At 43.3% G+C, this 576,716-nt stretch overlaps 3 protein-coding genes, 1 long non-coding RNA gene and 3 pseudogenes across 25 annotated transcripts; 4 read left to right on the top strand and 3 right to left on the bottom strand.

The window, feature by feature from the left end:
• The first annotated feature begins 13,263 nt into the window (after window positions 1-13,263).
• On the top strand, window positions 13,264-13,617 carry LOC308435549 (V-type proton ATPase subunit G 1-like; annotated as a pseudogene). Its single transcript has one exon. The product of its transcript is annotated as a V-type proton ATPase subunit G 1-like (transcript).
• A 68,372-nt stretch (window positions 13,618-81,989) lies between these two features.
• Window positions 81,990-87,370, bottom strand: LOC308435743. Its single transcript, XR_013975512.1, has 3 exons — window positions 87,082-87,370; window positions 82,197-82,533; window positions 81,990-82,116 (listed from the first exon to the last, which is right to left on the bottom strand). It is a non-coding gene; the product is annotated as an uncharacterized lncRNA (long non-coding RNA).
• A 1,302-nt stretch (window positions 87,371-88,672) lies between these two features.
• On the top strand, window positions 88,673-95,665 carry TGIF1 (TGFB induced factor homeobox 1). Its single transcript, XM_080936546.1, has 3 exons — window positions 88,673-88,939; window positions 93,446-93,672; window positions 94,641-95,665. The coding sequence occupies exons 1-3, from the start codon at window positions 88,924-88,926 to the stop codon at window positions 95,214-95,216; spliced, it is 819 nt and encodes a 272-aa protein (XP_080792672.1). The 5' UTR covers window positions 88,673-88,923; the 3' UTR covers window positions 95,217-95,665.
• Window positions 95,666-121,301: 25,636 nt separating this feature from the next.
• Window positions 121,302-397,338, bottom strand: DLGAP1 (DLG associated protein 1; the record flags this gene model as incomplete). Of its 19 annotated transcripts, none has more annotated exons than XM_080936304.1 (12): window positions 121,302-121,511; window positions 124,149-124,301; window positions 129,669-129,760; window positions 148,192-148,613; window positions 161,533-161,624; window positions 167,276-167,640; window positions 210,979-211,008; window positions 253,241-253,481; window positions 257,327-257,504; window positions 323,496-323,710; window positions 334,112-334,225; window positions 391,687-391,779. In XM_080936304.1, the coding sequence occupies 12 exons, from the start codon at window positions 391,777-391,779 to the stop codon at window positions 121,302-121,304; spliced, it is 2,205 nt and encodes a 734-aa protein (XP_080792430.1). The 19 variants fall into 19 exon arrangements, with proteins under 19 accessions (XP_080792430.1, XP_080792431.1, XP_080792417.1 ...); XM_080936305.1 differs by lacking the exon at window positions 391,687-391,779 and adding an exon at window positions 391,233-391,307; XM_080936291.1 differs by lacking the exons at window positions 334,112-334,225; window positions 391,687-391,779 and adding an exon at window positions 396,364-397,338.
• LOC308435434 (developmental pluripotency-associated protein 2-like) lies at window positions 280,853-283,229 on the top strand (annotated as a pseudogene). The gene is made up of 2 exons: window positions 280,853-280,971; window positions 282,348-283,229. The product of its transcript is annotated as a developmental pluripotency-associated protein 2-like (transcript).
• On the top strand, window positions 341,846-342,185 carry LOC308435582 (large ribosomal subunit protein uL29-like; annotated as a pseudogene). Its single transcript has one exon. The product of its transcript is annotated as a large ribosomal subunit protein uL29-like (transcript).
• A 173,068-nt stretch (window positions 397,339-570,406) lies between the features above and the next one.
• LOC308435783 (cytochrome c oxidase subunit 7A2, mitochondrial-like) lies at window positions 570,407-570,691 on the bottom strand. Its single transcript, XM_080936525.1, has one exon. It carries the CDS (start codon window positions 570,665-570,667, stop codon window positions 570,416-570,418), a length of 252 nt encoding a protein of 83 aa, XP_080792651.1. The 5' UTR covers window positions 570,668-570,691; the 3' UTR covers window positions 570,407-570,415.
• Window positions 570,692-576,716: the final 6,025 nt, after the last annotated feature.

Here is a 576,716-nt window from a genome sequence, read left to right as displayed (position 1 = left end):
AACTTCAGGAATCTATGTGCTCCTGACTCCATGCTAGGGTCTCAGATGACTGCCACTGTGCTGAGCATTTTACTTCAGTTCTGGGGATTGGATTCAGGTCTTTATGTGTGCAGACGGAGCCATCTGGTCAACCTGACATAAAAGTTGATTAGTGGCTCTTTATTAAGAAGGGGTGGCTTTGCTACTGCTGGTGTTGCTGTTTCTTAGCTCCTCACGGATGGGTATACTCATCTGAGACTATTTACTCACCAAGTGAAGATACTTTGGGATGGTTCTAAGCAGAGCTGGGAAGCCTAGGAGACTCGCTGATGGAATTTTGTTGTGCGAAGCTTGTGGCTTACGTTTCTCTCCTTAGGCAGCCGTCTCATAAAAAAATAACCCAGTTGGCCTATAATAGCAGTCTAGGTCATTGTTCAGTCTGGCGTGAACAATAAGAAGTGTGATAAGTGGCATTGGTGGAGCATACTGTCACTGTCTTCAGACACACCAGAATAGAGCATCAAATCTCATTACAGATGGTTGTGAGCCACCATGTGGGTGCTGGGATTTGAACTCAAGACCTCTGGAAGAACAGTCAGTGCTTATAACCACTGAGCTATCTCTTCAGTCCTGGTGAAGCCTTTTCAATCATAGCCTGGCTTGAGTACCTCCAGAGTGCTACCCCCCCCCCACCTTTTCTGTTTTAATAGACACTCGTGCTGTAAGTGTTGTTACTTGCCTCCTCATACATAATCCTGAGTTCAGGCCCCAGAGCCTACTAACTACTGTTGGGTAACAGCCTGAAATGTCACTGACATGGTTGCTTAGTTTCATGTGAGTGTGCATGTGTATGTATATGTGTGTGTGGCTGTGGCTGTGCATGCAAGTGGCTGTCTGTGTGTGTTTGTGTGTAGGTGTGTGTGTGTGTGTTTCCATCCAACTTTTGGATATAAAGAAGTAGGCAGATATTTTTGTCAGAAAAATGTGTGTCATGAAATACATTAGCACTTATTATTTTAAACTATTTAGTTATTTTCTTGTGGACAATCATGTGCCATGGCTCATATGGGAAGGTCAGAGGTCAGTTCTCTCCTTCTGTCTCCTTCTATGTAGGTTCTGAAGATGGAATTTATATTGTTGGTTTGGGCAGCAAGCGCCTTTATCCTCTGAGCTGTCTTGCCAACCTTATTGTGTGTGTGTGTGTGTGGCACACATTCACACGTGTCTGTTTTTTGATGCAGGGTATAGAACCTAGTACCTCATAGTAGGCAAGTGCTCTAGTACTGAACTGCAGGAAATGTCTTAATGATAGTGATAAATTCTGATGTAAATTCCTGCCAGGTCAAGAGGGTCGAGTTCTATCCGTAGCTTCATTGCTTTACAGAAATCCTGAGTTAAACAGGACTTTAGATGGAATCACAAGTCTTGAGTGCAGCTGACTAATGGGGTCTCACCCCAGTCCTCCTTTCTCCCAGGAGCTTCCCACTCCTGTGTGCTTCAGAACAAGAGAGGATTGAACCCCGTGATGGTTCTGTGACTCTGCCACCAGGATACTCAGCACCAACCCCTTGGCTGCTATTTCTGTCTTCCTTCGTGAAATATCATGTTCTGTCATTCTAAGGGTTAACTGCTACGTGAGTTTGCTTGGGCCATTCCTAACAGGCATATATATATATATATATATATATATATATATATATATATATATATATATATATATATATATATATATTAGTGTTAATAAGTCAAGATATATTGAAGGAAGTAAGCTAAAGGGTGAGTGTGATGTGCCGAGACAGATAAGACCCTGAAAACAATACCCCTTCTGCTTCTTGATTTTGGACATCTGGTGAGAACCACTTCTATAATTTCACACCACACCCGACGCCATTCACAGTGACACTAACTGAAGTTTGAACTGATGGCTTTTGAAGGCTGTGTGCCCATGTTCTAATTCTTTGACCATATTGTCAGGTCAGGGTTGATGTCTGTATGGGCTGAGCTGTTTTTGCCACTGCCAAATGCAGCCTCCTGACGGCTGTTTCTCAGTATTGCTCAGCATAGCTGAAAGGGAGCCGGATTGAAATATCCTCAGTCCCATAGACAACAACAGTGGTGGACGGAGGCATCCTCACGGAGTCTCCTCATAGCCAGGCTGGAACCCTGCGCTTGGGGATACCAAAGCATGAGCTGTCCATCTCAAGAACACTGGGACTCCACCAAAGTCACACCTTTGCGAGGAAGTCCAATTTCAGGAACCTTTAGTTTGGTACTTTGGGACTCTAGTAATTCTCTAAATCTAAACCAAAAAAATGGTTCAGGATCTGACCCCTGTGGTCTCTGTGCTCCAAGTCTACAGTCTCCACAGATTTGTTCTTCCTTTTAAAAAAAGACTTGTTAATTCTTATTTAATTTTTATTTTATTTATGTGTATGAGTGTTTGGTCGGCATGTATGTCTGTGTACCATGTGTATGCAGAAGGCAGGAGAGGGTCAGACCTCTGGAACTGGAGTTACATGTTGTGCGTGCTGGGAACTGAACCCAGGTCTTCTGCAAGAGAAGAAATTCTCAGTATTGTGAAATACTGAGCTGTCTGTCCAGTACCTCCCTGCATTCTGCATTTCTTCTTAAATGTCAAACAAGTAATACTATTCTGAGACAGGAGACACTTTTTTTTTTTTTTTTGCAGAGCTACAACCCAATATTGAGGAAGGTGATGGCAGATAAAGCAGGCGGGAAAAACAGAACTCAGACAAAAAGAAAAAGTCAAATCCTTCTGTAATTCATTTCCTTGTTCCACATTGTTAAGTTTTCTCTGATCTCTAGAGCATGCTAAACGTTCAAGCATAAATAAACCATAAGGAAGCCTTGGAAAAAAATTCTTTAAAAGAGCTTTATTCAATCTAAGATCTTTTGCATAATGGTTCTTAAAAAGAACGTGGTGAGCTCAGAAGATAAAAGATAGTGAGAGGTTTTCTTTAGAGAACAAAATAGATTAAAACACATTTGCCTCTTTTTGCTTAAGGAACACAGCTCTGCATGACTCTTATTTTAACAATAAAAGGACCTGTGAGAGATGGTGGGTAAACCTGACAATCTTGACTTTGATCCAGGTCCACATGGAGAAAGGAGGGACCATATTCCTGCAAGCTATCCTATGACTTCCACTTGTACACACACACACACACACATACACACACACACACACACACACACAGATACACACACATAGACACCTACATACACATGGAGAGACACACATGGACACCTACATACACACAGAGAGACACACATGGACATATACACATACCAGATAAGCAAAGATATAATAAAAAAAAAAAGAATAAATCTTTGAAATCTAATCTTTAGTGTTAAGGGCCAGTTCCAGACCGTTGTTTTACATTTACTCAGAGTGGCACTGGAGGCCTGCTGGGTGCATCTGGGTAGAGGTCAGGGCCCAACGTAAGGTGTTTGCGTGTGAAGATTTGAGCCAAACATGGTGATTTGGAATGTTTCTGTAGGAAAGTTACACTTCAACAAATAAGACTTGAAAATTAGTGAAGGGTTTACTGGGTTTCATTTATTAAGAGGCCCATTTGTAGCTACCCTGGAGCAGTGTTCTAAGCCATTCAACAGCCCATACTTGTGTCCTGAGGACACAATCGTGAGCTTACAGGTGGTACTGCATGTCACAGTCCCCAAAGGATCTGAAGTGTGTCTGGTCACCAGCGCTGACTGTGGTTTGAACGTGGAATTTTGTCCCAATGCGTTGGAGCCTCTTCACTATTAGCTCAGGGGAGAAGCAAAACCAAATGGAGTTGTAAATACTTCAGGTACCTTTAAAAATAATTTTTTAGATACCACAAGCTGTATGGTCAGTCGTGGACTCTGGAGAACCCAACTTTATGTCAGAATGGTTGGCACATGCCTATAATCCGAGCACGAAGGAGGCGAAGGCAGGGGTATGATTCTGTCTCAAAAAATAAGGGTGTAATAACTCAGTGTCACAGTGATTTATTAGAGTGTGCAAGGCCCAGGAATTCATATAATCAGTATGAGAGAGACAGACAGACAGACAGACAGACAGACACACACACACACACACACACACACACAGAGAGAGAGAGAGAGAGAGAGAGAGAGAGACTGTCAGACAGACAGACAGAGAGAGGTGGGGGAGTTTGCTATGTTGCCTGTTTCTCAGTCATTTGGTTCAATCAACTGAATATTCTAGGCACAGTTGTCTTTCCTTTCCTTCCTTCTTTCTATCTTTCCTTCCTTCCTTCCATTTATTTATTTGCTTATTTATATATTATCTCTGAGGCAGGATTTCTCTGTGTACTTCTGGCTGTCCTAGAACTTGCTCTATAGACCAGGCTGGCCCTGATCTTAGAGATATGCCTGCCTCTGCCTCCCAAGTGGTGAGATTAAAGGTGTGTTGCCATCATACTCAGATGACATTCATTTTCTTATGAAGGTCTCCACTTGACCATTATAAGAATATATCATTTTGAATGTGATCAAATCATGTATTGGACATTTCACTGTATCCATTGGGTGGGGTAATTTTTTTCAGAAAACAAACAAACAAACAAAACACCCCAAGAGGTGGTGCACACCTTTAATCTCACCACTTGGGAGACAGATGCAGTGGATTATTGTGAACTCAAGGCCAGCCTGGTCTATAGACTTACTTTCAGGACAGCCAGGACTACACAAAGAAACCCCATCTCAAAAAGCAAAACAGAACAAAATCCAAAAGTGTAAATGGTTGAAACAGTTCAAACAGTACAGAATATAGTGTTGTAATTTGAATTTGAACTACCCACCACAGGCTCATGTCTTGTTTTTTGGCTATGGCACTACTAGAGAGATTTTTGGAACCTTCGGGAATTTAGGGCTTGCCTGGTAGTAGATCACTGAACATGGGTCTTTGAATCTTATACCCACACCTGTGCCTTTGCTTCCTGGTGTACTGTAACATCAACAGCCTTCATTAAATTGGCATGAACTAGACTGCTTTGCCATAACTCTCCTCAGCTCCTGAAATCATGAGCCAAAAATTAATCTTTCCTTTCTTCAGTTGTTACGGTGAGGTATCAAACATATAGTGATGCAAAAGTCACCAGTGGGGAAAGTTGGTATCAAGAGTCGGGTTGTGTGACTGTGACCGACTAGCCGTGTGGTTCTTGGGCTTCTGGAAGTGGTTGTGGGGGAAATTTTTGAGTTGTTTGGAGATGCTGGTGAGAGAAGCTATAGAAGGCTATAGGCAGAGATGGATAGTTATTGTGGTACATGTGTGGAAGATCAGAATGCCAACAGAGATATTCAGATAGTAGACCATACTCATGAGGTTTAGACTACAGACAAAACAAAACAAAAAGTCAAACCGACCAAACCAAACCAAAGCATAACAAACAAAGAAACAAAAAACAAAAACCACAAGCCCAAACAAAACAAAGTCTACATTTTGTCCACGTATGAAAAATCTGAGTGCATCTTAGTATTGAAAGTAATGGACTAATGTGATGGAAGAAAATTCAAAGCAGCATAGATCTGGGCTGTGGCATGGCTATTATTTTTTACATCTATCACAGTGAGAACTGGAAGCAGAAGCAGGGGAAAGTTATAAGAACTATGCCATCTAGCCAGGAGAGGAGCCCACGTAGAGTTGTGACAGAGTCGTTGTTAAAGCGATTAGCAGTGTTGAGTGTTTAAGAGAAGACACACGTTCAGTCTCCACCACCCACATGGTGGGTCACAGCCATCCCTAACTCCAGACCCAGGATTTGACACTTCTGTGGGTGCCAGGCACACACATGGCTCATATCCATACCCACACATCATATGTGGAAAGTAAAAATCAGTAAACTTTGGAGAGAAAGAGGGTTAGTGCTGTTAAAGAGAAGGCAAGTGCTTTGATCAGAGCAGTAGAAAGGCGTCTTGAGGACATTTCAGGCTGCACCGCACACTCACATCAGGCTGGCCTCAAACTCACAGAGATCCACCTGCCTCTATGCCCCGCTGGCTATGAAATCTTCAGGAGATGGGGCTTTCCCTTTAGAAGTGGGATGGTTGGGGGAGGGTCTTGAAGGTTATAGTCCAACCCTGTTTCAAGCCTGAGCTCTCTGATTTCTGACCTGTGGAGAAAAGAGAAAATCACAGTGCAGACTCCTGTATCAGATGAAGTCAGTCTCAGATACTATGTATGATGGTCTACATATACCCTACCAGGTGTTGTGGTTACAACAGCACAAGAGTAACCAGCCTCTCTCTCTATTAACTTCTATGTTATTCTCTTAAATACAACTTAAATAATACCATTCTTAGTGCTATGTATTCATCAAGAGCTTTATGGGGTGGGGAGATGGCTCAGTGGTTAAGAGCACTGGCCACTCTTCCAGAGGTCCTGAGTTCAATTCCCAACAACTACATGGTGGCTCATGACCATCTGTAGTGAGATGTGATATCCTCTCCGGCATGCTGACTTACATGCAGACAGGGCACATATATACATAAATAAATAAACCTTGTTTAAAAGGAAGCTTTATTAGCATATATTAACAATATAGAATTATATAATAATGAATTAAATTGTGGCTTTTCTACATATGTATATAATATAATGTAATATATCACATCACCACCCTAATAATCTCTTGTCTCCTGTCCCTACTCCTTCTGTTTCCTTTTTATTCCCAACAAATCTTTCTTCTACTTTCATGTTGTGTGTGTGTGTGTGTGTGTCTGTCTGTATGCTGTGACCCAGTGAATTTCATTAGGCTTGCTTACAGGAGCATAGATACCTTACCAGTGGCTACAATGAAGAGAATGCATGTCTCCCTAGCAACCATTAACTTCCTAAACACCCTCTTCTACATAAAATCTTAGGGATCTCTCTTTCACATGAAACACACAAACATCTAACTTGTTTTAATAGATGAACAGTACTTCAGTTTCCACCATAGTTTATTTGAATGATTTTTAAATACACATGCTTGGGATGACTTCTAGGACTTGATTATCATTATTACTTAACAAATATCTCTATGCTTATAAAGAGGCATACTTTTGTAATTACATCTCATTTATAAGTCACACTAGAACAGATCAAATAAAATGTGTTTAATTATCCCCCTGTCCTGGTTTGCCTTAAGATTGGAGTCATCTCAGAAGAAAGCCTCACCTGAGAAACTGCCTACCTCAGGTTGGTCTGAAGACATTTTTGTGGGGAACTGTCTCAATGGTAATTGATTCAGAAGGGCCCAGATATTGTGGGCTACACCATCCATGGTCAGCTAGTCAAGCCTGGGTCTGCGAGTGAGCCAGAGAGTGAGGCAGCAAACAGCATTCCTCTATGGCTCCTCCCTTGAGCTCCTGCCCTGACTTCGCTTAATGATGGGTTGTAGTCGGGAAGTGTACTCCAAATTGCTTTCTTTTTTAATTTATTTATTTTATTCATATGAGTATATTGTAGTGTCTTCAGACACACCAGAAGAGGGAGGGCATCAGATCCCACTACAGATGGTTGTGAGCCACCATGTGGTTGCTGGGATTTGAACTCAGGACCTCTGGAAGAGCAGTCAGTGCTCTTAACCTCTGAGCCATCTCTCCAGCCCCCTCCAAATTGCTTTTAATCAGCATATTTTATCACAGCAACAAAAATCAAACTAGGACACATTCCAAAGGCCTTGCCAGTTTATCTTCCAACTGGTCAAAGGGTCAGTTTTCTTGCCCTATTGCCAATGCTTGAGCATGATCAATGTTTTATAGTTCCTGTCAATAACAGATAAGACATTGCTGGGGTAGATGTTAAATGCTGTAAGATTCACAGTTCTTACTGCTCCCTGGTGTTTGGGCTGACAGAGGGGCTCCCTTCATCTTTGTTATTTAGCCGCTTGTTCTATGGTAACTTGAATGTTTAACAATTAACCAGTTTGCTTCTGCTACTCAAGAGAATCACAACTCACCTCAACATTCAGTGCATGTCTTACGGTATAGCTTACTAAACAAAATTCAGTCCTAACGGCCACATCCTCTGTGATTGAGCCGATACTGATAAGAACGCAGAGCACACTTCATCGGATGTTTGGTGCATGAGAGGCTTCCTGAGAAAATGGGTATAAAGGAAAAGCAGGTCATGCTCTACAGAACCTGAACAGTTTCCTCGGATGATCTCATAGTGGACTTTCCCTCTGATCTGCTTCCCTTCCTAACGGTAACCTGCTAATCCTTCCAGAAGGGCAGAGTGCACAACTCTTGCTTTAAACTGCTTCAGGCAGAAATGTCATAGTTGAATATCAACTGAGCTCTGTTTTGTACCTGGTCTTCCGCAACTTCCCAGACTACTGTGAGCATCTTGTAAGTGCATGTTTATTCACAGGCATAGATGATACATTAAAACCTCCCACATTAGAACATACCTAAAATGCAGCGTCAGACTTTTAAAACAGATCACACAGGTGCTTGGAGTGCAGTTCAGTGGGTAGAATGCTGACCTAGCATACCGGAGATGTGGGCTCAGTTCCAAATGCTGCATAAAACTGGATGTTGCATATGTGTATTTGGGAGGTAGAAGCAGGAGAATCAGAGGCACAAGATCGTCCTCGACTACTTAGAGGTCAACCTGGACTACATGAAAAACAGACTAAACAAATAGATAAAAGAAAATAAAAATAAATATTCACAACCTACTTTCACTATTCCCATAGTAAAATGCTAATGATTACAGCTGTCTTTGTAATTTTCCTTTAAGCTATAAAAATCATCAACTATCAGTTAGGAGCAAATCTCCAGACTTACGGGTGTCTGTTGCTCGGGCTCTCTAAAAGTAGCCGAGGGCATGCTCACCACAGACTCGATACTTACGAGGCAAGGAAAGCAAGACGCAGAGGAGGAAGGAGGAACACTTGAAGGGGGCCAGGGAATATATTAATAGTTTGGTGTTACCATGCTGCCTAGCATGTGTGTCTCTGAAACCCCCAGTGTTACTCCTCATATGTGCCTGTGCACATAAACAGGAGAGAAGCGTGGGGCTGAGGGTACAGCTCAGTAGCAGTGCATTTGCTTTCCATGTACAAAGGCCTGGATTCAATACCCAGCACTCCCCAAACAAAATAAGCAACTTTTAAAAACCAGTTAGTAGGGACAGCCAGAATGAAAAACACAGGATCAGCGTGGGGAAGTGGGAGATGGGTATTTACTTTCCAATCCATGTTCCTCCAGTCAAATTTATTTCAACCTTAGATAGGTTATATGACTGTTTGTGTTCAGTTATTTTAGGCTAATTTTTGATGTTTACATACTTCAATCATATTCAGCCCCCAAACTCCTTCCAGGCCTGTCCTCCACTCACACAATTTCAAGTCACTTTCTTCTGCTTCCTCTACCTCCTCCTCTTTTTCTTCCTCCTCTCCTTTTCCTTCTCCTTTTCTTCATTCCCCTCTCCCTCTTTCTCCTCTTCATCTCCCTTCTCTTCTTTTTCCTCTTCTTCTCCCTCTGGGTTCAATATCTGCTGTTCAGCTACACTTGGGAGTGGGGCCCTGAAGTGTGGTTGACCTATGGGATCACACTGCTAAAGAAAGTGGGCTCTCCTTACTCTATATCAAATGCCAGTAGTGCCTCAGTTCACAGTGGGAGTTTGTCCACTCCCTCCACCCCCACTCTTAGATTTTATTTGGCTTGAGCTTGTGGTGGCCTTGTGCAAACTGTAATAGTTGTCATGAGTTCATACACGGAGTTGTGCTCTTGTAGCCCAAAGTTGTTTTCTTGAGGTTACCCACCTCCTCTTCCATGCAGAGCCTTGAGACTTGCAGGGAAGAATGTGATTGTCTATTTTGTTTAGAACTGAGGACTCCACAGTTTCTTGTTCTCTGCATATTGACCAGTGGGGTTCTCTGTTAATTAACATCTTCCACACGAAGCTTCTCTGATGAGAGTTGGGCGATGCCCTGATTTGGAGTCTGGACTACAAATGACGGCGGTACAGTGGTTTTATTATTCATTCATTTGTTTGAGGCAGGCTCGTGCCATCTCTATCCCCGGCTGACCTGAAGCACACTACTTAACCCAGGCTAACAAACTCACACTCCTCCTGGCCTTGAGTCACCAGGTAAAGGAAAACACCACACAAATTCTGATCCAATTGGTATGATATAATTTGCCCACCTAGATAAGTCAAATCACCCTGTTCAATTCCATCCCTTATAAAATATTCATAACAACCAGTATCTATGCAGAGATGCGCAGAGAGGACCATCTACATCTGCCTCCATGTTGCTTCCTCTGCTTCCTCCTTCTCTCTCCTTCCTAGACTTTTCCCCGCCTACCCTTCCTTCTCAACCAATGATAGGCTCCTGGACCCACCTTGTTGCATAATGACATCATCCTACACAAACTGGATCTCATATCACTACCAAGATGTTTAGAGCCCTATCCTAGCTTGCTTTCCATTGCTTCCACACACACTACGACCAAAGGAAACTTAGAGAGTGTCTTAGTCAGTGCTCTATCACCGTGACAATTGCTGGGACAAGAGACACCATTCCACGGCAACTCTTATTGAGAAAAGCATTTAATTGAAGCTTGCTCAGTTTCAAAGGTTTAGTCCATTTTCATCACGGCAGAGAACATGGTGGCATGCAGGCAGGAGTGCTGCTGGACAAGTGGCTGAGAGTCTTTATCTGCAGGCAACAGGAAGAGACAGACACTGTGCCAGCTTGAGCCTTTGAAACCCCAAAACCCACACTCCCAGCGACATACTTCATCCAGCAAGACCATACCCCCTAATTACTCTCAAGTAGTACCATTCCCTGATGACCGCCACAGGGAGAAAAGATTTTATCTGATTTACATGACCATCATTGTCTTAGTCAGGGTTTCTGTTCCTGCACAAAACATCATAACCAAGAAGCAAGTTGGGGAGGAAAGGGTTTATTCAGCTTACACTGCCACATTGCTGTTCATCACCAGAGGAAGTCAGGACTGGAATTCAAGCAAGTCAGGAAGCAGTAGCTGATGTAGAAGCCATGGAGGGATGTCACTTACTGGCTTGCTTCCCTTGGCTGGCTAGCTTGCTTTCTTATAGAACCCAGGTCTACCAGCCCAGGGATGGCACCACCCACAGTGGGCCGGGCTCTCCCTCCTATATCACTAGTTGAGAAAATGCCTTACAGCTGGATCTCATGGAGGCATTTCCTCAACTGAGGCTCTTTTCTCTGTGATAATTCCAGCTTGTGTCTAATTGACACTAAACCAGCCAGGACAATCATCAATCAAGGAATGCTGGGTAGGAACTCAAGCAAGAACCTGAAGGAAGGAACCAAAGCAGAGACCATGGAGGAATGTTGTCCTAATGGTTGCACCCTATGGCTTAGTTAGTGTGTGGGTCGTCTGGGTCATTTTCTTGATGAATGATTGACGTGGGAGAAGCCAGACCCTTGGGAAACTGGTCCTTGGCTGCATAAAAAGGCAGGCTAACAGGTTAAACTATCAAAAATCATTTTACATGCTAAAACTATGGGGGGTGACTTATGTCAGAAAGCATGACACACTTGTCCTTATTCCTTCTATGAACTACAATGTTAATTGCAGAGCTCAATGCATAAAACAGAAGAAAACTCTGACACCTAGAGAGAAAAAGCAGGCAGATGAGGGACCTTGAGATTCAAGGAAAGAAGATAGCACACACACACACCTCTGGGCTTGCCTTTGCCTCCTCCTGTCAATACTCTGAAGAAGCTGAAACCCAGAAATTCCACCTAACATAGATAAAACAGCAAGTACTCCAGGGAAGGGGTCGCCTAACCATGCTACTCTACCCAAACCCAACTCTTATCTGCAAAAGCCAGATGGGGAGTTTAGCCCTCTTCCCTGGCCCATCTGTGACAAGAACCCCAAATACCCCTTTAGGTTGACATCAGATGATACCCACTGGGGAGTCAGGGCATTCCTACAGCAACTTTGTCACCCTCTGTTGTCAGCAGAGGTCACACTGGGCCAAGAATGGGACACTCATATACATCAAAGGTGATATCAAGGGATAATTTATGGAGCCGCAGAACTCTGTCCACTGTTCAGCAGAAATGAGAAGTCTGGTCATGTAGGAAACCTGCGCTCCTCCCTCCATCTGTCAGAGAGGGTGACCCTGTTTATCTCCTGAAACGGTGCCAGAGGAAGTCAATGAAGACTGAAGCTGCAGAGAGGAGACAGTCCTGCAACAACACAGATGTATGGGCGTCCATCAAATCAAAACCTCACTCACTATTGGAAAAAATACCCTCATATAAACCTCAAATTTGAATGAAAGAAAAAAAGGCAATCATCAAAAGGAAGGTGTTAGAATTACCTAACAAATAATTTTAAACTCCTGTGCCTGCTAGGCACCGTGGTGCGCACTTGTAATGCCAGAACCTGGGGGTTGGGGGGCAAGAAAATCAGGAATTCAAGTCCACTTTCTCTACACCGAGAGGCTCTGTCTCTAAAAGTTAATTCCAAAACCAACCAAACTGAAAGAAACACAGAATGGAGCTGTTAACCCAGAATCCTATATCCAGTGACCCAAAGGAAACACCGTACAGGGATTGAGAGAAAACAAAAACATTCTCAGAGAAAAGAAAACAGATGTATTAACCTCAGACCTCTCACTTCTATGGGAGTCCTTAAGCAGAAAACAAACTTTTTGAAAACAGATTTAAAAAACAAATTATTTGTGTATGTGGGGTTTGGGGAGGGAGAGAGTGTTGGAATATCTGGAGCTGGAGTTACAGGTGGCTGGTTGGGAGTTGCCCAGTGTAGGTGGTTGGGATTGAACTCAGGTCCTCTGTAAAAGCAGTTTGAGCTCTTAACCACTGAACCATCTCTCTAGGCAATTACTTTTTAACAAAGAAAACTTGAGACAGTCATGGTGATTCATGCCTGTAATCCCAGGACTCTGAACCCTGAGGAGGGCTGCTGTGAGTTTGGAACAGAGTAAGACTGTCTGAAGGCAGGAGGATTGCTCAGTAGTGGTTAAACACTGGTGTTCGGTCTGAAGGCTGGAGCGTAGATCCAAGAACCTGTGTAAACATTGGGTGGACATCATGATATGCTTGTAATTCTGCCCTCAGAAAGTGGAGACCCGGGGATTTACAGAGCAAGCTAGTTAACAGAAGTAACCATGTCGGTGAGCTCCAGGTTTGAATGAGAGTCCCACCTTATGGAATAAGAAGGAAGATGGTCGGGGGCTTCTGCGGGTGTTTGAGCCGTTGACTTAGGCCGTTCTGTCGGCCGAAAGTCCCCGCAGCAATGGCGAGTCAGTCACAGGGCATCCAGCAGCTACTGCAGGCCGAGAAGCGGGGCCGCCGAGAAGGTGTGCGAGGCCCGCAAGCGAAAGAACCCGAGGCTGAAGCAGACCAAAGAAGCCCAGGCTGAAACTGAACAGTACCGCCTGCAGAGGGAGAAGGAATTCAAGGACAAAGAGGCTGCGACACTGGGGTCTCATGGGAATTGTAGCAGTGAGGTGGAAAAGGAGACACAGGAGAAGATGACCATCCTTCAGAAGTACTTGGAGCAGAACAGGGATGAGGTCCTGGATAACCTCTTGACCTTTGTGTGTGACATCGGCTTGAAACCCAGGAGAACTACCGCATAAATGGATAGGGGGTGGAGGAGCCTGCTCTGGGGTGAATGGGATCTGCCCCCATAGAATAGGAAGCCTCCACAGAACCTGAGTTCTGTTCTGGAAGGCATTAAATTATTTCTCTATGCTGTTGTAGGACCCTTCACTTTTTGAGAGTATCAAATCTAGCTTTTTGTACAGACTTATTACATACCTGAAGTTTCATCTTCTTACCTTGTGTGTCTTTAAGGAGTATATGTCACCTGTTTTCCTGTGTATTCGTGCAAGTAACAGGTATCAGTGGTAGCTTTTCTTTTATTAGTCTAGTAGAAAAAATTCTTTGAAGAAAGAAAGGGAGTAAATTGTTCCCTTCTACTTTCTTAAAGGTCAGGGGCGTTATCTATGAAAAAGTAGTCAGTAGCTATTTGTAACTCCTATGAAGAAGCAGGCAGCCTGGTGGTGCTCTATCCCGGATCATTAGGAAGTGAACGTGCTTGTTCAGGATGCTGTCAGTGTATCCTAACCCAAACCACTAGATGCTAGGACTCAACTTGTTATGTGTTATTTGGTGTGCTTGTAATCATTTAAAAGTAAAACTTTGTCTTGGCTTTAAAAAAAAAAAAAAAAAAGAAGGAAGATGGTCAATTATGATTCCTCCACATCCATGAGTGCTTGAACACAAATGCATGCCCGCTCGGGCACACACACACACACACACACACACACACACACACACAAACAAAAACAAAAAACAAAAAACAAAAAAACCAAAGCAACTGAATGAAGGAGGGGCTTTGAGGGAAGAGAATCCATCATGTTGGGGAAGTGTGGTGGTGGCGGGAGCAGAGGCAGCTGCTCACAGTGTATCTATTCACTGTCAGGGAAGAGGAGGAGAGCTGGTGCTCAGCTGGCTTGTTTTTTGTTTTTGTTTTTGATTGCACGGGTAGGGTGAAACTTTCCCTGTTAATTAACCTCATCTAGAAAGCACTCACAGACGTTTCCAGCACCTTCTCTCCTTAGAGAGTCTAGATCTCATCAAGGTAACAATGTAGACTATCACACTGATTTGGTCTAGCTTGGCCTGACCTGTGTGCCAAAGGACAGGGAAAACAGGCCCTGAGTGGGACCATGAACCTATCCTGCATTCACAAGGGGGAGTGAGGGGTGCAAGGCCACAGTTCCACGTTCTTTCTAATCAATTCTGTTCCAGACAAAGAGCTAGAGTAGGGTAAGGCATGATTTGTGGGTAGAGGTGGAAGGCAGCTAGAGTGTCTGTGATCTAAGTCGGTGAAATTACAAGCCTGAACTAATCTTGGGTTTTAAATATTGTAAATGAGCAAGTTACTTTGTTACAGTAAAACTAAATATACACAAAATTATAATATCCAATGTGATCATGAATGTAGGTAATGAGAATATTTAATGCAATTATATGTGAGGAGTTAAAAGGATGTGAGATGGTATTTGTGCACATTATTTGAATTAGTCAAAACCCAACAGCAGTAAGTAGTAAAAGGCTGTACATAACTCAATTCCCAAAACAGCCAGTAAAAACCATTATAGATAGATACACTGAAAACATTGTAGATGAGTTCAATGAAATCTTCAGAGAGGTATAAGTGATTGGTTAACAATCAGAAAAATGAAAACAGAGACAAAAACAACAAAGAAAAGTACAGAAAATAAAATGCCAAACGAGAGCCCTGCATACTGGCTGTTACAGCAAATGTAAATGGCCTAAATAAATAGATTAAAAGACTGGTAGGGTGGGTTGGAGTGGGGGGAAGGGTAGGACCTAACTAAAATCCATCTACAATAAAGTCACTGCAAATCAAATAACAGAGGCATGCTGAATGTAAAAGGTAAGACACATATACATATCACAAAAACAATCAAAAGAGAGCAAAGCTTATATCAAATCAGGGAAGGCAGACTTGCGGGCACAAAAATTACCAGACATAGGAAAGGATACAGCACATTAAAGAACAGCAAGCATGCTAAATCAAAGTCAGAAAGCTTAAGTGCATGTGCCAAACAGCAACAGTGAAGGCAGTGAAAAAGGAATTCATTAGGACCAGATGGTTCTACTGAAGAAATTTTGCTGAACATTAAAATATTCGACAGCAGTTCTACATAATCTTCCAGAAGGTAGAAGGACAGAGTGCTTTAATGTATACAGCTGGTATTACCTTAATGCTAAAGCCAAAGACAGAAGCCAAACAAATGCCCACCAAACAAACAAGCCTTCGAGATCAGCATTGCTCATGAGCAGAGAAGTGGAAACATCAGAGAGTGGAATTTAACAATGAATACTGGAAACTGAAAGTCTAGGGAGAGCAAAAGCAACACCTGCAGTGAGCATTCCACAAGGTCAAATGAAGGACCTCGAGATTATGGACAGTTAAAATGTTGCAGACCAGAGCCCAGTTATCCTGGGCTATTTTTAGTCCCTTGCATTGCCCTCCCATGTCTGACCTCCCATCCTTGGAGATGAGACAAGTTCCCACTGTGTAGCCTTAGCTTTCTTGGTCTGGATGAAGACCAAGCTGGTCTCCAACTCTTGGAGATGCAACAGCTGAGGGATGCTGTTAGTAACAACTAAGGCCTGCAGGGGTCGCTATCGTATCTCCTGTGTGCTACGTGACTGTAATTGCCTAGAGTCCCAGCACTTGGAAGACAGAGGCAGGCGGATCACTGTGAGTTCAAAGCCAGCCTGGTCTACAAAGTGAGTTCCAGGACAACCAGAGCTATATAGTGAGACCTGTCTCACTAAATACCAAAGCAAACAAATACCTCAAGTAACCACTTCCATGGTAGACTGTGGAATTTGAGGCAACACAAATGTACATTCCTGGGCCGTGAGCATTCATACTATATTGTAGTTTCACCCTCCGAATATAAAGACTTGCGCACAAAAGTCTAGACCCTGTATAATTTTATTATATGCAAAATTGGGGGCTGGAGGGATGATGGCTCAGCGGTTAAGAGCACTGGCTGCTCTTCTAAAGGTTGTGAGTTCAATTCCCAGCAACCACATGGTGCCCCACAACCATCCAACACCCTCTTCTTGTGTGTCTGAAGACAGCAACAGTGTACCCACATACAAGAAATAAACAAATCTTTTTTAAAATTAGAGCAAACAAGATTAAACTGTATTTTAAGAATGAACTGTTAGGTGGTAGAAGCAGTTTCCATAAAAGTCAAGAAAATGGCTGTTTCTGGTGTGGACCGTCTCAGTATAAAACATGGTAAAGGCGTGTTAGGTTCTGACAGCATTTTATTGCTTAGGGTCATAGGCAGCTTTTGTGATTATACATTTATATCTGGTGTGCTTTTCTGAAGTTGTGAAGATGTCTTTATGCAGGAAGGCAGGTTCAAAATAAAGCAAGGCCTGCCATTGGATGAGAAAAAAAGGACGGGAACAAAGTTTTAGAAGGAGAGAAAGGAGCCAGAGCGAAGAGAGGAGCTGAAGCAACATGCAGGCAGATGTTAAAATTCTTCTCTGCACTTAAATACAGGTTATTATGAATATTTTATAGGGATGGGTGTGTACAGGATTTTACAGTGTCTAGATGGGAAAATTATGTCTTATCAATTAGATCAGAGTTATTGTGTGGTGTGTCATATATATAAATATTTATATAATTGTAGCTGTCTTCAGATGCCACCAGAAGAGGGCATCAGATTCCATTACAGATGGTTGTGAGCCACTATGTGGTTGCTGAGAATTGAACTTAAGACCTCTGGAAGAGCAGTCAGTGCTCTAACCACTGAGCAATCTCTCCAGCTTTGCCCCAGTAATTCTTTGTTTGGAAATAGTTTTTCTACAGCCTTTTCATACAATAATGTTCATACAATAATGTTTCTTATTTACATGCCTGTCTTCCCCCAGTAAACTGTGAGGCGATGGAAGTTGGAATTATATCTTACACTTCCTAAGTGTGGTGGTTTGCATGAGAAATGTCCCTTTGAAACACACATACGTCAACAAAGAGTCCCTAGAGCATGGTGCTGTGTGGGAAAGCTCTGGAATCTATCAGATGTGCAGCTTTGCTGGTTAAGGCCACCCCTGAGGGCAGTGGTTGAGGGTTTTTAGCCTCATCCTACCTTCTGCTTGCTCTCTCTGCCTCCTGCGTGTGGTTGATATATGGTTTTCCAGCTGCTAATGCTGATGTTGCTATATTGTCTGTTACAGACATCTGGCCTTCTCCTCTGGAGCTGTAAGCTGAAATAAATGAAACTCCTCCTTTTCTCACAGTATTTTATCACAATAACAAAAGCAAAAAACAAGCAAAACCCTAATTCACTAATAATGTATATACATATAACAGGTGATTAGATAAACAAATGCATAAATGAATGTCTGAACCTTAGACAGAAAAACAGAAAACACATTAAAATGTAAAAATTGTGCTAAGATCTTATTGGTAGAATATATCTTTTAAGTTTTTTTTTTTTTTTTTTTTTTTTAATTCTTTGCATGTGTGTTTGGGATGGAGGCATTAAAACCCTGTAAATGTGCCCTGGAGGAAGCCAGAGGCATCAGAACCCTCTGGAGCTGCAGTTACTCTAATCTAAGCCATGTGATGTTGGTCCTGGGGACAGAACTTAGGTCCTCTGCAAGAGCAGAGCCTGCTGTTCCTGCTGAGTCATCTCTCCAGTCCCATGAGCAAGGGGCTCTTTTTCTTAGACTAAAACTTGAAAACAGTTCAGTATGTGATGAACATAAAACAGAAAGGAATGCTGTTTATAAATATATTTCTCATTCTTCATTTAGACTTACTTCAGTCTTCAGGCTATTTATAATTAAGTAAATTTATCTTTATGGTATTTGAACTAGGGGAGATTTTGCAAATTACATTGGGAAGAGACTTCAGTTGTATGGCTTGAGTAGTAAAGGAGACAGAAAGGAACAGACAGTGGCTTGAGATCTATGACCTTCAAAGTTTAGTGAATTTTTTTTATTTTTGCCTTTTCAATAAGAGATCTCATATAATTTAGTTAAATGACTTTGAGGACCTCTTTGACTATCTTAGGAAGTTAAGGAAATCCTCTAAAACCTTTGATTTTTATCCTAGTGTACTTTATTTAATCCAATAAGGCATAATTAATTTATTTAGACTTTAGAAAAGTCAGTGTAAGGACTTCAATGCTCTGCCCACAGGCTACCATATAATTTTAGTTTACAGCCTTTCGGTGAGTGAAGAAAACAGCTGTGTTTACCCATTTGTGGCTGACAAGATCCATTTGTTGATACTGTGCTATCAAAGTTGCTTTTACAAATGCAAAATCTGGCAGTAAGGTAACTTCTAATTATGTCATGTGCCTGAACGGATCTTTGGGGGTAACCCTGGCACTGTTGAAGGGCTACTGGAGGCTCTAAAATATTCATGGGACAAAAAGTCTGCCAAGAGCTTTAAGAGTTCAACTGCTTCTTCAAATTACCAACAGTCAGAATACGTGGAGACTGTTCATAAAATGACAAAGTTGCTTCTATACCTTGACTGACATCTGAACTGCTGAAATTCAATTGAGGCCAAAGTTTAGGAGTACATGTCTTTCTAATGTCTTTCTAGGACAAACAAAAGTGTGACTAGTCCTGGGGTTCCTAGTTGTAGGATGATATCAAGGCTATACATAATTGGACAGTAGAGAGTGGGGTGGGGACAAAGTTTTAGAAAGGCAGGAGAGAGGGAGAAAACAGGAGATCAAGAAGGAGCAACACAGAAGCAGATGTAGATGTTTCTCTCGGCACATCTCTATATGAATAAAGGTTGTTATGAATATTTTATAAGGGATGGAACTGTACAGGGTGATTTGACTTATCTAGGTGGGCAAATTATATCATACCAACTGGATCAGAGTATTATGATGTCTTCTTTGATGTGGTGACTTAATTGAGTTCAAAAGAGGGTATAATGGTGGGATGCAAAAAGCTTGCCACAGAATTGGAATGTGTGTGTGCAAAGTTTGGCAACAACATGCCAAGGGAAAGTGAGTGAAAACAACACACTGGAGTGGTCGTCAACCACTCAGGTCAAAAGCAGCCAAGATGGGCAGAGAAGGATGCCTGGGCCAAAGAAAGCCAGGGTCTGAGAGTACCTGGGGGTGACACGGAGCCGCTGAGATGAAGATACCCTGCAGTGTCATGTGGCCCTACTGGTGCCAGCACTTGTCGGGATAAAAGGCTGCTATTTTATTTGTTACAATTACCACTGTGCAGTTAGCGAGACTTTTGACCCAAGGATTCTACAGACACCTTTAAAGATGACCTAGTTTATGAAAGCACTGGGCTTCTGAATCACACAGCCATTCACCACACAAAGGTTAAGTGACTGTTGTGGTTGCTAGTGGAACTGTCGCCATGTGTAGTCTCTTTAATTAAAGTCAGGAACCGGAAGGCCTCCCGCATGGTGTCTTACTGTGCATGATGTAACTTGTAACTTCTTCCCATCTTCCCCTCCCAAATTAATGCCCCCTTTGTGCTCCCTGACCTCCCAATATACCCTCTAGATATTTTTATTTTAGAGTATGTGTGTGTACATGTGTGTGTTCATGCACACACATGTATGTGGGTGCCTGCAGAGTCCAGAAGAGGGTATCTGACCCCCTAGAGCTGGAGTTACAGGTGGTTCTGAAAAATCAGACATGGATGGTGGGTCGTGAACTCCAGTCCCCTGGAAAAGCAGCAAACACTCCTAATAACTGAACCATCTCTCTCACCACCCATATGTCCCTTAAAAGCTTTTTGTCTTTTGACACAGGGTCACTATGCTGCCTTCCAGCTCACATCCCTGCTCACTCTCCTGATTACAAGCGCACACCCCCATGTGCAGTTCAGTGACTCTCCAACCTGATGGTTAGACCCCCACGTGGGAAGTTTTCAGATCTATACCTGGAGCCATACTTAGAGAGATTCTGTCGACATTGTTCTGGGGAGGTGTCCAATCCTCATGTTTTTAGAAGAAATCTTGCATACGGATCTAGCCTACCACGTCATAAGTAGCTGCCTCAGATCCCAGCATCTAGGGAAGACCTGGCAGTTTAGACAGCAGATCCTGAGGCAGACAGACATGTCTAGCAATTGACCCAACTGCTGTGCTGAACTTCTATCCCGTCTTTGTAGTCCTGTGTGACAGTCTGAGAAAAACAGTTGTGTGCCAGCACTGCTACAAAATAGGTCTCATCCTTGTCACAAGGGTGTTCACTGCGCGCTAAAAATGCCACCTTGCAGTTGAGGAAACTGGTACTTAGAATCCCTGTTACTCCAGGCCTGCAGTGTAAGAAGTGAAGACTTTTGGTTTAAGGAACTTGCCCAAAGGTCTCATGTAAATGTTCAGGAAGCATTGTCTAATGGATTTAAATGACATCCTGGGTAAGTGGTATTATGTTGTCTGCAAGTGACAGAACCCTGAGCTGTATGAACAATAAAGACGTTCGTTATTTTCTGTTCAGGAAGTCCAGGGTGAGGCATGGCTCAGGGGTAAAGTCTTGCCTTGCAAACGTGATGGATGACCAGATTTCTATCGATCTCCAGATTCCGAATAAAGATCTGGTCATAATCAGGCAGAGAGATTGACTCCAAGGCTTTGCCTATGACAGGCAAATAATCTACCACTGAACTATGCCCTCGTCCCTAAAATGTTTTAATTTTACTATTAATAATAAGTTAAAGTACAGATCTTATAACTTAATGCTCCCCTAGGCTTTTAAGTTCCAAATATGAATTTTTTATAAGCCCAATGAATTCAGCAGCCAATTTACAGGGTGTTTATTTTACTTGTTTTGAAAAAGTTCAGTTGGCTTTGAACTTTCAACCTTTATACCTTAGCCTCCCTGCCATACTGGGTTTAAATGTGTACCCTACCAGGCCCAGTCTTAGAGAGCTTTAAGCAAAGCTCAGTGTAGGTTGATGTCTATATGCAGGTGAGGCTGGCACTAGTTAGGTCAAGGCGATACATGATTGGATGGTAGAGAGTGGGGTGGGGATAAAGTTTTGGTAAGGCAAGAGAGAAGGAGAAGCAGGAAGAATCAAGATGGAGACAGTGGAGGAGGAAGGTTCAGATCCAGGTGAACTAGATCGATTTTATCTTGTCTAGGTGGGTGGTTTATATCTTTATTAATTGACAGTGAATTTGTTGTCTGAATGTATTGTGGATTGAGAATTTAACATATAAATCTAATTGCAAAGTTATACATTTACACGTTTCTGGAACCTTGATCTTACTGGGCTGTAGAGGACAGTGTGTGAAAGCAATGGCTGAGAGGCAGCTGGAACATGTGGATCCAGCCCTGTTGCCCGTGTGGAAAAGTGAGAACACTCAGAGCCCGTGGAACAAGATGTGTGTCTGCCAGGCATGGAGAGGGCGGCTTGTGGACCAAGTGGCAGAGTAGCAAGCCAGGTCCAAATGTGCCATGGGGCCCTAGTGGTACCTGCACTAGTGTGGAATAAAAGGTTACATTTTTAAATATTTACACCAACAGTTCAGTCCTATTTGTAAGCAAAGAGCTTTTGTTTTACTCATCAATGCAGATCTGATTTTATTACATAACTGTCGTAAATTAAAACTTCCTGACCACTGAGAAATTCCAAATCTGATATTTTTAAATTCCACTTGTCCTAATTTGGATATGAAGTTCTCTTCATGTGCCCACTCCCGAACATGAACTTGAACCTTAATCAGTCATTCACATTGACGCTTGCGTTGTTTACAAAGTGCCTCTTCTGTCAATCATACTGAAACACAATTTTATAACGTCAAGTATTTACAAATTTCTTAGCCCCCAAATACAAACACAATTTGGTTTAGTTCCCTCAGATTGTGCTGGGGTTATAAGGTACTTTCCATTCAGCCTGCAAATTTCCCATGTAATTATGGCTTGAGGTTGTACAGCCAGCTTCTGTTAACCAGGATGCCACTTGTGATTGTCACCTTAATGGCAGGTGAGGGGTGTGGCAAGTAACCCAAGACTGACTCCTCTGTCAAGACTATTTCTCCTGCATCACTTCATTGAATTTTTTGCATTTCTTTGGCTCTTAAGATACAGAAACATTTTTCTTGAGTAAAGAACTTTAAGGGATCTGCAAGAGAGTTTGGTGGGTAAAGGTTCTTGCTGTCAAGCCTGACAACCCAACTTTGATCCCCAGAACCCACATGGTTGAAGGAGGAAATTGACTCCAACAGTTGTCCTTTGACCTTCACTTGCATGAGTACATGTGTATACACACACACACACACACACACACTGAATAAATATCTACTAACCCCTGGCAGGGAACCAATGACAAACCAAGTTATAGATACCACAAAGGTCTAACTTGGTGAACCAATTTGTCTTCTTGGTGTTACTTAAAAAAGAAAGAGAGAGAGAAAGAGAGAGAGAGAGAGAGAGAGACAGAGACAGAGACAGAGTCAGAGAGACAGAAAGAAGGATTATGGGCTAGTTGATGAGCAAAAATAATCCTCATACAGCTGTACTCTCACAGTCCACCCAGAATGGCTGACAGGAAATGTAGAGTGCACTACACAGCCTTCGGGCAGCTCCACAAATTAAAGTGTCTTTCCAGGTAGCTCTACAGGTCTGAGCCTCTTCCAGGCATCTGTTGCTGCGTGTCCTGGCTCAGCAGGGGTGTTCTCACTGGCATGTGTTCATGGACATCTAGGACTTTGAACAACTTTCTTTATAAATTGTCCAGTTTGTGATACTCAGTTATAGCAACAGAAACAGATGAAGACCTTTGATGTTTTTGTGGACGGCTCTAAGCACTCCTCCAAAGTGGCTGTTCCCATAATAGTATCATAGGTTGACCAACCACTGACTACTAGAGCAGCCGTTGTTTGTAGAATCACAGCTTGTGAAGGCATCCAGAGATCAACGGTTGTGTGCAGTTTGTTTTTGTTTCTTGAGAGAGGGTCTCTGTGAAGCCCTGACAGTTCTCAGAGATCTGCCTGCTCTTGCCTCCCGGGTGCTGGGATTAAAGGATTGTGTGCCACAATGCCTGTTTTGTTGTTGTTTTGGTTTATTGTTGTTTTAGAGGTTCTTTTACTTTTATAAATTATGACTCTTCCCATGCATTTGCAAGAAATGAATGTGAAAAAGGGATCTCTCCATTCTTTTTGAATGGCTCTGCTCCCCTACTTTCCCCCTCCATCCCCCTTATTCCCAGTGAGACAGTCCTACTATGTAGCTCAATAGACTCAAATGGTGATCTTCCCCCTCAAGCCCCAGTGCTGGGTGCACGAAAGGTGCAGGCAAACACCACACCCTGCTTGGGTAGATTTGTTTTAAACAGACCTCACAGCAAGATGACGGAGTTTTCTTAATGAAGCTCAATTTCTTCATCTGAGAATAAAGACGCTGCGCGGATTTCTTCCGGCTTCAGCATTCTGTGGTTTTCTTCATCTGTGCCCTTGAAACGAAACTTCTTGGTATTTTGTATGATCTATACTTTACCAGAGGATTCAAAACCAAAACCAAACTAGGGAGTTATTTCAAGAATGTGGGTGGGTGATAGTAAAGGCAGGAACAGGAAGAGGAGGGCTGACTGGACTAGAGGCAGAACCTGAGCCAAGAGACAGCCTGCCAGCCCACGGAGGGGAGACAGCTGGAGCTCCGGGGGCTGCGTCTGTCAGGACTGAGTACTAGAGGTATCAGGTAAAAGAGGGGGACCTAAGGAGTATTGTGTGCTGTTTTATAAATTACATTATTATTTAGTTGTGGCACGGGGGTGGGGAGGAACATGTGCTTGCCACTATATACGTGTGGGAGTCACAGGACAACTTATAGGAGTTCATTCTCTCAGACTCGGGTTTCAGCCTGGGGCAGACGCCTTAACTGGCTGTGCCGACTCATGTGCCATCTCAGCTGCCTTCATTATCTGTCAGCCAATCCCTCCTTCCACTGAAATCTCCAGAACATTCTTCAATACAAAGCAGCCACTCAAAGAAAATTTAAAAATAAAAAGTGTGAGGCTCTCAATGTAAACAATCTTTGAACACTTTTGGGAAACCTACCACTGTGAGGAGCATGTTTTGCCTATGTAAGAACCAATATTTTCTACCTATCTACCATCAGTCTATCTACCTATCTGTCTGTCTGTTCATCCATCTATTTATTCATCTATCATCTATCTATCTACCTATCATCTACTGTCTTTAGTCACATATCAATTAATTTATCATCTATGTATACTCTAAGACAAAGCCTCATGAAACTTGCTCTTGTTAGTTTTGGTGGTTTCTGTCATTTGAATCTTCTATTTTTTCCAGTGTATGCAATGTATTCAGTATGTGTGTGTTGTATACATACGATGTGTGTACAGAAGTGCTCCATAGAGGCTAGAGACCAACTTTGAGTATCTTCCTTTATGGCTTTGGTTTTTACATGGGTTCTGGCAATCCCAATTTGGGACGCAACAACCCAGTGAGTTATCTCCCAGCTCTTCCATTTCTATCAAAATCTTGTTTTCTTCCAAGTCAGACACATGCCGATGCCTGGGTCTCAGCACTTAGAAGGCAAAGGGATTTTGTTGTTTCTGCTATTGTGACAATTCTCCTATGTCAGCTTCCAAACTTGTCATGGCTGTGGTGACATTATAGAGTCGAGGTGCTGAATCCAGTAACCAGGTTGTCAGGCTTGTGACCACTGAAGTCATTTTCCCAGCCTAGTTTTTCCTTTTTATTTTTTATTCAATCCAAGGCCTCTAACCAATAAATAGTGCTGACCACATTCAGATTGAGCCTTCCTGCCCCAGTTTATTTAATCTGCATGATCCCACAAAAATGTCTGTAGAGTTTAACCTGATCTAGCTAATCCTATACAAGCATGTCCACAGGCTTGCCCCCTAGGCAATTCTAGACCCTGTCAAGTTGACAAGTGTCACACTGAGCTCTCCTAACATTGTGTAAGAAAGATTGCTCCCATCTCCTGTTGGGTTTATTTTATGTGTTGAGCGTGTTGCCTGCATATATGTCTGTGCACCATGTGCATGCTTGTTGCCCATGTTGGTCAGAAGAGGGCATTAGAACTGGAATTACAGATGTTCATGAAGCTGGGGACTGAGCCTGGTTCCTCTAGAAGAGTAAGAAGTGCTCTTAACTACTGAGCCAATGTTCTAGCTCACACCTCCTGTCCTTGAAGCCAGTGTCTTAACACAGTCACTAGAACCATCCAGTGCTGAGAGTTATCTGCATCCAGTACTTTAGGTTAGACCTTGATAACGCAATAGAAGGCATTAATCTGGAGTAAACCAATGACAGGGGGTGAGCACTAAGCCTGGCCAGATGGACAGAACTAATACTAGCATGGTGCACACTGCTCATGATAAACAGTGCACTTCCTGTGTGAGCTTCTATTGAGACAATACCTTGTGTATTGTATGGGAGCATCACCTGTCAATTAAAAACCTATGGCCTATAGAAAAGGGCAGACTAGAAGGTGGGACATCCGGGAGGCAGAAAGGATTCTGGGAGAGAACAGTGCAGGAGATTTCCCCGGGAAGGTGTGGTAAGATAGACGCATGGTGCCTGGGCACGGGTAAACCAGCCACATGGTGGGAATGGAGATTACAACAAATGGGTCAAGTTATGATCTAGTCAGAAAAGAGCCTGGCTTTATGGCCAAGGTATTTGTAAATATATTTTGAATCTGAGTCTTATTTCTAGGAGCACAGGGCTGGGAGAAGGAACCAGACATAACTTCTACAAGCTTCCAGTCCTTCTTTACTGAATGTAATGGAAGTGTTGGGCTTGAGGTAGACCAGCCTGGTGACGGATTTCCTGCTGAGGTTTTTAAAACCCTCATGTTCCACACCTGCTACTGTCCAGGCTGAACACCTCCCACTATGCTAAAGCCCTGGGACATCAGCAACAACCTGTGTTGTTCAAAGCAGGCTCCGTCCCAGATGTTGCTGTAAACCCTTTCCCTAACCCTGCGGTTCAGAGGTTTTGCCATATGGAGCATTTATTCACAAATCTTGATAGCCAAGTACTAGGAGGAAAGGGGCAGGCCAGAAGTTCGAGGTCATCCTCAGCTGTATATTAAGCTCTAGGCTTATCTGTGCTACATACGACCCTGTCTCAGAAACACAAACCAGCCCAAACAATGAAACAAACCAGGCAGGAAAGTTCTGGCGTTGCCTTAAAAAAGCGTCTGACTTAGGGACGCTTGTTGAGACCTGACAACTCAGGTGGTACAGTCATGGTAAATCTTGAGTATGAACGTGAGCAAGCTGAGCAAAGCCTGGGAGGTTAGGAAAGCATATTTCTGGGTGTGTCTATGTGGGCGTTTCCAAGGCTGACTGGGATATGGGACAGAAATTGAGAAGGGAAGACCTGCTCTGAATAGAGGTAGCATCATCCAACAGAAAGGAGGTCCAGATGGAACAGAGGGAAGAAGCCTGCCAGTGTAGGCATGTCTCTCTTTGCCTCCGATTCCATCAGAAGGTGAGCCATGCTGTTCTGCCTCACGTTCTGGACCATGATGCTCCGACTTGTTGCACAAAGACCCACAGGTAGTGGAACCAAGTGGCTGGACTAAGGAGCCAGGATAAACCTCCCTCCTGTGTTTCCTTGCAGGTATTTTGGATGTATATGAACACAAGCCTTTGATGCACAAAAGTGCTATACATCTTATAAACAAGTGCTATCTTTTAGAGTTTCCCATTAAGTTAACCCCAGTTCCACACTGCTGTGATAATATTGAGGGGAGAAAGAAAAGAAAATAGTGAGTACAGAACAGACCTGTGGCTCAGCAGCGTGGGTGCTTCCACACTTCTGAGACACACACATACATATCACATTCACATACCACAAAACACAAGCTATGAACACACACACCATACACACAGATTACACACAGCAGACACACATATACCACATATACACAAACCAATAACAGGGCCACAGGAGGGTCAGGCTTATTCTTCAGGGGACCTGGGTGGATCCTCCCCACCAAGGGTTGCCAGCAAACAGACAGGTCAGCAGTAGAACTTGAATTTGGAATGAACAATGAATATATTTTTTTTGTAAGAATGTCCCTGTTGTTATTTTATTGAAATTTAACAAGCCGTCTTGTGTTTTATCTGGCAGCCCTTATCCCAGCTCTTAAAGAAAAACTGTTAGTAGTATAGTTGCACCAAACTTGGAGAAAGCACGGGGACAGGAATGTGACTCTGTGTGAAGTATGCACAAAGCCCTGCTGTCAGCGCCAGCACCACACGAATGCAAAAAAGAGAGGTGGAAGCCAGTCAAGAAACCATCTGTGCGAGGGGTGGGTTTGTTGGTGCTTCCTTCCCTGATTACAACCACCCTGGAAGTGTGTGCGGACAGCTGGGCAGGAGTGAGCAGGAGTGTCAGCTTTGCTGAGCCGAACTCCCTAATTATGTCCTTCTCCCTTGTCTACCCCTGAACAAGACCCTGGCAAGATGTGCTCATGTTTCTCTTTTGGCAGCATCATTGAAAGAGAACTGCAGATGAGAGGCCGGGGTGGGGTGGGGAGGGGAGGGGTTCAGGGAGGGTTGCATGTGCCTGAGCAACAAGATGAAACAAGCTTGAAGCTTTCTATTGTAGCGTGCATGTTGATTTAATGGAGACAATGAGATGTCCCGTGTTCCCTCCATCACACACCTGTATGTCTGCCCCAGGAGTGAGCTAAAGGGACTTGGGACCACCCAGTTCAGCCTTGTGTTTCCTCCTGGCCCCAGACATTTTTCTGACCCCCTGCCTGGTCAGATTCCCAGTATGTGACCAGGCAGGGCTCTTCCTGTTCCTTTGACTTGACAACCCCTCAAGGGGTTGTGGGCCACAGATATTTTATAACTCAGAAACAAGAATGTGTGTTCGTGGTTCTTTAAGTTTCAACTAGGGGACAAAGGAGCTTTACTACTGAGTAACAACAGCAACTGAACTTTATTAAAAGAACACAGACAGACACGCGCACACACACACGGTGGGGGGAGAGACAGACAGACATTCAGCCAAACCTGCCCAGGGAGCAGTTTTTCAAAGGCATCTCTGCCTTCTGTCCTTCATTTCCAAGCCTCCTGGGAAAAATGAGCTCTCATTGAGTCATGACACAGCGTGTTCATACGTTCCGTGGTAAGGGAGTGAGAAAGCACAGTGCTAAACGTCCACCGCAATCTAAGCAGGGTCCGGAGACCTTCTCCTGGGGCTTTTCCTGTCTTCCCACTACCTTTGGCTGTAAGAAATTCCCAGGTTTTGGTGTCTCGCCCTTGCAGATCCGCAGTGCATGACATTTGAGCCTAAGTGTCAGCAAGACTCTTCAAGTGGAAGGTTGACATTGGCTGGGGCTAACAATTTCTATTTATTTTCTATGAATATAAGGGAGTATAATAGCCGTGTGTGTGTGTGTGTGTGTGTGTGTGTGTGTGTGTGTGTGTGCGTGCGTGCGTGCGTGCGTGTGTGCGCGTGTGTGCGCATGTGTGCGCAGGCACGTGTGTACATGTGTTTTCTGAGAGGGTACATGTGACTATCCAATTGCCCTTAGGAGCCAGGGGCAAGAGATCCCTGGAGCTACAGTTACAGGCAGTTGTAAGCAGCTTCATACGGGTGCCGGGAACCAACCCTGGGCCTTGCTCAGAAGCAGTGTGTGCTCTTAGCTCTAGAGCCATCTCTAGTTCCTTCCCACCTGACACTGACCCCTGACTTTCTTGACATTTTTTCCTTTCTCTTGTTAAATTTTCCAAACCTGCAATTTTGTTTGTTTGTTTTGGGGGGGAAGGGGCAGTGCTGAGACAGGGTCTCTCTATGTAGCCCTGGTAATCCTGGAACTCTATGTAGAACAGGGTGACCTTGAACTCACTGGGATCCACTGGCCTCTGCTCCCCAGTGCTAGGGCTTCAGGTGCCATGGTGCCCAGCTAAGCCTGGAGTTCTTCAGAGGGTCCTGTTCTACAGCAGCATTGTTGGGTAGAAATGCAATGTGAGTCCTTCGTATTATCTTAGCTCTATAGTATGACATCTCTAAAAAGTAAAAGAAAACAAGCAACAGGTGACATGACATGAGTCTTGATAACATTCTACTGAATGCAGTATATCCAAATGGTCCTTTGTATACGTCAATAGAAAATGGAAATACTTTATGTTCTTCTTTTCAATACTATGTCTTTGAAATCCCTAAACTGATGGGGAACAGGCCTAAGTTAACACTCAATGTCTGTTTGCAGGGGTGTTTGGATAATTGCTGTATGCCATTCCCAATGCTCATTGAAAGGTGTGTGTGTGTGTCTGTGTGTGTGTCTGTGTGTGTGTGTCTGTGTGTGTGTGTGTGTGTGTGTGTGTCTGTGTGTGTGTTCCTTAACAGAAAATAGTTTGCTCTGTTATGATAATTTTACTTCCCCTGAGCCTTTAAAACTGGGCTCATGGAGTAAACACTAGAAGGAAGGACTTTGTTGCTGCGTTCACAAGGATGTTCCCGGATAAAAGACCGTGGCGTTTGCCTGTTCCACCAGGGATCTGTTACACAATGAGCTCAGATTTGGGGAATTTGCGATAAGGTTCGACAGTCACAGTCACCGAGATCTTGGACAAGCACGTAGGAATTCCCTTCAGAGGAGACCATCTCCATCCTCCCTGCTCTCCTACCACAAACGTCACACACTTTATTACATTGTCTTTCTTTTTGTTTTCCCTGGATCTGTCAGGAAACAAAATTGTACTTACTACTACACACATTCTTTATTGGCAGATATAGCAAGAGCCAAGTGGCACTGTCCAGAGCAGTAATGAATCCCCTCCTAGCGCTTTGCTTCATTATAAATATGCCAAGGAGCTCTGCATAGTTTTTAAAACCCATTCCTTTGAGTCTCCAATTACTCTGGAATCTTTGTTATGTGTTGCACTGTTTCCACAAGTATCACGTACTAAATCACAGCCATGTAATCTCCATTAAATGAAAGGACATATCTCTTTCCCTCCACATTCTTCCTGTCAAGAGCATGTATCTGCATACTGCCTGGGCTCCAGTCAGGGACTCATTAATCAGCTCCCTCAAACACCCTGCAAAGTCTGTGAAACCTTACACGCTGGCTTTTGCAGGACCGAGCCAACTGGAAACCAACCCTACTCACTTGAGTCCTTCCATTGGTGCTGATTCGAGGGCTACGGCAGGCAAGCAAGACCTTTATCACACAGCATCAGGAAGGGCAGGGGAGGGCCTTCCTAAGACAGCTCACAGGGCTTAGTGAGTGAATTAGACTGAAAAGCCATCACATAGGAAAGAAGCAGCTAAATAATCTTGTTTGTAGATAATAGATTTTCTTTATTTTTTAAGATTTATTTATTTATTTTATTGTATGTGAGTACATACACTGTGGCTGTCTTCAGACACACCTGAAGAGGGCATCGGATCCCATTACAGATGGTTGTTAGCCACTGTGTGGGTGCTGGGATTTGAACTCAGGACCTCTGGAAGAGCAGTCAGTGCTCTTAACCACTGAGCCATCTCTCCAGCCCTCACCATGATTTTATAAAGAGGAAAATCTAAAGCCATCCCCTTTTGTGACTTGTGTAGCTTGGGTCCTGGAAACCAGGTTGGGAGCATAGGAAACAAAGGAAGGACAGACACACATGTAGAAGTTCACCAGCTACGGGTAGAGCACAGAGGAGCCGTGAGCTGGTCTTCACAGGTCTCTCTGCAAGCGGCAGAGGAGAAAGCTGCTGTTGGTGGCCCTTGGCATGGCCTCACCTATGGCTACACATCGACTCGATCTTCTCACATTCGGGGTTTCCTCAGCTTGTCTTCCTCAGAACAAACAAATAAAACCCTAAAATAATAATAATAATAATAATAAAAACCCACTACTAGAATTGACAAATTCGGTAAGGTTACAGATTATGAAGTATGAAATAGCATGGGGCAGGCCTCAAACCTGGCCTTGATTATATTCTGTAGTTATCACTGTGAGGGGCCAGAGAGTGGGTTCTATACAGAAATCAACCATACTGGTTTGCAACGTCAGTGTATCTAACATCCATTCCCAGCTCGAGGCTGAGGCTGGATAGAGAGATGGCTCAGTCGTTTACTCTTGTTATTCTTACAGAGGCCCGCTTCTTACTCTGTAACACGAGTTCTAAGACATTTGTCCGACCTCTGCAGGTACCAGGCACACATGTGGTACACATACATGCACCTCAGGTAAAGTAAATCAGTGCAAAAAGAAAATGAAAACTACTGCAAACGGTCGTGCCCAAGATAAACCCACGTTCACATTCTGCATTATAATGACACACACTCCACATTCCAAATGGAATACATACATGTTATTACAGCTTAACACAGACGCTATTGTGAAGGTTTGTTTGTTCTAAGTCCCTGTCCCATGTCTCTGGAGAAAATAGGACAATATTGATACCAGCAGAAACTAACCCAAACTCTCACAGAACTAGAGAAGAACCAAAGGCTAATGAGAGGAACGGGGAAACCACAACTCTGAGGAACATGGCTGACCACCTGACCAGAGGGGCAGAGCGGAGGACCCCATCCGCCTTTGTTCCCACCCCTTCCTCTGTCTCTCCATATAATCTGCCTAAAGCGAGACTCAAGGTATGTCTCTAGGATGTTGTCATTCAGATTGCTGACTTTCTGAATGAAGCTCAATTTTAATGTTATCTTTTTTAAAGTGGGAAACAATTCGTTTGTCAATCTGACCTCTGCACGAACTCTGGTTTGTGCTACAGCAAATAAAAAGCTGAGGCGACTTCACCCAGGCTGCTGTGTTCTCGCCAGAGTGCGATGAATCTCAGCCAGTTCTGTTTTCCTGAGCCATGTGTGCCCCACTTCCCTTCAGACTATGGCTTCCTTTATGCTGTGAGAGATGTCACAGGAGCTGGGGATACGGTTCACACAGTAGTGTTTGCCTGACACGAGCAGGCACTGGCCCTGCCTCCAATCCTATCACTTAGAGGAGGAAGCAAAAGGGTCTGTAGTCCAGAGGCTTCTTGTCTACAGCAGGCAGGTTAAAGCCAACCTGGGGTAGGTAAGATCTAGAGAAGAAGGGAGGGGGAGGGACTGTGGAAGGAAAGAAAAAGGAGAAGGAAGAAAGGAAATCACCAGCCATACTCCCCAAACTTGAAAAAGAAAGATGCTTTCTGTACTTAGTAAACCGTGAGCTGAAAAATATTTGAGGATAAAAATGTGTTTTTACTGAGTATTCATGGACTTTGGAGGGGCTGCTATTCCTTGAGCAATACAGAATAATAATCATTTACATGAGATTGATCTTGCATTCAGCATTCTGAGCAATCTGGGTTGTTTAAATAGTTGGAAGGGCTGGATGAGCAACATGAAAGTACAATGCTGTTTTATATAAGAGGCCTGCACATCCAGATGTGAGACTCTGCAGGGAAGCTGAAATCATCCCCCAACGAATCCCAAGAGATGCCTAACATAGGAAATAAGAATCCCTGTGTAACTTGACATCCTGACTTTGTTTGATTAGAAGATGCCAAGTCTTATGTTCCTGGCACTGTGGGTGGAGGATTTCCTGCGTGCCAGGTCACTAACACAAGATGCGTTAGCCCATAGCTTTAGGAATTGCAGATTTCTTGGCACCAGAGGGTGGTGAGTAACTCTCTCCACTCCCCTTTACTAATGGAAGCCTCTTCAAATACTTCCTAATCCGCACCTCTCTCCAGCACCAGGGCGCACAAAACACTTGGTAAGAAGTTAGGATCTCTGGTCAGAGCGAGTTGTATCCATTGACCGTGACTCTGGTGGTGTGTTAGTTTTCTGTAGCCCACATGGTGAAAAGCCAGAGGGGACTTGCTTACCTACAAAAGATACAGAAAGTGTCACTGACAAATCTGACACTTGGTCGTGGCAACGACTCTGCTGGCAAAGTGCTTGTTGCAAAAGCATGAGGACCCAGGTTCAGTCCCCAACACCCATAATGAAAAACCAGGTATGGAGGCATGTACTTGTGACCCCAGTGCTAGGGAGGTGCAGACATTCTTGGGGTTTGCTGATCAGACAGCCCAGCTTCGTTGGAAAGCATCAGGTCCTTCTGAGAGACCTGGTCTCAAAATACAAGATAGAAGCCTCATGATAAAGGGCACTTGAGGTTGACCTTTGACCTTCACATGCAGGCAACATACATGCAGGCACATGTTCACTCATGTCCACACATACCTGTGCACACATGCACACACAAAGATACAAAATCAAAGGCTTTGACACATTGACAGGAAAGACGAAAGATGTACCTTGCATTTCAGTTTCCACGGACAGTTAATCACTAAAGAATGGAACTTACCTGGCTATCTTCACCTATGACACATGACGTTGATGGCATGCACACGTGCTGTTTGAAAAGGGGACACCTCTCTGGAAATAGCATCCCTATTTGGTGATTTTTGTCAATGTCTAAGCATCACAGAACAGGCTTACATAAATTGTCTTCAAAGTCACCAGCTAATACACTGCAGGATCACCATGTCATAAGTCGGCCCATCCTTGACCAGATGCAGTTGGGTGGTGTGTACTGTATTTCAGAATGTTGCGGGATCCCTTAGCATCTTTCCCTGAGTGCTGTTCTCTTTTTCCCTTCCAATAAGTGAGTTAGAAATGAGCTGACTCACACAGGCAGAGTTTTCATGGACTGCTACTGTTCAGCAAATCTTGGGTGCAAACTGCACTTCAGAGTTGAGCCTTGTGCTCTTCAATAGCGTTTTGTTACGCCCTGAACTCAGCTCATATTTCCCCCTTTTCAGAGGCATTTCTATGAGCATCTCATTCACTCCCAAACTTGGCTATTGATCAGCTTTTCAAGCTCAGAAATTTTGCTACAGCGGGACTCTGAGTTCAGAGCAAAGCAAAAATCATAGTCCCTCCTACAGAGCTTCATGTACAGTAATAGAACAATAATATCTGTTGTGTGAATCAATGAATAAGTAAACGTGGACTACAATGCTTTCAGTAGGTCAGTTGCCTCTCTTGGGGAAAGAGTCATATGCTACAAAAATACTGCATTTAGATTCAGAAGAACTGGCCCCTGTCTTCTCAGCGTGTAACCTGTAAGCCAGTGCCAGCCAATGAAAGCACAACACAGCTTATACATGCAAGCTGACCACCTAATTGTATATATTCAGTAGCTCTAGTTTTAAAACAAAGAAGAGGTGAACTTAATTTTAAGATGGTGTTTCATTTAACCCAATGCGTCTAGAATATTATCTCATCACATAATGAATATACATGTAAAGACTTAAAATTTGAAATTTTTTTGGAGAGTTCTCACAAGATAACTCTGGCAAGCCTGGAACTTACTATTTAGACCAGGATAGCCTCCAAAGACCCACCCGACCCCACCCCTTGAGTGCCGGGATTAAAGGTATGTGTTACCACACCTGGCTGTTTTTATTTTTAATTATATGTGTATGTATATACCGGGGGTTGGGTACCTGAATGCAGTGCCAGAGGAGGCCAGAAGAGGGCGGTGAGCCTCTTGGCCTTTGAGTTATAGGGGTTTGTGAGCCACTTGACTTGGAGGTGGGGGTGGAAGGGGAATGAAACTCCCATTGTCTACAAAGGCAGCATGCACTCAACCATGGAGCCATCTCTCTAGCTCCCGGGACGCTCTGCCTTCACTGTGCCGTGTGCCTGTAAGCGTTCGCTCTACCGCTGAGTCTGATGCGGATTGCTGATGGAGGAGTTGATGGTTCATGTCCTCGTCTCACTCTGTTCTTTAGGCAGATGTGTGGTTTACACTGGCCGTGCCCCCTTAGTTTGGATCACCCCAGCTCACTTGCCCACTGGTTATGTGTGGAGCGGCTCTGGGGCTGTGTTAGCCACAGACACAGCCTGCTTTCCTTGTCTGTGACTGGTGTGATACGTACCTCGTCAGGTTCGGTGTGGATACAAGGAAGGAAAGAGCGTGTGGGTGGATGGCTTATTCCTCGCAGGTTTCTTTCTTACTGTGCACTCAAGAATGGTTACGTGGGGACTCTGCTCACTCGGGTCACGATTCTGCTTTAGGAGAGGCAAAGTAAGTCATAGTCACAGCAGAATGTCATCGGGAATGGAACGCTGTAACCGTCCCATGCGTGTGCAGAGGGTGGAACGTAAGAACTATTTGCTGAGCTCATTTGGATGAAGACACTTGGAGTATTCTGAATGGGATTTATGCTGTTTCAGTCATATGGTGATGGGGGGGTGTTGACAGGATCAAGTGGTGCATAAAGGTAGGGTGTAATTCACTCTGGGCATGTCGGTGAGCACGTTTCCAGAGACTGAGCCAACTGAGTGGGCGAGAACTGCTCCCCGTGTGCACGGGGCGGACCCAGGAAGAAGCAGTAATTCTCTCTGAGTGAGCCATCATCTGCCACTGCTGAGCTCAGGGTTCAGACTCCAGTTTCCTTGGTCTTTGCCCTTGAAATTCCTACCAATGCCCATTGATGCTTGCGGTCACTGGCCTGTGGGCTGCATCCTTGCCTCCTTGGCTGTAGTTTGCCACTCCCTAGATGGAGTCACACTACTAGCTTATGGAGTGGAACCTTTCACATCTGTGGTCTCACAAGCCATTCCAGGAAGTCCAAACACATATGTAAGTATATACACATATCACTCCTAGGTTCAGACTGTCTACAAAAAGAAGCGCAAGACAGAAGGTATCAGGCTTTGGGGTAATGGCATGGTCTCATGTGACTTAGGCTGCCCTCAAATTCCTTGTCTTCCTGTGTCCGGCTCTCAAGGGACATTGCAGATGTATGTTTCCACACCCAATGCCCAACATCTAAACTTTCCTGAGGTTGGATTCATTTTTAGACGTTAAAGTTCCAGAAGGTCTTTTTAGTTTCAGTTTCAGGATGACTTTGGATTTGGACTAGGGTTTTTAATGAGTCACTGCCATTGGCATGCTTGCTAGAGATCAGCTGTCTGGGGTCTCAGGTCTTAATCTGGGGTTTAAGCTAAAGCAACAATTGTCCATGTCTAGGACTTTGTTTAGCTCTTAACGTTCTTTGAGAAAACAGAATTTAACTCCTTGATTTTGTTCTTTGTGGGGTTTTTTGATTGCTTGCTTGCTTTGAGACTGTCTTTCTGTGTAGCTCAGGCTGGCCTGGAGCTTCCCCAGGGGCTGTGATCACAGGAGCGGCCCGCAGGCTGCTGTTAAACTCCTGTGTAGGCTTCCCCGTGGCCGCCCCCTCGGTCTGTGCAGAGCGCAGCCGCTCTGTCCCTGCTTGCCCCAGCATCTCAAAGGCAGGTTGAGGGTGGGACTTAGGACTCACACTGGCCCTTTCAGGCTGAGGAATTCAGGTTGGGCCCTGGGCCACTGTAGAAGGAACAGCCGGAGACTTCCCCTTCCTTCAGCTTTTCAGTTCCATCTTGGTCCCAGCCCAGTGGGCGGCGCTGTCCAAAGCAGGGAGGTTCTCTTTGTGCGTGGCATGTCGTGTCCCCCAACCCACTCAAGGCACAGAGTGTAGAGGGTGTGTGATGACCCTCTCTGTAAACGATGAGCTCTCTTTGTAAAAACTGTTAACAATAAGTTACCTCTCCGAAGATTCACCTTTATGGTGTTGCTTTAGCGTGTTTAGGGGTCCTGAATAATAAACACATCCTTATACCTCTAACCCTACTTTCTATCAGTGAGGACGCTTTGCGGAATAGAACATAAGCGTATAGGTTTCTCAGCTCAAACTGTGATCTGGACTCCGTGGGTGTAGACTTTTAATGGTCCTTTTACCAGTGCGATCTGAAGGAACTTGTTCAAGTGCATTACATTAAATTTGTTTACTTGATCGTGGTAATGGAAGCAGTGATTTTCTACCACCCAACGTGTCTGCCTTTGAAGAAAGAGTCTCTTAACTACACAATGGCTCTAGATGCAACTAAGTTGAAGTACCAGCTCTGCAAGTAACCTAGGGGTAGGGGGTAGGGGCACTGTTGTGAGGACCATTCTGGAAGCTTCTGTCATATTATGGGATGGAACCTGACATAGACCTATTAGATCTGATGTTTCTTTCAGCCTTTGTCTGCAGGAATATTCCTAGGGGGTTAGAACAGAGAGCTTGACTGCTCTAGGGATTTGTTTCTTTTTAAGTGGAAAATGAGGTATGAGGTTGGGTGCTGTGCTGCCTGCATGCCTTTGATCCCATGCCTCAGGAAGTGGGCAGATCTCTGAGCGTTTGAGCCATCCTGGTCTACATAGTGTGTTCCAGGACAGCCAGAGCTACATAGTAAGTCCCTGACTCTAAGATAGATAGATGGATGGCTAATAGATAGATGGATAGATGGATGGATGGATGGATGGATGGATGGATGGATGGATGGATGGATAGATGGATAGATGGATGGGTGATAGATGGGTGGATGGATAGATAGATGGATAGATAGATGAATGGCTGATAGATGGATGGATGGAAGAGATAACTTGGTGGCTACAACTGAATCTTACTATCAATAAATCATATTAATATCTTAGTGTAAATTATACCTTAAAATGAGCCTGATTATGTGATTCCAAAATATGCCACTTTGACAAAAGGATTATTTTGAGCAAGGGCAACTGAGAACCAACAGATCCATCCCTTTGGGACAGTACTTATCAGTAACTTCACCTTTATCGGCTGAACGATGTCACTAGCCTGCCATCCGCCATTTTAAATGCTTCCAAACATCTTTGTTACTTCCAGAGGACTCCAAAGCCATCAAGCAGCCCTGTAGCGACTCTAAGCCCTCGGCGACCTCCCGAAGTCTGCACCCGTCTGCCATCCTGGAAATCTCCCACCGTGGAATCATAGCACACAGCTTCTGTTTGCTTAGCTAATGTTCACTTTACACAGCTGTAACCAGTATCAGAACTTCACTGGTTTTGTGGGCAGATAATGTGCAAGCATGAGCACATTCACACATATGTGCACTCACATGTACTCACACACACAGACACACACACACAGTGGGAAGGACAGCTGCTTTACCCGTCTGTCTGTTGATGGAGACTGACTTTCTCACACCCTGTGTTAATATGGTGTGTGGCACCGGTTAAGCTCTGGCCTTTACTTAACCCCTGTATTCCTGCGATAAGCCCTCATCTATTCCGCTGGGCTGTCCTTTCGGTGGAGCTTGGATTAAGTTAGGATTTTTATAGTCTTTGGTATTTTGCAAACCAGTTTGAGCCTATTGCTTTTGTTGCCCTTGTTGTTTAAACTTTTCATTGATTCTTTGTGAGTTTCACACCATATATCTCAGTCCCTCCCATCCCCCCCAATCCCCTCATATCCGCCCTCTGCCCTGGCAACCTCCCCCAAGATAAAAATCATGCAAATAAGTACACAAACAAATAAAACAAAGTATAGAAAGCATCTCATGTGGAAGCTGTAGTGTGTCAGTGTGTCCCACAGTGTGTCCCTCTGTCCACACTTCTTCCCTAGTTGTTCATTGCAGTGAGTCATTGGTCTGCTTTGGGATCTCTGGCATCTGGCACCGTCAATATTGGATCCTCACCGGGGCTCCTCCCAGTTATCCCGTTGTTAGGGGTACACCTTGGCATCGGTCTGCCAAAGGTACCCCTTGCAGCACTGTAGCCATGCCTCCAGAGCCACAATGTTGCCCAGGCAAGCTGCAGGGCCAACTCACCTACTCTCATGGCCCAAGGGGCCAGCTCTCCTGACTGCCTCCGGTGACAAAGGGTGAAGTGGGGAGAGCATCATCCCCCACACTCCAGCAGAGGAGTGGCAGGGCCACCAGCTCTTTCTCCCTCTTGCCCTCTGGGCTGGCTCACCTGTGCCCTCCACTGGGGTCAACTCTACTGAACTTTTTCTCTTCTTGTGCCTGTATTACATGGAGTCAACAGGAGGGACTAGTATAAGGTGGGCAGTGGGCATTATGCATGGGCTTGGGTCTGACATGTTTTGGAGGGCACAATCCTGCTTACCACAGGTATACATCTGGATGTCTTTATTGCTACAAAGCACTAAGTATCTAAATTAGAAAGTCTCTTTTTTTAAATTAAGGGTTCAGAGAGATGGCTGAACGGTTATGAGAGTGTCCAGTGCTCTTGCAGAGGACCCAGGCTCAGTCCCCAGACCCTACATCAAAGGTGCTCACAGTTCCAGGGGATATGATGCCCCAACACAGGTTTCTCATAAACTCACACAGATACGCAGACACATACATTTTTAAAGTAAAATACTTGAAAATTAATTTTTTAAATAGCTATTTAAAATTCCCCTCTTGGTAATCTTTTAGGGGTTTCTTTTGTCATAGAGTGATATCACAAAGCCATCAACTTTGTGGCTGTAATTTTTATTTTTCTTGAGGATTATTGAGAGAAATTATGCTAAGATTTTATGACTTTAATTCCCTTATTTATATTGTTTTCTCAATGTTATTGCTAATTTCACATTCATGTATGGGACTCTGCTAGAGTCATGTTAATATTGGTTTTTATCTCTCTCTCTTTTAAAGATTTATTTTATTTATATAAGTACACTGTAGCTGTCTTCAGACACACCAGAAGAGGGCATCAGATCCCATTACAGATGGTTGTGAGCCACCATGTGGTTGCTGGGAATTGAACTCAGGACCTCTGGAAGAGCAGTCAGTCAGTGCTCTAACCACTGAGCCATCTCTCCAGCCCTTGGTTTTTATTTCTTAACTTTTTAAAAAACTTCTTAAGATGCAACACTGCTGAAGCCAAGTTTTGCACTCTGAGTTTTGTCACGGCAGGAGGGCTGGCTGTCAGAACCACTGGACCAGGTACCATGTGTGTCAGCCTACGTCGAGGTCTGTGGGACGAACACTGGCCACTTTGGTATCAGATGGAGTTTTTTATATAGCGGTTTGGCTTTTCATCTTCACCATGATTCTATAAAGTAGATACTCTCATGGGCATAAGCACTGTTTTTTCAGGCAAGGAAACTAAAGCACAGATAAGTTTAAATGAAGCAGTCTGCAGCAGACAGAAGACGGAAGCCTAGGTTCGGAACTCTGGCTGCAGGGGCTTGGTTCTTAGACATTTGCTCCTTTATTTGTTTTGAGAGAAGGTCTCCCTGTGTACCCTGCCTGGCCTAGAACTTACAGTGTAGAGCCAGCCGACCTAAAAGCTCATAGGAGTCCACTTACCTCTGCAGGCACCAGGTACATACTCATATATACACACATAGACCAAACACCCAGACACAGAAAAATTAAAAATTTAATTAAAAACTATTCAGGGGGAGACTGGGCCTGGGAGGACTGGGGAGTAAGGGTGATGGGGATGTATTATGTGAAATTCCCAAATAATAAAAATAGTCTGTCTAAAGAATATCAATATTTGTTTTTATTTTATCCTGAGGCTGCGAGCAGTTGAGCCCTCTGAAATAGAAGCAAGCACTCTTAGCATCCGAGCCACCTCTGCAATCCCCACTTGTGAGAAGCTGTAGCCACCTGTTTTTACGTGAGTTTGTAATTAAAAAGTAGTTTCTCTATCGTTGCCCAACTTCATATGCGCAACATTTGTTCTCACAAGAACCAAGAAGGCATATCGCGCTTTTGTCATTTTGCTTGCTGTGTGTCCCTGGGTGGCCTTGGACTCCCTCTGTCCCCCTGCCTGGCCTCAGACGTGTGTCGTTCCTCCTGCCTGTGTTTCTTGCACACTTGCTCTGCCGGGGCCACCACAGCCGGTGAGGAGGAAGGCCTCACACCTTGGGGTATAGTTCTGTTCCGTAGTGAAGTTGTCTTTCCCTGCTTGTGTTCATTCAGCCCCAAACAGACCTGGGCAAGGAAAGACCTCAGACCAGAGCCCGCCCTCTGCACAGCAGCACGTAGGAGTTTAATACCACTGAAGCATTATGCCTACACGCGTGAACATGAAACCATATTTGACACACACAGCCATACATGAGAACACCCAAAGGCCTGGAGGTGGACCTCAGTGGTAGAACACATACTAGCAATCATAAGCGTCCAGGATCAAGTCACCAAAATTTAAGTTTAAGAGGACCTTGAAAGACAAGGGTTCTAGATTTACAAAATCCCGGACTAAGATGAATATTTCAGAGCTTAACAAAAACAGTTGATTGGTATTATGTCTCCAAGAAGTGAAGGTTTATATTCTTCTAATAGGTCCATGCGTTAAGGAATCAGAGTCCTGTGTTTGGTGATGCATACCTTCAATCCCAGCACTCTGATAGTGGATTCGGGTCTTTCAGGAGTTCAAGATCAGCCTTGGCTACAGTAAGAAAAAAGAAAAAGATGGAAATGAAAACCTCCTCTGTCCCCGTACTTCACACATATAAAGTATGTAAATGACCACATTTCTGAGATATCATTTGTTAAAGTCTAAGTAGACCATGAAAATACAAAAACAGAGTTTACACACCACTCCCATGACTCAGAACTTAGAAAGAATTTCTCATGAGCAGTATACAGCTGTTACCACATGAGACATAAAACCACAGTGCAACAGGGATAACACATCTCATGTGTCACAGCCAATGAATCGTTCATAGATGAGCAATGTGACTCGGGCAGGGGTCACTGCCACGGGTTTCAACATTAGAGGAAGTGTGTGTTTGTGAGAGAGAGAAACAGAGAGCATATGACTGAGTGTGAGTGTATGTGAATGTGTGTATGTGCGTGTGTGTGTGTGTGTGTGTGTGTGTGTAAGAGAGAAAGCATATGAGTGTGTGTGAGTGAGTGTGTGTGTTTGTGTGTGTGAGAGAGAGAGCATATGAATGTGTGTATGTGTGTGTGTGTGTGTATGTGTGTAAGAGAGAAAGCATATGAGTGTGTGTGAGTGTGTGTGTTTGTGTTTGTGTGTGTGAGAGAGAGAGAGAGCATATGAATGTGTGTAAGTGTGTGTGTGTAAGTATGTGAGTGTGTGTGAGCCAGGCATAGTCGAATTGATGTGCCTTTGATTCCGGCACTTGGAAGGCAGAGGCAGGCAGATCTCTGGGAGTTCAAGGCCAGCCAGGGTTACATAGTAAAATCCTGTCTTCCAAAAGTTAAAAGTAAAATTAAAACAAATACTTTCAAACTCTGACAGAGGTGCATGGGTGTAACCTCTAGTGATCTGCAGCCCTGGGCCTACTGTGTGGTAAAGTCATGTATATACATGTATATATAATATATGTATGATATAAAATCAGAGTGAAAGAATAAGAAAAATATTAATGCAGCAGAGGGCTTGATAAATAATTAACCACTTTTAAAAATACAAGAAACAGAGTAAGGGGCTAGGGACATAGCTTGGTAGAGTGCTTGCCTGTCATGTTGACTCTCCGGGTACATTTCCAGCACAGCCTAACCAGGCAAACTTCGTACTCCTGGTCGGGGCAGGGAGGAGCTTCGGAGCTTCAGGGTCTTGCAGGGTGTGTGAGTCTGGGTTGAAAGGACTGCAGGTTGTCCTGCATGTTTCTCAGGGACTCTCCTACTGTGTGTTTAAAGGTACCGGCTGAGCTAATTAAAAGTAGAAATCAATGTCCTGTGGGTGGACTAATGCTGGCCAAATGTCCATGGAAGTAGAGGGAGAAAGCTGGACACAACCATCTCCACTCTGAGGTCTGGTCTCTGGTCTTGAAAGACCTCCGGTGTCCCTCAGGTATCTCACTGGGGAAGTCACACGCGGAAGCCTCCGACAGAGAAAAAATTTGAGAGTGAGTCACAACTAAAATAACAAACTTTTATTTTAGGTCCTCGGGGCAGGATGTCTTCTTGGTAGCAGTCAAGACTAAGCCACGGTCAGTTGTGAAAGCTGACTGTGAGGCCCGGCTTTGTCAACAGGAGAGAACAAATCCCCAGCTGGCTGCCAGCTCCAGAACACCTTACACACAGCACTGGAGTGAAGGATAAAGCCACAGTGGCTGTGGTAGCGCGAGGTGTCTGCTCCACACGGTCCCCGGCCCCTCTGGAATATGAGGCCAGACGGTGACTTAGTCCATTTTTTCTACCTCTTCTTATCTGCCATCTACTTGCTCACTTCAAGTTGTTTTTTTGTTCGTCTGCTTGTTTTTTGAGGCCTAGCCCTGGTTGTTCTGAAACTCACTCTGTAGACCAGGTTAGCCTCACAGAGATCTGTGTGCCTCTGCCTTCTGCATGCTGGGGCTAAAGGTGTGCACCACCATGCCCTTTTCTTAATTTCAGTGGTTATATGATATAAAATGATATAGCTTTGCGTATGTGTGTGTGTGTGTGTGTGTGTGTGTGTGTGTGTGTGTGTGTGAGTTCTGTGAGAATATCCTCTTTTTGTCTTGATGCATTCTAGTCAGAGAATGTACTTTACATAAGTTTGCTCTTAAATGTTAAGGTTATTTCCCAGCCTGGGTCAGTTCATGGCTCTACCCCTACCCCGGGCAATATGGAGTCTTATTTTCTATGGACTTTGGAGAAAACATGCATTCTGCTTTATAATTTTGATCATATAAAATTGGTTATCATCAACTTATAAACTTGGTTATCACAATCCATTTTACTTGTTGTTGGTTCTGCATTTTGTCAAGGATGGAGGAGGAGAGGTGAACGCCTATAAAGCGGGACACGCTGCTCATTTTTGTCTCTTTGCTCTTCATGTTTGGACACAGACGGGTTCACGCCTTCCAGATACACAAAGTGTGTAATCTTTATTCACCCATTCATCAGGAGCTTCCTTTCAGAAGTAGCTGCTCTATGGCAAAGCTCTGAGTTTTAATTTTTTTTTTCTATCATCTCTGTTTCTTAACCTGTCCATGAGTTTGTTTATTTCTTTGTTTGTTTGTTTAGACCTCTCTTAGGTTACGAAGGCACAGAGAGGAGGGAGAAGAGATCTATTTCCTGTCATAGTGGATGCTGGCTCCCACAGGGGAAGCTCTGTTTTTTATCATGGAACTGATAAAAAAAGAAATAAATAAAACAAGGGGGCGAAATCCTCCCTTTCTATTAGTTGGAGAGAAATGTTAATACTTTGTTATATTTTTTCTTTTTTTTTTTTTGTGTAAACTTTCTACATAGCAAAAAGAATCTTAAATATGAAGATCTAAATCTTTGAGGTTTTTATAAATTTTGTTTTTTCTGGTGACTACAACAAACACTTTTGAATTACATTTCTAAGTCTCGCTTCTTTCCGTCCTAGCTTTCGATACTTGTTACAGTCTACATTTGCGTTCACAACATTTTAGACCTTTATGGACTGTCCCATAGATATAATTAAGTACTTGTGCTTTGCTATTGAATCGGTCCTGGGTGTTTTAAATTCCACAAAAACGTCATTGTCTATCTACAAGAAGCTTGAAGGGAGAACCGAATTCTCTGACCACCTCTCCCTCCTTAGAAGAAGTGGTCTCAGCGCCCTTAGTCCCATAGATACCAGAGGTGGTTCGGATGGAATGCCTCTCACAGTCTCTGGCCTCTGAACACTCTATCCCCAGATGCCGCTGCTGTCTGGGTAGTTTCCGTACAGCCTTGCTGGAGGAGGTATGTCCCCTCAAAGTGCAGGCTTTGAGGTTCAAGAGCCATGTACCGTTAGTACCCAGTTAGTGTTCCTGCTCATGACTGCAGTTCAAGATGATAATGCAGTCAGTCTGCCTACTGCGGCTGTGCTTCCGAGACAGGATGGCGAGGGGACTCTCATCCCAAGTAACCCTTTCTTCTCTAGCCGTGGAATCTTCATCACAGCAGCTTAACAGTAACTAGTACACGCTTTCTGTTGTTTGTTTTGTTCTAGGCTTATTCTAAATCAGCCACTGTTCTTACTAAAATCATGAAGTGTTAGTTTACTATTATTGGTTTTGTGGTACTGGTAGCTGAACTTGGCCCTCGAATATGATAGTCATGATAGGTGATATCACACAGGCCGTGTCCCCAGTCCTTGTAGTTTTTTTTTTTTTTTTTTAATTGTTCCTTTCCTTTTATAGGAAGAAAATTCTCACACAGTTCTTCATACCAGGAAGTGCCTTCCCCCATCTTCTCTCATTTTGGTACTAGACAAGTTATAGAAATCGGGCATCAGGGTTGGGGATGCAGCTCAGCTGGTAACATGCTTACCCAGCATGCACCGAGGTCTGTGTTCAATCCCCAGCCCTGAGAAAATTGGTGTGGTACTGTCCACATGGAATCTTAGCACTCACAAGGTAGAGACAGGAAGATCTCCGAAGTTCAAGGAATTTACCACATAATGAATATGAGGCTATCCTGGGCTACATGTGCACCTTTCTCAAAAAATAAAATTGTAGAAAATACTTGCAAAATCTCCTTGGAAGGGGATTACTGAGAAGAAAGAGGAGGGCTCAAAAGAGAGCCTTTCATTAGCTTTGATTGCCCCTGGGCCCTCGAGTTGGTTATTTATTGTTATTTAACAGTTCTAGAGGTTGGCAGCCAATAGCAACACCCATTTTATCATCGTCAATGACTGTATGTGTTTACTGGGTCTGTTGGACCAGTTCGTCGCCGCCTGTGATGTGGGTTGCGGCCGCCTTCATAGGGGCATTTGGCTAGGCGGGGCTGTTTCAGTGGCTCCTTCCCAGGGCTGGCAGGGACACAGGCTGGCAGCTGGCAGCTCAGCGGGGCTGTTGGCTGGGCATGCGCTTGGCCTGTCTGTGTGTGGCTTGTGCTTTTCACAGCATGGCAGCTGGGTTCCCAAAGTCCCAAGAGGAATCAGCAGAGATTGCCAGACCCCTCGCAGGCTGGGTCTGGAGAACTTGGACCTTCCTGGGAAGGCTCATCTCTGTGGTCCTGAAAGCACTCAGGTATCTTTCAGCAATGCGTTCACTTTGGCTCTGCTTGCTTTCCTGGCCTGGCTGTACTCCTGCCCTTTCATTGGCTTGGGTTTTAGTTTGTTTGTTCTTGTTTTTGTGTCTTTTATAAGTGGAACCTGGAAGGAAGGGGCTCTTGTACGTGGTGTTACTTTGGAAGGCTGTGGAGTCTTTAGGAGGAAGTGGATCACTAAGGGTGGATTTAAAGGTTCTCCCCATGTTCTGTTTACTCTCTGACTTCTGATACAATGTGACTCCAGCCACGATGCCTCCCTGCCATGATATCTGTACCCATTTGTAAAACACAAGCCAAAATAACCCCTTCAATCCTTAAACTACAGCACCCAGAGAATAAGTAAAGGCCAGGTGTGGTGGGTGCCCATCTCTCTGATCGTGGTACACAGGGCAGGTAGATCTTTGTAAGTTTCAGGCCAGCCAGACAAGCAGCCATGGGCAATGCAGGTACTTATGGAGGAAATATGGGTGCATTTGTTTTAGAGTTTGCAACACCCCCCTTTGCTGTGGGCCCTCGGTGAGGATGGCGAGTGGCAGTGGAGGAGCAGAGAGCTTGGGTCAGGTCCCACAGTCCCCTTCAGTGGTGTCCTATTATTACCAGGCCCTGGCCCAGGACTGCTCAGTGGTTTGCAATACCACTTCCTGCGTAAAACAACAGTAGGATGTTGTCAGCCAGCCACAGATCCTTAGCCTTTCTTGGACCTTTGGTAGGTAGCTTCATGCCAGAAAATAATACAAACTATTATATATGAGGACACTGTAGCTATCCTCAGACACACCAGAAGAGGGCAGCAGATCCTGTTACAGATGGTTGTGAGCCACCATGTGGTTGTTGGGAATTGAACTCAGGACCTCTGGAAGAGCAACCAGTGCTCTAACCACTGAGCCATCTCCCCAGCCTTCTGTATTTTTGAGACAAAGTTCTGTGGTGTGTGAATATGCTTGGCTGATGGGAGTGGCACTATTAGGAGGTGTGGCCTTACTGGAGGAAGTATGTCGGTGTGGGGGTAAGGTTTAAGGTATTGTGCTCAAACTCCGCCCAGTATGGAAGAAATACCGCCCCTTTTCCTAGCTGCCTGCCGAAAAGATTGGCTGCCTTCGGATTAAGATGTAGAATTCTTGTCTCCTCCAGCACTATATCTGCCTGGGTACTGCCATGCTTCCTAAACAATAACGGACTAAACCTACTTCTAAAACTGTAAGCCAGCCCCAGTTAAATGTCCTTTCTAAGAGTTGCCTTGGTCACGGTGTCTCTTCACAACAATGGAAAGTCTAGGATAGGATCTCACTATGTATCCTTTATCTTTGGCTGTCCTAGAACTATGTAGACCAGGCTAGCTCTGAAGGCAGAAAGATCCACTTACCTCTGCCTTCAGAGTGCAAGGATTAAAGGTATATGTCACCACACCTGCCTTCTTTGTTATCACTATTAATTTATTTATATTTTATATGTCTGAGTGTTTTGGCTCAGTTCATATATGCATCGTGAGTATGTCAGTACCTACTGAAGCCAGAAGAGGGCGCCTGTTCTAACTGGGGATGGATGACATCAGCCCCTGGGACATCAGTCCTAGCCAGGAGGGTGCTAGGAACTGAGCCCACATCTCTAGCCCCTACCCACCCCCCAATACTTTTCTTGAAAATCACATTTTGAGAATAGCAGATACAGCAGTGATAGCCATCACTTTGATTGAATGGAATATCTGCCGCTGGTTTCTATCACAGCTCCAATTTATTTATTTATTTTAAAGGCAGGGTCTCATGTGTAGCCCTGGCTCATCCGGCTCACCCAGCACTAGGATGTAGACCAAGCTGGCTTCAAACTCTCAGAAACCCACCTAGCTCTGTGTCACCAGTGCTGGGATCAAAGCCACGTCTTTCTTCTATTTTCAGTGAGGGCTCAAGTTCATGGTTGCGGCTGCCAGTTGCAGGAATGTTCCCACCTCAATTAATTTAAAACTCTGGGGCTGATGAGATGGCTTTTTCTCTCTCTAGGCCAAACCTCCTGCTCTGTTTCTCATCCTCTCCATTAGGGATGGTGGCTTCTGTCCAAATTCTCCTCCTGGATGTGCAAAGTAAGTTTCCTTTCTTTCAACCTTTATTGATGGGGGCCTGGAGAGGAGTTCTCAGGGAAAGAAGTCTCAGCAGGGCGCACACTGCTCTTTGTGGAGGGCCTGAGTTCAGTTCCCAGCCCCCACTCTGGGTTTCTCACAGCTGTATGATCACCTGGTAACTCCAGCTCCGGGGAGATCTGACCCCTCTGGCCTCCATGAGAACACACACACACACACACACACACACACACACACACAATTAAAAATAAATCTTTAACGGGAGCTGGGAGTGGGGTGGGGAACTCAGAACTCAGTTTCTGCCTTCACAATATGCTTAACCAAACAAAGGCCTTAGTCACAGGTGCATTCAAGTGCTTAAGTGATGTCATCAAGATTGTGTTTCCGTTTCCCAGTCTTCCTCTCAGGTTTATTTGTCTGTTTCTCTGCCTGTGGCCTCATTCTCTTCTGATCCAAATGCATACCTCATATGTTACAGGGAAGAAGGCTCCTACCTGCCCAGGTCATATAAATAACCTATGACTCACGCTTCGAGAGGAAGACCCTCCCCAGGTGCCTCAGAAAATCTCTTGGCAGAGATGCGATTGAGACATGCTTGAGACAGAGCCCAGCTGCACTGTGTGAACGCGGCTGGGTTGGCATGACGGGTTGGGTCGGCTCATGTGCCCGCCTCAGTAGCTGGTCCCATGGTGGTCATTTTGGATCTGGGAAGACTAACTCTCTAGGGTAAAGAAGGATGTTTTGTTGAGAAGACAAAGGCAGCAGCTGTCCCACACTTTACACTCTGTGGTAAGGAAATGTGTCCTGGCAGTATCCTTGCCCTCCCTTGGCTCAGCCTGCCTCTGGTTGAAGGTTAGCTGAAGTATCTATCAGGATGCGCATCCTCTAAGAGATGGGGTCCCATGGCTTTTCTTGTCTTTTCCCCCCTTAGTAATTTCAGAGAAAGTAGCAACAGCTGTGAGTTACTTTGTGACAGGCCTTCCCTTTGCTTTTGCTTTGCTTGCCAATGAGATGTGGTGGGAACTGAAAGTCCAGGGGGGGTAGAGGGAGGGTAGATCAGGATGGAGGGCAGGACTGGAAGGACAATGACCTCATAAATCACAGGCTCTCCAGATCAAATTATGGCTGCCATGGTGATTTTACGCACAAGGGCTCGGTGAGTTGCAACAACAGGGCAGTCTTATTCCTAAAGGTGCTCAGTCAACTGGGTAACCTCTTGGTACTAGACTCAAAAGAATGCCTTGCTTTGAAGCTATTCACAGAAAGCAACACACAGTGACTGGGGCTGGGAGTCTGCCAGGCACAGAGCCTCGTACCAAACACACTCGGGAGCACTTGCAGCAGACTGAGGGTCAGCTTAAATCTTGTTTTGTGTTGCTTCAACCTTTTATTTCCTCTGTACACTCCGCTCTTTATTGTAAGTGGTGATTTTCAAGGTCCTACTTCCTGTTTTTCCATTTGGAAAAGACTTACAGGTCTGGGGCATGACTCGGTGCCTGCTTGTCTACATGAAGCCCCGGGTTCCTTCCCCAGCACTGCATGAACCTTTCGTGAAGGAGCATGCTTGTAATCCTAGAAGTCAAAGGAGGTGGCTCAGATATTCAAGGAGGGGCTAGAAAGAGCCTCAGCAGTTGAGAGCACGCACTGTTCTTGTAGAGGACCCAGCTGCATTCAATTGTCAGTACCCACATCGGGTGGCTCAAACCTGCTGGAACTGCTGCACACAGACACAGAGACACACAGACATGATTAAAATAATCCCTCAGAGTTTCTTTTAAGAACTTCAAGGCCATCCTTGGTTATATAGTAAGTTTAAGGCAAGCCTACGTGGGACTCATGGTCTAAAATAATAAAAATAATAAAAAAGTTCTATTAGGTTATATATGTCAGTATTAGGAACCACTCTTACCCTCAGCAGTGGCACCACCCACAGGTGACAGGGACCCGGTTATGCATTGCCATGGAAAAGGCCAGACATTCCCAGCAGGTGCCCATCTACATTTGGGAGCAAGTGCTATCACAGCCCACATAAAAGACTGACCCCTGTCTCTTTCTTCCTCTTTTCTTCTCTCTCTCCCCTCTCACTCCTTGTCCCATTGTTTCATTAAACCTCTCCAGGTGGAACCATGTTGGCCTGGTGTGGTTTGTCTGGACACAAGCTGTGATTTCTACCCCCAACAACATACTCTTACTATTTTGAATCTTTTCTAAAACCCTGATGTAAGTATGATTATCATTAAGAGCACTGACTACTCTTCCAGAGGATCCAGGTTCAAATCCCAGCACCCACATGGCAGCTCTCAGAAGTCTGTAAGTCCAGTTCCAGCAAGGCGATTCAAAGGAGTTAAAGGGGAGAGTGCAGGGAAGACTAACATTATCAGAGGCGCTCAAACTCACTCAACACAGCGCTTTTTACCACAGCACAGGCATAGGAAATGACCAGTGTGCACATTCACAGGTGAATGAATGAAAGTGTGCCATCCACATGCAGCAGAGAACCATTCAGCACGGGGAAGTCCGGTATCTCAGTCAGGGTTTCTATTCCTGCACAAACATCATGACCAAGAAGCAAGTTGGGGAGGACAAGGTTTATTCAGCTTACACTTCCACATTGCTGTTTATCACCAGAGAAAGTCAGGACTGGAACTCAAGCAGGTCAGGAAGCAGGAGCTGATGCAGAGGGCATGGAGGGATGTTACTTACTGGCTTGCTTCCCCTGGCTTGCTCAGCCTGCTTTCTTATAGAACCCAGGTCTACCAGCCCAGGGATGGCACCACCCACAAGGGGCTGGGCCAGGGATGGCTCCACCCACAATGGGCTGGGCCAGGGATGGCACCACCCACAATGGGCTGGGCCCTCCCCTCTTGATCACTAGTTGAGAAATTGCCTTACAGCTGGATCTCATGGAGGCATTTCCTCAGCTGAGGCTCCTTTCTCTGTGATAACTCCAGCTTGTGTCAAGGTGACACAAACCAGCCAGTACATCTGGTGACATGGGTGAACCTGTGTGTGGCAGAAGCCAGGGTCAGGAGTGCTATGTGATCTCATTTATATGTTGACAATAGCAGAGTGAGACTCACAGCTGTGAATAGAAAGGTATTCCAGGGATGGAGAGATAGCTCAGCGGTTAAGAGCTGAGTTCAAATCTGAGCAACCACATGGTGACTCACAACCATCTGTAATGGGATCTGATGCCCTCTTCTGGTGTGTCTGAAGACAGCTATGGTGTACTCGTATATAATAAAGAAAGAAAGAAAGAAAGAAAGAAAGAAAGAAAGAAAGAAAGAAAGAAAGAAAGAAAGGAAAGAGAGAGAGAGGTATTTCAGGTGCTGAAGTTGGGCAAAGTGGAGTGATATTGGTCAAGTAGGAGCTTTCAGTTAAGGAATGGGCAGATTCTGGAGGTCCTAACACACAGCACTGGGACTAACACACAGGAGGAAAGTGCTGTCCATCTCAGAGGGTTCTCAACTAGTAAATCTTTTTATAAAATTATTTAAAATAATTATTTTATTTGTGTGTGTGCTTGTGTTTGTGTGTGTGTGTATATATGTGTGTATGTGTTTGTGTGTGTGTGTATGTGTTTTTGTGTGTGTCTCCACAGAATAGAGTATCTGGTCCCCTGGAGCTGGAGTAACAGGTGGTTGTTAGCCACTGAAAATGGACGCTGAGAACACAACTTGACAAAGTACTCTCAGCCACCGAGCAGTGTCTCCGGTTAAGAATGTTCAAGTGCAGGTGCCTTCAGGGTCCAAAGAGGATGTGGGGTCCCCTGGGACGGAAGCTTTCAGCAGCTGTAAGCTCTGAGCCTTAAAACTGTGCGTCGTCTGCTAGAGTGAATCTTTTTCTTTTCCTGCTCTAGAACTCAGTGTGTAAACCAAGCTGGCCTTGAAAACTTACAGAGATCTCCCTGTCTCTGCCTTGAATGCTGGTTAAAGGCATGCACTGTCACATCCAGAGAGTAAGTGTTAACTGCTTTCAGTGTGTAAGCGTTCACAAAGACACACCACTGCAAACAGTGGAACAGTGGCCACAGGGGTTGAGGTTTCAGTTCTGTAACCAGCATAAAGCAACCTGGAAAAATGGCTCACTGCTCTCTTGGGCCAAAAAAAAAAAAAGAAAGAAAAAGCAAGTTTATAAGATCAACTCTTTTTTTTTTAATTGGATATATTTTATTTACATTTCAAATGTTACCCCTTTCCTGGTTTCCCCTTCATAACCTCCCTATTCCATCTCCCCTTCTCCTGCTTTTATGATATGAGGGTGCTCAGCCACCCTCCCACTCACCCACCCCGTCCCACCTCCCCGCCCTGACATTCCCCTATACTAGGGGATCCAGCCTTGGCAGGACCAAGGGCTTCTCCTCCCATTGGTACCCAGGATCAACTCTTTTTGTTGATTCTGTTCATAAAAGTGCCCTGGCCATCAAGGGTATATTTCATGAAAGTCACCAAGGACGTGACAGACGTCACTTACAGAAGCTGTGCGAACCATCCTGGTGGTACAAAGGGGGGGCCAACATGTATACACAGGCCAAGTGGGGCTGGAAACAGGGTCGGTGGACCAAAGACAGTGCTGTTGTTTTGTTTTGTTTTTTTGTTGTTTTTAGTTACATTTATTTCTGACTCTGTGTTTGCATGTGGGTGTATGCATGTGCATGTGTGTGAGTGTGCGTATGAGTGTGTGTATGCATGCTAGAGTTGGTTTTCTCTTCCCACTGTACTTGTTGTGGGAATTAAACTTAGGTCACCAGGTTTGGCATCAAGCACCTTTACTCTCTGAGCCTTCTGTCTCGCTGGCCTGAAAGCTGGAATTTTGCTTTATGTATTGAAAATGCAAAGCAGTGCTAAACTTTAGGATGTAGACACCGATGCTCTGAAGATCGGCATATCCAGATGCTTCACCGAGATGACAGGACTGGGTCAGGTTAACCTTCCCACAGCCTCCCCTGCCACACTGAGATGATCCTCACTGAAAAACAAGGAATGCATTGTTTGTGAAACAGAGGGAACTACACAGAAGAAAAAAATTATCCCAGAAGACACAGCACAGGAATATATCCAACAGAAAAATAGGTGCAAAAGAAAAAAAAAAAAAGAAAAGAAAGAAAAAAAGAGAAAAACCATGAAAAGGGGAGCTATGTTTTAAAATACTTTCCTAACACGGAGATGTAGCTGGAACACATCAAGTGAGAACCAAGCACTATGGGAGCCTTCATCATGGCACAGGAAGTGAACTCCAGGGCAATGCCAATCGGAAAAGGAGAAAAGTAGAGGGAATTCAAGATATTAGAAAGAAAGAGAAAAGGAAAGGGGAGAGGAGAGGAGGGGAGGGGACTGGAGGGGAGGGGGAAAGAGGGAAAGCAAGTTTCTCCACACTGGTACCAGAGGATGTCCAGGCCAGGAGGCAGCAGGATCCCAGGATGGTGAGTACAGTATAGGCTCTTAGTGTTCTAGTGGGGTAGGAAGCACGTTTGGTAGCTGAGTTAGTCAGGGTCCTTTGTTGAGTACTACAGAACTGGTTTAAAGTGATGCTCTATTTTCTGAGAATGTTCCCCTGCCAGCCAGAATCCTGAGCTAACCATTTGGCTTACAAAGAAGCCCCTGTCTCGATGGTGAGACAGTCCTCCACGGTCCCTGTGAAAACTCTGGGACTTGGCATGGAGAAAGTAAATGCTGTACTGTGTGTGGTCACCTCCCTGCAGCAAAAAGACACCAAACAGGTTCAACCTGAAAGTACCTGCGAACTTTCCCTTCCTTCGCTCCAAAGCCCTGAGATCATTCGCCAGAGGCTTTTCATTTCAGTCTGAAGTAGAGGCTGGTGTCCTGGGACCTCGGCCACTTAGAAACAAGTTCTGGGACACAGCACCTCTTCTGTTTGTCTCTGACTCACACCCACGATGGGGGAAGTTGGGGGAGATACAGGTAAATCACAAGCTTCATATATCAACAAGGCAGTGGAACACACACACACACACACACACACACACACACACACACACACACACACACTGTGACTGTTCCATGATAACACTGTTTAAAATGGTCCCTATCTTCTGTCCCTACCTAGTGCAGGCAAGGGGAACTCCAAAGTGAGCTAACGGTGGTGGCACGAAATCTAGAAATAAATCAGAAGAATGTGAATTTTTTAAAAAATGAGAACGCTGAGCTGTGGAGATGGCTCAGGGGGTAAGAGTTTGTACTGCTTTTGCAAAGGACCTGAGTTCAAATCCCAGCACCCATACCAGGTGGCCCATAACTGCAGTAACCTTGGCTCCAAGGAATAGAGCACTTTCTTCCCGCTTCCCCAGTGTGGTGGCTTAGATAGAAATGGCCCCATAGGCTCATGTGTTTGAATGCTTGGCCCACAGAGAGTGGCACTATTAGGAGGTGTGGCCTTGTTACAGGAACTGTGTAGGGGTGGGCTTTGAGGTCGCAGATGCTCAGGCCTAGTGTGGCTGTCACTTCCTGATGCCTGCTGATGAATATGCAGAACTCTCGGCTCTCTCTGCAGCACATGTCTTCCTGGACACCACCACGCTTCCCACCATGATGATAATAGACTAAATCTCTGAACTGTAAGCCAGCCCCAGTTAAATGTCTTTCTTTATAGGAGTTGCCATGGTCATGGTGCCTCTTCATAGCAAGAGAACACACGCACGCACACACATACACATCTATGAAAATATTTGTAGAAGTGCAGTTGTGACCAATAATCATGGGTTTTTCTGAAGACTGAGCTAAGTGGAGAGGCAGGAGAATAGCCATGTGGTTCCCAAGGTACAAGCACGAAGCACCAAGGTTTGTCTCGAACCTTCAGAGCAGTCCCAGAAGTCTGGGTGAGTCTCCCCGCGGTATCCTGGGCCTGCTCGGGCATAAAATGTCAACGTTTGTTGAGATGTATTGTACCATTTGCACCTCCAAACCCTTTATCTAAAATAGCTTATGTAACACTCACTGGAGAACCCTGAAAAAGATGGTGTTTCCAGATTATTCTACCAGTGAGGAAACCACGGCACAGAACCATGAACTATGTTGGCCAAGATCATGATTGCTGGCGTCATGCGTGGTCAGCTAAGGACATGTATGTACTCAGGCCTGCAGTTCCCCTTCTCATGCGAATGAGCCCCTTTGCAGAGCTCAGCCCTCCGTGTTCTTTGGCCTTGTGATTGTGACAGCGTTGTATGTCCGAGGTGCTGCAGGGTGCCCAGAGGAGGTGGATGAGGTGTTTCTGGTAAGATCAGCATTTCAGCCCAGCTGGGGTCATCTGGGTCATTTAGAGCCTGAAGGCAACCAAAGGTATGAGGAGGAATTTGCCCCCTTTGCTTTCTGCTTGCCAGCAAATGCAAGAGGCCTGAGCTCTTTGGCCCTCAGACTGGGACTAACATCTCGGGCTGTTGCCCTTGCCTCCACTTCTCTGCCACTCAGAATTTGGAAGGGGACAACTTGTGGGAGTCAGTTCCCTCTGCCATGTGGGTTGTGGATCAGAACTCGGGATGTCAGGCTCAGTAGCAAGCAGCCGTACCCTGAGCCATCTTGCTGGCCCGGTCTGATAGATAACTTTCTCCTTCCCCCTTTTCACTCCACCCACACACACCCACTTAAGAATGGTTCTGCTCACATGGAGGGGTTTTCCCACTCTCAGTTCATCTCTCTGGAAATACCCTTACAGGCACTCTGAGACGTGTGCCTCACCAGTGCCCTGGGCAGTTTGTAGCTCAGATGATGAAAGTGAACCGTGATACCATCCACACATTCAACCCATCATCTGTGGGCTAAAGAGAGATGGCTCGGGGCTTAAGAGCACATACTGCTTTTTCCGAGGACCCGAGTTCAATTCCCAGCACTCATAGTCACCTGAAACTCAGGCCCAGAGGGATGTGACTCCTCTGGTCTCTGGGTAACACCTGCACTCACAGGCACACACCCATACTTCAGATAGTGATGTATTTTGGAAAGTATTTGAAGTCCGTTGTTGCCTATGTTTCTAACCCTCGTACTCCGTGACTAAGGCGAGAGGATTGTGTGTTTGAAGCTAGTCTGAACAACACTAGAAGCTCCAGTCCCATTTTCCCTCCAGGAACAAACAACAAACTTATTTAAAAGCAGTGGCTCTCAACCTTCCTGATGCTCTACCCTTTAATGCAGTTGCTTATGCTGTGGTCACCTTCAACCATAAAGTTATTTTGTTGCTACTTTTTGACTATAATTTTGTTACTGTCACAAATCATAAAATAAATATCTGATATGTGGCCCTGTGAAAAAGTCATTTGAACCCCCACCCCCCAGAAGAACTGAGACCCACAGTTTGAGAACCACTTGCCTGGAGCAATGAAAGGGCCGTTTGACACGCCCACCCCACCAAGGATGGAGACTCACAGTGTGGAAGTCATTTGCCCGGAGCGATGGCTCAGTGTTTAGAGCACTTGCCTGCTCTTAAAGAGGACTCTGGTTTGATTTCCAGTTCCCACAGGGCAGCTCACAACCATCTGTAACTCCAGTTCCAAGAAATTCAATGTCCCTTTCTGGCCTCTGTGGACACCAGATATGTACATGATGCTCACAGATACATCTATGAAATCTACACATAAATGAAAATAATAATCTTTAAAAACCTGACAATAGTGCTACTGTAGTTAGGCCTATTTACACAGCAGCTATTTGTCAGGTGACATATAATATGAAAGTGACCTAAAGTATAGAGAACCACACTGGGGGGGCTGGAGAGGTGGCTTAGTGGTTAGAGCACCGACTACTCTTCCAGAGGTCCTGAGTTCAGTTCCCGGAAACCACATGGTTGCTCACAACCATCTGTAATGGGATCTGATGCCCTCTTCTAGTGTATCTGAAGTCAGCACACAGTGTACTTATATGTAATAAATAAATAAATAAAAATAATTCTTAAAAAAAATTTTTTTTTTGCTCCTGTATCAGCTACTTTTCTATTCCTGTGATCAAACACCATGACCAAGGCAACTTATAGAAGGGCTTATATCTGGGCTTACCGATCCAAAGGATAAGAGTTCATAACCATCATGGTGGGAAAACTGTTGGGGAAGTATGGCGGCAGGCAAGCACGGGGCCTGGAGCAGTAAGCTGAGAGATCACATCAGGAAGCAGAGAGCACCCTGGGAATGGCAGGAGTCTCTGATACTGCAAAGACCGCCCCAAGTGATATACTTCCCCCATAAGGCCAAGCTTTATAAGTCTTCATCTTGAGACCAAGTGTTCACATGCCTGGGACCATGGAGAACATGTTTCATTCAAAACATGACAGCCCCAGCTGGCTCCCAGCAATATCCAGCAATCCATGACAACGTCGCTCTTCACAATTTGCAAGTCGGAACGTTTGGCCGCACAGCAATGCGCAATTGTAGACAGTTTAAAACTTTTAAGGATTTATGTCTATTTTTATTTATGTATGTGTATGTGTGTTGGTACCAGTGAGTGTGTGTGAGTGTGTGTGTGTGTGTGTGTGTGTGTGTGTGTGTGTGTGTGTGTGTGCTGGTTTCAGAGGAGGCCAGAGGGTGGCACTTGTTCCCTTGAAGCTCAAGTTACAGGTGGTCGTAAGCTACCTCACGAGGTATTGGGAACTAAACCCAGATCCTCTGCAAGAGTAGCCAAGTACTCTTAGCCACTAAGTCATTTCTGTAGCCCTTACAGACATCTTTATATGGCCTTTTGTCTTCCTTTCTCTGCTTTTTTTCTTTCTATATAGGGACTGAATCACAGGGCCTTGTGCATGCCAAGGTCATACCAAGAACACATGCCGGTAAACTACACCATAGCTCCTAAGTCTTCATTACAAATTCTTTCATTTGCCCTTCATTAAATCACATAGGCTGATAACATTTTCCTTCCTCTACGTGTGAATTACAGTTCTGAGAGGTCAGGTGAGTTGTCCAAGGCCACATGGACCTACCACAAAAGACAGAACCACAGTTAGGGGATTGTTCCTGGGTGAAAGAGGTCAGGAAGAGCCCGTATTCATTGGAATCTCTCAAACAACCTTCTGGCCATAAATAACAAAGAAGGGAGTATAGTTGGAAGGGTTTGGAATCAGGAAGAATCTGTAAGTGCTTATTTAAATCTGGAACTGAGCCTGGACTATGAGGTAGGCGCTTACAAAAAAATTTGTACTTAGATCAGTGAGCTCTTTTTAAGGTTTATTCATCTAAATAAATGTAAGTATCTTACTTGCAGGAGGGTCTCTATAAAATACACAGTTAGGGGCCCCCAGAGACCAGAAGAGGGCACCAGATGTGCTGGGACTGGAGTTATAGATTGTCATACACTGCCATGGCTCTGCTGACCCCTGGTCTCCTGCGAGAGCAGCGAATGATCCTAACCACTGAGCTATCTCTGCAGGCCCATAGCGCTCAAGAGCCTGTTCTTGAGCAAGATAGAAAGGCACATCATTCACCTGGAGATGGTAGATGCTGCTTACAGATGTCTCAGTGCTGTGGTGTGCCTTCCAGTAATGTGTTGTCTCTGTGTTAAGCAGATATTGGTTCTGTTATTGCTCTTGGGTTTCTGCTTCCTCTTCCTGATGACAGAGTGGAAGTCAGGCTGTTGAGAAGGAGAAGCTGGGCTCCAGAAACAGAGGCATGACCTGTGGGTGGACAGAAAGCGTGTCTGCTGGGACCTTAGCAGAGGAGTAGTGTCCCAAAATGGCCACCACCAGCCACCAGTGTCAAGTTTCCAACAGCAGCCTCTGGTTGTCATCAAACCTTGGTAACATCTGTTAAACGTGGAATTATTGCCTTCCTCTCTGAGAAATGAGGTAGAGGGCTTCACACCAGGTGAGAGAGGCACCTCAGGCCAAGAGACAGAAATGAAACAGCCAGAAGGAAGCATCAGAGGAGCCTCTAGATGTGGGGCATAGAGGAAGTGGACGAACAGCGTGGGAAGGAGCGGAGATGCTCAGTGCACCCAGGCCGTTCAGGCTGGGGACTGGGTTCTTGTAGACAAGCAGGGCTTATATAGGGTGTTATAGGAGCTCTAAACTCCTGGAAGGCAGATTACATCAATGCAAGTGTTTTCTGGGCAGACACATATATGCTTATAAATTGCATACACCCTTGAAAGCTGGGGGCTGGGAGTGTTCATGTAACTTTTCTTAAAGACAGGAACTCTAGTCTGGAGAAATGGCCCAGAAGTTAAAAGCATTGGCTGCTCCTACAAACTGGAGTTCAGTACCCAGCATCCACCTGTCACCTAGAAACCATCTGCAACTCCAGTCCTGGGAGATCTGATGCCCTCTCTGGCCTCCATTGGCATTGCACTTGTGTGGTGCATAGATAGACGTGCAACAAAACACCCATACACACTGGGTAGGGGTGGGGTGCCATGAACTTCAACGCATCCTGACAACTAGAAGACTCACACACATGGGTATCCAGAAGATACCACTGCCTTTAGCTCCCACTCTCGAGTGTCTGTGGAAGGTGTGGACATAAATGACCGAACTGGGGGGAAATGAAACCACAGAGGTAACAAAAGTTCAACTAGGGGAAAATTATTTATGCAAGCCACATGCAAATGTGCGCCAGCTACAGACACGGCCTGTGTGCGGTCATGATTCCAGACAGCTGAAAGGGAGCCTGCGCTGTAGCAGCACAGATCCAGCTTAGGCGAGGAGGATGTAGCTCCGTTGACATTCATCTTTATTAGGAAAGGAATACGTGTCTGAGGCACCCCCCAAACAGTCATGGTAATTGGCAGGTGTAAAACCGTCCTTGTACACACAGATGGGATCTGCCTTCTAGTGAAGGAAGGAGAGAAGACACCAATACACATTGGGTACAGCGACATCAGAACGGGTAACTAAGGTTTTCTGCAACAGCCATGAGGTGCTAATCCTGTAAGTATTCAGTGACAGTAGTGAAGTCTTGATGCCCTGGATTTAATACCCAGCAGCACACACACACTACTTGTATCTTTTAAACTTAATTGGTCATTTTGATGAGATTTCAAGTGGAGGTTTGAAGGAGGACAGCACTGATAGGCTCATGTATTTGAATACTTGGTCTCCAGTTGGTGGAACTGCTCCAGAAGGATCAGGAGGTGTGGCCTTGTTGGAGGAGGTGTGTCACTAAAGGTAGCCTTTGTGGTTTCAAGAATCCCACACCATTCCCAGTTAGCTTTCTCTTCCTTGTGACTGTGGATCAATATGTAAGCTCTTAGCTGCTGCCCCAAGGCCATGTCTGTCTGTCTGCTGCCATGCTCCCCACCGTGGTCCTCATGGCTCGTTCTCTGAATCTGCGACTCCAATAAACTCTTCTGTAAGTTGCCTTCATCATGGCGTCTCATCTCAGCAGGAGAAAATTAACAAAGATTCTGTGTCCATAGAAACTAAGCTTTCCTTCCCTTTCCTTCCTTCCATCCTTCCTTTCTTCCTTTTTGATTTTTAGGACAGGATCTCTCTATGTAGCCCTGGTTGTCCTATAGATTACCATGTAGATTAGGTTGGCCTCAAACTCACAGAGATCTGTCTGTCTCTGCCTCCCAGGTGCTGAGTTTAAAGGCATGTACCATTATGCCTGGCTAACTTTCTTTTTAGTAACAACAACAACAACAACAAATCCTGGATTATAATTGGTATTAGGAGGAAGGACATATTATTTAGTAGCTATGCATAGTAGCACACACCTTTAATCTCAGCACCTAGAGAACTGAGACAGGAGGATTGCCTGTAGAATCTGATCAGTCTGAGTTGTGTGGTAATAGACCAGCCCAAACTACAGTGTGAGACCTTGTCTTAAAAGAAGCCAAACATGAGCTAGGTACGGTGGAGCTCACCTTGAATCCCAGCATCACAAAGCAGAGATAGGTATATGGATCTCTGTAAGTTCAAGGCCAGCCTGGGGTATTTAGTGAGTTTCTGGACAGTCAGGGCTACACAGAAAAATTTCGTCTCGAAAACCCAAAAGAAGGAGGAGGAAGAGGAGGAGAAGAAACAGAAGCATCAAGACACAAAAACAAATAAAACATGGTACTTGGTGATGATTCTCTGTAGTGCTGATAAAGTGCTAGTAAGAAAGAAAGAAAGAAAGAAAGAAAGAAAGAAAGAAAGAAAGAAAGAAAGAAAGAAAGAAAGAAGAAAGAAGAAAGAAGAAAGAAAGCACAACCAAAGGGCAAAGGGTAACTGAAAGAATCAGAAGGGTCACTAGAAGGTATAACACCATCACCATGGCATTGCTGTTCCTTAAAGACAGTAGGTGTAGCCAAGGATGATGGTACACACCTTTAATCTCAATAGTGGGGAGCTCTGTGGCAGGCCAGCCTGGACTACGGAGTAAGTTCTAGGTCAGCCAGCACAGAAAAGTAAGACTGTTTCAAGAGGAAAAACAAAACAAAACAGAAAATAGTAGATTCACTTGCTATGATAAAGATGTCTTCCCTTCCCAGGGACAGCAGCACACTCAGAGAGGGAGAAGTAGGCAGATCCCTGTGAGTTCAAGTCCTGCCAAGCTACAGACTAACAAGGGCTACAAAGAAGAATCCATAGGGAAGAGGATCAGCTGCTCTTCCAGAGGATCCAGGTTCGGTTCCTAGTGTATATGGTGGCTCACAACTGTCTGTAACTCCAGTCCTACGGTATCAAACACCTTCTTCGAGCCTCCACAGGTACTACATATGCATAGATATCCATATCCATAAATAAAGCTAAAGAAAACCAACAACAATATAATAATAGTAATAATAATAATAATAATAATAATAATAATAATAATAATAATAATAATAATAATGGGGCTAAGAGGTGGCCGTGACTAGGAGCACTTGTTCTAGGGTTTGGTTGCACTTTGCAGTGGTTAGCTGCCACCCACAGCTCCAGTTCCAGAGGATCCAAAGCCTTCTTCTGGCTTCCAGGGTACTGCATGCATGTGGTGCACAGATATACATGCAGACACAACACATACACACAAAATAATAAAATTTAAAAGCAAACAACAGTAACAACAGAAAGAACAGAAAGGAAGAAAGATGCCCTCCTTAACTTAAAGTAAAACATTACTCTCGTTATCTTTATGGTGAGGCAGGGTATAGTAGCTCGTGTCTTTAATCCTAGCACTTGGGAGGCAGAGGTAGGATTGCCCTAGGTTCAAGGCTAGCCTGGGCTACACACTGACTTACTGACTTGTGTGAGTTTCACTCTCGGGCTCAATAGAAAAACTCTAAAAGGCTAAAGATAAAACTTTGCTTCCTTCACAGGAGAAATTCCACCCAGAAGAATACATACTGGGATCTCATCTTGAGAAGACAGCCATTCATCGCACGGGACCCAACATACCAGGGGCTCAGAGCGCCCTCTTCCCAGGTGTCTTTTCTTAGAATATACTATGCATCAGCAAAACAGAAGGAAACCAGGGAAAAGACTTTGGGTCTAGGAAAGGGTAGTTTAAATGAGCTAAGTCAAGGGGAACCCCTGGCTGACCGTTATGTGGCAGACATGGACAGTAAGCAATAAAGATGTGGGAGAAACTGCTTTGGGAGGAAAGCAGAGGGTTTTAAAATTGTTATGCTAACTTTCAGACTAATAGAAGGAGGCCAGCACCTGCTGTCACCACATGTGACTTCAAATGGTAGAAAGAAATTTGGGTCCCCGGACCCAAATGGTAGAAAAAAACAACTTCCCACAAGTTCTCCACTGACCGCTGCATGCACTGCACACACATGCACCCGACACTGCATGCGCCGCACACACATGCACCCGACACTGCATGCGCCGCACACACATGCACCCGACACTGCATGCGCCGCACACACATGCACCCGGCACTGCATGCGCCGCACACACATGCACCCGGCACTGCATGCGCCGCACACACATGCACCCGGCACTGCATGCGCCGCACACACATGCACCCGGCACTGCATGCACATTTAAAAGAGAAAAGACATTTAAAAAAGAAAGACATTGAGACTGTGAAAGGAAATAATTAGAAAGCCATATTTCCACTTAGATGATTGAACCTGTACACAGCAGTGGAATGAAGGAACAAGAAATGGGGGCTGGGGATGTGACAGGGAGGGACTGCCTAGCCAGCAGGAAGCCCTGGGTTCAGTTCCCAACATGGTGTGGACCAGGTGTGATAATACACATCTGGAATCCCAGCGCCCTTGAGATGGAGGCCGAAGGATTAGAAACCAAGATCAGCCTTGGCTACATATTGAGTTCAAGGCCCACCGAGGTACACAAATCCTGTATCAAAACAACAAAGTAACAGATGCTGAAGTCATGGCTCAGTGGTTAAGAGCACTGGCTTCTCTTCCAGAGGATCCAGGTTCAATTCCCAGTGCTCAGTTGGTAGCCTCCACACATTTATAACCTCAGTTCCAGAGGATCCAATGTCCTCTTCTGGTCTCCACAGATACCAGACATGCACACAGTGCACAGATGTACATGTAAGAAAGGCACACATATCTTAAAAGTTCAAAAATTTTTAAATAGAGAGAAATATACTATGTGACATTAGAAATGTCATAGAAAGATATGTGACATTAACGTTCTCTAGGCAGAAAGGCTTTAGCTGACTGATTAATTGAGTGGCTTTGAGATCTCATTAGATGCTTAACTTTTCTTCTCTTTCTGTCTCATTTATTCAGAACAGCTCTCTTTCTAACAGCAAATTCCCCCACTGTCCCCTTGATGCTTATATATAAAACATGACAGAACCCCAAAGAAGACACCACATTTCTCTAGAAGACAGGAAGCCTTTCCTGACTCCCCCACAGACATCCCATCCTGTCCCTGACTGACACTTGGCATATCTAAAAGCATGACATGGCCCATTACACATTTCCTTCTGACCATGATAAACTTCCAGACTTACATCTGGACACATAGCCAACAGGACCCACCGCCCTTAGTTGTGGTCACATGACTAAGTTCTGACTGGTAGGATATGACTGTAAAGTTTGTAAGCAGATGGGGAGTTGATCCTCAACACTGCTGTGTTCTGTGCTGTCTTGTTGCTCCTGGAGAGCATGAAGGTCCAGAGGTATAGGCCAGTGTCAGTCACTCCCCCAGAAGACAGAGTCCATAGTAGAAGGAACCCAGAAGCCAAAGCGTTCTTTACTAGGCAGTGATGGCACATGCCTTTAGTTCCAGCATTTGTGGGGTGGAGGGGGGCAGAAGTAGGTGGATCAGAATTTGAGACCAGCCTGGTCTACAAAGCAAGTTCTAGACATCCAGGGCTACACAGAAAAACTTGTCTGGAGAAACCAAAATGAGGAGGAAGAGAGGGGGAAGAAAAAGAGGGGGAAAAAGAAGAAGGAGGAGGAGGAGGAGGAGGAAAAAGAAGAAGAAGAGAGGGGTCCAGGGGTGAGCTTGCTGCTCTATCAAACTATCAAACTGTCTGCTGAATTACTATCTCTATACCACAGGTTAGTGTGGCTCTCAAAATGCATCAGGGTTTTGGTTTTGTGTTTATTTGTTTTGTTTTGTTTTGTGCAGTGGACAGCTATTTAACACAGCTAGTCAAGGTACAGACAAAGCGTCAGCAGTGTGGTCAGCCACAAATGTGACTTCTGTATCAACAAGCCACCAAAGCCTTGGGGACCACTGCAGCAGAGGGACAGAGAGGCTGTAAGAGTCAGAGGTTATGAAGGACCAGTGAGAAGCTGTGTCCTCTGAGCAAGGTCACGGCAGTCATGAACTCATGGTGCTGTGAGAGCACAAGGCCACACAGGATCAAGACGGCCATCACTCCACCATGGATGGAGGAGGGACTTGTGGGCCACTCCCTTAACCGAGGAGCTGATCGGAGTTGGTGATTTCTGTGGAGAAGAGAGCTAGTGTTCTTTTAAGGTGTGGGTTCTGATAGGTTGACCATGCTCCAGTAGATGGCTCTAACCCATGAGCATTGGGCAGCAGAAATCGGGGTTTTTGTTGGATTGTTTGCTGTTGTTGTTTTTCCTTTAGAAAAGGGCACGAGGAATGTTGGCACATGCTTCACTCCGCATAACCCAGGAGGCAGAGGCAAGTAGATCTCTGTGAGTTAGAGACCAGCTTGATCTGTTGATCCATATGGTGAGTTCCAGGCCAGCCAAAGCTACACAAGGAAACCCTAGCTCAAAAAACAAACAAACAAACAAAAATGAGGGTGAGAGTTAGAGAGAAGAGCAGTTGGGGGTGGATCTAAAAGGAGTTAAGGGAAAGAATACAGGGTAAATGTGATCTAAATACATTGTATAAAATTCTTTATTTAAAGATATATAATATACATGCACACCAATTAACCAGCATGCTAGCATATACCTTTAATCCCAGCACCCAGGAGGGAGTATTAGGGAGATTTCTGTGAGTTCAAGTCTAGGCTGGTCTGCATATCAAATTCTAGGACAGCCAGATCTGCATAGAAAGATGTTGTCTCAAACAAACTGAACAAAAAAAGGCACCAATTCTTCCATGCTAGGTTCATTCTTTCTTGCCTAGAATGCAATGGGTTCCCTCTAAACTTCATAGCCACATGGAAAATATGGGGTTCTGTTTGGACAGAATGGATGGACATGGGGTGAGCTGCCATTACCCTCTGCTCCAGTTATAGCCACTACAGTCCATGTGTTCACCTTGTAAAACCAACGTGGGTACTCAGTTTCAGAAAACAACTTAGAGGTGACGACCACTAAGAAAACTATAACCGCCTGGGTCATAGTCATGAAAATGAGAGGAGGAGGAAGTAGAATGGAACCATGTAGGTCAAAAGAAGCCAAGGGAGCCAAAGAATCTCTGTCTCTGTCTCTCTGTCTCTGTCTGTCTCTCTCAATGCTGCAAACATAAGCCTGCTAAAACAAATGGACATTAGACAGGCAAGCGGAGAGAGGCAAAAGGGCTCACGAATGAGCGGTATCACTGCGAATAGGCAGGTGCCTGGTGCAGTGTTTTGAGCAATGGCCCTCATATGCTCTTGTGCGTGAATGCTTGGACCCCAGTTGGTAGAACTGTTTGGTAAGGATTAGGAGGCGAGGACTTCTTATAGGAGGTGTGTTATTGGGGGTGGGTCCTGAGATTTCAGAAGCCTATGCCACACCCAGTTCTCTCTCCATCCCTCCTCCTTCCCTCCTTTCTCGTCTGCTCCTTTTCCCCTCTCCCCTTCCCTTTGTGGATGTGTCTCAAGATGTAAGCTCCAGCGCAGCTTGCGCCATGCTTGCCTACTTGCTGCCATATTCCCCATGATGACGGTCATGGGCTCATCCTCTGAAACTGTAAGCCACTAGTTATATTCCCTTTTATAAGTTGCTGTCGCCATGGTATTTTGTCATGGCAATAGAAAAGTAACTAGGACACCAGTGACAGCCAAAAGCATTGTGCATTCTTTACAGGGGAGAGGAGAGAGAGGGTGTACGCACTCTTAGAGGATAAGAGGAGGTGACTGGGGAGATGGATGAGGCTAAGGAAGGGACCACAGCTTGGGGCAAAGTTCATTGCTCTCTGGCAGGACCCCAATGCAAGCCTTCTCCCCTGCCACATGCGCCCGTTCTCCCAGCTGGTGTGATCACCTCTTACTGTGTGTGGGACATGAGTAAGGGGGCACCTTCTGGAAAAGCCATTGTTCAGCCATAAGTCAGAACCTCAGAGAAAACCTTTTCTTGCTGTTTTCCGGGTGCTCTGATGTCCAAAGAGGCACTGGGTGTGTTGTTAACTGCTTCTGAACTCCAGCAGCACAACCTTCAAGTAGACAGGAGGAACACGTTTTTAAGCATAGGACACAGTGTGGTGATTGTGACTAACAGTAATACAGCATTGCTAAGAGAGTGAATTACAGAAGTGCACAATGTGTATGCACACACATGCACCCCCCACACACAAGTGTACACACGCACACATGCATACACAGATGCACACTCACACACACACAAGTGTACACATGCACACATGCATACACACATGCACACATACACACAAGTATACACACACATGCATACATACACACAAGTGTACACACACATGCATACACACATGCACACACAAGGAAACACATACACAAGCACACACAGGAGAAGATATGAGGACATGGTTATGTTAACTAGTTTGGCTTAACCATTCCATATTATTTACATCTATCAACACATCACATGGTACCCTGCAGATATGTGCAATCATAATTCAACAATGAAAAGTGAATTTTGGAGGCTAGGGAGGTGACTCCGTGATTAAAAACTAGTACTGTTCTTCTAGAGGAACTGAGTTCAATTCCCAGCACCCACACTGGGTATCCTGTACCTGCAGATCCAGGGTGCAACATCTTTGGCCTCCACCGGCACCCACACTCATGTGCATATATACACACCCACACTCATGTGCATACACACATACACACACACTCATGTGCATACACACACACCCACACTCATGTGCATATATACACACCCACACTCATGTGCATACACACACATCCACACTCATGTACATACACACACACCCACACTCATGTGCATACACACACACACACACACACACACACACACACGCAGAAATAAAAATAACTTTTAAGTACATTTTTTCTTATTGCTTTGTTTTTCAGAACAGGTTTCTTTGTGTGACTCCTGCTGTCCTGGAACGTGCTCTGTAGACAAGGCTGATCTCAAACTCTTAGAAATCTGTCTTAAGTGCTAGGATTTGCCAACACTGCGGAGGGAAATGAAAATGTTAAAGTAAAGGAAGGTGAGGGGAAATGGAGGTGATTCTGTAGCCGACATAATAAGAAATGATTGATTGAAAATTATAAATGCAGCCAAAACTCAAAATGAGAACAAGTATTAGCAGAAGGGCTGAGTACACGCTAATTTTTTAAATTACACTCATCTATTTATCGTGTGTGTATCGTGGGGGCTGGGCACTGTGGACGTGTAAGGGTCAGAGGACAACTTGGAGTCTGTGTGCTCCTACTACGTGGGCCCTGGCGATTGAACCCAGGTCTGCAGGCTTGGCAGGAAGCACCACCCGTGTCAGCACATTATTTAATGAGACAACAACGGGCTAGGGGCTAAGAACAGACAATTAAAACAGTAGGCCCAGAAGCATCTAGAGACGAGCGGAGGCCGTTCATGTTCATTATTGCCCCTTGTTTCCGAACCGACTTTTTGTTCAACCCAGGGCATGCATCCCTTTGGCTGCTGTCCATATGTCCTGGACGACAGTTGACAATCTATTATAACTGTACTTCAGTTTCAGATTAAGCCTGACAGGAAACGTAAAACAACAAACAGAAAGTAACAGGTAGTCAGAGGAGGCAAATGCATAACAGACAACTTCAGGTCACAAGTCCACAGAGTGATCAGGGTCAGGGGCTTCCGCGTCCACAGAGTGATCAGGGTCAGGGGCTTCCGCGTCCACAGAGTGATCAGGGTAGCCTACTTGGGAGTGGGATAAGAATGGTAACTCATCAAGCCTGAGGCTTCCAGCTTCCAGCAGAGATAGGAGAACTTGCATGCAGGAGCTGCCCACCGAGTCTGGCCACTGCAGACATTTTTCATACCACAAGATAAACAATAGTGGGAAATGGCTCACCTTTTAGCTGTTCTCAGAGCTGCAGCGTTAGCTGGTCTTTCTGCTGTCAGAGTTAGGGGGACTGCCTGTTCCAGAACAAGGAATTTAGGAGGGCTCAGTGGGTCAAGTCAGTTATGCCAAGCCTGACAGCCGAGCTCTATTCTGCTCCAGCCAGTCATCCTGATTTCTACCCCGTGCCTGTGGTCCGGTACACCCAGGTGCACTTCCCTCCCAGACGGCCCCCTCAGAAACAAAAAAATGTTTTTAGAAGTTTTTGAAGGGGGCTGCACATGAAATACAGAAAATTTTCCGTCGAGTGTTTGACATTAAACCATCGGAGAGGCTGTGAACAGTGTGTGTGTGTGGGCGGGGGGGGGGGGTTATGTGTGAGTCTCCCATGTCCTGCTTTGTCCAGCAGAAGCTGCCACAATGTTTTCAGAGCCTCTGGCAGCCCAGTCTCTGGAGACAGCTTTGAGAGTGAATGGGGAGGGACTTCTGACAAAGAACCCTCGCTCATTGGCATAATCCTCCGGAAAGTTGTGCAGCAGTGCATGTGACCAAGCAATGGGAACCAGCTGGGAGCAGCCTGGTGGCAGCCTTGTGACTGCCACCCTTTGTCGCATGTGGCCTCTTTCTCATTCTGGCTGAGAGCAGAGAGCCTCAGGATAATGGATGCTTTCAGATGGAGAGAGAATCCGAATTAGCCACTCAGCTCTGACCCTGCAGGTGAACACTCACATCCTTGAAACTCTTAGACTCCATCCACCCTTGGCCTCAGCTCTTCAGACCGCCACAGTAGCTACTGTGCCAGGAAAGCGACATTTAAACCGTGGCTCTGCCTTTTTATTCGGCTCGGATGCTTCCTCTCAACCATCACCATCAGTTTTTGAAATGTCCTTTGTGCCCCAGGGTAGATGTCAGGATCTTCTGCTTTCAGTGCCAAATATTCATGGTGGGAGATGGATGGCGCTGAAGAGTTTTGGAAGCAGTGTGGCTTAGGGCTAGGTTTTCACAGGTTGCTTCTAGGGGAGACCTGAGGTGCTGCAGGGACAAGTTTTGGAGGAGCCCCTGGGCGTGGCCCAGGATTTGGAGTGGCACATCACACACTCTGCTCGACAATTAAGCCCCATTACACAATTATGTCTGGGAGGGGAGAAATCTTTGGTAATTCCTTAAAAACAACTGGTGTACTTAGGAGGGTAAGGCAGGGGTTGGTGATGGTCCTCATCTGCCTGATAGGGCTGCAACCTCGAACAAATCAAGTGACTTTTTGACTCGGTTTCTCCAGGAGTAACATAGACATAACAGTGTCTTCATCTTTTCCACAAAACTAACTGCAAAGTTGTCTGTTTTCACCTTTACAGGAAGTCGGCAAAACGACCCATCTGCTCTTGGGCTTGCTTGTTTCTGTATTCCTTATTCCTTTCCTGTCTCTGAAGACAACCTCTGCTGGTCAGCTCATTAAAACCCTCCTTCTTCTGCCCTAGGGGAATGAAGCTTTGCCTGACTCAGAAATTGCAAATAAGAGTCAGTTGAGGAATTTAACTAAATTTTTGTCATTAAAAAAAAAAAAAAAAAAAAAAACTTTTTGAAAGCCAGGCATGGTAGTATACACGTTTAATTCCAGCACTCAAGAGGCAGAGGCAGGAGGATCTCTGTAAATTCCAGGACAGCCAGAGTTGCAATAAAGACAGTGTTTCAATAAACAAAAATATTTTGGTTTTATGTGTATTAGCCTGCATGCATTGGACCACATGATTAGGATTACAAATGGCTGTGAGCTGCTGTATGGAGCCTGGGAATTGAACCCAGGTCCTCCACAAGAACAAGGATGGCGCCATAGCCCCAGCCCCTAGGTTTGGTTGCTTTTAGTAATGTTTCCATTTCTCCCACTAATTCAAGCTTATTTTAGAGCAGACTTTTGACCCATTCACAGTTCACTAGGGCCAACTGCTATTTTAATCTGGTTGAGTAGATTACCTTAGATAAAATCCATACACTGTGGTTCATTAAAGATTTACTCGGGAGGACTGTGTGGACTGAATGAACTAATTTTGTCCTTTATTGTTGACTTATTCTTTGACCTGTTGAGTCTCTCTGAAAAAGACATTGTTTTTCCCTCCACAAAATATGTCTGACCATAAAGAAAATAAAGATACCCAGGTGTCTACAGTGTAGAATGGTACATCTCACATTGCCTTTGTCATGGGGTGGCTAGGGGGTGGCTAGGGCCCCATCACTCAGCTTGGTAAAGAAACACAAAATATAGGGTTCAAAGAGGTAGGAACCTTTTTCTCTGCAGTGTTACAATGGAGCTGGATCCACAGTTATTCTGAAACCCACACTCTTCCTGTGTTACTCTCTAGGTTGGGGCCCTAGACACATGCATGGTAGAAGACAGTTGACCTCCACACTCTTGCCCACATGGGAGTCCATGCTGAGCAAATCTATCCTTAAGTCACTCGGAAGTCACCTACTCCATTCACAATCATTTACGGTCGCCACTGGCTTCAACCACGTGACTGTGCCAGTCTGCAAGACAAGGAGAAGGAAGAGGCCGGGACTGGGGAGATGGCTCAACCGGATGTCCTATTTGATCCTCAGAACCCTCATAAACTGTCAAGACAGACATAGGAAGATCCCTGGACCATTCTGGCCACCCGGTCTAGTTGATTTGGGGAGCCCCAGACTCAGGGAGAAATCCTAAGCAGCAAGGAGAGGAGCTGGAGAGATGGCAGGTTGGCCAGGGGCATCTCCTTGGCTTTCATGAAGACAAGAGATAGTAATGAGCAGGCGTCCCACAGGAGCTCGGACTGTCAACCCCAAAGGATCTCTTGCCCTCTTCTGGCCTCCATCTGTGTTATTCAGTATAAACATATGAGACTATACACTCATGTAGATGCTGTGTGACACACACCCTCTACATGCTGCACATACACTACACACACTCTATATACACAGTCACTGCACACATACTGTACACACACTATACACACTGCACACACATACACACTCCACACACTGCACACACACTGCACACACTACACACATGTGCACAAACGACACACACTGCAGACACACTACACGAACTCTACACACAGCACACATACTGTACACACACATACACACACAGCACACATACTACACACACACACAGCTCCTTCATCTATATCTATGTTGTTTTGGGGTTTGGGAAGTGGCTGTGTGCTAGAGGAAGAGAAGAGAAAGCACATGGAGAGGTAAGGACTCTCACGAAAAGTTTCAACCAGCTACTGCAACAGTAAATTCAAACTCCAGTGAGTGGGAGAGAGGCTTCCTCCTCATCCGTGGCTCTTCATGGGACCTCTGAAAGGTGAAGTGTCTGTTCTCCCCACTTCTACCCACCAAGAGAAGAGTGCTGACCCGGGTTTGTAAGAATACTTTTAGAGGAAAATGACCACAAGGTGGGAAAAGGCCAGCCTGATCTACAAACCAAGTTTCAGGACGGCCAGGACAACATAGAGAAGCCTGATCTTAAAAAACCAAAAAAGCAGAAAGAGGTCACTTAGTAAAATAATTCTGCACTGTCATATGTGGCCTGGTTTTGAATGGACCCGTTTTTGTGTGGCACAGGGATGCCTTGGGAAAGCTGAGGTAGTGAGAATTAAGAGCTCAGCTGTGGAACATTTGCTTGATGTATATGAGGCCTAGGTTTCATAAAAGGGGGTGGGGGTGGGAGGGGAGGGTGAGAGGCTGGCAAGAGAACAGCCGTGCTAGAGCAAAGATCCCAAGACCCCAGTAAGCACCTAGTTAGGTACCAGTCTGGAGGGCTTACATCTAAAGGTGACAGAAACAAAGGCTTTCGAGCTGCAGCCTAATCGGTGTGCACACCTCATGACTATTTCTGTTACAATCCCCTCCCTCCGCCTCAGTACTGGAGATCAGTTCAGGGCGGTGTGTACTAACTAGGCATCTACTCTACCACTAAACTATATTCCCAGCCCAATTTAAAAAGTGTGTGTGTGTGTGTGTGTGTGTGTGTGTGTGTGTGTGTGTGTGTGTGTGTAGGCCAGAAGAGGGTGTCCCAAGTTTCCTGAAGCAGGAATTGCATAGCTGTGCATCCTCTGGTCCTGAGTAAGAGCAACACATTCTGTTAACAGCTGAGCCATTGCTCCACACTCCACTCCCCATTCACTCATTGTGAGTGATCATAATCATAATTCAGGCAGTGAATAAGAACATATAGTAAATCTTTACAGCACGGGGCTGGAAGCTGGCTGGGCAGGGCAGGCCTCACAGGATCTGGGTCGGGAAATAAGGTCAACAGTTTGGGGGGACTATTCTCATTTCTACATCTGTGAGCCAGATCTCTCTTCAGTGACATTGTGAAATGAACATTTGGCCTTCGATTCTTGACATATAACTACAAAAGCAAAAACAAAACAAACAAACAAAACCTTGAACTCTCCAAAGGATAACCATTTCTTTTTTCATGCTAATGTCTGACTGTCATTCATCCCCAATAACCTCTGAGGGATGGTTCTCTTCCGGAGCCAACCGGATCATAATTTGGACCATTACAAGTTTCAGTTAAACTTCTTCAGTCCTGAAGGAGGGGGTGGAGGCCAGGTTGATCACCAATAAACTTTAACTTCATCCATCATAAGATATTGTGGAGGGAGACACCTGTACCACTCCCTTTGTGATCCTCTGAGAGGACAGACACCCCTCCTCCCCCAGGAGGCTCATGGCTGGATGTCATGAGCTATCGTCAGGTGACAGCAATGGGCTGAGATTTCGATCAGGCTTGAGCAGACTTGGAAGCAGTGAGTGCATATCTCTTGCTCTCTGCTTAAGCCTAAATCTTATGTCAGGGCCGCAAAAATGAGTTTGGGGGGGAAGAGGGGCACTTACTCTGCCTCTTTGTTTTCTTCCCAACATAGCCACATCAAATAAATAAATTCCCTCTTTTACTGCTGTTTGTCTCTTGGCTGAGGATAGACAGCTGAGCCTAGCTTGCCAAGGACTTCCAGGGTTTGACTAATCTGTGTGACCAGTCAGCAAGGAATGGTGGAAATCAGAGGGGAGGGACTCATTTCACATAGCCCCCTTGCTCTATGGCTTTGGCTTGAGCTTCAGGTTTAAACAGAGGAAGAACGGGGTGGGGTGGGGGTGGGACAAGAGATGTGTGTAAACAGAGTCCTGGCCTAGGTGTGGTCTTGTTGATTTTTGTCTCCCAGATAATCTGAAGAAGTCCTTATTGCTTGAGGGGCTCCAGGCTGCATCCTCACCTTCACTGATAACAAGGCCCTCACCCGGGGAAAGCAGTGCTCTGTCCAGGAGCTTCTGACATTTCTAGAAAAAAAGAGACGCCCGAGGAAAAGCTACGGGCAATGACTCATCTCTGCCTTCAGCCAAAGCAAAGGTCAGTGAGAGTGGAAGGCAGACAGACTTCCACCTGCTCCTCCTCCTGAGCCCCAGATGAGGAGTCCATGGCTTTTTGGCAAAGGTGACTCCTGGGTCCCTCATTTCCATACCAGACCAAACCAGAATAGAGCCACTCCTCTTAACTCAAAGAATCCGTTCTGGCTGACGGGTTTTCCCCTTAAAATCGGAGGTTCCGGTAAATTCAGTCCTGTAAGGAGGTGCTCTCCATAGCCGCCTCGGGGGAGGGGTGGGGGGGTGATTAACCTGCGGTTAATCAGGTGTCTCTGTTTTTCTGATTTCTTGTTCCCACCTCACAAATTCCACTCCTCTGCCCTGCCCAGGGGAGGGGAGGTGTTCTCATTCAAGAAAATGCAGACTGCTCCATTCATGAATCTCAAACTAAAGCCTATTAACCTGTAACTACATCAGTGTAGTTTTGTTTTTGACCGTACATTATAAAGCCTACAGAAAAGCCAATAGGGCGGGGTTCTGGGAGTAGCTGTGGGAGAAGTGGTCCAGAGAGGGAGAGGCCTTCAATCCCTCTGCAGCCTTCCATCTAGCTCACTGCCTCAACCCTGGATTACAGTCCCTCAAGCTGCGGTGACCCCCAATCACAAAATTATTTTTGTTGCTGCTGTTATGAGTCACAATTAAATATCTGTTTACTGACAGGTTTAGGAGACCCCGATGAAAGGATCATTCGACCCCACAAAGGAGTCTCCACCCACAGGTTGAGAGGCACTGGTTTAGCTGTTCCTCAGAGCCCTCTGTAAAAGAAACAGGCTCAGTGAAAGTGCTTCTCTGAGCACTGGGAACTGTTCTCCAAACTAACCAAGGGAGGCTGGTTTGCAGCTGATAGGTTTGTGTAGGCAAGAGGGGAAGTTTTAAGCTGGTGTCTTCCCTAAGAGCTGAACTGTCAATAGTAAACTAGGAAACAGGATTTGACTTTTCTCTATCCTTCAAAACCATTTTGGTTGGTGTAAGCCAAAGTTAGCTGGGAGACAGACTGGGACCCCAGTCCTAGATATCCCCTAAGCCCTTTGACTGGGTCCGATTCTGATTGACAAGGGAGGGAGATTTTCACTACCAACAAGTGCAATGCTTGTGAAGTCGAATGTGGTAATGTTTAACAAAACCACATCTGTCTGTCTGTCTGTCTAGGTCTTTCTGTACAATAATGTATTGTATACATTATTTTAGTTGATTACAAGCAGCTCTGGAAAACCTGAGTGTATGTGTGTGTGTGTGTGTGTGTGTGTGTACTGTTCGTGTATGTGCAAATGTGTGTGTGTGTGTGTGTGTGTGTGTGCATGCATGTGTACCTACCAGGCTTGGAGCAGGTACCCTTACCCATGGAGCCATTCTGCCAGTACCACATACTTACTTCTGACAAAGCAAGATACAGGATGTTTTCCCACAGATGAACTCAAAGTGAAGATACTGTGGCTGTGAACGTTCACTGCAGCACTGTTTAAAACTGCAGGCCAAGAGTCCAAAGGTAAGAAAGATCCGAACGATGCTCCCAGGAATCGGTGAAAGGAGTGAAGTATCGTAAGAAGACACGTAAGCCCTTCCCTTTAGCTATCTGACCATGGAGATAATAGATCCCAAAGAAATGGAATTTCCCAGGAATCTTACCTTAGGAACATGTGAAGCCTGGGGCCAGCCAGAGGAAGAACTTGTATCCCAGGAACAAGTTTCACAGTTGTACTGTCCACCTTGCAAGACAGACTGGAGCCAAGACAATGATGGCCCAGGTGGCAGGGAGACACACCTTGAGCAGGAATAGTGAGCGTCACAGTCCTCCTGCCCTGTTTTAGCCTAAACTTCACAAAAACAATCTCAGGATAAATCCCAATGTGGCCACTTTGAATAAATCTCCTCTCCCTGCTGTCCACTCTGTGTCTTCATTTGGGTGATGGTGTACAGGTGGCCAAGCATAGTTTGTTAGGGCTGCCAGGTCCTGAGGATTTGACCCTTAAGATTCTGGTAACAGTAACATAACTATAAAAATAAGACTTCTATAACTTGATATCAAGCATTTTCTGATAATTATATAATTATTATATAATTATATTATATATTATTGCCAGAAATAGAGCCCTAAACACAAACCCAGAATACAGCAAACACACAGTTTTGGGTTTTTTTTTTTTTTTTTTTGTGTGTGTGTGTGTGTGTTTTTGTTTTTATTGTTTTTAGGAGAAGATCTCATATAGCCCAGGCTGGCTTCCAATCATCTATGCAGCTAAATAAAACCTTGAGTTCATAATCCTCCTGCTTCTGGGCAGAATCTGTGGGTTAGATTGGTGTCTGGGTGAGCTTTTCACTCAGTACAGACTTCTGAGTTGTGCTAAATGTGCAAGGGCCAGAAAGAAACTGTAGTCAGAAGAATGAGAGAGAAAGAAACTCTAGTCAGAAGAATGAGAAACTGTAGTCCGAAGAACGAGAAACTGTAGTCAGAAGAGAGAGAAACTGTAGTCAGAAGAGAGAGAAACTGTAGTCAGAAGAGAGAGAAACTGTAGTCAGAAGAGAGAGAAACTGTAGTCAGAAGAATGAGAAAGAAACTGTAGTCAGAAGAGAGAGAAACTGTAGTCAGAAGAATGAGAGAGAAACTGTAGTCAGAAGAGAGAGAGAAACTGTAGCCAGAAGAATGAGAGGCACAAATGGAACACAATTCAAAATATTCAAATGGGTTTCAAGAGTTCCAGCCAATTGAAGAGTGCAGAAGGCAGAATTACTTGAAGAAGGGGTATTTTGTCTTTAAACCCTCAGACCAAAGGGAGGAAACAAACAGTTGTTATCAGAGGTAGGTAGGGCTGTTCTCTGCAGTGACCTGCCTGCTGTGTTCTAGGACTAAGTACTCATTACCTTGAGATAATGGGAAGCAGGCTTCTCATGGTTAGACAAGAGGGGCACAGATGTCAGGAGTGGGGAATGGAAGCTAGTGCTGTGTTTGCTGGGATTGGAAGTACAAAATAATGTGGCCCCTCCTTCCTCCACTACCCCACACACCACACTTTTTTTTTTCACATTGTTTTCACAGATACTCTTACCTACGGAGCCCAGAGTGGCCTCGAATTCCCAATCCCCTGTCTGTCTTCTCAGTATCAGAATTATACCCTGCTTCAATTCATGATTTTCAACATATGAAGGTATGTGTGCACGTGTGTGTGTGTGTGTGTGTGTGTGTGTGTGTGGTGTGTTTAGTTCTGCTGAGAAACCCAGAAGCAATCATGATCCAGTAACAGTACACTAGACTGAAGCCCACCTTGGAGTCTATAAACAATCCTCTTTTCCACAAAGAATAGCTAGCCAGCACTTGCTGGACCAGTTCCAGGGTTATGAGGATAGAGCAGGGAAAATGTACAACTGAAACATACCAGACAATAAGAAAAACATCTAAGAATGGAGGGAAAGGACAAGGAAACCAGTTTGGGAACCATTGGGTGCTGGATGGAGCAGGGACAGTCACTGCCTTCAGTCATGTGCCCACTGATGTCAACCTGTTTCAGTGAGTGCTTCCATGCCCAAGCACTGAACATGAGCCACTGTGGTTAGACTCAAGGGGTCACAAAACCAGAAGGCATGAAGGGGCTTCAGGGGCGGCAGAGAAGTTAAGAACAGGCGTTACTCTTGTAGAGGACCCGGTTCCTTTGCTAACACTCACATGGAGTTCACAACCATCCTAACTGCAAGTCTAATGGTTCCCGTGCCCTCTTCTGGCCTCTGCAGGGCACACATGGAGTGTACATTCAGGCAAAACACTCACACACATACAATTTAAAAACAAAGAAAACACATGGCCATGTCAGAGGGACAGGAGGGGAGATGAGAGGGCAGGGAGAAAATCAGAACACATTTTAATTAATAAAAAAGGTTTGAGGAACTTCTGCTGGGCAAATCTGAGAATTTTTACAATAACAATAATGATGATGATGATAGGCTATTAATGCACTAAATATCCAGGACTCCAAACGCCCATGCTCCTGTTAATAAACAGAGCAACACAGACAGCTAGAGGGACAGCTCTCTTCTCCCCACTGTAGACACAGCAAAGCATCGGAGAGGGTGTGATGGAGTAAGGAGGCTGAGGGCAAAGGCTTCAAGGACAGGACATCCACCTATTTTGATACATTTGATAGATTTATCAACCACAAAGGTAAACATAATGCCCACGGGGGAGAGTTTGGGACACATCATCTCAAACATGTGATCAAGGCTTAAAAAAAAAAAAAAAGCCAATACTGAAATCAGGTTACTTGATACCTACACTGAGAAGGGCATAAGGTCCCTTTAGAAATGTGTCTGTGCCTGGCTGGGCACTGGCATGGCGGTGCTGGTGTGGCGGTGCTGGCGTGGCGGTGCACGCCTTAATCTCTGCACTGGGAGGCAGAGGCCAGCTTGGTCTACAGAGCGAGTTCCAGAGCATCCAGGGCTACACAGAAAAACCCTGTCTCCAAAAAGTAAATGAAAAAAAGTTAATAAAAAAAAAATGAAGATAGTAGTCTGCATTCTGATGTGCACCTGAAGTTCATTTTCTTCCTAGGGTGACATGCTACTCACTACAGAACAGCAACAGCTGTGGCCCCTGCACAGCACTGCACACCACACACAGCACTCATGCACAGGACACAGTCAAGTCCACACACCACACACAGCACTCATGCACAGAACACAGTCAAGTCCGCACACCACACACAACACTCATGCACAGAACACAGTCAAGTCCGCACACCACACACAACACTCATGCACAGGACACAGTCAAGTCCGCACACCACACACAGCACTCATGCACAGGACACAGTCAAGTCCACACACCACACACAGCACTCATGCACAGGACACAGTCAAGTCCACACACCACACACAGCACTCATGCACAGGACACAGTCAAGTCCGCACACCACACACAGCACTCATGCACAGAACACAGTCAAGTCCGCACACCACACACAACACTCATGCACAGGACACAGTCAAGCCCGCACATCACACACAACACTCATGCACAGGACACAGTCAAGCCCGCATTATTTGTAGAATTTGAAAATGTCAAGTTAAAAACTTGTTTCTGCTTTCATGGGCACAGTGTAATTTCTTTCCATTTAATGAAGATGCCCTCTTGAGATGGACAGATGGCTTGACAAGGCTAAAGTAGCAGCCTTGCTCAGTGCCCAAGCCTGACCTGAGTTTGACTCCAGAACCCACTGGAGTACAATGGTGTGCACCTGTAATCCCAGAGCTCCCAGAAAGAGATGAAGATCGGAGAATCGGCAGAGCTTGCAGACCGAGGCTGGGGTTCATTCAGAAACAAGGTGGAAGGGGAAAACAGACTCCCAAAAGCTGTCCCCTGACTTCCACATGCCTGAAGGACACCTCCCATATTTCTGTGTGTGTCTGTTTTAGAGAAAAAGGTGGGAAGGAAGGAAAGAAGGATGGAAGGAAGAAAGGGCTTTTGTCTTTTTGCCAATGGCCACTTGAATCATGAGACAAAATAAAATTTTATTTCCTTAAATTGCTTTCTGTGGAGTGTTGGGTCACAATATCTATCCAATTCCCAGCACAGGAAAAAAATGTGTGAAGATTTGAAATGAGTTTCATCAACCAAACAACACAGAACAAACTGAGCACATACTATGTTGGGTGCCAGCAGGAAGAATAGAAAGGCGTGTCTAAGGACAAGCCTGTCTCAAGGAGCAATATTTCTCTCTTTATTGGCCTAAATAATGGGCTATTAGAACTAAAAGCATTAAAGTACCAACTAAGGACGAAAAGTAATTGTTCTCTGGAGAAACATTTAGCCCTAGAAGCAGAAAACAGCTAGAAGACAATGGGGTCTATAATTCTGAGACGACCCAGCCCTTCTGTGAGTAAGTCTTCTAAGTTTTTTTGGCCCCAGAGTTCAGAGCTACTGATGAGGCAAGCTAGAATGCTAATCCTAACAGCTGATCCAGAAGTGATGTGATGTCTAGGATTTATATCGAACAGTAGAAGTAAGGAGAAGCTCAAAGATGAAGAGAGCTCAGGAGTCTACAGCACATAGGCTGGTCATGCAGCTCAGTGTGTAGAGCCTTTCACAAGGCCCAGAGCTCCATTCCTACCTAGTCAGAGAACAGGGTAGTGATACGTGCCTGTAACCCCAACATTCTGCAGGCTCAGGCAGAAGGTCAGGGTCAGTGTCTGGGTTACACAGTGAATTCTCACACCATTCTGGGCCTGAGCCACAGTAAGAAGAAAATGAAAAAATTATCCATAATTTTAAAAAGTTAAAAAGCAAAACCACTCTGGGAATGATGAAGATTGAGATAACACATCTCTTTAGGGTTTCCTAAAAACAAGATGGGAGACAGGTAGCTAGAGAAAGGCTCAGCAGCTAGTGTCAAGGGGAGGAAAGATTTCCAGCACTCACATGGTGGTTCACAACTCTGTAACTTCAGTTCCAGGGGGAGGGCACCCACACACATAAAAGACAATAGTAAAAGTTCTAAGTTACAAAAGATAAAGGTTTTGAGCTGTAGGGAAGGCTCAGTGGTTAAGATTGTACTTATCTTGCAGAGGATCCTGCACCTTCCCTATACACAATCACAGGCATCTAATTTTTTTTAAAGATTTATTTATTATGTATAAGAACACTGTTGCTGTCTTTAGACACACCAGAAGTGGGCATCAGATCCCATTTCAGATGGTTGTGAGCCACCATGTGGTTGCTGGGACTTGAACTCAGGACCTCTGGAAGAGCAGTCAGTGCTCTTAACCACTGAGCCACCTCTCCAGCCCCAGCATGTAGTTTTAAAGACAAAATGTAGCTCACTCAGTAAAAGTGCTTGTCTCACATGCAGGAAGTCCTGGCCTTAGTTCCTTAGTTCTACGCTAAAAACAGGCATGGTAAAGCAGGTTTGGAGCCCTGGCTCCTAAGAGGTAGAGGCAGGAGAATCAAAAGTCCAAGGACAGGCTGGAGAGATGGCTCAGCAATTAAGAGCACTAACTGCTATTCCAGAGGTTCTGAGTTCAATTCCCAGCAACCACATAGTGGCTCACAACCATCTGTAATGGGATCTGATGCCCTCTTCTGGTGTGTCTGAAAATAGCTACAGTGTACTCATATAAAATAAATAAATCACATGTTAAAAAAAAAAAAAAAAAAAAAAAAAAAAACTTCAAGGACATTATCAGCTACCTAGGGAGTTCCAGGCTAGTCTGGGATACATGAAAACCTATCTATAAACAAACAAATGGGAAGACTTTATTGAGGTCTAGTACATGTGTATGTTATATACTCTTTAAATATGTTAGACAGCTTTCAAAATGGGAAAGTAAAATGGGATGTACCAATCTTTGTGTATTGAGTATAGTAAATAATAATTTAGATTCCAGAGTTTTAACATCAAGTTTACTCCGGCTGAGGTGTAGCTCAGTGGTCAGTGCTTGCACAGCACGGGGTTACTCTTAGGTTCAACCCCCATCACTGCAATAAATTAAATAAATGTCAAAATAAAATTTATTCATGTAGCTTGGGAGGGAATAAGCATTCCTGTCTCTTAGGAAAATATGAAGGTTTGCCTTGGTTTGTAGGAAGCCCTACGGAGATCACTCCCATTGACAAACACGTCACAGGACAAGAAGGCCTTTCGCTACCCAAGTTCCCGCCTTCCAAGGAGCATAGTACTTCATCTGACACTTAATTCTTTCTCAGTGAAAATGACTTACCATTATTTGTAATGCTTGGTCCATAAAAACTATCTGCACCAAGATAAATGGTTTTACTTGTTCACATCTGGTTAACTGCTCCCGGACTATGACATCATCTAGTCTTAAGTTTCCGGTGTCACTAGGGGTTGTTCACGCCGGCCAATGATTAACCACAGCTCGCTCCAGGATATAGGGTCTGACTGGAAAATCGAGTTTCATGTCAGATTTTTGCTCAGCAGATTGTACAAATCTAACACAAGCAAGAACCAAACTCACATACCTAGTAAAGAATGATGTAACGTGTAATCCATGTAGGATGAATCCATGCTAGGTTGTTATAGTGACGTGATAGAACGTGTTGGTACCGCTCCAGCCTCTGATCTCCTGTCACCTCCAGAGGCAGCCACCACTAATATTCTGAGTATCATTCTAAACTATACAGGCATTCCAAACATTTCATGAGAAATGGCTTTGTACTGTCTTTGTGTGTGTGTGTGTGTGCGCGTGTGCAAACAGTCATTGGCCACATAGTCGATGGTGTAGCACACATATACTAGTGGTTTTATAAGATTGAATGGCTTTCACAGTTGTGGTGGCATTCATCTAATTCCCAGCACCTGCAAAGACAGAAGCAGAATATTGCTGTGAGGTCAGGGTCAGCTTGGCCTATGTAGTGGGCTCTGGATCAGGTAGGGGTATATAGGAAAATCTGTTAATAAATAGACCTAGTAATAGCATATCCATTTTGGACAAGGACATTGCATGATACCTACATAATGAAATCACCTAACAACACATTTCCAAACGTATTACCATTGCTAATTGATGGGTCAGTCTGATTTCCTCTACCCTGTAATAACAGCAGCAGCAAATTATTGTGCCTTTCCCCAAGTTTTTTAGTGATTTGAATTCCTTATTTGTAAATTTCTAACCTGTAGATTCATTTGTCAAACCTTAAAAACTATATTCTCTCCCTCTCTCCCTCTCTCCCTCTCTCCCTCTCTCTCTCTCTCTCTCTCTCTCTCTCTCGTGTGTGTGTGTGTGTGTGTGTGTGTGTGTGTGTGTGTGTGTGTGTGTTTAATCCCATACTGTCCTGACCTCAAGTGTGCCCCACCTCAGCCTCCTGAGTGCTGGGATTATGACATGGCTCTTTTAAGTGAGATGCTTGACTGCAGGTATATCTTGTGCAGCTGAGATGGCTCAGTAGTGGGTAAAGTGCTTGCTGATGACGGGAGATCAATCTCTAGAACCCACATTCAGATGGAAGGGGACCAAGTCCACACCTTGTCCTCTGACTTCCACACGCGCCCTTCCCTTGTTGCACACGCGTGTGATACAAACACACACATACACTTCTATCTCATCATTTCTGGGCTCTGGCTTCCCCCACTCCAACCTTAGTTAATACCTCCTTGTAAAACCTGATGTCACACTGTCACACTCTTCACAACACTGTGACAGTACGAATCTGAGCATTTTAAATTATATTTTTGACAAAGATTAGTAGTGGGTGATAGCTTTGGCTATCCTGGAACTTGCTGTGTAGGCCACACTAGCCTCCAATCACAGATCTGCCTCTGCCTCTCAAGCGCTGGGATTAAAGGCATGGATTCCCATGCCTGGCTTTGAATTACTTTTACATGTCTTTTTTTTAAAAAAAAGCAAGCAAACAAACAAAAACCAGAGTTTTCCTGTGTAGCCCTGGCTGATCTGAAACTCACTCTGCAGACCAGGTTGGCCTCTCTGTCTCCTGCATGCTGGGATTAATGATTTCATATTTAACTTTTATACAGAATATCACTTTGTTGTTGAAGCTTGGCCTCAAATTCAGCTCAGCCTCTCCCTCTGCCTCATCCTAAGTAGCTGAGCCAATCTTTCCTGCTTGATTTGTTATTGATACAGGTTCTCTGTTATATAGCTCTGGTTGCCTTTCATCTCCCTTTGTAGACTAGGCTTGCCTTGAACTCAGAGGTCCAACTGCCCCAAGCCTTCCAGCTTTTATTTTTAACTACAGCCCCCTTTGCTAATTTACATGAACTGCATCACTGCTTGTTGATGAAAATACAAAACAGAAAACAATCGCTCTTATTTCGTGGAATTTGCTTTGAATTTAAAAATGACTCGGGAAGGACAAGTGTCACATGCTATTGGAATGTCACTAGGAAGAACTGCCTTTCTGATTTTCTTTCTACTTCCTGGTCTCCCTCCATGCTCCTCAATAGGGCCTTAGAGTTTTGGTAAACCTGGGGCATATTTCTTGTTAATTTTATTCCTAGATATTGTATCACCTTGTTGCTATTATAAATGTTTCCTCTACAAGTTTGGACAGCAATAACTTGATAAACAGAAACCTGTGAATGGACAAGCTTCTGATGGGAGGAAAGGCCGGAAGTTTAAAACTCTTGAGATGTGTGGCTTTTACTACATAAAAATATGTACTTATGCCCAACAACAGTTAAAGAAACATCAGTCATAATACTTGTTTGCTTTTTGCCAAATGAGCTTTTTTTCTTTCTTTTTTAAGATTTGTTTATGGCGCTGAAGAGATAGCTCAGTGGTTAGGATCACTGGCTGCTCTTGCAGAGGTCCTGAGTTCAATTCCCAGCAACCACATGGTGGCTCACAACCATCTGTAAAGGGATCTGATGTCCTCTTCTGGTGTCTGAAGGCAGCTACAGTGGGTTAGAAGACTGTAGGAAAGAGCAGGATTTTAACTGAGGAAGGACATTTGGAGGTTCCCTTGGCAATATCCGGATCTTGGTGTCTCTGATGTCTAAGGCCAATCTCTGCCTTCAATCCATGTGACCTTCTAGAATGACAGATTCTGAGAGCCAGGTAGTCTGCGCGGTTTAGCTATGGCATGTTTGAATGTGTTCGCGTAATCTTGACTTTAAGAAAAACATAACTTACACAGCTAATCTGGATATTAATGCGAGCATTTAAATGTTTCAGAAAGTATGAAGCACAGTGAAGATACAGATGTTGACAAGAAAGGGTTTAAAAGACTGAGCTCAATTAAGACCTTTGTCAGAAGAAAGACACAGCTCCCATCCCAAAGACGGTAAGATCATTTATCCCGAGCTGGAACCTAGGTTTGGGTAGACTCCAGAGACGAGCTCCACCACGGATGTTATCATATGAACTGTTAGTCATAAACAAAGCTACAAATGAACACATTTACCAAATACATTGGGGAGGCTGAGGTGAAGGAAGAAAAGCCGGACATGCCGATGACACTTGTAGCCGCTGTTGAGTGGTGGAGGCTACTGAATTGATGATACCGTCCCAAGATTTTTAACTGAGAGTCAAAAGAAGGGTAGGCCAGATACAGAATAATCTGGCTCTGGATCTGCACCATTCCAACTCTTGCCAATCAGGAGACCCTGATCAAGCAATCACCAGGCATAATCAGCTAGGTGTGGCTTTTTCAGGGAACTTCAACCCACAACACTTAAGAGACTTCCAGTTTAAAAACAACAACAAAAGGAAAGGTGGAGGAGTGTGTTGACTCGGAGAAATCGATCAGTAGTGCAGCTACTTATACCCGAAGAAGAGAATTCTGATAGTGTTGATAAACTCACAAGATGGCCAGCCCCAGGCCCTTGCAAAGACATGGTTAGCTCGTGCAGAGCTCCTCTGAACTGAGATGTGATTAGATGATTACAGGTCTCTTGTGCAGTGTTGGAAGCCCGACTGCCTGCATATTTTATAAATATCTGCCCTCGCTAGGCGTCGAGGGAATGAGATCCAATGACTACGTGAGTCCCACCAGGCCCAGCACCTGATGGGAATCATACCTGACTGTCCAGATGAAACTAACACCCCCCTCAAGCGTTTGACAGACCTGGAGCCAATAATAGTGATTACTTAGTGCTACAGGCCTCCTCTCTCAGCCTTCCCAAGTTTGTGCCATTTCAATTTTTGCCCGTTCAGGATCTGGAGACCACAAAAATTAATTTGTCTTTTTTTTTTTTTTTAAACAGCTCTGCTTGTGTTAAAATATTGCAAACAAAACAAAACACACAAACACACACATACACCAAAAACCGATAATGGTGAGAAACGGTTATCACCGGGTAGTGAGAACGCAAGACAACCAACCCTATGGTTGCACTCAGACCATACGATTGTGAGGCATGAGTTCAGTAAACAACACGTGGCGACAACAACTAACCCGAAGTCACTCGAATCAGTTACACCGAGAGGCCCTGACACAGCCAGAACTGAAGCTTGTTTTTCCGCCGTGCAGACAGCGGATAAAAAAAATATTGCGGATGTTATGAGCTCGCGCTGGGGGGCCGTTTCCCTTTTCTGGGGTTGTAAAGAGCCGGCGCACAGTCCGGCGGGGAGGGAAAGCTCCTAACGAGCTCGGCTCCGGCCTCCGGGGTGGGGTGGGGGAGGGGCCGGCTGGGCTTCAGCTGATCTCGGAATCCGGCCAGCGCTCCGGCTTCCTAACCGCCCCGAAATGATTTACACGAGCAGAAGGTGTGCACTGGCGGGGTCCAGCTGGCCTTCGCGTCACGGTGAGTCTCAATTCTGCATTTTCCTCCCGTCCTGGTTTGGAAGAGGCTTCTCCTGTCTTACCGGCTCCCGCTCGCCCGGTGAAGTTTGTTTTCAGACCGTGAGCCCGGTTTCCATCGGTGCCGCCCGAGAATCGCATTCATTAGCCAGGCCGACTTGGGGGCAAAGAAAAGCTACCTCTGTGAACATAATGAGGGCCACCGCGTGGCCGCGGATAACCGCCAGGAAGGAACGTTTCGGCCTCGTGCTGCCGTGGGTTGGGTTTAGCGGACCCGAGGCGGGTTCCGTGGGGTGGCCCCCGAAGCCACGGTTGAAGTTAGCAAACAAAGCGACGAGGCAGTCCCCGCCGGGTCCGGACCGGGCTCCTGCCACTCACGCCGTCCAGCTCCTCCTCCCTGCGCCTGTCCTCCCCCCTCTCCCGAGTCCCCGGCGGATGTGAGCCACCAATCCCAGCCACAAACACCCCTTCAAACCCTAGAGCGAAGCGGCCCTCCACAGCCTCCTCCCGCACCCCACGAGCTCCGCGCAGCGGCTGGGTCATCCCCAGCCCGGTCCCGGAAAGCGCTGCGCCCCGGGCGGTGGGCTCCCCCCGGACACGGTCGTGCAGCCGCCTCCAGCGCGGACGCCCGCAAGGGCTTTCTTACCGGGCGCTCTGCAGACCACAGGGTTTGGGGGAGGGGAGGGTCGTTTGGAGGTTCCTGCGTGCATACGACTCTTCCTCCAGTTGGTTGATTTTGGAAAAACCACCCAAGCTTCTTTTCGACTCGGGTTTTTAACGCGCTCCTCCGAGGGGCTGTCTTTGGGAAGGGGGCGCGGCGGAGGCTTGCTCTATTTTCCAACGTAATCGTAAACAGGTTCCAAAGTCTGGCGGGTCATCCTATGGCCGCCTTAGTGTGACTCGGCTTTAACCTTGTTTTCACCGGTCTGTCTCCTGCCGGATCTCCACCGAGGTCACAAAACTAGAACAGCCACAGCCGAAACTGGAGACAGACACCGGCGGTGACGTCGCTGCTCAGCTTATTTACGTTTGGGGGTTTTCTTCGCCCCCACCATGAGGAAAGTCTTCGGTGACATGTGACAGTTGGTTTTCTTTTCTTTTTCTTTTTTTTAACCACCGGGCATAGGTGAAAAGTAGACCCAGAAGTGCAGACATGCGCATCGGCCAAAACAGCATCTGGCTTGTATTTGGGGAGGGGGAGATTCTTCGTGGAACTCCCTTTGAAGCGCCCCTCTCAAGCATAATAAACCAATAGGAATGAGTGTTTATTTAATGGCTAGTTTCTGTTTGAAATACTGAAGGGTGGGGGGAGTGTCCTCTGGTGAGCTATTAGCCCACAAAGTAGACACTGTTTACCGAAACAGATGAGCAGTCCCGGCGTAGTCGCCCATCTTTTTATAAAGGCGCGTGGGGGTGGGGGAGTCGCCGTGGGGCGCACGCGCACTCTGGCCGTCCCCTAGCCCAGACGTTTAAAGAGCGTGTGAGTATGACAAGTGTCTATCCGCAACGCGTTAGATTTCGAAATTACCTTGCAATCCAATCCGGAACTCAGAGCTTTAGCCCGGGGGAATAGACATTTGCCCGGGGTGCCTATGCCTGCCCCCCCCCCCCACTGTCACTGTTGGCAGAGGAGTCCACGAGGAGGAGGGTGCGCTGTGCCGCGCCCGCGTGTCTATGGCAGCTGCGCCTTCTGGAAGAAGTTGGTTCTTGTCCGGAATACTTTTCCTTCGGTGCCCCACCCCTTGAATCAGAAGCCGCTGCCTCCGGCGGCTGGATCAGGAACCGTGGAGTTTGGGGCAGCTGTCAAAAACAAGGGTGGGGGTGTCTTTTCTTCTCTGGGGTGGGCAGAGGAGATGTCCTTAACCTTCTCCCCATCCTTTGCAAAATACACGCGTTCTTCGCCAGCCCGGGGAGGAAAGGCCCCAAAGGAGAAACCGGTGTGGCCGGCGGCTGAGGGATGCGGACTGTACTCCCGACCCGAGCAGGCAGGCTTGACCCTGCTGGGTTCCGCTACCCTGGAGAGGGACGGGTGATCTCGGCCCCCAGGACCGGGGCTGTGGAGCTGGAAGTGCGGGGGAGGGGCCGAGGAGCGGCGGGGCGGGCGGGGGACGGGGCGGGCGGCTGGGGGCGGAGGCAGGACCTCCTGTACCTTCCCTCTGCTCTCTCACTCTGACAGCGCCGAGGTGCGCCGAGTGGAGCGGGAAACAAAGGAGCTGGGTAGGGAGGGGAGTAAGTTGGGCCAGGGAGAGCCCCCGGCTGGCTGCCAGAAGATCCCGGCTGGAGGAAGCCCAAGTGTCACTTGAATTCCAACCCAGAAGCCAGCGCCTGAGACCCGAGCACCTTGTTTAGCAATAGTGGTTGGAACACTCTCTTGTAAGTTACTGGAGCACGAGTAGAGGAGGATCATCGCCTGCCCCCACCCGCCACTCCACGGCTGCTGGCCCCTAAAAACCCCAGCTTCATCTCTCACTGGGACAAGAGTTCCAGAATGAAAATCAAGAAGGGTAAGGTTGCGGCGGGCTGCGAGCGCCCGGGGCACCGGTGCGGGACATGTGCGGGCCGCGCCGGATCGGGGGACACTGACTTGATGGGACTTTTCCGCCCAGTGGCTCCCCGGCTGGAGCGGTGGCTGTTCTCTTTGTTGCGGCTGTGTCTCTGATGGCAGTTGTTGTTCTTTTCCTTCTAGACACAACACAAGGGGCTGTTGTAGGGAGACTTAGCCTCGCCACGCTGTTGGCACGTTGTCAAGAAACACGCTCAGCGCCTTGTTTGTGCGCCTCCAAGTTTCATTGTCTCCCCTGACACCCCATGCTCGGCCGAGCTGCCGCGTGGTTTCCAGTGCTGCTCCCGGGGCAAGGGCTTCGCGGTCGATGTTCCTGGGGACCCAGGCACCTCGCTTTTCCCTGTGGGGGGGTCCTTGGCGCATTCCACTCGCCTTACCTTTTGTCTAAAAGTTTGTGGTTCCGGGTATTCTCACTCCTCGCCCGATCCTGGCACTGTTTTTTAAGGGATGTAGTGTTTTTCACCATCGAAGGAATGCGATCCGGGACCCCATTACATGTCGCCCTAGAGTGAGCATAGCTTTGAAAAGATGGACTTTAAAATTTTGCTAGCTTCTGAAAGTTTTCCCACGATGAATTCAGGACAGCGTGAGCTGTTAGAACACAAGTGCCATGCAGTCAGAAAGTGTCCAAGTGTGACAAGCACGCTTGGCTGTAAGTGCAGAAAGCGAGGTTGTCATTGTTTCCACCAAACTCTACAACTAAAATTTGCCGTCCGTCTGGTTTAAAAACAAAACACAGGGGAGGAAGGGGAAAAAAACCCAAAAGGTCAAAGACTGTGAAGTCCCTTTTGAAGCTAACTTTGGAGTCCCTGACTGGGAGGTCCCTTGAGTTTTCCAGTCGTGGACTGGAGTTGGCTTTTCTGTTGTGATTTATGTGGAGTGGTTCAAAACAGAAGTTAATCGCTTGGGGTAGCGGGGGGGGGGGGGGGGGAGATGGCTGCTGCGCATGCCCAGGAGCTTCCTCGAGTTTGTTACTCCACATTCTTTCAGACCTAGACCGCGACTGCAGTTCCAACGGAACACGGTTACGGCAGCTGCCGCCGAACACACTTCCCCACGGGGTTTCTCCCCGCTTTCTACCTTAGAGAGTTCTGCGGATGGTATTCTGTGAGAGACCCTGAACCATACGGAACTCATGAAGACCCCGGGTACTTGGTTAAGTAGGCCTCCTTGCACATTTCCACTCTGGGACAGTGAGAATGTGGGCGCTCTGAATTGGGAGACAGTTAAACTGGGCTCTAGGGGAAAACTTAAGGATCCTCTGTAGGGCCGTGTCACCCCTTGACTAGACTGACAGATCTAGATCCCCGTGGGAGGCATTCTGCCCCAATAGCACCTAAATGAGGGTAGTTTGGTTTTGTGTGGCTTCAGGGTGCCAGAATGCAAAACTGGGGTTCCGTGGGTGGGGAGGAAGGCTGAGTACTAGCTTCCCATTCGGGTTCCACTCTCTTGAGTGTCCCCTTCCCCACACGCGAGGTCTGGGGTAAACATCAGTGGTCCCTAGCCCGAAGTGTGTGGGTTCCCCAAGTCAACCCCCGACTCATGGAAACGATGAATGCTGACGTGGAGAGGAAACTTTGCAGCAACTGATTCGGAGCTTCTCGTGGGGAGATCTGAGACTGCTAAGGTTTTCCCGACTCCTTTCCCTTTTTAGGCTTCCCCAGCACACGGTCTGGGAAGGGGGCAGACCCTTGGGGATGTGAGCCGCACCGCTCCTTTTCCTTAGGGACCCGGGGCCAGCTCGGTTGCTAACTTGTACAGTTAGCAGGCGGGCTTCAGTTGGGGCTGAAGAACAAAAGCTGCTTGCTCTCCTCGAGCCCCTCCCTCTCCTGCGAGCCTCCACAGCCCTGCCTCCTCCTGTCTGAAATTACCTGGGAGGGGAGGGTGAGCTTCCCTGTCCTTGGGCCAGGGCTGCTTAAACTAGTCCCGCCAATTGTCTGTTTTAGGAAAGTGAACATTTTTCAACTTTCCTAAGGACAAAGACTGGTATATAATACTAAAGTGTCCTCAGTAGAAAGCCGAGATCGCTCGATAAAGCTCCTAAGTGACTTCAGAGCAAGCTGGAAGAGGGCTCGGAAGGGAGAAATCCCCCGTGTCCTCGCGGGGTCTCCAAGCCTGTTGAATCTGTTTACGGCCGAAGTGACGGGGTCCCTTCTAGCGGGCTGTGGATTTAGTGCCTTGGTCATGAAGTTCCATCCCAGTTACTTGTCCACAGGGAAGAGACTAATTATGTTTGGTTTTCCCTTCTTTTTCCCACATTCTTTTTCTAGTCTCCAATATATCTTTAAAATCCAAGCACTCCCCACCCCCAAACTCGATAGCTCCAGAAAAAGAAAGTGAAGAAGCAAGATTTACTTCATAGAGCCGTGAGCTCCACGGGCCATCTTGTGGCTTTCTGAACATTTCCTTGTATGTGGATAGAGTAAGAGGATTCCGAATCTGTCCCACACCCACCACCTCTCTCCCTCCCCAACCGCATTTTTTTTTTTTCAAAGTGTAAGCAAAGCGAGACGGTTGGAAACAAGTCCTAACTGGGAAACTTTTCAAAAGCTCTGTTACAGTAGGAAATGAGTAACGAGGGGGAAAAAAAGTCTTTTGTTTTTCCAAGTCCAGCCATAATCAGGAGAGAGTTTTAATGAAAATAACCTTGACAGTAGCCAACGTGGTCTCCGGCCCTAACCGTATCAGCTGGCGCGCCCAAGGCACCGAGTCTTAACTTCCTGTTCTTCACCCTTTGTGCATGCTTTGGAAATGCTTGTAAAGAGGACCAGGGGCCTAGCTTGCTTGCTTTCTTTTTCTTCCTCAAATGAACAGAGTAGGCAGTTTGGTGTTGCTTAACAGAAACCTGCTTTGTGTCCCTAACCTATTCTGAAAGATCACGCTTCTTGTCAAACTCCCGAGAGCAGATCAAAGGGCAGGCTTTGGGGTTGTTTCAAGCACTTCGACATTGCCAATTTACAGTTGGGAATTAACTGTTCAACGAGAGAAATTTCACACTTTTCCCCTCCTGGATTTAAGAAGAGGGGGGAAGGGAATAAGTACTATTGAAGAATGTCTGGCTTTTCTGAAGTTGGGGGAGTTGAAGCAAATTGCTTTATTCAAATGTGTTTAGTTACCCAATTAACCTGTTTTAAAGTTAGATTTCCTTAGTTACCAAAGCAAAGGTGAAACGGGAACTCATTTATATAATAGAAGGGCTTTTTTGTTTGTGTGTGTGTGTGTTTGTAACTAATAGTTTTTCCACCCAAACTTCAATACTCAGATTCTGAACAATGAAAGCACTTTCAGTTTTAAAATTGCTCTTTCTTTAAACTTTTTTTTTAAACAAATTAATTTCATCTTAAGGAGGAATTCTTCAGTTGCCGGGCTGTTAAACGCGGAGGGTGTTTGTGGTTTATTCTTGGCAGCTTGTTAAGCCTTAAACTAGAGTGAATTTGCAAAATCATCTGCCCCTTTTGTCAGAACCTGCTTTGACTTTGTCTTTGCGGGCTTTGAGCTTTTCCTGTAGGAATTCCTGGCACCTTCTGCCCCCTGCAGTCCAAAGTTAAAAATGTGTCAACGAAGTCAGTCGGCTCCTGGTTGTAAAATAAATTCCTTTAAGATTCATGGAGTTGTTGTATTAATGAGAAGAATATTCTGGCTTTATTTCCTAGATCAGTAAAGGGACTTAATTAGGACTGAATAAAGAAACTATGCAATCAAAAAAAAAAAAAAAAAAAAGAAGAAGAAGAGTCTTGATGAACAGAAACAGTCTCCTCTGATGCCTGACTTTTGAATTTGAAAGGAGTTAATAGCATCTGTTAAAGTGTTCTGAAGTTCACCCTAGTGTCTGTGTAAGTCCAGCTGGCTGGAATTTTCAGTGACTCTGATTTAAATACTCTGTAGGGTTTGAATTCTTAACATTTCCGGTAGGATTAAAGTATTTACCACCAAAATAGTTTTCTTTGTCATGTAAGAACTACAGACTGAAGGCAGCCTTTAAGCTCCTATCGAAGTGATAGTCTAAGGTTTTCAAGTATATAAAAATGTCTAGTGCTTGCTCTTATGGTAAACCTTTCGTGAAAGGAGAGAAGATATCATTTAAAATGTACTTGTTCTCTGGATTGTTGTCTCTGGAGAGTGCTGACCTTAAAGACAAGGTCACAAGGGCCATTCCCACACTACCCTGCGCCCTTCCTGTTTCAGGTGTGATGACCTACTCCCTGTGAGCGCAGTTTGTCTTTTTTTTTTTTTTTTTTTTTTCAATTGGCAGCAGCAGGAAAGACTGGATTTGAGTCTGGACCATTGGCAGTGGTAGGTTGACTACTCCAGGCCGTACCGTGGAGACCTGACCCGGACTGATAACTTTACACTCAGTATTTGAAAAACCACAAGGACATGGAACAGTAAATGACTTAGAGCAGTTACCCTGCTGATGAAAGTGACAGTGGGCTTTGTCCTTTCTCAGGTATTGTTGCAGCATCCGGCAGTGACTCTGAGGATGACGACAGCATGGACAGTCCCCTGGACCTTTCCTCGTCAGCGGCCTCTGGCAAGAGAAGGAGGAGAGGCAATCTGCCCAAGGAGTCCGTCCAGATTCTGCGGGACTGGCTTTATGAGCACAGATACAATGCCTATCCCTCAGAGCAGGAGAAGGCACTGCTGTCCCAGCAGACACACCTGTCCACACTGCAGGTAAGGAGACCAAGGCAGGCCACTGCAGGTAAGGAGACCAAGGCAGGCCACTGCAGGTAGGAGAAAGACCAAGGTTGGTGTCAGAATTTGCCATGTGGGGTGCTGGGGTACCAGATCAGGGATCAGGTTTGAGCTATGCCCCTAAGCTATGCATACACACTTTCTTCTTTATCAATAGACATTTTATAGCGTTCCTGTGTGCCAAAGTATAAGCTTTTCTCTGGTGCCCTCTCTCTAGTAGAGAGGAGGAAAGAGAGAAACAGGATCTTTTCATTGTAAACTTTATAGTGTGAAAAGCTAATAATTGGCTATTTACTAGGGGACAGAAACACTTGACACTCATCTGTTAGAAGGCATTTCCCTTCAGCCCACCCCCCCTCCCCGAAAGAGAAGGAGGTTAAACCTTATCCTATTGCCCAGGAAACTGGTTTGCTATTTAAACAAGGACAGACCTTGGTGAGGTAATTGTGTTGTGTCTGTTGACACAGTCATTTGAACTGAGAGAAATCAGTTACTGAGAGGTGTGGCCTCTTTTAAACAGGAAATGTTTTCCTGTAGTTGATTAACTTAAACGCTAGGGCAGTAGGTAGTAGGTTGGGATGGAGTTAAAGGCGAACTTTCCTTAAAGTTACTTATTCTCAGGGACCTAAGTGTCTGCGCCTTTCCCTTGCCTCTGAAAGGTTATAGATGATGGCATCCAAAGTCACTTTGTCTTTAGGACATGTTGAATCAGTTTAAATACTTTGGATTGCTTGTAAGGCCAGATGCGCTTTATTTTAGTTTATTTTTTAAGTCCTTGCTGTTGGGCCCCTGGCACGCTAAGCAAATGCCCTACCATTGAACTTCCTTTTTAGTGCCAAATAAGCCCTTTTTATCACCTGCTTTAAGTTAGGCTCCCTACACAGTGTGTTTTCAGAACCTGTTTGTCCAGTGGACTGAACACTGAAGCAGGCCCTGTGTGATTTCAGGTCTGTAACTGGTTCATCAACGCCCGCCGCAGGCTCCTCCCTGACATGCTGAGAAAGGATGGCAAAGATCCAAATCAGTTCACCATTTCCCGCCGAGGGGCCAAGATTTCAGAAGCTAGCTCTATTGAAGCTGCAATGGGTATCAAAAACTTCATGCCAACTCTAGAAGAGAGCCCGTTTCATTCCTGCGTAGTTGGACCCAACCCAACCCTAGGGAGACCATTGTCTCCCAAACCTCCCTCCCCGGGATCCATTTTGGCTCGCCCATCAGTGATCTGCCATACCACTGTGACTGCACTGAAGGATGGGCCTTTCTCTCTCTGCCAGCCAGTTGGTGTGGGACAGAGTACAGATGTACAGCAAATGGCACCCAGCAACTTTACAGACACCTCTCTTATGTACCCAGAGGACGCTTGCAAATCTGGACCCAGTCCAAACCCTCAGAGTGGTCTTTTCAACACTCCTCCCCCTACTCCGCCAGACCTCAACCAGGATTTTAGTGGATTCCAGCTTCTAGTGGATGTTGCACTCAAACGGGCCGCGGAGATGGAGCTTCAGGCCAAACTCACAGCTTAACCGTTTGTTTTTCAAACAAAACAGTTCTCCAAAATATGGTCCTGATTGCCGGGGGGTGATGGCAAGAGATGCATTATTTTATATATTTTTCTATTAATATTTGCACATGGGATTGCTCAAACGAAGCTTCCTGTTACTAAGATGTCTTCAATGGAATAGAGTCATTCCAACTACAGACTAAAGCTACTGTAGAAACAAAGGGTTTTCTTTTCAAATGTTTCTTGGTAGTTTCTCATAATGTGAGACCTTCCCAGTATCATGTGATCTCCTCCCGACTCCTCCTTTTTTATTTTTTTCAAGACTGTGCAATACTTAGAAGCCCTTGTGCCTCTCTATTCCCATGTGGAACGTGACGCCCACATACAGTCTAATGAATAACTTTCGGTTTTTTGTTTATTTGTTTTTTTTTTTTTTTTTTTTTTAAGATTCAAGCAAGTATGAATCTAGTTGTTGGATACCTTTTTTCATGATGTAATAAAGTATTTTCTTTAAAAGTTAATGCAATGAAGAGCATTTTCTTGAAGGAAGCACTCAAAACACAGTAGGAATATAGCATGCCCGTGAGCAGGAATTGAGGCAGGGTGGATGTATGTCACTGCTTTGAAAAGCTGTGGACAACAAACCACTATGAATAAACAGATAGACTCTTTATTGGAGGGGGAGCTGGCAGATGGTAGTGTGGTATCAGCGTTGGTTCGTGACTATGTCGATCGGAGGACATCCACGCTGAGCTGCCTGTGTCTTTCTGAGATTCACTCTGGTGGTACTATTAGGTAAAGCTTTTGCACTGGAGTGCTGCACTGGGTTGCTTAGGTGATACATTTTATACTTTATACACTTGATACATTTTAAAAGCCTTTTCCAGCATTATGACAGGACCAGGAAGGCACTGTCCACGATGATACTCTGAGTTTATGAAATTCTCCAAGGTCATAAATTTGATGGTTGACTGATTCGGCATAGGTAGATGGGGTCTGTTAGGATAGAAAGTTACAAAGTTGTGTTCCTTTTGCTTGCTTGTCACATGCCACAGAAACATTGGTACAAAGCCATGCTTACTGTGAGGTTCCTTTTTGTCAAAGGCCCATCCTGGGCATTCCTACAGCTCTGAACTGGGGAAGCACCACAGCTTCTGGGGCCAATTTTAGAGAGTAGGAAATTCTTGCACACTGAAGTCTACCTAAATGTGAAACCCACAGTTTTATGTTCTGAAGAGCCCAGAAGTGTAAGCAACCAAAAGAAAGGCTCCTTCCAGCTGGGTTCTGTTAGAGGGTGGCTTGACCACAGTACACGTGAAGGTGGGTAAAGAATTATGCTCACTTCAAAGCTGAACCAAAGGTCACAAACACTGCTATAAACCCTGATGGCCTACCTATGTTAAACTTTTGCTCACATTAAAAGAAAACCCCCAAAATAACTGGAGCTACGGAAGAAGTCAATTCAAGCCCAGAGGAATGCACAAGGCCCTGGCAAACAGGTAAACTCAAGATTGAGGGCTGACAAGGCCGGAAGTCCATGTTCTATACAGTTTTCCTCCTCTGAGCTCGGATCTCGTTCTCAATAGCTGACAGTAAATAGAAACTAGTGTGCTGAAAGATTGAAAAGCTGCCATGTCGGCTGGGCACAAAGGCACCTTGGAGGCAGGAGACTAAGGCCACTGAAACCATCCCCTGCTACTTTCTGAGAGATTCAGACTTAAAGCAATTACTCATAGGGCTGAGGCTTATTGTGACGGCAGGATGCTTGCCTAGCATGTGGGTGAGCCTGGGCTCTGTGCCCCCCATTACATCACATCCCTGTAACCCAAGCCCATATTCAACATTATACTCTGTTATATGTGAGGTGGGCCAGCCTGGGCTACTTAACACACCACCTCAAACTGTTGGGTCAAAGCAATGATTCCTTTGTGTCTCCTGTTTACACTGTATAGCTCTTCGTTTGATTACTCTTAAGTCTGTGCTTACCATCTTTTCCAGCATATACCACAGGAGTTTTCATTTGTCTCTGCCTTTGAGTCAGTTTGTTTACACACTTTACCTCATACATACATTCCAGCACCAAGCCAAGTAGCTCTTGTCTTCAGTTTTTATTTTCAGTCATGAACTATACTGTTAAATCGTTGTGCTTTTGGTCTCATTAAATGGACCATACTGGCCTTGAACTCACAGAGATGCACCTACCTTTCTCTTCCTCCCAAGCTCTGAAATCAAAAGTATCCTCCACTGTACCCTGCTGTGCTATTAATTGTGAGTGGTTGTAGGGACTAGAACACGAACACAGATCTCTACTCCAGTCTCTAGTGACGGTGTCTCCACCTACCCTTCCCCCTCTGCTCTCACGGAGCTGTTAAAATCAACTTGTCCGTACACAATAAGCTCAATGATACAGATAAAAGTTTTGCTTAAAAACAATTTCAGCTTGGTCCCACTTGGTGGGGACTTGCCATTAATCCTGGCAGTACGGAGGCAGGGCAGGGGATCATTGTGACTTCAATCCAGCCAGAGCTACACAGTGAGACCCTCTCAAAACAACAGAACATGAACTCTGGGGGGGGACTATTTATATAGTGTGTGTGCTTAGCATTTCCTGCGCCTTCCATTCCTCCCTGTAGACCCAAGTGACATCTAGCGTCATACCTTGTAAAGCTTGAAGAGCCCCCCAAAGGAGTGTAGTGTGAAATGGTTCGGGTGGAAACCAAGCTTGACTAGCCTCAGGGCCCTCTGTAGAAAGAATAGCCTTTTTTTTTTTTTTTTTTTTTTAATCTTTCATTTTACTTTTGCCTTGGAAAGATGTTTGAACTTAGGGTGGCACTTTTTTTGGTGTGCCTAAGACATAGCCCCTGTCCCCTCTCTGAAGAGCCACCTGTTCTCATGTATGTCTTTCCTCATGTGTGGAATTTCAGCAGCCAGACCTTCATGTGGCTAGATGGGTTTCTTTGCTTTCTATCATCTTGGAATTTATTGATCGCCTTGGGTGTATGTTTGTTGCCCTTTTATTTGTTTTAATAAGCACAATCAGAAAATTTTGGCCATTAGTTTTTAAATAAAATTTCTGTTTTCCTCTCTCCTAAAGTGCCAGTAAACGTGTTAGATCACCTGGGAATTGCCTTACTCGTTCCTAAGGGTCATATCTTCACTGTGCTTCAGACTCAGTAATTCACCGATGCGACCTCAAGCTTACTCTGTCTTCAGCCTGCTGCTGAGCCGATCCCACGACATTCTGAGTTGTGTTTCTTACATAGAGATTCCCATTCACTGGGGAAGGAGCCCAGGGCTTCACCATGCTCCGCAAGACTTCACCACAGTTCTACACCCCTGCCTCTTATTTGGTTCTTTAAGACAGGGTCTCACCTTGTAGACCAGTCTGGGGTTGAACTTGAAGTGATCCTCCTGCCTTGGTTTCTCAGGTGCTGGTATTAAAGGAGTGCACCACCACATCCAGCTTTATTGTTGTTTTTGAAAAGCTCTTTATATTCCATTGTGCTCTCTCATTGGTTTATTAATTATATATTATTTCTGTTTAAGTTCCCTCTCTCTTTCTCTATCTCTGTTATGTGTGTGTAGACCAGATATTAAGTGTCCACAATCACCTTTCATTTTATTTACTGTGGCAGGGTCTCTTCTTGAATCTGCGGCTCACCCACTACTGCACTGAAATCACCAGAGTCTGCCTCCTAAGTACTTGATTACAGGTGGGCTGGTGGGCCTGCCTGGCTTTCATGGTGGGTGCAGGTTCTGGAGTTCAGTCCTCCCATTTGTATGGCAGATGCTTTACCCTCTGGACCATCCCCAGCCCCTCATACGCTATTTATTATCAACAGCCTTAAAGCACTTGTCTGCCAATTGTAATGTGTCATTAGATGAAGTTTCTGTTGGCAGCCTTTTACTTCCGTAAAAGGTCGACTTGGGAGCCAGTGATTCTTTTTTTCTTTAACTATATATTGGACATCGTGGGTGTGGTGTGATTCAAAACTCCTGTCTACTACATTCCTCTGAAGAGTTACTTTTCTGTCTTCAGGAAGTTCTGATTGTAGCTGAAGCCTGAACCTGTTTTTGCATTGTCCTGCAGTGGGCCTGAGAGCTGTACTTGTCTCCCTGTACACGCTCAGACCTGTCCCTGCAACAGCTTTCTTTCCACAGCCTTTCCCCAAACCTCCATAACATTTCAGCTTTGTCCACCCACAAGTCTTTCCATAACATTTTTTAAATTTACTTACCTTATGTGTCGGAATGTTTTGCCTGCCTGTGTGTGTGTGTAAGTTCTGGATACTCAATGACGGATGGTCCTCTAGAGCAACCCCTGAACTAACTTCTTCCTATGACATCTAAACCATGGAGGCTGTACCGTTCAACCATCACTAGGACTAATGACAATGACATTCCGAGTGAGTCCACCGTCTCTTGAGAGGACAGTGTCTACTTTTGCTCGATTATTTCGAAGTGGGAGAGGAAATTCCCCAGCTCACTACCTTTAAACTCACTGCTGTTCCCAAGGTTAGGATTGCAAACCACGTGGCCACATCAGACTAATTAGCTCCTTATTTGTTAAATACTTCGTTCCTAGTTCACAATTGTTAGCCATGAGTGTCATTAGTCTAGGAAAGACTCCATTGTTACTGAAAATCAGAATGTTTCTCCAAATCATCGAGAGAGGAGGGGCAGAGCCAGGCTGAACATCCCAGGCTGGCTTAGACAAACTCCTCTGTCTCAGCCTCTGGATTATAGTTGTCTACCACCACACCCAGTTTAGATCATTAATTTTTCCTTTTTAAAGATCTGTTTTATGCCTATAAGTATTTTGCCTATAGGCTTGGTGCCCAAGATTTCAGAATGTCAGGTACCCCATCCCCTGGAACTGAACGCAGAAGCAGCAGTAAGTCAGCATCTGGGTACTGGGATCTGAACCCAGGTTCTCTGCAAGAGCAGCAAGTGCTCTTAACTGCTGAGCCATCTGTCTAGCTCCCTTAAATCACTTTTCTCCCCCCAAGGTGTGGGAGGTTGGTGTTAGGACAGGGTTTTTATATGTAGCCCTGGCTATCTTAAAATTCACTATGTATGTAGACCAGGCTGGCCTCAGAGATCCACCTGGCTCTGCCTCCTGAGCACTAGGATTAAAGGCTGACCAGCGCGTTATACATCTGATACTTAACACTGGACTCATCAGGATTCATGGTTCTCACTACATGAGAAGCCCTGCTGGCCCTGAAAACACGGCAGGAAGGTAAAGCATCAGCCCTCCTCCCCCCAATTAATATATCTCTGGAACTCGGCCAGAGAACAAAAGATAATGTGTAAAGTTGAGAGTTTCAGATCTCTTACTAAGCTCATTAACTGGAGAATATGCCGAGTCTTGACCTCAAAACCATGACCTGAAATTAAAAACAGACTGCCCTGTGGGCCAGGTTTTATGATTCAGAGGTTGAGAGGAGAAAACTTCCAACAACTGCTTTGCGGACGAAGGAAAGGCAGTGCTTGGGGCCCATGGTCACAGCAGCCAGACAAGGTAAACTGTTGAGGGAGAAGAGCAAATGTCAAGGAAATAGGATTTCTAAGTGGCGTGTTCCAGACATCGATAGCTAGTGCCACCTGGGGGGACCTCGTGGGTGACTTCACATGAATCAGATCGCAGGATGGAAATTTACTTGGCTTTAGAAGACTGTTGGAGGCATTTAGCAAACAGCACACGCACTCAGGCAGGTTTCAGAAGATAGCTGTTACCCTAGGAAGCATGACTGGAGCTCCGTTTCCCTTACTCTTAGTTCTGTGTGTGCTATGCATGTGTGGGTGTGTCTGTGAGGGCGGCCTACATGTATGTGTGTGCATCTGCCTGTGTGGGCCCTCTCACATGTATGGTATGTATGTGAGGACAGCACTGCCCCACATGTATGGTGTGTGTGTGCTTGCGGGGGGGGCGTTCCATATGCATGGAGACCAGAGGACAAACTTGGGGGAGTCAGTTCTCTCTAATGGGTTCTGGGTCTTTAAGCTTGGTGAGGAGAGAGCCTTTGCTCACTGAACCATCTCAGTAGCTCAGTGTTATCTCTAAAATAAAATTAGTGAAGCTTGAATATGTTCCTGTTCGATAAGATCATTCAAATTTTATCTAAAACAAAAAAAGACTTTAAATTTATATTGGGACAATTATCTATATTGATTACACATATATACTTATGTATCTCTCCATATATATGTATGGATTTATAGCTTTATATAAATAAATGTATATATAATATATTTAATATTAATATATTATATATAAATAGATATGAATATATTATATATATCCTAAAGCTATAAATGCTCTCCATATAAACTTTAATGTGAAATTATAAGTTGAAATTAAAACAAACATAGTTGTCATTCTGGTTCTGTTTGTCTCTTGTCACCTGGCCTAATAATATTTTACTGCTCTCAGATCTTTCTAATGAAGTTTGGTTTGAAATTTATCTGAATGATTCTGCAAAAGGCTGATTTGTGCTACCGTTTTCCTTTATCCGCCTTTCTTAAGGTTTCAGCTACTCCTTGTCAAACAAGGACTGAGAATAACAAGAAATAAACTCCTATCTTAAATTCCATGCTATTCTAAGTAGCTTGACAAAATCTCATGCAGCCTTACCCTGTGACCCACCCTTGTTCCACACGGGGACAGGCTGCCTGCCTGGGCAGTCACTTGGTAGCTATAGTAATTCCTGAAGGGCTGATGGCACCCAATGCTAGGCTTCATAATGAAGTGTAGTGAGCCACAATTAGCACACGCCAGAGCCGTCTTTACAAAGCTCTTCCTGTGAGAGGGTGAAAGTCCTCAGTAAGGTTAGAAGAACTCACATCCTGTAGTTGGTCAGGCCTAAGGGAAGATCAAATCTACCCTTGAGATTGCAGATTGTGAGGCGGAAACGGAAGGTCAGGCTAACCCTGGCCATTCAACTTCTAGCACTCAGTTAAGACAAAAGATGCTATGCATATGCATACATAATTTGAAAAAAAACTGCTAGAAGTGATAAGATTTGTACTCTCAGTCACCTCAGGGATCCACTCAGGATCCACACACCTCAACAGAGACCACTTTAAAGAAGGCTGCTGCTTGAAGATGGTTGGTTTACAGTTTTCCACCTACCAATGAGTTGAAATCACGTTGTGATCCTGATGGTGTACTAGGCTGGTGGTGATACTGTCATGCTGAGCAGCCCTGAGAGTCTTAGCCACAAGACCGCGTAGGTAAACAAGGCGTACCATGGCATACCATGGCGTTGCAGTGAGTGTCAATATGGTTTTGGATACATTACGTGAGACATTCAACACATGACAGCAGAGGTTTACAGCCCTGCCTCAAAACAAAACATGATGCCAGGAATGTGCCTCAGTTGGAAGGCCAAGGCCTGGGCTTCCATCCCCACTAAACACCAACAAAATACCACCAAAGAACAAAAAAGATAGACTAGACTACACTAGATAGGTGTATTAAATTCATTTAAATACATACTACATGTAGTAATAAGTCAAGGAGTATTACACAGTGTACATTTTATGTCCAAAGCTACATGCTCAGCAAATCTACACACACAGCACATCTAGAACACCATTTGTTTTTAAATTTCTAATTAAAAGCCTTGATTGGTTAAGCTCAATCCAATCATTTCATAATTTATATTGTAGATCAAGATGACACAAATAGGGCTGGAGAGATGGCTCAGTGGTTGACTGAGCACTGACTGCTCTTATAGAGGTCCTGAGTTCAATTCCCAGCAGCCACATGGTGGTTCACAACCATCTGTCATGGGATCTGATGCCCTCTTCTGGTGTGTCTGAAGAGAAGCTAGTGTACTTATATATACAAAATAATTCTTTTAAAACAATGCCACAAATATATACATTTTCTTCACATTTTTGTAAAGACTTTATGAGCTTCAAAATAACTTTATTGTAGGTATTTTTTCCAATATTTTCTGTAAATCCTGATGGCAGTGAAATTTCAGAATAAGAGTTTGGTGTGGCTCAGTGAGTGAACTTTCATAAAGTCTAGATCCAAATACTACATGTGTAAACACACAAACACAAAGTCAGATTGATTTAAAAGCAATGATGTGCATACTGCACAGCTCATATTACCACTTATTACATTGTTTTATTGAGCACCTTGTGTGCAGTCGTTTAGACTTAACGCTCCCAGTGAGAGGCGTGGTTACTGCAGAACGGAGGAGGACGATGAGAATTCAGCTCTCTGAGGCTTCGGGCTGTGGTGCAGCCCTCAGAGGGTCCTGCAGACTCTGGCTGTACGTGCACAGCGTTTGAAATCAAATGACTTGAAAAGAGATAATCCAAGAAATAAATGAACGAGAATACCCTACACTCTAAAGATTTTGGAGTTCCCTTGGCAAACAATCAAAAATGATTGTTTACGGTTTTATTTTCTAAATACTTCTATCTTCTGTTTTCTACCAATCTTCTCCATTTTCCTTTTGAGCACATCTGCTTCTTAGGACGACTCTAGGCACTGCCGTCAGGTTTCCTAAGTCTCATGAACTACAAAGAGTCTGACACAATGAACTCCTGTGTGCTCCCCACAGCTTCTCAGTGTATTAACTCACCCAACTGCACAAACCTTTTCACTCTCTGCGTGTTAGCTCTCTGAGCCTACGGGCTTTGTTTTCCAGTGAGCTTGTTTGTATTTTGACCCTTTAATTCGCTTACCTTAAAAAAAAAAAAAAAAAAAAAAAAAAACTATCAATACCATGGCTTTTGATAGAGATGAAAGGGACAACGCTGCATTAAAAGGGCGGCGCGAGTTTATCATAAAGCCCTTCATCCCTCTCCCAATCTCAACGCAAGCATCCATGTTCGAAAAGGGTTTGCGCGTTGATTAGAGCCGGGGGTTGAGGAGTGGCGTCCAGTGGTGTAAAGACCTACTTTAAAAATAAATATCTCTATGCAAAGAAAACATACCACGCCTTTCCCCTCCGACCCAGACAGAACCGGAGTACTTTGCCTGGGCAAGCTTTCTGAGAGGCTCACCTCCTGGCAAGATGAGCCGGTTTGCTGCCGCGCTGCTCTTCGCGGGCAGGTGCTGCGCGGGCTCGCCAGCTCCTTGTTAATTTGAGCCCGCACGGGGACCTTTGATCAGCGCGCTGGAAGCCTGCAGGCTTCCCGAGCTGGCTCCGGCGACTTCAAAAGAGCTGTAAAACCGACTGTAATCTCCGCCTTCCTGTTTCTGCGCCTGTCCCCCACCCCCCACCCCCGGTCCGCACACAAACGTCAAGCTTCGCACCCGATCAGTGAGTGTCCTCAGGTCTTGCGAGGTGCAGCCACTGTAAATCCTGTGTGCGTTTGCAAAGGACTGGGCCCCAGATTTCGTCCGGAGAAGGACCCGGCTCTTTTGCAGAGAAGTGGAAATGGGCATGTCATTTAAAGCTTGCTGGCCGGAAGCTGCCGTCAGTTTGGGGGGAACTCTAGACCAGGCAGGCAGCTATTTAAGTGCAGTATGCTTCCACAGACTGGCACTGGGCTGAAATTTTGATACAGAAACAAAAACAAAACTAACCAACAGAGTCAACCAGTCTATTTGTCTATCCATCCATCTGCCATCCGTGTACTTTGAGAATAAGTTTCACTTTACAGACCTCGCTGGCTCCAGGTCCACCTTCTCCTTCACACGTTCCTTCTCTGCTTCCAGCCCGGCAGCATCCTTTCTGCTCTCAGATTTTAGTTCCTACTTACCTTGGGTTTTCTTTCCCTTTCAAGGCTCACATAGCTTTGGGTTCTGAGATCTTAATTGTATTTGGGATCCAAAAAGTGATTTTAAAAAGCATATTGATTTTGTGTATGGGGAGGGCGCATAGCTAGTGCTAGTTCTCTCCTTCCTCCAACTCCTTCAGGAGATCGGACTGAGGGCCTCAGGGTGGGCACAGGCCTTTATACCTCCTCTCTCCCTGACCCTGACACTGTGACACAGGGGTGTGGGGAAGAACTACTTCTGTGGGCTTAAGCAAGATTTTTGACCTTTTTATATGGCACTAAGTAGGGCTTGAACTCAGGACCTGGTCGGTGTCTCCCACGTAGAACCTTCCAAGGAAAATTCAGAATCTTTGAAAAGCTTGATTTCTTTATCTGTAATTTGGCATTTAAACCAACATTACTCCCCACCAACACCCCCCCCCAAAAAAAAACCCAGGAACTTCAAAGTTGTTGAAAAATCACCGAAGGTAAACTGAGCTTCAAAGGGAGGTGATAGGAGTTGAATAGAGGGTCTGCTGAGGAGAGGCCATGTCTGATGGATAGAGAACTGGGACTGGGGTCTGGAAAGGGGACGGTGGTTAAAAGCACAGGCTACTCTTCCAGAGGACTGATTATTGAGCCCACTGGGTAGTTTAGAGCAGTAACTCCAGATCCTCAGGATTCAACATGGTCTTCTGGCCTACGGCAGAGCCCCGGGGTAGAACAGAGAGAACACACATGCAGACAAAACACTGGGCCCCATAAACGAGCTAATAAAAGATTTGGGGTTGTTTGGGGGCAGATGCTGAGGTAAGGCCCTGACCTAGCATAGGAATGACCCTACGGCAGATTCCAGCACCCAAAGGGACAAAACAGAACCTAATAACAAAAGCCTCGGTCTGAGAGACCATAGTCATTCTGTTCTCAGCAAACCAGTCACAGCTCTCTCAACCTCGTGACCATCGTTGAAGCCTCACACTGCTTCCTCCTATGGGGTCCTGAGGAGAGGGAAGTAGGGATGGTTTTGCTGCTGTGTCATTAGAAGATGGAGAAGGGTAGGGTGAGGATGGACCGACCAGTCACGGCCAGACTGGAGCCAAAAGGCAGAAGTGAGCCTAGGACATTCAGCCACAAGCAAGAGGAAGCAGGACTTTGGCCCCCATCCAGGGACAGCCACTGCCAGGTCTGACAACAGCATCCATTTGTTGGCTGCTCAGTTTTGCTTCAAAGAACTTGCTCTTGCCAGGCCCAGATTCCAGCACATGGGAGGCAGAGGCAGGAGGATCTCTGTGAGACTGAGGCCAGCCTGGTCTACACAGTAAGGTTCAGGACAGCCGGAGCTACCTGACTAGACCCTATTTAGAAACAACAACAACAACAAAACAAAAACAAAAATACAGACAAAGCACTGACTGCTCTTCCAGAGGTCCTGAGTTCAGTTCCCAACCACCACATGGTGGCTCACAACCATCTAATGGGATTTATGTCCTTTTCTGGTGTGTCTGAAGACAGCTACAATGTACTTAAGTATAATAAATAAACAAATCTTTAAAAAAAAAAAAAAAAAAAAACAACAAAAAAGCAAAAGCACCACAAACCACCACCACCAAAATAACTTGCTCTTTGTAACGTTGTTGAGAATGTGTCTGTTGGTGTATGTGTATGTTAGTGTGTGTGTGTGTGTGTGTGTGTATGTGTGTTTTCTTAGTCATATTTCTGATGCTCTAAGAAAATAGTGACGAAAAACAACTGTGGAGGAAAGGGTTTATTTGGTTCACACTTCCTCACTAAGGGGACTCAGGGTTGGAACTTGAGGCAGGAACTGAAGGTAGGAACTAGCATAAAGGTCATAGAGGAACGCTGCTTACTCGCTTGCTCCTCATGGCTTGCTCAGCCTGCTCTAATGTCACCCAGGACCACACGCTCAGGGGTGGGTTGCCCGCCTCTAGTCAAACTAATTAAGTAAATGCCCCACAGACACACCAATAGGCCAATGTGATAGAGGCAATTTCTCATTGGAGGTTCTCACTTCCCACTAATTTGTGTTGAGTTGACAAAAAACTAACCAGCATGGTTGATATGACCAGACATTTGAAATAATGTTTTACTTTTTATTTATTTTTTTTTTTTTGGACAAATCCATCTAAAGGGTCCTTGTGGACTTTAAGGTGGACTTTTCGAGGGAAAAGAAAAATCTATTTTAAAATATCAAATTTGAGAGTCAAGTTCTGTATCTGGGGTGGAAGTGATTGTGTGTGGAAACAGAATGCCCTGAGACAGTTGGTAGCAAAGGCTGCAGAGTCCGGGATTGAGAGGTCAGAGGAGGGATGTGCTCTTGGTCTGATGGTGCCCCTATCCAGGCAAGATGCTCTCTATTGGATATAGAAGGGAAAGAGACTGCAATGTTTTTTCGTTTTCCTTTCCTTCCATCCTTCCTCCCTCCCTCGATGCTTAGGGATTGAACCCAGGATCTTCTGTATCCTAAGCTTACACCCCACCACTGACTTGTACTCTCACCCCCTGCTAACTTTCTGAGGAGCAACAGAACTCCAGTGAAACCTGTGGCCAACCAGGGAAGTGACTGGGTTGTATCCATGTGAACTCAGCGAGAAGCTGGAGGACAATCTGGAGGTTGGAGAGGAAAGAGCCCGGGACTCCAAAATAATAAGAAGGCATGGCTTTGAAGTCAGGGCAACTGCATTAACCACAGAAGGACGCCTTACTGAAAAGAGAGGTGCTTGGTGAGAGCTCATGAACAGCCCGGGCGGGACTAGACTCCTTCGGGGACAGACAGAAATCAAACTCTAAGAAGCCTTGAAACAGGCCCAAGGCCCAGAGCATGTACCCGGATTCTTTCTTGGTTTAACTCTCTAGGACTCCTGTCTGCATACTCAGCTGCCCCAACACCAGCTCTGGAGTCTGTATGTGCCAGTGCGAACTACACACGTGGAGCTCCTTCCGAAAGGACAGTCAGGGCCTGCAAGGTGGCTCAGCAGGTTAAGGTACTTATTGTCAATCCTGATAACCAGAGTTTGATCCCCAGGACCCAGCTGGTGGGAGGAGCGTCAGACTCCCTCAAGTTGTCCTCTGAGCTCCACGTGTACAAGGCCTTAATGAGCGCATCCCATCCCTTATAAATAAATAAAATGTAACTTTGAAAAAGAAACCAGGGGAGGTATTTAGGAGCTGGGGTCATACTTTCTAACCGCAGTCCCAGGGCCTTGGATAGCTGGGGTGAGAGACTTATCTGAGCCCAGGTTCTCAAAGTCAACATGGACAACAAGATCTGTCAAGAAAAGGGGAAAAAAGAAAACCAAGCTAAACTCGACAATCCATATGCAAATGACGGCAGAAAAGAAAGCCAGAGGATCAGGAATGCAAGGTCACCTTCCCACCCACAGTCCACCGGATGAGAGGTCAGCCGGAAATACATTTGACCTTGTCCCAAAATCACAGAGAAAGTATCTAAAACCTTAAACCAAGGCATCCAGCCTTTCCCCACCTCCCCCAGCTCAGCGATTTCAATTTGTCTGTGATATTTACATCCGAGAAGGCTGACAAATCACTAGTATAGATTTTTTAAAACTATTAAATTTTTTTGCCCAATTTAAATGGAAATGAAGACCATCTCATCCCATGTGAGATCTCTCTTACTACCACATTTCAGTCTCACCCCTGTATGGGCATCATATCCTGTTCTTACAACAGTGGCACCCAACACGTAAACCGGTTCTTTTTCTTCTTCCGGTCTCCTTTGGCTCATATCTCACCAACACACTCTGAATCAGGAAGAACTAAGCGTCAGAGGCGCTATGGTAACCCTGTCTTTTCCCTTACCTCCTCCTTCTTTTTAGTGTACATGTAGCTATTATATGCAATGTATATGACAACACTGTCTCTGTCCTCAAACACACCAGAAGAGGACATCAGAGCCCATTACAGATGGTTGTGAGCCACCATGTGGTTGCTGGGAATTGAACCCAAGACCTCTGGAAGAGCAGCCAGTGCTCTTAACTGTTGAGCCATCTCTCCAGCCCATGGCCTTGGCTTCCTTCTTGCTCAGTGTTGGCTAACACAGGAAATCACAGGAGCAGGAAAGAATGTGGCCCGGTTCCTTGTTCATTCATGTTTCTCCAATATCATCAGCTTGTTCTGTTTTCTCTGGCTGGAATGGAAAGCGTGCTCTGGCTGCTCAAGTGTAAACGTCATAGGCCTGTCTGGCAGCCACTCAGAACAAGGCCTGCTGCCCTCTCACGCATGCTTGGACGGAACTGGGGTGGTTGCTTCTGAGTGAAATATGGTGGGAAGTGATGTCAAAGCTGGAGTACCCAGCTGGCTGTGCCTGCACACTCCAAGTAAACAAAAGAGGCTGGGCGGTGGTGGCCCATGCTTTTAATCCCTGAACTCAGGTAGCAGAGGCAGGTGGATCTCAGCTGGAGGCCAGCCTGGCCTAGGAAGGGAGTTTCAGCACATCCCAGGCTACACAGGTTTCAAGGTTGTCTTGAAAAACCAACAACTAACAACAAAACAAAACAATCAAAAGCGAGAGTCTTGTGACCTGTTTCTTCAGAACCCAGAATTGTTCTGAGAATGTGTTTTCAGGCCCCTCCCAGGTGGAGCAGGTAGGAGCAGTTTACTTCAGATCGTTCATTACAATTGGCTATTTTTATGCCTCTGAGGAAACAGTGGTTTGGCTGCATGGGGCCATCCGCAGTCTGTCCACCAAGGGCGTCCTGAAGGGCCCCAGCAGGACTGAACTTGACAAAGGATGGAGCATGGTAAACATGGCACCAACAGGTTTGGCCTTTTACCCTTTTGCTAAACTGATTATATTCCTAAAGCCAGGCCCTAATAAGGCCTACTCCTGTATTTGGCCACTGACTCATTCCTGAGACAAAACACAAGGTCCCACAATCAAATTATTGGGTCCCAATATTTGGCCAATGTCCAATCAGGATTTGCCAGCTCACCTTAGCACAGGCTCTTCCTTTTCACCTTAAAAACTGATCTCAGCAAAAGAATCCCTGCTGGCTGCTCCGGGCGGTAACCTTCCCACCCCTGCCCTTGTCAGGGAATCTCCTTAGTATTTAACAATGGAGGACTGGGTGTGTTCTGTATGGGAGAGGCCGACCTCCCACAGGATCTGAACTCCTAATCTCCATGGCCCCTCCTTGCTGCCAAGTGACTTGTTCTTGACTACATGGCCCATCTTTACCGCCATGACCTATCCTTACCTCCTTGGCCTGCCCTTGCTGCCATGTGGCCTGTTTTTGCCGCCAAGGCCCATCTTCACCGCCATGGCCCATTCTTGCGGCCATGGCCCCTCCGTGGTGCTATGTGACCTGTCCTTGCCTCCATGGCCCATCTTCACCACCATGGCCCATTCTTGCGGCCATGGCCCCTCTGTAGTACTATGTGACCTGTCCTTGCCTCCATGGCCCATCTTCACCACCATGGCCCATTCTTGCGGCCATGGCCCCTCCGTAGTGCTATGTGACCTGTCCTTGCCTCCATTGCCCATTCTTGCGGCCATGGCCCCTCCGTGGTGCTATGTGACCCGTCCTTGCCTCCATGGCCCATTCTTGCGGCCATGGCCCCTCCGTGGTGCTATGTGACCTGTCCTTGCCTCCATGGCCCATTCTTGCGGCCATGGCCCCTCCGTGGTGCTATGTGAACTGTCCTTGCCTCCATGGCCCATTCTTGCGGCCATGGCCCCTCCGTGGTGCTATGTGACCTGTCCTTGCCTCCATGGCCCATCTTCACCACCATGGCCCATTCTTGCGGCCATGGCCCCTCCGTGGTGCTATGTGACCTGTCCTTGCCTCCATGGCCCATCTTCACCACCATGGCCCATTCTTGCGGCCATGACCCCTCCATGGTGCTATGTGACCTGTTCTTGCTTCCATGGCCCATTCTTGCGGCCATGGCCCCTCCGTGGTGCTATGTGACCCGTCCTTGCCTCCATGACCCATCCTTGCTGATATGTGGCCCATCCTTGCCGCCATGGCCCATCTTTACCGCCATGGCCCATCCTTGCCGCCATGGCCCATCCTTGCCGCCATGGCCTGTCCTTGCCGCCATGGCCCATCTTTACCGCCATGGCCCATCCTTGTCACTGTGCACTTCACTCACTCACTCCTCCTCGCCCTCAGAGTAAAAACGGTCTCTGACACGCTCTGAATAAAGTTGGCTGCTGCATGACATGTTAGTCTGACTCACTTATCGGCGCCACTCTCCCCACTGCCTTTAGAGAATAAACATTTAGAATTAGAATTTAGAGAAAATTGTAATTTCTAGATAGGAAGTCTTCTACTGCACTAAGCTCACTGAACCGAGCTTTCTGTTTATGTTGACATGCTCAGAATATAGTTGAAGAACACTGACAAACTCATCATGTCCCCTCTCCCCGTGTGTGTGTGTATGTGTGTGTGTGTGTGTGTGTGAGAGAGAGAGAGAGAGAGAGAGAGAGAGAGAGAGAGAGAGAAATAAACCTTGGGATGAGGGTAAGTTCCTCATGTACACAATACTCTAGTTTCTACTTCCCCTTGCTCTGGCATGAGCTTTAATACAACGTGTGTGATAAGCTTGTCTTCCTAATCAGATTTGTTTGCCTGTGACTCACAGGCCCCCATACTCTGCCATACTTGGCTTCATCTTTCCCCTTTAGGTTCAAATGCTAAAATGGTATTTCAGACCCGAGATGCATGAAAATCTGCCAACAGCACTGATGCCTCTGCCCTCCTTCTTAAGCCTTGCCTGGGACTTAATACGACTGGTCTTCCATACACTGCTTTGTTCTGCTTTGGTTTGGGTCTGGTGGGGATCAGACCCAGGGCCTCTTGTGGGTACTCATGTGGGTACACACTCAGTGTGCACCTATGTGTATCCTTCCATCTATCCACTTTTTTTTTAGACATGTTCTGGTGCTGCACTTGGAGCTCATGGATTGTAGCCTTGTAGCCTTCCATCTACTTTTTCTTTTCTTTTTGAAGACAGGGTCTCCAGTTGCACCTGGAGCTCATGGATTGGCTACAATGGCTGACCAGTGAGCCTCAGAGATCCACATGTTCTACTCTTACACTCTGTCTTAGGGTTTTACTGCTGTGAGCAGACACCATGACCAAGGCAAGTCTTATAAAAACATTTAATTGAGGCTGCCTTACAGGTTCAGAGGTTCAGTCCAGTATCAAGGGAGAAGCATGGCAGCATCCAGGCAGGCATGGTGCAGGAGGAGCTGAGAGTTCTACATCTTCATCCAAAGGAAGCCAGGAACAGACTGAGCATCATCAGGCAGCTAGGAGGAGTGTCTCCAAGCCCATTTCCAGAGTGACACACTTCCTCCAACAAGGCCACACCTTCTACTAGTGCCACTCCCTGGGCCAAGCATATGCAAACCATCACACCCTCACTGCCCCCATTTTTATAGATTTATGTGTCTAACTTTCATGTGGGTGCTGGGGATCCAAGCTCATTTCTTCTCACTCTTACCTATTGACCACCCTACTTCCCAGCCCTTCCTGATCACCTTACAAAGTTCTGATAAGAGCTGTGTCACAGAATAAGTGAAACAAACAAACCAACACGATCCAGGCAAGCACTTTCTCTAGAAATGTGAAATGCTTAATTATTGTGATGAGAATTGTTAGCATCAGAAGCTGTTTACAGCTAGTGACTGAATCCAGTGATGACATCATCCCTAGGCAACAACTCCCCCCCCCTTGATTGTCATGGCAACTGCTGTGCACTCCGAGCACAAGCTTCACCCACATAACCTGTGCGATCATTGCCTGGGTTACCTACGTCACAGCCTGGATAAAGACAGAGACCCTGACTGATATATCTCTCTTTTTCCTCTTCCTTGCTTCTTTCTCCCCTCAATAAGGACCTCTCTTGTGGGTACTATGCTGGCTCTGCACAATCTGTCCAGGAAATAGCTACTTTTCAACTAACAAGGATACTGAATGTTTATCAAGTACTATTCATGAGCGGGACACTAAGTAGAGTTTTATAAATCCTATTCACATGGTCCTCATAGCAGCCCTATGCAAACAGGACCTTTCCATTCTAATTACACAGACTTAGAATCCAGTAGCCAGGGAGACCACGATTAACAGCTTCTCAAAGATTGTAATCAGGGTAAGGGTGACACATTTTAGGTCCATGTTAAGTATGTTGAAAGCCCTGATTTATTTCTGTGTGAAGAGTTACCCCTCACATCACCATGATTTACAGTTTTCGACGTCTGCTCAAACTCAGTGTGGAAACCCCTCCTTCTGTGCCTGCCTCTCCTCACAGGTCGAACTTCCCAAACAACTGATCAGACTTTCCACTCTCAAGATTTCACTGCCAGGTCAAGGCTTTCATTGTGCACCTCACCAAGACTAGATACAAAGGTACTGCTCACTACCTTGCTTGCTAAGGTCAACAATCTGGCTCAGGGTTGGAAGTGGCAGGTTCATAAACACTCCCTGCAGGCCAAGCTGCAGAGAAACAAAAGAATGAACCTTTATGCTCCCTCCACCCAGGGTAGGAAGCCTCTTTTCCCTGAACAAGCTGGGACCTGATGGGACTCCCCAAGAAAAGTCCTAAGTTGGACTCCATAGGAATCCAAGTCTGAATCATTCCCACTATTCATCTTGCCTTCATTGAAAAGCAGCCTTTGGGACCAGCCCCCTGGCTCACTTGGTCATGCTAGCTAAAATGGTAAAACATTTTAGGCTTTATTTTGGAAAGAATCAATGTGGGTGCGAAGCCTGGTATCCTTAAGAAGTATCAGGTACAGGAGTAAATGTTTTCTTTCTCTCTTTTTAAAGACTTATTTATTTTATGTGAGTACACTGTCGCTGTCCTCAGACACACCAGAAGAGGGCATCAGATCCCATTACAGACGGTGTGAGCCACCATGTGGTGGCTGGGAATTGAACACAGGACCTCTGGAGGAGCAGTCAGTGTTCTTAACCACTGAGCTATCTATATCTTCAGGCCAGCGAATGTTTTCTATAGCAAGATGTTTCCCCCTAAGACAAGTATGTATCACTCCCTAAAATAGACTCTCAGGTTTTCAGTTAATAGAACCTAAAGATATATTCATTTGTATTTTATATACAGGAATGTTTGTCTTCATACATATATGTACACCGTGTGTATAGTGCTCTTGGAGGCCAAAGGAAGGTGTGAATCCCTATGCTTGTGAGCCACTCTCTGGGTGCTGAGAACCCACCTGGGTCCTCTGGGTAAGCAGTATGTACTCTTACCCACTGAACCTTTCTCCAGCCCCGATTAACAGTATATTTTTATTTTAATGTGGGGAGCATATTCTTGCCTGTAAGGGGTCCTGTACAGTATCTCTAACCTCTTAGATCTTTTGCATCATTGAATCTGTTGGTAAGCCTTGGACTCCAAACTCCTAGAAAAAGAAAGTGCCCATTGTGGCTGGAGAGATGACTCAGTAGTTAAGAGCACTGACTGCTCTTCCAGAGGTCCTGAGTTCAATTCCCAGCAACCACATGGTGGCTCACAACCATCTGTAATGGGATCTGATGCCCTCTTCTGGTGTGTCTGAGGACAGTGACAGTGTACTCACATACATTAAATAGATAAATCTTAAAAAAGAAAGAAACTGTCCATCAACTAGTTTCTTCGAAATATCTATGAATGATGGTAGATGATCTCATATAAGTCTCTTGTATAGAGTGGTATAAAATTTATGTATCACCTGTGCACGTCCTGCTATAACCTCATCTCTAGATTCTCAGCACAATACAATGACTGTGAGAAGTTGTTGTAGTACATCGTTTAGGCAAGAATGAAAGGAAACATTTGTACAGGCTCAGTATAGCTACTTTTTTCCAAATACGTATTAAAAAGTATCATTACATTTATTTGTTAATGTGTGCATGTGCCAAGCTTTGCATGTAGAAGACAGAGGACAGCTTGCAGGATTTGGTTCTCTTTGTCTACTGTGTTAGTCCCAGGGACTGAACTCAGGTTGTCTGCTTCATGGTGAGCACTTTTATCTGCTTAGGTATCTTGCTGGCCCCTCCAAATGTTGTTAATTCACAGTTAGATAAATCTAGAAATGTGGAACCCAGAGGGGTATGGCTGACCTGGTGCAAATCTCAGGAACCTGGTTATTGTGGGTTGATGTTAAGGTGATATATGATTGGACAGGGAGACGTAGGCGGCGGGAAAAGGCTAGGAAAACGGAAGAGGAAGGAGAGAGGGAATTCCAGGAGGAATGAAGATGGAGGCAGATGTTTATGACTCTCTTGGTGAATCGCTTTATAAATAAGGTTGTAATGAATATTTTGTCAGGACTGGAACTGTACAAGATAATTTGGCTTATAAAGGTTAATAAATTATATTATACCTATTAATCAAAGTCGTTTGGTGTGTTCTTTGAGGTGACTACTTAATTGAGTCCAAAGGGTGTGGTGGTGGAGCACATAAAACCCGCCACAGAGTTGGGATGTGTGTTCTAAGGCTTGACCACAACATGCCAAGGGGAAGTGAGTGAAAACAATACGCTGGGGCGGTCGTATCCACCTGGGACAGGAACACGGTAGAGTGAGTCACACCAGAGTAAGGCCACCAAGTTAGAGATCTCAGCAGTGCCAAATGGCCATGCAGGAACCAGTAGCCGAATTTCAGACTAAAAGAGAGACAGACAGTGGAGAGAGGGCAGGTTGGGGACTGAAAGTGGAGTGAGATAAGCCATCATTTACCGAAACAGGCTATGCAGGGATTTTTTTTTTTTTTTGGTAGAGCATTTAAGGTGTCAGCATTTGAGACTACAGAAAACAGGTGTAGTCATTTATACCCTCCTTGAAGAGCCACTGGGAAGAACACACTTCCTCTGAGTATTGGAGGCTTGGCACTCTCTCTGCTTCCCTTTCCAAGGTAAGTGTCGCTCAACTGAAGCTGACTGGTGAGGCTGGCTTACCATCAGGTTTCCAGGTCTTGTCCATCTACTTTTCCAGAAAGAGGACTAGACAGAATCCTCCTCGGTGCTGTGGAGATCATTCTGTGCAGCCGACGGTAGGCGGGGCCTGCGGCAGCACAGAGCTTGGCTTTCGCCAGTTACGTTACACACTTCCTGCCACGTTTGCTCTAAGCTCAGGCTTGTGTTTCTCCTTTAGAAGACATAAGGAGAGGGCTGGAGAGATGGCTCAGTGGTTAGAGCACTAAGAGCTCTTCCAGAGGACCTGAGTTCAATTCCTAGCAACCACATGGTGGCTCACAACCATCTGTAATGGGATCCTAAACCCTCTTCTGGTGTGTCTGAAGACAGCAAAACTGTACTAAAAAAAAAAAGAAAATCTTAAAAAATTCCTTGACCTTGACATGGGTTGACACCAGGCCTCATATTTGTGGATTTTTCACAGGTACCTGGGTGGGAAGAAAGGGTACCTCAAGAGGCCTGGTTCTCTTTCTCCCTCGTGGGAGACCTCATTTAAGACCTATTTTGTTCACTTAAAAATGTAGTTAGAATCAAGGGAGAGATTCCAGACAGGGTCATCCGTCTCTGTTTGCAAAAGGAATTGATTGGTTCTTGGTTTCCCAGCTGAAAGTCAAACAGCGAATTAAACAAACAAAGGCAAACTTCAGCACCTTCAATTTCCAGTGGCGCGGGAGTGGGCACTCAGACGCCAGGATCTTAACTCATATGTCATTTATTTAAACCAAAGCTACTTTAGAGTTTCAAGCAGTGGGTTTCAAAGATTAAATGAAGAAAAAAGTCATGTTCTCAACAACCCCCCCCCCCTTTTACGAAAATACTAGATTGCACCGTAGAGGAGGGGGTTAGACCCTAACATGGGAAAATGCTTTTCTCAAAAATTGTCCTCCCTCCTCTCCCTTCCTCCTCCTCTTCTTCCTCTTCTTCCTCCTCTTCCTTCTCTTCCTCTTCCTTCCCCGACTCCTCCTCCCCTTCTCCTTTTTCTTTGTTTTTCTAGGCAGGATCGCTCCATGTAGCCCAGGCTGGACTTGAATTCTTTCTTTTCTTTTCCCCCACCTTTGAGATAGGTTTCTCTTTGTGTCCCAGGCTGTCCCGGAACTTGCTCTGTAGACCAGGCTGCTCTCAAACTCCTAGAGATCCACCCGCTTCTACCTCCCGATGGACTTGAATTGTTGATCCTCCAGCCCTGATTGGAGTTCCTCAACTTTAGATTCCCACATTCAAAAGCAAAGTCAGTTTGGGGACTGGCTGAAATATTTAAAAAGCACGGTTGAGATAAAACTCGTGAAAGGCAAGACGTGCGGTGAGATGAGGTAGTGGGTGACCGTCCAGCCACCAGACCTCCGTGCCCTCCAGAGATTCCAGTTGATCTTTTGCTTCTGGAACAGTCTCAGAGGTGTATTGTGTTGTGTTATTTGGTGACTCACACACCCAAATCAGAAAGGACACCTATCTGCTCACTCGTGTGCAAATCTGCCACACGTAGATGGATGGACTCTGCCAGGACGTCAGAAGAGGCATCACTATGAACATGGTTGACATTGGTGACTGAAAATCCTCCTTGTAAGCACAGAACCCATTGGAAAGTGAGCGTGGCAAACAGTTACCCCTGTGAACGGTGGAGGGAGGGACACAGCTGCAGCTTAGACTCACACCTGTCCCTTAGGAATGGTAGTTGACAATTTCTTCTCTCTCTCTCTTTTTTTTCTCCTGCCGCCCCTTTTCTTACCGGTGCTGGGTATCAGATCCACACACGTGCTGAGCCACTGACACGTGCTCGGAATCCCGAAGTACACAGGCGTTGATGTTGTTGTTGTTGTTGTTTGTTGTTCTTTTAATCACTGTGTGAGTGGAATTAGAAACACAAAGCACAGATCTGACTTTACCTTTAGGACTGCTTGGGAAACACAGAGGGAGATCTGTACGCAAGAAGTGAAAGTTGTTAAAATCTGTGTGTGTGAGGGACTTACAGCATCATTCACCACCCATCATCCTTAGCACAGTGGAGTGGTAGGAACACCTCAATCGAAACTCGGAGCTTATGTGACTACCAATGTAGAAGACTTCAGTTCTTCAATTCTGCTAGCCCTGGGCAGGCGCGGTACTGTGGTTACGCTGAAAGTGAGAAGAATAACTCAGCTGCTGAGTTACGCACTTCCAAAGACAACCACTGAGATGTTGGAAGACTGAGTCTTCAGTAAACACACATGGGCCTGAAAGCAGTGCATTGGTTATTTTATTAATTCCTTCTTTTTACATGATGGGAAACGTTCATCTATTTACAGGTCGTTATTTTTATTTATTTATTTTGTCCACACACAATCTAGTTACATAAGCCTATGAAATTTCAGTTCAGAAAGCCAGAAAAATCTTCCCCACCCCTCTATCTGAAGGCTTTCAAATGAATCTTCCCCCCCCAACCAAATTAATTTTTAAAAATTACATTAGGGAATTCAGATATGCTAATGATTTACATTCCAGTTATTTAAAATATGCATCTAGACATGTTCTTAAAAAAGAAATGGTAAATTCACAAGGATAGGGCTTAAATGAAAGCAGTACTTCACGGTAAAACATTAAGGGAACATCTATAAATAACAGAAATATATTACAAATAAATTAGTTCTATTTACCATTTCAAATATTAAAAATCTTTAATCCATTTCTTCATCTCTCTTTACAAAAAGGTTATGTGAATTGTATGGAAACTTCTGCAAAAAATATAATAAATACTTGATTTCTTTGAATGTATTTTTGCTGTTGTTGTTTTTGATGAGGGAGACAAACTTCTTTTGTAATCCCCCCCCCCCGCCCCAAGAAAATGCCCAACACCTTTATACCAAAGTTAAACAAAATAAGTAATTTTCCAGGGTACATACATAGTTCATTATGAACTAAAAAACATCTCTACAAATTACATCAAAAAGAAGAACGCAACAAAGGTTATGTTCCCGCTGTCGGTTTCTGGGTTCCAGGGGGTAACAGGCTGTATCATGTGGGGGTCATGTCCTAACATCAATAATTAGCTTTTTTTTTTTTTTAATAAAGTGTTTGTACAGTTTAAACTGTGTTTCTCAGGAAGGCAAAGGTTCTGATGCCCTGCAGGCGTTCAGCTAAGAGATTTAAAATTCTTACCAAAAATAGCTTATGAATATACAAATGCCATCTACTTAGACAAGATAAATAGGCATTCTCTTGTCTCTCTTTTAAATAGCCTGGGCTAAATCAGTCCCCAAGGAAAACATTGTCGGAGGATCTGGAATCCCATCAGAAACTGGCCTCAGCGCTACCTCAGGGCAAGGAGCTGCAGTAGTGAACGAGGGGTCAAAGTGAGAGTAGAATGAACGGAATGAACACTGCTTCTTGTGAATTCCACGCCTTTCTTGGATAAGTGTGACCATGGGCTACCCGAGGTGTAAGTTGGCCTTACTCCCGAATACTTCTGATCTTACATTAATGTTCCACTGTAAAGAGTTTTTGTTTGTTTGTTTGTTTTTTTGTTTTTTGTTTTTTGTTTTTTTTGAAAATAGCAAATACTTGAAGCTCAAAAATCTCTGCGCCAGTCGGACACAATGCTGACTTTGTCTGCCTTAGTTAAAAGTTGTTGGTGTTGGTTTTTTTTTTTTTTTTTTTTTTTAAATAAGTTATAGCCCTTTTCTTGTAAACCACAGCAGTAAACATTTGTGCCCTGTTGGTAAAGATACCTCAAAGCTTCAATGGCTCTGAGAGGTAGCAAATTCTCTAGTGGTTTTAGAATATGTCTGAAAATACTGGTTGCCAGAACCCATCGATTCTCTTAATTTTGTAAAGAAAATTAAATTAGCACCTGGCTATGACAATGGTTTTTGTTTGTTTGTTTCTTTCTTTCTTTTTTAAGCATCTCTGATGGAAGCATTTTTTTTTTTCTTTTAAGTCTTTCATTTTTCAATACCAAGTTTCTAATTCTTTAGGTTGCCGGCCTGACATTATCTGGCTGATCCTTTCAGATTGCCACATTCGAATGTTTAAACTGCTACAAGTAAAGGGCATTTGAAGACTTCAGCCGGAAGTGAGTGCACACAGACCATCACAGCCCATCAGCCCTGACTCAACTGCAAGCCAGCGGCAAGCCTGGAACCCACCCAAAGGCTTGGGTTTCCACCAGCGTTTCCGAATGCCTACTGCCCTGCTTCTCCTAGTTCTTGACCCCTACATCTCAAATGACCTCTCTCACTACCTGGAACTTCAGAATCATAACGACAGCTCTTTGGAATGAGTCAGCATGTCAACTGGGGTAGAAAACCTTTTATTTTATTCATTTGACATAAAACAAAATCCTGTGCTGGGGAACAGGTGAACTCTGGATTGGTGTGAGAGTAGATCGGAGAAGAAAATGCCCCTGACATGTGAAAGGCTGGGCTGAACTAGACAGATGTGTAGCATTCAAAGGGTGGCGGGAGAACCCGAACTCTCCTCTGGAAGTGGACTTGTCGCCCCTCAGAAGCAGAAGCGTTCTTCCGTGTGTGAAATCTTTAGTGGCCCCACCAGGATGGACACTAAACTCAGAACCAATTCCTTCCCGCCCCCTCCCCCTTAAAAACCATTGCCACAACATAACGCACAGGGTACAAGAAAAGCTGATAAAAAACGTCTCAGGTCTACATTTTCTTAAGATACATAAATGGATTCCTTATAGAGGATCTTAAACCACCGGTGTTTCCTTTTGCCTTAACTTTCTTCATTTTATTGCCTTTCAGAATAGATTAATTTCCCTGAAAGATCGAATTTACAATCTTCTGCTGATTGAAACATTTGAAGCTGTGGTTGATGAAGTACCAGTGAGGCAGTTTGTACAGCTGCGAGGGGCACAGACGCCAGGTACCTGCGCGCTCCGCCCGTCTACACACCCAGGCCCCCAACCCTAGGCCAGCTTGGTCCCCTCTCTGTCACCTTGATTCCAATGAGATGGCGTGATTTCTGAGATTAGAAATAAAGCGCTCTCTGCTTGTAAAAAATAACCGTTTGGGGGCAAATAAAGGGAGTCGGAGCCCTCGTTTCTTTCACGTGGAAGACGGTAAGTCCCAAAGGATCACCCTATGTAATACTGGGTTAATGAAATACCCTATGGTTTTATATTGCTGAATTCTAGGGACACACTAGCTTGAGAGAACTGAGGAGGGTGAGTGACCTACGGGTGTCGTTTCTACACAGGTGGGTTTGCTTGGCCCAGAAAATAAAGGGTTTGGATGTCTGCATGAGGCTTCAGGACGGGGGAGCAAAGCTCGGTGGAGAAGATGGGCAAAGTGGTCCAGGAAGCGGGGTGGTCTGGGGACGGCTCCTGCGAGGTGGACAACTACGCCACGGTGGCGGTCACTGAGCTCAGAGACGGAGGGGACGGGGAGGCGGCCGAGGGCAGGGATGCGGGACGCTCCTCGGCGGCGCTCAGAGCCGGGTCTGCGCCTCCGGGATGTAGATCTCGATGCTCTCGGCGCTCTCGGTGGCCGAGTTCTGGCGGACCGACGCGGCGCGCTTGGCGGCCATCAGGCGCTTGCGGGCCTCCTGGCGCTGCGAGCTCTCCAGCGAGCGCTCCCGGATCAGCGGCGCGGGGCCCTTCGCCGGCTTCTTTGGCACTGGAGGAGGGGCCCTTCGCTCCTGATCAAAGCAGAAGGTTCAGGACATTACACAGCTTCTCAGGACAAGCTTGGGAAAGACTGGAATAGGTCAGTAGTTTGAACACACACGATCACACACACACTTCTGCTTTGTGCAAGCCTAAGGATGGTTAGTTCTGATCTGCACATCGTATATATGATTTCTCTTCTTTGTTCTGGTTGGGTATTTAAAATACGCAGGGAAAACATAACCTCTTACGCTAAAGGCCGAGGGTAACGCTGGATCGCAGAACTAGGTCTTTCCATGTCTGGATGTGGGCATTTAAAATGTCCCCCTGCAAATGGACCCCTGAACCTCACAGTGAAGGTGGTTCTCTCTGCATCCTCCAGACTCTTCTTGGTGCTAGGGATGAACCAGGAGAGCTCAACAGCTAGAGTTATTTAAAACTCTGAATCTTAGTAGCTTGGCTTATAGACTAAAACTCTGTCCACCCTCGTCCCTGGGCCCACCCAGCTCCTCTTCCACCCATTCCTAGGCAGCCAGATGAGATTATAAGATTGTATCTCAGCTTTGACGGTGCCACCTGGAGTTACACCTATTTTGAACACCACATAGGGACACATGGCCATGGATTGTACAGGGTCACTGGGAAAGGGGACTCTGGCAGTTGCTACTCATAGGAGGATCTTTCCAGAACTTCAGTCCCTAGAGGGTCTCGACTTGCTTTTGGTGGCCCCGAAGTTGAACACAGGACTGGAAAAGGCCGTCCCTCTTACCAGCAATCTCTGAAACAGTTTTTAGATCTTTTCTATTCTACTGTAAAGCACAGCCACTCATCCCAAAGGCATGGTAACTGTACATCGGGGAAAGAAAGCACAAGGGTGCAGTTGGGCGGTAGGTGTTGAGCTTTCAGGATGTGAAAAGGTCCACACGGGGCCAGATGTGAAGTTTATCATGTAGGGACTGAGTCTCCAATTAACCCTGGTGCTCAGTACAGCAGTTCCTTCTTGCTTATCAGGGAGAAGTGTGAAATGTTATTACACTAGGGCTTGGCCCATGGTTGTTTAAAAGGAGCCTGTGCTTCTGAAAGGACGGAGAAGAAAAAAGAACACAGCGCAAAAATCTCCCACCACTCAAGTCTCTTCAACGTATACACATTTTCTGTCACATTTGTGAGATGACGAAAAGTTAGTCGGAGGTAAGCTGCATTTAAAAAAAAAACTTAAAACTAAGCTAATAATTTATTAGCTAATTAGGTCACATATTAGTAAGTCACGCGTAACAACTTCTTTTCATTGTGGGGTAACTGGTGGATATTTTTTAAAGTATGAATATTGGAAACTTTTTAGTCATTTTTCTTTCTTTGTATACTTTATTGTTATTATTTGTAACAATAGTGTTAAAGAATCAGTAGGTGAGAAATTAAATGGAGCGGCACTAAACTTCCAGCGTGCGTGTGTATACTTGTGTATACTTTTAAGACAGATTTCAAAGCCTTGCTAGCAGATAGTTACACACATAAAGGAAACTAGGTAAAGCACAATGCTTGGCTTCCCAATCGAGAGGCCGCACACATGGCAGTAAACCCTTGAGCTCCATTCTAAGCCCCTCAGTTGAATAGTCATAGACGTGGAGATGGTGATGGTGGTGACAGCATTTGCCCTCCTTAGAGATGGTCCCTTGGGACTGGGTTTGTCGTGGGTGCCCACTGACCCCACACACGTGGAAATGATGGGCAACAGTGGGTTGGTGTTAGCTCTTTACAGGTCAGGAGACCCGAAAGGGCAGAGCTCTCACGACTCCAAGGGAATAGCCATCTCTGTGTTCAGAGGTATCTCTTATAACTAACTATTTGACCTCAGGTTATAGAAGAACAGAAGTCATCCAGGACAGATTGGCCAGGGTAGGTGGTACATTAGAGGTCTGTAAAAGTGTGGTGGAACCACAGTAATCAAATATGAAATTATTATTGATTAATTAAAAGAATATAGGTCTTTATTTCTAAACTGGTGCATGAGGATTCCAGGGAACAGCATCCTCTCCTCCCTCCAACCCCCAGGCATTCAATCAAAAGTATGTGAGAAAAAAACCCCAGCACTTCTGATGGCTGTCAGCCTTGTGATGAGAGCATCTGAAACTCAAACATCAGTGACTTCTTTAGTATTTCTGAGGTGACTGTCAGTCTGTTACTTGGGGTTTCCTATCGTTTCTTAGAAAACACATCCTGAGGGTGTAAGGAAGTTCAACTCTTGCTCTATGGAATCATGCACTGAAGCAATCATTTATTTTAGCTTAGAAAGCATAACTGGAGGCAGTCCCTCCCAGTGTCTAACCTGGTTTAACTTAAACTTTAATTAACTGGAAAAGAAAAAAGGAAGGAAAGAAAAAGAAAGAAAATCAAAGGAAGAAAGAAAGGAAAAGAAAAAGGTAAAGGAAAGCCACATTCCCACTTCCCAATTCACAAAGACAGGTTTTTCTTCAAAAATATGCCTGAGACACATTACAGACACTACCCCGAATGATTAGTATGTAAACATTGTCATTACAATGAAATGACACACGGTACCAGCTCCATTTCACATTGTAAACAGCAGGACTGAATGCAGCAGCCTATTTAGACTGTCCAGTGTTTGTGCAGGTTTTTAAATGAACCATACAAAATCTACATTGTTCTACCTTCTTGTCAAGAGGATCCATCTGTTTCCAATTATTGGCCTTTAACTGATGAAGTTCATCAAATTTCATACTAATATTTTCTATGGACAACTGCAGCATGTCCCAGAAACCCGCCAGATCCTGGGAAGTGGGTCTCGGGTGAGCATTGGGATTCTGTGCAAAAGAGAGAAAACCATACTTTAGAGGCAGCAGGATCAAAAGGCGTTTTCAAACATTGCAAAGAATGTAAGGAGTCTGGGCTCCTTTTGGCTTTTTGACAAGAGATAAAAGGGAGACTGAAGATGGTAATTCTCTACGCTGCGCCCCTATTGCATTTCGAGATCTTCAAAAGTCAAGGTTGTAAACTCCCTCTGCCTCACAACAGGGTGGTTGTTTCAGTCTGATAATGGAGGAGAGTCTAAACATTTGAAAAGTCCCTGAATGTGTTATCTCTACTGCATGTACTTTAAAACACTGCATTTCACTTACAAGTTCATGCCGCACAGTTTAGTGAGAGGACAGAGAATTCCAGAGTAAGGTTAGTTTTCAGGCTCACATTGAGTGAAATAGTACGGTACAGAATCGATAAGCAAATAGGTATTTTCAAAACACTTTGTGTGGCAAGGGTTCTTTGATGCATAGTCGAAGCAAATGGCCAACCATAGAGACATAAACAGAGTCTCTGCAACTACTGCATGTTCAGTAATTGAGATATTGCTAATAAATACAACAAAGAATAACTTAATCACAGGACACGTTAGAAATCGGCTCATTTTAAATGTGGCAAAAGTTAGAAAACACTTTATTTATACAAGCATATATATGTTGGTAACAATTTCCTTTTTAGAATCATAAATATCTTTCAGTACTTAAGAACTGACTTTTAAAAGAATTACTTAAATATGTTATTATTATCAACTGGGCATAGTTGTACATGCTTTTAATGCCAGGTCTTGGGAGGCAGAGGCAGGCGGATCTCTATAAACTTGAGGTCAGCTTGGTCTACACAGTGAGTTCCAAGATGTCTAAAGTTACATAATAAGACCCTGTCTAGAAAAAGCCTCCAACTAACAAAAATGTATTATTATTATTGTGTGTGTGTGTGTGTGTGTGTGTGTGTGTGTACATATCACAACATGCATGTGGTGGTCAGAGGACAACTTTATAAAGTTAACTCTCTCCTTCTACCCCCATGAGGGTTTCAGGGATTTAACTCATGTCGTCAGGCTTGAGAAGCAAGTACCCATCAAAGCTAGCTGACCAACCCAAGCTGACTTTTGTCAGTTCATTTGCTTGGGAGCTTGCTGTGTGATTTATTCTGGCCTGGAAATCTCTAACTTCCTGCCTCGGCCTTCTGAGTACTAAGACTGCAAGTACATATCATCACATCTGGCTCAAGGTAACTTTCTTTCTTCTTTTCTTCTCCTCCTTCTTCTTCCTCCTCCACTGATTCCTCCTCTTCCTCCTCCTCCTCTTCCTCTTCTTCATATTTATTTATTTTATGTATATGAGTACACTGTAGCTGTCTTCAGACACACCAGAAGAGAGCGTCAGATCTCATTATTAATGGTTATGAGCCACCATGTGGTTGCTGGGAATTGAACTCAGGACCTCTGGAAGAGTCAGTGCTCTTAACCACGGAGCCACCTCTCTGGCCCTCAAGGTGACATTTTTGTCCCTGTAATCGGGTATCACTATCATCGTCACCATCACCAACACCCTCTGCCAAAGCAGCTGAAGGTATCATGAACAGAGAGTAAGGGTCTTCCTCCCTTCCATGTGTCAGGAGCTCTTAGCCAGTGCCCTTTCTGGTTCTTTCCTAGCATTATAAATAACTGTGAACTTATGATAACCAGGGCCAGCTTGTGCATTTAAAATTAACCCCAAGGAAAAAACAGTACCATCAGAATTTCAGAAAGTAAAGGTTGATGGTCATCTAATTGTTTAAAGTAGGAAATGACATTAACACCAGGGATGAGATAGGATGTCTAGCCTTGTCCAAAATAAAAGCAAATCAAGATGCTGATGTAGAGTTCTGAGACTACCTATAGTTTCTTGACATTAGATAAAGATTCTTGGGAGCTTGGCATTAGGTTCTCATGAGATTCTTGGGAGTAGATTACTTTTAGAGTTTTTAAGTGCTTGGTTCAATATTGAAGTCTGTTCTGGGCTAGAGAGATAGCTCAATAGTTAAGAGCATTGACTGTTCTTCCAGAGGTCCTGAGTTCAATTCCTAGCAACCACATGGTGGCTCACAACCATCTGTAGTGTGACCTGATGCCCTCCTTCTGGTGTGTCTGAAGACAGCTGCAGTGCATTCACATACACGAAATAAATTAAGTCTTAAAAAAATCTGTTCTAGGGACAGGAATGAGTGTGGCTTCGTGGCACACATTCAAGCCTCAGGTTCAGTCTTTAGCACCTAGTCAAACCAAAACAAATACAACAAAACATAAAAAATATTCTAGCGACACATTACTTGAATGAACAAAAGGGGTTCTTTGTAGTATTTTGACATGGTACACAGCAGCTACAATGGAAGTCCCTCAAGGGATACGGTGGCAAACACCAGAAGTCCTATCAGAAACGTTACTGAACCAGGAGCATCAACAAAAGGCCTAAGGGGATAAAACAAACAAGCAAAGAGGCCCCTCAATATTCAGAACACACAGTAGATTTGATGAGGCACTTCTCAATAGTTTATGATTCCACAAATATTTAGCCTTATCAATAATGGATTTTGAAGGTCTGTGACATTCTTTTGGTCACAGGTTTTAGTGCTGCATTATTTCAGCACCAAGGGTTTCTTGTCTGAAATCCTTAGGATCAGATGTTGAGATGTCAGACTTCTTAGAATTTGGGAAAGTTTGCCTATCCACACGCAGTGAGATGTCTTAGACAGGATACAAGTGCATGTGAAGCTCATGTATCTGTCACATGCACCCAGTATACACAGTCTGCAGGTGATCATAAACACTTTCATGTATCTTGGCACTATTTGACTATATTTTGACATTTGCCTGCATTTTGACAAAATATTGTTATATGAGATCAGATGTATCAAAGCCTTTCTGTCCCCAGAGTTTCAGATATCTTAGAGCACTTCTGATTTTGGATTATTTACTTATTTATTGGTTTGGGCATGCTCAGCCTATACACAGTTCCGTAGCCTAAGCTTCTGTGGTAGTTCCTTAGATGTGCATAACTCTGTCATTGGCAACCTGGGCCTTGCCCCAAAGGAATCTCTGTGCTCCATTTTGTCAAAAAGACAAATGGGAAACAACAAAGTCATAAGTACTAACCATCTCTAACCCAGCTGTTGTTTGACGCAAGAGTCGTAGGATAGAGTGGCTGAGTCTAAATCAGATCATTTCTGAGATTAGGGGTACAGGAGAGAGAGTGGGGCAGGGGGCATGCCCCACCCCCACCCCGTATAATTTGTTGGGAAAAAACAAATTTCATCTATTTGCTCTAAGCCTGAGAATCTAGTCTGGAACAAATGTGTTTTCAACTGAAAGACCGTCGTTCCTTTTTCTTTTCCTCAAAAGAAGAGAAACTAAAGAAAAAACAAGCTCGGAGCTGGAAAGATGGCTCAGTGGTTAAGAGCACTGGCTTATGTTCCAGACGTCCTGAGTTCAAGCCCCAGCAACCACATGGTGGCTCACAATCATCTGTAATGTGATGTGATGCCCTCTTCTGGTGTGTCTGAAGGCCAATTGTGTGTTTACATATAAATAAATAAATACATAAATAGGAACAAGCTGAACCTGGTCCTGAACAACCCTACAGTCACTTAAATTCAAACAAAACAAAAAAAATAGCATATTTATTGATTGTATGTATGTGCTGCTGGTGCCTTGGCAGTAGGCAGAGATCAGACGACAACTTGTAGAAGATGGTTCTCTCTAGGGATCAAACTCAGGTCATCAGACCAGGCAGCAAGCGCCTTTACCTGCAGCCCCTAGAGCCAGCTTCATTCAGTGGTGGTGCTGGGCGGAACTGCCACCAGGTCACCCTGGGGTGACTCTTCTGCAAAAATGAGGGATGGGATTTATGGGAACAGAGGCTGAACAGGCAAGGGTTTGCACTGTGAGTCCTTTTTACCATGGGCTGGTCGGTATGCTTCTTAACTTTTATGCCCATTTATCCTACCTGTAAATCATAAAAATAATGCCACTAGTAACTCCAAATGGCCACTCTGAGGAGTTAGCCAGGGCATCTGGCGCACGTAGGTGCAGGACTCCTTCAGAAACCTTGTTTGAGCAGCACCTATGACCTTCCTCGGTCGGCAGGCTTTAACAGGGACTCTCCTAGCCCGTCACATCATTTGTCTAGTGGCCACTGACTGGAGCCGCCATGCGAACAAGGAAATGTCAAAAGCCGGCTTTCCGGAATTTAATTTCTAGAAGCCAGCACACATTTAAAAAAACAATGGTTCCTGCAATTTCATCTTTAAAACGGGCACAATATTTATGTTCTTCTTTGCAGTACACTCAGAAACTCACTTTTCGGTTCTCTGATTTTCCATTTATTCAGTGTGGGTAGCTGAGGGTAGGTTGGGTACAGTGAGTGCGTGTCTCTCTCTCTCTCTCTCTCTCTCTCTCTCTCTCTCTCTCTGTGTGTGTGTGTGTGTGTAGATTAAAAAAAAAAAAAAGAGCTTAAGTCACCAGGCTTGTCCGCAAGCCCCTTTCGCAAGAAGCCATCCGCCATCTCTGGGCTAGATTCCTTTGAGGAGAGAAGGCAGTGCTATGACACAGAGTTAAGACTCTAAAACCCTGTCGGGGTCATCTGGATGCCAACCATGTTTTCAGTTGACACACATCAGTGAGCTGCTTTCGATTTGCTTTGTTTTAGAGTCAGCCTGACCAGCAACTGAGCAGTAAAAGCCGTGTTTGTACAGGCGCTCGGAGGACATGCGCCTTTCCTCAGAGAGACTCTTGACCTCCGTTTCACCGCTAGCTTTGCAAATGCCATTGCTGTCCTCACTGCTGAGGTTCTGAGGCCCTCTCCTTCTTTGTTTCTGTGTGTCAGAGGCAGATGGAGTACTTGTCTCAGGGTGTCTAATCTACATTTTGTGATACCCCTAACTTCTGCCTTTTGAATTAAAACAAAACTCAAACCAGGAGGCACAGTTACGGATGACTTTTTAGGAAGAGTGTCATGATTATTAGCGATGTGACCGTGTTTGGGAAACATCAGTTTGTTCCATATTTTACTAAGAATCAGAAAATCATATAACATCTAGGAACATGGAAAGTTTTTTATTTACTTTTTATCTTATTTTTGGAAAGTTTTTAATACAGAAAACCAGGATATGGAGTCTTAACTTGATTCTGCCCTAAGATTATTTAAGTTCAGAATAAAGGGGGATTTTGTTTGTTTGTTTGGTTTGGTTTTGAATTTAAAGAAAAGCAGGAAGCCAGATTCATCTGTGAAAGACTCCAGCAGTTCAAACTGAGTTTTGTTTTGCCCAGGTCAGTGTTGAGGACAAGGTCTCTCTGGGTTAGCAGAGTCACAGTGATGGGGAGGGACGGTACCTACCAGGTTCTCTTCACAGAGTTCTCTGAACTGGTAGAATTTCTGCGCCATGAGAAGCTGGGCACTGCCCACCGCGGTTCGGATTTTCCCTAGAACTGAAAAGAGCGGACACAGAACTTTACATGATGCTTCATTGTTGAGGCTTTGGTAAACACAGCAAAGAGATTATGCTATCATGATTTGGGAAAAACAAAAACAAAAGACCCACGCCCACCCGGATGGATGTTCTATTGGTCCACGAAACCTGGGCTGCCAGGTTCAAGCATAAAGTCAACTTGGAAAAACACAAGTTCACCGCGCTTGTTTCTTGGGAGAGCTGGAGTTTTTTTGTCCCAGGACAGTGCTGTATCACTGTCAAACAGCGCTCCTTCCACTGTGCCACAAATGTCACGTATGTTTCCCGGTGCAGTTTCAGGTTTATCCTGATTTGCTGGCTTGATTTTCCATTTCGGATTCAAATGGAAAGCAACGCCAGCTGTGAGGGTGGAATCTCGTGGCGCTCAACCGATCCAGTCGTAATCCGGTGTTTTCCCAGAGTGAGCCGCTGGCATTTGCTGACGAGCCAATTTCCGAGGGAGTGATGGGGGTCAGCCTGTTGCCTAGGGAACATCAGCACGGATCCAGCTTTCCTCTTTACAGCCCCCTTTCCTATTAACACCGGTTTGCTGTGGAGCTTTCCCCTTTGTCAGAAAGCTGCTTATGGTCTCAGTAAAGGCATCTGAACATCTCTGCGGGGGCCCAGGTCTGAGTCTCTCCAGCCCCGCTCCCACCCCAACCTGCAGTCCTAGCAGCCGGAGCTCTGTCATGCCTGGTCTCCACAAACCTCCCTCCTGGACCCGAGGGGACAGAGACCTTGCAACAGTGGAAGATGAGAACACAGACGAGCCCTGATGCTTGGCTGGTGGAACTCCTCAGGCTCAGACAGTACCACACTACCCCCAAAGTCAGGAGAAAACAGAGAAAGCAATAGACATTGCCCAGGGCTTTGTAGTAGCTACACTGGATTCACAATGCGTAGAGTTCATGATTCACACTCCCTGTTCTGTTCAAATATTTCAGCATACAGTCCTGAAGTCAGAATATTTCTAAACTCTTATGTCCCCAGTCATGCCAGACTGTTTGGGGACACACACACATTTGCAGCCTCTGTCAAGTCATAGCAACCCTGACTGGCCGAAGCTTTTACTTTTTTCTGGTCTGTGTTTAAAATCCTCTTAGACCGATGTTTTCCTCTTTCACTGGAGAATCAGGTGAGTGGGGTCTATTGTTGTTGTTGTTATTATTATTATTATTATTATTATTATTATTATTATTATTATTAGCAGCAGCAGCAGCAGCAGCTTACAGGATTTATGTAGCCTTGCCCATCCTGGAAGTCACTATGTAGAGCAGGCTATCCTCATAATTGCAGAGATCCACCTGCCTCTGTCTCCAGAGTGCTGGGATTAAAGGCATGTGCCACCACAACCCACTTTTTCTTCCGTTCTTGGTACCTCGAGGTGAAATGGATAGGGTGAGCCTAAAGTTCAGAGTTCAGGCCTCTTTGACAAGTTTTGATGATGGATCAGTTGAAACTTTGAGCTAAGAGGTCTTGGTCACCATCTGAGTAGCTGTATGATAGACCACCATTAGAGAGTTGGAGGGAGCCTCCCTGTCCCCTCAAAAAAAGAGGCCACCTGTAACTCAGGGTGATCTCCCACTCACAGTGAAGACAAAGATGACATTGAGTTTCTGATTCGCCTTGCCTTCATTTCCCCAGTGTTGGGATTACATTCATCTCCCACAACAGCTGGCCTGACAGTGTTACATACTTCTTGAAAAGTAAATACTAGGGCTGGAGAGATGGCTCTGGGGTTAAGAGCATCTACTGTTCTTCCAGAGGTCCTGAGTTCGATTCCCAGTAAGTACATGGTGGCTCACAACCATCAGTAATGAGATCTGATGCCCAACAGCTACAGAGTACTAATAATGAATAAATAAATAAGTGGAAATAAGAAGTAAAAAGCAAAAGGCCTTGACTGGAGGGATGGCTCAGTGGTTAAGAGCACTGGCTATTCTTCCAGAGGTCCTGAGTTCGATTCCCAGCAAACACATGGTGGTTCACAGCCATCTGTAATGGGATCCAATGTCCTTTTCTGGTGTGTCTGAAAACAGCTACAGTACTCACATAAATAAAGTAAATAATAAATCCGAGAAACAGAAGATGCATCTTGCTAATGTGTGATGTCCCAGGTCAGTATCTGGTGCAGTTAATCAGAGGAAATATTAGAGAGTTCTGGGTTGGGCCTGAGCACCAGGCACCTTTCCAAGGCCAATCTCCATTCACTATTGTTCCTTGTGGATTTTAACCTCGAAGCAGAGCCCAGGTCCTCAAGGCCAAGGCCAAGGTCAAAAGAAGAGCCTGAAAGAACTTGTGGCGTCTGGTCCTTGAGCAGGGACACACCTGGTGAGCTCTGGACTCATTCACTCGGTCAGCAAACACTAGCGACACCTGGCGAGCTTTACAGTAGGCAGGTATATGGCCGCGGTCAGCAAGACCCAAGTCTGCCCTCTTGGGCTTTGCATCCTGGTACAAAGCACAAGGAAAAAGCAGAGGGAAGCAGACTCCTAACTTGACAGGGTTAGACCGCACTGAGAATTTTCTTTTCTCGCTCCTAAGAAACGGAGTCCTCACCAAGCATGCTCGGGAGCATGCAAAAGCTGGCTTCAGCTTAAACAGCTTGTTTCGAAGCACCACACCAAGCTTTCTCTCTAATTATTTTATCTACCTCGTCAAATTTATGCACATCATTGATATTGTGCCTGCGTATGTGCGCATGTGTATGTGTACCATGGTGGAAGTGTGGATCAAAGGACAACATGCAAGAGTCTGTTCTTTCTTTTGGTGTTGCGACTCTTGTGGGTCCTGATGATTGAACTCGGGTCTTTAGGCTTGCACTGCTGAGCAGTCTCACTGGCTCCCTCTTTTTATTACTGAGGTGTTGTGACTATATGCTCGTCACTATAAGGGAATGGGGCCTTGTTGGAGTGGGTGTGGCCTTGTTGGGGTGGGTGGGGCCTTGTTGGAGTGGGTGGGGCCTTGTTGGAGTGGGTGGGGCCTTGTTGGAGGAAGTGTACCACTGTGGGTGAGGGATTTGAGAGCTTCCTCCTAGCTGCCTGAGGATGCTAGTCTTCCTTTGTTTGCCTTCGGAAGAAGATGTGGGCACTCTCAGCTCCTCCAGCGCCATGCCTTCCTGAATGCAGCCATGCTTCCCACCATGATGATAATGACCTTAAAACCTCAGAACCTGTAAGCCAGCCCCAAGTAAATGTTGCCCTTTATAAGAGTTGCCTTGGTCATGGTGTCGTTTCACGGCAATGTAAACTCTAAGAGATTTAATTTTTTCTCCACTATTGGAAGCAAAGTAAAATATTTTCAAGGACTTGATAATGTACCATTCAAAGAAAGCAAGTATCCATATATATATTTTCCCCTGTTATATTTTTATCCCCTACAGTCTTACAGCTCAAGTGTGGGTTCTTCCCTCTCTACCCATTTTCCTTCTTCCCCTGTGGGAAGTATTAAAGCAGAGGTAAAATAGAGACTCTTCCACACTGTTACTGATGGCACTGAGGAACCCTTTGGTCCTGGAAAGGTGAGGACTAAGCCTTTTTAAATGCACACAAAGGGCTGGAGATGGTGGCCCTGCATTTAATCCCAGCACCTGCAGAAGCAGGCAGCTCTCGGTGAGTTTGAGGCTAGCCTGGCCTGAATAGCCAGGTGTACACAGCGAGACCCTGTTAAAATAAATAGATATCTATTTTATTTTATTTTTTAATGCCCATTCACCAATGCACATAAAAATAAAACTCCCAGAACTGGAGTTACAGACAGGTGTGAGCTGCCACGTGAGTGCTGGGAATTAAACATGGGTTCTTTGAAAGAACAGCCAGTGATCTTAACCACTGAGCCATCTCTCTGGCCCCATAAATACATAAATGAAAAATGCACAGGAAAGGACACTGGATTTGACCCATCCCACTACCACAACCAAGACACTGTGGGTAGAAGGGACTGTGATTTCCTTTGTATTTTAGAGTTGGGAGGTTTGAAGACTATTTGCTCCTAAGGTTCTGGGTGGTTTGCCTCCTTTAAATGCAGGCTCATGCAATCTTTCTAGATTGTTCAATGGAATATGGTGTTATTGTGTACACTCTGAATGTCCCCTAGAGGCTTAAGTCCTAAAGGCTGTGGGGCTACCGGAAGGTGGTAGACACACGGGAATTGGGCTATAGTGGAAGGACGTCGGCTGCTAGGAGGTACCCAAGGGGACACTAGTACTCCAGTCCATGAAGTGAGTGGAGGGCTCTAAGCAACATGGCTAAGTGACAGTAGATTGAACCTTTTCCTTCCCTTCCTTGTTTGCCTCGGGTCTTTTGTCACAGCCACAGAAAGCTAACAGAAGTGGTTAACTTTTTTTTTTCCTGTTCCTAATTCTCAGAACACAATGAATATATCTTCTAAAATAACTCTCTGTCCAATTCCCCAGGCATGCTATTGAACGTGGCTTATACCACCGGTCCATGTGATACCCAAGCACTCAATAAGTCCGTGTGATACTTCGGTACTCAATAAGCCTTATTTTGCTCTGCAACTGTTTATAGAGGTAAACATCGGCTCACTGAGCACCTCTAGGGGAAAGATTGGTATTTTCTCTCATTTCCTAAATGCTTGCTGCTGTTTCTCTCAGCAGCTCCTGATGTTGACTGAAATCCCTTCTATTTAGGATGTGAGTGCCTAGGGGCTAGCTCAGGAGGGGCTCACAACTGCCTGTGACTCCAGCTCCAGAACGGTCAGTCGAGCTCTTTGAGCACCTCAGTGCACACATACACAGCCACACACTAACACACAACCTTAAACATAACTAGAAATAAATCTAAGAAAAGGTGTGGGCCATGTCTTCTGAACTCCCCACCTATAGGAATCTCCAAAGTCACTTGCTCTGCAATAGATGATCAAATATAACAATGGAGAGAAGCCTTTATTAGTTTGCTGCATAAGGCCAGAAAAGTCTTTTGCAGAAACATGCTTACTAAAATGATTTGCATACCTAAGCACCGCCTAGCTCTTAGGGCCTCACAGACCAGAGCAGAAAACTGAAGTTCAGTGTGACAACTTGGCTCAAACTGTGAAGTGCCACTTTTAGGATCCCTGTGGGGGGTCCCTGCAAACTGTGAGGTGTCCCCTCCAGCATCCCTGTGGTTGGTGCCTGTCTTCATTCTCAACTTTCATGAAACTGGGTCTGACTCTGCCTAGGAGGAAGTTTCTGTGTGTGATCCTTCTTCCCTCCCAACGTTCCTCTCTTGTTCCATTTTTAAAAAAAGATTTTATTTATTTATTTTATGTATATGAGTATACTGCCATTGTCTTCGGACATACCAGAAGAGGGTGTCAGATTCTATCACAGATGGTTGGGAGCCACCATGTGGTTGCTGGGAATTGAACTCAGGACCTCTGGAAGAGCAGCCAGTGCTCTAACCACTGAGCCATCTCTCCAGCCCTCCTGTTCCATTTTTAAGATTGATTTTTTTATGTGTATGTGTAGGTGTGTTGAGTGCATATATATGCATCATGTGTGGGAAAGTCCCCATGGAGGTCAGAATAGGGCATCAGATCCCTTGTCACTTCAGTTAGGAAGGATTGTGAGCTTCCTAAAATGGGTGCTGGGTGTTAGGAATAGAACCTGGGTCCTGGGCGGGAGCAAATGTTCTTAACAGAGTCCTCTGTCATCCCTGGTCTCTTTTTTAAACTTTTTTCCTCCTCTCCCCCCCCCCCCCTTTTTTTTTAAGAAACAGGACCTCTTCATGGAGTCCTGGATCTCACTGTGTAGACCAGACTGGCCTTGAACCCAGAGAGAGCCACCTGCTTCTACATTCCAAGTACTAGGAGTAAAGGCATGCACCACCATACACAGCTCCTTGTTTTATTTTTTGAGCTAGGGTCTCTCTAGGAATTTTTTTTTTTTTAATTACTGATTTGTTTAGGGCCAGGGCTACTGCATATCCCAAGTTGGTCTCAATCTCCTGAAGACCTCCCTCTCTCAACCTCCAGAGTATCTGGGACTCCAGTTGGGTTTCATTGCACACAGTTCTGAGTTTCCCTACTTTATGCACTTGATGTAAGTAGAAGCTTTCGGTGTTTATTTTTCTGTAACTGGTTTATTTTAGGTCACAGTGTGCTCTGAGTCACCTATGCTGCCATACAGGGTCATCATCGTCCTCCTCCTCCTCTAAGATTTACTTATTTATTTTTTAATTTATATTGAGTACACTGTAGCTGCCTTCAGACACACCAGAAGGGTGTATCGGATCCCATTACAGATGGTTGTGAGCCACCATGTGGTTGCTGGGATTTGAACTCAGGACCTCTGGAAGAGCAGTCAGTGCTCTTAACCGCTGAGCCATCTCTCCAGCCTAAGTTGTCTTTTTTTTTTAAGTTCCGTACATTCCATTTCTAGAACCAGGTGAGGTAGCATGTGCTCAGGAGGCTGACCCAGGACTAAGCTTAGCTACACAGCAAGACCTTGTCTCAAAACAGAAACGGCCAAGCAAAATAAAAACAAACATCTGCCTTCTAGCCAGGGCCACTGGACCGCAGGACAGGGCACAACGAGACACTGTGGGAATCTGAGGATGAGAACAAAGTGGACCTAGACTCTGTGGCTGAGTGCAAGGTCATTTCAGCTGTGAAGTGTGGAGGGCCCGGCACTAACTCCACAGGCGGGTTAGAGTAAATCACAAGCCCTGAGTTTTCGTGAAAGAATGTGTGTCAAGATGAAAAGCAGAGGAAGACCCTGTGGGAGGGACTCCATGCAAACTATGCTTTGAAATTCCCCTGGCTATACTGAATTAAAGACCGGGACATTTAGAAAAGAGTACATCTCCTCTTCTCCCACTCCCCATATCACATGGGATATGTCTTTTATTTTGGGAGCATAGCAATGGTACAAAAGATACAGGGGTGAAAAGAATGTCAATGTTCTTTTAACCCTGCCGGGTGATCTAAGATTGCTGCGAGGAGTTTCCGCCTGTTGGTGCCAGCAAGCCCAAACAGAGACCAGTTCCCCTGGGAATACGCCTGGCTCCTTTGCTGTGTCTAAATAAAAATGTCAGGGCTGAAGGTGTAGTGCGCAGTGTGGGTGAAGCTCTGAAGTCAATTCCTAGCACCTAACATACAAATACTTAAAACAAACACAGCAAGTGTGCATTCAGATCATATGCACGGCAACCCTATGAACCCATCCATGCCCCAAGAGAATTCGGTCTCCACGTCTGAAAAATCAGAGCAGCGGTTTCTCTGGCTTATTTTAATTCCTTTACTTTTCTTTCTTTTTCCTTCCTTCCTTCCTTCCTTCCTTCCTTCCTTCCTTCCTTCCTTCCTTCCCTCCCTCCCTCCCTCCTTCCTTAATTATTTTTATTTTTGAGGCAGAGTCTTACTATATAGGCTTGGCCTCAAACTCACTATTTTACCAGGCTGGCTTCAAACTCTCAGAGATGCAGCTGCCTCTGGCTCTCGAGTCACAGTGATAGGATGAAATACACTATGGCTGGCTTGCAGCCACAATCATCATGTCTCTACTTTAGGAACTCTGAGACTGAGAAGAACATGCACAGAGAACTTGTTGTGTAGCTGAGGATAACCTTGAACTCCTGATTCTGCTGTCTGCATCTCTAAGTGCCAGGATCCCAGGCACATGTTCTGTGCCTGGGCTATACAGTGCTAGGACTGAGCACAGGGTTTCGTGCATGCCAGGCAAGCATCCTCAACAACTGAGCTGCATCCCCAGCCCAAACAAACCCTTTTATTTTCATGTCAGAAATGGAGAAGAAGGCAATTATCATGGCTTGTTTTGTGTGTCAACTTGACACAAGCTGGAGTTATCACGGAGACAGGAGTGTCTCTTGAGGAAATGCCTCCATGAGATCTCAATTAGTGATCAAGGGAGGAGGGTCCTGCCCATTGTGGGTAGGATCATCCCTGTGCTGGTAATCCTGGGTTTTATAAGAAAGCAAGCTGAACAAGGCAGGGGAAGCAAGCCAGTAAGCATCAGCTCCTGCCTCCAGGTTCCTGCCCTGTGTGAGTTCCTGTCTTGACTTCCTTTGGTGGAACAGCAATATGGAAGTGTAAGCTGAATAAATCCTTTCCTCCCCAACTTGCTTCTTGGCCATGAAGTTTGTGCAGAAATAGAAACCCTGACTAAGACAAATTGGTACCAGCATAGTGGGATATTCCTGTGACAATCTGACCATGTTTTGGGGAGGACTGTGGAAGGACTTTGGAACTTTGGTTACATGAGCCATTTGGTGTTAAGAGCTCTGTGGGATGTTCTGGAGGAGCTTGGAAGATAATGTTGAGAACAGTGCAGAAGATGAAGGCCTGGCTTGTGAGATTTCAGAGGGATGATTAAAGACTCTTATCAGGGCTGTTGATGTTTTGATGGTGAAGATTCTGTGGTTTTGGTCAGCTGTGATTAACAAGATACCAGAACTACTAAATTGAAAGCTTTGCATTATTGGGACTATTGATGCTGGTCAGCTGGAATTAAGAAATTAGTGATGATTAGGAAGAGACCAGCATCACTGGGATGAAATCTTCTGTCAACTGTTTTCTGAGAGCACAGAGGCTGTGTTGTAGAGATAGCCAAGGTTGTACCTCATGCTGCGCTGGACTTGGTAATGTGTAAGAGTCACCCAGGTAGTACTGGTTTTGAAGGAATGAAGGGGTCATGGAGAGCAGCTGAGGCTAGGCACTGTGAGAGGCCATGGAAGGCCATTGGTGAAGGTGCAGCCTCAGCTGCAATTGATGGCCCAGGACTGAAACCTAGTTGAAGCCTAGTTGCAGCAGAAGACAGCAGTGATCTGGAGATGCCAGTACCACGAGATGACCACCAAGAACATCAGCGGAAGTGGAGGACAGGCAGCTGGAGCCTAGAAGACAAAGTGTGTGCTACAAAGGGCAGAGCTGGAGAAGTGACCCAAGCCCTTGGAGGATTGTGAGTAGACCCTAGATGATTAGAGTTTGATTTGGATTGTGTCTGTGCTCTGGTATTTTTCCCTTTTGAAGTAAGAAAGTATTTAGTGGAGCCCACAGGTAAAAGACTTTAAATTTCAAAAGAGATTGGATATTTTAAAGGGATTGAAATTTTAATATGTAAGAATCTGTAAAGACTGGGACTTTTAAAGTTATTTAGATCTTGGGGATGAATAAGAAAGTAAGGGTTGAGGCTTAATAGTGATGTGTTCCTGTGTCAAGTTGACAAGGGGTCAGTTGTTCTGGCTGATTGTGTCAACTTGACACAAGCTAGAGTTATCACAGAGAGAGGAGCCTCCGTTGAGGAAATGCCTCCATGAGATCCAGCTGTGAGGCATTTTCTCACCTAGTGATCAAGGGGAGAGGCCCAGTTCGTTGCGGGTGGTGCCATCCCTGGGCTGGTGGTCAGAAAAAGGCAAAAGTCAGAATCCTGAAGCAGCAGAGAGTTGGGTGGGCGCCCATCGCTGATTGCACTCAAGACTGAGCTTCCTTTAAGCACCTGGTTTCTTTCTTTCCCCTCTATAGACTTTAGGGTGAAGGAGGAGGTAGGGCAGAGAGGGAATCCCTCTTTTTTATTTTATTTTATTTTTGGAATCTCTCTTCCTATTTTAAAGTCAGGAGAAAAACCCTGTGTCAAAAACCAAAATAACAACAACAAAAACAAAAACAAAAACAAAAAACCAAAAAACAAAACCAAAAGCAAAACAAAAAAACCAAAACAAACAAAAAAGGGGTGTGTGTGAGTATGTGTGTGTGTAGAGCCCAGAGGTCACCTATGGGGTCATCTCAGAAACACTATCCATCTTGTTTTTTGACCCAGGGTCTCTCATTGACCAAGAGCTCAGCCAGTTAGGCTAGATGGCTAGCCGGCAAGCTCCATGCTTCCACCATACTGGCATAAGGGTTATAATGCCCCATAATGCCTGAATTGTGTGTGTGTGGGGTGTGTGTGTGTGTGTGTGTGTGTGTGTGTGTGTGTGGTGTGTGGTGTGGGTGTGTGTGTGTGTGTGTGTGGTGTGTGTGGTGTGTGTGGTGTGTGTGTGTGTGTGTGTGTGTGTGTGTGGTGTGTGTGTGGTGTGTGTGTGTGTGTGTGTGGTGTGTGTGTGTGTGGTGTGTGTGTGGTGTGTGTGTGTGTGTGTGTGGTGTGTGTGTGTGTGGTGTGTGTGTGTGTGTGTGGTGTGTGGTGTGTGTGTGTGTGTGTGGTGTGTGTGTGTGTGGTGTGTGTGTGGTGTGTGTGGTGTGTGTGTGTGGTGTGTGGTGTGTGTGTGTGTGTGTGTGGTGTGTGGTGTGTGTGTGTGTGTGGTGTGTGTGTGGTGTGTGTGTGTGGTGTGTGTGTGGTGTGTGTGTGGTGTGTGTGTGGTGTGTGTGTGTGTGTGTGTGTGTGGTGTGTGTGTGTGTGTGTGTGTGGTGTGGGTGTGTGTGGGTGTGGTGTGGGTGTGTGTGTGGTGTGTGTGGTGTGTGGTGTGTGTGTGTGTGTGTGTGTGTGTGTGTGTGGTGTGTGTGTGTTCACTCAAATTCACACCCTTAGCCAAGATGCACCTGTAGCTCTCCATTTGGCCGTGCACTCAGGCAGTGAACGGCAGGGCTCACAGACTGACTGTAGCTGTGGCGGAGGCAGCCCTGGACAGAGCCCCAGTGATGGCGCCGATAGCGGGTCAGTACCATGCACTGCTTCTGCAACCAAACCTAAAGCAGGCAAAGCTGCCTTAGGGTTTCATCACCAGCCTCGAGGCCCTGGCCCAACTCAGGAGCCTCCGTGGGGATGGCGTCCACTTCCCTGGATGCTCTAACCCGCTGAGGCTACAGTGGAGTCAGCCTCCCTCCTGCACATGCTGTTTATCTGAAAGTTCCACTTAGAAGTTGTCCACAATTCAGGAGGCAAAGATAGATTACCAAGAACAACAAACCGGTACTTTATCCTCATCCTCGAGCCAGAGAAACCTGAGCCTGTGCTTCCCCCCAGCCGGAGACGGCATTCCTAGTGTGAAGGGCTCAGTTCCATCTGGTTGGTTCCTTCCCTGTTAGATAATCCCACCGTATCCATGGAACATGCGAGCCACTGTCAAACCGCACTGAGCCATCTCCCCGGGACAGCTGCTTCACACAAGGGCCTCATTGTCTGAGGGGAGCTGGTATCACTTTCCTTCAGGTGCTGGGGAGACAAGCATTCTGTCAGCTGCCTTGGCTTGAACGAAGCCCCGCCCACTGCAGACATCCACTACTCTCTCATCTGGCCCCAAACCAGGACAAACCGGGAAGGCTAAAGGCCTAAACCAAGAACCGAAGTCTTTGTTCTGCTTTGCTTTAATCAGGGTGTGTGTGAGGGGAATGATAGTCCCACATACCCACAGAATTCATGGGTTTTTACTCTTCCAATGCAGGCAGGCTTGTTTTCTGTTTCCCTGGGGCTCCAGGTAAACTGGAGAGAGTTGTCCAGTCTGGGAATGCTAAAACCTGTATCCCAGGGAGGAGCTGTCGGAGTTCCGATAATTGATAAGTGAATATGAGTTTAACATAATTTGGATCATTCCTTCTCTAGTATGGATGACCCTAAACTAACTACCCTCGCCCCCAAATCTCAGCTTTGCTTTAAAAATTGACCCAGCAAACAGGTTCTTAACCACAGCTCTTTCCCTCCCTCACCCCTCCTTTCTCCCTCCCCTTCTCTCTGTTTTGGACTCAAGGTATTTAATGAAATCTCTTACATTCTTATGAACATGACAGCTTCAGAAACTGCAGCCTTTCATGCAGGTATGTGTGTGTGGTTAGAATTGAGTCTAAAGCCTTGTGCATGCTAGGCAAGCTACCAGCCACTTACCCGTACCCCAACACACCTGTGGGGGTCAGAGGTCAGCTAGTGGGAGTGGGTTCTCCCCCTTACCATATGGTTTCTGGGACAAGAACTTAGATTGTCAGGCTGTATAACAAACACTTTTAAATGCTAAAACCGTTACTCTTAAGGGTGAGGTGTCTCACCTACCACACATACCACAATTTTCAAGTGTGCAATGAATTTCACTAAGTCCGTGCATCAAACATTTGAAATGTTTAAAAACATGGATAACTCTGAACCCATAAAATCTAACATAGTGGGTTGGTGGTAGTGCATGCCTTTAATCCCAGGAAGCAGAAGCAGGCAGATCTCTGAGTTCAAGGCCAGCATGGTCTACTGAGTGAGTTCCAGGACAGCCTGGGTGACACAGAGACACTGTCACAAGCAAACAACAAAACAAATCCCAAATCCTTGCCTATACTCTAATTTTAATCCTAACTGGAATTCTCATCAGAACCCTCACCCTATGATTAATCTTAACTCTAACCCTAACTGTAACCTTAAACCGAACACTTTCATAACCCCAACTCTGGAATAAAAGTTTAAAAAGCAAACAAGAGGTTGGGATAATCCTGGGACTCCAAGGGGAAATTAAGCAAGTATGTTTCAGGCATATTTGAAGAAAAGGAATTTCTCTTTTCTTTACCACATATCTGTCCATAAGCCTACGGATAGCAGGTCTCCTAGGACATTCTTGTAAACAGCCATCTTTTCCTTTTTTTGTTTAAATGTGTAACTTAACTATAACATGAGGGTTGGGGCTCCAAAAGATACTTAACCCCGATCCCTGAAGTGATAGGTGTCTCCTTTGCACAGGAGGCAAAGAACATATCACGTGATCTGGACAAGCTAGAGGTAGCTGCTTGACTTGATTTATTTATTTCTGGTATATATGAACTAAAACAAACGAGAGTTAGTTACTTAAAACTTAGCTCTTCCCTGCAAAATGGGGTTAATGGTTTTCTTACTACTCTTCTTTGAGAGAAAAGAAAGAAGGAGAAAGAATGGGGGGGAGGTTGAATCAGAGAACTCAGAATACTGAGAAAGCCCTCCGTAACTTCAGTCTGAGTCAGTCATCAGAACAGAAGAGCAGCTGCCAAGGGGCCAGGGGCAACTGCGTGCAGTGAGCTTTCCTGAGGGTTTTGCCAAGCAACACACAGCATCACTATCTTGTCAGATGTAATTCGTGTTGTGTCTGTGTTTGTGACCTTAGACAAGATACTGCCAGAGAGCTGTTTGGAGGGTAACAAAAATGGCACCTGTCAAACATCTCCGTTCTCAGGGGGTGTGAGGGTACCCGGATTCTGCAGGGGCTTCTTGCTGTAGAGAGCTGGATTCCACTAACTTGGCTTTGCTTTATCTAAAGTTGGCAACGGTCTGTCTGTCTTTGGAATTACCAGCCAACTTCAGAAATTGGAGATCTCAGCAGACTAGAGCATGACTTGGGGCACAGGATAAAAGAGACGGATTGTAAGTGATGAAATTGTATTTAGAAGCAGGGCTCACATAGACTACCTACCTGCTGTGCACACTCCTACCCCAAACCTCTCCTCTAACCAGAGGAGGCCATATTGTACAAGGGGATCATTTTTTTAATAAACACTACAATAACTGCTAGTCACTTGCTGTGATCTGAATGTTAATAATCCTTTAAAAATTCTCTGTTGAAACTCTTCACTGAGGTGGGGTGCCTGGAAGGGAAGATTAGGAGCCAGGCAGGGTGGTACACATCTTTAGTCTCAGTTCTTAAGAGGCAGAGACATGCAGATCTCCGAGTTCAAGATCAGCCTGGTCTATAGAGTTCCAGGATGACACAGCTACACAGAGAAACCCTGTCTAAAAAGGGGGTGCGGGGAATCAAGCCATGGGGTTGGAACTCTCGTGAATAGCTTTAATGGCTTTCTAAATGAGGCCTGGGGGAACTCGAATGACTTCTACCACCTGAGAATGCTTCAGGAAGATCCCATGCTAGAAGCAGAAGGTGTACCCCATCAGTGACTCTCAATCTTAGATTCCCCGTCTGGGTTCCTTGCTTATAGCAGCCTGACCAGACTCAGGCATTATTTGCTAAATGCTTTTTACACAACTAGGCAGAAAGGTATTACTAAGTTAAAAGGCTGGGGCCTAGAAACATGGCTTAAGGGGTTCAGAGCCCTGGCTGCTCTTGCAGAAGACCTGGGTTTGATTCCCAGAACCCACATGGTGGCTCACAACTTCGCCAGTTCCAGGGAATCCCATCCCCTCTTCTGGTCTCTGAGGGCACCAGACATGCATGTGCTTTACCGGCATAGCAGACAAAACGCCCGTGCACATAGAGTAAATAGAGAATCTTTAAAAGTTTTGTAAGATTAAATATTTCAAAGATTTAAATGTAAACTTAATGGTGCCATGCTATGCAGCAGAGAGGCTGGATATATAGGAATAAAGCAAAAATCACTTGCTGGGAACGCTGGCCAAACTTTTAATCCTGGCACTCGGGAGGTAGAAATAGGGATCTCTGTGGGTTTAAGGGAAGCCTGGTCTACAGAGGGAGTTCTAGGACAGCCAGGGCAAAACCCAAAAACTCAAAACCCAAATAAGAATAACTTCTACCTTCATAAAACTTTCTTCCATCTGAGAGCAGGGGCATCTGAGTACACTAGGCATCTGGGAATCCTGGTGGCTACACACAGCGCATCCCAACAACAAACTGAGCTTGGAACAATAAGTGCTTGAGGTGTCCTCCAGAGTCATGATTTTGAAACAACCTATAGTTTTAGTCTTCGCTCTGTCCTGCCTTCTATTTTTCCCTTTGTTTTTCTTTCTTTCTTGGTTATTTTTGAGAGTGTATTTTAATTATATTCCTCCCTTCTCTTTCTCTTTCCAAACTCTCCCATATAGTCCTCCTAATGTCCCTAATTGTTGTACACAAATATGTGATATGTATATATATACACACATATATGTATGTATATATGTGTGTATATGTATATACGTATATATGTATGTATATATGAGTGTATGTATATATATGTATGTAAGTTACTTTCTTTGTGTTGGCTTGAGGCCTTGTGGATTTTATCCCTTTTCCTTTCTCCCTCCTGTCCCTTTCAATCTTTTTTTCCTTCCTTTTACTTTTTCTTTTCTTTTTTTTTTTAAGATTTATTTATTTTATTTATGAGTAAGTACACTGTAGCTGTCTTCAGACACACCAGAAGAGGGCATCAGATCTCATTACAGATGGTTGTGAGCCACCATGTGGTTGCTGGGAATTGAACTCAGGACCTCTGGAAGAGCAGTCAGTGCTCTTAACTGCTGAGCCATCTCTCCAGCCCCTCTTTTTCTTTTTCTTCCCTTGTTGTTTTTGAGAGGGTCTCACTATGTCTTGGCTGGCCTGGAATTCTCTTTGCAGACCAGGCTGTCTTTGAACTCAGAGATTATACCATACCTGCATGTGTCTCCCAAGTGTTGATAGATCAAAGGTGTGCACCACCAGGACCCAACATGGATCCGATATGTTTTTGAAACTCATTCTTATTTTTAATATGTATATACAAGCCTGTCTCTGTGTGGGTAGAGCACACGGGAGTGTAAGTGGATGTGGACGTCCGGGGTTTCAGATGCCCCGGAACTGGAGTGACAGAAAATTGTGAGCAGCCTGGTACGGGTACTGGGAGCCGAATTCAGGTCCTTTAATTCCTAAGAAATTATTGTGGAAGGCTGGAGAGATGGCTCAACAGTTAAGAGCACTCACTGCTCTTCCAGAGGTCCTGAGTTCAAATCCCAGCAACCACATGGTGGCTCACAGCCATCTGTAATGAGACCTGATGCACACATTCAGGAAAAACACTCATGCATATAAAATAAAAATAAGTCCTTTAAGAAGAAAATTGTGCACTGGATGTGGGATTATGTACTTGTCACTCAGCTGCTCAGAAAACAAGGGGGTCACTTGGGGGCCCCGTGTTTAGGAGCTAGCCTGGACAGTGCGGAACAAGACCCTGTCTGCCCCCATTCACCCCTCCTCAAAAATTAAATTGTCATTTTTATTAGGAAAGGTTACATTTAATGTTTTCATCTTCATGAGCTATTCCCTATGTACAAAATATCCTTTGTGGCTGGATTCTCTAAGAACATAAGACTGGCAGGTGCTGATGGGTGCTCCATTACAGGAAAAAAAAAAAAAAAATCTCTATTTTTATGCATGTTCAGGATTTGTTCACCATCAAAGTCAAGTGGTTATTTAAGAAATGAACATAAAGACCACAGCATGACAGCTTTCTTTGGATGGTTCTCACACAAAAGGAAGCAGGTTTTTATGCCTCAATTTCTTTGATTCAAAAGTGTTACCAGGGATAGATAGGCTCTAGCCAGGTTGGTAGGGTGCTGGCACAGCACGGTCAGAACCTGGTTCATCTTCTGAACTGCATAAATGAGCTCACACTCATTTGGGAAGCTGGTAGGAGGATCCAGAGTTCAAGGCCTTCTCTGCTGCAGCCAATTAAAGGTTAGCCTGGGATATAAAGGACCCATCTTAAAATAACAACAGCTTCAGGAAAAAAACAAAACAAAACCAAGTTATTTTTTTTCCAGAGGACAAGAAGCATGAGAGGCCAAAATACACACCCACCAAAAAAACTTATCTCAATTTCAGGATTCTGGTCAATACGGCTTCAACCTAAGGTGATTTAGTGATTTTTTCTTTTTTTTCCTTAGCAACTTTTTTGTGTAACCGAAGCAGAGTTTCTCGTAGACCAGGCTGGTTGGCCTTGAGCTCACTATGTAGTTGAGGATTGATTCTCCAACCTCCACCTTCCTAGTGCTGGGATTGCAGGCCTGTGCTGCCAAAATGCCGATTACTATTAGTGTATAGTTAAGTTTAGCCTGAGGCTGCCTCCTAAATAGCTGTTAATTTACCCTAAAAGATACTTTGTCCATAGGGAATAGTAGCTTAACTGAATGTATCAATAGACTGGTAAATAGCAATTTAGTTTCAACCCATCAGAAGTGGCCATCTGGGGACTGGAGGACTCAGCAACTAAATGTACTTTTTTTAGTAGTGCTTTTGCAGAGAACCTGGGTTTGGTCCCAGCACTTGTGTGGAGGTTATTAACCATCCTTAACTCCAGTTCCAGGGGATCTGACGCCCTTTTCTGACCTCCGTGAGCACCAGATACACATGTGGTACACATGGCACACATACAAGCAAAACACTGGTATACATAAACATTCAGAAACAAGTCTTATAAAGGAAAGTGGTTAGCTAGCCATGCATGGTGGGACACAAGCTTTAATCCAGCACCGAGGGGTCAGGTGGATCACTGTGAAACTTGAGAACAGCCTGGTCTACGTAACAAATTCCAGGCCAGCGTGGGTCATACGGTGAGACCCTTGTCTCAAAAAGGTAAAAAACAAACCAACCCAAAAGTGGTCACTGGCCATGCCTGGTGATGTGATGCATGAGGATTCCTACACTACCATAACTTGAAGGCTGACACCCATCTATAATCTCAGAACTTGGGTGGTGGAAATAGGAAGAAGTTCAGTCATCTTTGGTGCTGAGCTCCAGAATAGCCTGGGTTATATAAGACCAAGTCTCAAAACAAAACAGGCTGAAAAATGCAATGAGCAGGGATTCTACTGGCCTGTACATTATTGTCATTTTAATATCGTGTGTTACTAAGACTAATAAAACTGTAAAGATTATAACATATGTGCACACACACACAGACACACACATACATACACACACACACAATGGGTAATAGTGTTAATTCTCAACCTGACAAAGTCTAGAATCAACTGGAAGAGCTTATATTTGGGAGATTATCTTAATTATGTATACTGTGGGTGGCACTATTCCCTAGGCAGGGGAGCAAACTGAGCACTAATATGTATATATTCATTTCTTTTCTTTGGATGGGTGGGACATAATGAGACCAGCTGTTTCATATGCCTGCTGGGTGACTTTCGCCTGAAATGGTGGTTTATGAGCTGAAGTAAACCCTTTTTCTCTTAAGTGGTTTTTATTAGGATATTTATCACAGTAACACAAAAGACCTTGTACTGGATAGTTTTATGTTAAATTGATATGTTATGATCCTCTGAAAGGAGGGAACCTCAATTAACAAAATGCCTCTATAAGATGGAGCTATAGGAGGGCTGGAGAGATGACTCAGTGGTTAAGAACACTGCTCTTCCAGAGGTCCTGAGTTCAATTTCCAGAAACCACATGGTGGCTCACAACCATCTGTAATGGAATCTGGAGTGTCTGAAGACAGCTACAGTGCACTCATATATATATATAAAGATGGAGCTGTAGACAAGCCAGCCTACATTTTGTTAATTTGTGATTGTGGGTGGTACCATTCCTGGGCTAGTGGTCCTCAGTTCTATAAGAAGGCAGGGGGAGCAAGCCAGTATGCTCTGTGGCTTCCTTCCTTCCTTCCTTCCTTCCTTCCTTCCTTCCTTCCTTTTCTTTCTTTTATAGTGTAGTCTAGATGCTTCGGGTTTCTCAGCTGGAGTTGTCCAGCTCTTCCCCAGGTTCAGGTTTGGGCCAGTGGGGACGAAAACAGGAAAATGCACAATCTCAAACCAGCGGGGCCCACAGCACGGTCACAGACACAAGCGGAGGCATTACTTACTGTCCTCTGGGAGGTTGTTCTCCCTCTCTTCTCTCTCCATTTGCTTGCACCATCCTTCCATGCGGTCTCGCTCTGCCTGGAGAAGCTTCAGGAACCAGTGGCCGTCCCTGTGGCACACGGACCTCTGAACAGCCTCCAGAGGGTCTTCTGTGATAGAGTCAATCCAGGGGTCCGGAGGAGGCAGGATAGAGGGGTCAAAATCTGTGTCAAAGTCATCGTCGGCTGCACAGGCATGGTAGTGGTTTCCTGAACCCTGGATGCTGACGGTAGAGGTGCTGGCATCCCTCGAGAACTGTCTGGCCATTGGGCCAGGACACGAATTGTCCTCTATAGACTCCAGAGAATTTTCCAGATTATCATGGAAGTCCAGGTCAGCCTGTACGGCAGTTGTCACACTGTTGGACCGAGTGAACCTGCGGAAGCTTGGAAGAGAAGAAAAATGAGATATAGTCTCAGGGTGTTTATTGAAACCTAACTACACCCTGTTTCTTTTGGTGGTGTGACATGGTTTTGCCCCATCTTTTCCATCTGGGTGTTTGGAGAAACTATTGGGGTAACCTTTGAAGTGAAAAGGCTTGGTGGTGACACACACCTCTAATACCAGCTCTTGGGAAACAGAGGCAGGGATATCATAATGCCAGCCTGGTCTACACAGTAAATTCCAGGACAGACAAAGCCAGACAGAGAAACCATGTCTCAAAAAACAAACAACAACAATAAATAAGGTAAAGATAGTCATACATAACATATTATGATCCAGGCTATTCTTGCCACTGAATGCATCTAGGCCACTGCTTGGGGGACAGAGGCAGGTGGATCTCTGTGAGTTTAAGGCTAGCCTGCTCTACATAGAGAGCTCCAGAACAGTAGGGACTACATAGTAAGGCTCTTTCTCAACCCCCCCCCCCCGCAACACACACATGAAAAGAAAAATCAAAAGCTGTTGACATGATCAGCTTTAGTTACTTCTGTAAGTTGCTAATTCTCCAAAGAGCCAAAGTGTGTGTGTGTGTGTGTGTGTGTGTGTGTGTGTGTGTGTGTGTGGTGGAGGGGGTGAGTTATGCATAGTGTGGTATGCAGGTTTGAAAGTCATGTTCAGAAGTCTCTTTGGTTTAAGAAAGGCAGGACAATTCTGGTAAAATGTCCTACTCCCTTCTTGGCTGTTTCTCTATTCCTTCATCTTTGTCCCTACATGCTAAATGTCACTTCCTGACGTTGAGCTTTCTCTCCAGCTGCCTGTGTGTGACTTGGACGGTGTTTATCACCATGGCTGACATTTTGGCTGTTCTACTAACACAAAAATCTCAACTGCAGAAATATTTAGTCTTTTCTCCCCCAAGATCTTTGATTGCCAGGGGATTGAATTTCCAAATATACTAGTCCGCTTGTGTTCCAGCAGAGTACGCTCTCCAGGGAAGGAATCTGTTTCATAGAAAAACCAGTGGCCTACTTTCCCCTGTTTCAGCCACACAAATGTCCCCATCATTCCTGAGAGCTGTTTCTCACTGTGGATTGGGTAATGTATCTACCTAAGAAAAATTACTTGGCAGCAGATTAATAGACGTTTGCAGTTTAGCCACCCATAAAGAAATAAAAGTTAAGCAAAATGAAAATGGTTTGGGATTAAAGGCGGTGTCTTTGAACTGCAGCACTGGCCACCCCCAAGCTGAACCTCCTACCCCTTAAGTCGATAAGCAAAAGCTTTCTTACACTCAGAGCTTTCAAAGGATGTTCTGCACCACAAAACTGTTTCAAGTGCAGAGTCTCCTGTGGGAGTGGGCAGAGGGTGTAGGCAGAAGGCGTGACCAAGTTGTGATTGTTTTAAATTGCTGATAGGGACACAGGAAAGGGTCACTAAGATTAAACTCTGTAAAGGGGTAACCCTAAAAGTTGAGCCTGGTCTTGTTGCTCTGCTTGCAAACCCACACTTCCCAGTATTGATGCTTTCCTGTGTGCCCTGCAGGCACAGTGTGTAATGATTACACTTTTGAACAAGGCCAGCCAGTATGCAGGTCTAGAATGCAGAAAGCCAGAGATGAGAGACTGGATCAACCAGTGCAGAGGACAATGCCCTGTGTGTTTTGAAGACTGAGTGACAAGCCACTGACTAGCAGTCAGGGCTGGGGCCCTTGTGCCTGAGAAACAAGTGGGTGTTTCTGTTGAAAGGACTTTCTACGCTGGTGCTACAATGTTTCTATATGGAACAGGTTACAAATAATTTTACAGGTTCTTGTGGGGAAAACCAAAAGGAGGAACAGCAAAGCATTGCCATCTTCTCTCTCTCTCTCTCTCTCTCTCTCTCTCTCTCTCTCTCTCTCTCTCTTGCTCTCTCTCTTGCTCTCTTTCGCTCTCTCGCTCACCTCCAGAGCTTCACTTCACTCCCATGCTAACATTTGTTTACTTTCTGGACCTGCCTGGCATTCAACTAGTTCAAGCCAAGTAGACATTTTAGGGAGGCTAGGTCATTCATTCCATGGCAGAGCCCCTAGCTTCTGGTCACCCTCTTTATCCCCCTGTTTTCATAGCAGTTGTCCTTCAGAATTAAGTCTGACCATTAAGTTGGAATCTTAGGTCCCTTCTTAGGGACGTTCATCTTTTCTCACCAAGCTCCTGTCGAGGTTCCTGTGGGATTTGAAAATGTATTCTATTCCCCTGGGCCACAGCTGTCTCGGTGATTTGTGAGCTGGCACCATTTCTGATAAAGACCCAACATAACTCATTATACAAAATAAAAAACAATATAAAAGAGCAGGAGATTGAGGTCAAGACTCACCTAAAAATATAATCTTTCTAGTCAGAGCTTGTGAGTGAAAAATGGGTCTGGGAAACCAACCTAGGTCCTCTAAAAGACCAACTGGTCTGAACTGCTTCAACCTCACTGACACATCTTAACAGAGCTTTGGTTAAGAGAAAGTCATAGGCTCTCTTCTTTCTGTTAACTAAATGATCTTTAAAACGAAATACACATGCAAAGTGAAAGAAATGGAAAGAGGGAAACAGAAGGGAGAAAAGAAAGAAAGGGAGGGAAGAAAAAAAAAGAGGGGCGGGTCAGGAGTATATTTGTAGAACTAAGGGCCATACATTTGAAGCCAGCATGGATTTAGGCTGAATTTCAGGCTTTTGAAATTTGAACCCCCTGGAGGTCACGCCTTTAAACTCAGGTGCTGATTAGGTTACCTGGTTGTTAAGCAAAGGAGAGAGACTGAGAAGGGTGGGTACTGGCTACTGGCTGTGTCTTGTTCAAGGAGATGGTAAGGAGTGTGCTGAACCCAGAATTTCCAAGGAGGGCAAAGCAGGGATGTAACCTTAGACTTAAAATGGCTGTTTCTCAGGCCTCTCCGCCCCCTTTCTCTCTCTCCCTCTCTCCTTTTACTTTTTGTTTTAATATCTCATTTGGTTGAGATCACTAAAAGCTCAAATATTTACACCTGTGTAAATATGAAGTCACCCATGATCAAAGGAGGGATCTTTTTATAGTGGCTGTCATTGTGGTCAGAGAGAACAGTGCAGCTTCTCTAGAGTTGTTTTGAAGAATAGGGTCATGGGGGTGGTGAGGTGGTGAGGTCACCTGATGACCAAAGATGAATCCCTGGGACCTGTACAATGAAGAGAACCAATTGATTTCTGTAAGTTTTCCTCGGGCTGCCCACACTAACCTGCCCACTTAGCAAACACACAGGGTCATGTGTCTCAGGCAAGCCTCTAACCTGCTGTGCAGCCCAGGATGACCCTGAACTCCTGAATCTTCCTGTCTCCTCTTCCCAAATGCTAGGATTGCAGGTGTGTACTGCCACAGCTACCTCTGAGCCTGTGAGCTCCGATATGTGAAGGCAAAGTCTTTGACATTCAGAGCTGGGTTACTTCCGGAGTTCCTGATCGAAATGGAGGCAAGTTTGACGGAATACCAAGCTCTATTTCTGGAGGTGAGACGCAGGTCTTGTCAGAGCTGGGCAGAGTGTCCTTCAGTCTGGTGGCAGACCACTGGCGAGCAAATTTTATCTGTTAATGGAGGGTCTAATGGTGTAGTCCAAGCTAGTCTTAAACCCATGACCCCAGTGTAAGCTGACAACTTCCATATCCGTTTCTAGAAGCACATTTTAATGCCAAGATATCTTTTTTGTTGTTGTTGTTTACAGTCAGCAAACTCGTGAGGTCTAAGTATCAAGCACAATGGGAAAGTACAGCAGGAGAAAGGAAAAGGCAGGGTGTCCATGAGTGGGAAAATCAAGTGTCTCTATACCAATTCTCTTTCCACCAACATACAAGAAAAGAATCCGGCCTTCCCTTCAAGTGAGTGTTCACATGTCTAAATTCACAAAGCGTTCATTGTGAAACACAGTTTATGGTCTGAATAGGACATGTGCTGGATGCATGACCACTGGCTGGGAAGTACTTGGGAAGTGATAAAAACTCTAGGAAGTTGGTTTGGGGAACATGGTCATTGGGACACACTACTGAAGGTAATTGCTATTCCTCTGAAATAAAGAATTCCCTTATTCCTCTGATTCTGGTCTGCCTAAGTTGAAGAGCTTTATCACATGTTTCTAGTACAGTGATGGCAGCCCAAGCACAGGGGACCAAGAGCCATGAACTGATTCTTCTGAAACCATTAAGACAAAAATCTTTGCTACTTGAAGCTGATCTCTGAGATAATTTGACCAAAGCAACATGAATACGCCAGTAGACTTAAATCATACAAAATTTGGTTCCAGAAGTGGGGTTACTGCTATGACTAAAAGCTGACTATGTAGTTATTAAGCCTTTAAAACTAACTGGTTTGAGGATGGAACTTGAAAGAGTGTGGATTTGAAGCCTAGAGATGACCAGAAGAGTCAAACTGGTGATTCTGGTAAAAATTCAAAAGAGTGTTGACAGAAACGTGAGGTCAAGATTATGTTGTGATGTTCCAGATGGGAATGAAGATTTCATTGGGAAACAGATGAGAAGCGATTCATGTTATACTCTGACAAAGAACTTGCCTACATCTTGTCCTTATCCTAAGACTTCGGAGAGGCTCGAGATACCTGAGACACATGCTGTGACCCCAGTACTTACGAGGTAGGGTGACCTTCCCAAGTTCAAGGTCTCTTATTAGTCACAAGGTTAGGACCAGAGAGTAAGATCCTGTCTCAACAAAACTAAAAGTCTACAGTTTCTGAAGAGTCTAGGGTCATTAAAAAGAAACCAGACGTTTTTGCATTGGGACAACAAGAAAGATGTCTTGGGGGATATTTCAGGAACTTGATCAGACCTTATGGCAGATTCAAGAAAAAAAAAAAAAGTCATTTGTTAAGTTTTCCTTGAAAGACAGAGCCTCTATTATACCCTGTTTGCACAGGGCTGCCATGAACACGATTTATTAAGGAGTTATTTCACCATGCACAGCCCCCAGCACTCCAATCCTAAAGTAGCCATGGTCACAGAGACAGGACACAGAGGCAGGGCTGCTCAGGTCTCCTGGGGTTCCCATCACAACAGCAGGCTCCAGACCTGGAACCACAGGACTCAGTGTCTGTAATCTTGGGTTTGCTTTGGTTTCACCCCTCATTTCTGTGCTTTATCTATGAACATAATATATTGGAAGCATGTAACCCGATTTTTAAAGTCTACAGATTCTACTCATGTGTCAGAAGACACACACACACACACACACACACACACACACACACACACACACACACACACGGGGGGGGGGGTGTAGTGGGGACGAGCAAGCATGGCAATGCCTATCTGAAATCCCAATATTCAAGTACTTGAGGCAAAAAGATTGCTTTAAGTCAAGATTAGCATAGTCTACAAAGCAGAACAGCCAGGGTTACATAGACTATCTCAAAATAATGGTAATAAAATAAATGCATAAAATACATACTTTTGACTGTTGAGGTTTGGTCTATTGCTATGGATTCTAATGCTGAATACTAGTCCCTAGAGAAGAGGAAATACACACACGCACACACGCACACACACCAAGTGATACTATGTAACCTTGCTCCTTGATTTAAAACTATTGACTGAATAAGGACAGCCTATAGCTGGGCAGAAGAGAGGTAGATGAGATTTCAATTCCCAGGCTTGGGGTATTAGGAGGACCATGAGGGGAGATGAGAAGAGAAGATGAAGAGAGAAGATGCCATGAGGCTGGTGAGTCATGAGGCTGGCCAATAAAAGTTAAGAGTGGCCCAGGGGAACATGGCAGATCACAGCTCGGGGTTGTAGAATAGCTTAAAGAGTTGATATCCGCCAAGATCTAGTGTTTCAAAGGCTTATTATAAATATATAAGTTTGTCCCTTATCTGGGGTAGAAACCTCCCATTGAGATTAAATACTTACTACTATACTTGACGTCAATAAAATGTAATGAAACAGGTAAATTTCACACAAAATCTACTGAAAGCCAAAACAAAAACTACTTCCTAACTCAGTGATGGCATTATTCAAATACCAAACACACAAAGATCTTTCAAAAAAACAAAAAACGAAACAAACAACTCAGAACAATATCCCTCATGAATATAGATAGAAAATATTAATAGAAAATTGCCAATTAAATCCAATCTTATATGGAAAAGATACCAGATGATGAAACTGGAATACAAGGTCAGGCAAACAGAAAAGAAAAATCAAATGGTATGCTGGTACATGCCTTTAATCTCAGCAATCAGGAGACAAAACCAGGTGAGTCTCTGTGAATTCAAGGCCACTCTGGTCTACAGAGTAAGTTTCAGGACTACATACTGAGACCCTGTCCCGTACCACAAGCAAACAAACACATTTATTTAAAAAAATATTTACCCCAGAGATGCTCCAACATAAAATAAGGGCACATGCACCACAATGTTCATAGCAGCCCTATTTATAATAGCCAGAAGCTGGAAGGAACCCAGATGTCCTTCAGTAGATGAATGGATACAAAAATTGTGGTACATTTACACAATGGAGTACTACTCAGCTATCAGATACAATGACTTTATGAAATCCCTAAGAAAATGGATACATCTAGAGAATATCATCCTGAGTGAGATAACCCAGTCACAAAAGAACAGACGTAACATGCAGTTACTGATAATTGGATACTAACCCCAGAAAGCTCTGAACATCCCAGAAATAACTCACAGGCTATATGAAGCTCAAGAAAAACAAAGGCCAAAAAACGAAAGCCTCAGTCCTTCGTAGGAAAAAAATAAATGTATAGCACCCTCTCAGAGTGTGGTACACCTGGACCTTAAATCATTAATAATTCAAGAGCTAAGAATATAGCCTTGTGGCAATTTTTGGTATTCAAAGATCATTATGCTTAATCTATACACCAAGAAATCTGTTTGCATGTTATATTCTGTCCTACATGTACTTTATGCTTATGGTAACTAGTGGGATTTCAATGCATGCTATCAAACCTCTAAAAGAATTAAGTACTGACAAAAATATTCATATAATGTTATGCCAAAATGCCTTTAAAAATCTGTATATGTATCCCTCTTTTTAAAAAATAAAGTTGTAAGAGAAAAAAATATTTACTTGGGCTGGGGAGATAGCTCAGTGGTTAAGAGCACTGCCTGCTCTTCCAGAGGTCCTGAGTTCAAATCCCAGCAACCACATGGTGGCTCACAACCATCTGTAATGGGATCTGATGCCTTCTTTTGATGTGTCTAAAGACAGCTACAGTGTACTTACATATAATAAATAAATTAATCTTTAAAAAAAAGAAGGGCAAATGCTCTTTACCATTGAGGTTAATCTCTGCTCACCTCCAATAAGTAAAAAAAAAATGAATGAATTATTAAATCAGTAGTGTCAGCTAATTGGACAGCCAAATGAAAGAGTAATTTTGCATCTTTACCTTAATTCACATAAAAACAAATAGCTGAAAATGAACCAAGGTTAAATTTAGACTATGATAAACTTGGAAGAATATATGCAGTCAAATATTGACCTTGGGTTTGGTAATGATATTTTATTAAATAATTAATTAGCCAGGCAGTGGTGCCACATGATTTTAATCTCAGCATTTGGAGGCAGAGGCAGGTGGATCTCTGAGTTTGTGGCCAGCCTGGTCTACCAGAGTGAACTACAGGATAGCCAAGGCTACATGGAAAAACCTTATCTCAAAAAAATTTTTATTTTTATTTTTATGTGTATGTGTGTTCTGTCTACATGGTGCACCACATTTATTCCTGGAGCCCAGGGAAGCCAGAGAAAGGCATTGGTCCCCTGCACCACTAAGTGGTGTGAGCTGCTCTCTAGAAGAGCGGCCAATGCTCTTAGCTCCAAGTCACTTCTCTAGCTCCTTGGTAATGATTTCTTAAGTGGGATACTGAAAATATAAATAACAAACAAAGGGATGAACTGAACTCTTTCAATAATTAAAAACTGTTTCTTCAAAGCACCCCATACAGAAGAGAGTGAGAAGCCAGTTCATAGACTGCAGGGGATAAATGTTAAATCTATAAGGGTCTGATGTGCAGAATACACAGAATTCTTAAAACATTGAATAACCAGAGAACAAAAAGTCCAATTTTTATAAAACAGAAAAATGACTTGAACACTCTCCAAAGAGCTATACAATTTCCCAAAAGATGTGAAAAAAATAACTCAGTATTGATTAGAGAAATTCAAACCAAAGCACTAAGGAGATAGAACATCCATCATCCACCAAGATGCCACAGAAGAAAAAACAAAGTCAGTAACAATAATAATGCTTCCCCTACTGATCACAGAAAACTACCCCCCATAAAAACAAAACAAAAAACAAAAATAAAAAAACAAAACAAACAAACAAACAAACAAAAAACTCCTGGCTGTCTTTGAACTCAGCAGACCAGACTGGCCTCAAACTCAGAGACCCTCTACCCTGTGTCTCCAAAGTATTGGAATCAGTGCTAGCAAGCTGTCATTTTAAAACTTTAAAACATTTGCATGTTTTGTCTGTGTATGTGCAGGGGTGTGCATATGGCCCAGCACATGTGTGGGAGTCAGAGGACAATTTATGGACCTTGATTCTCTTTTCATACCACATAGGTCCCAAGGATCGAACTTAGGTCTTTAAGCTTAGCAGCCAGTGCTAAGCTCTCTGGCGTATTTAATAACAGAGAAAAGTTAAGTGGTAATGTTCTTTCTTTAATATTTTATTATTTTATGTGTATGGATGAGTGCATGTATGTTTGTGTACCGTGTGTGCCTGATGTCTTCAGAGACCGGAAGAGCTTGTCAGATCCTCTGGGACCTTGTGAGTGCTGGGAATAGTCTAGTGCCAGAGCAGCCAGTGCTCTTTCCCAGGGGGCCATCTCTCCAGCCCCTGTTTCTCAGCATTAATAGAATTATTCAATAGTACACAATCTTTATTTAAAACGACAATGTAAAGAGAAGAGATACAGGCACACACAGAAGCAGGTGGCTTTTGTTTTTCCAATCACTCTGAAGCCTACAGGTTATACTTTGTTACCAAGTCGAGGAGTCGGAGTAAATCTGCATAGTCCTTTTATCATGTAGACAGTAATCACCTTCCTTTTTGTGTCCACTGCAGGGGTCAGAATTACCAGGGGGCTCATGTGACAAAGGGCAGTTTAGAGTCACTGAGCTAATACAATCGTTACTTAGGGAAAGGGGAGCCCCCTGGGAGCTTCAGGCTTTCTCACCTTAGTCAACAGAAAGGATTACTTTCCTAGAGATGTTAATTATCAGCTTGAAAGCCTAGAAGACTTCATAGGGATTCCTGGGAGCAGTCAAAAGGCATAGAGAGGGCAGAGCAGATGTAGGAGGGCTTGCACCCAGGGATGCAGAGGAGGCACTGTGGGTGTGAGGTGCTTGGCTTCGAATCCACCCTTCATGGCTGCAAATATGTACTCTGTGGATCAGTGCTACTGGCTGGCCTGCTGAACAGAGCAGGAACCAGGGGACGATAGCGGTGTTTGACAAAGGTAATGAGTTAGGTGGAAGAGAAATTTGCCTCCTTGCAAAATGACTCGGGGCATTTAAACAATGGCCATTGAACTGTATTCCTCTGTGCATGGGCCCTACAGTGAGCCTGCCCAGGAGAGGGGACATGGCATATTTGCTACCCATGATGTTCTGAGGATATCCTACCGGCCCACAAACTCTAGGCTGTTCTGAATCTACACCTCTTCTAAAAGCTGCTCAACACGTCTTGCCTCTGTGCCTCTTTACAAATAACTTATGAGTTGATTTGTTTTAATTCAGGACTCTGAAGTCTCCTGTCATGTGTTTTATTTCCAGGCCTGTTGTTTACGTAAACTGTGACCATTCAGAAGACTAGGAATCTCCTGGCCTCTTATATATTCGTCTCTTTCTTCTGCCTCTGTTTTCTTTCTATTCTCACTTTTTGTGAGGTTGGGCTTTCTTATCCCTGTCTGTTTGGGTAAGGAAGCCTGGGTTGTTATCTGGTACTCAGTGTGAAAACAGTAGGCTCCTCCTTAACACTAGATAATTGGGGGTTGGGGAGGTAGTCCCCAGTCTTCATGGAGGAATCTCAGCTGCCCAGTGTGGCTTGGTAAGATGTCTCTAAATAAACTGCCACCAGCAGAATCATGAAAAGGAATTATAAGAGACAGAAGAAAGCAGGCCTGCTGTGTCTGACGATGGTTTCTTTCAGAAACAGTCATATATATAAATGCGTATTATTCACAGAAAGGCCAACTAGTGACCTGCAGAGGAATATTCTAGAGGGTTAAACACTAAAATTACAGTCAGCCCTTCTAGGGATTAATCTGTTTATTCATTTAGTTGTTTAAGTTTTTGAGACAGGGTCTCAGCATAGCCTTGGCTGGTCTCAATTCACAGAGATCACCCAGCTCATCTCTAGAGTGTTAGGATTAAAGAAGTATATCATGCCCAGCATTTGTCTGTTTGTCTGTTTTCATCTATCTATCTATCTATCTATCTATCTATCTATCTATCTATCTATCTATCTATCTATCTATGAAGGATTGAAGGCACGAGTCACCACTGACCAGCCATGCCTAGCATTTTAAATAATTTTTCAAAAAAGTATTATGGAAGGGTCTAGAGAGATGGCTCAGTGGTTAAGAGAGCACTGACTGCTCTTCCAGAGGTCCTGAGTTCAAATCCCAGCAACTACATGATGGCTCACAACCACTGTAATGGAATCTAATGCCCTCTTCTTGTGTGTTGCCAGTAATTATGCAAAGGTTTGTTTCCACAGCACTGGGGTTGTCTTATCCTCTTGATGACCCTGTCCCCTGGACTGTGATTTTATGAAAATTCCTCAAGTTATTTCTCTTTTATTTGAGATAAGAAGGCTGGTGGAGGGAGGGTTGTGTGGGTGGGTAGATGGCTGGGCATATCCCTTCCCCCACACTTGAAACTGAGGAAGGTAGAGGAGAGAATCTCCCCGGTACGTGAAATGGCAGGAAGTGTATGGCGTTGTTTCTGTTGGTTTCGGGCCTTGTTTAAAAATGCTTCGGGGGCTGGAGAGATAGCTCAGTGGTTAGAGCACTGACTGCTCTTCCAGAAGATCTGAGTTCAATTCCCAGCACCCACATGGTGGCTCACAACCATCTGTAATGGGATTCAGTGCCCTTTTCTGGTGTGTCTGAGGACAGCTACAGTGTACTCATAGCCATTAAATAAAGAAATCTTAGAAAAATGGTTCTCTTCCCTTTTCCTGCTGCCTCTGTGTTCACTGTGCAGGCCCAGGAGAGTTCCTGAGGTAAAATTTACTAATTATGGTGGCATTTTAAGTTCCCCCTGGACAGTTTTTTTTCTGAGGTGACAGTTTGGGTTTTACCACCCCAGGACTGGTTTCTGCTTGTGGGTTTGTCTTCCCTCCACTGGTTCTGATCGTTTGTATCTGGTTTCTGTCTTCTGTTTTTTAATCTGGAGTGTTAGCATTTTGTCTAAGCTCCTATCCCACAGTTACCTGGCAACAGCCAGGTGTGCCTGACTCACTATAAAAGGCCCTGCTCACCCTCCTCTCTCTCACTTTCTTGCTCCTGCTCTGTTCTCTAACCCGCTTCCTCTCTTACACTGGCTCATGGCTGGCCTCTTCTCTGCCTCTACTACCCTCTCAACTCCCCTCCCCATGCCCTGAAGGGATGCCTCAGCTTGGGCCTGCAGAGGCGCCCCTCCCCCCACCGCTGACTACACATCCACCAAACATTCTCTTCCTTTTTATGTGTGGTGAGAAGGGCGCAGAGCATGATTTGCCACATGACTTCACTTCATTAGTAGCTTTAGGACATGACTCTCCGGCTTGTTCGGATTTGTGTCTATTACAAGGGTACGGTGGTGCCTTCCCAGGTCCTGGATTGCAGGGAATCCTGGAAACCCCCTTACACTAAAGAAGCCAAGCACAGATGTGCAGGGTTTGGGTCTCAGCCAGCACGAGGCAGGGGTTGGATACAAGTGGAGGAGGAAGGCATATGCTCTGTGTCAAAGATTGTTTTCTATTGTTGTCTGTGTGATGCACACACACCTGTCCTCATAGCCCAGATGTCATTGCCCCCAGAGCTGGGGTTCCAGGCAACTCTGAGCCAAAGGTTGTGAGTTCTGAGAACCGAAACTGCCCCCCCCCCATTAGTTGAATCTATAACCAGGAATCAGAGCCCATAGGATCATAGAGTCTCATTCGTGAAATGAATATATTGACACCAGGTGGGATTCTGTGAGGTCTCGAAATTCTAAATTTCCTGCTTCTAGGTACTAAGATTCTGCAGTATACTTAAACTCCCTTTTTTACATTTATGTATTGTGTGTGTGTGTGTGTGTGTGTGTGCACGAGCACGGGCAAGTGTACCTGTACTCCCAAACACATACCCACATACAGACACAATTAAAAGAAAATGCCACGGTGGTGCACACCTTTAGCCCCAGCCCTCACTAGGGAGAGGCAGGCTGATCTTTGTGAGCCTGAGGCCAGCTTTGTTTAGAGTTCTAGGTCAGTCGGGTTTATGTAGTACAACATTGTCGCCTTGACAACAAAACAATACTATTAGTACTGCCAATAACAGTAATATAAAAATGGCCGAAATGTTTTGTGAGGAGGGAGGGAACTTTGGCATCCAGTGTTTGTGTAAAGGGGACAGACAGTTCAGCTCAAATGGTGTGCTCTCCAGGATTTCAGCACGGGGTAGGGGTGGGGGGACTCTAAGCACTCCCAAACGTGGTGGAAGGGGCAGTGAGATGGCAGCCTTGTCACAGGATGAATAAATATTGTGGACCTTCCCCACCCAGACGGGAAGCAGAGCCGCGGATGAGCGCAGCCACCGTGGCAGGGACTCACACGGGATGGGGACAGATGAGGACGGTGCCACCCTCCTACCGCCCAGACAGGAAGTGCTGCCGCCTCCAGCCTCCCCGAGGACTTACCACCTCTCCTCTTCTACTTGCACTCCCACGGACTGGAACTTACTGGACGCCTTACTCTCTGCCGTTTTCTCCGGCTCTTCGGCATCGTCCACCTGAAGGAATCATCAAGCAAACAGTTGTTTCCATCGTCTCACCAGAGAAGCAGACGCGCTCTCACCTCAGGCCTCTGGGATGTGGTGGGACTGTTCTGTGACGTACAACCTCTTTGATCCACATTGTGTATCCGATAGCAGCAATTACTACATTCTTAGCCTGCTCTCGGGTTCTGCTAATGTTTTCTAGGAACCTTTTTTTTAACGTGTATGTGTGTTCGCCCGATTGTATATATGTGCACCATATGTGTGCAAGTGCGTGGGGAGGCCAGTAGAGGGCGATCCCCTGACGCTGGAGTTACAGGCACTTGTGAGTCAAGTCACTATGTCCCCGCTGGGGCAGAGCCCTGGTCCTCTGTGTGCTTAACCATCTAGCTGCCTCTCTAGTCCCTGACTCTGCTGACTTTAATAAAGCACAGTTTTATTTACTTCCAAAGCTAACAAATGTCTGATTCCTCCACCGATTTATAAGCACAGTCATTCACTGGTCTCCACAGGAACTGGTTCTAGGATCGGCACAGATATCCACATTTAAGAACGCTCAGACTCTTACATGAGCTAGCATAGCGCCTACCACTTACTACATACATCCTCCCTTGCACATGACCACCTCTAGAGCATGTCCATTTAATAGTATTTATGCGATGTGCACGGTTGTGTACTGTACAGTTAAAATAACAAAGGAAAATTGTCTGTACAAGTTCCATACAGACATACTTTTTTCTTTTGTTTTAGTTTTTCTGAGACAGGATTTCACCATGTAGCCTTGGATGTCCTGTAAATTGCTCCATAGACCTGCCTGGCTATGCCTCCTGGAGTGCTGAAATTAAAGGCACGTATAACCACACCCAACCAGATGCACTTTTCTAAACATTCATAATTATTCATGTAATTCTGTGTGCATGTCACATGAATGGCTACTGTGGAAGCCTGAGATAGTGTTGAACCCATTAGGGCTTGTTATAGCTGTGAGTGCTGAGAACCAAACTCAGGTCCTCTGGAAGAGAAATAAATTCTCTTAACCACTGAGCCACCTCTCCCACCCCAGGAACATTTAAAACAAAGTTTGGAACTGTGGTTAATTGAGTCTGTGTATACCAAACACAGGAATATCGAGGGGTAACTATGTAATTTCTTGTGAGTATACTCTATTAGAATGTCACAAACAAATGTGCTCTTGGAAGTTAGAAAATGCAGAAAGGGGGATGGAGACACGTATACCTCAGTTGGTGGGTCACTTGCCCAGCAATCACGTAGCCCTGGGCTGGATACTCAGCACCATATCAACCTAGTATGATTGTGCACCCCTGTAATCCCAGCACTCAGGAGCCAGAAGCATGCAGATCTTTGTGAGTTCGAGGCCAGCCTGGTCTACAGAACAATTTCTAGGACAACCAGGGGATACACAGAGAAACCAACCCTGTCTAAAAAAATAGAAAAAGAAAAAAAAATGGGTTGTTGAGATGGTTCTACATATAAAAGTACTTGCTACCAAGCCTGATAATGGGGGTTTAATTCCCCAAAACCCACTTGCTGGAAAGAGAACCAACTCCTAATGCCAGGGCAAAAATAAGGATTAAGTAAAATATGTATTTGCTAGAATATTTATATCAGTGTATTGAAATATTGAGTGTATTGACTTCCGTCAAAAAGTGAACTAATTGTGTATTGATCATAACTGATCAAGGAGTCTTATCAAACCTATATGTAAGCTTTGGGGGCTAGAGAGATGGCTCTGAGGTTAGGAGCACTCATTGTTCTTGCTGAGACTAAAAGTACAGTTCCCAGCACATAACTGCAGTCCCAAGGCATTCAGCGTCCTCTTTTTTACCTCTGCAGGCTCCCACATGAACATGGTTCACAGACATGCACTCAGGTATAGTCTCACACACACACACACACACACACACACTCACACACACAGTAAATAAAATTTAAACAATGATTTGAGTTTTAGATGATAAAAACGCATAAGCTATTGAAAATGACAAAGATGTTTGGAAAAGAATGAAGTAAATGTTTAGGATATAAAGCAAGCTGCTATTCTTTGCTGCTAACTCAGTGTCAGACAGAAAAGTGGCCACTGTAATCACCATGGCGAAGGTGTGTGACATTAGCTCCCACTGTAACCGTGGGGACATGCATGCTTGAGAGGCACCGAGCACCTTCCTGTTGCTGTGCAGCCGCCACACACAGCCACCGCAGAATTGACCAGAATCCCAAAGACCCGTGTCCACTAAACAGTAACCCTCACAGGAATCGAGACTGCACATGTCTGTGGTATGGCCCAGGGTGAGCCATCTTCCAGGCCTGGAATTTAGAGCTTTAAAACCACTATCCTTGGGTGATCAAGATGGCTCATTGGGAAAAAGCACCCTGCCAAGCCTACCAAGCTGAATTCATTCCTGGGGCTCACACAGTGAGAGAATCCCTTCCTGCAAGTACTTTCCTGACCTGCACGTGTGTTCACGTGTGCACGTGTGCGTGCTACACGAGCTCCTCCCACCCCTTGTGTGCCATAAGCTGTTTGTATACACACAATAAATTAAAAATAAAAAATCTTCATTCCATCCTAGTGTTCCTGATACAATCCCATTATTTGATAGGGGAAAAAAGGAGGATTAGATCCTTTAAGGATAAGAGGGAAATTTAGCTTCTAGTGGGAACAGAGATTCGGACAGGGGTGACTCAGACTTTTGATTCCCACGGTGGCATCTACGCCCGAGCTCTTAGGGAGAACTGACCACTTGCACCTGGAGACTACAGGAGGGTCTCTGATCTCCCTCTGTGAGAGAAAGATTGTCCCTGAAAAGTGAGCTTTTCAGAATGGGCTGTGAAGATACAACTGTAGAGTGAAAAATGTGCTTGGCTTCCAGATGTGCCGAGAGCAGGTTCCGTGTGGAGAAGGGACTGACTACAGGCACCTACAGAAGGCACCACAGACAGGAATGCATCTTCTCTGATGGAAGGAGACCGGTGTAGGGCCACCCAGATGGGGGTAAAAGCAAAGGAAGAGTTGGTGAGATGGCTCAGTGGGTGACAGAACCTACTGAAAAGCCCGATGACCCAAGTTTGATCTCCGGGACCAATGTGGTAGAAGGAGAGAATCAGACCTGGAAGTGGGCCATGGCTTCCTCATGCGTGTTACTGCCAGTGGGTATGTACGTGGGCATGCACAGGCACACACACACATAAAATGCAATTTTAAGAAAACCAAAGTTGGAGCTGGAGAGATGGCTCAGCGGTTAAGAGAACTGACTGCTCTTCCAGAGGTCCTGAGTTCAAATCCCAGCAACCACATGGTGGCTCACAACCATCTGTAATGGGATCTGATGCCCTCTTCTGGTGTGTCTGAAGATAGTTACAGTGTTCTTATATATAATAAATAAATCTTAAAAAAAAATAAAAAAACAAAAACAAAGTGGGGGAAGGGGTTAGAGGAGATGGGGGAGATCCAGGAAAGGGGATAATATTTGAAATGTAAATACATAAACTATCCAATTTAAAAAAGAAAAAAAACCAAAGCAAGATCAGCTAGGTGTTATTTTAGAAAATTTACAACATAATAAAATATTTCCATATTTCCCCCTGTGAGGAAGGAGACTGGTGATCTGAGAAGTGTCCGAGCTGGCCACTGTATTGTCATGAACACATGATTAAATAGCCAACAATGACCTCAAGACTGATTCCGTTCCTTCCTCATGATGCGGGGTTAGCGGTTGCTTTCTACCTCGACAGTCACTTTGCCGCTGGCCTCCCACGTCTGTGCGTGATGACGGACGTTTTGTTCCCATACGGTGCTTCAACAGGATTAGGCACAAGGCAACCTAATGGCCCCAGCGATTCACAGACACACACACCTTTACCAATCCTTGTTACCTGTCACCCCAGACGTGTGTCTGAATGTGCACACTTTTACAAGCATTTGTATCAGCTGTATGTGCCTGTGTCTGAATGCATGTGTGTGTGCGTGAGGGGGAGAGTGCAAGGTCACGTGTGTGTGTGTGTGTGTGTGTGTGTGTGTGTGTGTGTGTGTGTGTGTGAGAGAGAGAGAGAGAGAGAGAGAGAGAGAACGATGTGAGTGCTCATGAACGTGTGTGGGTGATTTCTGTACATGTATTATGTGAGTGTGTTCACGCATGAGGGTGTGAGAATGGGCATGTGTGTGCCACAGCAGTCTAGTGGAGATGCAGACACACTGTAGGTTTGGATTCTGTACACTGAACTCCCACCGTCAGCCTTGGCAGAGAATAGTCTACTCTCGGAGCTATCTTGCTGGCCCCCACCCTCTTCAGCACGCAGCACACCAAACAATGTCTTCCAGACAGCAACAGTCACAGGGCCAACTGGGTGTGGGCTGGATGGCATGCCAGCGCTGAGAGGAAGAGTGGGCACTCAGCTCCCTCCTGGCCCGGAACCCATCTCCAGTCCACAGCTGCTTGCAAAGAAAGCTCTGTTTTCTCTAATGGAGTCTCACTGGGTACGCACACCACACTTAATGGCAGGCCCCAGGCCAGGCACAAAACAAACTCGATGGTGTTTGGAGGTTTTTGTTTCTAATGATTTTGTTTTTAAACCTTACAGGTCATTTGCTTATAGACTATGTTTTCTGATTTGGTGTTTTGTATGGGAGCTTAGTATATGCAAATGTGTGACTGTACCTCTGTGTGGTCCTTAGGCTTTTTCTTTAGCTGTTTTTTTTTTTTTTTTCCTGTTTGTTTTGTCCTGTTCGGGTCTGTTTGCTTCTACTTTATTTTTATGTGCTTGTCTGATTTCTAATGACAGAGAAGGAGAGGAAGAGAGAGAGGCTTGAAGTGAAACCATAATCAGAATATAGCCCATAGAAAAATACTTCAATAAAAACATTTATTTATTTATTTGTAATATATTCGAGTTTGCCTGCCTGTACGTGTGCACCACATGGATGACCGATGCAGAGGAGACCAGCAGGGGGCACTGTAGAGGGTTGTGAGTCACCATGTGGTGCTGAGAACTAAATTCAGGTCCTTGGCAAGAGAAGCAACTATGCTTAGCCGCAGCGCCTCAACTCCGTTTGACAATCAAAATGCACACAAGACACTTAAAGGTACTTTGATATACAAACAAAGTAATGACAGATGTAATTTTCTTCTTCTTCCTCCTCCTCCTCTTCTTCTTTTTAGTATTTTGATTTGTTTTAAGAAAGACATATAATAGTCTAAACTGTCCTAAGATGGCCTTGAACTTTCAACCTTTTGTTTCTTGTTTTTGACAGAATCTTGCTATGTTACCCAGGCTGGTTTTGGACTCACAGAGCTTTGCCTATGCTGGGAGTTAAAGGTCTGTGCCACTACAACTGGCCTCAGTTTGTGTTGCCTTAGCTTTTTTGAGTGCTGACATCACAGGCATGCACCACCTGACCCAGCTACTCCTTCTGTTAATAATTTGAACATCACCTCCTCAACATAGCTCTCTCATCCCCAACAACAAAATGATTTTCTAGAAAACACACACACATACACACACATGGACACACACACGTACACACACACACACTCACACACACACACACATACATACGCGCGTGCGCGCGCGCACACACACACACACACACACAGAGAAAGAGGCACACTTCTCAGTGGGTTCTATTTCAAGGTACGGGGAGCAGTTACCTGTATCCCGATAGATAGGCATCGGTTTTTCTTAAAGTCTTTCTTCCTGTCCTCGGTGGTGACGGTGGCTATGGTGGTGGTGGTGATGGCGGCATTGCTGCCCATGTGTTGACTTGCCGGGCCGTGGATCTGTGCGTTTGCAGCCTCGATGGCAGCCGTGAGAGCCTTCATACTGTCCAGGCTTTCGGTGGAGTTGCTGAGGCCAGACTGGCTGATCATGTCTCCGCGCTGGCCTTGCCCGTCCATGTAAGCATCCTGCGCAGACTCTGTGCTACTCTGGGCTGTGATAGAAATGAAAGGTTTCGTGGTAGTTCTGGGTGGGACTGGAGGTGGTGTCTTCTTATATGTTGTAATGCAAGATGACACTGGAAGACAGCAAAAGCAAAGACTGTGATTTCTGCGTATCGTCAGGGACAGCCATCGGAGATCAGGGCACACAAAACACTCTTGATATTAAACGTGACAACGCGGCTGTGGGTGGGTGGGGTATATGTACCCCCTATGGGGTAAACACACCCGAAGCAGTGAGGGGGAGAGACTGGAGAATACCCACCTCTGAAATGGAAGCTATAAATCATGAACTAGATATGACTGGCCACCTGCAGAAACTGTCTCAGGCAGCAAGGTTGAAAGTGAGGGGAAGCTCTGTCTTCTTGGGGGAGCAGTTAATACAACCAATGCTCAGCAATGCAGCTCGTTACGGATGGTTTGGGTGATTGGTAATAAAAAGAGAGGTTGTGAGCCGTCTGCTGTGTGCAGTCTGATTCTAGTAAGCACCCTGACAAGCTTGGGCCATGTCAGCCTCCGTAGCTTCCTGGATCATACTGGTCCACACTAAGTTCCTCCCTGCCTCTCAATACCTTTATTTTCATCCTTCGTAGTGTCTGCCTGTGGCCTACTTATTTGACTTTTCTTCCCTGCCCAGATCCCCGTTTTCCTTTTTGTATAGGTGAGCACCATATAAGCTTTTGTTCAGAAACTCTGCTGAGCACAACCACTCACTAAGACCCCAACCCGCACACAAACTGTACACTCAGTCATAGGTCGCCTCTGAGCTTTTGTTTGCTCTCTATTATGCCGCGCCTTGAAGCGCCACCCCAAGCCTTCCTTCAAGACACTTCACCAAGGCAAATGTCTGAATGCTGCCATTTGTCCAGGTCTTTTCGGGGGCTCCAACCCCTCTACACCCATCTGGTCATAGTTTTCAGCAAGCGGAAAAACTGTGGCCTTTTCCCAGCATCCTATGTATGGAACACAGTTCAGAAAAGGGAAGAGAAAAAGCACGTTCAAGTGCGATGTTCTGCCAGTGAACAGCAAGCCCAGTGCAGTGGTCTGACGTTTCTTCCCACCACTTCTCCGTTCTCTTCCCACACCTTCCCCAGGCACACAGGGCTGGTCCCCATGGTTACAGCAAACCCACAAGATTCAGCTTGGGTCCTAGCTGCCACCCCGACCACCTCACTCCTGCATTGACCATGCTTCCCGAAAGGCCACCGAGAAAATGTCCCATGGTGAATCCTAAGAGGGCCCTGTTCTCTGTCCCGTGCTCTGCCGTCTTGTGATCTGCAGTGCTTCCCTCAAGTATAAAAGAAAGAAGGAGCACAATGCTGGCACTGTCCTTCCCACGGACTGCCTGGGAATCAAAGGAAGGAACCCAGCACTGTCCTGTTACAGTATCACATGCTCTGGAAGACAGGTGAATACATCATCGAATGAGGTCACCTTAGTTATGCGGTCCAATGATCTGCAAATACTATGGGAAACTTTCCACGTATGTGTACCGTCAGGGTTAGGGTTTGAACAGTAGTGATAAGCAATTCAATTCACCTTTTCTCTCTCCCTCTCCCCACCCCCCAGTGCTTCTGAGAAATAAGTCATGAGCAGAAGCTGCTGGTGCCATGAGAGTGAGAGCAAGTGCCTACTCAGACGCAGACTCAGCCCCCGGCTCACAGGCAAGGGTCTGGCTAAGTCAGGAAACCAGAGCAGCCAGGCAAGGTCGTTCCCTGTACTTTTAACCCCTGCCGTGCCGCCTCTTGCCTCCCAGACAGAAGTAAAGTGGTAGCCAAGCTTGTGAAGCTGCTGTCAGTCGTGTGTTTGAAGACCCGAAGAGGTTCAAGAACGGAGAGGGCCATGATTAGGACGTCCACTCCCACCTGCATGTAATGACGTCAGACCATGACATGCCTTCTAAGATGTCTTTATAATGTGAGGTCACTGTTTTTCACTCAAACCTCAGCACAGAGTAAGTACCCCAACACACAGTGAGTACCCTAGCACACAGTCAGTACCCTAGCACACAGTCAGTACCTCAGCACACAGTGAGCACCCTAGTACACAGTCAGTACCCCAGCACAGAGTAAGTACCCCAGCACACAGTGAGCACCCTAGCACACAGTCAGTACCCCAGCACAAGTCAGTACCCCAGCACATAGTCAGTATCCCAACACACAGTCAGTACTCCAGCACAGAGCAAGCACCCCAGCACATAGTCAGTACTCCAGCACAGAGTAAGCACTCCATCACACAGTCAGTACTCTAGCACAGAGTGAGTATCTCAGCACACAGTCAGTACCCAAGCACACAGTGTCTGCTCTTCTAGGCTATTTATTTACTACTTGCTTTGAGTTCCCCTGCTTTCTCCTTGTATGCCAATAATCAAATTATGTGAGTTTGATTCTAGAAACTAATAAAGTATTCTCAAAAAAAGAACCCCTCCAAAAAAAAAAAAAAACCAAAACCAAAAATAACCCCCAAAAACCCCAACCCCAAAAACAAACCAACAAACAAAACCCCAAACAACAAGATCTAAAACAACCAGATTCGTGCAGAAGAAACTCATTTCATTTTCTGTAACGTACAGCAACAGTCCTGCCATGTTTACACCGTGTTTCCTGCATGATGCCTGTCTCTGCCTCTGTGCTCCTCTGGCTTCTGTGTGTATTCTGTGTGTATGCTACTTTGTATCTGCAGACACGTTTGTGGATACAACACACACATACTGAGAGAGAGAGAGACAGAGAGAGAGAGACAGAGAAAGAGAGGGAGGGAGACAGAGACAGACACAGAGAAAAACAGAGACAGAGAGAGATAGAGAGACAAAGAGAGACAGAGAGAGACAGAGAGATAGAGAGATAGAGAGACAAAGAGAGACAGAGACAGAGACAGAGAGAGTCAGAGAGTAAGAGCCCATGAGAGACTACAGATAAAAACATAAGAGGTGGGTGGGGCTGTAAGGTGGCTGTGAAGCCAGGAGTGCTTGTTGCTCTTGCATAGGACCAGGGTTTAGTTCCCAGCCTCCGCATGGTAGCTAACAACCATTTCAGAGGGCTCACCATCCTCTCTGGTCTTGTGGGCACTACACACATGTGGTGCACAGGAACACACAGGCAAACACCCATCATATAAAGAACAAAGCATAAACCCCACCAATCTACTCAGAGCCGGAGGGGAGATAGCATATATTCTCAGCATTAGCGAGGCTGAGGTAGGAGGATCATAAGCCCCTAACTTGCCTAAACAGTGAGTTTGAGCCAGGCTGAGCTACATGAGACCTTGCTTCAAACAAACAAACCCCAAACAAAAAAAAAAAAAAAAAAAAAACACCAAAATCTGGTGTACAGTAGTCAAAGAACCTTTTTTATATGTAAACACGTTTTCCTAAGAGACTTTTACTGGTGCTGTTTCTGTGGTATGAGATCTTTGAACCCAGGACCACAAGCTTGCTAACCAAGCCTTTCGCCCCAGCCTGCGACTACACTGAATTTGTATACAAGCAGTTGTTAAGCAAGCCCTGACTTGCTCACCCCAAACTCCACACGGTGGACAGAACCAAATCTTGCAAGTTATGTGATCTTCACATGCACAGCAGAGCACGAGCGTGAGATCACACGTGTGCATGTAAAACAAAGAAATGAAAAGAGCAAACCAGCATGAGCTTGAGAGATGGCTCCATCACAAACACGACAGCTGTGGGGCGTCACAGCCCGAGTGAGTCCTCAGGGCAGACGGCAAGAACTGACTCCTAGAAGTTGTCCTCTGCTTGCACATACACAGCATGGTGTGCATAAACCCACACACATACAAAATAAATAAGTTCTAACAGCGCAACAACAAAAACGCCCGGCTCAGTGCTTTAACACTAAAGAAGCAGGCAGATTTTTGTGAGTTTGATGCCATCCTAGTCTAGATTAAAAAAAAAAAAATATATATATATATGTATATACACACATACACACACTATTATACATAAACAACAAACAACAAAAAATAGGTAAGATGTGTAGTCACACATTGTTCATACATGGAGCAGAAGGACGTTATTCTGTACTGAGGACTCAGTTCCTGGGATCATACAGGCACAGATCAGTCAATTTTCTTTTTATGTGTATGATTTTTGGCCCCGTGCATGTGTCTGTACACCACATGCATGCACGCTGCCTGTGGAGAGCAGAAAAATACATCGGATTCTGTGCAGCTGGTATTGGGACGGCTGGAAATCATCTTGTGGGTACTGGGACTAGATATCACTGAGCCGTCTTTCCAGCAGGCAGATCTCTGTGAGTTTGAGGCCAGCCTGGGCTACAGCAAATTCCAGAACAGCCAGGGCTGTATAAAAACCTTGTTGTTTCAAAAAAAAAAAAAAAAAAAAAAAAAAAAAAGGCCTGCCTTTAGTCCTCATAACTACCAAACAAACAAACAAACAATAAAAAAATTAAAAAAGGGAAAATACCCAAGTATATATAAGTTCTAAAAAATTAACAGAACACTGCAGAAACTCTGCTCAACAGAGTCCACATGGAAAAGTTACTGCCCTATTTCAAAAATATTTACAGCTTCCTCCTCTCCAGGCCACCCAGAGAGAGCGTGGTGGCTTGAGGTGAGAGGCAAGGACCAGGCACGCTTGCCAGTCCACCTCACAGTAGTCAGTGTGCGTTCTGGCTGCAGGGCGGAGGCTGCATGCGAATGCTTTCCACTCAAGGCATCCTCCACGGAAAACTCTTTTCCCTGTCACTGAATGAAAAAAAAAAAAAAAAAAAAAAAAAAGCGACTCTGAGCGCGCCGGGAGGGAGGGACTGGCAATAATTCTTGCAGTCATCCACACCCTCGCCAGTTGGTGGTTACCGGGATCCCAGACACTTCCTAATGCCAGACAAATGCCCCAAGCCTCAGCATGTCTGGTTTGAAGATCTATTCAACTGATAGCCCCCGCCTTTTCGAGGGAGAGCCCCAGCACCGGGCTAATCAAGCAAACATTGTTCTCAGAAGACAGGAAGAAAGAAAAGGCTTGTCTCTGGGCCGCAACGTTTGGGATTCATCTCTTTCTCTCTCTCTATATATATATATTCCCAACTAAAAGGTTGCTACAAAACTTGGGATTCCGGAGGCGTGGTTGGTTTGCACAGAGCGTGCAATGTACAGAAATCCTGGGAGGGGAGGGATCTGAAAGTTATGAATCATTAAAAGAGGGGGGAAAAAGCCCCAGGCACTTGATGCCTGGAAATGATGTAAGACGCAGCCACTCCTCTGTCAGACCTGCAACCAAACAACGCTCAGATTCTTCGCAGCTGCTCTGCAAATGTCTGCGCCAGTGCTGGGCAAAGCTTGCCCACCAGGCTTCAGGAGGGCCATTCTCACCCACATTTTCCCCTGAGCACTCTTAGGAACCTGGCAACAGGTAACGTGGCAACCTTTGACTTCTAAAAGGCGAGTGGGATAATTTCAGGGAACAAACGGATTGTTTTGGAGCCAGCTGCACGGCTCCTAACTGCCCCCGCACCCAACCTTCTCCCTCCCGATACAGAGTCTGGGAAAACAAACTTTAAGTGCTGCAGGCTGTCCTGCTCTTGTGCGTCCCCTGCTGGCCAACATCGGAACCACACGCACGTACTGGGAACTCGCCGCAGTTCCTGCTGGTAAGTGTTGTGGAAGTGTGCTGCCTGTCTCTCGTAAAGAGCTGGAATCCATTCAGAATGTCTTCTTTTTTTGTGGATTTCGAGATAGGGTTTCACTATTTAGCCTTGGCTGTCCTGGTACTCACTACGTAGACTAGGCTGGCTTTGAACTAGGAGATCTGCCTCTGCCTTTGCCTTCTGAGTACTGGGATTAAAGGTGAGCCAGCAGACCCAGCTTCAGAGTGTCTACGCTTTTATTTAAGCACACTGACAATTATCCGGTGAATGAAACCTCTGCACTCCGATCCCCTAGAATCAGTGAGGGAACGAGGTCTGGTAAGCATCGCAGGCTCTAGCCTGTGATTTCTTCCTCCTAAAGCCGATGTGGAAAGATCAGGGTTCAAGACCAGCCTGGACTCCTTACTCAGGCTTTGTCTTGAAAAAGCACCAACAAAACGTGACGACTGTGAGGACTCCCATCTTGCCTGTGTGTCTTGATGTATGTTCCACATACAGACACCTTTTGGGTCTGAAGTTTTCCTAATCAGCCCTGCTGGGTTCCTGTGTGTAAGGATTTCTCAAGATTTCCACACTGCCAGCCCAGCTTCCCAGACTGCAGCTACACCCAGGAAAACGCCAGAGGCAGTGTTTTTAGGCTGTCTGATCTTAGACGCTGTCCCACTCCCTTCCAATGTTGGGCAGTACTGGAGGTCCAGCTCTGAGCTGCTGCTGTCCCGCCGGACCTGCCAGTCCGGCTGTGCATCTGGAGATGGTACCCGGAAGCTAAGAGGTTCAGATCAAAGTAACTGTTCTGTTCAGAAACGTTCATTAATTAACTAAATTAGAGAACCCTGAAGGATGCTGGTGGTGTCTCTTCAGAAGGCTAGGCCCAGGGGTTAAGGTCTGATTGGGCCCTGTGATACAGACCTTAATGAAGCTTGACAATCAAATAAAGCTAGAAGCTGAAAACAGCTCGTTCCTGAAACCATGAGCCAGTCAGAGTTGTTTCTGCCCAGATCGTGGAAGGTCAAAGGTCAGCCCTGCAGTCTGAGTGAGCTCGGTAGGGCCACTGGCAGACTGCAGCCTTTCCAGAGCAGAGCACCTGTGCTGAAATGGGGACATTTCAGTCATCGGGACCATTCATTTCCAAGGCACGGGGCTGTTCCCAGCAGGGAACGCAATCTGGAGCAAGCCCTCCATCTTCCTGGCTCTGCCAACAGGTGCTGTTGAGTCAGCTGCTCACACAGACGGCGGCCTTGGCAGGCTCATCACCAGGGAGATTTCATTCCCGTTTGTTCCATGACTTTACCGACTGACTTCTACGCTGACTCAGACCCAGTCACTTCCTCTTACACTCAGGGAATTGTGTGTGTGTGTGTGTTTTTCTTTTTCAGCATCTGTAATCTTATGTATATTTTTCAAATATGTCCCAGCCTGGCCTGCAGGTCTTCCTGAGTTAAATGAACTGTTTACAGAAGGGGAAGATGTGGGGCCCCAAGGTCAGGGCGACAGAATTATATAAGGTTCCTGTTTGGGCAGCTGGTCAACCAAGCCCTCAGGGCAGACTGAGTTTTGATGAAAGATGTCTGCCCATTGGGTGTGGTGGCACACACCTGTACCTCAGCACTCAGGAAATCAGAAGTTCAGTGGTTTGGTTTTGGACCCTTGACAAGGTACTGAAACATATACTGTACATATCAAAGCAGACCTGGCCTCCAGGTTCTCCCAGAATCCTTCAGTCCCTACCAGGCATACCCTGCCCCCAACCTTGAACTTTCCAGTCCAGGGACTGGGCTGCCCTTCCCCCAGAAGCCCCTCCCTATATAACCCAGACATTTTGGTCTCTTTCTTCTCCTTTTCTCTCTTTGATTGGGCACCCTTTCTCTCCTCCTGACCACCCCCCCTCCATGGCCAACTTTCCTGGCCTAAGTCCTTGGGAGCCAGTGAATTTGCCTTTTCTACCTCATTTCCCATCAAACCTTTCTTTAATCTAATCTGGTCTGGCTTGAATTGGCTCATTTCGGAATACACACAGACTTTTCTTTGCTATCCTCTATGTACAGAATAACAACGCTTGGTGTTTGCTTACATCATTCTAGCATTCAGGAGGCTGAAGCAGGGGCATTGCAAACAGAAAGCCAGCCTGTGCTACAAGCTGAATACTTGTCTCAAAAAACTAACCTCTAGCTAGATAGGTTGGCAAACACTTGTAAGTCCAGCACTCAGGAAGCAGAGGCAGGGGCATCTCTGGGAGTTTGAGGCCTTTGCAGTCTGTATAACAAGTTCCAGGACATCCAGAGCGAGACTTACAGGTTTACATCAATAGTAGAGTGCTTATGTATATGTATATGTATGCGTATGTATATGATGTATATGTGTATATGTATATGATGTATATGTGCATATGTATATGATGTGTATGTTTATATGTATATGATATGTATGTGCATGGGCATATATATGTATATGATGTGTATGTGTATATGTATATATGTCTATATCAGTAGTAGAGTGCTTATGTATATGCATATGCATATGATATATATGTGCATATGCATATGATGTATATGTGTATATGTATATGATGTGCATATGTATATGATGTATATGTGCATGGGCATATATATATATGTATATGATGTGTATGTGTATATGATGATGTGTATGTGTATATGTATATGATGTGTATGTGTATACGTATATGATGTGTATGTGCTTATGCATATGATGTATATGTGTATATGTATATGATGTGCATATGTATATGATGTATATGTATATATGTTTATGTACATGATGCACATATGTATATGATGTGTATATGTATATATATATGTCTATATCAGTAGTAGAGTGCTTAGCTGGTATGGGGTAGGTCCTAGGCTTGATCTCTAGACCCACAATTAAAAAGCAGCATTTATAAAGCATTTGTAATTAGAAATAAATTGAATTTTTGTAAGAAGTAATCTCAAAATGACTTATAGTATGTTGTAGGATGGGCACAGGCTATATGCAGATACTATACAAGACAGTAGCTGAATGTTCTGGTAAACACACCGTGCATGAGGTTGATCCAGAGTCGACCTTCCAAAGATATTAAAGGGCAACTACATAGCCAGCTGTCACTAGTGCCAACTTCTCTTGGCACTGGTCAAGTGCTAGCTAAGTTCAGCTATGACTAGTCAGCCATGGAGCTAGTATGTCAAATGTTATGAGGTTGAGGTGGTTGTGCAGCCAAAGAGCATGAGCCATCCGTGTCTGAGGCCTGGGATTCCAGTCTCAGCATCATCAACGTGAGGAACGTAGTCTTTACTCTCTCCTGTGGTCTCAGCATCCTCCTTTGTCTCTGCCTGGTGGCACACTCAGTCCGATTAGAATGCTGCTGATTGGCCCAGGATATCAAACCTCCCATGTCTGTGTGACCTCTTGCCCCCACTAGTTCTTTCTACTCTTAATTGTTGGGCTCTTGTCTCTTAGAGCCTAGGCCAGCCTAGAACTCGCTGTGTAGTCGAAGCTGACCTTGAACTCCTGATCCTCCAGACTCTTTCCAAGTGTCAGGATTACAGACATGCCCCTGTAGTAGCTCTCCCTTCTCCCTTTCGTCGTTTGGCCTGGTACTTGAGGAGAACCTTGAACTTCTGATTTTCCTGCCTTCACCTCCTAAGGGGTGGGGTTACAGGCATGGACCATCAAGCCTTTTTTACACAGCACTGTGACCACTACTTTGTGCATGCTAGTTGAACACTACCAACTTAGCTGCATCTTCAGCCCGGCCTGAAAATTCCTTATTTTAGGTCACACGGTTTGGGTTTTATCACGGTATCTTTCCAAGAACCCTTTTCTACCTCATTTCAACTGAACTGTCTTGGAGTCCTGAGTATTAGGACAAGCCCAAATGGAACCACAAATGTCTGCCTGCCAGGGTCTAATAAACAGATCTCAGCTGAGATCCACTCTTCCTCGGGCCAAGGCCATATCTCGCTCCTGGATGGGAGGAAAGTTATCCTTGGTGTGGTATTCCTCTGTGTTGCTTCAGGAAGGGAGAGGCCTGTTCACAAGTCTATGGAATCCCAGGCTTGCTAAGTCCTAACTGACTTGGGTAATGTTCTACTGTCCCAGGGCCTGGGCAGAGAGCAGCCCGAGGAATGTGGTCAGGAATTCTATGCCTTGGATAACAGGATTTGTGAAGAAGCCAGAAAGGAAACCTTTCTTCCGGTTATGGTTAGTTTCTTCAGGGTCTTGAAGGCGGGCCGGTGGGAAGTGCAAGCAGCCCTGGGCTGTATAGGGTAAGCTCTTTAATTATTCATTTCACTCCTTCCTTTTGGAAACCCTCCCCTTTCAAAGAGAGAACTAAGCAGGTTAATCTGTATTGGCCTCTGTGGTTCAGAGAAAGGATGCCTGTTCCTTATGCATACTCAGCAAGAGCAGCCCTGAGACAGACAGACTCTCTTCAGCTGCTCACTGACAGGACACAAATCTAAGAAACTCTCCAGGTGTTCCTTAAAGGCTGCACTTGCCCTGGCCCCCTGGGGTACCTCAGTGGTGCAGCACACACACCTACCATGTGTAGGGATGCCTTGGGAAACAGGAGACAGGCAGGACAGGGATGCTTGCTATTTGCCAAGATTTCAGCTCAACAAAACAAACCCCAAGAACCTTACAGTTCCTTTGAAATCAAGCTACTCTATCCCTGTTCACCGAGTGTTAATGAATCCAAGGCTGTAGCTGGTCTCTTTAAATTCCAAAACAACCTGGCAGAGGAGGGTATAGCCAGCAGATAAAAAGGAGGCCAAGAGAGAGAGTGCTTTTCCCCAGCTCTTCCAGGGTAGAGCTGGCCCGAAAGTTGTTCTTCCCACCAAAGCCTACTTATCTTTTGGACACGCCACTGTATCTGCTGGTCATGGTGGGTGAACGCTTGTAATCCTAGCACTAGACACGTAGAGGCAGGAGGATCGGGTGTTAAGGCTAGCCTCCACTACATTGTGAGTTCAAGGCCACCCTGGGCTAGATGACACACTGTCTCAATGACAAGATTCTCTTGTGACAGTGCTGTCCGAGGACAGGTTGGAAATTTGCCGACAGCTGGGATGCTCTGTCCCGGAGACTGTAAACCGCTGACATACAGTGATTCAAGACTTGGTAGTAACTGGGAAGCTCCTGCTGTAGGCACACCGTTAGTAGTTTGCTTCCTCAGGTCTAAAATGTACGTTCAAGGTCAGATTTTGAGTGATGTCATTCAGAAATGTGGCTGGAGGTCTGTCTCAAACCCACATACCAACTCTTGTAACTGGAGCTTCCGGCAGGGCTTCTGTATTGGAGCACTAATAGTATAAAAGGTTTTTAATATTTTAATTTTTTGAGCCAGTGTTTCACTGTGTAGTGTATGTAGCCCTAGGTGGCCTAGACCTCTGTACACCAGGCTAGTCTTGAAAGAGATCTGCCTGCCTGTTTCCTAAGTGCTGGGGTTAAAGGCATGAGCCACCACACCCAATTTAAAAGTCTAGTTTAGGCTGGCCTAGAACCCATGATCCTCCTACCTCTGCCTCTTCAGCGTTCTTCTGGTATTTCTTTGGTACAGTTCTGGGTGTCGGCTGGTTTACTAGCACATGAGACTTACTTGATTAGTTTTTGTTGTAATGATGGGGTCCCTGGAAGGTCCTTTTCTCTGTCTCTTTCCAGAGGTTAGGGTGATGTCTAGATCACAAAGGCACTGCATGCTGTGTCTTTTGAGATAAACATTGTGTAATCTGGGCTGTGCTGTCTGAGCCACGTTTTCCCTCTTCCTCATCCACAGGCCAACTTCCTAGATAGCTTTTTTTCTTTTGTTTCTGACAGGCGGGTGGGTCCACTTGTAGGTCCTGTGGGGGCCGTTTGGCAGCAGTTTGTTTGCAAAACCAACTTTTCAATCATTGGAAGTCTACAGGGATCATCTTTGTGTGTGTGTCTCTGTGTGCTGGTTTAGATTTAGGCAATGCTGAAATCATGGTTGGCTGCATCACCCACAGCAGAATGAACTGAGGTGGGGTGTATACAGCCTCTGGTATAAGCTTGCTTAGCATCTGGGGAGCCCCACCCCCAGCACTACCAAAACAATCTCTTCAAACTGATGTGTGGGTAGACAGACATGTTAGAATTTCCCCGGGTGACTGATCAAACACTCCACATGCTTATGACCCCAAGCAAGCCCCGTTCCCACTTCCTGGTGTGGATTATATTCTTGTTTTTAAAATGAACCATAAAAATAAAAGGCAATATTTTTTTCTTTGAGATTTCTTATTATCGTAGGTCAGATTGTGTTAAATAGTAACTTTGGCCTGACAGCTATTCGGTGGGTAAATTTCACTTAAAACTGCCAAGCTGCTAACCTGAGTTCTGTCCCTGGAAACCGACAGGGCAGGAAACAGCTCCAGCCAAGTGGCCTCTAACCTTGATGTGCGCCCTTTCTTAATAAAGAAATGTCTGTAAAAAGAACACATCCAAAAGGCAACCGTGAACATTGGAAACCTGGGTGCAGGGCTTGGTGACTTGCTGGAACAGGCTCCAGGCTGACTTCGCTCATCTCTGAAACTGCCCAGTCCCTGTGGCTTTCATTCCAAACAGAAATCACAAGACCTGGAATGAAGGAAAACCCTAGGCAAGAAGGACGGGTGTGCCGAGGCAATCAACTACCAATAAAACCTTAGAGCAGAGAACCTTTCTGACGGCTGCTGCCCCGAGGTTCAGCCCTTTTGAGTTGCCGATAACCTCCTAGGCCCTCAGATAAAGGCTAGTCTTGTCACCCGGGGCACCTGGCTGAGAGGCTATAAAATCTAGCCTAATCTCCTAAGGGTGGAGCTAGGCCAAGCTTTTCGGGCTGTAATTATAGCTCCAGAATTGCTGTCCTTCCCCAGAAACCGGGAGGGGGGAGGGGAGAAGTTTTAAGGCAGCTCGAAATTGTGTTGTTTCTGTCCTTGGATTTAAAAGAGAAAGTGAGCCAATCAAGGAAAGGGGGGTGAGGAAAACAGCTTCGGGGCTAGGCACCCTCACTAGGGGTTAACCAGTTTTCCTAACTGTCAGCTAAAGGGGCTCAGCTGCTGGGAATAATCCCAGAAACTTTAAGTAGGAGCCTTCCCTTCTACATGTAAATAGCTAAGTCATTGCCTTGCTAAGCAGGGAAGGAAGTTACCCGAGCCCCGAGTGACTCATTTGTTGCTCTTTGCTCTGGCGGTGGGATAAAAAAGTGTACGGAGAGCAAGAAATCGACTTTAAATCCCAGCTCTGTAAGGGAATTCCTCTCGGGAGGGAGGAATGCCAACCACACAAAGGAACCCCGGGTGACATCTCTTTTACAATCTCCCCCAGGACACAGACGAGACCGCCTCTATAAACCCTGCTCAGAAACACCCATTGTTCCAAATCTTCCATTAGCAACAAGCGACAGTCACCTCAAGGCTTTGCAGAAGAAAAGCTTTGGTTGGAGGAAGCCTGGGACTGAGGAAGCTGTGAAAAAGAGACAGGAAGGACGTCCTTTGAGCCTCCGTTCGAGGGAGTGCGTGCAGAATAAACTCCACAGCGTTTCTATCTCTTAGTTAACCCTAAGAAACGCCGGAAGAGTCCCAGACCAGCGGCTGTGAACTCTAAATTTGATGCAGAAACATGAAGTTGCTAAATAGACCATGATCTACCTAATGTCTGAATTCTCAGCCTTGTAAGGCTTGATGTCACCTCATCGGAGCACAGCAGAGTCTCTAATAGACTTGTTTGTTCTGAGTGGTCCTTAGGCCTACACCTGTACACAGGGTTCTTGGTCAGTGCCCTCATTTCAGTTCCTATGTTAATAAAGCTGGAAAATTCCTTTAATTATATAATGCTGCCCTTTGGTTACACCTTAAATTACAGAATGCATTTGGGTTTAACCAAAAAATAGAGGTGAGGCTGAAACCAAACCAAACCACTCTTTATCTCTCTTCTCCTTGTCTAGCCCCAAATCCATGCCCTCTGTGAACCCACTGTTCAAGCCAGAATTCTGGCCACAACCTTTCTGGACCTCCTGTCTCTTAGCTCATTCTGGATTTATTCTGTGTCCTGTTTGCCCCTTTCTGGGTCTCTGGATCTTTCTATTTATTAATTCCTCTCCGGAGTGTCACTTCCTACCTCAGGTTTCTACACCTCCAGGCTGTGATTTATTAATGAGTCATGAGATCAACTGAGTGAGTCATGCAGTTTCACTATTTTGAAAGTGTTTAAATAGAAATACCAGAGTGCCCTGTGGTTAGGAATGGTATTGTTGCATGAAGTGTGTTTGTCCGGGTCTTTGTACAAAGTAGGGGAGAGGTCAAATGCTTTTGTTTGTTAAAAGTGTTTTCTAATTGGGCATCCTGTATGATCAATTATTGTCCCTGAGTTCAAACTGTCGTACATACTTGGGGCCACAATGAAAATGTGGAACCCACAGCCTGTACTTACAAACCCTGGCTTACAAATGTCCCCCGAGGAAGCTATCTCATCTCATATGGAGCTGAGGAAACTCCCACTTCCCCATTCTGCCTTCAGGTCTCAGATCGCCCTTTTCCTGACCAATCAAGTTTCCTCACTTTGCCTTGGGATTCCTACCGTGGAGACTCTTGGTCCAGGTATCAGTGTGGGTGTCGCCACCTGCTGGAAGACATCCGCACTGTCCTTCCAAATGGCTGGTCTCCGGGAAGCAGGAACTCTGTTCTTCTGGTCTGACTGGCCAGTTACCATATTCTGTTATCAGTTCCTTCTGAGATGGTTTAAAGATTTATTTATGTTATGTATATAAGTACTTTGTAGCTGTCAGTCAGACGTGTCAGGAGAGGGCATTGGATCCCATTTACAGATGGTTGTGAGCCACCATGTGGTGGTTGGGAATTGAACTCTGGACCTCCGGAAGAGCAGTCAGTGCTCTAACCACTGAGCCTTCTCTCCAGCCCCTCCTTCTGAATTTAAGTCTGCGAGTGGGCATTCCATTGGCAGATATGTTGTGTGTGTTGCCTAGGTGACTTATTCCCTCTCTGCTCTACCCTCATCTTGGTTTTCTCTGTGGAGAGGATGTCTTTATGGTTGGAGTCCCTCTTCTGTTGAGCTGGTCAAAGCTGGTTGGATCTGATATGTAGCCATAGTGACTTCTGAGAGTCTTCTGCCTGCTAAATGGCACACGCCCTCCAAAGTCATGACATTCCTCAACTGCCATGGCTATTGCAGACGAGAGGGAGGGTCACCCACACAGTAGTGGTCCAGGAAGCAGCATCCACGTTTCCTGAGAAGCAAACCTTCATGCGTCCCCCGAACAGACCTGAATGCTTCCTTAGCTCCTCTCTCTTGCTCGGCTGTAACCTCCCGACCCCCAACGTTGAAAGGTTGATTTTTCAGAACTCATTTTCTTACTCTTGAAAGATGAAAGGCTCCTCTATCACTCAGCTAATGTCTAGGACAGGCACGGCTGCCATAGGCCCACACAGGCCCAGAGCTGTCTCACAGCGGGATCCATGTGGGGGCACAACAGTAAACTCAAGACAACTCAAAACCAGCTGCAACCAGCATGGCCAGAGATGACAGCTAACTGCCTGGTATTATGACATCTCCATAGCATGGGCCTTGCAAAATTCCTGTTACCATCCATCTGGTTCTATGAGATACACCCAAACTCCATATAAGGACAGAGAAGAGGTGTAAACCGTATTCCAGAAATCCTCACCCTGCCCAGCATGATGTAATACACGAAAGAATCTTCCCCTGTATCATAGGGTTAGGGTTAGAAGGTGCCACTCAAGCATTGTCCCAGTCTTGAGTCCTCAGACTAGCATTGTCTGACCTTCAACCCTCAGACTAGCATTGTCTGACCTTCAACCCTCAGACTAGCAGATTTGTAGTACTCACAAACATCACTTTTCTTAGCTGGGATTCAGGGGCCAGGGCTGTGAAAAGATGAGAATGGCTTCCTCTCCATCTGGGTTGGTAGCCCTTGAGAAGCGGGGACAGGAAGATAAGAAGTGCGAGACCCGTCTAGGCTACTACACGGTGACTCTGAAGCCAGTCTGGGCCTCACATAATGAAGAAGCGAAGAGACCATACCGAGGCCAGACAGCTCTTTAGGAGTAGGAAATGAATATGGCGTAGGTTTTAACTAACTTAGAAATGCTGGGGATTGGATCCAGGTACGGGGCAGGAACTCTCTGGCTGTCGGCCATGAGAGCTCAGCTAGCCAGAGCACTGGTGCTGTTCAAACCTGAAACCCATGGTGGACAAAGACGACACACCCCAGAGTTGTCCTCTGACCTCATATTTTCACTGTGGCACTCCGTGGTGCGCGTGCATCCTAATAATAAACAGTACAAATTGTAAAAGCTGTACAGCTGGACTAGATCCCCACCTCTCTGAGAAAAGAGCCCCTCCGGGTAGTACAGGTTGGCCTGGAACTCAATTTATTCTAACCTCAGGCTCTCAAGAGTCAGTATACCATGGTTAAAGACCTAGGTTCAGTCTCCAGTACCAAAGGGAAAGGGAAGAACCCAGGAAACTGTCATTATCAAGTTTATGAAAGAATTTATAAACAATACAATCAACATAATGTGATATATCAACAAACAATGTAATAATTAATGTTAATTAATAATATAGTTCATTCATAAAACTGAGGAAAAGATAGGCTCAAAAGCCACATACTCACGAACCCAAAAGCGGCATCCAGGTGTTTCTACCTGGGCACATCTAAATGTTTACAAAGATGATCTTGTGGTTATTTGTTATTAAGTAGAGGAATAACTAGATGTCTTTTTAAAGTTGAAAGTGAGTAAGTCATGGTGGTATGCACTGGTAATCCTAGTACTCCAGAGGCTGAGGCAGGAGGATTGTGAATTTGAGGAATGCTTGGACTATGTAGCTAGTTCCAGGTCAATCTGGACTGTGTAGCTAGATCTTATCTTGTACATAGAGGGGGCAGGGGAAGCTGAAAGGGAAAGATTAAAGAATTTTCTGCTTCCAGACACATTGTGATGACACAGCATCCCAGAGATGCCAGGATTGTTCAGTGCCCTTTTCAGGATGCAGGCTCTAGTGTCTGGACCAGTAGCTATGTTGAATGAAGAAAGCTGCAAGTTAGGTTCATGTGATCCTTCTCTTCCCATGTCTCCTGAAGTAAAGAACTCCTTGTCAGAAACAGACTATGCTATTTGCTCTCCAGTTTGGGTTTAGATAACCTGTACTATAAAACAGAGTTATCAACAAACAATGTGTGCCTTTGAAGACAGTCCTTGGCAGGGCCTCCTCCCCTGCTTTGGCTTGGTACCATACCGGAGTGACTTAGATGCTCACTGCTACAGAATTGTTAGATTTATAGACTCCGAATGAGATGAAGACTGTCAGCTAACATCAGCATGCATTCCTTATTTTTGTTTCTTAGTTCTATACATAAGTAACACAAGCATATAAAGTTCTGTGGGGTGTAATTGCCAGAAGACTAATCTCTCAGATGAACTATAGAAGCAGCGCAGAGGGTCAAGGTCTACTGGCCAGGGACGAGAAGGGCAGACATGGCCCAAGTTACAGACTCATTCATCTTTGGGTTCCTGAACTCTCCTTGCCCTCTCCATAAGAGCTCTTTGTGCTCCAAGTTCCCAAGATGGAGCTTTCAGGATGATAGCCTCTTCTCTAGTCTAGCTGGCTTCTTCCCCTTGTGTGTGTGTGTGTGTGTGTGTGTGTGTGTGTGTGTGTGTGTGTCCAATTTACCTGTGGCACAGTTATATTTTATATGAAAATGAATAGGCATACATTCTACCAATGAGCTGGATTTGGTTTGAAGAACTCAGTTGGTCAATTTCTACTCTGGAATCTTACTATTTTCTTTCAGGAATGAAGTCTGTAGGATGTGTATGGTACTAACTGGGTTCAGGGTTCTGATTTTCACTCCTATCACCCTACCTTACTCCCACCCTGCAACATACACATAGTGTGGTCTCATGCATATTCCCTTGAACATAGGGAGACAATGGGAAGTTATACTGCATAGCTTTCAATGCTAGATCAGAGAATCTGATGTAAATTCTAGCAGTCCAGTAGTCCTGAGGCTGTCAGGCTGTTAGGAAGCCCAGGTCAGCCTGTGAGGCAGACCATGTGAGAAGCCTCATGTCTACAGAGGGAGATGCTCACACAGCTCCCAGATGATCTAGCTCCCACTGACTGAAAGACCAGGAGAGACACTGAGCCAGAACCACCTAGCCAAAAGACCTGCCCAAATTCCTGATTTTCAGAAACTGACAACTGATAAAATTTTTGTTTTTGTTTTTTTGTTTGTTTCACATTGCCAAGTTTGGGGTTGAATTGTAACACAGAAATACATACACATTTGCTATTAAACTAATGATTGGTAGAGGTGTAGTCTAAACCTAGTTGGTATGGAGGGCAAGCTGGTACATAGGTTTCTTCATCTTGTATTTTTGCTGAGATCATTTCTGGTTTAACTAAAGTTTGATCTCCTTGTTGGAAAATTCTGTGGAAAATTACCCAACTCTATTCTAAGAGCCCAAGGTCAAGATGCACCAGCTAAGTTTGCTTCTGTTAAACTGCTTGCTTGCATAAAACCAAAATACTGGGATGTGGTTTTGGCAAAAAGAAAAGAAAAACAAGAACATGAACAAAAACCAAAACCAAAACCAAAACACCCCAAACCAAAACCAACCAAACAAAAGGCCATTATCATAAACACTTGGTACTACACTTGGGTCCTGAATACCTGAGTGTGGTCCCAGATATCTAAATAAAGACTTTCAATTGGCTATATATTGTGTCTGAGTGATCATTTCTGGTTGGCTTCCCTCAATGTTTTGGAAGCCCCAGTAAGATTCTACAGAGACTAGATCCAGACACTTAGGGGCTTTGACTCCCAGGAGCAGGGAAGAGGATGCCATCAGGAGACTTCCAGGCAGTGCACAACTTGAGACAGTCCTGGGAAAAATCTTTGACCCATAGTTGCCAGCTGTCGTGTGTTCCAGAGGCACCTGACACAAGTCTTCTGGTCTGAACACCTCTAAAGGTAAGTTTGGTCTGGAGGAGGTACCATTTGGTTAGGACATAAGAGGGAGATCAGATGTGGCTGTAGATCCTGTGTCCAGGATCCCTGTGAGATGTCGCTGGACTCCCCTGGTCTGTTCACATGTACGCATGGTGGCCACTCCTGGTTGTCTTCACTATGTGAAGACACTATGTGATTATGTCTTCCTGTATGTCTCTATCAGTTCAGTTGGTTGGAGAAAAATATCTAAAATGGTAGGTGGAGTGAGTCATCCCCAAACTGTAACCACAGCTATCCCTGAGATAGTGCATTATTCCCTACAGGCTATGATGGTCTACCTGCATCATGACACCTGCATTGTCAAGGGCAAGAGGTCCTTCTGCACACAGACAAGCAGCAGGGAAAACTGGATAAACTAAACATGCCTCTTCAAAGGAAGTAGCTATTTACTACCAGGAATGCCAGGAATAGATGAAGGTTATAACCCTGATGATCTTTTACTATCTGTAGGGCCAGGCTTCATCTGAATTCCCCAGACTATCATGTTCATTTACTCCAGACTTTCCCCCCACTAGATCTTGAGCATTGCATCTCATTCAGTAAAACCCATCCTTCTGAGTGATGCTGCTTGCATTTTACAGCAGCCTAGCTAACTTTTGTGTGATCTTAGGGCCAACCCTGACTCCCACAGGTATGCTCGAGTCCTGAATACTTGAACGCAGTTCCTGGCATCTGTACATGGTGGTGTGGCCTTTAATCTTAGCCCCCTGGAGGCAGAGGCAGGCAGCTCTCTGAGTTCAAGACCAGCCTCGTCTACAGAGTTTCAGGACAGCCAGGACTACAGAGAAACCCTGTCCTGAAAAACCCAACCCAACCCAACCCAACCCAACCCAACCCAACCCAAACCTAAAACAAAACAAACATACACATAAACGAACAAAACCAACTTTCAATCTGTGATAGACTATATCTAAGTGGTCATCTCTGGTGAGCTCCCTGTAACATTGGCCTCACTCCAAATATATATTTCTTTTATCACATGGTTATCTTCCAGTGCTTTTTAAAAATGTGCTACAACATGCACAGCATGAGACTTACAACATTAGCCATTTGAAAGTGTGCAGGTCAGTTATGTCTTTTTAAAAAAAATATTTATTTACTTTATATATGTGAATCCAGTGTCACTATCTTCAGACACACCAGAAGAGAGCATTGGATCCCATTACAGATGGTTGTGAGCCACCCTGTGGTTGCTGGGAATTGAACTCAGGACCTTTGGAAGAGCAGTCAGTGCTCTTAACCACTGAACCATCTCTCCAGCCCCAGTTATATCTTAAGTACATCTACACTGCTGTTCATCCATCACCACTTCTTTTCAGAACTTTATTATAAAACTAAAAGTGTGTATCTATTAAAATGACTTAAGCTTAGGGTAGTAGAGTCAGTCTGTGCAGCCTTGAATTTAGTCCCCAGCACAAACCAACAGGTAAAAGAACTTTCCCCCCACTTTTTCTTCCCTTCAGCCCCTGACAATGACTATTCTCCTATGGTCTATGCATTTGATTAATCTAGGTTCTTCACATAAGCAGAATCATATGGTGTTGGTAAAGGGGACATTAGGGATCCCTCCTGGGGTTAGTCTCATTAATAAAAGAATTTAAGAATTAATTCACATGGGAGTCCACGAATAATTTTATCAGAGTTAAAAACAAACAAACAAAACAGGGTGGGCTAGCTGCCCAGAGGAGGCAACAGAAAAAAACAGTCTGTTCCATTGAGGCTGGAATGGAAGTCAGACAGGTGGTGAGTGAGTAGCCATACAGCCTAGAAAGAGGCGTTAGAGAAAGAGTAAGGAAGTCCAAAACGTTGGGCAAAAAGCCCAAAGTATTAAGGCAAAGTATGCTTAGAAAAGAGATAGGAAGAAGGAAAGGGAAAGTTAGAATTCTCCAAATAATTCAGGTTTATAAGCTACACATGTGGGATACTGCAGCCCTGGGGCCAGCAAGCTGCTTCCCTAGGGGCGAGGACTCCGGAAGTCTCATTACAGGACGAATTATTCCACCTCTCTCTCTAGCAGGGCTTAAGGTGAGGCTGCTTTCCTAGGGATGGTCCTTTGGCCAAGTGAAGAACCTGGACCAGTAGGAAGGTTAGATTGTTACAATCCACAGATTCTAGGCTCCTTACAAAGATTTTTTTTTAAACTGTAACATTATCTGTCCCCTTCTGTGACTAGATTATTTCAGTTACATCCACCTGTTTGTCCATCCATCCATCCATCCATCCATCCATCCATCCATCCATCCATCCGTATATACAGATCTATATACATACATAAGTACAAATATACACAAATATAGGCTAATAATAATTAAATATTATATCTAATAGATTCATCAATATAAACCAACTATGTTTACATATGGTCAGTCAGAAGGGATACATTTATTCTCGCCTCTCGCCTCTCCCTGCTGCCTGCAGCAACCGTTCCCTGGCTGGTTGGAAAGATCCCAGACTCCCTTTCAGCACACACACATGAGGTCATTCCTCCAGCCCCAGCTTGAAGGCCGATCATACAGACACTGATTAGAGTCTTGGAAGCAGCTGCTTCATGTCAGCTGGGTGGTCACAGATGTGCAGGCCCTGAGTCCTCTTCTGTACAGCGGCTGTGCTGAAGGCTCTGCCCTGACAGAATCGTGACAGTTTGAACGAAGACCGGAGAGGAGAGAGGCTAACACCTCACAAGCGGCCATCCTTACGGGAGTTCCTGTTTGTACCAGCTGACATCAGTCCTCAATTCCCAAGCTTCCTTTGTATCCGTGGAATCTCTCTCCCCTCCCTCTCTTTGTTTTTTCTGTAATGCTGAGCTCCAAAACCCTTGTACATGACAGGCAGGCGCTCTCTGTCCCTGAATCACACCTCCTAACCCCACACACATCCACGAAGAAACTCAGTATTATCAGCACCTAAAACACATGAGGGCTGGGATGCAGTCTATAAGCTGGCTTAGCATGGGAAAGGCCCTGGGTTCCACTCCATCACGTGAGGAAAAATAGGGTTCAGGTAGCTTCCACCTAATGTGGCTTTCTTTGTAAGGTGGGCTGCACTGGATCTGTCTTGGGGCAATCATGGATTTTCTCACTGCTTCCATGCCTTAGGACCTTCGGGGGGTATTTTTCCTCCCCCCACCTCAGCTGGGCCGCCACATCACCCTGAGAGCTGCTGCCACATTCCAGGGCTTCAGCAGCGGAAGTAAGGCAGGCTGAGATCTTTCTGGGTGAGTGACAGTGTTTGAAATGAGATTAACCGAATGCCATGGTTGGGGAAAACAGCTTTTCCCTGAGTCACCTCTGTCCCACCTTCCTCATGACACACAACTGAGCTTGTTGTTGGCCTGTGTGGTAGTGCGTCAGCCTTGGGCTGTGAGACAGTGGGCGCTTGTATCCTGGCCGCCGTGGGTTTACTTGTGTTAAGCCAGCCACCGTCCCGGCTGTGTGCCCTTGACTCTGGGGTTCAGCCTGGCGTGTGTGTGACTTTGTGAGAGTCACTGTTTCTCTGCCCCCTGGTGGCGGATGAGGGTCACTCAGCTTTCCAGTTGATCGTGACAAGGACAGCATTCCAGGAAACCGGAAGGGCTGGGCGGGCCTCTGGGATTTCAAAGTTGACGGCTTTGCCCAGGTCTCAGGTTCCGTCTGCTGCGTCATTTTCCCTGAGCAAGAGGACATTTCTGCGGGACACTCACCACCCAACTCTCACAGGCTTTAAGACTATCCCCTCTGTTCTACAAGCCCAACCACTTTTCTCTAAAGAATAACTTCTTAGGATTTATCTTCCACCCACAGTGAGGGAACGAACAGTTATAAATAAGCGCCACTGTGTTGGAACTCAGCTTTTTATTCTGTTTCCTCTGTCTAACTCAGTGGTTCCCAACCAGTTACAAAGCAGCAAGGGAAAGAATCTTAGGGCTGGGAGTCACAGCAACATGAGGAACTGTTTTAAAGGGTGGTGGCTTTAGGAAGGCTGAGAGCCACTGCCCTAACCAGAGGGAGAAATGGGCCACCTCACCCAAGGGTACCCCAGGGAGAAAACTAACTCAAATACGAAGTAACATAAATTCCCACCCACACACATAGCTTTCCTGCGCCCTCCTTCCTGTTCTAAAAGCCAAAGCAAATGATCACACGGATGCTCATGAAGGAAAGTCCACACACAGCACAAAAGGGAAAACCAGCCGGAGGCTGTGAAGTGTGGGCAAAGAGCCTCTGCTCCCCCTGCTGAGGCCACGAGGTAATGTTTGTGGGAAGCCCAGTTTTCATTCCTGTCTCCCAAGTAAGGCTCTGTACCCTGCTGCTTAGATGCACAGCACCTCATATCACATGCCCATCAAATTTGTGATGACTGATTTCTATGCAGGAGAAACTACAGGCTGGGCATTATAGCTCCTGTCTGTATATCATTATATATATTATATATATAATCTTTATATAATATACATATTTATATGTATAAACACACATATGTATAAACATATATTGCATAAGGAGCTACCATGCTCCCCCTATTTGCTTTGGAGATCAAGCTCTTATGCAGCCGAGTGACGTTTTCTTTTTGAGTGTCTGCCATTGGTGGTGAGTGTGTGCTTGTGAGTGTGTTGGGTAGAGTGGCTGAAGAATGGTGTAAAGAAGTGGTTGTTCCGGCTGAGGCACTTGGCACCGGCAAAGCTCACTGCTTCCTGTGTGCCAGCTTCATCAGGGCAGCAACCCCCAGTGATCTGCCCCCTGTCAGGACAGCAACCCCCAGTGATCTGCCCCCTGTCAGGACAGCAACCCCCAGTGATTCCCCCCCCCCCCCCCCCCCCCCCCCCCCCCCCCCCCGTTCCTCCAGGGAAAAGCCAAAGCTTCAAGCCGGTCATCACTGTCTGGCTTCCAGGAGATTAGGTTTGGGGAAAGGATAAGCATTCACAGTAGAAAGTGCCTGGCTTTAAGCTCTTTACGGTAGAAACTTCTAATATTTATTAGGGACACTAGGTTCGTTTGGGTTGGAACAGAGCACTGGTTCTCAACCTTCCTAATGCTGCGACCCTTTAATACAGTTCCTCATATTGAGACGACTCCCAAGTATAAAATTATTTTGTTGCAACTTCATAACTGTAATTTTGCTACTGTTATGAGACATAATGTAAATAAATATCTGATATGTGACCCATATCTGATATGTCACGACCAAAGGTTGGGAGCCATTGGCAGAGGGCAGAGAGAGCACTATAGGAAGATGTTCGGTTTCAGGTCACATACGGTGAAACCATATACTTAAACACACTAAGTTTTAATTATGTGTATGTGTGTATGTGTTTGCATCTCTCTGTGGGTATATGCCTGAGTGTAGGTGGCCACAGAATCCAGAAGATTCTCTGAAGTTAGGGTTACAGGTATTTACCAGCCACCTGAAATGGGTGCTGGGACCCAAATTCTAGACTTCTGCAGGGGTTGAACCCAGTGAGCCATCTCTCCAGCTCCCTGAATCATATACCTCGAGAAGACAAACTTTATAGATGTGAATTCTATGAAAGTAATACTGTTAACAACTTAACTCTCAGAGGTACATAAAAATGAAATTGTCTTTATATATTTCTCTATAGTTTGTCATAGGAGGGATGGCACTCAGGGCCAGGTATGCTAGGTAAGTGCTCCACCGTTGAGCTACATTTCCAGGCCTTTTATTGTTACCATCGTTTTCAGCATAGGGTCTCATATGTCTCAGACTGGTCTCAAATTTCCTTTGTAGCTGAGGATAACCTTGAACTTCTGAACTTCCTTCCTCTATTTTCCAAGTATTGGCATTACAGGGGTGCTGGCTTGTCTGGTGCTGAGTGCTGAACCTCAGGACTTTATCAACCCAGTTACATCTTCAGGAGATAGGTTCTCACTTCATTAATAGATTAATAGCTCAGCCAGCTTGGGACCTTCCTATGTAGCCCAGTGCATTCTATAATATTCTCAAAGAACAATTACAGAAAGGACATCCCATAACTACTTTCCAGTCAGGGTACAGAATGGGTCAGCATCCTAGAAGCCCATCAGTTCAGGTCCCTTGTTATGGCTTCGATAAGCGTTCCTGTACTGGCTAGTTTAATGTTAGTTTAACACAGGCTTGAGTCATTTGAACGGCACCTTCAATAGAGAAAATGTCTCCATAAGATCCAGCTGTAGGGCATTTTCTTAATTAGTGACTGATGTGGGAGGACCTAGCCCATGGTGGGTGGGGTCACCCCAAGCAGGTGGCTCTGGATTCTGTAAAAAAGCAGGCTGAACAAACCATGAGGAGCAAGCCAGTAAGCAGCACCCTTCCATGCCTCTGCATCAGCTCCTGCCTCCAGGTTCTGCCCAGTTTGAGTTGCAGTCCTGACTTCTTTCAGTGATGACTAGTGATGTGGAAATGCAAGACAAATAAACCCTCTCTTCCTCAACTTGCTTCTGACCATGGTGTTTTGTCTCGGCGATAGTAACTCTACCTAGAACATTCCTCAAGACTCATTTGGTGTAGTCACCTGCCTGTGGTGCTGCTGGGAGACATGGTGGTGGTGATGGTGGTGGTGGTGGTGGTGGTGGTGGTGGTGAAGCTGGGGCTCCCTCCTCCCTCCCTCCTTTCTCCCCTCCTTCCTTCCCTCCTCTTCCTCTTCCAAGCAGATACTCCTGTGCCAGTACCCCGGCTATAATGCTGGCCCTTCCCCATTGCTCTGCAGAGTGTCTTTTTAAGGTTCCACACATGCACAGTGCTCTTTTTGGCCCTGCTCTATCCTGGTGCACATACATCTTATCACAGGGTGATTTAAGTCTTGATGCACCATCTTGTCATGTTATAGTACCTTTAGCCAGGCATGATAGTGGACTTTTTAATTCTAACTCTCAGGAGGAGGCACAGGCAGGGGCGGGGGTGGCAGAGGGGGCAGTGGGGGCAGAGGCAGGCAGATCTGTGAGTTTTAGGCCAGCTAGGGCTATATAGTGAGACCCTGTCTGAAAAAAAAAAAACCAGCAAACAAAAAAACAAACAAAAACCAGAAAAACAAAGAGCAACACTAATAAAAAGAAGTACTTTGGGTATAATAAGCAAAACTAAACAACTACAGAAAACAATTAGGCTTTTAAATTGATATCACATTGAATTTGTGGGTAAGTTTTAAGAAAACTGACATGTTTATGATCCACAGTTTGGATCTGGAGTGTCAGAATCTCTGTGAGATTCAGTTCCTGGAGGGTCACAGACATCTGCACAGGCTGAATGCCCGATGGGACTTCAGTGACAATATAGAGACTGGAATGTTGACAACCCAGAGCCAAATACCTAAGTTCCCCATCTTACCTACCATAAGGTAACCCCTCATTGCCAGCCTCTGTGTGTGCCCCAACAGCCCGCCCCCATTAGGTAAATCCACCAAGCCAGAGGCTAAGAGTGTCACCAGAGAGGCAAGCACTCGAGAGTCTGTGGCAGAGACACCCTGCTTACAATAAGCTGTCGCCTTGAGGTGTGTAGAGTGTCTCAGATGTGTTTGTTTATGGCTTTCTTTGTTCTGTCAGTATAAAACCGCAGGAAGCTGTTGCTGTGTTGGAACATGGCGTTTGGAGTGAACTAAATCTGTGTTCTCAGCCATGGCCACGCAGATTTGGCTCCAGAATAAACTCTTTTCCTCTTCTGAGGCAAGAGCTTTGCTTTTGCGTCCACATCGAATAGTTAATGGCCTTTTTGCCGGACTGTGGTGAAGCTGGTAGGCGGGTTCTAAGGGAGAAATTAGGTTACTGGGACACCTTGAAGGAACAGCAAGACTCGAGTCCCTTCCTTGCTTCCTTTCTCCTTTCTGCCTTTGTCTCTGCCTCCTGAGTGCTGGGATCAAATGTGTGCACTAGCACTGCCTGGCCACAGTCTCTAAAACTGAGCCAAAATGAAGCTTTTAAAATTATTATTATTATTTTATATTTATTTATTTATTTTTATGTATGTGAGCACACCGCTGCTGTCTTCAGACACACCAGAAGATGGCATCATATCCCGTTACAGATAGTTGTGAGCTACCATGTGGTTGCCGGGAATTGAACTCAGGACCTCTGGAAGAGCAGTCAGTGCTCTTAACCTCTGAGCCATCTCTCCAGCCCCTTATTATTTTTAAAGATTTGTTTTATTTTATATGAAGGAGTGTTTTGTCTGCACGTGTGTGTGTGTGTGTGACATGTGTGTGCCTGGCGCCTGTGGAGGCCAGGAGATGGTGCCTGATTTCCTGCACCTGGAGTTACCAGTGATTGTGAGCTGCAATGTGGGAGTTGGGAACTCAACCTGGGTCTCTGGAAGAGCAGCCAATACTTTTTTTTTTTTTTGAGCAGGGTTTGTCTATGTAGCTCTTAGATGTCTTGGAACTCATAGACACTCTATAGACCAGGCCAGTCTGGAACTCACAGAAATCTGCCAGCACCTTCCTCTGGAATGCTGGAATTAAAGATGTGCATGCTCTTAACCGCTGAGCCATTGCTCCTGCCCTACTTAACTTTTCTTAATAAGTTTTATAATTTTTTTGTTTTGAGTCAGTGTCTCACACGTCCCAGCTGGCCTCAAATTTAGCAAGAATGAGTCTGAGCTTCTGACCTCTTGTTTCTGCTTCCTAAGAGCTGGGATCACAGGTCTGTCCCATCATGCCTGGTTTATGATATTCTGTAAAGGAATATTATATATACGTACTGTATTTTAGGTCCTATATAGATTTATAACTTTATCTACTACTTTTTTTTGTTGGCAAATATATTGTACACTTAGTTTACTTTACACTTAGTTTACATGATCAATTTTTCTAATTTATTAATTATTACTATTTTTATATATAGACAGAGTTTTGCTTTGTGGTTTGGCTGTCCTGGACCTCACTCTGTAGACCAGGCTGGCCTTGAACTCTGAAACCCAAGTGCCTCTGCCTCCCCAGTTCTGGGATTAAAGGCATGTGCCACTATGTCCAGTTTTTTATTTTTAAATGTAATTAATTAACTAATTAGTTATTGTGTTCTGCAGTTTTGTACACTCTCCCAGCCTATTTTATTTGTTAAAGATTTATTTTGGTTTTAATTATGTATCTCTGTGTGTCTATGTGTGGATGTATATACACATGAGTTTAGGTATTCTCAGACACCAGAGAGGATGTTAAGAGTCTCTACAACTGAAGTGTCAGAAGGCTGTGAGCCAGCAGAGGTGGGTGCTGGAAATAAAACTCAGGTCTTAGGTAAGAATGCTACAGACCATCTCTCCCGTCCTCACTCCCCCATTCTATTAGAGTCCGAAAGACATTTTTAGACTTCTCATCTTGATTCAACTCATAATTGGCTAATATCTATTTTATTTGTCTGTTTATGAGGTGCTGGGCACCAAGTCCAGGGGTTTACACATAAGGACAAAGCTTTCTCCTTCTCAACTACATCCTTTGTGTCTTAATTGTCACTTAATCTCTTTCCTTTCTCCCTCTTCTTTCCTTCCCTTTTCCCTCTCCTTCTCCTTCTTTCTCTTTAAATATTTTATTTATTTCTTTTTATGTATGAGTACACTGTCACTGTCTTCAGACACACCAGAAGAGGGCTTCAGATCCCATTACAGTTGGTTGTGAGCCACCATGTGGATGCTGGGAATTGAACGCAGGACCTCCTCAAGAGCAGCCAACAACTCCAGACCCCTTTCGCCCCACCCCCACTCTCTCCCCCCCTCCCCCTCTCTTTCCCTCCTCTCCCTTCCCTCTCCCTCTCCCTCTTCCTTCCCCCTCTCTTTTTCTGGAAGGCTACTCCCTTCCCTCCATGGTTGAACTCTGGGCTTTACACATGCTTAAATCTACTACCATTTGAGTTAATCTACCAGCAACAAATTACTCATTTCTGTGGAATGCACTAACAGTAAATGAGTAAAACCTAGGTATATGTGAATTATGGTGAGAATATTGCCTAAATTTGTGCATGAGTTCTGTTGATTAATTTTAGTTCTACTAAGTCATTCATTGTGATTTTTGTGCAACTATTTTTATAGATTATTAACTCAAACTATGCTGTCTTGATCAGCTGTCAGAATAAAGCCATATGAAAATTCTGAATGCTTATATGACGACTCTACAAAAGAAAGACAAGAGTCTTGTGACCTCGGTTTCTCCAGAACACAGGATTGTTCTTGGAATGTGTTTTCATGTCCCTCCCAGGAGTAGTGAATAGGAGTGAGTTTACTTCAGATTGTTCATTACAACTGGATATTGTTATGTGTTTATGTGTCTCTGTGGAAAAACATGTTTTTGTCTTGCTCTGCTTGTCCATGTGTTTGAACATTTTACTCACACGACTCCTCTTAGCTCTCAAGAGTATAAATTGTTTGATGCTCTGAATAAAGATGCCTATTGCATGAGACTTTAGTCTGATTTATTTATGAGATCTTTTCTTCCAGGTTTCACTGCCAGCTATAACAACAAACAGCCATATGATATGAGGTCACTGGAAAGATACTATGTTATATACTACAATCTTTGCCTCTAACAGCCTCATGATATGGGGGAGGACAAGGGAAAGATACTGTGTTATATACTACAATCTTTGCCTCTGCATCTTAGTTACAGTTTAGACACCAGGACCACAGCAACTGTAAAGGAAACTCTTATAAAGAAAAACATTTAGTTGGGGCTGGCTTACAGTTTTAGAGGCTTAGTTCATTATTGTATGGAGGTGTATAGACAGATATGATGCTGGGGAAGGAGCTGAAAATTTTACAACTTGAAAACTTATTTATTTATTTATTTATTATAGGTACACTGTAGCTGTCTTCAGACACACCAGAAGAGGGCATCAGATTTCATTACAGATGGTTGTGAACCACCATGTGGTTGCTGAGATTTGAACTCAGGACCTCTGGAAAAGTAGTCAGTGCTCTTAACCTCTCTCCAGCCCAAGAGAATTCTACAACTTGGTCTTGCAGGCAGCGCCCACTGGGTGTAGCTTGAGTATATGAGACCTCAAAGCTGGTTCCCATAGTGACACACTTCTACCAACAAGGTCACACCTACTCCAATAAGGCCACACCTATACTAAAAAGGCTATTCCTCCTAATATTGCCACACATCTAACATGTGAGTTTATAGATCCATTCCTATTCATACTTTGTAATATGGAGGGACTGTGACATACAATGGTGCAGATAGATTTATTTGAAGGCCTACAATCCTCACCATGTATTAATTTTTTATTTGCTATCTTCTATAATGTTATATTCTTTTGAAAGATGATTGCTATTATTACTGCTTTTAACTTTTAATTAATTAATTTATTTTTATTATATGTGTGTATGCACATATTCCTGTTTACCTGTATATGTGCCACGTGCATGTTGGTGTCGAAGGAGGCCAGAAGCTCTTGGAACTAGAGTTAGTACAGGTGGTTGTGAACTACTCATTAGTCAGTGATGAGAACTGAACCTAGGTCATGTGTAAGAAGAGCATCAAGTACTCTTAACCACTGAGCATCTCTCTAGCACTTATTTTGACATTTTGAGGCAAGGTCTCATTGTCCTAACAAGGCTGACTTGAATTCCTGATCTTTATGTTTCCAAGTCCCAAGCTATGTGGTTAAGTAGTGGGCACCACTCTGCCTGGTCCAGGCAACTCCCACTCAAATGCTGGGATCTATAGTTACAGCAACATTGTCTGCTGTCATTCTTTTTAAAATTAGTACAACTTTTAAATTCTATTACCTAACATGAGGCATGATGGGTAACACTAGAAAAGAGATACTTCCAGTTTTCACTAGAGTAGTCTGGAATGAAATGGAAGCGTGTGCATAATTATAGAAATCACCAAGTAAGAGGCACACAAAATGTCCAAATAATCTTACTCCTGACCATAGAAAGCTACATTACAAACAAGCTCAGAATTTGTTTCATGGCTATCAGCAACTGGAATTCAACTTTCCTGGGAGCCTTTGTAGGCTCATTTCCCTCAAGGATGTACACAACTGTTACTCAACCTGCCGCAGGGGAGGGTGGTGGTAAGGTTGAAGCTTCCCACAATGAGGAAAGATTGTCTCAGGCCTTTCTGGTTGCCAAGAATGAACCTTCACTGGGTTCTTGTCCAGAAAAAGGCCACAATGTATAACTTGTAGCAATTAGTTGTTTGCTAAGAACATTATGCTCAGCCTGACATGAGGTAACTCTTACACTGAGTGTTGAGCTTCAAAAATGAAGAAACTAGCACTATATATCTTAGAAGACACATTCCTTTCCATTATATCTGTGTTAAAGCAGCTGTTAGTGCTTTGAGCCCTAGTTCCTTTACCCCATGGATTGTTCTATGTGACACAGACCTTCCAAATAAATCTTCACTAGATTTTCTGCCTCTAAATTTAAGCACTTTCTAATTTTGTCTGCTTCTTTAATTCCTTCCTTCCTTCCTTCCTTCCTTCCTTCCCTCCCCTCTTCCTTCCTTCCATCCCCCTCTTTCTTTCTTTCTTTCTTTCTTTCTTTCTTTCTTTCTTTCTTTCTTCCTTTCTTTCTTTCTTTCTCTTTCTTTCTCTTTTTGAGATGAGGTCTTATTTATGTATTCTAGTCTACCTCACCTTCCTGTGTAGTCAAGAATAATCTTGATATCCTGATCCTCCTGCCTCCACTTCTAAGTGCTGAGATTATAGGCACATTCCCCTGTGCCTGGCTCTTAGTTATTGATTTGAATAGACAAACAATATTTCATTAGATGGTTCAAAATCTTTAGTAGTGTTGACCAGATAGTTCAGTGGATGAAGACACTAACTGTCAAGCCAAATGAGCTGAGTTTGATCCCAGGAAGCCACATGGTGTAAGGAAGGAACCAATTCCTGGTGAGTAGTCTTTTGACCTCCACATGTGTGCCCAAACCCCACACTAAATAAGTGTAACTTGTACTTTATTTGTTTGAGACAGGGTTTTTTCATAGCCCTGGTTGTCCTGAAACTCTTGTTGTAGATCAGGCTGGCCTCAGAGATCTGCCCGCCTCTGACTCCTGAGTGTTGGGATTAAAGCATGTTCCACCACTGCCCTGTGTAAAATTTACTTTTAGCAAATGTTCAATGGCCTAAATTCTTTACTGGGATCTTTATAACAGCTCCGAGTGTCCTACTTCTTATTCTTTTCTTTAACACCTTAAACTGTTATGAAATATAAACCACCTATCTATGTATCTATGTATCTGTGTGTCTGTCAATTATATAACTATCATCTGTCAACATTTAACTACCTGCTATCTATCAACCAACTGTATTTTTCTTTCTCTGTCTATCCAGTGCATCTCCTTAGCCACCAGGGACATGTTTTTTAGAATCTTGGCAGGTGCTCGAAGCTTCCACTTACATAGAGCCTGCTATACTGTTTATTTTTTAGTATGTGACCTGCAACATCTTTACAGAGAACCAGAATTAACTTATCCTTCCATGTTTTAAGTTCTGCTGTTTCCATTCCATTACTACTCATGTGCTTTGGAACCATTACTAAGTGAAATAAGAATTACTTGGACAGCAACAGTGTGGTACCATAGCACTCGATCTAACAACCAAGAGAGCTACTCAGTGAGTAATTAAGGGGCTACTTAGTGCCTAATGATCCTACGAACTAGTGTGGGCATGCTGAGCACAGTATGACTCATGCCCAGGTATGGACAGGATGAGATACTATGTTGCTCAGAGTAATGGTCAACCTAAAGCTCACGACTTGTTTATTTCTGGAATTTTCCATGTGGTAGTTCTACACTGTGGTTGACTGGGTAAGTGAAAGTAAAGAGAATTAAAACCCACAAATAAATGGGGACTCCTGGATTTCCTGCTTCCTGGTCTGACATTTGCAGGTCCTTTTCCTTGTAGGTCCAGTGTGTGTGTGTGTGTGTGTGTGTGTGTGTGTGTATGTGTGTGTGTGTGTGTGTGTGTATTTGTGTGTGTTGCATGAATCAAAACCTGGAGCCTCACCCACACTGGGCAACCACCCAACTGCTGAGTCACATCCTCTCTTTTCCTTTACTTTACCGTGAAGCTCTGCCTGGCCTGGAACTCACAGAGATCTGTTTGCTTTGCTTTCTGAGTGCTGGAGTTAAAGGCATGTGCCACCATGCCTGGCTACCATCCCTTTCTTTACCATGCCTCTTGCCCCTCCTTTGAAGTTGTCTTCTTAGGGGAACATATCAGAAATGACATCATCTTTATTTTCGTTTATATTTTTGAGACTAAGTTTGACCATATAGTCTAGGTTAGTCTTGAACTCCATCCTCCTGCCTTAGATTTCTCTGGTCACAGTGCATGGTAGAACCCATGTCTTATTCACCTTTAAATATCAACACTACAGGGTGGGGTCTGGAGGGATGGCTCAGCGGTTAAGAGCACTGACTGCTCTTCCAGAGGTCCTGAGTTCAATTCCCAGCAACCACATGGTGGCTCACAACCATCTGTAATAAGATCTGATGCCCTCTACTGGTGTGTCTGAAGATAGCTACAGTGCACTCACATACATAAAATAAGTTAATCTTAAAAACACAGGGTGTGGGGCTGGAGAGATTTCTCAGTGGTTAAGAGCACTGACTGCTCTTCTAGAGGTCTTGAGTTCAAATCCCAGCAACCACACAATGGCTCACAACCATCTGTAATGGGACCTGATGTCCTCTTCTGTCTGGTGTGTCTGAAGACAGCTACAGTGTATATAATAAATAAAAAAATCTTTTAAAAAAAGAAGTTATCATCAGCATTAAAAACAAGCACGAAAGAGTGCTTGGCTCTATTTGCCTTTTTAAAATAAATTATTCTTTTGTCTACTAATGTTGCTGACACTTTCCCAAGAATAAAATGGACCTTAAATTGTTTCTGTTTATCCAATGCACAATGGGCTACTCTGCCTTTTACTGCAGTGTGTTTCAAATATTGTATTTATGAACATTTTCAGGGCAGTTAATGAGGAAAAGGCAAATCAAGGAGTGTTTCACTTTTTGCTAACAAAAACATGTATATATGTATGAATGTATGTATGTATGTATGTATGTATTTCTAGGTGCACTGTGAGTGTATGCATGTATGTGTTGTCAAAGAACAATCTGTACTTGATTCTCTCCTTCTACAGTGTAGATGTGGGGTACTGACCTCAGGTCATCAGGCTTTGGATCAAGTGCCTTTACCCACAGAATGGTCACACTGCAACTCTTCTTCCTAACTCTAAACCCTATATTCTAGTAATATATAATCCAGAGGTAGGAGGCTAGAGATGTATCTCAGCCGGTTCAACACTTGTCTGACATGTATGAAGCCCTGTGTCCCATCACCAGCACCCCCAGAACAAGGTATGGTGGTGCACATTTGTAACTCCAGCACTTTGGAGGCAGAGGTAGGGGATGAAAGAGTTCAAGGTATCCTCAGCTACATAGCTAGTTCATGGCCAGCCTGGGCTACCTGAGTTCCTGAATCAAAAGAATATTTTTATTCTTTTGTTAGATATCCCTAGAAAAGTCTAAAGGAGAGCCTTTAGAAGTAGGTTTAGTTTATCGACTAGGAGAGGCCATACTTTTCTTTTAAAAGATTTATTTATTTTTGGTATAGGAGTACACTGTGGCTGTCTTCAGACACACCAGAAGAGGGCATCAGATCCCATTATAGATGGTTGTGAGCCACCATGTGGTTGCTGAGATTTGAACTCAGGACCTCTGGAAGAACAGTCAGTGCTCTTAAACTCTGAGCCATCTCTCCAGCCCAAGGCCATACCTTTTTTTTTTTTTTTTTCTGAGACATTTTCTCATTTCTGTGATTTTAATTTTTTATGATTTGTTTATTTGTATTTTATGTATATGAATGTTTTGCCTGTACATTGTGCACCATACATACCTGATATCCACGGCTATTAGAAGAAAGTATTGGATCCCCTGAAACTAGGATTGGAGATGGTTAGGAGTCTGACATTGGGTGCTGGGAACCAAACCCAGGTCCTCTGCAAGAGCATCCAGGGCTCTTAACTGCTCCATCTCTCCAGCCCCTATGATATTCTTGTTTCAAAATTGTTCTTTTTTAAAAAGGGGGCCAGAGAGGTGTCTTAGCAGGTAAAGGTGATTTGCAGCCAAGCCTGAAAACTGAGTGTGATATTTGAGACCAATGTGGTGGAAGAAGAGAACCAGCTTAGGTGCACACATGCATACATGTGTACACACACACACACACACACACACACACACACACACACACACACAATCCAAGTGTAAGGTTTTTAAAGTTGTTTTATTGGGCTAGAGATGTGACTCAGTGGTAGAACATTTGTCTGGCATGTGCAATGTCCTGGATCTGATCTCCAGACATAGACAAATAGGTAGGTAGGTATGTAGGTAGAATCATAGATAGGCAGACAGGGCAAGCATCTATGTGTTAAACCATGTATTCAACATTATCTCATTTAAGCCTCTTAAACACCTGGGATGGTAAGTAGTTTTGACCCCATTTTACAGATGAGGAAGGTGTGGTTCAGAAAATGTTATAGTTTGGACATGGAACGCTCCTCTGAGGGGCTCATATGTTGAGGACCTGGTGTACAGAAGGTAGACCCCTTCACTTGCATGTAAGTAGATTGTGGGAATCTGATCTAATTGATGTATAAATCCCTTATGGATTTAGGGGTACAAAGGTACTGCTGGGAAGTGGTAGAAAGAGGTGGGGTGTGGTCAGAGGAAGTAAGTCACAGAATACAGCTGTTAAGAGGTGTGTCTTACTCTGGTCCCTTCCTATTACGTTCTCTGCTTCTGTGAAGTGAGTAGTTTTTCTCCACTGCACTGTCTATCACAATGTTCTGCCCTGCAATATGCCTAAAAGCAATTCAGCCAGCCAGCCCCTCTGCAACCACCAAAGACAAATCTTTCTTCTTTATAACTTGTTTCTTTTAGGTATTTGTTACAGTGACAACCAAGACAAAACCTGGGAGAGTCCATTAACAGAGTATCTCATTTTAGACTGCACCCCAGGCTCTGGCACCCCTCTGTATTTCTTCCACCACAGTGGCTCTAAACTCAGCACTAACTTTATCTGTGAGGTCATCTGTACAATCCACAGAGGCACACAGAAGGTGTCAGAGTGGGTGAAACTTGCTTTTGTATCTCTTATAATTTAAAAAGAAACAAAACACTATACTCCACAGAGATGAACTCAGGTTCTTCCTGACTCAGCTCAGCACAACAGTGAAAAAAAGGTGTGTGGGGGGGGGGCCTGGAAAGTCCAAATCTCTTAAGGCCTGTCACCTCCCATCAGGTAGCTGATTTTGCCTGTCACCCACACATTACTGACTCTGTGAAGGCAGATGATATCCTAGCAGATGTCTTTCCACCTAAGGCAGCGCGGATTCAACCCAAACACTGTGTATGTGGAGGAGGAGGCAGTCAGATCTGCAGACACCTCGGCTGAGTATACACCACATCGGAGTCAACAGTGACGGTGCAGTGCGCAGTTTAGGATGCGGCTTCTAGGTCACACCGCAGACCACAGCATGCAGTGATGACCCAGTGCCTCACTTATATTCTGCTAACAGGAAGAATGCCTATGATTTTAGGTTGAAAATGAGAAAAAACTGCTAAGTTGGGAGGAGATAGCAGGGGTGGCCTTGTCCCTGTAGACCTGACTACAAAGTCTGATGATGGGCCACTGTCCTGAAGAACCACCTTCACAGGAACAAATCGAGTGGGTTGTTAAGTTTTCCTTACATAGAAAACTTCCAGCAGATCGCTAAAGCAGTGGAAACAGCAGTCGGGTAGTAAAACCTATGCTCTTACACAAAAGGGACAGGAGGCGGTGGGCTGAGGTGGAACAGTCCTTCCCACCTCTGTGACTTACGCTTCCTCTTCCTGGGGAAGATGGGAAGGCAGGCTATGGAGCTGAGGACATTCGGACTTTCTTCTGGTGGCGCTCACGTGTTGCCAGTGCTCAAGAGTCACCACAGACATTATGGGCTTGGAGTGATAAGATTCACAGATTTATGAAACGGTGCTGTCAGGATAACTTTAGCCACATTGGCTTTAGCTTTTATTTGGTAAAAAAATTTTACACTTTTTTTTTGAGCTTGTTTTGTTTCTCAGTTTTAAAGTGTGTGTGTGTGTGTGTGTGTGTGTGCAGGCCACGGTGCACACGTGGAGGATGAAGGACAGAAGTCAGTTCTTTCCCTCTATCATGTAGGCCCTGGGGATTGCACTCAGGTCCTTCCGCTGGGAGCGGGCTCCTTCACACTCTGAGTTGGCTCTATAGCCTTTATCTTATTCATTGATGTTTTTAGACTTTGAAACATGTATCTGCTTTCCCACACCACTCATGGTCATGGCAGAACTAAGCGGCTAAGCCATATCTCTGCCCCAGGAAAGAAGCTCTGCTGAGTGACGGGTAATGTTGCTGGCCACTGGTGAGATCTGGACTCACTGAGGAGACAGGCCTTTGGGAATGCTTGAGGGGTGATCCAGGCTAGGTTAATTGAGACAGGAGGGCTCAGTAAATGTGGGTAATACCAACCCATGGGATGAGATCCCGGACTGAACAAAACAGAGAAAGTGAGCTGGGCCATCTCGCCTGTGTCTTCACTGCTGATGGACTGTGACTGGCTGCCTCAAGCTCTGTCTGTCCTGACTTCCCTGCATCCTGACTTTCCTGCATCCTGACTTTCCTGCATCCTGACTTTCCTGCATCCTGACTTCCCTGCATCCTGACTTCCCTGCATCCTGACTTTCCTGCATGATGAAATGTACCCTGAACTATCGCCTAAAATAAATCCTTCCTTCTTCACACTTTTGTCAGACTCCCTGCTTCCCTTCTCCTCCCATTGTTGTTCTTCTTTTTCTTCTTCTTCTTTCTCCTCCTCTTCCTCTTCCTCCTCCTCTTCCTCCTTCTAAACATGTTTTATTTTGTAATGGAGTAGCCTTGAACTTTTAATACTCGTATCTCAGTCTCCCCAGTAGCTAAGATTATAGGCCTATGTTACAGATTGAGAGTCTTTAAAATGTTAACATTGGGGAATTTCTGGATTCCATGCACATGACTGTATAGAAAACAAAGCAAATGCACATCTCAGTTCTCGACAAACACATGAGTGCAGGTCAAAGTTCAATACTGGGGAGGCAGCTCTTCTTTTTACCAGTTACAACACAGACAGGAAGCGGAGATGTTGTTCATTTGGAAAATGGAAGTGAGGGCCAGGCCAAGCTTTAAGTTTTGTTTTGATATAGGCCAGGAAGGCCTCAAATTCACTATGTAGCTGAGGATGATCTTCCTGCTTCCACCTGCTGGGTGCTGGCAATTCCAGAGTGTGCTGCCACACCTAGTCTAGAGTAGTATGAGGGATGGAGCCAAGAACTCTGTGCATGTAAACTGAGCCACACACCCAGGCTTCCATTATCTGAGCTTTTAAACTTTGTTTTGTGGTACTGGGGCTCAAAGACAGGCCCTTGCATATGCTGGCTCTGCCTCCCCAAACCTATTTTCACTGTGTGTGTGTGTGTGTGTGTGTGTGTGTGTAAGGCAGAGTCTGTGTAGCCTTGGCTGTTCTGGAACTCACTTTGCAGACAAGGCTGGCCTCAGACTTAGAGATTTGCCTGCCTTTGCCTCCCAAGGGGAAGGATTGAAAGTGTACACCATCAAGCTAGTCACCTTTACTATTCTTAAAAAAAGCATCTTCCATCCATCATCTATCTATCTATCTATCTATCTATCTATCTATCTATCTATCTATCTATCTATCTATTTATCATCTATCTATCTATCTATCATCTATCTATTATCTATCTGTCAGTTTGTCATCTGTCTATGTATCGTCTATGAATTATCTATGCATCATCTATCTGTCTATATATCCTCTTTCAATTTTCTATCTGTCTATTTACCTATTAATTGTCTATCTATCTATTGTTTATCTATGTGTGTGTGTGTGTGTGTGTGTGAGCACATGTGCAACTGTGTTTGTGTGGAGGTGAGAGGATAACTTTGTGAGTCCTGTAGGTCCTGGGGACTGAACTCAGGTCATCAAGTTGGAGGTAAGAGCCTTTTCCCACTGAGTTGTTCCATTAGTCTTGGTTTTTTTGTTCTGGAGATACTGTTCTTTAGATGGTCCAGAGCTCATGAACCTGCAGAAAGCATCACACTGGACATGACAATTCAAAGTCCACTGTTCTGCTGGGGATTGTATTCATCAGCCATCATTGGGATCAAAGAGATATGTATTTATTTTTAAATTATTGTTATTATTAGTTGTTATTGTTTGAGATAGGTTCTCACTATGTAGACCAGACTTATCTTGAGTTCACAGAGATCTGCCTCTGCCTTTGGCATTACAAGAATTGGCATTACAAGAATGTATCATATACCCAGGATGAAGGGAAAAGGGAAAAGAGGAAAGGAAAAGAGAATATTTGAGACTATTCCTGTGCCCAGAGGAGGTCATGTTTAGTTCTAAGCTGTTCACTCATGGAAGCTTGGCTGTAACCTCTCACAGCCTCAGTCATGGATAGAGCACCCAACCGGAGTACGCCTGTGGTAATTATCATCAAAGAGGAGGGAGAGCTTGGACTGTAGATCATAGTTTTAAAGTCATGAGACTTTTCCTAAGCAAACGTCTCTCTATCCTCGTGTTCAAAAGACTTTTCTGTCATTTGGTGCTAGGAGTCCTCACTATAAAGGCACCATCAAATCACCCTTGAGGGGATCTTACCACATAACACACTGGTACTCAACCAAGCTGACCTGGCTTGTTCTGCAGGCTGCGATTTCCCAGAAAACCCGAACTCGATTCAAACGTGAGAAGGTACCATCCCAGCACCATGATAGCTGGGTAAAGACCTCTGGGCCTGGGCTGGATTCCCCTCTGGGAAGATACAGCTGCCTGTAGGATGTCAGGGCAGTTCTGACTCAGGCTGCCTCAGCCCTGACTTGTCTGTCTTGCTCCTTGATAAGGCTCATCTTCTCTTTCCATTTGTGGAAGTGTACCATTTGCTCAAATTCTGGAGAAAAAAAAAATCCCTTTCCAGAGGGATATTTGGGAGATTGTAATCTGGGCCACTTCATGGGAATTTTTCTTCCCATATCACGGCTACAACTTTACATCGGGTGTTGATTCTGGGCTTCTCCTTTTTACCCTAATTTTCTTGAGTTTGAAACTAGCCAATTTTTCTCTTTTTAAAAAGTGAACACAGCACACGCATGTGAAGTGAGGAGTTTGCTGGTGTCAGCTTTCTCCTTCCACCACTGGGTCCCAGGGTCTGAGCTCAGCCTCAGGTTTGGCAGGAAGGGCTATGTGCTGAGCTTCCCAGACCTCTGTTTTTGCCTCCCTCTCCTCCCTGTGTTGAAATTGAACCCAGGGCCTCATACGTAGTCAGCAAGTGCTCCACCATTCCAAACTCCCCAGGTATGAGAAGTTTGGAACTATTAATCTAAAATTAAAGGCAAGAAATTAATCAATAATAATGGTAAAATATTCAAATATACCACATGCTTTTCTTCATTGCAAAATAAAGCAACAGTGTGCATTTCTGCTTAGAGATATGTTTAAATGTTTCAAAGAACATTTTACTTTAAAGCTTGCCATTCATGTAACAAAGAACCTTCTCTCTTTGGTTTAATGGAAGCCACACAATGCTGAGAGGACACAACGTCTTAGAAACGGGAAGGCACTAAACGATACGGTGAAATTCTTGGCAGGACACAGCAAGAGGAACCTCTGTACATTTTTCTGGTGACTGAGAACTGAACCCAAGGCCCCATGCCCTCTATGCGAACCATCCACCAGCTGGCTATGCTCCCGGACCTCCCAAAAGTCTTTCCTTAAAAAGCAAAGCAAGTGAAAACCTACCTAAGATTCAATGCTAGTTTCAGAGTTCTAGGACAAGCCAGAAGAGTCATTTTTAAAGAAAAGAAAAGATGTTTCACTTTTGACAACAGGGCTCTTCCGTGGGCAGGCATATTCCCGGTTGGAGAAGCTCTAAGAAGCTGCCCTGAATGCAGCCTGCAGATTGGTAATTAACTCAACAATTGAACCGTTGACATTTCATCACCCAACAAGAGATTGTAATCCGACACACATTCCACTAAGCATGCTCAAACGAGCCTCACATTCTAGATGCTCTGAGATGCATGCATTGAACACACGCCCCCTCCCCAAACTGCCCCAGACACGGATTTGAACACGGCTACAACACAGCATGCGTCTGAGCCTGCAAGCTTTTACAGCTCCCAGCCAATAAGATACCCAAGCAGCAGGAAGGCCTGGCCTCAGGCCTCTGTGAGAACTTCTGAGACCCCAGGGGCTCTAGGCGACAGCTGCCAGACATGCTCTGGACATCCATTCTGCCCCCTCCCATTTTCATCTCTCTGGATATAACTGGTAAAAGAGTTGAGAAAGGGTGTGCGGTCCACTCATAGCCTCTAGTAGAATACCATTCTTTGGTTGTAAATGGAATATCGAGTGTAAGTCAAACAGGTGATGTAAGGATCAAGTTTCCAATACTTTCACAATGCTACAATGGCTTAACGTGACTGTCATCTGCTGTTGGGCACAGTTAACTGAAACTCCAAGCCCAAATTACCATTGTATAATTATCCCTTTAAAGTGTGTGTCTCTGCATGTGGTATATGTATGTGATGAGTGTTTGGGTGTGTACACCTTGTGTGTGTGTGTGTGTGTGTGTGTGTGTGTGTGTGTAAGAGACCAGAACATGATGTTGGTGTCTTCCTCTGTTGTCCCTGCCTTACAGCTTTGAGTCAGGGTCTCTTGCTGAAAGTGGAGCTAACAGTTCTGGCTCGGCCACTGAGCATTCTGACCCGTTCCCTGAACTCTGAACCCTCAGTGCTGGGGCCACAGGCATGTGTAACTGTGTCCAGGTTTTTATGTGGGTGCTGGGGTTTCAGATTTAGGTCTTCCTCATTCCAGAGTAAGCACGCTTATCTCCTAAGCTCCTCCCAGCTCGGATTCTTGTGATCTGATAGGCATGAAACAGATTGGAAAGGTTTTCTATAAAATTCTCCTCTGATGTGTCTGTGCAGAGCCTGAAACGTGCTCTCTGTTGGGCTTTCACATGATTAGTTTTGCTCACCTCCCTCTCTCTACTCTGGAGCATATTACCTGAACACTTTTCCTATTCATTTGTTTTTATGGTATAGTGTGTGTCTCTCTGTGTGTGTGTATGTGTACATGCATGTGCCTCTGTGTGTGTTGTATGCATGTGTGAGTATGTCCATGTGTGTATGTGTGCATGTATGAGTGTGTGTGTGTGCATGTGTGCATGTGTGAGTGTGTATATGTGTGTATGTATGTGTGCATGTGTTTGTGTGTCCATGTGTGTAGGACATACGAAGCATACTGCACATACTAAGCATGTACCCTGCCACTGAGCTACACCCCGGTCCTCCATCTTTCCTTTCTTTAGTATACCAGCGTTCTTTCTGTTGTCAGTGTCAGAACACTGCCTCACCATCACTGGGGTTTGGGTTAGTGGTGGGGACTGAGCCTTCCCCCTGGATTTCCTGTCAGGAATGAGTTCTTAAGTTCCTTTGAGTCCCCTAATTTTCAGGCTCTGTCCCTCTGAATTCCACGGCTCAAGCCTGCCTCTACCCTTCAAGCCTCTCCCCTGCTCCAGGCTTTCCCTCCTCATCCCTGCAGGCTGTAAAACTCACTTGAAACCCACCATTCCCTCTAATCAGTCTCCCTGAGAAGATGAAAACAGCATCTGGGCATGACTGGCACACTCCCAACGGACAGGAAGCACCCCAAAACAAACACGAGAGCCACAAAAGGAAGTGAGTGTCACATACTATGTGCTTGAGCTATAAAGACCCGAAGAGGGAAGAGCATCATTTTTTTAAAATAACAATTAATCACCATCACTTCAGATAATGAGAGATGTTTTGTTATCTTTTGTTTTCAGGGTCTGAAGGCCTTGCTATCATATGTGGGCTGCCCAGGAACTTGCTATGTAGCTCAAGCTGTCCTCAAACTCACGATTCTCCCATCTCAGCCTCCTGAGAGCTGGGGTTAGAGGAAAGCGATGATGTACTTATAGCATTCCTGGGCATTCCTCAGCAAAATGTGCCACGGGACCATCAATTTTGCGTTTTCTTTGTTTTATCTATTAATTGTTTGGTTTTGGTGCCAGAGAAGGGGGCTCACAACCTTATGCAACAGAAGGACATTGTCACTCATTGACTAGACAACTCAAAGTTGGCACCCACAGCATTTTTTTTTTTTTTTTTTTGAGACAAAGTCTCATGTAGACGAAGATGTTTTCAAATTTCCTATGGATTCTCTTTGTCTCCACTTCCCACGTTAGGATTACAGGCATGCAATGCACCACCATGCCAGGCCTTCCCCCGAGCATGATGTGGTAGACAGAGCACTCAAGAACTTGCTATTTCATTGACAAATATTTTTACTAGCCTGGGAGCCTAAATGATTCTGCATGCTCACACGCTTCCCAGGGATGCAGGTTCACTGTGTGGGCCACAGAGGAGCAAGACTGCTGGACAGGCCTTGCTGAAAGGCTCCCAATGGGCCTTCACATCCACACAGGATCTGAGGCAGTCACACAAAGAAATACAGACAGACACTTGCCCCCTGATGCTGTCCTCACGGTGGAGGCTGAGAGACTTGTGGTATAACATGACCAGAACGCGGAGAAACACAGACAAAATGGCGGCAGCTGGCAACCGCAACATGGCGTCAAACACCACGGCCACAGAAGCTTGCTAGCTATGGGCCACGCTGTGTGGCCTTGAAGCAAAACAGGATCAATTTTGCGGTTGTAAAACAAGACGTACCTTCAACGGCAGAACTCAGTTTTATGACACCTTGAATAAAAACAGAAGATGGGAGTTATATAATGGGCCCACGTCTCCTTCACATTTCTTTTTCTTCCAGTTTTCACATAACACGTACATATCAGGTCTGGATATTTCTGTTGTTGGCATTTTGAGAAATTAACAGAACAATTTCAAAAATGAAGACAGCAATCAGCACTTTTTTTTTTCTTTCTTACTGATCCTGGGGATAATTTTATACAGGTTGGGGCAGAGTTTGTGGCTGAAATATATAGTAGTTGGCTGAAAACCAAGGCATATTCCTGAGCATCCTCCTATGAGCTGGCTGGCTAGGAAGCCGTTCACTAAGTTTTCAGGTTTAATTTTTTTTTGTCTTTGCAGGTAGGTAATGTGTTGGCTACCTGGGTATGTTAAATCATGGAGAAAATAGATTTAAAACGTGTTTTGTTGTAAGTCATAGCTATGAACAGAAATTTTCTAATTTCTAACATCTCTGCATGTATGACATGTATGTGTTAGTTCATGTATGTGGATACAGGTTTGCCCTTTTGGTCAGGGGAGAACCACATGTGTTGGTTTCCTTCTATCTAAGCTTTAGACAGCACCTTGTTTTGTGCTGAGTTTGCCAGGCCAGTTGGCTCGAGCCGTCTGGGATGTTCTCGACTCTCTGTCTCTCCACTTGCCTGGAGCCTTGGGATTATGATGCACGCTACAGAAAAAACTTTCTGTGGGCTCTAGGCACCTGAAGTCAGGTCTCCAGGACGTTCTTGCTCAGCTGACCATCACGACAGCCCATACTCTCTAATTTCTGTGCCGTAACCGTGATCTGGTACTTTGTGCCACGGTGTTTGAACATGCACTTAATTCTCTTTTAAAATGGCAGGATTTCTGATTTTAATGGAAGCAAAAGTCTGTTCAATACCTCCAAACCTCAGCTGGTCACAGCCGGCTCGCACACTGCTTTCAAGGCATGCCTGTAAGTACACGTATGTGAATTCTGTTCTCTCCTTCCTTAGGGTGGATTTCTGGAATCAAACTCAGGTCACCAGGACTGTACTGTCAGTAGTTATCTTGCTCACTCCTCAGCCACATCCCCTTTGGATGTAACTGTGGTGACAGCAATGTCACCGGTTAAAACAATGTACATTAACTGTGTGCAGAGACAGTCTCTGGAAGAACACCTAGACAAATCCTAGTACTGGAGTGGCCTAGGAGGGGAGTCCAATAATGCACTTACCAAATGAAAGAAAAAACTTATTTAAGAAACAAACAATCATCTGATTCTAGAACTTTCATTATGAACATTATTTTTATGGAAGCATTAATGAGTCATTAGTTTCAAGTGGGTGTTTCTTATTTTTGAAACAAGTAATTAGATTTTTCTCTATGTTAATGTAGATTGTTATATTGTAAAGTAACTATATTATAGTGAAAAAAATCTAAGCTCAACTAAAGCACAATCTATGGCTAATATTAAAACATATATGTGCACTGGCCAGTTTTGGGTGCTAACTTGACACAAGCTGCAGTTATCACAGAGAAAGAAGCCTCCCTTGAGGAAATGCCTCCATGAGATCCAGCTGTGAGGCATTTTCTCAACTAGTGATCAAGGGGGAGGGCCCAGCCCATTGTGGGTGGAGCCATCCCTGGGCTGGTAGACCTGGGTTCTATAAGAAAGCAGGCTGAGCAAGCCAGGGGAAGCAAGCCAGTAAAAGCAGCACCCCTCCAAGGCCTCCAGGTTCCTGCCCTGTGTGAGTTCCTGTCCTGACTTCCTTGGGTAATGACCAGCAGTGTGGAAGTGTAGCTGAATAAACCCTTTCCTCCCCAATTTGCTTCTTGGTCATGATGTTTTGTACAGGAAAAGGTTTCTGTCATCTTGAAACATGCATATTCTAAAAGTCTTGAAACACTTATGTGACTGGTGTTGATGTTTTAAAGCACACACTCTCGCTGACCTGCAGGATACAAGCTCGCCATGACTTTGTGAGCAGTTAACATTGACGTTGCCTGGAATTCAGGCAAGCCATAGCACACACTTGCATTTGTGTACACAGACAGACTCCACCGCCCCCCACCGCATTCTTCACAGGTTGTCTGAGGTTTTGAAAACCAAAACCAAAAAGATGAAAAAAAAAAGCCCTAATTCTTCTCTGAACTGGGAGTCTCAACAAGACAAACTCCTAACCGGATGGTGTAGCTCACTTTCCTGAGGGTGGGAGCCAGCGGCCAGCCATGCCTGTTTCCTTCCTCAGACAGCTGACCCAAAGGCATCTGTTCCATCCCGTATGCCTTTCCTTGGCTGTGTCTGCTCGCATGCAGCAGTATTAGCGGTTGAGCTCTTTAGATGTCATGCATATGAGGCAGTGTTGGCCCACAGGGCTAGGACCTCAGCTCTTGTTCTACCTTGGTTGTTGAGACTTCTTTATAAGATGAATGAATTGGCCCTGGATTCACCGTGTAGCTCTTGCAGGTCTTGAGCCTGTAGTGCTCCAGCCTCAGTTTCTAGGACAGTTAAGATGACAAGCCTGTGTGGCCCTTCACTGATTCATGGAATGATCCTGTTCCCGGCCTCTCTGCTTACTTTTTGTTGCTGAAGATTAAGCCCAGGATCTCTGATATGCTAAGTCCATGTTCTACCCTGATCTATGGCCCCCACATCCTCAGGTATTGATTTCAACTATTCTGAAAGAATTCATAGGAGAAATGATCAGGCTAAATCGTGCTGAAGTGTGAAGGGCTGGAGCTCGCTAGGATTCTGCAATAGTGTGTCACTGCTGGTGAAACACAGAGCCAGTTTCCAGCCTTAGCACTAAGGCTCAGACACACCCCTACCTTTTTGTACCTATACTTACTCATGGGCCTCTCTATGCTAGCCGATGCTTGCTCCTTTTTCCTGAGCTAGCCTAATTGCTGTTTTACTTGAGCTGTGGAATCTTCCTGTACTTCGTTCTCTTCATTCAGAGTCTGTTCCAAGGCCCCTTTCTCGGGGTCCTCCTGATGACTGTATTCAGAGAACCCACAAACTACCCTATGAATAGAGTTCTCTATCTGAAATGTTCTGACGTGGTCCCTGGTTCACCTGTCTTCTTTAGCAGGGCCCAGTACAGTGAGATCTGTCTGTCTTGTTTGCTTCTGGATCCCCTTGCCCAGTAAAATTCCTCCCATAAAATGACAACCCAGAAAATACCTTTAAAATATTTTGGTTTTTTTTGAGACAGAAACTCATGTGGCCCAGCCTGGCCATGAATTCCACATGTAGCCAAGGATGCTCTTCTCACTTGTAACCTTTCTGCTTGTTTTCTAAGAGCTGAGATCGCAAGCATGCCCCACTGTGCCTGCCTGGTAAATATCTACTGAATGATCTTTGCCAAGGCTCCGAATTAAGGAGATTCTCAGTTCCAGAAAGTGTGTTTCCTGTTTGTTGCCTAATTGTGAATAGTACTGAGCTGCACTGATCACTGTGCCTGTTTCTACTCAAAGACTGGTCTTTGGGTGGGAAGAAAGTTGTTGGGGGAGACTGAGGAATGGGGAGAAAAAAAAATATATAAATGTTTTAATAGATATAAGGCACTTCCTGATGTAACAGTAACAAGATCTCAAAGGAATGTGATTGGCTAGCTATTTATAGCAAGGCTGTGCCCTAATTGGGTGAGAAATATTAGTGAGTTAGTTTTACGCCCAAGTATCTCAATAATTTATGGTTCTCAGTATCATCATCCTGTTCATGTGAAGAGACAGAGAAAAGGAAGGTCTCACAAAGAATGGCTAGGGCCTCCTGAGGGCTGGGGTCACAGGTGTGTGTCACCATGGCTGGCTGAGGACCACTCGGTTTTTAATATCCCGCCTCTCATTACTCATTAACTGCTACCCTGCAGCTGGCAGGGCCCCTCAGAAGGTCACCGCCTCTTCAGACTTCTTCAACGGTGTTTCATTATTTTTAAGATCAAGACAAAAAAGTCTTAATGCAAGCTGCAAAACCTTTTGGGATGTCACCTCTAGCAGGATAAAAGATTTATACGTTCGTCCTTACTCATTCCACAGAGAGGTGGAGATTCTGTTGGCTCTTGAAGCTGCTCAAAGTTCTGACTCCTCTGACTATTGGAAGAGAGAGAAGGGACACTCGTGCCCACCCTGTGACTGGCTTCATGGGGCCGATAGTGCCATCTTCCTGACTCAGGGGTTAGGAGCCCTGAGCATACTCTGATGGAGAGGCCCCCTGAAGACTCATGAAGGAGAGTAGAGGCAAGTCTTCATGAGAACCCGAGGACAGAGGCTGTAGGACCCTGTTGAGGAGGGTAAGGGGGTGAGGGAAGAAACCATCACCTGAGAGACATTGATCCTTTTATGTGGTGGGAAGGAAACTAAACCTAACAGATGTATAGTTTTACTCACATTGTGGGGATCAAGCCCAGGCCCTCAGAAGTGCCAGGGAAGGAGCTGCCCTCAGCCCATAAGATACTCAACTTCGGTGTTTAAAATGCCCCCTGCATGCCCATTAGAGCCACGATAAATTCCAGGCAAAGAGCAAAAGAGTTCAAACAAACAAACCAAAACCTGTATTTAAAAAACCACTTAGAGGAAATACAAAGAGGCAGGACTTGCTAAGCCAAAATGACAGAGCAAAATAAAAGTATAAATAAATTAACTACTGCATTTCAAGAGATGGCCATTATGGTCCCCTTTTAAAAAAATTATTATGTCAGAAACATTTAACCATGTGTCCTCTGAAGTTCCTAAAATCAATAAAAAAGACTTTTAGGAATTCCAAAGGCTCTGCTCCCCAGTTCCAATGTGAAGAGAACTGTAGATGTGTCCTGTTCAGCAGAGAGATGTCTATTAAGACCCAGCGGAAGGCCGCAAAGATGAACGAAGCCAGGGGCCACGCCATTAGATGAACAAAGTTCAGGGTGAGTTCAATGTGCACAGTCATAAAACGAGCTGAGAGGTTTATGGGAAATGGATATGTGACATTCAGGACATGTGAACCCAAGAGTTCTGAAAAATCGTTCCCTGGAAGCAGGTTGCCCTCAGTTGAGGAATTGGAAGGAGTGGGTTTCAGAACTGCCATGGGCCATTCATTACTACGGTACCTCCTCTTGAGTGGGTCTGTTCGGATTTGGACCGGGATGCCCTCCAAAGGCACATGTGTTGGAAGGCACTTGACCCTGGGATGTCAAGAGTGGTCAGATCAGAAGGACACTTGGCTCATCAATAAGTGTCTTAAGCCACTGACGGATTCATAACTGAGCAGACTGTTGGGAGGCGGATGCTGTGAAAGGTGGGTCTGTGGTGGGATGCTTTATCCTGGTGGGGAACACGCTGCAGGGTTGCTCACATTAAAGCAGCTAACAAGAAAGGGGATGATGAAGGGAGGGAAGGAAAGAGGAGACAGACAGACAAAGAGTCTGGAGATGGAGTCCCAGGATCTTCAGGGGCCTGCCCCTACAGCTTCCCAGAGTTCCATTGTCTTCTGGTACAGCCAGGGGCTGATGACTAAGTCTCACACATGAGACTCTGGGGACATTTCTGATACAAATTATAATGCAGAATCTGATTTAAAAAATGTCTGCTTATGAGCTGCTATGCGTTGCAGGGTGATACGCTGTACAGCAACAGATAAACAAGAATCATCTTTGGGACCACTGGTCTCACCACACTGTCCCCACACTCTGGCCATGCCGTTCCAATGCTAGCTAGCTGCAGCTTTCTCCCCCTTTCATTGTCATTGCATAGTGTGTGAGGGCTTTCTCCAGAAGCCTCTCCGAGCCTCTCCTTCAGATGCTTCCTTGCAGTGCTTCTCCTAGCACCAGAGTTCTCTTCTGTGAGCGCAGGCATCTTTGATAATTTGATTCATGCCAGTCTTCACCCCTAGACTGCAAACCCCATGAGAACAGAGAGCGATTCTCCCTTTGATCACTGTGGAATTCCTGGCTTCAGCAAGTGCTGGATAAATATTTGTCAAGCAGATGAATCGAATATTCGATGCTGCTGATAAGGACTCCCTCCTCAGCACAACCTTAATAACTCACCTCTATTCTTTTTGCTCATGTGCTGTGCAAACCTGGATGCCCAGCCACAGGAAGTGGGCAAGACCGTGTGACTTATTAATCTCTGGGCAGTGGTTTGTGGGGGTAGCTGGTCACCCCTGAAAACTGTATAAGCTTAGGAAAAGTAGTCACAAGGAGCCCTTGGGAGTGTGTGGGGCTGCAGGAGCCAGGGGCAGCTTGTGCTTGAATTTGTGCTTTAAGAGGAAACAAAGGCAGGGACTTTCTTGAGAGTCCTGAGAAGTTAGGTCAGGCTGAAGCACTTCTAAGTTCAAGTCACAGGCTGTTTTTTGCTGGGCCAGGAGCTTCTCCACCCCACATCTACAGTAGAAGGAAGCTGCTGTTCCAGGGCTGTGCAAAGCTGCCACTTTGCTACAGGCAAAACGTGGTAACTGCGCTCAGAGCTTTATTCACCCCTCCTGAGAATGCACCTCGACTTGTTCCCATAGACACGGAAATGTGGCTCCACTGAAAAGTGGCTCTCTGCAGGTTTTCTGCATCACTTATCATTGCTCTCAGCGGTGGCCCAAGTGGACGCCTTCATCGGTGTCTTCGCAACTTCTATTTTATAATTTCAAAGTGTCTTCCTTTATACCTCTCACTCCTCTATACCACACTCACATCCACACACACACAAACACACACATGCACACACACATAAACATACACATGCACACACATATACAGAACACATTTGTACACATATACACACATACACATCCATATATACATACCTACACATATCTGTATATACACATATACACCCACAAACACACACATCAGTACACACATGCACACACATACATACATCCATACACACACATGCATATACACACAGAAACACACATCTGCATATGCACTCAAATCATTACACACACATTAGTACACATACACAAACACATGCACAGACACAGTTGTACACACACATCTATATGTGCGTGTGCGCACACACACATACAAAACTGCATAACGAATGGAATTTAGAGGCTTAACACATAAAACACAGTTCTCACCTCAAGGGAATGAGAGTTTATTCTGGAGCTGGCTATGAATGACCATTGTAAATACCTCTCTCCAATGTGCTAACAGTTTGATGAAGTTTTTATAGTTACCGAACAAAGTCATAAATCAAGACATTTTAAAACTATATTGGTGAGACTATTAGGTATGACTGCCGAGGGGAATAACTCTTAGACAAATGAATTCTTAGCCTCTGGGATGGTGGAGGCTAGTGGCCTGTTAGTACATTCCAGGATTTACCCGAATAGTCACAAGGGTGTTAAGTCAAACATGGGTGGGCTGAAGATAGCTGAAGGGACTTGGGGTCCGGATTTCCAGCTTTCCAGCATCTCACTGTGCCAAGCCTTAACCAGTCTACCACTGTGAGTCCCTCCCCAGGGAAGGTCTCACTAAGTAGTCCTGACTGGAACCCGGGGCTCGGATTTGCCAGTGCCTGTCTCCTGCAGGCACGGGCACACCAGGCTAGCCTTGAGGATGCTTTAACACCGCGAGGTTTATTTATTTACTTTTCCTGTGTGCTCAGTGCCCATAGGCAGGCTCTTTACCATTGAGTCGCACTCGCCCCCTGGTTCTGTGGACCCGATTTCTTGAAGTAGGGTTAGCACATCTGTAGTTGGAGGTAGGGAGAGTCCACTCACTCACCTAAGTTTTGTCTTTTAAGGAGAACATGCCTCACTGGTCAGAGGTTCGGAGTTGCAGACACTGCTCTCCTCATTTTCTAAGAGATACGTGTTTCGAAACGGTGCCCGCTGCCACCTCTGATCCGTGCCCCACCACTCCCTCTGGGGTGCACAATACCACATTTATCTCCTTTGAAAGTTTGCCATTTGAAAGCGCTGGGCCAGGAGGCAGACGCAGGCACACCTTTGATCTTTCATCCTTGCGGGTTAAGGGAGGGCAGACACCTGGAGGCTGCGAACTAGAAACAAAATGATGGCGCGGACCTGAATGACCTGAAACGCTGCGGCGGCCAGGGCGGCAGAGCTAACTCTGGATGCAGGCAGGGGGCCTGATCTGGGGTAGCACCCAGAATGACCGGGCTGGGGCTGGCTGGGGCGCAAGGACACCCACTTCCTAGGCAAGAAGCCAGTAAAAATCTGGCAGCTACATTAAGCAAAGTCAACAAACGATGCACAGACGGCAGCCGTGTACCGGTGAGGACGGGCTATTCTGGTAAAAGTGCATTTAGAGCGCTCTCGTTCCTTTGCGGAACTCTATTAGGGACTCATCCTTGGCACCACGACTGCTTCTGGTTCCCAAGGCCTCTGCGGGACTGTATCGCCCCCTGGCGTCCACGTGCTTGTTACTACGCCTTTGCCCGGGAAGCCAGAGCCCGGGAAGTCAATCACACAAAGGAAAGGCGCAGCTTTTCCCCACGTGTCTGTCTGGCAGTACAGGATTGGGAGCCAGTTCTAAACCCCAAGCCAGACCTGGAGGAAACTTCGGAATTAAAGTTTCTCCTTCCCCACGCTGAGCCGGGTCTTCTGAATGTTCCAGAAGCTTCAAAAAGAAATGTCAGATTTGAATCTGCTGGTGTTTACGAGTGACCATGTGGTTACTGTACTCTGCGGCTTCTCAGTCAACTCAAGAGCAGCCCGGGCTGGAAAACCTTTCCTGACTTCTCTTCAGCAACTGCCATGTGACAGGTGTTGGATGCCCCTCTGCTGTCAAGCTTCCCTGACTGTATGGGGAGGCAAGGGCTTGGGCTAGTCCTGAGCTACACTTGCAACTGTTATGATGAGACTTATGTTTAGTAAAATAGTGTCCAGTAATGAAGTGTCCTGTATTATCCGCATGCAACAGCTCTTTTGACAAAAGCATCGGATGCTTGATTAACTACAACACAGCAACCCTATCCAAGGCAAGAAGTCAGCTTCTGGGGTGGGACAGAGAGGTGTGTTCACGTGTGTGTGTGTGTGTGTGGTGTGTGTGTGTGTGTTTGTACAGATGTTCGAATGCACGCTTGTGTGTGGAGGTAAGGGGACAACTTCCAGATTTCCTAACACCTTTCCCTTTAGCCTGAGACAGGCATCTTGCTATCAGGGGATAACAAGGGCTCAGATATTTACAAGAGTTCTGGGGATAGAACTTGAGGCCGGCATCTTACTGACAGAACCTCTTCCCAGTCAGTGTTTTGTTCTGTATTTTGAGACAGGATCTGTAGCTCTGGCTGTTCTAGAACTTGCTCTATAGTCCAGGCTGGCCTTGAACTCATGGAAATCTTCCTTCCTTTCTTCCTTCCCTCCCTCCCTCCCTCCCTCCCTCCCTCCCTCCCACCCTTCCTTCCTTCTCATGCCCATCCGCAAAATGAGTGGTTTCCTCCAGTATAGGAACCTCACCACAGCTCTAAAAGGCCTTCAAAATCCAAATCAACCTTTCTTCTCTTTAAGTTGACTCATCTCAGACATTTGTTACAGTAACAGAAAATCTAACTAAGTACAAGAAAAGCCTTGGTAAAGAAAGGAAGAAACACATCAGCTGGTAAGTCATGTGTTCCTGTTGTTTGGCTGTGTCTAGCTGAAAGACCACCCACCTCATGGAAACCCATTATTTCAGCTGGAGACATAGCCAATTATTTTTATAAAGGTAAAACCAGATTTTTTTTCATTCTTGCCTTTTTTTTTCTAGGCAAATTGAGCCATACCTGAAGCCCGACAAAGCAGATTTAACAGGTTTTGAATTTATCTTCCATTTTATTTACTTTTTCTTTTTTCTTCTTTTGTGAAAAGGTCTCACATGGCTGACCTGGAGCTGACCATGTAAGCCAGGCTGGCCTGTCTCTGCCTCCTGAGCGCTAGGTAAAGGTGCGCACCACCAGGCCTCACTTGAACTTGCTTTGTCAACAGGTATTTTCTCCCCCACACTCATGCAGGATGTAAGGAAACTGGAGCAAATATAGAATTAAAGGAGTCATTCCTCTTTTAGAATCTATTTTAAGGGCTTGTTATCTTCAGACGCAGACAAGCCAGTTCCCAGTGGATGGACAAGAACAATTCTCTAAAATCTGGGGTCAGGTAGCCTCTTTGCTGAAACCAGGAAGTGACTCTTATTTAACCTATCATAGGAGAAGGAACCTCTCTACTGCCCACCCATAAAGAAAATGAATACATAATAAATAAAAATAATAAAAGAATTTTAAAAAGACTCTGAATTTTCTTTTCTGAAAGACTTAAAAGAGACTTATTTATTTTTATTTGTGTGATCTGCTTGTATTTATGTGCCTGCCTGGTGCCAGAGAGACCAGAAGGAAACATTGGATTCACCAGAAGTTACGATCTCTCTCTCTCTCTCTCCCCCTCCCTCCCTCTCTCCTTCTCTCTTTCTCCTCTTTCCTGCCTTTCTCTCTCCCCCTCCCTCCCTCTCTCCTTCTCTCTTTCTCCCCTTCTCCTCTTTCCTGCCTCTCCCTTCTCTCCCTTTCTCTCTTTCTTTTTCTTTCCTCACTTCCCCCTTTCTCTCCTCTCTCCCCTCCCTTTTTTCTTCTCCCCCCTCTCCTTTCTCTTTCCTCTCTTCCCCTTCCCCCCTTTCTCTTCTTTCTCTCTCCTCTCTTCCCCCTCTCTCCACCCACCCTCCATCACGGAACTCACTCTGTAGGCCTCAAACTCGTAAATTTGCCTGACTCTGCCTCCTGAGCGTGGGATTAAAGGCCACGCCACCACCACCACCCAGTTCATTTTCCTTTCTAGTGAGGATCCCACAATACCAGGGAGTAATTAACACTTTACATTGCTAAACATCTCTCTCTTACTTTGCACTGCTTTAGTGCATTTCCTTCCTTCCTTCCTTCCTTCCTTCCTTCCTTCCTTCCTTCCTTCCTTCCTTCCTTCCTTCCTCTCCTCCTTCTCCTCTGTCTTACATTTTATTTTAGGTGTACGGGTGTTTCGCCAGCATGTATCTATGCACCATGTAGATGCCCCACTGCCCATCATGGTCAGAAACGAACAATTGAAGTTGTGATCTGTCACAAATAGGAGGAATTGGACCTGGGTCCTCAGGAAGAGCTGCCAGCGCTAACTGCTGAGCCATCCCTCCTTGTGTTTCATTTTCTTGGCTCCATTCCAGCTGATTTTCACTGGAAGCTCATGGTCTACATGTAGCAACTCCATGCTGAGGTGAAGAAGTCCCTTCTCTCAGCCTGCACACAGCCTGTCCTTTCTCTGAGTCCCCTCCCCACAACCTGCCCTGCTGGATTCTTGTACCTGACCTCACATCCTCCTCTTTCCCAGCCACCCTCAGCAGATTGCTGCTGGCAATCCTAACAGTCCTTCACGTCTCCACGAGTCTCCTCGTGTGAAAAGATCTAAGAGCTCTGCCCAAAGGATGGAGTTCAAGACCCAGTTCAGCCTGAACCAGCCTCAGCCTCCCTGATGACCCTCTTCTGTGGGTCTGCGCTTTCCTGTACACAGGGCACTTAGGTGCCTCACTGCCTTGTGTGGACCTGCGGAGACTCCGTCTGCACTTTGTTCCCTGCATGACAGACAGACAAACAGGCATTCCCAATCCTCACCAGTCACAATTGTGTCTCTACACTGCCATCACCACCTCCACCACCTCCACCATCACCATCTCCACCTCCACCACCTCCACCTTCACCATCTCCACCTCCACCACCTCCACCATCTCTACCTCCACCATCTCCACCTCCACCATCACCACCTCCACCATCACCATCTCCACCTCCACCACCTCCACCTCCACCATCTCCACCTCCACCATCTCCACCTCCACCATCTCCACCTCCACCATCTCCACCTCCACCATCTCCACCTCCACCATCTCCACCTCCACCATCTCCACCTCCACCATCTCCACCTCCACAACCTCCACCTTACCATCTCCACCTCCACCATCTCCACCTTATCATCTCCACCTCCACCATCACCATCTCCACCATCACCTCCACCATCTCCACCATCACCATCTCCACCTCCACCACCTCCACCTTCACCATCTCCACCTTCACCATCTCCACCTCCACCATCACCACCATCAACACTTCCACCATCTCCACCTCCACCATCTTCACCATCTCCACCTCCACCATCACCACCTCACCATCTCCACCTTCACCACCTCCACCTCCACCATCTCCAGCATCCATCTTTACTGCTGTCACACATCTTCTATCTTGCCGTCATTGACAAGCCAATCAGGATCACCAACTGTCCGCATTAGCATCACCGAGCACCACCAGTACTAGGCAGCGAGTTAGCAGTTAGATCTCACCCCATCTCCAAGACTTTGAAATAAACTCTGAGACCTTGCTGGTGTCTTCATGATTACACAGCTCTGTGGCCTCTGTTACAGGCACTGGGTTTGTTTCTCTGAAAGCAACTTACAGCAAAACAAAAACATTTTCCTCTTAAACCATTTTCCTCTCAACCAGTTTCTCCCCTCTCTCCCCTCCTTTTAAAATAGCATAACCAAGCACACTTTAAAAAAAGATTGATTTATTATGTATAGAGTTCTACCTCCATGCACACTTGCACACCAGAAGAGGGCGCTGGATCCCATTATGGACGGTTGTGAGCCACCATGTGGTTGCTGGGAATTGAACTCAGGACCTCTGGAAGAGCAGTCAGTGCTCTAACCACTGAGCCATCTCTCCAGCCCTCAGATCACTTTCTTGATTTGTATCTCTAGGCTTCCAGGGCAGGCTTCTGCTTGTTTACCTTCCTTTGCATCTTCACACTCATGTCTGTCCCCACACTCATGTCTGTCTGTCCCCACACTCATGTCTGTCTGTCCCCACACTCATGTCTGTCTGTTCCCACACTCATGTCTGTCTGTCCTCACACTCATGTCTGTCTGTCCCCACACTCATGTCTGTCTGTTCCCACACTCATGTCTGTCTGTCCCCACACTCATGTCTGTCTGTCCCCACACTCATGTCTGTCTGTCCCCACACTTATGTCTGCCTGTCCCCACACTCATGTCTGTCTGTCCCCACACTCATGTCTGTCCCCACACTCATGTCTGTTCCCACATTTCCCTGACTTTGTCTTATCTGTATTCTAGTTCCCTGGGTACCATCCAGACATCTCAGCCTTTTGCTTTAAACCAGCTCCTTCTGAGGGGCAGGAAAAGCCCGGCTGACATAGGCCACTCTTCTTGAATCTCCACCCGCAGCCTTTGTTGAATTTGTCTGGTGCCATCTGCAAACTCCAGCATGCCTTCAATTTGGCCCACTGTCAGCTCTTCTGGTTTCATCCTTAGATACCCATTTCAGCAAGGGACTTTTCTGTCTTCTTGTTGAGCTATCATTTAATGTATTCTAATCCACTCATTAACTATTTCTGCACTTCATGTCCCTGTGGAGGGGGCGCTTCCTAGGAACTGAACCAAGAATTCTTCTTTGTCTGTTGTGGGAGATACTTGCTCCGGTACATCTGGAACTGTGGTGGATCTGGTGATCCAGCCAAACCTAATAACATGCTTGTACACCTCTGGGATTTTCCATATCTGGCCATTGGTTTGACTAATCCTTTTAGGTGGAATAATTTCTGTACTTCATCTGTTGAAGGCCCATCAGATTTGGTGGTGCTGGAGTTTGAACCCAGAGTCTCTCTCACATTAAGTAAATGCTCTACCTCTGAGCTACATCCCCAGCCCCTGAAGGACCCAGACTTTTCAGGCCTTCATTAGCTCAGCTCAAACCACCCATCCTACACTCTTATGTCCCCTTTCCCTTCTACAAAATCCTCATAGTCAATCTTCTGAACTTCTCTCTCTCTCTCTCTCTCTCTCTCTGTCTGTCTTTTTTTTCTTTTCTTTTCTGATCAGCATCTCACTCTAGCCACAGCTAGACTCGAAGTCACTATACAGATCAAGCTGGCCTCAGACTTGTAGTGATCCACCTGTTTGTGGATTAAAGGTATGTGTCACCATGCCCAGCCATGTGACCTGCTCTTATGAAAAAATGCATATTCTGCTAAATATGATAGTTAGCAGTGCCTTATCTTCTTGATAGTGTTCATAATGTAATTACTTTATACATTTTGATTGAATACTTAAAAATTTTTTTAAACAAGAACTGAAAAGGATCAGAAATGAAAAATCAAAATAGGGGGTTGAAGAAGTGGCTCCATTAAGAGAACTTCCATGGGGTACCTAACTTCTGTTTCCAGTAGTCACACGGCTGCTCACCACCAACTGTAACTACAGTTCCAGGGGGACTTAACACTGCTTCTGACCTTCATGGGCTTCTACACACACACACACACACACACACACACACACACACACACATACACACACACAAATAATGAAGAAAGGAAAAATAGGGTCAAACTAATATTACAATATTCTGATAGGTTATTCTACTATATAATTTAATTCTTGAGAACATTGTTAATTAATTGATTGATTGACTATGTTTTTAGTGTGTGTGTTAGAGATAGGGAACCTAGGCCTCATGTACACCAGATATGAATTCTACCATTGAGGTACCCCCTCTGTCCCCATTCTGAAATTTGATAGAAAATTCAGAATAGTAGGAATTTTCTCTCTCTGAAGTGTCTTATGAGCTGTTGCTTTCTACCTAACCACAGAGCACAACTCCAGAAGGAGATTTGGACACTTTCTTCTCCCATCCTTTATAGTAGTCGGACATTCACAGGACAAATGGGCGTCTGTGTGATGTTTGCATGCTTATTGGAGGAGTTGGCGCTCATCTGACATGATTGCCGACACCTTAAGCTTTAGTTGTGACAACTGTGCTCTTTCTGTGTCTTCTCTTTATCTTTTTAATTTTTGTGGTGCTGGAGATCAAACCCAGGGAGTCCTGTATCTGGGGCTATGTAATGCCAGTGAGTTATGCCCCAAGTCTACAATGGGACACTTGAGTGACAAAATGGTGGGCTCTTGTTTCCTATCCAATGGATTTTCAGTTTTGCTGAATTCCACTCTCCTCCTTAAAAATATCTTAATTTATTTATTTTGGTGCACACATGTAGGAGTGTTTGGCCTGCATTTACGTACATCACATGCATGCCTGGTGCCCTCAGAGAAGATGACATCGGACCCTCCTGGGACTGGAGTTATGGGTCGTTGGGAGCCACCATGTAGGTTCTGGGAACAAAACCCAGGACTTGTATGAGAGCAAAAAGTGCTCCCAGCCTCTGATCCATCACTCCAGCTCTCTCTTCTTTTATTCCTTGATTTTGTACCAGTTGGCTTCCCCAACAGAAGCAAAAGTGTGGTCTTGGAAGGTAAAAAACAGCCCGTGCGACATCATCATCTCTGGGGGGAGTTACTGTTAACCCTTTCTTTCCCAAAAGCACAGCTCTGGGTAGCACACATCCAGCATGGGCAATGTCACCAGGAATGACATGAATGCAAAGTGTCAGGCAGATTACTAACCTGTGCAGAAAGTGTAAGGCACCTGCAGGCCTGGAGAATAACCCGTGGAGTCAGCAGTGTGCTGGGCTCTTAATGGTGTGGAAGAAATTCACATGCAATAAAAACATTGATAGAATTTTGGTCTTTATGGTAAATTATATGAAATACCCTATACTTAAAAAATGTAGGCTTTGTACTAGATGGTTCTGTCACACTTCAGGATAATGTAAGTATTCTAAGCACATTTAAGGTTGGGTAGCCCAAGCTTTGATGCTTTGTTGTTTTAATTGAGTTAATTGCATCTCTAAAATGGGGGGTAGGGGTAGTTCTGGAAGTTCAACTCAGCTAAGCAAACCCCTGATACTGAATTCCATTTACAACCCCCAAATACACCTCGACATAATATTTTCAAGTTACCATGCCCAGGGCTTTGTAAATCTGGAACCACACTCCATTGGTTGCTGAACCAGTTATTTCTATGAACATTGTGTGGCTAAAGACTAGACTCTAAAGCTTTGAGGAGTGTACTGAGTGCTATGTTCTGAGTGTTCTAACTGGGGAATTAGGGTGAAGTCAGGAGCAGGAAGGTGAACTATATATAAAACGCCAGCTCAGCTTAGTTTTTCTTATAATACACAACCCAAACTAAAAATATTAGCGCTGCGTAAGCAAAACTGTCCTGATATTAACTTATAAAAATCGATAACTGAAATCCGGCCTGAGGGTTATGGAATAAAAAAGATTAAACTCAGATAGTCTCCTAATCTGTCAAAAAAGAAGCATTTCCCCTTTTCTTCTGCAGGAACGGTAAACGGTAGATTTCAGTTTCAGAGACTCAGCTTCAAAACAGTAAAACAGTAGGTGCTTAGGTGGGCTAGACAGGAACAGAGCTGCTGTTTCCATACAAGGAATGGATAACAAGGTCAGAGAGGGTCACCATCATGGAGAGGAAATGAGGCACTGAGCAAACAGTTAAAGAGCATTGGGTCATCTTGGAGGTGCTTGTAAGGCTAAAAATATCCCAGCCTGTAGCTACAAGACTGAGAAAGATGGTAAGAAAGAATAGACTGGAGCTGGTGGGATGGTTCAGCAGGGGTGTCCGTGTGTGTGTGCGTGCGTGCGTGTGTGTGAGTGTATGTGTGTGAGTGTATGTGTATGAGTGTATGTGTGTGTGAGTGTGTGTCAGCTGTGTATGTGTATGTATGTGTGAGTGTTTGTGTGTGTATGTGTGTATGTGTATGTGAGAGTGTGTATATATGTGTATCTGTATGAATGTGTGTCAGCTGTGTGTGTATGTATGTGTGAGTGTGTGTAAGTGTGTGTGTATGTGAGAGTGTATATGTGTATCTGTATGAGTGTGTGAGGTGTGTATGTGCATGTGTGTATGTAAGTGTATATTAATATGTGTGTAAGAGTGTGTGTGAGTATGTGTATAAGTATGTATATGTGTGAGTGTATGTGTGCATACATATAAGTGTGTTATGAGTGTGTATGTATGTGTGAGTGTGAATGTGTGTATGAGTGTATGTGTGTGTATGTGTGAGTGTGAATGTGTGTATGTATGTGAGCTAGAGAGGGTATATATTTGTGTGTGTGTACGCACGTGTGTGTGTGTGTGTGTGTACCCTCGAAGTCTGAGGATATGGGTCTGATTGCAGGACTCATGGTAGAGGTGGAGAACCAACTTTGAAAAGTTGTCATCTGACCCGCACACTTTCACCATGGCATGTGAGCACTGACAGACATTCACGCAAACAAACATAATTTTTTTTTTTTTAAAGTAGATGAAATAAAATTAGCAGCTGGGAGTCAGTCTGCTGTTGTGATCGCCCACCTGATACGCTCTTTTTGGCAAATAGCTCAGTTTACAGGAATTGACTTATTCATTTGGATCCCATCTCACAGTGCAGTCTCCTGCCGCAGACTCCTGAGCACTGAGATTGCAGCAAAGCTCCCCTCTGAGTCTCCAAGATTCATAAATTTTCACCTTCAACATCTCCCACGGGAACGGGATTAAGTCAGGCTATAAATACAAAGCGCCCAGGACTGACTTTGACTTGGTAGGGGGTCGATATTTATGCCTATATTCAAGAATATAAATAATGTAATGCTTAGCCCAGCGGGAGAGATAACCATTTCGTTGCCAACATAAAGAATATACTCACCACATATGTATAATATGAATAACCACACATTTATAATATGAATAAACAAGAGGCTTTGATGGGAACCACGCCGCCTTAATAACTGGCGGATGATATACCATAAGAAATGATATTTATCACATGCTGAAGAAATTTCCCCCTCCTCTGTGTCAGGTTCAAAACAGCAGCCAAAGAGGCAGTGCTGCGGACATTGTCCGGAACAGAGGACTCTGGCCAGGCAAACAGAAGGACTGGTGTTGGGCGAACAAGCATACAGGTGGCTCCTGTTTACAAAGATTTTTAAATTTTCTCCAGAAGTCAACTGCTTTGGGCACAGGGCGTTAGTTTCCAGTCAATCCTAGGATCAGTCCATTTATTATAAATCTACTAATTTATAGAATCTCTCGCTCTTCTGTCTCTGGAAAGATAGCCTTGGCGGTTTGACCCTCAGCACACATCTTTGTACCCACAGAGCGGGCTAGTGTGGGGCTTTACATTACAGCCATGGAGTTGGGGGGCATCCTCTTCAGTTGGAGACATTCCCCGAAAGCCTAGGCAGAGCCGAGAGGACGGGGTGTAATGTAGCATCTCTAATATAAATGTGGTAGTGATTTAAGCGGCAGCTGTAATTGTTTTCATCCCAATAACTACACAGAGAAGCTGGGATTTATTTAAAATTGCACCTCAATAGCTGAGCAGTTAAGTGACCACCTTAACCTTTTATCTGGTTACCTCTCAGCCCATCCTGTGATATTTGCATATTATTAATGATATGGCTCTTTGGGTTTCAGGTGTGTTTCCATGATCTCTCTCTGGACCCCTCCCTCGTGGTCCACCCCCCAACCTCCTCACAATCTCAATCTCCCTCCCTCTCTCCCTCTCTCTCTCTGTCTTTCCCTCTCTCCCTCTCTCCTCTCCTTCTCTCCTCTCCTTTCATTCCCTGGGCTGGCGGACATCCCGCCCTCATCTCTATTCTGCCCAGCCATTGGGTGATCAGCCTTTATTGACAAGGCAGAGATTAAATGGTAAGAGCAGCTTACACAAACTTGACAGCAGATTCTCGGCATAGGCATTGTAATGGTGTGTCCGGATTGAGACAAGATACGGAGTCAGAGGAGCCAACTTCCAATAAAACTTTACACAGTGTGCAAAAACATGCCTACAACAGGTCGTTCTCTTTAGGAGAAAGACTGCTGAGACTCTGGTGGAAGAGAATTTTACTTGGGCCACATCTATGTGGAAGGGTAAGGTAATATGAAGAGTTTCATATAGTAATATGCGCTGCCAACCTCTAAAGGAGGAAAGAGCACAATTTGCCATTTGACAAATCAAGGAAGAATCTGAACGGAGTGGAAGTTTTCAAAGTATTAATGGGACAAGGCGCCTGCAGCCACACGGCATTCTCAGCGCTGAGAATTTCGGTGGCCATAGAATGAGCTTTGGCATTATTTTTTAAGCATCGATTTTCCTTCTGATCATTTGAGACAAAGAGAACATTGCCCAGAAGCCCGTGGAACCCTGTAAATATTAACTGTCTCTGTTCTAGTTGTTGTCTTGACAGTTTCTCTGAATACTTACCACATGGAGAGGGATCCAATGAGAGCAGGATGCATCAGGAACAGAGGAAGGAGGTGGGAAGACAGAGACCGTGTTTCTTTATCTCTAGCTTCACGCTGCAAAGCCAGAGGGTTAAGAGCTCTCTGTGTACTGTGCAATATTGTTCCAGTTCCCCGTCACATCTGACAATGCCAGTGTGGGCAAGCTTAGCTGGGGAAGCGTGTAAGGCGTTTCTTGGGAGCCTGATCACATTGTTGACATATGAGGCCCCTTTCAAAACGAGCCCAGACGTTCTAATGGTGACCAGTGACGAGTGGACGCGACTATTCATGCAACTCCTTTGAAAACTATAGCAGAGCACAGCATCGTCCACATGGGCACAGCATCGTCCACATGGGCACAGCATCGTCCACATGGGCACAGCATCGTCCACATGGGCACAGCATCGTCCACATGGGCACAGCATCGTCCACATGGCACAGCATCGTCCACATGGGCACAGCATCGTCCACATGGGCACAGCATTGTCCATATGGTATCCTTTTACTGCAGCTGGCATCTGCTGTGTGCGTGGTGTGCCCCTCCATGTGGCAGACCTTGGGAGGACACTGGGTGTCTTCCTCAGGCTCACTGTTTCAGCTGGGTTGTTTGGTCACGGAGCTCTGGTGATCTGCCCATGTCTGCTCCCCACACACAAGGCTCCAGGTACACAAGGTCACGCTTTGGCTTTTATGCGGGTTGTGCAGATTCAAACTCAAGCCCTCTGGCATGTATGACAAGTGCACTTACCCACTGAGCCACCTTAGTATTGTTTAAAGAGTATGTTAACAAGAGTAAAATGCATCACAGTAACAGTAATTCCACCTTTTTATCCGTTTTTTCTTTTTTTGGATTACAGAGCAAACACACTGCTCCTTTACGGCAGTGCTGGATAGCCCTGAGGATTTTCCAGGAAGGTGTGTCTTCCCTGCAGTCATTCCTGTCCTCTACAGGCTTCACCAAGATCAAAGACAAGCGTCAGTGCTCCGGACCTGGGGTCCCGCATAGGCACATGTGCCAGGAGTTCTATGGGAATCAGAGCAAAGTCTACAAAGATGTCAGATCCCCTGCAACTGTAAATGTCATCTAGCTAAAGGAACACTGCGGAAGCAATTAAAGACCTCGAGATGGGGGAAAGATCTTGGATTGTAGGGGTGGGTCTAACCTCAGTTCAGAGATCCTCAGATATGAAAGGAGTGAGGCCCGAGAGTTGGTGTCCCAGCATCAAGTCACCTGGCTGTGGCTGGCTTTGAGCATGGCAGAGAAGCTGCAGGAAATCTGATCACTCTGTGAACCTCGAGATTGAGCTGTTTGTTGGAAACAGCACCTGTTTCTACTTGTGGTGCAGCTCAGCCTTAGTACCCACCTTCAATGCCATGAAATCCAATGAAAGTAAAGTTAGTCTGAAGAAGGAAGCACGCATGCTTGGAAGTGACGCCTAATTGAATGGCAGATAGAGCGATGAATCAGAGAAAAATCTGACAGAATAGGACATGTCCAACTCTTATAAGGACAGAGAGAAAGAGAGGCTGGTTAAGAGAGAGCAGCTCTGAGAGAGGTGGGGAAAGTTTATCAGAAGAGTTTTAGAAACAGGTTGAAGAGAGAACAAGTTGGACACAGGTGAAGACAAAATCAGCTACAGAAATGTAAAGGAGCCAGAAGGAGCCAGAAGATTAAACCATTTTCAGAGTTAGTTTGAGGCCGAGCAGAGGAAACTTCAGGAGAAGCCAAAAGAGGAGCTAGATTGAATCAGTGAGCTTGGAGAGGCATTTGAACCAGAACAGCTGAGCTGAACCAGCCAGAGCTCAGAAAGAACTAGAACGGGTGAGCATATTCAGCAGCTAGTCTCAGAGGCTGAAAACATCAGGGCGGTGACAGATGCTTTCACACAGAGGGACTGTAACCCTGTTACTATCACAATTTCAGTCTCTAGTGACGACATCAGACGTCTGACCTTTGAGTTCTCTGCAACAATCCATTAGCGGTGATTTCAGGAGCCACTTCTGGGGAACGTGTCACAGTAGCTCCACTCTTAAACTCACCTTCCACTCACTATTACATGCCTCAGATTATGAGGTAGTTTAAGAAGGTAATCGGTGTGACTAGAGATGTAGTTCAGTTGCTGTAATGTCTTGTCTTGCAAGCGTAAGGCTGTGGGTTTGATACAAGCACCATAGAACTCTCTCTCCCTCCCCACCCCTCTGGCTACACACACACACACACACACACACACACACACACACACACACACACACACCTCACAAAGAAAAGGAATACCATCGCCAATAACATAAGCACATGCAGAGAGCTCAGTAGTAGAACTAAGTGATTTGCTATAATTCTTCACTAATTGCTTCTGACTCAACAGGATGCTGAAAGCACCAGAGCTGACAGGAGTTTGGTCTTCAGCTTAAAATGATCGAGGACAAAGAATAGTTACTTTCTAAAACGAGGAGTTGTGTTCTATTTTACATCATTATTATTACAATTGATTAATTTCTTTTCAAGACAGAGTCTCCCTGTGGTTGCTCCTTGGCTGGCCAGGAGTAGGCTGGTCTCAAGCTTACAGAGATCTGCCTGCTTCAGTGCTGAGTATTGAGGTTAAAGTTGTTTAAGTCACCAAGCCTGGCTTTTATCTAATCTCACTTTATCTTTTTTTTTTTTTTTTTGAAAGAGGGTCTCCTACAGCCCAGGCTGGTGTTGAAACTGCTGTGTAGCTGAAATGTGACTTTGAATTTCTGATCTTCCTGCTTCTTCTTTTGGGGTGCTGAGCTTATAGACCTGTGCCATTCTATCTGTAGGGCTCTCTGCCATTCTATCTATCCAGGGCTCTCTGCATGCTGGGTGAATGCTCTACCCACTGAACTATATGTTTTTGGTTCCTAGGCTTTGAACATATCAGACCTTGTTAGTAAATTACATAAAATCACAATAACGATATACTCTTAAAAACACAAAGTATTTACAATGTAGCTAGTTATTAACAGCGAGTCTAACCCCTTGGTTTATACATTCCACGATCTAAAATCAGAGAGTTGAGATGCAAAGTATAAACCTGGCGTCATGGGAACCGGAGGGAGCCGTGAGGACGGATGCACCTCACTGTCTAAAGACAACAGAGGAAGAAGCACCTGCTGAACAGCTATGGAAAGAGAACAGAAAACTGTATAAAAGCTATGGAAAATCTCTCAGAAAAGTTTTGGATGTTACCATTGATAACATCTGTATTTTTCATCAGATAAAGGTCTTAGATTTTAGATGGAAAAAAAAAGGACAAAGCAAACTAAAAACGAGAAAGGTCTGCCTCCAGGCAAGAGGGCAAATGGACAGCAAGGGGCACATCTGTCTTTGCTTGTGTTCCCTCCCCCACAGATTCTTAACACGGTTGCAAACTCTTCACGGACCCGGACAGGACGAAGGCCACATGCCGCCTCCTTCCTACAGCCTTCTCTGTGGCTTCTGGAGCCTTCTTAGGTCCTTTCCTACTAAAAATTCCTGTTCACTGTAGGGACATGCTAATTGTAAACAGACTACACCACAAACACTGCCATTTTTATAGTCTACAGCCCTGGACAGTGTCCACCAAACTATAAATGCCACCTTTGAAGCAGGTCCTTGTATAGTTTACTGGGTGATCTGTAAAGTCAGCTCTGTGGTTTTGAGGAAGAATTTAAATGCGTTTATTTATCTCTGTTCACATTCAAACCGAATTAGTCCCAAACCTCAGGATATAACTGATATCCTTGAACAACAAACCTTTTCATCGGCTGGAGCAACGAAGTTAAAAACCTCGCTGATGAATCCGACCTTCCCTGCACTGGGCTGTTGATGGAGTTGAGAAATGTAATTTTAGATTTCCCAGCACCAGGGTCGGCTTGCCCTCGCCTTGGTGGCCTTTTCAATAATCTTTGTCCTTGTGATTATCAGACAACGCATATCGTGTGTCCTTTGAAAGCGGACCTATCTTTTTCCTTCTTTAAATGGCTCGATTAAGAGGAAAGGTGACCACAGTTTCAATAGAAAGCTGATATATGCTGAGAATTGCTACCAGCCTGAGGAACCCAAAACATGGGTGATGGTGGACAGAAAGGCCTACTTTTTAGGGCCCACACAAACACACCAGGCCAGTGTGGCGCGATGGAAGTTAAATATTACTTTGTGTGTGTGTGTGTTTATTTTTGCCTTGGAAGTCATGCCCTTGAAAAACAGAAAAGATGGCAAGGTATAAACAAAAAAACAAAAAAACAAACAAAAACAAAAACAAAAAAAAACAACACCCCTTCCAAAAAAGACCCCAACAAAACAACAACAAAAACCCCAAAAAACAAAAGCCAAAATTAATTAATTTCATAGTTAAAGCAACTTGGAAAATTCTGGATGAATTAAACAGACAATTAATTCTTAAGAGCCTTCAGTAAGAGCCTTTTTAGTAAAGTAACAAGAATGTGATCTCCTAACTCCTAAGAGGCTTACGGCATGGGATGGCCATGAGATGTATGTATGTATGTATGTATGTATGTATGTATGTTTGAGTATAAAATACATCATGGCCCCCTGGGACATAGTTTGAGGAATGCTCACAAGCACTCCCATCTACCTCATTTTTTAGGGGAGATTTCGAAGTTCTAGTTCTTAAATTCTTGGAGGGTTAGTGGAAACGAGGTCTGGCCTAGGATGTAAGTGGAGCAGTCGGAAGCAGGAACCACTGACCTTGGCTTTGGGCAGGACAAGCAGGCAGAGGTCAGTTTGTGATCTTCTGCTACAGGAGCAGAGGAAGGCTAAGCTACTCCTTTAGAGACAGCACCTAAAATACATCCAGGGGTCCTCTACACTTGATGAGCTAAAGGTTTTATCATTTTTATTTTATGCCTGTGAATGCCTGGATGTACATCTGTGCGTCATGTATGTGCCTGATACCCTTGGAGGCCAGAGGAGGGCATTGGATCCCCTGGAACTAGAGTGATTGTGAGCTGCCACGTATGTGCTGGGAACAGAACCCAGGTCCTCTGCGAGGGCAGCCGATGATCTTCACCACTGAGCCACCTCTCCAGCTCCATTTACAATTACATTTGCACATATGCACACATGTACAAGTGTGTGTTACATATACATGTGGAGGTCAAAGGAAAACTTGCAGAACTCAGTTCTCTCCTTCCAACATATGGTTCCCAGAAATTGAACTGAGGTCATCAGGCTTGGCAATGAGCACCTGCTGAGCTTACCACGTGACGAAATGGGTGGGTCGACAGTAAGTCACTCGGCTGGGCCGAATGAACATGACAGACTTTGGGCTAGCAAGCTTTTGGGTTTAGGAGTTTGCATCTATATAAAGTTGAACACTGCCTTTCTGAGAAGAGGGGGCATTTATGGTGTCACTAAGCAACATTTTAAAGAGGTACTGAAGAATTAGTTGCTGTCACGTTTCCTGTAAAGAAGGACAGATAGTAAACTGAAGCCAAACTAATGGTTTGTATTTTCTACTGTCTTTGCCAAAGTTAGTCACCCCCATTTCATCTGTATCTGAAAAACAGATTCCTTAGGAGAACTTTGAAAAACTTACAAATTATTTTAACACATTATCAAAACAATACCCAAGGAAACAAGTTCCTGGCCACGTGCATTCTGCCCCCGGTAATGTAATTTAGCTAGAGATCAAAGGTTAAGTGCCTCTTATCCAAGGCTGGGTAATTATCCCCATCATGTGTGTTTTTTGGAAGTGTTTTTATTGTTAGTACAAAGTAAAATGGACATTCTTCATCCTACAAACCATTGATAGTTGTGAGTCTGCGTGCTGGAGAAAGTTCTTATGGTCTCCAGAGTTCAAATGCAATTTTGTCATTTCAATTAGACGTTTATTCTTTTACCAGGCATCGGAACATCTGGCGTCGAGGCACAGTGAAATAAAGAGCCACTGCTTTCCAAGGTTGCTCAGTACCCTTCGCTATCTGTTTACCCTGGCAGAGGCTTAGCCTGGTAAACCAACACTCCTGCAATGGAGGGCTTCCACGGTTAGACCCTGGTGCTTGCATTTGGAGCTGCTCGCTAGTCCCTGGGCAGCCTGTCTCCAATCACTGTCCTGTTACCAAGTTCTGTGTCCACAGGGACATGGGTATGTCCTACTGTCTCTAACCAACTTTGTCCATCAACTTTCTCCCTCTCTTTTAGGAAATGAAGGTGTGTCCCCGGTATTCTGATTTGTCTAGTATTTCAGAGCAAATGATGAAGTGGAGTTGGGAGACAGGCAGGACCACGATCCGGTTCCATAGCTCTGCATGCGGAATCGGAATCTCAAGACTCCGGTCATGGTCATGAAAACCATGCAGTCTGTCTGCCATGGCGCCAGCATCTGGGATGGCCACTAAAGCTTGTCAGCTTTTCGCTTGAGAGATTTTTGGTTCTTCAACAAAAAAGCCATTTCATTGCCTTGCTAATATCAAGGAATAAATATGAGGCAAAATGTAGTTTTGGACACTTGCTTTTCTTCTTTCCCACATATATAAATCTGCAGGGTGGAAAATGTAAAACATTCTGTACTGAACAGTTAGGAAATGAATTTGGAAATATGAAAGCAATCATATGTAAGCCGGTCAGAGGTGTGGGGCACATTCCTGCTAAAGATAACCATCTCAGGAGGAAAGGGAAACCCAGACAGCCCAGCATGAGAGACCCACGGGAGCTTGGGGTATAACTGCGCACAGGGCCATGATTCCTCTGAAAGTCAACAGCTCCAACAGTCTCGGTGCCCGATGTATTCAAAGTCCCAGGAAAGAGGTCGAGGTGGGAATTGGGCCTTTTCAGTGATCAGGCCACAGGCCACTTGCCAAGACAGGCAGGAGCAAAGGCTACTGGTCAGGTACTTTTGGTTTTGTGGTAGGAGACCATCCCAGGACTTTAGAAAGTGAAGACCCCGTGGTTCTGGCTGCTTACAAGCATTTAAGGAAAGGGTTAGGAGAGAGGACAGGGACCAGGCACCAGACGTGGATCCAGGCACCCACAGCACTAAACGGTCTTAGGCTCCAAACTACAGAATCTCAGAGGTGCTGGGAAGGCTTTGGCTTGGAACGATTGGGGAAGGGAGTTTTGGAGTGATCCCAACAAAGGGTTAAACTCCCAGACAGCTGGCAGGATTTCATCCTTGAGTTTTGAATGTTGTTGTATTGATTTTAAAATCCGTTGGACGGTATAAGGGAGAAGGTCAGAAAACATGATCATAACGACGAGAAAACCACAAGAGCTGCAGATGAATGAGTGACGGAGCCGATAGCAGAGTAAGACAGACAGAAATCTCCAGAGAGGCTCAGAGGGGGAAGATTGTGCTGCGTATCTGAACGCGCATGCGGAGTGTCAGGAGGACGTTGTTCAGGGCGAGTGACTGCTTTCTCTTGTTTTCCTTTAGAAGGGGGCGCAGTTTGGAAGCTATGGACGCATTCCATGGCTGGCCTTCACTCTTTTCCCATGCACATAAACATAGCGGCCACCAGAGGGCGACGTTTCACGAGACCAAGCAGAGCGTATCCGCTGGGATTACTGCGCCCTACCTCGCACAAAGCACAAATTCCTCCGCCTCTGATTAGTCCCCCCCCCCCTCCCCCCCGCAATCCCTAACCCCTGGCACCAGGCCTGGGTCTCTGTGGGCAATGGCACCACCAAGAACATTCTGGCTGCTTTGTAAAACCGTAAGCACTTAGGAACAGATGCTTTTGAAATGTAAAAGCAGAAAGCCAAGCTCTCAGAGGGGTTAGTAGTAACTGACTCACCCTATTGCCTTTCTTCTTGTGCTCTTCCCAGGGGCAGTACTGTAGAGCTCCCTGGAGGGGGTTCATGGATGTGCAACTGTGATGGGGTGGGTTCCCTTGTGCATCCTCGGTGGCCACACCCACAGTGGTGCCCTGTGGTCACTGATACCTTTGTTGTTTCCCTTCTGGAGGGTGAGAATCATATTTTCAATGAAATCAAGGAAGATGCTTTGCTCACTGACAGGGGCTCCTTGAAGTCAGCCAGGAGGGTGGAGCTGCTGTTGTGATGGGCGTCTGGACCTAAATGTCTTTTCATTTTTCTACCTGTTTCTCAAAGAAGTAGCAAATTTGAAGGCGATGCAGCCGTGGATGAATCAAGGCTCAGCAGCGGCAATGGAACACTTGACTGTATCTGGGAAGAGGCTCAGACCCTTGGAAAGCAACTTAGCCACAGCAGTTTGAAGGTTCTCTCCTGGCTTTTCAGTCAGTAGATGGAAGAGGGGTGACATTACAGATTTTAGGGGTGACAGCACAGCTTTCTCTCATCCTTGTGATAGCTTGAACTTGGGAAGCTGTAATTTGGTTGAATATAATTTACAAAGAATCGAGACACAAGAACTTTATGAAGTTGAATTGTTTGATGACTTAATTCAACAAACATCTGCCAGGTACCCACATTGGGTACATGATAGGTTGTGCTTTTCTTTAAGTCTGCCAATCATGGTAAGAGCCCTAAAAATACCGATAAGTAAACTCAAATCCCTGCCTGGCCCTAAGTAAGAACCAGAAGCTGCCGTATCACCGAACTCTTAGCCAAGCTCTTCCACTGTGTTTTGTCTGCTCATCTCCAGCTCTCTACCGAAGACACCAATCGGTGCTCACCCATGACTTGGAAGGACGGGTTCTAAGAACCCATTGCTGTAATTGGTAATCAGTCAGCAATACTGAGTCAAGATCTGGTAAGCTGGGGTTGGATTCCCACACAATGACAATGGAACTGAACAGAACCGCACCAGTCAACCGTGTGAAACCTGCTATCATCCAGGGAGTCAGCCACACCTATGTGCCAGAGGGCATGTGCTGGGTCCTGCTGGCTCTGCTATCGTAAAATTGAAGTGCAGAACTGAGGACTTAGTATGTGGTATAGATGTGAGGAGGTGAGAAAGAGAAATATCTGGTCATGAGGAAATCTAATCTTACAGGGGGCTCCAGTGATGTGCTTATAAAAAAAAAAGATGATGGTGTCCCGGGTTTTGGCACCAATGTTAGGAAAAAGATGGCCCATGGAGGTTCAGTGAGGCCTGGGGGGAAGAGGGGTGCTTCTGAGGGGCCCATGTTGGGAATCCCTTCCCCTTGAGGGACCAGCCATATGATGGTATAGTACAGAACTGAGTTTATTCAGGTCATGGGGGAGTTAAGCGGGTGGTAGAGGCAGAGAGAGGGGGGGGGTGAGCAGAGGCCGGCCATGAGCACGTGGAGAGAGAGGAGAGAAGGGAAGGAGAGGAAGGGAAGGGGGGTGGTGTCAAGAGGCCAAGAGAGCAAGAAGGCAAGAGAGAGGAGGGGCAAGCAGCCCCTTTTATAGTGTCAGGTCACTGGGGCGGAGCAAACCTGGCTGCTGCCAGGTAACTGAGGGGTGGGGTTTACAGAACCCCAACAAGGTGGGGTTCCCTGCACATGGTACTGATAAGGAGTAGGTTCCTTGCTAAGCTGCACACGCCTGCAGTCATGTTCTTACCATGTTGGGCTTCCTCACCTTTGGCATGAAGCTTAGCACAGAGCAATGCTCAGTCTGAATGACTAGACAGTATGGACAACCTTCTGTAGCTACAGCTTCTCTAGCCTTTGAACCATCTGGACAAGGATTAAAAAATATTTGGCGAAAGATAATGTTCCTCTTGAGCAAGAACAGAACTTTTCTTGTCATTACGTGCTGTATTAACGATGTGTGTCTGTGTAGACATGGATGTGTTTGTGAGTGCAGGTACCCTCGAGAGCCAGAAGCTGGAGTTACAGGTAGGTCTGAAGCTGTGAAGTGCTGGGAATAGAACTCAAGTCCTCTGTAGGAGCCGTCTGCACCCTTAACCACCCATCCATTTCTCCAGCATCAGAGCACAGCTGTACTTACAGAACATTGTCTTGTTTTATTTGTGGTGCTGGGGACTGAATCCAGGGCCTTATGGATGTGTGCTCTTTCCCTGAGCTACGCCTCCAGCTGCCCAATATATTTGCACTGTATTAGATACTTTGTATTCTAACCATCTAGAGATGCTGGAGCAAGTGTGTAGGTTATCTGCTACCAACCACTATTTTATAGAAGGAATTTGGGCGTCAGTGGGCTTGCTGGTCTTGAGAACAGAGGGACAACAGTATTTGGCATTTCCTGTGATTTCTCTGTCCTCCAGGCCTTTAACACTGGAGTCAGAAACAGACAGAGGTACACTTCCCTGTCTCTGAAATCCAGAGTCAGTGCAGGTCAGCATTTGGTTTCCTTTCAACACTCAAGCAGAAGCCTAGAGCCACTAAGAGTTGAGTGCTTTCTGCCAGCCTCTGAGAAGCCCAGATCACCCGCTCAGCTGTGGGAGAGGGAGTGGGTGTCCCTGTGTCCTCGAGTTTAGGACACATGGTTGAGCATGTGGCTGGATCAGTGCTTATCTGAAAAACTGGGAGAATGAAATCGCGCTGTTCTTCCTTTCATAGCAGGAGGGTCTAGGTGCCGCTCGCATGCTTCTGTCTCCTAACCACAGAAAGGATGGCAAGAAAGGCTTGTGGCTCTTTTTGGTAAGTCAAAAGCTTCAACTTCCTCTGTGTACTTTTGTCCTACCCACTGCAAAAGCAATATGTGTCTCTCTCCCTCCTCCTCCCCCCCATTTCTCTCTCTCTCTCAGCAAACACAGTATAACCCATGCAACCACCACCACCCAAACCCTGACAAAAAGAGGAAGGAATTACAGAGTTTATAGAGACCCAAATATTTCTACATGGTTCCCAGGAAATCTCCTATCAGAACTTTTAAAAATTATTATTATTTAACACAGGGTCTCAGTATAGAATGGCTGGCTGTCCTGGAACTCACTATGTAGATCAGGTTGGTCTTGAACTCACAGAGACCTGTCTCTATCGGAGTGCTGGAAATGAAGGCATAAATCACCATTCCCTGCCTCCATGTACGTTTAAGACAATATCTGTACAGATGTCAAGGTTCTAAGCTCCGAGAACACAGTAGTAAGAGAAGTTCTCTGCAGTTGCTTGGGATCTTTGCTGGCTGGGACACTGGTAAACCCAAGCACATTTCCCTGAGAACCTTACTTTTGTCAGAGCAGGAACCACAAAGACCCAGATTTACCTTTCCAAGACACTGTGGGCTGCTTTGATGTAGCTTAAGCCCTTTGTCACAAGCTCCATAGTTCTCTCAGAAGCCACCTGCAGCTGAGGTTTGTAAATCAGCTTCTCCTGACAGCTAAAGGGAAAAACCTCCCAAATCCACAAAACCTCAACAGCTGCACCCTGACAGCCAAGGAGGGCAAAGCAAGGATGTTCTTGAAGTGATTTGTATACAGCACAGTGCTTATCTCTAAGCACCTGGGGTGCAGAAGCAGGAGGATTGCAAGCTTGGGGCCAGACTAGGCTTCCTGACAAGACCCTGTCTCAAACAAATAGGAAGGAATTACTTGTGTCAGCCCTCCCCAAAGAGGGCTCCACTTAGAGCCAAGAGGTCATGAAAACATGGTTCTAGGCATGAACACCCAGTGCTGTGTTCTGGTCTTGGTCCCCAGATGCATTCTGTTTATTATATTGTACAGACAGACATATTCCACTCCAAGATGGAGGTGCTAAAGCAAAACGTGGGACATGGTGACAGGCCTGTGTCTCAATCAGAGTGTAGACGCAATGAAGCCCAAATAAAAGGGAATTTCTCTAAGAATCTCACACTGGGAAAAGGCCAGCTCTGGGAAGATTTTACAGAGTTCCAACATCGGACCACTCTCTATAGGAAGAGCTGGAAGCCCAGTGAATGATAGCCCGAGTCAGTGGTGGGCAGAACCATACCTTGACCAGGACCACTTAGATGTATATATCCTTGACTCTCTAGTGTTACTTGGGGACCCTGAAGATGAAGACAACATTTGGAGGAGTCTTGTATTTCTTTGTCCCTCTTCCCAATGTGGATATAATGAAGAAATCTTTTTATCCATCTTATACTATTCATTTTTTTTATTATCTTAGAATCTTAGTAGTTAAGAGAAACAATGTTAAAGTGTGTTTCTAGAAGGTGTCTTTAATTATGCTGTCCAGGTACCAAACTCAAGAGATGTTAGTCATGAATTATGAAAACTCTCCTCTACCTCCTTTTCCTTCTCCTTTTTATCCTCCTCCTCTTCCTCCTTCTCATCTTCCCCCTCTTAATTCTCCTTATTTTCCTCCTCCTTACCTTCTTTCTCCTCCTCTTCCTTCTTTTCCTCCTCATCCCCATCTTCTTCCCCTTCTTTCTCTTCTTTCTCTTTCTCCTCCTCTTTCTTCTTCTTCTCTTCCTCTTCCTTTTTCCTCTTCTTCCTTCTCCTCCCCTTCCTCCTCCTCATCTTCCTCCTCTTCTTTTCCTCTTCCTCCCCCCCTCTTCCTCCTCTCCCTCTTCCTCCTCATCTTCTTCCTCCTCTTTCTCCCCTTCCTTCTCCTCTTTCTCCTCCTCTTCCTTCTTCCTCTCTGCCTCCTCCTCTTTCTTCTCTTAATTCTCCTCATCCTCATCTTCCTCCTTCTTTTTCTCCTTCTCCGTCCCCTTTTTTAAAAATCTTTTTTGTGTTGTATACTGAACCTAGCTCTCAGAGCATGTAAAACATGTACTCCGTGAACTTCATTTAGGCTGGCAGAATGTGGACACTGATTGATCTCTATGATAATAAAGTGGGTCGGTACCTTGACTGCCTGTGGTTTTGGGAATCCTCACCAGTGATGACATGTGAGTTCCTCATTCCCACTACACCGATAGCACTGTCCTACTTTGGTATTACGGAACCACCTGGGTTCACACTATGTTACTGATGGAGGGGACTAGGGAAGGTTATAAGAAATCTCTGCACGTTATGCAGTCTCCTATAGATTCACAGCATGCTCTCTCTCTGTCTCTTTGTCTTTCTCTGTCTCTCTCTCACTTCTGCTTCCCCTTTTGATCTCTCTCTATCCCACCCTTCTTTTTCAGGCCAAGTTTAACTGTGTGGTTCAAATTGATCTTGACCTTGTTAGTCTCCAACTGTCAATCCTCCTGCCTCAGTACCATGACTGCTAGGAGTATGAGAATACATCATCATATCAAGTCCAGTTTATGTCTAAATAAAAGGTTTAGTACAAAAGACGACAGAAAGAAGTTCCATAAAAATAATAAAAGCAAACATCTAAAGTCTCATCATGATCGTCTGTCCACAACTGACATTTTAGAAGAGAGAATAAACTTGCTCTTAAACTGTAGAGGGGAGGGTGGGTGGGTTACATAATGGAATTACTGAAAGGTTTGCCTTAAAGAGACAGGGTGCTAAACCTATCCAGGATTTCAGATGGCCTTCTGTGCTGATGAGTTTCAATCCACACCCAAACCAACAACTGGTTAAGTGACTGATACTATCAGATGTCACCTTGAAGTTATAGAATACTCTAAGCACAAATATTGAAATTTGACAGTGTGTCATATTTTTAGAGATAAATTGAACTAGTTTTTATGCTCTGTCACTTAAACTAGAAATTACTGGAACAAGTGTTATTGGAATTTGCCGGTAACGCTGATAACTGGAAGGAAGAGGCATAAAAGTATCAGTGGAGAGCAAAGGAGCACCTAGTGGAGAGCAAAGGAGCCCCTCAGAGCACCCGTGGCCACAAGGACATTTAGTTGTCATTAAAATACACACAGGAGTGTTTCAAGTGGCAAGAGGTTAGAGACCCCTTGCTGCTCATTTCGGTTTGCCCTGTTTCAGTTGAGATATTGAGAATTTCAAGGCTTACCTAAAGCAGACTGAGTGTCACCTTGGGAGGAGTAACAGAAATTCAAAACCTCAGGCCTTGATTTCACCACCTGGAGTTACAAACATTGCTATCAAAGGGGCTTTAGATAAGTGCTCTTCAATATCAGCACTAATTATAGGTGTGGATCCCAACCGAATTACCTTGGTGCATTTGTTGAAACTCATGTTGAGTTAGACTGGTCCAATCTGGACTGACTCACTGTGGACTGAGTGTCTGCCTGTCTGTCCATCCATCTATCTATCTATCTATCTATCTATCTATCTATCTATCTATCTATCTATCCATCCATCATCTATCTGTCCATCCATTTATCTACCTACATACTTATCTGTCATCTATTTTTGAGAGTTGAGTAGAAACATATTTTAAAAATCATTTAAAGTGATGAGTAATGAGTTTCAAACTGCGTTTTTACACACATGTATCATACCTCACTCTTTAGTCCCTCCGCTTTACACATATGTATCATACCTCACTCTTCAGTCCCTCTGCTTTACACATATGTATCATACCTCACTCTTCAGTCCCTCTGCTTTACACGTATGTATCATACCTCACTCTTCAGTCCCTCTGCTTTACACGTATGTATCATACCTCACTCTTCAGTCCCTCTGCTTTACACGTATGTATCACACCTCACTCTTCAGTCCCTCTGCTTTACACGTATGTATCACACCTCACTCTTCAGTCCCTCTGCTGTACACGTATGTATCATACCTCACTCTTCAGTCCCTCTGCTTTACACATATGTATCATACCTCACTCTTCAGTCCCTCCGCTTTACACGTATGTATCATACCTCACTCTTCAGTCCCTCTGCTTTACACGTATGTATCATACTTCACTCTTCAGTCCCTCCACTCTGTCTCTTGTTCTCACTTCTTGCCTGTTCCTTGTATGAAGGCTTTAAAATTTTTTTTTTTTTTTTTTTTTTTTGAGAACTGGCTTATAGACAGTTAGTAGAGAATCTGCCCAGCATGTACAAGATGCTAAATCTGGTCCTATGCACACCACAAGGGCTGTGCTGTTGAATGCCTGCACCCCCAGCAGTCTAGAGGTGGTATCAGGATCAGAAGTCATCCTTGGCTACATAGTACATTGGAGGCTAGCCTAGGTTACAATGAGACCTGTCTCCCTCTTTCCCCTCAAAGCTTCTTTTATTTTAAAACGATGTCTAGAGATATATAAAAGTAAAATGGTGAGATTTTAGGTGCTATTTCCAAATTACTATTTTTTTTTTTTTCATTTAGAAAGTGTCTGACAAACCATCACACTGAAGCCTCTAATGTACTAAATTTGTGTTTTCGGACCTTTGTAACTGGGTCATCTTGTGTCTCTGCTTTGTTGTTCTATAAAGAGACCTGTCGTGTCCGGATTAAATTACGATAGGACATTTTTTTCTTACTTAACACAAGGGCAGAGAGACCCTTGGCTTTTTCATGAGCCAGGAAGCAGCATTTGTTACCTGCCTGGTTTACACACTTGTTGGCTGGGTGGGGATTGGATATCTGATCTTTAAATCCATCTTACTAACGACGCAACAAAATATGACAAGGAATTTTAAACCCAGAGGGTATTTTATTTTTATAGGTTGTTTCTTTATTCATTTAAAAATGTCTCAATTTTTAAACACTTTAAACTGTAAGCGGCCACTTCACAGGCAGAACAACCCGAGAGACTGGCAATAATCTGTGGGCAAACATTTTCTTTTTGTTTTGTTTTTCAAGGCAGGGTCTTAATATGTAGCTCTGGCTGTCCTGAAACTCACTATGTAGACCAGGATAGCCTCAAACCCAGAGAAATGTGCTTGGAATATTTTCTTTACCAAAGAAAGGGTTTCAGAAAATTTTAAGAAAAATTCAGTTTCAAATGGGGCAGGAGCTGAATGAATATTTATGAGAAGAATAAATGAGGAGAAATCTCCCGGGCTTCTCCTTACAGAAACTGACTTTGCTATTTCACAGGATAGCATACTTTTAAAAAATATTTATAGATGGGTATAGAAAAAATCTGAGAGCCTTTATTGTTATCTGCCACCCACAAAACTTGGTCAAGGTGTATAAACTCTATTTTTCTAAAAACTTTCAACATTTTACTTATTTACTAATTATAATAATATTATTATTTGTGTGTGTGTGTGTGTGTGTGTGTGTGTGTGTGTGTGTAAGTGCCCTGGGGTCTGCGTGGAGGCCAGAGGACAACTTTGTGGAGTTGCTTCTCTTATTCCACCTTTAAGTGTGTTCCAAGGACCAAACTCAGGTTTTCAGGGCTTCATGCTTTTCTTTTTTTAAAGCTACTACCCGCTGAGCCATCTCTCTCACCCTTATTCTTTTTAGCCGTATTATTAGGGAACCCTGCTATTAAGATCAAAGTCCGCCATGACCAGACAGCTCTCTGAGCTTGGTGCAAAATGGAGGACTCCCTTTCTCAGTGGGGAGCTTCCTTTCTCAGTGGGGAGCTTCCTTTCTCTACCTATTTGGAAAGTGTCCCCCAACACAGGTGCCTGCTTTTATCTGAAGAATGACCTTGTGCAGACCTGCTTAGCTCAGCACCTGCTCTGGCTTCCTGCCCACATGATAATTAGGTTCTGTACTATGACCAATTAACCCTTTCCACCTGTACCCTAAAAGCCCTTATGTACCCTATTCCTGGACAATAAAGTTAAAGCTGAAGCTGATCCCAGAAGTTAATGGGTCAGTACTCACTGCCTTTGGACCCATGCTGGTCTCTGCTCCATTTGTCCTCACAGGCTGGTGGTTGACAGTCCCCTGGGAGAGGGAGACCCACACTATGATGAAAGTAATACCATACACATGCCAAAGGTGCTTGGAGTGGGTTTTGTCCAATGCTGCTTGCATTCTGATGTTAATTTGGGTCCCAAAAATTTGTTTGCACAAGGGGGTCGGCACATAAGACACTGAGGGACCCTGCCCCCAGTTAATTCTGATTGGTAGAAAAAGATGCCAGCAGTCAATAGCTGGGGAAGAGAGACTTAGGTGGGGTTTGGGTTTTCCAGGTTAGCAACCATGAGGAGGAAGAAGGGAGGCATGGTACTTTAGAAGAACATGGCGTATGTGTGTGTGTGTGTGTGTGTGTGTGTGTGTGTGTGTGTATGCACTCTCGAGCTTGTAAAACCAGAGCTACCAAGTAAAAGTGAGAGAGAGAGAGTTGCTCAGCTGGGTCAAGAGCAGTCAAGATGGAACATAGGAATTAGGAAGATGACCTGGGGTTATCTGTGGGAAGTGGATTCTGACAGCATGGAGGTTAGGCAGTCGCCCAACTATTGTGCTGCTTAAGACCTTAACCTATAAAGGCTGTGAGTGTGTCTTTCCAGTCGGGAATGTAAATGGTCAAAGGTGGGAAGGAAACCCAGGCCGGGATTTATTAAAATATTCTTACTACAGGTAGTCACTGGGATGTCATGACATAATTATGCAGTTGGTTCACAATGCTTGTGTCAAGTAGCAGGTGTGCAAAGGCTAACTTTGGTCATTATTAATAAACTAAACCAGACTGACAGCTTGAAATCAAAGCCCAGGTAGAGGCCTTCTGATGTGTAATTTGCGTAGTGCTCCCCCATTAATCTCGTCTGAGGCTCGCTCTACTTCCGGTCCCTGCAGCAGCCCTGTGGGGGCTTCACTATTTGCCCACGACAGATCTCCGCAAGCAAAAGTGTACGCTTGCCTGGCTTTCCCTCTCAAGAGAGGACTCACATACTTTACTCAAGTGAGATGAAAACATCTGGTTCTCAGATTCTAAATTATGCTTGGTGTCAGCCAGGATGTTTGCACTTTTGTGATTTTTTTAAATATTACAGAGGAGTCCCATCTCAAGTGCGGAAGAGACAAAGGGGAAGTCAATTTGAACTCTCCTAAGACTCACCACTGTCCATTTTCTCAGATATACAACACACCAGGGTAGGTTATCTCACAAGTGGAGTTGGCTGCCCCAGAAATTTTTCTCCTTTGTCTTTCTTTTTGCCTAAGTTTTCTAAGGTGTGTGTGGGAAGGTGTTCAGTTTTATGTGGAGAGATTCAAAGACAGAAACGTCATTAGCAGAGAACAAGGAACCTGGTCAGGCAATATCCAAACATTTATTACTTGATTTTATCTTGAACAGAATACAAAAAGGGCCTTGTTCAGAAGGCTTCTGCTCGGTATTTGGCTGTGTGCTTCTGAACTTTCTCTGGCTGTATTATTATAAGTTCTATTAATTGGCTTAGTGCCTGGCAGGGAAAAAGAGCTCTGAGACCTGAAATTTCAGTAACTTTGGTGAGAGTAGCTGCATTCTAATCTCATTTTACATACAGAGAGATTCCCATTAAATTTATAATCACTCAATAAATCATTTATAGAGCAGGGACTTGTAGGTGCAAAGAGCTATTTTCTGAAGACCTGGACATATTATCCTGGTTTTGTGTCCACCCGGAGACCTGAGGCTTGCTGCTGCCACTTGCTCCTCCTCCCTCGGAAGAAGGTCCCCTGTGTAGCCCAGTCTGGTCTTGAAACTGTGACCCTGTCTCAGCCTGTGAAGTGCTGCGGTTACAGCTGTTCCAGTGCTGACTTTCTCTTTCTTCCCCACACTTACCACCATGTTTCTGTCCCTGCCATGAGCTATATCTGGCTGTGTTGTCCTATTTCTCTCTATTCAGGCTGCTGGCCTCATCGGAAGTCGATCTCTGCTCGGACACAGAGCATCTGCCTGAATGTCATCTTGCTCAGCTAAAAGGAAGACGCACCCTTAAACGCATGTCACCCCATTGGAGCATCCCATGAGAAGTGGCTTAGCCCGTCACTCCGTGGAGATGTCAGGCTTTATTTGGACTGTTACCAGGGATGTTTGGGTGAACGAGGCAATAGTTTGTTTTTCTCAGACATGCAGCTGATCATCTTACATTTTCAGTTTACTTCCCCATCATAGCTCTGATCTTAACTAACAGTGGTTGGTATAAAACCCTGGGCAGGTTTATGCCTGTTGATCCAGTTCTGCCCGCCTCCCTGTCCCCTCAGCCCATGCCGCCCACAGTTCCAGTCTCTACTTCTGAGAGATCCAACTTCCTTAGGCTCCACATATGGGTGAGACCATGTGACATCTGTGTTTTTCTGTCTGGCTTGTTTCACTTAACACAGGCAGGAGGGAGCGTTCTAAGGCCCTGTTGTACCACAGGGCACCTGTAAGTACAACAGCTATTGTGTACTTCAAAGCAGGGAGAATACCCTTTTTGATTTTGCTGCTGTTTGGTTTTGTTTTTTGTTTTTCTGAGATAGGGTTCCTCGGTGTAGCCCTGGGTGCCCTACCGCTTACTTTGTAGACCAGGTTGGTCTTTAACTCAGAGATCTCCCTGCCTCTGTTTCCCGAGTGGCACACAGAGGTATGTGCCACCATGCCCACTTCAGAAGAATATTCTCACCCCAAAGAAACAATCTGTTTCGTGGGCAAGGGTTGTGGATACATGAATTGTCACAACTGACGACAATATGCACTTGTACCAAAGCACAGAATTATTAAGAGTTTATCCAATATATTGGATTGAGTGGGCTCTGGAGACAGAAGCTGATCATGGGCTCAGGGAACATGTGCTTCTCTCACAGACATACCAGGATGTCACTGAATCAGTCACCAACACCCCGGTGTGCTGTGATCTGAGAAGCTTGGTGTCCCTCATCACACCATCGCATCTCGAAGGTCCCTACAGCCGTCACCGAGGATCTACCTGCATAGCTCTTCTGTGTGGCACAAGAACCTTTGGGCTTTGTATGATTTATTTTGGCAAATACACATAAAGGGCAAGGTGGGAAGAGAAAGGATCAACAGTGTTGTTGGCCATGTTGAGTGTTAGAATAAACAGAGACTCAAATCAAAGCCTTAGCCCTTAGACTGTCGTCTGCTCCTAATAGCCGGGACACATAGGAAGCCATTCTTCCCAATGCAGGATGTGTGGCCAAAATGGACCCTGTTGTGAGTGTCCAAGAGTAAAGAGCAAGGGAGACAAGTCAGAATTCTCCATCATGCTCAGTGACCCTCCAGTGGGTGACAACACACAGGGAGAGCCACCTCAGAGCAAAGTCCTTCCTGACCACCACAGGTGACTGCACACTATAGAATGTTAGCAAATGACAGGAAATTGTATTTGCTTCATTGTGAGAAAGATGCTACTCGTATAAAAACCAAAGGAGAAATCCCTAATCTGCTAGTACTTACTGAGAAAAAGAGAAGGACATGGGCAAAGAACTTCATAATGTAAATTACAGATTCCTTTCAGAAAGAACAGATCAAAGAGACAGAGAGAGTGTGAAATGCAATACCAGCACACATCGGATGGATTCACTCAGAATCCACTGTAACAGTTCTCTTGAAGCTGTTTATTTCTCCATAATGTTTAGTGGAGGACTGAGAGCAAAGCCAACAGCTGCCTTGTGTGAAACCTGACACGGTACACAGACTACACAGCCTCTCCCTCACCCAGACTGACTCACAGAGCGTGGAGCCTCCCTCACACACAGCGGCAGGCAGATGCTTCCTGCACGTAGGATGGGGTCGGTGGCAGAGTAGTCCCTGGTTTCCACTCCCGGTTCCTGTTCTGGGGAGTTTGTCACACAGACCCTCCTATTAAAGCCCCCAGGGTCAACTCAGAGCCTCAGTGGGACAACAGAGGGCACCCTCCTAGGCAACACTCATCCACTAATAGTCTTGTTGGATTCTATTGAGGATGCAAAGATTCCAAATATTGCCACAGTATGGGTATTTCCTGAGGTGGGTAGGAATCACTGCTAAGCAGCAAGAGATGGGTAAATTCGGGGTCATTAAAACACCAGACTAGGCCGCAGGTCAGAACGTCATGTGTTGCAGTTCCTAATGACCAAGTTAAACCTAGCAGGATTTGAGATGGCTACGCAGTGCCAAAGATGAAGTCACCTACTACCAAGGGAAAACTTCATCCCATGAAATGTCCCCAGCTGCTCTTCAGTCACCGGTTCAGACACCCCACAACCTGCCTAGCAGAATCCCAGCAGTTGTGCCGAGCTGACCAACAGTCACTAATGGTAGAGCTGAGCCCTAATGATACCTGCTTCCGCTGGGTGGCTGGAGACATTGGCTCCGGCCTGTGAGTTATAATAACTTCTACATCACGCCTTAGAAACGGGGAGCCTGCTTTTGCTAAAAGCATCGACTCTTTCCTATAGCCATGGCTGCCTGATTTCTAATGATTAAATTCTAATATTAAAGTGGGCAGAAGGCCCGGCATCCTGTCTCTATATCATGTCTGTTCCTTTGTTGCTACAACCTGTGAGTCCGACTCCACGCAGGTCTGTATTTAGCCATGATGATCCTTTGGGAAATGTAACACAGGGAGAGTCTTGTCTACCTCTTTTTGGACGGAATATGCTTATTCTGTCCTGCCCTCCTTGCAGCTTAAGCATCCACAACCCCTCATTCCTAGGCCAAGAAGCCATTGACAGTGGGACTTACAGTTTTGAAAATCCTAACACTCTTATGACTAGTCCCAAGCATGGGGTATAATAAATGCAGGGTGCTGTGTCACCAGCAGGAGTCCCTTCCTGAGAGTTTGCTAATCCCGAGGGCAGAACAATTGCCCATAGAAAGAAAAATACTCACCAAAACCCCGCACCATAACCAAGTGATGCCCACCAGCCTTAGCCTACTCTAAACACATTAACAAAGGTCTGAAACTTCCTTTGCTCAAGCTAATAGCCTGGTCATTTCTGGGCCATCTGGATGTAGCAGCTAATGTGAGTCCTGACACTTAGCCTCCCCTGTTCTGTTAAAGTGGTTCAATCACATTTTCACAAGATCCCAGGGTCTGGTTTCCTTCCCTGTCCAATGTTTGGGTTTCTTATAAAATTACTCACTATCTACTTGGAATTAACTAGGAAGCCTGTATTTTATTGGTCAGCTTCACTGTCTGAACTCTGGAGGGTCTCCAGAGAGAGAGTCAGCAAGATCTGAGAGACTGAAAATCCCAGCTGCTAGTGACAAAAGCTACAAGCTGTTCTTCCAGATGAACAAGCCAATCAGAGTCTCCTTGCTACTTTGTGTCAACAAACCTGAGAACCTCTCCTTTTACAGTTTCTCCCTGGCCCAAGTGGTCCAAGTTCTGAATTATTTGAATTTAAATAATTGAATTGAATTTAAAAAATGTATGGCAGGTGATAGAAATGGGCCCAACACTGGGGAAAGGTAGTTTGGGGTAAGGGGTACACCAGCAGACACACACTGATAAGCTGTCGGGAGCAGACCTTCAAGTCCACAACATAAGGCATGACCTTACATGCACAGAATGTGCAGAGGCTGATTTTTAAAAGACATTATTTGGAACACTTCACAAGTCACCATTATTCCATTCCTTGTCTGACACTGCTCTTGGGGAATTTCCTATCAAGTAAGGCATGTGTAAACCACTCTTTTCTGTCTGAACACTAATACAGGGTCACAGCGCTGAGCTTGCTGCTAAGATGTTTATGCTAGAAGCATTTTTCAATTTGGCATGGCTAAAAATTTTTTTTTAAATTTATCAATTTATTATTTATTAATCATTTATTGATATATCTTGGTGTGTTTCTAACTCATTCATCATTACTAGTTTGATGGTGTTTTCATAAACTTACTTTACTGGCTTTAGGATGAATTTAATCATAAAGTTAAACCCAGTGAAGAGGGAGGGGTTTTCTTCTTGGTATTCAGTTGTTACATCGTCCCACATAACTCAAGGTTGTACCACTACACAGGTTCTGTACCGTGGAAGCTACTTAAGCTTCCCCATGTCTTGGATCCTAGAATCTGACCATAAAGCTATACTTCCTCTGCAAAAATCATTGTTTAGAGAGAGAGAAGCTGTTTATATATGACAGGGTTTATAATAAAAATAAATCTGCATCTTATTACAATAAAATCTGTGATAATTGTAATAAAATTTATTGTAATAAAATGCATAAGTGCCTAGTCAATATTACTGGTCCATCTACTCCCTGCCCCTCTGTAATTTATTTATTTTTAAAATTTTAACAGGATATTTTTAGTTCTGGAAGAGTCACACCATAGCCACCTTGGACTACAAGAAACAGGTGTTTTTAACCTCAGCCCAGAGATTGCCTATTGAGAATCAGAGTCGGGTGGGGTCAACCAGAGGATGCGGGGCTGGTCTCTTCTTGACCATAGCAGCCCCTGTTCCTGTGGGTGGAGGAAAGAGCAGGTAGGCATGGCGGGAGGGAGATGGGTAGAGCCAGGTGTGGAACCTGTCTTTCTGTGTGGGACACAGGTGGCATTTGTTACTGTTAACCATGTGATTACACCAAGGACACCCTGTTCCTCAGCAGCTGTGTGCAGCTGTGGCCAGGCTGGAGCTGCCAAGCTCACTCACCGGTGCTGCTCTGGATGGTCCTCACGGTGGTGGTTGTGCGTGGAGGGGAGGACGACCTTAGGGACACGCACTCATCATCCTGGGAGCAGCCCTTCTCGATGGCCCGCACGTAGCTGTGGCTCCGCATTCGGAAGCAGCCAGGCATGGGCAGGTCCAATGCTTCCACCGCCTGCGACTCCAGCTCGCTGAACACAGACTCGCACACGGATTCGAACTGCCCGTTCACCTCCATCTCGCTCACCTGAGGGAATACACGGGTTGGTAAACAACTGATCTGCAGTCCTCACCAACATCTGCTCAGCATCTGGAAACTTCATTTCCCACAATAGCAGCACCATTTATGTATCATTCTTTTTTTTTTCCTTTAAGATTTCATATGAGATTTATTTATTTATTTATTTTTTTAATATATGAGAACACTGTAGCTGTCTTCAGACACACAAGAAGAGGGCATGAGATTCCATTGCAGATGGTTGTGAGCCACTGTGTGGTTGCTGGGATTTGAACTCAGGCCCTCTGGAAGAGCTCTTAACCACTGAGCCATCTCTCCAGTCCCTTATGTATCATTCTAAAGTGTATCTGTCTTAGTTAGGGTTTCTATTCTTGCACAAACTTCATGACCAAGAAGCAAGTTGGGGAGGAAAGGGTTTATTTAGTTCACACTTCCATATCGCTGTTCATCACCAGAGGAAGTCAGGACAGGAACCCAAGCAGGTCAGGAAGCAGGAGCTGATGCAGAGGCCATGGAGGGATGTCACTTACTGACTTGCTTCCCCTGGCTTGCTCAGCCTGCTTTCTTATAACCCAGGTCTACCAGCCCAGGGATGGCTCCACCCACAATGGGCTGGGCCCTCCCTCTTTGATCACTAGTTGAGAAAATGCCTTACAGCTGGATCTCATGGAGGCATTTCCTCAAGGGAGGCTTCTTTCTCTGTGGTAACTCCAGCTTGTGTCGAGTTGACTCAAAACCAGCCGGTACAAGGGGCATTCCCTTTGTGTCACAGATGATAAGTGAATGGCATCTAGCTGATAAAAAGATAACATTTTGAAGGAAGAGAGCTTTGGGGCTGGGAAGATATCTCCATATGTAAGAACTCCTGCTTTGCAAGGCAGAGGATCTGAGTTGCTACCTGAAAAGTGGTTACATGTGCTTGTAGCAGAAACATTGGGCACTCAGGTGGCAGAGACAGGGAAATCCTGATAGCTCATTGGCCAGCCACCCTAGCCAATCAGAGAGCTCCAGCTTCACGGAGAGCGTGGAGCGCCATAGAAGATGACGGCTACCCCTTGGTCTGGAACACATGTCTGCATACTTGGGTGCATACACCTTCTGCCTCCCTTTCAGAAGGGGGGCTTTGTTTCTGAACAGAGAAGAGAAGCAGGCTGGGAAGGAAGCTTTGCCCAAAGCGTTCTTGATAAAATTCTACTTACAGTTTCCAGTTGGCTTATGGTTATTTTGCATGACTGAAGATGAAACTCACAGCCTTCTGGGTAAGCATTTGACCCCTAGGCGCTGTTCTCCCTCCCTTCCTTATTGATAAATGGGAGTGTTAAGAGCAAAGTTCATTGGCTCCTGGTCAGAGTTCATGTATTTCAGTGTAACTCTCTAGCAGCCGCTCTTTTTGTAAACTATTTACAATGCCTTCTGAAGTGACTAGGTCATCAAGTAATTTCAAGGTTGGCCGAAGCTGAGCCCACAGTATGAAATGTACATTTCCCATTTTATTTTGTTTTGCAAGATATATTTGGTGTTAAAATAGGCCAAACCCAGATATGTCAAAATCTGAAAAAGCATTATTAAGATTTCAAACTATTGTCAGGTTTGTTTTTTCATAAAGATCCGTAAATTTATCTTTTTTCTTATCTATCTTTTAATTGGATTTTTATGCAGTCCTGACTGTCCAGAAACTCTGTATGTAGACTAGGCTGGCCTTGAACTCTAAGAAATCCTCCTGCCTCTGCCTCTGAAATGCTGGGATTAAAACATTTTTCTACATAGGCATAGAAGACCAAAGGGAATAAATGCCTAACTTAACAAATAATACTAACCAAACATCCTTTGAAATATTAAAAAAAAAAAAAAGAAAACAAAATCAAGAACATTTCTAAGTTACCCTACAGCCCTCTAAATGCTTTATCTTAACAACAAACCATCTCTGATTTCTATATTGTCCATTTTTAAAAGTTTTGTCCACCCAAGTGTGAATCCTCGGGCCCTAATGTTTAGTCATCAAAATCAATCTGATACAGAGGTTTTGAAGGGATCAAAACTAAGGGCCTCCTGTGTGCTAGGCAAACAGCATTATCAGAGGCGTCTCCAGCCTCTAATACAGCATTTATTTAAAAATGTAAGTTACATTTATGTTTGTATGTATTTATGCACACATATGTGTATGTGTGTTATGTGTATGGGTGTGTGTGCCAGAGTGTGCACACGCTCAGAAGACATCTTATAGGAGTCAGTATGTATGTATCCAATTGGTATATCTTAGATTGTCTTGTGTTAGAGAGTTTTATTTTAAATATTGTTATGTAAGTTTCATTAATTGCTAAACTTTTTTTCGGGTTGCAATTATGACACTTTTTAAAGTGGTATTACACCTATTTCTGCTGTTTATTCTTTGTATCTGAGAAGTGATTTTTCTCGGCACCAATGATAGCTCACTCTGACAAACACCCGACATCCTCTCAGCCTGCTATCAAATATTCAGCCAAGATCTTTGGCAGGGCAATCCACTTTCAGCTTTAATCAATGGTACAATTAGATGTCCACTAAAGAATTGCTTTAAAGCAAATTTATGCCTTATCATCAGCAAATCTGTACACCTGTTTTATATACTCAGATGCCTGGAGTTGCATGAAAAAAATTTAAGTATGAAGCACCCACATGTTCATAAAGTTTGGGAAGTCCACTCCAGCATAATTCATTAGTTTATAAAATTTTATTTAGATTTTTCTTTGGAGCCTTTAGTGAATAATGTCAGATTTTAAATAGGAACAGAGTACAGTCTGCTTAAATTCAACACTGTTCTTCTGTTTATATATATTAATATATATTTGATACTATTTGAGAGAATAACTCTCACAAAAGCAACCCTGTTTTGAAAAGTCAGTACTTATGGTTCAGTGACTTTGAAGAAGAAACTGTTCTCTGGATAATGACAAGGTTGCATCTGTAACAGGAAGTTTGAAATTGTCCTTAAAGATAATGTGTTATTTGAAAGTCGAATATGGTGCTAGGAAAATGATGTGTCATTAGGACTCCATTAAGGATGGTTATTCTTTCTCCGTTTTACTTAAGGTCAAGTGACTATCCCCGTGAAATTGCAGCGCTTGACCCAAAGTCAGCTTTAACCTTTTCCATGCCTGATATCTTAGTGAGCTGTAACTGGGAAGTAATGTCCCAAGGAAGGTCATATCCACAGCACAGAGACTCGAAGCAGCCAACTGAACAGCAGTGTCCTGTTAGGGGACATGGCATGGTCTCCTGTTCTGAACACATTAAGGTTATAAAGTTATAGATGTGTGTAATTTTTTCACAACTTTATTCTATTTTTTTTGAGACAGGGTTTTATCACCTGGCCCCGACTGGCCTGGAACTCACAGTGTAGATCAGGCTGGCCTCTAACTCTGAGCTCTCTCTGCCTCGGCCTCCTGAGTGTGGGATTAAATGCACGTGGTACCATACAGAGCTTTACAAACATTTGCACTCTCGGATGCATCTACGTGCAAGTCTTTCCTCAGTGAGCTGTTTAAACTGTAACACTTTTATGAGTACGGTTTTGCCAGTGATGCCTTTCCTAGGCATAACCCCTCAAGCAACATTTCAGGTAAAGTCTCCTCCATCAAAACTGCCCTGAAAAGACTGGCTGGCACCTATGTTTTCTCCTTGTCCCTCACCCATGTGCAAAGGGCCCCTCCTCTCCCATCAAGACCAGGGGCTTGCTGGAGATGAACACATAACCCACCCGCAGCGCCTGGCTGCGCGTCTGCCGACTCCTTCAGGGGTCTACGCGCCTCTGCACCCTTGCCTTCTCCCTTCTCCCTCATACAGCGCGCGGCCACGGAGGCTCTGGCAGCTCTCACCTGGCTTATGGTGCTCATGGCTCGCATGTAGCTCTCGTTTCTGGAGCGGAACTTTGGTGACGTGAGCAAGCCTGCCGGGTCCAGGCTGTCCAGGCTTCTGTTGATGGAGACTTCACTTACTGCCCTCAGGTAGCTGTGACTCCGGATCTGGAGTTTGGGGGAGTGTTCGTTGGAGATCCTGAAAGAGAACAACGGAAGCATTTGGGTGACTGTTCACCGGAGATCCTGGAAGGGACAGACTCAATGGGGACAGTGATAAGCCCTGCCTGTCCTTAGTGCGGGATTCTGAACACCAGGATGAACACTACTGATTTCTATGACTGCTAAAGTTCAATGGGAGAGGGGGGAAACCGGGAAAGGGGATAACATCTGAAATGTAAATACATAAACTATCCAACTTACAGAAGAAGTTATTCACCCTATTTAAACATACCCTGTCTTTATTCCCTACCCACTCCCCCGGCCCTCTGACACTTTATTCATGACTTTTATGACGTCAGCTTTCTAGGCATCTACATAAAGGCCAGAGCAGGTTCCATCTACACAGCCACACATGATACTCTTTAGTTCCTTTATCATGGCTGACTAATATTCCATTGTGTATATGTACTGTGTGCATTCTTTGTCCATTCTTCAGGTTATGAATTGACATCGAGGCAGATGCTAGATATTGTCTATTTTGAATGAAGCCACAATGAATATTAGAAGGTTGATGTCTTTCTCAACATACTAATTTTATTTTCTTGCATGTACATTTATTGCATAGACATTACCAGTGGTACAACTACTAGGTCACCTGGTGGCTTTATCTCTACTCTGAGGAGGGGCTACCATATTGTCTAGTGTGATGGCTGTGATGATGGTTTTAAATTCTCACTAACAGGGTGGGAGACTTTCCCTTTTATCTACAAAAAAAAATAAATCCCCCCCCCCATTAAGACAGGATATTATGAAGCCCAGGTTAGCCTCTAGATCATCATATAGCCGAGGCTGGTCTTTGACTCATGATTTCCCACTCTCCACTTCCCAAATGCTAGAATTTTAGATACGGGCCAGTACACCCAGCTTAGAAGGAGATCTTGTTTCAGGAAATCATTGAGGTTTGATGACATTAGAGAACAATCCAAAGTCTCCGTAACCATGAGGAATTTTCCCTGCTAACGTTCAGACACTCTGGGGAGGGAAACAGCAGTGACTGATCCATTTCGGAATTCTGAGCTTTGCAATGTGTCAGATTCTCCTTTGTCTGCGTTTGTTTCCATCTTTTGTCTTTGCACATTGGCAACAGCAATTAGGTCTGTGTCTGTCTTCACAGTAATTGTCTTTCTTTCACTTACTAAATCAAGAATCTATCTAACCGTTAATTCTTTCATATAATTGAGATTAAACTATGGGGGAAAAAAAACCCTGAAATCCTAGCTGTTGAAAACGCACATATCTCCAAATCTGACCTGTAAAGATAACTCTTCCTATACTTTGTACCCTATAGATGTGTCCCAAAATGCACTATGAGCTTAGAAATTATAAAGTTCTCATTGAAAAGTCAAGCCAGGGATGGGGAGATGGCCAAACAAGCATGGGGCCTTGAGTTTGGATCCCTAGAACACACATAGAAATCTAGGTCTGGTTCACAGGGCCAAAGGTGCTACAAAGGCTACTGTGAGAGAAATGTTATCAATGGCCTTGCACACTACAGTGCTGACTTGCCAGACACCATGTGCCTACTGGTAAACTAGTGTCACCGTTACACTCTCTGATTGACTTTGAAGCTGCTTCACAAGAGGAAATCAAGCTTGGCTAATTGTCAATAAATGGGGGTGGGGTTTAGACCCTGAGGGCAGGAAAACCTGTAAGTGGTCATGTTGTCAAACTGCCTTCTAAATAGTTTTGTTTATACCCAGAGAGTGACGCTACTCTCAGCCTTGGCCAGAGAAACTTGTTTGTGTAGAGGGCAGCTCTCCATACAGAGACTCTTGTCAAAGCTCTGCGAATAAGAGACTAATGGGTTTTCAGCCCCAAGTGGGACATTTATACCACACTCTCCAAGATTCAGTGAACATTATGGAGGAGGGGACAGGAAGAATGGCAGGACCAGAGGATGGGAAGAGACTCTATGAAACTCTACATTCTGGATAGGACATGGCAGGTGCTCCTGTGAATTTATAGTGGTTGTGATCTGCACACACTTGAAGAAAAATCAGTGAACATTCTAGTACAGATTGAGGAGAGGCCTTGAGGCACTACATCTGTTTGGGGAGCTACTGGCTGCTGGTTAATTGATCATGTTCTATGGGATGATCTCATTCACATAAGCATTCAAGCCAGTGGAGACCAACTATTTCCTAGTGACACTAAAAGCAGCTGAATACTCATTTTGGGCAAAACACGTTACTACTGCCTATGCAGGTTAAAAATATTAGAAGCATCTTAAGTAGCCTCTGGATAAAAACAAGATCGAGTCAACTCAGGGAAAGGGCTACGCAGAGCTCATTGGATGAAAATAAATATGAAGGTTCACAGGAAGATCGGTTCATAGTCTACTGGGTACATGACCAGGTGTGCAGTCTCACCGGAAACCAGGGGAAATGCTGACTAAAAACAAAACAAAACAACAACAAACCCTGATGCATGCTTACACAGTACATTCCTTTTTCTGTGGTTTTTCTAAATTTATTACTTTGTCAAAAAAAAAAAAAGCAAAAGAAATTGGTCTTTTGTAACCGAGCCAAAGCAGATGCTCCTCCATGCCCCTGTAGATGCCATGCAGACCATTCCTCTCCTGTACACACAGGGCTTTCGTTCTTTTAAAGGGAAAAGGAATGTTACATAATTTTGACTGAGGGTACAAAATTTTCTGACACCATATTATGATGTTTAAAGGTTTTATGTACAACATGATTCTTATGTTGAAATATTTTTATTTTACAATAATAAGCTGACTCGTAAGGCTGAAGCAGTGGCTATATGTCTGCCTGTTGTATGCTTTTATTCGAGCAGTCACTACAGCCACGCTCCAGAACCTCAGTGTCATTATTAACCCATATGCCTAATCTACAGCTCCAACAGGGCTACTTCTTGGAGTCAGTGCAGTCGGTTCTGTGGGGTACACGATTCTCAGGGGACTGCAATACCCAGATTATTTCATAAAGATAGAAAATATTCCATTTGTCATTTGATTTTCTTCTTACAACTAAATTTAAAAAGGAGGGATACATATACAGATTTTTAAAAGGCATTTTGGCATAGCACTATATGAATATATTTTTGTCAGTACTTAATTCTTTTAGAGGTTTGATAGCATGCATAGAAATCCCACTAGTTACCATAAGCATAAAGTACATGTAGGACAGAATGTAACCTGGAAACAGTCAGAGTTTTCTTGGTGTGTATAGATTAAACATAATGATCTCTGAATACCAAAAATTGCCACAAGGACACAGTTCATTCCTGAACACCTGTGGGAGGTGAGAGAATTCCAGATGTCCTTTAGATAGCAATGTGTAAGAAAGATCACACCTACTCATAGAGCTTGCAGGAAGCTGCTTTCGAGCCACTGAGAAACATATTCCAGGCCATATTGAAAGCCCAGTTTTTATCAGCTGATTTTTTTTTTCTATCACTTGTGCAGACAAAGAAATAAAAACAGACACAGGATAACAAATCCAAGGGAAACGCTGTATTTTATTTAATACTGTAAGAAAGACGCTGACTGTTCTAGAGACCTGTTCTATGGGTTTTCTGAGCAGCTTCCAAGCATGAAGACACCTCTGCAGGGCAAATGGATATTTTCTCCGTGCTACACGCTAGTCCGGTGATTTATACCAGATCATTTTACAAAGGCCATTCCAAGAATTCTACCAAGCCAGCAAACCAATTCATTTTCTCAAGGACCTCTTTTTGCAAAGATTGTTTCAAGCATCTATTAGCTAAAGTTCTCCTCTGCTTAGAACACGATCGCATGATGATGAATGTGTTTCTTTTTGCAAAATGCCCCAGAGCAATGATACTTCCCAACATAAATGATGATGCCATTGTGTTTAGTCATCAGGGAACAATGGGGGTGGGTCTTCATAAACAGAATATACCCAAAAGAAGAAACAAAGTCCTGTTTTTTGAAAAGCAGGTCTCTGATGACTGAGATGGGGAGATGAGGCATTGTTGTGACCATCACTCTGGCCACTTGTTATAAAATAAGGCACCATTCCAAAATTTTAAAGTGCGGAGAAATTGTCTAGAAGAAACTGAATAGCTCTGATTCAGTGAGTCATTTCCGATAAAAACAATGCATACCTTAGCAACCCACGACGTAAGAGGAAATTAACTTTTATCTTATCTAGAAGGCAGAGGCTGCAGATATCCCCACCGAAAGGACAGCACACACTGGACCTGCACTTCCTGGTGGAGAAGAGCCCAGTAAGAAATGCCAACACATAATGCCAGCACATAGCTACTCCCATCCTCCCATGACAGTGGATCTTCTCTGAAGGGAGGTGTGCACACTCAGACCTGTTAGCAAAATTGACTACTTTTCCGTGTCTGCTTCTTGAAGTGAGATCAGTCTTTTCCTATTGTCCTTCCCCAGTCACCTCTGAGACTAATCTTTTTGAAGTCATCAAAACCGAAGTGGGATTTTGGTCATGCTGGGCCAGAGAACTCCATACACTATCATAGCCACTTAAGAGACAACTCTTTAAAAATATATTTACTATATATAATATCTGCAATTATAATATATTGTTTAAAATACTGTATATACAATATGTATATATACATATATACATGATTAATACATATGTTTTCTATAAGTCTAACTTTTTCTCATACACCTACTAGCCTTGGTTCCTCGTCATAGCATCTTGATTGGTGAACACCAGTGGACCCAGACTACCTCAGGAATACCAAACAGGCACGGTGGCTACTTTTGTAGTCAGGATTCCAGAGATTTGGTTCTGCCCTTGCTCTCTGTGCATCTTCATCTCTGCCACACAAGCTTTCTGTTGCTTTTTAAACTCTCACCCAATTAAAGATTTAAAAGGACATTGCACACTTTAAAAAATGATATATTCTTATGTAATACTATGCTGTGTCTTACTTTTTGAACACATTTCCTTTTACCCACATCTAGTTTCTGTGGAATTATTTATCCTTTTAAAAATTATTTTATTGGAAATTTTCCGTATTTACATTTCAAATGTTATCCCCTTCGCCCTTCTATCCCCCTTCCTCTCCACTTGTTTTTGTGAAGATGCACCTCTCCCAATCACACTCTCCACCTCAGTGCCTTGGCGTTGCCCTACACTGGGCAAACAGGCCTTCACTGGACCAAAGGCCTCTTCTCCCATTGATGCCAGACAATGCTATCCTCTGCTATATATGCAACTGAAGCCATGGATGTCTCCCTGAGTGCTCTATGGTTGGTGTTTTAGTTCATGGGAGTTGTGGAGGGTTTGGTTGGTTGATAATGTTGTTCTTCCCATGAGGTTGAAAACCCTTTCAGCTCCTTCAGTCCTTTTTCTAGCATCTTCATTGAGATCCCTGTTTTCAGTTTGATGGTTAGCTGCAAGCATCCTCAGCTGTATCAGAATGACTCTGACAGAGCCTCTGAGGAGGCATCCATCTCTGGTTCCTGCCAGTAAGCACTTCTTGGCATCAACAGTAGTGCTTGGGTTTGGTGGCTGCATATGGGATGGATTCCCCAGGTGAGGCAGTCTCTGAATGATCTTTTATTCAATCCCTGTTCCTCTATTTGACCTTGTATTTCCACCTGTGAGTGTTTTGTTCTCCCTTCTAAGGACTGAGGCATCCACATTCTGCCTTTCGCTCTTTTGAGCTTCATAAAGTCTGTGAATTGTTTCTTGGGTATTCTGAGCTTTTTTGGGCTAGTATCTGCTTATCAGTGAGTGCATACCACAACTGTTCTTTTGTGACTGAGTTGTCACACTCAGGATGATTGCTTCTAGTTTTATCCATTTGCCTAGGAATTTCATAAAGTCATTGCTTCTAATAGCTGAGTAGTACTCCATTGTGTAAATGTACCACAATTTCTGTATCCATTTCTCTGTTGAAGGACCTCTGGGTTCTTTCCAGCTTCTGGTTATTATAAATAAGGTTGCTATGAACATAGTGGAGCATATGTCCTTGTTATATTTTGGAGTAACTTTTGGGTATATGCCCAGGTATAGCTGGGTCTTCAGGTAGTACTATGTCCAATTTTCTGATGAATTGCAGGACCGATTTCCAGAGTGGTTGTACCAGCTTGCAATCTCACCAACAATGGAGGAGTGTTCCTCTTTCTCCACATCCTCGCCAGCATCTCCACATCATCGTCACCTGAGTTTTTGATCTTATTCATTCTGACTGGTGTGAGGTGGAATCTCTGGGTTGTTTTGATTTGCATTTCCCTGACGACAAGGGATGTTGAGCATTTCAAATGCTTCTAGGCCATTAGGTATTCCTAAGTTGAGAATTCTTTGTTTAGTTCGGTACTCAAATTTTTAATAGGATTATTTGATTCTCTGGAGTCTAACTAAGTTTTTTGTATATATTAGATATTAGCCCTCTATCTAATGTAGGATTGGTAAAGATCATTTCCCAATCTGTTGGCTGCCATTTTGTCTTCTTGACAGTATCCTTAGCCTTACAGAAACTTTGCAATTTCATGAGGTCCCATTTGTCAATTCTTGATCTTAGAGTATAAGCCATTGGTGTTCAGGAAAATTTCTCCTGTGTCCATGTGTTCTAATCTCTCCCCCACTTTCTCTTTTAATAGTTTCAGTGTACCTGGTTTTATGTGAAGGTCTTTGATCTACTTTCACTTGAGCTTTGTACAAGTACAGCTGCTTCTGCATGCTGACTGCCAGTTGAACCAACACCATTTGTTGAAGATGCTTTTTTTTTTAATTGAATGTTTTTAGCTTTTTTGTCAAAGATCAAGTGACCATAGGTTGAGGGTTCATTTCTGGGTCTTCAGTTCTTTTCCATTGATCTACCTTCCTGTCTCTGTACTGATACCATCTTTTTTGTTGTATTTTGTTTTATTTTTAATCACAATTGCTTTATAATACAGCTTGAGGTCAGGGATAGTGATTCCCCTTGAAGTTCTTTTATTGTTGAGAATAGTTTTTGCTATCCTAGGTTTTTTTCTTATTCCAAATGAATCTGCAAATTACTCTTTCTAACTTTATGAAAAATAGAGTTCAAATTTTGATAGGAACTGCAATGAATTTGTAGATTGCTTTTGGTAAGATGGCTATTTTTACAATGTTGATCCTTCCAATTCATGAGCATGGGAGATCTTTCCATCTTCTGAGAGCTTCAGTTTCCTTCTTCAGAGATTTGAAGTTCTTGTCATACAGGTCTTTCACTTGCTCAGTTAGGGTCACACCAAGTTATTTCATATTATTTGTGACTGTTGTGAAGGGTATCTGTTCCCTAATTTCTTTCTCAACCTGTTTATCCTTTGAGTAGAAGAATGCTACTGATTTGTTTGAGTTAATTTTATATCCAGCCACTGTGCTGAACTTGTTTAATCAGCTGTAGGAGTTCTCTGGTGGTATTTTTGGGGTCATTTAAGTATACTATCATATCATCTGCAAATAGTGATATTTTGACTTCTTCCTTTCTGATTTGTATCCCTTTGATTTTCTTTTGCTGTCTAATTGGTCTGGCCAGGACTCCCATTACTATATTGAATAGGTAGGGGGAGAGTGGGCAGCCTTGTCTAGTCCCTGATTTAGAGGGATTGCTTCAAGTTTCTCACCATTTAGTTTGATGTTGGCTATAGGTTTGCTGTATATTGCTTTTACTATGTTTAGGTATGGGTCTTGAATTCCTGATCTTTACAAGACTTTTAACATGAAGGGATGATGAATTTTGTCAAATGCTTTCTCAGCATCTAGTGAGATGATTATGTGGTTTTTTTCCTTTGAGTTTGCTTATATAGTGGATTACATTGATGGATTTCCATATATTGAACCATCTCTGCATCCCTGGGATCAAACCTACTTGATTATGGTGAATGATTGATTGTTTTGATGTGTTCTTGGATTTGGTTCGAAAGAATTTTATTGAGTATTTTTGCACCAATGTTCATGAGGGAAACTGGACTGAAGTTTTCTTTCTTTGTAGGGTTTTTGTGTGGTTTAGGTATGAGTGTAAATGTGGCTTTGAAGAATGAGTTGGGCAGCGTTTCTTCTGTTTCTATTTTATGGAATAGTTTAGAGAGTATAGGTATTAGGCCTTCTATAAAAGTTATGGGACTGTTTAGATGGTTTACCTGCTCCTGATTTAACTTTGGTCCCTGGTATCTGTCTAGAAAGTTGTCCATTTACTCTATATTTTCTAGTTTTGTTGAGTATTTTTGTAGTAGGATCTGATAATTTCTTGAATTTCCTCGGTTTCTATTGTTATGTCTCCTCTTTCATTTCTGATTTTGTTAATTTGGATACTCTCTCTGTGCCCTCTAGTTAGTTTGGCAAAGGGTTTATTGATTTTGTTGATTTTCTCAGAGAACTGGTTCCTGGTTTTGTTGATTCTTTGTATGGTTCTTCTTGTTTCTACTTGGTTGATTTCTGCTCTGAGTTTGATTAGTTCCTGCTGTCTACTCCTCTTGGGTGTGTCTGCTTCTTTTTGTTCTAAAGCTTTCAGATGTGCTATCAAGCTGCTAGTTTCTTTTTGGAGGCACTCAAATCTATCAGTTTTTCTCTCAGGACTGCTTTTATTGCATCCTACAAATTGGTTATGTTGTGCCTTCATTTTTGTTAAATTCTAAAAATCCTTATTTTCTTTCTTTATTTATTCCTCAACCATGTTATCATTGAGTAAAGCATTGTTCAGATTCCCTGTGTATGTGGGCTTTTGTTGTTTTTGTTATTAAAGACAAGCCTTAGTCCATGGTGATCTGATAGGATGCATGGGAGTATTTTGAGGCCCGTTTTGTGACCAACTTATGGTCAGTTTTGGAGAAGGTACCATAAGTCCTGAGAAGATGGTATATATTCTTTTGTTTTAAGATAAAATGCTCTATAGATATTTGTTAAATCCAATTGTTTCATAACCTCTGCTAGTTTTACTGTGTCTTTGTTCAATTTCTGCTTCCATGATCTGTCCATTGATGAGTGTGGTGTGTTCAAGTCTCTCACTATTATTGTGTGGGGTGCAATATATGCTTTGATCTTTAGTAGGGTTTCTTTTATAAATGTGGGTGCCCTTGCTTTAAGAGCATAGATGGTCAAGATTGAGAGGTCGTCTTGATAAGATTTTTCCTGTGATGATTAAGAAGTGTTCTTCCTTATCTTTTTTATAACTTTTGGTTGAAAATTTATTTTATTCAGTTTTAGACTGGCTACTCCGGCTTGTTTCTTGGGACCATTTGCTTGGAAGTTTTTTTTTTTTCCCCAGCCTTTTACTCTGAGGTAGTGTTTGTCATTGTTGCTGTGATGAGTTTCCTGTATGCAGCAAAATATTGGATCCTGTTTTTGTATCCAGTCTGATAGTCTACCTCTCTTTATTGGAAAATTAAGTCCATTGATGTTACAAGATATTAAGTAATAGTTATTGTTTCCTGTTATTTTTGTTGTTAGAGGTAGAATTATGTTTGTGTGCTTTTCTTCATTTGGTTTTCTTGCAAAAGATTAGTTTTTTCCTTTTCCTAGTGTGTAGTTTCCCATTCATCTTGTGTTGGAGTTTTCTATCTATTATCCTTTGTAGAGCTGGATTTGTAGACATATATTGTGTAAATTTGCTTTTGTCCTGCAATATCTTGGTTTCTCCATCTATGGTTATTGAGAGTTTTGCTGGATATAGTAACCTGAGCTGGCATTTGTTTTCTATTAAGGGTTTTATGATGTCTGTCCAGGATGTTTTAGCTTTCATTGTCTCTGTTGAGAAGTCTGATGTAATTCTGATTGGTCTGCTTTTATAAGGATATGTTACTTTTATAAGGATACTTTTTCCCTTACTGCTGTTAGGATTCTTTCTTTGTTTTGAACATTTAGTGTTTTGACTATTATGTGTTGGGTAGAGTTTCTTTTCTTGTCCAAACTATTTGGAGTTCTGTAGGCTTCTTTTATGTTCATGGTCATCTCATTTTTAAGGTTAGAAAAAAATTTCTTCTATGGTTTTGTTGAAGATATTTACTGAGCCTTTTAGTTGGGAGTCTTTGCTTTCTTCTCTACCTATTGTCCTTAGGATTGGTCTTTTCATTGTGTCCTGTATATGGTGGAATTTTTGGTTTAGCAGCTTTTTGATTTTTGCATTTTCTCTGACTGTTGTGTCAATGTTTTCTATGTTATCTTCTGCCCTTGAGATCCTCTCTTCCATCTCTTGTATTCTGTTGGTGATGCTTGTGTCTATGACTCCTGATCTCTTTCCTAGTTTGTTTGTTTATTTATTTATTTATTTATTTATTTATTTATTTATATCTCCAGGGTTGTCTCATTTTGTGATTTCTTTATTGATTTTATTTCCATCTTCAATGTCTTCACCTGTTTGGTTTTCATTTCCTATAGCTCTTTCAGTGATTTTGTATTTCTTTTTTAAAGGCTTCTACTTGTTTATGTGTGTTCTCCTGGTTCTCCTTTAGTTCTTTAAGGGAGTTATTTATGTGCTTCTCGAGGACATCCATTATCATCATGAAGTATAATTTTAAGTCCATATCTTGTTTTTCTGGTGTGTTGGGATATCCACTGCTTGCTGTGGTGGGAGAACGGGGTTCTGATGTTACCAGGTTGTCTTGATTTCCATTGCTTAGGTTCTTGTGCTTGCCTCTTGCCATCTTATCTGTTAGGTGATCTTGTTGTCTCTGGCTGGAGCTATTTTCTTTCGTGGGTCTGAGGGCTCGTGGGCTCCAGAGGGAAATTGCTTTTGGGTGCTCTTTGCTGGCAGGCAGTGAGTTCTGATGGCAGTTACATGGCTCCGTGGGCTCAGGTTGGAGAGTGCTTCTGAGGCATCTAATGGAAGAATCTTAGGAGGGGAAGGGTCATCTTTTCTCCTTTTTCACCCCATCTTGACTCTGACTTCTACAATATCTGGTATAAAAACTGGTTCCACACGACACAGAGGAGTCTGGCTTTGTATTATTCTAGAAATTAAGACATTTGATCTTGGCCAGGACACTCTTATCAAGGTATTCTCACACTTGTAGCCTAAGTGGAGAGGTGCTGATTCACTGGGCTTTAGGGTAGAAAATGGTGCATTAGTGAGTGAGTGTACTTCACCACTAATTTTTGAGAGTCTTATGTGTTAAACTGCTTCAGTAAAATAGAGGCCAACTTTCTTTTCCTCATACTGTATATAATGCCTTGGTGGTCTATGTTGTGATCAGGCTGTTACTTGGACTGACACCTCTTGAATGACTTCCACCTGACATTTGTTGTTATTTGTTAAACACCTAGTATTGTTAATCTTACTATGTAGGAGTCTACATAGTATTAATTTAATTTAAGTACTTATTATAAAAACTTGATTTTGAGACAGGATTTCATTAATCTATTCAAGGCTGGTCTTGAATGCCTTCTGCCTCAGCTTCCCTCATGCTGATATTATGGGCAGGTACCACCAAGAACAACTTTTTGAAAGCAATTTAAATAGAACCTTTAATTTCTGACTTCTCCACTGCAGCATTTTGAATAAGAAGGGCCCCTGTGGGCTCAGATAGCTGAATGCTTAGGCACCAGGGAGTGGAGCTCTTTATTAGAATTAGAAGAATGAGGAGGTGTGGTCTTGTTGGAAGAAGTGCGTCAGTCACTCGGGGTGGGCTTTGAGGTTTCAAAAGGCTATGCTTGGCTCAGAGTCTCTCTCCCTGCCTATGAATCAGGATGTAGTTCTCAGCTACTTCTCCAGCACTGTGCCTGCCTGTTACCACACTCTCACCAAAATGATCATGGATTAAACCTCTGAAACTGTAAGCAAGCCCTCAATTAAATGCTTTCTTTATAAGTGTTGCCTTGGTGATGGTGTCTCTTAACTGCAATTAAACAGTGACTGAGACTTCTGTCTATATTTCTTTTTCTTCTATTTCTCAGGAACTCTCGTATAGACATTCATTACTGTTGTTCGTCAAACTCACCCTTCAACGCCTTTTCCCCTATGACATTACAATTGTTTATCTTCTTTTAAAATTTTTATCACTGTGCCACCACAACTGTCTGTTCTCTCTTTTTAGTCTTCATTTTCTCATTGGATAACTTAATCTGACAGAGTTCTTAATTTTACACTAACCTTCCCTTCATCTATTTGTAGCGTACAGCTCCCTCCTAGACCTGGACATTACCCTTTCCGTTAGCTACTGTGCTGTTTCCCTTGATGCTCATCGTGACATCCAAATAACACATATCCCTCCTCTCAGAATGTCATGTTCTCCTTTAGTTTACATCCCAATGAGTGCACTAAAGCCTACACAATTTTGCAAGTTGGAAACCTGGGAGCTGTCTCTGCATCCTCTTTAAGGTCAAAACCCAGTTGGTCATTATGCTCTTCAGCTTTGCTTCCTACATACATTTACACTTGGCATCTGTCCACACTCTTTTCCCACTATATGCTCAGTTCAGCCTTCATCGCGATTCTCCTAACCAAGTGCCCTGCCACTAGCCCACACCTTCTGAGGCCTCCACACCTCATGTTATTTGACACACTCCAGTTTAGATCTGTCTGTAGAAGCCTCATCAAGTGGAAACTTCTGGTTTCTTTGGAGAGTTAGCTATGTCAAGTGATGTTCTGCTGGGGCACATAGGTGAAAGGATGCTTTGCTAACGCAGACATGTAAAAGGACTCAGGATGTCCGGGGGAGCTTGAACACTGGTTTGCTTAGATCTGCCTCACTATTCTTCGCTAACAACAGACATGTATTGGTTCGCCTGACATTGTGTTGCTGAGCTCTGCTTGTGGTGACACCATAGAGAAATGCCAAAGAACTTCTCATGAGGTTCCTAGGGCTTCTTGTCACTTCTGTGGCCTCAGGCTGGTTGGGAAGCCTATGGTCTCTTCTGGATTGAACTGCCCTTGCTGGTTTGCGTGGTGTCTGCCCAGAGGACTGGACTGCAGGTGACTGGACTGATCTGCTGATAGCCTGACAATGACCACTGGACTCTCCTCCAAAGAGCGGTTTCTAAACAGGTCCACTTCTCCCATGTCCTAGTAACTTTTCCTTTCTACTACCTCTGCTGGGTGGTGGGCTAGAGGGGAGGTTGAACCCTTATTAAAGTAGGTTGGAAAAATTTATGCCTATAGCTTCTTTTTGCTTTCCCTCAGCTGCATAAAGTCTCCCTCCACAGACACCTTTTCTTTGTCTCTTGCATCAGTTTCTCATCTTTACAGCTATTTTTATTTCTCATATACTCTTCAGGTTCTTAAGATCTCAGATGGCAGAATCAGTACTGCATCCATCTTGTTACATGGTAGCCGGCTACATGGAACTCTTTGCCGAAACAGAGCCTTACTATGTAGACCAGGTCAGCCTTTAACCTGTGACCCCCAGCTTCCTCAGTGCTGGGAACACAGGCACCGCCACAGGCAGGGGAGTCTTAATCCTAAAGTCACTAAGAGGAACAGATCACAGATTCTGTTATGTCAGGAGCTGCATTTGAAGGGTCTCATGAAATGGATGATGTATGACAAATAGGAATGACATAATTATTGCACTCAGGACCACAGTTTTCCTCGGAACTCTTCTGCACTTACTAAGATCTCATGAATGGTTTATATTGCTGTAGGTTAACTGGTCAGAGAAGGCTTCATCATGGCATTTTACACACACAGAGTCCTTTATGAGCTCTCTCCTGGCACTATGTGTATGTCCTATCTCCCTTCCAGCTTCCTGAAGTCCTTCTGCTTCATACCTAAAAACATTCTGTATTGTCTAGAAGATAATGCTTGATCTTACCATGACGACCATACTTCCATCCATCTTACTGCAAATCACGTGGTTTTGTTCTTCATTCTGACTAAATGATACTTCCTTACATACACACATAACATTTGCTCTGTCCATTCATCTGTTGGTGGGTGTCTAGGCTAATTGTTTGACTTGGGTATTTGAATAGTCACAAAGGATTTTTAAAAACCGCCTTGTGATATAATTAACACTTAAAAGTCTGTGGTTCAATGGTTCTTAGCATATTTATAGAATTGAATAAGCATAGCAGCTAAATAAATGTCATTTAAACATCATTATGGGAGTGCTACTGAGCTTCACCAGCCAATAGGTATTTAGAGAAGGCAGCAGGATTCCTTTGCTTCAGGCCCTTGCATTACCAGGCACCGAGAGTCTTTTCAAACTTCACTCTCTTTGTGATGTCATATTGTTTCTTTAACATTAAATCTTCTTCTGCTTTATAGAAATGAAATTTCAGTATAGGATCCATTTGGCCAATGCTTAGCCCCTCAGAAGAGCAACAGTTTATATGCAAAGGCAACCTCTAAAAAATAAGAACCACATTAAGGAGAATACTCCTATAGGTTTGTGCTACACTCTGTTGAATTTCCTCCATAAACGTTTGATGTGGTCGATAAATGTCAGTATCACTTGCAACACATCACAATCGTCAAGTGCTGTAGACATTCCTACTTCCCAAGAGGCCTCAGGGCTCTGGTCAAGAAAAGTTAAGAGAATGTTTTGTGGAGTCATTTGATGCTGTAGTATTTCATTTGCTCGATTAACTTTTCACTATAGGGAAGAAAGAGACTGATTTAGTTGGAATGATCTGACTGCTCAACTGTGGGCACTGCTGGAGAGCCAGAGGCCCAGTATATGTGAAGCCATATGTTAGACACTGGGATGAGACTCATTCAAGCTGCAGATGCCATACTTTGACAGCAAACCGTCCCATGTATAGAAATTATCCATAGTAAATGAAATTGTCCTCTGTGTCGGATATTGCTTATATCCATCACATTTAGGTTTTTATGATTTCAACATTCAAATATTCTTTTCAGGCTTTTAGATTATACAGCATAAAACAGGAAGCAACTATGTCATATGTCAGCTGTACCTAGGGCTTCTGTTGAATACTGCCTGCTAGAACTTGAGTTTTTAGACTGAGAAAAACACACAGAACCAAACCGCTGTTAAGCTTTCAAGGAAGCCACAATGGGAACAGGAAGAGAAGAGACTCAACTGGGGTGTGGAAGACAGCTTCAGAGAGACAGGAACTTTGAGTTAGAACTTGAGTGATATTATTTCCCACCAGGCAAATTGCACTAGACACAAGGAGTTTCTGACCAGGGAACTCTGGGGCAAAGGCTTGACAGTAGAGTATCTGAAACTCATAATGCTGGGTTGTGCAAAGATATAGGAGGGTTGTACGTGTCGGTCAGTCTGTGTCATCAAACTGTAGGTTCCCAAACACAGCAGCCCCTGTAATAAGACGAAAACATCCCACTGTATTCCCAAGCTCAGGCTGATTCATTTAAGGTCTCCTCAAATAATTGCTGACTAGTGGGAGAGGTGGGAGAATGCAAAGACCCATCAGACACTAGGATAAGAGGTCCTGGGAGGCCATGAGGTCATAAAGCAAACCAGAGAACCAAAGAAGCCCAGCAATGACCGACAGACACTGGGAATGGGCAGCGACCCAGGGAGCTGTCCAGCACCCTGTCCCTGGGTGGATGAAGGAAAGCATATGATGACACCTTCCCCACTAAGAAGAACATAGGTCCAGGGGAATCTTTGGGAAAATGAAGCACCCTTTCTTAATGTTTGAAGGGACCCCACAGAGTATGGGGATAGCTGACAGAGCAGGGGTCATGCATAGATTTATTTTTTAAAAAAATCACATGCAGGACTTCCCTGGCTACAGGTGGCTTTCTAAGGACATGGTGCACATACACTCGGGCAAGTCACAGGAACCTCTACCCATAGTCAAACTCCAGCTGAAGTGGAATGAGGTCTTTCCCCGCTTCACATTGTCTGTTTTATGAAAACCGTAACATATTATCTCTAAATATCACCCCAAACTACCTTTGCTTAAGTTTGCATAGGACTAAACTGAGCATTAATCAATGGAAATAATCCAGTGAGCAATGCCTTGGAGGGCAGGTGTCTTTAACACAGAGTTTATAGTGGGCAGCTCATTTCTAGAGCTTGACTCTGAACATTGAGAAACCCGAGACCTTCGATTTAAGGACTAGTTGAATTCATAAAATTGGGTGAGCCCCATTTTTTAAAAAATTAAGTAATAGTAATATCCACCTTCTAGGACTCAGAATTTACTGAATCATATGCATCTTTCTTTCTCCTCCTGTGGAGAAAATAGATACCACACAACGTTTACTGTCTTCATGGAAGCAAAAGTGAACCTGCAAAGGGAACAGAGTCACCAATGGGAGGGAGAGGCAGGAGGTAAGGGGTGAAATAAGTTCAATGTACATTATATACATTCACAAACATGTCCCATGAGAGCACAGGTAATTAATATGCACAATGAAAAGTTAAAAATCACCATTGTAACTTTTTTTAAAAAATACGGTTCAGTGGTAGTAAGTGCATTTGTATCACTGCCCCACCTTCCGGAATCATCCCTCCCCAGAATACTTCTCTCCTCCGCCTGACCTGCTGAATACCAGTGCTCCCCATCCTCCTCCTGTAGACCCTGGCAACCATCACTGTACTCCCTGTGTTCAAGTCCAACCACTCTAGGCATCTCCTGTGATTCTTTCGGTGATTGGCTGTCCTCAAGGCTCTGCCACAGAAGCACACAAGCCTATTCCTGTCCTCCATGGCGAAATACTATCCTATTGAATTCATCTTGCACATGCATTTGTCGATGGGCACTTGAGCTGGTCCCTGCCTCTCGGGTATTATGCAATACTGCTATGAACAGGAGCGTACACATATCTTTTTGAGTACCTGCTTTCAATTCTTTTGATTATATACCCAGAACCTTGAATCTCTCTTCTTAACAGAAGTACTTAGTTCTTTTCAATTTCATTTCCTATCAATTTTGCTACCAACACATTTGAGGACCAATGCAATAAAAATAAGCTTTCCCCCGAGAATCCACTCCATAGATCATTTATTACAAGTTACAAATGTTAAATGATACAGTAGTATTTCACAAAGGATTATTGCTATGGTGAAAATAAAAAAGATACTTCTATTCTTAAAGACAAAACTGTCATCCCTAGATGCCTGGAGAAGATTGGCTGGAGTGTCCTGTAGGTACCTGATCTGCAGATCTTTGTAACACACACACACACACACACACACACACACACACACACACACACACACAAACGGCCTCCCTACTCTACTGGACTTTTGAGGAAATGACAAAGGAGGAGATTGTACTTTCCCAGCAAGGAACATTTTGAAAATATTTCTGATCCACACCTCTTAGAATCTGTGCATGAAGAACCCATGATAGTACCATAAATAGACGGAGTCTAATTTTACTGCTCTAGCAATTGAAAAATAATAATGTAACTAAAATAATATAATATTATCAAAGGTATATTGCCATGGCTAAGACATCCAAAAAGCAAAACAAGAAAACAAAACAATCCCTCAAAACAACAACAACCCCCCAAACCCTGACAATTCCATAAGCAACTAGAGACTCCACCAATCCCATAAGCAACTAGAGACCCCACCAATCCCATAAGAAACTAGAGACCCCACCAATCCCATAAGAAACTAGAGACCCCACCAATCTCATAAGAAACTAGAGACCCCACCAATCTCATAAGAAACTAGAGACCCCACCAATCCCATAAGCAACTAGAGAATGCCAAGAGACTGTGGACTGTGGATGAACTGTTTCTTGTACTAAGTTCACTTTACAAACTAAAGATGGACGAAGTCACTTCCTATGCAGCAGATAACAGGAGCCCATGTGATAATTCTTGGCAGGGGGTAGAGAAAGTGACTTAGATGCTACAGAGAGGGTTTTCTTCCATAACTTAAACATGTCAGAGTAAACATTTGCAGAGCTTGATGGGTTCCTTGTTACTCTAACAAAATACAGAACAAAAGCAAGTTCTGGAAGAAGAATCTATTTACTCCTGGTTTGAGAGGGATATAGTCTGTCATGGTAGACAGGTCTGATGGCAGGACTGTGAAGGTTGATTTTGTTTACTCAATCAGGAAGCAGAGGAGAGAACATTGGGATACACGCTTTTGTGCTTTTTATTTCGTAGGGGAGCCCATCCGATCTCAGGGTTTCCAGCCTCAGTTTATCCTCTTTGGAAATAGACTCATATTCTCTAAGCCCAGGGGTTCGTCTCCTAGGCAATTCTCAGTCCTGTCCAGTTGACAGGATCAACTACCACAAGCGTGTTGACATTAACAAACTGGAAGCTAAGGATTCTTTAGAACTCTTTCCGATTGGTTTGGATGAATTGATTCTTGTACTAAGTTCACCTTACACACTAAAGATGGACTCTTAAGTCACCCTTTTAATGATGATGATCTCCTTCAAATCCCATTGTCAAGCCTGTACTCACACACAGTGACACTGGGCATCTGTGGGAAGGTCTTCAGTTCTTCGCAAGGCTCCCCTGTCCTGCCGAGTGCCTTCCCTGAAAGCAACAGGCTTTATGCCAAGAACATGCAGGTTCTTCGGGACCTTGGTTTGTCTTCTCTGAAGTTGGCCCAGTTTGTTGGTCTGTCTTTAGTAGCACAGATGAAGGCGGATAGGCTCACGATGTAGGGCACGCCATGCCTATGTGCGTCATTCTGGGATTCCCACCCTTTGTTCCTGTTAAGTTGAAATCAGTGGGTGACTCTGACAACTTTATGTAATGCATGTGCTGTACCACTCACAAAAGATTAATTTTTACCTTTATTTATGCTATGTACCACAGTATCCTGCGTGTGCCCAGGCCCCTGCAGAGGCCACAAGAGGGCATCAGATTCCTTGGAACTGGAGTTACAGTTGGTTGTGAGCTGTCTGATGTGCATGAGTGTTGGGAACAGAACTCATGTACTCTGGAAGAGCAGTGATCACTCTTAACCCCCGAATGATGCATTATAATAACAGTAAATATCATTATTCTCAACCTGTGGGTCTCCACCCATTTGAGAGTTGAATGGTCCTTCCACAGGGGTGACCTATAGACCATTGGGAAATGCAGATATTTATATTATGATTCATATTAGTAGCACAATTACAGTTATGAAGTAGCGACAAAAGTAATTTTATGTTAGGGGGTTACCACAACACGAGGGACTGTATTAATGTCACAGCATTAGGAAGGCTAAGAGCCAGTGTTCTATATGAAGGAACTGAGGCTGGCAAGTGTATCAGCTCGGAATTGGAAATCAAGTTGATGTCACTCTTAAAGTCTTTGCCACTCAACTTCACCTTCCTATCAGCATGGAACCTATTTTCTTACCCAGTTTCTGGTACTCTATTGACTCAGATAGGAAAAAAAATCAGTGATGTTCTGATTTGTCTCAGTCCATCAATAATGCTAGGACTACACATAACCCTGTGACGCATCCCTCATTTGTCTGCTTTTGATTCCTTTCCCCCTGCAACTCAATGTGATGCACGGTTTCAGACATGGTTCAAAATGCAGTTGCTTAATAGCCTTGTCTCCGCCATGCCAAAGCAGGGTGTCAAGGCATGACTTACTGGTGGGGGAACTACACTGCCTGCCTCATTTCTAAGTCAACACAAACCACCTGAAATCTCCTTCTAGGATCTACCAAGAATCCTGTTAGGTTAGCTACCTGTGACTTTTACAGATCTTCTCTTTCCTAATCCCAAATAACATTTGCATGTTTACTAGTGCTAACTGGGCACTTCTTGTCTTAGTTGTAATACAATACCATGACCACAAACAGCTTGGGTTTGAAAGGGTTTACTTTGAGCTTATAATTCTCAGGTCTCATTCCATTGCTTAGGGAAGTCAGGGCAGGAACTCAAACAGGGAGGGGACCTGAACGTGGGCACTGATAGAGAGGCCATGGAGGGGTGCTGCTTACTGGCTTGCTCAGTCTGTTCTTTTAAATGGCACTCAGGACCACAAGCTGAGGTGCGTCACCATTGGTGGGCTGGGCCCTTCTCCATCACCCACTCACTAGGAAAATGTACTATTGATGTCTGTACAGGACAGCCTTACAGAGTCATTCCCCAGCTGCGGTTCCTTCTTCCCTAATGTCTCCAGCTTGAACCAACTTGGCATAAAGCGGACCAGCACAATTCCTGAATCACCCCAGTACTTAAAGTACCCCAGGGACTATGACCACTGTACTGAATTTCCTTCAAGTACAAACAAAACATTTCAGAGTTTTTTCCTCTCTTCCCTCTTTTCCTTCTCCCTCTTTCACAAAGTCTCAGCCTGTAGCCCAGCTGCCCTCCAACTTGTAGTCTTCCTGCCTCAGCCCCAGTGCTGGAGTAAGTCTTTCCAGCTTTGGAATTGGTCAGGAGAAGGTCTGCCCTAGGGCGGAGAGCTTGTGAGTTCTCGGCAGACACTGGGGAGCAAGGCTGGGTCAGCACAACTTCATGTGCATGTTTGGGCCACCGCAGCTTCACATATGTGTACATGGTTGGAGAGGTATAACTTCATATGTGTAGACATGACTGTGTCAGTATAGCTTCATAGATGTGTACATGGTTGGAGAGGTATAACTTCATATGTGTAGACATGACTGTGTCAGTATAGCTTCACATATGTGTACATGGTTGGAGAGGTATAACTTCATATGTGTAGACATGAGTGTGTCAGTATAGCTTCACATATGTGTACATGGTTGGAGAGGTATAACTTCATATGTGTATCCATGAGTGTGTTAGTATAGCTTCACATATGTGTACATTGCCAGACCAGCACAGCACCCATGAATGTGTGTGTTGTACATGCAATCACTTTCTGACTGGTTTGAATTTCAGCTCTCACACTTTCACATATATGTTTGGAAGTATGTGCATATACATAACACAGATCCAATACAGATATGAAACCTTTATATAGCCACACATAATTTTCTCTTAAGAGAAATAAATTATAAACAATAAAAATAAATTTAAGTTTAATTTAATGTGTTGCTTTAAAAATAAAATAGATTCACAGTTTAAAAAATTTGTCTATGCTTACACAAATGATCTTGGTGGTACAGTTTTTTTTTAATGCTGAACCCCTGAGTTTTGTCTCTTAATGTTTATTTAGGTGAATCATTATAAATAAGATATTTAAAGCAGTCTTTCAGTTTTTGTTATTTGAAACTATATTTCCATTTTAAATAGTTTCAGAAAGATTTATGCCATGATAGAATTTTGGGGGGCTCAGCTTGCATTCTTTATGAAAAAGAGGGGCTCGGCAGGAATTGGAGGGATTAGAAGAGAGCAACAGGGGCTTAGGACCACAAGACTACACAAAATTGTTAAAAAGAAAAAAAATTCTTAAAAAAGTGCCTAAATAACGTTTAAAATTTCTAAACACTCCAAACATATGAAGATACAAAACCATGGACACGAGACGCTGAGTTAAGTCCACGCAGGACAGTCCTGGGGGATCTATGTTGAGACCTCACATGTCAGCAGCCCCAACCCAAGAACAGCGAAAGCACACAGCAGAGACAGCCGAAGAAAACCGATTCCCTGCTTTAGGGGAACCAGCTCCAGTGACACAGTCTGTACTCTGGAGCTGTGGCTATGAGGAGGAAATGCTAAAGAAAAAGAATTGTTGCCTCCAATTTTTAATATCATCAATCTACCCTTGAGAATGGACAAAGAAAGATTGACATCAGGCAAAGAAAGCTAAGTCTGGATCACTAGCAGATATACTCTGAAGGAAGGGCTATAAAATGTGCACATTTAATAAGCCTCTTCAAACTTGATCAATCAATCAATCAATCAACCAACCAATCACAAACGAGGCAGGAACTGTCACCATAGTGTCTACAGACAGCAGCTACAGTAAAGGAGCATTGTAAGCGACTGCATGGATGCATGGCTGGCTAAACATATCAAAATCAGTTAGTATTGACAGTACCAAAAAGGCACTCAATCAAACCAACTGATGCAGAGAATGTATGTAATGGGATTCAGCACGTCATCACAAGACCCAGGAATATCACCGCCCACCTTCAGTTTGGTACAGAACATCCAGTAAACACTGTTGGCAGCTATCAATGTAGCTGATGGAGAAAGATTTGTCTGTTCCCCATGCAATGGTGAAGAAGGGGTGAGAACGCTGAACCAGGTCTTAATTCAGTGCTGGACTTTCTAGACAGTGTGATATGGGAATAAAAGGCTCAGTGGTTGAACAGAGACATAAGACTGTCCCCCAGATGACACATAGCCTACACAGAAAATCCTGAAGACTACCAAAATCCTCACTAGTGAATTCTGCAAAGTTACAGGTTATAAAACCCACATGAAAATGAAGTGGATTGATCTAGATATGAACACAGAAATTAAAGACACAGTACCATTTACAGTAGCTCAAAATTGAAATATTTAGGCCTAAATCAGCACAAGTACAGAGTTATGGGTTAAAACTATGATACTGTCACAGAAATGAAAGAGTAAAATACATATAACTGTTCATGGGCAAAGATATTTAACAATTCAGAAATGTGCTGGTTCAGTGGGATCTCTGTCAAATTTCATAGACCTTTTTGCCCCCTCCTTTCTTTCCCTTTCTTTTTTTCCTTCCTTTCTTCCTGCCTTCCTTCTTTCCTTTCTTTTGGTGATATTTATTATGAAGCTCTGGTTGTCCTGGAACTTCCTATATATAGACTAGAGTGGCCGTGAACTCACAGAGATCCTCCTGCCTCTGCCTCCCAGGTGCTGGGATTAAAGGCGTGTGCCACCATGCATGGCTGCCCATAAAGACTTTTATAGGTGTAGATACAGCCATTTTTACATTTCTATGGCAGATAAAGGAACAACAAACATATAAAATGACTTTTGAAAAGAACACTGATCTAGTGTTTCAGTCTATTCAAAGACTCGTACAGGTACAGCCAGCAAGACACACTCTGTCACGCTGACAATCAAGACGTAGAGATGAGAGAAATGGAGTGAGGAGGCCCAGGGGATGCTTACGTGTCTCCAACTGCAAAGGTAGTGTGACATACGAGGACAGCTGGCTGTACACACACTCGGGCACGGAGAAGTTTGACCCAAGTTTAACGATATAAAAACAGATGGGAAAGAGTGAGGAAAATCTTCATAAGGGACTCTGAAGAAGGTATCTGGGATTTTACTTGAGGTACGGGTTAGGTCTACAGACCCATGGAAGGAGAACAGTGAGTCAGGCTTGATAAAACTTAAAACCTGCACTCCTGTGTCTGACCTGGGCAGAGGATCCGTCCAGTGGGGGAGGGTTCTTTTAAAAGTTATTAACACATTTGAGGTGGACAGATTTCCCGGTCAGCTGTGATGTTTGTCTCTGTGCACAAACACGTCATACTTTGGTCACGAGACTCTTTTCGCTGCCCTCCCCATCTCTCCTGGCTCCCTCTCCGCTTCTCAAGTGGTCCTTTAGGAGAAGTTACTGAAAACTGTCCATCTCACAATGGATGATGCTGTCAAAATCCAAAGCTACAAAACACTGTTCAATTAAAACATGGGAAACGTCATGAAGAGACGCTTCCCAAATGAGCACAGGAGACGCGTTCAGTGTCACTTAAATGAAAATGAGATCCACGTGACACAGCACTGTACCCTTAACAAAATGGGTAAAATACACGGCAGTGGGTCAGTCATAAAATCACAGAATGTCAACCAGTTTATTAAATATGCTAACTGTCCAACTACCATGCAACCTCGTCTTGGACCTCCTGGAATTTAGTTTAGACAAAGAACTCTAAACTCTTTATAGGAATGTTTATATGGGTTTGATGTATTAAAGCCCCAAATTGGAAGCAATCTAGTGATCCATCCACGACCGTCTGAACAAACTACAGTATCCACAGCGCGAAACAGAAGAAAACGAAGTAAATCCGAGAAAGTTCCGTACTGTGTGAGTCTCCTTACAGAAGATGAAAACTTCAGAGAAATGGAGAACAGATTAGTGGCTGCCAGAGGGGGCAGGGGACAGGCTGGGAGGTGTGTGGACATCCAGGGGGAAGTGTTTGCATGTTTCCTACGATGCCAACCCTGGTAATGGTATTCTACTATGGTTTTCCAAGATGGAACTGTGGGAGGCGGGAGGGGAAATCAGGAAAATGGAGAAAGGACATATGTCTGTGGCTCCATGTGTTCTACAGTATCTTAAGATGAAAGTTTGGTTCAGAACAATTTCATCTGCCAACAATCCAAGCATGTTGGGTCTATAGCTGCATGTGACTGAGGATAGCCATGAATAGTGCAAAACACAGAAAACCATTAACTTACTTAAAACACCACACACATGTACACACACACACACACACACACACACACACACACACACACAGCAGAACACAGAAAATCATAAACTTACTTAAAATACCACACACAAATGTACACACACACACACACACACACACACACACACACACATACATGAGTTGTACAGGTCCACGCACACAAAGCTGATAATCTGTCTTGTGTGTAAACTTTGTAAACAGTGCCATGATGGTGTTGTGTGGTTGACATGTCCGACAGAGTTAGTACAAGCTGCCGAAACTCATCAGCCATTGATAATTTTATGCCAGAAAAAGTGGACTTGTGTCATTTTCCAAAATCTTCAACTTTGGTCCTAGTGAGCCAGGGTCTCAGGAGAGGATTTACAGACCTGGTTAGCACGCTGTGCTGACCGTGAATCAGTTTTCTTTACAGAGCTGCTCAGTGCTGTGGATGGAAGCCAACGAAGGCAGGAGGAAAGAGGACAGGGGTGGCATTTCCTGTTTACTCTTCTCTGTATCTTTGATAAGGCAAGTGACTCCTGATGGCCAGACTGGTTCCTTGAACACTGTCTCTGCCTTGCTCACATGGCACTGGCTCTTAAGACACACACACACACACACACACACACACACACACACACACACACACACACACACTGGAGGTGGCCACAGGAAAAGCCATTTAAAAGACAACTTTGGGCCTTTGTCTTCTCCCAAGCCTGCCTGAAAACTGTCATACTTCAGCCAGGGGACTTTAACAAGAACCAATCTGAGGAAGGACTTTGTCGAAGAAAGTGTGGTTTTAACACTGGTCCCATTTACTGAGGAGCCATTTACTGATGAGGCCTCAGTTACCACGGAATATCCTGAATAATCAAATGTTTCTTAAACCGTAGACAGCAAACCACCAGTCCATTCCCTCATGAGGGAATCAAACACCCAACAGGAACCAAACCAAGCACATGTCCTCCAGCCACCCTGCCTCCTACTAATGATGTGTTCTGGAACACCCTTCGGGAGTGGGGCCCGATATCATAACTTAGTACGGATGGCAAGAAAGATGAGGTTTACCTGAGACTTCAGAGAAATTTATATTCTAAACAAGAATGTTATATTCCCAACACATCTGGTGAGGCCGGAATGAAGCTGGGTCCCAAGAAACCCAAGACAGTCTTCAGAGGAATCAGGCCTCCAGGCTGCTACCACAGCGGCAATCAGGAGAGGGGTGTATAGGGAATTCTAACTTCACCCCAGGGGTCCACATTCGCAGCCTGGGGAAGAGTTGCTATGAGAGCCGCTCAGCCCGTGTCTGTGAATCCTTTCCCTCCTCCCTCTTCTGCAGAGGCCTTTCTGCCACAAGCCACTGGACTCAGACGGTGCAGCGCCCGCAGGCAGGAAAGGCTGGGTTCACCTGCAGCTTCATTCAGGTCAGACCTGGGTTCCAGACACTCCTCAAATGTTCTCTTCCTGCCACCAGCCTGTACTATCCCGGAACCAGGAGTGGAAGAGAATTTGCTATGTCCCGAATGTGTTCCCAGCAACAAGAAGGTCATGAGGATCTTTAAAATTAGAAGCCGTGTAAAGAAAAATGCACTACCCTTAGACAACATTGAGGTTTTACTCTGATCTGAAGGGAATGGAAGCAGAGAAAAACATTCTGTGATCCCTCTAATGGCTGAAAACCCAGAACATCTTCAGAAGCCCCTCCTGTCTCTCCCAGCAGAGCGGGGAGTCTGCAGACAGACCAGCTTCCACCAACACCCATCCCCGCATGGCCTTGTGCTGGATCTGCTAAATGCTTAGCTATCTGAGAAATGATATTGTTTTACTGGGTTTGTTTTGCTGTGCTTTCTTTTTTCCCATCGATTTTTTGGGGGGGGGGAGTGTTAGGGAGCAGTTTCAAATTAGGAAGGCAGAAAATACTTTTTATAGTTTTTTCCTGGGTTAAGGCTTTACCATACAGTAAGCAGAGTGCAGGTCACTGCTTGTGCCACACAATCTTTAGGTGTTAACAAGTGTCTAGAGAGCCATACGTTTGAAATCACACAGTATGCTACCTTTCAGGCGTTTACCTAGCAATATGCATGAGCGAAATTAATAAAAAAGAAAGACCGTTTGAATGTATTTGAATGCACACGTGCCCATTACAGTCTAGCTGTACGGACGGAGTCATTTTGAAACTCAGAGATGTAAGATTTCATTCATCTCAGCAACAGCAAAGTTTCCAGGAAATGTGCAGAGTTGTGTCCGTCACAGAGCCTGAAGTTACACGAGCTGCCCATGGTGCCGGCAGAGACACACTTCAAAGTCTTGTGAGCAACAGAAAGATGCTCTGCTAATGCACTCTGTCTTGAATAGAAACAGTATTTGAACGACCACAAGCCCTCTGACTAAATCAATTCAGTAACTAGTCTCCCTAGCTTTCCCAGTTACGCACTTTGGTGTTGAGAAGATGACTTCTATTCACCTGTATTAATTTCATGTTGGGGTAAATTGAACTAATTTCTTGTGCTCTGGGTCATGGAGAATGAAATGATAATGGTCTTAGGGTCTTTATGCTATGACAAAACACCATGGCCAAAAGCAGGTTGGGGAGGAAGGTTTTATTTCTGCTTCCACATCCATATCATAGCTCATCCTTGAAGGAGGTCAGGATAAACACTCAAACAGGACAGAACCTGGGGCCATGGAGGGGTGCTGCTTACTGGCTTGCTCATTATGACTTACATAGCCTGTTTTCTTATAGCACCCAGGGCCACCAGCCCAGGGGCAGCATCATCCACCATTGTGGTGCCCTCCTACATCATCCACCATTGTGGTGCCCTCCTACATCATCCACCATTGTGGTGCTCTCCTACATCAAGCGTTAATTAAGAGAATGCTCTGCACGGTTGTCTGCAGCCCAGTCTTACAGAGGCATTTTCCCAATTGAGCGTCTCTTTTCCCAAATGACTTCAGCTTGTGTCAAGTTGACCTTAAAACTAGCCGGGACAATGATATTCACCTGTTGAATATGGATTAACCTCTCCACAAAGAATCACTGAAGAGCCTTTTACTATCACAAGAAAAGGGACAAATCCTTCTGGTTAAAATGTTCTCTGCTATGGCAGCAGCAGAATGGACCATACACACACTGAGGCAGAAAATTCCAAGATCTGAGTAAAGCGCACGAAACGCAAATGCAGTGGGGCCCCGGGGGTCGGGGGGAGACAGAGTTAATACACAAAGCTCTCCTTTCATGTGGGACAGGCCAGACTATTAAGACTCACTCTGTCCTCCCTCTTCTGACCCTAGGAGCCCTCCTCTTCTGCGGGTCTTTATGAACTGGCCTTTGTCTCTTCTCTCATGAAAGAGGCGCTTATGTTCTGTCCTACTCTTTCTGTTGCCCAATGGAAGCCCAGTGGTGGGAAAAATAACTGTAGGTCTAAAGGAAGACTGGCGTGTTTCCAAGGTGACGGACTCTGGTCTCCACATCGCTGGAGTGTCAGTTCTGGGAAGCGCCTGCAGGGGGCGGTGTATACTGGAGAATGAGCAGTGGTTGGTGCAGCCTCAGAGGGTCCTTTAGGCAGGGTAATCTCAATATAAAAAATGTTTTGTGAGTGATTTAATAAAGAGCCAGAGGACATTAGGAACTTGCGTTTCTATGATTATTTTTTCTAAGGCTTCCATATCTCAGGTGAGGAATTAAGCCTTACAGATAAGGAATTAAACCAGGAAGCTTTGGGTTTAAGTAGCTCCTGAGGAGCGCTGGTGCTCAGGATGAGTTAGGGTGACCACCTGCCGTGCTGCAGACCTCTAACTAGCCCCGGTCATCTTTGTGAAAAGACAAATATCCAACGGTAAAACACCCGCAGACTCTCTCCCACTCTGGAACTAGCATTTCTATGATTCAGGACGAAGAAATGGCCCACAGCCTTCGGAGGAAAACACGAAATTGAAAGTAGAGAGAATTATGTGTGCCTTGCTGTGCTCTGTTGTTTTACCGCGGAGTCTGAGGGCAGCTCATAGCTAAAAGCAGCAAGCAAAGGTTTTCTTAATGCTCTCTGTCTCTCTGTCTCTGTCTCTCTGTCTCCGACTCCCTCACTCTTTCCTCTGTCTCCCCCTCCTCTGCCTGGCGGTCACTACCAGACTGGCCTCAGAGATCCCATTGCCTGCCTCAGGCTGGGATCAGAGAGTGCTAGGATTGTAGGGCGCCATGCCTGGCTCTTTCTGTCTTCTTGATTTAGGCTTTTTAGTCATAAATGTCTCAGAATGTATGTACTTCTTCGACATTTTTCAGTTTTAGAAATACGTTTCAAAGCATTTCCCAACGATCCTCTGCGTTTTACTGGACTCCTTTGAAACCCTTTTCATCCCTCATTTTATTAATCTGGGTCTTCTCTACCCTTGACTAGTTTGGTTAAGGGTCTGTCAGGGTTGTTTTTCTTTCCAAGGAAATGAACTTTGACCTCACTGATTCCGTGTATGGCTCATGGACTTTCGTTCCAGTAATTTCCGTCCTGACCTCCAGTGTTCCTTGCTGCTTAATACGTTTGAGTTTAGCTCGTTCTTGTTTTTCTAGGACATCAAAGTACACTGTTAGGTTATTTGAGATAACCCCTATTTTTATTTATTTATTTATTTGAGATGAGGTCTTGCTATGTGGCTCTAGCCTGAAACTTACTATGTCGACCAGGCTGGCCGTGGACCTGCAGAGATCTGTTTGTGCTACAATTAATTAAGAAGATGAATAAGGTTAAAATATAATATTTACCCCTTCGCTTTCCTCCTTCCAACCTCTCCATGTGCTCACCCTCCCTTGTTCCCTCTCAAATCATGTCTTCTCCTTTGTCACCATTGTTATACCCTCTCTCTTACACACACACACACACACACACACACAATTTATATATTTATTTCCCTGACATCTCGTCATTGGCCTATGTACTATTCATTTTTATAGTTAGTAAATATTTCTGGACTTTCATATTTCTATTATTTAATTAAAGTGCAATTCTGTTGATCAGGACATATACACTGTATGTTTTAAATGATATATATTTATTATATATACATGTAATTATATATGCATAACACACATGCTGATGTCTATATGCAGGTGAGGGAAGAGAACAAGATAAGGCAAGGCCTGTGATTGGGCAGTGAAAAAGATAGGCAGGGACAGTTTTGGAAAGGCGGAGGAGATAGGGAAGAAGGAGAAGAAGCCAAGGTGGAGGAGGAAGAAGATGATCCACCTCCGTGTGGCTTTAAAAAGCCACAGGTAACTATGAATATCTTATAAGGGATGGATTATTACAAGAAAATATGTCTTATCTAGGAGGGCAGTTTATTGCGTGGATGTTTTGTGGAGTGAGAATTTACACATATAAATCTGATTGCTAAATCACAAATTTCTAGAGTTTGGATTTTGTTGGGTTAGTGGGAACTGTGACAGTAATCACAGGGGGTGGTTGCTGGGAATGTGGGTCTAACACAGGATCTGCAGCAGAGAGACCGATGTGGGCAGAGAGCCAAGAGGACTGCTGCTGCTGGCAACACAACAGGGAGCTGCAGGAGGATGGCCACCACTGCAACAAGAGAGTCAGAGGCAGCCTGGGATGGAAACTGGGAACTTAGCAAGTAGAGAAGTTTTGAGAGCTCTGCGTCAGAGAGTCTTTGGTGTCCAGATAGCTGAGAGGAACACACCCTGCAGATGCCACGTGGCTGTATGATGCTGGAGATAGCGAGGGTTGGTGTTCCTTTTACAATATTTACCCCAACACACACACACACACACACACACACACACACACACACACACACAGTGCTTAAATACATAATTAAATTTGCTTAGCTTGTATACTGCTATTTGTGTCTAAATGGTTTCAGGGGGGCTGGAGAGATGGCTCAGCGGTTAAGAGCACTGACTGCTCTTCCAGAGGTCCTGAGTTCAATTCCCAGCAACCACATGGTGGCTCACAACCATCTGTAATGGGATCTGATGCCCTCTTCTGGTGTGTCTGAACATAGCGACAGTGTACTCAGATACATTAAATAAATAAATATTAAAAAGAATGGTTTCAGGGCTGACCATGGGTATTGAATAACCTATTAGGGGGCTCATCCCTGAAGAAGGCTTTCTCCTGCTCTCAGTATTTTTTAGCTGCCTATAGTTCTTAGTCTCTGGGTGTGGCGCAGTGAGGTTCTTCATGATATCCAGCATTTCAGTTGGTGCTGTACTTCTTCAGGTCTTGTTTAGTCCACCATGCTGTTTGGGTTCCTCGGAGACAGGCTCACTGCAGTTTTCCAGATCCTCTGGCTCTTACAATCTTTCCACCTCTTCTTCCACAATGTTCCCTGAGTCTTAGGTGCAGGGATTGTGTTGTGGATGTCTTTCCTCATACCCACACAAAAATAACTTCTTTTCCATCAGAAGGAAACCATTAAGGAAAACCATAACCAGTCAAAATTCAAAGAGCAAGTAGCCGTAGCTGCTCAGCCCTCGCTGTCAAATCTCTGCAACGGGCACACTGGCACACAGCCAACACTCCTCTAGTTTTCTTTAGAATGGGAAATTCTGGTAAGTCTTGCTTTCATTTAATTCTAACAAGTATAGCATTTCCTCCCCGACTTCTTCAACAGTCATTCAACAGAGATTGCGAGGTCTCCAAGAATTTGTGTAGTGTCCGTTATTTTTCTTGCTACTGACTTCTGGTTTTGTTCCTTCACCTTTGCTTTAAAGTGTCTTTTATTTCATCGTCAACTTTAGAGGTTAGCTTTGCTGGGTATAGCAGTCTTTATAGTTATTTTCTTTGAGGGCTTCACATTCATTGTTCCATGTTCTCCCACGTTAGGGGTTCCTGGTGAGAGAGCTCATCATCCCAATGTGTTTGCCCCTTTGGTGAGTTGGTTTTTTTTTTTTCCTTCATAGTGCTTGTTTTTTGCAAGTTTTTATTTTATTTATGTGTGTGCACTCATGTAGTGTGTCTCTCTGTGTGTATGGACATGTGTATGCAGGAACAGTAAAGACCAGCAGAGGTTCCCATGGAGCTGTGGTTACAGACATTGTAAGGTCATGGAAGGTCTTTTCATGTGTACCACTAAGTGAAGAAAGCAGAAAATGTCAAATAGCAAATAACACATTTGAGTATATTGTTCTAGAGGGGGAAAAACCAGGCAGAGAGTCTGGGTGAGTGACTATGAAAGATTTGGGGAAGAGACACCCAAGAAGGTAGAATTTTTTTTTGAATTTTGAATTAAAAGAAAAGCTTTTTTGAATGACTTGACAATTGTTGGGCATGTCATTGCTCAAAGAACCTTCTGAATGCACAAGATGGGCTGTGAGCTGAAATGGGAGCCGTGGACATATGACAATGAGGTCTGTGAGCAGGCTACTGATTCTAACGGTACACCGTGCTTCTGGGATGGGAACGGGGACAAGAGAGAAATAAGAATCTTCTGCATTTTTTTCTTCAATTTCGTTCTGAACCTATAATACATTGAAAAATAAAGTCTACTTACAAAAAGGAGATGAGAAAGTCTGTAGTGAAGTCATAGTGTGAGCCTGGGTACTGAAGTTTGTCCTCGCTGTGAGAGACTCCCTGTTACTGAACTGGAGCCACAAGCACTCGAGTCTTTGTCCATCACCATAACCAGACAAACCTCTCTGTTCACTCAACAAGACACACTGTGTATCAGCTCTGGGCCAGGAGCCTGGGACAGTCTCATATACATAATCGGAGAAGACACACATGAGTGGGCAGTTGAAATCCTGGGGACAAATATCAGGATAGTTGTTTAACAAGGTTCCTGGAGCAACTCTGTTCTGACGATTCGCATGGATGATCTCACTCCCCAGTTTGCTTTTGGGGAAGGTGATAACTAATTAGCTGCTAGAACCATTCTGTTCAACTCACCGCAATTTTCTTAAATAACTTCTTGCCCTACTGATAAAAGTCTTGCCAAATTCAGCTTGAACAGATTGGTAAGTGTTATTTATTTCTAAAAGATTTTATTCTGTTCTGAGAGCAGTAAAGGCGAGCGATACGTTAACTCGAGCAGAATATGGAGGGAGGCAGACGAAGAGGCTCTGCTAATGTTTCTCTGTAGCCCTGACAGCCAGATGTTACAAGTTATAAATTGCCAAGTTTAAAAGTCACAGAGAGAACCAAAATATACTTTTTCTGTGATTGGGACTCCAAGCCAAGAACTGAGACTCTGTTGCTTAGTCTTTCTCCCCAAATTAGGCAGCTTTCCTTCCCTGCCTTCCCCCAGCAGCTGCTACCCCACCTCCTCCCTCCCACTTATTAGAAATGGTCTCAGCAGCTGTTTGAGGAGTTGCTGCAGCAACTCCCAGCACTAAGCTTTAGTGCATCTGTAAGCTGCTCAAAGAACTTGGTGCCAGAATGTTTCTCTTGGCGAGTGCTAGGGTACAAAGAAAATTCAGATTTTCTGTTTAAGTCATAAAAAATTCCTGGTCAATAGCTTAAGATTTCTGGTGCCCCAAGTAGTCTCCCCTCCTCCCCATTTCCACTTTAAAAGACAGGCTCTCCTGCAGCTTAAGATCACGCAGCTCTGGCTGACATGGAGACCACTGTGTGGATCCACCTGCCTCTGCCTCCTGAGTGATGGATTAAAGGTGTAAGCCGCCATGCCCAGCTCTTCTTTAAAAGAAAGACTTTAACTTAAATTTATGAGTATGTGTCTATGCGACTGACTGCATGTGCACTTGAGTGCAGCTACTTGCAGGGCAGACACGTGCAAGTTGGAGATGAGCCAACTTAGTGACAAGGCAACCTTTCAGAAGAATGTGCAGTGGTCATTGGTAACTAGGGAGTTTGGTGAGCCAGAACACTGAGAAATCATGTGTACTGGGCTCCTCACATGGCATGAATGGATGGATGGAGGGAATGTCCACATGGCTTTTCCCCCCTTTGCTATACTGGAGATATACACATGGCTTTGGGCTGGCTGGACAAGTGAGTTATTACTAAGCCACATCCGTAGTCCTTTGTGGTGATGTCCTTTGTATACATGGATGTTTGGCATATGCGTGTTTGTAGAGGTGAGGCTGCCCATATGCCATATGTGGAGACTGGAGGCTGGTGTTTGCATGTGTATGCGTGTCTGTAGGGTGTTGATACCCATACGCACATATGTGGAGATCAGGGGTTGACACCTGGTATCTTTCTCAACTGTTTTCCACTTGAGTCAGGGTCTCTTACCAAATACAGAGATACTCCTTTAGGCTAACCTGTATGGTAATGAGGGCACAGAGATCTGTCTTTCTGTCTCTGTCTCCCAGTGCTGAGGCTATATAGGTACATGCTTCCACACTTGGCTTTTACACGAGTGCAGGGCTCTGAGCTCAGATCTCCCCACTTGTAAAACAAGTACTTTACCCACTGAGCCATCTTCAAGCCCTGGTGATTTCTTTTTAAATGGTTATTTAGGGTGGCAATATCATTTCATAGCTTATTAGGATAGTCTGTGTCTGGAGTGGCTAAGGAAGTTTCATTCCTGATAGCTAGAGTTAAGCAGTGGGAAGAGACAACTCATCGTGGTAGAAGGGATTGTCTTGAGAATCTCTGGTTTTCCTCTGAGAGAAGAAACTGATCATTAAAGGGAAATGTCCTCTCAGTTTTTACTTGCCCTGATGTGCTTCTGAGCCTCTTAAGGAAAGGGGGCAAGTAATAGAACACCAGTGATGTGAACAGAGGAAGGGAGAAAATGAGAGAAGCACTAAGTGGGAACAGGGATGGGAGGGCAGGGGAGAGGACGGCACGGAGGAGGGATAGCTAACACTGCAGATGTCTGAAAAAGCCACATGAAACGCACAGTATTCTGTAAGATCCCTGAGTATGTGTGCATTCATATGAAATGTGTGCATTCATATGAAAGAGCCTGATTGGAGTGACCTAAGTCTCTGGGTCCCCCCTCAAGGCTTTTATGTTATGCAAGACTTGAGTAAATAAAACTCAACATGCTTTCCTCTTGTTAACCTGTCTTTTGTTGGAAGGGTGTCAGTCTCGGGGCAGGAGAGATGTTGGCTCATTAGTTAAGAATGAGTTAAGAATAGGGGCTGACTCAGTGGTTAAGAGCACTAACTGCTCTTCCAGAGGTCCTGAGTTCAATTTCCAGCAACCACATGGTGGCTCACAACCATCTGTAATGGGATCTGATGCCCTCTTCTGCTGTGTCTGAAGACAGCTACCATGTATTCAAATACATAAAAAAATAAATAAAATCTTTGAAAAAAATGAGTTAAGAATAACACTTCTTTTATAGGAGTAATTCCCAGGATTAATGTTAAGCAGCTTACAATTTCCTGTAACCTCAGCTCCAGCTTCTGCATACATGTGTAAATATACATGCAGGGACAATAATGCACGCATAATTTAAAATAATAAAATTTACCCTTGGAAAAAATAAAGCATGTAAGTCATGACCTCTAGTGACACAGAGAGAAAAGGGGTCTCTGGGCTCTGTACCTTCCAAAATCTGTTCTGTTGTTGGTAGACATTTCCCATGCTGAAGTCATTAAAAACAACATTGCAATGAATATTTTACACATTTTTGGTGTCTATGTGTGCATATTTTAGTCATGTGTGTATCTGGGAGCGCAGCTGCCGGTTCTGTGACATCCACGTGCGCTCCTACTACTCTGTCCTTTCTGGCCATTCTAGTCCCAGATAATTTAGCAGGTACTGAAGCTGGTCATATGGAAACTGATCAAGTCAGAGCCCTGCATGTAATTGCCACTCACAGCTCAAGGGAGGGGACAGACTTACTTTGGGCGACAACTGAGCCAAGTCCTAAAGCACGTGCTCTTCAGTGCTACGATCTTCTCTGTTAGTGGCTTTTCCTAGAGCCCAGAGAGTTTGGAAGTCAGAACATGGACAGACATGCCAATGTGCCTGCTGTTCGCTGTGCTGTAAGTCAAAACGGTCACAGGGGAGGACGAGGGGAGGGGCCACCAAAACTAAATATGTTCGAAAACACCTTAGCAAACTTGCTCTTTAATAAGGCTGTGGTTAAGAGAACTTGCTGTTTTTGCAGAGGATCTAAGTTATGTTCCTAGCAGCTCATAACCACCTACAATTCTGGTTCTTCTGGCCACCAGAAACCCACAAGCATCACCATAAACTCTCTCTCTCTCTCTCTCTCTCTCTCTCTCTCTCTCTCTCTCACACACACACACACACACACACACACACACACACATCGTAAAAAACAAAATGAGGAATGAAATGAAGAAGAAAAAAGTGAGGGTGATTATCTCAAAATAAATTTCTCAAGTCCTGTCAAATGGGTCAATGAATCAAAATGTTACATTTCATTGTTATTAAGTGCTATCTTCGCTTGCATAATGGGACACTGATATCTTCTGTGTCCACCCCTGAGACAAAGACTTCAGGACCGTTATGAAAATGTTTTAAGAGCCAGAGTCAGGGAGGAGATCCAATGTCTTCTTGACACAACAGGACCACTGTCATGAACTCTTGGCATCTGGGGTTACCTAACAAGTCATGGACAAGATCAAGTTTATCATGGAGGAGGGAGGGGCTCATAGACAGTTAGGGTAGACATACTAGCCCCTGAGGCACAATGTGCTACTGGGCTGGGTTCCTGGAAGTGGCTTGTTGTTTGGTTTCAGGCACCTGTATAAGATAAGCTACCCGAACAATTGCCTCTTGAATTCCTTCAGCTGTGTGGCTCCTTTAGCTAGAAACAAGAAGCCAGTGGGTATGTAACCCTCTTCTGGGGAAGACTGTTTCCTTAATGGTTTCTCCATTGACTGGCAGTGCCTTGGGTAGTAGGTGTGTTGTTATTGTGAGTGATGAATGGAAACACAGACAAAAGGACTAAGTTTGGGTGTCCCCAGTTGACCATGGCTCACCATAACCTACTACGTATTTTATGACATTCTGTAGCAGAGGAAACAATAAAGGGATGGCAATCCTAACCACCCCAACTTGACCCCTATGCGCTCATGCATTTATCATTACTTTATCGAATCCTATCCATATGGACAATTTATACATGTCAGTTAAATGCATGGTCTCCAGTTTTTTTCTTTCTCTCTCCCTGCTCAAGCTGGTATAGTCCTGGGAGAGATTTGAGATTGCCTTATGTTTTTTTAGAAAAACCTATTTTTATTCATATGTTCAGGTGTCCAAATGATGAAGTCTCTTTCTGTTTCCCAATCAGTGACAACCCACCCACAATGTCAGTGTGTTCTCTACTTTGGCTTCTTAATGACAGGCCTGATTCCTGCCCAGCTCTGCCGCCTGCGAGGCTCTGCAGGGCGCCCACACCAAGCTGCTGCTGAGGGAAAAGCCTTTTTGGAAGGACTGGGGTGCAGCTAGTGCACCGAGCAAGAGGCTGGCTATGGAGAGCTGGGACTGGTTTATTTTATTAAAAAGTAAAGTAAATTGAGAGTCTCTAAAGCACCACCCAGGACAGAGCTGGTAAAATTGTGTTGCTGTGCCATATCTCTCAGTGTAGATTTTAGCTGCTCTTGTTACATTTGAACTGAGGGCTAAATCTGCTTCACCATGGTAACAATTGTATCATCTGTATGTGCCTCAAAGCATCATGTTGTAAACCTGAGGTATTTACCATGTAATGAATTTTAAAATACACATCATGAAATTAGAAACCAAGACTTGAGGATGTAGTTCAATTGGCAGAGAACTTGGCCAGCAAGCACAAACTGGGTATCTCGGCACATGCCTGGAAACCCAACATGTGGGAGGCACGGGCGGGAGGGTTAGAAATCAAAGGTCATTCTATGTAGTTTGTGGCCAACCCAGGCCACATAAGACACTGTTTGGAAAAGGAAGTCATTAATGAGCTCCCGGAGCTGCATACGATGGGCGCGTCTCCCTGAACTCACCCAGCACACTGGCTTGCTCGTTGTCAGTGCTCCATTCATACCAACAGGCCATTTCTGGATTTATGAGCGGCAATCACTTAAAGCAAAGTCTACCCTACATTATGGACTGAGAAATGCCAAGTGCTTCCTTTCCCCCAGTCTTATGTCTGCGTTATGCTCTTCCTGACAGAAACCGTAACAAGCCAGAGTTGTGTTAGCTTCTGTTGCTGCTACAGATCCAGAGGCTTACCATACCCGCCCATTTATTCTCATTTTTGAGATGTGAGTATAAAATGTGTCTCTGGGGTTGTCCCTTAGGGATTATCTGTTCCCTTGCCACTGTGAAGGCAGGCTGTGTTCCTTGGTTTGCAGACTCATCCTCTGTCTTCAAAGCTGCAAACAGCATCCTCCAATTCTTCCCTCTCTCTGTGACCTCTGCTTTGTTGTCTTTTCCTGACTCTCTCACCTGCCTTCCTTTCCTCCTATCACTTGTGATCACACTGGTTCCACTAGGAACTTGTGCCCGTAAAGCCCCTTTTCTCCTATAGGAAAACACTTTCACAAGGTCTGGGGATTAGGATATAAATATCTTTTCAGAGGCCTAGAGTTGAATTAATGAGAATAATTATGGCCCACATAAGATTCCGATGACCACGGTCACATATTCAATATTAAAAGTGGGAACGTAGCCATTAAAAATAGAAACAAAACCAAGAGAAATGTCAGGCACACACCATAGTGCTCCTTCCGAGCTGTAGGAAAACCAGCTGATGCTTGCTTGACAGTTTGATGGCACAGTGAGCTCTCTAATTATTGAGGTTTGATGTCACACAAATGTCAGCTTATACAAAAGTAGGGTATGGGGGCTATATTTTCTAGAAGCTTTTGGATTAAAAACACTTAATTATTATTATTGTTGTCTAGTAAGAGTGTGAGGTCATAGCATGCCATGTGCATACCTACCAGAAAACACTGTTTGGGAGTAGAACCCAAGTTGTCAGGCTTGGGTGGCAGGCCCCTTTACTCATCAAGCCATCTTATTGACCCTAAGATTTGGTTTGTTGTATGTGGTAGTTAAAACATATAATGAGGAAAAAGAATAAAATATTACCACAAGAAAGACATGAGTTAGTAAGCAAATATCTTATGGAAAATAGAACTTTCCTGGTAGATAAGGCTATTTATTATTAGATGTGCATCCTTGGGCCATAAGCGGATATACAGTATTGGCACACCTTTTTGTAGAGTGGGCTTTAAATCCAATGACAAAGCTGCTGGCTCCCCCTATAACAGGTATAACACCATTGCTTCAATAGGCCTATTTTGTCAAGTTGTTCATAATTGTAGGTGGATGCGTTCACAGCTTGGTTAAGTCTACTGATGACCTCTCTCTGGGATGTATTGGTAGCTCCTTCTAGAGTTATGAAAGCGATCTGGAAGGGAGAAAGCTTCCCGATAATGACTAGCATGACTTTTTCCCTTGTCCTATGACCAAAGTATGTGAAGTATGTGCTATCCTCAGCAATAGGGTCTTGTCAACAGCCTCTGATTGGCCATCTAGAACAATAGACAATAGCCTATTTTTTTTCCCCAGTCTTTGGGACTCCCTTGATCAACAACTCTAATGGATATTTCACACCCCTTCCCTGGTTCTTTGTGTTTAATACAAATAGATGATTTCTGGGAGAAACAATGTTTGCCCAGGTGGGATAAATTCAATTAATGTTTTGTTTTTAAATTGGGTTTCTTAGGAAGCTTATTAGATAGTATGTTTCTAAATGTTTTCTTTCAAGCATCCTTCATGTTACTTATCCTTTACCTTTCTCTTCTTCCTCCTTTCCTCCTCTCTCCACTTAAACCATCCCCTCATTTTTCCTTCCCCTTCATACCTGTGATCTGAACAGCCCCTTTCCCTGGCCAGTAATAATGCCTTTCTTTCTTCCTGGCTTCAACATACACACTCCACATTCAACTTAACTCTAAATATCTGAAATCAAGTTTTACACAGGAAAGAGAACATTTAACAGTTTTCTCTCTGGCTCTGTTCCTGTGATGGGTAGTTTTACATCAATTTAACACAAGTCATCTGGGGGAGAGGGAACTTCATTTGTGAAGATATTCTCACCAGACTGGCCCGTGGATGAGCCTAGGGTACATTTTCTAAATTGGTAATAGATTAGGGGGTCCAGTCCATTGTGGGGGTACCATCTAGGCAGGTGGTCCTTGAGTGTGTAAGAAAGCAGGTTGAGAAAACCCAGAGGAGTGAGGCAGTAGCAAAACTCTTCCATGGCCTCTGCATCAGTTTCTGCATTCAAGTTCCTGCTTTGAGTTCACGCCTTGACTTCTCTAGATGATGGGCTGACTACAAGGTATAAGATAAAATAAACTACTTTCCTCTAAATATTAACAGAAGGAAGACATGAGTCAGTAAGTTAATCTCTTCCTGGAGACAAACATTTTCCTCAGGGAAAAAGGACACCACTGGCTATGTATCCTTAGACTAGCTAGATGGCCTGTCACCAGCGTAGCCATCAATGGTACGTGTTTGATTCCACTGAGGAAACCTTAGCATTTGGGTAGATGCCTACCAGCCTGGGTAAAGACTCATTTCTCTTCCCAGCTAAGGCAATGGGATCTCAGGCTGGACCAGTGCTGCTGTGCTGGGCACTTCCTGGTGAATGAGGCTTGTGAGTTCAATGATGTATTATGCAGTCATGAAAGTTTGACTTTCATGGTCAAAGACCAGAGGAAAATGAATGTCTGCCAATGGGAAGGAACTATAACGTGAGACCAGGTAGAGTGCACTGAGCATTTTCCCATGACCATAAATGAAGATGCCAGATCAACACCAAATCGTGGATTTTGAGGCTAAAAGAGAGAATGGGCAGTTTTCCCCTCGGAACTGCTGGATGAGTACTGAAGCTAAGCTCAGGGAAACTCTAATCAAATTATGAACATCATACAACAGATATGTTGTCTTTTTGGCACAGATAAGCTATTACATTAAAGTAAATAGGAGGAAGCTGGGCACGGTGGTGTACAAACTTAATCCCACCATTCAGAGGGCAGAAGCTGGAAGACCTCTCCATGTCTGAGGCCAGCCTGTTCTAGAAAGCAAGTTCTAGGCCAGCCAAGGTTACACTGTAAGACCCCATCTCAAAACAATAACAACAGAAAATAGACAAGAGGAAAATGAACTTATATTCAAGATTTCATGAGGTTGATGTTATTTAGCTCCAAGTCATAATAATAAAATATTACTGTAAGCACAAGTGTGATGTCTCCATTTTCTTAATATTTCTTCTACATCTGGTGGATTTTTTTAAAAAATAACTAGCAATCCACCCAAAGTTGGGTGTTCTCTCTGATTCCAAATTTCTCCCAATCATGGGCTACCCTAGGAGAGACTGAGGCAGCTCATGGATACATGGGCTCCCAAGGTAATTTCCCCTTTCTCAGACATTAGAGTTGGGCAAGGAACAGCTTGTCCAGTTCCTGTTGACATTTGGAATGTTATCATTTTAGGCGAAGACCATACTGTATGGGAGAAAAACAGTGAGTTAACTTTTAGCCTTTCTTTTTGATTCTTTGTGCATATATGTAGTATGACTGCGTATGTGTCTTCACATGTGCATGCATGTCCGTGTGTGTGTAGGATTGAAATTGACATCTGATATCTTCTATTTTCCAACGTATGTATAGAGCCAGGCTCCCACAATAAGCCCAGAGCTCAGTGATTTCTGCTAATCTAGCTAGTCAGGTTGCCCTGAGAATTTCCTGTCTCTGCCTCATCAGTAACAGGACTGCAGGCGCCTGCCCAGCTTTTGCATAGATTCTGGAGACCCAAACTCTGGCCAGCGTACTTATCCACTGAACTATCTTCACAGCCCAGGAAGGAACTTTTAAAAGATGATAATAGTTGGCTCCAAAACACAATGGAAGCTCAGTGTTTTTGTCTTGCCTGCCCTGCTTAGTCTTTTCAAACCTCGATGACTGGGAAAGGTAAGTGATCATTAGCCTGCCCTCCCTTCAGAGGAAGAGACAAAGGGAAGAAAGCTATTTCTAGCCTGCAAGCATATTGCAAACCTATGAGACACTAAACTCGGTTCCTACCGCACAACACTTTGTGGATGGCAAACAACTATGATTAGGTTCATTTGGCAAATGAGAAAATTTGCTCTTTGAGTTAAGTAGCTTTTCAAAGTTGTTACACTTTGGCTGAAGCCTGTGACATACAGCTTTGGATCTCAGATGTAATCCCCACAAGGCCAGGCTTGGCAGTTCCGGAATCCAGCCACTGCAAAGGATGGTAACAGAACCCTTACAAGCAGATGGCTAAATATCATAAATCAACATTAAAGTCAAAAGAAATCAGAACACAAAACTATATTTTTTAAGAAACAGGGACAATCTAACAGTGTACAGTGATGGTCAAAACACTGGAAAGTGTGGGTAAAAATACAGGTCTTATCTTTCTTTACTAGAAAGTCATTGTGACTTTGTGAGAATACTCCATAACAAGGCTCTCTAAAAGTATGATGAAGAGTCTATTAGAGATCTATTAGAAGGCATAATTAACAGACATTATTAGCCTATTGAGAGAGGAGGGAAAATGGGCAGTAGCTGAGACATGGGGACAGGGAAGATCGACACTGGGACTCGGTCAGCCCTGAGGTTTGATGATTCAGGCAGAGGAAGCTGGAAGCTTCTAGAAGATGTGATGGTCAGGTAGAAGCCCAGGTCTGAAGAAGCAGATTTGGGAGCCTTAGGCAAGCAGATGACAGATGAATAAGTGAGGTTTGGATGAGATTGCTTGACAATTATTGAATGAGAAGGACTGAGATGGGATGACACAGCATATTTGTGTCTAAAGGACAGTGGAGAAGGAGACCTCTCTGAGAGACCAAGGAGAGGAATGTATTGTGCAGGTCAGTGGAAGAGTTTAAGGAGATAGGATCAACAAATCTGTGTAAAGAATGACAGACATGAAAAAAAGAAAAGAAGTCAGAATATCCCTTGACTGCAAAGAAGGATAGGAATCCAAGAATTAATGAGAAATGAAAAGAGATGTATGTATATATATAGTCATATGGCGATACTATATATTATATACTTATATATTTATATAGTATATACTTATATATATTATAAATAAATAATATGCATTTAAATATAGTATATATAAATATGTATATCACATATAGTAATTAAGACACATAGTCATATATATAGTCATATGCCTAAGTATATGACTATATATCACTATATATCTCTCTAATGAGATTTTTATATTATATTATATTAATTATATGAAAATATAATGTTGTATATTATATATACACATATCTATATATGTATATCAATATATATATATATATATTACATGAAACAGATTTAAAAGAATTAAAGGCAAGCAACAACAAAATGAACTGTTAGAATTTCGGTATTATACCAGCAATGACAATCTCACAGGCAGACGCTCTCTTTGGGATATTGTAAGCCACACCCCTGGCATACACATTATTCCAGAATCTAAGGAAAACTACTTTAGCTTACATGTGCACACATGTTTGTGGGTTAGGTCTTCATGGTTTTAGAATATCATTTCAATTCTGTCAGTTTTTAGTTTGCAAAGTTTTTCTTTGGTCTTCAGAGGATACAGTAGAGTAAGCAGTGTTTTAATTATTTTCTGTAAAGATTGTAGAACGAACGACCTTCACTGTTCAGCAGTAAGACAGCAGCTGAATGGATAACTGTACCACATCTTTGTCTGGATGCTTCACGTCCTCCTCCATGAACCTCTCTTCTGCTCTCCTCCCTCCTAGACCCCTTTTCTCCCCTTCCCCCATATCCCTTCTCATTCTTCCTTTGATTTCCTTCCCATCCCTCCTTTCTTTTTTCTTTCTTTCTTTTTTTTTTTTTTTTGGTAAGAGTTCAGGCTAGCCTCAAACCCACAGTCCTCCAGCTTTAGCACCCGTAGTTCAGGATCTGTGGGTGTTTACCCTCACTCCCAGTTATTTTGTTGAGGAATTAGGATTTAGTTTCACTTGCATTTTGTGATTAACCCATGCACAATATGACACATTGTTTCAACAGTCAAAAGAGTCCTGATTCGCAGCCGTTCTGTATGGCACATTTCAAAGGAATTCATGGAGTGAAGCTTTGGGAGCTCGGTGCCATCTCTCCACAGAAGGAAGTGGCTCAGGTTCCCCTGAAGTAGTTGTGAGAAGGGCCTGGCGAGTCTTCAGACTCATCACTGGGGGACCTGGGTTAGTGAGCTTCTCAGGAGGACCAGATCTTGCTCCTAGCTCAAGCTAACTTGCAGCCACTTTGCAGACAAACATGGAAGCTACTCTTGCTTCACTAAAACAAAGCACCAACCAGGTTCCTGCAGATGTAGTCTCTACTTCTTCCAAATGACAGAATCAATTAGTGTAAGGTCATCTCCCAGGTGTGCCATGGGCATGGCCTCTGGGCTGAGGGAATAAAGACCTATCAGCTGTGATGATATTCTTGAGAACAGTGGGGATCAGGTGACAGCTCGTCAGAATATGAAAAATGGTGTCTTGGAAAAGTAGGTGTGGGCACTGTAATAATCCACTCAGCAGATGCCTTGTCTTACGCAAATTTTCCAGATGTGATATAATTACAAATGTGGGTTGGCTCAATTCAGCAGACTTCAATTCAAACAGTGAAGGGAAAGTAGAGAAGAACATTTTCTTCTGTAATATCATCCATATATGTTATTATAATGGGGGTCGTCATACTCAGAGTGGCTTATGGGAAGATGGAGCTCTAGATTTATCCAGCTGGCTTGAGTCCAGGGCAGCTAACATCTCATCTGTGTTGCATGGTTTCATTTACTGAAGCAAGGTGGTGTGTGTGTGGGTGGGGGGGTGAGAATTCTCTCATTCACACAAAATGAATGAATATTGACTTGAGAGCCAATGATGATCATTAGTTAATTTGGGATACTATTCATAGCTATCCATTTTAATTTGAATTAAACTACATCAGCCCATCACTGCAGAAACGAAACACAGTTTTAAAAGACAAATGAGCAGTGATTAGGGCAGATAGCTCAGTTGGCAAAGTGCTTACTGTGCAAGCATGAAGACCTGAGTTCAGTCTCCACAACTGATGCTTAAGAACAATCCGGCTGTGGCGGCCTGTTTGTAAACCTCCTGCTCACCAGCCAGCCAGGCTTCCCTATTTGCCGAGTTCTAGGATGATAAGGGACCCTGCCTCAAACAACAAGGTGGGTATTGTCTAAAAGAGTGACAGCTGAGGCTGACCTCTGACCTCTATAACCATGCATTCATGCACATGTGTACCTGCTCTGCACCCTCCCACATGAACGCATGTATGTGAACATATGGACACACACTAGAAAATTAAAAACTGCAAATGGGCAATTTATCATGTTGAACAGAAAGTCACGCTCAAACCTGTTTTCCACCTGCACATTAAAGCTCTTCACCTGGAGCTGGCCAGCTAGCGCTCTGCCCCAGTGTATGTCTAACTTGGCAGTATCTTATCCCTAGATACCGCACTCCAGCCTCGGAAATGGTTGGTCCCAGACAATCATCGTGAATGCTGGAGACAAGATACTCTGCTTTGAGGTCACACTGGTCTCCCTGATGGGAGACCATGCCCAGTGCTACTAACTTTTCCCCCCTTCTCCACCCTGGAGATAGGACCTCACAACTCCACATGAGGGTTCAGTGTCCATGAAGAAAGTGGAGGATTCAGCCTATTGGACAGCTTGTCTCACCACTGTTTGTAATTATCCCAATCACACATCACCTAGACTGACATCAGGGAGAGTCTTGACTGAGGCTTGGTTGATCCATTGAGATGACATACTGGATTGAGTTTTTGTAGCTCTCTTGATCCTTTGGTTTTGCCTGATCCCATAGATTGGATACCTGCCCTGTTTCCTAAACTGAGAGCAGCCTTAGGATGACTAGTTGTCTTGTCCTCATGCCCTGGGCATTGATCACTTCTTAGCCTTCTTCAGGATGGAAGCTCCATTTTACCCACTCCCTAGGAAGCTTGTGGGACCACAGAAGACCAGGCTTTGTGAGGAAGTATGGTATAGCCAACACCTAGGGGGCAAGCCTGGCAAAAGGAGATAGATGCTTGAAAGGAAGCACTCTGCATGTTTTCAGCCCTTTCTCTGCTAGACAGGTCTTCATTAGCGCCACATGGCTTACCCAGTGGTGTCACATGTGATCAAATGGGTAGCTCTGTTTGCTTACACTTTGGTCAGCCTGGTAATGTACCACCGGCTATTCGCTTATGTGGCCTCCACTCTCTTTCAGCTCTTCTTGAGAACTCAACATGGAAGATTTAGCTCTTATTCCCTTTCTAGGGATTGGACTATAATAGACAACATGACTCACATGGAATAGCGCCCTGTGTAAGGACAGTCCATCACAGACTTCACTATAGTCCTTGCTGGTCTGCTGCTGAGAAGCCTAGTTCACACCTGACTTATGTTGAAAAGATGGGTGGATTCTTGGACATTTTGGTAATGTTATGTGTGGTCAGATGCTCTATAGACTGACTGGGCCAAAGGAGAAAATATTTGACTTAATAGTTTTAATATCTGGCAGTCTAAAGTAGAGTATGTGCTCAGGCCTGCAGAGAGCAGACACTGATTTTGATGTTTGTTCTTCTAGAACAGAGGCTTAACAGGGCAAGGTTACTGACTGTATTATTTCAAGTCCTAGAACAGTCTGGTACCCAGGACATCTTCAGTCCTTGCTGAACACATGGATAAATAGGAAGGTCATGTACACACAAGCACTTCATCTGTATCTAGAGGGATTTCTCCTTTTCTCTTTTGCTAGGAGGGATTTGGCTGTCACTCATCCCAGAGTGTTGGTTCTCCAGGTTCCGTTATTCAGGTGGTGACACTTCCTCCCCCTTTAGTCATTTTTCCATTGCCACAGCATTGATGGTGAAAGAACTTGTCACCTGGGACCTAACATAAATAAGAGAGTCCATGCAAAGGATAGCACGGGTGAGTGTACCACGTGCTCAAAGTTCACTTTGATTCCAGGAAGTGACTCCTTTCAATCTTCCCTACAATCTGACTTCAGAATTCAAACTGCCAAAAGAAAAATCTTGTTTCTGATATTGTGTTGTCTTGTTTAGGGTTTTATTGCAGTGAAAAGGCACCGTGACTAAGGCAACTCTTACAAAGAAAAACATTTAATTGAACATGGCTTAGAGTTTCAGAGGTTCAGCCCATTATTATTATTGTGGGAAGCATGGCAGCATCCAGGTAGACACAGTGTTAGAGCAGAGAGTTCTACATCTTGGTTCACAGGCAGCAGAAGGAGACTGTGTATCATACTAGGCACAGCTTGAGCATATAAGCCCTCAAAGCCTACTTCCACAGTGACAAACTTCCTCTAACAAGGCCATGCCCCTAAAGGTGACACTCCCTATGGCAAGCATTCAAACATAAATCTTTATGGGGCCATACGTACTCAAACCAACACACTTGCTGAACATGACTCGGTGAAGAGGGGTCTTGTGAAATAAGAATGTGAATAACCTACTGGAAGCCGGCTTTACGCTTCTTTCTGATGCAACTAGCAGGTTTCTCTGTGTATAAAGGGATCTAACAGTTGAGATTTTTAGGGTACAGGAAAAGTTGACAGAGGAGATTGGGGGTAAATGCTCCTCCCTCCCCAGCTAGTGCATACGAAGGCTTGGCTTAGCTAACTGCCTCCGGAGGGTTGGCTGAGGAAGTGACTGCTTAATTATCTAGATGGCTGTGTGACTATGGGTTGCAGACTAGATATCCATGGGCAGAGAGGATGCTGTGCATTTTCTGCATAGGACAAGGATGATTCATCACATACGGTGAGGGATAACTGTGCCAGTGTTTCACTCTCCACAGCCATCAGCACTGAGTTCGGCCGGCTGCTGCGAGTAGGTCCCCTGTGGAAGTGTACGCCTTTATTCCTCTGCCACTGTGTCTGAGAGCTTGTAGGCTACATCAGCAAAAACTCATTTACTGTTGAAGGGAAATTCATTTCATCCACTTTCCCTTGTGAGTTGGCCACTTATTTCCAAAGTGGCATGGCCCCAGTATTCAGAGGATAGACATACACATCCTGGCTAATAAAAGGAAGATCATGGGACCACAAAATGAATGTCAGAAGAGAATAGGAAACTTGGATGCCATAAAAGCAAGGAAAAAGCTTGGCTCGAAATATGTAAGGATATTATATATTTATATATAAACAATAAAAAGCAAGGAAATATATAAGAGATTCCCTACACCTGTCCTTTGCCCTCTCCCTCTTTTCTCCTTCCTATTTTTGAGTAGTAGTTGTCAAAATATTTTAAGTATAAAAGGTAGCTTGGAATGCTATGAACAGCTAATGTAAATATGATAGGGGGTTCCCTTGCTGGGGGCTAAGGCAGGCACATTAAATGAATATATTCTGTCCGTTGTCTTCTTAAAGTTTGGTTTTATGGCTTGTAGAGTACAAGTCACTGTACTGAAGCACAGATATTCTTCCCCCACAAACCCCACAGTGAAACTCAGGATCTTCCCATAGTGACTCACTGGCATCTGGCAGTGCTGCAAGGCTGAGCTGCGGGGTGAGCAGAGCCAAAGGAGTTGGTCAGTCATGGAGGTATTGTCTGACAGTCAAAGGCATCATCAGCTCCCAGGGGGTTCTTGCCAAGTGATGCCAGGTTTCCCCAGCAACCTCAGGCTAACATCACTGACACTGAGACATCTCACCTCTAAGTCTGTCCTATAATGCCATGATGCAGAGATAGAGAGAGAGAATGAATTTGTCATGAGGATAGGCATAGCACTGAGAACTCCAGACCCAAGGCTGCCTGGAAAAATCTTTCACAGCAAATACCAAGGGGAAACAACTATCATTTGCTCTTCTTCAAAATTACCTCCCTTACTGTCTTCTGCTGGCACTAAGTTAATGGAAAACACACTGGTGGTGGGGCTACACCTTAGTTTGGCTTGTTATCTGAGTTATATGGTTGGGATCCTTAGTACCCACTGAAGATCCACTTGGCAAAATCTTTGTCTTCTATGTGGTCCTGTTGGGATATAGCAGAATCTTGAAGGTCTCGAGGAGGAATCTTAAGGTCACTGGGTGCACACTTCATGGAGAGAGTAGGATATCTTCCCTTTCCTTTTTCCCCTCATTTTCTGAGTCATTTTCATTGTGCACTCCTTCTGTGAGATGTCTTGTTTTAAGCTTCAGAACAACAGGGCTAATCAAACACTAACTGGAACCCATAAAATGGAGCCAACCATAAACCTTTCCTTTCTATAAACATATTCTTTAACAGCGTTGGAGGTACTTCCTACAGTAACAGAAAGCTAACACAATCTATCACTGTAAAGCCAATTCTCCTGAATAAAAGGGTTGTTTAACTATCAAGTGAGCAGCAAATGATAAACCCTTACAACTACAGAAGTATACAATCCTGACATACTCCTAGCTATTGCATATGGACAGCCTCTTCTTATACCTCAATACTCTATGGGCAGGCAAGACTTCGGCATCAAATTCTGTTAAGAAACCAGGAAGAGAGCCAATGCACTGAGTTATCCAAGAGGCTCTAGGAGAATACAGATCTGTATCACCTGAGCCAGGATCACAACTGTGCTACAGACACGTAAGTTCCAACTGTTCCGTCAGGAAGCTCTGTAGTGATACTGGCATGAGGTGAGACCCACTGGGTTCCCAGCATGCCACCAAAGCACAACCCATGACTGGGGGCCACTGGTACCTGAAAAATGCATTGGCCAACATTTCTGCTTCCTGGAACGCAACAACACTTTTGCTTCCAGACAAATGTCAGGGGCCATGGAACAAAAATGTGCTCCCTGCACTTTATATTTAAGGCCTCCCATCCAAAGGGATGGATTCTGGAGGCGAGGCCTGAGTGAATGTTTAGATAATAGCATGGGGGTGGAGCTTTCAGGATAGGATTAATGTCCTTATAAGGGAGACTGCTCACTGCTTCCTCTTGGTCTGTAGAGAGAAGTCTGCACAAAGTTCCACCAGCATGGACTGTAATGGCACCTTGCTCTCAGATTTCCAGCCTTCAGAACTGGTAGAACATAGCTTTCTGTTGTTGGATCACCTTGTCTGTGGTGTCTTGTCATGGAAGGTTGAGCAGGCGCACTGCTGAGAGCAGACTGAAGTATAAACATAGATACAATGAGTGACGGAGGCCTCCTACTGTCCGGGAAAGAGCACACATGATGTGTCCTTAATGTTTTCATCTCATTAGAGCACACACAATGTATCTACCTTTAATGTTTTCACCTCATTTTGGGCCGAGAGACCTGTGTTTTACCCATATTGGTCAAATGTAACAAGGATCCAGTGTTACAGTGTATCACATTGTGTTACAGTGTGTCACAGTGTATCATAGTGTGTTACAGTGCGTCATGGAGTGTCACAATGTGTCACTAGAACAAAGGATCTAGGGAATGTTGGCTCAACCCCCCTATTCACTCATTTCCTACAAACACAGCAAAGGTGCCAGGTTAGGAATACACTGGCTTCATTTGTCTGCCTATCGGTCATTGGATCTTTCTGGGGATTCTCTCTCTCTCTCTCTCTCTCTCTCTTGGAGGGAGGAGTCAGGGAGAGACAATAGATCAGCAACGAGAGGGCAAGACTGGACAGTACTGGAGAAGAAGATCACCTCTGGGTTGGCAAGAGAAAGACTTTTCCTGGGGACAAGGGGCAAAGGGAAGGAGTAGCATCAGAGTGTGGTTAGCCCAGTCTAGAAGAGTCCTCTAGAGCAGACTGGTCCACAGGGAAGAGAGTTACAGAGCCAGGGGGATCTCCATGGTTCTGCCTGGTACACTGTGCTGTAAACGGGGTTGTGGTGGGGAAAATCTATCTTTGTAAATAAAGTTATTTATAGGGTTTTCCAGTTACCCATTTTCATGGTTTTGTTCTACAATTTTATTTTAAATTATATGTATCTCTGTGTGTGGTTTTGTGCATGTGAGTGTGGTGTCCATGGAGGCAAGAGAAGGGCATTGGGCCCACTGGAGCTGGAGTAACAAGTGGTTGTGAGCTGCCCAATGTGCAGTAACCAAATTCTGATCCTCTCCCAGCAAGAGCAGTGTGCCCTTTAACCGCCAAGCAGTCTCTCCCCTCACTAAGGTTGTTTGTTCCTGGTACCGGATGACACAAGGCATCCTTATAGGGTGCTCTAGGTTACTGTCTTAGTCAGGGTTTCTATTCCTGCACAAACATCATGACCAAGAAGCAAATTGGGGAGGAAAGGGTTTATTCAGCTTACACTTCCACATTGCTGTTTATCACCAAAGGAAGTCAGGACTGGAATTCAAGCAGGTCAGGAATCAGGAGCTGATGTAGAGGCCATGGAGGGATGTTACTTACTGGCTTGCTCCCCCTGGCTTGCTCAGCCTGCTTTCTTATAGAACCCAGGTCTACCAGCCCAGGGATGGCACCACCCACAATGGGCTGGGCCCTCCCCCCTTGATCACTAGTTGAGAAAATGCCTTACAGCTGGATCTCATGGAGGCATTTCCTCAAGGGAGGCCTCTTTCTCTGTGATAACTCCAGCTTGTGTCAAGTTAACACAGAACCAGCCAGTAGAGTTACTAACTTCATTAGCAAATTTAACTTTCACAAATATTTACATAAGGATAGCTAATTAGGCCAATTCTATACGTGAAGAAAAACCTGTGAGAAACAAAGAAGGTGGCCGAGTAGTAGGTACGGTCCACCTATGTACCCATGGCTGCCTACCCTAATTATTCAGGGCACTTCCCCTGGTGAAAGTTAGCCTGAAGCACACGGTAGGTGGAGCACAGACACTTGGGTTTATCAGGAAGGGTGAGGGGAGCAGAGGAAACTCTGAGGTCTTGAACTGTCTGCCTGAGTTTCCTCTCCTCTATCTGACAGGACTGAGGGTGACCAGTGGCCCAATCATGGCAGCTGCCTTCACTTTGTGTCATTCCTAAAATAGTGCCCTTAAAAATATAAAGAAGCGCAGAACCCATGGTTCTATGTTTTAAATGTTATTTAAATTTTAATGTAGTTACCTCTAGGGCCCAGAGACTAATATCGAGGCTAAGATAGAAGAAACTTGTCAAGCTGTTTCTACAATACTCAGCTCTGCTATTTAAGATGTGGGTGGTTGCTACTGGCAACTATTTAAATAAACTCAGGGAGGGAGGGAGCCGTGAGCACAAGGACTTAATGAATTTACCTGATTTTGGAAAATCAAAACAAAAGAGCTGACATAATTTTCCACAAGGGTCGCTATATTATTCTTGAATATTACCAGACATGAATCTACCTGAGATGAAGGGTTTTCTTCAATTGACAGGTAAAGAAAGCTAGGACAGAGCAAATGTGCTGGCGTTATTTTCCAAGCAGCCTTGTCGAGGAAGGAAAGATGCTAGAACTTTTCATATATATAGAAAATATACATGAAAAAATATATTTAAGCATTTGGTTAAATGCCATTAGGATTGTGAACAGTAAAAGGAAAACTAAACAACAAATCCAGTGACTGTTTTCTGGCGATAGATTGCTTATGTTTGTCCCCAAGTGGCAGGGTCTGAGTCCAGCCCTGCCCTTTGGCATGAGAAGAGTTAGACTTCCATAACTGGTGTTTCTCATTTGTGGTAGAAGCACATCTCGCTGTATATTTGTTTTACTTCCCCTGTCCGAGGCCCCCAGCCCTTATGTTCATAGCAACTACATTCTCACCCTCACCCAAGGAGTACAGGCTCATGACCATTTTGATAGGATATGATTATCTCATTGTCTTAGAATTAGGCCTCCCATAACTTTGGATACAAACATTCCTGAGAGGAAAAATGGATACATGGATCACAGAATACGAACCTAATGCTGTTCCCAGAAATTGTTAAGAAGCATGTGGTCTAGAGTAGGAGAGATGGCTCAGTCGCTTAAGTACTTGGCACAGAGCATTAGAGATGGAGTTTGGATTCCCAGACCCCATGGAATTCTCCCTGTGTGTGGAAACCTGGCTAAACTTCTAGTTTCCGTTGGAAGACAGAGATAGGGGACCCTTAGAACAGGCTGGATAGAGAGACTGGCCATACTGGTGAGATTCAGGTTAGTTGGGAGACCCTTCCTCAATGAATAAGGTGGAAAGGGGGATTAAGGATGATTCTTGACATCAACTTCAGGCCCCAAATGCTTCCCCCACACATATATCTTCACACATGCAAACATGCATACACACACACATACAGACAACATGCATGTGTAGTGAGAATATGGGTTTCTTTGAAAAACAGAAATATTATGGGAATATATTCACCTTTTAGTCCCAGATGCAGAACATGGGCTGCTTCAGATTGACTATGATTTGCCTCGTGCTCTAGCAGGGGTGTGATTTTGCCAGCTGCAGATAGTTTCTGTGAATGTGTGATGTTTGGAATTCTGAGGATCCTTCAGGACGTCCTGCTGATTAGCGTGATGCTGAAGAGGATACAAGTACCTCCATATCGTCTTTCTCTCTGCGCTGACATGCTGCCACTTGGTAAACAGTTTGGTCATGTTCTCTACCATGATGCTCAGCCTCACTAGGCCCCAAATCAATGGAACCATCCAACCACGTAGTAAAATTTCAGAAGTTGTGAGCCCAAACACACACTCTCTTCTTATGATATGCACATCAGGTACTTTGTCACTATGCTCAGAAGCTGATTGTGTTGGTTAATTTTGATTATCTACTTGTCTGGACCAATAAACACACAGAGCATCAGTGAATGGAGCCTCTAGAAACAGGGGGTTATTGGAAGTGGTGAGGGGACAGAAGCAGGCATATGACAGAAATACATCATTCATGTGTATGAAAATGTAATGATGAAGCCTATTATTATGTATAGTTAATATAATCTAATGTCTCCGATGGTATTTCCATAGTCAGTGAAATTGTGAGAGATTTGACTTGATGGATGGAGTCATTCGGTGACAGATTCATAATCTGATGGCATTGCTGGGAGGTGAGAAAGGAAGAGATGGAAGGTCTAGTTATAGGAAGTACATCTCTGAGCATGTACTTTGGTGCTATATCTTGTCCTGGCCATTTGTATATTTTGCTACCCTCTCTGATTTCTGCCTACAATGAGCCCAACATCTTCCTCTTTTTGCTTGTGTGAGTCATTCAGTCCCAACACCAAGAGCATAATCAATATACTGACTAATGGTTGGCTATGCTCATCTCTGGCTTACCTCTATCTTAAACTCTGGCATACTTTAAAAAAAATTAAAATTACATTTATTTATTTACTTACTGACTTGGTTTGAATATGCTTAGCCCAGGAAGTGGCACTATTTGGAGGTATGTTAGAGTAGGTGTGTTACTGTGGAAGTAGGCTATAAGACCCTCATCTTAGCTGTCTGGAAGTCAGTTTTCTGCTAGCAACCTTCAGATGAAGATGTAGAACTTTCACTTCCTATTGCACCATGCCTGCCTGGATGCTGCCATGTTTCTGCCTTGATGATAATGGATTGAACCTCTGAATCTGTAAGCCAGCCCCAATTAAATGCCCTTATGAGAGTTGCCTTAGTCATGGTGTCTGTTCATAGCAGTAAAACCCTAACTAAGACACTTACTTATTTGTGCATGTGCCAAAATATATAGATAGAGCTCAGAGAACAGATTGGGAAAGTAGGCTCTGCCTTCCATTATATGGGTCTTGGGGACTGAACTCAGGTTCTTAACCTTGCTAAGTATCTTTATCCATGAAGCCATAACAGAACTTCTTTTACTGAGTAAGTAAGACCAATCAGTGCTCTAAGTTAGCTTTTAAATCTAAGTCTCTGAAGAGATAGGCTCTAGGATAAGCCAAATCTTAGATTCTTGTACCATCAGCTGAGCAAGAACTTCTGAATTCTGGCCCAAAATGGTTCAGGTATGGGCGACTTCATACACATTTGGTAACCTAGATGAATGCCCAGAGCTGTCAGCCATGTTTTTTATTTTTTGTTTTGTTTTGTTTTGTTTTTTCTGGGCAAAAGAAGTTATTCAAAGAACAAAAGAAGGTTTTAGACGGAAAGTCAAGAATAATGTCCAGATGGTGCAGGCAGTCCGCAGATTGTTCAGGGGGAAAAGTCCTCACTGTTCCATGAGTCACTGAGAGGAAGAGACATAGAAAGCAAGGGGGCTAGATCTTAAGACTCAGGGCAGAGATAGGAACTGGCTGATGAGGAGAAAACGGTGAATCTTTTTGTTAACGTCAACTCTATATTCCTTCTGAGAACACTGAGATCAGACAAGATGCACTGAGAACTGAATAGACTGCTTTGTGTCACCATTAATCTTGAAAAGAGAACCATACAGGAGGGAAACAGCACTTCTTATCAGCACAGAGGATCAGATGTCTCTCCCCTTCTTGGCTTATGTAGATTCCCAAATAAGTTTTGAAAACACTGAGCCATGAGTGTGGACATTGAAGAACAACCCCTCTGCAATCCTAAAAGGATTCATTAGTCAATCAGAAACTTAGGGATTCCCCCAGATAAACTGAAGGAAATATGCTAGTGTTCGAACTGGATGACAGCACTGGGGAAGGCTGTGTAGATATTTTTAACGCAATAATGTGTACCTGACAGACCGAGCTTCCAACCTCCAGGTGGGCTGGCAGTGCTAAGCAGGGCTGCGAGGAAACAGCTTTTCAGAAAACTACAGATGCTGAAGCCTGAGATGGCTGAAGAATCTGAGAGATTACAGGTACACCCAAAAGACTCTTGGCAGAGGCTGGATGGCCATTCACCTCAAGGACTGCAGGTTGATGCCTCTGTGGGAAGCTCTTGTTCAACCTACATGCAGGAGTGGAGGCACTTAGGGAGCACATATTCAGCATCCGCTTGGGTCCCATGATGAAGGCTGCACAAACATTATTTTCCTTCTATACAAGGGAGAAATGATTTATGATAGAAAAGGGCACAAGGCTAATTACCTTCGCAAATATCCACCCGAGAGGTCTCAAGAAGAAGATATACTGACCATGGGAAAGTGTTTAAGTTTGAGCGGGAAGTGTAGAGGAATAGAAATGTTCACCTGGTCCGCTCTTTGTTTTTCTAAGGATCTGAAGATGGTCCTATGGGACAGTAGCACTTAACACTGAGGGTGCTGATAAGCTGCAGAGAGCATCTCCCATGTGCTAAGTGCTTCACAAGCATCACCTTGAATCTCTATAATTACTAATCTTGTCTCTGAATCATGGATGAGGAAGCTGAGGCATAGAATAGGCAAATAACTTTCTATATAATACTTGAAGTGTCAGAGCTAAGTGTCAGAACTGGGACATAGAGCCAGGGACAGAGTGTGAGCTTGTGCTTGGGTGTTTTATGGGAGGAATGAGGGACAGCAATGGCAGGAAAGAGCAGCAGTCACTTTCCTCTAGGTGTGGTGACTGCTGCTCACCAAACAGACTCAGTGCTCAGTTTTTTAGGCTTATGGTAGTACAACTCTTTCCTGTCTCTCTGAAATGAGGCGTGGCCATGTAGCATGCTTTAGCAGTGAGCCAAGCTGAGTCCAAGCCATGTCTCACTTCTAGGAAGCTGCTCAATTCACTGCACTCTCTTTGTTACTTGGCAACTGTGGAAGCAGGTGCTAAGGTGGAGCTTCTGCTATTCTGAGTATGGGAGTGACAGCAATAAGCAGGGTCTCTTGCCCATTGGCATTCGGAGCAAGAATTAAACTGTGAAACCTGGGAATTGATTATCAGCAGAGCACAGATTAATCTGCCCTTGCTGGTGCACAAACTGGAACCAGAAATAAGGTGTTCCTGTAACAACAAGAACAGAAAATCTCAAAGCGTATGCCCGTGGTGTTAGGACTTGCTGGTCACCAGCAAATACTTATTAGAGACTAAAGAACGTGTTCATTAATGCTCCCCAGTAAGTGAATCATTTTGCAAACTGTTTTGTATAACCTGGAGAGAGAGAGAGAGATGATGAAAGAAATGGACTTGTAACATAGTGTTAATAACATGTTGGTTGCTGTTGGCAACAGCTGACAAGCTATTTCATGTTAGGAAGGAAATAAATTCAGAGAAAAGGGAAGCTATTCTTTCAAGCAGCAGTGAAGGAATTAAATGGGCTACACATTTGAGTGCTTGCTAGACCAGAAGAAGGAACTGGTTTTAAACTAACTTGTAGGAGCTAAAACAAATCCTGAGAAACTTTTCTGCTGAAGGAACGTGAAACTCATCTTTTCTGGCAAAGTTCCCTTCAAGGGCAAACCCACCCTTCCCCATTGCTTAACGCCCCTGAAAGACTCAGAGAAATTAAGTTGGTTTAATGAGCTGAGAGTCTCAAAGGCTTGTGGATGGTTTTTGATGGTTTTTAGATCTGTTTGACAATGTTTGTATTTATGTCTTAGCACAGGTTAGGTTGCCTAGCTCCTTGAAGTCCTTTTGCCAACGGAGTGGGAAGGGTCACAGCCTGCTCCACTTCTAAGAGTAAGTTCTAAGGTCTTCTGCTCTTGCTTTGCTTTGGTGAGCTTGAGAGAATTTGTGCTGTGGAGTACTCACACTTGGTCCAGAAGTAACCGCAGTGAGCAGAGTTTTCTAATGACCCCAGGTGAACATGTAGTGTGTGTGCAAGAAACCACTTGCAATTGTTTGACATTCCTGGCTTCAAGGTTCTCTTAAACCACCCACCTCAATCTAGTTTATCTTGTACAGCACAGGTGCCTGAAGCTTACAATACAGAGTCCCGAATAATCAAGGTCTTCATATGATTGAAACCTAGGAATTATGCAGAGGGATAGAAGGAAAGAGCTCAAACCAGAGTGGCCATGATGTTTTAGAATGCACTACTGAGGACTTGGTACACAGGCAAAGTAAGACTCTGAGATTCCAGTAGTCTTGTTAAGCGCCTTTGGAAAGAGCTGGAAGAGAGAAGCTCCCAGCAGCCAAGACAAAATGGTTCATTCAAGTGGGAAATGCTGAATGCACAATGCCTTTTGTCACTGTGCTTTGGACAGTGGTAATTCCATCAATAGAAAGAAGCAACCTAAGAAGATATTTTAGGGAGTTGAAATGTCATCTCCTTGCAAGCTCAGTTGGAAACTGTAGGGTGCACGCTCACAGTAGGACAGCACATACCCTGTGCTGTCTTAGGCTCCCCAGACTAGAAAAATCTTATGTAGTTGTTTTGTTTATTACACTTGAGACTTCAGGCAGGGTTACCAAAATCTCTCAGGGAAGCATAACAGGGTATTTACAAGATTGTTTGGGAGTTGACTTGATTGTTCTTCCTTCAAAGCAACCTGAACTCTGGCTCTGCCTGCAGTGGTGATTTCCTCCTGTTTGCTACACAGGAATATGGATGGAATGATGGAATTGCTCTTCCATATTCGTCCTCTCTTAGGACACATTTATATAGACTTTCCTACAACAACAAGGGCTAGAGGCCAATTCCGATACAGCGGGCTGCACTTCCTGTTGAAGAAGTGTTTTGTCCTATATGATGTCTTCTTGTCTAGGACAGTGGTTCAAACCTTCCTAATGCTGCAACTTTTTAATATGGTGGTGACCCCCAACCAGAAATTACTTTTGTTACTACTTCATAACTGCTATTGCTATGGTTTGTAATGTAAATATATGATATACAAGGTATCTGTGAAAGGGTCATTCGACCCCCAGAGTGCTCTACCCACAGGCTGAGTGCCGCTGGTCATGGAGGGGAAGGACAGAGGTTGCCAAAGGGTATACAAGAAAAGCAAGCTAGTAGACCTTGAACTATTCTTATACAGAAATATACTTCTTGTACAATAGCATAAAAAGACAAAAGCAAACTGTCCCCTTCATACCAAAATTCCCTTTTCCGTGCCACGTAGATTGTTCCAACTAGAAAAAAGCCTGAGACAAAACCATTGTTGCTGTTTGTTGTCCTCATTCCCTGACAGTCGCATCAGCCTCCAAGGTCGTGTGCTAAGGGTATGTGGCATTGAGGGGTAGATGAAGTCCTGAGGATGGGGCCTCCACGGCGGCCCTTATCTTGATCAGAAGAGAGAGAGAGACTGTAGTAGCATGCCTTGTCCTTCCCCATGGTGCCCTTGCCATATGCATCCCTGTGACAGACCCCATCATGGTATGGCGCAATGAGAACCAAGATGCTGTACTGTGTGGTTACATTGGCCATTTTCCATAATAGTGAGACAAATAACTTCTAGTTTTATGTCTTAAAACTTCCAGTTTTCATAGTTACTCAGCCAGTGGTGCTCAGTTATAGTGGTAGAATGTTCACTGAGCACACTAACGCTGATACCTCTCACCTCTGACGTCTGTGTTAATCTTCTGTGTGTGTGTGTGTGTGTGTGTGACAGAGAGAGAGAGAGAGAGAGAGAGAGAGAGAGAGAGAGAGAGAGAGAGAGAGATAGAGATAGAGAGAGAACTGGAATATAAGATTTAGTAACATATTTAGTACATGCATCGAAGAAAGTATAATATAAATTAATTAAACATTAAAGGTACTGAATCTATGTCTTTGGCATGGGTCAGTGAGTACACTATATGGACACAGTGTTGCAGAGGTTTAGTCTTTTGCTATGTATTGTAATGCTAAATATGCTAAAATGATAACTCAAGGGACAAGAGACTCTACATGTCCAATGCAGCCTATAGTTGGGTGGAAGAAAGATGGAGGTGTGGGTAGGGGTGGGGAGGTGGGGGGTGAGGGGTTGGAGGATGGGAGAGTGGGGGGTGTGTGTGGTGTTGGAGTTGGTTCCCAGGCTTGTGGTTGGAGGTAGCAGGCCTGTGGAGAAGGAGAGGGTAAAAGATGAAGAGAGGAGAGCCTCCACATGAAAACATGGCAATGAGGGCCGGCCATTTGGAGTTAAGAGCAGCCCAGATAGAAAATGGCAAGTTAAAAATCAGGGTTATTGATAGAGAAGTAACATAATAGCATTGAGGGTAGATATTTGCCCAGTTCTAGTTCATATAAGACATGCTGTAAATATAAAAGCTGTGTTTCTTCTATCTGAGCACGGTATAACCATACTCAGTCAGGATAGAAACCCCTTCAACAAGGGTTATAGGTATTGAAGTGGAGGGATACCAGCCAAAAGATAGGCAAGGCATGGACGTTTTAAGACTCATTATAAGCAGGCATGGAGAGTGGGCACCATCCTTGACCAGCTCTGACCCTGGGAACGTGGAGTTTTCACAGAGAACTCTCATCTGAGATCCTTTACTGTGCACATCTCTCTACTGTCTTGATTCTGTTTACTTGGCTCAGTATAGTCTGTCGAGGGTGCAAAGCCAGCATGCAGTTATTTGAAGAAGGCTCAGGCATGCATTGGAAGGCACAGGTACAAGCCAGGTATCTGTCCCGGCAAAGCTGAAGCCACCTAGGAGGTCACCTATTTTCTCTCCTGACTTTTACCAGCTAGCACCTCCTATCCTTTTGATTCTTTGGCCATTTGGTTCTCTCTTCCTTCATCCCAGGCCAAGCCTGAATCAGAACATTCTCAAATTCCTTCTCATGGGTACATGTCTTCTCCTTGTATTTCTGTGTCAGAATTTACCTCAGTGAGCCTATGACATGACCTTGAATGCAGTCTTCATCTTCACTATCCACTCTGAGTGACTCTTTTCCTGGAGGACTGGATTCACTGTCCCTCCTGTTCAGAGTTCACTGTGATTTTAAGGAGCCATTCATCCTACCCAACTCTATCTCTCTTTCGCTAGTTCATAGGCTCAAATCTTTACTTTCACTATACTTGAGAGTTAATCTTGGACAAATTAGTCTCACCAAGACTTGGATTCATCATCTGTAAAGTATCTAAGTCACATATCAACTGTTGTGACTAAAATGAAAGCACGCGTGTACAAGCTCTTGTGCTCAGTCATGTACTGAGAACTTGGTGAAAGTGCAAATATCTGGGCTGGGGAGGTGCTCAGTGGTTAAGAATTCTTGCTGCTCTTCCAGAGGATACGAGTTCAGTTCCCAGCAGCTACATCAGGTATCTCCAAACCCTCCTAACTCCAGAGCCAGGGGATCAGACCCCCTGTTCTGGTCTCTGCTGGCATTTGCACTCATGAGCACACACTATCCCTCACATACATTCAATTAATTTAAGAATCTTTAAAAGGATGTAAACGTCTTCTCTGTGTTCTAATCTGTGTATTCAAGCTCTCTGTAAAGAGCCTGGACATCTTTTCACATCCATCAAACACACACGTGATCTCCTCTACGACCAAGGTCACTTCATGGCAGTTCAATGTAAGCATGTTTCTGTCTAAGACAGACTTCTGGAGGAGTAATCAATAGACAGGGTACTGACCACAGCATTCAACAGACTAATACCATCTGAAGCTGGGCTCTCACACCCCGGGTTTTGGAGCATGGCTTTGTGATCAGAGACTGGGGCAGCAGGCAGTTTTCTGCACTAGTCACTTCCTCTGCTCAGCCAGGCTCACTCTAGCCTGGGTTTAAAAGATCTCTGCCTACAAGCAAGCGATAATTTATTTATAAGAAAGCCTGATGCTCCCATTTTAAACATTTCCCAACTTATTATTTTGGAATGTGAGAAGGGAGTTGGAAAGACTGGGGACAGTAAGAGAAGGTACTACTGTCGACGGGAATGTACATTTGCAATGTTGTGTGTCTGGCTGTCTGCTTCGGCCCTCCCTGTGATTGTAAGGGGTGCTTCCTAGTTTATAACACAATTATAATCTGGGGGAAGGTAAAAGAAGAATGGAAAAGAATTTGGGGAAAAAGCAGACAACAGAAGAGCAGAGTCATTTCAAACATGCAGGACAAAGATAGTGATGTATATTCTGTGCTCATATATTTGGTTAAAAAAGTAGCAATGCTCCCCCCTCTCTTCCACCCTCTTCCTTTTCTGGGAAGAGAAACAACATGAAGAACAGTCGGTGGGTAGGAGGGGCATGTGGAGCGTGTGAGGAACAATCAGGGACATAGCACATCTAGAAAGAAAACGAAACTTCTGCAAAGACCAACAAGTTTTGGTGCTCTTGATATAGACCTTCGTTTTAGAGTTGATTTAACGTTAGGCACATCTCAAAGCATTTTACTTGCCAATACTGCCTTCTTTCGTTTTAAATAGTGGATAGTCACCCCTCCCACCCCCTGACACTTTATCTCTACATTTTCTTCTCAGTGTCAAGCAGCTCCTCAGGAATCTTCCATGGAAATGAACAATAACATCCACAGACAACAAGGGACAATGAGTCCAAGATAAGGGAGTCTAATATTCATCGATCAGTGCTGGGATCTGCTAATGCTGCTGCTCATCGATCAGTGCTGGGATCTGCTAATGCTGCTGCTCATCGATCAGTGCTGGGATCTGCTAATGCTGCTGCTCATCGATCAGTGCTGGGATCTGCTAATGCTGGCTGTCACAGCCTAAGGTGTGCAGCTCTAAATTCAACTTAGAGCTCTTATTCATGATGAAAGTCTGACTTACCCAAAGATGTTGAGCCAAAAGGAAAGAGCCACTTAGTGTCTGACCTTCTTGTTATCTCACCTGGGCTTGAAATCACCTTGAAGTGACACCTATGAAAATATCTGTAATGATGTTATCAGAGGGGTTCAAGGGAGGAGGAGTATCTAGGGTAGTGGCATCTTATAGAATGGGCTCCTATTCTGAACAAAAGGGAAATGGGGCCAGCTAAGCACAAACATTAGTAACTCTCTGCTTTACGGACTGTCCATGTGGGATTAATTCTAGCTGACATGAACTTGGCCACACCTCTGCACTAGGACAGACATGTCACCTCAAACTGTGAGCTAAAACCAGTTATTCCTGCCATGAGTTGCTTTTTGGTACCTATTTGGTTACAACATGAGAAGAGTAATTAACTCATTTTTTAAAAAGCATGGAGTTAGAAAATGAATGAAGATGAAGAGGATAAATCACCCGAAATGTAGGATTGGACACAAGTCCCCTTGAGGTCACAGCTTAGATACTCGATCTAAATTGCTAAGAGCTTGACTGGTCTCTTTGTAAAGGCTGTGGTGTTCTCAATGCTTTTAGGAGTCCCCTCCCTAAGGATTTTTTCACCTAATGTTTAGATAAAGGGATTAAAACTATGAAGAAAATTTAAAGCAGTATTTGCTTTGGGTACTGGTACTTGAACTTAATTTTACAATATTTATAACAATAATAATTGCTATCGTTATTATTATATTTATTGTTGTTGTTGTTGTTGTTTTCTTGAGATAGAATCTCACAATGTAGCCTTGCCTGGCCTGAAACTCACTACATAGGCCAGACTAGCCTTGAACTCACAGAGATATACCTGCTTCTAACCCCTGGCTATTGGAATTAAAGCCATGTGCCACTGTACCCAACCCAAGTTTGGAATGTTTTAAGTGGCAGTCCACCTGGAATCATTTAGAACACTCCTTCTATGGTATACTTGAGTGAAATAAATTCAAGAGTAGCTCAGACCTGACTATAACCAACCATTGTAGCAGTCCATAGTCTAGCTTTGAAAACAAACAAAAATGATAAAGAATCGAAACAAAGACTGATGCTCTTCCTCAGAGCTAAACTGTGGGGATGTATTTTGAAGAATCTCTGGCTCCCAAACCTCTCCCTGACCTGCCTGAAAATTTATTATTGAATATTCAGTAGCTTCTCTGAAAACATTGTAATGTTCTGGGGACCAAAGCCATTTCAGATGCACTGTTAGCTAAGCACAGAAGAAGGACACACCAGTGATGAGGTCAGTGGTCAGTATGGTGGAGAGGAATGGGAGCATGAGGGAGTCAGGCTTAGATAGAGGTTACTAAGGTGCCACACAAGCTCAAAGGTGACATCACTGCCAGGTCTTCTCCTGATTCAGAAAGTTCGCCTGCCTTAGGCTTTGTGTGCCGAAGACTCAGTCGGTAACACTAAGTAGCTGACGCATAAACAACCTCTTAAGATGCCTTTGGAAAACAAGAAGGAAAACAATAGAAAGGACTGTAGGAGTCATCTCTCTGCTTCGGCAAGAAGAGGGAGTGGAAAGCCTCAGACAAAATGTTGTCCTGGACACACTCGACTAATTTTACTTATTTTGGCTCATGGCTATGACTCATCCCTAAAGCTCTGAATTGTTGAGGAGGAAGGAGGAAAAAATGACTTAAATGTCAAAGAAGTAGGAACATAAATATAGTTTTCTTTTTTGGGGACTAGAATTCCAGGATCTGGGTATCTTTATCACATGAGGGTTGAAAGCTTCCAACTTCTAGAAAAATCATGACTCTAGTCAAAACATCATCAAGGATTTAGAAGAATTGATTCCAAGTCATGACACTTTTGACTTTTAATTCTTCAACATGGTTAAACTAGATGTCAGTCAATGATTACATGTGATGAAGTATGATGGAAATTAATATGTAACTGTGGTAATACTTAGGACTCATGACACACACTGCTCAGAGATTTTTTGGCCCACACACAAACAGAGATAGATACTGAGATGGCTTCATGAAACTCTGTCCTGGGTAATAAAAATGTTTTTTAACTTGTGGGTAAATGGGTTTTCATTTTGAGTTTCACATCCAATGTGAACATTCTACTGAAGTAGACCATCCTCCAGGAGTATCTGACTTGTGACTCACAGACTACATGTACCTCAGGTGAGTGTGGCTCCCAGTCAAAATCATTAGCTTACCTAAAGCATTACAGTTCTTCTTTTGTGACTCAATGCACAGACTTTTGCATTTCTCAAGCACAGACTTAGTAGATGACAGCATGTCACAATGTCACAAAGTTTGACACACATGTGAGAAGTTACTATCTTGCCCCTTCTGCTCTCAAAGATTCTAGAGAATTAAAAAAAGTACGGTTGTCTAGATATGGCCCAGGAAGTTAGAGATGGAGTATTATGCAGAAGGCAAAGGAGAAAGAACTAATGTCAAAGAATGTATTTCTGGGACAAGCTTCCCAAGGAATGTCCCCAGCAGTGGACTTTAGCCCCTGTGTGGTGCCAGCCTGCCCAGGCTTTCCGCATGACCCTCCAGCCCTTCTCCTGCCTCTTCTCTTCCTAACTGTGCATTGCTGTGAGCGATCATTGTATTCCATCACCTAAGACCCAGTGCGCCCCTCAGCTGATGTGTCCAGCATCCTGACAGGATGCTCTGGGGGGTCGTAGGGAGGATGCTAGAAGCTGCCCTTCCTCACCTCTTCAGTTCAGGTGAGCTCAAGAACTTGAAAGGCTTATGCCACTTCTTAACCTCTGCATGCCTGCACTTGTCCATTTTGACACTGTGGCTGTGACAATTCTTATCTCTTGAAGAGAGCTATTTTAAGCCCTAAAAATTATACATATTTGCCTGTGTCTCTGACTACACAGCACCGCCTTGGCTCACTATTATACAAAACCAGTCTGCTATTTGATTTATTTGAACATTTTGCAGTTGTGTCAACATTCAACAGAGATTTGTTTATTTGTTTAAATTTCCACAACCAACTTTTATCCTATGGTCAGGTTACAGGTCGAATCATATGCCCCAGTAAATATGCTGTGATTTTTTCTGAATGCTTACAGAAAGAGCAGGGTCTTGCCGACTTACCCAAGTCCAATTGAGGCTAATTGAGGAGGTCCCCGATGCCACACCTGGTGTCCTGAGATTGATGAGCTAGCTCCATGTAATGTCCGTCAAAGGATGCCTAGTATTGCTGGCTTCAACTAGATTCTGGGAAGAGGTGAGGAAGGGCCAGCCTCTGCATGTGTGTGCTAGGAAGCAGTGAGTTGGGTGTTTGTGCTGATTGTGAAGTTAGCCCAGAGACCAGCTGACCCACGGAGCAAAGAGAAAGAACAGGGGAATGGGAGGTTCGAGGGAATGGCTTCCCTATGTGGGGGATGAAACTACCGCATACCTGTTAATTCTTAGTTTAAAAGATTTCTGAGCATTGCCATATGGCCCCTTGAAAAGGATCTAAGAATAGCTTTTCCCGTCCAGTTCTTAATGTCCTTTGCTATTTTAATGATTCTTGATACTGATCAATCAGCTGCCTTTCAATGCTCTTGATCAATAATCTGATTTGTATTTTTAACCTAAGTACTTTGTCCTTTTCTGTTTCATTTGACTCTTAATATTTCACTCTCTTACCTAATGCAAGCACATGAACAGTATTAGTCACATGCATGTTATAAAGAGAGCACTTTAAAAACACTAATTACCTAAAATATATCCTTTAGACCCAAATAGATCTATATTCCAAGGCTCCAATTTACTCTCTCTTAAAAAAAAAACAAAAAACAAAAAAAACCAACTAAACCCAGGCCTGTTTGTAATAATCAGTGTCAGGCTGGGCGTGGTAGCGACACCTTTCACCCCAGCATTCAGGAGGCAGAGGCGGATGGATCTCAGGGCCAGCCTGAACTACATAGTTTGCACCAGGCCAGCCAAGGCAACATGCTGAGATCTTGTCTCAAAAAAAGTTTTACTTGTTTCCTTTGGAGAAAAAAGTTGATTTACTCCAAATAGCACAAGTGTAAAACTCATATTTTCCCAAAATAAACAAAAAACACTTTTAAGGTCTTCTAAACTGTAATGTGAGTGAATCCAAATTCAAACATGCATATTAAGAACGATCATGCACTGCCCAGTTTCTCAGCATCACCTCATTCTATAAAATTCTCTGATGTAACCATTGCCCTCATATTTTAGAATTTTTTGAGAATCCAAGTCTTTGAAGGAAGAGTTCACTTCTATATTTAGTAGCTGAGAGAAAAAAAAAAAAAAAAAAAGATGTTCCAAGAAGGGGGACTGGACCTTTTCACCAACCAGAAACTTTCTTTCTCTTTTTCTTTCCAAAAGCCATTATGATTGCCTTTGGTCATGCAGGGTGTGCTAGCTTCCCCCATCTTTGATGACACTGGCATTCACAAGTCAAATGCAATGTCAAAATCAACAAGCCGTTCAGTCACTGCACTGGTGTAACTGCTTTTCACTACATCCCGTCATCGGGGCAGATCCTTGGTGCTAACACCAGGGTTGGAGGGAAAGTGCAGAGGGAGGATGACTCACTTGAGGGTGGTGAGCTCCGTAAGGGACGGCTGTGTGGCCTTGAGATAGCTTTCTCTTCTTGCAGCCACCTTAGGGGATGGCTTGGGGCTCGTGTCCGAGTCCCCGCTGTCCTCATCCCCCATGGCTTTGATGTAGCTACCACTGCGCATCCTCCTGCACGGGATCTCGTCGTCTTTCCCGCGAGGTGTGTACCCGGTCCATTCATCCTGGGGAACCTAGTCAGGTAGAAAACAGGCAGTTTAACTTTCAGCGGAATTGAACTTTTAAAAGTTCTTCTTGTCCTCCTCTTTTTTTTTTTAAAATGACTATGGATTAGGCAAGAGAGATAAATTATCTAATCTTTAGACATTGATTTTTTTGATACTAATGTTCTCACTCTAGCCGCTTTGAAGATGACTTTAACGCATGCACATCCATGTTGCAATCGTAGATAAGCACTGAACATCTGGACGACTGTGAACCACAGGCTCTGGTAACTTACACTTCTCAACTTTCTGGTGCTGTTAGCAGCTGAGGTGGAAGAACGGGATGGAGAAGAAAGCTGTTTGGTTTGAACTTTCTGCTGACCTTTCTCCATCAGTACCTCAGAGTTAGGAGTGCTCCCTGACTCATTCTGCTTTCTCTAACTTCACATCTGTACCCCCATGTCTGCTTTCTCTATCTTCACATCCGTACCCCCATGTCTGCTTTCTCTAACTATACATCTGTATCCACATGTCTGCCTTCTCTAACTTCACATCTGTATCCCCATGTCTGCTTTCTCTAACTTCACATCCGTACCCCCATGTCTGCTTTGCACTCTTTCTGACCACTGCTCTGTTCCAGCCCCACTGACTGTCCACGCATCCCTTCGTCCTGAGTTCTTAAGGCTCACACACCCACAGTGACTCCTTGTTGGGCGTCCTGCTTGCTCTAAGACTTGCACTGGGATAGTTACCAGCCATGTCTTCCACCTCAAGCTTTGCTGGACCCTGTTCTTCATCCCCCCACTGTGGACTCCACACAGGAGGATGCTGCCAGTGCACTGCCTTCTCATGTTTTCCACAACCATTTCTGTGAAGCTGTGCAGGGCACTACATACTCTGCTTTACACATGCTACATTATCACATTAATTTCAGTTCGTTCTTATCTACTTCAGCATGGAGTCAATCTAATTCCTGTTTAGCTTCATTCTTCTCCCACTGGGAAAAGAAACACATGCTAATCACTAGCTTTATCCGTCAAGAAGTATAAAGAGCCCACAAAGCATGGCCCTGTACAGGGTTTAATCCAAGGAGACAGGCTAAGGCTGATTGTACCACCAACATGCATACGACTGGGAGTAGTAGATACACAAACATGGGAACACCTCTAAATCAACATGCTTAAGGGTTGAAGGTGCCATGCCACAGTGGAACACTCACTGAGGAGACCCGAGGAGCATGGTCCAGTTAGAAATGAAAATGGCTAGAAAATCTTAACCTGGTCAGGTTTGAAATGAGAAGATAAAATGAATATCTATACATATACACCCATGCATGCATATATACATACATACATACCCATTCGTATGTATGTATGTATGTATGTATGTATGTATGTATGTATGTATGTATATGTGTGTGTTAGGGTTTCATAGGCATGCTTGTAACTCTCAGTCTACTTGGCTTCCTCTATATTCTGGAATTAGAGATGGGCATCACCACACCCAGTGATAAAACTTTGGTCCCTTATGTTCTGGGAGTATATATTTAGGTGCATAGTAGTTCCTGCTTATGGGAAGTGCACAGCATCTTGATGGCCATATTTTACTATGCTAAACAGTTTGCACACCATAACTTATTTTAGTGGTGTGTCTCTGTGCTTTTTCTTTCCTTTCTTTTCTTTTCCTTTCTTTTCTTTTCTTTTCTTTTCTGTGATTTTGCAATGAAAACCTGGCACTCAGAGATCTGAAGTCACCGGACAAAGGACACAAAGGTATCCCTTGGATTCAAAATGCCCTGGTTGCCACACTCCAGGCAAACTGTTTGTTCAGGAGTTGTTGGCCAATACAAAAGAAACGCCCTGGGATTTCTGTTACATTTCTTTTGATGAATTTTGTCTTATTGTTTTACAATGTTTTGTTGATGTAGTTTGTTTGTCTTGATATCCTTTTTTCTATTTTTTTTTTTTTGAGAGAAAACACACACACACACACACACACACAGAGAGAGAGAGAGAGAGAGAGAGAGAGAGAGAGAGAGAGAGAGAGAGAGAGGAGGGGGAGGAGGAGAGGGAGAGAGCTACGGAAAGAGGGAGGGAGGAAGAGGGAGGGAGAGAGAGAAGTAAAGTTGGGTGGGTAGGGAAGATCTGGAAGGATTTAGGTAGGGGAAGTGAAAGAAATCTGATCAAAATATATGAAAATAGGGGAAAAAAGAATAACACACTCACTGCATCTGGAGAAAAATCTTCAAAACATTAAAGAGTGCTCCAGTTGAATTGCAAAAATCAGAACATAATGGGTTTTTATGAGGGATAGTCTGTGAATTTGAAACTTAAAAGTATTAAGAAAATTGTCCAGGATTACTCTTATCTATGTTAGATACAGACCTCTAAATATTATCCACTGTAGAAAGTGAAATTACACATCAACTATCGGAAGCACTGTTCTTTCCTTATTCAATCATGGACTTCTTTGTGTAATTCAAGTACCATCAACTGTTGACAGCCCCTTTGCAGGGGTGAGGCCTTGTGAGCCTCTGCTCCATGCACAATGGAGTGATCAGGGACTGATCTCATGTAGGAATCCAGAGTTTGTGAGTGTGGCAGCTTTGTTTATTCCTTAGGGGTCTTCCCCAAGCTCCAGTTCCTATAGCCTTTCATTACCCTCGTTCTGTTTGTTCCCTGAGCCATGGGGAAAGGAGTAAAAATACAGATGTCTCATTCAAGGCTCACGACTGCATAGTCATTGATTCTCTATCCTCTGACCGTTTGTAAATCTCTTTGTTAGCTGCCATCCAATGTTAAAGAAACTTTCCTGAGAGTTGAACCCTGAGGAAGAGGAGGAAAGAAAGAGTGTAAGCCTGGGGGACTAGAGGCCACTGGGAGGAGAAGACCCTCGGAATCAACTGGGCAAAGCTCTTATGAGTTCACCGAGACTTTCACTTTAGGATGTTTCTGGAGCTCCCGAGTGTGTGAACGAGTGTGTGTCTGATTCTTGTGCCTGTTCTTGGGGCTCTTTTCCTTTTGTCCATTTGCCTTGTCCAACTGTGATTCAATGGCTTTTGCTTTATCTTATATTTTATTTTGTTACATTTTGGTGTTGTCTCTTAGAAGCCTATTCTTTTTTTTTTTAATGTGAGACAGAAAGGGAGTGTATCCGGATGAGAGGGGACGTGGGGATGAGATGGGAGGAATGGTGGGAGGGAAAACTGTAATCAGGACATATCGTGTGAGCAAAAAAAATCTATTTTCAATAAAAGAAAAACCATAACTTTTGGGCAGACAGTTTGGTTCTATGTACATTAAGCAAAATAATAGTATCATGCTCACTCCTGGGGACTGTGAACTCCTTAACCATTGGTTCTTGGCCATGTTTATGATATAAAGCATGAGTTCCTTCCTTTGGAGTAGGCTTTATGTTTAAACAGAAAGCTGATGTCACCTCCATAATATGCTAGCCACTATTGTACCAATGGGTGTAAATCGTTAGGCCAGTTTTATGTTCACAGCTGGATAAGGTCATTGATGTCTTTTCTCTTCAGACAGCCTGAGCAGCACTTTGTGGTACTACAAGAGCCAGGCAGCATGGAGGAAGCCTTGAGGTCAGTACTAGGACCATTTCTGTGATTGTTTCCGCTGACAAAGCGTGTGGTATCTTCACTAGAACAGTCGTTCCTCCGCAACTTCCACGCTCTTGTGACAAGCTCTAGTAGTACAGCCACTGCCTGAAATGTGGTCTGTTGGTCTCTTTGATCTACACAGTTAAGAGGAGATGCTGTCTGCCCCTCATTTTACAACAGAGGGCACTCAGACTATGGAAGTGTCCCATGTGAAGGGCAGCCCCTGGGCCTAACTACTGGCTAGTATTTAATAGGCATTGGGCTGTGTTCTGTCCACCTGTCCAGTTGTACAGCATCATCATGGTTCACCACATATGACTCATTTGTCATTCACCACCCATGCTGTAGCAATGTGGACTTTTCATTTTTCTAAGCTAAAAGCCCCAGGATCAGCACAGCTACAAAGATTTCTCAGAAAACTATAAACGATGAGAACAGTCTCGCTCTTCTTCCGTTGATAAGTGACTCACTGCAGAGGTGTAATCATGTTCAGATCCTCATCATCAGTTCAGCAAACTGCATGCTAAATGAGCAACAAGCCCGGGCCACTGACGACCCATCACTAGCCGTCTCTCAGCTCTGACATGGAGCTCATAAGGGCTGCTTTCTGGAATACGTTGGAGATGAATGACAAACTGATTAGCTAATATGCCAATTTCTTTTTGGGTGCTTTGCAAACTTAGCTCAAGGCAGAAACCTGGGTTTCAGGAAAAATAGTCTGTGATTGTTGCTAGGGGAACAGGCTGAGAAGTATTTAATCTGTATGCCTTTCAATTAATCATCCATTTCAAATGATACCGGCGAAAGAATTGTGCCAATGTGACTTCCATTAGAGTGTAGCATAAATATTAACACACAATTCACCATCCCAAAGGCAGCATACAGCAGGATTTCATATGAAAATAACGAAGAAGTTAGTTCTAAAATATATAGGTGTACAAAATGTAGATCCTGAGAAGAAAAATATCATTGCTGAACTGTTAGGACCAGCAAACGTTGCTGAACTGTTAGGACCAGCAAACATGGCTGAACTGTGAGGACCAGCAAACATGGCTGAACTGTGAGGACCAGCAAACATGTAGATCCTGAGAAGAAAAATATCATTGCTGAACTGTTAGGACCAGCAAACATCGCTGAACTGTGAGGACCAGCAAACATGGCTGAACTGTGAGGACCAGCAAACATGGCTGAACTGTGAGGACCAGCAAACATCGCTGAACTGTGAGGACCAGCAAACATGGCTGAACTGTGAGGACCAGCAAACATGGCTGAACTGTGAGGACCAGCAAACATGGCTGAACTGTTAGGACCAGCAAACAAACATGGCTGAACTGTTAGGACCAGCAAACATGGCTGAACTGTTAGGACCAGCAAACATGGCTGAACTGTGAGGACCAGCAAACATCGCTGAACTGTTAGGACCAGCAAACAAACATGGCTAAACTGTTAGGACCAGCAAACATGGCTGAACTGTGAGGACCAGCAAACATGGCTGAACTGTTAGGACCAGCAAACAAACATGGCTGAACTGTTAGGACCAGCAAACAACCATGGCTGAACTGTTAGGACCAGCAAACATGGCTGAACTGTGAGGACCAGCAAACATGGCTGAACTGTGAGGACCAGCAAACATGGCTGAACTGTTAGGACCAGCAAACATCGCTGAACTGTGAGGACCAGCAAACATGGCTGAACTGTGAGGACCAGCAAACATGGCTGAACTGTTAGGACCAGCAAACATCGCTGAACTGTGAGGACCAGCAAACATGGCTGAACTGTGAGGACCAGCAAACATGGCTGAACTGTGAGGACCAGCAAACATCGCTGAACTGTGAGGACCAGCAAACATGGCTGAACTGTGAGGACCAGCAAACATGGTATAACTGAGCATGTACGCTTGTGCTTGTGTGTTAACACAAGAAAAGATGGATGCTTTGGAGGCTCATATTTCTGGAAGGAATATGGTTTTGTAGAGTTCAAAGAGTGCAGTGTTACTCTCCTTTGGTCAGAAAGAAAGGGTAGTTGTGGGGTGTCAGCTACTAATGTGACCCAGTTCAAGGCTGCTGTGTTAGCCTGGATTTCCCTTTTCACTACTAGGCTAGATTTCCATCCCCCATGCCCCCTGAGAAGGCACAGTCCTATGCATGTTTGCAGACTTTCAGACAGATATGGCTCTGTTTCTTCATTTACTTTCTAGAAGTTGACTCTGGCTAGGAGTAGCTAATGCTTTAGATTTTGGTGATGAGCTTCTAACCAGGGAACCCCCCCCCACCCCAATGCTGACTGACACGTGTGCGTGTGTAGCTTTGGCTGGCTTTTAGGCTGGTTGTACTGTGCTCTACTTCGCCTCTGTAACTACAGCCTAGCACAGCAAACAGCATTCAGACAGCCAGGGTTGTAGGATCCTAGGAGGGTCTCATGGCTCTTGCTTTGCACCATTCTCTCTTGGCCTGCTGATTTGCTTTCTGCTGCTTATATCAAAAGGCTTCGAGTACCTCCTTCATGGCTCCTTTAGCGAGACTTCTGAAGAGAAGGTCGGCCCCGCCCACTGTCTGAGGAAGGCTATGTTGTTACTGGCAGTGGCAGTAGAGGGCCCTGGTTAAAAAGGGGGGCAGAAGGCATGGAGCCCTTGGTAGTGGGACAATAGGTGGTTTGAACCATCCCAGGAGGCACCTGGGTCCAACAAACACTGAAGAAGTGACACAAAGGCAGTCTCCTACAGGTCAATGGTGACAAGAGTGATGGGTCGCCAGGAAGGATTGTATGCTTTTAAATGCACTAACAGTCGAATAGAGAACAACATTATTGATGCTGTTATTATTATTATTTCATGATTTTTTGAGTCAGGGTCTCATGACTCAGTTCAGTTTAGCCTGAAGCACGCTATGTAGCCCAGACTGTCCTCCAACTCGCAACCCTCATGTGGTGATTGCAGGCATGTGTCACCAGGCCCTTCTGAGAGTTTCAATAAAATGAGGAGTTATGAGAATCTGCTATCTGAAGTTGGCAGCTGAGCCTGCAGGACATCATTGCGAGGTCGAAGGACCCATCACCGACCAAACAGTGACTGTAGCAGATGTCGACAAGCTCCGCCCACACGTGGATGCTCTGTACATTGAAATGCCGTCGCAGGCACTGAACAGGTACATGTATTCAAGGGTCAAGAGTGGGGACCCGCCCACTTCACGGGGCCTGCTACCGTTTCCTCAGCCTTCCTGCCTGTTGCTCTTACTGTTACCGCTGCATGCCTTTTTAGTTGTTGATCTGTCGGCAGCACACGACTCAAACTTACAGACAGCTGGAAGACACAGTAATAAAGACACAGAGGGATAAACGAACAAGATAATGCAAGAAAGCATAAAGGCTGTAGAAAAACCAGATGAGTCAACGTGACAGGGCAGATGGAGGGGGCTGGCCTTCATTTATTTCTCTCTTGTCTGGAAGGGGTGACATTCAAGAACCATAGCAGCCAGTCTTAGAGAGACGTGGGTCCAGCCGGCATAAAGTCTGTAGCAAAAGCATCAGCCCCAGCAATCAAAGCTTAGTCTGAAAAGTGTCAGAGAAAACTGGGCAGAGAGCACTGCGTAGAGGAGACGCCAGAGGGCAGGGCCAGGCTAAATCCATCTTATGAGCACATCTCAAGTTTTCCTCCCAAGAGCAACGCAGCCTTCCTAAGGCTCCCTTTAACCACCATAGTCAGAATTAGTTTCTTTAGGTGACATCTATAAATCTGATCTATTTACTTTGAGGTTTGCGAGCTGTAGCCTTGGAACTAAATACGGCTTGCTGTGTGTTTTCATAAAGATAACGTCTGTTGGAGCACAGCCATGGTCAGTTATTACATCTTGTCTGTGGCTGGTTCTGAGCTATCAGAACAGAACTGAGAGGTGGCGAGGGAAAAAGTGCAGTCCACAGAGGGGGAGACCTGCCCACTCCCACTCTTTGAGAACGCAGGCACATACAGGAATTGAATACGCTAGACAGACATATAGAGGCAGAACAGACTCAGCACCAGCGGTTCTGAGCCACAGTTCCGTGCAGGGAAGTATTCCTAGCTGTTTGTCCTGGGGCTTGATCCTGGTCCGGTGGAAGACGGGCGTTCCTGGCTTCCCGATGACCCTGCAAGAATGTCTCTTCAGGTTTAGACACCCTGGGGTAGAAGAACCACAGTGGGTTCTTTTTTTTTTTTTTAAATTTGAAGATTTCTTAACTGACCATTTGTCCTAAGGCCGTGGACTTGATACATATGCAGCCTGGTAGGTGGGGTCCGGAGACTCACAACTCCTTGTAGTCACCAAGGTGGCAAAGAGCAGAGTAGTCAATGTGCGAGCATCTCGCTGTCTGTCCAACTACTGCCAGGTCCAGCACAGTGCATGATTTACCAAGTTTCCAGATAAGTGTGACAGTCAACGTGAGCTCTCACTTACTGTGTATAATCATATTTTCGTCTCAGTCTTTCCAGCTAAGGAGTTCATGAGCTTGAGTGCCTTAGGAATGTGAGTATAAAAAGTTGGAAGCACAGCTCTGTTGTGAGTGTGGCTGGCCACAAATATCTTGGGGATGACAAAGTGACAGCCTTTCAGGAGGTCCTGCTTCCGTGGAGTAGATACTTTAGTGCAGGGATTTCCATGTGACAGACTATGTAAACATATGCAGAAAACATAAGCATTTCTTCTGTGGTAAAAACAGTTTTTCTAGATTGGCCATGGGCATCAAAGGCACTTCTCTATCCATCTTCGAGGGCCTTTGGAAACCGACTGTCTTTTGATGATTTTATTCCCCATCTTTACGTTTCCCTGAATGAAGTCAAAGATCACACTGGTTCTGTGTGATCAAAGAATGAATACCTCAAAATTTTCCTCATACGGAACTTTGCAAGGCTGTAAGTCAAAATTACCACTTGCATCTGGACATCTCAGAGCTCAGTGTTTTGAGCCTTTACCACACTCAGTAACAAGCTTGCTGCGTGGAACAGACAGGTGTGCCTGCGTTCACTACCCCTTACTGTCCTACGAGGAGATGCTACTCTACTGGTTCTACGATGCCAGTGACACTAAGAAGAAAGAAATGGAGTCCATGAGCTCTGCCAGTCTCACGCTGCATCTCAGAAATGATAGAGATGTGGGAAACATGGACCGTAGGATTAACTGACAAGGATGGTAAGAGTTACCTTTTAACTTATAACATTTCATGTCAAATAAAGAGACTGGCATAGAGGTATTAATGACTAGTGTTGTAGAACCCCATGCTCAAGCTGGGTTCCACTGTTCAGGGTTCAGGAATAATTTTCCTCCCATTCTTTATGAATATTGTTTAACACACAATTGTTATTTATAATAATCTACAGAGCACACACTTCAGATATAAATATACAACTTCATACAGGCTTAAGATCAGCCTATAGAAAAAACAAATTAATACACACACTATAGTCTACAAAACTTGGAATAAGGATGACAAGAACTATGATTTCTGACTTAGGAGGCCCTGGAAAAGCATAAGAGCTCAAAGCTGCAGGTCCTGAGATGTATCTACAAGTAAGACAAGTCAGACATTCAGCACCCATGATGGTCCAATGGCTGAGAGATGGAACCGTGTGCACATCCTCGAGAGTGGAGTCTCTCAGGATGGGATGTCGGATGGTGAGGTTTGGAGTAATGGAAATGTGTGAGGCTTGGGGAAATCTGAGAGCCACAAAAGGAATGAAGACACTTAGAAAGCCTGTACAGCTGGAGAGGAGTGTGTGCCCCAGAACCAACGGGGCAGGCTGCTGCTCTTTGGGGGAGCTGTGGAATGGTGGTTGTGGGGCACATAAGGCAGAGTCTATTTCATCAGGGCCAGAGAGGCTGGAGAAGTAACAGGCATTTTGGTGATCAGATAGAATACAGACAACAAAGCAAGAAGAAGCAGGGATTACTGTGGTGCCATTAATAGGCTTATGTTTGCAAGGCGACCACTTAGCACTGTTGATGAGAATATGTCAGTGACAACAATCAGGTCAGTGGCGTTTGGTTCTGGCTGAGGGGGCAGCATAACTAGCCCTTCTGGGCCTTCTGAACTAAGGTCAACTGCAGGACAAGAATGTGTGCTTATGAAAGGAGATGCAGGGATCGACTATCTATAGAAAAAAATCTAATAATTGGGGACTAATCTCCAGGGTCGGGGCAGCAGCATCTGGCAGTCCTGTGAAACAGCCATTGCCTCTTCTGTTTTGCCCTTGCAAAGCCCAGACTCAGAAGAGGTGAAATGACCTTCCAAGGTCACCATAATGAGTAAGAGCTTTGCTGTCTGACACCAAAGCTTTTAACAGCATCGCCCAGTCTGATGAATACATGATGATTGGGTGATGAACCAACAGGCTATAGAAAAGGAAATCAAAAGTGACAGTGATGTGCATGCTCCTGTCTCTGTACTTAAAAATGAAATATAACCATTAAAACAGTTATAAATATTATCTTGTCATGAGTTTTCCAGCTTTGGTAAAAGAAGCAGGAAGTGAGATGGGGTTGGTTCTGTGACTCTGTTACCAGAGTTCTCTGCATTATAGTTTAAACAACAAAAACAAAAAATAGTCGTGTGTGTGTGTGTGTGTGTGTGTGTGTGTGTGTGTGTGTGTGTGTGCGTGCGCGCGTGCGCTTAGGGGATCAGGAAACTTTCAGGACAGTCATTCTGGTAACAGTGACTCTGCAAGGCCTCCCAACAGTGGGTTAGCATTGTTTGGAAGGCTTAGCAGTGGAGAGCGAGCTGCCCACAGAGATGGCTGCAGCGCGCTGGCCTTCTAAGCACTTTTAGTGGCTCTCAGGTTCCCTACTCACTCTGCTCCTTCGCATCTTCTTTGTGGCTGGGAGAACTGCTTTTCTGCTCCACACAGCTTTCACCTTGACAAATACGACTTGGCTTAAGTGCCCCTGTATCCTTTTTAGCTTGCTCTTCTCATAGCAAAAGCAGCAGAAGGAAAAAGAGAGCAGGAATAGGAGAATTTCAATGACAAGGTACGCAGATCCTTACGCGTGTCTCTACCACTGTTCTTCCCCAGGGACTTGATTTCCCCGGCAACCACCCTCATTTCAGTCCTATGGAAGCCCGAGGCTGGAGTGTGGCTGAGCTTTCTTCAGATTCCTTACAGTCACTTTAAAAAACAAGCACGAATACCTACCTTGCTTAAAACGGGTTATAACCCTAGCCCAGGCTCGCTCTACATGTTTTAAATGCTCTGAAAATAAAAGAGCCACATGTTCACTGACTGACTGTGAGATTATTTTTTACCCACAAACATTTATACTTGTCTTTGTAGGGGGAGGGTCTAGTACCATAAGAGTTTCTGGGTAAACATGCCCAAAGCATTTAATAAAACATGAAGTCTCTGGTCTCAAAGGAATGCACAAGTTTTCGGTGGATCGGGAGACTTGGAGCTAGAAGAATGGAAAGAATAAACAATTTGTCAAACAGAGTTGGTGCAGCCGAATGACCTGCTGTTGGTAATCAACCCTATTCCCTAATGAGTGAAGCATCTGTGATTGTGGGATTCTCCCAGGCCACTTAAATCCACATTCACCTTTGGAGGCCGCTGGGAAGTGTTATCAAGGTGACACCTGACTCAGAAAGGGGATATTAGGTGCAGATTTTGTGATATCATATCAAGAAATAGTAGCCTAGACACTGGAGTCCAGTCACCTATACAAAGGGGCAGGAGGGAAAGTGGCTATGTTTTTAAAGATTTATTTATTTGTTTTGTATGTATGGGTGTTTGTCTGTGTGTGTGTGTGTGTGCACATGTGTTCTGTGTGCCTGTAGAGTTACAGAGAGTTATGAGCTGCCTTATATAAGGGAGGTTAGGAACTGAACATAGGTCCTCTGTCAGAGCAGCCAGTGCTTTTAACCTCTGAGATGCCTCCAGGCCCCAGCAAATGAAGACTTATGAGTGGTCCACTCTGTATTTTCACTAGAATGTGTTGTGAATTGTCCTGGAGCTGTTTGTATTTTGATGCTAAGTGGTAGATATACCTAGTCTAGGCACAGCTTGTATTCATATTAATTGATTTGTGTATTCATTGCACGGGCTTATTTGGGACAGAGAGGCAACCACGGCATGAATGGACCCTGGGGAGTTTGTTATCTAAAGCTCACTGCTGGCTTTCTGTGGTCACATTCCACTGGTTTTGTTTTGGGAAAACTTTCTCCTTTATTTGAGACCCTTGTGCATCAGGAGTGGGTCAAGGCTCCGGCGTAGGCGGTCGGTATGTGTCTCATCCCTGTTCTTAGCTCCACTGTGTCCCTGTGCAGCCGCGTGTATGATCTAAACCTGTTCAGCGCATAAAGGTCTTGGGATGTCTGACGGGAATGCCACACAAAAATATTTTCTCTTTCATTTAGGGAAGTGGGTATCCATATAATCATAAACACACAAGCATTTTCTAATACGCCATTAGCATTATGCTATCAACCCCACTGCAAAAATTCGAACATTTACACTTTATGGTATCAAGCGTCCTACACAGAATGCTATTTCTGCGTTACAGTCAGATTTCTATGCTCTTTTTAAAAAGTCCACCATGCTCTCTAAATGAGACCTTCAGCAATTTCTCATTAATCATGAGACTCGAGAATTAGAATTTTCAGGAGGTATTTTGAAATACTTAAAAAAATTTTTGAAAGAAATTGACAATTAATGACCATCAGATGCTTGGGAGAACCCAAAGGCTTGAAGTAACAGACACACAGCATGCCTGACTCAGCAGCTATAACTAGCTTCAAGATTTTGTGAAATGCAAAAAACCCCCAAAACATTGTAAAGGAGCTAAAGACTGAACACCCCATTATTTGTCTATGGTGGGGTAAGCTTGTTTCTACCAGCTACAAAGGAGGAGAATTTGGAGCTCTACATACTTCTCAGAACAGCCAAGGTGAGCACTGTATTTTCCATCACCACCACAGTCAGTGTAGACTATTGTCTGTCCAGGACATCGTGCGTGGCTTTTAAGTACAGTTCCTAGTTCTGAAATGCAGTTCTCTGAGAAAAGCTAGAATTCTCGACCAGGTGCTCAGAGGCAGAGATGGAAATGGGTCACAGTTGTCTTCCTGTCGGGGTTCTGAAGAAACCAGGCATGGATGTGTCATTGGCCCCCACCTTCCCCCCTCAAACGCCGTTGCTGTTTGCTAACATCCCACACATTGTGCAGCCGGCCTGCCGGTTGTCTGTGCTATGCAATCCCTGTCTGTCTCATGTGTAGGGCTCTGATTCTGTTGCTCGGGAACATGAAGCCGGGTAAACATGGGATGAACAAATAGTACAGTTATTTTAAAATGCTTATGAATATAGATGTTTTCTCTCAGAACAGCAAGTCTGATAATCTTGTTGAAATGGTACAAGTTTAGCCCATAACATATTCAGTCAATCATCCCGTCCACTAATAGTGAAACATAGATTTTTGAATATTTTTCCCCCAGAGCATTTATTATTAATTTTAAAAGACCGTTTCTCAAATGAGCCTGTGACTAATTATATGCATAAATCACTGACTTAACGCTCTGATATCTACAGACAAGCAAAGGAAGACCTGACATATTTATGGAGTCGTGCACTCTGGCACCATCACTGCATGGTGGTGACCTGTCATCTTCGTGCTTCTATTTCCTCCAGGTGATAGTCGCAGCACCTAAAGGTACCTGCGTTCAAATGGACCACTGTCAAAGTTTTTACGAAACTACAAGAATCTAGTTCTTGGTATCTAAGCAGGATAAAGTCATATTTTGGTGTCTTTATATGCACCGGGGTGATACAGAATCCGCTTTAAGAATTCTCACACTCGACACTTTCTCTCGAGGGTTTGAACTTTGTGCTGTTTCCTATAGTGAGCCACCTATAACAGGTATGGCACACACGGTCTGCTAACGAGCTATTTTCATCGGATTTTTGTCAGGCTGTTGTAAAGGCCGCAGTGGAGGTTTTAAATAGAGAGAGGCGTTCTCATTTAAAGGGCTCGTTTAGGTTGTCTATGCAGGGGTGACTAAAGAGGAACAAGAGGGGACGCAGAGATGACGTTCATGTGTGCATCGCGGTGGAGAGGCAGGAGGCTGTGGTGGAGAGAACAGAGGACAGCTTTCTTAATGATGACTTAGGTGCGACGTCTGGAAGAAACGGGGCAAGGATGACCCCGAGTTTGTGCCCCAAGCTGAATTCTATTGAAATGAGGAGACCCAAGGGGAGCAGATTAGCGGTGCAAGATTCAGTCTAGACCGAGGCAACACATGCCACAGTGACTGCTGAAGTGAAAGAGAAAGATCCAGAAGGAAAAGTATTTCATGTTTTCTCTCAGTTTGGGGTCATATATCTTATGACAAAACACCAAACCCTGTGTACATACGCAAAGGGAACCCTGTATACGTACGCAAAGGGAACCCTACATACGTACGCAAAGGGAACACTGGCATGGGGCAGGTGAGTGGGGGAGGGGGAGGAAGGAGGTGGCAGAGCACAGGGACAGAGCACAGGGACAGCTACTGTGAAGGTGCATCATGTACTTGAAGAGACTTTGCTAATGAAACAGCAGCATAAACAGTGTGGTTACGCACAGACGGAAGAAAGAAGAATGTTCCCGGCAAGCCCTGAGTGTGAGATGCCTGGGAGACATCCGAGAAGAGGTGTGGAAGGGAGCTGGACATGTACACATTCAGGCCACCGCCCTGGGCTGTAGAAAACACATGTGGATGTGCGCACGGCCCTTACATCTCTGAGAATGCATGATGCCTCTCATGAGCGGGTGTTAGTAGGAAAGTGAAGTGGCCTTGAGGTTGTGAAGGAGCTCAGCCTTCCTTCTGGGAATGGCGGTGGGAAGATGTCACAGTGTGCAGGCCTGGGAAACTGAGCAAGGGCAGGTGGTTAGAGGACAAACTGCTACAGCCTCCCCCAGTCTCCTAGGAGAGCAACATCGAGAGAGAGAGAGAAAGAGAGAGAGAGAGAGAGAGAGAGAGAGAGAGAGAGAGAGAGAGAGAGAGAGGCAGAGAGACAGACACTCACACACACACTCACACACACACACACACACACACACACACACACACACACACAGAGAGAGAGAGAGAGAGAGAGAGAGAGAGAGAGAGCTAACATTGCTTTTGTTTTCTTCTTTTTCTCTCTTCAAACTCTTTTGACGACTTCCCACAATAAAGAGTGCCTCTTACTTTGGAAGAAACACTTAACCTTCTGTCTCCCACAAACACTGTCTTCTCTTCTATTGTATTCTACTTAATTAAAAACAATGCTGCTCCTGACCCCTCTAAATTGATTTCACTAACTGCTAATCCATCATGGCCATAGTATTGAAAAGCAGCTCTTTACAGCAACTGGGGAGGGCTTGGCAGCATTTCTTATTAATCAGAAAGATAATGTTATTTCTCTTTACTTTCCCCCAGTTTACCTTCTGCAAAATCAATGCCTACCATGTATTTGATGAGTTTTGAGACCCTCGCCTCATGTTTCTTAAATCTAGCTCTATGGAACTCTTTGATTGTATCTTCTGTGGAAGACCATCCCCACAAAACCTTTAGAGAAGATTTGAGTCTTTTTGACTAGTTCTTGGAAGAGGCAGGAGAAGACCATACTTTGGAGGATACCCGCAGGTTGGGTTACTACAAGCAAAGCCAGGCAGCTCTGTATGCCTTTGCATGTTCCTGCATATTAACCTTTTTGGGTCTGGCCAGTGATATTGAGAAAAAATTAAGAGCTAGCTGGCTGGCTTTATCAGGGGATAAAGGTGCTTTCCACCAAGCCAGAGGACCTGAGTTCAATCCCTGAGACCCACATGGAGGAAGGTGAGAACTAGCTCCTGAAAGTTTTCTTCTAATTTCCATACACATCTCTAGTGGTGTATCTCAGCCCCAAATAAATTGAATAAAGTTTAAAAATGTAAAATTTAAACAATAAAGCTCCCCAGCCATCCTATGATCTAAAAGAAAAGATCTCAATATTTTGGAACAATCTTATTTTTAATATTGTAATTCATATGGTATTTTATGTTAAGACAAAATGTCTGTCAATTCCAGGACAGAAGGGAAAGTTTCTATCAATTATCTGCCACTTGAAACAAATGATCTGGAGAACAATTATGATTGCCAGTTTATCTTAGAACCCTAAGCTTAAATCCTGATTATAAATGATGTGTGACTTAGCCTGCACATGCGACTCAGTAAAGCTTTACAATGAAAACCTGGCACTTAGTAGGCCATCAGTAAGTGTGAGGTGAAATGAAGTAGCACATAGTAAGTCATCAGTAAGTGTGAGGTGGAATGGAGTGGCACACAGTAAGTCATCAGTAAGTGTGAGGTGGAATGGAGTGGCACACAGTAGGTCATCAGTAAGTGTGAGGTGGAATGGAGTGGCACACAGTAAGTCATCAGTAAGTGTGAGGTGGAATGGAGTGGCACACAGTAGGTCATCAGTAAGTGTGAGGTGGAATGGTAGTATGGACACTTACAAAGAGACAGGGAAGGAGATGAGGATCTTGCTACCACGTGAAGCACACCATTCCTCATGAAGCACACCACTGACAGGAAGGAATATGCTACAATGAAGTATACAGATTTTGGGATTAGGTCATAAATCTGATTGCCAGACTTGTGGTTTTTGGTTTAATTATATGAACATCGTCTAACTTCAGGCTTTCAAATATAAAATGAGACTATTGAGACATATAGGGAAATGACTGTAAGGATAAATGTAATATAAATATAAAACAATTTAGGATAAAATTAATAAATACGTACAGAACATGCCTAATATGGTAATGGGGACACGCTTGCCAAATGGAAGCTTGTAGGGCTTTCTGGGGGTGGAGAGGGGTTGATCCAGATGTTAATTTTATGTGAAAAGTTACCGTATAAGGGATTACTAGTTAAGTCTCCTGTGGTGGAAGTCCTAAATGCAATTTAATTCACACCAGAATTGACCAACAATGGAACACAAAATGAACTCACGACTCTGAGGCTTGGTGGGAATGAGGGAGCTTAGCAGATTTGGGAGATCCTCCAAAGGCTTGGGGTGTACTGGTCGAAGCACTAGGAACAGAAGAAAACCCCAAGTGTGTCTGAAGACACCGGTGGACAGGGCTGTGGCAATGTGAAGACTTAACCCACTCTGAGGACATCTGGAAGCTCAGGCAGAGGTGATGCTGCCGTCCTAGGGACAGTCTCAGAAGACCTCAGCCTCGCTCCGAAGGTCTTTCTACTGAATGGCCACCATCACCAGTCACTTACATGTTCACCCCAGTTGTCCATTTGTGGACAAGTTATGGTTTGGGTCCAAAAACATAAGTGTAAACATAAAGTCCCCACCTAGCTTGTCTGGGGGTTCAGAAAGTCTCTCTTGCCAACATCTAGACTTCATGTTCTCCTGCACCACAACCACTACCACCACCACCACCACCACCATCACTACCACCACCACCATCACTACCACCACCACCATCACTACCACCACCACCACCACTACCACCACCACCATCACTACCACCACCATTACTACCACCACCACCACCACCACTACCACCACCACCATCACTACCACCACCATCACTACCACCACCACCACCATCACTATCACCACCATCACTACCACCACCACCACCACCACCACCACCACCATCACTACCACCACCATCACTACCACCACCACCACCATCACTATCACCACCATCACTACCACCACCACCACCACCACCACAACTACCACCACCACCACTACCACTATTACCACCACCACCACCATCACTATCACCAACATCACTACCACCACCACCACCACCATCACAACTACCACCACCACCACTACCACTACTACCACCACCACCACCATCACTATCACCACCATCACTACCACCACCACCACCACCACCACAACTACCACCACCACCACTACCACTACCACCACCACCACCACCATCACCACTACTACCACCATCACCACTACCACCACCACCACCACCACCACCATCACCACTACCACCACCACCACTACTACCACCATCACCACCACCACCACCATCACCACCACCATCACAACTACCACCACCACCACTACCACCACCATCACCACCACCACCACCACTACCACCACCATCACCACCACCACCACCACTACCACCACCACCACCACCACTACCACCACCATCACCACCACCATCACCACCACCTCCACCACTACCACCACCACCACCACCAGCATCACCACCACCACCACCAGCGGCAGGAGCAGCAGACAGCCTGGCCATCTAAGTTCATTAGCAGTTTTTCTTTATTTCTTGTTGACAAATGAGCAGGAAAACATGGAAGTTACTGAAGCACCACGCCAGAAGATAATAAAGAGGAATCTGAGAGGGCAACTTTCCTTCCTATTTTCAAAAAGGCCAGTAATTCATAAATGCTTCAAATTAATACATATAGAGATAATTTACAGAAACCCGAATTTAATCTAAGAACTTGAAACACTTGGCTCACTGTAAAGCCAGTGTATGTTTCTCTGGAACTAGGCGGCCTCAGCCGTGAACAAAGCAGCAATGGCCAAGATTAAGACTCAGGACCTGCGCGGCAAGAAGGAGGAGCTGTTGAAACAACTGGACGATCTGAAGGTGGAACTGTCCCAGGCGGGGCGGTGTCCACGCTCTCCAAGATACGAGTCGTACGCAAATCCATTGCCCGTGTCCTCACTGTCATCAATCAGACTCAAAAGGAAAACCTCAGGAAATTCTACAAGGAAAGAAGTACGAGCCCCTGGACCTGCGACCCACTAGAGCCATGCGCCGCCGGCTCACCAAGCACGAGGAGAAGCTGAAGACCAAGAAGCAGCAGCGGAAGGAGCAGCTGTACCCACTGCGCAAGCGCACAGTCAAGGCCTGAGCCGCCGCCACCGCCGACCTTAAAGTGCAAGACTGACCTAAAACGAACAAAACAACAAAAAGCCATTTGCTTAGAAGTCAGCTTCACCCATCAACCTGTGAGGAACTTGGGAGGAGAGAGAAAATTTCACAGACGTCATAATTCATACCTATGGCCTCAGTTCCAAGGTGAGGGGCCCATAAAGTGCAATAAAAGTGTGAAATGCTTAGCCTCCTCAACTGGGGCAGAAATGACTTATCAATCAACTGAGAAGTGACATATGGGAACTTTTAATCCTAATGTTTCCTCCATCGGATAATGGGGAAGAAACCTAATATCCAAAATGGGTGGGTAGAGGGGACCGCGGTAGATCACGTTTCCAGCATGGGGGCGCTGGTGTGTGTCCTTATGTGGGTATGTAAAAGGAGGGCTGCGCACAGGGGATCCATGGCCAGCATTCAGAAGAGAGGGTTTAGAAGCATCCGAGAAACTGCACATGTTTCCATGGCGACCTTCAGGGATCCAAAGCTACATCTCACAAAATGGCCAACTGAACTCCAGGCCAAGGGAGCCAAGCAACAAGTCTGGGCAGGCCCGCTGAGCGAAGCCAGAGCCTACCGTCCCACCCAGGCGTATTCCAAGGTACATTTTATCTATCACCAACCCTTAGACATATTTGGCAGAAGAGGTTTTCAAAAAGGATTGGGAGAGGCCGGAGATGGGATTGCCTGTTCTGTGACGATTCCAGGTCACTGAGAGGAGTTTGAATATATCACCTTGTCTCACAAACCTTGTTGTTTCTCTTTGTGTGACCCCGTGGTGTCAACTTCATCAGTTGCAAATGAAGATGCTGGCACAAAGAAGGTTACTGAAGTTGACATGGCTGGTGAGCAGGTTGGGTTTAGCCAGACTAAAGGGTGAATTCTTTTGGGGCCAGTGTGACCTCCATTCATCCTCACCACATCTCAATGACTTACCTAACCATTAAACTCTACAAACACACACACAAAAATCAGTTAATAGATATCTATACGTTCAGCCATCCGGGAAATGGCTTTGATCACTCTACATAGATATACAAGGGGCAAAATGTGTTTAGAGGAAGAATCACGATCAAAGCCGATTTAAGGATCATAGTATTTGGGTCAAGTTTGCGTCAGTGTCTATGTTTCCCGAGGTATTAGTGTAAAGGAAACGGAGCTACAGAGATAAGTAAATGTAATGGCTGGTAAAAATAGGAACAAGCCTTGCATTTGATTCCATAAGCTTTGAACGTTTCAAGAGTTTAGAAAACTTGTTGGCGTGTATGTGTGTGTGATATCTGCATGTGGTGTGCATGTGTGCATGAGTGTGTGGAGGCTGGAAGTTGATGTCAGGTGGCTTCTTTGAGACAGGGTCTCTCGGTGAGCCTGGAGTAAACCTGCTCTGACTCGGTAACTGGCTGATGAACACACCCAATCATTCTCCCGTTTCTGTGTTCTTGTTGCTAGGACTATACATATGTGTCAGTCTGTCTGTTTTCCCCCGTGAATGCTGGCAATCCAAACAGCCTCTCACACTCGTTCCTGCAGGCACTCTACTTCCCAGCCCTGTGACAACAGTATGGCAGAAATGATGATGAAGAAGGGCCTGTTTATGTTTAAAATGATTGCCTTTGGATGAAAAACTAAGCAGGATCTTTGCTAGTCACAGACACATGTTACTATTACCTCTCTTTAAATATTTGTGTATTCTCTCTAATCTCTGTGTCTCTCTCTCTTACACACACACACACACACACACACACACACACACAAACTCTCTCTCTCTCTCTCTCTCACACACACACACACACACACACACACACATCCACAGCATACTTTGTACAGAACAGTGATGCCTTTTCCACTATGGAACTGAGCTACCCACAGAGAGCGGTACTGCAGGTGCACGTCACACGAGGAAGGCGCTGCCCCCCCCCCCCCCCCCCCGTTACCCTTTGCTAATGTGTCACACTGGCTCCTTGAGAGCTCTTTGGATAGCCGCACCACCTCCCGGTGCGACTCTCCGGAGTCTCACACCTCACTGCAGTGATCGGTGGGGATTTCCTACTCATGTTAGCCAGGGTTTCTTTAGCTTAAAGTCCACGGACTAACAAAAAAGCATTAAATTAAATCCTATTTATGACAGTCTATAGTATTCAAAGAAACCATGTTTGGGTTAGAATTAGACGAGTACCCAGGAAAACCATTCGAGGGGCTGTGAGTAGGGCTCAGTGGTAGAACATGTACTTTGCATGTCTGAGACCCTGAGTTTGATCCCCAGACACATGTTTTTTCTTGAAATGTCCACAGAAAACATTATGTCTATGAAGGAGGCATTTTCTAAATAGTATACAAACAAAAGTCACGTGGTTCCCGACTTTCTGTAAATGCTAGATAACTTTCTCAGCATGATTGTAAGACCTCTGAAACAAAGTGTGCAGTGCAGTGTGTGTGGGGGAGGGCTGCTGCCAGAAGCGGTGGGCAGGCAGTAAAGACAGCTTCTTCCCAGAGGGACAGCTGGGTCTCACAGGTGACAGTTGCTTTTCCTTATAAAGTAATTTTTATTGGATTCTTCTAATATAAGAAATAAAAATACCAAACCCACACAGAGACACATAGACACACGCACACAGACACACACACACAGACACACAGACAGACAGACACCGACAGACACACACACAGACACACACAGACAGACAGACACACAGACACACACAGATATACACACATGTGTACGTGCAAACACACCCCATAAAAATATAAATCAGAAACAATAATATACAAATAAAAGGCCAGTAAGATAAAAAGAAACATGGCCAAACAAAATGATATGGAACAAAAAGTCTACACAAACACCCCTGAGTTTGTTTGTGCACCGTCTCATGCTGATCACGGGCCTGCCCTTATATGTGGTGTGTACACCCAGTGAGACTTCACAGGAGAAACTGACTTTCCTTCGTGGTAACTGATTTAATATCTTGTCAATTATAATGGAGTGAAATTTTCTGTGAATGAAGGGATTAAATTTGTCTTGTGTTTACAAATCTGCATTTTCTTTTGTTCTTACACAGTAGCCAAAAGGAGACATAACAACTTTGTGTGGGAGGTATGGGAGCATCAAGAAGCATTTAAATGAAGAGATTCTAGCAGATGGGATCGGTTAGAGTTGACAGAAACTGGGGCACCTGACCTGATTCTTGTGTGAAACATTATCAGAGGTTCATCCAGGGGGATTTAGTCAGGATGCAATTGTAATATATTTCCTAATTTTAACAAATGTGTAGACCACAAAAGGTAGCATGTCTTAGTGCTAAAGTTTAATTGTTGCATGAACTCAAGTAACAAGGTAAAACAAAACATTTCCAAAGGAGTTGATGGTAAGAAATACTGACAGAAAGTCTGGACATGTAAGAACAGTTTTAGTGATTAGTCTAGCTAAGTGGTTAAAGATTCATTTATAAGATGATCTGCCACAGTGCTTCTTTGATTTTCTAATTTAAAAAGTTTTAAAATATTTTAAAATGTTTAAATATATTGTTAATTAAAATATAACAATTTCAGTTTCTCCTTTCCCTTTCTCCCCTCAGCTCCTCCACCCTCAGCTCCTCCATCCTCCACCCTCAGCTCCTCCACCCTCAGCTCCTCCACCCTCCACCCTCAGCTCCTCCACCCTCAGCTCCTCCACCCTCAGCTCCTCCACCCTCAGCTCCTCCATCCTCCACCCTCAGCTCCTCCACCCTCAGCTCCTCCACCCTCAGCTCCTCCACCCTCAGCTCCTCCACCCTCAGCTCCTCCATCCTCCACCCTCAGCTCCTCCATCCTCAGCTCCTCCACCCTCAGCTCCTCCACCCTCAGCTCCTCCATCCTCAGCTCCTCCATCCTCAGCTCCTCCACCCTCAGCTCCTCCACCCTCAGTTCCTCCATCCTCCACCCTCAGCTCCTCCATCCTCAGCTCCTCCACCCTCAGCTCCTCCACCCTCAGTTCCTCCACCCTCAGTTCCTCCATCCTCAGCTCCTCCACCCTCAGCTCCTCCACATGCTTTTTGTCCAACCCCACCAGGTCACCCACTCTCAAATTCATAGCCTCTATTTCCTTTATGTATATATTTATGAGACAAATATACATATTTATATATACATACAATATAAAATATGTGCATATTTGTTTCTATCACATATTACACATATTGCAAATATATACATATTTGTATGTATATATAACATAGATAAATATGGATGTACAAAAACGTGTTTGTAGACTCAGACATACATTGTCTTCCAATTCAATAAAGTGGAATTGTATATTAAACATGTCCAGTCCTTGGTCTTTCTCATTCAATAACATATACTGACCGTGGTTACATGATAGTGTATTTCAATCTATGTTATTTGATTTAAAGTGATAAACTCTTCATTGTTTGGAAGAGTTCATTCCTTTAACAAATGTTCAGTTCCCATTTATGTGAATGGGAACACAGAATCAGGCACAATAACATCCCTGGGTTCATGGAGAACCTCTGCCCCTGTTGTCTCACACTAAGGGAGACACACGGTGCCACAACACTGCCACAGGGTTTTCCTGAAGGGAGAAGATCTCATAGGGCTCCAGCCTTAGACAAAGAATTTCAGGCAACTAATGACTATTGAGAAGGAGAATCAGCCTCTACCAGAGATGAGTTTCCTCCCCTCATTGTTTACCCAATACAAAGTGGTCATCTCTGAAACCACGTACATATCCACAGAGGAATGAACCCAGCTGTACATAGAGAACATGTCTAGGGGAAATGCGACTGTTGGGATAGAGAAAGTAGTTCAGGTGGGAGGGTTTACTTTTAACTCTGATTCCTTACCATTTTATTTTTTCCACAGTAAGCATATATAACTTTTATTAAATACAAATTATGTGAAAAACTTCTTGTGATAGTTTGTATAGGTTTGGCCCAAGGAGTGGCACTATTAGGAGGTGTGGCCTTGTGAGAAGTAGGTGTGTGACTGTGGGCGTGGGCTTAAGACCCTCACCCTAGCTGCCTGGAAGTCAGTCTTCCACTAGCAGCCTTCAGATGAAGATGTAGAACTCTCTCAGCTCTGCCTGCATCACGCCTGCCTGGATGCTGCCTTGTTCCTGCCTTGATGATAATGAACCGAACCTCTGAACCTGTAAGAGCTCCAATTACATGTTGTTCTTTATGAGACTTGCCATGGTCATGGTGTCTGTCTAAGACAGTACTCAACCTCCGGTTCCTGCCAATTCACTGACTTGGTTAGCATCAATGCTGTCTTGACATTGTCTCAACCTGAAGGCTAAACTGTTAGGTCCAAAGACCCAGGGAGAGACCGTGTTTTCCCAGGAAACCGAGGATCCTGCAGTGGAGGACAAGAAATTAGACCCTTCACGGAGTCAGCAGTATAGAATAGACTCTGTGTCCCAATTTCTTCAGCTGGAATTTTATATCCAACCCAAAGAACATTTACACGTGGCTGAATTCAAGAACCCATATGCTTCCTGGCAGTCTGTACCACTTATTTTCAATGAGATAAAATAGCTCATTTAAACTTTGAATTTCCCTATTGGGTTCAGGCCATTCAGCTGTTTATACAGCAGCACCCTGCTTAAAAATAGATGGCATGACATTTGTGGGTGCTTTAAAAAAGTACCCATTGGCGAGAGGAGCAGAGCGCTCACACCACAGCCATCATTTCTATTATGTAAGAATGGCGAATTGTTATGAAATGAAGGCTTCATAGGGAACAGTCTTCTTCCCAGCATGTAAAGGAGAGCTCTTCCCGAGCCAATAGCATTCACTGGCTGAGCATTACTACGTGGTGATTGTGACTAATGCAATGGAAATCCACTAATAGGGTCTGGAGATGATTTTCTTCCATCAGCTTCCTTGCGGCAGGATTTTCATCCATTGATCTATCAGTGCCTGCTACATGGTCGGCCCTGTCAGTATGAAACGGAATACAAAGGCGACTTTCAGAATACTTGAGCATATTTTATGGACCAGTGTCATTACATTTGTATCAGTCTGACAAATGTAAGGTATGACTTATACTGATACCTAGGCCTGTTGTCACACAATACCATGGACAGCTCAAGATGTTGTCATCAGGAATCATCAAACTGGTGGATATAGAGGAATGGCAGTTCCCATCTGGTGCAAAAGCAGACGGCAAAGGATTGGGCCCACAGGAAATGAAATCCAAAGCTCCGCCCTCCCGCCCAGCCTAACACACCTATCTTGGCATCTTACTGATTTTATTTATTAAAAAGATACACTTTATGAGGAAATTGCATTTATGGGGTGATATGAAGGAGAAACTCAGGTCTGCTTTCTTTGCTTGGCCATGCTTTCTTATCCAGTTTTATCAGCATTTTCTGAGTACTGGTCAAAGACTACAGGGTTAGAGCCGGCTTCCTTTATCAAGTGTGTTCCTTACCCTGGGAGCTGTCACTCACAGACAGGTGGATGGACGGCCTGTGGAGAAGGAAATCAACTATTCTTCCTTCCTAGTTTATAGCTTGAGCACTTAACTCCTTCCAAATCAGATTTGCCACCTGCTCCTTTGTGAGGGGGGCCTGGTTACCCGAGGCCATCTCAGTGAGTGGCTAGGTTAAGGAGAAAATGTCCTCAGTAGCTCATTTTTCATGTCCCTCTAGGATGTACCTAGCAGGGGCAGCTTAAGTGGCCTCCTATCTGGCACACTGTGGTTTTTTTTTTTTTTTTTTTTTAATCACACCCCAGTTCTCCTTTTCCCAGGTTTTGCAAATGCTTTTAATGGTCTGGGTGCCTCTACTAAGAGCAGGGATTGTGTGTGTTTTTTCAATAGCATGGTCTACTTCTGAGCACCCTGTGGCACTTTGTAAAAGTGGTAAGTACTAATGATGAACAACCTGGCAGGCTCTTGCCTTCCCATTGTGAACACAGAGGTGAGATGTAGCCTCTCATTAGACCTAGCTGTTAGATGTGGAAAGGTTGTTAGTAAAACGATGCAGGGACTTTATGAAGCCAAGGGTGCAGAACCGGCTTCCAGGCCGTGCTTCCATCTTCTTTCAGTGTGGGGGTGCTATGCTGCCACGCACATGGTATTTTCTTTCTCTAGTGTGCTAAAACCCGCACTGTGTAGATCTCCCTCATCAAACTAGATCTAACCTCAGCCACTTGTTTCCTATAAACATACATGTATCTGAGTTGCTTAAAATCCATCTTCACTCAGAGATGTGAAGACTCTTATTTTAGCACTGTATCTGGTCCTATTTGTTCACGACTCAGGTATAAATATGTTGTTCTCAGCCATGAATACAAATGCTACTACAATTCATACAAACGTACCTTCATTTTCATAAACAAAGACCTGAAGATTCTTGACTTAAGAAAACACTAGAAATGTTTATCATGTTATTTTTGACTATTTTTTTTAGGATAATCTAGACTGTGAAAGACTGGGATAAAGGCAAACACTAAACAGTGTTCTTATTAAAAAGGCACGTCATTTCCATATCGTTTATTCTTCTAATAAAGCCAAAAGAGTCACATCCACTTACAAATTTTGAATCAGACATAACAGATTAATATTTTCTTAACAAAGGAAAATGTGAGACTTCCCTCCTTTTTGTGTTAGTTCTCAGGAAGTTGACAGAAGGACTCGTTTTCTCAGACACTGATAGAAACGCCGTGGCTGTTGCTATTTTCGTCCTCTTATTCTAGCTGAACTACAGGCCAGCATCGCCGAACAGCTCATCCGTATGGACAGAGTCCCTCCCGTTGCCAAGAAAGGCAGAAGCGAAAGACACTGTTCATGGTCTGATCATTGTCCATTGAAAGAAGAGGTGGAGTTACCGTAGAGGGAGGGGCACCAGGATGCAAACAGACTGCACACTGATGAAAATCACAGGGTGTTTACAGCATCAGCACAGAAGTTAGGTCAAGGTCTTCCTTGAAAGGCATGAAAGATGGGCAAGATGTTGCCAGCCGGGTAGAAGGAGAAGGAAGAGCGCTCTAGGAGATGAAAGCCTATATGGGGATAATAGTGTGTGTGTGTGTGTGTGTGTGTGTGTGTGTGTGTGTGTGTGTGTGTGTGTATGTGTGTCTGTGTATTTTCCCAGTACAATATGCAAGTTATATCTCACAGGTGGAGAAGTCACAGGAAACAAAGTCCACTTGAGACTTTGTGGACTTAACAGTAATGCTGGAACACCCGGAAGTTACTCAGACTTGTGCTAACAAGCGTTTTCACGTGGTTGAAAGACATAGAAAGCATTTTCAAGGCTTTCCTTCCTTGACCGACTTTGTATCACTGATGCATGGTGAACAGTAGAAAATGGCTATTTTTCTTGTTTGTCATTGTCTGTGCGTTTCGGGGACATGAATCCTCTTTTTGGACGATTCCTGCTTGTGGCCTAGAGAAATTTCCTGAAACAAACTTTCTCTTTTCCTGAATGGAACAGGACATTTCCCATTTCCTTGGCTACGCTGCGGTTACTCCACCCCTGTCTGCTGTTCACACTTCTTATCCGTGAGTTCACTCATGCAAATGTTCAAAGTCTCTGCAAATGTCCCTGCCGTCCAGTGCGTTTTCTCTAGCTGAGGTACAGCGGTCACCCTTCATGTACTGTGACACACAGCGGCAGCCTAGGGGACTCTAGACCCCAAGCCACCACTTACGTAATGTCATCTACTTGCACTAATGTTTCATTTCCCGTTATCAGCTCATTTGGAGGGTCAGCTTTCATTTCTCAAACTGGCACCGGCTGGATCAGCTTTCTCTGCTGCTGCATCAAGTCACCATACGCTCATCAACTAGCAAACAGCTCACATCTATTCTCGCCCAGTTCTGTAGGTCAGAAGTCATACAGGTTTGTGAGCTGAAAGGTCCGCACCAGCTGAGCGGGCTTCTTTGTCTCTTTAACTATCTAGACTTCAATTTCTTAGCTTGTAGCCTCTCCATCTTCAGCACCATGAGTATAGCATCTTTAAAGCAATATGTGCTTCGTTAGTCAAATGGACTTATGTGGTTAAAAGTCTCTCTACAGGACATTTGTGCATATATATATATATATATATATATATATATATATATATACACACACACATAAATACATACATATATATGTGTGTATATATATATACACACACACATACATACATATATAAGTGTGTGAGCACACCTGGGATGTATACATATATGTATACATATATGTACATGTACATGTACATGTATATGATGTATATGATGTATAGGTATAGATATATTATCTGGGTTCACCCAGATAGTTTAGGATAATCTCTCCCATGAAGATATGTAAAGTAATCTCAAGTGCAAAGCTCTAGTTTACCATGTACGATAGATAACAAGCGCCTCTCCGAAGGTGACGATGCGGCCACACTGACCACCATCATCACAGCCACTCACACCATCAGTTCACTGCCCTGTGTTAGCCACCATTTATAATGTAGGTACCAGTGTCATCCCCACTGCACAGACTGGGAGACCGGAGCACAGCAATGTCAGAGCTTGCTCAGTTCCCATAGAGGATTTCAGGATAGTCCCGCCCCCAGAGCCCTTGCTCACACACTCGGGCCTGTCTCTCACAGTTTCTGACCATATGAGTTTTGCCCTGCCAGGACTCCAATGGTTATCATGGCTGACACAGAATGAAACGTTTCTTAGAAGCTGCACATTGCACTCCCCCAGCTGCACTCATGGGCGTTTCTTCCACAGAGAACACTGCCAACGAGGTGGCTTGCTGGTAACAAGCACCCTTGGCTTCTCCAATGACAGTGGGAGCTCCCTGCGTAGGCTAATGTCAGGCTGAGGCTGAAAAGCACTGGGGACCAACTGAGTTTGGGAAAAAGTGCTATGGGAAGAGTAATCACAGGGCAAGACCTGGAAAATGATCCCTGGACAAAGGGACAATGGAAACAAAACAGAAACACAGGGACAATGGCAATGAAACAGAAACACAGGGCTCAGCCGCTTCCTCTGTACAGAGTGTGAGGATGGTTGAAAGTTCCTGTAGCTGTCAGGGCTGCAGGAGAAAGGGTGAGCACAAAGAGCTCCACAGCACGCAGAGAAGTGCGTTCCAGCCAACAATGAAGGAGAAATCCACCCGAGGCAGGGCAGACTGTGGGACGTCAGAAAGCAAAAGCGCACTGGAAGCTTTGGAAGGTTAAGGCTTTCCTGTGGCTACAGTTCGTTAAGAATGAGCCCCCTTCTCTCGTTCTAAGAAGGCAGGATGAATAGATGAACTGGCCCTTGGAGTCAAACACACCGAAGGGCAAATTCTTTAATAACAATGTCGTAATTGGCAGTCATCTTGTTGAAAGAACAGACAGAAGAACCATCCTGTCTCATGGTTCCAGGAACGAATAACATCCCGTTTCTGCAGCCCCAGGAAGACTGTAGGCAAGGTTGTTTAGCACTGCGGCTAGATGCTCTATGTTCAGGTAGATTTAACTATGTGTGGGACAATGTGCTTGATCACAGCCCATGGTACAAATGAGACCAGCCTTCATGGAACTATTAGGCTAGAGGCAGAGCCAGAGATGAAGTAAGCAATTCCACAGACAATAGAAAGACTGAGGCAATGAAGTGGTAGATGCTATGAGGAGGACAGTGAAGGAGAACACTGGTGGGTGATGTTCCTATTCATTGTCAACAGGACTGAAGTCACCTGGTGTGTTTATGAGGGCGCTTCTAGAGAGTGGCACCTATATGTGGGCAGCACCATGCTATAGGCCAGAACTCTTGGACTGAATAAGGAGGAGAAAGTGAGCTCTGGCTGGCATTTATCACTCCCTGACTGCAAATGCAACCTAACCAGCAGAGTCATGTGCCCTGGATACAGTGTAACCAGCTGATTAATGTGCTCTGGATACAATGTAACAAACTGATCAATGTGCTCTGGATACAATGTAACCAGCTGATTCTGGTTCCTGGGCCATCCCTTCCCTGCCGTGGGAGAATGAATTTTCAAATAAAACAACCAAGATACAGTTTTCTGTCAAGTAGTTTTCTGACAGGAACTTTGCCAGGGCAATAAGAAAAGTGACAAATACAGCAACAAGAGAAGCAACTAATACAGCACCTGCTTCCAGTTTGGCTCGTCTGGGAGGGCTTGGCACAGGAAAAGGCATCTCAGATGAGAATAGAAAGCCGAGAAAGGGTTAGTATGAAATAGGGAATGGGTGGATATAGAAAAGATCCAAAGAGGAGAAAGCAGCTTGTGCAAAGGTCCCAGGGTAGAGAACGTGGTACCTATGAGGGAACAGACAGAAATAGTGGGGGTGCTGAGTGGACACGGAAAGAAAGGGAATGTAGGAGAGGGAACAGTGTCCTCACTTATGTCGGAAATGAAGGAATATCAGTTTTAATGTAGGGGTAAAGAGTAAAGAGGGACCATTCAATTATTTTGTGTTTGTGTGTGTGTGTGTGTGTGTGTGTGTGTGTGAGAGAGAGAGAGAGAGAGAGAGAGAGAGAGGAAGAGAGAGATATCATTCCACGATTGTGTGTATGACCATTCAATGAATGTGTGTGTGTATGTGTGAATGTGTATGACCATTCAATGATTGTATGTGTGAATGTCTATGACTAGTCAATGATTGTGTGTTTGTGTGTAACCATTCAATGATTGTATGTGTGACCATTCAATGATTGTGTTTGTGTATGTGTGTGTGACAGAAAGAGTGTGTGCACACGTGCACATGTGTGAGAGCCTCACTACATTGCTGAAGAAGGCTCAAGCCTGCTGTGTGACTAAGGTGGCCTTGAGCGTATTCAGTCATAGCTTCTTAGTGTTGAGGTTTTGGGTATTTGCCACCATGTTTGACTCACTGAATGATTCTTAAGCAGAATGTTTAATGATTCTGTGTGTATTTCAGAAAAATCATTTGATTTGAGTTTCCAGAGTAAAGTGGAGGAAAACGAACGGGAAGATCCTTCCCTCCAGGAAACCGAAGCAGGGCAGAGAGATTTAACTAGGATGCTTTTGGCAGACCAGTCAAGAGAAGCAGGTAAGTTTGGTGCTTTTTCATCTCATCATTCATTCATTCATTCATTCATTCATTCATTCATTCATTCATTCGCTTGTTCATTCACTAATAACTCATTCAGTTTCTATAAGGGCCAGGAATACATGGCCTGAGAGTAAGTTAAAAGAGAAAGTGTCAGACATGTTTCATAATCTGGACTGAAACAGAGGGGCATGGAGAGGAAAGAAACCAGCAAGATGGAGAAGGTCAAGCGAGGGAGAGGTATGAATAGGAATTGTACACAATGATGTCTGTGCATAAAAATCTCACACTGAGAACCATTATTTTTCAAACTATAAAGCAATAATAAAACAGAAGTAGGGTTCAGAGGGGAAGAGAAGGTTTAGGGGAATTGTTGTAGTTGTGGTCATGATAAGCTTTAGTTTTGTATCCTGGTGTCTTTGGGATCCAGAGAGTCTGTGAAAAATAAACAAGGCCATGTTACCAATAACGACCAAGCCCAGCGATATTTTAGTCTCTCTCATCTTTGTCCTCCGCTGAAGAATGGGCTTCACGTGTATTTGGAACAAATCTGTTTGCTGCCTTCTGTCAGGCTGCCTGGCCACAGTGCCAAGAACTTTTTATGATGGCGGACCATCTGTACCAATGTGGTACCTCACTGCTGTCTTCAGCTGGAGGCTGCTCCTGGTCTTTGTGTGGATGTGTCAGGAATGTGGGGGTGGGAGGTTCTGCTTTCTCCAATCCTTCCTGTTACGCCAATCAAAGAGTTGATGCTTAACTGTGTAGATAACACATGGCTTGCATGTGGTGTGGCCAAAACAAAACAACCTCCCCTCAAAGGACTGAGATGTTCATTTCTTATAGCCGCAGTAGTGAAAGGATCATTTGAGGGGTATCAAACTGTAGAGGATCACATGAGAGGTGTGGACCGCTCTGCCTCGCTTTGATCACTGAGTTGGCCTCAGGAAACAACAATGGGTAGAAAGCCATGGGGCGTGTGAGACTTGTTTCATCAGTGGCAGGGAATGGGATGCAACAATTTACTGGTGATGGAGGCTGTTTTCTGTCTCCCAACACTTTCAGACAGACACAGGCCATCTGTCTATAGGCTCTGGAGAGAAGGAATACGAGAGCATACTAGGGCCAAGAAGTGCAAACCATGCCTGAGAGAGCCAAGGAAAGGTTAGAGAGACAAGATGTGAGAAAGATGTGCAGAAAAGGAGGAACGTGAATACTTTTCAAATCCCAAACAAGCAGTTCCTGTGCTTTTACCAAGACTCTCTACACACTAGGTATCTGTGAAGCTGAACATATTTTAACACAGCAACATGAACAGGTAACATGTGTGCTTGTGTTGTTCTAAACCGCTGACTGTGAGAGACGAAAATTCCATAGTGTTAACTAAACTAGTAAAGAGACACTTCAAAAGAAGCATCTAAAGTTCGTAGGTGGAACTTGACGATATTTTAGGTAGTATTAAGTTACTACTGGTAGGTAAATACCGCTGTTCACACTCTTAAGATCTGTATCTACTTCCAACAGAGTCCAGAGTCCACGGTGGGGAAGTGAGAGAGCCTGGTGGGTAAAGTCATTGTGATGTGTAGAGTCCCAGAGAACAAAACCTGCCATTCCCCAAGTTCATGTCCCATGCAGAAAATCAGGGTGGGAAAACAAAGACGAGGGGATGGAAGGGCAGTTCCTTTCTATTTCTCCAAAATTTCCCATACTCTGGCTGTTTATTAGTAGACTTCTAATACTGTTTGAGGTCACCTACTTTGGGAGACTGGAGTCTGATTTTCAGATGACACAGCAATTCAAACCCAGAATAATAAACCCTTGCCATCCCAATAGACTAGATCACAATTTCTTCTCCATTCTGGTAAACACTTGCTGGTTTCAGGGGTTTGTGGGAAGAGGCAAACAGAACCAGATTCCCTGTGAAGTGAGGCCAACCTGGTGACCCTTTTTCCGTCTCTTGTTTATGAGATATTCTAGCCAAGGCAGTGTGAAAGGTCTCGGTTATGATGACTTCTACTTCCAAGAGCTTGGAAACAGCTGCATTTCCCACATGTACTAAAATCATTGCAGCCGTGGTCAATCAAGGAAGTTGCAGGAAAATTCACATTACCACTATGCCACTATTTTTAAAAACCTACTCTCACAAAATGAAATCCACCTAAACCAAAGCTGTGCAGTAATTTTAGCAGCTGAAAATTATTACCTCTTCTAGAATAACACACACTCAGAAATGAAACGATTTGGAAAACAATGTGATCTAGATAGCCTGCTTCCCTGAGAACAAATCTCACCGTTGATTTATATTACATCATAATAAACATCAACAGTCAGTGCTTAAATAATTTAGTCAATCATGGCTGAATCTAAATATCTTCCTGTTTAACTAAACTCACTCGTAGCACAGATGATTAAAAAAAAAAAAAAAAAACCACAAAAGCCATACAGTATTGTTCTTATTAAAAGCTGCGTTTTCTCTCCTGCCCCTCTGGTATCATAAGCAATCATCTCAAGAAAGCACGGTGGGAAAACTCGTTATAAAATTTTTGTCCCCAATTCATAGGCATCATAAAATGTAAAATTAGCTCTAGAATGTTAAAGGAAAAACTATAGATCAACACAGAAAGCAAGCAAGAAGACACCATTTCCAGTTCTAACCCAGAACTTCTATTAGCTTACCTTATTAGCCGAAACACACAGAATGTCCTTATGGAAAATTAAGTTCATTATTCATGTCAGCTTTGATTTGGTGTGTGCAGCTGAAAGCATCCAGCTTCTCCTATCATTTGCTAAGGCAAAGTGTGTGAGCCAGGCGGTAAACACAGGACTTGGGGGTGGAGGGAGACTGAGCTACGCTCTGTTCACAAGTCTCCACGTGAAACTTTCCAGCTTCATTCACGTGCAGCCGAATCAAATCCTCCCGTGGACGGTTCTTACTTAGGGGACCTCGCAGTCCAGGTGCTTAACTGCATTTGTTCAGTGCAGAGCTCAGGCGGGGACTTGCTTCCCTGTCACTGACCTAGCCAACTGACACCGCTCTTCCATTATCTCTGTGAAGTCTTGGATACTGATTCACCTTACAGCACATATGGGCGTGACTACATGCTGTCCTTAGAGACATCCACAAGGGGTACTCATCCCTGCAGTTTGTAAGCCACAGGAAGCCTGCTTGTCTCTGTGGCACTGAAAGCAGAGATGCAGCTTTTAAAGATAAGCGTGCACAGAAGTGGACACAGTGGTCACATGACAAATGCACAGAGACCCTGGGGACCCAGCAACGAAATAACAGCAGCTACACGCTCTTTACTCATTGGCCCCCTTCCGTTCTTATTTAGAAGAACAGAAATAAGGTTGTGTTACCTGCAGGTTTTCTCTAGGACAAACGTTGAAAGTTAAGCTTTCTCAATCAAAATCTCCAGTCACAACAGGAAGTGCACTTCTGAGCTGTCATTAGGCAAGGGTCATGTGAGTGAACAAAGCAAGCAGGTATAGGCGCTGCGTGGACCAGAGACTACCCATGAGTATGTCTCAAACTTAGTTAAAGCATGAGGTTTGGAGGACTTTTGACTTGATCATGTGGTGCTGGAGTGTAAACTTCATAAATGATCACGCTGTTCTGTAATGCCTGGACCTGCCTGGAACATCAGAGCACCGACTAGTTACACCTTGTTCCTGTCAACAAATAAGGCCAAATCTGAGAGTCTTCTGAATGCTGCTGCCTTTAATGAGACTGATTTATTTACCTTTAAATGCTCAGCAGATGTTATTACGTGACATTACTGCTATACTCTTGGATCTAGTCCAGGAGAAACCAAAGTGAACATCCACACAGACATTGTATACAACGGCTCTTATAGAGATATATTTACAACAGCCAAGAAAAAACAACCGGAACATCCACCTAAGGAATGGATTACACATATGCAGCATATCCATAAGAAATGAAGTATTGATGTGTGTTGAAATTGGGTGGGTAATTTGCAATAACCCCAATACAAAAGGTATGTTTAATGGTTCTTATTAATGTTAAATTTAATGATTCCATTTATAATGAAGTGTCTGGAGGGTAGACCCATGAGCCCAGCACACAAATTATTCACGGCTGGGCTGGGCTTGAGGAAAAACACAGTGGAAAGTAAATGTTGCCAGGGCAGGAAAAATGGCCCAAGTTAGGGACGATCCACAAACCACCGCACACTTTATGCAGTATGCCATGCCTTGTGACTGGAGACTGAGGATGGAAACGGAACCAGTGTCAGCTAATGAGTACGGTCACATGGATTATCTATATGTGATCAATCCTGCAAAAAGTTGAGGAAGAAGCCAAAAAGGGAAAAGCTGACACCAGTAAGGAGGCTCTTGAGGACTAGAGAGATGTGGATAGAGCTGGTGGTGTTTAAGTTTGTCCTTCTTCCCTCCCTCTCTTCCTCCCTCTTTTGAGACACAGTTTCACTATATAGCTCAGGCTGGTTTTGAATTCCACCCTTCTTTCCCCAGTCTCATTAATACTAAAATTATAGGCAAATACCCTGTGCCTACCTTACAGCCAACTCTCTAGTCTCTGCTTTCCTCCCCCTCCCCTCTCTTCTTTTTCCTCTCCCCTTTTCTCTCCTCCCCTCTCTTCTTTACTCCTCTCCTTTTCTCTTCTCCCCATTTCTTTCATTCCTACCCCTCTCTTTCTTTCCCCTTCCCTTCCCTTCCCCTCTCTTCTACCCTCCCCTCCCCTCTCTGTGATCCTCCTGCTTCAGCCTCCCTAGTACCTGGATTTCTAAGCATGAAGCACAAGGCTTCACTTGTGATTCGTTTTCAATAAGGAAAAAGCAAGATAAAGAAGATAAGGAAAAGCCAGAAGAAGGAATGAGGGTAAAGAAAAGATGGAAGGAGGAAAAAGACAAACAGAAGAATAAGATAGCAGAGACTCCCTCCCTTCTGTCTGCTTCCCTCCATCTCTCTCTCCTTCCCTCTCTCCCTCTTTCCTTTCCTCCCTCTCTTCTTCCCTCCCTCTCTCCCTCTCTTTTTTCCTCCCTCCCTTCCTCCTTCCTTCCTTCCTTCCTTCCTTCCTTCCTTCCTTCCTTCCTTCCAGTATTAGGGACTGAATCTAGGGTCCTGAGCACCCTATCAGTGGTTCCAGATTAAGATGCCATGAACGTACAGATGATTCAAGGAGGAAAGCAGGACAATAAATTTGGTCATGATAACAATGGTGGTCTAGCTGAAAACAGAAATGCTGTGAAATTTAATTTTTTTTTTTAAAAAAGGTCTTTTAAAACATACAACTTGAAGTAAGGAGGAGAGGGCAAATGCAAAGCCTTAGTCCAGATGGTTTAATGTGAACAGATGATGAAGGAGGAGGAGGACAAAAGGGAGCAGTGGGGAGGAAGGAGGAGGTGGAAGAGGAGGAGCAGTGGGGAGGAAGAGGAGGAGGAAGAAGAGGAGGAGCAGTGGGGAGGAAGGAGGAGGTGGAAGAGGAGGAGCAGTGGGGAGGAAGGAGGAGGAGGAGCAGTGGGGAGGAAGGAGGAGCAGTGGGGAGGAAGGAGAAGGTAGAAGAGGAGGAGCAGTGGGGAGGAAGAGGAGGAGGAAGAGGAGGAGCAATGAGGAGGAAGAACAGGAAGGACAAAGTAGCAAGTTGTCTAACTTTAATCTCTGCTTTTTTCTGTCAAAGGGCACAATCTTTACATTGGCAGAGTAGATGACAGAATAAGGCAAAGGTAAAATTAACTTGAGGAAAATCATAAGTGTAGCCTTTCTTTCCACAATGCACATGAACTTAAGTACTTAAAAATCAGACTCTTTCTGCCTTCAGTTCTAGCCTTAATGTAAACCTGGAGAATTCCAAAGTTTACTGCTTCAGGGAAGACACAGCCCATCTTTTAAATGAGCCGAAAACACAAATACCCTGTGGATCATTTTGGGAATCCCCCAGATCCCTAAAACACAGATTTGGAATGTCTGGAAACAATTCTCATCACTCACAATCACTTCCATTATCTTTGTCCTGGTTACCATGTTTTTGTTTCTGTTTTTATTTTTTCGAGACAGAGTCTCACTTGGTAGACTGGGCTGTCACTAAGTAGTTCAGGTCCTGAACTCTCTACTCTCCTGACTTACCTCCCAAATGCTGGGAGTCCAGGTTCTTCCCAGAGCACCCAGCTCTGGGCTGCTGTTTTCTATCCTTTGGATTCTGTACTTGTTTCTTTCTGTTTTTTCTCTCTCAGATGCTCCTCTCTTCCCATGCCACGTAGAGATGTGTTTTCAGGGTTAATGTATGTGTCACCTTTACTCTTTCCCTCACTAAACAAGGAAGTGAATAAGTCTTGTCTGTCTTCCCACCAGCTTGGCCTTCTCCCTGTGCTGGATTCTCACTTCCTGGGCTGTTCTGTTACCACAGGACTTTCGGGATTTGTCTAATTTATACCAGTTTTTCATTTTAATCTCATCTTGGTCACAACTTTCTAGGCCGTGCCTGTCTGAACCTCTCATCACTACACTAATGCAGCCCTAAGTAAGGCAAGTGACAGCCAGGGAGAGGCCGTTCACCAGGAGCAGAAAGATTAAACATCGCATATGTCAACTACTTAATTGGAATGTTTGGGAAGACGTTCATGAAATTAATCTTTGAATTACATTCACTATGGAGAGACCTGACTTCCTGTTGGCCATCCATCTAATTAGGAAAATGTATGGGGGGTTTTAATGCTTTCAGGAAGGTAGGCAAAGGGAAACATGTTAGGTTCGGAAAGTGAGCTTGATCTCTGCCCAGGCTTTGATGGAGGTGCTAAGTATGGCCGTTACCTCTACCCTAGACTCCACGAAAGTCCTCATTCCTGTCTGTGGAGAAAGGATCACCTTGATTTTACACAATACATTTTCAGGAAACCAGGGAAAACTCCTCGAAATGGTTAAACAATAGTCCTTACAGTTTTCATTCACTTGTGTGGTGGTTTAATTTTTAATCTCATCCCTGTGCATGCAAGAGGGAAGCCATCTTTGTTTCTGGTCACCACAGTATCCATTGCATTCACACAGAGCCTAGTGAGGGCAAGCAGTTAGTATGGCTTTTTGTTTTATTTGCTTGTTTTTATGAATGGCAAAGCTTTTAAGTGGGTACGAAGTGGGGAGTAATAAGCACAATTGATTCTAGAAACATAGTTTCAACCCGTGCTTCCAGGTGATACATCGTTACTAGCACCTGGCCCCTTTGTCTCTTTCTCCGTTGAGGTTAGCTGAGGCATCCTAGGAACACACTACTAGACAAACATACATGTTCCTTAAAAAGTTAGAACGCATGCAGAATGTTGGTTAAAATACTGTAAGGCTCACTGTAAAATACTGTAAGGCTCACTGTAAAATACTGTAAGGCTCACTGTAAAATACGGTAAAGCTCACTGTAAAATACGGTAAGGCTCACTGTAAAATACGGTAAGGCTCACTGAAATAATAAGGTTCACAATGAAGACTTTGCCCTTTTAACCTAAATACATTAAGCTTGAAGTGTTTGTGCTTAAATTCTCACAAAAAAGACTTTGTGGGGACTGTAAAGTCAACTATGCGTGCATGCGCGCACGTGTGTATGTGTGTGTGTGTGTATGTGTGCACTGAGGCCAGAAGAGGGCATCAGGTTCCCCTTGAGCTGGAGATACATGTGTGTGCAAGGTGCTCAAGGTGCTGGGAAGTGAACTCCTCTGTAAAGACAGCAGGTACTTTTAACCACTGACATATCTCCTCAGCTCTGTAACATGGGTAATCATCAACTAGTAAAAGAAATGGTGGAGGCGGTGGCGGTGGCAGGGGTAAACAAAACTCGTGAAGAAGCTAATATGTCTAAATCTTCAGAAAGCAATGTCTTCTATGCAGCATTCGAGTGGACTTTGTATTCTCCAAGAACAGACCATTCAGCAGAAGGTTTCTGGGCACTTAGGCAGAAAAGCACACTCACTAAGTAGCTTTATCTTTTCCTTTGTAAGAGAGACATGGTTGAAAAATAAATGAATGTACCAAGTTTCTGTGTGCTAAACCACCTTCAGAACAAACCACCAGGGCAGATATTTTTTTCTAAATGTTAATAGGACTGGTTTTCATAGAAAGGAAGGCTTCCCTCTTTTCTTGGAATCACCTTGAGCAACAAAAGCACCATAGCATATGAAAGCAATGCTTGCAAGTTACATTTTCAGCAAAATCAGCAGAGAATTCTACAAACTTGCATGTCAATGTTAGGCTTGAAACTAAGGCCTGAAGCTGCAGCATCGTGAGTAAAGAAGAGGCATGGAAGGACATGACCAGAGTAGAGCTAAGAAATCTTGCCTTCCCAGCTTAATCCGAGAGACAGATGCTCTGAAGAGACTAGGAGAGGTAGAGATGCAGAAAGATGAATGGCCAGAAAAACTCTAAAGTTGTCTCAGAGCCTTGTACGGCCCCGTGTAAGGTCATGCATAAGGAAACTGAGGAGAAACAGAAGGCTTGGTGCTGACCACCAAAGGATGCACGCGTTATCGAGAAAGTTTATAAGTGTGTAGCAGCAGCAACCGAACCTTGAAAGCTAGGACCTGCTGCCGCCCACTCCTTCACCAGGAGTCCTTTCTCCAGTTCTCTAGGAAAATCCAACGTATTCGAATAGGCAGAACACAAAGCTAACACAGGTGAGAGCAAACCACAGATTTCTTGTAAATAATGAAAACTCACTTGGGAAATGCCACAGAGCAGATAAACCTCAAAGTCCATCATAGTCAGCAAGTGGCCGACAAAGTGATTATTTCTATAAAGAAAGATCCCATGGTAAGAACCCACGGAAGAAGAGAGAGAACAGAAGACGTCACCGAAAGACTGCTGGACTGAGACGGGAAGTCGGCAGAACTGAGGGCAAGGAAGGCACTTGAAAAAATAAAACATTATAAGAAAATAAATGACATTGAGGTGTAAAAGATAAACAAGTATTGAAGAGAACAGGACATACCCTGAAAATAAACAAAGAATACCCAACCTGAGCTTAATCTCAGTCCTTAACAAAGAAGGACAAAACAGCAGAATGGAATAGTTACCATAGTACACAATTCAATCAAAGGAGGCTCCAGAGACCCCGCAGACATGCAGGATATGGACGCTGTTCTGGGTTACCCACCAAGACTTGACAGTGAGACCCCATTGCTGCAAGCACCACACCCTTTGGGCACCGGACTTGGATTAATCAAGCTGATCCTGACCTCGTAGTTTTTCCCATGCGGCTTGGCTTTTAACAGCAACAAGTGGTGCTGTGTGGGCTTCTGGGGGAGGAAAGCCATCAGCACGCTTACCCCGCTGTGAATCACGTGAGGTACTGTCCTGGAAGATATGCCCATTGATGTGACAGTGGTATGAATGTTATGGGCGTAACCAACAGCTTTCTAATTGGACTTTAAAGCTACTCTGTGGAGAAAACTCAAGAGCCTGTAGCTGGGGAGGATAGGCCCTAGGGGGTGAGCCTTTTCCTTTAAATTTGCTAAATGAACATGGTATTAAAATACTAATGCACATCTCTGCACCCATAGGTCAGTGCAGACCTGTCCCCATCTGTGGAGGAACTGTGTGCAGTGGATGGATGTTCACAGAGACACTCACCACCAGTAAACGTGCAGACCACCAGTGATGTTCACTCCCTCATCCCTGGGACATCTGTATCATCCACAAGGCTCAGGGATCCTTGCAAAAGGTGAGGCAGAAAGACTGTAAAAGCCAGGCATCGAAGATGGCTGGGCTAAAACAGTGAACCGTGTCTTCTGGACATGACTGGGCTGTTACTCTCTTAAACTCAGAGCAGCTGTGGCTGTCTGCAAGCGACCTGCTCAAAGTCAAGCCAGCTAGTACTCTAGAATGAGTGTGGAGGAGGCTTATGAATAACCATGCGTAGATGGGAAGCTACCAACAACTTATATAGGGGAGAATCAGTCTTTGCCAGAGCCCTTGATAGGTTTGTGTGTTCTAGAAGGTGGAGCCATATCCATGCATAGCACCATTTGAACTCAGGGGAATATAAAATATATGAATAAGTACATGGAGTCGGGAGGGGCCTCAGAAGAGTGACCTGGGAGGAACTGGAAGGCTGTGGGTGAATGTGACCAAACTACATTGTACGCATGTATGAACTATCCAGTTATCAAAGAATAAATACAAATATGTAAACAACACAGTTCAGAAAACTTCCCTGGAGTAAGAGGATTCATGCACTTTGGAAAATAATTTTTAAAGAGTTCATGAAATAGTATAAAGTCAGTTAAAGAGCAGTAAATGAAGCCAGCACCAGACTTAGTCACAGACACTTTTATCCCCAGCACAACAGCCTCCATGAGACAAGAATGAGAAGCGGAAGTCGAAGATTTTCTACCTCATCTGGTTCTTTCACGGATCAAAACTCAAGTAAAAGGTGAACGTGGACAGTGACTATCAAGTGAGGCCGTGTAGGTTACTTTGCTGCTGTGATACACAGTCCCCTGAAAAGCACGTTAAGGATGGTTTGTTATCATGGGAGTGGGTAATGGAGGGAGTTGGGGAGCTGGTCATAGCATGTCCACAGGAAGGAGGCAGAGAGGAAAAACTCTGGCCTTCTGCTTGCTTCCTCCCAAGTCTCCTTTTACCCTTGGGGGCCTAACTAGTATAATGATGCATTCAGGGTGAGGGTACTGGCTAGGTTTCATGTCAGCTTGATGTAAGTTACAGACATCTCAGAGATAGGAACCCCATATTGAAAAAAAAATGCCTCATAAGATCTGGCTATAGGCAGGCAAGCCTGTAGGGCATTTTCTTATTTCTTTTTCTTTTATAACCACCAAAGATTATTTTATTTTATTTTTATTATTCTTTATTTATTTATTTATTTTTTTACAGACCAGTCGTTATCCCCCTCTGGGTCCACCCTCTGACTGAAAAATGTGTAGTCCAGGCTGGTCCTCCTGCCTCTGCTTCCTTTAGCAAATCCTACTGGAGTGTGTCACCACAACTAGCAGGCATTTTTTAATTTATTTAGTGATTGATGAGGAAGGTTCCAGTCCATTGTGAGTGGTGCCACACATGGGCTGGGTCCTGGGTTCTGTAAGGAAGCAGGCTAAGAAAGCCCCGGAGATCAAGCCAGTAGGCAGTGCCTCTCTAGGGCCTCTCCTTCAGCTTCCACCTCCAGGTTCCTGCCTTGTTTTCTCTCAGTGGACTACGATTCAGGATAATCGTAAGCCAAATAAACTCCTTCCTACCCAAATTCCTTTTGGTCACAGTGTTTTATCACTGCAATAGTAACATAAACTAAGACACTGGGTCTTTTTCCCTTAGTTAAACGTCTCTGAAAACTTTAAGTGACTGCAAATTTAGTCACTTTGACAAAGGAGGCTAGCAGCCACCGTTTCACACCTGTCAACTTGATGATCAAATATATCACTTTTTAAGCCCTAATGTTCCACTCTCATCCTGAATGGTTTATGCCTATCTCACAATTCAAAAGTCAACCAGATGATTTCCAAGAAACATCTAAACATCGACAGTTCCAAACATTGTTCAAAAGTTCAATAAGCGATGCAGCGAACCCATCAGATTAAAAATATCACGCCACTAATTCTAATATTACAACGACACAAAGTAACTACTTCCCTTTCAAATGGAAGGAAAGCACACATAGAAAGGAAGACTAAAGCCAGACTAGATTCCAGCGCACACGGTAGCCCTGGGAACCTTATGTGGGCCCGTCTCTTCATCTCCACTGCCTATGGCATATAAAGACTCTGAGCTGGCCCCACTCCTTTTCACACAGTCGCGGCACCTCAGACATTCTGGGCTTTTCACTGCAGCGCAGGCACAGCACTCACAGTGGCCTATATGGTCTTCTTTGCAGATAACCGAAACAAGCTACACAGTGTCTGTCCTTAGCAGACTTCCAGAACTTTGGTGGAAACCTCCATGACCCTTTAGATCTTGAATTTTCCATACCTGAAAATCCAGCACCATGTGATGCTGTTGTTAGCATGAGATATGGTATGATTCCTGGTACCACAGTTCTTTACCAGAGCTGTGACAGTTTCTATATACCCTGGTGTCAAACAAGAAGGTTTCTAGGGTTATGCCCAAGCTTTGCTTTTGGTCCTATCATGAATGTTTATTAAAAAAATCTTTAAGTTCAGGATGATAAAGTTGTCAGAGCCACTATCTGAATCATTACTATTTGTTGGCTAGTCGTACACTCCTTTCATGCTGGTGTATTATGCTGTGGTAGCCAGCCTTTAGCCTGATTCAGGACCAACCAACAACAGCTCCTGTGCACGTAAGTGTATTTGCCTCTTGTTGATATCCACAGGTTTTTCTCACAGGGAAGGGACACATTATTGATACTGTTTTTTGTCTCAAAACTGGGCCTCAAATGGTGTGAGCATCAGAAATTGGTTGGTTGTTGCTGTTATGATTTGTGCTGGTTGCTGCATAGTAAATAGCATCTAGTAGATCAACGCAGTCCGATGCATACACTTTACAGTGATCTGAGGACCTCTGTGTGCTCCAAGACAACGGCAGTGCCCTTTTCAGAAGTCTATCTAGCACTGCACACTTCCAGCCTGGTAGAGATATGCAGGTTTTGACGACTACCATTATATGTTGAGCAGCTCTATAGTTTATTCTTATTGATCTATTTATAGGCACACAAATTAAAATCCACCATGAGTAAAAAGTCATCAGGTTCAATTCTGACATGTCAGGCACAATAATGAGATTTATGGCATAACATATCTTGGGAAGATGTTAATAAGACTTCACATTTAATACTCTCTAGTTTTGACAGTGAAAGCGTACTTTTGGGCAATCCAATCTGCCCTTTTAGGTGTGTGAATTATAAGCAATCTGTCCTCTGCTCATGGCTGGAAATGTATAGTAATACATAGTTATTACTTAATAACCACAAATAAAGGTGATGGGCCTCAGAGGTGAAGGGTGCCACCTGCCCTACAGTGTGAGACATGTACTTACATGTGCGTGGTAACACTTACCAGAGCCCAGAACAACACCAGCATTACGTTAAGCCACTCCAGTGTTCAGTGCAGAGAACAGGACCATGTCAACAGACAGACTTGAGAAACAAAGGGTCCTAGAAATCTTAACTGGACACGGAACAAGTTGACACAGTTGCCAAACTTATTAGTGAACTGATAGAAGTAGGTCAGTCAGAGCCACAGATGCTTCTCACTGATGCAGCGAAGATTTAAATGTAGCTGAAATGTTGCCACCTTTGCAACACAAGTTCAAGGGACATTGGTTTCCCCACATGAGACAGTTTATCAGGGAGATGTGGCAGCAACTCTAGACCCACTCCTACAAACACTGTTACAGGAAGTCCAGCCTTTGAAGCTTGAATACAACAAGATTTTTTTTTCAAGGCAAATAGAAGTGTTTTTTTTATTAAACATCTGAAGTCCTGCCTTGCAGAAGGATATTTAGATACATTTCATAATAATTCTTTCAGAGATGGAGAGTTGGGTACAAACCAGAGAAGCAGCTTCTAAAGGCGTCAGCTCTACAAAGTATGACTGGCACTACTATCCACAGTGCAATCCAGAAACAAGAAACACACAGACAGCACCCCCAGAGCAACCCAGAGCAAGAGCAAAGAGAGTCAGAGAAAGAGATCACACTACTTGGAAGAAAACAACACTATTAGGAGTGCAGAAGTGGGGAGATCACTGAGTGGCTTTACAAAATTGCCAGTCAAAATAAGGTTGGATGCAGGCCACTGAGGCAGTGACCCAATTCCTTTGTTAATTAGATGAGAGAATTGTGATTGCTAAAATTAAGATGAGCTGGAGGAGCCCCAGTGCGGTGAGGTGGGCAAAAATAGCTAACGGGTGTGGTGTCGGGCATTTGCAGTGGTGTCTACCTATGTATGATGGAGTTAAACTTTTCATAATGTGAGAAAGGGAACTGATCTCTGTATCAAATTATGTGTTACAAAGTTGCTCAGTAGAGGTCTTTGATATACAGAAAGAGGAGAAATCTTGTTTTAGAAGTGTGAGCTCAGGGTTATACCATAGCTGAGACACTTGTGTGGTCTCTGCCTAAAAAGTAGTAAGAAGTATAAAAAGGTCTTTTTGCATAATAACTTAGAATTAGAATTATGCAAAATTGAAATGCTTAAATTTTTTTTAGGATACTAAGATTCACTCCTATTTCTTCCATAAGACTGAAGAATACTTTGTATTTGGAAATAATAAAAACAGAACAAATCGTTGTCTTTCTACTGAAAATGACAATTAAGGTTATTTGTGATGGTGAAAAGCCATAAAATTATTTCAATTTTCAAGTAACATATCAGAAAATATTCTAGCTACAGTGTAATTGTACACTTTAGTAGCTATATAATGTATTCACTAAAATTAAAAAAAAATCTGTAAAAATAAGCTTTTGCTAAGGCGGCATAAAATGACTCTCACACATGTCTGATAGTTCTTTCTTGAGAGCCATGTTCAGGAACAGGTTCTCCTGCCTTGTCTCAGCAGACCTCTGATAGTTGACTTTGCTCAAGTGTCTATTTCTCGAGTTCCTCTCTTCCTCTCTGGCATTATGCTACTCTAATTTCCTCCTGTGTCAACTGGCTCTTGGCCATTGGGCCCAAGAATTTGACACAAACACCTTCAGGCAGCTGCGTTTGTTTTGTTCAGTTTCAGAAGACCCGTGTTGTCATGGTGAGGAAGGGGTGGAAATGACACTTACATCCTCACTGCAAAGCTTAAATCCTGGCAGGAGGGTACAGCCAAGGGGGCTGTTTACTCTTTGGCCAAATCAGAAGCACAGACTACAATGGCAGTGGCCAGAGATAGGATATGCCTAAGGACCGACTCCCCGCTGAACTACTTCTGTCTATTCATTTCACCTTAACTTTCCAGAACCTTCTGAGTATCTAAAGCATACGAAGATGTTATATATTCCCACCACAACTCCCCCCATCTTCAGTCCCTTTTAATTATTTTCTGTTTATTTGTCGTTTGTGTAGCTCAGGGACCTAGCTACATGTCTTCTGACTTACTATGCTTACCTGCAAGAGCTCACTCAGTTGTAGACTCTCTTGTGTTTTTCCAACGGTTACATCCTCCCGCACTCTGGAAACCCAGCCTGTTTGCCTACTTCTTTCTCACCTGCCCCATTCAGCTCCCGATGAACTTGACATCTTCAGGACATTGCGCTCAGTTCAATTCTTTACGCCTCTGTCTTTATGGCTTCTTAAGCTAGTCTGAACTATGAGGATTTCTTCCCTGGTATTCAGTGATGCCTTTTGGCACATATTTTCTTTCCACTTTTGGGGAAAGCTGAGGGCACAGAAGTGTATAGTAGAAACGGTTTACAGGATGGCAGAGAAGGAGGCAGAGAGAAATGGAACAGGGTGGAAACTAGAGGTGGGTCTAACCTTCTAAGACCCATCCACAGTGACTGGACCAGCTGCTACATGGTAGGTTCTTGCCCACAAGGTCCCACAGCTTCCTAAAATAGCACCTCTGGTCAGAGAGTGAGCATGGCACGCGTGAGACTTTGAGAGACCTACAGACTCAAACAAGAACACACCCTAAACCACCAGTGTAGAGAATAGTCTGCATATATTCTCTGGGACTCAGGGAGGGGCTCAGTCTTGATACATCCATAAAATTACTGTAAATTGAAATTATAACCTGATCGACTAGACATTCCATCCAGCAGTGGAGTACTATCCTCTTGAGATTCATTGACTAGAGATACAGCTCACCGCTGCTGCCCTGCATCTACAGAGAGGACCGCACGCATATCTCTGTAGCCTGGGGAAGATCCAAATTCAGTCTATTAAGGCCGGATGACTATTGCTTTCACAGGACCTTACAGCCAAAAAATTGTAAGAGAGGCCATCATAACTCCGAGCTTCCTTGTATTTAAATCCACAGACACGGGAAAAATATTTCAAGTGATAGGAAGAACTAGAGTTTCACTATAACGCAAAAAGAATAATAAAATCTCAAATGAAAGAAGCTATAAATATGTAACTTACAGTCAAAGAGGGTTGTAGACTTAGCAAAGTCAACCTTGTCTTACATAACATCCCTGCACTCTGAAAAGCCCGCTGTAGGACAGTTCTCATGTAAAGGAATACTGTTCATAGATGGTGTGAGGAGGTAAGAGTCAACTGTAAGAGTACATGAAGGTGCAACTCTCATGCTTATATTTCAAGGAAGGAGACCAGTGACAGATACATTGGAGGCTTGCCCGTGCATTAAAGTGTATTGTAAGGTAGAGCGTATATAGTAGGTGGCAATATCTAACAGAAAGTGACAAGTTAATTGTGAGTCAAAAGTGAATGCTAGGCAGTAATGTGCGGCTGCAGTGCATGGATGGGCGCTGTATAAGTGCTTTGGATGGAAACTGAGATTTCCGAACGGTGCTATCAAACTATGTTAGGGCTGTGCTGTTTGAAGAGAATTTAAAGGGCGTAGACACTGTTGGCCTTTCCATGTCCCATCTATAGACAAGTATCAAGATTTCAGTGAATACATTAGCTCCTGTGTGGCAGGTGCATGATTTTATATACCCCTCACCCCAAAGTTTAAAGAGGGTGGCCTGGGAGCACAGTTCAGCAGAGCGTGTGGTTAGCATATACTAAGGCACTAGATTTGTCTCTAGGCCCAAGAGAATTGCATGAGGTTAAAAAATGTACTATGTATTCAGTTGTGTATTCTGTGGTAGGCAAAATAGCAGCTTCACGAAGTTACTCACATTGTAATCGGGTATCTGACCTTCTATGGCAGAAAGGACTTTGAGGATGTGGTCATATTAGTGATCTTCTGATGAGAGCTTATTCTGGATTATGTGAATAGAATCGTGAGAACCTCTGCAGGCAAAAGGAGGAGGTGTGAGAGTCTGGGAAGGGCGGGGGACCACAGAAGCAGGGACCAAGGTGGAGTGACTGCTGGTTTTGATATGGAAGGGCCAAGAGCTAACAGGCAGCCTCTAAAGGCTTTAAAAGGCAGGAAAATAGTTTACCTCACAGCACCAAGAGGGGGCTACAGTCCTACATGTTTAAATCTACTTATGTATTTTGTGTGTGCGCACATGCACTTGTATGCGTGCTACTGTGTGCATAAAAATCCATAACTTTACATTTTAATTAAAAATGTTAATGTGTCTATGTCTGTAAGTCTATATTACATGTGCGTGAGTGTCCATGGAGGCAAGAAGAGGGTATCAGACAGATCCTGTGGAGGACGAGTTACAAGCAGGTGTGAGCCACCTGATAAGGGTGTTAAAACCAGACTCAGGCCTTCTGGGAGAGTCGCATGAACTCTTGGCCATTGAGCCATCTCCCCAGTCCTGAATTTGTGTTGTTTTAACCCCTCCCCATGGGCTTATAGTAATTAACAGCCCAAGAAGGCAACGCAAATGAAGCAGAATTTCATTTTATCCAACTAAATGAAATGGTGATCTCTCCCAGTGATGGCAATGTTTCAGAACCCTGTTCCTTTTTTGAAATTTTGTTTTATGCTTATATGCATGATTGTGTACCATGTACATATACTGTAGGTGTCAGAAGATGGGGTGCGATGCCTTCAGACTGGAGTTACAGACAATTGTGAGCTGCTATGTGGCTGCTGGACATGAACCAGGATCCTCTGGAAGAGCAGCCAGTGCTCTTAATGGCTGAGGCACTCTCCGGCCCCTGACGTCTGTTCTTTTGTTCCTGTGTGCATTGCTACCTCTGTTTTCAGCTCAGCAGTCAGAGTGTTATCTAGTCATTGCGCAATGTTTTCTTCTGGGCTCTGTTCTATGTTCTCCCCATGTTCACTCATTGAATGCTTTAAACATTACCAGGAGGTCGGTGCCTGCGCTCTTCCCACATTACAGAGGAGAGCACCAGGGATGAGAGAAGCTAATGTTTCTCTCATATAATTAGTAAGTACAGGATTTGAACACAACTTCCTGGCACCACAGCTGTGCTTGCTTTTCCCAGAACCAACATCATAGCCTTCTATTACTCGGCTTTCAAAGAAGGCTCCATTGACTTATGCGCTTGAGCAAAAGGGACTTTATACAAATAATTAATATAAATTAGTGACCTCAAATAGGCAAGTTAATGGGATACTCTGGGTAGGCCCATCATAATCACAAGTACCCTTAAAATAACTGGTTAAATGTTTTGCATATTTTTCTATCATAAAATAAAATAAAAAAGAAGTTTCTTTGGCTTGAGGACAAAGAGATGGTGACAGTAGATTTAAATGAAGGTGAAGAGCCCCTGTCCTGATGTCAGACTGAAGATAAAGAGGCCCTTGTTGTATGATTTATCAGAGCCTCTGACCAGGGCAGTCTTGACCTTTCTGATCTCTTCCATAGCTGACTGCTTTATTTTCAAAACATGGTTTATTTTTAAGCACATGTCTCTGTCTGTCTGTCTGCTCTCTGACTATGTCTCTCTCTCTGTCTCCTTCTCTCTGTGTCTTTCTCTGTCTCTCTCTATCCCTCTCTTCCTCTTTCCCTCTCTCCCTCTCTGTCTGTGCATGTATGAGTTCAGGTGCTCAGAGTCAAGAAGACGGCACTGGATGCCCTAGAGTTAGACTTACAAGCATCGTGGCCATCTGAGTAGTGAGGAACCAAAATCAGGTTCTCTGCAACAGCAGCTCTTAACTGCTGAGCCATCTTTCCAGCCCCGTCAATTGCTTTCTTCCAAGTCTCTTGAGCTGGGCTGGTTCCTGAAACAGCTTGCTGTGATGTTGTGTAGTATGTTTCTTCTTATATTTTTCCTTCCTGTTTTCCTCTCAGCTATTTATCACATCTTTTGTGCTGTTTGCCTTTTTACTTGCTCCTGCATCCACTCATGCGCATACCCACCTATTCACACTTACAGAATATTTGCTAGGTGTGGTGTGTACAAGGTTTATTTACTGAGGGCTGAACAAATAATGAGAAGGGAGTAAGGGCTGTTTCTCTCAATATGATTCTAAGAAAATGTTGCCAAAGTCTCAGAAATAATTCTCTAGTGGCTTAGTTAATTTCCTTTTGCTATGGCAAATACCCTTAACAAAAGCAATCTAGAAGGAAAGGATTTAGTTTAGTTTGTAACAAGTTATGGTCCATCATTGTGAGGAAGACAAGGAAGCAAGGACTTAAGCCACCTAGTTGTATCCATAGTCATTGGCAGAGAGAAATGAATGTGTTTATTTTGTGCCTGTGGATGGGTGTCTTTCTCTGTTTTCATACAGTTCAGGATCCCTGACTAAGGAACAGTGCCACCCACAGTGGACCAATCTTTCCTTCTTAATTACTTCCGTTAAGACAATTCCCTATACACATGCCCACAAGTCAACCCGATAGATAATCACTTGCTGAGACTTTCTTCCCAGATGAGTCTATATACGTCAAGTTGACAATGAAACTAACCTTTACAAAAGAGTTCTTTTCCTTTTATTTCCCTTCCTAAAACTCAAGTTTCCTAAACCTATCATCTTTTAAATCCCTAAATATTGATGTACTTAATATACCACTAGACCCTTTGAATATATTATTTTACAGAATTTTACATTTCCATCTCCTCCTATTATTCACCGTTGAATATGCTATGTTTCTGTTACTTGAACTAAACTGATCACTTCAGTAGAGTTACTTTATGATACACCACTAATCTCCAACAACCTACTTACTTCAGGAACTATTCACCATCAACAAGACTTAAAAAAAACCCCACTCTCACACATGTTATATATACACATGAACATGCATATACTCATCGCAAATATTTAAAAAAACCTACATATACTCAAACTGTTCTCTAGTTTAATTTCTTTTCTCATGAATTAATTCCACGAAGAAGAAGGGAAGTCATCAATATTATGGCCTTAGAGAATGGCATTTTATTAACCGTTTAGACTTTTTTTCATTAAACTCCTGAGGTCCAGTTAACATAAAAGACTATTTGCTATGATAAGTAACCATTTTACCATGGGTGGAAGCTATAGAATGCACTATAATCTTATTCATCTAATAACATCAATAAGATTGAATTGACATGGTTTAATTTTGGCAATTCTTTCATTCTTTATAATCTCTTTATGTAAATAATTCATATTTAATTCTTATATGTGAAAATAAAAACAATGAGCTGAGAGGATGTGGAAGCTGCAGAGTATACAATGACTGTACTCATTTTAAATTAACTTTATCTGAGTTTAAACAAAAAGAGAAAAGTGTTAAATAGGGATTGCCAGAACCACTAAATTATTTGCAAGGTGAGTCACATATATAAGGAAAACTCCAAACAAAGTAGGAAGCAAGGCAATAAAGACTACGTTGACTCCAAGGTCATTAAAGAACATAACTCCTGTACCCTGAAACATTTCAAAGACTTTACTACTACATATTATTGCTTATCCTAAGAGTTTAGCACAAACTCTACCTCACTTGGGTATTACATGACTCACTATTATGCTTCTCTGGGCAGTTAACTGATATTTTATGAGTAGACCTTTGACAAAAATACAATATCCTGTAGACCTGGTGTAGCAATTTAATGTACTGCAGAGTTGGTACACTCTTTAAATATTTAGCTAACCTTGTAGGAAACATGGAACTCATGCCGGGCAGAATTCTGATTCATAATACATCTGAAAGATGGTAGGCAAGATCCTCAAAATAAGGGTAGACAAAGTATAAAGTCATATTGATCTATATAGGAATCTGGTTTGGGATTCCTAGTTTACTTCTGTAAATCTGCTTATAGAAATGAACATTGCTAAGCACAGTGAAATACCAGGAAGGGATGAAGAATCTTCAAGAACTTAGTTAAGACTACAACCAGCTGAGCAGTTTTACTGGCTCAACCATGATGTTTCTTTCTGACATGAATAGATGAATAAACAACTCAGTTACAAGAGTTGTGAGAAATCAATGGTCCTTTCATGAGTTGAGATGTGGTTTTCTAGCTACATGATATCATACTGTTGAAACTAAACCTTTATAAATATTACATTTTAAGTGAATTTCATAGAGCTTTTTCTTTCATGGCCATTTTCCAAACCCAACTGAGCATTGTATCTAGTCATCCATGATTCTAAATTCATAGTTCTATAATTCATAGTTGATAATTTCTATTAAGAAATTGAATTTTTGTGAAGAAAAATTATCTTGGATAATTGGTTACAAAACAGCTGGGTAAAAAGACAGCAAAGAGACTTTGGAAATTCAACAGCCTGGGGCATACATTTCAATTCTATCACTTTGTAGCAACATAATCTTGAACAAATATATTTTTCTTTCTTACTGTAAAAAGGGTAAGAATGATTACTCCAGAAACTTCAGAAATTTAAACATCATGAAAGTAACAGATGTCAAACAGAGATTGTCTTATTCAGAGTTTCTACTCCTGCACAAAACATTATGACCAAGAAACCAGTTGGGGAGGAAAGGGTTTATTCAGCTTACACTTCCATATTGCTGTTTATCATGAAAGGAAGTCAGTACTGGAACCCTAGCATGTCAGGAAGCAGGAGCTGATGCAGAGGCCATAGAAGGATGTTACTTATTGGCTTGCTTCCTCTGGATTGCTCAGCTTGCCTTCTTATAGAATCCAAGACTACCAGCCCAGGGATGGCTCCACCCACAATGGGCTGGACCCTCCCCACTTGATTACTCGTGGAGAAAATGCCTTACAGCTGGATCTCATGGAGACATTTCCTCAATGAAGGCTCCTTTCTCTGTGATAATTCCAACTTGTGTTGAGTTAACACAAAACTGGCCAGTACAGAGGTCTATAGAGCTATGTCACCAAGTGTTAGTTCTTTCTGTCCCACAGAGGCATCTCAGCAAGTCTTAACAATTCTTTCTATCCATTCATTTTCCTTTCCCCTTCATATTCTTATTGTTACCATTATTCATAGCTTTAATTGTTAGCTTGACATCACCTGGAATCATCTGGTAAGAGTTTTTGTGTAAGTCTGCCTGTATTGAGTTGCTCTAAGAAGTGTCTTAACTTAATTGATGTAGGAAAACCCAGTAAATTGATGTGGTTGGCACTGTTCTGAATAACACAAGAAATAAGAATTTGAGCTGAGCACAAGCAAGCCAGTCAGTAAGCACGCATGCACTCCTTTCTTTTTACTCTGAACCGTGGATGTGATTGGAATAGTTGTTTGAAGTTTTTTCCTTGTCTTTCCCACAGTGAACAGCCATGATATGGAATGAAAGTGAAACAAATTCCTTTCTCCCACAAATTGCTGCCTTGTCAGGGTATTTGAACACAGCAACAGAAATGAAACTAGTGCAGTCACTACTGCACCGAGGTGGGGTGTTTAACACGGGCTGGAAATAAAGAAGTTCTTAATGTAGAAGTATCTGACAAGCATCAGTTGGGAAGCAAGGGGCTTGTGTGTTCTGAGAAAAGTCAATTCCTCTTTTTGAGTCACAGCTGAAGAAATCAGATTGAACAAAATGAAATTAATGCAAAAATGTATGTGTTGGTAAGAGAGGAAACACAGAAAATAAGATCTAAGAACAGTTTAAAATGATGGAAATAAGTTCTTATTTAATAACGATTCCAACAAATATACATGGCTTAAATTCTTCAATATAAAGACATATGAAATATAAATGGATGAAGAAAAAGGACTCAATCATTTGCTGCTTGCAGAAGGCTGGCTTTACAGAGACACTGACTGAATCTACTCTCTGTATGTTCCTAGACAAATAGACTAAACTGTAAGATGGGAAAAAGAAACAGAAGATCATCATATTAAAGGATTTAGCAACAGGACACGTACTGGATGGTTTTATGTATCAACTTGCCACAAATTAGGTTCATTAAGAGGAAGGATTCTCAACTGAGAAGACATTTTCTTAATTAGTGATCATTGGAGGAGGGCCCAGCCCATTGTCAGTGGTGCCACCTAGACTGGTGGTTCTGGGTTCCATAAGAAAGCAGGCTGAGTGGGCCATGAGGAGCAAGTCAGTAAGCAGCACCCTCCATGGCCTCTGCATCAGCTCCTGTCTCCAGGTTCCAATACTGCCACAGTTCCTGTCCCAACTTTCTCCAGTGAGTGACAGACTATGATTTGGAAATGTAGGGAATAATCCCTTTCCTCCCTACCTGCTTTTTGGTCATGGTGTTTCATTGCAGCAATAGAAACTCCAACTAAGACAAGATGTAAGAGATAAATTTATAAAAATATGTGCATGGAAAGACTAAATGAAACCCTGTGATGCAGCTTCTGGGAGAGCTTTGGCTATGATGGAGTGGGAATGAGTACTTCATAATGAAGCTCCTTGAGGCATTTATACTATTCTCTTATAGCTGTAAGAAATAATAGATAGGATGAAGACAGTTGAAAGAAGGAGAAGGACCAGGGCTACATAATCACATTGCTGTGCTGCTTACATCAACTCCCTGACCTGTGGACCAGCATCCCTTGCACTCAAGAGCCAGTAAACCTTCCCCAGAAAAGACCCCAGACTCATGGCACTGTCATAAGAATGATGACCACCTCAGCCACACCCCTGCTGATCAGCACTAACAGCCTCTGCTAGTGCACAGCTCATAGGAATGACATTCAGGAATCCAGACAGAAAAGTCTAAGTTGCTGAGGTAAACATGGAGACTGCATGGAAAAACAGGGAAGAAAGATACCAATTCCAGGCCAAGGGAAGGGAAAACCATATTACCCCAATAAGAAGAAAATGTAGTGTAAGAACATAGAATAATACCTTCTATTTTATGTTATTGTCTATTTTAATTTGTATACTTTATTTGCTTAGGTTTTTCTATATTCTAACTTTTATGATCATTTAAAACTTTGTACTTTAATTTTTAAGCCATCATCTTTTAACTTCCATATTGTTGGAAGACGTCTTTTTATTTTTCTATACATAGAAATATTTATACATCTTTCATAGCCTCTCTAGTACCTAACTTCAAGCCATTTACTCATTATATAAGGCAGAAAATGTCACATAGGTCTTGACATTCTGATAGTGGGGACTGATATTTATGTTTAAGTAAACAAACATCTTAAAGAAACATCATAGATAAACTATACCATACATGGACTGGATTCAAGAGACATCTACTGAATATTCTACCTGTCAGATAAGGAGTAGACATTCTTCTTAGTGGCAAATAGACCTTCTCCAAAATTAACACATTAGCATATGGCCACATCAACAAATACATAAAAAAAGAGACATTAAGTATCTCTCTCTGTGTGAAGGATATGCTTAAAGGAAAAAGAACTCAGCCTTCTCAAGTACAAAGATAGTAAAGTAATCCCTGTTTCTCATCATACCACAGTAGAACAAAACTAAAAACCAGTAACCAAAATCCCAGCCAAAACAAAAAATCAAAATCAACTGAGAAACTACTCAAGTATGTGGAGACTAAGTAATACACATTTGAATGAACAGTGGCTGGCTGAAAAAAAATGGAGGTAAAATGAGAATTCCCCAGGACTAAGTGAAAACGATTACAGTATGTATGTACCAGCACATAGCCAGGGCTGCCATGACAGAGAATCCTACAGCTGTAAGAACACAATCAGATAATGATGCACTTCGCAGGCATTGAAGAACAAGAAGACACCAAACCCAAACCTACTAGACAGTGAGAAATAATAACAACCAGGATATAAAATAATGGAGCAAAGATAAAGGAACACTACAAAGAGAACTGAAAAATGAGCAAGAAAACCCTTATAAGCTAGCACAAAGAAAGAGAAGACACAATTAATAAAATTAGAGACAAATGAAGCTGATAATAACAGACTCCAATGAAATCCAGACCATTGGGGACTATTTGCAAAGCCTACATTTTTAAAAAGCTAGAAAACCTAAAAAAATAGATACGTTTCTATAAAGATGGATAAATGTTTTACTCAAATTAAATCCAGAAGATATAAACAATTTAAACTGATTTGTAATAGCCAGTGAGATTGAAGAGAAAGCAAGGACCACACAGATTAAGGACAACTAAATACAAGCAGTTCTCAAATTGGAAAAGGGAGGAGAGGAACACTATCAAATCCACTCCACGAAACCAGCCTTGTGCTGATACCCAAGCCAGAAAAAGATAAAACAAAAGTAAAACTAAAGTGTGCAAAGATACAAGAATTCTCAGCAAAAATATCTGTGAACTGGATTCAAGAACACATTAAGGAGATTATATATTATGGTCAAGTTGATTTCATCCCAAGGATGCAAAGCCAGTTTAATTAATATACATCAATAAATGTAACACACCATATAAATACACTTAAGGACCAAAGTCAGATGATTATTTCAGGAAACATGCAAAAGTTACTTGACAGAATTCAAAATAACCTCCGTCATGGTAAAATCCCAAAGAAATGAGGAATGGGAAGAACATATTTTAACAGAAGAAGATTATATTAGGCAAACCTAACTGAGATATTTTCTTTATAATCTGGAACACAACAAGGTTGTCCATTGTCGTCTTTCTTACAAAGTACAGTAGACAATGTCTAACAAGGAGTTATAAGCAAAAAAAAAAAAAAAAAAAAAAAAAAAAAAAAAAAAAAAAAAGATATAAGAAGGATACAAGGAGAAAAGAAAGACATCAAGTTATTTCTATTTGTAAAAATTATTCAAAAACCAATTGCATAATTTTTGTAATTAAAAATTTCCATAGACGGTACCAAAATAATTTCTACAACTAATAAACACTAATACCCAGTAATATTATAAGATACAAAATCAACATGTAAAATTCAGGTGGTTTTTTAAAAATAAATACCAAAAACAACATTGCTGAAAAAGAAAATAGGAAAATATTACATTCACAATAGCTTCAAGGAAAGCATTTAGGAAAAAGGGTAGTTAAGGAGGGATGAAAGACCTCCACAATGAAAATTTAAAGCAACAACAACAACAAGAAGAAAGAAATTGAAGAAGACACTGGGCAACTTAATGGCTACTCATGTTATGGGACTGACAGAATTAACGTAGTGAAAATGACTGTTTTCAGAAAAATCTGCAGGTGCTGTCTCCATTCAAACCCCAATGACATGATTAACAACTGGGAACAATGGCAATGTTCATAGGCAGCGAAAGCAATACTAAGCAGAAAGAGAACTGTTGGAGGGATCGTAGTAACTGACCTAAACTGTGACTACAGGGCTATGGTGCTGAAGATAGGATTAACCCTGAGGATTGTGAAATTAGGTCTACATCTCCCATCCTATTAAACAAACAAACGAATAAACACGCCCCATAACCAAATAGAATAAAAGCAGAGCCTGGTGGCACACAGCATTTAGGTGAGTTTCTTAGAGTCAAGGCATGAACCGAAGTAACAACATGGTAAGACCAGTAATGCTTAGCTACAAATAAAGAGAGGAGTGAATAAATTCAGAGACAGAATAAAAGACACAGTGCAGCAGACACCGGAAGCATAAAGGACGAGAGTTGAGTGATAGCCAATAATGATTGCAAACTTGACAACATCTAGGAGCACCGATGAGGCAGGCATCTGTATGCACCTGTGGGGTGTTCTCCCTCGGGATAGTTGATATAAAGGACTCACTATGCCTTGGTGGGGGCAGACACTGCATCCAAAAGAGAAAGCCAGCGGAATATAAGTTTTCTCTACTTTGTACTGGCCTGTGGGTGCAGTATGGCAGATACAGCTTTCTTACCACTATGGACCTTGGAACTGTCTGGAACAAAATAAGCCCATTTCCCCCTTCGTTTTTTCCCAGGTTATTTTGTCATGACAACAGAAAAAGTAACTGAGACAGTATAACGATTTAGATAATCTAAGAAGAATTTGATGAGTTTATGGACGCAACCTATCAAGATCAAATTATAAAGAAATTTAAAAAATGTGTAGTCCCATTACAAGTTAAGTAAATTAGTCATAAAGATCTTCCATAACTAATTGCTTTAAAAGATAATACCCTGATGGTGCCATTGTTGAATTACTTTCAACACATGAAGAACAACCAGTTCTTCTTAAATGACTTTAACTGAAGAGGATGGGGTTATTTCCAAACTCATTCTATAAGGTCTCTAAATCGAACATAAATTAGAAACCGTTGACCATTAATAAATATGGTTAGAAATTTTATTAAAATTCTAGCACATGAAAGAAAAAACTCAGCACATTAAGAATATTGTTTATCACGAAAATACATGTTCCTTTCCAGGCATGCAAGGATGCTTCAATACATGCAAATCCATGACTGTGATGCCTTCCCACCATTAGCAAAATTAGAGATAAAGTATGTATCATTTCAATAGATGAAAAACGAAACAAACAAATAAAAAACCCAACCAACAGTTAAAAGTCAACATCATTTCATAATAAAACCTAAAATTAAGAAGGACTGCACATCATCAACACAACAGAGACTATCCATGACAAAAGCAGGGCTAGTACACTGGACACCAGGACATGGAAGCCCTTTCGTGAAACCCAAACAAGACAGGGATACTCATTTTTTCTTCAGTTCTATTCTGGTCCGAGCCACTAGGTGAAAAAAAAATGGAATTCAAATTGGAAAGGAAATATGTTGAATTGTTCCTATTTGAAGCTGACACAGTATTATATACAAAATCTTAGAGATTCCATTAAAAAGTGTTAGCTTTAACAAATGAATTCAGTAAGGTTTCAGGGGATGGAGGGACAAAAAAACCCAAACAAACAAACAAACAAACAAACAAAAACCCATAAATTCATATATCATATAACCAGTAAACCATTTAAGAAAGAATTTAAGAAAACAGCCCACTTAGAATCATTGAAGCAATATGTAGGAATAAACTTATGCTAAGAGGTAAAATATCCCTTCTCTGAAAATTATAAAACATTAATGAATGAAACTGAAAAAGACACAGATAAACAGAAAGATCTGATGCTCAATGGATTAGTCACATAAACATTGTTTAATGCTCTTGTAGATTCACTGCAATTCCTATCGAAACACCAGTAATACTTTTCACAAAAATAGAATACAGTAATTTTAAAGTTTATGTGGGACCAGAAAATTTCAAATGCACAAAAGAAACATTGAGAAAAACAAAACAAAGACTGAGGCACCATATTCCCTGTCTTTAAATGTATACACATGTTAAGGTTCAATACATGCTCCCAAATAACAAACAGGTCAAAGGAGAAACTTAAAAGACAACTTTAAATTGTCTATGTCTGGGTGATAATGTGCTCTCAGTTCAGTGAAAGCTGGGTCATCAAACAGCACAGCAACGTCCGACAACCGGCCCTAAAACAGGCAATCAGGAATAAGCCCAAGAACTTACACACAGTATGTTTATGCAGACATTCTAGGAATGGGGACAAGGAAAGATACTTTAAAAGAAGGTCTTGAGAAACTGAATGTTCACAGGCAGACCCTTTTCTAAAATCAACTCAGAATGGGATAAGACCCTAAATGTTATTTGGAAAACTATGAAAAGACTTGAACGAAATGAGGGACAGGAGGTGACTTTACCTTGACCTTGGAAACGAAGGTGGTGATTTAATCTCAGAAGCACAGACAACAAAGGCAAAAAGGACACATGTGAGGATATCTGTCTAAACAGTGGCCCTCAGCATAGCAAAGAGAACATTCGGAAAGTGTCTATACAGCCCACCAAAGGGGAGCAAGTGTTACACAAACCACCTATCAGACCAGCAGCTGGTTTCTAGAATTCACAAGGAACTGAAACATTCAGGAGGAGACAGACCCAACAGTCAAGTTTAGAGGTGAGCAAAAGAGAAACATTCTCAAAAGAAGACAAGAAAGTAGCAAAAAGTATCTAAAACATTTCCAGTTTAGGAGTTACCAGACTAAGTTGAGGTTGTACCTCCTACCTGCTAGGATGGTTACAATCATCATCAAAAAAAAAAAAAAAAAACCAACAACAAATGAGTGTCAGCAAATATCACAGAATGGGAACACTGTGTTTTTGATGGGGATGTAAATTTGGATCAGAACTGTTAAAAAGTATGGGATTTCTTTAAAATATTAAATGTGAGACTGCTACAGTAACATGCCCATGGTCACTAAACCATTCAAAGCTTCAAAAATTATTAAAAATTACACATACAACAACATACAAATCTATATTTTGATCATTCCAATAAGAGTCACAAGATGTCCATTGACATATAAACTAATAAAGGAAATTGTATGATAGACAAACAATAGTTATAGAAAGAAATCCTGTCATCTGCAGCAACTATGACACTCAAGTAGCGCGCGCGCGTGCACACACACACACACACACACACACACACACACACACCACTGGGAGAGAAGGAATGGAAAATGACTAAATAGTCCTGTAATTCCTTCTGTGTGTAATAGAATGCTTGGAAATTGTTCTGATGGTTGACAATTTTGTGAGCACGATTAAGACCAGCAGATTATAGATGTTGGGATCTAGAACTGTGTGACATGCGGGTTACACTTCGTTCATATCTATTTCTGGTGTCCGTGTGTTCTCTAGTAGGCACCTAAAGATTGAGTGGCAAAGAGGCAGATGACCTGCAGACCCCACCCCTTACTGAGGGGCCTCCTGGCAGTTGATATCTGCTGGAGGAAGGTGATTCGCTCTCTGGAGATGTGGTCACTTTTAGGATCTCGTGCCCTGGTGGATGGTGTTATACCCATGTGTATAAAGCAGCACCAACTGGATTAAGTCAGATATAAACATTGAAAGGGGGGGTGAGCTGCCATGAAACCCAGGTTTACAGTCAAATTCCACAGAATCTGTAGGTGGGAGAAGCAGGCACAGATCCAGGGCAGCCATTCCTGAGCATACACATGACCATGGAAACTGGATAATTCTTTTCATGTGACCAAGGAAAGAGTGTTACCACACAGGAGGAACCACGGAAGACTCTGAAGTTGCTACTGCTCCAACCCTCTTTAAGATGAAGTCTTTCCAGAACTCGGTCTGCAAATGGATGACTTTGGGTGAGTCTTGAATCTCACAGAGATACAAATAAATATCTCACAAATAAAAAGAAATAAAAAGTGAGACTGGAGAGGGAAGCTGGAGGAACAGGAAGGGAACATTTCTCCATTCTCTTCTGCTTAGGCTCTGGCAGAAGTAGAAGGGGGTATGATTAATCCCAAAATTTGGATTGACAGGTCAGCTTCGTTTTCAGTAGAATTAGTGAAGGAAGATCTTAAGGTCTCATCAACACAGGTTCAGCCTTCCTCATACTCCGAGTCCTATGACCATAAGCCTGGTTATGGTGATGGTTGCTGGGGCCTGGGGGACAAGAGACCAGGCTGGCCAGCCAGTCAAAGGTGTGTCATTGGAGAAGACAAGAGATCACAGTTTCAAATTCCCCACTCAGGGGTAGCCACAGGGATCAGTTATTCAGACCTACAAATTGAACCTAATAAGGCTTTAGAATTATATATTTTTTAAGTAGCAAGAAAGTCCAAGTACATATTTTCAAAGCATTTGATCGGTGACATTTTTCAAATCGATCTAGTTCATGAGATTATTTGGCGCAAAATAAAATGTTTTTCTTTTCTTTTTTTTATCTGTGACTGCACAAGTCAAATGTGGAAGAGCCACTCCTAGGACAATTTTCGGCCTGTGGATTGCGTTTTTGTAAGCCTTAGCACACATCCCTCACAGGAGCTCTTGTTTCTGCTGGATTTGTTTCACCCCCTTTGTGAATGCCTCAGAGAGAAGGCAGAACGAAGGGAAAATCAGCTATTTATAGGCATTTTTTTTTGACTAAAAGTGTCTGCTCAGCGTGCTATGGAATATTTCCAAGAGGTGGGAGAACAGGAAACTATCTAAAATCAACTGGAAGGCTGGAGGAGTGTTATGGGGGAATGGCTCTGCAGGGGAGTCCTTTGCAGAAAGCTCAGGTTTCATTTGCAAACAAATGACAGTTACTTTTTCTGACACTCAGAGAAGCCAGTTAAACTTCTGCTACTTAATGAGCAAAGAGAAGGGAGAAGGAAAGCCTAGGAATTCTTCAAGTATTGTTAGTTGAAGTCCTTAAAGGAATTTAAAAGAGGGAACACAGCACCTAATGCTTGACCCATGGGACAGCTGCCAGCCAGATTATGCCCATGGGGCAGTCAGCAAGCAGGTGGGTTTCTAAGAATAGAATGCAGGTCCCTTGACTTAACAAATGAGAGGACACTTAACCTACCACTTGCCTTCTCTTTTATAATGACAACAAACAAGATGGCCGAGATCCGTTTGCTTGAGCTTTTGCAGGCAGGGAACAATTCTGTGACACGTTCTGAGTGCATCCCGTGAATTTTACTCTCACCGTTTTGGGTGGTCATAAGAAGTGAGTGTGGTAGAAAGACTCAGGACAGTCTGCCAAGAGACAGCCGGCTGGCGATAGTTCTGTGGGTGGAGGTCCTGAGAAGGACTTTTTGTTCTTTGGAAGTCTACAGACTTGAAAGAATGATGCACCTGGCTTCAGAGATTGGGAAAGTTGGCTGAGGACCGAATGCAGGAGCAATGACTGACAATGCCTAGGACCTGTTACAACCACTCTTCAGCTGCTGTGAAGCACCTACCTGTCTGATTGCCATGGGGGGGGGGACACTCCTCAGAGAACTAGGATGGGTGGCTGCGTTACTTTGTGTCCCACAGTTGCTGCTCTTCATTAAACTCATCCTGCTGATTTACAAGGCTGCCTGGAATAATGTAGTGGGGGCGGGGGGATTGGCAGACTAAAACTATAGAGGTAAAAGCAAGTTTCACATGAACAAGCACTTAAAGAGCTAGTGCTGTTTTCCACCAGCAAACAGTTAACTGCGTGGAACTGTGCTTCACTAGGGTGCAGATATCTGGCCTGGCTCTTTGCTACCCTCTTACATAGCCACAGACTATGTTGTTTACTTGGTAGCTGATGAAGGAACTGTCTAGTGAGATCTACCATTACTGGACATGGGATAGGGAGAAATGGTGCTGGGGCGAGCAGGTTTCCATGTCTGTGGAATCAGACATACCCCTTCTAACCTTGTTCTGATGGATCAAACTAGAAGGGAAAGAAGAGGTGTCGTAATATACAAAACAAAGAATATACAAAGCATGCCAGTAGCTAGAAATGTAGACTTCGAAAACCTTCCATACAATAATTTTAACCGATTTCCTAAATTTAGAGCTCAACTTCCTTCTCTAGCACCCAAAACAAATGCAGTCTTCATGCCCATTATACAGATTAAGAAGTGATAGCATCAGGTAGAGGGAAACCAGTGATGTAGAAAGCCCCTTCAAAGCTTGGCTGAGCATGTGAAGCCCACATTTCGATCAGTTAGACTCTACTGCCCCCTACAGGAAAGGACAAGAACAATAAGCCTACAGCTCCTTAGGACCCAGTTAACTGTGGTTCTTGATACTAAGTTGCTCTTAGGACCGAGTTAACTGTGGTTCTTGATACTAAGTTGCTCTGCTCTAGATGGATGTCACCAGAAGCTCTTGGGCTGATGCCAGAAATCTTCAGCGTTCAGACTCCTTCAGTGTCACTCTTGAGCACAAATGTACAGGAGCTATCTCTCAACCGCCATGATAGAGAGGCTGAAAGTGCTTCTATATACACTTCCATGGGATGTGGTTATAGTCACTGGAACCCCTGTTGTCTCATGTCAGGTAGTGTTTTGCAGTGCACAGTTCTCAGTTTCTGTGCCATTGTTCTTATTGTCCTAATGTATATTGCCCTACATATCATTACATGTGTGTGCAATTTACATATGCCGTGTGTGTGTGTGTGTGTGTGTGTGTGTGTGTGTGTTACACCACATATCCCTTTGAAACTATAAATAATTGTGTCAGTTGTTGTCCTGATGAACTGAGGTGAAGGATTCTGATGGCTGAGACGTGGAGGATCCTTGGGAGAAGCATGGGCTCCTCAGATTCCAGACCCTGAGCTCTAAAAATCTCTAAAAACGGTTGGATCTAAAGATCACATATCCAAGCTCTGCTTGGTTTGCTTTCTTCTGGACAACAATCCACCCCCAGTGAAGACACTGGGGTGCAGAAAGGATCAGTGTGTAACAGGAGGAACATGTCCACTCTTCTGGACGGGCAATGGGAGTTCCTAATCTTAGCATGGGGCTAACAAGATGGCTGACCAGAGACATACACTGTGCAAGCCCAGAACCTGAGTTCAACCTCTGGCATGCAGAGAGGAAAGAGAGAGCATACTCCTGAAAGTTAGCTTCACATTTCCACCTACACGTGTGACACATGTGCATCCACACACAGGCACACACACCACACACAAATAGTAAATAAGATGAAAATACAATACACACTGTGTGACCACAGAGTTATAAACTGCACATAATTACTTAGCTGACGAGTACATTTGGCTCCTATGAGGTTTTTAACGTACAAACCTGTTTCACATGTAACCCTCAGATGACCCTTCCATTGCCTCTTTGACCTCACTGCCTCCGAAGAAGGTGGTGCACATGAATAAGCAGGGATTTGAAAAGTGCCTTCAGGCTTTCGCAGAATGTGAGACACAGTGGGGAACAAAGCCTGGGCTGAGAGGCAGAATCCACCTGTGTCATCTCTTCTGAGATGACTATTCTTTTCAAGCTATTTTATTGTTTGAAGATAGAGTATGTAGAACTAAATACTTTCTAAAGTTTTTTTTTAATAAGATGGTCAATAATGAAAGTAAAAGGAAGCTGCAGTGTCCGGACCGTCTGGAGGAGATTGGGAACGAGGTGGTTTACAAGGAGGAGTTTCTATTATCCAGAAAATGACAGTTTATAAAAAAAATAAAAAATAAGATTTAAGCCCCTAGACAGTTAAATCAGGGGATTTGACAATCCTGAAGTTTATAATAAATTGTGAGTTTTCAAAGGCTGCAGGGGCAGAAGTTTTCTTTCATGATTGTTGAACAGGTATTTGGATTAAAAAGACTAACACTGGCCTGATCATCATACGTGGAGTCAGACCATGCCTAGATTAAGGATCCAGAATAAGACCCAAAAGGTAAGGTTTTACTCTTTTTTACTTGGATAGGTGAAAGGAAGGGGGAAGTTCCCTACCTCATAGCTAATCTCCTGTGGCTTTTGTGAAGCAGTCCATTTTAAAAAAGATCTGATTTCATAAACCAGAGATCAAAGACATCAAAAGCATGCATGTGTTATGCAGAAGTGTGGGGGCCAGGTGCCTAAGCAGAGGTGAGGTCGATCCACACACCCCTGTACAGAATAAGCCTTACTATGTTTCATAGGTAGGTTTTCCATTTCAGAAGTATGGGTTCAGTTTTCCAATTCACTGAAACAATGATTGTAAACTCTGAGGCATCTGGAACAGTGGTCTAATATACATGAAATAAACATCGTGTACCTAGAAAACCCAGGATAGAACTCTCCTTGGCTCAGACACAAAGCATGGTATAGCATTAAACTTTAAGAAAAGAAGAAAAGCAGCTTTTAAGATAAACTCTGTATTTTCTTACATTTGTAGGACAAAGCATCAAAAATGTTCTTTTCTGATCATGGGAGTGATCTCCCAAAGAATGAAAATATTAGAAATCAGAAATTGGTCCAAAGAAACATGAGGACTATATGATGCCTTCCTGTATACTGCTCTTTACCTCTTTTGATTGTGTTAATATTAATCAAATACTCCCATTTGATCACATTTAGTTACAGAGAGAGAAGGCTCAGGTGTTGGAGAATCAACTAACTTGGAAATCATTCCAACTGGGAATCGTTCAATGACAGAAAGCAAGGCACCTTCACACTGTGCTTCTCGTCTAAGAACATAGATGAACACTTACATATGTATGGGTATGTGTGTGTATGAGTATGTGAGTGTGTATGAATGTATTTGCATGTGTGAGAGTGTGTGTGAGTGAGTGAATATGAGTGTGTGTATGTGTGTGTGTGTCTGTGTAGAAGAAAAATGCCTTCTGTGTTACCACGCCACTCATGTGGCATGTAATGGTCTGTTGGTGGGGGTGAGGGTCTTGAGAAATAGGTCAGTAGGTTCTACCAACAGAGATAGAACTGCATCTGCTCCCTTCCTTCTAGACAAAAGTATGGGTCTAACTCTTCAGATGAATAAGTATGCTCCACATCAGTCCATATAATTCAAGGCAAGTTATTAACATTAATGTAGTTATGGCTGAAAAGGGCATATTTTTCCCCCTCCACTAAACTTCTCTGGGTAATGATATAAAATGTGTTAACTGGTATTGTGATTTTAAAATATATGAAGTTTGAGATTTCTCTGTCTTAGACCCATATTACATGGCAACTCCATATGAGTCAACCCTGACTGTGCTCTGTGGTCATGGACCCAAGCATCGCATACTCTGAAATGAATGAGAAAAATAAATAATACTAAGCGGATAACTGAAAGGCTGATTTCACTGAGCTCTAAGTCACAATGAGCCACTAGAAGACACCAAACTCCAAAATGAAGAAAAATATAGTCTAATTCCAAACCAAAGTCAGTATGTCGGTGCTACATAGACCATATACATACATACATACATACATACATACATACATACATACATACACACATACTCTCACACATGCACACACACATATGCACAAACCCCTTCACTCACAGTCATACACATCTACATACACATTCACACATATATACACACTCACACATACACACATGCACAAACATGTGTGCACACATACACACCTAGAACAAGAAACAGACTTATTCTGCCAGTCACACGTCACCCTGTACAGTCCTGTATGCCATAATCTCAAATGCACTATAAACGTGTCTTTTTCCAAAAGACACAGGGAGTTCTGAGTTGTCATTTTTAACTGTCATCAACTAAGTGGATCTCCAGGGAGAGCAGAAAAGGAGAAACCAAGTCTATGGCTGCTGCTGCTGCAAGCCCGTGTTTTAGCAAATGTTCACAGAAACCTCTGGCTGTGCCTGGCCAGGTGCTTTTACTGCCTGCTAACAGTGATATCAGAACTGTTGACCAAGAACAATGAGGTTTCCTATTAGAGGGCTTTCCTTAGAGGGCTTTCCTTTATCTTGTGGCATCTCTCCCTCTGCTGAGCCTTTCTGAATTCTTGATTTCTCAGAGTGTTTTGCCAGTTGTTCTTCTCTCCCTATCAATAGGATGGAGGCAACTCTGAGAAGCACAGAGAATCAGAACAGAGGGCAGAGAGCGGCAGAAACCCCAGGGTTCAGTAGGTGGGCATGGCTCCCAAGTTCCAAGTTAGAACCTGACCAGAGAAACCTTGCCTTTGTCTCTCTGTGGGGAGGCATCTCTTCTAAGATCAGAGAAAAATAGGGATGGGGTTGTATAAGCCACAGATAAAACAGACTCGTTTCTTAGCAATATAAATCAAAAATAAAGAAAATTACTAATGTGGTTGACAAGGTTTTTAGACAAGGTAGCCAGCCAATCAACTACTCACATCATAAGCAGAATGGTAGGTTTATAAAATTGATATAAAATAGTTAAAACTGAGTCAGTATAATTTAAATTGTTTTCAGACAAGAGAAAGAAGAAAAGAAAAGAAAAGCTCAGCCACAAGAAGAAAACTCCCACTGAGCAAAGATGGAAACAGTCTTGAGACAGATTTGAAAAATAAATGTACCTGCATTTTAAAATAAACTCCCAAGCTCACGTTTGCTAGGGATCTTTGTGGGATATCATGCAAACAACAGCGGAGACAAAAACAGAAAAGATTCCAAAACAACAACAACAACAAATCCTATCATCAAGAAATCTGAATTCTGAAAAGGAACAGTAAGTGCTGAGGATTCTTGGTCAGAAACATTCGGATCACATTCCCATCACCAGCCATTTAACTCCTCCAACCCCCCATTAAGCACTCCAAGACCAGAGGAAGCAGGGTTTCAGGAAGCCCCCGTGCAGAACGACTTGTAGCCACCCCTTGTCTCCACCTGTTTCATACCGTCTGTATATACATTAGTTTTCCCGAGGCACTAGGCATTGTTTATAGAAAGTAAAGAAAATAACAGAACACCCAAACCATCCTTAGGCTCCCCGCTACTTGCAAAATCCCTTCCAAAGCAGCTACACAGATCCGTCAGATACAAAGTAACAAAAGAGTTGTTTATACCCAAACCTGGTCAGTCCTTCCATTTCTTGAAACTTGCACGCAAACTGAAGAAACCCACTCAGCCTTAAAAAGGTCGATCATTTTGTTGCCTACAGCTTCATCTCTGAGAGCTCTGGCTTCCTCAGATCTGTCTGAGCTCTCTCGCTCCCTCTGTGTGCGTCTTTACTTCCACGGAGAGGGAGAGGTTTCCCTTCCCCTTTCCTGCTTCTGCCGCTGGATGAAGAATGAATGCTAAATACAAGGTTCGAAGGGATTTTTTTCTTCTTAGGTGAACAGCTGGATATCTAAAATCTTTTTCTTCCGAATGGCTTAATATGCCACTCACTCAGCACACAGCATTTATATAAAGAGCCATAAACACAACCAAGAATTCTACATAAAAGAAAAGGAAAAAAGAAAGAAGCAAAAGAAAACAACCCTCCCCCGAGCCTGTTCTGTTTACTTAACTATTAGCACTTACCCTGAGGTGTGCCATAAATGCTCTATTCCAAATGTACAAAAGCCAACCACATCTCAACTGAGAATTAAACAGTTTTAATGTCTTCAAATCCATGCTCCTGCTCCAAGCCCTGATGCAGGCAGTCACTGGCAGCGGTACAATAGTTCTCAACAGCAGACATCTGATTCTTGACATTTAAAAATAACAATATTGGGGAAATGGAGAGCCCCCCCCCTTTTAAATTAACTAAAACAGCTTGTGAGGGAGCACATAGTGCCCATTGAGTATATTGATTTCAATGTACAGTGATTACAAGCCAGTCTTTGTCAGTTACAGGTTAGACATATACAGACCCCTAAACTTCTACAGTCATGGCATGAAGCTGCCTTAAGATCAGTTTGTATGAGACTCTCTAAAGACAGAAGGAGCACTTTAATATTTAAATTCTATTATTTGGTGAATATGTATTTATTACTAGTCTTCAGTGATTCAGTAGTTAATTCTGATTCATTACTGGTTACTAATTTAGTTTGGAATTAAATTAGGGATTTTGCTTTTCTTTCTGCTGGCAAGCATTCTGTTATTGGCATGGACATATTGCAGTTTGAATGCACATGAGTTAGACACACATTAACACCTACATCTGAACCACATTACAGACCTGGACAGACCTGGGGTCAGCTGCTGTCTGCCCTGCCTGCTCTGCCTTCTTTGTGTCCCTGTCTATAAAGCTAATGCAAAGGAGGACTCCTGTGCAGAGGTAACAGTGGGAGGGAAACGGGATGAGTATGATAGGGGTTTGTTAGGGAAATAGATGAAAGTATCAATGACCGCTGAACATGACTATCAGAATGGAAATCCATTTTTGTGCGAGGAAAAAGTTGTGAAAATGTTGAAAGCATTTGAGTATTAAAGGAGATCTAGGTGAGTTCTAACTCACAGAGGACATGTGGAGAAGGTAGGGACTGAGCTTGGTGAACGGAAAAAAAATCCAGATTTAAAGGGAAAAGGATTAGTTTTGGCCCACCATCTTGCTGTCCTTGGTAAAGTTATTCAACATAGTTTCCCAAGTCTATTTTCTTTCCTTGTGAATGCTTTTAAAATGTTTTCAAAGATCAAATGAAGTAGCATTTGAGAAGCACCTGCTTTCAGCAGGCATTTATGAATCGAGAGTTACAGGCCTTCCCAGTTACAGAGATCGTTCTAATTTGCACACTGAGATACTCAATTTACGGATTAAAAAATGCAGAGAGATTAGAGCTTTCTAGAACCAAGGCTCTTGTTTTTCAGTAGACAAAGGAGGCTTCAAAAATCTAAAGGATAGCTCCAAAAACATAACCAGTTAGTGACAGGGGCTAAAAGCCTGGTGTTCACTGTGGGACAGATCTTTGTGTGTCAACTGAACCTTGTGATGGTGATGATCAAGGTGACTATAAATGCAGCCTTAAGTCAGCCGGCACCTACAGTAATACTACTAGAAAACAAAACAAAACAACTCCTTTTGTTTCTCCAAACTTGTTTCAAGGAATGACTTGATACACAGAACTGTCCCCCAAGAGCTAACAGGAGGGGGATGATCCTATTTTATGAGAAGAATATTACCAGGATATCTCTTTCTCTCTTTTTCTAGAAGCAAGAGAATTGCTGGAACCCGGGGCGCAGGAGGCTTCTCCTACTCTTGCTTCATGATTATTCAGTATGCCCTCCCTTTCTGTGCAAGAACATTCCGGCCTCAGCACAGGCGGCAGGAAGAGGCTGTGGCTCTCCATGTTGAATGCTGACTGACATGGTTGTACCCCCCGCAACACAGAATCACCATTATGATTTCACCATGAAGGCCATGAACAGAAACTCAATAAATACCACCACTTATTAAATAAGTTGCAATGCAAATTTTTGTGCATACTTAAAAGGGTAAATAAACATGGGTCAGAATTAATTCTTGCCCAAGCCATGAAAGAAAATTTTAACTTTTCAACACTTTCAAGAATAACAATAAAAATGGGTGCCAAATAAAGGTGTCATTGTTCTAGGTAGCAAGAGGGGAATGGGGCAGAGGGACTGAGAGATCTACTGTCCTTTGTGTGCCTGGCCAGGTGACAGATATATGAGTGGATAACTCACTCAGTCTTTTCTTTCTTCTTTCAGTCCCCCCGCCCCGGATAACTCACTCAGTCTTTTCTTTCTTCTTTCAGTCCCCCCGCCCCGGATAACTCACTCAGTCTTTTCTTTCTTCTTTCAGTCCCCCCCCCCTTTTTTTTTTTTTAGCATTTTCAATTGGATATTTTCTTTACTTACATTTCAAATGTTATCCCCTTTCCCAGTTTCTCCTCTGAAACCACCCCTGCCTCTCTAAGAGTGCTCCCCCACCCACCCACCTACTTTCTCCCACCTCCCTGCCCTGGCATTTGTCTACACCGGGGCACTGAGCCTTCACAGGGCCAAGGACCTCTCCTCTCGTTGATGCCCAACAATGCCATCCTCTGCTACATGTGCAGCTGGAGCCATGGGTCTTTCCATGTGTGCTTTTTGGTTGGTGGTTTAGTCTCTGGGAGCTCTGGGATCTGGTTGATTGATAGTGTTGCTCTTTCTGTGGGGTTGGAAAGTCCTTCAGAAGTTTTTCTTATAGATGTCTTAAATATTTTTGTTAAAAACCTAGCCTAAGGAAGGTAAGTAATTCACAAGTAGAGGTTTCTGGTCATGACAGTGTGAGAGACACTACTGTGCTGGTATTAAGTTCCACACTGGATAGTAAAGGTTTCATTGTGAAGTTAGAATTACTCTACGTTCTCCTTCCCTACTTTCCTACTCTGCTTTCTCATGAAGTACTGGATAAGCCCAGATTTCAGCCCTACAACCTCCAGGTCATAGGTCAGAACTCGGCTCAGTATTAAAGCTTCAGTTTTTCCCTGTGTCTTATCAGCTCAGTTCTCAGAATGGCTGTGAGGAGGGAACACGGTCACCACAGCGTCCAGTACGCAGTGACTCTGCGGCCTGCATCCGTTTTCTTTTTCCTTTGTCTGCCTTTGCACACTGTACCGCTTTTTGAGATTTTGCATTTAAAAGGCATAAAAAAAGAAAGGAGAATAAGTTTCAGGACAGAGAATGTAAACTTTTGTACAGGTGCACATGAGCAAATGGCTGGCCTTGGACCCAGGGGCAGCAACCTTAAGTCTGATTCCCATGTTGCCTGCCCCACTGGAACGCACGGGCTTTAACAGTCTTACCGCTGGAGCCTTTTCATAGAAAACATGCCAGTCTCTAAGACATCTCTATCTCCTCTCTCGTCCTTTCTTCAAGACAATTATTGTCTTTTTTATCAAAGTCCTTTAATGTTGGCTAAAATTTATATGTTTACGTCATTTCTAAATCCTTAGCTCACAACCCTCAGAACGGTCACTTTGTGAGGAGACTTGGGTTCTAGTACTGTCTCTGCCACGTGCTAACAGTATAACGCACAAAGCTTTTGTCTGAGGTCATTTTTTTCTATACTAAGTGGGTCAGATGCCTTTTTAGCTTCAAAGTTATTGATAGTTCTTTGTCTGCAGGTATGTTTGTGCACCACGTTTGGTGCCTGCAGAGGTCAGAAGAAGGTTTGGATCCCCTAGAACTTAAGTTATAAATGGTTGTGACCACTATGTGGGGGCTTGGAACTGAACTTGGGTCCTCTGAAAGAACAGCCAGTGCTCTTAACCACTGAGAAATGTCTCCATCTTTTCTTGATGATTTTATTTATACACACACAGAACAGTTATGAAGGAAATTAGGCAGTCCTACCTCTTCTGATAAACACATTCACTGCGGCATGGTAGCTTCTTCTACACTGTGGGCTTGGCTCTGGCCCTATTCTTGCCCAATACTGCCAGTCTAGACTATTCCCAAGGCTCGGGATGGGTATTCCCAAGAAAGCTGCATTTATCAGAAAGGGTTTAATAGGGAAATGACTGTCTTCTCACTGAAAGAATTTTTCCTTGCATTTCTTCTGAAGGAGAGAATGGAGACGATTATGCTATGCTTTTATGGTCTTGTAAAGACTTTTACTGAGAGATAAGGACAGCAGGAAAGAAAAAGAAATGGATGCTCTGAAAGGGGGCGGGGCTGGGAACCCACGAGGGTCATTACATGGAGCCATGTGGTTTAGGAAAAAAATACTGGAGGCAGGAAGACAGGGAAGACAGCTCTGCCTGCCTGTGCTGATATTTTTATCCAGGTGAACCTGGTTTAAGTGGAGGCAGACGGGAAATGGGAGCAGGAGTAGAAAGGGAAGAGCCTGCTCCGTGGCTGTGTGTGGGATTTACATGCTGACATTAATTGTAATTTACTGAACTGACGCTTTCACGTCACCCTCCTCTTCTTTGTTGTCCTGGCCTTTTGCAGCTGTGCTTAGCGGGTCCCCACACTGCCTCTGTCTCCACCTCCGCAGGGCATCACCCTGCTATTCTGTGTGTTGGAAGTGGGGCATCACTGCAACAAGGAAGACGCATGCGCCATATCTAGTATCTTAATAGAAACGAGTGGCGCTGGTAGAATGTGTCTCCTTGAATTTTGCTGATAGTTTCAATTAATCACCAGCATGATAATCTGCCCAAGTTTGTATAGACAGTTCAGAATAGAGCCAAGACTAGAACCCAGGAGCAGAGACCACACAAGCCAGTCATGAACAATATCTCAGCATCTCTCGTTTAACAAAGAGAGTACCTGTAGGTACTGGCACGACCGCTCTTGTTGACAAGCCTCGGACTTCACCATGGCCTGGTCCATGTTCACCGAGGCTTTCTGATAAACCTCCCGGGCTCTGCTGACGGTGAGAGTGGAGGACCAGGCACTCTTCTTCAGAAGTGGGGCATCCAGCGTGACGGGCAGGTTAGCACAGGTGGAGCACTTGATGTCATTGTTACTCCGGGAGGCCTTCACTGCCTGCTCGCTGATGGTGTTGTAGGCTTCCATGAAGTACTGCGAAGCAGAGCGGTCAGGGCACCTGCCCATGGTCATCACACCCGATGGTGTGTGGTAGAGGCACATGTCGCCATCCAGGTTGTCATCCGAGCTCCACCAGCTGGGAGAGGTCGGGGAGGCGTTAGAGGCATTGGATCTAGCCTTGGACTCCGACCGCCTCTCCTTGCTCTTGCTGCGCTTGCCGTACCTCACAGTGTGCGACTCGTCAGGGCTGGCCTTGCCTCCATTGACGCTGCCTTTGGATGGCCCCTCCAGGGAATGAGACTTGGTGAAGAGCTTCTGGACCGAGTGGACCAGATGCCGAATGCGGCCGGGGCTGTCGCTGCGATGCTCCACAGCGGTGCGCTTGTACTGTAGCGTGTGATAGCCATCTCGGCTGAGGGGCAGCTGCCTCTCAAACTGATCCAGCAGGTTGGTGGGGAGGCGATTTGCCTTGGTGGCCAGCGTGCGTGGCACCAGGGCACTCTCGTCCTTCAGCTCCTGCTGCGAGGTGTAGTGCCTGCGCGGAAAGGTGCTGCTGGCCAGCGGGTCGCTGAAGGGCCCCACACACTCGGCCTGGAAAGAATTGCGCTGGGTGTAGTAGGGATGGTCCGCAGGGTGGTGGTCTACCGGGCTCAGCAGGTACGGCTTGTGGTCTGAATGGTGTGACAAGGAGTCACAGGCCGACTCGCAGGTGATCCCATGGTGGTGGCTGCGGCTACCCGATAACCCTTTCATTGCTGACTGGAAGCAATCGCAGGGGTCATGGGAACCCCGTCAAGTTCCGGACCCGTCTTGGGCAAAGGCCTGAGGAAGAAGAACACAGACAAGGAGTGAGCGCTTCTCTTTGTACATACATATTGCTGTTTTCTGTGACTACACACCCCTGAAGGCTGACTTCAGGCTGTTCTTAAAAGCAGCTTTCCAGTATTACTGGAAAGGTCTGGCTTGCTTACCTATCTAAGGGTGGAAGGGTCTCTCTTACCTTTGTAAGGGTGTAAGGCTCACCCCAGGACAAAGACTCTATAAAATACAATCTTATTGCTGTTTTATTTTCAAAGACGGATTCTTGCTACAGAGTCCGGGCTGGAGCTGCCTCAGCCTCTGAGGGATGGGATCACACTAAAGTATCACCTCACTGAGCTGAGATCACCGAGTACCAGGCACTGAGCTGAGATCACCGAGTACCAGGCACTGGGCTGAGATCACCGAGTACCACAGCACTGGGCTGAGATCACCGAGTACCCCCTCACTGAACTGAGATCACCGAGTACCACCGCACTGAGCTGAGATTACCGAGTACCACCTCACTGAGCTGAGATCACCGAGTACCACAGCACTGAGCTGAGATTACCAAGTACCACAGCACTGGATGGAAATCATTTCCAAGTTCTTTGACACAGTAACTGTTTTCCTTTATGATCCCAGTAGCTGAATATACCTGTCATTTGATTTTCTTTCTTCCTTCTTTATGTGATTTTAAAAAGGTATTATTATTATTACTTTTTATTATATGTATGCATGAGATATGTTTTGGGGTGGGAGTCACACAAATTCAATGCTGGGAATTGAACTAAGAAGCAATATTCAGCCTCTGGCCCTGATTTACATGGTAATCACAATTTTAGCGCATCTAAAGGGCTCTGTTTCTGAGGAAAGCATGTCCTGTTATGATCTTGTGATTTCATGGCATCTTGTGTCCACTCCCCAGAATCCGCAGGATTGTTGGTTTTTGTCTTTCCCGGCAGCCTGGCTTAATGTCACTTATGTCTTTCTAACAATGAACACGATATTACTATAGGCACAGAGAAAGCATTCTGTAAGTGGGGATTAAACAAAACAAAACAAGATGAACAAAAGAAGCCGGTGGCAACTTTGTATCTTTTGTCTGTCACAGCTTTCTATTTGAAATTCTGAAGGAATAATTATAGCACCCAAACAAGCCTGCACATTGATCATCTGCAGATCAAATAGATCAGAGATGTGGAGAAACTTGCCCATGGATTTCTGTCCTCAGAGAGCCAAGTGTCCTGTACACAAAGAGTAAGGCTGGAGAGATTGATGACTCCGTGGTTAAGAGTACTGGCTGCTCTTGCAGAGGTCCTGAGTTCAATTCCCAGCAACCACATGGTAGCTCACAACCATCTGTAATGGGATATGATGCCATCTTCTGGTGTGTCTGGAGACATTGGTCGTATACATACAATACATAAATACATACAATAAATAAATCTTACCCCCCCAAAAAAAACCCAGTAACTAAGAAACTGCATCAGCTCAGTCTTGTACCATCTTTTCTTCTGGTTGCCATGGTTTGGATCCTCAGCAGCCTTCAAAGGCCAGTGTGTTGAGGACTTGGTTACTAGCCTTCAGGGTTACTGGTGGGATACTTTGGTAGATGGAATTTACTGGGAGGAAGTTAGGTCATCGGGGATACTGTGATCTAGGATCACAGTTCTTGCTTGTCTTAATTCCTGGCAGCTGTGGGATTAAACAGGCCTTTTCCACCACACATTTCTGCCGTAACGCGCTGCTCCACGTGAAAGCTACAGGGCTACGTGATCTTGAGAGACAAAGCAAATGAGTTCTCTCAGTAAGAATTTCTTGGATTTTTTAATTAAGGTTTTCCAAGGATTTTTCTTGGCTATTTTGCTTTAGCAAAGGAGGGCTATGACATGGTTGGAGGTTTTCGGCTAAATGTTCACAAGATAAAGCAGACCGAGCTAACAAGAGGCTCCCGGCCCTAAAGATATGAATGAAGGTGTGTTCATGGTCAGCTTAGTCTGTAGGCGAGGTCACCCCTGCAGATCCTGCAGTGGGGAGCTCACACTGAGTTCAAATCCGAGCTCAGGTCGTCCCCAGTTCTGGAGACAGGCTCTGGCTCCAGCAGGGTCTTTGCTCCCATGTGACTTTAACAGAGGTGTGCTCTTTAGGAGCTGACTAAGGTCCATCCTCCTGACAGCTTGTTCAGACTTTGTTTCTTTCAAAGCTTCCTAAAGTACAAAAATTGTCATTCTAAGCATTGTTCCGGAAAGCCAATTCAAAAATGTCATTTCAGAGTCTCAAAAGGGAAAGATAATGGCCGGTGAGCACATAGGGGCGGATAAAAGGCACACACTTAGCCTCATGAAGACAGACACGGGCTTTAGAGAGGTCAGAGCTGGCTTTTTCCAGGGAACATAGCATTTGTGAGCTCATGACAACACCGGCTTTCTCTGTCTATGCCCTTTGAAGCTCCTCACTTCCTCATCTGCATTTTTCCTTGTTTATTTATTTATTTATTAATTTTTTAAGTGTTGGTATTTAGGGTTGAACCTAGTCTCCAACTTCATGGTGGGATCATTCAAAACTACTGATGGGAAATTTTAACCACTAGTTGTTTGAAATCCATTAGTCTGCTAAACTACGAAGGCAAATACTTACTTGCTTTATCTATTCAATCTCAAGTACAATGTAAAGACTTAATCCTTGATGATACATGCACACAGAATTTTCCCAGTGGGTGGATACTGTGATTAAAGTAGCAACTGTTCAGTGAAAATGTGTCAGTTTGGCCATTCGGGGAAGACTGGAGGAGTTGGAAGTGCCAGTTTTTAGGCATCTAGGACTCAGTGAGGTGAGCTGCTCTCGTGTGCCTCTTAGATTTCTACTTCTGCCTTGCCATGGTCCCTGAGTTCTAACTGCCTGAAAGTTACAGTCCAGGAAATTTTCTGACCCAGTAACCAAAGCATGTCTATACGAAGATGGTTTGTCTGGGAGAAAGAGAGAGAGAGAGAGAGAGAGAGAGAGAGAGAGAGAGAGAGAGAGAGAGAGAGAGAGAGAATTCATGATAGATGTGGACTATCAAAAGCTTATAAATAAAATATTTTCCACTGAAGAGGTGCTAATAGAAAAGGAGAGCCTGAACAATCTTTTTATGAACCTATGATAGCAAAAAAAGAGAGAGATTTAGATATATGTGAAATATAGGTCTTCAGCAAGGCTCTGGTGCAAGCTAACTTATGACAGAAATTCCCTCTATTAGTCATGTATCATGGAAGAAAATTTTTGTTTTTCAAATATGAACCTAACAGTAAAGGGAGAGCTAAGGAAGCAGCTGTGTGGCACACTGCTTGCCTAGCACAGGAGATGCCTTACATTCATTAGGCAGCACTTTAGAGAAGCCAAAGCTTGCCTTTTCCAGGGGAAACATGGTATCTGTGAATTCATGTTAAATAAATAAATAACGAATGTAAACAAATGAACTAAAGACAGGGATAGTCCTGAGGGATTATAGCCGCACAATACATTCTGCTAATAATAATTAATTCTACTTGCATTGGTTCTCAACATATAAAATAACTCGGAGACGGGGCTCCAAGCTTGCCTTCTGCAGAAGCTGTGTCCTGGGTAGATAATTTGTGCTAAATGAAATGTGAAATTGGTACAAGTTAAAGACATGGATCGACTCTAAAACATACAATATTGTTTCAATCAAGTGTTCATGAGTCATCTCAAAACATGGACAGAATTTTATGGAATGGGATAGTATCTGAGGACAGGCAGGGAAAACGAGTCTTTACAGTCATGAATGAGAAACTATGCTAAACAATGTAGCTAATGATACCGTATACCAGTTAAACATAAGCAGGGTGGTTTTTACTAAACTTTAAGTATGTTGTTTTCATCATAGGGAAAAGCCCCCAAACCTAAGAGGCTAACAGATTTCATCATGGCTGAATACAGGAATTCACTTCTTTCTCACTGCTGGTGAAGGAACACTGAACTTTTACTCATTTGCCCCTGTTAGTGGTTCTCAGGTCTCATATCAGAGTCCCTGCATATCAGACATATACAATTCATAACAGTGGCAAAATTACAGTTATACAGTATCAGGGAAATAAATTTGTGACCGGGGATCACCACAACATGAGAAACTTTGTTAAAGGATTGTGGCATTAGGGCAGTTGGGAGTCATTGCTGTGTCATGGTGGACAAGGTCAAAATAATGGCGCTATGCTCTTGTAGATGTTTAAAAGTGCTAAATCTCTTTGTCTTGTTAAGAAATTATCAGCTTGTCTCTTTCTGTAGATGCTGTCTTTTATCCTCATGTAATTGAAAAGGAAAACAGATCAACTTGTGGTTAGAAATTACAGTATCACATTTTGAGCTAGGCAGATGATGTAACATCCTAATGTCATTGACCACGAATAGATAATTGTGGCTGACACCTTCCCTGGAGATCCTGAGTTCTCCTGTCTTCCTCATAGCATCACCTTTCTAGCACATCCTGTTTATTGCCCTGCTAATTGATGTTTCTAAGTAGCTTCTGTATACACTACTGTCTCCCACCTGTGGTGTGACCCGTACTGAGTATTGCTCATGTCAGGGCTTGCTACTGCTTTATGACCAAATGTATACAGAGGATCCTTACCAGCTGGAGGGGCTCTGATCTCCTCAGAAAGAGATGATCTAGCCATGAGAAAAATTAGCTCACAATTCTTCTTGTTTAATGCATTCACGGGGAAGGGAGCTGCTAGTGAATGAATTAGCTCTCAATTGGCTATAACATTTTCTGAAAATAGAAAGGGAAATTGCCTCCTTTGCCTTCTCTCTGAGCAAGGCTGTGGAGTGTGGTCAACGGGTATTCATGGAGGTTTCTGTGGCTGCCATGGTTACCTCTGATTCTTTCTTCTTCACTATGACTTTAAACATTATGCTTTGTTCTGTAGGTTCAATTTTGCCATCAGATCTTATGTCCTTCTGCTTGTCTTGGGGAATTTGTTGTTGCTGGTGACTATGAGGTGACTTACTGGGACAGGCGCATTGTTTTGGCTGAGTCCCTGCACCTGGAGTCTTGCTGCACAGGTGACAGCTGAAGCACAGATGATTCTGTACTGCAAAGGAAAAGCTGCCGGCCATGTATAAGACCCAAGGAGACAAAGAATCCAGCTACATATTAGAAGATGCGGATGGGGGGAAAATACCTGCAATGCAGGTGATTCCCTGCTTCATTTTGATTTCCGTGTATGTCATTATTTAGAGCTGCTTGTCTTGAATTTTCTTTTACATGTAGAGAACAGGCAACCAGAGGCCTTTTGGCATCTTACTCAGTGAGGGTTGGCAGGCAAGCAATCACAAATCGAGTGTCACAAGCAATGTGGGGACCCTGCCTGAGAGAACAGAGAGCATCATGCTCTGGTTTACAAATGTAGTGGGAAGAGACAATCTTAACAAATTCTTACAGGGTCAAACTACCTTTTTGGCTTTCCTCCATCTGCCTGTGACTTTTATACCAGATTATCACATTCAAGTGAGAAGAGATAAAAGAGTCTCATATTAAAAAGAACAACCTAGTCCTTACATAATGACTATACTTCCCGGTGCTCCTTGATGTGCATAGGTGACTAATTCTGACTAATGAGATCTATCTGGAAATGGCATGTGGCATTTCTGGAAAAGAGCTCTGACAGGAAGGCAGATGTGACACTGGTCAAACACGGATCTTTTATCAGGGTACCACGTACCGAATGAGCATGAATAGAATACAGAATAAAGGTTTTGGTCACCATGGAGTGCCTTATTAACCTGCCATCTTGTTTTTGTGAGAGGAAACAGATTCAGGTTTGGCTTTTACCACTGTTCGATGTTCTTAAGAACTGCTTTCTGAATGAGACGAAGTAGCTGAAGCCCAGTCACAGAAGCATGGAAGCCATGTCATGATGTAAAAGCATACCTTGCAGTTGGCTGTACCCCACTTGAAGATTTAACTAAGAGAGCAACCTGATCTTAAGTCCTAAAGATATCTGTGCTTGTCTGTAGAGAATAAATGTGAGGTAGGGGGAACAAGAAGGTCTGAAGGGACAATTATTTCATGAGGTAAGAATGAAGGGGAGGCAGGGACACCCTATAAGGAGCATCATGATATCCTGGATAGCAGGGCAGCTCCCTAATTCCTGGTATCTCAGCCAAATAAGGATGTTCCTACCACCGTTTGAAAACATCCCATATTTTTTCTAGAAACAGCAAAATATTCTGTTGAGGACTCAGCTTTCCATAGCACCCTTTTCATAATAATAAGTACACAGTAGATGCACTTAAAACAAAACCCAGTTCTTTGAGCAGCCTCCAGACCTGTGAGTTAAAGAAGCCGGCTCTCTTTATCAGCACCTAGCCTAATGTGTTTCATTATAGTGACAAAGTTGGATCTGTATATCTAAAGGCATATAGACATTAGTGAAGCACTTTGAGTACACACTGTATGAAATATTATAATTATATTATTCAAAGCACGATGCTGAGCCATTTTATACATGCAGAATGTACTGCGGCTTTTCTTTTCTTTTTTTTTTTTTACAACTTTATTTTAAAAAACAGAGATACATGTACAGATTTTTAAAAGCATTTTGGCATAAAGCTATATGAATATATATTGTCAGTACTTGGTTTTTTTTAAAGGTTTGATAGTATGCATTGAAATCTTACTAGTTACAATGAGCATAAAGTACATGTAAAAGAAAATGTAACATGGAAATAGTCAAAGTTTTCTTGGTGTGTAAAGATTAAATATAATGATTTTTAAATACCAAAAATTGCCACAAGGCTATCTTCTTAGTTCTTGAGTTACCAATGATTTAAGGTCTAGGTGTACCCCACTCTAAGAGGGTGCTATACACTTGTTGTTTTTCTAAGAAGGACTGAGGCTTCTACTTTTGGCCTTTCTTTTTTTGAGCTTCATAAAGTCTATGAGTTGTTTCTTGGGTATTCAGAGCTTTCTGGGGCTAGTATCCACTTCTCACTGACTGCATATTATGTCTGTTCTTTTGTGACTGGGTTACCTCACTCAGGATGATATTCTCTAGATACATCCATTTTCCTAGGAATTTCCTAATGTCATTGTTTCTAATAGCTGAGCAGTACTCCATTGTGTAAATATACCACAATTTCTGTATCCATTTATCTACTGAAGGATAGTTGGGTTCTTTCCAGCTTCTGGCTATTATAAATAAGGCTGCTATGAACATGATGGAGCATGTGTCCTTATAGTATGTTGGAGCATCTTTGGGGTATATGTCCAGAAGAGGAATAACTGGGTCTTCAGGTAGTACTATGTCCAATTTTCTGAGGAATCACCAGACTGATTGCCAAAGTAGTTGTACCAGCTTACAACCCCACCAAATGGAGGAGTGATCCTCTTTCTCCACATCCTTGCCAGCATTTGCTGTCATCTGAGTTTTCAATATTAGCCATTCTGACTGCTGTGAGGTGGAATATCAGGGTAGTTTTGATTTGCATTTCCCTGATGAGTAGGGATGTCAAACATTTTCTTAGGTGCTTCTCAGGCATTCTCAGTTGAGAATTCTTTGTTTAGCTCTGTACCCCATTTTTAATAGGATAGTTTGAGTCTCTGGAGTCTACTTTCTTGAGTTCTTTGTATATATTGCATATTAGACCTCTATTAGATGTGGGATTGGTAAAGATCTTTTCCCAATCTGTTGGCTGCTGTTTTGTTTTCTTGACAGTGTCCTTAGCCTTATAGAAACTTTGGAATCTCATTAAGTTCCATTTATCGATTCTTGATCTTAGAGCACAAGTCATTGGTGTTCTGTGCAGGATAATTTCCTCTGTGCCAATGTGTTCTAAGGTTTTCCCCACTTTCTGTTCTAATAGTTTCAGTGTACCCAGTTTAATGTGGATATCTTTGATCCACTTGCACTTGAGTTTTGTACAAGGAGATAAGAAATGATTGATTTGCATTCTTCTGCATGCTGACTGCCAGTTGAGCCAAGACCATTTGTTGAAGAGGCTGTCCTTTTTCCATTGAATGTTTTGTCAAAGATCAAGTGATCATGTGTATGAGAGTTCGAGTCTGTTCCATTGATCAACCTACCTACCTCTGTACCAGTACCATGCGGTTTTAAACACAATTGCTTTGTAAAATAGTTTGAGGTCAGGGATGGTGATTCCTGCAGAAGTTTTCTTGTTGTTGAGAATGGATTTTGATATTCTAGGTTTTTTGTTATTCCAGATGAATTTGTAAATTGCTCTTTCCAATTCTATGAAGAATTGAGTTGGAATTTTGATAGGGATTGCATTGAATCTGTAGATTACTTTTGGTAAGATGGCCATTTTTACAATGTTGATCCTTCCAATCCATGAGTATGGGAGATCTTTCTATCTTCTGAGCTCTTCTTCAATTTCCTTCTTCAGAGATTTGAAGTTCTTGTCATACAGGCCCTTCACTTGCTTACTTAGAGTCACACCAAGGTATTTCATATTGTTTGTGACTATTGGGAAGAGTATCTTTTCCCTAATTTCTTTCTCAGCATGTTTGTCCTTTGAGTAAAGGAAGGCTACTGATTTGTTTGAGTTAATTTCATATCCAGTCATTTTGCTGAAGTTGTTTATCAGCTGTAAAAGTTCTCTGGTGGAATTTTTGGGTCTCTTAAGTATACTATCATATCATCTGCAAATAGTGATAATTTTACTTCTTTCTTTTTGATTTGTATCCTTTTGATTTCCTTTGCTGTTGAATTGCTCTGGCCAGGAGTTCCAGTACTATATTGGATAAATAGGGGGAAAGTGGGCAGTCTTGTGTAGTCCCTGATTTTAGTGAGATTGCTACAAGTTTCTCACTGTTTAGTTTGATGTTGGCTATTGGTTTGCTGTATATTGCTTTTATTATGTTTAGGTATGGGCCTTGGATTCCTGTTATTTCCAAGACTTTTAACATGAAGGCGGGTTGAATTTTGCCAATTCTTTCTTAGCATGTAGTGAGATGATCATGTGTGTTTTTTTTTCTTTGAGTTTGTTTATATAGTGGATTACATTGATGGATTCCTGAGTGTTGAACCAGCCTTGCATTCCTGGGATGAAGTCTACTTAATCATGGTGAATGATCATTTTGATGTGTTCTTATATTTGGTTTGCGAAAATTTTATTGAATATTTTTGCACCAATATTCATAAGGGATATTGGTCTGAAGTTTTCTTTTCTTGTAGGGTCTTTGTGTGGTTTGAAATGAGAGTTATTGTGGCTTTGAAAAATGAGTTGGGTAGTGTTCTATCTGACTTTATTTTGTGGAATAGTTTTGAGAGTATTGGTATTAGGTCATCAATAAGTTGATAGTCTGATAGAATTCTGCACTGAACCATTCTGGACCTGGACTTTTTTAGGTTGGGAGGCTTTTGATGACTGCTTATATTTCTTCAGTTATTATGGGATTGTTTAGATGGTTTATCTGGTCCTGATTTAACTTTGGTATCTGGTGTCTGTCTAGAAATTTATCCATTTCCTCCAGATTTTCCAGTTTTGTTGAATATATGCTTTTGTAGTAGGATCTGATGATTTCATGAATTTTTTCAATTTCTGTTTTTATGCTTCCCCTTTCATTTCTGATTTAGTTAATTTGGACACTCTCTCTGTGCCCTCTAGTTGTTCTGGCTAAGGGTTTATCAATCTTGTTGATTTTCTCAAAGAACAAGCTCCTGGTTTTGTTGACTCTTTGTATGGTTCTTTTTGTTTCGATTTGGTTGATTTCTGCTCTGAGTTTGATTATTTCCTGTTGTCTGCTCCTCTTGGGTATATATGCTTCATTTTGTTCTAGAGCTTTCAGCTGTGCTGTCAGGTTGCTAGTGCTCTTTCCAGTTTCTTTTTGGAGGCACTCAGAGCTATGAGTTTTCCTCTTAGTACTGCTTTCATTGCATCCCATAGGTTTGGATATGTTGTGCTTTCATTTTCGTTAAATTCTAAAAAAATCCTTAATTTCTTTTTTTTTCTTCTTTGACCATGTTATCGTTGAGTAGAGCATTGGTCACCTTCCATGTGTATGTGGGCTTTTTGTTGTCTTTGTTGTTATTAAAGACCAGCCTTAGTCCATGGTGATTTGATTGGATGCATGGGAATATTTTCATCTTCTTATATCTTTTGAGGCTTGTTTTGTGACTGACTATATGGTCAATTTTGGAAAAGGTGCCATGAGGTCCTGAGAAGAAGGTACATTGTTTTGTTTTAGGATGAAATGTTCTGTAGTTGTCTGTTAATTCCAGTTGGTTCATAATGTCTGCTAGTTTCATTGTGTCTCTGTTCAGTTTCTGTCTCCGTGATCTGTCCATTGATGAGAATGGGATGTTGAGGTCTCTCACTATTATTGTGTGGGGTGCAATATATGTTTTGAGCTTCAGTATGGTTTCTTTTATTAATATGGGTGCTCTTGTATTTGGAGCATTTATGTTTAGGATTGAGAATTCATCCTGATAGGTTGTTTCTGTAATGAGTCAAAAGTGTTCTTTCTTATTTTTTTGTGATAACTTCTGGTTGAAAATCTACTTTATTCGATATTAGAATGACTACTCCAGCTTTTTTCGGGGGGGAGTCATTTGCTTGGAAAGTTTTTTTTCCTAGCCTTTTACTCTAAGGTAGTATCTGTCTTTTTCTATGAGATGAATTTCCTGTATGCATCAAAATGCTGGATTCTCTTTATCCAGTCTGATAATCTATCCCTTTATTGCGGAAGTGAGTCCCCAGATATTAAGCAATAGTGATGGCTGTTTCCTGCTATTTTTGCTGTTGGGGGTAGAATTATGTCTGTGTGTCTTCTTTGGGTTTTCTTGCTTAGTTATTTTCTTGATTTTTCTAGGTTGTAGCTTCCCTCATTGTGTTGGGTTTTCCATCTTTTATTCTTTGTAAGGCTGGATTTGTGGACAGATATTGTGTAAATTTAGTTTTGTCCTGGAATATCTTGGTCTCTTCATCTATGATGATTGAGAGTTTTGCTGGATATAGTAACCTGGGCTGACATTTGTGTTCTCTTAGTGTCTGTATGATGTTTGTACAGGATCTTCTAGCTTTCAGAGTCTCTGTTGAGAAGTCTGATGTAATTCTGATTGGTCTGCCTTCATATGTTACATGTCCTTTTTCCATTATTGCTTTTAGTATTCTTTCTTTGTTTTGAACATTTGTTGTTTTGACTATTATGTTTCGGGAAGAATTTCTATTCAGATCCCAAGACCTGATGACAGAGGCCGGAAAGGACCCCTTTCCACCAGCACTGCCAAGCACTCTCTGTGCTCTGGGTACTCACAGCTCGACCTCACCAGGCCTGTGCCCCAGGTTTTCTTGTACATTGTTTTTTTTTTTTAATTAGCATTAATTGCTGTCCTAATCACCTGTGGTTTGATTTTATTTGTGAATAGCACTTTGAATCAGGGGCAGTTCTCTCTCAAAAAGATTTGGTATTTACAAAGAATGAAACAAACAGCTGAAGCCTCTCCATCTTCCTCACAGTAGGCAGCAAATCACAGTCTCCTCTCAAAGCTTGTGAAAGGCTGTTTTGGAGCAGCAATTCAAGAATCAAATGGTGGAGCTGAGTCACTGAGAGAAGCTGTGGGCCATTGTTAGTATGATTATGGACTAACCACTGTTTGAGCAAAACACTGAAGAGCTCAGTAGAAGATTTTTATGTGGAGATGACTGAGGTGGCACATTGTCTTAGTCAGGGTTTTACTGCTGTGAACAGACACCGTGACTAAGGCAACTCTTATGAGGACTACATTTAATTGGGGGAAGGCTTATAGGTTTAGAGGTTTAGTCCATTATCATCAAGTTGGGATCAGGGCAGCATCTAGTCAGAAAGGGCGCAGGAGAGCTGAGAGTTCTACATCTTCATCTGAAGTCTGCTAGCAGAATATTGACTTCTGGAAGCTAATATGAAGGTCTTAAAGCCCACACCCACAGTGACACACCCACTCTAACAAGGCCACACCTACTCCAATAGGGTCACACCTTCTAATAGTGCCACTCCCTGGGCCAAGTGTATATAAATCATCACACACATTTATTTGGGCAAGACAGAGGTGGCTGCCTTTACTCTGATGGACCCAGCAGTGTATGACCTGCATACTCCTTGCATGACTATTTTCACTGGCTTTCCAGGGCAGGCTCAATTGTCTCAGCTAAACCTACATATGGGCACCCTGGGAATGAACCAGGAGAATATGATCACCTTGATCAGTACTGGTTAGTAAATGCTCTTTCCAGGGGTACTGTAGAGAAGGGAACACCTTATCTATTGGGGTACAGCCACTTTCCAGAACACTGACAAGGGAAGAGTAAAAGCCATCAGAATCTGCCCCAAAAGTTGAACAAAACTTACAATTGCTTAATCAGTAATAAGCAGAGACTGATGCAGAATAGAGCTGTTTCATGGGGTGAAAAGCAGCTATGGTGGGAGGTGGGAAAATCAGAAACAAAGGTAGCTAAAGCAGCAAAAACAATGCTACATGGGAAAAGCTGTGGAAAAAAGACTGATCAAAACTGACTGTTCTCTGTCTGCATTACTCAAAACCAGTCTGGTGAGCATGCTCTAGACAAGCTACTGCACAGTTAGAGCACACACACACACACACACACACACACACACACACACACACACACCTCTGAATAACGTTTCCTTTTATGATCCCCCTTTACATTCGATTGCTTGTCTCACCAAATTTGTCATACAATTCCAATCTCCTGAGTTCTGAGGCCTCCACATGCCTGTGACGAGGTCCCATTGTGATAGGCCTTCAGTCAGCAGCTGCACTTGGGAAGTTTTCTCCCACCCTCAGCATCTGCTGAGAACACCCTGGCTGGGTTAGTTGAGGCAATCACCATGTTTCCTGAGCTGACTGAGCAGAATTTGAAAAGTAAACTTGCGGGTATTTGTGCAGAGGCTTACTTAAGCGAGCCAGGTGTTTCCTCTAGAGAGTCAAGTGGAAATATCTCCAGTCTCTGGGCTGTGTGAGCTTAGGCAAGGTCAAGGCAAGGAACGTCTACCTGGATGCTCTAGAAAGGAAGAGCTGTCTGCTATTTAACCTAGGGGACAGTGAGAGCACTGGAGCTGCAGAAGGAGAAAGAGAGGAATTGGTCCAGAACCCACTTAGCCCTGGGAATTAAAAACAAAAAAATCTACGAAATCTTTTTGGTCTAGGCAGTCAGTTCCCTGCCTGGTGTGGCTGAGATTTTGTAGCAGTTTGTGGCAGAAACACAGTAGCCCAGAAAAGCTTCTATACATGCATAAAGGGAACCCCTCTTCAAAGTTGGGGTAACCACCAGCGGACCAGAAGCCACTGTCAATGGTCTGTGTTTGTTCGCTTGTGTGGGCACATTGTGCGTTCTCAACATTAACTGCATCGGGATTGTCGGTGGTATCTTCCCACGGCCGTACACTCAGCGAGCTGTTTGTGTGATACCATAGAGCTCACTGAGTGTGATGCCTTCTGCATGCCCATTCAGATTTTATATCCACTTTGGAAAATGCTCCTCAGTGCCTCTTTCCATGACAAGGAGATGGTGAGAGGTGCAGCCATTCTGTGTCTGACAGACTCACTTTCCTCCAGTGATGTACGCCTCCCTGGCTTCTCCCGTGGTTCATGTTAGTGGCCCTCAGACTTTTGATCCTCGACCCTTCCTTCTGCTTCCGCCAGCGGACAGTTTTTAAAGCACCACACTTACCACACTTTAATCACCAAACAACTCAGCTTCTCACTTTCTCATCACAGCACCAAATTCTCTTCTCTTGAGGATTCCTACACCCAAACTGAAATTTTAAGCAAACAGACTCATCTCCATTCAACATTATAAAAACATGTTTGTGGGTGGAGAAGGATTTTGTTTCTGGGTTAAAGTCCCAGGATCAAAGTTCTGACAGATAGAACTAGCTAGCAAGGCATCAATCCATATGTCCATATGTCCTTTTATTATTCTGGTATGGAACTACACCAAATCATTGCATATTGACCAATTATTTGTTAAGAAACTATGTGTGCAATGTGCACTGAGCAGGGTAAAAGGAACTGAGGATTCTTAACACTGCATTGCCAAAGCCCCTCCCCCATTTTGTCTCATGTCCCTCTATCTTCCTGTCCCTGCTAGCTGCTCTGATAGCTGCTTCTACTTCCTCAACCCTAGTCTTACTAGCCCAGGAGGCACAGCAGGTCAAACGTCCTGTCATCTCCTCTGCTCTTCCATATGGTTTATTGATTGTGGACAATATAACTGAAAGGAAGATGTCACCATGTCCTTGTTCCTTCACTCAGAGGCTGCTGAACATCCCTGGGGGTAAGACTACTGTCCAGATTCTTCTATGATGGTCATTCTGAATCCTTAAACCTTCCCATTCCTCATCTGTGAGGACCTGAATGACAAAGGAGCTGATAAAAGCCAACAGAGTAAAAAGGAATAGGGTCTGTGTCCCCAGTGATCACCTACCAAGTAAACAGTTTGAACTGTATATCAGAGCATTCTGAACACTTCAAGTGCACAATACCAGTTAACTATTCAATAATCCTATGTGGTAGGGGCTCTAGAACTCCATACATAGTCAAGGAGAGTATATTCTAAGACCCCTGATAGATGTGTGGGATGCCTGGTAGTACTGAACCCTGTATAAGCTATGGTTTCTTCTATGCACACTTGTGTTTAACGTACAAATTGGAAGCAACATGAAACCAACACCCATAAAGTATAATCGTCATCAGCAACCTCAGCATGTGATTTTTTTCCCTATGATGCCAACAAGTTTCAACTTTTCACCTAAAGGGAACACTTAGCACCTTCTATTTGGCATATCTAGATTGTCAGTATTTCTACTCTTGCCCTTTAGGGAATTATTAAAACCTATAAAATAAGAATTACCATTACCGGAACCACTCAAGACCCAGGCTGATATCCGAGACAGCAACCAAGAGAGCAAGGATCAGGTGCTTTATGCAGCATGGATGCACCGGCTAAAAGGAGCGCTCACACACGAGGAGCGAGGAAGTCGGCAAGGATTTTCAGAGTATCACTCGGGAAAGCCAACATCACTCAGGAAGTCTTCACTAAGCACTTTAGGGAGCTGACTGAAGAGAGACTGAAATTTTAAAAACTGAAACTATGCATGTGGTGGTTTGAGTGAACACAGTCCCACAGAGAGTGGCACTATTAGGAGATATGGCTTTGTTGAAGGAAGTGTATCACTGGGAGTCCGGGGGTGGAGTCGGGTGGGGTTGAAGTTTTAGAAGCTCTAGCGAGGCCCAGTGACTCCCTGTTTTTGCTGCCTGTTAACCAGATGCAGAACTCCATGCCTGCATGCATGCTGCCATGCTTCCCCCACACTGATAATGGACTAAGCTCTGAGCCTGTACGCCAGCCGTGATTAGTGTTTGCCTTTATGAGAGTTGCTGTGGGCATGGTGTCTCTTTATAGCAATAAAAACATTAGCTTAGACAGTGTGGAAAGGGTGGTTACACTCTTTGGATAAAGAAATACTTTTAAAAATTAAGTGACTCACCCACAACCATGAATTAATAAATCTTAAATGTATAATGCTTTCAATTAGTATGTTATAAAAACTATTCTTATCATCTTTAAATACACACACTCATTCACACAGAGACAATCCCACAAACACTCATCCACACAGATACATACGAACACTCACACAGAGACACATAGAGACAGTCACACAAACATCTACATATGTATACACATAGAGAGATACGTACACACACTCACATAGAAACACTCCCACAAACACACACAGACATATACACACACCCATACAGAGAGACATACATTCATACAGACACACACACACATACACACTCACACAGACACACATGCAGACATGCATATACACACACTCAGACAAACTCAGACACACATGCTCACACACTTAGACATACATACAGAGAAACACATACACACAGACACACAAAGACACACACACACACTCTTTGCTAATTCTAATAGCAGGATTATATTATTCATTATCGGATTTTACCATTCTTAATTTTTTTATTGTTCCCCTACATCCACAGAATACAATATCAGTCTTTCAGGCTGGCCCACAGTAGACAGCTCCATCTTTGCTATGTGCCTTGCAGACAGTCTCCGCTCAGCCCTGCTTAGTCTCTGGGAATGGTGCACACCTTGCCCTGACCTCACATGCTGTGCTCAGTGCTGCCTGCCTCTGCACGACTTACTTCCATCCCTTAAGGAAATTCTCATTCCTTATAGTCTCCCCTGGAACATTGTGTGTCTGAAGGACACATGGAGTTGATCGGCCTTATCTAATTTGTCATTTAGTTGAAAAAATAAATCATATAGACATGACAGTCACAGAAAGTCAGAGTCGCACTGGGTACTGAAAAGCGCGGTTGGTTTGTGCTGTACACGTAATGTCCATGTGGCAAGTGAAAAGCGTTTGGGAAGAGCAGTCTGGAAGATGCGAAAGCTAAGGGGTTCCGCGTCATCTCAATCCAGAAGACACAGTAGCGCGTGCTTCAGATGACAAGTTCTTAGGGTGCTGTGAACACGTCTCTGTATTGTCGGATCGCATGGCTTTATCTTTCCTCTGATTTTGTTGCTTCTGTTTTAGAGACAAGTTCTCCTTATGTAGCTATATTCCTGACTGGAACCTGCTGTATGGACCAGACTGGCTTCAAATTTGAAGTGATGCTCTGTCTCTGCTTCCTAGGGAAAGGGATCATGTGCCACCATGCTTGGTCCTCTGAAGCTCTGAGTACTTGCATTTCTGTCTTTAACAAGGCTGTTGGGACTTCTAGCAAGGCATTGGCCAGAGCCACAAACCTGATATCATTAAGTCCTGGTGAGATCGTTGCACAGAACATCTCTTGGACCTTCCCTAAATAGCTACAGCTTTCCTCCCGATAGGGACATCAAGTGCCTCAGCAAAGACGGATTTGAATGAGGTTCGAGGGGGAATTCCCCTCAGGTTTTAGTATTAGCCACTCTGTCTTCTCAGAATCTGCCTTTCAGCTTGGAGGTCCAGTGCTCCTGGAGGACAGGGTGTTTCCAGATCAGAAAATTTCCTTAAGCTCTTCTTGTTACTCTATTTGATCTACAATAGAGTAACATGTAAGGCATGAAACCCTTCATGTAAACACACTACACTACAGCAGCAAAACCTCATGTGTCTCCTGTGTCTTCCATGTCTCCTGTGTCTTCCATGTCTCCTGTGTCTTCGCCACTCAGGATACCACGGTTGAATGTCACCGAGATTCTCAAACAGGAGTGTGCATCAGGATCAGATAGAAGACCTGCTAAGACCCTGCTGCTGCCTGGATGCACTGTCACAGGTTAGGAGGTGCTTTCCAAGAATTAACAAATGCCATGGCCAGGTTCATACTGGCCCTATAACCCCACAGTGGGCCTGAGAAATGCAACACCTTGTGTAGGAAAACATTTGCAGAACCAACATTCACTTCTGTGTTATCTTACTGGACACTTTCTCCTTTCCTCAGGCTCTGGGAATATCTGCTCTAGGTTATTTCTCTGCATGCACCTCTCCCTTTGCACAGCACACAGTTCTATCAGGCACAGGAGGGCCTTGCCGATGTTCCTCTCGGGGTTCCACAGGGAAGCCCCAAATCATGCACTCAGCAGGAGCTAGTCAAACACACACTTAGGAGTCTCGAGAATGGGAAACACTTTGTCCCCCTTCTAATTTGTGCTAAGTTATATGCAAAACAAAATTCAATATTCTAGAAACTGTGTTCTCCGTACAGCTGCCACACACAGCTGGGTACTGCGCAGGGGCCGAGGGAGACGGACAGAGCTGACTGCTGTCTCGTCCGTGTCCACGCACCCCTGCGGCTGCCTCCTTTCCTCTCCTCAGCAGTTATGCTATCCAGCTACAATAGCAATAATTGAGGAAACCATTGGAGACATTTTTCTGCATCTCTGAAGACAATGACCATTAGTTCAAGTCTGGCTGGGAGTTCAGTCCTAAGGGATTCAATGCCTCTTCTGATTGCCACAGGCTGATACGGTGCACATACACGCAACTCTTGCACACTAAGCACATATGTGCAATTCTTGCACATGCACACAAAATAAATGTGTTTCAAAAAGAGGGCATTGTTCTCTCCCTGCATGAGTGTCATGGCGATTATCCTTCTAAGGAGGAGTACAGGCCTCATTTTCCTCCACATTAATGAGTAGCCTGCAGTTGCAGCAGAGATCTCAGAATGGGTTATCTTAGCCTGCAGAAGTGACTGTGGTCAGAATGAATGCTGGGCAAGTAAGTCAGCTGAGGAGCAGCTTCTAAGGGCAATGGGGACAGGCGTGGGGGGAAGTGTGGACACTGTTCCTCAGCAGAAAGCAGAGCATTTTTGTCTTGACTCACTTAGGAAATGAATCATATGACCCCATCTCCTGGCCTAAATATGGTTAGCTTTCTGCACCTTTCAGCTGAGGCAAGCACTTTTGAATTATTTAACATGAGTTTCCTCTCAAGGTTTACTTTTGTTTTGAACTTGGAAATTAGTCTGGGTCACTAAAAACTACACCCCACAGTGATGCTTTGTATACGCTCAACCCAGGGAGTGGTGCTATTAGAAGATGTGGCCCGGTTGGACTAGGTGTGTCACTGTGGGTGTGGGCTTTATCTTAGCTGCCTGGAAGTCAGTCTTCCACTAGCAGCCTTCAGATGAAGATGTAGAACTCTCAGTTCCTCCTGCACCACGCCTGCCTGGATGCTGCCATGTTCCTACCTTGATGATAATGGACTGAACCTCTGAACCTGTAAGTCAGCTTCAATTAAACGTTGTCCTTATAGGAGTTGCCTTAGTCATGGTGTCTGTTCACAGTAGTAACACCCTAAGACACTACTGTCACCAAAGCGCTGCTTGAAGTCTAACTAGCACCCTAGCTTGTCTTTGCCGTGTGCTGCAGGAGATTGGAGGTAACTCCTCAGAATATTTTACCAGTGCCCTGCACTGTTCATTTTTCTTATCAGATTCCATGCATCTCTTCCCCGGACCTTTGCTATCTCTCTTTTCTGTCCTGGTTCCTGTACTTTTAGGAACCAACCTCTCAGAATTAGTATGCTAGCATCTTTTAAGCACCATGTTAATGGAGAGCCATTATTTTTATATTGCTCTGTCCAAAGGACAATCTAGTCACTTGTCCAGTGCTAGGTACAGAGCAGCTGCTCAATTAACAATGAACGAATTAGACAGAAGGAAGGGCAGGCACACCAGCCTGTTGGTTCACTTCCAGGTCCCAGAGGTGAGTTGGATTCTCCAGGACTTGTAGGAGAAAATGATGATACCTTTGGGTGTGGGAGGCTCCATACATGACTGGACTGGACAGAAGTCAAAGGAATCCAGCCTCACAAAGCCTTCTTCTATGGGCAGTCATAGGGCCTGCCTTAGGACATCCCTTTAATGCAGAAATTTACAGTAAGTAAAAAGGGCCCAGGACAAAGTCACCCAGGAATGGTAGACAGGTTCCCATGGAGCCTTCTTTGTTCCTACTCCAGGTCAGTCTTTCTAGCCTGCTAAACTCACACTGCTTCTTCTCTGTGAAAAACTGGTACATGTTTCAATAATAATAATAATGATAATAATAAGAATCACCACCACCATCATCTAGGCACCTTGTGTGGTCACTCCTTAGCCACGCCCCCACCATCATCTAGGCACCTTGTGTGGTCACTCCTTAGCCACGCCCCCACCATCATTTAGGCACCTTGTGTAGTCAATCCTTAGCCACGCACCCACCATCATCTAGGCACCTTGTGTGGTCACTCCTTAGCCACGCCCCCCACCATCATCTAGGCACTTTGTGTGGTCACTCCTTAGCCATGCCCCCCACCATCATCTAGGCACCTTGTGTGGTCAATCCTTAGCCACACCCCCCACCATCATCTAGGCACCTTGTGTGGTCAAGCCTTAGCCACGCCCCCCACCATCATCTAGGCACCTTGTGTGGTCAAGCCTTAGCCACGCCCCCCACCATCATCTAGGCACCTTGTGTGGTCAATCCTTAGCCACGCCCCCCACCATCATCTAGGCACCTTGTGTGGTCAAGCCTCATCCCCACAGGCTCTTGCTGTCCCATTGTCTCCCTGGTTACAATCACTACATGACATGTATATATGTATAAATATATATATTTAGCACCCCTGTCTGCTCTCCGCTTATGATGCTGTGGACAGCATTCATCTCCTCTGTATGGGAAATGCTCTTTTCTGCCTCTGTCATGCTTATTCATCCTACAACATTACTTCATTGCGTGTAGCATTTAGGTTCAGCTTAGAAACACTGCCCTCGGTGTGGTTTTCTTAGACATTAAAGGTGGGCCTCTAGGACTTGGCAGTACAAAGAAAGCATCCTTGTTACTGAGGGTTGTGAAGTAAATTAAAACCTAGAAATACGATTTAACCCCTAAACTAAATTGAACTGTGTCAGAAGTGTTATAAGATTGCCTCTTTAACCCCTAAACTAAATTGAACTGTGTCAGAAGTGTTATAAGATTGCCTCTAACCTCTTAGGTGGCCAGCAAAACATCTTTCTTTTTGTTTTTATTGGATACTTTATTTATTTACATTTCAATTGTTATCCCCTTTCCTTGTTTCCCCTTCAGAACCTCCCCATCCCATCCTCCCTCCTCCTGCTTCTATGAGGGTGCTCCTCTACCCACCCACCCACTCCTGCCTCCCCGCCCTGGTGTTCCCTTCCACTGGGGCATGGAGCCTTCACAGGACCAAGAGCCTCTCTGTCCATTGATGTCCAACAAGGCCACAGCACAGTGATATTTCACCCTGAGCTACTACATCATCTCCTTGATGTGCTTGCTTCTCTTCTAGCTCAGGTTTAAAGTGAAGTTAACTCAGCTCCATGTGCAGTCTCAGCTCTGAGAGCTAAAGCTGCCTTAGAGCAAAGAGTTTGAGAATCAGCAGCTGGGTGAAGTGAGCAGGCTGTCTCCACTTCTGTGAGCCCACTGACTGCACTGCAGATCGTTCTCAGCCAAACCAGCTTAGTCAAAGCACAAAAGACCCCCGTGCATGGATGATCCGTTTTGAATATCTCTTTAAGTGAATGTCTTATCTTTTAGAGGTAAATAAGTCTTTTTGATCCCTTGTTCTTATTTTCATGGTTAGCCTTTATCTCAAATGGCCAGGCGAATAGAAGTGATATTCAATTTCTTCGTAAACAAAAAATATATTGAAATGAATTAAAATGAGTAGAAAAAAATAGAGTACCAAAAGAAAATGCCAGTTAAAAGCTGGTGGAATGTTGGTGATGCCTGTCTGGGAGACACTGGCACAGGACAGATGCACAGTATCTGTCTGTTTAATAGATTAGTGGGTCTCTCCACACTTCCTCTCTTCTTTCGAGAGTCTGAAAGATCCACAGTAGGACCCATGTTTGTTCTATTACAATAGATTTGAAGCTTTATTCCTACCCTAGTATCGCCTACTCATAAACACACCGGGATTCCCTCCCGCTTGGCAATAAAGAGGAGCCTTAAGACATTCTAAATGCTGGCTTAGGGATGTTAGAATAAATGCACCGCCTCAAGGTCTACTGCAGAAACCATGTGGACAGCTGTGGTTCCTGGGCTATCTCTGGATAGCTGTGGTTCTTGGGCTATCTCTGGTCTCTGGCTTTCATTCTCCCTCTAAGTAGAAAAGCAGAATTTTCATCAACTCTGAAAGTCTATGCAGGTCCTCCTGCATCATAGGCCTTTCTGGCTCATTCCCAGGAAGTAGTCTGTGTGTGCTTTAAGCCCTGGCAGTGTTTTGCCTGTGAGGAAGCATCTGTGCGTATCTTACATTTAGCAGAACCCTTCAAATTTCCTTAGGCATTCTATTTCTTCTTTTAGAATGTAGAATTGCTTTCCCAATTCTACACTGGAATATGAAACACTTTGGAGACTGAACACGTAGGTGGGTGGAGATAATCACGGATATTAAGAAGGATGTACTACTTATGAATGTCACCTAGGCCAACGGCATACACATTACAAACCCAACAAAATGGTATGTTCACTAAGATTGTTAACATGATAACTCACCCACTCCGGCCACGTGAACACATTTATCTTTTAGACAGATAAACATAATAGTATTTACAGTTATAAAATATAAAATAGTTAATATATTATGATGTGGCATAAATCTCCTTATTTTAGAGGGAAGAAGGTGGAGATAGTATAATGTATAGAAAACATAGAGTAGCATACAGAAGCCGAGAGCGCCTATAGCACTTGCACACCTCAGATGAGCCACGCTACATGATGCTTTCTTGGCCTTCCACATGAGGATAGACAGTAAGCACTGTCTTCACTACAGGTCAATCCAACTGGCTTGGGAGTCTGTCAACTGACTCCTGGCAATGGCAGAGGATGAAGTCTTATCTTCCTGGCTGACTCTTTCTTTCAGAACAGTGGGATGTGAGTGTGAGAACACATAAGAAAGCCCCTTCGCCACAGCTGCTTCTAACATTGCTTGTGTGCTTGGTTCACACCAGATATCTTGTGCTGCTCTGAGTGTGAGTGACCCCCTTAGGCTCTTATATTTGAATACATTGTTCTTGGTTGCTGTAACTGTCTGGGAAGGATTAGGGAGGGTGGCCTTGTTGAAGGAAGTAGATCCCTTGAGGATGGGCTTTGAGATCTCAAAGAACAGCATTCCTCGGCGGGCCTCTTTCTTTCTGCCTTCAGCTTGTGGATCAAGCAAGTTCTCAGCTGTTCCTGCCTCTGAGCCTTCGCTCCGTCATCTTGGACCCTAACCCTCTAAAACCATAAGCTCTGAATTAAAGGCTGTCTTTTATAAGTTTTCTTGGTCATGGTGTTTTATCTACAAATGTAAAACACACACACACACACACACACACACACACACACACACACACACACACACATTAATTTTAGAATGCCTTGGCTAATCCAAAGGCTGGGTACACATTCCACTAGGATGGCAGTAACACTGAAATGGCGTAAGCAATAACACCAACATTGTTGTCATGTTTACAACCGTCAGCAAATAACACAACAAAACCAAATCCAAAGACTTTATCCTACAGATGAATGTTGACCTCGGGGAACCTTTATTTGTTTGATTTCCAAGCGAGACCTTGCCTGGTCTCCCTAGAACTTTGTTCTACCAGTCAGAAATGTCATACCCATAGTCACAACCGCCTTTAGGTTGCCATTCAGTGGCTCTGAAGTTATGATCAATAGAAATCTTCAAATTGGGAGGATTTGAGCTCATGTACCTCATGCATATAATGAATTAGTGTTTAAAAACAGAAGTCTCACAACAAAGCAAAGCTGTGAAGAGCCATTACTTAGTGTTCTATAAAGGAAGAGAACTTATATAATTGCTAGGTGAGAGGCCTCAAGTTTTTATTAATTTTTTAACTTCTACAGAGGCTTTGTACCCTTCATTGTTTTTCAAAATACCTTTTTGGTACAAACAGTATGTGTTCCTGGATATGTGTGGATTTGTAAGGTTCCTCAGCAATCTTGTTCATTATTGATTATTACTATTATTATGTTAATCTGTACCATTTATGGATAGTTATTTAAGCAACTTTTAAAAATGTGTTAAAAAAAAGCTCAAGTGCAAGTGGATTAAAGATCTCCACATTAAACCAGATACACTGAAACTATTAGAAGAGAAAGTAGGGAAAACCTTAGAACACATAGGTACAGGAGAAAATTTCCTGAATAGAACACTAATGGCTTGTGCTCTAAGGTCAAAGATCAACAAATGGGACTTAATGAGATTGCAAAGTTTCTGTAAGGCTAAGGACACTGTCAAGAAAACAAAACAGCAGCCAACAGATTGGGAAAAGATCTTCACCAACTCCACATCTGATAGAGGTCTAATATCCAATATATACAAAGAACTAAAGAAATTAGACACCTGAGAATCAAACAATCCTATCAAAAAATGGGGTACAGAGCTAAACAAAAAATTCTCGATTGAGGAGTATCCAATGACTATGAAGCATGTAAGGGAGTGCTTGACATCCCTAGTCATCATGGAAATGCAAATCAAAACAACCCTGAGATTCCATCTCACGCCAGTCAGAATGGCTAAGATCAAAAACTCAGATGACAGCAGATGCTGGTGAGGATGAGGAGAAAGAGGAACACTCCTTTACTATTGGTGGGGTTGTAAACTGGTACAACCACTCTGGAAATCAGTTTTGTGGTTCCTCAGAAAATTGGACATAGTCCTAACTGAAGACCAAGTTATTCCACTTCTAGGCATATACCCCAGAGATGCTCCAACATACAATAAGGGCACATGCACCACCATGTTCATAGCAGCCTTATTTATAATAGCCAGAAGCTGGAAAGAACCCAGATGTCCTTCAGTAGATAAATGGATACAAAAATTGTGGTACATTTACACAATGGAGTACTACTCAGCTATCAGATACAATGACTTTATGAAATTCCTAAGAAAATGGATCATCTAGAGAATATCATCCTGAGTGAGGTAACCCAGTCACAAAAGAACAGACATAATATGCAGTCACTGATAATGGGATACTAACCCCAGAAAGCTCTGAACATTCCAGAAACAACTATCAGGCCATATGAAGCTCAAAAAAAATAAATAAATAAATAAATAAATAAAAATAAAAAAAAAGAAGAAGAAAGAAAGAAAGAAAGAAAATAAAAAAGAAAGCCTCAGTCTTTCTTAGGAAAAAAAATGTATAGCACCCTCTCAGAGTGTGGTACACCTGGACCTCAAATCACTAATAATCCAAGAGCTAAGAATATAGCCTTGTGGCAATTTTTGGTATTCAAAGATCATTATGCTTAATCTATGCACACTAAGAAAACTGTTTCCATGTTACGTTCTGTCCTACATGTACTTTATGCTTATGGTAACTAGTGGAATTTCAATGCATGCTATCCAACCTCTAAAAGAATTAAGTACTGACAAAAATATTCATATAGTGTTATGCCAAAATGCCTTTAAAATATGTATATGTATTTCTCTTTTTTAAAAATAAAGTTGTAAGAGAGAAAAATGTGTTAGAAAGTGTATAGAAATATATTACATAGCAGGGGTAACAGAAGAAATTATGAAAATAATTAGAAAGCTATTAGTATATACCATATATATTTTCCTTATAAATAAATACTAGTCATGTCCACCACTTGGTATGAACTGAGATATGTGGAGAAGGCTCTGCGAGATCTCCATCCTTTGATGCAATTCCAGACGTGTCTTTTAAGAATGACCCATTCTTCTGCCAAATTCTCTCTGTGTGTGAATGTATGTCCATGTGCACATACATGTCTGAGCATGTGTGATATGTATTCCTGTGTGTGAATGCACGTGTGACAGGGTCCATGCATGTGGAGGTGAGAGGTAAACTTTGGGCATCGTTATTCAGATGGTGTCTATGTTTTATGTTTATATTTACTTACGTGTGTGTGTGTGTGTGTGTGTGTGTGTGTGTTTGTGTGTGGGGGGAGAAAGAGAGACTTGCTGGACCCAGTTCTCCCTTCCCACCATGTGGAACCTGGGAATCAGACTCAGGCTTTGCAGCAAATGGCTTTACATACCAATCCATCTTGCCCATGTCTACATAGCTTTTTGAGTCCAGATCTCTCACTGGCCTGAGGTTGTCCAGTAGTTAGGCTGAGTGATCAAATGGGCTACAGGTATTTTTCATCTGTGCCCATCAGCACTGGGGTTTCTAGAGTCCCTCATCATGCTTGGGTTTTGTTCCTCTTGGAACCTGAACTCCAGTCCCCAAGCTTCTGTGGAAAGCACTTTATCAATGGCATGCTCTCTCTCCCTGCTCTCTCTCTCTCTCTCCACTCTCTTTTCTTGCTCTCATGAGACAAAGTCGACATTAGGTGAGAAAGGATCTTTAAAAACTTAGTCACAATTTCCCCTACATGTTCTGTTGCTCTTAGATCTTTAGGAGCCTTCCATAGGAGAAACAGGAGACCAGTGCCAGTTTTGGTGGTTTACCATGTGCCAGCCTATCCACAGACGGTGGCATTCTGCACTAAAGAGCCTTTAACATTTCACTCTGCTACTCCGAAAACTTATCAGAGTGTTGAACTTTAATTTCCCCCACAGTGCTTGGAAGCACATGTCACTCCCATGAGTGCAGCTTCTCAAAGACTTCTCACTTTTCAGAACGATGGTTCCTGGCCTAGGGAATCATGTGTCCCTGCTCAGTCTTCGCCTTACAAACAACGGAGGGGACAGACTAGGGTTCTTTCTCTCTCCACCTCAGCCGTAGATTTCCCATAATAATGTGGGTCATGGTGGATAAGAAGCTGTGAGGATGAGTGGATATAACCTGGAGTTATAACTGCTTAATTAAAGATTTGAAACAGATGAAGTGTGAGTGCAGAAGATTAATTTCTCTAAAACTCATCTGGAAAATGTTACAAAGGCAGCTAGATATGAGCTGTGAAAACTTTATGCACACCATAATAAAGAACACAGGCTCTCAGTGGTTGTTAAGGAAGGGAGGGAGAACCATTTTTCTTCAGGGATGGGACCTCAATCCTAAGGGATCAGTCTAAAACAAAAATATATCTGGAGTGAGTAGGGTATGTTTGTGTGTGGTGTGTGTATGTGTGTGTAGGTTGTATATATGGTGTATGTGCATGTATGTGTGTTATGTATGTAAATATGGTATGTATGTGTTGTGTGTGTATGGTACATGTATGTGTATGTTGTACATGTGTGGTGTGGTGGTATGTGTAGATGTGTGGTGTGTGAATGTATGTGTATATGTGTAGCATGTGTGTATGTCTACATGTGGTATGTATATGCATAGTATGTTTGTATGTGTGGTATGTATGTGTATGTGGTGTGTATATATGTATGGTGTATATATGTGTATGTGGTAAATGAGTGTGGTATATTATGTAGTATATGTACGTAGTATGTGTGTGGTGTAAATGTGTGTGTATATATGTAGTGTGTGTGATGTATGTCTATGTGTGGTGTGTGTGTGGTCTCTCTCTCTCTGTATGATAATAATTATAGAAGAAGAGCTCATAAATTTGAGAGAGTGATGAGGATTGGGAGAAACTGGAGTGGAGAGAGGCAGAGGTGGAAATGACGTAAATATAGAATATTCTGGTATGAAAACTAAAAATTAGTTTTAAGAGTTGCTACAGAAGTGGTTATGGGTGACATGAATGTACACAGTGAACATTTACAGAGAGACTGCATTCAAATTGCTTTGTGTGCCTAATCTAGAGAAATAGGACTTCAGGGTCTACATACACATCGTGAATGTGGAAAATGCAAGAGAGGTAACTCTGATCTCCAAGCAATAGGTTTCTTATTCTTTTAAAGAAGCCTCACTTTTAAATGAGAAAATTATAGTTATTCTTTAAGTTAACTCTGAACATTTAAAGGAAGCATCTTTAAAAAGCCTTTCTTTTACCTTTTTTGAATAACTGACCACTAGTTAGATAAACTAGTTTAGGGGAATTGTCAGCCTATGTCTAACTTAGTTTAAAGATATTTAGAGTCCACATGACAAGTATGCTTTAAATTGTTCTTTGTGTGTGTGTGTGTGTGTGTGTGTGTGTGTGTGTGTGTGCTTGTTTTTCTTTCTTAGCTTCCTTTAGTATTTGAGCTGTATTGGAGGCAAGGCTTTACCAGCCTAGGAGGATGGAGGTTGATGCAGGTATTTGATGGACCTATGAGCAAAACTCTCAGATGCAGGAGAGACGGGCAGTTGGATTTCCCGGGACAGAGCCAGTGTCTGCAGTGCTGAGCAGCAGGACTGTGGGCTGGTCACACAGGCCTATGTCACTAGGAAAGTGAGACATGAGAATTTCTACTGGGAGAGCAAACATGTTTGAAAAGCAAGAGACCAGCATTACAGATCCATTAAAAATTTCACTTTTATCTCCAAATAATTATGACTCATATTTGTGGGGTACAACGTGATGTTTTGATCTATGTTCATGTTAAAGATTCAGCAAATCCAATGAACACATCTGTTACCAATTTATTACTGATCTATTTTTGACAGAGAACAGTAAAAATGTAATTTATTATCTGGTATTTTATACAGCACAGCAGCAGCCTCCTTTGTTTCACTATAGAATTTGGATATTTGGTCCTACACCCCACTCCACCATCCTACACCACTGAACCCCACTTAGCTTGCCCTCGGTTCGGAAGACACTATGAATAACAACGTGCATGACACTACATTGACTCATGTCTCACCCTGGCCACACCTATAGCTCAAACCTGGTGTGGTGGTAGAGTTGCTTAGAAAGACAGGTCTGGGAGATAATCCAGAATTCTTGCTTGAAATCTCAAGCTTGGGAAACAAAAAACAAGAACTCTTTAAGTTAAGTCCTTAAGTCAAGTTGTTCTTGACATGTGGAGTGAGCGACCTCAGAGACTCCTAGTTCTAGGGAATGAGGAAGGTCATAATTCTGGAGCAGGGATAGGGGTGCTGAAAACATTTGCACAAAGTAAGGGTTGGGTGGGGAACATGCAGTGTACCTGCTTCTTCCAAGACCAAAGGCAGCAGTAGGGACCACAGGTATCTTCAACTAGTGACCATTCAGGAAACCTGCAGGCTGGGTTCCCTGCCTCTCGGTAGATTCCAATGACAAGCCAGAAATGGAGAAAGCTCTGGTTATATGTCCAAAAGCACAGGCTGTGAGGATGATCTTTCTGTGTCAAAGATGCCGAGAAGGGCCCTCAGGATGAGAGAGGGCATTCTGTTTGACCAAACTCGTATCTGAAAGTCAGAACCCTGTGTAGCCTGTGACCCTGTGAGCGCAGCAGCATTATGTGTTCACTGACTTAGCTGGCATTGTCTTCGAGCACTAAATGTGGCTTTGGTTGTAGAAAATCGTGCGCTATGGAGCATGTGATTTGTAACTGTACATCTTAAACCTTCACCTGCATCGAAGGAGGTTGTTGGTTGGTGAACTCAATAAGCAGGGCCTGCTGTTATTTTTAATGCACACCCAGTGCCAATGTTCCAGGCATTGTACTGACTGAACGCAGAATCACTCATCATTCCATGTGTGCTTGGCTCACTGGTGAAGTGAGAGGAACAGGGTCTCCAGAGACAGTGTGGAGAGGGGGAGGGGCACATGGACGGCGTGTAAAGTGATCTCATAATGTATTATTTAGAGGTAATAAGAAAACTTGGGTTTTGCTTGGTTGTTTATATCATCAAAAGCTTCCTTGATGTCTGTTGGATGCCACTTCCATAGACAATACTGTATATTTTTATTTATTTGTTCTAATTATTTTCTTTATTTTGGGTATTATAATAAAATTACATAATTTCCCCCTTTCATTTTCTCCCTCGAAATGCTCCCATAGGCCCCTTCTTGGTCTTTTTGACCATGAGCGATTTTCCCATTAATTGCTGCTACATGCACAGATGTATGTATGTATGCATGTATGTATGTATGTATGCATGCATGTATGTATGTATGTATGTATGCATGTATGTATGTATGTATGTATACATTCCTAAATACATTAAACAACCTCCTCAGTCTGTATAATGTTACTGGTATATGTGTTTTCAGGGCTGACCATTTGGTAGTGGATAAGAGATTGGTATGCTCTTCCCTGGGGAAGACTATTTCTCCCATTCTCAGTACTCCTTAGTTGCCTGTAGTTGTCTGTAGGACTGAGGCCTCACAAGCCCTCCTGGTCCACCCACTTTAGCATGTCTATGTTGTTGTCACTGTACAATTAATGTTTCAACAGTCATTTTAAAAAGATTATCTCTCTATCTATCTATCTATCTATCTATCTATCTATCTATCTATCTAGAAAGGCTTGGCCTCCTTAAGAGGTGATAAAATATTTTGATAAATTCTCACTTTCTCTCCTAGCAGGAAAATGTCTTTAAATATACTTATTAGTATTTACCATCCAATTTTCCATTAAGGAGAATTTAGTTTGTAATAAATTAAAGGCAAAGTCATACATTTACAAAGAGGTATGTGAAATATGGCGGTTGGAGCAGCACTCCCGAAACTTTGAGTAATAAATACCACAAGACAGCAAAGACCTGCATGTTTCAAGTCTAAAATACTAGCGCACGTAACAGGAATCCTGGTCAACCTTATGCTTCCCAGCTTGGCAGCAAGCCAGTCTCTGAGGAGGGAACCATAGTTGAGTTGCAGGATTGGCAGAGACAAAGGACATGGCCCAGCATGTGAAGGCAACACTGATCAGCACTCTCTGGAGACAACTTTTGTTCACACTGCAATGTCTAAGTCATGGTGGTGATCCCCCCTGCTTAGCTCCTCGGAGGTGTTCACCAACACACCAGCCTTTGCCATAAGAGGCAAAAGTCGGGAGACCCAGAAATAAAGGCCTGGTGAGAAGGGGTTCTGACTAGCCAGGGGGCAGAGAGATCTCCGCCAAGTGTACACGGAAAGCGCGCCACTGCCCTGCCTGATCCAGGGACCAGGAACCCAGCATTGGGCCCTCTGTTCCCAGCCAGTGGCTTCTGGGTGCAGAACAGGGCTCGGACCATCTGCCACCAGGAACAGTGGAGATCCAGGGACACAGACCAGGTACAAGGGAAAGGCGAGAACCAGTCACTGACAACAAGATGGCAAGAGGAAAGCGAAAGAGCATATCCCAGGGAAACCAAGACAGTGTGTTAACACTAGAACCCAGCTCTCCCATCAGAGCAAACAGCGGAATGCCAAACACTCCAGAAAAAGAAGACTCAGACATGAAATCCCACCTCAAGATGATGATAGAGATCCTTAAACAAGAACGGGAGGAAAAGCATGAAGAATTAGAAGCTTTTAAAGAAGAAACAATAAAAACACTCGAAGAACTCAAAGAACTAGAAGAAAACAGAACCAAAGAGATGAAGGAATAGAACAAGGAGTCATCAAAAGCCTCCCAACCAAAAAAAAGCCCAGGTCCAGATGGGTTCAGTGCAGAATTTTATCAGACATTTATTGATGACATAATACCAATACTCTCCAAACTATTCCACAAGATAGAATCAGATGGAATACTACCTAACACATTTTTTGAGGCTAGAATAACCCTCGTTCCTAAACCACACAAAGACCCTACAAGGAAAAAGAACTTCAGACCAATCTCACTTATGAACATTGATGCAAAAATACTCAACAAAATCCTTGCAAACCGAATCTAAGAAAACATCAAATGATCATTCACCATGATCAAGTAGGTGTCATCCCTGGGATGCAGGAATGGTTTAATATACAGAAATCCATCAATGTACTCCACCATATAAACAAACTCAAAGAACAAAATCACATGGTCATCTCACTAGATGCTGAGAAAGCATTTGACAAAATTCAACACCCCTTCATGTTAAAAGTCTTGGAAAGAACAGGAATCCAAGGCCAATACCTAAACATAATAAAAGCAATATACAGCAAACCAACAGCCAACATCAAACTTGAAGCAATCCCAGTATAATCAGGGACTCGACAAGGCTGCAGACTCTCCCCCTACCTATTCAACATAGTACTAGAAGTCCTGGCTGGAACAATTAGACAGCAAAAGTAAATCAAAGGGATACAAATTGGAAAGGAAAAGTAAAAACATCACTTTTTGCAGATGACATGATAGTGTACTTAAGCGACCCCACAACTTCCACCAGAGAACTCCTACAGCTGATAAACAAGTTCAGCAAAGTGGCTGGATATAAAATTAACTCAAACAAATCAGTAGTCTTCCTATATTCAAAGGACAAACATGTGGAGAAAGAAATTAGGGAAAAGATACCATTCACAATAGTCACAAACAATATGAAATACCTTGGTGTGACTCTAACTAAGCAAGTGAAGGACCTGTATGGCAAGAACTTCAATCCTCTAAAAACGGAAATTGAGGAAGATCTCAGAAAATGGAAAGATCTCCCAATCTAATGGATTGGAGGGATCACCATTTTAAAAATGGCCATCTTACCAAAAGCAATCTACAGAATCAATGCAATCCCCATCAAAATTCCAACTCAATTCTTCATTGAGTTGGAAAGAGAAATGTGAAATTTCATCTGGAATAAAAAAATACCTAGAATAGCGAAATCCATCCTCAACAACAAGAAAACATCTGCGGGAATCACCATCCCTGACCTCAAGCTATATTACAAGGCAATTGTGCTAAAAACTACATGGTACTGGTACAGAAATAGGCACGTGGATCAATGGAATAGAAGAGAAGACCCAGAAATGAGCTCTCACATATATGGTCACCTGATTTTTGACAAAGGAGCTGTAAACACTCAATGGTAAAAGGACAGCCTATTCAACAAATGGTGTTGGTTCAACTGGCACTCAGCATGCAAAAGAATGAAAATAGACCCTTTCTTATCTCCTTGTACAAAGCTCAAGTGAAAGTGGATCAAAGATCTCCACATTAAACCAGGTACACTGAAACTATTAGATGAGAAAGTAGGGAAAACCTTAGAACACATAGGCACAGGAGAAAATTTTCTGAACAGAACACCAATGGCTCGTGCTCTAAGGTCAAAGATTGACAAATGGGACTTAATGAGATTGCAAAGTTTCTGTAAGGCTAAGGATGCTGTCAAGAAAACAAAATGGCAGCCAACAGAGTGGGAAAATATCTTTACCAACCCCACATCAGATAGAGGCCTAATATCCAAGGTATACAAAGAACTCAAAAAGCTAGACACCAGAGAATCAAACAACCCTTTTTAAAAATGGGGTACAGAGCTAAACAAAACATTCTCAATTGAGGAATATCGAATGAATATTTCCTGAGAAACATCTAAGGAAATGCTTAACATCCTTAGCCATCAGGGAAATGCAAATCAAAACAACCCTGGAATTCCACCTCACACAAGTCAGATTTGCCAAGATCCAAAACTCAGATGACAGCAGATGTTGGCGAGGTTGTGGAGAAAGAGGAACACTTCTCCACTGTTGGTGGGGTTGCAAGCTAATACAACCACTCTGGAAATCAGTCTGGCAATTCCTCAGAAAATTGGACATAGTACTACCTGAAGATCCAGCTATTCCACTTCTGGGCATATACCCCAGAGACACTCCAATAAACAACAAAGACGCATGCACCACAATGTTCATAGCAGCTCTATTTATAATAGCCAGAAGCTGGAAAGAACCCAGATGTCCTTCAGTAGATGAATGGATACAAAAATTGTGGTACATTTACACAATGAAGTACTACTCAGCTATCAGAAACAATGACTTAAGGAAATTCTTAAGAAAATGGTTGCATCTAGAGAATATCATCCTGAGTGAGATAACCCAGTCACAAAAGAACAGACATAATATGCAGTCACTGATAGTGGGATGCTAACCCCAGAAAGCTCTGACCACCCCAGAAACAACTCACAGACTGCATGAAGTTCACGAAAAAAAAAAAAAAAGGCAAATGTCAATGAAGTAGATCCTGCACTAAGCAATCAGAACCAGCTGTTAACCTTTCCACAGGAGATTTTTAGCCATAGGCAAGAAAGGAATGACAGTATCATGATAGTGGAGTTTTATCTCCTAAATGCTTGGAGTCAAAACCCAAGATCTTCTAGGCTTAGCTGTGCTCTAGCTCCTTCAGAGGCGAGGATGCTGAGTGGGTTCAGGGCCAGCCTATGCAACTAGTGGGACCCTTCCTCAAAATAATAACCAAGAACCTCTGCGGCTATGGCTCAGTAGTAGAGTGCCTACCTAGATGTAGGTGTTCTAGGCTCAATTCCCAGTGAAACACACACACACACACACACACACACACATACACACACGCACGCACGCATGCACACACACACACACACACACACACACACACACGCACACACACACACACACACCAATTGGTAGGGAGGGAGGCAGTAGAGAGGGAGGGGAAGAGACTGACAGAGAGATTGAGAGAGATGGAGACAAAGACAGAGAGGTTGAAGATCACACTACCCAAGAAAGAGCTGGACAGGATGACAATTAGGTTGGAGTATTTGATTCAGAATAAAGCTAAGTTTAACTTTGGTATCCCGTTAATTCTATGGAGCACATTCTGAATGAAGAAGAGATAACAAGCGAACATTATATGTACTATTCTTGGGTGTTTCTAAAGGGACAGAATGTGTACTCACAATGCCATACACACTACAGACTAGTTTTTGAAATTACTGTTTGGATTTTTTAAAACCTTTAAACAGTTAAGACAACATTCATTTCTATCTCACTAAGAGAGCAGTTAAATAAAACAAAATCTGTGTCGGCTCACTTCCACAGACACTTCCTTTCCCAGTCTTTTAGTGTTAATAATCCAACAGCAGGGATGGTGGAACCCCCAGGTCACAACTGCCCTTCAGTGTCACACAGGATGCAGAGGTGGCTTGTGCATGTATTCCAGCAAAGGTGTCTGTTTAGTACTCTTACCCTTCTGTCTGAGAATGCTGGACATCTCTATATTAGAGATAGGAAATGCACATACAAGCTTTTTCTCTTGATCAGATATACAGCTGTGTGCTTAAGCAGCTCTGAGTTTCCCGGAAGAAATATGTCCCTTCCTCCCCTTTAAGGCCAGTGTAAAGTCAGAGTCAACCTGGACAGAACGGCAGCTTTCCTGGTCTCTGATGCTCTAGTGAGTTCAGTGAGAAGTTCTTGGGGTGATCCTTCCAACAGTGTGGAGACAGAAAGTCACTACCGTTCTTTTTCACGTTTAATAACATGTAGATAATGGACCAGAAGAAGGGATAGATGTCACCTGCCCTCCAGCACTTCTAGCTACTCTCAGAGAAGAGCTAAAATACTGCTTCTTAGTGCGCATGAGCACTACCATGTCTATTTGATCGCTCACATCTCACAGAGGCAGGGACCGGAGATGCTGTCTCACAGCTTTCTTCCTGCTTCTCTGCTCTCGGAGAAATGAAGGCAGAACACCGTGGGGGTAATTCCTGTTCGCACCGTCTGGAGGGTGGAAGAAGACCGAGAGGGGGTTTACCAATTGAAGACAAAGCATTGGATGTGGTTGAGTTTCTGTGGTTTTAGACCAACTATGATAATTTTCAACCATTACACTCTGTCGTTTCCTACAGGCAAAGTTAAAATTAGGTAAACAGGCAGGTGTGGAAAGAAAAAGGCAAAGTGTTTGACTCCATAATAAGGTAGACAAGAGTTTCAAAATCTTCATAGTGAACTCCAGAACGATTAACACTGACACTAGCCTCTTGGAATAAGAACGACATGGGTGATTAGCCACGTTTACCACCTGCAAGTGTTTGCCTACGCAGCTTAGAGAAGCTGATTTGGGAGCTGTCCCAGCCTCAGTGGAGTGACTCACCCTCCCCCCCCCCCAGATAAAAGAAAGGGCTCGAACGGATACTCATGTTCTAAATATATGAAAATATTGATGAAATGAGAATAGGAATCTTTCTGATGACATCAACAGGATATTAAAAAGATGAACTCCAATGGAGAGGCTTGGTAGAGATGGGACAAGATTTTGTTAAAACCTACACGGATCATTGCTTGTTGGGAATAACGGGAGTCGTAGTGTTAATCTTGGTTTGGACCCATGAGTTACTTGAGGATGAGGCAGTTAAACACTCAGGAGTTTTGCTTCTCCAGCTGTGAGTTGGGAAAACCTCAGGGAAGACAAGTAGAGCAAATCCATTAGAATGTGGATGGAAAACGCCCTCAGGTAAACTTGCGCCCTGCCTGGCAATCAGAAAGTTCTCCAGAAACATACTTGGAGTGGCCCAGGAGACGGTTTGATATGTACTGTTTAATCCTGTAGGATGAAGTCTGATTCGAATGGACATCTGATTACAGCTAATCAGCAGCACTTAATAAATATTGGTTGAATGAATTGATTCTGCGTACATTATACAAAATAACTCCTTTCGCTGAGGGTCAATGAAAGACATGAGAATGGGTGAGTATACAAAGAAGCAGACGAGGGGTCCTCACGAAGAGCAGGCTACCTCTCTATGGAGATGAATATTGCACAGCGCATGCTATTGGACGGACAGTGGATGGACAGTCCATTCAGAATGGTGAAGAAAGCATTAGCTCATTTTTTCCCTGGCCCTCCAGGTAATGCCAGGTGTGGGCTCCCTGTCATGGCCTCAAGTTGGGCCAGTCATAAGTTAGCCAGTCCCACAAGTTCTGCAACACCTTTCCCCCAGCTGGGTGGTAGACTGTGACTCACTGTGAGGTAACACATGGTACGATTGTTTAACCAAACAACCAGTAAGCAAATGCCATACATTCCCAGTTGCACAGAAATAGAGTCCTAGTCTATCTCTTAATGAGTTGATTGACCGCCCTTCTGTGAACCACTTAGCAGGAATTGAGATAAATGCGATCCTGTTCTTTTTACTGAACTACTGAACTTCTCTCTCTTCCACTGCAGTCAGCTCGCTAAAGAGAATAGATATGTCAGCAGGTTCAGCACAGGCTGGGGGTGAAAGTTCACTTAACATCTACCAGGAGAGTTGGTATTTGGTTTTCATGGCAGATTCTTCACAAACCCAAGTATCAATATTATTCTAGACTCTGTTTGAATGTACATTTTCCAACCCAGACCTACTGAACCCTACACCCTTAGATCTTTCAAGCTGGTATGCTAGTTTTAAAACCATGGAGATTATCCATCCATCCATCGATCTATCTATCTATCTATCTATCTATCTATCTATCTATCTATCTCTCTACCTACCTACCTACCTACCTACCTACCTACCTATCTATCTATCTATCTATCTATCTATCTATCTATCTATCTATCATTTTTTAAAGATTTATTTATATTTATACAAATACACTGTCGCTATGTTCAGACACACCAGAAGAGGGCATCAGATGCCATTATAGATGGTTGTGAGCCACAATGTGGTTAATGGGAATTGAACTCAGGACCACTGGAAAAGCAATCAGTGCCCTTAACCACTGAGCCATCTCTCCAGCCCAGATATACGGCTTTTAAATCTACAATTAACCATTGAACATTTATTGTTCTCAGGCCTGTTTATACTTTGAAAGGATTGTTATGTAGCTATCCACTTCACATGACTATATGAGCTTTAATAAAGTAAAATACAATTTCTTATATTTCCAACAACCCTAATGCTGTTACCTAATATGTCTTATCATTGGGGGGGGGGGACTTTAATTCATCTCAGATGCCTGTGAGCATCCCAGCTCACTGAGGTGTTAATTCTAAGGTTGGGCAGGTGAGTGTGCACAAATCTAGTTTCCTTCTTGCTCCTTCCTGTGTGTTTCTGGGCTTTTAAACTAGACTGAGACAAGGCTAGACTTCGGGTTTTTAAAGACTCTTTGATAAGTTCAAAGGGCTAGAGACACCAAATGGGAGATCTCTCTCAACACAGAACTTGCTGAATTATTTCAACCACTACTACTATTATTTCTCCTCCTCCTCCTCCTGTTCTTCCTCCTTCTCATTCACCCCCCCACCTCATTTGCAATCCTAAGGATCCAGCCCAAGGTCTTGTATATGCTGGACAATTGCTTTGTCACTGAAATACATCCTCACCCTTTTGGGGTTTTTTGTTGTTATTGTTCTGTTTTCTTTTTTAAGCTAGGGTCTTTCTATATAGCCAGACGGGCGTTAAACTCACCCAGCCTCCTGTTTCAGCTTCCCTGTTATTGGGATTACAGTCATGCATTACCAAACTCACATCCAAGTAACTCTTTCTGTGCAAAAAGGTTTCTGCAGATGAGAAAAGATTACAACTCAGAACTGGACACCCTCAGGGTTTGTTGCAGCTATGGTTCCATAGCCTTCAATTTCTCCAGTGGCTCTGGAAGGAGCCATTAACAGGAAGCACTACTCAGAGTTCTTTTCAGGAGTTTTTATGTAGGTAAGTGATAAATATTTCTATTAAACACGGCTTCTATTTAGGACTCGGAATGGTCTTTAAAAATGTCTGGATTTTCCTTAGGAGGCATACATTTACCTTTTGTTCTGCCTATCCTGGTTTAAGATTAGAGAAAACAATTGCTCTTTCTATGGCTGGATAGAAAGAAATACACATGCTTTTGGACTTGGACCAAAACTCTAAAATAGGTCAAACCTTAACTGAAAGAAGAAAAATATCTTCTGGTTCAAACCTTCATTAGTGTTGCTCCTTAAACTAAATTTACCTCTTTTGTCAGCCTTCTATTTATGAATACACTGAGACTGGAATGGTGTTCTCTCCTTAGTCCTCCACCAACCATATGGCTTGCTTGCCTAAAAGCATTTTAATAAGGATGGTTTTTTTCCCTCTAAGAAGAAACCAAAGGAGTGGTGCTCAAATAAATGGCAAGCGGGAAACTCATGGCTAGTTTGAACCAGAAGTGATCACAGATTACTCTTGTAATGGGATGATTACTCTCTATTTTCAATTTGATCGGACTGAGAGGATTAGTAAGGTACACCTCTGGGAATATCTGTGCTGGGTTCCCAAAGATCAGAATAAAGGGAGGGGAAGAAACTTGTCCCTAGTGTGGGCAACATCATCTCATAGGCTGGGGACCCAAAGGGTCTCAAAGAGAAGAGAAGGTGACTGGCATGATTCAGACACATGCGCCCTTTCTTTTCATGCCATGCAGCAAATGCTCTCTGGTCAACAACACCCTCCCCACTAGTATGGACTAGAACTTCTGCAACTATATACAAAATGAGCCTTCCTACCTTAAGTTGTTTATGTCACAACTGGACACAAGCCACCAACTCTGCCTTATTAAAAGCCTTCCCAAGTGGGTTTGGAGAGACAGCTCAATGGTTAAAAGCACTTCGCTGCTCTTGCAGAGGACCTGGGTTCTGTTCCCACCAACCACAAGGTGGCTCGCAACTGTAGGTCACTGCAGTTCTAGAGAACCCGATGCCTCCTTCTGTCTTCTGTGGGAACTGTATGCCTGTGAAGCACTTACACATATGTCATATAGAATACAAATAAGTAAATTTTTAGAGAATTCCTTCTAATGAGTGACAGGACTTTTCTCTGCTGCTAAGAGGTGAATTTATTTATTATTTAATTTAGTAATAATATGTGGCATGTATTCTCTAAGTAATTTTCAAGTATACATTGTTAATAGTTTTTATGCTATACAGTAGCTTCTATATTTATTCGTTACATGCAACAAACCTGTCTCCTTCCACTAACTTCTTCCCATCTCTTCTTTTTAGGCTCTGATAACCATTATTTAACTTATAAGCTTTTCTAGGAATACACTGTTCTTATATACCACCCGTAAAGGGTTTCAAGTAAGGTCTCTTTCCACTTAGCATAGTGTCCAGTTTCATTCATACAAATTCCATCATTTCCTTCTTTTAAAAGGTTGAATGGTACCAGTACACATGTGTGTGTGTTGCATGCTTGCATGCATGTGTGCATCTGTGTGTGCATGCACGCAGGTGTATGTGCATGTATGTGTGCATGTATACTTGTGTGCCTGGTCGTGTGTGTGTGTGTGTGTGTGTGTGTGTGTGTGTGTGTGTCACATTTCCCTTGTCTATTCATCCATTGACAGACCATTGGTTTGACTCAATATCTGCTCTGGTATGCTGGATCATATGGGAGTTTCCTTGTTAGTTCTTTTTATGAAACTTGATGACCCTTTGCCCACAATGGGTGCACCAATTTACCACTTTGTCCACAATATCACATGTACCTTTTAATAAAAGTAAAAACAAAAGCCACTTTTACATGTGTCGTGATCCCCCATTGTGGCTTTGGGTCATGTTTTCGTTATTTGCATGATTGTTGAAAGACACTGAGAACACGCTACCCTCTATAACCACTGGCATGCTTATGTCCTCTTTGAAAACACTCTGTTAAAAGTTCTATTAGTTTTCTTCTAGTTATTAGTTTTCTTGCTATTGAGACTATGGCTCTTTTGAGAAAATGAATTGTAATCGTTTTATTACAAACTTTATCTGAACTTCATAAGATCACAAGTGACGATCATGTCCGAAAAGTTTGAAACTAAACTCTTCACATTGGATTTTATTGAGATTTAATGTTGTGTGTGTCTTATAAAATGGAAGTTCCCACAGTGGAGGTTAAGGAGCATGGGGCTGAATTTCAACTTGTAATATGACTGAGATCAGAAAAGAACAAGACTGAAATCAATGGCAGCTGACACGCACTGTGCGTCTGCTCTGAGCTGAGACTACAGTGTCTGAACTCAAATGTTTGCTTCTGGAGAGCACGGACTATGCAGAGCACTGACAGGTAAGCAGGGGAACATCTTCCCATGCTGCACCCTCGGTGGCAGGTCTTCTTTATGGCAGCTCTCTGTAAACTATTTCCGACCTTTAAAAAGAACACATACTGGGGAAATCTTAGACCTCAGAAGAAACCACAAGTCAGCGAAAATGGAGAATTCTCCATTGTCTGGGGCAGCAGGAGAAATAGAATTCTTTAGAAGCATATGTTCCAGCTCCTTGTGATCTCCCTTGATCAGGTCAACAAATGAACCCCCCAACACATCCACAGCCTGACCCTCCAGCAGCCGAGGGCTTGGTTTTTCTCTAGGCTGGCCACCTCACAATATGCTCACTCTGCTGCAGCTCTGCCTGATCAGCACCAACTAACCCAAGGGCAGTGATGCTGGCTGCTTCAGAGACACCCACGGTCACAGCAGCATGTGCCAAATCAGCCTGAGAGCCCATGTCTTCCCAGAGAACAGAGCAGCATATGGAGGGTTTGGGCTCCCTGCCATCTGTCAGCAGTGGGCAGGACAGTGTGTGCAACTCCAAGCTGTGCCAGTGCTCGGGAGATAATGCTTTCCACAGCAAAGGGTCTGCTGGCCTCCGATAAGGACAGCTTCCACAGGGGAATACATGCAGCCTGGTCTCAAGTCCTCTCAAGCTCTGCTCAAAGCTCTCACGGTTATTACCCACATGGCACTGAGGAGAAGGCATCCTCATGTGTTGCGGGTGTGTATGAATTGTGGACATCCACTCCCAGACTGTACAACATGATCACTTGCTAAAGTGCTTCCTGGTTTTTCCTGTCTACCTTCCGAGAGCACTGTGATGAAATCTCCCTGTTCAGGAAACCCACCGCCCCACATACACATTTCACTCTATCCTACTGCTGTCTGACCCCATCCAGTGCATTTAGAAAGTGGCTGTGAACCTCATTTTTCCTAAGAAACTGGTTTGTGAGTTTTCTTGCATCCTTTTAAATTTTGTTTTATATTTTGTTTTATTGAAACAAGATCTCACACAGCCCAGGCTGTGTAGGAAGACCTTCAGTTTCAGACTGGCTTCCACCTTCTCAGTGCAGGGACTGCATGTTTTATGCCATGCTGAAAATCAAACCCAAGTCTTCATTCATGTGATGCAAGCTCCATCAACGTAACCATTGTCCCCAGGTCCCTTTGCATTGTCATTACCACCCACAAATCTGATCTTTTCTTCGGATTTGGACAAACATCAATAAACTACCAAATGAAATGGTATAGAACATACAGCTAACACACAAGGATATCCTGTAACTGTCCCAGCATTGATAAAGAGACTCTTACGTTCCCTCACATTGGCTTTTAGGCTGCTAAAAACAATGGATCCCCAACTACTTAAGAAAAAAAAAAGAAAGAAAAAAGAAAAGGAAGCCTGTTAAAGCCTGGACCAGCCAGAGGGAAACTTTTCTCCCAGAAAGAGATGTGCAGTTTTTCAGACGATTTTGTTGGAAAGTGTAGCCAAACAAAGAAAGGTCAGTGATAGGCAGGACCACTACCTGACCAGAACTCCTTAAACATTCGTAACTCTGGTTTTCAACTTAAGCAATTATCTCACCCCGGACCCCGAAAGCAGACTTGGGGACATTCTTTCTCTCTCTTTGTCCCTTTCCCTAATATGGACACATTGACTATATATCTTCCTTTTTTGGCCTTTATCTATTAGCTTGTCTATTTTAGTTGGCTTATCAAGGATGGGGAGATGAACCTGGTTTGATGGGACATAAGTTATGGCTCCTAAATCCAATAGCAGTGGTAACCATTGCTCAATGAAGTCTATTAAATACTTGAGGGTGATCAATATAGCCTTTGAAACTCCTAAGTCCGCCAAACACCTGCCAAATGGCTCATTACATAGCAGTGCATATTGAAAGAAAAATAAAGTTTCCGTCTCAGATGTTCTGTTGAAATTCTTTATATTTACTAATTCACAGAATCACTAGAAGGATTTTGTACAGCAAGTCCTGTCATTTTCCCAATTTTACAAATGATGAGCTGTACCATAAAGAGCTACATCATCCCAGCTAGTGGGCTGGGTATGTGGTGGGGATGCCGGCAAGGGAAGCCTGTCTGCAGAGCCTCTGCTTGTCCCCACTGCCTCACCTCATCTGGGAGTCAGTGCTGACAGCAGAGTGCGAGGGAAAGAGCTGAAAACGTTATCACGGGTGTCCCAGAGAAGAAGGGCAGGAAGGGAGAACTCAGAGGGTGCACAAGGGCATCTGGTTCCTGTGCATGTCACCAAGTCTCCCAGACAGTGTGAGAACATCTCACATTCTACATGGTACATAAGGTGACAGGAGGAGTGTCTTCCTGCTCTTGTTCCACAGGCAAGATGTCTGGAGCTGGAGGTCTACCTAAGAGAAGGGCGGGAGTCCAAGGAGCTTCACAGCCATCTCCCGAGCAGCACACGGCTTATCTGTCCTTATTTCTGGAGGAATCTCCTCAAACATTTTATATCACAGTCTACGTGTTTTTATAGAGTAATGGTCTGCACTAGGATTTATGAACGTATGACATCATCAGACATGCTCTTGGTAAGTATCCAGGGAGTGTTTCATCAAACTATTATTTCCTACTAGATAAACTGCAGGGTAAGAGACTTGGGGCCAGTTAGATGGCTCAGTGGGTCAAGGCGCTTTCTCCTCAAACTGAAAACCTGAATTGACTCCCTGGGACCTGAAGTAAGAATGAAGAGAACTGGTTCCAGCAAGCTGTCTTCTGACCTCCACACGTGTCCTATGGCACTCACACCTCCATGATTGACCCAATAAATGAATAAAATTTAATTTAAAAATTAAAAAGGAGGTCTAGAGAGATGGCTCATTGGTTAAGAGCACTGACTGCTCTTCCAGAGGTCCTGAGTTCAATTCCCAAAATCCACAGGGCGGCTCACAACCATCTGTAATGGGATCCAATGCCCTCTACTGGTGTGTCTGAAGACAGCTACAGTGTACTCATATAAATAAAATAAGTAAATAAATCTTGAAGAAAAATTTTAAAATAAAAGACTTTGGTTCCGACAACTATTGATCACAATTTAAGTGTTTTTTTTTTTTTTTTTGCCTGCAATATTCAACACTAGCTATGAAGTAAATATTCTGCCAGGGTAATAATAATGATGCTATTTCTGCTTATATTTCATATGTTCTCTATATGTACATATAATATGACAATATACGGATATATATATATATATATATATATATATATATATATATATATATATATATATAAAATGCATGCATTGTCAAATCAGTACTTGTGGGAGAAGATAAGCCTTAAGGCAAACAATATTGAGCAATAACATGTTTTCTCTACTAGACTTGAGATGTAGACTGATGACTGTGATGACCACCAGAGCCCTGGTTTAAGAAGGTGGTTCCATTGTCTGTCTGTTACAGTCACCATTAGTAGGGAAGAGACCGGGTAATTTGCCATCTTCATGTTTGATGTGCATAAACTGCAGGGTGATAGAGGAGGAGGGGCCTGGGCATTAGCATTCACAAGAAGGCTGACAGCTGGCACATTTGCTCTCTGAGTCTCTGCAGTCATCTCTTTTCAAGCTGAAATGCACTGTACCTGCTATTAGCAGGCTCGTGGACTAGGTGTGTGCTTGTTGCTCTCCTGAAATCCTGTCTGTTGCCATGAAAACGGAGCACTCCAGACTACGGTTTCAAGTACATTAGCTGAGCATGCTAGAAAGGAGCAGGTAGGACACTTCTGGCTTGAATGAATATATAACCGAGGGAGTCACTTAGCACCTCTGAGCATTTCTTGGTGTCTTCTGTGAAATAAAAAACCACTGTGAGATGTTTGCTACATTTTCTTTAGCTTCTGACAATTAGGTGAGAGGAGACAGAAAGCAAGCACTTAAAAGAAAACATGGCATTAATCAGGGAGAAGTCATAAGACTCTGAATAGTAGTGAGTCACAGAGCAGGAGTCAGAGGTTGTTAGAGAAGCCTTTAATTTTTTTGTTTTTTTCTCTTTTTTATTAGATACTCTGTATTTACATTTGAGATGTTATCCTTCACCCCGCCCACTCCCATCCTCCCTTCCCATCCAGTTGCCCTCACAAAGGTGTACTTTCTTCTGATCTCCCTCTTCACCCCATTGCCTTGTCATTCCCCTACATTAAGAAAAGGTGCCCTCCCTGGAACAAAAGCCTCTTCTCACATTGATTCCAGAAACTGGTATCTTCAGCTACATATGCAACTGGATTAATAGTTCTCTCTAAGTGCACGCAGAGGTTGGTGTTTTACTCCATGGGAATTTTGGAGGGTTTGGTTGGTTGATAATGTTGTTATCTTCCCATGAGGTTGCAACTCCTTTTAGCTCTGTGGGTCCTTTATTTAGCAACCTTATTTGGATCCCTGAGTTCAGACCAATGGTTAGCTGCAAGCATGCTCAGCTGTATCTATATGACTCTAGCATAGTCCCCGAGGGGGCATCTCTGTCTGGTTCCTGTCAGTAAGTATTTTTTTGGGACCAGCTACAATGCTTAGATTTGGTGACTGAATATGTGGTGGATCTCCAGGTGAGGCGGCTTCTGAGAGATCTTTTCTTCAATCCCTGTTCCTCTATTTGACCTTGCATTCCCCCCTCCCATGAGAGTTTTGCTCTCTTTTCTAAGAAGGACTGAGGCATCCCCATTTTGCCCTTCCTTCTTTTTGAGCTTCATGTCTGTGAATTGTTTCTTGGGTATTGAGTATTCCAAGCTTTCTGTGGCTAGAATCCACTTATCAGTGAGTGCATATTATGTATGTTCATTTGTGACTGGGTTACCTCACTCAGGATGATAGTTTCTAGTTCCATTCATTTGCCTATGAATTTCATGAAGTCTTTGTTTCTAATAGCTGAGTAGTACTCCACTGTGTAAATTTATCACATTTTCTGTATCCATTCATCTGTTGATGGACATCTAGGTTCTTTCCAGCTTCTGGCTATTATAAATAAGGCTGATATAAACATGGTGGAGCATGTGTCCTTCTTATGTGTTGGAGCATCTTTGGGGTATATGCCCAGGATTGGAATAGCTGGGTTTTCAGGTAGTACTATTTCAATTTTCTGAGGAACCACCAGATTGATTTCTAGAGTGGTTGTATCAGCTTACAACCCCACCAACAGTAGAGGAGTGTTCCTTTCCAATGTGAAACCTTTTGATTTCTTTTTGTTGTCTAATTGCTCTGTCCAGTACTTCCAGTGTTATATTGAATAGGTAGGGGGACAGTGGGCAGCCTTGTCTAGTCCCTGATTTTAATGGGCTTGTTTCAAGTTTAGTTTGATGTTGACTACTGGTTTGTTGTATATTGCTTTTACTCTGTTTAGGTATAAACCTTGGATTCCTGATCTTTCCAAGACTTTTAACATGAAGGGGTGTTGAATTTTGTCAAATGATTTCTCAGCATCTAGTGAGAGGATCATGTGGTTTTTTTTTTCTTTCAGTTTGTTTATATAGTGGATTATGTTGATGGATTTCTGTATGTTGAACCATCTTTGCATCCCTGGGATAAAGCCTACTTGGTCATGGTGAATGATTGTTTTTGATGTATTCTTGGATTCAGTTTGCAAGAATTTTATTGAGTATTTTGCATCGATGTTCATGACAGATATTGGTCTGAAGTTCTCTTTCTTTGTAGTGTCTTTGTGTGGTTTATGTATGAGAGTAATTGTGGCTTCAAAGAATGAGTTGGGTAGTGCTCCTTCTGTTTCTATTTTGTGGAATAGCTTGGAGAGTATAGGTATTAGGTCTTCTATAAAAGTCTGATAGAATTCTTCACTAAACCCATTTGGTCCTGGACTTTTTTTTGGTTGGGAGGCTTTTGATGACTGCTTCTATTTCTTTAGATGTTATGTGACTATTTAGATGGTTATCTGCTTCTCTTTTAACTTTGGTATCTGGTGTATATCTAGAAATTTATACATTTCTTCAAGATTTTAGAGTTTTGTTGAGTATAGGCTTTTGTAATAGGACCTGATGATTTTTTGAATTTCCTCAGTTTCTGTTGTTATGTCTCCCCATTCATTTCTGATTTTGTTAATTTGAATACTCTCTTTTTGCCCTCTAGCTAGTCTGGCTAAGGGCTTGTCACTCTTGTTGATTTTCTCAAAAAACAGCTCTTGGTTTTGTTGATTCTTTGTACGGTTCTTTTTGTCACTATTTGCTTAATTTCTGCTCTGAGTTTGATTATTTCCTGCTATCTACTCCTCTTGGATATATCTACTTCTTTTTGTTCTAGAGCTTTCAGCTGTGCTGTCAAGCTGCTAGTGTATGCTCTTTCCAGTTTCTTTTTGGAAGCACTCAGAGCTATGAGTTTTTCTCTCAGTACTGCTTTCATTGCATCCCATAGGTTTGGGTATGTTGTGTTTTCATTTTCATTGAATTCTAGAAAATCCTTAATCTCTTTCTTTATTTTTTTTTTGACCATATTATCATTGAGTAGAGCATTGTTCAGCTTCCAGGTGTATGTGGGTATTTGTTGTTTTTGTTGTTATTAAAGACCATGGTGATCTGATCAGATGCATGGGAGTATTTCGATTTTCTTGTACTTGTTGATGCTTTTTTTGTGACCAACTATATGGTCAGTTTTGGAAGAGGTACCATGAGGTACTGAGAAGAAATTATATTCTTTTGTTTTTGGATGAAATGTCCTGTAGATGTCTGTTAATTCCAATTGGTTAATAATGTCTGCTAGTTTTGCTGTGTCTCTGCTCAGTTTCTGTCTCCATGATCTTTCCATTGATGAGAGTGGGGTGTTGAAGTCCCCTACTATTATTGTGTGTGGTGTGATATATGCTTTGAACTTTAGTAAGATTTCTCTTATAAACATGGGTGCCCTTGTATTTGGAGCATAGATGTTCAAGATTGAGAGTTCATGTTGATTGATTTTTCCTGTAATGAGTAAAAAGTGTCCCTCCTTATTTTTTTTGATGACTTTTAGTTGGAAATATATTTTATTTGATATTAGAATAGCTACTACAGCTTGTTTCCTTGGGCCCATTTGCTTGGATTTTTTTTTTCAGCCTTTTACTCTGAGGTAGTGTCTGTCTTTGTCTCTGAGATGAGTTTCCTGTAGGCAACAAAATGCTGGACTCTGTTTATGTTTCCAGTATGATAGTCTAAGTTTTTTATTGGGGAATTGAGTCCATTGATGTTAAGGGAAATTATGGAATAGTGATTTTTGTTTCCTGTTATTTTTGTTGTTAGAGGTAGACTTATGTTTGTGTGCTTTTCTTCTTTTGTTTTTGTTTTTTGTTTTTTTTTTTTTTTTGCTTGATTATTATGTTTTCTTCCTTGTGTTGGATTTTTCCATTTATCATCCTTTGTAGGGCTGGATTTGTGGACAGATAGTAGAATGTGGGTAGAAGTTGACTCACCCTTCCACTTAGGATGGAAAGCGTTCCTGCTGCTCTTCTGAGCTCCCAGGGAACATTCTGCTTAGGATGAAAAGTGTTCCTCCGAAAAGCCTTTCAATATGATCTTTGTACCTGTTATCTTCAGGTTTTCTCTGTCGGAAAGAATTCTTGCCCCTCATTCTGCTCCTTTCCTTTTGCATTGTTGGGCATTAACAGATGCCTGGAGACATTGGGTGGTGCTCTATTTCTGAGCCGCACCTCCAGCTAAAGGGGAGACTTCTCCCGTGTTACAGATGTCCCTAAACATTTTCTTTCTATGTAGAGAACATCCTTTAGGGCTCTGGCACAGTAAGGGAAAGTGAAAGGAGGGGAGTTAACAAGTTGCCTATGAGAAGAAATCAAAGACGTTACTGACAAAGCCTTGAAGTAGGCCGGGCTTGCTGGTGGCAAAGTTCTGAAAAGAGTCATATGGATGAAGACTATGATGCTGAAGTGCTTGTGGGGAGCTCGTGAAAAGTGTGGCAAATGCTAAGTACTGGTAGCTTGGGACCTGTACACTGAATAGCAGCTGGTGCTGACTCTCTATAATGGTCTCAAGACATAGGCACAGTCTATCTATGTCAGGCACCAAGGGAGTATGGACAATCTGAGATGCCTGTAGAGGTGTGTCAAACTCACAATCATGACATTTTAGGAAGATTCCTAAATACAAACAGAATTTATCAAGAAAGATTGCTGAGCAGGGGATATAGCTCATGGATAGAATACTTGCTAGTGTGTGCTAGCTGTGCTAGGCTCTGGGTTTGATCTTCAGTGCTGTATGAGACTGATAAAGTGGTGTGGTCTTCTTTCTGTTACTCCGTTTCTTAAAAAAAAGTGGGGTAATTTTAAGCTCCATTTTTGGTGTCTGGGAAATGCTTGAAATTCACACATAACCCTGTTTGATGGTTCCTGAGCAGACCTGTACCTTTTTCTCAGCAGTAGGGAATCTGCCAGCATCCATACCACACAAGGTTAGAAGTCTTCAAGTGTAAACTAGCCTTCCTTTAATTCACCACAAGAAACCCTAAGCATACAGATTCCTGGTGAGCCTGAAAGACCATGCTGGAGAGCTGGGTTGAGGCTAGATTGTGAATAATTTTAAATTTGGTATTGGATGGATGAGTAAGAGGGACTTACTGATGATTCTACAGCCGGGATGAGGCTGGGGACCCTCATTACAATGTCATCTGAACAAACAGGGCATCAGAAAGGAAATGCATCGGTCCTGAGAGAAGTTCTTCTGCCTTGCTATCAGGGGATAAGACATAATCTAGAGTGACTTCAGGTTACTAGCAGGTTACTCTGCTAACTAAGTGGTTTCACCTATGATCATTAATGCCGTTGCCAAATTGCCTGGGCTTAAGTAGCTGGGGGCTCATCTCTTGGTGTGCTTCTGAGACAGTATCTACTGAAGACAGAAGGTTCACCCTGCCTGGAGCGGATTCACAAGGGAAGCGAAGGTCAAATGAATTCTGGCTGCTGGCATCCTCTTTCTCTGCTCCTGATGCACTAAGATCTACTGCCTGCCATGACGGACTGGCCACAAGCTGTGCTGTGCAATCAGCCCTCTCTCCCATTCTTTTTTCTTGTCAGGTATTTGGTCATAGCAATGAGAAAGGCAACTAATAAACTTCTCGGACCTCACTTCCTATGAAGTGATATAGTAACTCATAGTAACTCTACCATAGCCTCACCAGCATTTCGTAGACAAGAAAACAGAGGATCACACAATTAAGGGCAAAATAAGTGGAAAAGCCAGCACTGAACTGAGACCTAATAGCATCCTCTAACCAGTGCCACCAGCTGCGTTGATAGCAAAGTGGTCATAATAAAGAAAATAGGCACAAGTGGCACTGGGCAACAGCAGCTGTTTGTTTAGAGACCGTGACCCAGGAGCTGATCATCTTCTTCCTCATGGATTTTCTGTATATGTCCCAAAGAAGAAACCTTTCTTCTTACATCAATGATCTCACTCATAAGAGATCTTTTAAAATGTTTTGAGGGAGACTGGCAGGAGAGATCTGCTGTTTCTTTTCAGCTTTCCTAGGGTCCCTGACACACTGTAAGCCAGGCACACACACTAGGACTGGACTGAGCACCTCCCCAGCAGCTCCGGCCATGTCCAGTGTGTGCTGTGCATCTTGCTCAGTGTGTACTTAGGGCATCTTATTGCTATTCCAATTCCTTAGTTTCCCCCTCTACATCAACTCTATGAGGTTCACACCCAGGTTTAAAGTTTGGCTCCATCTGGCTCTGTATGTGTGAGTTTGAAAATGTTATTAACATGATGAATTAGAGAAATGAGACAAAAATTTGGAAAATGAGTTATTCAAGCTTCAATATACATGGTAAAGGCACATGTAAATATCAGAATAGGCTGTGGAGATTCATGTGTCGAAGCACATGCCACAGCAGCTGAAACAAGTCATTGTGTGTATGTGTGTATGTATGTATGTATGTATGTATGTATGCATGCATGCATGCATGCATATATATATATATGTATGTATGTATGTATATGCAGCTACCTGCTCACCCATTTTTGGAGATTCACTAAAGAGATGAGTGACTTCTAGGTGTTGGTTCTGCATCCAAAGAGCTCATCTGTAGCCACCTGTGGACTGGATAAATTTAAGGTGCCTGTAGTGGCCCAGAAGGAAAAGACTGGTATATAGTGGGATATATAGAACTCTTTTGAGGTTTAGAAGAGAGGTTTTGGTTTACAAATTCAAAGTACATAAGCAGAAGGTCTGCTGCCATAGGGCCTGAGGGATGTCTAAGATTTGTTGCTCAGCTAACTGTCTGTCTGTCTGTCTGTCTGTCCGTGTGTGTGTGTGTGTGTGTGTGTGTGTGTGTGTGTGTGTGTGTTACACACGTATTATAGCATGTGCTGGGAGGAAAGAGGGTTATGTGAAGAACCAGGTTCTCTTCTTCCTTGTGGTTCTCAGGATCAAACTGTGGCTGTCTTCTGATAGCAGAGAATTTCGCTGGTACAAAGACTGAGTATTCAGAGCAGCTGTCAGGACAGTAGCTCACGATGAAGCACCTACTCAACAGTAACAAATACCACAGCAAGAACGTTTTAAGAGAGAGACTGAAAACATTTACTTAAATTTGACAACTGGGTCCTTTTGTCTAGATTTACTGTAATTTAAAAAGTTTCTAATTGAATAAAGCATACATTAGAAAAATGAATAAGAAAACTTATTTTTGGCTTTTCTTTCCAGATGCTGTTCATTAAACTAGGCAGAGGCACATCACAAAGTTCTTGAATGGCAGGAGGGTGGGCAGAGGCTACTTGAATTCTCCGGTGTTTAAAATAAAATGCTACTGCTGCGTGTGACCCAACATGTGGGTGTTGGTAACAGAACATGGGTCTTCTGCAAGAGTATAAATTGCTCTTAACTCTGAGTCATCTCTCCAGACCCATAATAGCATCTCTTTAAATGTGACGCAGTTTCTCACTCAGTGCGTTGGTCAGAATTTAACTGGTCCCTTATGGAGAACTCTTTGTTGATTCTAGCTCTGTGTTGAGTCATGTCTTAGTAATGTAACATACACACCTTTTCATAAATATCTATTTGCATAGGCTAAATAAGTACATATAGAGCTACTTCTGGGTCAAAGTACATAGGTAGGTAAAATTGCAAAAATGTTATCTTAAAAACTCATGCACTGATGCTCACAAAGTAGCTCTAAGAATGGAATTTCTGTGACTGGAGAAATGGCTCAGTGGTTTAGAGCACTGACTGCTCTTGCAGAGGTCCTGAGTCCAATTCCCAGCAACCACATGGTAGCTCACAACCATCTATAATGGGATCTGATGCCCTCTTCTGATGTGTCTGAAGACAGCAATAGTGTTCTCACATAAAACAAACAAGTACATGTTTTAAAAAAAATGAAATTTCCCTTTTCTTACCAGTCCTGACTATGATTAACATTTACATCTGATAGCTGAGCTGCAGGCACGAGGGCTTTCCTCTGTGTACTATTTAAAGGCATCAGTAATGCTCTGAAAAGCAAGAACTGTTTCCTAATACCACGCAAACGGTCTACCAGAGGGTAGAAAGGCCAATTACTGCATCTTATATGACACACAGGGCCAGAAGGTCACCAGTGGTCCAGTAGAAAGGTCAGACTTATACAATCTTGCATAGACAAGAGTGGACCAGCTAGGCTGCTAGGAAGCAGAGGAAAATGGAGGTGAGCTTTTAGCTGAAGCATCTTTGATGGTGCAAGCTCCTTGGTGACCAGATGTCCCAGAGCCCTGAGACCTTGCTCTCTCCTGACGTTGGCTGTTTATACTTTTCACGCTTTCTCATGATGCCAGTAGCTTCTCTGCAGAGCAGATCACTTTAACCTCAGATCCAAAGAAACAACAAAAGCAGCAATCACTATGTCATGGTGACCTGGTTCATTCCCTCCCTTTACAGTGTGAGGCCTTTTTGCCCAAATCCTACAAAGGGCTGCACAACCTTTGTCCCAACAGCGGCAGGGAACAGAGACACCTGATCCCCAGATGTAGACTGACACATTTCAGCACAGTAATGATTATTGCATATCCTTTCCACGGAATCTAAAATCCAACCTGACATGCCTTTCCTTAAGTTCTTCCATTAAGAACATGAGGAAAAGCCGCTCTGTTCCTCTGTTTTCTGTTTGGTTTTGGTATTGAAGATTGATCTTAGGGTTGAATGCCTGCTATGAATGTATCTCCTTATGGATACACCTTAGCATATCCAAATCTACAGTGACATCACCCCCTCAACATTGTTGCTTTATATAGTTCCATTTTTTAATTGAACTTCTATTTAGTAACAGACCCAGTAGCTGGAAGACCAGGGCCACCTCTATGTAAATGCTTTGGAGTGTGCATTTACAATTACTGGATGTGCAAGAGTATCTCCTGCAGAAGGACCTAATTGAAGACTGCCTGAGAGACCAAGGATTGCTGGTGCAGGCAATGCCAGCCAATTGGGAACTGCTGTTTAGAAGAGATGCTTTCTCGGAACCAGTGGGGTATGGGTAGAGGGAATTGAAGGAGCTTGCAGCAGAGTTCAGATGAGTTTGCTGAGCGTTTGAGCGAGTAGTCCAGGGCACAGGCAGCAAGATTCATAGTTTTTGTTTTATTAATTTTAAAGTTGTAAGAACCATAGAGAAGTGTCATGTGAGAGATTTTATTTTGTACTACTGCCCCACCTCCTTGTGACAGTCTACGCCCTTTAAGAAGTACCCATGCATGTTGGGCTGTGGGTCGTTCTAGTGCACTTGCAGAGTTAGCGCACTGAGGGCCCAGCATCCGGACACCAAATCTATATTCTCCAAGCAAAACCTTCCCTGTCTCTAAGGATGACCAGCGGTTTACAGTCCTGAGTAGCTGCTAGTGCTGGGCCACTATGACATCATCACAACTTCCCCCTTTCCCTCTGCCCTATTCAGCAAAATGTGTAAGACAAAGCAAGTGTTAATGGAAAGAGCTTCCTTAGATGTTTATCTAGAAAAGCATATTAGTCGCACTGAGCTCAGAGCCAACGAAGTGTTAGGTTCCGAGACCTTCATCCTCCAGGCACACAGATCCCAGTAAACGACATTTGTTTTTCAAAGCTCTAGGTGCAGGAAAGAGAAAATCAATAAAGTACATGATGCTCCTGTGTGCTAGCAACACTTAGAAAAGGCTCTGAACAGCTGGAGCAAAATCTGGGGACTGTACCAGGGTTATTCTCAGGCTAAAGCCCACAGTAAAAATCCCATGTAGAAAACACTGAATTTCAGTGAGCAGGTTTGCCTCCCTTTGGGGTGTGGGATATGACTTAATGGATGTAGTTTCTGTCTGGCTCAGATTGTTAACTATGTGTGAAGGTGCCCATAATTTTTACTGTTGGAAGGGTAAGCTGCAGAGATCAGTATGGAAGTCCTTAGTAAAGCACTGTTGGTATTTTGAGTTATAATTCCTTATTGTAGGACAGCAATTCTCAACTTCCCTGATGCTACCACCCTTTAGTCCAGTTCCTTCCTTTAATACATGCCACCACATGTGATCGCCCCCAAGCATAAAATTATCTTCAGTGCTATTTCATAACCAATTTTGCTACTGTTACAAAGAATATACGTGTTTTCTGATGATCTTAGGTGATCCCCTCAAAGGGTCATTTTATCCTAAAGGGGTTGCAAACCACAGATTGAGAACCATTGTAGGAGAATGCCTTACAGTTTATAGAATTTTTAGTCATGTTCCTGAACTTTATGCACAGGATGTAAGCAGAAAACCACATCTGGATGAGGATATAAGTAGATATATGTTTGTGAATGCAGGTCACTGTGTTTGTTGTATGTGTGTGTGTGTGTGTGTGTGTGTGTGTGTGTGTGTGTGTGTGTGTGTGGGCTCGTGCCACTCGCATTTTCTCCTGTATTTTGTTCTTCCGTTTAAGAAGGATTGAGGCATCCACATTCTGGCCTTCCTTCTTTTTGAGCTTCATGGTCTGTGAATTGTATCTTTGATAATCTGAACTTTTGGGCTAATATCCACTTATCAGTGACTGCATACCATGCGTGTATTTTTTTTTTTTTTTTTTTTTTTTTTTTTTTTGTGACTGGGCTGCCTCACTCAGGATGATATTTTCTAGTTTCATCCATTTGCCTAGAAATTTTATGAAGTCATTGTTTTTAATAGCTGAGTAGTACTCCATTGTGTAAATGTACCACAATTTCTGTATCCATTCATCTACTGAAGGACATCTGGGTTCTTTCCAGCTTCTGGCTATTATAAATAAGGCTGCTATGAACATGGTGGAGCATGCGTCCTTGTTATATGTTGGAACATCTTTTGGGTATATGCCCAGGAGTGGAATAGCTGGGTCTTCAGGTAGTACTATGTCCTATTTTCTGAGTAACCTCCAGACTGATTTCTAGAGTGGTTGTATCAGCTTACAACCCCACCAACAATGGAGGAGTGTTCCTCTTTCTCAGACATCTTTGTCAGCATCTGCTGTTACCTGAGTTTTTTTTTTTTTTTTTTATCTTAGTCATTCTGACTGGTGTAAGGTAGAATCACAATGTTGTTTGAATTTGAATTTATTTCCCTGATGTCTAAGGATGTTGAATATTTCTTTAAGTGCATCTCAGCCATTCAATATTCCTCAGTTGAGAATTCTTTGTTAAATTCTTTGCTCTGCCCCTCATTTTTATTAGGGTTATTTGAATCTTTGGAGTTTAACTTTTTGAGTTCTTTTTATATACTGGATATTAGCTCTCTATCAGATGTAAAATTAGTAAGGATCTTTTCCAATTCTGGTGGTTGCTGTTTTGTCCTAATGACAGTGTCCTTGGCCTTACAGAAGCATTGCAATTTCATGAGGTCCAATTTATCAATTCTTCATCTTCAAGCCCAAGCCACTGGTGATCTGTTCAGGAAATTTTTCCCAGTGCCTGTGTGTTGAAGGCTCTTCCCCCTATCTCTTCTATTAGTTTATATGTTTCTGGTTTTATATGGAGGTCCTTGATTCACTTGGACTTAAACTTTGTACAGGGTGATAAGAATAGATCAATTTCCATGCTTCTACATTCTGACTGCCAGATAGACCAGCACCATTTGTTGAAAATGCTATCTTTTTTCCCACTGGATGGTTTTAGGTCCTTTGTCAAAGCTCAAGTAATCACAGGTGTGTAGGTTCATTGTTGGGTCTTCAATTCTATTCCATTTGTCTACCTTTCTGTTTCTGTATCAATACCATACACTTTATATATATATATATATATATATATATATATATATATATATATATTACTCTGTAATATAGCTTAATGTTGGAGATGATGATTCCCCAGCTGTTCTTTTATTGTTGAGAACAGTTTTTGATATATTGGGTGTTTTTGTTATTCCAAATAAATTTTCAAATTGCTCTTTCTAGATCTATAAAGAATTCAGTTGAAATTTTGATGGGGATTGCAATGACTTTGTAGATTGCTTTTGGCAAGATGGCCATGTTCACTATATTAACCCTGCCAATCAAAGAGTGTGGGAGATACTTGCATCTTTTGAGATTTTCTTCAATTTCTTTCTTCAGATACCTGAAGTTCTTGATATACAGATCTTTCACTTTTGCTTGGTTAGAGTCACTCCATGGTATTTTATAATACTGTGACTATTATGAAGGGTGTTTTTTCCCTAATTTCTCTCTGACTGCTTATTCTTTGAGTAGAGGAAGGTTACCAATTTATTTGAGTTAATTTTATATCCAGAAACTTTGCTATAGTTGTTTATTAGCTGTAGAAGTTCTCTGGTGGAATTTTTGGGGTCATTTATGTATACTATCATTTCATCTGCAAATAGTGATTTTTTTTTGCCTTTTCCTTTCTAATTTCTATCCATTTGACCTCCTTTTGTTGTCTGATTGTTCTGGCTAGGACTTTGATTACTATATTGAATAAGTAGGGAGAGTAGCCGCCTTATCTAAGTTCCTGATTTTAGTTGGATTGCTTAAAGTTGCTCTCCATTTAGTTTGATATTGGCTGTTGAGTTGCTGTATATTGCTTTTACTATGTTTAGGTATGGGTCTTGGATTTCTAATTTTTTGAAGTCATGAAGGGGTGTTGGATTATTTCAAAGGGTTTGTCAGTATCTAATGAGATGATCATGTTTTTTTTTCTTTGACTTTGTTTATATAGCAGATTATTGATAGATTTCCATATATTGAACCATCCCTGCATACCTGAGATGAAGCCTACTTGATCATGATGGATGATAGTTTGAGGTATTCTTAAATTCGGTTTGCAAAAATTTTATTGAGTATTTTTGCATCATAAAAGAAATTGGTCAGAAGCTTTCTTTCTTTGTAGGGTCTTTGTGTGGTTTACGTATAAGTATAATTATGGCTTCATAGAAGGAATTTGGTAGTGTTCCTTCTGTTTTTACTTTGTGGAAAAGTTTGGAGAGTATTGGTATTAGGTCTTCTATAAAAATCTGATAGAATTCTGCACTAAACCTATCTGGTACTGGGCTTTTTTGGTTGAAAGACTTTTGATGTCTTTTTCTATTTTTTTAGGGATTAGGGGGATTTTTAGATGGTTTATCCTGATTTAACTTTAGTACCTGGTATTTGTCTAGAAAATTGTTTATTTCATCTACATTTTCCAGATTTTGGTGAGCATACACTTTTGTAGTAGGTTCTAATGTTTTTTTAATTTCTTCAGTTTCTGTTCTTATGTTTCCCTTTTCATTTCTGATATTGTTAATTTAGGTGCTCTCTCTGTGCCCTCTGGTTAATCTGGCTAAAGTTTTATCTGCCCTATTGATTTTCTCAAAGAACCATCTCCTGGTTTTGTTGACTCTTTGTATAGTTCTTTTTGTTTCTCCTTGGTTGATTTCATCCCTGAGTTTGATTACTTCTTGCCATCTACACCTTTTGGGTGTATTTGCTTCCTTTTGTTCTAGACCTTTCAGCTGTGCTGTCAAGCTGTTAGTGTGTGCGTTTTCCTATCAGCATTGCTTGCATTGTATCCCATAAGTTTGGTATGTTTTGACGTCATTTTCATTAAATTTTAAAATATCTTCAATTTTGTTATTTCTTCCTTGACCAAGTTGTCATTGAGTATTGAAGCATTGTTCAGTTTCCATGTGTATGTGGGTTTTCTGTTGATTTTGTTGTTATTGAAGACCAGTCTTAGTCCATTTTGATCCAATAGGATGCATGGGATAATTTCAATCTTCTTGTATTTCTTGAGGCTGGTTTTGTGACAGATTGTATGGTCAGTTTTGGAGAAGGTGTCATGAGTTGCTGAGATGAAGGTATTTTCTTTTGTTTTAGATTGAAATGTTCTATAGATACCTGTTAAATCCATTTGGTTCATAACTTCTGTTAGTTTCACTTTGTCTCTGTTTAGTTTCTTCTTCCATGATCTGTCCATTGATGAGAGTGGGGTATTAAGTCTCCCACTATTATTGTGTGAGGTGTAATATGTGCTTTAAGCTTTAGTAAGGTTTCTTTTATGCATGTAGCTGCATTTTGATTTGGAGCATAGATATTCAGAACTAAGATTTCATCTCGGTGGATTTTTTTCTTTGATGTGTATTATATCCTTCCATATCCTTTTTGATAAATTTTTGCAGAAGAGTGATTTTATTCTATATTAGAATGGCTACTCCATCTTGTTTCTTGGAACCATTTGCTTGAAAATTTTTTTTTTTTTCAGCCTTTAACTCTGAGGTTGTGTCTGTCCTTGTCATGGAGCTGTGCTTCCTGTATGCAGCAAATGTTGAGTCCTCCTTACATAGACAGTCTGTTAGCCTATATCTTTTTTTATTGGGGAATTGAGTCCACTGATGTTGAGAGATATTAGGCACCAGTGATTTTAGTTGTTGTTGTTGTTGTTATATTTGTTGGTAGAGCTGGAATTATGTCTGCATCGCTGTCTTCTTTTGATTTATTTGAAAAAAGATTACTTTCTTGCTTTCCTCCTAGTGTTGGAGTTTTCCAACTATTATCATTTGTAGGGCTGGATTTGTGAAAAGATATTGTGTAAATTGGGTTTTGTCCTGGAATATTTTGGTTTCTCCATCTATGTTAATTGAGACTTTTGCTAGATATAGTAGTAACCTGGGCTGGAATTTGTGTCCTCTTAGGATCTGTATGAAATCTGCCAGGGATCTTTTTGTTTTCATAGTCTCTGTTGAGAAGTCTGGTGTGTTTCTGGTAGGTCTGCATTCATAGGTTACTTGAACTTTCCAACTTACTGTTTTCATATTCTTTCTTTGTTTTTTCATTTGGAGTTTTGACTATTATGTGATAGGATTAATTTCTTTTCTTGTCCTGTCTATTTGGAGTTCTGTAGGCTTCTAGTATGTTTGTGGACATCTCTTTTTTTAGGTTAGGGAAATTTTCTTCTATAATTTTGTTGAAGATATTTACTGGCCATTTAAGTTGGGAATCTTTGCTCTCTTCTATGCCTGTTATCCTCAGGTTTGATCTTCTCCTTGTGTCCTGGATTTTCTGGATGTTTTGGGTTAGGAGCCTTTTGCATTTTGTATTTTCTTTGACTGTTGTGTCAATGTTTTTAATGATATCTTCTGCCCCTAAGAATCTCTCTTCTCTTTTCTATCTCTTGTATTCTGCTGGTAATGCTTGCATCTCCAACTCCTGATCTCTTTCCTAGGTTTTCTATCTGCAGGGTTGCCTCTCTTTGTAATTTTTTTTTATTGTTTCTATTTCCATTTTTAGATCCTGGATGATTTTGTTCATTTCCTTCACACGTTTGGTTAAGTTTTGTGTTTTTTCTTCTATTTATCTGTTTCTTTAATGGAGTTACTTATGACCTTCTTAAAGTCCTCTAACATCACCATGAGTTCTGATTCTAAATCACAATCTTGCTTTTCTGGTGTGTTAGGGTATCCAGGACTTGCTGTGGTGGAGGAACTGGGTTCTGATGATGCCAAGTGGCCTTGGCTTTTGTTGCTTAGGTTCTTGGACTTGCCTCTCACCATCTGCTTATCTTTGGTGTTAGCTGGTCTTGCTGATTCTAACAATGGCTTGATCCTCCTATAAGCCTGTGTGTCAGCACTACTGGGTGACCAGCTCTCTCCTAGCAGGGTCTAGGTATAGAGAGCTGTAGCCATAATTCCATTTTTAGATGGAAAGAATCTCAGAGAAAAAAATGAGGTTGTTACCTAATCTTTGCAAGACCTTGAAGTCTAAGGTTAATAAGGTGTTATTGTCTTCTTGAATGTGACATGAGTTTGCAATGACTTAACAGAGACACCCACCATCCTGGACATCCCAGCAAGGGTTTTCGGTCAATTTACTGCTTGTGAATTAGAATACAGAAAGAAGCCTTTAATCTAGTTAGGGTTTAAGTTCAAAAGTCAAAGCTGCATTTTGGTGTTCCACAGTGTGGAACGTCTCTGACAAGCCAATGCATGTCCTAGTATAGTGTTTGGAAGACAGCAAAAAGCATTGTGCCATTCCTTTTCAATAGTTTCCTCTCTGGGGGAATGACAAAGCCATGCAAACATATTCTATCCATATGATGTGTGTGTGTGTGTGTGTGTGTGTGTGTGAGAGAGAGCGAGAGAGAGAGAGAGAGACAGAGACAGACAGAGACAGACAGAGAGACAGAGACAAAGAGACAGACACACACACACACACACAGAATGTGACTATGTGATGGCCTTGGATATTGTTCCTCGGGACCCATCACATTGCTTTTCAGACAGGGTGGCCATTGGACCTGGGTGTTGCTTATTACAGTGGGCTGGCTGGTCAGTGAGGCCCAGCGACCCCCCCATCTCTGCTTCCTAGTGCTGAGATTACAAATGGATGTCCTTACTTCCAGCTTTTTTACAGACACACTGGGGATTGAACTCAGGCTCTCATGCCTTCGTGACAAACACGTTGTTGCCTGAGCTATCTTCCCAGTCCCTCATATGTATATCCTAGCAGGAGAAACCCAATGTTTTGTTCTCTCAGCTGAACATCAAAATCTGCATGATGCCTCTTTTTTGTCTACCACAGAACTGCCCCATGTACTCCACAGAGAGTTTTCTCAGGAAATAGTGTGTGAAACACTCTACAGATCACATTTTCACACGTTCTTTTACCTCTTAGAATAGACTGTTTAGAAGTGTAATGCCTTCACAAATCTCTGTGAACACCCCAGAGCTCGGATTCTTGTCACATAAATTACCAGCTCATCCTAAGAAGTCACAAAGCTGGCCATCTCTCCAGCCTTAGATTGTGAGAATTTCTAGGTATCGCATTGGTCAGAGGAAACAAAGCATGGCCAGATTTATGGGGATGTGAGGCTTGGTTAACTTCATTTAGGGTTTATTGATGTGTGTTGAACGTATAATTTGATGTTTTGTGAGCTACTTCTTTTGTGAATTGTGTGCTTGTGAACATCTCTTTCCTGCTTTCTTAGCGATGCATACAAAGTTTAGCGTTATTGGAGACAGCAATACGTAAAATGATTTTAAACTATAGTTGTTACTATATGCCAGGCACTGTGTTAAGTCTCTTGCTCTTGGATACACATAATGTCTTTTCCCATGTGGTTTGTGTTTTAAAATACTCTTGTATGAAATCATCACTCTGATTCCTTAAGGCCATTTTTGGAGCAGTCTGATTTAGAAGCCTGCATTAGTTCATTTTTAGCATTTAACATCTTGAGAGGGGGACTGAGGTGCAGAGCCTGTGTAGGCTGCCCCTGGGTGAGCATCTTGGTGATTCTCCTTCATTAACAAGGGGCTGAGTCTCATCATGATATAAACACAAGCATTATCCTGGACACCGCAGTCTTTGGTACACGTGATGACCTTGGAATTAGGTTCCCCTGTTCCTACCTGTTCCAGGACTTTCAAAGGACAGAGTAAGAAGATGGGATGGCTGAGGGGACTGAAGCTATCTTGCAGTGACAGAAAGGTGTGTGAAGTGGGCAGGGGACTCTCGGACATTTATTTAACTAAACCTCTGTGAACAAAACTCAGCACCTTGGTCAGGGAAGAACAGAGAGACTTATTTTCCCTTGAAGCACCTACTGTTTCCTTTATCACTTGTCCTTTCTTGATTTCCACAGTGACCAGTAGGATGGCAATTACTATGCTAAGCTCATAGGCTACTCCCAGGACCTAATCTTCATCTCCGCCCGCTCATTCACCCCATGAGTTTCACCTTGCTACAGGAATCCTGTTGTCTGAACTCACTTGGACCTCACAGTACCCAGTCAGCAGTCACTATGTTACTCTGCATGAAGAGCAAGTATCCATGCTTCAGGTTTGGGAAGCGGCATTACACAGAGAACAGCCTTTCTATCGATGGTGGTTCAGTCCCATTATGCTAATGGAAATCCAGGAAGAAGCTCTTCATAGGGCTCTATTCTATACATTTGGAGAAAGTTCCTAGAAATAAGAAGCCACCTGCTTTCTCTGTGAGGACATGTTCCCTTTGAGGACCAAAGCCGGGCTGAGAAACTGTTTGAGTAATTTATGAGGATGGGCATGCCTGGGAATAAATTAGGACGCATGTGAAATTTAAATTCCTGGGTTCTGTTCCAGATTGTCTCAATAGGGCCAGGCAGGTCCTGAAAGTCTGTGTTTGTAATTAAGTAATCAATTGATTTTTGATTAAGTAATACTTACGTAGGAGGCAATTCTGTTGCAACCCTTCTGGCATGGGAAATGATGTCTTGGGGCAGATTGGAAGAATCATTTGTTTCAGCTCAAATCATCTAAAGATCCCGAAATCCTTCTTCCCACATATCTGAACTGTAGACTGTGCTATTTGTATAATGTGTAGTAAAAAGGTGTTATTTTTATATGCAAATTAATTATTATAACAGTTAAGCTCAGTTAAGGAAGCCTGGTCTTTTACAGTACAGCTGATAAACACAATCCCAGTCAGGCATTTGCTTAGCACACGCTTGTGACATCTCATGACTTCCTGGTTTCAACTGTAGTACCTCTCATTCAGCATTTGCTAGGTCGACATCTTCCAGCCTGGGCAAGCATGGGCATGTGTCCTCGGGAGCTTTTCTGCATGTCCCTACTGTCTTACCTTTTGGATTACTTTCTTATCTGAACTTCTTATGTAATGAAGGCTACCATAAAACACACCAGATACCCATAGGCCTGTCACAGAAGAGGAAAGTTGCCTGAGAGTGTGTAGAAGTTACTTACAAGGCTCCTTTTGGACCTATGCATATGACTGGATCAAAAGAATGGTTTTATTCCCATTCTGCAAGGCCACATTGAGACACAGGTTGTCACAGCACCTTAAGTTGCTAGGCTAGTGAACAGATAAGTCCCAGACCCAGGAATCCATGACATCCCACCACCCACAGACTGCAGGAGTCAAAAAGTTCTGTTGCATGTTTCTCCCCCTTCCAGAGTCCTAGCCAATCACATAAACAAGTGCTCATCCTCTGCACCCCGGTGGCAGATGGGAACAACCCCCACAAGGCTTGTGCCAGAATGAAGCTTGTTATCTGCCCCCGGGATAGAACGCTGCAGAAACACCCTCTACTTCCTGTGCTTCCTGTGTGACCAACAGGGAGTGGCTAATGACAAGGCGAAGAACTGAAAGTGAAATTGGAAGTGGAGACAAGGGCCACACTTTGAAGAGATGGGTCTTGCATCTGCCAAGTCTGTCTTACAAGCTAAAAATAGAAACACGAGGCCTAAGAAATAGGAAAATGACCAAGACACAGAACTTCTTCTAGAAATGGCTCCTCTTACCTTAAATACTCACCCCCAAATAATTAGAACACTAGATGGTAGAAACAGACCCAGATCATAAAGAGAACACACAGCTGAGATGCAGTATGGAAGGGAGGCATGACACACTGGATGCAGCTAATTCTTATCTCGGGGAGGCGGGGGCTGGAGCTCACAGAGCACACTGGTGATGGGACTGAAGGAAATGGAAGTTCAGGAGGTGATGTGCTGCCTACGTGGGCTCTACCACATACAGAAACATGTCCAATCTCTTTAGACTCAACTGGAACACATTTGACCCTGAAGTCAGTATTAGATTTTTTTCATTTCAGAGACCACATATACTCTTTGTGGCACCACCTTTCTAATTCTATCATGTGCTCACTAAAGACTAGGAGATGAGGGAGGAAAATGAGAGGACGATTCAGACAGCTTCTACCACTGTGAGAAACATAGTATGAACAAGACAGTCATCAAGCTCACAGAAAAGTCAAATGTTAGTCATGAGTTAGGTGATGGGAACGGAATGTTCCATTCATATCTTGACTCCATCTACCCGTAAAGCCCTGTGCTCACTAAGGAGTTTAAGGTTTTTTTTCTCAAATCCTTTTGTGGGTAATTTCATGGGTAATTTAGATATCAAGGTTGATTTATTCAAAACTTGTTAAGGAAAAGTCTCTTGTTGGTCCTCGTTGTTTATGTCAGTCATCCTCTCCGGGTTTGCATCTGGGAGCAGGAAAAAAATAACCCAGCATGCATCTGGGCAGAAAGTCTACTCCTGTGGCTGCTTTTGTTTATGTTTTGCAAGTCTGAGCCTCGAGGTGGCTGTCTATTGGTCTTTTGTGTTCAGAGGCCTCTGTGAGAGGGGTTAAGAACATATTGTGGATGGGCCTTCTTGCAGACCCCTGTTTGTTTGTATACATTTTTCCATTCATACAGAGACATGTTGAAGGACCGTGATGGATCTCAGTCTTTCAACTTCAGAGGCTATGTGCCTTCTGTGTTGTTACCTTCCTTTATGTGCAATGAAGACAGAGACTCAGAACCAGGACATACCCATCCAGCTGACTGTCTTTTAGAAGGAGAAAGAATCTTCCCGTTAGCCCTTTACAGACATACCATATCAGCAGGTTGCTGTGTTGCCGGCCGATGTCAGCCACTCAAAACAGTCAAGTGGCCTCTTAAGCATTAATTGATTGGTTTGATCTCTGCATTGTACTCAGAAGGCAGAAGCTTTATAAAGAAGGATGGTTCTCTGGGTGGATCATCTAGCTAAGGAATCAGAAGAGCATTTATTGGGAAGAAATGGTGACCAAGTGCAGGCATTTCTTTCCGTTCATTGGTTCTCATTAGTGACCATAGCAGGACTGTTAGAGCAGACTGTAGGAATTTCCCTAAAGAGCCTGAACTGAGAAGAGTGCTTTTCAGGTCTAACTACAGTAAACAAGCTGGGAGACTCCCTAGAATCAAGGCACAGAGAAGAGACTCACAAATTCAGCAGAGTTGACTCAGTCATTCCCCACTCAATGGATGGATAGTCAGATGTCAACGGTGTGTTGATATTAAGGGATGGGTAGGTAGCAATAGAGGAAGAGGGAGAAAGGGAGAGATGAGAGAGAAGATTCGAACATTACACAATAGTCATCATCTCTGATTTCAAGCTGCAATAGAGTGACACTGTAATTGCACATACAGCAGACAACAATACGAAGGGTCTCGGATGCTGTCAACACCATGCCTTTGTGGCTGGGGGAAGTGGACATGACTGTTTGACAGAGGCACAGCCATGGCAGGTTGAAGGCAGGATTATGGAATAAAATATAGGTAACAAGGAGGGACAAGAGGGCCTTGGGGCACTAAGCCAACCTGGCTGACCTGGGAGGACTTTCTTAGAAGGTCTTTCCTCCATTCCTGAAAACTGCTCACTTTTGGGCAGTGGCTACATTTTGTTGTTCAGCACTAGCAGGTTCTTCTAATATTTGAAACTGTAACAAAACATCTCTCTGACAGAGTTAGCATTGTATGGCAAAAAGATACAGTTTGCTTGACAGATTCTAGGTCCTAAATAGATGCGGAGGTGGAGGGATGTGAGGTCCTTTTGGCTTTTACAGATGGTTTTACAAACAAAACACTCCCAAGTGCACTATCTCATTTGGTTCTCACTACGACCGGTGAAATGAACAAGACAGGTATGAACATTCTCATTTTGTAGATCTTATTAGATTTCAACTCTACCTTACCTCCCTAGGGAGACAGAGCAAAAGACTGAAGTGAAATAGTGAATAATGGGTTATCTCAGAGACGTGAGGGCTACGAGATGTGTTGGGATTTTAATTCAGTAGCTAGTTGTTCTAGAGCAGAAAAACAAAATGAGAGGAGGGCTTAAGATTCAACTAGACATAATTTCCCCCAACAAGATGTGCAGTGGTCCACCTGCTGCTCTTTCCTGCCTCTCCTTCCCTTCCAAAGTAATGAAGATAATAATGAGAATGGGGCAGACATCACAGTGAGCAGGTGTGAGCAGCACAGCTGCATCAGTACAAAAAGCTGAATCTGATGCTGAGCCTTCCAGATGAGGGCTGCCATGCCCCATCCTTGGAATTCGGATTGTAACCCAGTGCTTATTCCAAAGTCTAAGTCGTTCACTCTGTTATTCCTTTGGGGTTTAAGGTGCTGTTTCTCATCAAGAAAAAGGAAAGAGTTAATTTTTATACAAAACCAACATCAGCATCGAGCCCCGATCGAGGGTTTATCTTGATTTACCATTATTTACTTTATCTACTCCACTGATGGTATCAACACTAAGAGCCCTCCCACTACCTCCCAGAGATCCGTTTTGAAGGAGCATAATGTCAGTTAGAAAACCAGACGGTTTTGTTGAGGGGGCAGCCAGGATTTGTCCGATGGACTTCTCGAATGCATTTTGTCTCCTTGTGATACCTAAACTTTACTCATCCCTGTTGATCATGTTGTTTCTGGCTGGCGTTAACTATTTCCTTTCCCCGAATATTTAACTGCTCACTCATCCAATTCATCTCAGAAGATTCCTTGGGAAACGAAGATCCTCTTTGACCTGAGATAAGTGTTTCTGCCCAAGTACCTTCAAATTCTGTATTTATTTGGCATCGTCTTTGTCTTCAACAACACCATGGAGTAGTGATTAGGATCTACTTCAGCAAGCTGCAGGTTAACTCTGTACCTCAAAAGTTCATTCACTGGAAACTTGATCTTCAAGTTCATGTGTTAATGGCATTTGGAGACGGGATCTTTTAAAAGTCCTAAGGTAGAGTCATGAGGGTGGCTCACAAGGATGATGGCTTTAGAGGTTTCTTAAGAGGCTGAGAGACTCAATAACACTGGCCTGTTCTACCATGCAGTGACTGTCAGCCATGCTTTTCACTTCCTAGCCTCCAGAACCAGGACTTAAGTAAGCCCATATTCTTTATCAATTACTGTCTTGGGTATTCTGTTACAGCGACAGAAAAGAAAAAAACCCCACTATTCTTAATTATAAATACTCCCAAGGTAAAGATCCGATTGTGTATAGTTTTTACCTACTGTAAAAGTTTGAGTAGTAGGATGCTTAAATGAACAAATGAGTGGATGAATGAATGAATGAATGAATGAGACCTTCATTTACTTCACTTGAGTATCACTCTAGAAAGTTCTAGCATTCCCATGTCTACAAACTATTCACAATCTCGAGACACATAGGAGGTCATGTGGTAACTGTTAGCTTGTGCAGGATCAAAGAAACAGGAAGGATGACCCACTGCAGAGATGCTCTGATTGGCATGCTGAAATCCAGGTCAGAAGAAGGAGATACACACTCATCTTGTGTAGGTGTTGGAACTTGGTCAGCTCTGACTCACAGGCTGCATACATTCCTTGGCTTCTATTGAAAGCGAGTTTACAGAGAACTCTTAGAGGAAGCAGAAGGAGGGAATGCTGTGCAGAGAGGGAATGTGCTCTGAATGGAAGCTGAAACATGGCGTGCCCTGGAGGGGCTAACTTTGACAATGGTCACAGGAAGGGAAGAGAATGTTCTAGAGTCATGATGATACATGCAATGACTTTGCATCTTTGCAACTCCTGCTTATATAACAACAATTTGCACATTCAGATTTAGCCACCCAACATGTCCGTCTCTGAGATGTAGTGCTAAATTAGAAGTCACCAAATTTGACAGTGCAAATAGGTTTTACCCAAAGTGATAGGCTGTAACCACAACATTTACACATTAAAGCTGATACCCTGTGTGCACAGGACACCCCACAGACACTGAGGCAGAGCCAACCTATCTCTATTTTATATGAGATACTGAGGCGGAGCTAACCTATCTCTATTTTATATGCGATTCTAGAAAGGGACACATGTCTTAGGTACTCAAACAGATCCATTCACTATTATCTGGCTCTGACATTCACTAGCTGAGTCCCTGTAACAGACCTTTTTGATTTTCTGTGCCTAGGTCTCCTGAAATGTCCAGTAGGAAGAATATGGGACTCTTTATACACACAGGATTGCTGCAAAGAGGACATTAGACAGTGTACAGTGGCATCACTTCTAAGCTCATACCAGGTCTAAAACAACAAACCCTGTGTTGGAGATGAGGCAGGTTTGCTGATGATTTATTTCTTTAGACAGTGGCTCCAGCCGCATATGTAGCATCAGTGGGAGGAGAGGCTCTTGGACCCGTGAAGGCTTGATGCCCCGGTGCAGGGAGGCAGGAGAGGGTGGGTGGGTGAGCACCCTCATAGAAGCGGGGGGATGGGATGGGGAGGCTATGCAGGGGAACCAGGAAAGGTGATAATATTTGAAATGTAAATAAAGGAAATACCCAAGAAAAGAAAAGACAGCATCTCCTTATGTCAGGCAAGTTGGTACCACACACTCCTGCTGACACTCCTGCCGCAGCACCCAGACTGCTGAGATCATAGGAGTGCATCACCACACTTGACTGAAGTTTCCATAACAACACAGGGATTTTGCACAAATTCAAAGGCCCACAAATTGGGGTGTATCCAATTGCTAGAAATTCTTACTTAGTAAGGTTTGTTGGCATTCACAGATGTCTGTGCAGCCTCAGACAGGAGAGTCGGTTTGAGGTAAAATGCGGCCAAGCACAGGGCAAGGAAGAGGGAAGAATCCTCTCTGAGCTCTAAGTGCTTTTAGGGAGTGTCACTCATCGAAACTGGAGAATTACACTCTTGGTGATGAAGGCGCTGCTGCAAAGTGTGTGTTGGTTTCACGAGGGAGACACATTTGTGTATTTCATTCATCACGACGCCTCAGGAAACCAGGAGAATGTCTGGCTTAATTAATATTTGTGAGTGGAGTTAATCAGGCAAACGCAGGCAGCTCTGCAAGTGCAGCTCTGACTGAGCTTGTAAGTGCTGGTGCTGGAGGAAAGGATGGGTGGGGCAGAAAGGAAGGCCATCAGGACAGTAAGACCAGACCAGCAGAGGCTCTGCACTCCACAAGGAAGTCTTTGGTATCACCCTAAGAATGTTGAGAGGCAGATAGACCCTTGGGGTAAATGCATGGTATGATCTGACTCCCACTGTAAAAATGCCACCTTGGCTCCTAGTGGAAATACTTCACAAAGCATGACAGGGGGCAAGAACGAACACACAAAGGCCAGGAGGCAGGACACCTAGGTGTACAGTGGTGGTAAAGGTGGTGAGGAAGGGTGTATGTCTTGGGGGAAGGGGAGATGGGGAGAAGAGCAGCCACTGGCAGTGGGGAACTGGATAGGTAAAAGGCAGTGGTTCTGTATAATTGAAACTCATGTGCTAATGACCTAGATACGCCTATAAAGGAACATATACTTAAAATGTGGTGTGCAGCATACGGTTCAGAAAAAGGACTGAGGACAATTTCTGTTTGCATCTATTAAAAATAACCTTAAATCTAATGTATCTTAGAAAAGCACATCTATGTATCTGTGGAGTTGATGTTTGTTGTATGTCTTTCTTCTGCATCAGACAGAAAAAAGGAATTGACAACAACAGGGAGTATTAAATAAGATGGAACAGCAGTCACAATATGGCATAAAACAGTGAACGTGCTTAACTCTTGGTCCTTGTGGCCCATAGAGATAAATTCCTCAACTCTGGGTCCCAACAACCACTTTCTTAGTGAGAGCCTAGATCTGTAAAACTGCCTTCTTCTGCAGTGTATGTGATCCAGAGCCGGTGGGTAGTCCACCATGAGCACTGGTTCCTGACAGTCGCTCCCTTATGCATCCCCTCTTTGAGATACAGGGCTAACTCAAGAGATTTTCAGAAATGGTTTGTGTTGCAGTCTCTTGCTCATTTGCTCTTGGGGAGGTTAGTGACCTCTAGGATATTGTGAGGACACTCAATTCTATGGAGGTCCACACAGTAAGACACCAGGGCCTCCTAGGAACAGGTGCCATGAAGTTCCCAGCCATGTCTTTGAGCATCTCAGAGAGTTCCTATGAGCATCCTAGTACAGCCTCCTGTGACACTGTGACAGTGCACCTGCCCACACAAGCCACTCCTGATCCACGGAGATTATTGTTTGGGGTTAACAAATGATTCTTGTCTTACATTGTCCAGGTTTGAGACAGTTTTTGTGCTGTTGGTAGCTGCAGCCTTTGAAGTCAGACTTTGAACTCAGAACTGATTTACTCCTTAGTAGGAATAAAGAAATGAAAACACTGTTTGCCTTGGATAATTCTTTTCTTTCCTAGGTCTTCCAACAGGAGAGGTGTGAAAAGCAATCATTTTAATCAAAATAAGTAACACCCAGTTCTGTTTAAGATTAAGTCCTGTGAAATTGGTCCTTAAGAAACCAACTGCTGGCACTGCAGGTAACCACAGAAGTATTTTTAAAGAGATGAGTCCTAAGGTTGTACACCGTTCTTCATGAAAACAGTTTTTCTTATTAACACAGAGTTCTGGAATATCACCTGACTTTGAAACCCTGTCTGTTTATTCCTTTCATGGCATCTTTAAAGAGAAATCTGCAGCTCATATAATAGAGCAGATGAATTTAAGCTAGTGAAATAATTTCTCATTTCCTGACTCGTAAGAACTGAAAACATTTCCATGCTGGTGTGTGGGTGAGTTGCTCCTTGTCTGTCAAGGAACTTGCCTAGATCAAATGAACTTCTATTCCCGCACAGTGGAGAGAGTGCTACACAGCGGTGCTTTTCAATGTGTTCTGCATCGTCTGTTCGCATGCCATAATTATTTTACAGACAACAAAATCTAAAGTAGAGTGATTAAATTCCAGCAAGCCAGACAGTGAGGGATGTAAAAGGGATTTGTAAGACAGAGCAAAAGCACGGTCTTTGTCAGGCCAACTGTCTGTGCTAGAGCAGAAAGCAAAGCGTATACCAGATGGGGGTCGTCCTGAAAGTGAGCCCACTAAACCAGGGAAAGGAATAACCCTTGGCTTCCACAGCTCGGGTGCTGCTCTGTGTGCACTCTCAGGAGGCCGAGGGACCTAGAATGAGATGCTAGCAGGGCCTTGAAGAAAGAAAGAAACAAGGAAGAAAGGGGAGAGGGAAGGAAGGAAGGAGAGAAGGAAGGGGGGAAGGAAAGATTACGGAAGTATTAAGAAGAGATAAGGGTTTGGAAAGATGACTTAGCAGTTAAGAGCACCTGCTGTTCTTCTAGTAGGACCTGGGTTCAATTCCCAGAACCCACACGGCACGACACAACTGTTTGACACTCCAGTTCCGGGGATCTGGTGCCTTCACAGTCATACATGTAGGTAAAACACCACTGCACATAAAATAAAATAAAATAAATCCTTTAAAAAACTGGATAAAATTCAGAACAGGTCAGAGGAGAGTGAGTTGGGCAAAGGCTGGTTCCTAGACTCTAAAGATGGAGACCTGTGCAAAGAGCAAAGGGAAAGACTGATGAGAAGTCTGGACACATGATATCCAGAGCAAGAAATGGCCTCTTGTTGCCAAGAGCAACCGCTAGCATCACTTCCTCTATATAAATGCAGCTTTTTTTTCAGCTCCAGAAAAAATCCCACACAATGATGATGTTTAGATAAACTTCAGGATTTACGTATTTATTTACATTTATTATTGAGGAGGGGTCTCATTCATCCCACTTGGGCTTCAGCTCATCGTGTAGCAGAGGATGAGCTTGACCTGAGTGTGGGGACTACAGGTGTGTGCCTCCATGTTGGTTTATGGGATCTAGGGATTTAACCTAGAGCACTGTGCATACTAACCAAGTACCCTCATTAACCGAGCAGCTTCATTTCCTATGCCCCAGGCCTTCCATTAGGGAGAAAACATGTACAATGAGGATCATGAACTTTGAATTCAGACCGTGATCCTCTTTCTTAAGTAGGCTAGTGGCTCTCAGGCTCAGATGTCAGCGGTTCTGTCACACACTAGGTTCTGTGGACCAGCAAGCTCAATGCAGGTGCCTGTGGACTGCTACAACAACCATCCGTGGTCTGGGTGTGTCCCCAGTGTTTGCGTTTTGGGGATTTGACTTAATTCAGATCAGATCTGCCCTCTAGAATGAATGCCATTGTCCTGGGGTGAGTCTTATCAGAGGGAGTTTGGCCTTATGTTGTCTATTCATCCCACCTCCCTGTCAGAAGGTTTCTGTTAAACGCTGGTATTTTCATTATTCATTCTTTATTTTCCTAAAGTATATTTGTGTTTGGAGCGGCAGGGGTAACATGCACATGTGAGTATAGTTCCCGCTGAGGCCAGAAGAAAGCTTGAATCCACTGGAGCTGGAGTTACCAGGGGTTGTAAGCTGTTGAAATGATTGGCAAGAGCAGTGAGTCCTCTCAAGTGCTGAGCCTCTCTCCAGCCTTGATGCTGGCATCCAAGGTCAGACTTCCTGTCTTCCAGAACATAAAATATGTAGGAATATGTAATTAAATGTGTTAAGTAGTCATATATAAACACACGTTTATAATGTATTTAAATGTATAATAAGTTCATGTAACAATATTAGTATAAATGAGCCAGCTTCGGGTATTCTATTACAGCAACACAAAATGAACTCAGGTCATCCTCATGAGTGTTTTTTAACTTATGAAGGACCTGAGGCAGGGAGGCCATATCTGAAAAAAGAAAATGTGTGTGTGTGTGTGTGTGTGTGTGTGTGTGTGTGTGTGTGTGTGTGTGTGTAAGCCACAGTATACCTGTGGAGGTCAGAGGACCCCTCTGTGCAGTGGGTTCTCTTCTTCCACCTTTACATGGATGCAGAGGATGGAACTCATGATGTCTGCCAGGCTTGTGCACACATCAACTGTTTTTATCTGTTTGGCCATCTTGCTGGCCCCAGAAGTTAAATCATTTGTCTGGCACATCAGGATTAGAAGGGCTGCTGTTTGAAGAAAGCCTTTGACCACAAAAGCTGAGCTGAGGCTGTGTTTTGTGACCTCCATTCTGGAATAAAACTGCAGTCTCAACATTTTGGGAAGGGCCTGGAGGCAGACACTGTCTGCACAGATGATGTTCAGCCTGGAAGCAGGTTCCAGGAAGAGCGAACAAATCTGTTACTGACCAAGTGTGTCTTGGGAAAGGGCTGTGATGTCAGCCTCCCCTTGGTCCAAAGATAACAAACTGAAGGAAGGCCGGGATGAATTTCAGGGGCTCTTCGCATGAAGCAACAGAGCCTGAAGCCAGAGTTCCTGCCTGATGCCATCTGTTCTGGGCTTTTTGTTGCTTAGATGCAGAAATTCATTCTGACCAGCACCAGAAATTCATTCTCACTAACACATAAGACACAATAAATGTGTCTTAGTTCAAGATAGTATTTTAAAATTACTATGGAATTTATTGGTTTTGTAGAATCTTAGGAGCCCTGCCCCCATATGTAAATATAGGTCATGTTTAGAGTTAGCACACTGCTCTCAGCTGGGGGCCAAGGATTGGAATCAGGGACAGTGACATACATTCTCAGGCTCTTTTTGCCTACACTAGCTCACCATGCAGCTGCTGAAGCTAAACCCTTGTGCTTTCTTTTCCACCTTCTTCCTATTCACTCAAAGGAAAACTGTCTCCCATGTTTGTTCTTGCTCCAATTCAGGGTTACACCTGTTTTCTGTTATTCAGGTCTCTGAGGCTAGTCTTCTATCTTAAAGTTCACTGGGTTTAATCATCTTTCCTTCCTAAATCTGCACACCTCTGTCATTTTCCAAGGAAGGATCAAAGAGGCTAAATAGACAAATAGTTTTGAGGAAGGAATAAAAAAATAAAATAAAAGAGTATCACACCGGACCCGGCATGGGCATTGGGACGCCTGACTTTAAAGAAGGTTGGTCTTCAGCGGTTTAATGGTGAAAGACTGTTGGGAGTCTGGCCTCATCACAGAGGTTATTCATGCCTGGGTTTGAACAGTGCCAAAACACAAAGATGGACATTATTTACTGTGAAAGAGATGTGCTCATTCCCAGCCTGGCATGAAGGAAGGAATTCCACTGGCAGAAACCAGCCACAGGATTATGCCTTTTGTAATTTTGCAAATCAGTAAATCGGTCAACACACAGAAAGGCAGATAACAACCCTCAGGAAAGATGCTATACACCACCCCGAGAAAACCTGGTGTGGAAAATGAACTCAGGCTCAAGATAAGCACTCCACTACCTCCTTTTTCCCTTCTCACTGGTTCTATTTGCTAATTCAGGAACGCAGTGCATGTGGATGGCGTCAGCAGCCTGTTCTCCATCTCCTCCACATGCAGTTCCTGGAGAACTGATGGTAAACCTAAATCTTAATACTTAGTGATGTTTTGATGCCAGCATATTTGATATCAGCATTTTTTCTGGTTAAGGAGCTGATGGTCTTGGGCACTTTCTTCATTTTCTTCCTTTGATTATGTTGCTTTCATAACTGGGGTTAGAAGGATGAGAAATGGTAACTCTTAGATGCCAGAGTTATAATTCACCATTAGCCCTAAGGACAGCCAGGGATGTGACAAAACTCTGTGGATTTCTCTTGTACATGAATATGTCTGACAACATGGGGGATTTGTTTGTCAGACCACGTCAATCCAAAGACTCAGTGATGTATCAATTATAGTTTCCATAATCAGTAATGAAGTAATTAAAAGTTAGCACTTCATACATGAAGTCAAACATTGAGAAACTAATCACTTCCCTAGCCAAATGAAAATAAATGTGATCATATATACACATATATTTGATCATATATACATATGTATGCTTTAATACTTAATTTATTTACAGTATAAAATCACTAGAGCAGGGTTTGAAAGACTTTATCAAATGCACAGATAACAAACTCTATCTTTATAAAAACAGCATTGCTTTTATTTATATGCATGCATGTGTGTGTGCCTATGTGTACATGGTGTGTGTGTATCCATGTATGTGTGTATTGAAAAGAGCATTGGACTCCTCAGAGTTAAGGCAGTTGCCAGCCTCCAGACATGGGTGCTGTGAACTGAAGTCTGGTTCCTTAAAGAAACAGCATATATTTGCAGTCACTGAGCCAACTCTCCAGCCTCCACAAGACCAGTCTTTAAAGATAGGTTTTCTTTACGGAAGAAAAATATTAAATATTAAAATAATCCAATCTGTAACCAAAGCCTTTCTAGCAAGCCCTATCACTTTTCTGAAGTTATTCTTAATTAAAGGTTCTGACTTGTTGCTAATAAAGGATGTCAGAAACATCTGAGTCATGGCTAAAATTAACATAGAATTTTGATGGAAAGAAAAAAAAAAAAACCTAGCGTGCCAAAGCATTCCTTTCATTTATCCTCTGACATGATGTTTCAGACATCACCATTGTAATTTGAGGAAGTATTTATAGGCTTGCCCGCCATCGCATGGTATATTAGGAGAGGTCACTTGGGAAGAATGGGCTAAAGCTCCTGGTCTATTTTTCCAGTGGCCCTGCATCTGTCAGAAGGCAGCTGGAGAGTGGGAGGTTGGGTCTCCATGACCTCCTCCTGCAATCTTTGAGGCACCGAGCTTCCATCCCAGCCGGTCACTGCCATTCAAATTCTGGAACTACTGGACAGGGTGTCCTAGAGACTGTATTTGTGGTGATCCGAGGTACTTTCATGGGTCAAGTCAAAACCTCTGCAATCATTTAGCTAATAATTCGTGGTTTTAAAGATTTATTTTTATTTTATATGTACAGATGTTTTGCCCATACCACATGCTGCAAGTGGCTTCATTTTCTTGTGGCACCCACTTGAAGCTGTAGGTCTCACAACCTTGCAGTGGCTTTCAGCTGTGGGAATAGTTCCTTAAGTTCCAGGTCTCAGGCCAGGGTAAAATGGGGTTCTCACTCTAAGTTCTGCTTAGCCAGCTCGTTCCACAGTCTCAGAGGGAGAAGTATGTTCCATACTAGAGGTATCTTCACATCCACAAATGTTTCTATGTTCAGGAACAATTTGGTAAAGACTCATTCACCACTTAAAGAATAATAGCTTCACCACTTCTAAAGTCCTTACAAGAGTAGTTAATTATGACTAAGTCCCTCCCACAGAAGCAGAGATTGCATCTTGTCTTTTATGGAGAGGCATATTAGCATTCTGTTGGTTCCAATTAAGGGGAAAGGATAATGTACTTCAATGTTAACATAGGGGATTCACACAGAGAAGCACTTCCTTTTGGAAAGATGCTTCCTTTGCTGCTCAATTTCTTGCATCCTCCAATCTAAGGTCATTTGGTACCCTGTCATGAAGTCAAATTCCCTCTAGCATAGTGGAGTCTCCTAGAAACCAGCCTGCCCAAAGGGGCACTCGAGAGGTGAAAGTCTACATTAGCCCAACTGTTAGACTAGCTTTGCTCTTTCCTACTACAGGGGAAGATATGGAAGAGCAGGGAGTGTTTCAGTGTTGGCCTGTGACCATTTTCCTAGTATAGAGCACAAAATAATCACTGCACCACCAGTGTGTATGCAAGACCTCTCTAAAGCGTAGAACTAGCTTACTGCACATGAACACTCTCTAATGGGCAAACTCCTTGGCTCTCTGAACCCTGCTTCCAAATGACATAGCCTGAGGAAAATTAACCCTTAAAAGACCATCTTTTCCTTATCTGCCCTTTCAATAGGCTGTTTGTTTACTATATTTTTTGTCACTACAATACTGAAGGAGAATTTGAGAGGTCAGCAACTCCCAGGATATTCATAGACATCAAAGTTCGTAAGCTGGAAGAAATGACAGCCAGCTACCACATGCAAATAAGAAGATTGTAGAGGAATTCAACCAGGCTTGGGTGTCCCACGTCTGCAAGTAAAACCATGCTTAGAAAAGAAGTTACCTTATCTTCCCTTTGTATATGAAAAAGAATTGTTTCAGGATCACTAGACCTAGGTAGCCACTGGAAGAAGCTCGTGTAGTTTTACATCCGTGTGGCATGTTTAAGAGGAATGCTATTTATCTGGGGCTTATCCAATTACTTTACACCAGTCAGAAGACAAAGAATGAGCTAAAATGTGACCTGTAGTAATTTAGTAGTGATATTATGTTGAAAGTTAACACAAAAGTGTTCTAGTAAAAGTATCACAGCGGTGATACTTTGTACAAAGTTAAAAATATTACTTCACAGGAATATGCAAATACAATTATGTGCTACCAAAAAATGGTGTTTGGATGAATGACACAGTGCATTAGAAGGGAGGTCAGATAAGTACATGTCACACACTGTGGAACCCGGGGGACTTGGGCAGTGGTGGGTCACTCAAGAGAGTCTCTGGATACATCTTCATCGTTAGGTAGTGCAAGGCTGCCCATATGGAAAAATAATTCTGGAAGCTATGTATTAAGAAACTATCTGACACAATTGAATTCATTTCAATTTTTTTTTTTGTTGTTGTTCTTTTTTGTTTGTTTTGTTTTTGCTTGTCTGTGGCTTTTTGGTTTTGATTTTTAATTCTTACATACCTGGTGTTGAATTCTGGTATACAATACATCCTGTAAGATGAATTAACTCTTTAGAAACCATTACAGAATAGACACAAATACCTTCATACTACTTCATCTTGCTTTTTCTCTATTTTTTATTGACCGTTTGTTTGGTCCAACTCTTGACTGAATTTACTTTTCAGTGTATCCCCAAACTTCTCGTAATTCTAAAAAAGTTGGCCTGTTAACTTACTGTTACTTTTCTTGGTCAGTTATATTTATTGAGACATCGCAGGCACAATCCGGGTGGTAGAGAGACCTGAGGAAACTGCAGAGACAAAGGGAGGGGTGGTTATCCGACTTGTGTTACATCTTCCTTCAGTTGGCTTGTAAGATGGATTCCAGAGCGGTGAGTGGGAGCAATTGACTAAAGTCAATTACTGTGACTCAGATCACATCTTGAAATAAATAAAACCTTTTTCCTCTTTGGGGATGCTATTTGCTTGCTTCTTTTATTTTCAAATGCCAGGGGAAAATATCAAGAAGATTAATTTAATCTCCTTAGCTCATTACTGTGGCTCTCCAGGCACGGCACTCTGGTTCCCTGCTCCCACAACTTTATAGCCTCGGAGTGGGCTTCCCTATGATTGTGAAGGCTGCTTTGATTCACACAGATGCCAGTCCCCATCTGATTCAAAGGACCAGGCGCTGGGTGGGAGATAAGAGGAAGGCCTCTGACAAGACTGACTGAACATGGCCACAAAGCCACAGCCTCAGCCCTGCCTACCTTCTGTCCCAACAGACTCAGCTGAAAGATGACACGAGAGAGTCAGGGAGAGAACAGAGAACAGGATAAATTAAATATTGATCGTCTAAGTAAACTTACACTCTTGTTAAGCTTCAAGGAGTCTGTCTCACCTGAAGAAAGATGGCTGTCAGGGGAAATAAACACATGGGTGATTTTCTAGAATTAAGGATAGAAACCCTGCAGACAGAATTGGAAGCAACACAACCCAAGTGTAGACACCGGAGCTTTGACAAATAAGGAAGCATGCAGGGTCTCTGGAAATTATTCAGAGAAGGCTGCTGCATGTGGTCCTGGTAATGACTTAGGACACTCCTCGGCTTTCCTGGGACAGGCTCTCACTGTATAAGCCCTTACGTTTCTACTAAAGTTACTTTTCTCTCCTGCCCTGAGAAGTTAGGAGGATGCCTCCACATCGATCAGTTGTACAGCAGACTTAGAACACAGAAGATGAGCATTTACCAATTGAGCTCTCTAAAGGAATGGCTTCATCTCAGAATTCCCGGCAAACTGTCCTTGATCTGCTTTGCCCCAGTTCTGTTCTGGGAGTATCTAATGACCGGTGCACACATGAGGACAGTAACGGCGATCCCATTTCGGCTGCAGTGAAAGCATCCATGAAGAGCCTGTGGCATCTCTAGCCTCACACATACAAGAAAGGCAGCACTGACACTGCAGGTCAAGGGCAGGACTCTGGGCCTGGAACTGATTGCCCCCAGTAGTGTCATCACCTAGAGTAAGGACCACAATTGTTAACGTCACGTTTGCCAAAAGACAGTTTAATTTTTGCTTTTGCTATTCAGAGAACATTGCTATTTATTGCTTTTTTAAGCTCGAAAAGCCACAGGCCTTCCTTTGCCTTTTGCACATGAAGGGGGTATTTCATTTCATGGGAGGAACGGCCCGTGTGGAGAAGCCAAAGACATCAAGAGCCACCCGGGATCTCTTTAAATTATCTTCTTAAAAAGATATTATCTTAGTTTTTTCTTCTTTCGTGATAAAGTAGAATCCTGTCCAGATGACGTCTCCAAAGGGACAGAAATAAAAGACCCCGTGGGACTTCAGAACCCGCTGATATTAAACTGTCAAAACAGGATTTCTGATGTTAAGTGATGTGAACAGATTGCATTTAATTGACACATCTGAGGATGAATAATTGGATGAAGGAAGTGTCTGCTGCACCTCAGTGCAAGTGAAACAACTTCTGTGGAGAGTTTTTCTCACTAGAAAGTTCCCACCAACTCTGTGGACTTTAAAGCAAAGACCCTTTATGACTAATCTCTTGAGAAACACAGAATTATATTCAACTTGGTGGAAAATTTCCAAGTCTGTATATGTGAGGGAGATTTTTAAGATGACAAAAAGAATTATAAGAACTTCTGTGTCTGCTAAGGGATGTGTCTGCTCAAGCCGCCATCAAAAGTAGGCATACTTAATTTCTATCTGAAACCATCAGTGATACCAGGGAACATGCATGAAATAACCTCTTTCAAAGCACGGGGCTGTTCTAGGAATGAAGATAGTGATCATGAGAGATGGAAAGCTAAGGATGTGAGCCTGGCCACCATTCTGCGCGCAGTGGGTTGTTTCCAGGCTGTGGTGGAGAGAGGGGAAACTGGATGGACTTCTGGGAAAGTGGAGGATTCTGTAAACAGCACATAGAGATGACGCAATGCAGGAAGCCAAGAGCAGCCGGAGTCCTCAGTACAGAGTACCAACCGTGTGAGGGGAGCCCATGCCACTGCAGAGGGTCTCAGCAGTGAAAACTCTTCCATAAGAATAATCAGTCTTGAAGGAATCATTAAAGCAAGGCCATCCCAAACAAGTTCTTTCCAAAAATGACTTTAATTGCATTTGAAGGAAGTTTAAGACTATTTATAAAATCTGAAACCCCCAGCACACACTAATGAAAAATTTACAATACCTGGCCATCCAGAGAGAAAAAATAACATGTGAGAAATGATTAAGTATACAGGATGGGGCTGACGATAAATTAGATGTGGCTGAAGAAAAGATTAGTGAAATTAAAGACATAGAAGTAGAAACTGTCCAAAATGAGACAGTAAAATAAGAGTGTGCTACAAATAAACAAGCAATGGTGAGCTGTGTGACAGCATTAAGTAAACTTGTATATGTGTAGCAAGAGTCCCTTAAGGAATGTCAGAGAAAGAATGACTAACACTTGGTGGAAACTATATATGTACCAACCCTAATTCAATGAATTTCAGGCATAAAGACTGGAAGGCTCACTACAGACAACCCATGGAAATGCAATGATAAAGGGAAGCTCTTAAAATTAGCTAGAGAAAGATGTTCCATACTGAGGAATGACATCAAGAATGGTAATCAGTATGTCACAGGAGAAGTGAGAAGACCCATCTTCACATCTAGACATCCACCTAAGAAAATACTATTCAGCATAAAGGTAGGGTGAATGCTTCCCCAGAACATGTATGTCTTCACAGGACATGGGGATATTCACTTTATAATAAGCAAAGGAGCTTTGCAGATGTGATGGAGATCTGGAAGAGGAGAGATCCCTTTCGATGGATTGTGGAGGGTGGAGGTCAGTATGTTCACAGGGGTATTTAAAGGCTGCAGGAGGTTCTTGGATACAAGATGCTGTGGTGTTTGTTAATTAAAGATGTGGACAGACTGACTATCCTAACAGACTACAAGTCAAGGAACTCCGAGGCCTTTAGAAACTGGAAAGGGCAAGGGAGAGGCTTGCCTTTTTGATCATTGAGAGGAGTTCTGCACTGTTAATGCTGTCATTTTAGCTGGATGAAACATGTCTGGGCTGTCTGACCTCCATCACCATGGGATAATAAGTCTTCTTGTAATCTACTAAATGTGTGGGAACTTATTAAAGCATCGCTAGGAGATCGACATGCCTACTTTCAGAGTGTGACATTTACACATTAGTTGATGGACTCACCAGCTGTTACACACGTCTTAGATATTTTAAACATCTTGAGCAATTTCTTAATATCTATACCTCTACTTCCTCTTAACTATAGGTTAGCCTTAAAAAATTGAGTAACTTTGAAATTATTTCACTCACTAAAATTTGCTTTTTAGTTGACATATAGAAAGTATACATATTTATACATGCAATAAGTTCTGTGTACTATTTTGATATATGTATATATTGTGTAATGTCCAAATCTGGGAAAGCGCATTTCATCACACACCCTCCCCACTTCCTCCATCCTTCTCTCCCCCTCTTCCCTTCCTTTTCCTATCGTTTGCTCTCCCTCCTCCTTTGTTCCCTCTCCTCCCTCTCTCTCCTCTGAGTTATGTCCCCAGTCCTGTTTTGTCTATTTTATTTTGGGAATAGGGTATTATTCACTTGCCTGGGCTGGTCTTGAACTTGCAATCCTCCTGCCTCACCTTTCCACGTAAGGCATAGCACCACATCTCACCAAGACATTACCTCTTTGTAATGAAAACACTTAAAAGAATTTATTCTACTTGTTGACAAATATACAGTACATTATTATTATCTATAGTCATTTATGGTATGGTAAGTAGACATCAGTTGGAAAAAATATTTAAAGATCTGGTATTGGGATATTACAGGCTTTGTTTGACAGAGGTACCCCTCAAAAAAATTAGCTCTAGATTACTCCTCCCTCATATGTTTTTTTAAACACTGAACACAATAAAGGAGTGTTTGAGTCTGATCAATGGCTGCAGGAAGTAGAACAAGAAAGATGCCCTCACATCCTAACCAGGTGCTAAGGAAAAAATGCAAATTAGGGAACCTGAAGTCTGAGCAAGAAAGGCAGCTAGCCAAGAGGTACTTAAGATCTTCCCAAGAAAACAAATACAGCACAGTTAGAACAGGAAGAAGGGAGTTTGCATGTGAGAGACAGAGACCAGGGGTGCTTTAATCTGTTCTAGAAAGTCTTTGTGCCAGGTTTGTAGGACTTACACTTTGGGCTTTATAAAGAGGGTGTTGTTCACAGCATCTTCATTTTTCTTAGCTTTTACCCACACAGTAGGCTTGTCTTGTAACTGCTCTCAATTCCTTCTTTTAATTACTTATCCCTGCTAAGTGATAGCCGATGAAAGTTAAGGGCGGGGAGATGACTGCAGATAAAGTGCTTGCTGGGTATGCCTGAGGATCTGAGTTTAATACCCAGCGCTCACATGAAAACGAAACAAAACCAACCAACAAACAAACAGCAGCAAAAGTCAGAGCATGCACGGCCTTGCTTGTAATCTCAGTACTGAGGAGGTGGAGGCAGGGGAATGGATCCCTAGGTTCGCTGGTCAGCAGGGCAAGCAAATATGATCAGCTGCAGGTTCAGTGAGAGATATTGTTTCATGAAACACAAGCAAGCAAGCAGACCAGAACACCAAACAGGTAGAGAGCAATTGAAGAAAACACCATGTGTTCACTTTGAGCTCCATGTACGAGAGAGAGAGAGAGAGAGAGAGAGAGAGAGAGAGAGAGAGAGAGAGAGAGAGGGAGGGAGGGAGGGAGGGAGGGAGGGAGGGAGGGAGGGAGGGAGGGAGGGAGGGAGGGAGGGAGGGAGGGAGGGAGGGGCGGGCGAGAGAAAATTTCTTGGAAATTTTTTGTGAATTAAAAACACACAAACCGTCAGACATTAAGCAATAAGAACGTCTATCCACCATCAGTTTTAATGCCCACATTGTTCCTCCCTTTTTGGGTTCATTGGATGAAACAAATTCCCTAGTTTTGTTTTAGGAGAGGAAGCCCATGGTAAACTGTACAAAACACTCCTTATTTTCACAGTATATTTTAGTTGGAACTAGATCCTTGTCGCCGAGCAGTGACTGCTGGCACACAAAATTGACACTGGATGAATTATCCGTCCTAACTGCTCCATCCTCTCTGTGCAGCCCAGGGCCTTTTGTGAAGTCATGTGCATTTAACCTCATTGTGATTTCAGTTCAGGGGTTATTTCTGTTAACATTCTGTCTAAGCTCTGCCCCACAGTTACCTGGCAACAGGCATGCCTGACTCTATAAAAGGGTCTGCCTGCCCCCTCCACTCTCTCTTGCTCTTGCCTTCTTGCTCCTGCTCTATCCTCTTGCCCCTTCCCTGCTCTCTCCTCATCCCCCCCCCCACATGTGCCCCTTCTCCTCTCCTCTCCTCTCCTCTCCTCTCCTCTCCTCTCCTCTCCTCTCCTCTCCTCCCCTCTTCTCTCCTCCCCTCCCTTTCCTTTCCCTCCCCTCCCCTCCCCTCTTCTTCCCTCTCTCTGTCTCTTCCTTTCTCTGCCTCTACTACCCTCTCAACTCCCCTCATTATGCCCAGAATAAACTCTATTCTATACTATATCATCTAGGTCTAGTCCCTCAGGGGAAAGGGATACCTCAGCATGGGCCTGAAGAGGCCCTTTTCCTCCCACACCTGACTGCACATCCACCAAACATAGTTCTTCTCTCTTTGTTTATAAACACAACAGTTTCTTGTCCTTTGTTTAGTCCTTTTTTTCTCAAGAGTACTGTGTCTTTTCTTCTGAAGCTCCTGGTGGGCAGATGGTTCAGGTTTTATGATCCTTCATTTTTCACTGTTCTATGGTATATTTATCTGCATGGTATTTTCCAGAACATTCTTAGCTAAGCTTATTTTGTTGTAGTCTGACTATGTGTATTTGCTTGGTAGGAATTACAAAACAAATGGCTTGTTTGTGCTTTATTAAGTACTTAAAAAAATAAATTAATTTTATTTTATTGTTATGAAATAGTATCTTCTACTGACAACTGTAGTGACAATTTTGTAATCTTTGTTCATTTAAAAAAACCCACAAAAATATTATAAGAGTATGTTTTTTGATTCAAATTCCAAGTGCGGGATATGGGGCTGCTTCTTATTTTCCACAGAAGCTGACTATGATGTACTCTGGTGGGAGTGGGATTCTGCCAGCTGCTGGTAGTTCCTTTGATTGTGAGATGTTTATAATTCTGGGGACTTTTCAGAGGTTATATAAATGCTAGGACCCCAAGAGACAGGGAGAGTTGTTAGTTGATTGCTGTTGGTTGTGGTTGATTAAGTAGTCATATGTAAAGAACAAAAGAAGGAGAGAGAGATGAAGGAGAAGAAGCAGGAGAAATCAGATATACCAAAGTTGAAGATCAAACTTGCTCCAAGGAACTCAACACCCCTAAAGTAGTCTAATGATAATGCTGCTCCATCTCCAACTTTGAATTTATTTAAAAGAAAAGGATCTCTTTTTTCCCCTCTCTATCCTTTTTTTCTCTTATCTAGTGTTAGGGAGTTTGGAAGAATGGAAGAAAAAAAAAACAATTCATGGATTTGGTTAGACTGACTGATTGGCCAATAAATTCCAGAGAACTGCCTGTCTCTGCTCCTGAGCCCTGGCATTACATATGTGTTCAACCAATCCTAACTTTTACATTGGTGCTGGGGACCAAGCTGAAGTTATAAATGTCCTTACCTATTAAATTGAATAGTAGTTACTTCAGATATAAAATGCAAATGATTAAAAATATAAACCTTGGGACATTATAAAATGTCACAAAGTATGACAGTTGTCCTTCTGTGACTATAAATATACATTATATTGAGCAATATGACCCTTTTTAAGGAAACTCTTAGTTGCTTGTGCACGGCTTAACCAACACAGAGATCATGACCTCTCAATTCTTTCAAAGTCCCCACTGACCTGCCAGGGTTTACAAGGTCCTTTGGCCAGTTATATTTAGATTTGTCAAATAATTCTAAGTGGTTGAGAACTACAGATGTTCAAGTGTTGAGCTGAGGCCCTAGGTCAACATATTTACAATAGTCAGAGGATTGGTGATGTTCAACTCCATGTGTCCTCAATTTAGGGCTCAGAAAATGAGGAAGAAGAATCCATTCCTCCTAGCTGTTTACAAAGGAGTCTTTTCTTCCCATTTAAATCCCATTACTACTACATTAAAAACAATAGGAATCTCCCTTTGGCTAGGAACTTGAGACTGAGACAACCAATGGTGGTAATTAATTTTCTTGGTAGATCTCCCATAAACACACAGGCCCAGGAGCAATGCCTCCCTATTCTATCTTAATGGAAACAAACACAAACCCAAGACCCCCTTGTTCTAGTGGTTTTATTTCCCCCCCTCCTCGTATGCCACCTCTTAAACACCCAGGTTTCAGAAACAGAAGAGGAAAGAGAATCTTCATCGTTCCAATTGTCAACTTGGCATGATGTAGACTTTTCTGAGTAGGGGTCATCTAGACCTGTTTGTCCTCAGGGATGTTTGTTATTAGTGATGAGCCATACCAAAGAATTATAAGCAAAAAGCAACCTTCTCTTCCTTAAGATGATTATCTTGGGGTATTTTCTCACACCAACATAAAAGGAAACTAGAACACATTGCTAAAAGCTCCCAATGATGGCAGACTTGAAGACTGTTCAGGTCTTAAAGCATCCAGTGTCCAAACAGCTTGGTCCCTAGCACCAATGTAAAAGTTGGAAGTGATTGAATACATATGTAATGCAAGTACTCAGAAGCAGAGACAGGCAATTCCCTGCAATTTCTTGGCCAACCAGTCTAACCAAATTCATGAGTTCCATTGAGAGACCCTTTCTCAAACAGTAAAGTGAAGAGTATAAAAGAGGTTACCTAGTGTCAAACTTGTACAAGTCACACACACATGCGAGAGCGCACACACATCCACACGCACACATACACTTATTACATACACACACATATTACGTGTGTGCACGTTTGGTTTGATATGGAAATGTATAAACCCACTTGTATTAAGCGGTGTGTAGTGGCAGGCTACACTGCAGGTATTTATTCTGGTGCTGCAACTTTACTTAGAGCATTGACTCTCAAGATGGTGATTCCTGGACCAACTTGTCAGATGTGGGATTCCAGGGACCCACCTATGGCTACTGAATCTGAGATTCTTGGGGGCTGGTGTTGGCAAAAGCTACTCAGGTGATTCTGGTATATGCTGCAATCTGGAAGCCTCTCCTTGTGGTGGAGAATCAGGTCCCTATTCCAAGAGTTTGCACAAGGCTTGATCTTCAAATTGTACTCAGAAAATTTATATTCATCGAGAATATAAAATGTCAAGGGAGAACTGGGAAGGCAATTCAGTGGGCAAAGTGCTTGCTTACTCAGTCATAGGGCCTGAGCTCATTGTCTGGGACACATATAAAAAGCCAGGGATGGTGGCCTGTGTTGTATCACACTGTGCAAGGGGCAGAGAGGGTACATCCCTGGGGCTCACCGCCCATCCGGTCTAGCTGAACAGCAAGATCCAGGTCCCAGTGAGAGATCGTATCTTAAAACAATATGTCTGTGGATGCGCAGCATGGACAAGACTCCTCTTCTCAAGCGAAACAATGTGGCAAACCTTTCCCTTGCATTCTGTGGGGAACAACTGCAGACCTACTCACGAGCTACTGCTACTAAATTCTGTGGCTCCGAGCCCCAGAAAGCAGTGGCTTCTTAGTAAGACATATGGGTGGAAACAGGCTGCAGGAAGGGACGCTGCAGTAGGGTTCAGAGAAACTGGAGAATTTGGGGAGAGAACTGTCTGCCCTCAAAGCCCCGAGACCAAAGAATTGGAGCTGAAGGTGTCATTAGTCCTTCTGGTTCATCAACCTGGGGCCTGAGCCCTGACTGGCCATCTCTGGTTTGTAAGAGCTTGGAGGATAAGGTAACGGGACATCTGAGTAGATAGGCCTGTCACCGGAGACATTCACAACAAAGCTGGAGTAGAGGTGTTTTATAGCCACTGTAATAAATTATCATGCTTGAAAAACGAAAGAGAACAAACCAAACCAAACACGGATGGCTCTTGAGAAACAACACCTGGAGCTGATACCTACCCAGCTGATATCACACAAATACTCCCAGAAAGCTATACAGGGCCATACCCCCACTCAGCCCCGCTGGCACCCCCCTTCCACCTCTTTACAAATATAGAGGTGATGGCAGTATTTATTGCCCTGTTGTTTCTCCCCTGAAAACCATACTTGATTATTCTGGCTCAAAATATATTTGATTCTAATTTCAGCTTCATATTAAGGGGAACAATTTAATGTTTTTTTATATTTATTTATTTATTTATTCATTCATTCATTCATTCATTCATTCATTATGTAAGTAAAGCTGTTGAGGGCTTCTGAAAAAGTCACCCAACCATGCATAAATGCACAGAATAAATACGTGGCTTTCAACGACATCAGATGCCTGATTCAACTTCTATACCCACAACACTTCCTTGTCAACCCCCCCCCCCAGCCCCTGCACATTTTCCAGCAGCTGACTGGAAGGTTCTACTAAACTTAGATTACCACCACCAACTTAGAGTCTTCCCACCTAAACAGGTTGCTGGAGAAACTGTCTGACATCAATCCTGATCAAAACATCTTTCTGAAGAGAACCCAGCAAATGTGTTTAGTTCCTTTATCTCAGGTTCCATTGACAATGCTCACAGAAAGACATTAAAATGGCTCCAACCTGAGCTCAAATCCAGCAGGACTACCCACTTTCTTGGTCTTCCAATCCTCATGTGTCATAGGCTTTTCATTGGCCCTTGATGTTTTCCTTGATTTACATATGCTAAGGAACATTTGCACCTTAAAAGGCAGAGTTAAATATTTCCTAAATTTCCATTTTATAGAAGCTACTAATCTTGATGTTTTATTTTGAGTGATGGAATTTCTTGAAACTATGAAATCTGTTCTTCTCACCCTTTTTAACCGGCCTTCCCTGTCATGTTGCTCACGAAAGGCATTTACTGAGTTTTGTTGGATGAAGTGGTTTCCTGTATATATACTTAAAATGTGAAAATATAGCAATTTACAAATATGAAACGATGATCCCAGAAGTTTTAAACAGCGTGTGTGCTCTTTCATTGAGGATCTTCAAAAGACAAATGCTAGCTTGATGAATGTTAGAGAGAACATTGTAATGGAGGATAATTTGAGAGCCAGCATTCAATTATGTGTGCAAATATTATCTAGAACAAGTAGGGATAATTGAAATCCAGGGAAAATTTCTTTAAACTTTGAATTGTCATAACCAATCAAGTTTCTACTCAGAATAACAAACGAGTAGCGTTTTGCAAAGAGACTGCAGTTTTCCCTTTTCCCTCTATCTTGTCCAGCTTTATGTAGTTAATAGTTAAAATAACTAAAATCATAGTCCCCAAAAGGAAGAAAAGTAACAAGGAACCTGGGGACAAAGTGATGATTTTTGTTTGGAAGAAAAATTTCACCACGTTTTTCTTTCTTTCTTTCTTTCTTTCTTTTTTTCTTTCTTTCTTTCTTTCTTTCTTTCTTTCTTTCTTTCTTTCTTTCTTTCTTTTCTTTCTTTTTTTTTAGTGTATAATAGAGTTTATTTAGGTCATGGTGGAGTTAAGAGGGTAGTAGAGGCAGAGAGAAAAAGAAGAGAAGAATAAAGGAGTAGAGCACGTGGAGAGAGAGAGGGGGAAGGAAAGGGGAAGAGGAGGGGCAAGGGGGGAGAGAAAGAGCCCAATTTTCTTTTAAAAAGACATTTCTTTACATGTTGCAGGTGGGGAGTAGCTTTGAGGGGATGAGGAGGACTGTGAGGGAATGAGGAGGACTGTGAAGGGATGAGGAGGACTGTGAGGGGATGAGGAGGACTTGAGAAAATGAGGAGGACTGTGAGGGGATGAAGAGGACTTGAGGGAATGAGGAGGACTGTGAAAAGATGATGAGGAGAACTGTGAGGGGATGAAGAGGACTTGAGGGAATGAGGAGGACTGTGATGGGATGAGGAGGACTGTGAAGAAATGAGGAGGACTTGAGAAAATGAGGAGGACTGTGAGGGGATGAAGAGGACTTGAGGGAATGAGGAGGACTGTGAGGGGATGAGGAGGACTGTGAAGGGATAAAGAGGACTTGAGGGAATGAGGAGGACTGTGAGGGGATGAGGAGGACTGTGAGGGGATGAGGAGGACTGCGAGGGGATGAGGAGGACTGCGAGGGGATGAAGAGGACTGTGAGAAGATGATGATGAGGACTGTGAGGGGATGAAGAGGACTTGAGGGAATGAGGAGGACTGTGAGGGGATGAGGAGGACTGTGAGGGGATGAAGAGGACTGTGAGAAGATGATGAGGAGGACTGTGAGGGGATGAGGAGGAGTGGGGAGCAAGGGAAGAAGCAGAAGCAAGGGAGTAGACTCTAGAAGAGAAATCCTATCATCTGTACTAATAATATAAGAAAAAAAAACATGACTGCTTAGTTACTATGGAAGGATTGGAAAAAACAAGATGACTACCAGAGCAACTTAATTCTCAAGGTCAAGGCATTTTAATATGTACATGCCAGATTTAATAGTTCCCAATATCACAAAGCTATGTTATAAATCTAACAGCCGCTTACTCCACCCACTCTCCCAAGTAGAAATACTGTCCACACTTGGTCCTGTTTGAAGACAGAATGGCAGAGAGTCACAGGAAGTTCTCTACATTTTTCACAGAACATCGTGCTGCATTTTTTTTTTTTTTTTTGTTAGTGCTTAATGCGTCATGTCATGGACAGAGCCCAGCCATGGAAAGAGACCGTTAGAGTGTGTGTTGGTTTGAATAGGTTTGGCCCCTATAGACTAACATGTTTGAATGCTTGGCTAGAGGAGAATGGCACTGTAGGAGTTGTGGCCTTGTTGGAAATGGTGTGGCTTTGGTGGAGGAAGTCTGTCATTGTAGGCTTGGAGTTCTTGTGGTTTAGAGCAGCCCAGTGTGGAAGAGCCTGCTCCTGGCTACCTGTGGACCGAGATGTAGAACGCTTGGCTCCTCCAGTACTGTGTCTGCTGCACACGGCCATGCTTCCCATGATGATAATGGACTGAACTTCTGAAACTGTAAGGCAGCTACCAATCAAAGAGCATATACAGGTTGGTCTGAGTATCAGAGAACTGATTGGCTTGTTTGGCCCCAATGGGAGAGAAAGCATCTAATCCTGAAGAGACTTGAAGCCCCAGAGAAAGGAATGCCCTTCGGGGGGAACCCTCTCAGAGTCGAAGGGAAAGAGGGATAGGGTGAAGAACTTGGGGTGAGGGTTTTGGGAAGGAGGGGCAGCATTTGAGATGTAAATAGGTAAAATAATTAATTTTAAAAAATGTTTGCCTTTATAAGAGTTGCCTTGGTCATGGTGTCTCTTCACAGCAGTAAAACCCTAACTAAGACAAAGTACAAGGTTCTTGTTCTTAGAACAGCACACATGGGAAGAAGAGTCCTTTAAAGTAAATGAAAATAAGAGATTTCAGATGGAGACAATGCCAACGGGAATATGATTGCTCCAAAGCTATCGTCTCTATCTTTCCTTAAAACTTATTCAGCCGAAGTAGCACAGATGGGGTAAGTCTTTCAGTTTTATATTTTCGCAGCAAATCTCCACAACTCTATGTAAAATCGACATTATTGCCCACAGTAAGCGTGCCAAATCTCTTCTGCCAACCACTTCATTTGTGCCAGCTTGTAGATACTGAGTTCAAGCCAAAGATGACGTTTGCTTAATTTTTTATGTAGTGCATGCAAAGCCCTCTCATGTATGGAGCGTGCAGAAGAAATGATTCCAGGGTCTGCCTTCAGGCTGTCTCGCCTGTGTTTACCATGGAAGGTGCTTGGCAGGAAGCTGGAAAGTCTGTTGTGTTAGGGTGTGGGTGTTTGATCAGCACTTAATAATGGTGCCAGGTGTAATGTTTGCTGCTATAAGTAAAGGGAAAGAACAGTTTCCCTAAATTATGACCCACCAAAAAGAAGGAAGATGCAAACTTCAGAATGTTAACCATACACAATATTCCCCCTTTTCTGTGTTTCCTGTAATATTATGTTGCCAGTTTTATTTTAGTTAACTAATTATTGCTTTAACCTTAAATCTCATATGGAATAAATGAGGCGATTTCTCAGGTTCCTCACTCCCAGATAGCTTCAGCAGAGTATTTGGACTAAGGCCAATGAAATAACAACAGCCACTCCTGCCCAGAATTTCTCCCGGAGCTATGAGGACTGGTCATACAGCAGTAACAAAAAGCTCTCTCAAGGAAGAGGGTCTCAGTCACAGAAGTGCAGCTGCCAGGGCTGTCTTACAGTGACGCTTTTGTTAGAAATATGTAAAGGGGCAGGTAGCTGATGAGGGTGCAGGGTTAGACAAATAGGGAGGTGCACATGTAGAAAATCTGAGCAACAAAGCACACAAAAGACAGCAGCAGCATCTCCTGTTACTATGGTGAAAAAGAAATTCTTCTTCCAATTCCCAGTTAGGGATCACTCACTGAGGTCTAAGACAAAGTACAAACATTATCTAATAGTTAAACCACATCAATCATATCTTGTTATTATGTGTTAGTATTAAAACAATCAAGTGAAATTTTTTTTCCTTCAATTTGAACTGAGATTTAAGACCTGATCTTTTTCTAAAGAGAGAATCTTACTCTGTACCCCAGCCTGGTCTTGAACTCACAGAAATACTGCCTTAGTATCTCAAGAAATGTTTTGCAATAAATTATAGCATAACATTTCTTTTGGACTCTTGACAGTAAGTGATACAGTACATCTGACCTATAGAAAAATGTATATTATATAAACATTTATAAATTTAATAATTTCCTTATTCACATGTTTTCTTTCCTCTGAGTTGTTTTATGGCGGTTGCTATCTGATCTGACGTAAGGATGTACAGATTGCATTTTGAAAATGTTATTTCTCTAGAGCTTGTTCTTAAGACCTGGTCTTTAGGAAGGTGAATCCCACTGAGGATGAGGTAAGGTATTATTGAAACACCCACAGAAAATTTCTGGCCGATTGTTTTGGAGGGTCTTGGGGTTACAAGTTTAGAAAACCTCTCTCTTTCAAAGAGCAATAGAAATTAAACCTGGCAAATACTTATGGGAGGTTTTCATCATTAATCAGTCTGTGACATTCTCTGTCAATAGGCATCGTACATTTCATAGTCTCTAAGACTGGCAGTCATGGATTTTGAGGGACCACAAAAAATAAAATTAGAATTAGGCTTTTAAACAGTCACAGAGTTCTGTATGATAGATCTCTCTGAGGTGACTAAGTAAAACCCTTTCCTCATCAGAAGAGCACAAACTGACTGGGCAGGACAGTGCAGAGGCCCCTCCATCTTGTGTTCTTGCTGGGGCCATTTGAGCTTTAACTAGAATTTGATCTAGATGGAGACTCCTCCCAGCTCTTTTCTAGAACCCGAGTCCATGATACTCTGGCTAAGTTCTCCTAGATTCTATTATACTGCCTGCTTCTGTCGACCTGCTGCCCAGGGAGATACCAGCCTGAAGTTTGGCCTTTAAAAAGTTCTTGGTCTTAGTGCATTGCACTACACTTATGTCTCAATATCTGAATGTAATCTCAGCTGGTGGAATAAAGACTTTCAGTTCTATATAAACTGTGCCTGAGTGGTTATCTCAGATGGGCTTCCTGTAACAAAACAGCTTGGAACATTATACAATGTCCTGCAATGTACAATGTACAGTTTTTGGCCTTCGTGTGTGTGTGTGTGTGTGTGTGTGTGTGTGTGTGTGTGTGTGTGTAAATTTATAAAGGTTACACCTCTGTAAAAGCACTACATCTGGTTGATCTGGTGCCAGAGCACTCAATATTCAGACCTTGCTGGAAGAGAGCCGGTCTCGCAGGAGTGCTAACACATCTGAGAGCACAGGTGAGACCACTTCTCAAATTTCCTGGTCCAAGACGAACCTGGCCAGAGCCCTCGGGACACAGGAACTGAGGAGCAGTCTGGGACAGGATTCTTCTGGTTTCCCCTTGTGCCTGTAACTGACCAGGTGCCCGAGAACTCTGTACCCAGACCCTGCTGGAAGAGAGATGGTCCCCCAGAAGTGCTGATACACAGGCTTACAGGAGGGTCAAGCCACTGTCAGAATCAGCAATACCAGCTAACATCAGAGATAAGCAGATGGTAAGAGGCAAGTCCAAGAACCTAAGCAACAAAAACCAAGGCCACTTGGTATCATTATAACCCAGTTCCCACACCACAGCAAGTCCTGAATACCCCAACACACCAGAAAGGTAAGATTTTGATTTAAAATCACCACTCATGATGATGTTAGAGGACTTTAAGAAGGTTGTAAATAATTTCCTTAAAAAATACAGGACAACACAGATAAACAGGTAGAAGCCCTTAACAAGGAAACACAAAAATCAACCAAGCTTGTGAAGAAATTGAACAAACCCATCCTGGATGTAAAAATGGAAATAGAAACAATAAAGAAATCACAGAGAGCAACAATCCTGGAGATAGAAAACTTAGGAAAGAGATCAGGAGTCATAGATGCAAGCATCACCAACAAAATACAAGAGATAGAAAAGAGAAAGAAGAGAGATTCTTAGGGGCAAAAGATACCATTGAAAACATTGACACAATAGTCAAAGAAAATGCAAAATAGAAAAAGCTCCTAGCCCAAAACATACAGGAAATTCAGGACACAATGAAAAGATCAAACCTGAGGATAATAGGCATAGAAGAGAGCAAAGATTCCCACCTTAAATGGCCAGTAACATCTTCAAAAAAAAATAATAGAAGAAAACCTTCCTAACCAGAAGAAAGAGATGCCCTCAAATATACAAGAAGGCTACAGAACTCCAAATAGATTCGGCCAGAAAAGAAATTCCTCTCATCACATAATAGTCAAAACACCAAATGCAGAAAACAAAGAAAGAATATGAAAACAGTAAGGGAAAAAGATCAAGTAACAAATAAAGGCAGACCTATCTGAATCACACCAGATTTCTCAATAGAAAATATGAAAGCTAGAGGATCCTGGGCAGATGTCATAGAGATCATAGGAAAACACAAATGCCAGCCAAGGCTACTATATCCAGAAAAACACTCAATTAATATAGATGGAGAAACCAATATATTCCATGTAAAAACAAATTTACACAATATCTTTCTACAAATCCACAAATTAACTCAAACAAATCAGTAGCTTCTTCTATTCAAAGAATAAGTAGGCTGAGAAAGAAATTAGGAAAATGGTACCCTTTACAATAGTCTCAAATAATATAAAAATACCTTAGTGTGACTCTAACCAAGATCTGTATAACAAGAACTTCAGGTCTCTGAAGAAAGAAACTGAAGAAGTTCTCAGAAGACAGAAGTATCTCCAATGCTCATGGATTAGCAGGATTAATATAGTAAAAATGCCCATCTTGCCAAAAGCAATCTACAGATTCAATGCAATTCTCATCAAAATTTCAACTCAATTCTTCATAGAGTTAGGAATTTGCAAATTCATTTAGAATAACAAAAAACTCAAGACAGCAAAACTATTCTCAACAATAAAAGAACTTTTGGGGGAATCACCATCCCCGACCTTAAGCTGTATCGCAGAGCAATAGTGATAAAAATTGTATAGTATTGGTACAGAAACAGAAAAAATTAAAGATCTAGAAATGAACCCACATACAAATGGTCACTTGATCTTTGACAAAAGGAGTTAAAAGCATTCAGTGGAAAAAACATAGCATTTTCAACAAATAGTGCTGGTCTAAGTAGCAGTTAGCATGTAGAAGAATGCAAATTGATCAATTTTTATCACTCTGTACAAAGTTCAAGTCCAAGTGGATCAAGAGCCTCCACATAAAACCAGATACACTCAAACTAATAGAAGAGAAAGTGGGGAAGAGACTTAAGCACATGGGTACTAAGGAAAATTTCCTGAACTGAACACCAAATGGCTTATGCTCTAAGATCAAGAATTGACAAATGGGACCTCATAAAACTGCAGAGCTTCATAAAAAGACAAAGCACACTGTCATTAGGACAAAATGGCAACCAACAGAACGGGAAAAGATCTTTGTCAATCCTATATCTGATAGAAGGCTTATATCCAATATATACAAAGAACTCAAGAAGTTAGACTCCAGAGAATCAAATAACACTATTAAAAATGGGGGACAGAGCTAAACAAAGAATTCTCAATTGAGAAATACTGAATGGCTGAGAAGCACCTAAAGAAATGTTCAACATCCTTAGTCATCAGGAAAATGCAAATTGAAACAACCCTGAGATTCCACCACACACCAGTCAGAATGACTAAGATAAAAAGTTCAGGTGACAGCAGATGCTGGTGAGGATGAGGAGAAAGAGGAACACTCCTCCATTGTTAGTGGGATTGCAAGCTGGTACAACTCTAGAAATCAGTCTGGAAGTGCCTCACAAAATTGGACATAGTGCTACCTGAGGACCCAGCTATATCACACCTGGGCATATACCCAAAAGGTGCTCCATATAACAAGGACACGTGCTCCACTGTGTTTTTAGCAGCCTATTTATAATAGCCAGAAGCTAGAAACAACCCCCATATTCTTCAATGGATACAGAAAATGTGGCACATTTGCACAATGGAGTACTACTCAGCTATTTAAAAATGACTTCATGAAATTCTTAGGCAAATGAATGCAACCAGAAAAATATTATCTTGAGTGACGTAACCCAATCACAAAAAAAAACACACATGGTATGCACTCACTGATAAGTGGATATTGTCCCAAAAGCTCAGATTACCCAAGATACAATTCACAGTATATGAAGCTGAAGACAAAGGAAGACCAAAGTGTAGATGCTTCAGTCTTTTTTAGAAAGGGGAACAAAATAATCACAGGAAGAAATATGGAGACAAATTTCGAAGCAGAGACTGAAGCAACGGCCATCCAGAGACTGCCCCACCTGGAAATCCAGCCCATATACAGCCACCAAACCCAGACGATATTGCTGATGTCAAGGAATACATGCTGACAGGAGCCTGATAAAGCTGTCTCCTGAGAGGCTCTGCAAATAGAGGTGGATGTTCACAGCCAACCCTTGAATTGAGAATGGGGTCCTTAATGGAGGAGTTAGAGAAAGGAGTGAAGGAGCTGAAGGGTTTTGCAATCCCATAATAACAATACTAACCACCCAGAGATCCCAGGGACTAAACCACTATCCAAAGAGCTCAAATGGACAGACCCATGGCTCCAGCTGCATATGTAGCAGAGGATGGCTTTTATGAACATTAATGGGAAGAGATGCTCTTGGTCCTGCCAAGGGTCTATGCCCCAGTGTAGGGGAATGCTAGGGCAGAGAATTGGGAGGGGTTTTGTGGGTAGGGGACACCCTCCATAGAAGCAGGGGAGGGGGAATCAGATGGGGGATTTTGGAGGGGAACCTGGGAAAAGAGATAATTTTTGAAATGTAAATAAAATGTATCCAACTTAAAAAAAACAGTATACCTCACCTTGTTAGTTAATTTTTGTATGAGTACATACATGCTATGACATACTTGGCATACTGTCAGTGGAACAGCTCAATGTGCATAGTAAAAATATATCACTGATCAGTTTGCAAATATGCTGGCATATAGCTGTAATGTATGTATCAGCACAGACACACACACACACACACACACACACACACGCACACACACACACACACGCACACACACACACACGCACACACGCACACACACTTGCTTTCTTTCTCTCTAGTTCTTTTGATGACTTCTCTGTATTCTGTCTCCTCAGTAATTTCGTAATTAAATGTAACCATAGTGACGTTGGTTCTGGCACACACATACACTTGCAACAGTGCCTGGGGCATAGGGAAAAATGCAAAGACATTTCAGTAAAACTGCTTAGCAAGTGACTATAGGCAGACCCTCTACTGGAGAGTTCTAATGCATTTGTGTTTTAGGAACATTTCACTACTACTACACAGCCAAAGTGCTTAGCTGTGACAAGGCCTTAGCTTTCCCAAAGGGGCTGACAGGCACCTTCAGAGCATGTGATGGTTTAAATGAAAATGTCCCACACAGGTTGGTAAGTGAACACTTGGTTCCTTGTAGCTGATGCTATTTGTGGAGGCTGTGGAGGTTGTGGAGGCTCTGGAGGCTGTGGAGGCTGCGGAGGCTGCGGAGGCTGTGGAGGCTCTGGAGGCTGTGGAGGCTGCGGAGGCTGTGGAGGCTCTGGAGGCTGTGGAGGCTGCGGAGGCTGCGGAGGCTGTGGAAATTGTGGAGGCTGTGGAGGCTGTGGAGGCTGCGGAGGCTGTGGAAATTGTGGAGGCTGTGGAGGCTGCGGAGGCTGTGGAGGCTGCGGAGGCTGCGGAGGCTGCGGAGGCTGCGGAGGCTGTGGAGGCTGTGGAGGCTGTGGAGGCTGTGGAGGCTGCGGAGGCTGCGGAGGCTGCGGAGGCTGTGGAGGCTGCGGAGGCTGTGGAGGCTGTGGAGGCTGTGGAGGCTGCGGAGGCTGTGGAGGCTGCGGAGGCTGTGGAGGCTGTGGAGGCCATAGAATCTTTGGGATGTGGAGCTTTACTAGAGAAAGTATGTCTGTGAGGAGAGGCTTTGGGTGTTCACAGTCTTGTCCCACTTCCTGTCCACTCTTCCCGCTTCACACCGGCATTTGAGAGTGTGACTTCTCAGCTTCCGACCCCCACCACCAACCCTGTGGTTTGCTGCCATGCCTCCCCACCATGATGACCTGTGAGACAGAATGAACTCTTGCTTCTACTAGGACAAGATACAGATACAGCCTCCAAGGGAACTCCCCAGGCTTTAAAGTCCCAAAATGGGGGACAGGGTGTGTAGAGATAAGTCAGTGGCTAAGAGCATTGACTGCTCTTCCAGAGGTTCAAATCTCAGCAACCATCTGTGATGGGATTCGATGCCCTCTTCTCGTGTGTCTGAAGAGAGCAGCAGTGTACTCACATAAATAAAATAATAATAAACTTAAAAAAAAAGAATTCCAAAACAAGATGAATTTTGTCATCATGCACTTTATAATCTTTTAGTAGCTCCTTCTTTTTTCTTGCAAAACGTTTTATGATTGAACACGATCTTTGTGTATATTGCTAACTTTTTGCTGACACTGTATTTATTTTAAACTATATTAAGGTAGCAACTCTGTTTCACAATCAACACGGTGATTGCTTTATGCTTTCTTCTTCTAAACATTGTTTTCATCCTAGAACTTGTGAAGCTGGCTGTCACTTTCCTCGGCTCCCTTATGGAGTCATGTTGCACACACAGTTTCTCTTCTACTTGTTCACTTCGGTATGTGGTGCAGAGTGTAAGGGACAAGGAAGTAGAGAGAAGCCTAGAGAGTAGAGGCGCAGCACCAGTGAACTCTTGGAAGCAGGTTTCAATGGGGAGTGTGTACAGCATGTGAGAATAACATGGTGTCTGAGTGACACAGCTGCCTCAGTCAGAATGTGGGACAGGCACAGAGGATGCTGGGCACAGTGACACCGGTCCATGGAGAGACACGTTTGGGTTGCTGCAGGTAGCAGAACCTGAGGTCAACATCCTACCTGTTAATGGGGCTACCAGGCAGGGAGGAAGAGCTTTGACTAATGTACAATAGCAGCTTGGGAGCCAGCCCAGGGAACAGCCTGGGAGTGCACATGCACACCACAGTAGTCTCTGTGTAAAAGAGGTAATCTTCCATCTCTCCAGGATACTTATGTGCAGTATGGGGGTCTCCCATGTGCAGGGGAAGGGTCTCTGCCTCGCTTCTGGCAGAACCATGATGAGCTTGGCACCGCATGTGAGTGCTGCCCAGTACTTTTCTCACTCTTCTCTGAAAAACACAAGTGCAGGAACTTTTCCGCTCATGGTTCTTGCTCTTGGGTCCAGATTATATGTCAAGGGCTTAATTTTATCTACTTTCGCACTACTTTAAAAATTGCTTATTTTTAATTGGCAAGCAAAAAGTGTCCATATTTATGGTGTGTTCTCTATTTTGGAATATGTTAGGTATTATGGGTTAGCTAAATGAAGCTAGCTAGTGTAGGCGCATCTCGCATTTAACATCTATTTTCTCCCCAGCTTTCAAGCACACAGTATGTCATCATTCATTGTGATCTTCATCTATAAACAACACATCTCTTGATTTCACTTTTGTGAGGTCATTATATTGTTATTTTAAATTCAAGTTTTCTTGGCTCCCTTAGAAACAGTCTTTCTTTGCCCCAACCTTCCAGTCCCCTAGTGTCAGCCTCCTGAATGTGTCACAGACTCAACTCTTGATATTCTTCTTCAAGATAAGACCATGGCTCTGTTTAATACAGACTTTTCTTCCAGTGTTCAGTTAGACAGATTAATAGAGTAGATGTCAATATACATGCTGGTTGTATGTTGTAACCGGAGGGGAAATGAGTGTTCTCTACCATCAGAGTTTATGAAAGACTTCTTTACATGAACGGGGGAAAAGACTGAGGTTTTCTGCTGAAGCTGACTATTTGACTAAAGCTATAAAAGAACATAAACTGATTAAAGAACAACCAAGAGCATAATTCATATTAATATTATGGACTTCCTCACAACCCACGTCAAGAACAAAAGAGCCCAGGCCCTTTCCCCGAAGAATCCTCTATTTCAGGAGAGAGAAATGTTCAGGATTTAGAAGAACAAGAAAACCTCACTAGCTCACTGTGAAATCTTGTTATTATTTGAAGGTGAAACCAGCAGTAGCCACAGAACTGTCAGTGCTGGAGGTCTGTAGGCCATTCTACACACCCACAAGACTAGACCTTGCTGAGTTCATTACCTGTTAAAATAACACTTATTCCCACTGGTGTTTACCTATTCTTATTTGCATGGTTCCTAGCTCCTTCACCACATCGTCCTATTCCCATAAACATGCACTGTGAGTTAGAGAATTCCTTCCACACCCAGGATGGCTCCCCTGACCATGGCCACGTTTGTGCACTCACACTGACTGTTAATGTCGGCTGTGCTGTAGTTAGAATGACTACATCAGTTACCAAACAGCGCTGAAAGTGTTAGCTTTGACAAGAACACCTAGGACATTACTGTTCCTTGTCTGTTAAAATCAACAGCTCGGTTTTCTTGGCTGCCAGAGTCATCTCTATAGAAGAGAAGTTAAGTAGAGCCCAGCCCCCACAGGGTGAGCCCCAGCTTATCATTTTAAAAGCCTAAAATCTAATTATAACCATAATTATAAAAAAGAAACATATAGAACCATATCAAATAAATTCTATAGATCCTACGCTAAGCTAGGGATTGTATGAGTACTTCATACATTATTTATTTACTTACTTATTTACCCATCTAACCCACAGGATAACACAGTGACATGATTTAATCACTGTCTCAGGTGTTAAAATCTAAAGAAGGGTACAGTCAGAGCTGTTTATTTTTACCTTCCCAGTTTTTTAGATACATTTCATCTTATAACTCATTCAAAATTAATATTCATATAGTGATTATTCAATGAAACACATCCACGATGTTGTCTCTCTCCTGCACCCTAATTTTGAGTTTCAAAGTTTACTTTTTGGGTCATTTTGTCTTTAACTTTGGATTTCATGCTAAAAATTTAGCCTCAGTAGCAAAAGTACACACACACTTTCTCTATGGTTTCTGCTCTTTGTCTGTTTATTTTCAGTCTTCGATGTGGCCACAGGCCTGGGTAGCTATAACTCTGATCAGACATTTCCTGAGTATCACATCACTGCCATTGCTTAGCTGGAATAAAACTCTGACAGAATTGAGGCAACATTCCTGTGTCCTTTTCCTGTGGTCTGTGTGGGAGGTAGCAGGTCCTTGGCAGGTCCTTGTCTGTGTCTGCCTTTCTACACAGCATCTCTCTCACCATGAGTCCCTCCCTCAGCATCTGCTGATACCTCTGCCTCTCACAGCCCCATCTGTGTGGTTCAGAACCTCAGGGACGAGAGAGGAGTCTCTAGGAGTCTTGTATCTGGAGGGACCTTGTTTATTCTTGTATCCCAGTGCGGCTGAACTCGAACTGACCAGCACAGTGTCCAGAGTGGGGTGCCAGTGTGTGTGGGGGGCAAGATGTCCTGAGCATGCCCTCCCTCTCAGGGTAGGCAGATGGATTGCCATGGATACGAAATAAATTTGAACAAGGAAAGTGGATTGGACATGTGAGGGCTTGGCTGCATTCATCATCTGTCCCAGACTTTGTCTCTTTTATCTTACCCCAAAGCAAACAGCAACTTGCCATGGTCCTGGTTTTAACTTAAGAAATAAAACATTCTCCCCCAGGAGAAACGCCTTCCCCCAAGACCCCCACCTCATCTCGAATATCTAAGATGCTAGCCCATCCTGAGCTTCTGTGTCTAGAATTCCCACAGTTCTTATTTGCACATGTTTGTCTTCCTTGCTCTGCATTTTTGGTGGTGGAGTAGAATGGGAAGAAAGCAATGGAGATTTGATTTCCATGGGAGTCAAAGCCAGTGTTCATGAGGTGCTTCCTCAGGAATCTGAGACATGGCCAGTGGGAGTAAGGAGTGTTTGGGGGTGGGGTCCTGGAAACCACATCACAGAGGACACAGAGGCCCTGCCCACTCAGTGGTGCATATGGAGGGCTCCTGGAGTCAGTCTTTGCTGGAGAATTTCTACCTGGATGTCCTGGGAATCCTGGAGACCATTTTTGTCAGGCACCACCCTTCTCCCAGAGCTATGTATGATAAGATTGAGGGGGCTGGAAACACACAATGTCCTTGTCACGCATTCCTGCTTTAATATGCTAATATCCCACCTACCCCCAAGACTGAGACACTAGTAACTCCTCTGATCCTTTTACTCCTAAACAGGAAACTGTTATACACCCCATTTCCTGGAGCATCATTGGCTATCACACAATAACTACTTTAACTCTTTAGTTTTAGTGCTGGGTTGACATTATTTTTATACTGGAGATCATTAAGTATGTAACTAAGAATGACAATGAAGAGCCTTTTATTTCTGCAACTCGGCTTTCATATCGCAGAGTATTCCTCTTCTCTGATGGCTCCCCTCACCACGCAGCTGCTTCATTCATAAGAGAAATCTAGGCTAATAAAATATTCCTCTGAAGGATCCTTTTATTCTTCATGGTTTCTCTGCACAGCCTTAAACCTCCCTTAACCCTCTCAGGATATCTTTTGTCTGCCCTCACTCACTGGGGCTGCTTCCCAGGGTGCTGGGATTAAAGGCTGTTGTCACCACTACCACCTCAGCTTTTAAAAAAAAATCAAAATAAATTAAAGTTCACAAACCTATTTCAACTGCCATTGATTTTTAACTTGTACAATCTGAAAAAAAAAAACAACTGAACTAAAAATATCAATATTGATGATAAGCAGAAAATAAAGAAAGAATTAAGCTTTCCTTGAATCATGATCGTTTTTAAGGTAATAACGGCCCCCATAAAAGCTTCAAAGCCCCCATTTGTAGAAATGAGAGAAATCGTACCGTAACCCATATTTCACAAGAGAATTCAATTATGCTAACTAAATCCCCATGCAAGTAATGAAATTGAGCTCTAAGGCCAAGCAAAGCAGTTCAAAGGTGGTAAAGGTAGTTTGGATTGGGTTCTGTATGGGAGAGCTGCATAGGTCTCCCGTAGGTTTGATTTTTCTTCATTCATCTGGAAGAATCGATTTCATTTGTTCTCAACCACATCAGTGGCCTAGATGGGAAAATCAAGCAGATGAAAAACAGCCCTGGAGGGTGGTTTCCAGGAAGAACACAACCCTGCCCACTGGCCACTTGGATAGGAACCACCCTCTCAAACTGAGGAGAGGTGTCTGGAAAAGGTGTGTGTGGGGAGGTGGGGGTGTGGCACTTTTGTGAATGCAGGGGAAGGGGGCACAGCCACAAAAGCATCTCCTGCAGGAGGACCTAATTGAGGACTGCCTGAGAGACCAAGGATTGCTGATGCAGACAATACCAGCCAATCAGGAGCTGCTGTTTAGAAGAGATGCTTTCTCAGGACCAGGGGGCGTGGGTGGAGGGTATTGAAGGAACTCGCAGCACCGCTCAGATGAGCTTGCTGCAGCCTTTGTCACCTGCTCCAGGAGTCTGTCCTTGACCCCTTGCCACCTCACCTCCAACCCCTAAGGGCACGTAGGGTCAGGTGACAGTAGTCCAGGGGTCAGGCAACAATGTATCCCACTTGTATCTATTTTGTGAATTTTAGAGTAGTACACATTTTTTTTTTTTTAAATGGGAAGGTTTAAATTCATTGCTTTCTTGGCAGATCATCTTCAACGATAGTTTGGTTAGGACGAAACACAAGATCTGCTTTCCACGCATCCTTTCAGTGAAAATCAGGAAGCAAACAGGGAAGCACCTGATGGATTTTAAGACTAATTGAAGAAACGGGGTTAGCACTGGATTTGATCACAGGACTAGTAATTGAAGAAAGTAGTAAGAAGCTTTGCCCTGGAAACCAAAGCTTGAATTAACCACACGAGAAGGCAGGAGAGAGTAAAGCTGTAACCCCTTTCCTTGGATCTTTGTCTGAGCTCTCTAGCATCAGGGGATGTTGAACTCATTTAAAAGCTGGTCATGTGGTGTTTGATGCAATAGCAGACGTCTCCCACTGAACCGCACAGATGCCACCAGACATGATGGGGGAAAACCTTCTTTAAGGCCACCGTCCTTGGATTTGGGGAGGAATGCTGAATTAAACAGCCATACAAGCGAGGGTCTGATCAACAGGGATGGTCTCCAGCTTTGAGGCTGTGAGTCTCCATGGCTACCTCCACCGCCTGGGCCCCTGACCCCTTCTTTCTCTGGGTGGCTAAGCTCTTGCTGAAGCAGAGCAGGGGAGGAGGCAGGGTTGAGTGTCCCTGCCTCTGCCCTTCCTTGTCCTGGCTTATCTCAGCGTGTTGTGGTTCCATATTGGACAGCAGCTGAGGATAACACAGCTGTACTAGCTCTCTTCTTGGCTGTCCTTTAGGCCCCCGGCGGTGACAGCTTCCTACTGGACACAGTGCTGAGCCTCTCTCATTTCTTTCTTTCCAGGCTATCCACTGCTTTGAAAATAGCCCCTGGTTTAAATTCATTGCAACCTTCTTGTAAGTGGGACTGTCTTTCCCTACAATTCTGTCTGATATGGCCGTAGCAAAGTTGTCTTAAACTTGATAGAAACAAATGTGTGTCTGAATCACAAGCTGCTTGTTATATGTAAAATATCAAGAGATCAGGCTATAGAAATTCCAGGTACAAAAGAGCTGGACCATTGAATCAGAACCAAGCAGGATTAATGGTATTAATCACGAATTTTCATAATCACCCCCACCACCTGCTGCTAATGACACATTCCAACAGACTTGGAGAAATACTCAAAAGCTCTGTGGGATGAGGAATTAGAATTTAAGTAGGTCAGAGAGGAGTTCTGAACCCAGCCATGTGCTGCCCAGCGTTTACTTTAAAAACAACAACAACAGCAAAACCTGTGTTGTTTCTTGTCTATTGGAAAAGGCACTGCATATTAAGGTTCTAGACATCAGCTAGATTCTGAGCTGGGCATAAAATGCTGATGGCATGACCACATATGAATTACCTGTGGTCTGCGCCCACCACTACATGATCTAGCTCAGAACCCTGCGGCAGACCAGTGTGCTTTAAAAGGGATCTATAATCCAGAGAAGGACCGCACGCTTTTACAGTTCTAACCCTGAGACACTGAGCTAGGAGGATGGCTGAGTTGGAGGCTGTCTGGGTTATACTGTAAAATACTGTCTTAAAAACAAAACAGTAAAAACGAACAAAATACTCCCTCCCCCTCAATCTCAGCCAACAAACAGCAAAAAAAGTGGCAAACATACAATCTTAGAAAATGTAAGTAAGGTTTTATGGCTTTGTTCTTTAGTTTGGCATTTTAGCTTGTTCTTTTTCATACAGGCGGGGGCTAGCAGCCAAATTTATTACTTCACATATTTTTTGAATTGGAATTAAACTGGGTTGTGTTGAACTAACAGTGGGGAGAAAGAAAGCTGAAGGCTGAGAATTGAAACTATTCTCAAATAGTATCAGAAGTGACAGAGTTGCCAAGATGCTAGGAAGAACGGGTGAGAAAGAATGGAGTCTGTGAGAGGAAGATGCAGCTGCAACTACATGCTATTTCTGCACATGTGAGAAACTGCTACCCTTTAAATGTATTATTATTATTATTATTATTATTATTATTATTATTATTATTATTATTATTACCATGCCCACTTTTCCTCTTTGGGAGGGACAGGAAGAATAGTTAAAAAGTATTTCCTTCAAGAAGAAAGATTATGAACTAGTTCAGAATTTGAGCAAACTTTAGAAGTCAGCAAGAGAAACACTATCACACCCTATAGAGGCCACTTTCCAATCTGGAGCGCACTGAGCTACAGCACTGCCCCCTGGTGGTCTCTTATGTTGTTGCAATGTGAGTAAAGATTTAAATCTGTTTCCAACACAGAACAGTTATCGATGTGTTCTTTTTTGACTGTGAAGACTGTCTTCCTGTGAGATGGTTAGACGTCTATAACACCTGTGGTGTGAATAAGAAGATTTTAGGTAATGTTAAGCCAGCATGACTTTTTAAGGGACAATTTAAAATGGAAGTGAAAGTCTTGATGACATTAAGTATTTGTTAGTGAACTGCACCCAGCACTAGACGCAACATATTCAAAATCAAGCCTGGGTGATTTTATTCTAAGATTTTAAAGTGTAAGTTTTCTGCTGAGGCAGGAGGATGGCCATGTGTCACAGGCTGGCCTGGAAACCAAAAATACAATATAATGGAATAAAGTAAACTATACAACAGCGCTTCCTAGTTCAGGCTGTGTCTAAGGACTCTGCTCCCTGCTCTCACTGATAGAGTCTATGTCGTATGCACTTCCTGAAGGCCGTAGTTAGAAGAGACTAGTGCTATCCAACAGGAATATGCTACGAAGCACAACTATACAGTGTAATTAGTACTTTAAAGTTAGACTTCGTAACATACACGTACTTCCTAATATATATTATATAAGTAAATAATCAAAATTAAAAGCTATTGAGATGCGTCTTTTATTTCTTGTTAAGTTCTTACCACATGGTATCTTGGATCTCACCTTGGCCTGGCATCATGTCTAGGGTGGACAGACACTGTGGCTGAAATTGACTGAGGAGTTACAGCGCCAGGGACTCACTAGTTTTGGCAAGCATACCCATCAATGACGCCATATTCCTCTGCCGTGACGAGGTACCGCTATAGCCCCTGTGTGACACTGGCTGTCACTGACTATAGGTGTCTACATCAGTGTACCCTTAAAGGTCTCAACATGGTGACATCACTTTAACGAGGTGTCTTCAGTGGTTGGCTGGAACAAGTTCACAAGGAGAGACTTTGCACCGACCTCCTCGGTTACCTGAGATAGCGTGTGAAGGCAGACTCGGTTTTGAAAAGACTGTCTCCTGGCCCCCTTTCCAAGTGGAGTGGCGTTTTATTTTATGGTAACATTAGAAATTTATTTATTTTAAGAACTACATCGGGCTTTGATCTATTACAGTTGTTTCTGTCACTGTTCAACCTTCCCCATTTCTTGTCCCTGAGAGCTCGGCACCAGGTTGCCTGTGACAGCTTCCCTAGGCTCCGGTTCCTGCTCCCAGACTGAGTCCACCACCCTTCCTGGTACCCTTGTCAGGCCCAACACAGGGCAGAGACCATAATGAGGGCCTAAGCACCTTCTAAATCTTCCTCAGAACAGCAAACAGGAAACACTTAGATAACACAACCTTCATGAATTTACGGTACACAGACCCAAGCGTTCTGATGACTCTGCCTACTCACTTGCCTGCACACACACCACCACGACAGTAGCTTCTGAGACACCGGAGGGGATAATGATAACAGTCAGTTCACAGTTCCCTGCAGTATTTAGCCAGAGCATGGTGAGCTTGGGCTGTGCCTCGCTCCTGATTTGAAGCCCTTTGGCATCTTCCTCTTAGCCTTGCTGCGCCACCTACTGGACGGACACGCACACTGTCTCATTTTACTGTTGATGCTTACGGATTGCTTCCAATCTAATCTTCTTGATGATGGGAAGCTTTATGTGATGCTGAGGTAAAATTTACAAGATGAATCTGGCGATCAGCTTCCTCTTATTTATCCGAGTTCCTTCCTCTGCTAGAGGCACAGTGTTATTTTTAAATGCTGTGAAGTCTTTCTAGTAACATACTGATATATTGCTAGAAACACTCATTTCTATCTGTATGTTTCATTATCCCTCATTAGATAAGTAATAGCACATTTTACAGACCCCTGTCTACCTAGAAAAGTGAGTGTGTATATATATATATATATATATATATATATATGTGTGTGTGTGTGTGTGTGTGTGAGTGTGAGTGCGTGTGTATGTATTTATATAACTTCATGTATTCATAACACCTGTATGGTAACTTGACATGGTAGGTTTGACTTTATATTAGGCAATCGGAAAATTAAGTTTTTGAAAACAGGTGAAGTCGTGGGCAACAGGTCTAAGCACATCACTGTTAGCTGCTTCTGTACAGAGACAGGATGGCTGTCTACACAGACCCACAGCTCTGTGTATACACCAGCTCCTGGCCTTTTGCTATGAGAGATGTCACGCCACAGGCGGCTCTAAGATCTATAGCTTCTTCTCTTATTGGGACACATTTACAAACACAGTAGGCTCCCTTTATCTAAGACTCATTTTCCTGTTGGTTCAGTTACCCATAGTCACACATAGGGGGGAATTTAATGGAAAATCCCCCAAAATATATTTCCTACGTTTGAAATGAGGTATTATGCTAAGTACTATAATTAAAATCAATCCTTTGTGCTGTCTGACTCCATCCGATCAGGGACATGAGTCATCCTTTTCCATAGGTCACGGGTTATTTATGCTGCAGAATCTGCTCACTTCATGTCGGCAGAAAAGGAGAGAAATAAATATAAATACATTGCTTCATTCTAGCTTATTATTACCACCTATCTCTTACTGTGTTTAGGTTCATGGACACAGCTTTATCATTGGTAGGTGTATAGGAAGAAAGGGCAGTGCAAAGACTTCGATGGTGTCCAGGGATCCAGCAGGGACCATGGAATGTAGCCCCGTGGCCAAGGGTTCTCCTCTGTAGTCCCCTCTCCTCCACAACTCCTGGTACCTTTCTTCCTCCTCCACATCCACTTGGCTTTTCTCTTTGTTTACCCTTAAGCCACCTTCCCCTCTGTTTGGATTCTATTTCCCACGCAGTCATTTCTTAATGGGGGTTGGCTAGAGGAGCTGCATGCTGAGTGCCATCTCTGTGTCTGTTGAGCTCACGCTACGCCAGCTCACATGGTTCTCTGTGTCCACCTACACACTAGAGACAGAGAGACCCACTGGTTTCAGCTGCTCCTCCCAGACTGATGCTCCAAGCTCTGTGGTGACAGCTTTGATGTCTTTCATTTCTCTCTCTCTTGGCGACAACAGGAGGCCCTCAGCCTTCCTTTTGCCTTCTGTGGCACATATGAGAACCACTCACACACTGATACAGCTAATAGTTTGTGCCAACCTGCAAATATTTAAAAACCACACACTTGGTTCACAAGGATGCAGGTTAGCCCTTCTGCATCGCTGAGGTGGCCATGGGGTTTGTTTCTGCTGTTTTGGTTGTTACACTTCCATGGAGCCCTTTGGGAAAGTAAAAAATTCCTGTCGCATTGGCATTATTTACCAGGGGCAGTCAAACTTCATCTAGAAAAGCCATAGTTTTTTTGTCAGCAGCATCTGGGTGCCTGTTTTCCAAGGCACTTCAGATGCCCTTCCATTTCTAGTGCGTGATAGCCTATTAAACCATCGAAAATATAACCGAAAAGTGGGATTTCCACTCTCAACCTCCCAGTCAGTTTGACAGCCCCTTCCTTAAAGTACACAGAGTATTTACTTTAGCCTACGGTTGGACAAAATCCTGACACAGAAAATCCACTTTGTAATAAAATGCACAGTATGCTGTATAATCTGGTGTGTACTGAGTAGATTAGACAAAACCCTGATCATAGCATAGACATGCATTTGCAATACTACACAGCTTCAATCTTTAGCCAAATGGAACCATTGCTTTTTACTAAAACAATGTGGTCAAACCAAGTCTACACCTCTTAATACTCAGATGCAGCACTGTACTAACCTTTACAGTGTGGTCCACAGTTTGGGCTACTTCTGTTTGCATCTACTGGTCCCCTCCTCTTTCACACACACACACACACACACACACACACACACACACACACACACACACACACTGTACCTGTCCTCAGACACACCAGAAGAGGGCACCAGATCCCATCACAGATGGTTGTGAGCCACCATGTGGTTGCTGGGGTTTGAACTCAGGACCTCTGGAAGAGCAGTCAGTGCTCTAACCACTGAGCTATCTCTCCAGCTCCAGTCTTTAAGCAGCTCTTACCCACTATTTTTGCAATGTCTATGTTAGTTAGTTAGTTAGTTTGTTTGTTTTTTCCTGTCTCTTTATCTTTCTCAGGTTTCTCCTTGGCCATGAGATGCAATACTGTGTCCTACACTCCAGATCTGTTTCTTCACCACAAACCCCACTCCCTAAAGGGGACAACTTCTCATGATCTGAAAGCTCTAGAACTGTGAGCCAACATAAATATGTATATATTTAGAAACAAGTTGCATGTCTTTAGTATTAGTTACTGTGATGCTAGTCGACAAGACCCTCCTGGAGGTAGCCACAGATGTTAGCACTGGTCACACATGTAATGTGTTCCTGCTCCACTTCAGGTCAGTCCCAGGCATCGTCTCCCCATCTGCCCTCCCTCTCCTCCTCCTTCTTCACCATCAACAAGTTATTAGCAGTGACAGGTGATGGGGAATCATGGTCCCAATATATTAAACCAGAAAGAAAGTGTACTGGGATGTAGCGGTAGTGGGATAAAAGTGTCTTAAGTGGTGTAAGAGCTCCCGAGGGTTGTTTTTGGATGCTCTGCTCGTGGTAGAGAAGACAGAACAGCAAGGCCTGGCCCTGGGTCTAGCTCACCTTTGCATTCTTGGGCAGAGGATGGGGAACTAACCATTGAGATTGGAAGATGAAAAGAAAGAAAGTGGAAACCTGAGGATCTAACTTTGTTTTGAGTTCATCGTTTTCAGGTAGTTTCACATATGAAACTAATTCATTTTTAAGGCTTCTACAGTTTTCCTCTCCTACTCTATGGCTTTGAAACAGAACTATATATGACAACTCTATACAAAACTCAGTTTTTATTTTATAGTTAGAAATAAGAGAAATGTTGATGGGAACATCTGAAAGAGGTAACATTCAGGGTAAAAGCACCTCCATCAAGAGAAACTAATAGTTCCAACTCATGGCAACTCAATAGGACGAAAAATGGAGGCTAGGTCATAGGGCCTAAGTGGCAGGAAGGAAGTTTCTCTGGGGAAGATAAGAAACATACCCACATGCTGGATGGCAGGAAGGAAGTTTTCTGGGGGAGTAAAGAAACATACCCACATGCTGGAAACAACTACCAGTTCTGCTAATTAACTTACCAATGCATTTGTCTTTGTTTTGTGCGCTGAAACACACTACCAGTCTCCCTCCCTCCCTCCTTCCCTCCCTCCTCCCTCCCTCCCTCCCTCCCTCCGTCTTCTTCCCTCTCTCTCTCCTCCTTCTCCCCCCTTCTTTTCCACTTTCCCTCCCTCCTTCCGTCACATAATAGTTTATGTATGTGCCAGGACCACGCTGCCCTTGCTTTCTAGAATGAAAAACCTCAAGGTTTGCTAATACTGTTCAAAGGTCATCAAGAGTGAAAGAAATAATGGTTCAAAATAGAGTATTCAAGACAATTTCTGAGGAGCTCACAGACACTCCGGTATAACCTAAGGCCATACCATAAACACTTTACACATAGGGATGTAACTAAGTACACTCTCCCTCTGTCAGTTTGTTACCAGTGACAGCAGGACAACAGGCAACTTTGTATTTATTTAGGAGCCTTTGTGGTATTTCAGATGCTACTTCTTTCATAACTGAAGGAGGAACATAAGGATTGAGGTCACCCAAACTCAGTTCTTTACTATGGCATTAAGATTTTAATATATTGTCAACATATTATTACATGCTATAATAGAATTTTCTTCTGCCTCTTAAATATTTCACCGTACACAATGGCAAAGCACAGGTGTGGAGACAGTGGTGTGTGTCTGTATGGGTGTATATGGGTGTACATACAGTATACATGTGTATATTTGTGTATATGGTGTATCTGTATGTGGTCTACTTGTGAAGTATGTGTGTGTGTTTGTATGTTTGTGTATGTATGTGTGGTGTGTGTATGTGTGTGTTTGTGGTGCATGTTTGTGGGTTTGTTTGTACATCTGTGTATGTGTGGTGTGTACATGTGTGCTGTCTGTGTGTGAGATGCAGTGGTAGGCTGTAGTTAATTGTATACTTTGGAATAGGACTTGAACCTTGCTACTTTTCTGTTTTAATGTCGGAAGGCAGGGCCTGACAGACCCTACTCTTCTCACAGGGTGTCCCCACCTGGACTTACTGTTCTTAGTGTCTTTGTCATTCAACAGGAGCTCTCTGAAGCAGACACAGGGGCCTTCAGGTGACATTCAGCAAATCCCAGCGCAGATGTAACCTGTCAGAAGCACAGTTCATACTTTAGTCTGCTTGTCACATGTAAATAAGACGTGAAAGGTAGTAATGTTCCCAGAACCGAGGTTGAGAAGCCCATGCCTCTTCCCCACACACTCCCCCTGTGCACTCTGAACCATGTTCTTATCTTACCTTTTTACCACAGTCTGAAAGTAAACTCACGTCTGAGCCAAATTTTTCTCCTTTTAAACGTGCTTACTTTGTTTTGGTAAAACCCTAATTTCCCATTCCACTCCAGTTTTCCAGATTTCATATCCTATATTTAAGTATTTATTGAACAAATTTACTGGGCGTGGAGGGAGTGGATAGCATCTATTCCTGGGGAATTTAAAAACCGGCGGGCTGTTGGTGTTCCCTCTCCCCCGCCCCTCCCAGGTGCGCACCTATCTTTGGTTACTTTGTATCCATCTTCTGTGGCTCTGGCAGGCAGCTCCCTTCTCTCACCAGACCATCAAGTGTCCAGTGCTACTACAGATACAGTCAGTTCCGCACTAGCCACCCTGAGTTACTATTTCACAATCCTGGCTTGGCATCAAGAGCCATTAGTAATTTTGGGGAAGGTCTATTTGTCTCTGTCACAGATGTCTAGGAACCTGTCTGGAGAACATTCCCATGGCTTTCTGATGTGCAGCCAGGCTGCAAAAATCATTTCCCTCTGTTGCTTTCTCCTAGCTATATGTGTCCAAGGCTGTCATAGTCAACTACACACTGTTGAGCCTTTGCCTCTTCACAGCCTGCTAGACTCTCTCCCCGTAGGGACATCTTAAGGATGTGATCCCTAAGGTCTAATGGCATGCCTCATCCCCTTAGTCTCTTGAGATCTGCAGACTGAAGGAACTACCCAGGATTTGCACCTACTGTTCTGCATCCTTAGTCTCAGGGCTTCAAGCCCTGATTCTTCTGTGAACAATGGAGCAGGAGAACCTTAGAACTCAGCAGGAACCTCTTGTTATTTTATTTCTGTTTATATTTATCTTTTCATATTCTCTGTGAATGATTCTTTGTAAACAATTCTCAGAACATTCACTGGGACTAGAGAGTATATTGAGTCTGTGTCCCCCCCATAGCAGTCTATGTTTTGTGTATAAGAGATCTTCAACATGCTGATACTGGGTGTGCTACCTTCCTTTATCTACATAGTCAGAAATGGTGTTTGAATTTCATATTACAATATTAGTTTTCTTCTTCTTTCAACTCTTTCTCCTGAGCCATAAAAGTATCTCTAAATGTAAGGATTCATGTGGTCAGACTGTGTCCACTGAAATGATGTGGAGTATCACTTTAAAGCCTTCTAGCTAGAGACTGAGTCCTATCACCCCGCTCACTGTTGTTACGTGGTGTTTCACATGAAAATTCTGGAACGTATCTCCCCTACTGTTACTTTAGAAGGAGGAACAAGGGCTCAAACTTGTTTCTAATTCAGAGTGAGAGAATGTAATATGTGTGCATTTCTATGTATCTATGTATTTATCTTTCATCATCATCTCTCCACTATCATGTATGTATGTATGTATGTATCTATGTATGTATGTATCTATCTATCTTTCATTTACTTATTTAGTGTGTGTGTGTGTGTGTGTGTGTGTGTGTGGTCAGAGCACAGCCTTTGAGTTGGTTCTCTATTTTCACCATGGGCTTTCTCACCAGATTAACTTCAGTCAGAGGGCATTTCATTTTGAGTGGTTCTATTTCACAGATGAATAGTAACCAATCATTGAGTAGCCGAAGTGGCTTCTTCAAGAAACATTGTTATAAGTAGTGCAAGTAGAGACATTTGTCACAGAAAGGGGTTGCTGAATTCAAACTTCTGCTGTAGTTGGCATAGTGAACATCAAACAGAATTTCTGTCCTGTGGCTTGATAGGTCTGGGCTTGGGGCATGGCTCTTGCTCTTCCACACAGACCGCTTCTCACTGCAGTTTTCCTTCCATGGTCAGACTCAGGCTTTCTACAGTAACTGTATCACCACAGAACCCCACTGGAAAAGTCTAAGGTGACATCGGTGACTCAGGAAGAGAGTCTAACTCAGTGCTCAAGGCGCTTTCAAATATGGTTTATAGCGCAGAAAAGGGAGCAGCAAACGTCGGTCACTGCTGCACAGAGACCCACAGCAGCTGTGGCTGCCTGAGGAAGACGTGCACAAGACCAAGCCAGCCGAAAGCCAGCCCATATTCTAGCATGACGAGGGAAAGGTTCATGAGCCCCCCACCCTGGAACTGAGGTGCTGTGCACTACTCACGGTTTCTAGGAGAGGGAGAGTTAAGTTTCTCTCAGGGTGTGGCTCCTGGTAGTTTAATCATGCCTCTGTGGTTGCTGTGACACCCAAGAGTGCAGGGGAAGCAAAAGTGGGTTCAGGAGGTTGCGGGGGTGAAGAAATACTGGTGGATCTGGGTGAATATGATCAAAATGCATTCTCCGAACTTCTCAAATGCTTAACAAAATGTTATAACAAAACTCCAAGTTTCAGCTTTTGTTAGATTGCTGTTATTACATGAATGTGAGACGGCCACCACAGATTCATACAATGGATGGTTCCTGGAAGATGGTGCTGTTTTGAGAGGTTAGGGAACCTTTGGGAGAGGAGGTTGAGATGTAGGGAGTGGGTCTCTTTGGTGGAAGGGCACCCCTCACCTCCATTCCATTCTCCTCTCTGTCTCTTGTTCTGCTAGGGATGTGGAGAGGCAAGGGGTCTCAGCTGAAGACTCCAACCTCCATGGGGCCTCCTGCTGTCATGCCTTCCTGCTCATATATTCCTCAACATGGATACACTGTATTCCTCAAACCCCAAGCCAGAGTCCTTTTCCCATGAAGATGCCCCGCCCAGGCATCCTGCTACATGACGAACACAAACACCAGTTCTTTCTCATGCACAACAATGTCCAGCTACGGAATACTGCTCTGTAAGTGTGCCTTACAGGCTTATTCCTTCTAGAATACTATGGTGGTTTGAATGAAAATGGACCAAATAGGCTCATACTGAGCAGTGCTACTGGGAGGTGTGGCCTTGGTGGAGTAGGTGTGGCCTTGGTGGAGGAAGTGTGTCACAGGGGCGGGGTGAGCTTTGGGATTTCAGAAGCTCAAGCCAGGCCCAGAGTCACTCTCTCTTTCTGCTGTCTGAGAATCCAAATAAAGAACTCTCGCCTACTTCTCCAGTGCCATGAATATTATTCCACTGGCATTTTCGTCAAAAGGAGAATAAAGCCGTCAGGGACCAGCAAAGGCTCCGTACTCCATTTTTCTTCTAAAGTCACCATCGGGGCTTGTGTTTGAAAGAGAAACAGTGGTCATTCTCATCTTTCGCCGTAGAAAGACCAAAGGGTACTTGGAATTATACCATTCTCTTTCCTTTGAGGAAATGACCTGTGCCATTTCTCAAGTTCTTCACTGACACTTTTTCCTTCCTGCTCCCAGGAAACGATGCTGCTTCGGATGACAGCAGAGGCACAGGGAGACTGCAGCTCCTGCTGGGGGACCTTCTCCCTGGTGGGTACTCTACTCTGTTTGTAGAAACAGTGTGAAGACGGAAGTCAACGGTGTCTTGATCCATCAGACTCTTCAGTCACTTCACCTCTCTGTGAAAAGCACATGCTGGCAATGGAGGAGTATGAACAAAGATGCAGTAGTAGCAAAGATAGATCTGTACTGAGGAATGAGTAGGCTTGTGTAGGCTAAGACAGTCAACACAGCAGCTGGCCCATCCTGGGCACTCAACAAGGAAGGATCACAGGGCCAGATGTGCTCATCACAGAGACGGAAGTATTACAAAGAAACTTCCCGAGGATAAACTGGAAATCAATTATGGGCTTTGAGTGACTGTATGAATTAAATGCACCCCAGTCAAGATTTACATAGGAGTTCATATCAAATAAACCAAGCATTTGTTCACTCTGCTGTAAGTTTGCTTTTTACCACTATTTTTGCGAGTTGTGTGATGTCTTTTCTGCTGTTGCTTGTCCGTGGCATGCTAAGAATTCAAACTGGGAAGGTATAATTTCACTTGGTGCTAGTCACATAAAATATTTTTTTAAAAATGAAATCACTAACAAGCCCCAAGAAATGGTTTTCTCTCAAACCATTAGAGGTTGCTATAGCAACAGAACAATTACCATGCCCAACTCCTGCTTAAAATATGTACCAACTTGTCATCTATAAAAATCACACGCCTATTTTTATTTTTCAATTAAGTTTAAACAAAAGTTCTTATCTTCACAAATGGTTCTAATTTAAATTTTGTTGTTGTGATAAAATATCCTGGCAAAACCAACTTAGGGGGGAAAAGTTTATTCAGCTTTTAATTTCAGTTTATGGTTTATCATTGAGGGAGGTCAATGCTGGAATTCTAGCAGCTAGTCACATCACATCCACAGTAAAGAGCAGAGAGGAATAAATGCATGTGGTTCTAATTGTTTTGTTCTTTGCCTCCTCACGGCCAATTGTCTCCACTCTTTAACTGTCTAGGATATTTTGCCTAGGGAATGTTGCTGCCCACAATGGGCTGAGTTTTCCTATATCAGTCAACAACCAAGACAACCGACCATAGGCTAATCTGATCTAGATTACAGAAGAGGAAGTGGAAAAACTGTTAAAGTCAGATGGGATGGAGGACACCAGGACAACAAGGCTATCTAAATCAACTGAGAAAAGCTCACATGAACTCACAGATACTGAAGCAGCAAATGCAGGGACAACTGAGTCTGCACCAGGGCTTCAGTGTGCATTACAGCTTTCAGTTTAGTATCTTTATGGGGCTCCCGAGTGTGTGAACCAGCAGGTCTCTGATTCTTCTGCTTGCTCTTGGGTTCTTTTCCTTCTGTCAGTTTGCCTTATCCAAGTTTGTATGATGGTTTTTGTTTTACCTTATTAAATTTTATTTTGCTAAAAAATGAAAATAAATGCCAGAACACTAATGACCAAGAAAAAATGTAGCTGAGGTAAAGTGGTGGTATTTTCATACAACCACGCACTAAGAGAATTTTCCAGAAGCAAGAAACAATAGAGCAAGTTTTAATGGAAGGAAGAGATCAAACAAAAGCCCAGATATCCAGGAGATAAGACAGAACAAGGGAAAAGAGACAGTGTGTCAGTGTGTATGAGTGTGTTCGTGTGTCTGTGTGAGTATGCATGTGTATATGTGTATGTGTGTGCATGTTAAAGTGTGTGTATCTGAAACTCTCGAAAATAACAACAGAAATTTACTGTGACTTTAAATATATAAACTTAGAGTCTCTCACCTAATCTAACAACTTTTTCTTTCTTGTCTCATCTTTTAGGTTAAGTATTTTTATTATTATATTTTTCTTTCTAGCCTATCTAATCATCATATATTAACCTAAAATGGATATGATATTCTTAATGTGCTTAGATCTGCTATGAATGTGTAGTTTGCCATATTCCAAAATAATTAAAGGTTGTGAGAATGCTTGAATCAAAAACCAACCAACAAACCAACCAACCAACCAATCACCAAACTAAATCATACCTCCCCACAAAAATCTTTTTCTAAATGATTCTAGATTATGCCAACCTGACAGTTAAAACTACCTAATGCAGGTTGAAGAGATGGCTCAGCGGTTAAGAGCACTGACTGCTTTTCCAGAGATCCTGAGTTTAATTCCCAACAACCACATGGTGGCTCACAACCATCTATAATGGGATCTGATACCCTTTTCTGGTGTGTCTGAAGACAGCTACAGTGTGTTCATATAACAAAAAGAAAAAGAAAAGAGAAAAAGCTCTAATACATCAGGTATTTGCAAATTTTTTGGGGGATAGTATCTCATATAATCCAGAGTAGCATTAATCTCTATGCAGCCAAAGCAGTGCAAATTCCTGATCTGTTGCTCTATATCCTGAGTGCTAGGATTATAGGGTATGTCACGATGGCTGTTCACATGGTACTGAGGATTGAACCCAGGGCCTTGTGAATGATAGACAGGTACTCTACCTACTTAACTACATCTCCAGCTTTTGCTTGCTCTCTTAGCGACTTCTGTTCTGGGTATTACTGCTTAGGATCAAATGTGTGGCCTAATGGATGCTTGATGAGTCTTCTCCTATGTTACCAGACACCCAACTCCAGTTATTACTTTCAGATCCAAGCAGCACAAGATTCACCCAACATTCCAGACGAAAAATGTAGGCTTCCTTTTTCTTTGAATGCAGAGTTTCATTGAGTGCCACTGGATGGCCAGGAACTTATTATCTTCTTTCTTCAGCTTCCCTACTAGGTGGCTCTTAGATACACAGTGCTTGGGCTCCCCACTGCTGGGCTCCCCACTGCTGGGATCCCCACAAACCACCATCTTGCAACAGGAACACTGCAAGGGAGGCACTGTGAGCTGGGCTTGGGCCTCAGGTATAACCCTTTCCAGGTTCTTCTGGTAACAGCAGTCTGCAAAGGCAGCTGGAAATACCGTCTAGTTAGCTGTGGCTCTCTTGAACTGGGTTTCCGTGGGTTCGATGTTTGTCTTTTGATTGCTACATTCAGTGATCATCTGGTCAACAAATAGCTTTTTAAAATATTCTTGTTTTATCCTTTGGTTAGCTTGCCAATTGTCTTTAAGAAATACTAATTTAGGAATGTTAAAGTCTGATTTCTAAAAGTTCTCGATGTTTTAACAGGTACTTCTCTTTGTGCGGAAGTCATTGGCACAGAGTGCTCACGTGGTCCCATAACTGTGGTTCTGGCTGTCGCCCTGGCTCTGTGCTCCAGGTGTTGCGGCACTACGCTTTGGCCCTGACCCTGTTTCTGAACTCAGAACCTCTGGACAAGCAGTCAGAGTCTTAACAACGGAACCATCTCTCCAGCCCCATGGAATGCAGGTGTGCACTAAATACCCCGTCAAAGGGACAGGCATGGTTTTCTCAAAACACCCCATAACCTGTATCTCTCACATTCGCTATGAGATAATGAGGTTCCAAACCCCGTGGGCTCACCGTGGTCTTTTCTTTCACCACTGGCTGGATGCTGTGATGAGCAGCTCTTTGGGCTGTGCGCTCACCATAGCGCTGCCACAGGGCAAAAACGACAGAAAACTCCCCACAGCCTGAATCCTCCCAAATGGTGATCCAAAGAAACCTCTCCTTTAAAGTTGATCATCCTGGGTATTTGTTATGGTAGCAGACAGTGGACAAACACAAGGAATGCTTATATATGCAATTATTCCCTACTTAAAACTCCTGTCTAGACCATGGCTCACATGGATTCATATAGATTGAATCAGCAAGTACAGGCCTGCATGGTCTGCACCGGGTCCTCTGAGTATATGCTATCCCTGTTAGCTTGGTGTCTCTGACTCTTTTGCCTGCTCTTGGGACTCTTTTCCTCCTATTGGGTTATCTTGTCAAGACTTGATGTGAGGACTTTTGTCTTAATGTATTTTGTTTTGTCCTGATAGGCTGTTGTTTCTTGGAGACCTGCTCTTTTCTACAGAGGAAATGGAGAGGGAGTGGATCCGGGGGAGACAAGGGGGTTTAAAGGAGTGGAAGGAGGGAAAGCTGTAAATGGGATGTATTGTATAAGAGAAGAATATATTTTCAATTACAAAAGGAAAATATCAGAAACAAATGCAGAAGGAAAAAAAGAAACTGAGGCATAGGGTACAAAGTGACTTGCTCAAGGTCACACAGCTAACACATGAGGTGGGCTCTGAGACCAGCTGAACCCATCTTAGAGCACAGGAAATTTCAAGTGTGTGTAACTTTACTATTGATAAAGATCTAGACTCAGGCACTGGAATGGTTAGCTTGGGTAGCTGACAGAAATGCCCTCGGTGGTGTGGAGAAGATAAATCCCAGTTGAAAACATTGAATACCCTCTCCTCTGCTCAAGTTGTCATCACAGGCCTTTTCTTTCTCCCTTCATGCAGATTTTATTTCCCACGGAAAAGCTGAAGCCACCAGACAAAATCCCCAGCACATTTCAGTGAGCAGTGCTACAGAATAAACCATGGGGAATTATTTAAAAGTTATCACTTAGTGGCTTGATCATGAGGTAAATATTATTTGGTATAACTTTAACAAAGAGAGTTTTTTTTTTTTTTTTTTTTTTTGTCACATGTGAACAGTTTTCTATAGCCAATCTTAAAAACAGCATGTTTCTAGAGCTCCAGGCTGGTGAGATGAACTGACTATTCTTTGTATTATGATGCATTATATAATGCATACATGATCTCTGTTCTGAAACTAACATGATCATTTTAAGTTCACGGAACACTATGAATATCAATGCGGTACACATGAATATCGATGCGGTACACATGAATATCTATGTGGTACACAGGAATATCGTTGTGGTACACATGAATATTGATGCGGTACACATGGTTATGCTTGGTGGGTATTTGGAAGACCTGCATGTTTTCTCATTTGTGGTGTTTAGCCCATTTTTAAAATTATGTTCTGATTTTTTGAGATTATAATATCATTATATTATTTTTCCTCACCATTCTTACTTCCAAGCCTGCCAATATACCCTCTTGCTTACTTTCCAAACCATAGTTTTTTGTTTATTAATTTGTGATACACATGCACACACACATAATACATACACAAACACCCATATACACACTTACTGCACATAAATTCCTAAAGGCACAAATATAGCCTGCTCAGTCCATATCATGTTACTTGTATATATATTTTCAGGGAGGACCATTTGGTATTGAATAATCAACTGGTGTGCTCCTCTCTGGGGAAGAGTGCTTCCCACTCTCATAGTGTGTCTTGGTTTCTGTAGTTCTCATTTTAAGGTTAGGGTCTCCTAGACTTTCCCCCATCAACTCTGGCATATTGAATGCTGTAATACTTGTTTAGCTCGTGTTTAGGCAGTCATAATTGGAGAGACGTCTCGGGTATAGCTTGTGACATTTTTAGGAGACACAATCTTATAGCAAACTCCGTTTGACTTTTACAACCTTTACATCCCCTCTATTGGAATGATACCTGAACCCCAGGTGCAGGGGTGTGTTGGAGATGAATCATCTACCAGCCCATTCTTTAGGGCTATGTGTATTTCTTAGCATATAACAACAATAACAACAAAAATTGGAAGCAATTAGTATACACTCATTAGAATAGGCCTAATCTGGATGGTAATCTGCTCAACCCTATATCCTCACTGTGGGAAAGCAGACAGCCCAGGAATACTTTAGTTGGCTTTTCAGTGGTGATTTGTTTCCTCTCCATGTTTACATAGGTGTTGAGTGCCTGCCTGGGCATTCTAAGAATGCAACAGCCTGATGTGCACTTTGATTTTCAGTGTGCCCGACCCTGCCTTTAATCCGCAGCACAGAACACCAGCCCCTGACTCTCCAGACCATGCCTGAACTGTTTGCTGTCGAACTGAAAGCTCTTGACAGAAATAACTCAGTGCACTCCTGACTTTCACCCTTTATGGACTGAAAGTTCTCAAGTCTTGTCTTAAAGACACGTATGTAGATAGCCCTTCCCACACATGTAGCAGACGTGCAGCTTGGTCTTCATGAGGGTCCCAAACAACTGGAGCGGGATAGGGGTAGGATGGGCTCTCCCAAAATCAGTTGCCTGTCCATGGGATGTGTTCTTCTAGCTGGGATTCCTTGTCTGGCCCCAGCGAGAGAGAAAATGCCTAGTCTCGCAGAGACTTGAAGTGCCAGAGTTGAGAGGGAAACAGGGGCCCCTTACCCTCTCAGAGGAGAAGGGGATGGAGGACGGGAGGTGGGAGTGGGGAATGGAGAAGGCTATGGGAGGGATGACTAAGAGGTTGTCAGTGAGCGGGACTTAAAGTGAATACATAAAAATAAATAAATACATACATCTTTAGCAATGCACACAAAAGAATGAATGCATAGGTCAGAGGGCATGTGTCCTGTGACCTCTGATGACTTCAGTTTTTGACATCTACAGTCAGTGTGTACTGAAGACCACGAGCACTCGGGAAGTGAGGCTGAGTCCAGTTGGCTCTAAACAGAACAGAGTTGGGTGATTTCTTAGCAGCCGACGCATTGAGGTACGGAACAACTATGGCTTTAGGTCTCCAACCACCAAATTAATCCAGAAAGTCAGCGAGCTGTGGACAGTCGCCACACAATTTCTAACAAAGTCAGCAGCTAGTTCTCCTTGAGTTGGACTTGGTGGTCACATCACCCTGTGACATCTCACTTTATAATTTCACTATCAAACTCTCATAAAAATGCGATGTAGAGAAGTTCTTGTCGAACCCCCCCGGCATCAGGAAAACTTTGGCTTCACTGCAGAACGTTACACTTTCAGGGTGAATATGAAAGACCCCGTGCAGTTTTTCTTTGACTCTAACAATATCAGTGACCACATTCATCTCTCCGTCCCCTCCTCAAGTCAGGAACCTCATCAGCCATTTACAATCTTTGGTAGGACAAAATGGAATATAAAAATGTAAACACTTTTGGATACTTGTCAATATTTTAAGTCTCCCATAAAAAAAAAACAAAACCACTTTGGATTAATATTAAGAATATTAATCCATTTTATAACATTGAGACTGAGAGTAATGAACTTTCCCATTGGCAGGCTTCAAGTGTCCTGGCAATCAACTTTTCAGCTCATTGGTCCTCTCCCGTGTGACTGAACACATTTTTTTTCTCAACAGTCAGCTATTTATTCTTTAATTTTATACACCTAAATAAACGCAAAAATTCACACGACTTTTCAGAATTTCTTCATTTTTAATAGACATAGATGGTTAGCTCAAATAATTTCCCCAAATCAAGTTTGATGGCCCAGTTTAGATGGCTGTCCACAATGTGGGTCCTTTCACCCATATTAAGAATTTTTCAGTCTGTTTAAGCTAAAATTCCTATTTCAGTAGTCATGGAAAAACAGCCATATACTCTAAGCAAATAAATGAGTCACGTGATGCTGAGAATGAAAGAAAATTTCAAAGGCGTTCCTTTGAATATTCTAGACAGGAATCTAGACATTGTTTTCCATCACTGGTTTCCTTTCCTCTGCCCCAGCCTTTCTCCTACATGGTCACAGGGATAGACAGTGGGCCATAGCCAGGCGTTATGGCAAGACTGTCTGTTTCATTCATTGCCACATTCCAAGCGTACTGAACAGGCCTTATATCGACAAGGTGCTCAACAAATATTTGACATATTGAATTGAATACTGAGAAAGAAAATAGTAAGTTCTAGGGTGTGATTCATTATTTCCCCTGGAGTTTGGGGGTGACAATGATTTCTTCTTATCAAGTAAGTTCTTGGATTTCCATCATAGGAAAGATGCTCGATCCTTTTCTTTCTTTAAAGAGGATTCCAATGAAATAAAACCTGAAATCTAAACCTACTCAGCCATGGGGACATTACCCTGGCACCTGAAGGCACAGTGTCGGGAAGGTGAGAGTCAGTGTAGCTGACACCGAAAGCAGAGCCATAATTTCCTGCCAGTTTCTCCTGGGGCAGTGTTTTCAGCTTCCTAATGCTATAACCCTTTAGTACAGATTCTCACGGGTGGTGACCCCAATTATAAAATTATTTTTGTTGCTACTTCTTTACTGAATCTTTGCTGGTTATGATTATAACGTAAATACTCTTGGAGGTAGAGTTTTGCCAAGGGGGTCATGACCCACAAGATGTGAACCACTGCTCTGGGGTTGGGGTGAGCCCTTACCTTTTCTTAGCAGTCTAAATGGAAGAAGGCACAGGAATATTCTGTTTGTGTTGTAGACAGAAAGCAATGAGGGGGAGCAATGGCTGTTCAGTTATCAGCGTTTGCTCTGTTAATGGGTAAAACACACATTAAGGCTACTTTAATGTTTGATATGAGAAAGTCTTACTGAAAGACTTTTTAAGTTGGCCCCACTAACCCTGCCTTGAGGACAAGTATGTCTCAAGGCTGAGGACAAAAACCGAAGACCACCTGGTCTCGATAAGGTCTGACTTTGCAGTTCTGACAAAAACAAGTATGAAGGCTAGAGTGCCCCAAAACACGGTGGCCTAGAGTTGAACCATGTCCAAAATAGACAGAATGCCAGTTTGAATGAACCAATAAGATTGTTATGTTCCTGTTGCTAACTGCCTATATAATTTTCCCTATAAATATGTCCCCCCAATTGAGTTCAGGGTCGACTCCTCTATCTACTGCGTGAGATATGTGTTGTCCCCAGAGCTCTGGAAATAAACCTCTTGCCTGATTGCAGCAAGATATGCTCTCCGTGAGTTCTTGGGTTCACTTATCCTGGTACTTGAGTGAGGGGCTTCCCCAATTCGAGGGTCTTTCACTACCAGTGGAGGAGCCACACATAAAGTCGGCTGGAGCAGCAAAGACAGCTTACTTTTCAAAAGAAATAATTATTATGTATCTGTTAACAAATGAAAAGTCAGCATAGCACATTATTGTTACCATTATAGGTACAATGCAGACACTTATAAAAAGAATCAACTCAGGAACCCCAAGATAAATTCACAGTGGGTCTTTATTATTATTATTATTATTATTATTATTATTATAAACAACGTTTCATTGGAGTTGGCTTACTCATTCAGAGGTTCAGTCAATTACTATTAAGGTAGGAACATGGAAGCATCCAGGAAGTCATGGCGTAGGACGAGCTGAGAGTTCCACATGTTCATCTGAAGGAAGCCAGGAACAGACTGGGCATCCTCAGGCATCTAGGAAGAGGGTCTCCAAGCCCATCCCCACAGTGACACACTTCCTCCAACAAGACCACACTTCTGATAGGGCCACTCCCTGGGATGAGTATATTACAACCTTCACATTCCACTCCCTGGCCCCTATAGACTTGTTCAAACATGAGTCTATGGGAGCCATACCTAAACATAGCATAATGCAAAATACATTTAGTCAACTTCAAATAACCTCGCTGTCCATAGCAATCTCAACAATGTTAAAAGTCCAAAGATCAAGGTCACTTAACAGTAATCCCCAAAGCAAGACAGGAAACCAGCCGGGCAAACTCCAAACTCTGCGCCTCTATGCCTAATGTCAATGTGGTCTTCAGATCGCCAACTCCCCCACCCTCCCCTTTTTCATCTTCTTTCACCTGGGCTGGTTCAACTCCATTAGAGGCTTTTCTCAGCAGATAGACCACCACTCTGGCATCTCCAACATGTTGGGGTCTCCAAGGCAACTTTAGAGTTACAGCTTCTTGTTTCAGATCTGGGATCCACACATACTCTTCTGGGTTCCTCCAAAGGGCTTAGTGCCAGTTTCCCCACTCTGTCCTCTGTAGCACTCAAAGCTCAGGCTGATCCACTCACTCCACTGCCGCTGCTGCTCTTAGTGTTTATCCCATGGTACTGGCATCTCTAATACACTGGGGCCTTCTGCTGCAACTAGGCTTCACTAATAGCTTCTCACAGGCTCTCTTCATGATGCCAAACTTCAAATTCTTTGCAAGACCCCCTCAGTCCTGGGCTGTCAACTGGAACTGGGACTGTACCTTCACCAATAGCCTCTCGTGACCTCTCCCTGTGCCAACCCTCAGCTGTTCTTCATGATGCTTTCATGCCTTCAAAACCAGTACCACCTGGGTGATTCTTAAGCATGACCAAGTATAGCTGCAGCCTGAGGTACAACCTTGGCTAGAGATCTGCATGTTTGTCTCCTATGCTCTGGGATTAAAGGTGTGGTCCACCAAACCTGGCTTTAAGTTTTTCTTCACCTAAAACTTGCTCTATTCTAGGTTGCCCTTGAACTCAGAGATTTACTTTTCTTTGCTTCCTGGAATTAAAGGTTTGTATTACTGTGCCTGGACCTGAACTTAGCTGGGTGAAATCTTGCCACAAGGTCATTACTCCGTTAATTCAATTCAATATCCTTGAACACAGGATTCAGCTCCATTTCATTTCTTGGTGCCCTATTAATACGTAAACCATATATTTTATACGTTTCCTTTGTTAGCTTGCTATGCTTGTTTAAAATGCTCTTCATGAGACTTAACCAGAGAACAAAGTCTATGGTGGGTGTTTCTGAGACTTCCTTTGTCAGTGCAATTAATCTAGTCTCTTTACTTTAGACACAGGGAGGCTCTTCAGACAAGAACAAAAAGTAGTTACATGTTTTGCCAAAATACTTCAAAAATATTCTCTACACAATATACTGAAATTCTTCTCTGAAACTTCTTGGGCCAGGTCTGCACAGTTCAAATCACTCACAGCAACAAAGTCTTCCATATTCCTACTAGGATGGCCCATTATTCTCCACTTAAAGCATTCTAGTGCTTTCCAAATCCAACGTCCCCAAATCCACATTCTTCCAAATAAAAGTATGGTCAGGCCTATCACAGCAATACCCCAGTCCCTGATATCTTAGGGTTTTACTGCTGTGAACAGACACTATGACCAATGTAAGTTTTATAAAGGACTGCATTTAATTGGGGATGGCGCAGGAGGAACTGAGAGTTATATATCTTCATCTGAAGGAAGCCAGGAACAGGGTTTTTTTTTTTTTTTTTTTTTTTTTTAATGCCAGATATATTTAAATTCCTGATGACTGATAAACACTGGATCTTTTAGTGACTGAAACACGTTGCTTCTCTGGGTGCTAGCTGAGACAACTGCTGTAGTAATTGCAGGAACTCTGAAGAATACCTCTGACTGTTGATGTCTAGAAGTTTACTTGTTGAGTCTTGGGTTGCCAGTCTATAGCTTTGCTTGTGATATGAAGGTCCGTGAAGATTTCCTGGAATGTGTCTGTGGAAAACCCTTGAATGTGTTGGTCTCTGCATCTGGATGACCCTTCAGAGTGATGACAAGAAGGCCGGCCCGCTGTATTCCTGTTAGTGCCTAGTCAAACATGGATTGCTCTGCAGAGAATGCTTATGCTCATATGGAGTGATTCCCAGAAGCAAAGGTAGCACTCACAGAGAGGTAAAGCTGATGAATGAGGAATTTGGTCATGATGGGTCAACCAGGTAGATACCAACAGCCTTCACCTGAACTGGCCAAGATGAGCAATAAACTATTCTGGAAAGAGCACTTTCTATATAACCTGCCCATAATTCAAGTACATCCAATAAGAAATTGTTGAGCTAATGAATAAGTATTTATTATGAAGGCAGAACACTGAGAGTAACTGTCTTAAAGGTCATCAGAAAGGATTTAAATGAGGTCAAAGGAAAATACCAAATGATAGTAATCCAAATTGGTCCACAGCCTCCAGCCGTGGCATCTGCTTTACCAAGATGACAACTGCTTTAGTTGTTAAAATTATTCAGAGTCTGAACCTACTAAGCCTTGGACAAACGTAGCAAAAAAAGACCCAAGAGGAGCTGTGATCTGATGTGATCTGAAGCTAAACATGTGATGCCCTACTCACCGCCAAAGGGCAGACTCTGCTATTTGATGCCCTACTCACTGCCAAAGGGCAGACTCTGCTATGTGATGCCCTACTCACTGCCAAAGGGCAGACTCTGCTATGTGATGCCCCACTCACTGCCAAAGGGCAGACTCTGCTATAGAAGAGTCTGATGGAATAGCTTAGAGCTTTAAAAATTATTAGTTTGCAGGAAACAGGAAAGAACTGGAAAGGAACACACTAACCGAATCTTTCAAAACTCTTCCTGCAAGAAGCCTTCAAGCTATAAAACCATCCTCTGAGTTCTGTGAGAAGGCCATAGCTAAGCGTGGTCTGTTCTAGTTAACTGAATATACAGCATCTGAAAATACTGCACAGCCAGCAATTTAATCACAAAGGCATTTGCCCAAAGTTACAAACTCCTGCTGTGGATGAGTCATAGAAAATTGGGGCTCGCATGGCATTGCCACAGATATGTCACCTTTGCTGCCTAGGCTCCATCTAACACTTAGCTTGTAAGAATTTCTGTACCTTAAGACTTATCTGATTAAAGGCACAAATTAATATTTAATAAATTTAGAAGATGTGATTTTTGTGCAAATGAACTAATCTTGTTTTCAAAAGCTTTTTTTTTTTCACGGATTATTCTGAAATGGAATATTTTTCAGACATGTCCATCTGACTCTGTGTTTAATGTCTTTGTGGGAGAATATTTTTTCGACATGGATGAATATGTGACGGTTCATGAAATTTGAACATACTGATGTCTCATCAGTGCTTTTAGATTAGGGTATCAGGTCAGTTTGGGAATTTGTTTCTTAGATGATGAGGTCATTAGAAAGATACTTCTGTTATGATTCAGGATCAGCTGGTACCCAGATCAGTGACTACACCTCCCCAGGGAATGCAGGCACAGAAACACATAGGCACACATCCACACCCCTGTCACACACACAAACTCACATGTCTCCGGAAGCCTGAAATTCTACTACCAGCAAATTATATACCCTTTGTGTAAGATTAGCTCTTTCCATGGTTCCCTCTTAAAATATTCCTACGTAGGGTGTCATTAAGGTGACAGGAGGCAGAGGCTCAATGGATATCCGTTTCCCACTTCTCAGAGTGGAGAGAAGAGTGCTGAATTTTCCTGGAGACCCGCCTCGTGCATGACTCAACAATGAGAGACATCACAAAATATCTAAATAGTTAAAATAGTAACAGCAAGTTTAATAATACACAATTAATTATGTTTACCAGTAGCTAACATTAAAGAATGACCTTCTTTGGTCTGGGGTTGGAAGTGAGTGCTGTACCCAGCATGGGTGAACACCCCCTCCCTCTACTTCATTTTTACCACCTCACAACTAATACATTAGTAACCTGGACCCTCCTTCCCACCAAAGAATGATTAAGTTTCAAAATAAAAACATTCTTTTCATGCAATCATCAATAAAACAAGTGCTTGGCTAAGCCTCGCTCTTATTCTGTCTTCATTTAAAAAGGATTTCATATTTGTATTCATTTTCCAGAAGATTTAATGCCTGTAAGTCAAAGAGGAAACTGCCTTGGCCCCCAGTGGTCATGGCATGACTTGTTAGATGCAAGTCCAACTGGTATACCAGTTAGCTTCTACTGAGAAGAAGCAGCACCTACAGGCTCTCAGGTTTAGCCTAACACTTATCTCCCTGGGCAAGACTTTGGTTTCCAGGTATCATATTCCTACAGATTTTTATCCAATACTTATTAGAAGGTAGGGACTAGAAGTCCCTGCAATGAGCTTTTTGTCATTCTGTCCTTCAACAGATGTGACCAAAACAAGTTTTTAAAAATTTTATTTTCTCTAAGTGAGCGGTACTAACCTTTAAAACTAAAAACATGGGATTCAAGCTCAGATTTCCAGAAAACTCTCTTTTTTTTTACTATGTTATGCACATGTTCTAACTTAAATTTGCCTAAACTGTTAAATATTTTTTTTAAAAAAATACAATGTACACCTCAGACAAGCAAATTTAAAATGACCAAAGACCCATTGGCACGGTGCCACTGCCAATGCACAGGATGTTCCTGTTTAGTTTCCGTCCCTTGAATTAACGTTTTTACTTTATTTTCTGTCTCATTTTTCACAGTTCTTTCCAATTCTGTTTACTTTTATACTGCATTTAAAATGTGCCCTAATGTTTACCTTCTGCACACAAACACTCATACCTTTGAAATTTTGTCACGGAGTTTGCTTATGTATATTTCTGCTTATAACACTCTCTATACTATTTTTGAAGTTCTGCACATAATATTCAACATGCCCCCAAGCTCCTGCTTCTTATACTCCATCATGCACGATGCTAGTTACACACTGGCAAACCTGCTGACTGGAGCAGCATGCATAGTAGAGTGGTTAGACTCTTGAGCCCACCTATTTAATATCGTAGATCTGGAGGAATATCTTTCAGCTGTGTGAAAACTTACTCCAGGGTCTCAATGTCTTGGACTCTTCCCTGGCATGTGCTATTAATTTTTTTTTCCAAATTGGAGATAATAGATAGATGACACTGTATTGATGCTTTGATGAATGCTTTCCTGATTTCTAGGATCTCTGACTACATCTTCATGTTTGCTTCTGAACTTATGTGGGCTTTTGTTTCTATGATCGATCTAGTCATAGAAGTAAAGACAAGTAGGAGAACAAACATTCATATGCTCCTTCTCTTTTCTCCTTTAGCTTCTTTCAGAATATCAATCACATGGAGCATCTTTTCTTTGTCAAAATCCTTTAATACTGGGCCACCTTAGGTTTCTCCAAAGCCCTGAAGCCCATATAACTTTACTTCCTGCTGTGGTGTTTAGAAACATAGACCCCTATTTGACATGAAACCCGATATTTAGGGAACACATTGTATTATTTTCCTCTTTGGAACTAATTTTTAATTTCGAGAGTATAATTAACTTTATTTCTAATGTCTCTCTTGTCAGAAACTAATTCAAAAGATGTTTTATAGGATCCAGGAACACACAGATCAATAAGATTATTTTTCTTCAGAAAAACAATCCCCCTTTATTTTAAATTTTCTCTCTTTATTTTAAATTAGTCTTTCAAGAATCTAACATTTTCCTAAAGACCTGATAATCACAAAAGGTTTTTAAACTATAAGTCTGTAGGCATCCCTGGTCCTACACCTACATCACACTAGAATGTTGGAAGACTCAGAATTCTCTAGTGGATGCAGAAATGGCCAAAACTGGAATGTAAGTAACGCCAAACTTAGACATTTTCCTTATTATTTTCAATTTCATTTTGTAGACAAAAAGTACAGATATGGGTGGTGCATAGGTTGAACCACATTTTTTGAGGGCTTTGGTCAGAAACAAGACAAAGACAGGATCATGACAATCACCAATCATCACTGAATGCACTTGGCAAGAGACCCTGTCAGAGGTCATCCTGTGAGCCTTGCATCATGCGTGTGTCATGTGATGTGAGCCTTGCATCATGCGTGTGCCCTGTGATACATGAGAAGACTCTGAGATTAGTGTTGCCAGCACAACCATGTCAGTAATGGCAATGGGAGTGTCATGGAAGAGTGACTTGCCAAGGTGACACAGCCGAGAGATCTGAAGACAAAGACTCTGCCACTCTATCGCTAGTTCACAACATTCTCATTTTGAGCAGAGAAACAAAACAAAACAACAACAAAGCAAGGTTGAAGTTTCGTGTGATACCCCTACCCTACCCAAGTATTCCTCTTTCTAAATCAGACAGTCTTCAGCTGAGGATGACCTTGAACCCTGCTTTCCCACTTCTTTCTTCCAAATGCTGGGATGACACGTGTGTGCCACAGTTGGACTCCATCTCTACTTCCTCAGGTTGATGTTTTCTTAGTTCTATTTCCTGTTGACAATGACAACACTTTGAAAGTAATTTAAGCCATATATGTATGTGACATTTCTTGACTATTTTACATGACTACCAAGGGAATCTTCAAACTGACATTTAAAAATGCCAAGTAAATCTATCGGAAGTATTTTTAGAAAATTGTTACTTTAATTTGAAACAATTTCTCGCTATAATAAGAGCTGTCTCATCTCTTAAACTGCCAAACACAGGTAGTCATAGGGCAATTAAATCAGAATCTGGCTTTGCTTAAGGGAATTGAATCCAAATGTCAAAATATTGCCCATTCTTCCCGGGTTGATGGTAGCGATAACTTGACGGGGACACACACTGGCTGGTGTTAGGGCTGCTGTGGCGTCTCCATTCACACATAGTGAAGAGGCTGTTCAGATGAGTGCTCCGACCTCTGCCATTCACACAGATAGACATGTTCACACTCTAGTTAGGCTACGTTGAATTCAGTTCATGATGAAGTAGAGAAATCATGTTAGGGGTCAATAAGGGACTAAGAATATCAAGTTTCTCGTTTTTTGGGCCACACAATCATTCTGAAGACAGAGAAATCAAGAAGTGCTATGTCAAGAATACAAGAAGGTTCCCATCTTCTGCTTGCTCTGAATGTATTCAGTGAGTATTCACTCCGTCCTGTGCGAGAGAATTCAGGGCAGAACACTTAGGCCTCAGAACAGACCGCTGAGAAATACTTGGAGGTCAGGTGTTAGCATAAGGTCAAAAACATACTGGAAGGGAACATACAAGGGAATAAGAATTTTCTAGTCAACAGTCACTTGGGAGACAGAGCTCTGAGTCAGAATATTCATTTCCAGTTCTCAGGTTGTCTCACCATTAGACAGTTACCCCTCAGCAGTGCTCACTTTCCCCTTTATGGTTTTCTCGGCACACAGAGACTTTCTGCTCTTGGCTCAAATGAACAGAGAGACTGCAAGAAGGAAGACTCAAAAGCCGTTTCCTTAATCTTAGTCTTAATACATCTAAAAACACAGACTGAAGGTTGGCATTTGGTTTTTGAGGCAGCCTGAGAGTTTTGTTACTTGCCAACGTCTGGGTACCTGCTGCCATTAAGATATGAATTGTATGGCTGGAATTTTTTAAAGCCCCACAGTGAGACTTATTCTGAATAATTCATCTATCTCTGCAAGTGTAGAAAAGAGAGCTTTTTGCACTCCAGCCCAACTTTAGCCCAGCTTTCTTCTTGGCTTTGATTTTAATCCATTGTATTTGCAGATTTCACGGTTGTGAGCAGACCACTTGGAATTATTATAAATGATCTAGAGGTGATTTTGGACTATCAGTAGCACTCACATAGACTGCAAGCAAATGCTATGACACTTCACAGAAGAGAACATCCACAGATCTTGGTATCTCTGTGGATCTTAAAACCAATAGCTATGAATACTAAAGTTTGATCATATTAACTAATACAGTAAGATTTGTAGCCAAAATGGACAGAGTACTAAACTTCCTTCTAAACTTATGTCTCTGCCATATATTAGCACAGCTCTCAGACCTTACTGAGATGGTTGTGTGTGCAGTGGATTTTGGGTTAATGCAGAAAGAAACAGATGATTAGGGAGGAAGGATAAATGCCAGTGAAGTGTCCACAAATGGGACATCTGTACCACATTCTCTCTCCTCCAAGGCTAGCGGCCATCATGGATAAGAGACAGAAGTGAAGACAGACTGCACATAGACAGTATGTTCTGGACACAAGCTACATGTGAACCATGACAGGGGTGAAAGAACTGAACAAGATCAAACCAGTCAAATCTCAGGAAACTCATAAGCTCCCACCCATAATTGAGGAGTTACTGGCAGTTGCAGGCTTTTTGGGGAGGAAGTAACAGTTTTCTATAAGCCTTGCTAGGTTGACTATGCTCTAGTGGATAACCACAAAACTGTGGTATGTGAGTAGTACAAGGCTCAGAGGGTTATAAAGAACAGAGGAAATGGACTTGGGGAAGCACAGGGAAAGGCCTCTGTGAGGAGCAGATTGTGAATATAATCAAAACACGGCATATAGAATTCTCAAAGAGTTAATTAAATGTATTTTAAAAGTGAAAAAAATATTTAGAGGTAGACAAGGGGAATCAGCATTCTTCCTTGGAAAATGCACTTTTGAAATTCCTTACCATAGTCCAGCATGTATATAATGTTTTCAGAGTTTCAGGTTCTGCATTTTAAAAAGGGAATTAGAATAGACTGTAGTGAGGTTAGATGATATGAAGAGCTTAATCCATCTGTCCCAGAGTGTGGAGCACACAAAGTACTAAGTTCCCCCACTGTTCCCAGAGTGTGGACCACACAAGGTACTAAGTTCCCCCACTGTTCCCAGAGTGTGGACCACACAAAGTGCTAAGTTCCCTCACTGTTCCCAGAGTGGACCACACAAAGTACTAAGTTCTCTCCCTGTTTCTCCCTTGTGGCAGAATGTAAGTGCTCGGAAGTCATGCTAAAGAGATTTACTCCTCCATAAAAATATAACTCACACAAGTGCAACTTAGAATTTCATGAAAACAAAAACCCTAGGGATAGTAAATATGAGACGACAGTTCCCCAGTGATGCAGCCTTGGGTGGATAAGCTCAGCAGAACTCAGCAGAGACAGGAGACCTCAAGTGATAAATGGCGTGGAATCTGATTTCCTCTCTTGGAACTAGACTTAAAAAAAGTTCTCTTGTGGTGCCTTCAAGATGGTTTGCTTTAAGTAGCATGAGATGTCAGGTACCTTCCCCAGATGGCCCTCTGTACACCAATCACGCCGTCTACCTACCTCAATGAAAATATAAAGGTTAAAGAGTTACAGAGTAAAAAATGTGTTTCTTTTCTAGAAGACTATGAAGTGGTAGCATAGAAAACACTAGAAACAAACACCAAATCATTATGGAGGATCTAAAACCCCATGATTCCTCATTTCACTAACAAACTGCTTTTAATCAAAAATGCTATATTACTGTACACATTTTTTTTCTCTCTCTTGCAACTTTATTTAAAAAAAGAGGAATACATATGCATATTTTTAAAGGCCTTCTGGAATAACACTATATGAACATTTTTTGTCAGTACTTAATTCTTTTAGAGCTTTGATAGCATGCATTGAAATTCCACTAGTTACCATAAGCATAAAGTACATGTAGGACAGAACGTACCATGGAAACAGATTTCTTGGTGAGTATAGATTAAGCACAATGATCTGTGAATACCAAAAATTGCCACAAGGCTATATTCTTAGCTCTTGAATTATTAATAATTTAAGGTCCAGGTGTACCACACTCTGAGAGAGTGTTATACACTTATTTTTTTTTTTCTAAAAAGGACAGAGGTTTAGTATCCAATTATCAGTAACTGCATATTATGTCTGTTCTTTTGTGACTGGGTTATCTTGCTCAGGATGATATTCTCTAGATGCATCCATTTTCCTAGGAATTTTATAAAGTCATTATTTCTGATAGCTGAGTAGTACTTCACTGTGTAAATATACCACAATTTTTGTATCCATTTATCTACTGAAGGACATCTGGGTTCTTTCCAGCTTCTGGCTATTATAAATAGGGCTGATGTGAACATGGTGGTGCATGTGCCCTTATTGTATGTTGAAGCATCTCTGGGGTATATGCCTAGAAGTGGAATAACTGGGTCTTCAGGTAGAAATATGTGCAATTTTCTGAGGAACAGCCAGACTGATTTTCAGAGTGATTATACCAGTTTACAATCCCACCAACAGTGGAGGAGTGTTCCTCTTTCTCATCCTTGCCAGCATTTGCTGTCATCTGAGTTTTTGATTTTAGCCATTCTGACTGGTGTGAGATGGAATATCAGGGGTGTTATGATTTGTATTTCCCTGATAACTAGGGATGTCAAGCACTTCCTTAGATGCTTCTCAGCCATTCGATATTCCTCAATTGAGAATATTTTTTAAGCTATGTACCCCATTTTTTTTATAGGATTGTTTGATTCTCTGGCGTCTAACTTCTTGAGTTTTGTGTATATATTGGATATTAGACCTCTATGAGATGTGGGATTGGTAAAGATCTTTTCCCAATATGTTGGCTGCCATTTTCCTTTCTTGGCAGTGTTGTTAGCCTTACAGAAAGTTTGCAATCTAATTAAGTCCCATTTCTCTATCCTTGGTCTTAGAGCACAAGCCATTGGTGTTCTGCTCAGAAAAATTTCCTCTGTGTCTATGTGTCCTAAGCTTTTTCCCTACTTCCTCTTCTAATAGTTTCAGTGCACTTGGTTTAATGTAGAAATTTTTGATCCATTTGCACTTGAGCTTTGTACAAGGAGATAAGAAAGGTTCTATTTTCATTCTTCTGCATGCTGCCTGTCAGTTGAGCCAACACCATTTGTTAAAGAGGCTGTATTTTTTCCATTGAATATTTTCAGCTCCTTTGTCAAATATCAAGTAACCAGATGTGTGAGAGTTCATTTTTGGATCTTCTAGTCTGTTCCATTGATCTACTTACCTATCTCTGTACCAGTACCAGTCGGCTTTTAACACAACTGCCTTGTAATATAGCTTGAAGTCACGGATGGTGATTCCCGCAGATGTTTTCTTGTTGTTGAGAATAGATTTTGATATTCTAGGTTTTTTGTTATTCCAGATGAAATTGCACATTGCTCTTTCCAACTCTATGAAGAATTGAGTAGGAATTTTGATGGGGGATTGCACTGAATCTGTAGATTGCTTTTGGTAAGATGGCCATTTTTACAATGTTCATCCTTCCAATCCATGAGCATGGGAGATCTTTCCATCTTCTGAGCTCTTCTTCAATTTCCTTCTTCAGAGATTTGAAGTTCTTGTCGTACAGGTCCTTCACTTGCATAGTTAGAGTCACACTAAGGTATTTTATGTTGTTTGTTACTATTGTGAAGGTTATTTTTTTTCCTAATTTCTTTCTTAGCATGCTTGTCTTTTGAGTAGAAAAAGGTACTGATTTGTTTGAGTTAATTTTTCCACTTTGCTGAACTTGTTTATCAGTTGCAAAAGTTCTCTGGTGGAATTTTTGGGATCACTTAAGTATTTATCATGTCATGTGCAAATAGTGATATTTTTACTTCTTCTTTTCTGATTTGTATCCCTTTGATTCCTTTTGCTGTCTAGTTGCTCCAGCCAGAACTTCCAGTACTATGTTGAATAGGTAGGAGGAATGTTGGCAGCCTTGTCTAGTCCCTGATTATAGTGAGATTGCTTCAAGTTTCTCACTGTTTAGTTTGATGTTGGCTATTGGTTTGCTGTATATTGCTTTTATTATGTTTAGGTATGGGCCTTGGATTCCTGCTCTTTCTAAGACTTTTAACCTGAAGGGGTATTGAATTGTCAAATGCTTTCTCAGCATCTAGTGAGATGACCATGCGATTTTTTCCTTTGAGTTTGTTTATATGTTGGATTACATTGATGGATTTCCATATATTAAACCATCCCTGAATCCCAGGCACGAAGCCTACTTGATCATGGTGAATGTTTTGATGTGTTCTTGGATTCAGTTTGCAAGAATTTTGCTGAGTATTTTTGCTTTAATGTTTATAATAGAGATTGGTCTGAAGTTCTCTTTCCCTGTAGGGTTTTTGTGTGGTTTAGGAATGAGGGTTATTGTGGCTTTGAAGAATGAGTTAGGTGGTGTTCCATCTGACTCTTTTTTTGTGGAATAGTCTGGAGAGTATTGGTAATAAGTCATCAATAAATGTCCGATAAAATTCTGCACTTAACTCTTCTGGTCCTGGGCTTTTTTTTTTTTTTTTGGTTTGGGAGGCTTTTGATGACTGATTCTATTTCTTTAGGTTTCATGGGATTATTTAAATGGTTTACCTGGTCCTGGTTTAACTTTGGTATCTGGTATCTGTCTAGGAATTCATACATTTCCTCCAGATTTTCCAGCTTTGTTGAGTATAGGCTTTTTTAGTACGTCATGATGATTTCTTGAATTTCCTGTTTCAGTTGTTATGTCTCCACTTTCATTTCTGATTTTTTTTTTTTAATTTGGATATTCTCTTTACCCTCTAGTTAATCTGGCTAAAGGTTTATCAATCTTGTTAATTTTCTCAAAGAACCAGCTCTTGTTTTTATTAATTCTTTGAGTGATTGTTTATGTTTTTATTTGGTTAATTTCTTCTCTGAGTTTAATTATTTCTTGCCATCTACTCCTCTTGGGTGTAGCTGCTTCTTTTTGTTCTAGAGATTTCAACTGTGCTGTCAAGTTGCTAGTGTATGCTCTCTCCAGTTTCTTTTTGGAGGCACTCGGAGCTATGAGTTTTTCTCTTAGTACTGCTTTCATTGCATTCCATAGGTTTGGGTATATTGTGCTTTCATTTTCACTAAATTCTAAAAAATTCCTCAATTTCTTCCTTTATTTCTTATTTGACCATGCTATTGTTGAGTAGAGTTCACCTTCCATGTGTATATGGGCTTTTTGTTGTCTTTGTTGTTATTAAAGACCAGCCTCATTCCTTGGTGATCTGATAGGATGCATGGGAGTATTTAAATCTTCTTATATCTATTGAGGCTTGTTTTGTGACCGATCATATGGTCAAATTTGGAGAAGGTGCTGTGAGGTGCTAAGAAGCTTTATTCTTTTATTTTAGGGTGAAATGGACTATAGATGTCTGTTAATTCCAATTTGTTCATAACCTCTGCTAGTTTACTCCATCCTTGCTCAGTTTCTGCTTCCATGATCTGTCCATTGATGAGTGTGGGGTATTGAGTTCTCCCACTATTATTGTGTGTAGTGCAGTGTATGTTTTGAGCTTTAGTAGGGTTTCTTTTATGAATATGGGTGTTCTTGAATTTGGAGCGTATATGTTAAGGATTGAGAATCCATCCTGATAAATTTTTCCTTTAATGAGTGAAAAGTGTCCTTCCTTATATTTTTTGATAACTTTTTGTTGAAAATTTACTTTATGCAATATTAGAATTGCCACTCCAGCTTGTTTCTTGGGTCCATTTGCTTGGAAGGTTTTTTTTCCCCAGCCATTTACTCTGAGATAGTGTAATTTTTTTGTCTCTGAGATGAGTTTCTTGTATGCAGCAAAATGCTGGATTCTGTTTATGTATCCATTCTGTTAGTCTATGTCTCTTTATTGGGGAATTGAGTCCATTTATGTTAATAGATATTAAGGAATAGTCATTTGTTTCCTGTTATTTTGGCTTTTAGAGGTAAAATTAAGTCTGTGTGTCTTTCTTTGGTTTCCTTTCTTAGTTATTTTCTTTCTTTTTCTAGGATGTAGTTTCCCTCCTTGTATTGGGTTTTCCATCAATTATTCTTTGTAGGGCTGGATTTGTGTTCAGATACTGTGTAAATTTAGTTTTGTCCTGGAATATCTTGGTCTCTTCATCTATGGTGATTGAGAATTTTGCTGGATATAGTAACCTGGGCTCACTTTTGTGTTCTCTTAGTGTCCGTATGATGTCTGTCCAGGATCTTCTAGTTTTCATAGTCTCTGTTGAGAAGTCAGGTGTTATTCTGATTAGTCTGCCTTTATATGTTACATGACCTTTTTCCCTTACTGCTTTTAGTATTCTTTCTTTGCTTTGGGCACTTGGCGTTTTGACTATTATGTGGCGGGAGGAATTTCTTTTCTGGTCCACTCTATTTGGAGTTCTGTAGGCTTCTTTTATGCTCATGGTCATCTCATTGTTAAGGGTAGGGAAGTTTTCTTCTATGATTTTGTTGAAGATATTTACTGTGCCTCTTAGTTGATATTCTTTGCCCTCTTCTATTTCTATTATCCTTAGGTTTATTCTTCTCATTTTGTCCTGGATCTCCTGGACATTTTGGGTTAGGAACGTTTTGGCTTTTGCATCTTCTCTGACTGTTTTGTCTATGTTTTCAATGTTGTCCTCGGCCCCTGAGATTCTCTCTTCCATCTCATGTAGTCTGTTGGTGATACTTGCATCTGTGACTCCTGATTACTTTTTTAGGTTTTCCATATCCAGTGTTGTCTTTTTTTGTGTTTTCTTTATTGCTTCTATTTCCATTTTCAATTCCTTCATCTGTTTGGTTGTGTTTTCCTGTATTTCTTTGAGTGTTTTTTGTGTTTTCTTTTTAATAGCTTCTATTTGTTTATGTGTGTCCTCCTGTGCTTGTTTAAAGACTTATTCATGTGCTTCTTGAAGATCTCCATCATCATTGTGAGGTATGATTTCAAGTCTGAGTCTACATTCTCTGGCATGTTTGGCAATTCACTGCTTGCTGTGGTGGGAGATCTTGGTTCTGATGTTGCAAGGTTTTCATGTTTTCCGTTGCTTAAGTTCTTTTGCTTTTCTCTTGCCATCTTGATATCTGATTATACATGGTCTTGTTGTCAGTGACTGGCACCTATCTCTCCTGTGGATCTGAGGGCCTATGGGCTCAGGAAGAAAATTGTTTCTGGGTGTTCTGCTTTTAGCGGGCAACCAGTGAGTTCTGGTGGCAGTGACTCAGCTCTCTCTTTGTGGGCTCAGGTCTGGGAGCTCTTGTGAGGCTGTTCTGGGAGCTCAGTCCTCTACCCACAGGTCCTGAGTACTACTGGCAGGGACCTGGCTCTTTCTCTAGGCCAAAATGGACCCTTTTCCAGATAGCACAGTAGTTTCTGTCATCAATTTCACTATTGATCTGTCTCTACTCTTGATTATGGGAGAGCTGTCCTAATTTGTCATCTTGACAAGGTGCACCTGAGAGGTCCTATTGAAATGTGCTGTCCTCCCTTCATAACCCGTCTCTCTGGTTTGCTCTGAGCCAGTCTTTCTTCTGCAGCACACACCGCCCTCTAACACTCTCTACTTACAACCAATTTGACACTATTTCTTGTTTTAGTCCTCATACTAGAATGAAAAAAGAGAACTTTAGTTGGTGGTGATTTTCTTTAATCTGAAAAAAAATGTGTCCCTAGTTGTAGAATCAGGGAAAATTATAGGTTTGGAATGAGTATTTTAGTAATGCGTCATTCTGTAACAGAACGTGGACAGACATTTGATTTCTGTGTGACTGAGGTGTCACAACAGTCTCCTTCTCATCTACCTCAATTTTTTCTTGTTTTCAGTCACCTGCAGGCAACTGTGGTCCAAACATATTGACTAGAACATTCCAGGAAAAACAGTTCTAAGTGGGGCTAGTGAGATGTCTTGGCAATGAAAAGCACTGGCTGTTTTTCCAGAGAGCATAAGTTAGGTTATGCTCATATTGGGCTGTTCACAATTGCCTGTAACTTGAGTCCTAGGGGATCTAATGCCCTCTCCTGACTTTATAGACACACACACACATAATCACATATAGGTACATAAATAAAAATAAATCTTAAAACTAACAAGTTTTAAATAAATTCCAGTTCTGTGTGTTGTTATAAATATTCTGTTATTATTGTTATGTATCTATTTTGTGCCCAATTAACAAACTAAGTTTTACCTTAGGCAGTATGCACAGTGGGAGACTCTGCCTTCAGGTATCTGTTGGCAGATTGGAATAAGGAGGATGGGAGGGACCACTATAATAAATGGATTCATCGATTATTTTCTGTTGTAACTGCTGAATAAAACTTTCTCATTAAAAGTGATGCAAAATTTATCTCTTTGACCTTTAGCAAAAGCCTGTCAGTTGGGAAACATCATACATGACAAAATACATTTGTGTCACCACCAAAAACACTGGTTGCCATACCAATCAATGAAATGACATTTTATTTAACAATGGTGACCTACTTATAAAAACCCATGCATGTGTGTGCCCTGTGAGCACACAGTGTGCCCTGGTGGGGTCCTTTCTCATTCAACAGGGATCTAAAGAGGCCTCTTCAATGACCGTGGTCAGAAATCCACAACAGTGTTTGTCAAAGAACCACTTGTAGAAATCTCATAGATTTTTGTTTTTGTTTTTGTTTTTATTGGGGGCTATTTTGAAGTACAATTTTTAGAAAGCTATATAAAAGAACTTTACAACAGTGAGTTTCAAAGGAGGATGCATTTTTGAGATATCTGAACATAGTGACAATTTACTGTAGACATCCCTTAGAGTTTTTATAGTGGGAGGTAAATGGATGCATCCTGACACATTAAGGAAACTGGGAAGTAATTTACTGACTAGAAAATGCTGCTTCATTTAAAATGTTCACTATAAAGATTTCAGAGCATTCTATGAAATAATATTAAATTATTCATATATACAAAACTAGATGTGGTCGCTGTAGTTATGTAAAATATTCAATTTTTTTCTAAAGACTGAGTAATAAAAATGATTAACTTTCTGTACTTTTTATTTTGAAATTAAATATTATAAGGGATAAAGTACTAGAACAAAATATTGATTGTGGCATGCAAGTGATAGTTTATCAAAGAGAGTTTGCTTCAGATGGAAAATGATTACTGACTATTTTAGACATGCACCTGAAGGAGATCATCTCTTCAGATCTTCAGGTGAGGAGCTGCACCAGCACAAATCGACATAAAGCATACCGTTTGCAGATTTGAGATACACCACTTAATTAAATGCCCTAAAATGTATGTAAACAGTGAATGATGTGAGGAGACTTAGCTGAGTTCCCCCTGATATTATTCTGACGCCTGCCATTTCCTTCTTCCGGTTTAAGTACTAATTTCCTGAGGATCTCACATGCACCGAGGGACAGGGCGGCAGGCACACATTGACTTTAGACTTTCTTCTATAAGTTGCTGAACAAAAGAAAGGAAGGAGCTGAGTGGCTTGAACCATATTGCTTTGTATTTAAAAGCAGTCAAGATAGACTGATCTACATCAAAATGTTGAGTCAGTCTGTAGACTTCAGCATTAAGTAAGGGCCATTCATAGAGACCTTTCATGGCAGGGCTGAGTCACATCCATAAACAGTTGCATGTATGTCATTCTGCCTGGAAATAAGTCACTTGGAAATCTTTGGGCTTACAGAATGGAGTTAGAGTATTCCCATGATTCCATGTGATGGGTCTCTGTATCCATCCTTCACCTACAAGATTCTGGATGCCTCTCAGGTCATGTTGGTCACCCGTGGATTCAGAATGGCTGGAACTTACTTGATGCTTAATAGATGAAAGCACATTTTGTTGGTGAGAGAAAGGCTGATTGTGCCTGTGAATCAACTCTCTTGACCTTTACAAGAGTACTGGGGCAGATGAATTCTTCCCAAGTGCAGGTATTAAGAGAAACAATTAAGCGAAGCAAGTCTTCATTAACACCATCTATCATTAAATTGGAAAGTACACTCATAGTATTACTCAGCCTTTCACTATTATTTCTCTGCTCATTAAAGTTTACATATAATTCTAATTCCATAATTTATGAAATATTTAATTATTATAGACAAAGCTGAGATATCTCTAGGCTAGAAGTCCTAGAAACAACTTTGGCACACCAAACCACTCTCGTTAGAGTCTTCTGTATCTACGAAACAGACTGTACATATATTTTTCAGAAACTGTAGAGGACTCCACAAAACAGTATGTGCTAAATTCTTCAACTTTCTCCTACTGACAGACTCTTGCGGTACTAAGATTCTTGCATAAGTATTTTTATTGACAAATTGGATCTTTTCCATTAGTCATTTAGGTAAAAAAGTATTTCTCTTATTTTGCACATTTTGATTAATATGGAATATTAACACTTTTTTGGTGTGTGGTGGTGCTGGTCAAATATATACCATTGAGCTATCCCCATAACCACAAACCATGTCTCATGTACTACTTATCATGAATTAATTTAAGTCAAGGTATATTTAGTCATATCAAAATCACACTAGAGCATAAAATTACAAGTCAGTAGTATAGCTTACCAATGCTGTTGTCTTAGTCTAAGCAGAAATGTGCCTTAAAATATTCCTGAATGTAGCTGTCAATCCAGGAAGGTTTTGAAAAGATTTCTGGTTCTACATTCTTGCTTTATAATCCTCAAGAGGGCCAATGCTTCGACACCATCAAGACAAATTTGGGGACAAATGATCAGTGCTCTGAGAAAACATTAGTTCATCCACTTTTGTCAGGAACTCTGCCCTCACCAACACACTTGCTTAGTGAGAGCCACTGACCATTACCATGGTCTCCGTCACAATGGTGCGCCATCAAGCCATCAGGAAGCTGTGACTGATAATTCAGCATCACAGAGATGGCCAACCTTTAAAAGCTGCAAGCTTCACCCTCAGTGCTAGGCTCTGCACTGCACCGCAATTCTCCGGTTGTTTAAACAAATAAGAGTTTTCTGTTGTCAGGTAGGATGACCATGATTAAAGTGCATGTGACTATGGTGCCCTAATTGTAAGATGTTAACTATTGACTAACATGACATAGAACATACACATTTCCCTCCTGCCTCATCCTTAAAGGTGAAAGTGAAGAGTACCAACAGCATTTGAGTAAAGGAAGCAGAGATCCATTGGTATGGTTAAGATCCTTCTAACGTCTTCGTCCTCCTTCCATTCTAATACTACATATTTGTGATTAATAACTTTAGAACATGTTTATGAAGTTAAACTATTACATGAAAGAAACATAGATCTTCCTAATTATTTTCAAGCTGTATTTGTCATGGACAATTACGTACTTGTAAAAGACATAAATTCGCTTCTATTTAAGAAAAATGTTACTGACAAAGCAATATATATTTCTGCTTAGTCTCAGAAACAGTTTGCTTTCTCGTTTAAGCTGCATTAAAGTAATTTTCTATTGTTAAGCTTAAAAAAAACCTTTTATATCTTTGTTAAAGACCAATTTAATTTGCTCAGCACCAGGGGAGAGCAGGCTTGTACACTATGGTACAGAGCTAAGTCAGCCTTGCTCTCTAGAAGTGCACAGTCCAGGGAAACTCAGCATCTTGATCATTGTCTGAACTGGGAGGGTGATATTTACAGCACCTAACTCAGCCTGGGACTTTGGAGCCTGACAAGGCACCATCAAGGATGTATCCTGCAGGGCTGGGAGCATCTAGGGAAAGACATGGATGTAAGAGAGCATTGGGCCCAGGCAATAACAAAAGCACAGGGCTCAGGGGCAGTAGTTGAAAATAGTGGTGAATGGGAGTAAAGTCCCTTTAGAAGATGCATCTCTCCAAGAGCCCTAGCCTAGCCTAACCACAGCCTAGCTGCAGCAGCCCCCAGAGAGGATCCACTGTACCCTGGCAAAAGGCAGCTCTGATTGAAGGAGAAACTTTCAGTCTAGAAGGATCTGTGTGGTCCACTAGAGAGGATATAGTGACGGGGTAGGTGCTCTGAGAAAGCTCATGGCCAAGACACTGTCTCCACATAGTGGTAGTTACAGGCAGGGTCACAGAGACTGTTAACTGCTCTTTCCCTCTCTCTCATCATGGATACTGTTCTGTAGATGGTACCAGGGGAAGGAGGGCTCAAAGGGTTGGCTTCTTTATGCCCTCTGAGTCCCAAACATACTCCAGAGCTGGCCTAGCACAGAGGCCAGTCCCAGAATCAGAGAGAATGTAGTGTTGAAGACATAGTACCCGGCTTAGGTCTCCAAGGATAAGGAGGCCTTTGGCTTGCTGCCTTGGTGTGCCCAGCTAGCATGAAGGTAGAGGAAAATGGGAGATCCGGTAGAGGAAGCTGGTGATGTGCACTGGGAATCTGAGCCTCAATGGCAGGTACTACATGGAATGTTCTAGCCTGGCATGTATAGTGTGACCTGGTTTCCTGGGGCAGGGAGGGTGCCACTTACGCCAAGTTCTCTAGAACACTGTTGGCCATGTAGGTCTTGTCCTTGAGGGGCAGCAGGGCATTAATCCTTGCCTCTCTGTCCTCTTGGTTTAGGTTGTTCTGTGCCAGGTGTATATCTTGTTTGGAGTATACCACCACTGTGTTCTTCATGTGCCTGAGCAGCTTCTTAGTCTCAAAAAGGAGGGGGGATGTTCAGAATCACATGGTGGTACCTTGGAAAAGGTACTTGAAGGCCTCCTCCATCATTTCCTTGCAGATCTTTGGTGGGTGATAAAAATGAGTAGCTGCTGATGGTCCTGATGGTTGAAGATCAGGTCTCCAAGGACTTTCTAGTCAACGTTGCTGTTCTTTGATAAGACTTCAGTGCCAAAGGCCTCGATGGTACACCAGTGTGCATGAGAACATGGCTGAATGATGTGCCAGGCAATGATGTCTGAATCCGTCCCAGCGCAATCCAGCCACCGAAACACCTGGATCACAGAGCTCTTGCCTGAGGCAAGGCCTCTCATTAGGCCTACTAGCAACATCTTTCTAGGATAGAGAGGAGACTGGCTAACCAGGAGCCTAGAAGCACTGAATAGCAGGTACACTTGCAAATAAGTTGCTCTACCAGGCTGGAAGGACTGGGGCTCAGTCTCAGCCTCAGTTGCTAACCCAATCTCTGCAGACCTTACTTGCCAGTTCACTGCACACAGGTCTGATGCCCTTATGGTCCTGGTGGGGCACCAGACATGAATGTTGTACACAAACAGATATGCAGACAAGAATTCATACTCATATTTTATTCATCTGGCGACTATAACTGAGTGAGTTTCACATCCAGGGAAAATACTTTCGGTATTTTAGAAAATGTTTTACTCTAGTTCAACAGAGTGTACAGACTTAAATTCTTCCAGCCCACTTCACTTACAACCATTCTTCCCAAAATCATGTGTGAGAAAGACTAGGAACAAGAGAGACTGTGTTCTGGTTTGGGTTCTGACATTAGGCAGCTATATGACAGTGGTTTTGAAACTTAGCATCTTACTGAATAAAATAAAGGGTTGGGATAGTATTGAGGGATATGAGCTCAACTTCCAGTCTAGAGCTCCTAGATAAAGAATTTCAAGTGGTTTTGGAAATCCTAGTTTATCTGACCATTTGGACCTTTTGTCCCATGTCTCAGAGCCAGGCTGACACAGTTATCCACCTAACAGATATGGCATTTCCAAGCTCCCTGCATAGGTCCATTTATTTTTATGCACTGTGGACAATATACTCTCAATTGTGCAATTAAGGGTTAGAGAAAAGTACATGGAGACATCATGTTCTTGACTTTGGGTTTCTGAAGAGTTTATTTGAGAGTTTATTATTGAGAGGACTTGGGAATAGCACATGAAAACCACATTTTAGAATATCACCCTGTCCTCTCCTCTCTTAAACTCAGTTGCAGGCTTCTCTGGAAGGCTTTGCCTCCTCCAGCCTTAGATGCTTCACAGGAATCCCCAGGTTCTGCCTTCTGTCTTGCCCAGCCATTCTCATGCAACCAGCTCTGCGGACATTCCTTTGATGGCCAAATGTTCTCCATCTTACTGACGACCTTGATATGTTAGTAAATGTCCTCTCCTTGGTTAGCTTCACTGAAGTTACTGAATCTGGATTCTGCATAATTAAGGTGAGTGCTTTTTTGTCTGCCCCTTAGTGGTGGTTCTTAAAGGCTGTAGTAGTATACCAGCTCTCTGGCTAAGGGAGCTGCAGCATAGATAGGAAGCAGAGCTGGAACTAGACAGTTGTCACTCAGTGAAGAAGATGTGAATCCTGTTTCTGGGATTCAAGTTACAAACACACCAGCTTACATAAATCACAAAAAAGGTGTCTTCATTAGGGTTTCACTGCTGTGAACAGACACCATGACTAATGCAAGTCTTATAAAGGACAGCATTTAATTGGGACTGGCTTCCAGGTTCAGAGGTTCAGTCCATCATCAAGGCAGCAGGATGGTAGCATCCAGGCAGGCATGGTACAGGAGAGCTGAGAGTTCTACATCTTCTTCTGAAGTCTGTTAGCAGAATACCAACCTTCAGACAGCAAGTATGAGGGTCTTAAAGTCCACACTCATACCTACAGTGAAACACCCACTCCAACAAGGCCACACCTACTCCAACAGGGACACACCTTCTAATAGGGCCATTCTTTGGGCCTAGCATATACAAACCACCAAAGGAGTCCAGAGAAATTCAATGTTCTGTTAGTTTCTTCCCTTTATTTTAGGTTACCTCATTTTTTTAAAATTTTACTAGGAGCAGAGAATGCACAGTAAAGGCAGAATATAGGATTTAATGCTGGGAAAAACTCCTAGCTAATTACATCATATGAGTGTGTGAGTAAGACTGGAGAAGAAAAAAGGAGACAGGCTGAGAAACAAGACAATCTCTCTCCGATAGGCAACTTTCTGAGCCTACCAAAGAAATTTATCCTATTTTATTAAGTTTTTAAGTGGGAATTTATAAAACTGAGAATTTTTGTGCTTCTGTAAGTGGACATGACTTAAACAAGCTTTAGATACATAAATTATCAGATAGAAATAGCCTTTCTAAACTCAGATTAAAGCCATGGGGAAGGGCCGGTACACATATCAATCAGTGCAAACCTCACCGGTGACCTTTTCCATATGGCTATTTGTGTAAGGACTGTAGTTTGGCTCTGGAACATTTTCTACAGTTCCATGTACTGAAGGAGGGAGTAGCTACCAGCCTGTGGCTCTGATTGTAAGGCAGTGGCATCTTTGGACCAGTGGGAGTCTCCATGGATGCAGGAATAGGGCTTCTCCTTCTTTATAATTCCTGGTATAATTCCTGCTACGAGCAGGTGTCCAGTATGCATGTTCTCCATCTGATCTGTGCTGCCAAGGCAACAAGGTGAAATGCTCATCGACTGAAAATTCCTCAAGTTTGAGTGAACAGAGACCTTCTATTCTCAAAGACAGACATATTTCACTATTTCTTCCAGTGAGAAAAGGCCAACATAATGACTCTTTAAAGTTAAGCATTTAGCTTTTAGCATTTAAATTTTAACTGATTCATAACACATAAGATTTTTCATGTATTAATAAGGTAACTAAGAGTCAGTTCTTCAATGCATATAGATTATATAACATTTAAATTCCATTAAATTACACATCTCTTCAAACATCTATTATTTCCACAGGAAAATGTTGAAAACCCTTTCGGCCAGCATTTTAAAAGTCCACAGTGCTTTGCTAACCAGTGTGGCTCTTGACCCTGCAGCACACACTAGGGCTTCACTTTGTTGGCTAGCCATGTCTTCCGTCTTTCCTCTCTGCGTCAGATTATTTCCAACATACTATCCCTGTTGCCATCCATGCTGCCACTGCGCATCTTTGACAGCGACATTTTGTGATGGCTAACTTCTCTGAACACAGCTCACTCTTCACAGTGATGACTTTGCTCTTGACTGTCACACATCCTCGTCACCTACTTACGGTAACCTTGCAGAATTATCTCATAGAGCTCAATTTTCTGCACTCAACAGTGGGCCTAGGACTCACAAAATACAATCTGAGAGAGATTATTTCTGCTACCTATACACCTTGCATTTCTCAGATACTGGATTAAAATATATTTTCTTTATAACCACACAGAAAAGAGTGTTCACGAAACCGCAGGTTATACAGTGCTAGACTTAATGACATACCAATAAGCAGTTATGTATTCTGAGATGTTCTGAGAAATGTTTCACATTATAGAAAAGTGTAAGGGGAAAAAACCTAATTTAAAAATACCTGCTGGGGTTTGACCCACCAACCAAAGAATACACACAGGCTGGACCTATGCCTTCCCGCTCATATGTAGCAGATGTACAGCTTGGTTTTCATGTGGGTCCTGAACAACTGAGCAGGGGCTACCCCAAAAGCTGTCTCCTTTACATGGGATATGTTCTTCTAGCTAGACTGACTTATCTGGTCTCAGTGGGAGAAGAAATGTCTAGCCTTGCAGAGATTTGAAGGGTGAGGGTGGTGGGGATACCTAGGGGTGCCCCACCTGCCCAGAGGAGAAAGGGAGGGAGAGCAGAGAGGATTTTTGTAGGGGTGACTGTGGGGGCAGTGAGTGGGATGTAAAGTGAATAAGTAAAAAGAAAAATTAAATTACATTAAATAAAAAAGCCAACTAAGACACTGACTCACTCTCCATTGTATTGGTTGCTGATCGTTTCTGGCTACTGAACTGATTTCTCTTTGTTTTCATCAGGAACAATGCCCTCTTTCCAGCTCTATCACGGGTTGCCTGCTCCTTCCATTCCAGGATGCTGAGCCTGGTCTGCAGCATCTGAGGGTTCCTACACGTACTGTCTAGTTGTGGTGGTAACAGACTCAGCGTCTACAATTCACATGCCCACTTTTTTGGTGCTGTAGATAGGCCATTTGGAAAACGTTAAATGGGTTACTTGTTTCTCGGTTACAGAAGAGCAGGCCAGGTATCTCTTACCGTAGCAGTTTTATTAGAAAATTCTGACTACTTTCAATGGGAGCGGGAGGTTCCTGAGACTGGGCTGTCCTTGAAGTCCAATCTTCCTGCCACTCCCTCCAAGTGCTGGGAATCCTGGCAAGTCCCACCACAGCTGGCACTGGGACAGCTTCTCAGACATTTTTATTAAGCAGATTAAGTGCTACAGTGCAAACCGGGCTCTTGATATGCAGTTAGACTAGGAAGGAAACAGCTGGCTGTCGATGTGAGCATCTATGGAAAGCACATGGTTCCTAATGGAAGCCAGGTGTGCAGAGGGCATGCCAATCAGTCTTGGTGCCAAAGCACGGTGACCTAACGCCCAGCCTTTGGGAGAAATCGTGGGGAACGTTTCATTACAATTCTCTCTTTTAAAACAGAGAGATTGAATTTTCACATGACTGAACAGAAACACAAAGCGCACATTTCTTTCTTTCTTTCTTTTTTTTTTAAAGCTGGAGATTTCTGTAATGGCTTTCCCCCAAATATTTACAGCCCATTTAAGTTTGAGATTTTCTTTTTAAAACATGTGCATTCATTTTCTGGACCCTTTTAGAAAGAGCTAGGATGTCTCTCAGGAGCTTCCCACCACTGCCTGCGCCCCTTGAGTTACACTAAATACTTCTGCAAGAGAACAGTGAACCTGCTGAGTCCCCACAAGAATGTTCACCATGTTTCCTCCCTAGCAGCGCGCCATGACTTAAGGACTTATCTTTTTGGACGTAAAGTTGGGGAAAGCCGGAGATGTGTATATACAATGCTTAGGAATGAGCAGAAAAGCAATTAGTCAGGCTTAGAATTCACTATCAACATAAAGAAACCTGTAAATGGTGAGTGGTCCTCAATAAACAACACTGTCAAGGCTTCGTCCTGCACACCCAGTGAAAACTGCAACACTGATGGTAGTGTGAGCAGCCGGACTCTACTCTGTCCTCTTAAAGTCATCTTTTATTAACACTATCACAGAATTAATGAGTTTGTAATGGTGTTTTTATACACCTGTCATTATATCTTGCTCTCAATTGCTCCCGCCTCCAACCACCCCCTTCATCCCTACTCCCCTTGCTTCCCTCTGGCCAGCTCCCTTGCTTCCTCTGCTTGCTTTCTTTTTAAAAGCTGTTTGAGAACCCTTTTCTTTCTTTTTTTAAAATTTTTCTTTGCTTTCTTTACTGGATATTCTCTGTATTTACATTTCAGATATTATCCTCTTTCTCCCAATCCCATCTCCCCACCCCCTCCCATTGTCTCCAGGAAATACTCCCTCTCCCAACCTCCCTCTCCTACCTCAGTGCCTTGGCATTCCCCTACACTGGGAAAACAGGCCTTCACTGGGCTAAAGGCTTCTTTTCTCATTGATTTCAGAAAATGCTATCCTCTGCTGCATATGCACCTGGAGCCATGGGTCTCTCTGTGCAAACTCATTGGTTGATGTTTTAGTCCTTGGGAGCTGTGGTGGGTTTGGTTAGTTGGTCATTTTGTTCTTCCCATGGTGTTGCAGACCCTGTAAGCTCCTTCAGTCCCTTCTCTAGCTTCTTCATTGGGGTCCCCTTGTTTAGTCTGACAGTTAGCTGCAAATATCCTCCTCTGTATTAGCATAGCTCTGGCAGAGCCTCTGAGGAGGCATCCATAACAGATTCCTGCTAGTAAGCCCTACTTGGCATCAGCAATATTGTATGGGTTTAGTGGCTGTATATGGGATGGATCCCCAGGTGAGGCAGTTGTAAGCTGGTACAACCACTCTGGAAATCAGTCTAGTGGTTCCTCAGAAAATTGGACATAGTACTACCTGAGGACCCAGCTATACCACTACTGGTTATATATCCAAAAGAAGCTCTAACATATAATAAGGACACATGTTCTACCATGTTCATAGCAGCCTATTTATAATAGCCAGAAGCTGGAAAAAACACAGATGTCCTTCAACAGAGGAATGGATACAGAAATTGTGATACATTTACACAATGGATTATTACTCAGCTATTAAAACAATGACTTCATGAAATTCCTAGGCAAATGGATGAAACTGGAAGCTATCACCCTGAGTGAGGTAACCCAGTCACAAAAGAACATGGTATGTACTCACTGGTAATCGGATACTAGCCCCCCAAAGGTCTGAATACCCAATTAACAATTCACAGACCTTATGAAGCTCAAAGGGAAGGAAGGTCAGAATGCGGATGCCTCAGTCCTTCTTAGCAGGGAGAACAAAACACTCATGAGAGGAAATAAGCAGACAAGTAGAGGAGCAGGGATTGGAGAAAAGACCATTCAGAGAACCTTTTTCATCCTCTTTCTAATTCTGTTCCTATTCTCCCAACCACATTTTCCTCCCAACATCACCGCCTCCTCCAATCTGTCTCTCCATCGATTGGCTCTATTTGTCGCTGCTTGTATGTTCATGGCCATGGGGTCATTTATTGGAGCACGCCCATCATCCTTCAAACAAACAAACAAACAAACAAGCAAGCAAGCAAACACACAAACAAACAAACAAACAAGCAAACTGGACTCTTCCTCCTCTAGCAGCCTCCAACCCCCAACAGCTCCTCAGGTAGAGCTGTTGCAAACCACTCCTCCACTCTGCTTCTGGGCTGGATCTTGCTCTGCTCCTTTGCGTGCAGCCCCAGCTTCTGTGAGTGTCTGTGTGTGATGGTTCTGATGACCAACACGGCAAGCATTCTTTCAAAGCAGGTGACTACTCTCTCTAGCTCTCCCAATTTTTCTGCTGCCTTTTCAGCCATGTGTCCCAAGGCTTGTGGGAAGAGGATTTGATGGATATGACCTGATATTCTCTTACTGCATGGATCTGTTACCTTCTCCCTGGGAATTCCTTAAGATCTCTTCCTCCCCCTAATCCCTTTTTTAGAACAGAATGCCTTTGAAGGATGCATCCTTTTCTTAGGAGACTGATACAGTGCTATCGGGATGGAATGATAGACTTATAGTTGATCCACTTCTGGCTGGACACACTCTCTGAAGTGAGCAACAGGTGCCACACTCACACTACCTTGGTTGAACCCATCTGTCACCATACCTTTCCTTGACCCAATAGACTCAAATCTGAACTCCAAGTAAACACTTTCTTCAAGTTACTTCCTGTCAGATTTGGTAATAGAATCAAGAAATGTAGGCAACACCATCACAACTTAATTACTTCTTTATTGCAATGTTAGTTAATATTAAAAAAAGCAATGGAAAAGTGAGAGGAATTGACCTTTCAAACCCTGATGCTATTTTGTGTCTTTATCTGACTGGATCTCATAGGACTAAGAAGATAGTTTGATGAAACTCTTTCACCATTGCAAACAGTGGTAATCACTAGTCAAGTGGTCAACCTTGTGTCAACATCGCATTTACAGAAAAGATGTAACAAGAGTACTTGTGTCTGTGTTACCTGCTTCTACTCGTCTACACAATAGCTTTTTAGTCAAAGACTTCCAACTCAGGGCAGGCTTTTCATTTTTAATTGCCCAATTAAAGGAATGGGTAGAAAATACAGAACACAGATCCATAGCAAAGCAGCCAGAGCCAAAAGGAAACGTCCTTCTGGTTATTCTCACCATCAGTAGCTCTGTGGACTCTGTCTAGTTATTGTCATAATTTCCAGCTCTGTGGATTCAATCTGGTTATTCTCACCATTACCAGATCTGTAGACTACAGTCTGGCAGTGTTGAGCTCACAGCAAGTGTAAGCAAACCTGTGAGCTTGGAAGATGCTGAACACTTATGCCCAGAGTCTTCTTGGCTCTAACTTTAATCTACCAATTTCCATCTGTGTGACACTGGAAGGCTCTTTAACTTCTCTGTGCCTCCGTTTTTGTTATGGGACAAGAACACTATTGCTTCAAATGCAGCTGTAAGGGTTGAAGAAGGTATTAACCGTAGATGTCACATTGCAGTACAGTAAGTAGCAACTATTGGCTTTTACAGTTACAGGGTGGGGGGTACCCTGTGGGGCTTCCAACCTCTCAGAGGAGCAGAGGATGGGGCATGGGAGGAGGGACTATGAGAGGAGGGACTTGTAGGAGGGGCAATAACTAAGATATAAAGTGAATAAGTAAATAAATGTTAACAAAGGAAGGGATAACCACAACCCTCAGAATCCCACTGGAATAGGAAATGGGAATAGAGATGGTCCCTGTGATTCCATCACAAAGGTACCCACTTACAAGCTACAAAGTGAAGCAGCACCTACCCCATCCCTGGAGATTCTCCCTGTGTACTGATATCTGACCTGTAATCCAGTGTTTGTAAGAAGGAAAGGCTGTAGACAAGTTTGAATGAAAGGCATTTCATGCCTCTTGAAGCTACTCAAGGCAATTCCTCTTGTGAGCCACCTCCCCACAGGAACGTGCAGCACTCCAGTCCTCAAGAGAGTGAACCCGAGGGCAAGAAGCCAAAGGGCACAGCAGCCTCTTACTCACCATTTCCCTACGACCTTCTCTCTGTAGTAAAACCCCACAGCTATAGCCCCTCTGTCTGGCCATGTCTCACAAATGAGTACTTTTAATCCAAATTTAGGTGTTTTGGGTTTTTTTTTGGGGGGGGGATAAGGCTCTTTATTTCCCTTATGAGGGTTACATGCCATTTAAAATTCATATTGGGTAAATCTGAGTACATTTCCCCAGTTAACTGATTCACATCCTCTTTATCCCCAGGACCAGACAGAGATGGACTTTTCCTCTTTCTGGTGGAGGGAAGATGCTGTAGAGAACACCTTCTGCCTCTCTGTGGTTTACTAATCTAATGGCTCATTTTGGGGATGAACAGGGTTTTGTGAAGATGCTAATGGTTCTCATAGTCACATTGTAATGTGTCTTTTAGTCCTCTACCATCTGGAGAATATTTGATTAGGAGAATTGCCCTGCTGTCGCAATACAATATTCTGAAAATTCCTCTAACATTCTAAGAGGATTGGACTTTTGCTGGACCACACAGCAGAGTTAATACTATGCCTTGATGTCATTTAACACTTAAGACTTCTATTGTACTGTGAACCCAAACTGTCTGACCTGGCTGTTATCCTACTGTGCACCCAAACTGTCTGACTTTAAGAGAGTGATGTAGCAACAAACATTACTTGTCTTGGATTGCCAATGTCACTAACTTTTACATCCTAAGCTAATGCATAGCTGTAGTCTTAAATTATGTACCCTCCCTTGCCCCTGACTATGCATGTATATTGTTTCCTCAAAGCAGCAAATATAGAAGCTGAAAGCGACTTACTAAAATCTACCATAAAAGGTAAAATTAGCCAACCATAAATATTGGTTGATTAACAATGATGTATGTTGTCTGGGTCAGTTGGAATCAATTGCAGTCAATGACTTAATCTTTGTAAAACTCTGTTAAAGATTTCTGTTAAGTTTCCTGATCCTTCCTCATGTGATGCTTTCTGAGCTATTCAATAAAGACAGAGTGAGGTCTTTTGTTAGGGAGGACAGAAGACACACACAGCTCAGACAGCAGACAGACATATACAGAAACAAACATGTGCATATACACAAGAGCGTGCACACACATTCATACAGGCGGAGAGACCCACATAAACAGAAACAGACAGAGGACTCAGACAGGAGGACAGATTCACAAGGCAACCTTCAGGCACATTAAGACTCACGAAACAGACAAAAGACAAAAGACAGAGAACAAGAAGTACACAATTCGAAACTGGATTGTCTTAGTTAGGTGACTTCAAGAGGAGGTGCTTTTCTTTCTCCCCTAACATGAAAAGGACGTGTTACTGGTAACTCGAAGTTAATGTCTGATGCATAGAATTCCTGCCTCATGCCAGCTCTAACAATACCTTGTAGAGATTCATTATGTGGGCAGGACATGGGTTTCTCTTCTGTCTACAGTTACAGAGGTAAGGTTATGAGGCTCAGCAGGAATCTCACATCAGAAAATGACATCCATACAGAATGCTCTACATATTTCGAGTGAAGGTTTCTTGCAATTGAACAATTTCTCACTCAAAAGTACCTTGAATATTAATATTACCCTCCAAAAGTGCTCTTCAGATTACCATAGTTTTCATGACAAAACAGAACTGGAGACTCAGAGCGGACACCTGACCTTTCTTTCATTCACACACGATTGCAGCTTTCCGTTCTCAGTATCCCACTGAGAGCAAAGGACAGGGCTTCAGTTCTGCTGATGAAGGTACTGAGAAGAAGAAGGTCTCCACTTCCTGCAAAGGACCAACTGCTCTTTTTCTCTGTTGGGGATTTAAAAATAATTTTGGAGTTCAGGAAATGCTGTTTCTTGTTGGAGCACCTGTCTAGCATACATAAGAACAGAAAGACCACCACCAACAAAACCAGTTAACATGTTAAAGAGCATGTAAAGAGGTCAGAAATATGGGAAAATGCTGGAAATCCTAGTTTGAATTAACTATGGCCTCAGGTGCAAATGTGCAATGGTAGAAACATTTTTTTTATGGAAAATATTTCCTTTCTGCCATTGGGTCACAGAAATGTCTTGAAGAGATCTGCATTTCTCCCAAGTACATGTTTCTTTCAAGAACAGCAATGGAAATAATACCTTTACAACTGATGTACTGTAGAGTTTTAGATTTGACACTATTTCCATAACTCTAGATTGGATAGTTTTGGGCTGGTGAGTTTTATAATGTGCAATTCATTTGGAAGGTTTGCAAAAATGGAATGTGCCGAATATCTTAGCTAATGATAGTAATAACCTCTCTTTCATTCCCATAAATTATGATCAACTTCTGGTCTGTGGTTTAGTAATATGCTTTAGGATTTTCTAAATTCCCTCAAGTTCTATAGTATTTGATATTTGTCAATACTCTTGTAAAGTTTTGAACAAGACTCAAATTCTGCCTCCTTCTATTTGTCTCTGGTCAAGACTGCCCTGGGGGCTTATATTATGAGATATTGTGGAAGAGCGAGGTTTGAAGATGGCCACAGGCCCCCAGAAATTGATTATTGATTCAAACACAAATGCAGGCACAGCTGTTAAGAAACTGAATGTTTGAAGTTCCCAGTCTGGTGATGTTAACTAGGATAATTCCCACTGGAAGAAGAGGATGTACTGTAAAAGCTAGAAGAGGAAAAGAGAAGTGTAGGTTGAGGTGATTGGCTTCAAATATGGATGGAGTCACCTGCCAATGAATGGGGAAAAATCCTGAGAGATGGCTAGAAAGTAAATGAATTGCAGAATATAAAGTCACACAGAAGACCCCTGGTCAGTGGACACCTTGACTGCCGCCCGGTGCTACATGGCCACACTTGCCTGGGCTTCTGGCTCACAGAGTTAGACATCAGTGATGATGTGGCAGTTTGCGACACACTGCTATTGTGTGATAGAAAAGGAATATAAATTCTAGCTTTGCAGCAATGTAGACAAACTTAATATTTCCTTAAACAATTTATGTAGTGAAATACCAATTTTTTTCCTCAAACTTCCTATTAGCCATATATTTAGAGAATTTCAACACTACACATGATTGAGAATGAATGATAGAATATAGGTTAATTTCTCCCCTCTTAAAAATTCATTTATATTATTTGGAGTCATTTGAGACAAAATATAACTCTTTATTCTCCAATGACTAAACTATGTTTATCTGTCTGCCCAACCCAAATTTAGCCTTTAATTTTTCTTGTGACTCTGGAAGGAGTGGGAAGCATGGACCTTAGCATCTGAGTTTCATTATTGTAGTAATATTCATACATACTTAATTTGTACTGGAAATATTTGTTGTAAATATAATTTCTGTGATTGGTGCAGAGAATACAATTGAATTTAATTAGTGAAGAACATTTGCATAGACAACCTTGCTGGATTTTATGCTACTATAGAAGACAGCAAACCTAAAATTAATCATCAAATGTTGGACATTAAAACTGGAATTAGTCAGGGCAGAAACATACGAGTCAGCTCAGTAACCAATTTTATGGTTTCTGGGCAAATCTCTTTCTGGATTCTGATGAACACTAGCATGTGTTTATATTAAAACTTCTCTAGAAACCTACACACTGTATTTAATACAGCCTGGGAACCCAAGGGGAGGATGTGTTTTATTCTGTTTGGCTGTTGTTTTTTTGGAGATTCGCTCTTTTCTGTAAGAAAGTAGGAGAGATCCAGGAGGAGTGAAAGGAGGGGGAACTGTGGTTGGTATGTATTGTATGAAAGAAGAACCTTTTTTCAATAAAATATTTTAAAAAGATTGCAAAATGGCGATGGATTTTTGGATGTATTTATATTCTACTTCCCCCTTCATCTCTGAGTCTTGTTTTGAAAGGCAAACACATTTAATCGATGACACTTTAGTGTCCCCAGTTCCATGTAATCAACCAAAGCAGACATCCACCAAGCTCTCATGAGCTGCTGGTCTGTTTTATATCATCCACACACATGCTTTGTTTTTCTCTTCAGGGATGATGGAGAAACAGTGCTAGCCAAACAGCACACAACTGATAGAGGAGAGAAAGAAGAGGTAGAGGGAGTAATGCTTAGATGTTTGGTGTTGAGATGCCTCCTAATTTATGATTTCCTCAAGTGTTAGCAAATAAAAACCAAGTTAGGAAATTGGATAAACTATATGAATGTTCCTAGCAATAAGTAATCAAGCAGGCAAATATCATTGCTGTGTACTTAAAGCACAAAGTTAGTACTAAATACAAACTGACAGTGTAGAACAGTCCCTCTACTCAACTGAGATATTAAAACTAGAAAACGGAAGGTTAGTAGCTACGTCATTTAGTGGGTATTTTGGTCTAAGGCAGAGAACTATGGAGACAGGTAAGAAATGGGAAGTTCTCATTTCTCTGACAAAGAAGAACCTTTAAAATTACAAACCAGAATATAATCTATCTATCTATCTATCTATCTGTCTGTCTGTCTGTCTGTCTGTCTGTCTGTCTGTCTGTCTGTCTATTTACAGAAGACAATGTAAAAGCACAAAGAGCAAATGATGTGTTAAGCTTTATTACTTAGCTTTCTATTACAATAACATGCTACTCACAGTTTTGGAGATTGCTATCTATGACTGATAGTCCTGCAGCTTTGGCTATGAGGAGTCAACATTGATGGTGGAACATCATACAGTGGAACACAAGTGTTCACCTAATAGTGAGGAAGCAAAAGAGATAGAGGGGGTCTTGTGTTCCACAATCCAATGACTTAAGACTTCCAACTGGTCCTATTTCTTAGTCCTCTCAGCAAACCCACAGTCCAAGCTTTCAGTACATGGGCCTTTGGTGGATCACTCAAGATTCAATCTGACACACAACATTCATAAAAGAACTAATTTTCATTTCTGGAGGGGCCAATGGCTTTGCCTATTGCTAATTTAAGAATATTCATAGGGGCTGTCATTCAAGAGTAAATTGTCTTCTAGGCATATACCCCAAAGATGCTCCAACATACAATAAAGACATATGTTCCACCATGTTCATAGCAGCCTTATTTATAATATCCAGAAGCTGGAAAAAACCCAGATGTCCTTCGGGGGATGAATGGATACAGAAATTGTGGTATATTTACACAATGAAGTACTACTCAGCTATTAGAAACAATGACTTCATAAAATTCCTAGGAAAATGGATGCATTTAGAGAATATCATCACAAAAGAACAGACATAATATGTAGTCACTGATAATTGGATACTAGTCTCAGAAAGCTCTGAATACCCAAGAAACAACTCACAGACCATATGAAGCTCAAAGAGAGAGAGAGAGAGAGAGAGAGAGAGAGAGAGAGAGAGAGAGAGAGAGAGAGAGAGAGAGAGAGAAAGGCCAAAAAGTGGAAGCTTCAATCTTTCTTAGAAAAACAAACTAGCAAACAAACAAAAAGTGTATAGCATTCTCTTAGAGTGGGGTATACCTAGACCTTAAATCATTAATAACTTAAGAGCTAAGAAGATAGCCTTGTGGCAATTTTTGGTATTTAACAAACATAATGTTTAATCTTTACACACCAAGAAAACTTTGACTATTTCCATGTTATGTTTTGTTTTACATGTACTTTATGATCAATGTAAATAGTAAGATTTCAATGCATACTATCAAACCTTTAAAAAATCAAGTACTGGCAAAATATATTCATATAGTTTTATGCTAAAATGCTTTTAATAATCTGTACATGTATCTCTCATATTTTTAAAAAAAGTTGTAAGGAAAATAAAGAGTAAATTGTCTCCTTCTAAACTGCATCATGGCCTCTAACAAAAAGGATGGGTTTACTTTCAACTCTAAAAGAACAAGAAACAACCCCACACCATACCATCCAGCATTTTCTCCAATGCAAGCAGCCATTGAGCATCAACAGGCACGCTTGCAGTAAATACAAAATCCCAGGCTGACCTTCGGAGAACTCTGCCTGCTCACAAACACTTTCTAAGCATTGTTGAGTTCTGTTCATCAGATTTGGGAACTTCTCCCTTCCAAGGAAACAACATATAGTAATAGAAAGCAAACACACACTTCCAGGTGTGAGTAAATGTACCCTCATAACAAGAACTCATGTTTATTTATCTGTCACTCAGAATCAGGTGTTTGCTCTAAGAGACAATTCTATTTTAATGTTGACACTGTGTGGAGGTAGCCATGTGTATTACATTCTGACCTGATGGGTCTACTGCTCCTCAGCTGTCTTGGGCTTGTCTTGAAAAGCACTGTAGACACCCCTTCATAATTACCTCAATTTATTTAAAAATTTCATCAGTTCAGTGGTTCAGCTCTTGCCTAGCATGTTCAAGGTGTGTGTTTGATCTCTAGTAGCAGGAATAACAACAACAAAATGGTTTCACATGTGTCCATGGCAACGATAATAGAACTGGTAACTACTTGGTACCCTACAACTGAACTTCATCTCTGGCTTCTAATATGCAGTTACCTACATCTGAACTTCTGGGAAGTAGAGATCTGATTGTAGCAAATTACATTAAAATACGTTTTTTTTGGCATCAAAACTATCCTGCCTATCATACTTCTCCTATATAGTAACTTGATAAACTTGTTTATTACAACTGTCTATAGTTGCTTATGCCACAGAAAAACTTACCGTCTTTTGGCTCTCTTTGAAAGACTAGTCTAGTGTATTTCTTCTGACTGTTTTAAGCTTTAAAACAAGCACCTGTTAAACAGTAACTAAGAACAGCAGTGACTTCACAAGAGCCGAATTTACATTACAGCCCTAAAATCAGAAGATTCTAGAAGATTTTGTAACTTGCATGTCGCCACCTAGAGTCTGTCTACCTGATATACAGAGGAGCCAACCAAACACAATTGCTCAAAAACTGATGATTTTCAAATGGTGACACAGAAATCGCAATTCTATTTTCTGTAAATATTTACACCTAGTTTGTCGTACAATTCCTCAGATGTAGGTGGAACTAAAGATTGCACATGATATATTAGACAAAATTTAAATGCAGAATTACCAAATTTGACCACAACCATCTGGAGCAAGTCTGAGCATAGACAATGCACTTCCAAACAATTCCATCTCACTTAGCATGCAGCAAAAGATAGCTGATCTTTTGTGATACAGAAATAAAAGTCAAAAACATGCCTAGCCCTCAGTGTCTCATCAGAAATCATAAACACTGGCAAATAAATAATCATACGATACTTAAATGTAAGTCTGGGAACCATGCTGAGAATGAAGGTAAGGACAGGCAGTTCTGTGTACGGAACTGCTATCCTGCCCTATCTCCTAAAATGCCTTCTTAGTACAGTGGGATCTCAATAAATTTCTGTCAAAAAGAAAACAAGCAATTAATGACCTTATTTTATATCTGCACTAACCAAGGAATCAAAGGTGAGAAGTCATGGATTGTTCTGACTCATGGTTTAAGGAGGTACATACTTGCAAAGTGCTTTCATGCAAAACTCTTTTACTGTTGTCTCTGGCTCTGGGGATCAAACCCAGGATTTTACATGTGACGTGCAAGTGCTGATGTACTGAACAAAGACAGCTTTTCTAATCCTGAGAGGATTACAGTTATGTACATCTATGGAGCACACACATGGATGCTTTGGAAACATGGTTTAGAAGCTCAAGGCTGTGAGAACAGTACCTTCAATACAAGTTTATGACAGAGAAGACCACAGCACAGGAGCAGGCTGCAGTGTGAAAATTTGGAATATTATACTGATGACCTTTATGTTTTTGCTTCCAGGTACCTGATATCAAACCACAAATTTTTCTCTAAATTGCATTTTACAGCCTATTCTGATAACTCACTTTGTGGGTCTGCTTACAGGAGAAAACTAAATCAAATCTTCCTATACCTCCTTTGAAGTTGTTATTGTTGATGTAAATGCTTTAAGTCCCCTCAAGAATGGAGTAAAATGGTTGTCAGCTATCAAAGCATTCATAGCTGCAAAGTAGCTGCAAAGGAGTCACATAACAATTAGGTAATACTTGAGTTACAAGCACAAATTGTGATGCCTGATGCAGTGTCTTACATGATTAAGTTTTATGCAGAGAATCCAAGAGCAGTAACAGTGGACACAAGAACATCCCCGCTCATGTAAGAAACGAAGAGTTATGAAGCAGAATCCAGACCATTTATGTACTGAGAGAAAATGAGAAACTAAGTTCTTGAGTGATGTAGGTGCCATTGACTGGTGACCATCATTGTTGTCATTTCTTCCAATGTCGCCAGAACACATATGTCATTGTTAGGGTTTTACTGCTAAGAACAGCCACCATGACCAAAGCAATTCTTATAAGAACAACATTTAAATTGGGTCTGGCTTTTAGGATCAGAGGTTCAGTTCATTATCATCAAGGAAGAAACCTAGCAATGCCCAGGTAGGAGAAGATGAGAGTTCTACATCTTCACCTGAAGTCCTCTTAGAGAAGTCCTCCAAGAAGCTAGAATAAGGGTCTTCGAGCCTACACCCACCATGATACATTTTCTCCAACAAAGACACATCTCCTAATAGTGCTACTCACTGGACCAAACATATTTAAACTACCAGAGTATACAATTTCTGAGGAGAAACCTTTGGGTAGGTGTTCATACCCATGCTGACACAGAGTTCACACATGCTTTAGGACTATGAAATGGTTCTTCTATGACATGATCAAGGTTTGTAAGGCACAGACACTTCCATTTAGCTCAGTGTGGTAGCACATCCTTATACTTCCTGAACATGGGAGGAAGATAGGTAGTTCTAGGCTGGCAAGTTCAAGGCCAGCCTGAGTCACACAGAGAATACTTGGTTCAAAATAGAAACCAAAGCAACCCCAACTAACCAAACCAGAACAACAACTGAAACAAGGCCTGGGGATATAGCTCAGTGATAGAATTTGTGTTTGCCATATAGGAGATCCTGGGTTCAACCCTTAGCATGGAATGAACAAAAATAAAGTAGCCTTTTATTTAAGTCAGAAGGAGATTGCTCTTGTCAGTGTCCAGTATATATCTGAATAGATTCAGAAAATTAATAAAATGTACAAGTGTGAACTACATCAGTCACAGAGACTGAAAAAATTCTTTATTTGGCCACTTTCAAGAAATGCTCTGTTTCAGGGAGAAATATAATCACTCAGGTCTATAATGAAGAGTCAAAACTCCAATCTAAGCCATCAGAACCCATTCTTGACATTTCGAAATAATGAAATTCAAATTTTGCCTTTTATACTTTTCTTATACCATACTGACTCTAAATGACTTGGAGTTTCTCTCAGCATGATGAAGCACAGAGCGTACAATTTGCTAGATCTTTTTTTGTCAGAAGTGGGATCTATCCTGATGGGCCTGTCAAACTGTGCCCACTCACAAAGCCGGACTTTAGACAGGTTTGAGATTTTTTTCCTCCATTTATTTGACAGTTTTATAAATCATAGAATATACACGAAACAGAAGGAGATAAGAACGAGTCATGATTGACTTGTGGCCTTTACTGGTCAGTCCTGAGCCACCCAGCAGAGACGAAATTTTGTCTACAAGTGTCAGCAGATATTGGAAGGTTGATCATCATCAGCAAGAAGAGGTTGCAGACAGAGATAACATCTGTTATTGCTAATGAACTACATTTTAGCCCAGGAGTCACTGTTAACTGGGAGGCAGATGGCCTCCTTCCTCTTGCTCCCATTCAGCTGAGCTACCTATATTGGTTAGCATTTCTGAAACCTCTGTTCTTTTGAGCTTCCCTGTCAGTCTAGCCTTCTCCTGCATCCTCTTTCTCAAAACTACGTTGCACATCTGGATTCCCAGAGGTTTTAATTCATTAAGTCAGGACCATGTCTCCATCTCCTTAAGGTATTCTGTTTCTGATGTGCAGAGAGGCCCTTTTAGTGGGATATGGGGCATCTACCCTAGTCCTCTCTGTGAGTAGATCTTTTTCTCTTAAATGTTTACATCTTTAGCACTCCACTCAGTAACCCTCCGTAGATATGGAATGCCTTCTGGGCTAACCCAATGAGTACCCTCCCTGAAAACAGTTCTCCTTTGACCAGGACTGGGGTTTTAACAGTTTTATAGACTATAGTCAAAACTATCCATGGGAGTGCATTGTTTATTTTTATCACTGATATGATCAAATTACCTGACAGAAATAACTTGTTTGGTCTGGGTTACAGATGTGGGGTACAGTCTGACATGGTGGAGAAGCCATGGTGCCAAAAGCACAAAGCTGCCAGCCACTCTGACCTGAGATTTGGGAGGCAGAGAGGTGAATGCTCGTGCCCAGCTTGTTTTCACCTTTTTATTCAGTTCAGGAACCAAGCCCATGGGATGAATATTTTGCACACATTTATAATGGGTCTTCCCACCTCAAATGAAGCGAAATGAAAACTGTCTCAGATGTGTTTAGAGATTTACCTCTACGGTTATTCTAGATCAATATAAATCATGATAAGGAAATCCCATTCATTTCTCTGTCCAGCCATCTGTCCATCACTCATCTGTTTGGCCATCCACCCACCTACCCATCCATCCATCCATCATCCACCCATCCATTCATTCACCCACCCATCCATCCAGTCATCATCCAACAGTCCCTTCTCCCTTCCTTCCTCTACTATTTCCATTCATTTAGTCTTTATTAACTTTTAGTTGAGTACTAGAGATACATGTTTCATAAGCTAGGTGTAATGTATGCTCTAGAAGAAGAGATAGATAGATATAGGAAATTACTATAAAGTACAATAGTTTTCCTGCACATCTTTGTGAGAAGATGGTTCCATGTAGTTCTGATAAATTTTGTCTTCACCTATGTCTCTGCAAATATGGATACCTTCTGTGGAGTCCAAAAAGCTAATATTTCCAACTTTCATTTTTATGAATATCATGGAAAACACTATTATGCAAAGTGTTTTAAAACTTACAAGAATATCTACACACGAACAACATATAGATTCTGTTATTCAGAGACACTATTTTTATATTCAGACACAGGTCATTCTTCATTCATCTGTGTCTTACACTCACCAGAATTTGTTCTCATGCATCACAGGTTCCTTTGATTTTTTTTGTTGGCTAAGTCTGCTGATTTCATTTTCCTTCCTTCAAATAAACTTCATTTCTCAAGTCCACCTGGTATAATAAGTATTTAGATGTCAAGTACTAGTAAAAATTTGCTGTTCTTCTTTATGCTTTTCATTTACCTTACTTCTCTAATGATCTTTTTAAAGCCTGGTATTTAACACTGCAAGGTTAAAATGTAAATATGGGATTTTTTTCATTTTTATGTCAATTTCATATTTCAAAGTAATTCTAGAATCCCTTGACTATGTTGAAGCAAGGCACTGCATGTATCTAAGAATTCATTTTATGGCTTTTTATTTGTGTGTTGTGTGTGTATCTCTGTGTATATGTGTATATCAGTATGTTTGCATGTGTGTTTATCTGTGTATGTGCATATTTGTGTATCTCTCACTCTCTGTCTATCTGTCGGTCTGTCTGCCCATCTCCCCCCCCCCCCGTGTGTGTGTGTGTGTGTGTGTGTGTGTGTACATTTTAAGATGTGGTCCCTCAGCTTGCCGACCCGCCACCTGTGCCATGCTTCTTCATCATGATAGGCTCTCCCTCCCTCTGGAGCTAAAGTAAACTGCTCTATTGGTCACTTTTGGTGATGGTGTTGTACCACTGTGATACGAAGTGAACTAAAACACAGAGCAAGTGCATTGCTGATGAAGCTGTTGCCCCACTTACTCCTTTTTGTAATTATTTAGTTCTCCTAAGCACAGAACTCTGATAACCATGGAGTTGTGTTTAAAGAAAGCCGTGGCCATTGCTTTGTTAGTTTTGTACCACTGTCAGTTGATTTGCCTGGTACTTTTATAGAACTCGGTGTGTCTGCCCAGTAGTTCTCACTTGGCCTCTGAGCCTTTAGGTCTGTATAACTGTGGTCTGGGGTTATTCTGAGTAATAATAACATAAATTGCCAAGTCCCGTGAAGGATGCTGTATGGGTAAGTAAGAAAAAAGAAAACCCTAATGTCTCTAACTACATTGGCTCTTTTAAAATTAGTTTTTTTGCTTCAAAAGTTTTAATCAAAAACCTCTCAAGATGGGAAGTCATGCATCTATATTTAAAGAGTGCATATTTCTTCAAAACTGAACAGATTACCTAATCTGTATGGATTTAATCACAGTCCATGTAGGAGCTCCAGACATTTCATGAGTATAAATCTTGACTACACAGTGTCAAGCAAACAGGAACAACGAGGTGCAGCCATTCCTTCAAGAAGAGTGGAAAACATTACAATTAATTCAATAAACTTAAAGTTCTCTGCAAGTCCCCTTTCTCCAGGTATCCCAAGCAGTACACAGAAAGGGAAGAACAGCCAGTCATTCCAAGTTCTCATGTGACATCACACTTCCCATGGGCTATAGCATTCACAATGGGGCTTAGTAATCAAATGCTATGTCAAATCCATTACCACATTTCTACTTTAATTACATCTTAATTATGTTTACTCAAGGAAAATGAACATATATTTGAGGCCTGACTTTGGCAAACACAGTTTTTGAATGAGTAAGAAAAAAAACCTCACTATATTGAAGTAATAGGTACCCAAACTTGGATGAAACTTTATGACTTCACCAGGCTTTTAATATTTATTCAGAGGTTTTGATTTATGGGCATTGGGAACAGGACATTGATTACAGTTGATAGTGGGAAATTCAAACCACCTAGTGCTTGTTAAATAAGTCCCAAATCCAAAGGGATTCAGAGTAATCTGGTCCCTTATCACAAGCTGTGACCAGTGAGGATGGTGAGGAACAATGGTTCCTGGGTCATGATAGACCACAGGAAGATAGGTTGCATCAGAATGAGTTTTCCCAGGTCTCAGTGCATAGAGAAGAGAGCCTACCTGCACACTGGCTTCTCATGTTTCTTCTCAGCAAAGGCAAGATGCTTTGGCTATATTTTACTGGCCCAACAGAATAATCCACCAGCCAAGTTCCATGGTTGCACTTATTTTAAGAGCACTAGGAGTATAATTCCACTGTGTGTTCTTAGGGAGAACTGGTAATATTTGGTGAATGGCACTGAAGTGTCTACAGAGTGATAAGATATGCATGTGCTACCCAAGAGAGTGCCACCAGGCATGCTGGTTAAATGGTTCATCATAAAAATACAAGAGTTAATTACACTGTCGTAAGAACGCTGTATTATCTTTACCCTGCTGTCACAGGCTGATGCAGTGTTGATCAAAGATTGATGACAATAAGAAAGAGGGAAAACAGAAGGTCATTTGTTTTCATATTAAAGGCAGATCTATATTCATGTGATAAGTTATTTCTAGTCTGCTTATGAAGCAGATGCTGAAGATGAGATTAGATATGAAAGAGACTAATGGTAAGGGCACAAGAGAAGGCAGCAAGGTCATAGGAATATATCCATCAACCATAGGAGAAGACAGTGCAAGAAGAAGCCTCAGGATGCAAGGCATGCTGGGAGTTCTGATAAAGGTCTGTATGGCACAGTCTTTTAAAATGGTCCTTCAATTTATTACATCAGTTTGTCTTTATACTTCTGATGTGTTTAGTCACTATTCGAAAACATCACACCATGAACACATAATGACATAAATTTGCGGGTAGATCTTACATTTATGGATTGACCAACAGGTGGGTAACAAGGCAGTTACTTTCATATCAGAAGGTCAGTCTCTCTCTCTCTCTCTCTCTCTCTCTCTCTCTCTCTCTCTGTGTGTGTGTGTGTGTGTGTGTGTGTGTAACTATGTACATTTCCTTGGTAACATTCGGTACAAATCAACCAAAAAAAGTGAGTTTATATAATACGAATAGTTGTGGTATTCAAACAGAAGTCTCTGGGTAGTAGAAACAGACTATAGGAAACAATTCCACAGGGAAGGAGTTAAAGGGCTGTGGGGTGGGAGCAGTCAGGCATGGACTGTGAAAAGGTCACTGTGACAGTGGTTATGCAGTCTTCTGCCAGGACCCAGCACTGACATCTGCTGCTCTGCGAGGGATTGTCTTTCCCTCTGCTCTTCAGCAAGAACTCAACACGTATCAAGCAGAAAAAAAACGGGAAAACATTTAAAATAAATTTTCAAATCTAGTCTTTCCTCACACACTCTCACCCATCTGGAATCTCCTCCACCTGCATTCTCAGGAACTAGTATGAGTATTTAAACATTTCATAGCTCCCCATCTGATATTTCACGGACATTTTCTGTTACGATGCAACCTAACACACAGGCTCTGACTCATGGTTTTTTCCATAATCGGCATTTTTTCATTAAAAACACTGTCATAGAGTATCCATGTGTATATTCTTCCCACAGGAGCTCACTTATCTCCATATTTTTTCTCCTTTATGTTTATTGTCTGACATGTTGTGTGTATAAAAATTCTTTTCTTTTCATTGAACCATGGCTCTCTTAGCAGCAGTGTAGGATTAGTTGTTTATTCTTGTGGAGTTACAATGGTTTCTCAGTCGATGCTTAATGGACATGAATGTACTTTTGTGTTTTGCCATGTATTTTAAATTATATTGTGATAAATATTTATATGTAGTACAGGTCTGATGTTTACTATACAAATGCAAATTATTTAATTGAACAAACAGATACTGTGTGACTCTCCACCCAGACTCCAGCCAATAGAAAAGTTCCAAATGCTTTATATATGTTTACATATATGTTTTTACGTGTTTATTTTATTTTGTGTGAGTGCATGTGGGAGTAGCATGTTTGTGTGTATGGTGCATATATGCACATGAGTGCAGGTGCCAGTGGAGGTCAGAGGTACCAGATACCCCTGGAGTTAGAGCTATATATGGATTGTGACCAACCCAAACATATGGGGGTGAAGACTGAACTTGGGTCCTCTGCAAAAACAGTACCATACTCTTAACTGCTGAGCCATTTCTATACACCATGTTTATGTTTTAAAATGAGGATTTTACTCTTCTGATTGCCCCCCCCCCCAGATTTAATTACTAACAATATCATGAGATTATTTAGACATCTGATTTAGAGATATTGGTGGTGCTCAATTACATATTTTAATGAATATGATAACAGTCTTTACAGTTCCAATTACCAATTAAGAATTTTCTAGGGACTATGTGACAGTAACATAAATAAAAAACTGTCGTTTATGTAGTCCTCAGGGCCAGCAAGGAAGGTGCTAAGCTACTAGGTTCTTGCTCTACAGCACCATCTGCTGCTTATATATAAAAATCAGTGAACAGTCAGACTTCCAGAGAACTAAGAAGAACCCCCTAGAAGCTACCAGCTCCCTTTACAGCTAGTTGTACACATAAGAAAGCAAAGACAGGAGGAAAAGAGTTCCTTGCCAGCTTGCCTCATGACTTCTCAGCAGAAGGGAACACAGAGCTGCTAGGGCAAGCATATGAGTCTGGAGTCAGCTTCTATTTGCATTTTCTCTGATGCTCGCCTTTCGAGAGCTGATGATATTTACCCTGCATGGTCTCGGTGAGACTATCTGCATCATTTCTCAAACAGCAGGCCTGATTGCGCCTAGGAATAGAAGGCTAGTCCTTGTACGGCAAAGCCATTTTAATCCCGAAATTACTGGTGATGCATGGCGTGTGAAGCACCTGGTTCACACTGAATACACAGAAGCTGTTAAGGAGGGACAGAGGGATCTTCCATATCTGCACCAGTTACCCGAACCGTGTGCGCGGACAGATGGACTGCAAAGCACCAGTCACACAGACCAACATCTCCTCAGTTCCCCCTGAGGGGTCCTAGTTGGTGACCATGCCAGTGAGCTTCTTACAAATCATAATTTACAGGTCTAATACTTCACAATATTCACATCTGTTGCTTTTGATTCAATGCGGTGTTCAAACAAAAGCCTAATTTCACCTTTTTAAAGCCTTGATGTCTTTTGCAGTTAAATATCAGATATTTTTTATTGCTTTCCTGTAAGTCACATGTTCATAATGAAATGAATCTCCAAAAGGAGAGTGCCCATCTTGGAGAATCAGGGGCAGAGAATCACCTGGAAGTTACTCATAAAGGTGAATGCTTTGTATGACAACATATCCAAATATGAGAGCTGTGAACAGTCTCCTCATCTCCCCAAAGCTTAGAGACACGGAAATCAGAAAAAAACAAACAAAAAACAAAACAAAACAACAAAATCCCCCCAGGGACAAACAATGTAGTTTGAAGAGTCCAGGGGGTCAATGGCAGCAGGGGACACACAGAAATAAAAAAAGTACTCTAGAGTGGCTGCAGACACCACAGTGTGACATGTCACACCTGATGCCATCTTTAGAGACGAATGACACTATTCTGCAGAACTTTCATGGCTTCCTCATAGGGTCTAAATGAAAGCCGAGGCCATGAACTGATGTTGCCAGCTGATGCCTCACGTCTTCAACAGGTCAGGGGAGGATGCTGGTAGGATAGAGGACAGGGGAGGATGCTGGTAGGATAGAGGACAGGGAATGATGCTGGTAGGATAGAGGACAGGGGAGGATGCTGGTAGGATAGAGGGCAGGGGAGGATGCTGGTAGGATAGAGGGCAGGGGAGGATGCTGGTAGGATAGAGGACAGGGTAGGATGCTGGTAGGATAGAGGACAGGGGAGGATGCTGGTAGGATAGAGGGCAGGGGAGGATGCTGGTAGGATAGAGGGCAGGGGAGGATGCTGGTAGGATAGAGGACAGGGGAGGATGCTGGTAGGATAGAGGGCAGGGGAGGATGCTGGTAGGATAGAGGACAGGGGAGGATGCTGGTAGGATAGAGGACAGGGGAGGATGCTGGTAGGATAGAGGACAAGGGAGGATGCTGATAGAAGAGAGGTGAGCAGTGGGAAATGACTACACAGTGGGATCCTACCTCATAAATGAAAGAAGAAATGGGAAATGGTCATCAAGAAGGAGCCTCTGACGTCAAGTCTGGACCTTCGAGGCTGTGTTCCTTCACATCTCCTATGGACGACTTAGTTAACAGCAATGCGATAGGTTATTTTGAGAGGACCTCACTACGCAGCTGAGGTTGGTCTGAAATTCACTAGGAGTATCGGGCTGGCCTTAAACTCAGAGAAATTCCCCTGCTTCTGCCTTCTCAGTGCTGGGACGGAAGGATTGCTTCACTATTCATGGCAAATATGATTTTAAAAACTCAGCAATAAAGATTATTGAGCAAATAATTAATTTTCTAAATCCAGGTATTTGGGTTTTTTTTTTCTTTTTTGCTGTTATGCACATTTTTCTTAACTTTAAATACAAACATCTGACATGTTCTATTATGAAGTTTTTGAGTCATATATTAAATAAACACACATACATATATAACACACACACACATCTCACACACGCACACACACACACACACACACACACACACTTAAATGTCTAACTGAAGTGCTTATTGGAAAAGCAAAAATAACTAAACAACCCTGGGCATTTATTTCAATTTTTTCAGGAAATTTTCACCCAGTTCGCATCTCCTAAGGCGTCAAAACCATGAACGTCAAAATGATATGCCTTGTAATTACCCGAATATCTCATGCCAATTGCCAATTTTCAACTTCAAAGGTATCACAATTCCCTGTAACAACTTCAAGCACAACTAGGCAAATATCAGTCCTCTTGGTGCAGTGTCAAAGCTTGGAGAGCCCAGAAAACGAGTGTCACCCACTCTGTGTGAGAGCAGAAAAGTCACGCTGCTGTCACTGTATCTGAGGGCATCATGGGCCCTAGAAATGTCCAAGTCCTCTTGCACGTATTCCTCCAGAGTGTACAATAATGGTGCTGCGTCGAAATCCCTGTGCATCTAGTTTGCCTTGACCCTGTAACTGGCCACAAAAGATAGCTCCAGATGCTGAACTGTTAAGGGGAAAGGAGGAGTCAGCAATGGCAGCCTTTATCTGACAACTGTAATATTTTTCTCACACACTCCCAGCTACAGGGAGAACCTCAAGTTGCTCAGTTCCGAATCCCCACTCTTGTGGTGCCTACCACAGACCCTACAGTTCCCTACACTGCTGAAGAATTTCCCTTCTTCACTGTAACATGTTCCTTTATACAGAATGTAAAGGTGTGCACGTGGGTGTCCTGCAGTTTCTCTTACCCCCTGAAGCTTCCTTCTCAGGACTGAGGCTGTGTGCTTTGCCGGTCTGTCTACCACACACCAGCACAGAGGAGACTGAAGACTTGTGTTTGTGTTGAGATTTCGGGTAAAGAAACACACAAGGACGGAGACAGCAGGGCAGGCAGAGTAAACCTCCAGGGAAGGGAGTCATGCGGACAGAGTGAGACCATGGGGGCAGCTTAGACTGAGCAACAGAGTCCGTGCGCCAGCAGAGTGAGACCCTCAGGGCCAATTAAGAGATAACGATTCATTTTTAATGTTTACTGCAACAGTTAGGGATGGTGATTACCCCGGAAGTCCTTTTATTGTTGATAATGGTTTTCACTATCCTAGGTTTTTTGTTACTCCAGATAAATTTGCAAATTGCTTTCTAACTCTATGAAGAACAGAGTTGAAATTTTGATGGGGATTGCATTGAATCTGTATATTGCTTTAGGCAAGATGGCCATTTTTACAATGTTGATCCTTCCAATCCATGAGCATGGGAGATCTTTCTGTATTCTGAGATCTTCAATTTCCTTCTTCTGAGATTTGAAGTTTCTGTCATACAGATCATTCACTTGCTTGGTTAGAGTCACACCAAGGTATTTCATATTGTTTGTGACTATTGTGAAGGGTGTCTTTCCCCTAATTTCTTTCTCCACACGTTTGTCCTTTGAGTTGAGGAAGGCTACTGATTTGTTTGAGTTAATTTTATATCCAGCCACTTTGCTGAACTTGTTTATCAGCTGTAGGAGTTCTCTGGTAAAATTTGTGGGGTCACTTAAGTACACTATCATGTCATCTGCAAATAGTGATGTTTTTACTTCTTTCTTTCCAATTTGTATCCCTTGACTTCTTTTCGTTGTCTAATTGCTCTGGCTAGAGATTCCAGAATTGTATTGAATAGGTCGGGGTAGAATGGGAAGCCTTGTCTAGTCCCTGATTTTAGTGAGATTGCTTCAAGTTTTCCACCATTTAGCCTGATGTTGGCTACCAGTTTGCTGTATATTGCTTTTACTATGTTTAAGTATGAGCCTTGAATTCTTGATTTTTCAAAGACTTTTAACATGAATTTTGTCAAATGCTTTCTCAGCATCTAGTGAGATGATTACATGGGTTTTTTTTTGCTTTGAATTTGTTTATATAATGAATTACATTGATAAATTTTCACATATTGAACTATCCCTGCACCCCTGGGATGAAGCCTACTTGATTATGGTGAATGATCATTTTGATGTGTTTTTGGATTTGGTTTGCAAGAATTTTATTGAGCATTTTTGCATCAGTGTTTATGAGGGAAATTAGTCTGGATTCTCTTTCCTTTTAGGGTCTCTGTGTGGTTCAGGTATGAGCATAATTGTCGTGTTGAAGAGTGAGTTGGATAGTGTTCCTTCTGTTTCTATTTTGTGGAATAGTTTGAAGAGCATTGGTATTAGATCTTCTATGAAAGTTTGATAGATTTTTGCACTAAACCCATATTGTCCTGGGCTTTGTTTTACTTCAGAGCTTTTTGATGACTGCTTCTATCTCTTTAGTTGGTTATGGGACTACTTATCTGGTTTATCTGACCCCAATTTAACTTTGGTACCTGTTATCTGTCTAGAAAGTTGTCCATTTCCTCTATATTTCCCAATTTTGTGGAGGATAGGCTTTTGTAGTAGGATCTGATAATTTCTTGAATTTCCTCAGTTTCTGTTGTTTCATTTCTGATTTTGTTAATTTGGATACTCTCTCTGTGCCCTGTAGTTAGTCTGGCTAAGGGTTTATTGATCTTGTTGATTTTCTCAAAGAATTAGTTCCTGGTTTTGTTGATTCTTTGTATAATTCTTATTGTTTCTACTTGGTTGATTTCAGCCCTGACTTTGATTATTTCTTGTCATCTACTCCTCTTGGGTATATCTGCTTCTTTTTGTTCCAGAGCTTTCAGGTGTGCTGGTAAGCTGTTATATTCTGTCCAGTTTCTTTTTTGGAGGCACTCAGAACTATGAGTTTTCCTTTTAGTACTGCTGTCATTGCATCTCATAAGCTTGGATATGTTGTTGCTTCATTACTGTTAAATTCTAAAAAATTTTTAATTTCTTTCTTTATTTCTTCCATGACCATATTATCATTGAGTAGAGCATTGTTCAGCTTCCATGTGTATGTGGGCTTTTTGTTGTTTTTATTGTTATCAAAGAATAGCCTTAGTCCATTGTGATCTGATAGAATGCATGGGAGTATTTCAATTTTTTTTTTTTAGTTAAAGACTGCTTTATTGGTGGCAGTTAATACACATCAATAAATATTGATCCCCAAAGATGAGCTCAGTTACACCTGGTTCATCAAGCATTGAATGAAACTGAACCATGTGAAGCCTGGGATGATGACATCAGTTCTGCTTCTTGGGACACACAGCCACAGCTAACTGATAGATGGCATAGGCTGTTCCACCAACTGTCAGAGCCATTGTGGCTCTGTAGAGGAGGGTGTCAGATGCCCTGCCTTTCAGATGAACTGGCATCCCATTATCCTCCTGAAACAGCTTTTGCTTCTCTGGAACTTTGTTTTCAAAATGCCTTTGTGAAGTGGTGCTGATGGTCCTCTGGGCAATCTGACGAAGGACCAGCAGATTCTGCAACATCTTGGCTCAGTTGTTGCCCACCAACCGCGACTACCGAACGCCAAAAATCGAAATCTACTAGGCTGGAAACGAAACTCCCTCTATTTCAATCTTTTTATTTCTGTTGAGACCTGTTTTGTGATTGACTATATGGTCAATTTTGGAAAAGGTACCATGAGGTGCTGAGAACAAGGCATATTTGTTTTAGGATAAAATGTTCTATAGATGCCTGTTATATCCAATTGATTCATAACCTCTGCTAGTTTCGCTGTGTCTCTGTTCAGGTTCTGCTTCCATGATCTGTCCACTGATGAGAGTGGGGTGTTGAAGTCTCCCACTATTATTGTGTGTGGTACAATATATGGTTTTAGCTTTAGTAGAGTTTGTTTTATGATTGTGGGTACCCTTGTATTTTGAGCATAGATCTTCAGGATTGACAGTTTTGTCTTGATATAATTTTTTCCTGTGATGAGTAAAAAGTGTTCTTCCTTATTTTTTGATAACTTTTGGTTGAAAATCTATTTTATTCGATATTTGAATGGCTACTCCAGCTTGTTTCTCGGAACCATTTGCTTGGAAAGTTTCTTTTTCTTAGTCTTTTACATTGATGTAGTGTCTGTCTTTGTCACTACAATGAGTTTCCTGTATGCATCAAAATTCTGGATCCTGTTCATGTATCCATTCTGATAGCCTGTGTCTTTTTATTGGGGAAATGAGTCCATTGATGTTAAGAGATATTAAGGAATAATGATTGTTGTTTCCTGTGAATTTTGTTGTTAGAGATAGAATTATATTTATATGCTTTTTTTTCTTTTGGTTTTCTTGCAAGATTATTTTCCTGATTTTTCTAGGATGTAGTTTCCTTCCTTGTGTTGAAGTTTTTCATATATTATCCTTTGTGGAGCTGGATTTGTGGACAGATACCATATAAATTTGTTCTTGTCCTCGAACATCTTGGTTTCTCCATCTAGTGTAATTGAGAGTTTTGCTGAATATAGTAACCTATTTGCTAAAATCTTGATCCCATGTTAAGAGATGCCACTGAAAACAAGTGTCCCAGCTCCTTGTAACTGTGATTACCTTTTTTGGAAAAACTTCAGATGTCAATGGAAGGACATACATCAAAGATAATGATGGGCTAAGGAAGAAGTCAGATGAACTCAGTGGCAAACATCTGCAATCCTAGACTCTGTTCTTCCTACCTAAGTTGCCATCTACTGATGCATTATTATTCATAATAATTCATAGGCTTTGTTATTCATGAGTAAATGTAAATAATGAATGGTCAGTGTTTGGAAAATATCTATTTCTGACATAAAGAAGATTTTAGGTGAAAACAAAAACCAACAACAAACAAAACGCACAAACGTATCTACACATCAAAGACAAGGATGTTTCTATGAGTGAAAAACAGAGTTCCCATATTAGGGCTGAATAGAGGGCTGGGTAGGTAAGAGCACTTCTGAGAAAGAGAACACTGACTCTTCAGGTGGTTCTCTACTCTTTATGTGAGGTTGATGAGAGAGTATTTAGTGTAAAACAAACCATTTGTTTATTATATAAAGATACTATTTTCTTTTTCTCATATTTTCATTTATTACATATATATATATACACATCTCTATCTATCTATCTATCTATCTATCTATCTATCTGAAGAAACTAAGAGCTGGTGATGTGGATGGCCACATATTCATGTTTTTCCCATATGAATGATAGATGCACTATTTGAAGGTTTTCTGCACCCCTAATATTTTATGTAGTGTATGGTCAAGGCTCCCGGGAGCAGAAAAGTTTCCTGACCCACATTTGATAGAAGTGGCTAGTTTCACTATGGAGAAGGGAGAGCCAATTCGTTATCTCAGAAATAAACCTGCTACTTGTTCTCAGGATGATCAGGCCTCTAAAATTTTAGCATGACCTTCAGGAAGTCACTTTAATATTATTATTGATTTTGGAAACCAAGTAATTTGGCAAAAGTTAAAAAATGATTAATTGTATGGTGGAAACATCATGTAACTCCTGGTATTATGCTAAATCTGAAAGAATTTCAGATAGCATCTTATTAAAAATGCTGCACAGCAACCAATCTTCAGCCACTAAGTGGTTCTGATACCAACTTGTGCTCGACATCCCTAGTCATCAGGGAAATGCAAATCAAAACAACCCTGAGATTCCACTTCACACCATTCAGAATGGCTATGATCAATAACTCAGGTGACAGCAGATGTTGGCTAGGATGTGGAGAAAGAGGAACATTTCTCTATTGTTGGTAGGGCTAAAAGCTGGTACAACTACTCTGAAAATCAGTTTGGTGGTTACTCAGAAAATTGGACATAGGACCCAGTTATTCCACTTCTGGGCATATACCCAAAAAATGCTCTAATATATAACAGACACACATGCTCCACCATGTTATAGCAGCCTTATTTGTAATAGCCAGAAGCTGGAAAGAACCCAGATGTCCTTCAACAGAGGAATGGATACAGAAATTTTGGAATATTTACACAGTGAAGTACTACTCAGCTACTAAAAACAAGGAGTTCATGAAATTCCTAGGCAAATGGATTTAACTAGAAAATACCATCCTCATTGAGGTAACCAAGTCACAAGAGGATACACAGGGTATGCAGCCATTGATAAGCAGATATTAGCCCCCAAACTTGAATACCTATGATACAATTCACAGACCAAATGATGCTCAAGAAGGAAGAGCAAAATGTAGATGCTTCAGTTCTTTTTAGAAGAGGGAACAAAATAGTTCAGGGAGGTAGATGGTAGAAGGACTTGGAAGGAAGAAAGGAGGGGGGAAGGGAAAGAGGTGGCAGAATCAGGTATGTTAAAGGAGACAGTGATGACATACAGAGGGCAAGAAATTTGAACAAAGGTTCAGGTCAATGTGGTTGGGGAACTGGGCATAACCACCAGCAAGTCCCAGATGACAGGAAAGCAAGAGGCGCCCAGGACCCAATGGGGATAAGATTAGCTGAAAGGCCCAAGGAAAGGGAGGAGGAACCTGTAGAGACCATATCTAGAGGTTAGGCAAGGTCCAGGGCTTGGGGGGATAGGGCCACTCACCTTTCTCAAAAATTTAATCCAGAATTGCTTTTGTCTAAAGGTAATACAGCAACAAAGATTGGAGTAGCGACTGAAGGAAAGACCATCCAGCGACTGCCCTACCTGGGGATCCATCCCATATGTAGCCACCAAATCCAGCCACTACTGCCTCCAGCATATCCTCAAAATGAGTACAGCACAGGACTTGTGGTTTTTCAACTTCTGAAATATGTCATTTTTAATGGTCTCCTTGGAGACACTATATATTTTATTTCAGTAAAAACGTTTATGGGTAAAGGAAAAGAGCTCACTGTCACTGGTAAGTTCAATTGGATGTGGCATAAGGTTGTAGAGTGGAGATGTAGCAAAGACACAGAAAGTCTTCATTTACCTAGGACCTCAAAAATATACTCATAATTTATAGGAATGAGGAGAGAAATCCAGAAGAGAATCTAATGAACAAGAACGTGCTTTCTGGAAAACCAAGAGTTAGTGCTTTGCCTATTATTACAGCCTGGACTTCTGTCTTCCACACTGGACATTGCTTCTCTCCTCAGAGCTCAGCACTGTTGGTTACATAGCTGGATGGCTCATGCTTGTCTCCTGCACGTGGGTAAACCCCATGTTGTGGGTAAAGGTAGGGACCACTTTGTTTGAGAGGTTTCTAGTAAGAATTAATTGCTTTAATGCATAAAGGGATTAGTTCCATTCATGGTACACAGTAGATATGGTCAATAGGTCAGAATTCTATCCATTTCAGTAGTTTTTCCATCAAAATCCACAATTAATGTAAGTATATTAAGAAATTGGTTGAATAAGAGCTAAGTATCCAGTGATCTCTCTTTCCCTCTCTGTCTCTCTCTGTCTCTCTGTCTCTGTCTCTGTTGCTGTCTCTGTCTCTCTGTCTCTCTCTTTATCTCTCTCTCTCTCTCTCTCTCTCTCTCTCTCTGTGTGTGTGTGTGTGTGTGTGAGACACTCACAGACAGAAAGAGTAGTAAGAGGGGCAGGGACAGAGAGAAAGAGAGTTTGAAATATCCTGTGCAGTGAAGAACCATATCAGAAATCATTCTCAGCCATATTGAGTTTCGTAAATCTTGACAATGATCCCAGGTAAAGCAATCCGCTTAGGAGTGCACAGGTCCCAAAGCCCTATGTAAATTTAATCTAGCCATTAGATAATCTTTAGGCTCTGCTGCAGAAATCATTTGGTATTTAAGAGCTTTGAGTCACAGGTAGGCCCACTTTACCTAACAGTAGGTTAAGCAGCCCATCCGTAAAGAGCAGAGATGCTGAGGCCTGCTGCAGAGTGTGGTCCGGACACGGAGATCTGCAGTTGGACTGTTGCGAGTGTCATGGAAGGTTCAGGTTAGATCGTTTTCCGAGTCACTGAGAAGTCAGGTGGATCTCTAGGTACGTAGTATAATGTTTATTTTTAGTTGTAAATTTGACACAATCTGCAACCACCTAGAACAGAGTCTCAGTCGGGGTTCCTTAGTACCTCAATGACAAAGATGTCCCTAAGTCTATGGGACAATTTCCTTGATTCTGTTCATTTAGGTGGTAGGAGTTGCTTATTGTGGGTGAGACCATTCCCTGGGTTTGGGCTCTCTGATGGGTATGAAAGTGGAGAAAGCTAGCTGAGCTGTTGTAAGCATGCATGCAATCTCTCTCTGTATGTGTAAGCATGCATTCAATTTCTCTCTGTATGTGTAAGCATGCATGCAATCTCTCTCTGTATGTGTAAGCATGCATTCAATTTCTCTCTGTATGTGTAAGCATGCATGCAATTTCTCTCTGTATGTGTAAGCATGCATGCAATCTCTCTCTCTGTATGTGTAAACATGCATGCAATCCCTCTCTGTATGTATAAGCATGCATGCAATCTCTCTCTGTATGTGTAAGCATGCATGCAATCTCTCTCTCTGTATGTGTAAACATGCATGCAATCTCTCTTTATGTGTAAGCATGCATGCAATCCCTCTCTGTATGTATAAGCATGCATGCAATCTTTCTCTGTATGTTCATGCTGATTTCTTCTCCCTTTTATTAAACATAGTTTTCCTCACACAATGTAACCTGATTACAGTTTCCCTTCCCTCTACTCCCAGTTCCTCCCCATCTCTTCTACTGTTTGGATCACTCTCTTTCTATCTCTCACTACAAAAGAACAGGCCTGTAAGAGATAACAATAAAACATTACAAAATAAAACAATAAGATAAAACAAAAGCCATTATATCATAGTTGGACAAGCCAAGTCAACCGAAAAGTGAAAGAGCCCAAGAGAGGGCACAAGAATCAAGAGACCCACTCATCCATATATTCAGGATTCCATAAAAGCATTAAACTGAATGGTATGGTTTCCATGCAGAGGACCTGTGCAGACCTGTGTAGACCCTATGGTTGCTGCTTCCGTCTAAGCTCATATGAGCTCTGCTCTGTTGCTTTCGGGGGTCTTGTTCCCCTTGTGTTCTCTATCCTGTGGCCCTCACTCCCTCTGCCTCTGTTCTGTGGGGTTCCCTGAGCTCTGAGGGGAGGGATGTGATGCCTCTCTCTGCTTGTGACTGTGGACTTGACTAGCTGCTTAGCTTTCTGGTTTTTCCTTTTGACGACGGACTGTAAACTGCAGCTATAAACTAAAACCAACCTTTCCTCCCCTAAGTTGTTCTGAGTATTTTAACATAGCACCAAGAGAGCAAACTGAGCACCTGCATTCTAAACAAGGTCTATTCCTAGGGAGATGTCAGTGGAGCTTCAGGGATGGGGAGCAGGTCTGTCAGTGGGATACTTGTCTTAAAAGCATGAGTCCCGAGTCTGATCCCCAGAGCCACAGAAAAATGTCCCATGGGCTGGATTGTTCTTGTTACCCAGCTCTGGGGAGGCAGAGAGGAGATCCAGGAATGGCCCACCAGTTTCACCTAATTGGTGTGCACAAGGCCAATGAGGAACTTGTTTCAAAGGAGATTCACTGATGATGTTGCTGAGCTCGACACCCAAGGATATCACACCTCCACA

This window comes from Micromys minutus, assembly GCF_963924665.1.
Source record: "Micromys minutus genome assembly, chromosome: 23".
NCBI classification, from domain to species: domain Eukaryota; kingdom Metazoa; phylum Chordata; class Mammalia; order Rodentia; family Muridae; genus Micromys; species Micromys minutus.
This window is presented reverse-complemented; position numbering and strand designations above follow the sequence as displayed.

Excerpts from the sequence above, each read along its gene's own strand:
- LOC308435783 (XM_080936525.1), bottom strand. The coding sequence starts at position 570,667 with ATGTTGCAGAATCTGCTGGTCCTTCGTCAGATTGCCCAGAGGACCATC.
- TGIF1 (XM_080936546.1), top strand. Across the intron at positions 93,673-94,640 it reads CACACCTGTCCACACTGCAG|GTCTGTAACTGGTTCATCAA; the intron begins GTAAGGAGACCA and ends GTGTGATTTCAG.